Source organism: Manis javanica, chromosome 10 (assembly GCF_040802235.1).
Source record: "Manis javanica isolate MJ-LG chromosome 10, MJ_LKY, whole genome shotgun sequence".
NCBI lineage: Eukaryota > Metazoa > Chordata > Mammalia > Pholidota > Manidae > Manis > Manis javanica.
This window is the reverse complement of record NC_133165.1, coordinates 94496830-95055862: the sequence shown is the minus strand read 5'-3', so window position 1 is coordinate 95055862 and position 559033 is coordinate 94496830. Positions and strand designations below refer to the sequence as shown.

General features: G+C 40.7%; 2 protein-coding genes and 1 non-coding gene across 6 annotated transcripts; 1 reads left to right on the top strand and 2 right to left on the bottom strand.

Moving 5' to 3' along the window:
- Window positions 1–84145: 84145 nt before the first annotated feature.
- CEP83 (centrosomal protein 83) lies at window positions 84146–261132 on the top strand. 4 transcript variants are annotated; one of them, XM_073213625.1, is made up of 18 exons: window positions 84146–84584; window positions 157923–157982; window positions 159778–160060; window positions 160505–160655; window positions 169032–169124; window positions 173856–173987; window positions 188460–188711; window positions 191605–191736; window positions 204294–204408; window positions 205669–205813; window positions 205925–206074; window positions 235313–235388; window positions 237294–237451; window positions 239060–239189; window positions 257809–257912; window positions 259307–259496; window positions 259592–259674; window positions 260448–261132. In XM_073213625.1, the coding sequence occupies exons 3-18, from the start codon at window positions 159888–159890 to the stop codon at window positions 260491–260493; spliced, it is 2130 nt and encodes a 709-aa protein (XP_073069726.1). In that variant the 5' UTR covers window positions 84146–84584; window positions 157923–157982; window positions 159778–159887; the 3' UTR covers window positions 260494–261132. The 4 variants fall into 4 exon arrangements, 3 of the variants coding, with proteins under 3 accessions (XP_073069726.1, XP_073069725.1, XP_073069727.1); XM_073213624.1 differs by lacking the exon at window positions 157923–157982; XM_073213626.1 differs by lacking the exons at window positions 157923–157982; window positions 259592–259674 and having other exon boundaries at window positions 84149–84584.
- Window positions 261133–261720: 588 nt separating this feature from the next.
- On the bottom strand, window positions 261721–394410 carry PLXNC1 (plexin C1). The gene is made up of 31 exons (XM_017679314.3): window positions 393222–394410; window positions 375572–375712; window positions 364575–364709; window positions 361072–361172; window positions 342214–342328; window positions 334657–334804; window positions 331318–331405; window positions 329328–329430; window positions 329085–329186; window positions 319480–319619; window positions 316633–316812; window positions 314223–314310; window positions 312138–312344; window positions 311838–312023; window positions 309662–309764; window positions 306814–306915; window positions 306389–306492; window positions 303089–303127; window positions 302725–302849; window positions 301322–301520; window positions 296381–296527; window positions 284318–284495; window positions 281964–282067; window positions 272946–273000; window positions 270596–270627; window positions 270390–270497; window positions 269078–269241; window positions 267608–267755; window positions 265479–265619; window positions 265324–265398; window positions 261721–264182 (listed from the first exon to the last, which is right to left on the bottom strand). Exons 1-31 carry the CDS (start codon window positions 394281–394283, stop codon window positions 264078–264080), a joined length of 4725 nt encoding a protein of 1574 aa, XP_017534803.2. The 5' UTR covers window positions 394284–394410; the 3' UTR covers window positions 261721–264077.
- A 143917-nt stretch (window positions 394411–538327) lies between these two features.
- LOC118973326 (U6 spliceosomal RNA) lies at window positions 538328–538432 on the bottom strand. The gene has a single exon (XR_005062598.1). It is a non-coding gene; the product is annotated as a U6 spliceosomal RNA (small nuclear RNA).
- Window positions 538433–559033: the final 20601 nt, after the last annotated feature.

Below are 559033 nucleotides of genomic sequence, written 5' to 3'. Positions count from 1 at the left end.
GGGAGGGATAAGGGGGGGGAAGAATAAAGGGGTATTATGATTAGCATGCATAATGGGGGGGTGGGAGAAAGGGGAGGGCTGTACAACACAGAGAAGACAAGTAGTGTTTCTACAACATTTTGCTATGTTGATGGACAGTGACTGTAAAGGGGTTTGTGGGGGGTGACCTGGTATAAGGGAGAGCCTAGTAAACATAATATTCTTCATGTAATTGTAGATTAATGATAACAAAAACAAAGTAAGAAAAGGGGGATTACTCCCTGATAGGATAAAACCAACTGTAAATCAATGATTAATGCATGCTTTAAATATCCTTAATTTTGATCATTTAAAGGGTGTCAGATGATCAGCTATGGAAATACATTTTTCTGATAATATTCCTTTCTCTTAAAGAAAAAAAAAGCAGTTCCTGTGTGGTGATCTCCAATAAGTTCTTCACAATGGTATAAAGGGCATATCAAAGTGTGGGCAAAGGGTTTGTTTGTGTTTATACAGAGGATCAAAGCCTAATTTGGCTACCCAGAAAAAGAATTAAGATACGATATGAAGAAGAACTTCCAACATCAACATTCTCTTGAAGAGTCATTCCAGAAGATGATCATCAAAAAACTTCAACAAAGATCCTGGCACTGTTGCAGTTGTAACTGCATTCATCCCACTGGTTCCTGGACTTGCCATTGGAATGAAGAAGGAGATATCTAAGCTGGCCTGTGCATACAGTAAAACAACAAATTTGACTGGTTCTATACTGTCGGAACTCAACCAAGAATTAGGAGAAGTGCGAGTTGCAGGGCTCCAAAATCTTGCGACTATAGACTATCTTCTGTTAAAAGAACATATGGGATGTGAACAGTTCCCAGGAATGTGTTGTTTTAATTTGTCTGATTTTTCTCAAACTATTCAAATTCAGTTAGACAATATCCATCATATCATTGATAAGTTTTCACAAATGCCTAGGGTGCCTAACTGGTTTTTTTGTTTTCACTGGATATGGCTGGTAATTGTAGGTCTGCTTTGGTTATGTAGCTGTATTCCTATTATGTTAATGTGTGCACACAATTTAATGAGTAGTTTAAAACCTATACATACTTATGTTACACTACAAGAAGATATGTCAAAGAAATAATCAATCTTCCCATGTTTTCTTCCATTTGCTACTTCTATAGCTTTTCTTCCTCCTTCCTAATTACAACCCTTAAGTAGAATTTATGCCTCATATCAAAATTACCGAGTATCATAATTCTTCCAAGTGGTAAAGATACCTCAAGACAAATGCTGGGCATAGAAGCCACAGGGCATAAATCTGCAAAGAAGTAAAAATCTAACCTTTTCAAACAATATTGCTTCTCTCTCACTTACCAACTTTACATTTCCCTGTATGGCCCCAGAAGATGACTGGTTAGCCAGAGACGGGTAAGATTCCTCAAGGGAGGAACAACCTAAGACAGGCACAGTCACAGGGGGGCCATCAGGTGAGAAATTGGGGATCAACAGAGGTGAGGCTTAGAACCTCACCCCCCCTGTTTTGCGAGAAATCTTCTGCATCCGTGGATGTTTTGTTGCTCTTGTCTGGCTTGGATTAATACTTAGTCTATAGGCACACACCTGATCATCTACATTTGCTTTCTTACAACACTAAACTATGTTTTCTACCTTTATCTTGCATCTACCTACCACTTCAGCATTTTATTAAAAATAATAATAATAAGGGAGAAATGTGGGATTCACATATAAATCAAGTATAAAAATCAAACAAATATTCACATTTGACCTGACTGTTTATAGTTCATAATGCGTGATCAAAACCGAAAGTTTCTGTGATGACTGCCCTTGTATTGTTCACCATGTAAGAACTTGTTCGTTATGCTTCAGAAGATTGGAGACTGTTGAGAATTAGGCTTGGGGTTGATTAACGATTGTGCATTGAGTCCCCTATACAGAATTTTATTGTTGTTAAAAATAAATAAATAAATAAAATTATCATTGAAAAAAAAAGAAGAGGGAGGTAGTGGCTGCAGGGTTAGGTCCTCATCTCAGTGAAGGCCAAGGACCAGGCTTGTCCCATTCTTCTGCTCCAATAGCCTCAGTATATCAACAATGTCTCTTCCTCTGGCCACAGGATGGCTGCCCCAGATCCAGCCGTCACATCCTCATAGAGAAAAACATGACACAAGTTGAAGGCTCTCCTCACTCCTTGCCTTTCACGGAGAGGAAAATCTACAAGGCCAACCTTATAACTCCTGAGCCGGAATGGGTCATATGAACACACCATGCCACACGTTTCCTGAAGGAATAGTATGCATTTCCTTATCTTCTGACTCCTCCAACCTCTACAGAGTAAGTGCCTCCCTCCCATAAACTATGTTCAGTGAAATCATCAATTACCTAACTGCCGAAACCATGTATTCCACAGCCATGGTCTTACTTGATTTCTGGATCAGCTGACACTGCAGTCCGCTTCCTGCTCTTTGAAGCTCGGTCCTACCTTAGGGGGTCTCCTTAACACCATGCTCCTCGGTCTCCTTTTCCTTCTCTGCCACACTTCAGAGTTCTGTGGCTCCATTATCTCCATCACACATCCTTGCTACACATTCTCCACAGTTTCTGCTATCACCTGTGTGACATATACCGCCACACTTACATAGTTAGTACCTACCTCTTTTCTGAGCTATGGATTCAATTTTAAATTTCCCATAAAATACTTACACATGGATGTCCCTAGAAGCACCTCAAACTAAAAAACCAATGTCCTTGTTTTTCTTTTGCACCAGATCTGTTCTTGCCGTCCTCCTTCTTTCCATTAAGTTACCACTACCACCTACCTAACTGCCCAGCCAGAAACCTCAGATTCAACTTCCTCTTCATTGCCACCATCCAGTCATGTCAATTCTACCTTCTAAATATATCTCAAATTTGTCATCTTTCCATCTCGACTGCCACTAGATTGGTTCTGGTTCAGTTTATCTCTGGACCATTGTAATAGCCTCTTAACCACTGCCCCTTTCCCTTTTTTCCTGCCATGTTTGAGGATATGATGCCTGGAATTGTGGCAGCCATCTTGCAACCATGAGGTGACAAGAGTGAGAACTAATGGCTGAGGACAGCAGTAGAAAATGGAAGAGGCTGGGTCCCCATCAGCTCTGTTGAGCCGCTGAATCAATGCCAGGAATCATCTTCCTGTAGACTTCTTGTAGTGTGAGGACATAAATGTCTGTTCTGCTTAGCTCCTGTTAGTGGCTGCTAATTCAATCATAAGGCATTTCTAAGTGACACAGGAGTGGAAGATGGAGGAGACAGTATGAGCAAAACTTATGGTGTGTGGACATGGCAATCACTTGTAGTAGTAACTTTAGTGTGAAAGATTTTTTGGTAGCTGAGGAAAAAAACGAATTATTAAATATTTAATTTCTTATCATTGTTTTTAATGAGTAATGTGTTCAACAGATATCGTGCCCTTTCTATATATGAACCCTCACCCGACCCCAAGTTTGTTCCCTTTCACTTAAGACTGACTGACTGTCACATCCTATGGTCACTAAGTCCCAGCCATTTCTATGTCTGGGGAACCAGCTCAGTCCCTGAGTGCCGTCCTCCTTATTGCTAAGGTTGTAGCAGCCTCTAGGGGTTGCCATGGGTTACTGAGTGCTTGGCACCGTGTCTTGGATCCATTGAAAAGGCGAGCTCTCAATATTTCCTCCAGGTGTCCTCAGTGGGCAATATCGATCTGCTGGCTGGACCTCAGCGCCACCTCCGTCTGCTGACTGGGGCCTGGTGCTGGTTAGGAAAGGTGTAAAGGAAGGAAACAGAACCTGTGGTCAGTCAGCTCGCTAAGACCCACCTATGCTTGCTGTATTCCAACTGTAAGTGCACGTGTGCACACACGCACCCATATATGCACACACACAGCAAGCTGCTCTCAATGAGGCACACATTCAAGTCAGCGCCCCTCTAGTTGAAGCCCCCTGAGCATCCCCAGTTCTTCCCTGGGTCCCAACCACCTCATTGTCCAAACACAAGCAAGCGAGGCCCTGAAGATCTGTTGCCAAGGGGCACCGAGCTTTTTCCTGAGACTGTCATTCCAGGAGCTCCGGGCGGTCCTTCTCCCTCTCCCGCCCACGCTCCTATAATGCAGCCCCTCTGGTCACTGCTCCATGTCCGCATGCTGTTCTAAAAACTAGCTGTGTGTGTGTGCATTAAATATTTAGCATAGATCCTGTGATTCTCCCACTGCAGAGTCATAAACTCCTGCTCCAAAGGATGTCAAAGGAGTTTAACACACTGCTCCTACTTTCACAGAATTTTACCTTCACGTTGGGTAAATAAGACATGAACACATGAAATAACTAGAAAAAAATCAAGTGTTAAACCAGAGATCACAAATTGGTGGCCTGTGGGCTGAATCTAGCCCTTAAATGTGGCTTGTTTGGCAATAACAAATTTGGACAGCCAAGTTTTTTTCCCAAAATTTTTTTATTCTAGTAAAATAGACATACCATACTATTTACTATCTTAACCATTCTGAAGGGTACAGTCCAGTGGTATTATACATTCATATTGTTGTGTAACTGTCACCACCATCCATCTCCAGAACTCTTTTCATTGTGCAAAGCTGAAACTCTGTCCCTAATAAACATTAACTTCCCATTCCCCTCCCCTCAGCCTAACAACCACCATTCAACTTCCTGTCTGCTCTACATACCTTGTATAAATTAAATCATGTAGTATTTGTCTTTTTGTAAAATAAAATAATAAGCCTGGATTATACCATTTAGCACAATGTCTTCAAGGTTCATCCATATTGTACTTATCCAAATATATCTATTAATATTCATCCCTTTCCTCTTTTTTAAGGCTGAATAATATACCATTGTGTGTACAGACCACATTTTCTTATTCATTCATCTGTCAATGGACAATTGGGTTGCTACCACCTTTTGGCCATGAGCATGGGTATACAATTATCTCCTTGAGACCCTGCTCCCAATTCTTTTGAGTACAGTTGACCCTTGGGCAACATGAGTTTGAACTGTGTGGGTATACTTTATGAGTTTTTTCAATAAATATACTGGAAAATTTGGAGATTTGCAATTCTTTGAAAAATCGTTTTCTTTTTTCTAGCTTACTTTATTGTAAGAATACAGCTTAGAATGCTTGTAACATACAAAATATGTGTTAATAGACATGTTATCCCTGAGGCTCTGGTCAACAGTGGGCTATTAGTATAGTTTTTGCAGAGTCAGAAGTCATATGTGGATTTTTGACTGCACAGGGATTTGGCACCCTTCACTTCCTTGTTGTTCAAGGGTCACCTGTATTTTCCCAGCACTGGAATTGCCAGATTAGATGGTAATTCTATGTTTAATTTTTTGAGTTTTCCACTGTGGCTGTACCATTTTGCATTCCCACCAACAAGGGTCCCAATTTCTCCACATCCTCATCAACACTTCTCTTTTGTTTTTTTAATAATAGCCATCCTGATGGGTGTGAGGTAGCCAGCATGGCTTAGAAGTTACTTTTAATTAATAACTAATTAAATTAACCAAAAAATTAACCAATATTTAAAAATCAGATTTCCAGTTTTGTTTGCAAATCTAGATTTTCAGCTTTTTATGAAAAATTGGAACATTCTGGCAGCCCTGCAGCTTGTATTTGGCCCTCTCCCCACAGGTTCCTGAACACAGAGGGTGGGGGCAGGTGCCTGGCTCTCCTAGCATTGCTGCTTTATCCATGGTATGGCCAGGAAGGGAGAGGATGTTTTCTGTATCCATCCTCAACTAGAGCTGAGAAAACTAAAGGCAGACAGGAAGGCTAGAAGTGTGTCTATTTTTTATTGATAGTGTGTATTGCTTATGTGTAATTTGCAAGCACCGTGTCTCTTGTACTTCACCACTTCACTGATGTAAGCTCTCTTGCTGGCCTCTGTAGGCATTTGGGTTCATGATCCTTGGATTAAACTGTGGTGACTCCCAGCCACTAGGTTTTCTGAGACGCAGTTGCACTGTGAGCCAGGCTAATCAAAGGCAGCTGAGAAAGGAGGTTGCATTCCACCTCTGCCTTGAAAGATGATAAATTAGTTTGTTCCCATGACAAGTACTACAGTCTGGGTGCCTTAAACAGCAGAAATTTAATTTCTCACAGTTCTGGATGCTGGAAGTCAGAGATCAAGGCGTCTCCAGAGCTGGTTTCTGTGAAGCTTCTCTCCATGGCCTGTAGATGGCCATCTTCTCCCTGTCTTCACATAGTCTTCCCTTAATACATGTCTGTGCCCTAATCTCCTCTTATAAGGATGCCAGTCATTTACCCATATGATCTCATTTTACCTTAGTTCCCTCTTTAAAGATTCTATCTCCGAACAGTGTTGTATTCTGAGGTACAGGGTCTAGGACTTCAACAAATGAATTTGGAGGGGATGCATCCAGCCCCTAACAGGTAGGTAGCACTAGGAAGGAGTCAAGAAAAGGTGCAGCGGGCATGTATTTTGTTATCTTCTCAGCACCTGTATTAGTGTCCTATTGCTACTATTAACAAACAGGCATAGATTTGTTGTTTGAAGCAATGCACATTCATTTTCTCACAGTTCTGGAAGTCCTAAAATCAAGCGTTGGCAGAGCTACCATCCTTCTGCAGGCAATAGGGCAGAATCTGTTCTCTGGCTTTTTCCAGTTCATGAGCTTGCCAGTATTCCTTGGCTCATGGCTCCATTTCTCTCACCTCTGCTTCCGTGATCACATCACTGTCTCTGTCTCTGATTTGCCTACCTCCTTCTTCTGACTATATTGGGCCTCCCTGGATAATGCATGATAATCTCTCCAGATCAAGATTCTTAACTTCATCACATTTGCAAAGCCCGTTTGCCATGTGAGGTAACACATTCACAGTTCAAGGATTAGAACATGGACATCTCTGGGGAGCCGTTGTTCTATTTACCATGGCACCCTTCCCTTCTTCCCTACTCCAGCCTTGAAGATCCAGGGGGGAGCTATCCATCGGCACCACCCAAGCTGGCCCAGTCTGAGTCTTTTGAGGGGCCTCCTCTCTAGCGGCAAAGCAATGCAACTTGGGTCTGGATATGTCAGAGAATAAACTTCCTGTAAGGTTGAGGTTTTAGTCTGTACTTACAGAGGTGGAAACAGGACAGATGGAGAGTCCTGCTAGCTAGATGGAGACTGTGCTAGAGTCACCACAGTTTAATCCAAGGATCACGAACCCAAATGCCTACAGAGGCCAGAAAGAGAGCTTACATCAGTGAAGTAGTGAAATACAAGAGACACGGTGCTTGCAAATTACACATAAGCAATACACACTATCAATAAAAAATAGACACACTTCTAGCCTTGCTGGACTCTCCATCTGTCCTGTTTCCACCTCTGTAAGTACTGGTTCCATTTCCTGAGGCCAGCAGCTTAGAGACCAGTATATCCTCCATTTATTTGTTTCAGTTGGGTTTCTGTCCCTGGAAATCAAAATCATATTGACACACACAGAAGCTATTTGAATGAGGGTGAGGCACTGGGTGGGTGAAGGGGGAGAGAGCAAGAGCAGAAGTGCCTCTGTTTTGAAGCTAATGAAGCTTAAGCTTCAAGACCACTCATCACATGAGTTCCTTCACAGCCCTAGGTGAGAATTATGTTCACTTGTTTTTGCAAAATTTTCAGGAGATGCATTAGCTGCAGTTATTAAGATAACATCAGTCTCTTTACATTTCAATTTCCCCTGTATTAGTTCCTCCTTATCCCCAGCTTTGACATGACCATGGGCATTTTTGAAAGCCAACTAGGGGGAAATTGAACTAAGGATACATTTACTGTGTATTAAATGCAATAAATTTATATGGCTTCCAATTGTTTTGTTAAGTTTGCTGGTGGCTGGATGTAAGAATGTTTTTTTAGACTATTTCCATTGCCCTGATTCACCGAGCCTGGTGATAAGAAGTTGCAGGGTTTGGCGGTTGTATCATTATATGAGTGTGTCTCACAGTGATTGCCACCAGAACTCTGGCGAGTGGAGGAGAAACAGATTGGAAACATGCAGAGTCAAAAGTTGGTCTGTGGAAAAATTTTTCCAATCATCAGACATGTAAAATTTTTAAATGGGGATTAAATCCTTGACTTCTGGTAGAAATTAGAATTCTCCCCTGTCAGAAATATACCAGATAAAGTTACATAGCCATACTATAGATTTTTTTCTTTTTTGATGAAAATTGTGCAAAGTGGAATATATATCAGGATTCCTGTGGATTTCATCCTGTAGAATTAAAACAACAGTGAATATGTCATATGTCTGCATGTGAAGGTACCTGATTCAGGCATTCCTAACATACCGAACTATGTCTTAGCGAGACATTACCAATAACAGGCTGTGAAGCTAAGATAAACCTTTCTAAATGATCAACCATGCTAGAAAAGCCTGAAGTGTCTTTCTATTCCCTCTAAGGATAACTGGTATTTCAAACTAACTGTCATATATAAGAGACAATCAAAGACTATGCAACCAAAAAGGAAGAAAAAACATATTTTAGAAGTGTGTAATACACTTAACTGCCACAAACTAATCTGTACTTTTTCTTTATTTTGTTTTTGTGGTGTTTTCTGACTTTTAAAACTTTGTAATATGATATATTTTCTCCTTCTATTTGTTTTCACATTGAATTTCATAATTTGGCATCATTTTCTTTAGAAGAATAAACACTATTCAGAGCCCAATAACCCTGGATCAGCCCCCATGCATTGGCTACAAGGAAGAGATGGGAACGGCCAGCCTGCCTGGAACAGAGGCCGAGAATGGAGGAATCAAGGCAGCAGGGAGAGAGGGAGGGAGGTGGGGGATGCCAATGATGGAGGCGTAGAAAGCCAGGTGAGGTGAGGGAAGGCCCATTGAGTTGACAGAGGGTGCATGGTGTGTTCCTATAATAGACTGTGACATGAGAGCGGGTTCCTTTTCTCTGGGAGCATATGCTATCCAGCTGCCTTAACCTTCTGCACCTGTAACGAGTGGAGGGATGATTAAAGACCCAAACAGGTGGTACGTTCCAGAATTCTGAAAAATAGTCAAAAAAATGTCACTGTCTGAAGCAGAGATTTATGAGCGCCAACATCAAACAGATGAGGGTTATCACAGTTTGGATGCTTCCCAAAAGATTTGGGAAGCAAGGAATAAGATAGCCTCTCACTTCATCAGGAGTTGAGAGTACCCTAAAACCCCAGCAGGGAAACACCAATTTAAATCAACTAACTAATGAAAGATACAGTCTCTAAGAATACTCATAATCACATAATGGCATATGATAAAGTATTTAAAAAGCAAATTAAAAGGTGGCAGTCTCACACACACACATAGATGAATAAATTAGACTTAAATAATTGTAATGCAGAAAACATGATGGTTTTTATCCAAAGATAAATGACAGATAGGGAAAAATATTTGTAACTCAAAGCACAGCCAAAGATTAATTTTCCTAAAATATCAGAGTTCCTATAAATTGTTTTTTTTTTAAAGACCAACAATCTAAAAGAAAAATCGGTAGTTGATGAGACAAATGCCTCTCAGACATGTGAAGAAAGATTAAATCTTATTCACAGTAGGAAAATGCAAAATAAGATTACAATGCAATATCTCACTTCAACTATCAGATTGGCAAAGATAAAGGGAAGTTTGGTAAAGTTGGGGGGAAACAAGCTCTCTCTTAAATTATTGGTAGGAGTGCAGATACAATTTCTGTAGACAGCAATTTGGCAATATTTATCTAATTGCAAGTGCATATAGCCTTTGTCACATCTCTGACACCAAATGAGATGGTGTATTTCTTTCCCACATATATGTATAACAGTAACAATATTATACACCGTAGTGATAGTAGTGTAACTTCATTCAGGTACCCCGACCCAATACCAATGTGTAAGTATGTGGGAGGGGGCCTTCCCACACTTACTTACACCAAGCAATTCTTAAACACCGGCAGGGTGTTGGAGAACTCAATTCTGATGCTATCTGCCCAGAGACAGCACCAGATTCCCCAGGTTAAGGGCTCTGTCCTTCAAGACTGCCCTCCACCCCCTACTCCAGACACCAGTTACAAGCCCCGGGCGGGGGAGGGGGGGGAGAGAGAGAGGGAGAGAGAGAGAGCCCCTCTCCAGGGTTTTGTGAGGGCTTCATTGCATAGTCATGATTGACCGTATTATTGGCCATTGGCTGATTCAGCCTCCAGCCCCTGCCCTTGGGTGTGGGAGGGATCCAAAAGTCTTCATTAACATGACAAAACACCCATTTCACCTTTAAGATTCTGCAGTGTTTTCAGGAACTGTAGATGAAGACCAAATATACCTGGGATATATTTATTTGGTCATATGAATGACCAAAAATATGTATTTCTTATGATTCATTAATGACAGCCTTTGACTCAGCAGTTTGACTTCTAAGGACTGATCCTATAGATGTGGTCTCATAGGCACAATATGACATGCATACAAGAGTATTTGCAGCACTCTGCATTAACAAAAGATGGGAGACAACCTACATATACATCTATAGGGGACCAAAAAAATAATCCACCCACACATTGGGATATTACTTAGCTGTCAGTTTATTTGAACTGACATGAAATGGTCCTCAAGATACATTAAGTGAAAAAGCAAGGTGGAGAAGAAATATAAAGTACTCTACTATTGCTGTTTCAAAAAGGACAGTTGGGGAGGGATGTAGCTCTATATGTGTATTTGCTTGAATAAGCATACACTATCTGGAAAGACACACCAGAAACTCAGACATCATTGGCCTCCAGAGAGAAGCTCTGGGTACCTGGGGGTTGAGGATGTAAGTGAAGAGCCTCAGGCCTTCCTGGAACAGAATGGAAATACAGTAATCATGACCGACTCAGCAAACATTAATTGAGGGCTGGCCTATGGTGGCACTGGGACAGGTGCCAGGGATGTAGCAGTTAGTAAAACAGACAAGTGTCCTGCCTTCATGAAGCTGATACCCTACTCAGTGAAACAAGTGATAAATAAAATATATGGGTGGACAGATAATAGACAGAAGGACAGAGAGACAGAGAATGAGAGGAGAAAATGAAGGAATGAAGGAAGGGAAGGAGGGAGGAAGGATCAGGGTCTTTGAAAAAACTTTTAATTGGCATGTGGATAGAATAAATGGGGGTGGCGAATCTATTAATTTAGTCAGAGAAGGTCTCATGTCGTCCAGCTGTTTGGGGTGGGAGCATCAAGGGGACAAGCACAGAGGCCTAAAGTGGGTAGTTTTGAGGAGTCAGGAGGCCAATGTGGCTCCAGCAGAGAAGGAAGGGGACTGGGACCGATGGCTGCAGTGTGTCCTGTGCCGCCCACTCACAGGAGCAGCATGGCCTCCGTGGCCTGCAGGGGGTAATGCCAGCCCTTCGGGATTCCCAGGGAAGATCAGCACTGTTTCTGAGCTTCAGATGTTTGACTAGAACAGCTGTGGAACTGGGGAAGGTAAATGGGTTGGTAGATTTCACATTTTGGGGTGATGTCTCTCTTTATTGCCTATGCTTGTAATGACTTTTCTCTGAAATAACCTGCTGGGACCAAGGCAGCCCTTTGGCAGCTCCAGGGCCACATCGCACACACAGGCCTCACCGGGCAGCACAGGCAGCCCTCCATGTTCCTGGAGCTGCTGTGCGTCTTAGAAGGAAACAGATACAAACAGCTGTTATATAGTATTTGCTGTTCCTAAGCCACAGATGAAGCAGCGTCCTGTGCTTCTCTTCCAGAAGATGGCTGGGCCCCCATGGGACCATAGCTTCCCCAGCGGGTGCATTTTCTATGTATGACATGTGCTGTGTAAACTCTCTGGTCACAGTGGGTCCTTGCTCTTTAAGACGACAAATCCCCAGAGGGAGAGGGCTGCATCTGGCATAATTGGACAGTTGGCTGTATCCAGAGAGAAGTGTTTGCAGTACACATTGCAAGCCAGCCCAGGGACCCACATGTTTGTTCAGCTCTGCATCGCAAACAGCAAGAGCCTCCCTTGGATGCAGGGGTCAGAAAAGGATTTTCCTCAAATCTCCACCAGCTTCTGGGGTGAGGGCTCATTCAAAAGGTTGTAGCATAGGAAAGGGTGTTCTGGAATATTAGGCCAGGCTTCCTCTCACCTGAGATGCATGCAAGGAATCTTTTCTCTCTCATGTTGTTTTCTAGTGGCAGAACTGACCCCGGATTACCAAGGGGGTTACAGGTCTGTTTCAGGGTCCAAGTGTCTAGAATCAGTGCGTAAAGGCCATCTGTAAGGAGCAGAGGGTGGGAGGGGAGGCCCACTAGCTGTGCTGAAAACGAAGACCCAAGGCTTTTATGCACATGATTAGTGATGAGGAGCTGGTTGCCTGGCAACAGCAGCCCCTTCCCCCTCTATCCATACCCCTCGGGCTGTGTGTGATGTTTGGTGACATTTTTCTTCTCATAGCAGAGACAGGGAGTCGCCCCATTAATTAGCTGAAGATGGTGTCCACCCCAGAACCCCCACTGGCTTATTGATCAGACTCCTGATTAAAAATCATCCCCCAAGGCACTTAATTATTAATTGCGCATTAATAATTGCTCTGCCAAGATAACTCTACTGATAGCTGCTCATATAAGTGAAGAGCTTAGATCAAGACCTGACACATAGGAATTGCTGTAAAAAATTGGCTGATCCGATAATTAACATCTCTCTTCTAGGAGATTCGAGTATTAGGGCGTACACTAGGCAGACGTCACTGTGTTCAAAGAACTTTGCTGTTTTCTCTTAGATCCTCAGAATGCGACAGCCGGAAGAGTCCTTGGAGAACACTCCCTCCCCAACTGCCTCCCTTTGCACTTGGGAAACCAGGGCCCAACGAGGTGAGGTGACTCCGCCAGAGTCACTCAGCTTGGGGTGCCCCAGCCAGACTGAATCCAGGCCTCCTGGTCCTGCATAAGCCTGACCCAGGAGTCCATCAGAAATGCAGATTCACGAATCCTGCCCCTGCCCCGGTGTCCTAGAGCTGGTCAAGGCTGAGAAAGGTGCATTTCTAGTCGAAGCTCCCACAACCAGAGTGGGAACTGAAACCCTATCCCCACAGCCAGGTTCTTTCTACTACAGCAGTGGCCGCCCAGGTCTCCTCCTAGGAATCAGGCACTGGACTGTGGAGCCCGCTCCTCTCACCCTACCCTCCAGGAGACGGAGGCTCGGTATGGGTCAGGTGGCCTGCCCAGGGGTCCCGCTTCCGGCGGCGGGCCTGACCGCCGCTCCCTGCGGAGATCCGGGACGGCTCAGACCTCCCACCTCCCAGCGTGGAGATTCATCCCCACCAATCCGCGAAGAAACACTTCTTGACACAGAACAAGACTGATGTGCTAGATTAATTTCAAATACATGGGACAGAAACAACATCTGAGCCTTTCGGCCAATTATCTACACAGCACAGGTGGCCGGGACTTAACGGTTGGCAAAGACGGGGTGTGGGTCTGGGCGGCCTTTCCTGTTCCTCCTCTACGAGGTAAAAATAACAAAGGAGGCACGTTGCTGGCGCGCCGGCGTGTGGACGAGCACTAGGGGGCAGAGTCTGTCTAGGAACGGGAGGGCCATTTTTTTTTTTACGGCTTTAGATTTTACGGTGATTTTAAAGAGGAGAGCTTGCAGCGTGAAGGGTCATTGCCTTCAGTACAGCCTTAGTCAATAGGTTTCTAATTGGGCTATTAATCTGGAAATAAGTGTAAAATAAGAAACCCGGAGGTGGCGTTGAGAATGGGTGCGATGTGAATAATGAACAGCCCGTGAATGATTTTTAAAAGGGTCAGTAGGCTCATAATCTTTGTTCTTCTTTAATGTAAATTGACTCCTGACCACCACCTGGCCATCTGTCATAAAGCAGTAGGTGTAGGTATTGAGAAACACCAAAAAATATTGTAAGAGTTTTCTAGTACATTGTCTCAGCAGCTGGAAAACAAAAAAAAGTATATACAGATATAAAATATTTTTTGCAAGTCAATGTGGTTGTGCACGCATACTACCCCAGAGACACTCCTCACACCCGCCCCCATGCTGTCTTACCACCTGAATGGAACAATCCCTGCAGAGATAGAGCAACAGCAATACTCTGGACCCTTTGCATGGGTGTAACCCTGGTAACACGTGACTCTAACATCAGCAAGGCAGCGACTTTGGGGCATATTTGAACTTCGCAGTGGCCTGAGGATATTCTCTTGTCTAGAACAACAGTAATGGCCATAGGACTATAGTTAATAATACTGTACTGCATATTTGAAAGTGACTAAGAAAGTAAATCTTAAAAATTCTCATCACAAGGAAAAAATTGCAAATGTGTATGGTGACAGATGTTAATTAGGTTTACTGCGGTGATCACGCAGCAGTAGATGCAAATATCAAATCATTATGTGGTACACCTGAAACGGATACAATGTTATAGGTTAATTATACCTCAATAAGACTAAAACAAAAATCCAATAATTACCATAAGTGAGAATTGAGACACCAGCCACTGGGCTTTTATTGCATTATCTCATTTAAGCAATATTTGTAATGCTGTATGAAAGGTAGATAGATAGATACTATTATTATTATCCTTATTTTACAGTTGAGGGAGACTGAAACTAACAGTGCTTAAATAAGTTATCCAAGACCACGCAGCTAGGAAGTGGTTCACCTGGGACTCTGTCAGAGATCCATCTGACACCAAAGCCCAGGTTCTTAGCGCCTGTCTTTCTGGAAGCCCTTGCAATCCTATCCTGTTGGAAAAAAACCTGAGTCATATAGTCCAACACTTTCCATACTAATCTGAGCATGCTGCTGATTTAGTGGATGGACTTAGGGAAGTGACTCCACCTTTCTGTTCAATCTCAAGATCTAACAATGAGGCAAATACTAACTCAAGTAGTCAAAATAAATATAATCTCTGTGTTGGAGAAATTTGGGGCATCAAGAGCCCAGATTAATGGACAAGTTCCAGGGCTATCACCACCTCCGAGATCCATAGCAACCTGGCAGTGGTGTCAGAAGGAAGTTTTTATAGGATGAAAATATAACTGGATAGTGTGAGGTGAGTGGAATTATCCTCTCAAGCTCCTGGCTTAAGAATATGGGCAGCTCCTTCTCCTGTTTGCAGGTCCTAGGCTTTGGGGGCTGTAGACTCACAGGCGGGAGGCCACATGTTGGACAAAGAGAGATACATATTGGAGAAATGCTGCACAATGCTGTCAGCAAAAAACCACATTTCTCAAGAGACCACCAGAGGCTGCTTGGCACTGAGAGACAGGGAAGGCCCTGGGTTCCATTTGGTTGGCCACAGGGACATAAAAACCTGACAGTCACGAAAGAACATATTGAGCTTTGCCTTTTCTTCCTCTTCCCCCAAAGCCAAGAGGGATAAGCACGGCGAAGGAGAAGAGGGGGAGAGAATAGACCACGTCTCCACTTTCTACCTTTCGCCTCCAAATCTTCTAAAGCCCAAGGATGAGTTAGCACTAGAGGCAAGGAGGAAAGCTTTGAATCCAATATAAGATGAAAATTTTAAATTGAACAGAGATGAATCCTAATAACTGGAGAGAAACCGTTTTGATAACTAAAATGATGAAAAGTTATAGAATCAGCCTGGGATATATATAGCTAATGGAGCCTGCTACTCAGAGGGAAAGGGAGGTTCCACAGAGCATAATTGATAGATTTTTAGGAGGAGAAATCCATTTTGTGTTTATCCCCCCAGAGAACTGACAATCTTTGCTAAACCTGTTACTCAAAGGAAAATCAATATATACTATATATTCTGCCCCAGGTGAAAGACTGCAGCCTGCTGCTTCATGCTGTGCAGTTAGATCCTGTGCACGCCATGGTCACATGACTCTCTGGGACTTCTCGCAGGAGCATCTTGGGTACCACAGATAATGGTGGAAAAAGCCAAGGGTTTCTCTTCTTATCAAGATTGTAATTACAGCCCTTTCTCCTGTTCTTTCTTACAAGTGCTAGGTTAAGATACTCATCTTCTTAAGCGCTCTCCCTCTGCTCAGACTTCTACCCTTTAAGAGGTCTGCATTGGTTCCCCTGTGTCTCACTCCTGAATTTTCAGAGCTCATCAAGAGCCCTGGGCTTCAAAAGGGCTGAACAGTATGAACTTAGTTTTCAGCCTTCATCTTCTTAAGCGCTCTCCCTCTGCTCAGACTTCTACCCTTTAAGAGGTCTGCATTGGTTCCCCTGTGTCTCACTCCTGAATTTTCAGAGCTCATCAAGAGCCCTGGGCTTCAAAAGGGCTGAACAGTATGAACTTAGTTTTCAGCCTTCATGGTGGTTACTTTACCCTAACCCTGAATCTCTTCCACCCCTTGACTCTATAGATTTGGGCAGTGTAAGAACCCCTAGACAGACATATCAGTGGAACAAAGGCAAGAGCCCAGAAGCAGACCCAATGACTATATTATCATCTACTCTGTGATGAAATATGGTATCACCAATCCATGGGAAAAGGAAACAGTATTCTGTATTGTTTGGATAATTGGTTCACTACTTGTGGAAAAACAACCATTTACATTTTCACTTCATATTCCACTAAACAAAGAACTTCTCCCCCAAAATAAAAAAAAAAATAAATAAATTCTCACTTCACATCCATCAATTTCCAGTGGATTAAAGACTTAGAGGTAATAAAGGAAAGAATAAAAATGTAGATGAAAACTTAAATGAATATTTATCAGACTTTGGGATTGGAGAAGAACTTCATAAGCATAACAATAAAGAAACAGGAAAAAACCATAGTTTTGAATATACAAAAATTTTTGATGTATACCAAAAATATATATATAAATACAATCAAAAGGTATGATAGTAACATGGCCCATTAATCCCTAATATACCAGCTGACAGAAGCCAGCAGCCAACATATGAGACAAACTATCTTAGACCATGTGTTAGGGAACCAGCTGACAGCAGATGTGTGAATAAGCCTAGTCGGTATGAGCCACACCTGGTCCAGGTCATCAGCTACATTCTGCTGACCCACAGAATTGTAAGCAATAGTAAATGTTTTTTGGTTTTGCTAAGTTTTAAGGTAATTTGTTATGCAGAATTAAATAAATGATACAAAAGGGAAATGACAAATTGGAGCAAATATGTGCAGGAATTATGTAAGATAAAGATTAAAATTTTTAATATGTAATGAGGTCTTAGAAATCAATAAGAAAAATAACATCTGCCCTAGAAAAATGGATATAGGATGTGAGCAAACAAGTCATTAAGGAAGAAAGAGAAATGGCTAATAAACTAATGAAAAATATTAAACCTCTCAAAGATAAAAGAAATACAATCTAAACATTAAACCACACACATATTTTTTACTTATTAAATTAACAGCAGTGTAAAATATTCAGTAATGATGAGTGTTGGTAGTGTGTTGGGCACTCTCATATCCTCAGATGGAAGTATAATAACAAACAATTTGTGGAAAGCAACTTAGCAAAATTTAGGAAAAGCCTTTGGGACAGATGAAATTAGTTAGTGTGGAATATTGCATTATTGTTCCCAATCCTTCATTATGTTCTTTGCATGATTTTTTAGTTCCTTCTAGAAGCAAAGTATATTTTCTTGCATATTAATATTCCTGGCCTTGTGTCTATTTTGTGCCATTTTAAGGTAAACAAATGTTTGCTGCAAGCAGAAGTTTATAAACATCTTCTGGTTTCACGTTTGTTCTCTTGCATTTCTCCTTTTACCACCAAAAAGCTTCCTCTGTATACTTCTGCCCCTTCAAGCCTGGGCCCCAGAGTAACTACATGGATTTGGGAATATCGAAAACAGTGATGGCAGGATAGTGTTTGGAACTTGCCTAATCTTCACATGAAAACAGAACAGTTAAATGGCAAAACAAAATCCACAGACATTTCCAACAAAACCAGATGAGAAGGTATCCTTGTGAAATCTGAAATACAAGCAGGGGAAGATAAATCATTGCTAGTCACAAGACCTGCATGGTGTCCGCATCTGTGCAGGGGAAAGCGGAGGAAATCAGAGGGGCATCTTACAAACCTGAGAGTAAGAAACCCCTAAAATATCCCAGAGTTATTTACTGGAAGGCTCAGCAGGCTAATTTTAGAACAGCTGAAGCTGTTTTGTCTACTCCAGTTAGCAGGTGAGTACAGGGGACCTGCAGTAAGGCTGAAAAGTCCAGCGCAGTCTTGCCCCTATGAACTCTCAAACCTCAGCATCAGCTAGTGCTCCCTTCCAGGTCAAGGTCTTCCCTGAGGATATTGCTAGGAATGGAATTAAAATTGGGCTGAATAGGTACTATAGAGATGAAGGAAAGGAAGTCCAGATAGAAATGGATGAGGGAAACATATCCAGGGTATCTTACAAAGCAAGTTGCTGTATTATTGGCACTACATGAAACACAACAGAATAAGTACCTTTGTGAAGTTAGAAAGCTTATCCTGAACAAAGCCTCCTTCTAACAGTTCAAGAAAACTAAATTCATACAGAAATGATCAACAGAAATGTACTGAGGTCAAATCTCATACAAGGATATTGTAAGAAAATGAGAATAAATAGCAAAATAGTATCCCTACAGATAATGAGAGAAAGCCAGAAAAATTTGCTTAAAAAAAAGGAAAGAAAAAGGAAAAGCAAAATGTAATTACTACTTCAAAATGAGCTATGATGACATTAAGAAAATGATGCAAAACATGATAGAATAAATTAATGAGAACTAGAAAACTCAGAAGTGAAATGACAGGAATCAAGAAAAATATAGAAGTAAAATAAAGAATATACTACAAGGAACCCAGTGAATAAACACACAGATAATGTCGTAAGAGAAATAGATGGTGAAAATAGGGAACAATTTAAAAGTCAAAGAGAAATTAGAAAGAGATAAAGATTTGAGGACCAATGTAAGCATTGCTGAATATAAGCAGAGAAGATCCAACATATGGTGAACAGAAGTTCCTGCAATAAGAAAAGCAAGAAGATTAAATAATGAGTAAATGGCATATAATTCAAGAAAAATTTTCTGAAGTAAAATAGGTTTGAAAGTACATCCTAAAAGAGCATGCTATACATATAGGAATATTAAGCTGAGTGACCACCACCAACACATACTCTAGTGAAATTCCTGAACTTTAAAAAAAAAATGATTAAAGCATCTAGGCCAAAAGAACATGTAACTTATCAGGGACAGAAGATTATCCTTAGACTTGATCATGACAATTTGTCAGAGGAAAATGAAAGAGCATATTTAGGGTACTCAAGAAAAGAAAATGTGAGTTTCAAGTATAAAGGACACAGATAAGCTGTTATGAACGTGCAGGAACTTAGTGAGCATTGTTCCTATGTGTACTTCCTGAGGGATCTATCAGAGATAGAGGGCAAGCTTCAGGAAACCAAAATGACTAGAGCGGCTTTGATACAAAGAATTACACTGGCAAAGTTCTTTCTTAACCTGGGTGGCAGGTACAAGGTGTAAGATAAATTCTAGAATGTAAGATAAATTCTAACCAAAATAAGCAGGCCACGAGAGGCAACAAAGGGCTAGGCAGTTTATTTGAGCGCAATTCCCGGGTGATGTTCCTGGGTCTGAAACACAGGCTGGGGAAGTTATAGCCGGTCAGGGAGGTGGGGGCTTATAAGGGATTGGGGGGGGGGAGGAGTGGGCAAGCTATCCTAGGGGGCGTGGAGAGGTATGATTAGCTAAAGGTAACATGATAGACAACTAGAAACTTTTTCTCCTTGTAAGAGGGAGGAGGCTGACATCTGGGTCTTAGTTGGCACATCAAAGGATGGAGTTCAGGAAGAGCTGTCCCCTTTCCATATAAGGCGTGGACCCTGGGGTCTGGTCTGTTCTCCCTCTATGGCATCTCTCTGTTCTGTTTGCATGTCCTTGTTTTTCCTTCCTCCAGCCTAACACAAGGGTGTTTTTCTAATAATAATTCATTAAGATGTACATTTGTTTTGCATTGTTCCTCTATATTTTGCTTTGCAATAAAAAGTAAAAACAAAAACAATCATGACAACACATTGAATGGACTCAAGCCCAACCACAGGCAAGTCTAGTTAAAACCAGCCTAGTTTAGCCAATCTTCAGTTGATCTAAGATGTGAGCAATAAAAAAAAATGTTTATTGGTTTTTACCTTTAAGTTCTGAGGTAATTTATTACACAGCACTATTGTGACTTTGACTATCTGATACAGTTAGCTGTTCAACAGCTATATCAACCCTCTTTTTATTTTATTACTGAATCTGTAAAGGGACCAAAACTTGTTTTCCTAGCCTCTTTAACAATTACTAATGGCCATGTGACAATACTGGAAATAAGCCAGTAAGAGAATTCTTCTCCTGGGTTTGTAGGAAAGATTTCCTTTTCTAATAAAAGTATAGTGGCATATGAGGAGTCTCTCTTACTACCCACCCCCTACCCTCCGCCTTTCTGAATTTTGCTTGTGTGACAATGTGTAGCAAGAGTCATCTTGCCATCATGAGCAACAAGCACAAAGATATAAAGTCAGCGTTCTGAGGAAATTCTCAAAAGTATTTTCCAAGGGGAAAAAAGAGCCTGATTGCTTGACTATTTCATTGAGTTTCTCTCCCTTCTTTCAGACTTCTCAGTTATGTAAGATAAATATCCCAGTTGTTAGTTAGCTTTTCTGCTACATGTAGCTGACTTTCTCTTCTTTTCTAAGTTAAAGAGCTTTAGAAATATTCATAGTCTTCAACCCAGTAGTCCCATTTTCATCAACTTAGATTAAGAAAGTAACCTAAGATATAGACAAATATTTATTGAGGCATTATCTACAAAGAGGAAAAATTGCAAAACATTCTCAAAGTTCATTAAAAAAGAATGGTTAAATAAGTAACATATCAATAAGATGATATATACTGTTAAAATTAATGTTTTTGGAGAATATTTAAGGATATGAAAAATGCTCATGTAATATAATTTGTATACAATAACAAAAAGTTAATATATGAAACTGTGTGGGTGACGTCAGAGAAAATGGCAGAGTAAAGACCTCCAAAAATCCTCCCTCCCATAAAGGCAGTGAGAAAACTGGCAAAATCGTCAGAATCAACTAAGGAATGTTAACCCAAGCAGAACAAGGTTGGCGCTCCTTCAAAGCCCATTCCCAGAGAAATGTCATTATTTGACCCATCTAGTGGTTCCCTGAAAGATCCCACTCACAGGGTTATCTTTATTTGATTTAAGCCAAAGGTTTTCCATTGTAAATAGCCTTTTCCCAGGGGCATTTGTCAAGAACAATGAGAAACAATTGCTAAACATCAGTAGCTGCCTTACAGGGCAGATAAGGCAAATAATAGACTAACCAAAAAAGTTTAAAAGGAAAATCTAGGAAGTGATATGCCCATAGGGGGCTCTGAAAAGCTCCAATATATTTCTAGGAATCTAGAAGGCCATGTGCATGCATATGGCTGTGCATATGACCAGGGCTGTATGCATGCTCAGTAAGACAAGAGCAAGCCTAGGCTTTTGCCTCCAACTAACCTTGAGGCTCTATGCAGGATGTGAAGGCTAAGGCAGAGTTATAAACTACCTTTCAACTGTCTGAGTGTTAAAAACATGCTCCTTCATGCACACAAAGCCCCTCAACAAAGATTGGGAGACGTACTGTTCAAGACACTTACTGGTTGCAGACAAAGAAATAGACCGCTAAACTACTTCGACACTTCAGTAGCACACACATCAAAGACTGCAAACTTTACAGAATTAGTTCAGAAAGTCACTAGACAAAGAGCAACAACCAGAAGTAACACCAACAAAGCCTGAGACTTCCAGAGTAATCTCGTTACATTATTCAAATGTTTAGATTTCAACAACAAAAAGAAATCCATGTAAAAAACAAACCCTAAGAAAATATGGCATTCATCAACTGATGAATGCACAGATGAATGGACAAATGAAGGTGGTATATCCTTACAATAGTATACTATCCACTCATGAAAAGGAATGAGGTGCTGAAGCATGCTTCACCATGTGTGAATCTGGAAAACATGCTAAGTGAAAGAAGCAAGACACAAAGGGCCACATATTGTATGATTCCATTTATAGGAAATGTCCAGAATAGGCAAATCCATAAAGACAGAATGTAGATTAGTGCTTTCTGGCGATTTGAAGTGAGGGAGAATGGGATGTATTTGCTGATGGGTATGGGACTTCTTCAGATTGATGAAAATATCCTGGAATTAGGTAATGGTGATGGTTCCACAACTTTGTGAATACACTAAGACCACTGAATTGCGCACTTTAAAAGGACGAATATTGTGGTGTATAAATTATAACTGAAAGATTTAAAAAATACTGTATGAATGGTATGATCCCAATTTTGTTTAAAATACAATATTTGATATGAATCTTGTGCAGCTTCTCAAAATCTCCTCACTACCTTCTTCCTCTTTGTTGATTGGTGCACCACACTAAGTCACCTCTTCACCTCTAGACTCTGTTGAAATGCCACCCCATGAGATGTCGAATCCGTATCTTGGAAGTTGAGGAAAGTTAGTTCCACATGGGTGAAACTTGGTTAATAGGAATTAGGAGACAGGAAGGAACTAGGCAATACTTTCCCTATATTTCTCCATTCCTTGGATTACTCCAACATGTAAAATTTATAAGCCTCCGAAGCTCTCTCCTATCAAACTCAGCTACAGAGCATCTTGCTATATCTCTTTGTATCTTGTCATGAAGTGATGACCCGCATGGTAATATTTTTCATTCGTTTGCATCTTCCCTCGTGAAGTGACTGAGCTTTTAGTGCTAAGTCACATTCCCTTTCCTTTTCAGCCTTCAACCCTGTGCTTGCCCTTCCCAAATAAAGTATCAGCCATTTCATCCTTGCCTCTGCTTTTCAGAGCACCTGGGCTAAGAAAAATGTGTATACATTCAAAACCCTGAATGAAACTTTCTTACATCCAAAATGCTGTGGAATCAAGTGGTTTTTATTTTCTTCTTAACTGTTTGCTGTTATCCAAATTTCAGTTATGAACATGTTTTTCATGATTAGAAAAATAAAAACGAAAGCCACGAAGCAACTGCACTTGGAATACCACACCTCCCACCCCCTCCAAGAGAACCTTTTTACTTATCTGGAGATTAGTCAGCCCTCTAAGTAGTCTCTCAGGTTACTGTCTTTTGGCACTTGCTGAGAATGGGTAAAATTCATTCATTTATTCCTTCAACATATATTTTTTGAGTGCCTTCTATATATCAGGCATTGTTCTAGGAAAACTGGGATCTATCAGTGGACTAGACAACATCCTTATTCTCAGAGAGCTTATATTCTAATGAGAAGAGTCAGTCAATAACTGAACAAATGAAAAAAGCGTATGTCTGTTTTGATAAATGCTTTGAAGAATAAAGCTGACTAGAAGGATTGCAAACAATGGAGGTGGTATGGGGTAATTTTTAGTCACTGATTAAATATCCCTGCCTTAAAGGTGATATCTGAACAAAGAACTGGATGAAGTAAAGGAGATGATCACATGGGCTTCTGGGGGGGAAATATTCTAAGCAGAAAGATTAGCAAGTACAAAGGCCCTGAGGCAGGACAGTGTTTAGCATGTCTGAGTGGGAGTGTCCATGTGCTGTTTAAGGAAGAGCAAGGAAGCCGGTGTGATTGGAACAGAGTGATAGGGTCAGAGAATGGTAACAGAGGAGGTCAGAGGGGCAGCAGGGGCCTAAGGATGGGGGACCTTATTGGCCTTGGTAAGGACTTTGGATTTGACTCTGAGTGACATGGGAAGCCATTAGAGGGTTTAAATTTTTTTATGTAAGATTTACCCTTTAAGCCATTTTTAAGTGTACAGTTCAGTGGCATTTAAGTACACACACTGACATGAAACGTTATCGTTTTGTCTCTAGACCATTTTCATCACCTGAAATGGAAACTTTATACCCATTAAATAATAACTTCTCATTTCCTTCTCCCCCTACCCCCTGGTAATCACTATTCTACTTTATATCTCTCCAAAATTGACTATTTCTAGGTACCTCATATGAGTGGAATCATACAATGTTTATCCTGTATGTCAGGCTTATTTGACTAAGCATAATGTCCTTAAGGTTCATCCATTGCTCAGAATTTCATTGGCGGGTTTGAGCTGAGGAGTGACAGAACTTTACTTACATTTCAGAAGAAAACTCTGGATGCATTGTGGGAAGAGGCTGGTCAGCAAAGGTGGAAACACAAAGACCAATATAAGGCATTATAATAGTCCAGCTGAGAAATGGTGCTGAGCTGGACTTGGGTGGTAGTGGTGGAAGCGATGAGACATTTCAGAATCAAGATATATTTTGAAGGCAGAGCTCACTAAATGTGCTGATGGATTGAATGACAGGTATGAAAAAGAGTACAGGCAAGGATGAGCCAGGGAGCTGTCCCTGACAACTGGTGGAGTGTTACAGTAATTGACAGAGATGGCCAAGAACAAAGGTAAAGTAGGATTTGATGGTGTTAGTTTGTGTGTGTGTGTGTGTTTTAAAGTTTGATTCTGAGCATGTCGGTTTGGAATGATCATCAGACCTCCAAGGGAAGATATAAAAGAGACAGTAGATGGACAAGTCTAGAGTTCAAGGACGAGGAGAGAAGTTGGGGCTTGAGATACAAAATTTGATGTCATCAGCTCATAAAAACCCTGGATCTGGATGAGATTCTCCAGGACCTACGCATAAATCTAGGTAAGAAGAGGCCTAAGGGTGAAATCCTGGAGCCCTCTGATGCTCAGAGGCAGGAAGATGAAGATGAAAGGACCCAGCAAACCAGACTGAGAGGGAAGGGCCAGCCCGTTGGGAGCACAACCGTGAAAGGGAGGACAGTGTCGGCAGTGGTTCAGGAGGAGGGATTCACCAAGGTGACAGTTGGAATTGAGCTGAGAATTACAGTGGGGAGGTCTCCCGAAACCTTATCAAGAGTGGTTTCTCGTCACTATGCCACATGCCTTGTGAAGCCACTTTGGGGAGCTCTCCTTCCTTCTAGAGGAGCTGTGGAGGAAGTTGAAGTGAGTGAGAAAGTGTTCTAAGTCCGGTGAGTGCTGTTTCCAAGGGCCTCCTAATTCCTACCCACTTTGAGTCACTAGAGACCTTGCTGCCGAAGTCAGTGGCTGCGCCGATTCCTTCAATGAAGTTACTTAGCTTCTCAGACTTTCCATCACCCTTTGAATCACCGATTGTCCAGAGTTCTCAGAGCTCGTCCCCATGGCCCCCACCCTGTGTTTGGGGTTTATCTCCTTGCCTTGCCAAGTTTGTACAGAAGCTTTCCATTTATCACACTCCCTGCTCTTCATGACCATTCATATCCATTACATTTTTTTCCTCTCTTACTAGCTGACCGTATCTCTTCTCATCATTTAAAATGTAGCTTTACACTCATCTGCATTTCCTGCCACCCACTGCCAAAGTGGGTGATGACTAGTAGTCATCCTGTGAAACTTTCTGAGTATACTGTGTAGAGCCCTGTCATAAATGCTGCATGGTACGCCAGTCATTTTTGTGCAGTCCTTGTCTTCAACTTCCCTCTAAGGTAATTTGGAAGAGAAATAAATTATTATATGAAAATGAGAAATAAAAAACTAGACAATAAATCATGTTTTCCAAAAATTGCCGTGAATTCATATTGATACAAAACGGGAGTCAGGGATGATGGTATTTGAGCTGGGATACTGAAGGATGAGAAGAATTTGAACAGAAGGAAGGAAAGGGGTGGTAGCCCAGGAGAAGGAACGATAAGTAAAGCCTTGATAACAGAAAGGTGCAATACAAGATAGATTTGGTCCAGACTTGGGGACATGAAGCATTAGGTGCAAAGAATTTAATGGTGGGTGCTTGAGAGTTTCTGAATAATGTAAAAGCAGCTGGGAAGAATAGCTTGGAAATTTTGGTCAGCACAAAGAATTAGGAAATGAGGGACCAGTAAAAAGGGGTGCAGTAGTCCATCTCTGACAAGTTAAGAAGCTTTTTTTTTAATTGATATAGTTGATATACAATACTGTATTTGTTTCAAGTATAAAACATAGTATTTCAACAGTTATCTGCATTATTAAACGATCACCCCAAGTAGTGTACTTAATATCTGTCAACATAAAAAGATATTACAGTACTTTGACTATATTTGCTATGCTATACTTTCATCTTCATGACTAATTTATATTATAATTGATATTTTATGCCTCTTTGTCCTCTTCATTTATCTTACAGACCTGCCCCAACCCCTCTTCCATGGTAACCACCAGTTACCATGTGAGTCTATTTCTGTTTTGCTCATTTGGGTTTTTTTGTTGTTGTTGTTTTAGATTATACCTATAAGTGAAATTATATGGCATTTGTCTTTCTCTGTCTGGCTTATTTCACTGAGCATGATACCCGCTAGTTCCATCTATGTTGTTGCAAATGGCAATATTTCTTTCTTTTTTAATGGCTGAGTAATATTCCATTGTGTATATGTGCCACACCTTCTTTATCCATTCACTGTTGATGGACACTTGGATTGATTCCATATCTTGGCTATTATAAATAATATGGCAATAAACATAGGGATGCATATATCTCTTCAAATCAGTGATTTTGTTTTCTTTGGGTAAATTCCCAGAAGTGGAATTACTGGGTTATATGGTTCTTCTATTTTTTTGTTGGCTGCACCAATTTACATTCCCACCAACAGTGTTGAAGGGTTCCCTTTTCTCCACATCCTTGCCAACACTTGTTATTTCTTGTCTTGTTGATATTAGCCATTCTGACTAGTGTGAAGTAATATCTCATTATGGTTTTTCATTTGCATTTCCCTGATGATTAGTGATGTGGAGCATCTTTTCATGTATCTGTTGGCCATCTGTATGTATTCTTTGGGAAAATGTCTATTCAGTTCCTCTGCCTAGTTTTTAATTGGGATCTTTGGTATTTTGTAGGGGTTTTTTTTTGAAATTTAGTTGTATGAGCTATATTTTGGATATTAGTCCCTTATTGGATGTATCATTTGCAAATATTTCCTCCCATACAGTAAGAGCTTTTGTTTTGAAGTGGTGTAGACTGAGAGCCCCTCTTTCCCCAGAGCCCCAGAAGCAAACTTCCCAGTGGCCCAGGTCTAGTCATGCCCATCCAAAACAAATCCCCAGGGCAATGGATACATGGTGATCTCATTGGCTAGGCTCTGGATCTGGAGGTGGGGCCAGCTCCACCCAACCATGGTCAGAGAGGAAGAGAGTCATCCCCAAGGAAAATGAAGAGGGTGTTACCAGAATGGAGAATAGATGCTGGGGACGTAAACCAGCTCTCCTCACTGCTTTCCATTCATGCTTCCGCCTGCCACAGGCTAACCCACCACTCCACTGAAATACTTCTCACCAAGATCACTCCTGGTTTACAAAGCCAAAGAACTTTACAGGTTTTATCATCATCTGACTTCTCTGCTGGATTTGACATTGCTTTGCCTTCTAAATATTAGGGTTTTTTTTCCCAAGGTTCAATTTCAGCTCAGTTTCTTCTTACTGTCCCCATTTGTTCCTTAATTGGCTCCCTCAGAAGAGCTGAGATGCTTTCTCCTGTCTTCTGTCTTGGACATACCTTTATTGTTGCACATATTACACTGTATTGTGATTATTTGTGTGCACATCAGAGCCATTATGTATCTTGTAGCTCTAGCTTCTGGCACTTAGTAGGAGACTTAATGACTAAACAGAAATGGGGTATGCCAGTGACAGGGGTAAGCAAAGGACAATGGTGATGTCACAATTTTGAGCCTGGGATTCACTAACAGAAATAGGGGAGTCAATTTTGGAGAAAAAAGAGTGAACCTGGCTTTAGGGATGTTGTGTCAGGGATGGTGGGATTACCAAGCAGAAATATGCAATGGAGAAAATCAAAGATATTGTGCTTGAAGCCTGCTAGACAGTAAGTTTCGTGAGAGTAGAGACCTTGTCTGTCTTACTGTAGCTTCTAGAACATGGTACAACATAAGTGCTTAATAAATACTTGTTGAATTACTGAATTAAGTGCAGGGAAGTCACAGTGAAGCCATGTGAGTGATTGAGATGTCTAAGAATGAACACAGGGCCAGACTGGCCCCAGGGCCCTGAACTTTGGAGAAAGGGTGAAGACAAGATGCTCCCACAGCATCACATTTAGGGAGACACATGTCCAACAAAGTGGGAGGCATGTCTTTCTTTCCCTTGTTTTTAATTAGGAAAGAATCCCCCGCATTCCATTGCCTGGAATTAGATCATATGTCCTTGCTGGACTGCAAGGGAGGATGAGGAAGCAAATATATGGTAGTTTCAGACTCTAGAAAGACTCCTTAGACTTTGATGGCGAAGAAGAAAAGGAAAAGTATGGGGATGGCTGAAGAACTTTGTCTGCCTCACAGAGAGAAGTGAAATTTCAAATGAGGAGGAAGAGGCATTACAGAGTTTTTGAAAACATAGACTTACTTTGGGGACATTCTTTCAGGTTCAAAGGGTTCTTCCAAATTACTTCCTCTAGTGCATTAGACAACATGCAGATGATCTAAAGGAAAATACACGTCTCCCAGCCTCTACTGTTTACATGCTTCTCATCGTTAGCATCAGGGTCTTAGTTTGGACACTTAAAGCAAAACTGGGATGTTTGTTCTCCTCCAGGTCAGGGAGAAAGTTGAATTTAAATAACTCTAGTTCAGAGCAGTGGTGCACTAAGGAAAGCTGACTTTGAGATTGCCAGATAGGTCAGGCCTATTTGCAGTCTTAAGAAGGCCGAAATCACAGCCCTGAAAGAAAACTGCAGGGAGCAGAAAGTGCAGGCTCCCCCTCCTAAAAACGGCATCAGATGAAGTGTTACCATAAAAGAATTCATTTTCCTATTCCTTATCCCAGCCTGCAGACTCCTATTCCCAGAGGACACGTTATAGCTGTGTAAGATGGGAACACGAGAGGAGCCAATGATTTTTTAATGCTGTACTTATGAACCAAAGAAGAATGTGGGAATAGCTAGAAAAAGAAAAAAAGGCAGGTGGCTGGAACACCGCTGGCCTGGCCCAGTCTGCGGAGAAGCCACAGTGGACTGACAACAGGCCGGGAAAAGGCCGAGGTCAGAGGCAGGGAAGCAAGAGACAGCAGCCACCAGGAAGGGGGAAGCCTTCACTCACATTTATGTGGAATCTAAAAAAAGACCAAACTCACAGAAACAGAGTAGAGTGGGGGTTACCAGGGACTGGGTGGTGGGGGGTTGGAGATATTGGTCAAAAGAGACAAACTCCCAGTTATGAGATTAACCAGTTCTGGGGTTCTAATGTGCAGCATGGTGATTATAGCTCATAATGCTGTAGTATATACTTGAAAGTTACTAACAGTAAATCTTAAGTGTTCTCACTGCAAAAAAGAAAGGGTAATCTGATGACAGGATGGAGGTGTTAGTTACTGCTATAGTGGGAATTATTTTACAATATAATAGGGTATCAAATCAACACGTTGTGCACCTGAAGATTATGCGATGTTATATGTCAGTTATATCACAATACAGCTGGAGGGGGGCAGGCAGGAGATGGCCTTCACAACATTGGGGCCGTGGGGGAAATGTGTGCAAAAAGCTGCAGACTTCTTACAATAGCGTTTTAAGAGGTGTGACTGTACTGGCACTGTTTTAATGACTGTACTGGCACTGTTTTAAGTTTCTACTTGTATTGTCCCTCTTACTCAGTGGGCAGTCTTATTTTCTAGGTGACAGATAAAGAAGCTGAGGCACAGAGGAGTTAAGAAGAAGTCACCTGCTCCGGGTTCCCTGGGCGTGGAAGGGGGCAGCCAGGGAGTGAAGGAAGGCGGTCTGAGTGTGGTTGGCACCGTGAACCACCCTGCGGAACTGCTTCCAGCTTGGTGGCGCGGGCTGCCTTACCACCTGGCAGCCCGAGACCTCTCTGGCCCCGGGGGCAGCTGATTTGCTCTGGAGAAATGAGCATCCCCGCCGCTCTGCCCTCCTTGCTCACGGCTGTAGCAGCGCAGGCGGGAAGCGAGCGCCTCCTCAGGCCGGGAGCTGGGCCTGCAGTGGGGGCCTCCCTTAAATGTGCATCTTTGTTAACACGGGGGTTGGGAGCTGGGCTCGGGACTAGACTGTCCAGATTTGAATTTGGGATCCACCACCTAGTAATTTTGTACCCTGAGCAAATTCTTCAGCCACTCTGTTAAAGGTCCCCATCTAAGATGGGGTTGACAGAATTATCTGCCTCATACTGTTGTCATGAGATCAGGTATAAAAAATTATATATTTAAATATATATATATAAGTTATATATCTTATACATTGTATATTTATTAATTTACACCTATATTTTATAAATTTTATATATATATATATATATATATATAATTCAGAATAGTGCCTAGGACATAGTAAAGCTATATAAGGATTAGCTTCTATTATTATTGGCTCATTCCTTCTTGCTCTGAAGAGACAAACATTGAGGAAGAAGTTAGAAGTCCTCAGAAGACCTGAGGATTCTTCTTCTCTAAGCCCCCAAACTATTTCTTCAGCAGAGGCAGTGAGACTCTGTCATGTTGTGCCGTGACAGATTGGACTAGGTGACGCCTAGATTCTAGTTGGTTTGCATCTAAATGGCAAAAGTGCAGAAACAGGATCCTCTCCAATGCTTTCTCCTAGGAATTTGGGTTTGGAAGTCCTTCAAGATGGTAACTGCCCAGAGATTTTTCACATTCCTCGTCCAACTTAAATATGAACATTTCCATGAAGCCTTCCTGATTACTTGGAAATAGAATTGCCATATTCTGTACTTTGTTCTTACATCTCTTGTGGCACCTGTTACCTTTTAAAGTAAGCTGTGAACATTTTTATGTATCTTTTAGTCAGGTGTGTTGAGATATACTTTGTATATAGTAAAACTCAGCTTTTTACTACATAGTTCTGAGTTTTGATAAACATATTCAGTTGGGTAACTACCAGCACCACAGTCAAGTTATATAACATATTCAACCCCAGATAACTCCCTCGAGCCCCTTTGTAGATGACCCCTCCTGTTAACCCCAGCCCCAGGCAACAACTGATCTCTTTTCTATCCCTAAAGTTTTGCCTTCCTTAGAATGTCATATAAACTGAACTGTATAGTGTAAAATGTAGCACTTTGAGTCTAACTTCTTTCACTTCGCATAATGCAGGCTGTTCATCCAGCTTGGTGCATGTCCCAGTAGTTTGCTCCTTTTTAGTACTGAGTAGAATAACACTATTCTGTTTTGTGAGGTATCACAGTTCATGTATCCATTCACCTGTTGAAGGGCATTGAGTTCTTTCAGTATTTCAGTAATGCTGCTCATTTGCATCATGTTTTTATGTGACTACGAGTTTTTCTTTCTCTTGGGTGACTTCTTGGAGTGGGATTGTTGGGTCATATGGTAAGTGTATGTTTCATTTTGTAAGAAACTGTCCAGATGTTCTCCAAAGTGGTTGTACCAGTTTGGATGCCTATCTAGCAGAGAATGCCAGTTACTTTGTGTCCTTACCAGCACTTAGTAGAGTCAGTATCCTCCATCCCTTTGTCTCCCTCTGCCTCTCCCTTCCCCCCTTCATTCTTTCTTCCACTGGCATTATAATAGGTGTGTGAGAGAGTACACTTTTTGTTCAGGTATAATACACATACAGAAAAGTATACAGAATCATGCACCAAGTCTGATTACATTTTACAGAGTGAACGCACCCACATAGCTGCCCCCCAGATCGGGAAACCAGAGCATTACCAGTGCCCCAGAAACACCACTGTGCCCTCTCTCGGTGTTACAGACTCAGTGTCTGTGTCTCCCAAATTCATATGTTGAAATCCTAACCTCCAGTGTGATGGTGTTAGGAGGTGCATCCTCTGGGAAAGATCATGAGGGTGAGCCCTTGGAATAGATTAGTGCCCTTATAAGAAGAGACTTTGCTTTCTCTCTGCTCCATTCCAAAGGCAACATCTATCCCCATAGATTACTTTTTAAATCTTCTATAAATAAAATATACTAGGTACTTCTTTCTGTGACTTCTTTTGCTGCACACTATGTTTGAAAGATTTATCCAGATTGTCTCATGTGCTGTAGTTAATCTTTTTGCTGTAGAATATTCCATTGTATGCATATACCACAATTTATTTATTACTCTTTATGGTCATTTGGGTTGTTTCCAGTTTTTAACCTATTATGAAGAATGCTTCTGTGAACATTACTGTGTCCTTTGGGAGGTACCCAAGACCACCCTCAGGAAGGACTCATGGAACTCGGGAAGAAAGGTGTTAATAGGCCACGGTCATGGTTTATTACAGTGCCAGAATGCAGCCTAAAATCAGCAGTGGAAAAAGGTTCATAGGGCAGAGCCCAGGGAGAGCCGGGGGCAAGTTTCCAGCCTTTCCCAATGACAGACAGCACTTCTCCCCACGATGATGTGGGCGATATGCAGGGATTGTCACCAACTAGGGAAGCTCACCCCAGCCTCCATGTCCAGAGATTTTGTTGGGGACAGACCCTGTAGCTACGGTGACTGCCCATGTGGCTGTCCTTAGTCTCCACCTTCTCTAGAGGTCAAGCTGATGCCACATGGCCTAAGGCCCTGGCCATAAATCAAATTGTCAGCATTGATGATCTGCTGTGGCCCAGAGCCCCCGGGTAAATAAAGACACTCTTATCAGGGAATACAGTCCAAGGGCTTAGAGGTCACCTCTGAGGAGCTAGTGAAGGAGCAAACCTTTCTTTGGGCAAAGTTAGCCCTTTATTGCGCACTGACTCATATGTGTCTTTTGGTGAACATACATAGCTTTTTTGTTGGATATATACCTAGGAATAGAGATGCTATGTCATAGCTTATGCATATGTTCAGCTTTAGTAATTATTATCAACAAGTTTTCAAAATGGCTATATCAAATTACATGCTCACTAGCAGTGTCTGAGCGCCAGTAGTACCACGTCTTCTCCAATGCTTGCTGCACAAATTGTTTCATTTTACTTATTTTAGCCGTTCTTTTGGGTGGGTAGTCAAATCTCACCATGCTTTTAATTTGCATCTCCCTTCTGCATAATGATGAACAGCACATTTATATGTGTTTATTCATCATTGGGATATCCTCAGCTCTTACAATTACCTACTTCCTGTGCTTAGGCAGTGAGTGTAAAATAAATTCTAACCAAAATAAGCAGGCGACAAGAGGCAACAAAGGGCCAGGCAGTTTATTTGAGCGCAATCCCAGGCGAGGTTCACCAGTCTGAAACACAGGCTGGGGAAGTTGCGCCTGGTCAGGGAGGTGGGGGCTTATAAGGGGTTAGGAGGGGGAGGAGTGGGCAAGCTATCTTAGGGGGCATGGAGAGGTATGATTGGCTAAAGGTGACATGATAGACAACTAGAAACTTTTTTCCTTCCAGGAGGGAGGAGGCTGATAGTTGGCACATCAGAAGGATGGAACTTAGGAAGAGCTGTACCCTTTCCATATAAGGCACGGACCTTGGGGTCTGGTCTGTCCTCCTTTTATGGTATCTCTCTGTTCTGTTTGCTTGTCCTTGTTTTTCCTTCCTCCAGCCTAACAGTGAGGAATGTCATAGTGAAGAAAATGTAGCTCATGCCCTTCACGCACACAGAAGCAGCAGCTCCTCTTTTGTAGAGATGGAAAGGTCCCCACTATATTCTAAGTGAAAAAGGGTGCAAAAAACCATGCATAATATGCTACCATTTGTGTGAAATGTTTGTGGTAGAAATGAATACATACACACTCATATATATGGTCTTGAATTATGTCTGAACATTTTTCAGGGGGATAAACAGAAATGATAATAGTTCCTTATAAAGGAAGAAAACTAAGTGAATGGGGAATGGTGGAGGGAAGAGAAAGACTTTTCACTGCAAACCACTTTGATGTGTGAGCATTGTAGATCTTTTTTATCTAAACCTAAATAGTTTTGCCTTTTAAAATCATTTTATAGAAATATTTAAGAAGAAAATCCCCAATATTGCTTTGGTCTACAAAATGGGTTACAGCACAGTTGGGAGGGATTGTGGGGGAATTCTGGACACTAGTGTGAAAAGTCCTATGAAGGGAAGAGTACAGGATCCTTTGGGACAACATACAAGAGTCAGCTAATCCAGGATTTTTTTGAAGAAGTGGGTTTCAGGCAAAGTTTCCCCAAGGAGCTAATGTCTAAACTGAGGCTGAAGGATCAGGGGTACTTAACTGGGCAGAGAAAGTGAGAAGTGAGAAGGATGTGTTCAGTGGCAGCCACACCCAGGGTCTGAAGCAGGCATTGTGGGCTCTGTTCCCTGTCAGGGGATGGAGGAGCAGGCAGGGAGGAGCAGGCAGAGGGGAGCACACGGGGGAGCAGGGAGGGGGGAGCACGCAGGGAGGAGCAGGCAGGGAGGAGTAGGCAGGGGGGAGAAGGCAGTGGGGAGCACACAGGGGGGAGAAGGTAGGGGAGAGAAGGCAGTGGGGAGCACGCAGGGGGAACAGGCAGGGGGCAGCATGAAGGGAGGAGCACACAGGGGGAGCATGCAGTGGGGAGCACATAGGGGGAGCAGGCAGGGGGAACAGGCAGGGGGCAGCACGAAGGGAGGAGCACGCAGAGGGAGCATGCAGTGGGGAGCACGCAGGGGGGAGAAGGCAGTGAGGAGCACGCAGTGGGGGAGCAGGCAGGGGGTGCAGGTAGGGGGGCAGCACGCAGGGAGGAGCACGCAGTGGGGAGCAGGCAGGGGCAGCATGAAGAGGGGAGCATGCAGGAGGGAGCAGGCAGGGAGGAGTAGCCACAGCTAACCCAGGGCCAAGTCTTGAAAGCTCTTTAGATTCTTTAGATGCCTAAGGTTTGGGGAGCTGCTGTAGGGCGTTTAAGCGGGAGTGACAAGAACAGATTTGCATTTTAGAAAGGTCACTTTGGCTGCAGAGAGATCGGACTGTAGGACTACAGGCTGGGTGAGGCTATAGGGAGTATGACATCATGGGTAGGTCCTGGGTTCTGGGGCCAAATCCACTAACCTGCTCCTGTAAATGAAAGAAAATAGCACCTCCCTCATAGAATTATTGGGAAGGTAGAATGAAAAAATGCTTCAGGGCCATTATCACAGTCCCTAATACAGAGTAAACCTTCGATAAACATTAAATAATATTAAATTATCTGGGGCCTGAGCACTTCTCATCTCTACCTCTACATTTCTGGCCCCAGCTGCCATCTTCTCTCACATGGAGCATTAGCGGAGCCTCCTAGCAGGTCTGCTGCCTGCCATGCCTGCCCCCATCGGTCTGCTCTTTACAGCAGCCAGTGATTCCTTCAAAATGGGACTCAGTCACAGACAAAAGCTTGACATTCCTAGTATGTGATGAACTACAAGAGAGACTGGCAATGCAGTAGAAGAATAGAAAAGGAAGACAAATAGGCAATTCACAGGAAAAAAATACTAATGGCCCCGAAGTATATGAATGATTGTGCAGCCTTATTCGTAATACGAAACAGATAAATTAAAACCAATTTTTCACCTATCAGATTGGCAAAGACCAAAAAGCTTAAGAAGACTGTGTTTGATATTTGCAAGTAACATATTACTGGTGGGATGGGAACTCATTACAACCTTAACAGAAGGCAGTCTGGTAATACCTATCAAAATACCAAAGCACAAACCCTTTGACAGAGCTATTTAGTTATATGAACTTACCTTAGAGCTATAATGTCCTTTTGCAAGATTTCTGTAAAATATTATGACTTCAGCATTGTTTGCAGTAACAGGATATGACTGATCTTCAACCACCTCTTTGACCTGATTTCTTACTGCTCCTTCCCCTTGAACACTCAAGCTACTCTGACAAACTATTCCTAACATGCCAAGCATTTCTCCTGCCTCAAAGCTCTTCACATGCTATCCCTTGTTTGGAATGCTGTTCCCTCCGCTTGAAACTCTCTTCCCTCAGAAAGTCAAATGATTTAGCCTCTCTTTTCATTTGGTTCTCTGTTCAGATGTCATCTCCTTAAAGAGACCTTCTCTATCTACTCCAGTTAAATAGAGAATTAAGTAGCAGCTCCTCAGTATTCTCTATTCCATTATGATACTCTTTCAGTGACCTTTTGCTGTATATAAAACCATACCCAAGCCTAGTGGCTTAAACACAACAAATGCTTATCATTATTTTTATATTCTGTGGGTTGACTGGGTAGTTCTGCCTTAGGCTGGCTTGGCTGTAGGTGGGTGGTCTAAATGGTCCCATTCACATGTGCAGGAGCTTAGGACAGCGGAAATGGGTTGGGGCAGATGAGACCTGTTGACACGGCAGCAGAAGCAAGGGAACACAAGTGCAATACAAAGCATTTTTCACACTTCTGCTTGCACCACATTTGGTCATGTCACATTGGCCAAAAAGTGTCATATAGTTGAGCCGTAGTCACTGTGGGAGGGGAATACCCGTGATTAGGGTCCATTACAGCAGCATTGGACCATAGATTGTCATAGCACTTATCACTATTAGGCATTGTATTCTGCATTTATTTGTCTATTAACTGTATCCTTCTACAACAATAGAGTACTCAGGAAGGCATGGTTTGGTTTTGTTCACTACTTATCTCTCCAGTACCTGAAAAAGCACTTGGTATATACTGGCCATTCAATACATATTTATTGAATAAGTAAATCAATGAATATAGAGTCAGGAGGCTGTTGCAATAAAGTTTTGGATTCCCTAAGGCCCTCCTCACTTCTGGTATCACCTGTAATTTTGGGGGTCCCCAGGACAACTCTCAGGAGAGGATGGGGTTCTGAACCAAGGTAGTGGCAGATGGACAGCAGTGGCTGAAGTGGCTGGATTGGGGAAGTATTAAGTAGGAGTATGAACAAAACTTAGTGATTGCTTATATATGGGAAATAAGAGAGAGAAGTCAGAGACATACCATGTTTCTGACTTGGCCAATGTATTAATACCCTTAAATGCAAGCAACACAACTCTGTTTCAAAAAGCCTAAGCAAAAGGCAAACTTATTTGAAAGATACTGAGGTAGATCAGGTAATGGAAAAGTCATGTAGCCAAATGACAAAAGGGAGGGAAGGCAGCTGGGTCTCAGGAAAACGGAATCCATTTCAAACATGAGCACAACCAGAATTCTCTTCACTAAGCATCTTTTTGAGTATTGGGTATATTTTCTTTCACTGCCTATTTGTTTCCCTAGCTTTACTGCTACTAACAGCTCTTAAGTTTCAAACTGTAGGGACAACTGTTTTTTTATACCTTCAGTTATAAAAAATTCTGTGGTAGAACTCTTACTGATCCATTCCTCAGCCAGGCAACTGTGGTGGTGGGGTACAGTACCGGGACAGGCCCAGCTTAGATCAGGTGCCCACTCCAGACTAATGGACTAAGGGTGGGGGGATGGGACCATGGAGAGCATGGCTGGTGGAAGAGGGAAAGAAGTTCACTAAAGGGAATGCTATTCAGAGACAGAGAAGATTTAGGATGAATATATGTGCACTTTAAAAAAACCTGTTAGTGGATTCTATTTAAGGCAGAATCTGTGTCTGATTCATCCCTCACAGAATTACACACACACATGCACACGTTTTACTAAAAAAGCAATCTTATTGTATTTGGTACTTGTTTCTTAATATATCATTTAAATACTTACAGGATTTTAATGACAGTAGTATTCTAAGATGTGGATATACCATAATCCATTTAACTAATCTTCTATTGGTAGATGTTTAGGTCACTTCCAAAGTTTCATCTGCTTTTTTTATAATATGTAATATATGTGTGCTAAGTTTGGGATTCCCTAAGACCCTCCTCAAGTTTGGGGGTCCCCACAGCCACTCTCAGGCTCAGTAATCTGCTAGATGAACTGACAGAACTCACTGAAAATTGTTGTACTCTTGGTTACAGTTTATTATGGTATATGGATACAGGTTAAAATCAACCACGGGAAAAGTTACATGGGGCAGCGTCCAGGAGAGTTCCAAGCAGGAATCTTCCAGTGGTCTTCTCCCAGTGGAGTTATGAGCAGCCCTTCCTCCTCCCAGAAACAATATACATAACTGTACACATGGAGCATTGCCAGCCAGGGAAGCTCACCTGAGCGTTGGTGTCCAGCGTTTTTACTAGGGCTTGGTCATAGAGATATGGTTGACTGCCTGCATGGCTGACCTTAGCCTCCAGCATCTGCAGAGGTTGAGCTTATAGCATGTAGCTCCAGGCCCCCACCATCAATTCATTGTTAGCAATAGACAATCAGGTGTGGCCCAAAACCCCAAAGTAAACAAATACACTCTTACCAAGCAGGATATTCCAAGGACTCAGAGATTACCTCCCAGAAGCTGAGTGCAAAGTTCAAACCCCTCTTTGGGTAAGGTTACTTCTTTGCTACACAATATCTATCTATCTGATAAATACTGTGACAAACCTCTTAATAGTTGTACTTTCAAAAAATAGCTTTATTGTCTCTATAAAAAAAGAATACATGTCCTTTACAAGAACAAAACAAATAACATAGTAAAATAAAACAATGAGAGCAAAGTCCGTCCAAATTCAATCATTAGGCAATAACAAAGATGAACACATTAGTGTATGTTCATGGAGACATCTTTGTATGCCATTATACACATAACATTATAGACTTTTATATAAACAAAATCATTCTATGCTGACTAATAACTGATTTCTAGAAATACAAGTTCTTTAACTTGTTTTTATTAATGATTGACTGGATACAAAAAATATTTATGAAGTAAAAAGAAACACTTTTGTCACCTAACACCTTTAACCTACTCCCAAGTTTAAGGAAAAAATATTCAACATTTTTGTTATCTTTAAAGTGCCCTGTGAGCCTCTCTCCAACCACATCCTTCTCCTTCTCCCTCAGGGGTAACTGCTATCCCAAATTTATGTCTATCATTGCCTTGTTTTCAATTTGACCACATATATTTGTTTCTCAGACAATGTATAAATTAGTTTTCCATGTTTTTGAACTTTATACAAAAGGAATCATGCTATAGTTATCATTTTGCAACTTGCTATTTCCTGATAACCACAGTGTTCCTGAGATCATCCATGTCCTTGCCAGTAGATGTAACTCATTCATTTTCACTGCTGTGTTCATGTATCTATTCCATTGTTGCTTGACAGTTAGATTGTTTGTTTTCTTGGTCTCAGAGTGTGGATATGAACACATGGGCAAGAGTTTCTCTTAACTACGTGCCCAGGAGTGCAACTGTTGGTTCATAAGTATGCACATCTTCAACTTTATCAGATAAACTTTATCAGTGGTGGTGCCAGCTCACAGTCCCACTAGCAGTGTGAAAGTATTCCAATGACTTTACATTTCCCACTGACACTTGATATTTTGCATGTTATCTTTGTGTACTACCACGCTGCTCAAAGTAAAATCAGAAATTTATGATAGGTATTGCTAAATTGTTCCTCAAAATGATCTTACCAATTTATATTCCCACTAGCATTGTATGATAATCTGTTTCCTTGTACTTTAGCCAACCATGAAAACTATACTTTTTAAATATTTACCAATTTTAATTTTAATACTTGCCAAATGGCTAGGTTAGAAAGTTATCTAATTTTAGCTTGCATTCTTTGTTTACTAGAGAAATTGTGTAGTTTTAATGGTTTTTGGTGTCTGTATTTCTTGTTATATAAAATGTCTTTTCATATAAAAAGGTGGTGTTTGTAGTTCTGAGGTCAGGGGCATGATTGCGAAGCACTGAGTAATGAAAACTTTTCAGACAGAATAGAGAGGCATGGTTCTGTTCAGCAAAAGAAAAGATATTAACTCTGGAGATTTTATTACAATTTTTCTATACTCTTTCACCCTAATTGAAAGGAAGCAAGAGGTATTAGATCTTGACAAATTATCAAATTAAATTTTGTTTTCACTGTATGAAACTTACAAATCATGTAGTGCAGAATTAGATATTTAAAAATAGCATTTACATAATTGGATTTGATATGAGCACATTACAAATAACCTAGACTTGTCCACTTTATCCAGTGAGCCCAAAATAATATTCATATTTTTTTGTTATTTTATAATGAATAAAACTGAAACTGTGGGAAGATAAACAATTTTTGTGCAGTCACAGCAAGCCAGTATCAAGGTCAAGAATAAAATTAATTTTCTTTCAGTCTATCATTATAGCCCAAACTCATCAGACCCCCTCTAAGTTTTTTACTTACTAGGCGTTAAGTGTTTTGAAGATGAAAGACTTCAGTGTAAGAATTGTTAAGTTAAAATACAAAACAAAACATTACTCTTGAGATTTTCTAAAGTGTCAGAAAGCTAAGTGTTTTAATGCTAAAATCCTTGACACTTAAAAGGCTCAGGAGCCAAGTTTTCTGAAAGCTGACTGTTATGCAAATTACAATGTATTTCTCTCAGGCCTTGGTATGCTTCTTTTTGGTACCAGAAGTAGAATGAGATGTTTGAGGTTTAAACTCTAAGGAAAAATGTATAAATTAGAACTATATTCTGCATGGAGGAATATCCTTCCATCGTCTTTCCTGTTCCTCCCCCTAGGACCTCATTGAACTTTATAACCAATCTGGGGTCAGTTTGGAGGGATCAGCTAATGAGAAACATTCATGATTGTTAGGGTCCAGGCTTCCGAGGCTTCCCCAGAGAACAAACTACACAGGCATAGAGATGTAAATTCAAGCAAAGTCTTTATTCAGCCAGCTAGCTGAGGTCCAAGTCAGCCCGATGCAGCGGGTCTCAACAAGGACCCCAAGCACTCAGAGCCAAGGGTTTATATAGCAATTTCAAAGCACTTAACTCATAGCAATTTTCTATAACTATACATTATTCTTGCAAGACATATATCCTGGGGTTAAGCAAGGGCAGGGTAAGACTACTCCTCAATGGTTAGGGAGGTTCTGCACGATAAGCTTGGTATGTAAGATTAACTGACCAAGGTTAGCTGACCAAGGGTCACAGCTGCCCACCACCCGGTGCTCATGATTAACTTGTTTTTCAAGGCCTTACCCAGGCCCAGGGTTTGTTTTGTTTTTTGTTTTTTTTTTTTTCCTCTGAGTCACACTCTCAGAAAATGGTTTCTAGGTTTCTAAGATGGCTATGCTTATGCTAATTTACTAATCTTACTAATGCTTAGATTCTACATTTCCCCACTTTCCTTTGACCATTCCAATCATGGAATGTTTGTTTCTTCCTGCTGTGTGAGTGAATGATACTGCGGCCTCAGCATTAGCACCTGAACAGCACTCACTCTTTCCCTAACAAAGGCTATTAGCCGGTTTAAGATACAGGGACCTAAAGTGAGAAGCAGTATAAAAATAAGCAAGGGCCCTGCCAGGGTGGATATCAGGGTTGTAAACCATGGGGATTTAGTAAACTAGGATTCAAATAGCCCTTGGCTGGCCTCTCGCTCTCTCTTCCTTTGATCTGGTCTCTCTCTAAGTTTAGACATTGAATCTCTTACTATTCCGGAATGGTCTGCTGTTAAGGTTTAGCTAAGTTTTATTAGTTCTTTTTCCTGACTCTTAATGCTCTCTGCACTCCTTTACAATGATGAGATTGAGAACATACTAACCCAAAATATGGAGCCTTCACATGTTGAATATTTTAAGCTGCAGGAATCTGAGAAGCAGCCTGTGCAGGAAGGACTTTCTGACCTTCCCATAAAGCAGGTCATAAAACCCTCATGTGACCGAGGCTCTCCCTGTATTCAGGAAAAGCATCTTTGTCTCTGAAGACAAAGGGACTCATGAACAGGCCTTGCTGAATCTCCCCCAGTTTACCACACTTAACTCATACCCTTTGTCCTGCCACTTCTTCCCATGAGTCCATACTCTTCAACAAACCTAGCATGACAACACTCAGGTTTAACCACTTTGTCTCATCTTTTTGTGAAGGCTCTAATATCATGTAAAACTTGTCTTAGCTAAATGTGTATGCTTTTCTTTTGTTAATCTGTCTTTTTTTACAGGGCCTCAGCCAAGAACTTAGAAGAAAAATATAATTTTCCTTTCCTATATCCAATAATTTACCCAATGCTTCAGCTTTTCTATCCTGTGCCTTCCTTCTGTCTTCCTTCCTGATAAGTTGTTTAGATTCAATTTTTGTGCAATAATGAATGAGTGAAACTGAGAGGCAGTTGTCATTCTGCCCCCAAAGTTGACATTTTGGAATAATGTTTGGAATAACGCTTGAAAACCACTACCTTAACACCTTGGGAATTTGGTGAAGGAGGTGATAGGAAGTGTGTTTTCTTTTTTCAAGGAGTTCAGACCTCATTTCTGACGGAGTAAAAGCTGTGCTGCAGGGTTCTCTATCTTTGCCTTCTCTCCCCAAAACTAAAGGAGTTTGCAGGAAGATAAGGTCGATGTACACTTGTCTGGCAGCCTTTCCAATTCCTTTGTATTACAGCCATCTCTTATCACCCTCATCTCAAACTTGGGAGATTCGGCATCAGTTTTGAGTTAGAACAAAATAACAACTAGAAATCATCTTGAAAAGCTAAAAATTGGGAGGTAGTTAAAAGCAATTTTGGATTAAAGTAATCCTGGATGGGGTCCTGACACACAGATTCTCCTATTTCCCCCTTCCTTCCTTCCTGCTGTCAGTGTTTATTGAATATCTCCTATATGCACCCAAGCTTTGAGGATGTAGAAATGACAGACACAGGGTCCCTGACGCTGTAGAATTTACACTAGTGGGAAGGTGGAAGATAGTAACATTGCTGATACTGGTGAATGTTATTAATAAAAACGATCTGATCCACTGAGAAGTCCAATAGGAGGCCACTTTTGATAAGGTACTCCCTAAGATGATATTTGTTTGAGCTGAAACCTGAAGGATGAAAAAGGGCCAGCTAGGGAGAGGTGCTGAGTCAAGATGGAGATATTTCATCATGGTTTATATCACAAAATCCCAGAGGCAAAAAAGAGCTTGATGTGTTTAAAGTATATTCAGGTCTAAGTCCTGAATGTGTCAGCATTTACAGACCAGGCAGAAACAAAAGAGCCAGCCAAGTGTTTGGTCAGTACAGCAGGAGGAAATCCGCAAAACTGGAGAATGTTTTAAGAAGTGGTCAGCTGTGTTGAAGGCTGAAAGGTTGAGCAGTTACTCTGTGGCTTTGGGTAAATCTCTTCATCTGTCTAAACTCAATTTCCTCATTAGAAAAATGTGGACAAAAATAGCACCACACTCTAGTGTTGTTGGGAGTATTAAGAAATGTGTATGTAATGTTCTATGTGTCTAGCATGTAATACGTGATAAATGGTAGCTATTATTAGTCTATTGCTGTTGAGTTCTGAAATTTATAAGGGGGAATAAATGTCAGGGGGAAAAGCACATACATTTAGTGAGGAGTTTTGACTAACAGATCTCCAATTTCATCACATCTTGCAAATCATTCTTTAATGTTTCTTTTAGTCTTTGAGTCTTTTTAGCATTTTTGGAGGCAGGGCTTAAGATATGAGAATTCCTTCTCTTGATAGTCAGAAGTTGCTATGACAACTGCCTAGAAATATGAGTCCTGTGCTGTATTTATGTATTTGAGGGTGATGTGCTGCAGAAAAAGGGCAATGTGATTGCTTCAGACGTTGTCTCATAACCTTTAGAAAGCGGGCATGTGAGTGCCATGTTCTCTCTCATACGATCAGTATCTCTCATTATTTATATAAAATATACTCCCTCTTTTTCCACAAAGTATTTGAAGTTGTTGACAATATTATGACACATATAAATTGAGGCAGTTCAGAAAAGATAAATCAAAAAGTTTAAATACAACTTGGAGGAAAGGCAATCTGTAATAAAGCTACCACAGAGTTATTAACACTGTGCAACAAATTTAACTCTGAGTATTTTGGAAAGCAGATAAAAATGGAAAATATAATGGTTGAAGGAATTCTCAAAAGCCTGCTTAAAGGTCACACACTGGGTCATGAGGCGTGAGAAACTTTTAAACTGATGTATATGTTGTTACTCTGCAATAATAAGGTGGATAACATTTGCATACAAGTTTATAGTTTATAAAGCACTTTCATGCTTTACAGAAGATGGTATTACAGCATTCTACATATACATACATATATATATATTGTACCCAAAGCATACAACTGGTTAACACAGATAAAGAACTTGAGTCATGAATTTCTAATTTCCAAACCCTTACTTTTTCTACTAATCAAGAGGCAACTTCCTTAATTGCAATTAAAAGAAAAATCATGAAATATAACATTTGCAAAAGCACATCAAATTTTTATACATATTTTAAGAAATAATTGTAAAGCAAACATTCACATAGCCACCTATCAAGTCAAGAAATAGAACACTCCTTGAAGTCTTGAACAGTAGTTCTCAACATTTTTGGCCTCAGAACTCTCTTATGCTTTTTAAAATTATTGAGAACCTCAGTAAGCTTATGTTCATACAGCCTATATCCAGTAATATTTACATTATTAGAAATTAAAACTAATAATTAAAATATTCACTCACTTTAAAATATCAATACTAAAGTTACTGCATGCTAACCCAAATAAATCTTGGTGAAAATTAAATATTCACCAAAATAAAATTTGTGAGCGGAGTGATATTTCACATTTTCCTCCAAATCTCCTTAATGTCTGATTTAATAGGAGGCTTCTTGTTTCTCATAGATGATTCCACATTCGGTCTGTTTGTTCTGAGAGGGTTCAGGGGAGGCTGCCCCCGCTGTGCCCTTTTGGCATGTGGATTATTTAGAGCTGAAGATAATCAAGGCCCAACAGACTCAGGAGGAGCTTCTACTTCCCCCTTAACTGCCTAAAAGAATTTAGATAGGGGACCTATCCCCTATTACCCAAGAGCTATTACCCAAAAGAACTTTTGATATCTGAAAGACTTCTCTGCATGGCAGGTCACACATCTGTTTACCAAGTATCTACTCTTCCCATCTTCCTGTGGATTGCCTTCCTCTCCTTGGATACCCCAGATCCTTAGCCCCTTCTCTTTACCTCAGGATGGTAGATGAGCTTCAATTACCTGACATTTGGAGAGTCACTCGTGTCTTTGGGGTCTCCTGTACACATGGAGTTGGTTTTTCTGTTAATCTGTCTATGGTCAATTTAATTATTACGGTAGCCAAAGAACCTGGAGGGGAAGATGGGAAAAATTTTCCACCACTATAGGTTAAAGTTGAAGGGTCCCCACCAGTAAGATGGCAAACTTCCGGCTTCTTTTCGGGGTCCTGGGTTCCCGCCAGCGCCACCTGAAGCCCAATCACCTCTCGCCCCCCTCCCAATCCCAGCACCTAGCCAACAGCCACCAGCCCCGTAGAAGTAACACCACAATCACCCTATGCCCCTTCCTATATAACCCAGCACCTTTCCCTAATAAAGCGGAACTCTCCGGTGAATTGCTGTTGTGTGTCACTCCTTTCCTTTCATTGGTGCCGAAACCCGGGAGACGGGACACCCCAACTGGGCCCCGTCTTCCCCCAACACCAGCAGCAGCTTGCCCTCGTCCTCTTTTTCTGGCGCTGGCTCATCACACTCACCACTCCTCTCTGGCCTTTAGGTAAGTTTCCTCCCCCTCCCCCCGGGGTGGGCCACTCTTCCCCGAGCTATCACAGTGCCATTGACCGTGATCGTCCGGCAAGGCCCTGACACTCGGGGATGAGGAGGGAACGCTCCCCGCCTCAGGCCTTCACGGCTGCAGCGGACCCTCAGGCCCCTCCCCTGACAGCCATAAATCCCTGCCTCAGGCCTTCACGGCTGCAGCAGACTCTCAGCCCCCACCCCCTCCAACAGCCATAAACGAGGTGACTCCTTTGCGGATGAGAACGCTCCCTTTCCCGCCCCCTCCTCCTTCTGTTTCGTCCGCCGAAACCTGTTCGGATTGCCGAAAACGCCTAGCGCTAGGTACCTCGTGACTCCGGCACTCTGCCTTCTTAGGGAAGTCTGGGTGACGACCCACACTTCCCAAGAAATTCCGACTCGTATACGAGTTTCCGCAGACCACCAAGGATCATCGGGGACGCCCTTTGTCTCCTTGTGGTCTGCCTCCAGTCTGAGGATCTCCGTTCATCTTCCCCTGTTTGCCTCCTTCTCTGTCCTTTAGCCATGGGAGCCTCCTCATCCCTCCCTGAAAGTTCACCTCTTGAATGCCTGCTTAAGCATCTGGCTACCCTCTCCCTGACACCTGATATAAAACCAAAACTTCTCTGTAAATATTGCTCCCAAGATTGGCCGACATACCCCCTAGACAATAACGACCAATGGCCTGCAGGGGGAACTCTTGATCCTAACATCACTCGCAATCTCTTTAACTACTGCCAGCGCCTGAAAAAATGGAAGGAGATTCCCTATATCGAAGCTTTTCGCCTCCTAGCTCAAAATCCCAGCCTCTGCACCACCTGCTGCCCGCCCCAAGTTCTCCTAGCCTGCAAGCCGTCTCCCTCCCCTCCACACACTCCCAGTCCCTCTTCAATTACCTTTGACCAGGCCGAGGAGCCTCCGCCATACAGACTTCCCCCTTCGGCCCCTCCCCCTCCTATAACCCCTCCACCCTCCGCCTGCGGCTGCCGCCTGTTTCCCCATGGCAGAAGCCTCCCGTCCTCTCCCTTCCCCTTCTTCTCCTACAACAGCCCCTCCTCCTTCCTCTACCGCCGCCACCGCTGCCGCTTTCCCCGCGGCAGAAGCTTCCCATCCTCTCCCTTCCCCTTCTCCTCCTACAACAGCCCCTCCCCCTTCCTCTATCACCGCCGCCACCTCCACCCCCGCAGAAGCCTCCCATCCTCTCCCTTCCCCTTCCTCCACCATCTCCTCCTGCACCTCACCACCTCCTTCTCCGTCCCTCTCACCTTCTCCCCTCCCGCAAATCGAGCCTGAGCCTTTCAGCCCCCCTCTAACTAAGTTCCAAGAGCCTCGTCCGTCTTTGCCCCCTCAGATTTGGTCCCGAGGGCCTCCCAAAATTATCACGGCTTTGCCCCCATCACCTGTTTCCCCTGCACAGACTGAGCCAGAACCCTTCAGTCCCCCTCAGACTCGGTCCCGAGGGCCTCCCAAAATTATCGCCCCGCTCCGGGAAGTAGCAGGATCCGAAGGCATCGTGCGCGTTCACGTCCCTTTCTCCTTAGGAGATTTAGCCCAACTAGAGAAACGCCTAGGTTCCTTTTCCACTGATTCCCACGACCTACATCAGGGAGTTTCAATGGACCCTCCAGTCTTACAGCCTCACGCATCATGACATTTTCATGCTCCTGGCCAATACTCTCCTCCCTGAGGAGCGTAGACGAGCTTGGGACTTCGCCCAAACGCATGCTACCGAAACCCACAGGACTGACCCCACCTGTCCCCCTGGTCCCACTGCTGTCCCCAAACAAGACCCACACTGGGATTATAACACCGCCGTGGGTCTCCACTCTCGAGATATTTTTGCCTCCTGCTTAATAGCAGGTCTAAAAAAGGCAGCTCGTAAAGTAGTCAATTTTCAAAAGCTCCAAGACATAATTCAAAAGAGAGACGAAACCCCCTCCGAGTTCTTAGATAGACTCACTCAAGCCCTATTACAGTATACCAGCCTGGACCCAGAAACACCTGAAGGAAGACAGGTTCTTATGACATACTTCCTAGCTCAAAGCTACCCCGACATTAAAGCTAAACTCAAAAAGTTAGAACAGGGCCCCGCTACCCCACAGACTGAGATCCTAACAGTGGCCTTTAAAGTCTTCCATAACTGGGAGGAGGAGAAAGAACGCTGTAAACAAAAAGCTGATCAGGCCAATTTCCAGATGTTGGCCCAGCTGATAAAACCACAACCTGGGCGCCCCTCTACAGACAAGCCCCCCCCCAGGAGCTTGTTTCAAGTGCTGAAAAGAGGGACATTGGTCAAGGGCGTGCCCCTCCCCCAGATCTCCTACCACCCCATGCCCCAGATGCCACAAAAAGGGCCACTGGGGGTCTGACTGCCCAACCACCCGAAGGGGAGGCTGGACGAACAACCCCCATCCTAAGCCCACCGTAGTGGGGCTGGCAGAAGAAGATTGATGGGGCCCGGGGGCTTCTCGCCCGACCATTTCCATCACCAAACAGGAGCCCAGGGTTACTTTAACAGTAGACAGTCGCCCCATCTCCTTCCTCCTAGATACAGGAGCCACCTTCTCAGTCTTGCGAGAATACCGGGGCCCTACCACGCCAGCCATTACTCCTATAGTCGGGGTAGGAGGTAAACAGATTTTCCCATTAAACCCCCCCCCCTTTTATGCAATCCTAGACAGTCCCATACCTTTCTCCCACTCCTTCCTAGTTATGCCCCAGTGTCCCATCCCTTTACTAGGACGGGACATCCTTTCCCTCCTCCACGTTTCCATAACTATATCCAATCCCACAGCCCCCAGTACTCCCTTTCTGATGGCCCTCATAGCCGACAGCCCCCCTCTACCCAATGAAAGCTCCGGTTCTGCCCTTATATACCCTGTAAATCCCAAAGTTTGGGACATTACAAGCCCCTCCATGGCCCTATGTCCCCCTGCCTCTATCAAATTACATGACCCCTCTCAGTATATCTGTCAGGCCCAATACCCCCTAACCACTTCAGCCCTCATAGGCCTCCAACCCATCATTCAAGATCTCTTAAACAAAAACTACCTCAGACCCACTCACTCCCCATTTAATACCCCCATATTAGCTGTTAAAAAAAACAACGGATCTTTCCACCTTGTCCAAGACCTTCGCCTCATCAACATAGCCGTTGTCCCTATCCATCCCTTAGTTCCAAATCCATACACCCTTTTATCGCAGATCCCTGCTTCCGCATCCCACTTCTCAGTCCGAGATCTCAAGGACGCATTTTTTTCTATCCCTCTAGACCCCTCCTCCCAAGATTTTTTTGCCTTCACCTGGACGGACCCATACACCAGACATTCTGTACAACTTACTTGGACAGTTTTACCACAAGGCTTCCGAGATAGTCCCCATATTTTTGGACAAGTCCTAGCTCAAGACCTCAAATAGTTTCACCATGATCACCCCGAGTCCACTTTATTACAATATGTAGATGATCTTCTGCTCTGCAGTCCCTCGTGGGAACAGTCTCAACTTGACACTGCGTCTCTACTTAACCTTCTAGCTTCCAGAGGTTACCGAGTATCCCCTGTCAAAGCTCAAATCTCTTCCCCTTCTGTCACTTACCTTGGATTCCTTCTGTCTCAACAAAGAAAGTCCATTACCTTAGACAGAAAACGACTCCTCTCTGACCTGCCCGTTCCCAAAACCAAGACAGAAATCCTTTCCTTTCTAGGCTTGGCTGGGTATTTTAGAGCATGGATCCCTAACTTCTCCCTGTTGGCAAGACCCCTATACGACCTCAGCAAGGGCCCCCCTGAAGAACCATTATCATCCTCACCCCGACACTCCTTCATTAAGCTCCATCAAGCCCTTGTAGAAGCTCCAGCTCTCCATCTCCCTGATTTGTCAAAACCCTTCTCATTATACATTCATGAGAGGTCCAGTCAAGTTCTAGGAGTCCTAGGCCAATATTATGGCCCATCCTTTGCCCCAGTAGCTTATCTCTCCAAGCAATTAGACCCCACAGTTCGGGGATGGGCCCCCTGCCTACGGGCATTAGCTGCTGGACAGCTCTTGCAGAAAGAAGCTCATAAACTAACATTCGGAGCACCCCTTACCATTCTGTCCCCACATCACCTAAAAGATCTCTTAACCTACAAAAGTTTACAGACTCTCCCTCCCTCCAGACTCCTGACCTTACTGTCCTCTTTCCTCCAAAATCCAAACATTTCTTTCCTCCCCTGCCCGCCCCTGAATCCGGCCACTCTTCTTCCTCTGCCCTACTCTCCTCATACTCCCTCGCATGGTTGCCTGGAAGCCCTTCACAACTTCCTTCCGTGCCACTCCACGATCTCCGAAGGAGCCCTCTCACACTCCGACCTCATCTGGTTTACTGATGGGTCCTCCTTTAAACATGAGGGCATCCACTACTCAGGATATGCAGTAGTCTCCCTCGAAGATGTCATTGAAGCACGAGCCCTACCCCCTGGTACAACCAATCAGCAGGCTGAACTCATTGCAGCCACCAGAGCTTGCACTCTGGCCCGGGACACGTCTCTCACATTGTACACTGACTCCAAGTACGTATTCCACATTCTCTTGTCCCACGCGGCAGTATGGAAAGAAAGAGGCCTCCTCACCACAAAAGGGAATTCCATAACTAATTCAGCCTTAATTACTAAACTTCTAAAGGCTTCACAACTCTCACACTGACTAGGCATAGTCCACTGCAAATCACATCAAAAAGATGAGTCCCCCATTGTAAGAGGTAACAACAAGGCCAACAGAGTAGCCCGGTCAGTTGCCCTATCAGAAAACACACCAGACAACAATCCGTCTGCCCTTGCAGTTTTAGCCTTATCACAAGACGCCCTCTGCTCTCAGGACAAAGAGTCTCTCTTCCGCCTCTTACATGACCTATTCCATCCCAGCCCCCAATCCTTGATCCATTTTTTACAATCTTTTTTTCCTCTCTCTCCTGAAGACAAAACCCTACTTAACCAAATCACCTGCAAGTGCACCATCTGCCAACGCACTAACCCTAATACCCCCCTCAAAGCCCGACCCTTCCCGGCTCATCAAGCAAGGGGTAATGTCCCCGCTGCAGATTGGCAAATAGACTTCACTAACATGCCCCCTGTACGACGTACCAGATACCTACTCGTGCTAGTAGATACATTTTCAGGATGGGTCGAAGCTTTCCCCACCACTAACAAACGAGCGTCCGTAGTTGCCTCTATCCTCCTCACCCAGATCTTTCCCAGGTTCGGGATGCCCACTTCCCTCCAATCAGATAACGGCCCTGAGTTCACTGCCCAAATTATCCAGAACTTCTCCAAGTCGCTCTCACTCCCCTGGCATTTACATTGTCCTTATCGACCACAAGCTTCAGGAAAAGTAGAAAGAGCCAATAGGACTCTAAAAGACATCCTGACCAAACTCTCTCTAGAACTACACCTTGACTGGGTTCGCTTACTTCCCTTAGCTCTACTCCGCATTCGAGCCCTCCCAAAGAAATCTTCCTTCTTGTCGCCCTTTGAGATCATGTACGGCCGCCCGATTCTACCCCCGGGGCTCCCTTCCCACAAAGGACCAATTCCTCCCAATATAGCCCTTCCACTACTCTCTCTCCTCCGCACTGAATTGTGGAAATATCAGGATTGGCTCCTTTCTGATCCATCCGCCTCCCAAAATCCTCCTGTCTTACAGCCCGGCCAACTAGTGTTTTATAAGCCACCAGAGGATCAGCCCTCTCTCACCCCGAAATGGGAAGGTCCACACCCAGTTATTCTCTGCACCCCCTCGGCCGCCAAGCTCTCACTGCCTGATAACTCTGTCACCCCTTGGATTCATATCTCCAGGTTGAAACCAAATACCCAAGACCCACCTTCTCTGGACACCCAAGACCCATCAGTCACAATCCAGAGTCCTTCGGATACAGCCCAAGACGCTGTCTACTCTTCCACGCCTCATCCCTCTGATCCCTTGAAGCTCCGCATCTCCCGTGCACCCCCTTTGCCATCCATACCCGAATCATGACTTTTTCCTCCTTTACTGCTCTCTCGCTTTTTTCCCTCATTCCTATTGTCTTCCCTGCCACCCCACCCTCCTTTGTATGGCGATTCAAAGTCAAGCAGACTTACACACAGCATCAAACAAAAGTTACTGCCCTCATTGCCACATCAGACTGCCCTCTGAAAGGCTGCTCTGAGCCTTTGTACCTCCACTTTCCTCCCTCCACTGAAGTATTCATTTACAGCTACCTTTATTCTCCCTACCTCTGCTTCCTCTATGACCAAAGACAAGCCTATTGCAGGCGATGGCAAGACACCTACGGGGGATGCCCCTACTGGTCTTGCACCATTCACTACATGGGTGACTTCCAGTACCCACAGTATTACTCCTCCAACCGTTTCATGAAATATCCCAACGGCTCATTCTCCTTATCAATCCCAGATCCCTGGGACTCTCGATGGGCTGCTGGGGTACAGCCTCAGTTTACTACAAGGGGTCCTCGACCCCCCATGGTACCCTTCATATCTCTCGAGAGTATGTTCCCTCTCGCTCCCAGATCTCTCAAGTTGCATCAGATATCAGACATTCCAAGAAAGTCATTATCCAAACTCTTGATGGCACCTCTTCATCTTCTTATTCCTCCTACTCTTGGTTACAGCTCATTCAAGACACCACCATCTTTCTCAACCACACCCTCAACACCGCCAATTGTTTCTTGTGTGCATCACTACAGCGCCCACTGCTGGCCGCCGTGCCCCTTAATATTTCCAAGTACTCCTTCCATGCAGAAAGACAACCCCTCCGCCCCCTGGCAGACATACCCCTATGAGAACCAGAATACGCAGACAATCTCACCATCCACCACTGTGTAGGCCCAACTCCACCCCCCTCCAGCGCACTTCACTGCCTCTCTATCTACACCCCTACCTCTGGCTCTAAGACTTTTACACAACCAGGACACTTCTTTTGGTGTAATGGCAGCCTTTTCAACTCACTACCTCTCAACTCCGATACACCCTGCATTCTCGTCACCCTAATCTCACAGCTTACACTTTACAGCATGGCAGAATTCCTTGAGCTCCAACCTCCCTTGCACTTGCGCACAAAAAGGGCTGCTTTCCTTCCCATCATGGTCTGTATCTCTTTAATCAGGGAGGAGCCTTGGGTCACTCTCTATGGGCAGTTAGAGATCTCGACGCCAAACTTGAGGGAGCCCTGACATCCACTGCCGATTCCCTAGCCTCTCTCCAAAGACAGGTCACTTCGCTAGCTAAAGTCACCCTTCAAAACCGGCGGGCCCTAGATCTGCTTACAGCCGAGAAGGGCGGCACCTGCGTCTTCCTCCAGGAAGAGTGCTGCTATTACATCAATGAATCTGGCATTGTAGAAACTGACATCACCAAACTCACTGACCTTGCCTCCAGCCTCCACTCTGCTTCCAATTCCAACCCATTCTCTTCAATACTAACAAACCCCCTCCTCACCTGGCTCTGGCCCATTGCAGGCCCCATAATAGTCATTCTTCTCGTCTGTCTCTTCTTACCCTGTATAATAAAGTTCATCAGATCCCAAGTCAGAAAAATCTCTAATCAAGCTTTCAACCAGCTTTTACTCAGGAACTACCAGCTTCTGGCCACAGAAGATCCCTCACCCTCACGTGACCTCCTCACCACATGCTGAGATGGACCCCTCTCTCCGCTGGAAACTGTTCCTGGAAACAATGGCCGCAGACGCCTGGCTCCTGACACCCATATCCTCTTGGCACCATTGGAATCAACAGGTCCTCAACCTATGGTTACAGGGAACCTTCATTGATTTCCAACCTGAAGAAGTCCACATCTACTCATCCTTACTGTGGGGAGTCCTATCAACCCTTTCCTCCCAATCCTCAAACCCTCACTCCCTTCTCCGCCCCTGTTCAGCAGGAAGCAGTCAGAGAGAAAGCAACGTCCACAAACCCATAGAGAAGAAAGGGGGGAATGAAGGGTCCCCACCAGTAAGATGGCAAACTTCCGGCTTCTTTTCGGGGTCCTCGGTTCCCGCCGGCGCCACCTGAAGCCCAATCACCTCTCGCCCCCCTCCCAATCCCAGCACCTAGCCAACAGCCACCAGCCCCGTAGAAGTAACACCACAATCACCCTATGCCCCTTCCTATATAACCCAGCACCTTTCCCTAATAAAGCGGAACTCTCCGGTAAATTGCTGTTGTGTGTCGCTCCTTTCCTTTCAAAAGTATTTGAAAAAACCCTGACCTCCTACCAATATGTAGTTGAAAAAGGAATGGGGCTCTTTGAGTGGCCTTGTCAGAGTGTTTGTACTATGCCAAGACTCCACAGGTAGTGGTTTTTAATGGTTATTTGCAGTGTGAAATATGAAACCAAATTGTACTGCTACATAAAAAACAGTTGGTCTAGAATAGCCAAAGCAATCCTGAGAAGGAAGAATAAAGTGGGGGGATCTCACTCCCCAACTTCAAGCTCTACTACAAAGCCATAGTAATCAAGACAATTTGGTACTGGCACAGAGCCACAGATCAGTGGAACAGAATAGAGACTCCAGATATTAACCCAAACATATATGGTCAATTAATATTTGATAAAGGGGCCATGGACATACAATGGGGAAATGACAGTCTCTTCAACAGATGGTGCTGGCAAAACTGGACAGCTACATGTAAGAGAATGAAACCAGATCACTGTCTAACCCCATACACAAGAGTAAATTCGAAATGGATCAAAGACCTGAATGTAAGTCATGAAACCATTAAACTCTTAGAAAAAAACATAGGCAAAAATCTCTTGGACATAAACATGAGTGATGTCTTCATGAACATATCTCCCCATGCAAGGAAAACAAAAGCAAAAATGAAAAAGTGGGACTTCATCAAGCTGAAAAACTTTTGTACAGCAAAGGGCACCATCAATAGAACAAAAAGGTACCCTACAGTATGAGAGAATATATTCGTAAATGACATATCCAATAAGGGATTGACATCCAAAATATATAAAGAGCTCATGCACCTCAACAAACAAAAAGCAAATAATCCAATTAAAAAATGGGCAGAGGAGATGAGCAGACAGTTCTCCAAAGAAGAAATTCAGATGGCTAACAGATACATGAAAAGATGCTCCACATTGCTAGTTATCAGAGAAATGCAAATTAAAACCACAATGAGATATCACCTCACACTAGTAAGGATAGCTGCCAACCAAAAGACAAACAACAACAAATGTTGGCAAGGTTGTGGAGAAAGGGGAACCCTCCTACACTGCTGGTGGGAATGCAAGTTAGTTGAACCATTGTGGAAAGCAGTATGGAGGTTCCTCAAAATGCTCATAATAGACATACCATTTGACCCAGGAATTCCACTCCTAGGAATTTACCCTAAGAATGCAGCAGCCCAGTTTGAAAAAGACAGATGCACCCCTATGTTTATCGCAGCACTATTTACAATAGCCAAGGAATGGAAGCAACCTAAGTGTCCATCAGTAGATGAATGGATAAAGAAGATGTGGTACATATACACAATGGAATATTATTCAACCATAAGAAGAAAACAAATCCTGCCATTTGCAGCAACATGGATGGAGCTGGAGGGTGTTATGCTTAGTGAAATAAGCCAAGCGGAGAAAGACAAATACCAAATGATTTCACTCATCTGTGGAATATAAGAATGAAGAAAAACTGAAGGAACAAAACAGCATCAGAATCACACAACCCAAGAATGGACTAACAGTTACCAAAGGGAAAGGGACTGGGGAGAATGGGAGGGAAGGGAGAGATAAGGGCAGGGAAGAAGAAAGGGGGTATTATGATTAGCATGTATAATGTGTGGTGGGGGGCAGGGCATGGGGAGGGCTGCGCAACACAGAGAAGACAAGTAGTGATTCTACAACATCTTACTACGCTGATGGACAGTGACTGTAATGGGGTTTGTGGGGGGGACTTGGGGAAGGGGGGACCCTAGTAAACATAATGTTCTTCATGTAATTGTAGATTAATGATAACAAAAAAAAAGGCACACAAAAAAAACCAGTTGGTCTAATTTCTTCTTTGAATGGCTCTGTCACCCATACATCCTTTTGTAACATCATGCACGGTTCATTTGGAAAATACCTGTTCACTGAGTTATGCAGATTTTCCAAATGTCAACATATTTCATTATATGATATCCAAAAAGTCACATTCATTAGTATCACTACCAATCATACCACAGAAATCTGAAAGTATTGGTATGTAGTCAAGTTCTTGATGGTGGATACAAGTTTTTCAAATGTCTAGTTTCCACCTGTCTTGCCAACGGGTTTCAGCCCTGGGCAAGTTCACTATGGATTCAGTGAGACCAAGGAATGATAGTGGAATGTCCTTGGGGTTAAAGGGTTTATACCCAACTTTATTCCCATGGAGGCAGGTCAATCATTAGAAACCCGCATACTAGGAACATGTTTGCATACAGCATGCCAGTCCCTGCCTCTGGGCCTCTCTGCCCCCGTAGCCATCTCATCTCTGTCCTCAGTGCTGCCACCGCTCTAGTCTCTGCTCTCCTGTAGCCCTGTAGCCGTGCAGCAGCCCAGAGCACTGGGCGGAGCTCTTTATATGGAGTCAATAGCAACATATTGCCCACATGTGTGTAGTGAGCAAGCCGACCAGGGCCAGGGGAGAATCCTGGCCATAGGAACCTTCACTTTCTCCACATCACTTGAATGTTCAGGTTTGTCATCAGCAACTAACATTGTCAGTTTTTTTCTTTGAAGTGACAGGTTTACTTTATTTTTGAGAAAATGTCTCCCAAATTCTCAACTTGGAATAACCACTGTGTCACTATTTTTTCAAGTAAAATTGGTGTATAAAAAGTGACAGGTGCAGCAATTCAGTCGCACAGGGCTTTTCCCTGAGACAACCCCCTGTGCTTCGGGCGGCAAGCAGAGTGCTTTACGTTCTGAGTGTGGTCTCCAGACCGGCACCACCTGGAGACTTGTTCAGAAATAATAGTGATTGGGTCCCACTCCAGACCTACTGAGTTTCACAATCCTCTGGTGATTCTGCTCCCCTCTGAAGTTTGAGAACCACTGCTTCAGCCTTAAGGCAATGGTTCTTAGTCTTGGTTGCACATTAGAATCACCGGGGTAGCTTAAAATCTCCAATTCAGTCAGAATCTCTGAGAGTGAAACCCAGACATCAGTGTTTTTTAAAGTTGCCCTGGAGAGTCCAAAGGCCACCACTTTGGGCTGTCTTTCCCAAACAGCTCTCAGCTGTGCCCTTGTCTGGCATGGGGCAGCTGTCTGTTGAAATTGCAGCTTTCTGACAGGTTCCTGGAGTGCCAGTAAGGAGCCTGCTGCTGGCTGGAGAAAAATCAATGTGTTTTCAGAATCACTTTCCCATCCTGAATAGTCAGGAAATCCCAAATGGTGAACAAGAAAATGTCTTAGGAGGAATCAAGAGTACTTTGGATTAGCTAAGTGTGGATAAAGTGAAGGTCCCTGTGGCCAGGATTCTCCCCTGGCCCTGATTGGCTAGCTCACCACACATGTGTGGGCGATATGTTGCTATTGACTCTATATAAAGACTCTGGGCTGCTGTGAGGCTGCCCAGCTGCAGGAGAGCACAGGCTGGAGTGGTGGCAGCGCCGAGGACAGAGAGTGAGATGGCTGTGGTGGCAGACAGGCCCAGAGGGAGAGTCCGGCGTACTGCATGCAGACTCACTCTGAGTGGACGTGATTCTAGTGATTGACCTGCCACCGTGGGAATAAAGTTGGGTATAAACCCTTTCACCCCAACGACGTTCCACTGTCATTTTTTTTGTCTCACTGAATCCATACTGAACTTGCCTGGGGCTGAAACCCATTGGCCAGACAGTAAGACTCTCCTAAGAAAGTAGAAATCCTGGCAGGTCTGCTAAGGTCTCTGCTTTGGTTACCATGGAAGCCCCCTCATCAGCCACCAGTGCTCACTTTTCTCCATAGCTTTCATTTCTCCACAGACTTAGATTAGTGATTCTCAGCCTTTCTGGACTCAACATTCCCATTTTATAGTAAGTTTTTTTTTTAATTTTGGTATCATTAATCTACAATTATATGAGGAACATTATGTTTACTAGACTCCCCCCATCACCAAGTCCCCCCCACAAACCCCATTACAGTCACTGTCCATCAGCGTAGTAAGATGCTGTAGAATCATTACTTTATAGTAAGTATTTTTAACACTCTTTTTTACCATCCTCAAATAAAGCACATATATAATGCAGTCTAACTACAAACATCATTAAAAAATAAATATAATGCCCTAAACATATTTAAAAGGATAAATGAGGTTAGTTTATAAGACAAATACACACTGTAATATATAAATGCTTGGGGAAAAAACTGGCAGACAATGAAGTTGTCAGGTATTGGCATATGAGTGTTTATTTTTAAAATTCTATTACAAAAAACTTCCAGCATATGCTATAGAGAATAGTAATTGTGATGTTGTGATTTATACATATTTTTATTTACATATATATTTTATCATATATTTTATTTGGTTTCCAGCATAAAGATCTAAAACCCTTGGAATTTTTTAAGTGAGAATGGCAAAGATGTCTTTTGTTATGCTAATGAGGTGACTCTGGGAAAGCGCCTGAGGATGGGGACTGGTCACCAAAGCAAATAACCATGTGACTTGAGGGACACTCAAAGTGTCATCACATCCCTCTGCTATTAGAGTAGGGGTCTCCAGAAGCCCCAGGTAGAGTCCTAGCTAACAGCTGGTTTGCAGAGAATTTGCTGGGTCTGCAGACCCAACTGCTGGTTGTTCCTCTGGTTCCTGAGTTATATATAATTGTAATAGACATATTTGGCATTAGAATTGTTAGATCCTTAGGCTGTTAGATAAGAGCTGTTACAGTGAAGATAACAAATTGGAAACCTTAGAAACTGTTCCCAACCCGAGCCAAGATAATAAAAAATGATATTGTGTCCCAGGGAAGAGGGTGGTGACTAGAACCACTGTGGATCCTACAGCGAGAATGTAGACTACCACGGCAAACTCAACCCTGTAGCAGTCCCAGCGCAAGCTGTCTTGGGCAGGGCACTGCTGCTGCAGCAAATTAATAAGGCCCTGGGGACACAGTATGTGCCATTCACTGGTGAACACATTCTTTAATATTCCAAACAGAAATAAGGATAAGAAGCAGCTCACATTTGTGTGGAAGAGGTTGTATTTATTTGCAGTTTTGTCCAAGGACTGTGTAAACACTTATCTTCTCTTTCGTAACACAGTCTGAAAAGATCTGGACCGTCTGGACATCTGTCAGAACAATATACTATGACCTTATACCAATAATATATGGATGGGTGGAATGAGCAAGAGGTGGCTTATATGTTAGAGGCCTTGGTAAGATGCATTAATCCAGAGGGTGGGATATAAATCTAAGAAGATTCAGGGATTTGCCATTTCGGTAAAGTTTTTAGAGGTCCAGTAGTCAGTAGCATGTGGAGACATCCCCTCCAGAATAAAAGACAAATTTCTGTGTCTTGTGTCTCCTACTCTAATGAAGTCCCATGTCTGGTGGGCGTCTTTGTGTTCTGGAAGCACAAATTCCACACCTAAGAACACTGCTCTGGCTCATGTACTGGGTGACAGGGAAGGCTGCCAGTTCTGAGCACCCCCTGGAACAGCAGTGGGCTCTGCAGCAGTCAGGGTAGAGTTGACAGCAAGACCCACTGTGGGGTATCACAACATAGGCTCCTGGGATTTAGGGCAAGACCAGGCCATCTGCAGCAGAGGATTTTTCTCCTTTCAAGAAGCAGCCCCTGCTGGAGTACTGGACCCTAGTAGAGGCAGAAAGCCTGACCACGGGACACCAAATTGACATGAGTCTGGAAGTGCCCATCACAAGCTGAGTTCCATCAGACATGCCTAGTCATAAAGTTAATGCACCCTGAAGCAGTTCATCATAACACAGAAATGATGCACTCAAAACACCCACAGGACCAGAAGCATGAGTAAATTGCATGAGCTAGTAGCCCAGGCCCCATGTTATACCAGCACCACTCCCTCAGGCTGTATGGCCATGTAGGGGGTCATATATGACCAGCTGAGGGAGGAGAAAAAAACAAGCTTGGTTATAAATGGGTTGGCTTGCTATGTAGATGCAAGGTGAAAAATGAATGGCAGCACATTACAGCCACATTCAATGGTGCCCCTAAAAGGCAGCGGAGAGCTAATGGGCACAGCTTCAAGCAGTGTGGCTGGTCATCCACTCTGTGTGGAAGAAGTGACCTGTGGTGAGAATTTACGCAGATGCCTAGGCAGTGGCAATCCTGGTGAGGATTTTGAAGGAAAAGACTGGAAGATTGGAGACGAGGAGATATGGAGTAAAGGCGTGTGAACAGACATATTAGAGGGGGATAAGTGTGAACGTTTTTGTATCACATTATCCATGGAAAAGGAATGAAAGCATCAACCATGGAAAAAGAATGAAAAATAAAGTAGACAACAAAATTCTACGAGCTGATGTTAGCTTTCATGGCGCATCCCAGAACTAGCTCAACAGGCACATGAACGGAATGACCGTGTTTGCGGGGACAGAGGCTCACATGAGCCCAACAGCATGGATTCTCACCAAGGCTAATCTTGCTACTTCTGTCTCCGAAGGCATAATTTGCCAGCCAGCAGAGACCAGCGCCGCGTCCCTGATATGGTGCTATTACTTGAGGAGGTAAACCAGCCAGCCAGTTGGTGGCAAGTCGACAACACTGAGCTCTTTCTGGTCTGGAGTGACCTCTCAGGGATAAAGACCTATTCTGGATATGTATTTGCCTTTTTGCCTGTGGAGCCTCTGCCCATTCGCTATCTGGTGGCTTGCAGAAGGCCTGATCCACTGGCACGGGATCCAGCCCAGATACCATTCAAACAGGGGAACCATTCACAGCGAAGGGGTTGCAGGGTTGAGCTCTCCATGGCGGCATCTACTGGCTGCGTCACCTCCTGCCCGAGCCGGACGCCGGCAGCCTGATGAGGGCGCGCACTGGGCAACTCCGGAAGGCGCGGTGGAAGTGCCGGTTTGGAGGCTGCAGTCTGCGGGATGGAGTGCCCTGCTTCCCGACGCACTGTGCACGCTGAGTCGGAGACTTCCGAACGGCACTCCCCTAACAGAAAGAATATATGGGGAGGGAGCAGAAGAGGCCCCAGTAAACATCTCAGGGAGTCATTGGGAGACTTTGCGCGTCCTGTTCCCACAACTCTGGGCTTTGTAGGTTTAGAATTCCTGATCGCCAAAGGAGTTTTTCTTTTTTCTTTTTTTTTGCCAGGGAGCACACACACAAGGGTCCCATTGAACTGCAAGCTATGGCTACTTTTTGGGTACGTTAGAGTCTGTGTCCCGGTACCAGCAGGCAAGCAGAGGAATCCCTGTCTTGGCAGGAGTCAGTGACATAGATCACAGGAAGAGGAAGGGCTTCTTTCACGTATGGGTGGGGAAAACTCTGTGGACCCTAGATGATCCACTTGGAAGTCTCTTGGTCCTAACTGGAACTGTGGAAGGACATGTGCAGCAAGGTGAGCCTGAGAAATGTATAACTGCCAATGAATATACATTCTTATTAGGAACGGGGTTAGGGTCCCGCCCAGGTAAGCCTCTAAGACCTGTGGAGGTGACGGAGAGGACAGCAGAGTTTGACATGGGCTGTGGATGAGGAGTCAGCCGAAGAGCAGTCGCAGCCCTGAGGCCAGTGGGGCGACAGGGGGATAGCTGGCCAACAACCACCTTCTCAGTTTCCCCTCAGGAAGGGAGGTCTAGAGGAATCAGGGAGCAGCTGCTCCCAGAACATGCAGGAGGAGCAGATCGGAGCACCTCAAGGAGACTTACATGGTGGCCATGGGATGCACTGCTCAGATCCTCAAGAGAGAACCTGCTGGGAAGAGTAGAAAGAAAAAATAGGGTTGAGGAAGTCATAAGGATAAGAAATAATAGATGCAAGTGCTTGTAAAGCTGCAGAAACATCAGGAAGTGATACTTAGGGAGAAGATAAAGCAGATGACAAGGATGAAGGAAACCAAAAGGAATCCCTTTGACAGAATGCCTCCAGCAGCAATTAAAAACAACATTAACTGCAGAAGTCAAGATACAAATTAGAAATAATGCCAAGAAAATTCCTCCCAAGCAAGAATTTTTATTCAGAAGCAAGCCAAATAAACAGAGAAACTAGTAAGGCATTTGTTAATGGTGGCTGGAGATTTTCAAACAAGCAAATGTGCCTCTGCCTATAACTAAGGCAAAGGGTTGTAGACCATCAGCTAAAAAAATGGTTAGCTGTGATGCTAAATCAGGGAATGCATATGAAGTTAACCATGAAGTGGGACCCTCAAAGACTCTGCACAGGGAAAACACAGGGGTGGATCTGTGATAAGATTATTGATACTGTAGGCCCTCTTGACAACATAAGCAAAACTTAAAAGATACCATGTAATTTCCCCAAAGTTCCCAAATGGCTTTTGAGGTCAAAAGAAGAAGCAAACTGTTGCAGCTTAGAAATGTGAATACTCATACAGCCCAGGAAGTTAATTCATCTTATAATGTTTTCTTTGTTTTACAGGCAAGGGTTTCTGAGTAAAGTGCCATTTTTTGTTTCCTCTAAAAAGAGAGAGAGCGCGAGAACCCACTGTGAGGCCTGAGGTGGGCTGACAGTCTTCGAGTGCCGCACTTGGGAATTCATCACAGCACTTACACTATAGCCTCACCCTCCCTGAACTGCTCCCCACCAGTGTCTGAGCACAGCATGGTACTAGAGCCAGGCCATGCCTACCCAAACTGGGACCCCTCAAGTGGTCAGTGTTTGCTCAGTCTCCTAATCAGCCTGGCTGCAACTTTCTCAGAGTTGTATGACAGCTGGAAGCCCTTCCTACTTAACCTTGCTTCCTTCTCTCTCTCCGTTCACGGGTAGCACAGCTACATCAGTCTAAGGAATTTCCTGGCCTACTGCCTCCTCTGTCATTTAATCGTAGCACCGTTCTCCCCTGTAAATCTCTTGCACACATTCACTTCTGTCTTGGTACCCCAAGGACTTGCATGCCAAGGACTTGCATGACTAAAGCCCCATGTATACATTCTATGGGTTTACACAAATGTATAATATTTAGTATCCCTGGCCTCCCCCACAAATGCTGGTAGCACTGTCCCCCTGCAATCTTGAGTCAATGCATGACACCTCTACAGATTGCCAGAATGCTTCTATTGAGAATCACTCACTCAGAGCAAAATCATCAAGATCACAACATTTTATGGCTAGAAGATCTCTTACAATGAAAAAAAATTAAGAAAGAGAAGTTTAATGACTTCCTCTGTTTCTTTTCTCCCTCTCCTACATTGCCTTTACCTTCTTTTCATTCTCTAATTCTTGCATCTCAACTGAAACTGATAAACTTGAGTAGTGGATTAGAAGTACCAAGGAGATTGAATAGCCTCAGAATTTAGAGAAAGATTTAAGAAGCAATCACTTTTTGAAAATGAAGCTAGGAAAAAAAATAATGATATATGAAATTAGCTACTTGAATAAGTAAGCCACCCTTGGAATCTGCTGCAAATGTATTGCTTTTGTGATTATGTTCTTTCCAGGTTTTCATCCAGTCATAAGGACACAGTCTCAGGAAGACATTCTTGGGATTTGGAAAGTGTTGTGGAGTAATCAGTAGTAGGGAGCATTGTCTAAAAAAGATCCAAGAACTGTAGTTTAGGTGACTGATAAGTTTGAAGCAGAGATCATTTTTCACTTTTAATTCAATACATATTTATCTGATATGTTTACTGATTACCTACCATGTCCCAAGAATTATGTTAAGCACAGAGCATATAATGGCAAACATGATCCTTACCCTCAAAGAGCTAATCGTCTGGAGCATGCATTCTCAGTGGGCAAAAACCCTGAGATAGTACAATGGGTTGTGGCCCTCTAAAGAGCCATGGTACATAAACAGATACACAGGCTGTCTGTGCCTTAAGATCTCATAGTGGAAAGGGGGAACAATTAGGAAGAAGAGTATCTAAAATGGCTCCTTAGGAAGTCATTCAGGGAACTAAAGTTGAGAAACTTGATATAGAGAGGGAAAAAGAGAAAAAATGAAGAAGATGAAAAAAGAACAGGAAGGAAAAGAAGAGTGAGGAAAGAGAGACAGGAAAGGACAGAAGAGGTGAGAAAAGGAGAAGCTATGTGAAATTTTAAGAAAACTAAAATAGTTTTTCCACCAACTGAGCCGCATGACATATAACACACCCCATTACAGTCAATGTCCATCAGTATAGTAAGAGGCTATAGAATCACTACTTGTCTTCTCTGTGTTGTACAGCCCTCCCCGTGCTGCCCCACTACATTATGTGTGCTAATCATAATGCACCTTTTCCCCCCTTGTCCCTCCCTTCCCACCCATCCTCCCCAGTCCCTTTCCTTTGGTAACTGTTAGTCCATTCTTGGGTTCTGTGATTCTGATGCTGTTTTGTTCCTTCAGTTTTTTTCTTTGTTCTTATACTCCACAGATGAGTGAAATCATTTGATACTTGTCTTTCTCCGCCTGGCTTATTTCACTGAGCATAATACCCTCCAGCTCCATCCATGTTGTTGGAAATGGCAGGATTTGTTTTCTTCTTATGGCTGAATAATATTCCATTGTGTATATGTACCACATCTTCTTTATCCATTCATCTACCAATGGACACTTAGGTTGCTTCCATTTCTTGGCTATTGTAAACAGTGCTGCAATAAACATAGGGGTGCATCTGTCTTTTTCAAATTAGGCTGCTGCATTCTTATGGCAAATTCCTAGAAGTGGAATTCCTGGGTCAAGTGGTATTTCTATTTTGAGTTTTCTGAGGAACCTCCATACTGCTTTCCGCAATGGTTGAACTAATTTACATTCCCACCCACAGTGTAGGAGGGTTCCCCTTTCTCCACAACCTCGCCAACATTTGTTGTTGTTTGTCTTTTGGATGGTGGTGTACCTTACAGGTGTGAGGTGATATCTTGCTGTGGTTTTAATTTGCATTTCTCTGATGATTAGCGATGTGGAGCATCTTTTCATGTGTCCGTTGGCCATCTGAATTTCTTCTTTGGAGAAATGTCAGTTCGGCTCCTCTGCTCATTTTTTAATTGGTTTATTTGCTTTTTGTTTGTTGAGGTGTGTGAGCTCTTTATATATTTTGGATGTCAACCCTTTATCGGATCTGTCATTTATGAATATATTCTCCCATACTATAGGATGCCTTTTTATTCTATTGATGGTGTCCTTTGCTGTACAAAAGCTTTTCAGCTTGACATAGTCCCACTTGTTCATTTTTGCTTTTGTTTCCCTTGCCCAGGGAGATATGTTCATGAAGAAGTCGCTCATGTTTATGTCCAAGAGATTTTTGCCTATGTTTTTTCTAAAAGTTTAATGGTTTCATGACTAACATTCAGGTCTTTGATCCACTTTGAATTTACTTTTGTGTATGGGGTTAGATAATGATCCAGTTTCATTCTCTTAGATTTAGCTGTCCAGTTTTGCCAACACCAGCTGTTGAAGAGGCTGTCATTTCCCCATTGTATATCCATCGCTCCTTTATCATATATTAATTGACCATATATGTTTGGGTTAATATCAGGGCTCTCTAGTTTGTTCCATTGGTCTGTTGGTCTGTTCTTGTGCCAGTACCAAATTGTCTTGATTACTGTGGCTTTGTAGTAGAGCTTGAAGTTGGGAAGCAAGATCCCCCCTGCTTTATTCTTCCTTCTCAGGATTGCTTTGGCTATTTGGGGTCTTTTGTGGTTCTGTATGAATTTTAAAACTATTTGTTCCAGTTCATTGAAGAATGCTGTTGGTATTTTGATAGGGATTGCATTGAATCTATAGATTGCTTTAGGCAGGATGGCCATTTTGACAATATTAAATCTTCCTAGCCAAGAGTATCAGATGAGTTTCCATTTGTTAGTGTCCTTTTTAATTTCTCTTGAGTGTCTTGTAGTTTTCAGGGTATAGGTCTTTCACTGCTTAGTTAGGTTTATGCCTAGGTATTTTATTCTTTTTGATGCAATTGTGAATGGAATTGTTTTCCAGATTTCTCTTTCTGTTAATTCATCATTAGTGTATAGGAAAGCAACAGATTTCTGTGTATTAATTTTGTATCCTGCAACTTTGCTGAATTCAGATATTAGTTCTAGTAGTTTTGGAGTGGAGTAGAGCATTCTTTTCTTGCTCAAATACTTTAAATGCTTTTTCTCATTTAACATTTAAACTTGTTAAGCAATTTCCTGTTAGGTTCCTAAAGACCCTATTATTCCATTTGCTTTTTAAAATTTTTACTTTGGTATTCCATTTGCTTTTAATGTGAGCTTTGTTAGCTCCACAATATTGAAGCTTTCAGTTTTAGAGTAAGTTTTATTTCTTTCATTTCTGTGCCATGGTAGACAAACATATTTGATGTTGTATGACAGATTATCCAGATTTTCTAAAGTTTGGATTTATCCCTCAGGACCATATACTTTCTTTTGCTCTAAGTATGGGTGCATCTATAAACTTTCTGATTATTAGATTTCTCAGGTATCTTGCTATCAGGAAGAAAGTACCTTGGTAGCAGACATCAGTATTTCAATTAATAGGTGTTATCCTTATAAGCACTTTAAAATATGTATCTTATTATGATATAATTTATATAGAATAAAATGCATATATATTTGGAGGGCGGAGCCAAGATGGCGGCGTGAGTAGAGCAGTGGAAATCTCCTCCCAAAAACACATAGAGCTATGAAAATATAACAAAGAAAAATCTTCCTAAAATAGAAACCACAGGACACAGGACAACATCCAGACCACATCCACACCTGCAAGAACCCAGCGCCTTGTGAAGGGGGTAAGATACAAGCCCCGGCCCGGCGGGACCCGAGCGCCCCTCCCCCCGGCTCCCGGCGGGTGGAGAGAAACCGGAGCGGTTTTTTATTTATTTATTTTTTTGGCGAGCGCTTTTTGGAAGCCTTAGAGGGATGGGCCCCCGTTGCTGGGGAGGCAGGGTGGCGGGACCGGTGAGGAGGTGCCTGGGAACGGCGCCGGAGGACAAAGAATATCCCGCGTTTCTCCCTGCGAGACCTGGGGGTGGGTGCCTGAGACCGGTGTCTGAGGACGGAGGAGGTCGCGCGTTTTTCCCCTTTTTTTTTTTTTTCTCTTTTTGGCGAGCGCTTTTTGGAAGCCTTGAAGGGACGGGGACCCCAGTGCTAGGGAGGCACGGTGGCGGGACTGGTGAGCGGGTGGCTGGGACCGGCGCCTGAGGACAAAGAATATCCCCCGTTTTTCCCTGCGGGACCGGTGGGCGGGTGCCTGAGACCGGCACTTGAGGACAGAGGAAATCGCGCGTTTTTCCCCTTTTTTTTTTCTCTTTTCTGCGAGTGCTTTTTGGAAGCCTAAAAGGGACAGGGACCCCGGTGCTAGGGAGGCAGGGCGGCGGGACTGGTGAGCGGGTGCCTGGGACCGGCACCTGAGGACAAAGAATATCCCGCATTTTTCCCTGTGGGACCGGTGGGTGGGTGCCTGAGACCAGCACCTGAAGACGGAAGAAATCGCGCGTTTTTCCCCTTTTTTTTCTCTCTTTTTGCCGAGTGCTTTTTGGAAGCCTTGAAGGGACAGGGACCCCGGTGCTAGGGAGGCAGGGCGGCGGGACTGGTGAGCGGGTGCGTGGGACCAGTGCCTGAGGACAAAGAATATTGAGCGTTCCTTCCCTGCGGGACCGGTGGGTGGGTGCTTTTTGGAAGCCTTGAAAGGACAGGGACCCTGGTGCTAGGGAGACAGGGCAGCAGGACCAGTGAGCGGGTGCCTGGGACCGGCACCTGAGGACAAAAAAAAAAAAAAAATCGCTTGTTTTTTCCTTTTTTTTCCTTTTTTTTTTCTCTTTCTTTCTGTTCCCTCTCTCATTGTTGCTGCTGTTGTTTTGGTTTGGAGAGTGCTTTTTGGAAATCTTAAAGGGGCAGGACAGGTCACTTAGACCAGAAGCAGGGAATCTGGGGATCTCTGGGCACTCTAACCCCCTGGGCAGCAGGGAGCACAGAGGCCCCTTACGTAGATAAATAGTCTCCTGGCTGCTCCCCCTCCAACGGGGCTCCACCATTTTGGAGGAACAGCCCCAGCCAGGCCAAGCCCACAGCAACAGCTGAGATAAACCCCAAAGCAACTGGGCGGGAAGCAGAAGCCCTGTCTGCGCACAGCTGCCCAGCACAAGCCACTAGAGGTCGCTATTCTCCCAGGAAAAGGCTACAAACCAACAAGAAGGGAAGCTCTTCCAGCGGTCACTTGTACCAGCTCTGCAAACTATCTCTATCACCATGAAAAGGCAAAACTACAGGCAGACAAAGATCACAGAGACAACACCTGAGAAGGAGACAGACCTAACTAGTCCTCCTGAAAAAGAATTCAAAATAAAAATCATGAACATGCTGACAGAGATGCAGAGAAAAATGCAAGAGCAATGGGATGAGATGCAGAGAAAAATGCAAGAGCAGTGGGATGAGATGCAGAGAAAAATGCAAGAGCAGTGGGATGAAGTCCGGAAGGAGATCACAGATGTCAGGAAAGAGATCACAGAAGTGAAACAATCCCTGGAAGGATTTATAAGCAGAATGGATAAGATGCAAGAGGCCATTGAAGGAATAGAAGCCAGAGAACAGGAACGTATAGAAGCTGACATAGAGAGAGATAAAAGGATCTCCAGGAATGAAACAACACTAAGAGAAATATGTGACCAATACAAAAGGAAAAACATTCGTATTATAGGGATACCAGAAGAGGAAGAAAGAGGAAAAGGGATAGAAAGTGTCTTTGAAGAAATAATTGCTGAAAACTTCCCCAAACTGGGGGAGGAAATAATCGAACAGACCATGGAGTTATACAAAACCCCCAACAGAAGGGATCCAAGGAGGACAACACCAAGACACATAATAATTAAAATGGCAAGGATCAAGGACAAGGAAAGAGTTTTAAAGGCAGCTAGAGAGAAAAAGGTCACCTATAAAGGAAAACCAATCAGGCTAACATCAGACTTCTCAACAGAAACCCTACAGGCCAGAAGAGAATGGCATGATATACTTAATGCAATGAAACAGAAGGGCCTTGAACCAAGGATACTGTATCCAGCACGACTATCATTTAAATATGATGGTGGGATCAAACAATTCCCAGACAAGCACAAGCTGAGGGAATTTGCTTCCCACAAACCACCTCTACAGGGCATCCTACAGGGACTGCTCTAGATGGGAGCACCCCTAAAAAGAGCACAGAACAAAACACACAACATATGAAGAATGGAGGAGGAGGAATAAGAAGGGAGAGAAGAAAAGAATCTCCAGACAGTGTATATAACAGCTCAATAAGCGAGCTAAGTTAGGCAGTAAGATACTAAAGAAGCTAACCTTGAACCTTTGGTAACCACGAATCTAAAGACTGCAATGGCAATAAGTACATATCTTTCAATAGTCACCCTAAATGTAAATGGACTTAATGCACCAATCAAAAGACATAGAGTAATAGAATGGATAAAAAAGCAAGACCCATCTATATGCTGCTTACAAGAAACTCACCTTAAACCCAAAGATAAGCATAGACTAAAAGTCAAGGGATGGAAAAACATATTTCAGGCAAACAACAGTGAGAAGAAAGCAGGGGTTGCAGTACTAATATCAGACAAAATAGACTTCAAAACAAAGAAAGTAACAAGAGATAAAGAAGGCCACTACATAATGATAAAGGGCTCAGTCCAACAAGAGGATATAACCATTCTAAATATATATGCACCCAATACAGGAGCACCAGCATATGTGAAGCAAATACTAACAGAACTAAAGAGGGAAATAGACTGCAATGCATTCATTGTAGGAGACTTCAACACACCACTCACCCCAAAGGATAGATCCACCGGGCAGAAAATAAGTAAAGACACACAGGCACTGAACAACACACTAGAACAGATGGACCTAATAGACATCTATAGAACTCTACATCCAAAAGCAACAGGATATACATTCTTCTCAAGTGCACATGGAACATTCTCCAGAATAGACCACATACTAGCTCACAAAAAGAGCCTCAGTAAATTCCACAATATTGAAATTCTACCAACCAATTTTTCAGACCACAAAGGTATGAAAGTAGAAATAAATTCTACAAAGAAAACAAAAAGGCTCACAAACACATGGAGGCTTAACAACATGCTACTAAATAATCAATGGATCAATGAACAAATCAAAATAGAGATCAAGGAATATATAGAAACAAATGACAACAACAACACTAAGCCCCAACTTCTGTGGGATGCAGCGAAAGCAGTCTTAAGAGGAAAGTATATAGCAATCCAGGCACACTTGAAGAAGGAAGAACAATCCCAAATGAATAGTCTAACATCACAATTATTAAAACTGGAAAAAGAAGAACAAATGAGGCCTAAAGTCAGCAGAAGGAGGGACATAATAAAGATCAGAGAAGAAATAAACAAAATTGAGAAGAATAAAACAATAGCAAAAATCAACGAAACCAAGAGCTGGTTCTTTGAGAAAATAAACAAAATAGATAAGCCTCTAGCCCAACTTATTAAGAGAAAAAGAGAGTCAACACAAATCAACATAATCAGAAATGAGAATGGAAAAATCACGACAGACTCCACAGAAATACAAAGAATTATTAAAGACTACTATGAAAACCTATATGCCAACAAGCTGGAAAACCTAGAAGAAATGGACAACTTCCTAGAAAAATACAACCTCCCAAGACTGACCAAGGAAGAAACACAAAAGTTAAACAAACCAATTACAAGCAAAGAAATTGAAACAGTAATCAAAAAACTACCCAAGAACAAAACCCCGGGGCCGGACGGATTTACCTCGGAATTTTATCAGACACACAGAGAAGACATAATACCCATTCTCCTTAAAGTGTTCCACAAAATAGAAGAAGAGGGAATACTCCCAAACTCATTCTATGAAGCCAACATCACCCTAATACCAAAACCAGGAAAAGACCCCACCAAAAAAGAAAATTACAGACCAATATCCCTGATGAATGTAGATGCAAAAATACTCAATAAAATACTAGCAAACAGAATTCACCAGTATATCAAAAGGATCATACACCATGACCAAGTGGGGTTCATCCCAGGGATGCAAGGATGGTACAACATTCGAAAATCCATCAACATCATCCACCACATCAACAAAAAGAAAGACAAAAACCACATGATCATCTCCATAGATGCTGAAAAAGCATTTGACAAAATTCAACATCCATTCATGATAAAAACTCTCAGCAAAATGGGAATAGAGGGCAAGTACCTCAACATAATAAAGGCCATATATGATAAACCCACAGCCAGCATTATACTGAACAGCGAGAAGCTGAAAGCATTTCCACTGAGATCGGGAACCAGACAGGGATGCCCACTCTCCCCACTGTTATTTAACATAGTACTGGAGGTCCTAGCCACGGCAATCAGACAAAACAAAGAAATACAAGGAATCCAGATTGGTAAAGAAGAAGTTAAACTGTCACTATTTGCAGATGATATGATACTGTACATAAAAAACCCTAAAGACTCCACTCCAAAACTACTAGAACTGATATCGGAATACAGCAAAGTTGCAGGATACAAAATCAACACACAGAAATCTGTAGCTTTCCTATACACTAACAACGAATCAATAGAAAGAGAAATCAGGAAAACAATTCCATTCACCATTGCATCAAAAAGAATAAAATACCTAGGAATAAACCTAACCAAGGAAGTGAAAGACTTAGACTCTGAAAACTACAAGTCACTCTTAAGAGAAATTAAAGGGGACACTAATAAATGGAAACTCATCCCATGCTCATGGCTAGGAAGAATTAATATCGTCAAAATGGCCATCCTGCCGAAAGCAATATACAAATTTGATGCAATCCCTCTCAAATTACCAGCAACATTCTTCAATGAATTGGAACAAATAATTCAAAAATTCATATGGAAACACCAAAGACCCCGAATAGCCAAAGCAATCCTGAAAAAGAAGAATAAAGTAGGGGGGATCTCACTCCCCAACTTCAAGCTCTACTACAAAGCCATAGTAATCAAGACAATTTGGTACTGGCACAAGAACAGAGCCACAGACCAGTGGAACAGATTAGAGACCCCAGAAATTAACCCAAACATATATGGTCAATTAATATTTGATAAAGGAGCCATGGACATACAATGGCAAAATGACAGTCTCTTCAACAGATGGTGCTGGCAAAACTGGACAGCTACATGTAGGAGAATGAAACTGGACCATTGTCTAACCCCATATACAAAGGTAAACTCAAAATGGATCAAAGACCTGAATGTAAGTCACGAAACCATTAAACTCTTGGAAAAAAACATAGGCAAAAACCTCTTAGACATAAACATGAGTGATCTCTTCTTGAACATATCTCCCCGGGCAAGGAAAACAACAGCAAAAATGAGCAAGTGGGACTACATTAAGCTGAAAAGCTTCTGTACAGCGAAAGACACCATCAATAGAACAAAAAGGAACCCTACAGTATGGGAGAATATATTTGAAAATGACAGATCTGATAAAGGCTTGACGTCCAGAATATATAAAGAGCTCACACGCCTCAACAAACAAAAAGAAATAACCCAATTAAAAAATGGGCAGAGGAACTGAACAGACAGTTCTCCAAAAAAGAAATACAGATGGCCAAGAGACACATGAAAAGATGCTCCACATCGCTAATTATCAGAGAAATGCAAATTAAAACTACAATGAGGTATCACCTCACACCAGTAAGGATAGCTGCCATCCAAAAGACAAACAACAACAAATGTTGGCGAGGCTGTGGAGAAAGGGGAACCCTCCTACACTGCTGGTGGGAATGTAAATTAGTTCAACCATTGTGGAAAGCAGTATGGAGGTGCATCAAAATGCTCAAAACAGACCTACCATTTGACCCAGGAATTCCACTCCTAGGAATTTACCCTAAGAACGCAGCAATCAAGTTTGAGAAAGACAGATGCACTCCTATGTTTATCGCAGCACTATTTACAATAGCCAAGAATTGGAAGCAACCTAAATGTCCATCTGTAGATGAATGGATAAAGAAGATGTGGTACATATACACAATGGAATACTACTCAGCCATAAGAAGTGGAAAAATCCAACCATTTGCAGCAACATGGATGGACCTGGAGAGTATTATGCTCAGTGAAATAAGCCAAGCGGAGAAAGAGAAATACCAAATGATTTCACTCATCTGAGGAGTATAGGAACAAAGGAAAAACTGAAGGAACAAAACAGCAGCAGAATTACAGAACCCAAAAATGGACTAACAGGTACCAAAGGGAAAGGAACTGGGGAGGATGGGTGGGCAGGGAGGGATAAGGGGGGGGGAGAAGAAGGGGGGTATTAAGATTAGCATGCATGGGGGGGAGGGAGAAAGGGGAGGGTGGGCTGCACAACACAGAGAGGACAAGTAGTGACTCTACCACATTTTGCTAAGCTGATGGACAGTAACCGTAATGTGGTTGTTAGGGGGGACCTGATATAGGGGAGAGCATAGTAAACATACTATTCTTCAGGTAAGTGTAGATTAAAAATTAAAAAAAAAAAAAAGAAAGAAAGAAAGAAAAGGGGGATTACTCCTTAACAGGATAAAACTATTGGTAAATCAAAGATCAACGCATGCTTTAAATATCCTTAATGTTGATCACTTAAAGGGTGTCAGATGATCAGCTATGGAGGTACTCTTTTCTGATAATATTCCTTTCTCTTAATTAAAAAAAAAAAAAAAAAGCAGTTCCTGTGTGCTGACCTCCAATGAGTTCTGCACAGTGGTATAGAGGGCATGTCAAAGTGTGGGCAAAGGGTCTGTTTGTTTCTACGCAGAAGATCAAGGCCTAGCTTGGATACCCAGAAAATGAACTAAGATACGATATGAGGAGGAGCTTCCGGCATCAGCACTCTCTGGAGGACTCGTGCCGGGGGATGATCATCAAAAAGCCTCCACAGGGATCCGGACGATGCTGCGGTTGTGGCTGCATCCAGCCCACCGTCTCCTGGACTTGCCATAAGAAGGAGGAGGGAGATGTCTAGGCTGGCATGTGCATACAGTGAGACAACGAATTTGACTGGATCTGTACTGTTGGAACTCAACCAGGGGTTGGGAGGGGTGCAAGTTGTAGCACCCCAAAATCTCATGACTATAGACTATCTATGGTTAAAAGAACATATGGGATGTGAACAGATCCCAGAAATGGGCTGCTTTAATTTGTCTGATGGTTCAAGTACAGTTGGAAAATATCCATCATATCATAGATAAATTTTCACAAATGCCTAGGGTGCCTAAATGGTTTTCTTGGCTTCACTGGAGATGGCTGGTAATTATAGATTTGCTTTGTTTATGTCACCGTATTCCTATTATGTTAATATGTGTGTGCAAATTAGTTAGTAGTTTAAAACCTATACATACTTAAGTACTATACAAGAAGATATGTCAAAGAAATAATCAATCCTCCCAAGTTTCCTTCATATGCTACATCTATAGCTTTTCTTCTTCCTTCCTAATTACAAACCTTAAATAGAATTCGTGCCTCATATCGAATTTACCGAGTATCATAATTCCTCCAGGTGGTAAAGATACCTCGAGACAAGTGCTGGGCATAGAAGCCACAGGGCATAAATCTGCAAAGAAGTAAAAAGCTAACCTTTGCAAACAATATGGCTTCTCTCTCACTTACCAACTTTACATTTCCCTGTATGGCCCCGGAAGATGACTGGTTAGCCAGAGATGGGTAAGATTCCTCAAGGGAGGAACAACCTAAGACAGGCACAGTCGCAGGGGGGCCATCAGGTGAGAATTTGGGGATCAACAGAGGTGAGGCTCAGAACCTCACCCCCCTGCTTTGAGAGAAATCTTCTGCATCCGTGGATGTCTTGCTGCCCTTGTCTAGCCTGGATTAATACTTAGTCCATAGGCACACACCTGATCATCTGATCATCTACATTTGCCTTCTTACAGCACTAAACTATGTTTTCTACCTTTATCTTGCATCTACCTACCACTTCAGCATTTTATTAAAAATAAAAATAATAATAATAATAGGAGAAATGTGGGATCAACATATAAATCAAGTACAAAAATCAAATGAATATTCATATTTGACCTGATGGTTTATAGGTCATATTGCATGATCAAAACCGAAAGTTTCTGTGATGAATGCCCTTGTACTGTTCACCATGTAAGAATTTATTCACTCTGTAAGAATTCGTTCACCATGTAAGAACTTGTTCGTTATGCTTCAGAAGATTGGAGACTGACGAGAATTAGGCTTGAGATGGATTAATGATTGTACATTGGGCATTGACCCCCCTATACTGAATTTTATTGTTGTTAACAACCATTTGATCAATAAATATGAGAGATGCCCTCTAAAAAAAAAAATGCATATATCTTAGATGTTCATTTTTTTAAAAAGCACTATTTCTTTATAGCAGTTTTAGGTTTACAACTATACTGAGATGAAGGTACATTGATTTCCCATATTAATTTAGGAGTTGATTTTGATTTTTGCTCAGCTCCACACATGCATATCCTCTCCATTATCAACATTACTCACCAGAATACTTTTTTTTACAAGGGATGAATTGACACTGACTCATCATAATCACCCTAAGTCCATATTTTACCTTAGGGTTCACTCTTGCTATTGTATGTTCTATGGGTTTACACAAATATATGACATGTACCCACCATTATAATACCATACAGTATAATTTACACTACCCCCCATATCCTCTGTGCTCTGCCTATTCACTTCTCCCATCCTTACCCCCAACATGACAATCACTGACCTTTTTATTATCTCTCTATATTTTGTCTCATATAGTCAGAATGTCATATGGTTGGAATCCTACAGTATGTAGCCTTTTCAGATTGGCATCTTTCACTTAGTAAATATGTATTTAAGGCTCCCCCACATGTTTTCATAGCTAGATAGTTCTTTTTATTGCCAAAAAACATTCCATTGTTGATTGTAATACAGTTTATTTATCAATGCACCTGCTGAAGGATATTTTGATTGCTTCCAAGTTTCAGCAATTAGGAACAATGCTGCTAGAAACATCCATGTCCAGGTTTTTATGTGGACATGTTTTGTCTTTTGGTAAATACCAAGGACTGCTATTGCTGGATCATATGGTAAAAATATGTTTAATAAGAAACCACCAAACTGTCTTCCAAAGAGACTGTACCATTTTGCATTCCTACCATCAATGAATGAGAATTCCTCTTGTTCCAATCCTTGTCAGCATTTGGTGTTGTCAGTGCTCTGAATTTCTGCCATTCTAATAGATATGTAGTAGTATCTCATTGCTTTAGTTTGTGTCTTCCTGATGACTTATGATGTGGAGCATTTTTTCATATGCTTATTTACCATCTGTATGTCTTCTTAGGTGAGGTGTCTGTTAAGGTCTTTGACCTATTTTTTAAAATCAGATTTTTTTTTTGTTATTGAGTTTTAAGAGTCCTTTGTGTATTTTGAGTATGGTCCTTTATCACATGAGCCTTTTGCAAATATTTTCTCCTGGTCTTCTTATTTTCCTGACATTGTCTTGTTATAGTTTTTAATTTTAATAAAATCCAACTGGTAATTTTTCTTCTTCATGGATGGTGTCTTAGGTGTTGTATCTATGAAGGCACCACCATACCTAAGGTAACTGAGATTTTCTCCTATGTTATCTTCTAGGAGTTTTATAGTTTTGTGTTTTACATCTAGGTCTATAATCCATTTTGAGTTAATTTTTTTGTAAAGGGTTAAAGGTCTGTGTATGGACTCATATTTTTACAAATGGATATCCAGTTGTTCTAGAATTTGTTGAAATGGCTATCTTTGCTCCATTGTATTATCTCTGCTCTTTTGTCAAAGATCAGTTGACTGTATATATGGAGGTCCATTTTTGGGTTATCTGTTCTATTCCATTAGCCTATTTGTCTGTTCTTTTGCCAGTACTACACTATCCTGATTGCTCTAGTTTTATAGTAAGTCATGAAGTTGGGTACCATCAGTTCTCCAACTTTGTTCTTCTCAGATGTTCATTTTGATGAGTTTGACAACTATGTACCTTTGTAACCACCATTCAAAACATATTCACTTTCCATCACCCCAGAAAGTTCTCTTGTATCCCTCTTGTCATTGTCCTTTGCAACCACTGTTGGATTTCTAAAACCAGATTAGTAATTGTCTTTTTTGGATTTTGTATGAGTAGAACCTTACAGCACATACTTGTGCCTGGCTTCTTCTGTTTATCAAAATATCTGTGAGACTTACCCACATTGTTAGGAATATTGGCAGTTCCTTTTATTGCTGAGTCATGTTCCATTTTATAAATATATAATTTGTTTATCTGTGCCCCTGTTTATGGATGTTAGGGCTGTTTCTAGTTTTTAGTTATGAATAAAGTTGCTCTAAACATGCTTTTTATGAGTCTTTTGTGAACTTGTATGTTCATTATTCTTTGATAACTAAGAGTGAAATTGCTGGGTTAGGATAGGATAGATGATGTTTAACTATGAACAATTTGCTAAACAGCTTTCCAAAATGATTGTATTATTCTATAGTCACTCTAGCAATGTATGAGTTCTGGGAACTTCAAATCCTCACTAGTATTTATATGTTATTAGACTTTTTTGGTCACTTTAGTCACATGAAATAGAATCTCATTGTGGCTTTAATTTACATTTCCTTGATGATTAAAGATATTGGGCTTCTTTTCATGTGTTACTAGACATTTGTGTATCTTATGAGGGGTCTGTTCAAGTCTTTGTTACTATCTTTGTTTTAAATATTGAGATATAATTGACAGATAACATTGTATTAGTTTCAGGTATACAAAACAATGACTTGATATTTATATATATCAGGACATGATCACCACAGTAAGTGTAGTAACATCCATCACCATACAGGTGTGATTTTTTTCTTGTGCTGGAAACTTTAAAGGTCTACTGTTTTAGCAACTTTTAAATGTGCAGTACAGTATTACTGTACATCAAATTTTCTTTATCCATTCAAACATTAATGGATACTTCAGCATCTTGGCTATTATAAAAAATAATGCTACAGTAAATATGGGGGTGCATATATCTTCTTGAGTTAGTGTTTTCATTTTCCTTGGATAAATATACTGAAGTGGAATTGTTGGATCATATAGTTGTTCCATTTTTTTGAGGAACCTCTGTACTGTTTTTCAGAGTGGCTGTATCAACTTGCTTTCCCATCAACAGTGCACAAGGGTTCCCTTTTCCTCACATCCTCGCCAATACTTGTTATTTCTTGTCTTTTTGTTAATAGCTATTCTGGCAGGTGTAAGGTGATTATCTCGCTGAAGTTTTGATTTGCATTTCCCAGATGATATTGAGCACCTTTTCACGTACCTGTTGGCCATCTGTATCTCTTCTTCAATAAAACATCTATTTAGATCCTCTGCTCATTTTAAAAAAATCGAGTTGACATATAACATTATATTAGTTTCAGGTATACAACATAATGATATCTGTATATATTGCAAAATGATCACCCGAATAAGCCTAGTTAACACCATCACCATACATAGTTACACATTTTTTTAACTTGTGATGAGGACTTTTAAGATTTACTTTTAGCAATGTTCAAATATGTGATACAGTATTATTACTATAGTCACCATGCATCTCTGCCTATTTTTTATCAGATTTTTTTTTTTTGCAATTGAGTTGGATGACTTCTTTATATATTTTGGAATATTAACCCCTTATTATATATATAACTTGCAAATATTTTCTCCTGTTTGGCAGCTTGCCTTTTCGTTTTGTTCATGGCTTCCTTTGCTGTGCAGAAGTTTTTAGTCTGATGCAGATCTGCTTATTTTTGGTGCCTTTGCTTTTGATGTCAAATCTAAAACATCATCTCCTGGACTCATGTCAAGGAACTTACTGCCTGTTTTCTTTAAGAAACTTTATGCTTTAGGTCTTATATTCAAGTCTTTAATCCATTTTGGATTAGTTTTTGTGTGTGGTGTGAGATAGTGGTTCAGTTTCATTCTTTTGCATATTGCATATGGCTGTCGTTTTCCCAACACCATTTATTAAAGAGACTGTCCTTTCTCCATTGCATATTCTTACTCATCTTCATAAATCAATTGACTGTATATACATACATATATATATATATGTGGGATTATTTCTTGGGTCTCCACTCTGTTCCTTTGAACTAAGTGCCTGTTTTCATGCCAATACCATACTGTTTTGATCACTATAAACTTGCAGTTTGAAATCAGGAAGCATGATGCCTCTAGCTTTGCTGTTCTTTCTCAAGATTGCTTTGGCTATTTGGGGTCTTTAGTAGTTCCATACAAACTGTAGTACTGTTCATCCTATTTCTGTGAAAAATAACATTAGAATTTTGATAGTGATTGCATTGAATCTGCATTGAAAATGAGTATGGCCATTTTATCAATATTAATTCTTCTAACACATGAGCACAGAATATCTTTCTATTTATTTGTGTCCAGTTTATTTCATCAATGTCTTATAGTTTTCATTGTACAAATCTTTCACTTCCTTGGTTAATTATAGTCACATGATGAAAGTACAGCACAGAGAATATAGTCAATACTGTAATATCTTTGTGTGTTGACAGGTAACTATATCATAGTGAGCATTTAATAATGCATATAATTGTGAATTATTGTATACCTGAAACCAATATAATATTGACCATCAACTATTATTTTAATAAAAAAAGCAAAGAAAATATTCCTGGGTATTTTATTATTTTTGATGCAATTGTAAATGGAATTGTTTTATTGATTTCTCTTTCTACTAGTTTATTATTAGTCTATAGAAACACAACAGATTTCTCAATATTGATTCTGTATCCTTCAAACTTAATTGATTTACTAGAGCTCACAGTATTTTGGTGGAGTCTTTAGGGTTTTCAATATATAGTGTTACTAATTAAAATAATTAAAGTTATTATATAATATTATTATACTATTTTCTATATATATTTTTTCTCCTAATTGCTCTGACTAGGATTTCCAATACTATGTTGGATAAAAGTGGCAAGAGTAGTTATCCTTGTTTTGTTCCTGATCTTAGAGAAAAAGCTTTCAGCTTTGCACTGTTAAGTGTGTTAGTGGGCTTGTCATATATAGTTTTTATTATGTTGCAGCACATTCTTTCTATACCCATGTTGTTGAGATGTTATTGAATTGTTGTTCATAATTTTTTTAACTTTAGTTCTTTATATATTCTTGATACAAGTCCTTTGCTAGATACATGTGTGGTGATTATTTCCCACTCTGTAGCATAATGCTGCCTTTATGTCTCTGGAAATTTAAGTTTTGAAAAAGTCCATTTTGTCAAATTTTTCTTTTATGATTAGCACCTTTTGTTTGATATAAAGAAATACTTGCCTACTACAAAGTTACTAAAATATTCTTCTGTGTTTTCTTCTAGACGTTTTATGAATCTGGGTTTAACATTCAGCCTATCAGCCACCTTTAATTAATCTTTGTGTTTGGAATGAAATAGGGCTGAAGTAAATTTTTCTTACAGATATCCAATTGTTTTAACAATATTTGTTTAAAAAAATTTCATCATTTATTGCTTTGGTGCCTTAGTAATAAAGAACTATATGTATGGGTCTACTTGTAGACTCAAATATGTCTATTTACTAGTTTATCCTTCTGTAAATAATATATTGTCTTGCTTATGGTAACTTTATAAAAGTCTTGAAATCAGGTAGTGTAAGTCTTCCAAATTTGTTCTATTTAAAGATTTTTTTTCTTGGCTATCCTAGGTCCTTCACCTTTTTAGATAAATTTTATATTTATTTTGCCTCCGTCTTTAAAAAAGCCTGGTGGAATTTTGAGATTGGGTTGAATTTACAAATCAATTTAGGAAGAATGGGCAGCTTAATGATGAGTTTTCCCATTATAAATATGACATATTTTTGGTTTACTTAGGTCTTTTAATAATTTTCTTCAGTTATGTTTTATGGTTTTTAATAGAGGTCCTGTATATTTTTTGTTGTTTATTCCTAGGTTTCTGATGTTTTTGGTTGTATTATAAATGGGGTTGTTTTCAATTTCATTTCCTAAATGAATAAATGGTATTGTTTTGTTCTTAGTATATAGAAATTGAATTGCTTTTGGTATACTGACCTTGTATCCTATGACTTTCTAAATTAACCTATTAGTTCTAGTGGCTCTCTTGTATATTCCATAGGCTTTTTTATGTATATAATAATGTTGTCTGTGAACTTTTACTTCGTTTCCAATGTTATCTATGAATACAGTTCTACTTCTTTCCAAATTTTTATTGATATAACCCATGTACCATAGAATTCACTCTTTTCAAGTGTATAATTCAGTGGTCCTAGTATATTCACAAAGCTGTGCAACCATCATCAGTAATTTCAGAACATTTTCTTCACTCCAGATATCAACTCTATACTCATCAGCAGTCATGTTCCATTATCTCCGGCCCCAGCCCTTGATAACTATGAATCTACTTTCTTTCCCTATGGATTTGCCTGTTCTGGACATTTTATAGAAATGGAATCATACAATATGTGGCTTTCACTTAACATATGCATTCAACCATATAATGTGTTTCTCTATTTCATTCAATTCAATGTGGTGAATTACACCGACTTTTCAATATTAAACTTCACTTTCCTTGGCCATGGTATCTTATCCTGTATAGTAGAATGTTCAATTGCCAGTATTTCATTAAGAATTTTAAAATCCATATTTATGAGGCACATTGGTTTGTAATTTTCCTGTACAATGTCTTTGTGAAGTTTTGGTATCAGGATTATGTTGGCCATATGGGTTTGGAAGTGTTTCTTCCTGCTCTGTTTTCAGAAATAGTGTAGGACTGGTGTATTATCTTCTTTGATAAGATTTACTGGTGAAGCCATCTGGGCCTGGAGTTTTCTTTGTGGGAAGATTTTTATTACAATTCAATTTTTAAACATTGGCCCATTTAATTTTCTTTTCCTTCTTAAGTATCAGGTTTTTTTTTTTCATATTTTTCAGGAATTTGTCCATTTCTTTTCATATTTATTGGCATAAAGTTCTTGGAACTATCCCCTTAACATTTGTATGTCTATTACCATTTTGACTACATTAAAACTTTTCACACAAAAATAAAGTAGATGACAAATAATGAATCAGGGGAAAAGAACTACTTAACAGACAGAAAAAGGGTGTGTGTGTTTCTGTGAGTGTGTGTGTGTGTGTGTGTGTGTGTGTTGTATATAGGAGCAGTCCAGTGATTTATAAAGAGGGAACTATATACAATGGTCAAGTGTTACAAATACTGTGACAGGCTGTAGAGAGAACGCAAAGGAAGGACACCCATTTAATCTGGGGAGTAAGAATCATGATATTTAAGTGATGAGTCAGACTGCTCAACTCTAGATAACACATTGGTTATCTACCTGTGAGGGTCTATAGTCAGCTGGTCCCACTTCACTGGCATAACTTTAATTAAAAAGTAAACACAATTTCATTTTGTAAAAATGACATATTCATTATAAAAAAAATCAAGATAGAAAAGTCCAAAATATAAAATAAATCTCTTGCATTTTGGCCAACATCCTTCTAGATCTCTTTGTACAACTACCTTCACATATATACAGATATTCATGTTGGGATGACACTGTTCATGCTGATATGTATTCTGCTTTTATCTGGGACAAAAAACAACCTATATGCTATGGATATATTTTCATGTAAATAGATTTACATCATTGTTTTTAATGGCTCATTGTATGCATGCACTATAATTTGTGTCTTAGTGATGGCACTTACACTGTTTTTAGAAACACCTGTCATAAAAAAAGGAATGAGGAACATTCTTGTGAATCTGTTTCCTTTTTGTTATTCTCCTTAGAGTGAATGAGTAGGAAATGCAATCATTGGAGCAAAGGCTAATGCTTATGTTAAATTTCGGTAAATAAGGTTGTACCACTTTGAACTACACACCAGTGGTTCACAGAAGTAATCCCCATATACCAAAGCCAACGGATAGACAAAAGGGATCTCTTCTTTAAGTTGAACATCTTTTCCTTTTCATTTTCTAATTAGGTGTTTGTTTTTATTGGTTTAGGTTTAGGATGTCTTGATATCCTTTGACAATTTTATTGTTTTTAAATTGATACTCTAAGAGCTCTTTGTACATTAGAAATTTTTTACTTCTTTTTCCATATAAAACCAATTTATTTTCTAATGGTTCATTATTTGTGTGTAGAAAGTTACAATTTTGTGTACAGAGATTACAAACTTCAGGTGGTTAATCTTTATCAACTTTTTCCTTTATGTTTTCTGGTTCTTTTATATTTAAAAAGGCCCTTTTCAGCTCAAGTATCTTCATGGTTTCATTCTTTACTTTCAAATTCTTGATTCATCTGGTATTTTAAGAAATGTGATATAAAGTCTGTCCCCAAGTTAGCAATTTCTCAGATAATCTTTTTCCCACTGACCAGTGATTTGTAATGTATACTTTACTGATCACCACTTCTGGAGTCAGACCTCCTGGTTTCAACACTTGCCAGTAAGTCTCTGCATAACGTTGTAAAATTGAGATAATAATTGCACCTATGCAACAAAAGGTTAAATAACACGAAAATTGCTCCGGTACTCGACACATAAATGTTCAGCAAATGAGCTACTATAAAATACACATGCACAGTTTATTTCTGAATTGTATACTGTTAAGATATTTCCCCATCTATGTAATCCATCTACTAACACTCCATTGCCCAATTCACTGTCCCATCTACTGCTTTCTTCACTTTAACAAAAAAAGTCATACCTCAGTTGCCTTCCTAATCATAACTAGAGCCCCAAAATGTTCACTTCGGGGGTAAAAATAAGCTGTGCTTCACAATGTAGTGAGAATCAAAACCCAAAGCAAGGCATTCAACAACCATGGGGGAAGGGAGGGTTATCTATTTCTTTTTCACGTATTTTGTAAAGCTGAAACCCTACTTATTTAGGCTCTTGGCATATAACTGAAGTTCTCAAAAACCTGTACCCTCCTTTCCAACTTTAGTTTAGAACCTTAAGACAAATAGTTCAGTGTTATTTCCAGTGGGCCCTGAATTTGAGGTAATGACGTACGAGATCTGCGGCCGGACGCGCGGGGCTGGACAAGAATTCGCTCGTGGGCCCCGGCGCTGACCTGGGCCATTCCTCGGGGCAGGCTGGGCGACGGCGGGGCCCACACGGTCTGCGCGGTCGGGCACCAAGGCAGGCCGGCGGCGGCGGCGTCAGGGCCACCATCGGCGCCCTCAGGGAAGAAAGAGTGTGGGAAGGGCCGGCAGAGGGAAGGAGAAGCGCGGGAAGGGGAAAAACCTCCGAAGACGCTGCGGTGTGGGGGCGGCGAGGGAGACCGACTTCCCGCCCAGCCGCGCGCGCCGCTCTGGCTCCTTGAGGCAAGAGCCTGGTCCCGGATTTTCGGTTCTCGCCCGCTCAGGACTCGCGTCCCCGCGGAGAGCGCTCGTAGCGCCGCCCCAGCCCCGCGTTCCCGCGCTTGCAGGCCGCCACTCCGGCCTCGGCCCGCTCGCCACCTCCCTCTAACGACCTCCGGCTGCGGCGTCGGTGACGTCGGCGTGGGGGCGGGACTTCCTGCCTCACGCGCCCTGAGGTCTCGGGACCGAGCCCGCAGAGGCGCTCGCGGGTGACCGGGAGGCGATTGGCGTCCTGGCTACACGTCGGCTACGGGCTGGCTGCGCACCCCGGAGAGGTCCCGTCCGCCGGGAAGAAGCGCCGCCGCCGCGCTCTGCCCCCGGAGCTCCCCCGGGTACCCCTGATTCCCCCGGGGCGGGAGGCCCCGGCGCTCTCGGCCCTCCAGCTGCTCCTCCTCCCCAGCCTGCGCCGTCAGCGCCGGCCGGCACCTCGCCAGGCGTGGCGGGCTGGACCCTCACCCCGCGTATGGGACCGTATCCCTTATCCCCAATGCTCCTGCGAGAAGAGCCGAGTGGGTACCGTGGTTGGAGCTGTGGAGGCGTGGCAAGTGCTGCCAGAATACCGGTCACCAAGTTTCCTGTGCGCACGTTGCAAGGACAGTGTGTGAGTCTGGTACGTAACCTGTTTGTAAGGGATGCTGTCTCGTCCGTGTTTTGGAATACTCGTTTTTTCTTGACAACTGACCCCTGAATTCTTACTTATTTTTCTTGTAAAGTAATCGGAGCGGGTGTTAGAACAAAGGCTGTGAGACGTCTTTGTTATGAGTTAAATACACGTGAAACTCTTGATGCAGCTTTCTGATGCACACCAGCGTGGTGCTTGCATGGCCGGTTTAGTAACTCGCTAAACGTGGGGTACCTCCAGTTTAATTTGTGTTGAGAACAACGTGGTGTCACATTCCTTGATCCTGAAGACAATTTTAACAGTGATGATGGCCGTCATCACCGAGGTAACATCTAGAATGTGTCAGTGATTGCCAGGCTTAATGGACACATAAATCCTTCGTGTCCAACTTTTTACCATAATAAACGGGCACGTAGCTCTTAAAAATGCTCATTCTTTAAAAGCCTTTGGTCACATTATTTGTAATGAAGAAGCTATTTACAAAATTACAAAATTTCAAAGATGTTTGGGATAACAAGAAACTTGTTCTTAATTTCTTATGTGATCTAGTTCATAATAGGTTCAGACTATGAGCACAAAATACTTCAGTAGCTCCAGAACTGAGTAGGTTGTTAAAGCAACCTTCTGTTACTAAGCAACATCTCTCGTAAACAAGCTTAATATTCAACTAGAGCATAATTAAATGTATCTATCCTACAATTATCTGGATTCAGAATCCTCTAAATTCATAGGTTGTAGCCTGTAAGTGATTACAGTTAATACACACCTTTTGTATTGAGGTTTGATTTCAAACTAATTTTGTTTAGAATTATTAGAATGTTTTAAATTAAGCATCCTACAGGACTCTTCAGAGAGCTGCAGATTTGAGTTACCCTTTCATTTTTTGTCCTAGTTACCCTAGGACAGTGTATATCTGATACTCCCCTTCCTTTGAGTATTTTCTTTTCAACCAGATGAAGTGTGCAAACTAAACTCAGGAATTTTCAAGTAATAGAGTAATACCAATTTAGGGTTACATGGAGCATAGATGGTAGGTTAAGCCTTGGTTTAGCCAATAACTCCACTGTTTCTCCACTCATGGAACTGTTTGGCAAATACTGTTCATTGCATCTTTTTCTTTTTTTGCAATTTTTGAAAGCAATAACTTTTTAAGTTATATATAAGGAAGTATGTAAGAACCTTTGATACTGAGACTGAATGTCTTCTTTGAAGGCAAATTAAGTAATGGTAATTGGAACTTGAAATTTAATGTTCTTTACATTGTATCCTTACTGTATTGCAAAAATCCACAGACTTCATTTTAGCCCTCCCCTTTTTTCTTTCCCATATGCTGATGTTCAAGTAATGGCATATTCAATAGTTGGGCAAGACAAGCAGAGAAGAAGAAAAATCCAGAATGACTCATGTTGTGTGATAAAATCCTTAGTAATCAGAAGACAGCATTTTGTCACGGGAAGTTCTAATTCAAGAAACTTAGAAGAATGAAATCTTACAAAGATTAGTAAATTTTCAGAATTCTTTTTTGTGTATTTTCTAGGTGCTGTCTTTGCCTATTTGAGTTTTATTTTAACTTTGTCATTCATAATGTATTAGGTTCAGTGACTAGTTTTCTCAAATTGTCTAATCTCTGTGTACTTTAAGGGAGTATATGTGTAGGTATCTATGTGAAAAAATTTACAGAAGTAGTCGTTCCTGCTGACTAAAGTTCACAGCTCTTAATCTGAACTCTTCAAAATCTTATTTCATGCCTCAAAGGTCTAGTCTACTCCACCGTTACTCCTGAAGGGAAGGAAAATTCTCTACCCTCTTAGGGTCTCTGGCTAAGCCTAAGAATTAAATTGACTTAAGACAGGCGAGAAAAAGCATATAAGTTTAAAATTTTTTTAATGTAGACTTGGGGACCTTTACAGGAAAATAAAGACTTGAAGAAGTGACCAGAATAGAAAGCTTTTAGACAGGAAGCATTAAGTTTGTGTATAATTGACAAGACACAGGGGATTGGGCTAGGAGTAGTAAATTGTGGAGAAGTGACTAGGAAGATAAGGATTAGTTTAAAAAGCTTTGCACAGATTTCTTGTCTTCCATTCCCCATCTCTGTTGATAAGATTATCTTCCTTGGTACAGGGAGGGCACCTTTCACATAGGAGTTTTATTCTTGTTCTAAGGAAGAAAAAGGGTCAGAGTGCCCCTCTTGCACCTGCTGTTTATCTAATACCTTTAACTCAAAATAGTCAAGATACCAAAGTGGCATATTTTTGTTACATGTTCTGAATTCCTCTGAAATTCTATAACGTGTATTTGTCAGTCATACATATTTGATATTTATACTTAATATTGTATTATTATTTCTGTAGTATGTCTTACTTTCCTAACTAAATTGTAAAGTTCTTAAAGGCAGGACATCAGATTTCAGTGAGCTGTATCATCAGGCTCTTCCAAATAGAAATTGCTGAATAAATATTTCTTAAAGATGAGGGTTGTGCATTTCTACTTTTTTTTTTTTTTACCCCTCCCATAGTGTAATAGAAGTAAAAAAATTTTTTGAGGGAGAAACTGAGAGAGGAAGGGTAACTGTAAACCATAAGAAATGGGATTAAAGAGGGGATTCACTGGGACCAGAAGGAAAGGTTCTGTTCCTAGAAAGTGTGAATATTTGAGACTTTCCCATGACAATATTAGCAGTAAGGACTCCCTCAGGATTGCTCATACTACTCCCCAGTGGGCTTGGCGAGTTTGGTCAATTTCCTGGCTCTTCTTAGTAGAACTGTAGTTAAAAAAAAAAAAGAAAAAGCTTCCCCCACTCTCTTCTCCCTCTCGTCCTCCCTCCCTCCTTCTGTCCCTTTCTCCCCTTTTTAACCCTTCCATTTTATTGTTTACCAGGTCAAGACTTAATTTGTGAAATTATGTCACTACTTTCATTTTGCCCTCATAAATTAGCAGTTCTCATAAGTTTTCTATTTTTCCATCCAAACTGCCTCTCTGGAAAATGCGATCACAGACTGTGTAGTTTAGCACTATTTTTATTGATATATGTATGTATGTATGTATGCATGCACCATTAATATACAATTACATGAGCAACATTGTGGTTAATAGATTCCCCCCATTATCAAGTCCCTACCACATACCCCATTACAATCACTATCCATCAGCATAGTAAAATGCTATAGAATCACTACTTGTCTTCTCTGTGTGTTTTTTTCTTTTCATTTAACTGAGATATAATTCAGTAAGAAGGAAATTAAGGAAGTGTGTAGTTATTTGCTTTCTGTATATTGTAACTTCACATTGCCTTTGGATTCAAATTCATAGTGTTAGGGGAAACCTAAACCTAGCTGTTTCCTTCTGGAAAGGCACTCTCAAAATATGCCTTTAAATAAATTATAGGTAATTTTTACAGTCTCATTGTAAATCTGTCTTTGATGCTTATGATGAAGAGTTACTTCAATTAAAGGTATCAAAAGGTGAAGTTGAGTCTCAGAGTACTTTTATCAATCTTGGTTTGATTCAGATGTTTCTAAGTGAACTTGCTGTCCTAGCTTCTTAGTTGTTGCCTGTGACACAATTGCAGTATAACATAGCAACCATTCAAAACATTAGCACTGGAATATAGGGATTTTCCTGATGAAATTGCAGTGCTTGTCTCTGTGTTGGTGTTCAATCTGTCTTTTTTAACTGAATCACATTTTGGTTTAAGGCAGACATTTGATGTATTCGTAAACTTAAAAAGGCATACAATATAATTTTTCCCTTTGAGTGCTGGCAAATTATAACTTGCAGATTGTTTTTCATGTGGAGATACATGATAAATATATATTGAATCATAGTGTGTGTGAAGGACATGTGAAAAGATTGGGTCAGTTAAACATTAGTCTATTCTGGGCAGAAAAACTATTAAATAATAATTACCATTTGAGTTCTCTACAACTAATAGAGCCATCCAGAGCTGTGGTGAATGAACTTGAAATGGTTCTTCACTAAATAACGTATTTGTTACATCTGGAGACTCATGGAAAGCTTAGATCAATAAACATAATTTAATAGGCCCTATGGTTTTGTGGGAAGAGAATTGTGATTTAGAACACCAAAGCTGACTGAGTTAGTCACTTAACCTTTCTTGGCTTATTTTCTCATTTGAAAAAATAAATTCCCAAAGGTTTTGTTTTCAGAAATTGTATCTTTCCAGTTTAAAGCAAATTCTATTTCTCCTGCTCCTTTAGTTAATATTTGAGTGAATTATGTGTTTTGCACTATTCTAAGTATTGGGGAAGATTGTGAATAAGATATATTGCCATGTCTCAGCTTATTGTCTGGTGTAAAAATGGTAAGTAAATAGTTGTAATATAACATGGGAAGTGCTATAAAGATAAATAAGGGTGTGGGGGGCATATAAGAAGGATGTCTGACTTAGAATTGCAGATAGAATACACTAAGATTGAAGAATGCCTCATTAGAATTATTTAAGTGGGATCTGTGAATATACAGAGGAGTATTCAGTCTGGCCTGGAGGGAGTTAGTCATTCAAGTAAAACTGGAGAGAAGTTCTCTGAATTGAGGAAACAATGCTAAAGTCATTAGCAATAGCAGTAGTTCAGACCCTGGTTGTAGATGAGATTCCTACAGAGAATATGCAGAAGCAGAAAAGGGCTGGTGAACAAAGCATGTAATGGGTAGGTAGAGAGCATAGGAGGAAAGCCAGAGAAGAGTCATCTTGGAAGCCAAGAGAGAAGTGCATATCACATATAGTTTATTAATTAAATGGAAGTTTAATCAAGAAACAATGTGTAGCGCTTTAAATATAAATCTATCCATTAGAAAGCTCTGTACAAAGATCTTAACTTGGAAACAGGGATAGGTCAAATCTTTTGTTAGCATCTTAACATAAAAGAAAGAGTATATATTTTGAAGCCTGAATCCTGAGATTGAAGATTACAATCTTGGTTCTGTCACTTTACTAGCTGCTTGACTTTTTGGACCAGTTACTTAATTTTTGGATCTCCAGAGTTTCATGTGTAAAATGATACTTTTTTCACAAGTCTTGTGGATTAAAAGACATATGTTGTGATGCCTGACTCATAGTGGGCACTCTTTAAATGTTAACTTTTATCCATTCCACTTTTATAGACTGTTCTGAATTAAACACCACTTTTCCCTTTTTCCTCCCCTCCTCCGTCATATTTTTTTTTTGAAGTCCACTTTCTTTTTATTTCCTTTTTTTTTTTTGAGAGGGCATCTCTCATATTTATTGATCAAATGGTTGTTAACAACAATAAAATTCAGTATAGGGGGGTCAATGCTCAATGTACAATCATTAATCCATCTCAAGCCTAATTCTCGTCAGTCTCCAATCTTCTGAAGCATAATGAACAAGTTCTTACATGGTGAACAAATTCTTACATAGTGAATAAATTCTTACATGGTGAACAGTACAAGGGCATTCATCACAGAAACTTTCGGTTTTGATCACGCATTATGACCTATAAACAATCAGGTCAAATATGAATATTCGTTTGATTTTTATACTTGATTTATATGTTGATCCCACATTTCTCCCTTTATTATTATTATTATTTTTATTTTTAATAAAATGCTGAAGTGGTAGGTAGATGCAAGATAAAGGTAGAAAACATAGTTTAGTGCTGTAAGAGGGCAAATGTAGATGATCAGGTGTGTGCCTGTAGACTAAGTATTAATCCAAGCTAGACAAGGGCAGCAAAACATCCACGGATGCAGAAGATTTCTCTCAAAGCAGGGGGGATGAGGTTCTGAGCCTCACCTCTGTTGATCCCCAATTTCTCACCTGATGGCCCCCCTGCGACTGTGCCTGTCTTAGGTTGTTCCTCCCTTGAGGAATCTTACCCGTCTCTGGCTAACTAGTCATCTTCCGGGGCCATACAGGGAAATGTGAAATTGGTAAGTGAGAGAGAAGCCATATTGTTTGCAAAGGTTAGCTTTTTACTTCTTTGCAGATTTATGCCCTGTGGCTTCTATGCCCAGCACTTGTCTCGAGGTATCTTTACCACCTGGAGGAATTTTGATACTCGGTAAATTCGATATGAGGCATGAATTCTATTTAAGGGTTGTAATTAGGAAGGAAGAAGAAAAGCTATAGAGGTAGCATATGGAAGAAAACATGGGAGGATTGATTATTTCTTTGACCTATCTTCTTGTAGAGTACCTTAAGTATGTATAGGTTTTAAACTACTAACTAATTTGCACACACATATTAACATAATAAGAATACGGTGACATAAACAAAGCAAATCTATAATTACCATCCATCTCCAGTGAAGCCAAGAAAACCATTTAGGCACCCTAGGCATTTGTGAAAATTTGTCTATGATATGATGGATATTGTCCTACTGTACTTGAACAGTCTGAGAAAAATCAGACAAATTAAAGCAGCCCATTTCTGGGATCTGTTCACATCCCATATGTTCTTTTAACCATAGATAGTCTATAGCTATGAGATTTTGGAGTGCTACAACTTGCACCCCTCCCAACTCCTGGTTGAGTTCCAACAGTACAGATCCGGTCAAATTCGTTGTCTCACTGTATGCACATGCCAGCCTAGACATCTCCCTCCTCATTCCAATGGCAAGTCCAGGAAATGGTGGGGTGGACGCAGCCACAACCGCATCATCGCCCAGATCCCTGTGGAGGCTTTCTGATGATCATCCTCCGGCACGAGTCCTCCAGAGAGTGCTGCTGCCGGAAGCTCCTCCTCATATCGTATCTTAGTTCATTTTCTGGGTATCCAAGCTAGGCCTTCATCTTCTGCATAGAAACAAACAGACCCTTTGCCCACACTTTGACATGCCCTCTATACCACTGTGCAGAACTCATTGGAGGTCAGCACACAGGGACTGCCTTTTTTTTTTTTTTTTTTTAATTAAGAGAAAGGAATATTATCAGAAAAGAGTACCTCCATAGCTGATCATCTGACACCCTTTAAGTGATCAACATTAAGGATATTTAAAGCATGCGTTGATCTTTGATTTACCAATAGTTTTATCCTATCAAGGAGTAATCCCCCTTTTCTTTCTTTCTTTCTTTTCTTTTTTTAATCTTTAATCTACACTTACATGAAGAATACTATGTTTACTATGCTCTCCCCTATATGAGGTCCCCCCTAACAACCACATTATGGTTACTGTCCATCAGCTTAGCAAAATGTTGTAGAATCCCTACTTGTCCTCTGTGTGTTGTGCAGCTCACCCTCCCCTTTCTCCCTCCCCCCCATGCACGCTAATCTTAATACCCCCCTTCTTCTTCCCCCCCCCCTTATCCCTCCCTGCCTACCCATCCTTCCCAGTTTCTTTCCCTTTGGTACCTGTTAGTCCATTTTTGGGTTCTGTAATTCCGCTGCTGTTTTGTTCCTTCAGTTTTTCCTTTGTTCTTATACTCCTCAGATGAGTGAAATCAGTTGGTATTTCTCTTTCTCCGCTTGGCTTATTTCACTGAGCATAACACTCTCCAGCTCCATCCATGTTGCTGCAAATGGTTGGATTTTTCCACTTCTTATGGCTGAATAGTATTCCATTGTGTATATGTACCACATCTTCTTTATCCATTCATCTACTGATGGACATTTAGGTTGCTTCCAATTCTTGGCTATTGTAAATAGTGCTGCGATGAACATAGGGGTGCATCTGTCTTTCTCAAACTTGATTGCTGCGTTCTTAGGGTAAATTCCTAGGAGTGGAATTCCTGGGTCAAATGGTAGGTCTGTTTTGAGCATTTTGATGAACCTCCAAACTGCTTTCCACAATGGTTGAACTAATTTACATTCCCACCAGCAGTGTAGGAGGGTTCCCCTTTCTCTACAGCCTTGCCAACATTTGTTGTTGTTTGTCTTTTGGATGGCAGCTATCCTTACTGGTGTGAGGTGATACCTCATTGTAGTTTTAATTTGCATTTCTCTGATAATTAGCGATGTGGAGCATCTTTTCATGTGTCTGTTGGCCATCTGTATTTCTTTTTTAGAGAACTGTTCAGTTCCTCTGCCCATTTTTTAATTGGGTTATTTGTTTTTTGTTTGTTGAGGCGTGTGAGCTCTTTATATATTCTGGACGTCAAGCCTTTATTGGATCTGTCATTTTCAAATATATTCTCCCATACTGTAGGGTTCCTTTTTGTTCTATTGATGGTGTCTTTCGCTGTACAGTAGCTTTTCAGCTTAATGTAGTCCCACTTGCTCATTTTTGCTGTTGTTTTCCTTGCCCGGGGAGATATGTTCAAGAAGAGGTCACTCATGTTTATGTCTAAGAGGTTTTTGCCTATGTTTTTTTCCAAGAGTTTAATGGTTTCATGACTTACATTCAGGTCTTTGATCCATTTTGAGTTTACCTTTGTATATGGGGTTAGACAATGGTCCAGTTTCATTCTCCTACACGTAGCTGTCCAGTTTTGCCAGCACCATCTGTTGAAGAGACTGTCATTTCCCCATTGTATGTCCATGGCTCCTTTATCAAATATTAATTGACCATATTTGTTTGGGTTAATTTCTGGAGTCTCTAATCTGTTCCACTGGTCTGTGGCTCTGTTCTTGTGCCAGTACCAAATTGTCTTGATTACTACCCATCATATTCTTTTATCCTTCAAGATCCACCAGAATTCCTGCCTTTTCCTTGATGTCTTCCTATCTGCTGATATTCCAAATTTTCTGTAATGAAATGAATGTATTATTGTACCCCTCAGAACTTTCATACTCTTTAACTTAATTAATTAATTTTTAGTAAATTATTTCCTGCCTTTTCCTTGATGTCTTCCTATCTGCTGATATTCCAAATTTTCTGTAATGAAATGAATGTATTATTGTACCCCTCAGAACTTTTATACTCTTTAACTTAATTAATTAATTAATTTTTAGTAAATTATCATTGATATACAATCTTAAGAAGGTTTCACATGAACAACCCTGTGGTTTCAACATTCACCCATATTTTTAAGTACTCACCACCCCATTAGAGTCACTGTCTGTCAGAGTAGTAAGATGCTATAGAGTCATTACTTGTTTTCTCCGTGCTGTACTGCCTTCCTCAGGTGACCTACCTGTATTGTGATTGCTAATATAGTGCCCCTTCATCCCCTTCTACCTCCCTCCCCACCCGTCCTCCCTACCCCCTTCCCTTTGGAAGTTCCTTCTTGGAGTCTGTGAGTCTGCTGCTGTTTTGTTCCTTCCATTTTGCTTTGTTGTTACACTCCACAAATGAGTGAAGTCATTTGGTACTTGTCTTTCTGCCTGGCTTATTTCACTGAGCGTAATACCCTCGAGCTCCATCCATGTTGTCGCAAATGGTGGGATTTGTTTTATTCTTACGGCTGAATAGTATTCCATTGTGTATATGTACATCTTCTTCATCCATTCATCTATTGATGGACACTTAGGTTGCCTCCGTATCTTGGCTGTTGTAAATAGTGCTGCACTAAACATAGGGGTGCATATGTCTTTTTGAATCAGGGATCTTGTTTTCTTGGGGTAAATTCCTAGAAGTGAAATTACTGGGTCAAATGGTATTTCAGTTTTTAGTTTTTTGAGGAACCTTCATATTGCTTTCCACAATGGTTGAACTCATTCTCTGCATCCTTACCAGCATTTGTTGTTAATATTGTCTGTTGGATGTTAACCATCCTAACTGGTGTGAAGTGATATCTCATTGTGGTTTTAGTTTGCATTTCCATGATGTTTAGTGATGTGGAGCATCTTTTCATGTGCCTTTTGGCCATTTGAATTTCTTCTTTGGAGATGTGTCTGTTTAGATCCTCCACCCATTTTTTAATTGGGTTATTTGTGTTTTGGGTGTTGAGGCATGTGAGTTCTTTATATATTTTGGATTTTAACCCCTTATCAGAGAAGTTCTTTACGAATATATTCTCCCATATTGTAGGATGCCTTTCTGTTCTAATGGTGTCCTTTGCTGTACAAAAGCTTCTTAGTTTGGTGTAGTCCCATTTGTTCATTTTTTATTGTTTCCCTTGCCTGAGGAGATGTGTTCAGGAAAAAGTTGCTCATGTTTATATTCAAGAGATTTTTTCCTATGTTTTCTTCTAAAAGTTTTATGGTTTCATGACTTAACATTCAGGTCTTTGATCCATTTTGAGTTTAGTTTTATGTATGAAGTTAGACAATAATCTGATTTCATTCTCTTACATGTAGCTGTCCAGTTTTGCCAACACCAGTTGTTGAAGAGGCTGTCTTCTCCCTGTTGTATGTCCATGGCTCCTTTATTGTATATTAATTGGCCATATATGTCTGTGTTTATATCTGGGCTCTCTATTCTGTTCCATTGTTCTGTGGGTCTGTTCTTGTTCCAGTACAAATTGTTTTGATTACTGTGGCTTTGTAGTAGAGCTTGAAGTCCCAGAGTGTAATCCCCCCAGCTTTGTTCTCTTTTCTCAGGATTACTTTGGCTATTTGGGATCTTTTGTGGTTCTATATGAATTTTAGAACTATTTGTTTTAGTTTGTTGAAAAATGTTGTTCATATTTGGATAGGGATTGCATTGAAACTGTATGTTGTTTTAGGCAGGATGGCCATTTTGACAATATTCTTCCTATCCATGAGCACAGGATGTATTTCCATTTACTGGTGTCTTCTTTAATTTCTCATGAGTGTCTTGTAAGTTTTCAGGGTATAGGTCTTTCACTCCTTGGTTAGGTTTATTCCTAGGTATTTTATTCTTTTTGATGCAATTGTAAGTGGAGTCGTTTTGCTGATTTCCATTGTAACTATATAGGAATGCAACATATTTCTGTGTATTAATTTTGTATCCTGCAACTTTGCCAAAAACAGTTATTGTTCTAGTAGTTTTTTGTTGGATTCTTTAGGGCTTTTTATGTACAATATCATGTCATCTGCAAACAGGGACAGTTTAACTTCTTTCTTACCAATCTGGATTCCTTTTGTTTCTTTGTGTTGTCTGATTGCCATGGCTAGGACTTCCAGTACTAGGTTGAATAAAAGTGGGCTGAGTGGGCATCCTTGACTAGTTCCCGATCTTAGATTAAAAGTTTTTAGCTTTTCACTATTAAGTACGGTATCTGTGCATTTGTCATATATGGCCTTTATTATGTTGAGGTACTTACTCTCTATACCCATTTTGTTGAGAGTTTTTATCATGAATGGATGTTGAATTTTTTCGAAGGCTTTTTCAGCATCTGTTGAGATGATCATGTGATTTTTGTCCTTCATCCTGTTGATGTAGTATATGATGTTGATTTATTTTCAAATATTGTACCATCCTTGCATCCCTGGAATAAATCCCACTTGGCCACGATGGATGGTCTTTCTGATGTATTTTTTAATTCGGTTTGCTAATATTTTGTTGAGAATTTTTGCATCTGTGTTCATCAGGGATATTGGTCTTTACTTTTCTTTTTTTGTGATGTCTTTGTCTTGTTTTGGTATTAGTATGATACAGGTCTCACAGAATGAGTTTGGAAGTATTCCCTCCTCTTCTACTTTTTGGAAAATGTTAAGTAGGATGAGTGTTAACTCTTCTTTAAATGTTTGATAAAATTCAGCAGTGAAGCTATCTTGTCCAGGAATTTTGTTCTTAGGTAGTTTTTTGATTACCAGTTCAATTTCTTTTCTGGTAATTGGTCTGTTCAGATTTTCTGTTTCTTCCTGGGTCAGCTTTGGAAGGTTGTATTTTTCTTGAAAGTTGTCTGTTTTCTTCTAGGTTATCCAATTTGTTGGCATATAATTTTTCATAGTATTCTTTAAGAATTCTTTGTATTTCCATGTGCCCGTAGTGACTTTTCCTTTTTCATTTCTGATTCTGTTTATGTGTATACACTCTTTTTTTTCTTGGTAAGTCTGGCTAGGGATTTGTCTATTTTCTCAAAGAACCTGCTCCTGGTTTCATTGATTCTTTCTGTTGTTTTACTCTTCTCCATTTTATTTATTTCTTCTCTGATCTTTATTATGTCCCTCCTTCTACTGACTTTGGCCCCATTGTATTTTTATTTTTATTTTTTTTTTAGTTTCATTAATTGTAAGTTTAGACTGTTCATTTGGGATTGTTGTTCTTTCTTGAGCTAAACCTGTATTGCTATATACTTTCCTCTTAGAACTGCCTTCACTGTATTCCATAGGTTTTGAGTTGTTGTTATAACTTCTCTCCATGTATTGCTTGATCTCTATTTTAATTTGTTCATTGATCATTGATTATTTATGAGCATGTAGTTAAGCCTCCATTTCTTTGTGGTCTTTTTGTTTTCTTTGCATAATTTCTAGTTTCATGTATTTGTGGTCTGATAAGCTCATTGGCACAGTTTCAGTCTTTTTAAATTTATTCAGGCTCTTTTTATCACCTAGGATGTGATCTATTCTGGAAAACGTTCCATGTACACTTGAGAAGAATGTGTTTCCTGCTCTGTAGACCTCTGTTAGGTCCATCTGTTGTAATGCATTGTTCAGTGCCTCTGTCTCCTTACTTATTTTCTGTCTGGTTAATATGGTTTTTGGAGTGCGTGGTGTGTTGATGTCTTCTGAAATGAATGCATTGCTTTCTGTTTTCCCCTTTAATTCTGTTAGTATTTGTTTCACATATTTAGGTGCTCCTATATTAGGTGCATAGATATTGATAATGGCTGTATCCTCTTGTTGGACTGACTCCTTTATCATTATGAAATGTCCTTTGTCTCTTTTTACTTTCTTTGTTTTGAAATCTATTTTGTCTGATGTAAGTACTGCTATGCCTGTTTTTTCTCCCTGTTATTTGCATGAAATATCTTCTTTCATCCCTTCACTATTAATCTGTATGTCATTGTGTTTGAAGTGAGTCTCTTGTAGGCAGCATATCGATGGCTCTTGTTTTTCTGTCTGTTCTACAACTCTCTATCTTTTGATTGGTGCTTTCAGTCCATTTACATTTAGTGTGATTATTGATAGATATGCACTTATTGCCATTGTAGGGTTTAGATTTGTGGTTACCAAATGTTCAAAGATAGCTTCCTTACTAACAGTCTATCTTAAATCGCTTATTACGCTACTATGAACACAGTCTAAAGGTTCTTTTTTTCTCCCCTTCTTCTTTCTCCACTCTTTATTTATTAGGTGTCATAATCTGTGCTCCTGTGTATCCCTTGACTAACTTTATGAGTAGTTGATTTAATTTTTTATTTGCTTTGTAATTAGTTGGTCTGCTTCCTTTCCTGTGGTTTTATTTTCTCTGGTGATAGCTATTTAGCCTTAAAAGCACTTCCACCTAGAGCAGTACCTTTAAGATACACTGTAGAGATGGTTTGTGGGTGGTGAATTCCCTTAACTTTTGCTTATCTGGAAATTGCTTAATCCCTGCTTCAAATTTAAATAATAATCTTGCCGGGTAGTGTATTCTTGGTATCTGTTTCATTACATTAGATACATCATGCCACTGCACTCTGGCCTGTTAAGTTTTCTGCTGAGAAGTCTGCTGATAGCCTGATGGGGTTTCCTTTATAAGTGATCTCTTTTTTCTCTCTGGTTGCTTTCAGTACTCTCTCCTTGTCCTTGATCTTTGCCCTTTTAATTATTATATGTCTTGGTGCTGTTTTCCTAGGGTTCCTTGTGTCGGGAGATCTGTGCACCTTCATAACCTGAGAGACTATTTCCTTCCCCAGATTGGGGAAGTTTTCAGCAACTATTTCTTCAAAGAGACTTTCTGTGCCTTTTTCTCTCTTCTTCTTCTTCTGGTACCCCATAAGGTGAATATTGTTCCATTTGGGTTGGTTGTACAACTCTCTTACTATTATTTCATTCCTAAGAGTGATTTATTTCTTTCTGTGCCTCAGATTCTTTGTCTTCTTGTTTTCTAATTTCTGTTTCATTTACCATCTCTACCTCAGCTAATCTACTTTTAAATCCCTTCATTGTGTTTCATTTCAGATACTGTATTTTTCAAAGTTTCTATCTCTTTGTTTGCAGTCCTCTCTGAAATCGTGACTATTTTTCTGTAGCTGTGTGAGCATGTTTCTGCCTTTATTTTGAAATCTTTATCAAAAAGATTGGTGTTTCAGTTTCACTAAGCCCTCTTTCTGGCTTTTTTTCTAGTAATTTTGTTTGGGCCAAATTCCTTTGCAGCTTCATTTTTTTAGTGTTTCCTATGGAATAATCACTTCATGTAGGTGGCCCTCCAGTGCCCAGAAGCTCTACTCTCTGGAGCTGCCATGCACCTGCAGCAATGGTGGGGTTGCAGGCAAGTGGAACCAGCACTGCTGGGAGGAATGAGCTTGGCTGGGAGGTTTCCTGCTTTCCCGGCTGTAAAGCTTGCCTCCACTGCCAGGTTCAGTGGTCCATGAACGCAGGAAGGAGCCTCTGTGCTACACCCTTGTAGTGCCATAGGCGGGGCTACCCTCCAGCAGGCCTTGCACACTCACAGGGCAGCAGGTGTGTGAGACTGGCATCTGCTGAGAGGAAGGAGCAGCAGGCTGTGTACTGCAGTGGGGGGTCTCGGGGCTGCATTGCCAGCCAGGGAGATGGAGTGTCTGAAGCTCCTGAGAATTCACAACCTGCTGGGCTGAGTGTGCCTGGAAGGTTTTGTCTACCTGCCCTTTCTGCTGAGCAGTGAGTTCTGTGTAATCTCTGCCCCTTTAGCACCCCTCTCACTGGTGGGAAGTCCTTCAAAGTGCCCGCCTTTCTTTTGACCCAGGTGGTGCAGTTGTGCATACATGTTCTCCACAGGTATCTAGAATCTCAGTCTCTCTGAGTATCCCACCTGTCTTTGCTTTCCAACTCCACTGTTCTCAAGAGCACCATGTAATGTGGGTTTGTGTTCCTGGAGCAGATCTCCAGGGCTGGGTGTTGAGCAGTCCTGGTCTTCTATTCACTCTTTGCTCAGTTTCTCTTCCTCCTGCCTACTGGGGGAGGGCTTGGTTCCCTCTGAATCGCAGCTTTGCTGCTTTACTCTTTTGTGTGAGGTCTTCTCTTTTTCCCCAGGTGTAGACAGTTCGTTATACAGTCTTCAGGTTGCTTTTTCAGGATTAGTTGTATTTGATGTATTTTTGTTTTTTTCTGTGATTTTGGGAGGAGGTTTCTGCCTCACTTCTCACACCACCATCTTTTTTTTTTCTCAATCCATACCTCTTCATTTTTAACCTTAAGGAAATTTTATTATCTCACCTATTAGTAGTCTGCAGATAGGTGGTTCTCACGTTGTCAAATCAGTGACTCAGTGACATCAAAAACCTGGATTCTTTCTTTTTTGCCTGGTCATCCATCCTTTGAATTTAGGCTTGATTACAGCAGTGCAGTCATCACATTTTCCCACAGTTAAGAAGAGATAACTTCTCTCTTCTACCTGCCCTCTTTTTAACAGCTTTAAAATTTTCATACTATAAAATCATTGTATGCATATAATTCATTGATTTTTAGTAAATGTAGAGTTTGACAACTATTGTCACAAGAGTTTCAGAACATTTTCATTAACTCTCCCCTCCCTAAATTCTCTCAAGCTTTTTTGCAGTCAATTCAGTTCCCACTCCAGCCCTAATAAACCACTTAACTACTTTCTGTCTCTATAAATGTATCTTCTCTGGGAATTTCGTATAAGTGGGATAAAAAAATAGTCTTTTTCATCTGGCATCTTTCACTTAATATTTTGTTGTTCATCCATGTAGTATTTATCACTATTTTGTTCTTTTTTATTGCTGAACAGTATTCTCTTGTATAGCTATGCCACATTTTATTTCATCAGTTGATGGACATTTTGGATTGTTCCACTTTTTAGATAATGCTACCATGAAGGTTTGTATAATGGTGTGATCTTGTTTTCATTTTTCTTGGGCAGATTCCTAAGAATGGAATCGCTGAGATGTGAGGCTTGTATGTTATAATATATTTTGTTCTTTGTCCTTGATTGCTGAAACAGAGCTCTTAACATCTTTGGAATTTTCTGAGTGATAAGGAGTATTTTTTGTTATTAATGATAGAATTATGAGCTCCCTTTTGATTACACCTAAGTTTATGCTACAGAGGTGACTTAAGTGGAGTTCCTTGATAGTCTCATCAGATGGGGCTGGTCACCAGAAAGACTGAATGATAATAGGGTCGACATTTTCAGGCCTACCCATTGATCTCTGGAGGTGGGAAGGAGAGACTTGACTACTATAAATAATTCTTGAACAGTGTGATTCCAAGAGCTTCTGAATTGCTTAAAACAGGGTGAATGGTACTCCTACAGAGGGCATGAAAGCTCTTCACCCCTTCCCCACACCTTGCAATATGCATCTCTTCCATTTGGCTGTTTCTGAATTGTAGCCTTTATAATGAACCAGTAATACTAAATTGTTTTCTTGAATTCTCTGAACCATTTAATAAGCAAATAATCAAACCTGAATAGGAGGTTGTGGGAACCTGATATATAGCTGATTGGTCAGCAGCCATACAGGTGGCAACCTGGTACTCGTGACTGGTATCTCAAGTGGGACTAACTCCTAAACTTGTGAGTTCTTCACTAATTCTGGGTAGGTAGTGTCAGCATTGAATTTAATTTTAGGACACTTGGTGTACAGAGAGTCAGAGAATTGGTTGGTATGAGGAAAAAGCCACATATTTCATCTCAGAAGTGATGTGAATAAAAACAGTTCACAGTTTCTTTAAAGGTTGTTTCTTAAACCTTTTACGAAATTGACAAAATATTTTTGAAAGTTACTGTACCAATTCCTATCAGAAATGTACATGGGTCTAGTTTCCCCACAGCTTTGCCAGTGTTTGGTAGCTTTTTTTAAAAACATTTTTCTGGGTTTCAAGTAGTATCTCATTGTGATTTTAATTTGCATTTCCCTAAATACAAATGATGTTGAGCTTTTCATGTGCTTACTAGCTATTTATGTCTTTATGGAATGACTGAGTATTTTGCCCAGTTTTTAGCTGGCTTTTTGTTGTATTGAGTTGTAGAAGTTCTTTATATATGCTGGATAAAAGTCTTACCAGATAGAGATTTACAAAGATTTTCTCCCAATCTGTGGCTTGTTTTTTCTTATTCTTACTGGTGTCTTGGCTGTGCACAAGTTTTTAATGAAGTCTCATTTATCATTCTTTTATAGCTTTTGCTTTTGATGTTGTGTTTAAGAACTTTTTGCCTAATGCAAGGTCACAAAGATTTTCTCCTGAGTTTTCTATTAGTGATGTCATTTAGATCTAGGATCTATACTGAGTTAACTTTTGCATATGGTGTAAAATAAAGTCTAAATTCCTTTATTTTTTATGCCAAGTGGATGCCAAGTTGCCCTTGCATATGTTTTCTCCTCCTTCCAATGAGATGCTCATGTGGTTTTTATCCTTTATTCTGTCTGTATGGTATATTATGTGAACTGATTTTCAGAGCTTAACCCAGGACTGTATTCTTCTGATACATTTCACTTACATGCTGTATAATCTTTTATATATTGTTGAATTTGGTTTTCTTAAATTTTGTTAAGGGATTTTGTATCTGTGTTATGAGGGATATTTGCTTTTCTCTTGATGCTTTTGTCTAGCTTTAATATCAGGGCAACATAGTTATTGCATGATATTTCTCCTGTTTTATCTGAAATAGTTTCCAGAGGGTTGCTGTTATGTTTTTAACTGGTTGCATGCATTTATCAGTGAATCTGTGTGAGTCTGGGATTTGTGGGAAGATTTTTAATTGCTAAGTCAATTTCCTCACTTGTTATCTTTCTGTACAGGTTTTCTGTTTCTTCTTGAGTTTTGATAACATTTGCATTTCTGGCTGGGAATTAGTTCATTTCATATAAGTTGTCTAATTTGTCAAAGTTTGTATTTTTAAAATAGTCTTCAGTTACTGTAAGGCTGGTAATGATCTTCCCTCTTCATTCTTTATTTTGGTAATTTGTATCTTTTATTGGTGAATTAGAGTTTGTCTCTAAGAATTTGTCAGTTTTGTTGATTTTTTCAAGAAACCAACTTTTTATTTTGTTAATTTTTTTTCTATTTGTAGTTTATTGATTTTCACTCTATTTTCCCTTCCTTCTGCTTGTTTTGGGTTTGATGTGCTCTCTTTTCCCCTAGGTTCCTAAAGTTAGAGGCTTAGATTATTAAGGCTTTTGTTCTTTTCTGATGTATGTTAAAAGCTCTAAATTTCTCTGTGACCAGTTCCCTAACTGCATTCCATACATTTTGACATGCGGTTTTGTTTTAATTCAATTCAAAATATATTTTAAAAATTTCCCCATGTGATTTCTTTGATTCATAGGTTATTAAAATTATGTTGTTGCATTTACCAGTATTTGGTAGATTTCCAAGATTTATCTGTTTTGCATCTGTAATTTAATTGTGGCAGAAATGTATTTTAATAATTTCCATATTTTTTTAATGTATTAAAACTTGTAGCCCAGCATATGGTACATCAAGGATGTTCTGTGTATTTTAGAAAAAGAATGTGTATTCTGCAGTTTTTGAGTGGAGTTTTCTGTCAGTTTTATCAAGTTTGTTAATAGTGTTGGTCAAGTCCTTTATATCTTCACAGATTTTCTGGCTTTTTCTATTAGGCACTGACTGTACAGCTATTTTTGTTGAATTGTCTATTTCTTTTTAATTCCATCTTTTACTTCATGTGTTTAAGGGTTTTGTTGTTCAGGTGCACATGCATTTATAATTGTTATATCATTATGATGTAATAATGCTTTTTATCATGAAATATTTGTCTTTAGTTATAGTTCTTGTCATAAATTGTATTTAGTCTTGGTACTTCAGCTACTTGAATTTTGTTATGGTTACTGTTTGCTTGGGATACTTCTTTTTTTCTCTTTTAACATTTTTATGTCTGAATCTAAGCTGTAGCTCTTGTAGACAGCATACAGTTGGGTCTTGTTTTTATTATCTAGACTTACCTGTCTGCTTTGAATGAGGATATTTAGTCCATTCACATTTAATATAATTGTTGATATTGTTAGATTTACATCTGCTATTTTGTTGTTCTTTTGTCTTTTGTTTTTTCTCTTTTCTCTTTTAATGACTTTCTGTGTTAAATATATTTTAGTGTACTATTTTAATTTCTCTGTTGATTTCTTTTACTATATTTTATTTTTAATCTAGGGATTATAATATGCATTTTAATTTATTACAGTCTCCATAATAATAATAAATTAATTCTGGTAAGTTATAGGAATTTGGCTCTAATATCTCTCTTTTTCCATTTTTAATGCTATCATTGTAATATATTACAGCTTTGCATATTATAAACTCAACACACAGTACCTTTATTGCTTTATACAGTCTTTAAAAGAAGTGAAGAAAAGGAATGAGAACAATTTTTAAAGTATTTTTACCTATATCATTACAATTTCTAGTTTGCTCTATTCCTTGGGATTTATTTCTTTCTGGTGTGGCTTTTTTCCGGCTAGATCTTCTTTAGTATTTCACATAAGATGTCTGACAGCAACAGATTCTCTCAGTCTTTGTTTATCTGGAAATGTCTATTTCACCATCATTTCTGAAGGACATTTTTACTGAATATAGAATTCTCAGTTGAGAGCATTTTTTGTTGGCTTAAAATGACTCCTTTTTCTCCCTGGCCTCTTTCTGATGTGATGCCAGCTGTTAATCATATTATTGTTCCCTTTTATGTGAAGTAATTTTTCTCTTGCTCTTTTTAACATTTTTTGTCTGTCAGCAGTTTGTGGTGTGTCTTTGTACTGATCTCTTTGTGTTGGGTTTGCTGTGGTTCTTGGATACAGAAATTAATATTTTTCATCAAATGTGGGATGTTTTCAACCATTGTTTCTTTGAAATGTTTTTTCTCTGCTCCTCTTTTCTCCTCTTCTGGAATTAACATTGCATGTATATTGACTTTATATAGCTCCAGAGGTCTTTGAAGTTCTGGTCATTTCTCTTAATTCTCTTTTTCTCTCTCTGTTCTTCAGAGTGGATATTTCACATTAATCTGTCTTCAGTTTAATTGCTTCTGTCTTCTGTTATCTCAAGTCTATTGTTGAGCCCTTCTAGTGAGTTTTTTATTTCAATAATTGTATTTCCCAACTTCCTATTTCCATTAAAAAAATCTCTATCTCCTTTGATATTTTCAATTCCCTGTGTCATTGTCATCATGCTTTCCATTGAGTTCTTTAAGGATGGTTTCCTTTAATTCTTTGACCATATGTATCATATAGCTCTTTTGACCTTTTGTCTTTCAAAGCTAATGTCTGGGGATACCCAGAGATAGTTTCTGTTTGCTGTTTCTCTTCCTGAGAATAGTTTGCACTTTTTTTTTCTTAGAATGTTTTTTTGAATAAGAGACATTTTAAATACTATTTTACAAAAATTCTATATTTTGATTTTTCTTTTCAAGGTTGATTTTTTTTTGTTTGCTTGTTTAATAATTTGCCCTGTCTAAATTTGTGAAGTCTGTTTTTCATATGTTGTGTGGATCTTGATATCTCTGTTCTTTTTCTTTATTTTAAAACCTGGCTTCCTTTGTCCACACAGGTTAGGGTTCAGCCAGGTTTGGTCATAGACATAGATTGTGTTCAGACAGCTTGAACTAATATGGCAAATACTACTGATGGGTCTGTGTGAGGGCTGGAGAGTATGTTCAAATACAGGTCATTTTCAAGTCTGCCCTGGTTTTTACTTTCCACCAGCCTTTTTTTTTTTTTTTTTCATCTCTTCTGTGCATATGTGTAGCTCTGTTAGTCAAGGATGTGTGAACAGCTTGGGCCTGCTTCTGAGTCTGGTGCACAAAAACAAAAGTCTTTGTTTAACCTGGGCTAGTAAATAGTTTATCAAGCCCTGAAAGGCAGTCTCACCTCCCAGAACTCCTGTAAAGACCCCAGCTAGTCTGCCAGTCTATTGCTTACGATATTGAGTCCTGCAGTGTCAGGCTAAAGGTGCCCCTGGCCCTCACTGTTATCTTGTCACAGAGATCTCCACTTTAACTGACAGTGCAGCAAATCACAGGTTGTCCTCAAGTAATTCTGGTGAAGCTCCTCTTTTCAAAGTCTGCCCAATTCTTGTTAAATTTCCCTACTGACAGAGGGGGAGGGAGATGGGAACAGCAAAAGGTAAGAATACTGTAAATGCATCTTGTTTTTACCCAGAGTTCAGCTGTTTTCAGTAATATATAATTCTCAGTACGTTGAATGCTCTCAGTTGAATTCCAGAGCACTGAAACGGGTGTGCTGTGGAGAGGATTTGTCAACCTGCTCATTCCCTTATGCCGAAAGGAGGAGGTATGCTTTTTGGTTTATGTGTGAAATTCTTTTCTCAGAAGGATAAACTTATGCTGTCTTTTTATTTGTTTATATATTTTTATTTTTTAATTTTGATCTCATTAATGTACAATTACTTAAACAACATTATGGTTACTAGACTCTCCCTAAGTCCCCCCCCACATACCCCATTACAGTTACTGTCCATCAGCGTAATAAGACACTATAGAATCATTACTTGTCTTCTCTATATATACTGCCTTTCCTGTACCACCCCACCCCACCGCTACATTATGTGTGCTAATCGTGATGCCGCTTTTTCCCCCTTATCCCTCTCTTCCCACCCATCCTCCCCAGTCCCTTTCCCTTTGGTTGCTGTTAGTCCCATTGTTGGGTTCTGTGATTCTGCTGCTGTTTTGTTCCTTCAGTTTTTCCTTTGTCCTTATACTCCACATATGAGTGAAATCATTTGGTATTTCTCTTTCTCTGCTTGGCTTATTTCACTGAGCATAATACCCTCTAGCTCCATCCATGTTGTTGCAAATGGTAGGATTTGTTTTCTTCTTGTGGCTGAATAATATTCCATTGTGTATATGTATCACATCTTCTTTATCCATTCATCTACCAATGGACACTTAGGTTGCTTGCATTTCTTGGCTCTTGTAAATAGTGCTGTGATAAACATAGGGGTGCATATGTCTTTTTCAAACTGGGCTACTGCATTCTTAGGGTGAATTCCTAGAAGTGGAATTCCTGGGTCAACTGGTATTTCTACTTTGAGTTTTTTGAGGAACCTCCATACTGCTTTCCACAATGGTTGAACTAATTTACATTCCCACCAGCAGTGTAGGAGGGTTCCCCTTTCTCCACATCCTCGCCAACATTTATTGTTGTTTGTCTTTCGGATGTTGGCCATCCTAACTGGTGTAAGGTGATATCTCATTGTGTTTTCAATTTGCATTTCTCTGATGATTAGTGATGGGGAGCATCTTTTCATGTGCCTGTTGTCCATCTGAATTTCTTCTTTGGAGAAGCATCTGTTAGGCTCCTCTGCCCATTTTTTAATTGGCTTATTTGCTTTTTATTGTTTGAGGTGCGTGAGCTCTTTATATAATTTGGATGTCAACCCCTTATCAGATATGTCATTTATGAATATATTCTCCCATACTGTAGGATGTCTTTTTGTTCTAATGATGGTGTCCTTTGCTCTACAGAAGCTTTTTAGTTTGATAATAGTCCCATTTGTTCATTTCTTCTTTTGTTTCCCTTGCCCAGGGAGATATGTTCATGAAGAAGTTGTCCATGTTTATGTCCAAGAGATTTTTGCCTATGTTTTTTTCTAAGAGTTTTATGGTTTCATGACTTATATTTAGGTCTTCGATCCATTTTGAATTTACTTTTGTGTATGGGGTTAGACAATGATCCAGTTTCATTCTCTTACATTTAGCTGTCCAATTTTGCCAACACCAGCTCTTGAAGAGGATGTCATTTCCCCATTGTATATCTATGGCTCCTTTATCATATATTAATTGACCATATATGCTTGGGTTTATATATGGGCTCTTTAGTCTGTTCCATTGGCCTTGGGTCTGTTCATGTGCCAGTACCAAATTGTCCTTATTACTGTGGCTTTGTAGTAGAGCTTGAAGTCAGGGAGTGTAATTCCCCCTGCTTTATTCTTTCTTCTCAGGATTGCTTTGGCTATTTGGGGTCTTTTGTTGTTCCATATGAATTTTTGAACTATTTGCTCTAGTTCATTGAAGAATGCTGTAGGTGTATTGATAGGGATTGCATTGAATCTACTGATTGCTTTAGTCAGGATGACCATTTTGACAATATTAATTCTTTCTAGCTAAGAGCATGGGATGAATTCCCATTTATTAGTGTCCTCTTTAATTTCTCTCAAGAGTGTCTTGTAGTTTTCAGGGTATAGGTCTTTCACTTCCTTGGTTAAATTTATTCCTAGATATTTTATTCTTTTTGATGCAGCTGTGAATGGAATTGTTTTCCTGATTTCTCTTTCTGCTAGTTCATTCTTAGTGTATAGGAAAGCAACAGATTTCTGTGTATTAATTTTGTATCCTGCAACTTTGCTGAATTCAGATATTAGTTCTAGTAGTTTTGGAGTGGATCCTTTAGGCAAGCCAATCTGGATGCCTTCTATTTCTTTGTGTTATCTGATTACCGTAGCTAGGACCTCCAAAACCATGTTGAATAAAAGTGGGGAGAGGAGCGTCCTTGTCTTGTTCCCGATCTTAAAGGAAAAACTTTCAGCTTCTTGCTGTTAAGAATAATGTTGGCTGTGGGTTTGTCATATGTGGCCTTTATTATGTTGAGGTACTTATCCTCTATACCCATTTTGTTGAGAGTTTTTATCATGAATGGATGTTGAATTTTGTCAAATGCTTTTTCAGCATCTATGGAGATGATCATGTGGTTTTGTTCCTTTTTGTTGATGTGGTTGATGATGTTGATGGATTTTCGAATATTGTACTATCCTTGCATTTCTGGGATGAATCCCACTTGATCATGGTTGATGATCTTTTTGATGTATTTTTGAATTCGGTTTGCTAATATTTTGTTGAGTGTTTTTGCATCTATGTTCATCGGGGATATTGGTCTGTAGTTTTCTTTTTTTGTGATGTCTTTCCCTGGTTTTGGTATTAGAGTGATGTTGGCCTCGTAGAATGAGTTTGGGAGTATTCCCTCCTCTTCTACTTTTTGGAAAACTTTAAGGAGGATGGGTACGTCTTCACTAAGTGTTTGATAAAGTGAAACCATCTGGTCCAGGGGTTTTGTTCTTAGGTAGTTTTTTGATTACTAGTTCAATTTCTTTGCTGGTAATTGGTCTATTCAGAATTTCTGTTTCTTCCTGGGTCAGCCTTGGAAGGTTGTATTTTTCTAGAAAGTTGTCCATTTTTTCTAGATTATCAGTTTGTTACCATATAATTTTTCCTAGTATTCTCTCATAATTCTTTGTATTTCTGTGGTGTCCATGGTGATTTTTCCTTTTTCATGTCTGATTCTGTTTATGTGTGTAAACTCTCTTTTTTTCTTGATAAGTCTGGCTAGGGGTTTATCTATTTTGTTTATTTTCTTGAAGAACCAGCTCCTGCTTTCATTGTTTCTTTCTATTGTTTTATTCTTCTCAATTTTATATATTTCTGCTTTAATCTTTATTGTGTCCCTCATTCTACTGACTTTGGGCCTCATTTGTTCTTTTTCTAGTTTCATTAATTATGAGTTTAGACTGTTCATTTGGGATTGTTCTTCTTTCCTGAGGTAGGCCTGTATTGCAATATATTCCCTCTTAGCATGGCCTTTGCTGTTATGCTGTCTTTTATATTGCTGGCAATTCTTTACACAATATTAGATGTTTATTAATCGCTCCAAGTGTACTTGTTGAATTAAATTTCCTGATTTTCCCCAAGCATCAAATTATAAGGCATTTGGCATTGGGAATCAGAAGTGCTATGAAATTCTTGTTTTCCCTGTCTTTTTGATACATGGAAAAAATTACTTACCATCCATTTAACAAATGTTTATTGACTACCTGCCATGTTCCAGCTGTTGTGTAGGCTTTTTTGGGGTATAAAAATTACTAAAACAGTCTCTGATCTCAAGCAGGTACATAGCCTAGTGAAGGAGAGTGGCATAAAATATCTGATTGTAATATGAGAAGTAAATATGTTGATGTAGATAAATTTATGGCAGTATTGAAGAACTCAAAAAGACATACAACTCTGAATAGATTGGGGTAAAAGAAAGAGGAAGGCATCTAGGAACAATTTCAGGCAGAAGTAATGACTGAATCAAATATAATAATGAATGGTAAAATTAAGAAATTACATTCCAGGCAGAGGGGTTAGCATGAAGTGAGAAGTGTGATGTGTTTAATGAACTGCAAGCAGGTTAATGTAGTTAGGGGCCTAAGTACATATCAGGAAGTTGTGAGATGAGAATGGAAGGATAGAGGAAGTCTAGGTTTTAAAGGGTTTTGTATACTATATTAAGAAGCTTGCATTAACCTTTATTGACCAATTCTGCCAAACTGTGAGTGGGAAGTACTTCAGGATTCTGTCAAGGTTTTGTTTCTAATTCTGTTTGACTAAAACTTCAACTATTCCAAAACCACAGTAAAAGATCTGTATATCCAAGTGTGCTATAATTAGAGACCTCTAGCATATTAACTAATGTCAGATGAAAGGTCTAATATGTGTTTGTAAAATAAAATATTAGAAATTAAAATTTTATTACTATAAGTGAATAAAATGAGTCTAATGTAAATTATGAGTTTTACAAAATTTAATTTGAAAAGCTCAGTTGCTAAAATTGTTTGAAAACTGTAGTAGATAGAAGGGAGTTAAATTGATAAGAGAATTTAAATGGTATCATACATTTGGTAATTCTGTAGAGTCTGGATTTGAGGCTGACAACAAATATTTTTGGTTGAATGTATTTTTGACTATTCATTGCATACAGTTGCATGGAAGGGAATGAAATTTGAGGACAGTTATTTCCTGAAATAGAAGTTTGAACTTCAAGTCTTTCTTTCTTTTATATTCAGTCACTGCTTTCTGATCCAAAAAAGGGGAGACTTTTTTTTACCTCTGGTCTTCAAGTGGACTTTGAGGTTCTTTTTTTTTGTTTTTTGACATTTTCCCTCAGATTATAAACTTAACCTGTGTTGTTGAATAAGAAAAGTGCAAGATATGCACAAGCTAAAAATAGTCATATGTATCATCCAGAGGCAATTTTACTTAATAAATTTTAGTGTTTATCCTTTCTTTTTTTCTGTGCATATATAATAATAAATATGTTCTTTGCAAAATAACGATTATGAAATATAAGGTCATTTTATAATCTGCTTTTTCTACTTCTGTAACCAATGTTTCTAAAAGTTACTAAATAATCTTCCGTAACATTTTTTTTTACAGAAGAATTTAACTGTGACATCATCTGGGCCTAAATTTTCTTTTAGAAAAGTTTTTTTTTTTGCAAAGTTCATAATTTTTTTTAAACAGCTTATTGAGTGTAATACCTAACACATTATACATTTAAAAAACTAAACAGTTTAAGTTTTGAAGTATATGTGTGTGTCTGTATATGCACACACACGCATACATACACCTACACACCTGTGAAACTGTAACCACGATATTTAATATGAAGATAGGATCCCACAAATTGTGATCCTTCCCTCCTGCCCCCACCCACACAAATCACTCACTATTTCTCATTCTCAGGCAACCATTGATCTGCTTTCTGTCACTCTCAGTTTTCATTTCCTAGAATTTTATATAAATGGAATCATATAACATATACTTTTGTGTAGATTTTTTTCACTAAATATAATTCTTTGGGGATTAACCCATGTTTAATGCATTCTTTTTTTTTTGATAAATAGTGTTCTATTGTATGGATTTTTCACAATTTCTTTATCCATTCACCTTTTGATGGACCTGTTTGAGTCTCACAAATAAAGCTGCTGTGAACATTTGTGTAAAGGTCTTCATCTGGGCATTCTTTCATTTCCCTTGAGTAAACACCTATTAAGAAATGGCTAAAATATATAGTAAGTGTATGATTAATTTTTAAGAAAAGGTCAAGGTGTTTTCTCAAGTGATTTTTGCACATTACATTTTCACCAGCAGTTTATGAAAGTTCCAGTTCTAGTACATTCTAGTCAGTACTTGGTATGGTCAGTTTTTAAATATTAGCCATTACAATAGATATATAGTAATATTGTGTTTTAAATTTACACTTCACTAATGACTAATATTTTACGTCTTTTCAAGTGTTTATTTAACCATCTGTGTATCTTCTTTGGTGCAGTGTCTATTCAAATCTTTTGCCCATTTTTTTTGTTTTGAATTGTTAATTTTCTTATTTAGTTTTGAGAATTCTTTATGTATTCTGGCTCTAAGTCCTTAATTAGTATATAATTTGTAAACTATTTCCCCAATCTTGCTTATCTTTTCATTTGCATTACAGTGTCTTTCAAAGAATAGAATTTTTAAATTTTAATGAAGTCCAGTTTGTCAATGTTTTTCTTTCATGGGTTATGCTCTTGGTGTTGTATTTCAGAAAACTTTACCTAACATGTGACCAAAGTGATTTTTCTCCTATGTTTTCGTCTAAGAATTTTATAGTTTTATCTTTTATGTTTATATAGTTTGAGTCAATTTTTGTGTATGTTGTGAGGTATGATTTTTTTTTTTCATATGGATGGGTAGTTGTCCCAGGACCATTTGTTGAAAAGATTATTCTTTGTGTATTAAATTGACTTTTCATTTTTGTCAAAAATCAATTAATCATATATGTTGGGTTTATTTTTGAACTCTACTAGCTTGTTAATGGATTTATATGTTTGTCTTGACACTAATGCCACACAATTTTGTTATCTGTGGCATTTAATAGATTATGAATTAGGTAGTACAAGTTCTCCAACTTACTTCTTTTTCAAAGTTGTTTTGAATATTCCAGGTGTGGGTAAAATTGAAACATTTCCAGAATATCTCGACTGGCTTTAGTACATTTGCATATCAGTAGGCATTCAGGGGGTGGAAAGAAGCAAGGCTTTAGTACATTTCCATCATTCCTCAGGGGTGGAGAGAAGTTCATCTCCATATCAGTGGGTAATTACTTGGGCAAGGAGGGCTTATCTGTACCCGAGAAGTGAGGGGAGGGCCAGTTTTGCTTCTGCTGGAGCAGGAAGGAGAGAGACAGCCTGGGACTGCAGCTTGTAAGCAATAAACAGATTTTAAACTTTATTTCTGCCTTTGACTGATTACGGTTTTTAGAGGTATTTTGCCCTGGGATTTCTTCTCCCTAGACTTACACCAGGTATTTTTGTGTTTCCATATAAAGTTCAGAATTGGTTGTTAATTTTTATGAAGTCTACTGGGATTTTGAATGGTATTGCATTGAATTTGGGAGAAATTAACATGTTAACAGTATCGAGTAATCCCATCCATGAATGTGGTATATCTTGCTAGTAAACATGCTTTTTAAAATAGTTTCTTTCCCCATTGTAAACAGCAGCATCATGTAAGCACAATGAAGGCAGAGACCAAATTCTGTCTTCCACTCCTGTCTGGCTCTTGGGATTTACTCAATAAACATTTATTGAATGACAAATGAAGAAGATCCCTAAACACAAATATTGCTGTGCAACTTTGATTAGTTTCTTAGGATTAATTCCTACATGTGGAATTGCAAGGTCAAAGGGTACGTTCATTTTTAAGGCTGTTAATTCCCAGACTGTTCTCTAGAATTATTTCTTGAGGCAGAAATATCTTGATGGATAACTATCCTGAGGCATGCATAATTGATGAGTAAACAATGTTCTTGGTGACATACTTCCCCAAGTTTTCTCTGAAAGTACATTGTAAGCCTGTGGGAATATAGGATTCATATCATGGAAATTTTGTGGGTATTTTTCCTCTCATTTACTAGGTTTCTGGTATTGAGAGCTATGGAGATGACCAAAAAATGAGATTTATAATTCTTCCTTTGAAGAACCCATAGTTTTGTTGGAAAGATAGTTTACACAGCTATAAAGCACTAGAAGGAGAAAATGCAGCTGTGATAGAATATAGAGTAAATATCCTGAGGCAAGCAAAATGAAGCAGAAACCTATGGAACAGAAAGAAGGGCAGAAGCTATTCTTTATGTTCACTCTTAGACTAACTATAAATTCTGAAAATAGTTTCATGATTTCTTAGACTGTAAGGTTTTGGGTTTGACTCTGATCTTGATTTGTGGATAACTGAAAAGATTTAAGAAGGCATTCCAGTTTGGCATAATAATATGAACAAAGTTGTGAACACAAGAATAAGCAATGTGTAGGAGGTACTCTAAGGCAAACTTAATTGGCTTGTGGAATGAGACCTTGTGGGACAGCAAAGGGAAGTGTTTTTATTTGTATAGGGAGTTGACTAATGCACTGTTTTGTTTGCTGAAAAGTTTGATCTAGTTAACAAATAGGAAGGATTATAATAGTTAAAGTGATGAAACTAGTGTGTTGTCCTGATGGATATGTAGGCTAAGTAAGGATGAGGAAAGACCAAGATCTGGGACACTCTTTAGGAGGCTTCTGTTAAAATAAACCAAGAGTGAAATACTTGAGGTTTTGCACTAGAGCGTGATGGCTCTAGAAATGGAAAATGGTTTAAATCAAGACATAGATAAAAAATCAGGATTAATAATTTCTTACTAATAGGAGATGGGGAATGAGTTGTCTAAGGTATATGGAAAGGGTAGTGGTTAAGTTATTTATTTATTTATTTTTAAGTCAGTAGGTAGAATATTTGTACTTAATAAATTTAACTCTTGTAATATTGAACTTGTGTTGTAGATGGGACAAATGATCAGAGTGGATGTTACAAGCTGGGATAGAGGTTAGAATGTGGCTGTAAGTTTCAGTGTCATTCAAATAGGTGTAATAACTGAAGCTGTGAGGGAGGCGACTTGACTTTTTTATAGAGCTGGAGCAATGGACCAGAGATTTCTCCTGGTGAGTGGGTGGAAGAAAGGGAACAAATACGGGGGAATGAGAATGGTCAGAGAAATAGAAGGTGCGAATGGTGTTACAGTTGCTAAGGGAGAAGAATATTTGAAAGAGATTCATAAAGGTGATTATATGCAAACTGCATCATTAACATTTCTTTATGTTTACAGTGTTTAGTATAGTTCAGTAAACAATAAACTCAGTGAAAGATCATTGTAAATTCTTGTAATTATTGGATTAATCAAGATTGAAAATTTTAATGTGGTATATTGTGTTTAATTGGTGAGTGATTACATAAAGTTATTTTCAAAGTTTATAAGCCATATGTCAATATTCTCATGTAAAGGGAATTAGCAATGTTATAAATTTTGCCCACATTACAGAAGTAATTTCTTTTTGCATTGTTAAAAAATTTAGATGAATAATTTTAGCTTAAGGGAATAGTAAAATAATTTTTGTATTTCTTGTTTGTAAGGTGCTTTTGCCTGGCTAATGTGACATTTTTTAAGTTTGATTGTTTGCTTTTAATTTTCTTTTTTAAAATTTAATTTATTTAAACTAAAAAAGAAACCCCAAACCAGTCCACTCATTCTTCCAACCTCCCACCCCCTTCCTCTGGCAACCACCAATCTGTTCTTTGTATTTATGAGAATGTTTTTTCATATATATATATATATATATTTCCTTATATATACAAATTGTAAAAAAAAATCCTTTATAGTCTACATATAAGAGAGCTCATATGGTATTTGTCTTTCTTCTGCTTTTTTCACTTAACATAATGGCTCAGTGTAAATCCATGTTGTTGCAAATAGCAAGATTTCATTATTTCTTATAGCTGGATGATATTCCTTTTTGTATATATACACCACAATTTCTTTATTCATTTACCCACTGATTGTCACTTAGGTTGTTTCCCTATTTGGGCTCTTGTAATAATGCTGCAGTGTACATGGTGCTGCATAAATCTTTTCAAGTTAGCGTTTCTATTTCCTTCAGATAAATACCCAGAAGTAGAATTGCTGTATGATCTGATAGTTTAATTTTTAATTGAGAAAATTGCATACCCTTTATTTTCCAAATGGATTATTGTACATGTTCATATCACTTCAACACTGTGGTCTTGGTCTTTTCATATTTTTAAAGCAGTTTTACTGTATCTGCTATAAAAACATTTTCCATGATAATTTACATAGTTTAAGAAGTCTTACCACAAGGTGTCATTGTGACCTATAAAAAGAATTTCCATGTAAACATGTGCGACACCAATTTTTACATTTCCTTGTATTTTTAAGTCTTTTTTCTGTTTCATATTTTGCATTTTTCTTTTAGGATATATTGTATATCTTGTATTAAAAGAAAAAGTAATTCTTGAGTTCACATATTTTTGCAAAAACATATGCTTTCCACCCACAAATTTCTTAAGAGTGTGTTGCTATGGAGATGATTGTTTGAAGGAAAGAATGAGGAGTAACAGCAGGTGGACATTTAAGGAGCAAAATACTTTATGTCTTTGTTCCTGACAGAACAAGCTTTAGTGTTTACCCTTCTGCTGTTGTGAAATCCTTATGGAAGAAAGATATATTTCTAGTGTTTTGCTGTGATGATATTTCCATTTACTAAGATGCTTTTGAAAGGTCCCTTGTTCATATGGAGGATTAGTGCTTGAAGTAATTGTAATCTTTGAAACAACCTTTATTATATTTTAACTGGATTTCGCTTTACTTAAAAAGTCTTTTCACACTGTCCCGATTTCCTGGTTGGCCTTTTAACTAGTGATATTAAAATAGTTGTTTTTTTTTAAGAGAGAGGTGTCAGTATCTAACTACTAACTCCTGTGACTGCTATTTCCGAGTTCATTTTAAGACTATTGCCTATTGTCTACCTTCTGCCACTATTTTAGTTAAGGCCTTCATCATTGCTTTCCCAGACTTATAATCTGCTTTTCTCTGCTTTGGATCTCCTTTCCTCTTTCTCTCTCTCACCATTCCCACCCACCATCCCTAAAAGACCTGTTCTATACACTTTGGATGACCTAGTTATTTTTTTGAAGTACAAACCTGAAAGCACCCTGTACTGTTCCTCAGCCACCCACAAGCTTAAACCTTTCATTGGCTTTCCTGGACCCATGGATAAACTCCAGTCTTTTTCATATTGCCTTCAAGGTCCTACCCTACCTCTCCAAGCTGATCTGCTCCCTTTAGCCGAAGCCCATGTTCTTCTCCATCTCCATGTCTTTGTACTTAATGTTTCTTCCCTGCTTTCCTTTCTTTTCTTTAGCTCAGGATTTCCTTTTTTGTGAAGTTTTCTCCGATAGCTTCTCTAGCAGAATTAGGCACCTCTCCCCTCTGCATGTGTACTACCTGTAAATACATTATAATGTTTATAGTTTTAAAACTTTTTGAATTCACTTATCATTTTGGACAGGTAATATATGCATGTGATCGAAATTTAAGTACAAAAGACATTTAAAAGTAAATTTTCTCCTATCCTTGTTCAGTCAGCAGTTGTTGGTTAATACATACATTTCACTGACCAATATGAACTGCTTGAGGGCCGAGATTTTCTTTTATTTATTTTTGTATTCCGGTACCTAACAAAGTCCTTGGCATATATCAGGCATTTAGAAGATGTGCACAGAGATAGTACTCTGAATATGGGCAGGCTCTCCCTTGCTGGGAAGTCTGTTGGCCTTGATGCTCTGCTTATTTCTGTATTTCACTCAGAGTCCTTCTGGAATATGTGAACCACTCAATATAATGGCATAGTAACCACTTAGTAAATACTGGTTGTTTGTTTGTTATTGTTTTAAAGATAAATGGTTCTAAAATTAACCTGTATGAACTGAGGATTTTTATGTACCTCTTCTGGCTCTGAAAAGTTTTATACTTTCTGGCTGATTTTTAAAGATGAAAAAGAGAATGCTTATGTTAACCCCAGTAAAATTATCCTTTGAATTTCTTGTCAATTAAAATATTTTTTATTTAACTTGTCAGATGAAGACATAAATCTCATGGAAATAAAACTAATTAGTATTTATTTAAAAAACAAATAATTTCCAGGATATGGTTGTTGGATCAATAGACAATCTACATTTTGTGTTAGAAACTATATCGTAGTCTTTTCTTTTACAGGAGAAATAAGGGACTGAGCAAAGAGGATTCTCCAACTCGTTAAGTACTTGTCAATCATTTGAATGGTGCCTATCTTATATATAATAGAGCCTACATTAAGAAACGTTAAAATGGATTTGAAGTATGGTTTGGGCAAGAGTCATCTTTGTTTTTCAGATCACAACTTTTCAGAGACTTGTAATACATTTCTAAGCATTTGAGGTTGACTGGTTACTATATCCTATTTTCCAAAATTCTTTTGTGTGAATTAAGCTGTGTGGAGGCAGACAGTGCAATTACAAGAATAGAATAACATTTTAATTCAGAGTGCTTGGTGGTTGATTGCTAACCACTCTAATACATCTCTTCTTCCCTTCTCCTTTCCTTGTCCTCCCATTTCTTTCTAAATCACAATTATGGGGCCTGGCACCTTACCAGGGCTTTGAAGGGCCTGTTCCCAGCTGCACTTCAGGTTTTGGCAGGATGTCAAGTTGTGACATTTTTTGTATACAAGACACCCTGGGGTGGCCATCCAAAGGCTGTTTGGGTGACTATTATAGTATTCTCTATGGATTTTAAAGAAATTTATTTATAAGGTTTGTTTATAAGTGAAATATCCAATGTAGGGTCTCCCTAGACTTTTATTTATTATTTTTAAAATAAAAAACATTCACTTTGGGGACATATAGTATTTAAAGCATTCGTTTGAAGTGTTCGGAGGCATAGCATGTGCTTTTTAATGGAATGTGTTTTGGAAGCTTTCCATAAGCATCAGCAGCCGTGAGTGCTTTTAGAATATTTTGAATTAGCATCTTTTTGAACAGACATGTATCACTGCCTAAGAAGTACGGGTCCTGTGTAGAAGAAAATGTCATATATAGGTCTGTAGAGCTGGGACTGTTCAAAATAAATGGTAGGAAGGACATATGGATGTTGTAGTAGTCATAATTGCAAAGAGGAACATGAGGTATTTGTACAAGGGTTTTGCTGAGCCTTTCACAGGGACTAGTCCCATCTGTGTGATCACTGATCAACTGGCTGACCAAAATAATGTTTCACTTTTTAAAAAGTAAGATTTGGACTATGTATTTATTTTTTAAAATTTGCATTTAGAGTTTATTTGGTAAACTGTACAATAGGAGTTATTTCTTTTATTACATACCTAGAGTGCCTAATACGTATTTAGATATCATTTGAATAATTTAATACCTGTATATTGACTGGTTAAAAACAGAAAAGCCTGACTATGGTAGGAATTTTCAATTGTGATAGAAATTTTGAGTTTGCGTTAAATTCCTTTAGAATAAATAGACTGAAGAGAAAGCTAGTGTATTATTCGTTACCTGTGGCTACTATTAACACACTACCACATACCTGGTGGCTTAAACAAACAAGAAATTTTAGGTTTGGGTTAAATTCATTTAGAATAAATAGACTGAATGGAAAGTCAGTGTGTTATTTGTTACCTGTGGCTATTCTAACACACTACCACATACCTGGTGGCTTAAAACAACAAGAATTTATTCTTTCTCAACTTGGAGTCCAGAAGTCTGAAGTCAAGGGCCACACTCCCCACAGGGTCTCTTGGGGAGAATCCTTTCCTTGCTTCTTCCAGCTCCTGTGGCTCCAGGCTTTTCTCAGCTTGTGGCTGCTGCTCTCCAGTCTCCTACATGGTCTCATTGGCACCTCCTTAGTCTCTAAACTCCCTCCATTCCTTGTAAGGATACATGTGATTACCTATAGGGCTGCCTTCATATAATCCAGGATAAGCTTCTTCTTTTAACATCCTTAATTTAATCAATCAGTTTTTTTTGGGTTTTTTTTTGGTTTTTTTTGCTATTTAAGGTAATAGTTGTAGGTTACAGAGATTAGGGAATAATATATCTCTTTTGGGGCCAGTATACAGCCCAATACAATTTGGAGGCTTCCATTACTATGAATATGGATGAGAGAAGTGAACCAAGCCAAAGTAGTACTAGAATGGTGAACATACTTGTTTAATATTTTTGAGCTAATATGTGCTTGTGTTTGTTTTAGATATCAGGGTTATAAAGATGAGTAAGACGTTTCTTGCCCTGTAAGGGGTTACCACTGCATGTGTTCATTCACTAAAATATAGCATAGAAGACAGAACGATTACCTATGCATGTTTGGGAGCGTTAGGAAGTACATCATGGAGGAAATAATGCATTCCTGAACAGAGTTTTGAAGGCTAAGAATTTAGTAGATTAGAGTGCAGAGGGATGGAAAAGGCCTTCTGGGCATGGAAATTAGTATATGCAACGACATGGATGTGGAAAACAGCAGTGTGTGCTCTGGAAGCTATAAGTAGTCAGTGCAGGAAATAGATTTTAAATTCGTTTTTGTTTATGAAACAAATAGCTATACCCCATTTTACCAGGTTGCAAAGTAAACATTCTTGGTAGTGATTTATCTTTTCTTTTAATTAAAGTGTTGTTAGTATACAATCTTATGTTGGTTTCGAATGTACATCACAGTGGTTCAACAGTCCGCGTGATCAATTTATATTGTGATTGCATATTATTGTGCCCTTTACTTCCCATCCCCCCACCCTATATCCTAAACCCTCCACGTTGGTAACCACTAGTCACTTCTCAGTGTCTATGAGTCTATCGCTGTTTTGTTCTTCTGTTCTGCTTTGTTTTTATATTCTACAAATAAGTGAAATCATACGGTATTTGTTCTTCTCTGCCTGGCTTATTTCACCGAGCATAATGCCCTCCGGATCCATCCATGTTGTCGCAAATGGCTGTAGTGGTTGATCTTAAAGCAAAGATCTATGAATGGCCATTAAATACATGACCAAGTACATGAAAATGCAAATAAAAACCATAAAGGTACATCATTTTATATCACCTAGAATGACTAAAATTTAGGAGATGAGTGCTAACGTAATTAAACAAGAAGGCCATTAGACTGAGGTGGCTCCAATGCCCTGGTAAGCCATGTTTGCAAAACAAAGACTAAGCCAGAATCAGTGCACTCAAATCTGAAAAAATGAAACTGAAGACCAACCAATCATACACAGCCAAATAGCCAAATAGGCTTTCCCAAATAATGTAACTCCTTAAGCTATAGTCAATCAAATAATTGCCTTGCATTGCTTCTACCTCTTCTCAATAAAAACCTCTACAGTAGCTCTTGTTGATGTCACTTTTCAATTTGTGGTGCTGCTGGATTGGAATCAGTGTATGCCCGAATAAACTCTTGAAAATTTTAATTTGCCTTAGTTTGTCTTTTAACAACTGACAATACCAAATTTTGGCAAGAATGTAGAGCAAACAAAACTCTCATGTTGGTTGAAATGGAAAATCGTCACAACTATTTCAAACCACGTCTTTGGAAAAAGTTGTGTCAGTTTCTTATAAATTTGAATATATACTCCATGATCTAGTATTCCTCTGTTATATATTTACCCCTTACATATTTTCTCCAACTGAAACATGTCCACAGAAAGTCTCCTACAAGAATATTTGTAGTCATTTTATTCATAATAGCTAGAAACAATCCAAAATGCCTGTCAGTGAGAGAATGGGTAAAACAAAACATGACATATTTAAACAATGGAATACTTGGGTTGGTTGGTTGTCAACTAATGGAATTGTGTACTTAAAATTTGTGTGTTTCATTATATGTAAATTTTACCTTAAAAACAAAAGGACTGTAAACAGAAGAGAAGTGGTGGGAGAAATGGTTCTTCTTCTGAAGTTACTGTGTATTATATGATGTCTGAAATTATGGTAAACTTACAACCATGAGGAAAATTAAGCCAACAGCATATACTGGCAGGCGGATGGTGTTATCCTTAAAAATAGCCAGCTGTTTTACCAGCAAAATGAGTTTATTTGAGAATAACAGAGGAATCACAGATTTGGGGCACGCAAGTTATGACAAACCATAGTCAGGTCTGGAGAACAAAGGAAAGGAGTGTTCTTTCATAGAGAACAGGAAGTAGTTGGGAGAGGTTGTTTGGCAAGGAAGTACATTGGAGGGGAGTGAGAGTTCAGGATTATGGTGACTTCTCATTTGCTGGTTTGTTGCTAGGCAAGGAGAAAATCTTCCTTCCTTCTGCTGAGGTAGTAAAATAAGCTTTTTCTTGTTGGGGTCTGCAAACATGACAAGTAGTAGTGTGTGAGGATTCCCCTTTCGTGGCCTTCTGATTACATTTTAAATGAGGTTTTCTTTATTCGTTTTCATTCTTTCCCCTTTGATCAAGATCTTTTCTCAAAAGCATTGCTCATGAAGAGTCAGTTTTTTTGGTGTGTAGTGGTTTTGTCCCTTGGTGTGCCAGGAAGGACCTTTTCTGGTTGTCATGTCCCGTGTCATAGGGAAGGTGTACCGGTTGGAAACCATCAAGGCCACATTGAGTAACAGGGAAGGGTGGGAGTGAGAACTCTCAAGCATTTCCCATCTAAAGTCTGTACCTTATGGGGATAGTAAGCATAAGTGCAAATGCCTCCGTGCTGAGCATGTAGGTAATCAAGGGTTATCTGATTGTCCAAAACTACTTTAGCTAATGAGCTAAGTGATTGTTGTTGGGCTGCTATTCCTTTGGCTGTGGAGTGGGCCAAAGGAAGGATTTCTGATCATGCATGCACTGGCACTCCTTCTGACTCAAGGGAGAAAGGCTCTCCCTGTGGAGGCCAACCCAGAGTCTGGCCTTCTGTATGGCCCCTGGAACTTTCTGTTTCAGGTGGTCATGGACATTTTAATGGGGTGGACCATTGGGAGGCTTCTGCTTTGTTATGGATGTTAACAGGGACAAATGTCCCCCTAAGCATTGGCTTCCAGTTTGCCAGCTTTCCAAACATTCATATGCCTATGTGAAATGATGTCCATCTCTGACAAAAATGGAACCAGATGGAGGCAGAGAACTGCAGCTAAGGTCTGGTTATTGATGGATCCATTAGCTAGAATTTCTTAATTGAACCTTTCAAGCCAGGCATCAGAGGAGTTGGGATGACATTCTGTGAGAGGCCATACCATCCCAAAGGGGTCCTTTCTAAAGGCCTTTCAGAGAGGAGTTAGCCTGTTTGTGTTCCTTTGGATGTGGGGAGACAGATCACACTTAAAGAAAAGATTATATACAATTGACAAAAATGGAGGTACAGATTATGGCTGGAGAAAGATTAAAACAAGATGTGGTAAAACCTGGCTGTGATAGCCTAACTCAGTAGCAAACACCCATAGACTTGTGGGTGTAATCGACAGTAGCATTTGGGATTACAGAGAAATTGGTTTCAGGTATGACCATGGAGTCTGTGGTATCATGAACATATCAGTGTTTCTGGTGACAGACCCAACAGTCAGAAAGATTTCCCTCTTCCTCCATACATTGGGAAATGAGAATAAGAGCATTGTCTTTCCAAGAAAGAGAGAAAATAAGGCAGGGACCAACAGCGAGACAAGGTATATAGGTCACCTTGGGAAAGCTCTCTTCTTTAGTTGTCGTTTGCTTCCATTTCTGGGAAATTTATTTTTAGTTCGCCAGTTGGTGTTCAGGTGCAGTCTGGTTTGTTGCTTCCTTTAAATGTGACATGTGAATCTCAGAATCTGTTCCTTGGAGTTTGGTGGCACAAGGGGTGGTTAACAGTACCAATAGGGATCTTTCTAATGAGGTTGGAAAGAGTCTTTCTGCAGAAAAGTCTTTTATTTTCCAGTAGACAAAATCTCTGGGTTGCAAGGTGTGATGTTTAAGCCCTTCATCTCCTAGGAGTATGCTGCAGAAAGATTATTCTACTAGAACCTGGCGATTCTCAACAGAGGCAATTCAGCACTTAATACTGACATGTATCTTTTACCAGCTGTGGATCACAAGAAACAGGGGCTAGATGTATCAGGTACCCTGTAATCATTTCAAAGGGTGAGAGTTTGTGGGTCCTAATAGGAATGGACCTGAGATTTAGAACGGACAAATGGCAGTGCTTTTGGCCAGGTATTTGAAGGGTCTCTATAAATTTTGCCAGTTGAGTTTTAGAAATGCTGTTCATGTGTTATTGAGGGTGATAAACACAGTGAAAGTGTTGAAAACTGGCCAAGTAGCACAGACCTGTTGAAGTACTTGACCAGTGAACCAAGTTCCCTGGATACGGTGAAGTCGGGTCAGGGCGAGGCATTCCCTAGGGAAGAATGATCTTTTCTAATAGAATCATAGCCATGGTGGAGGTAGTGGCCAGTCTATACTTGACCAGATAGGATCACAGAAAATTATGAAATAATACTTAAGTATCTATTTAACCAAAGTAACAAGAAGATTTCTAAGACAAATATAGAAGGTTGCATAGCTACAAAAAACCTTAATTCTTTTTAAGAGAAGACTCAGCTTTTCTAAGTAATCAAAGATCTGATAAAGAAGAAACAGAAGACCATTGTTTCCTAGGAAGATTACATTGAGAGTAACAAAACTTTGTTTACAGTTTCTTTTTATGGGCAGACCAATGATCTAAGAAAACTTTGTCCTTCTAACAGAGAGAAAAACCAAATTCTTAATGTGGTTACTTTTGATATCAAAATTCTTCCTTTTTTCTTCTTAACTTAAATAAATCCACTTTAATCTTAGCTTGACATACATAAAATTACTTTCTCAAGATTCTCTTTCCATAAATCTTCTGTAACTTTCTATATCTAGTCAGTTTTCCCTCCTATTATTTTTCTTATTCTGGAACAAACATTTTACTTTAGGACAAAGTTACTTCTTTTCCCCTCTCTGCAAAAGTACACCTCCATTCCTCATACCTTCTTTTATTGAAAACACACATTCTACTTTTCACATACATTTTCTTTCATCCTTATTACTTTTAGCAGTGTTCTGTAAAAAATAAATAAATAAAACCTTTTTTGTTGCTGTGTATATTTCAAGTTCATTGCTTCAAATATTATTTTTTCAATTTTGAAAACTAACAAAGTTTAGAAAAGAAGTGATGCAAGCAGTTGTTGCAGAATAATTAGACTTACTATTAGGATCGGTATAATTATATACTACATTAAATGAATATGAGCTACATAATATAGTTAAACCATATGCATTTTGAAAATTACAGTATGAGATTGGCTTGTGTCTATAGGTTCATACTGACATTGCTCTGCTAGACTGGGAATGATAATGCAGGGAGGGGGAACATGATCCCCACATTATTACTGAAGAAGGTTGCTATAATTTGAATAGGCAGCGTAAAGGTTATGGAAGATGAGACAGTAAGTAAACTTGTGGCAGAACTATAAATATCTGTGATACTGCTACCAGAATTCCCAGCTTTGCAAATAATTATAAGAAAAGGGAGAAGGTTCTTTTAAACAAAGATTGTTGCTTGGCTACACATCTGAAAAGACAACAAAGTGGGAGCCTATCAAAGAGTGAAAACAGCTTGGCCCTGAGGAGTTAGCACTGTGTGCACAGGACAGAAGGGGTGGTTGTTGTTGTACTGGCCTTTTCAGTGACTGCACAGACCCTTTTGTTGCTCCATTTACTGTGGCTTTCAAATATGTTGGGTCCTTCTATAACAAGAAATATACTGTGTGTTATGGCCCAGTACATACTTACATATATAAAACCATATAAGTAACTGAAATAAAAGTTTAATAAACTGATGTATATTTCATGTTTTCAGCATATGACTTACATGCATTCTATTTTGTACTTTATGAAATTCTTGTATTTATATATAGATAATTTATAATAAATCCATCTATAAATCATAGAAAATATTAAAGGTACATATTACCTATTTATATAGATCATATATATGTTCTATTTCAGTAAGTGTTCAAAACTCACCAGTAGTCTGTGACACAGTTTGAAAAACAAGTCAAAATAAATCTTCAGCAGTAGGAGAAAGCTTTTATGAGAATTCCACTGCTTCTCACCTTCCAAAAGGGCACCTACTTTGACTGCATTCTCTCAGCACCAATGACTATAGTGTGCACAAGGTTAATTTGCACTTATTATTATTAAGTGTTGTGACGTTTTCCTCTTTGGTTCATTTTTGTATTCCTCCAAGTTTTTCAACTGTAATCTTCACTTGCCAGTCAAAACTAGGAAGCAGGCAGTTATGAACTATCGTATATTAGCATCTTTAGTAGGTTAACAAACTTAAAAGTATATTGCAAAATTATTAGACATATATTCTTCTCATAATAAGTTTTTTCCATTGTGGTATAAAACATGTTTATTAGTAGACCCCCACAATTTTTTTTTCTCTGTTAAAGTTAAAATGCCAAGAGTAGATAAACCTATTTTAGTCATTAATGTTTATCTTATTTGCAAATGATTTAGATATTCGGTGAACTTAGTATGAAGTTAAACTAAATAATGTGTCTTTTTCTTATTTACATTTATTTAAAACACTTATTTTAATGATTATCTTGGGTTAGGCATTATACAGTTAACTGACCTTAAGTTGTTTCTTTGTTGACAAATTTTGAAGACATACTTGCTTTTATTAAACCAGCAAACTTAAGTTAGCTTTTTTTTTTTTTTTTTTTTTTGAGAGGGCATCTCTCATATTTATTGATCAAATGGTTGTTAACAACAATAAAATTCTGTATAGGGGGGTCAATGCTCAATGCACAATCATTAATCCACCCCCAGCCTAATTCTCGTCAGTCTCCAATCTTCTGAAGCATAATGAACAAGTTCTTACATGGTGAACAAATTCTTACATAGTGAATAAATTCTTACATGGTGAACAGTACAAGGGCATTCATCACAGAAACTTTCGGTTTTGATCATGCATTATGACCTATAAACAATCAGGTCAAATATGAATATTCGTTTGATTTTTGTACTTGATTTATATGTTGATCCCACATTTCTCCTATTATTATTATTATTTTTATTTTTAATAAAATGCTGAAGTGGTAGGTAGATGCAAGATAAAGGTAGAAAACATAGTTTAGTGCTGTAAGAGGGCAAATGTAGATGATCAGATGATCAGGTGTGTGCCTATAGACCAAGTATTAATCCAGGCTAGAAAAGGGCAGCAAGACATCCAAGGATGCAGAAGATTTCTCTCAAAGCAGGGGGGGTGAGGTTCTGAGCCTCACCTCTGTTGATCCCCAAATTCTCACCTGATGGCCCCCCTGCGACTGTGCCTGTCTTAGGTTGTTCCTCCCTTGAGGAATCTTACCCGTCTCTGGCTAACCAGTCATCTTCCGGGGCCATACAGGGAAATGTAAAGTTGGTAAGTGAGAGAGAAGCCATATTGTTTGCAAAGGTTAGCTTTTTACTTCTTTGCAGATTTATGCCCTGTGGCTTCTATGCCCAGCACTTGTCTCGAGGTATCTTTACCACCTGGAGGAATTATGATACTCGGTAAATTCGATATGAGGCACGAATTCTATTTAAGGGTTGTAATTAGGAAGGAAGAAGAAAAGCTATAGAGGTAGCATATGAAGGAAACATGGGAGGATTGATTATTTCTTTGACATATCTTCTTGTGTAGTACCTTAAGTATGTATAGGTTTTAAACTACTAACTAATTTGCACACACATATTAACATAATAGGAATACGGTGACATAAACAAAGCAAATCTATAATTACCATCCATCTCCAGTGAAGCCAAGAAAACCATTTAGGTACCCTAGGCATTTGTGAAAATTTATCTATGATATGATGGATATTGTCCAACTGTACTTGAACCATCAGACAAATTAAAGCAGCCCATTTCTGGGATCTGTTCACATCCCATATGTTCTTTTAACCATAGATAGTCTATAGTCATGAGATTTTGGAGCGCTACAACTTGCACCCCTCCCAACTCCTGGTTGAGTTCCAACAGTACAGATCCGGTCAAATTCGTTGTCTCACTGTATGCACATGCCAGCCTAGACATCTCCCTCCTCCTTCTTATGGCAAGTCCAGGAGACGGTGGGCTGGATGCAGCCACAACCGCAGCATCGTCCGGATCCCTGTGGAGGCTTTTTGATGATCATCCCCCGGCACAAGTCCCCCAGAGAGTGCTGATGCCGGAAGCTCCTCCTCATATCGTACCTTAGTTCATTTTCTGGGTATCCAAGCTAGGCCTTGATCTTCTGCATAGAAACAAACAGACCCTTTGCCCACACTTTGACATGCCCTCTATACCACTGTGCAGAACTCATTGGAGGTCAGCACACAGGGACTGCCTTTTTTTTTTTTTTTTTTTTTTTAATTAAGAGAAAGGAATATTATCAGAAAAAAGTACCTCCATAGCTGATCATCTGACACCCTTTAAGTGATCAACATTAAGGATATTTAAAGCATGTGTTGATCTTTGATTTACCAATAGTTTTATCCTGTTAAGGAGTAATCCCCCTTTTCTTTCTTTCTTTCTTTCTTTTTTTTTTTTTTTTAATTTTTAATCTACACTTACATGAAGAATACTATGTTTACTATGCTCTCCCCTATATCAGGTCCCCCCTAACAACCACATTATGGTTACTGTCCATCAGCTTAGCAATATGTTGTAGAGTCACTACTTGTCCTCTCTGTGTTCTGCAGCCCACCCTCCCCTTTCTCCCTCCCCCGCATGCTAATCTTAATACCCCTCTTCTTCTTCCCTCCTCTTATCCCTCCCTGCCCACGCATCCTCCCCAGTTCCTTTCCCTTTGGTACCTGTTAGTCCATTTGTGGGTTCTGTAATTCCACTGCTGTTTTGTTCCTTCAGTTTTTCCTTTGTTCCTATACTCCTCAGGTGAGTGAAATCATTTGGTATTTCTCTTTCTCTGCTTGGCTTATTTCACTGAGCATAATACTCTCCAACTCCATCCATGTTGCTGCAAATGGTTGGATTTTTCCACTTCTTATGGCTGAGTAGTATTCCATTGTGTATATGTACCACATCTTCTTTATCCATTCATCTACCGATGGACATTTAGGTTGCTTCCAATTCTTGGCTATTATAAATAGTGCTGCGATAAACATAGGAGTGCATCTGTCTTTCTCAAACTTGATTGCTGCGTTCTTAGGGTAAATTCCTAGGAGTGGAATTCCTGGGTCAAATGGTAGGTTTGTTTTGAGCATTTTGATGAACCTTCATACTGCTTTCCACAATGGTTGAACTAATTTACATTCCCACCAGCAGTGTAGGAGGGTTCCCCTTTCTCCACAGCCTCACCAACATTTGTTGTTTGTCTTTTGGATGGCAGCTATCCTTACTGGTGTGAGGTGATACCTCATTGTAGTTTTAATTTGCATTTCTCTGATAATTAGTGATGTGGAGCATCTTTTCATGTGTCTCTTGGCCATCTGTATTTCTTTTTTGGAGAACTGTCTGTTCAGTTCCTCTGCCCATTTTTTAATTCGGTTATTTGTTTTTTGTTTGTTGAGGCGTGTGAGCTCTTTATATATTCTGGACGTCAAGCCTTTATCGGATCTGTCATTTTCAAATATATTCTCCCATACTGTAGGGTTCCTTTTTGTTCTATTGATGGTGTCTTTCGCTGTACAGAAGCTTTTCAGCTTAATGTAGTCCCACTTGCTCATTTTTGCTGTTGTTTTCCTTGCCCGGGGAGATATGTTCCAGAAGAGGTCACTCATGTTTATGTCTAAGAGGTTTATGCCTATGTTTTTTTCCAAGAGTTTAATGGTTTCATGACTTACATTCAGGTCTTTGATCCATTTTGAGTTTACCTTTGTATATGGGGTTAGACAATGGTCCAGTTTCATTCTCCTACATGTAGCTGTCCAGTTTTGCCAGCAACATCTGTTGAAGAGACTGTCATTTTTCCATTGTATGTCCATGGCTCCTTTATCAAATATTAATTGACCATATATGTTTGGGTTAATTTCTGGAGTCTCTAATCTGTTCCACTGGTCTGTGGCTCTGTTCTTGTGCCAGTACCAAATTGTCTTGATTACTATGGCTTTGTAGTAGAGCTTGAAGTTGGGGAGTGAGATCCCCCTACTTTATTCTTCTTTTTCAGGATTGCTTTGCCTATTCGGGGTCTTTGCTGTTTCCATATGAATTTTTGAATTATTTGTTCCAATTCATTGAAGAAGGTTGCTGGTAATTTGAGAGGGATTGCATCAAATCTGTATATTGCTTTGGGCAGGATGGCCATTTGGACGATATTAATTCTTCCTAGCCATGAGCATGGGATGAGTTTCCATTTATTAGTGTCCCCTTTAATTTCTCTTAAGAGTGACTTGTAGTTTTCAGAGTATAAGTCTTTCACTTCTTTGGTTAGGTTTATTACTAGGTATTTTATTCTTTTTGATGCAATGGTGAATGGAATTGTTTTCCTGATTTCTCTTTCTGTTGATTCATTGTTAGTGTATAGGAAAGCTACAGATTTCTGTCTGTTAATTTTGTATCCTGCAACTTTGCTGTATTCTGATATCAGTTCTAGTAGTTTTGGAGTGGAGTCTTTAGGGTTTTTTATGTACAGTATCATATCATCTGCAAATAGTGACAGTTTAACTTCTTCGTTACCAATCTGGATTCCTTGTATTTCTTTGTTTTGTCTGATTGCTGTGGCTAGGACCTCCAGTACTATGTTAAATAACAGTGGGGAGAGTGGGCATCCCTGTGTGGTTCCCGATCTCAGAGGAAATGCTTTCAGCTTCTCGCTGTTCAGTATAATGCTGGCTGTGGGTTTATCATATATGGCCTTTATTATGTTGAGGTACTTGCCCTCTATTCCCATTTTGCTGAGAGTTTTTATCATGAATGGATGTTGAATTTTGTCAAATGCTCTTTCAGCATCTATGGGGATGATCATGTGGTTTTTGTCCTTCTTTTTGTTTATGTGGTGGATGATGTTGATGGATTTTCGAATGTTGTACCATCCTTGCATCCCTGGGATGAACCCCACTTGGTCATGGTGTATGATCCTTTTGATATACTGTTGAATTCTGTTTGCTAATATTTTATTGAGTATTTTTGCATCTACATTCATCAGGGATATTGGTCTGTAATTTTCTTTTTTGGTGGGGTCTTTGCCTGGGTTTGGTATTAGGGTGATGTTGGCCTCATAGAATGAGTTTGGGAGTATTCCCTCTTCTTCTATTTTGTGGGACACTTTAAGGAGAATGGGTATTATGTCTTCTCTGTGTGTCTGATAAAATTCCGAGGTAAATCCGTCTGGCCCCGGGGTTTTGTTCTTGGGTAGTTTTTTGATTACTGTTTCAATTTCTTTGCTTGTAATTGGTTTGTTTAACTTTTGTGTTTCTTCCTTGGTCAGTCTTGGGAGGTTGTATTTTTCTAGGAAGTTGTCCATTTCTTCTAGGTTTTCCAGCTTGTTGGCATATAGGTTTTCATAGTGGTCTTTAATAATTCTTTGTATTTCTGTGGAGTCTGTCGTGATTTTTCCATTCTCATTTCTGATTATGTTGATTTGTGTTGACTCTCTTTTTCTCTTAATAAGTTGGGCTAGAGGCTTATCTATTTTGTTTATTTTCTCAAAGAACCAGCTCTTGGTTTCGTTGATTTTTGCTATTGTTTTATTCTTCTCAATTTTGTTTATTTCTTCTCTGATCTTTATTATGTCCCTCCTTCTGCTGACTTTAGGCCTCATTTGTTCTTCTTTTTCCAGTTTTAATAATTGTGATGTTAGACTATTCATTTGGGATTGTTCTTCCTTCTTCAAGTGTGCCTGGATTGCTATATACTTTCCTCTTAAGACTGCTTTCGCTGCATCCCACAGAAGTTGGGGCTTAGTGTTGTTGTCATTTGTTTCTATATATTCCTTGATCTCTATTTTGATTTGTTCATTGATCCATTGATTATTTAGTAGCATGTTGTTAAGCCTCCATGTGTTTGTGAGCCTTTTTGTTTTCTTTGTAGAATTTATTTCTACTTTCATACCTTTGTGGTCTGAAAAATTGGTTGGTAGAATTTCAATATTTTGGAATTTACTGAGGCTCTTTTTGTTAGCTAGTATGTGGTCTATTCTGGAGAATGTTCCATGTGCACTTGAGAAGAATGTATATCCTGTTGCTTTTGGATGTAGAGTTCTATAGATGTCTATTAGGTCCATCTGTTCTAGTGTGTTGTTCAGTGCCTGTGTGTCTTTACTTATTTTCTGCCCGGTGGATCTATCCTTTGGGGTGAGTGGTGTGTTGAAGTCTCTTACAATGAATGCATTGCAGTCTATTTCCGTCTTTAGTTCTGTTAGTATTTGCTTCACATATGCTGGTGCTCCTGTGTTGGGTGCATATATATTTAGAATGGTTATATCCTCTTGTTGGACTGAGCCCTTTATCAGTATGTAGTATCCTTCTTTATCTCTTGTTACTTTCCTTGTTTTGAAGTCTATTTTGTCTGATATTAGTACTGCAACCCCTGCTTTCTTCTCACTGTTGTTTGCCTGAAATATGTTTTTCCATCCCTTGACTTTTAGTCTATGCTTATCTTTGGGTTTAAGGTGAGTTTCTTGTAAGCAGTATACAGATGGGTCTTGCTTTTTTATCCATTCTATTACTCTATGTCTTTTGATTGGTGCATTAAGTCCATTTACATTTAGGGTGACTATTGAGAGATATGTACTTATTGCCATTGCAGGCTTTAGATTCGTGGTTACCAAAGGTTCAAGGTTAGCTTCTTTAGTATCTTACTGCCTAACTTAGCTCGCTTATTGAGCTGTTATATACACTGTCTGGAGATTCTTTTCTTCTCTCCCTTCTTATTCCTCCTCCTCCATTCTTCATATGTTGTGTGTTTTGTTCTGTGCTCTTTTTAGGGGTGCTCCCATCTAGAGCAGTCCCTGTAGGATCCCCTGTAGAGGTGGTTTGTGGGAAGCAAATTCCCTCAGCTTTTGCTTGTCTGGGAATTGTTTAATCCTGCCATCATATTTAAATGATAGTCGTGCTGGATACAGTATCCTTGGTTCAAGGCCCTTCTGTTTCATTGCATTAAGTATATCATGCCATTCTCTTCTGGCCTGTAGGGTTTCTGTCGAGAGGTCTGATGTTAGCCTGATGGGTTTTCCTTTATAGGTGACCTTTTTCTCTCTAGCTGCCTTTAAAACTCTTTCCTTGTCCTTGATCCTTGCCATTTTAATTACTATGTGTTTTGGTGTTGTCCTCCTTGGATCCTTTCTGTTGGGAGTTCTGTGTAATTCCATGGTCTGTTCGATTATTTCCTCCCCCAGTTTGGGGAAGTTTTCAGTAATTATTTCTTCAAAGAGACTTTCTATCCCTTTTCCTCTTTCTTCCTCTTCTGTTATCCCTATAATATGAATATTATTCCTTTTGTATTGGTGACATATTTCTCTTAATGTTGTTTCATTCCTGGAGATCCTTTTATCTCTCTCTATGTCAGCTTCTATACGTTCCTGTTCTCTGGCTTCTATTCCTTCAGTGGCCTCTTGCATCTTATCCATTCTGCTTATAAATCCTTCCAAGGATTGTTTCACTTCTGTGATCTCCTTCCTGACATCTGTGATCTCCTTCCGGACTTCATCCCACTGCTCTTGCATTTTTCTCTGCATCTCATCCCATTTCTCTTGCATTTTTCTCTCCATCTCCGTCAGCATGTTCATGACTTTTATTTTGAATTCTTTTTCAGGAGGACTGGTTAAGTCTGTCTCCTTCTCAGGTGTTGTCTCTGTGATCTTTGTCTGCCTGTTGTTTTGCCTTTTCATGGTGATAGAGATAGTTTGCAGATCTGGTACAAGTGACCGGTGGAAGAGCTTCCCTTCTTGTTGGTTTGTGGCCTTTTCCTCGGAGAATAGCGACCTCTAGTGGCTTGTGCTGGGCAGCTGTGCGCAGACAGGGCTTCTGCTTCCTGCCCAGTTGCTTTGGGGTTTATCTCCGCTGTTGCTGTGGGCTTGGCCTGGCTGGGGCTGTTCCTCCAAAATGGTGGAGCCCCGTTGGAGGGGGAGCGGCCAGGAGGCTATTTATCTCCATAAGGGGCCTCTGTGCTCCCTGCTGCCCAGGGGGTTAGAGTGCCCTGAGATCCCCAGATTCCCTTCCTCTGGTCTAAGTGACCTGTCCTGCCCGTTTAAGACTTCCAGAAAGCACTTTCCAAACCAAAACAACAACAGCAGCAATGAGAGAGGGAACAGAAAGGAAAAAAAAAAGGAAAAAACACGCGATTTTTTTTTTTTGTCCTCAGGTGCCGGTCCCAGGCACCCGCTCACTGTTCCTGCTGCCCTGTCTCCCTATCACCAGGGTCCCTGTCCTTTCAAGGCTTCCAAAAAGCACCCACCCACCGGTCCCGCAGGGAAGGAATGCTCGATATTCTTTGTCCTCAGGCGCTGGTCCCAGGCACCCGCTCACCAGTCCCACCGCCCTGCCTCCCTAGCACCGGGGTCCCTGTCCCTTTAAGGCTTCCGAAAAGCACTCGCCAAAAAGAGAGAAAAAAAGGGGAAAAACTCACGATTTCCTCCGTCCTCAGGTGCCGGTCTCAGGCACCCGCCCACCAGTCCCACAGGGAAAAACGTGCGATATTCTTTGTCCTCAGGCACCGGTCCCAGGCACCCGCTCACCAGTCCCGCCGCCCTGCCTCCCTAACACCGGGGTCCCTGTCCCTTTTAGGCTTCCAAAAAGCACTCGCAAAAAAGAGAAAAAAAAAAGGGGAAAAACGCGCGATTTCCTCTGTCCTCAAGTGCCGGTCTCAGGCACCCGCCCCCCGGTCCCGCAGGGAAAAACGTGGGATATTCTTTGTCCTCAGGCGCTGGTCCCAGGCACCCGCTCACCAGTCCTGCCACCTTGCCTCCCTAGCACCGGGGTCCCTGTCCCTTTAAGGCTTCCAAAAAGCGCTCGCCAAAAAGAGAAAAAAAAAAAAGGGGAAAAACGCGTGATTTCCGCCGTCCTCAAGCGCCGGTCTCAGGCACCCACCCGCCGGTCCCGCAGGGAGAAACGCGGGATATTCTTTGTCCTCAGGCGCCGGTCCCAGGCACCTGCTCACCGGTCCCGCCACCCTGCCTCTCTAGCAACGGGGGCCCGTCCCTTTAAGGCTTCCAAAAAGCACTTGCCAAAAAAAACCGCTCCGGTTTCTTTCCACCCGCCGGGAGCCGGGGGGAGGGGCGCTCGGGTCCCGCCGGGCCAGGGCTTGTATCTTACCCCCTTCGCAAGGCGCTGGGTTCTTGCAGGTGTGGATGTGGTCTGGATGTTGTCGTGTGGCCTGTGGTCTCTATTTTAGGAAGATTTTTCTTTGGTATATTTTCATAGCTGTATGTGTTTTTGGGAGGAGATTTCCACTGCTCTACTCACGCCGCCATCCTGGGCTCCGCCCCCCAAGTTAGCTTTTTTTATATTGAAGATTATGCTCCATCATGTGAAATTAAAAAATATTTGGGTTATTTCTATATTTCTTAGGGTATACGTGATTATAAATGCTGAATTTTATTTTAGCCAGTTAAATAGAGCTCTTTGCAAATTCATTTTGGCAATACCATCTGGAGGTAGAAAAATATCACATTTATATAATGTACACATACATAGACATACATAACATACAGATAGATACAAACAGTGATTTAATAACTTCTGTTTTAAAAATTTAGTCATGGTTCAGATACAAAACTCAAAAGAATAGTTGGATCCAAATTGTATTTCTGGCAGATGGACTAAATTAAGGTTACCTCCTCAGATAGCAAAAGTTTTTACAAAAGATTTTCTAATTGCATACTTTAACGATCCTTTTAGAACAATTTTTGAAGTCATTTTGTCTTTGAGAAACTTGTACATACCAATCAAAGAATGTATTGCATTGTCTCCAAGAGGTTTGGTGCTCCTTAAGGTGGACTTACCTAAAATAAAAGTTCCCCAGAATGGCCATTACAATTCCAAATTACATAATAAAAGTTCACCCATTTTTCACCCATTTTATTTAAAGTTGGAGAGGTCAAGCAAAAGAAGGGAACTTGAATCCGAGGGGAGGCTTACTGAGCCAAAAGGAAAAAGATGACTCATAGAAGCAGAGAGTGCATGGGGCTCAGGTGGGTACCTCACACAGCTCTGGGGGTTGTTAGTTCATCAGGGGTTCCTCTCTTTGAGATCCTGCTTCTGACACCATGTAATGTCAGCCCTAAAAATAAAATGTCCAGTTATTTTACCAGAAAAATGAGTTTTTTCAGGCATAGCGGAGGAATTACAATGAAGGCTTTGCATACTGTGGTGAACCGTAGGGAAGTCCAGAGAACAGAGGAGAGAAACGTCCATCTTATAGAGGAAAGGACTGTTTGGAAAGGAAGTCCATTAGAGGGGAAGGAGATTTCAGGGTTGTGTCAACTTCTCATCAGTGGTGTGGTGGTTCTCGTTGGCTGGCTTGTCACCAATTTTATAAAATTAATTTCCCTGAGGCAAGGAGAAAAATCTTCCTCTTGCTGGGAGAGTAAGGTAAGCTTTCTCCTGTTGGAAAATGCAAGGTACTCTTCTAGTTCTTTTGGGGTCTGCAATAGCCAGGAATTGTAGTGTGTGAGGGCTGTCCCTTCAGGCCTCCCGGTGCCTTTTAAATGAGGTTTCTTTTATCCATTTTCAGTGGGAAAGACCAGAGTCCTTGATGATACTGAGTCCAATTTTTGAATGAAAATGTAAATTTTTTAGTTGAAAAATTCAAAATTCTGAATACTTTATTAGAAATTGTGAATTACAATATTTATGCTGAAAAGTGGACAAAAACTGTACAAGTGATTATCAAAGCAAACCCCCATGTAGCCACAACAAAGATGAAGTAGAGCACTGCCAGCCTACCTTAGGTAGTAGCACTGTTCCGACTTTTATGTTAATCATTTCCTTCCCTTATGGTTTTACAACCTAACCAAAACTCAGCGTGGATCCTCTAAATGCTATAGTTATGCCTGTTCTCAATTTTTTTTTTCTGAACTCTTTATGTTTGGACTAATTTAGTATGCTTTTGTGTCTGGCTTCCTTTTTTTGCTCAGTATGTTTGTAATTCACATACGTAGAGTGTGTTTGTAGCTTATTTTCATTGCCATAGAGTATGAGTTCCATTATACCACAATTTGTTTCTTCAGCTGTTAATGGACGTTTGGTTTGTTTCTAGGTTTCAGTTGGGAATAATACTGCTGTGAACAGTATTACTCCAATGGAAATCTCTTGGTGTACTTGTACACACATTTCAGTTCCATGTATGTAAAGTAGAGGAATTGCTGAGTCATGGTATATGGATTTCTTTAACTTTAGTAGATAATGCTACTTTTTTTCCCCATAAAGTGCATGTGTCAGTACGCTATAGCTTGTTGTTTCCCATCCTCTCCAAAATTATGTTCAGTCTTTTTGGTTTCCTAATTGTGGTTTCAGTTTAATAAAGAATTTCTATAGGTTAGTATGTAAAAAGACAAGACAATTCAGTAGAAAAAATTGGGCAAAATATTTAAATATTTCACCAAAGAGGCTATCTAAATGGCCTATAAACAAATGGTACTCAATCTTACTGTTTATTAGGGAATTACCTTTTAACTTTTTGGATATGTTCTTTTCCTGTCCTGAGTTATTGAAGATAGTCTCTTATATACTAGCAACTTTGTTCTTTTGCTTTTCACATTTAGATCTCCGGTCCTACTAGAATTAATTTTACTGTGTAGTACAAAGTTAGACTGGTTTCCTTTTTCCATAAGGTGATCTGGTTGTCCAGCACCTTCTTTTGAATACTTTACTTTCCTAATTGTACAGCAAACCCGCCTTTGTTCTAAATGAAATGTCTTATATGGGTGGGTGTGTTTCTGGGCTGTATTCTGTTCTGTTGATCTATAATTGGTTGATGCCATACCATCTTAATTACTATAGATTTATAGTAAGTCTTAATATCCAGTAGGTAAAGTCTTCCTGTCTTGTTCTTTAAAATTATTTCTGTTATTTTTGGCCTTTTGTATTTCCATGTAAAATTTTGAATCGACATGTTAAATTTCTCACACACATAAATTACCCATCCCCCCCACCTTCCATATTGATTGTTATTGCATTATCTGTTGAGTTTGAAAATTTATATCTTTAGAATGTTGTTTTCCAGTTTATACACTTGGTATATATTTACTTAGGCCTTTTTTAGCTTCTCTAATAGATAGCCATATTTTTCTGTTTAATGGTTTACACATTTTTTTGCCTAGGTATTGAAATTTTTTCATGAAAATATTCTGTTACTGGTATAGAGAATACAGTTGATTTTTTAATTTATTTTATTTTATTTTTATTTTGGTATCATTACATGATGAAGAACATTATGTTTACTAGGCTACCCCCTTCACCAATTCCCCCCCACATACCCCTTCACAGTCACAGTCTTACTAACTTGCTTCTTCTAATGTTTTTTTCTGTGAATTCTTTTGGATTTTCTACATACACAATCAGAACATCTGTATACAATGGCAGCTTCAGTTTTTCTTTTCCAGTCTTTTTTACATTTTATACATTTGTCTTGTTCCATATCTTCAGTACAGTGTTGAATAAAATTGGTGATAGTGGACATCCTTGTCTTGATCACATTTTCAAAGGAAGGCATTGGTGTTTTTAAAATTAAGCATATGTTTGCTGTTTACTGTGTTCTTTTTGTACATACCTTTGATAAAATTGGTGTGCTTTTTAGTTCCTAGTTTACTAAGTTTTTTTATGGCGATGAATTTCATGTAAAATAAAACTAAATGTTTTAAAGTGTGTGACTCAGTGGCATTGAGTATGTTTACAATATTTTACAGCTAGTTCTATCTAGTTCCAAAATATTTTATCATTTCCAAAGAAAATTGTACCTGTTGAGTAGATACTCTCTATTTCCCCCTCCCTCTAGCTCTTGACAGCCCTTTCTGTCTCTGTGGTTTACCTATTTTGGATATTTCATATAATCAAGGATATCACCAATATTTCATGGAATCATACTCTGATACATGAATGGGAAATGTTTTATTTTAGTCCTGCAAATCCCTGAGTATCTTTTATTTTTTTCTGTTTTCTATTCAGGTTGAGAAATATCTATTGTTCTATCCTCCAGTTCATTAATTCTTTTCTCTCTTTCTCTTCTATTTCTGCTGTAGAGCTTATGCTTAGATTTTTATTTTGGTCATCATATTTTTCAGTTCTAAAATTTCTGTTTAGTTCTTTATGTCTTTATTGAGAAATGTATTTCTGTGCTTTGACTTTCTCTTTTTTCATTTATTTCAAGCCTGTTTATAATTGCTCATTGAAGCATTGTTATTATGACTTCTTCCAAGTCTTAGATAGCTTTAACATCTCTGTCATCTCAGTGTTGTCACCTATCAATTGTCTTTTTACATTCAATTTGAGATTTTCCTCATTCTTGGTATGACTAATCATTTTGAAACCTGGTCTATTGAAACCTGGACATTTGTGGTATTACATTATAAGATTCTGGAACCTATTTAAACCTTCTGTTTCACTGGTTTTTTTCTGATACGTCTGATGGATGAAAGGAGGGAAATGCTACCACACTGAAGTAGAACTCTGGGTTCCCCAGTTAGCCTCTGTTGACACCAGAGTTGTTGGAGGTCATCATTATTGCTAGATGGTGTGGAGCTCTGGCTCCCCATGTGGTCTCCACTCACACCCTGGAAAGGTAGCCTTGTTACCACAGAGTAATAGTGCCCATCCTAACTCTCCACTACCACTTCTCTGACAGTACTTGAGCAGGGTGTGAGGGAGTGCTCTTCCTTACCGCTGGTGGCGGTGAATGTTCTGGTGTTTTACATGGTCTCCACTGACCATTGCACGTCTCCATTGCAGAAGTGTGGTGCTTTTTCTTTTTTACTGCTCAGCAGGGATCAAAGTCCCAGCTTCCTACTTGGCCTTCTTGTATACCATCCAGGCAGAGTATTGAGGTTCCTTGTTATAACCTGGTCTCTCCACTTGGCCTTTGCTTGTAAGGGTGAAGGTGCAGCCACAGTTTTTTTCTGTAGTAGTCGTACTAGTATTTGGAGTATCATGCTATTGTCTACAAAGTTTTTGTCATGCTAGGCTTCCCCTTTCTTGTTACTTTGTCTATTAGAGAGCAGGCTTTTTGTTCAGGCTGTTTTTTTTTTGTTTTGTTTGAAACCTTTGCCAGCTTCTTCAGCTCCAAATTGGGCATTTATGAAGGGAAAAAAAAACCCCCAGGAAACCCACTATAGTGTTGGTTCTTATATCCTGAGGTCCTTAGTTGTTCTGCCTTCCAGTCTCCATTTTTCAGAGTTGTTATGTGTATCTATAATGACTATCACTGGGGTTGTAAGCTAAATATACATCAGCTCCATCTTCCTGGAAGCAGAAGTCTTCATCCCAAAAGTTCTAAAGTTCTAAGATGTGATACCAGTTTTCATTTAGTTGTAGATATTTTCTAATATCTGTTGTGACTTCTAATTCTTAAGTTATTTAGAAATGTATTCTTTCTAAGCATATGTAGTTTTTCCATTTGTCTTTTTGTACTGGGTTCAAACTGTAATGTGGTCAGAAAACATACTCTGTATAATTGTGTTTTTAAAATTTTTGAGGTTTTTTTTTTAACAGACAGCTTGTGGTCAGTATTTATAAATGATATGCTTATAAGAAATGTGTAATCTATCGGTATTTGGTACAGTTTTCTATATATGTCAGGTCAGGTTGGTTAGTTGTTTTGATTAAATTGTTTATATTCTTAGTGGTTTTTTCTGCTTCTAGTAAATATTTCCTCCATGATTTTGAATTTGTCAGTTTTGCTTGTAGTTCTGACTACTTCTGGCTTACATATTTAGTGACTATGAATTAAAATTGTCACGTATTTCTGGGTTATTTAGCCTTTTATCATTACGAGTATCTTTCTTAATCTGTATTATTTTTTACCTTAAAATTGACTTTATCTGAGATTAATATAATCCTGTCTTTTTTTATTAATGCTTGCATTATCTTTTCTCTTTTTCTTTTAGCCTTTCTGTGCCCTTATGTTTTAAAAATATAGGAGGGGCATATAGTTTGTTTTTTTCCTTTAAATCTCTCTTTCATATGAAGCATTAATCTACATATTGTAGTGTAAGTACTGATGCATTGTCTAAACCTACTGTATTACTATTTCTGTATTCCTACCTGTTTTATGTTCTGTCTTATCTCTCTACTTGCCTTCTTTAGATAGAGTTCTCAATAGAGGGACAGTCCTCAAAGGAGGGACGGGGGTGATTTTTGCCCCCCACCCCCAGGGTATATTTGGCAAAATGTGGAGACTTTTCACAACTGGAGGGAGTGGTACTACTGGCATGTAATGGGTAAAGAGTACGAATGTTGCTAAATATACTATAATGTATAGGATAATCCCCACAGCAAAGATTTACTTGGTCTAAAATGTCAGTTGTGCAGATTGAGAAATCTTATTTTAGAGTATTTGAGTAATTTAAAGTTTTTCCACCCTTTTAGCATTCTTTAATGGTTATCCTAGAGAAAGGTTTGGCAAACATGAAAAGTCAGTAAATATTTTAGGTTCTTCAGGCCATGTATAGTTTCCATTGTTTACTTTTCTTCCTTTCCTCCTATCTTTACTATTTTAGGGCTCTTTTAGATTTACATAAAAACAGCAGAAAATACAGAGGGTTCCAAAATACCCTCTGCCTGCCCCTATACATCCACAACTCACCCCCATTATTAACATCACTGATGTTGCCATCAGTGAACCTACATTGACATAGCATTATCATCTATAGTCTGTAGTTTACATAGTGGTATAATTACATTACATTATGTTCTGTAGGTTTTAACAAATGTATATTGGCATGTATTCTGTAATCACAGTATCATACAGAATAATAGTTGCACTGCTCTAAAAAAATCCTCTGCCTCTTCATCATTCCTCTCTCCTAACAACTAGCAACCCTGATCTTTTTAATGTCTCCATGGTTTTGTCATTTACAGGACATCATATAGTTGCTATCCGATAGTGTGTATCCTTCCTAGATTGGCTTCTTTCACTTAATATGGGTTGAAGCTTCCTTCATGTCTTTTCATGGCTTGATAGCTTATTTCTTGTTAGTACTGAATAATATTCCATTGTTTAGAGGTACCACAGTAAATCCTTTAACCTTCTGAATTACATCTTGGTTGCTTCCAAGGTTTGGCAGTTAGGAATAAAGCTGCTATAAATATCTGTGTGCAGGATTTTGTGTGCATATAAGTTTTCAAGTCATTTGGATGAATACCAAAGAGTGCAGTTGCTGGATTGTATCGTAAAAGTAATGAATTAGAGTTCCTGTTGCTTTACATCCTCATCAACATTTGATGTTGACAAGTATTTGGACTTGAGCCATTCTAATAAGTGTGCAGTGATATCTCATTGTTATTTAATTTGTAGTTCCCTAATGACATATGATGTTGAACATTTTTAATATACTTACTTGCTATGTAATTGTGTATCTTCTTGGTGAGGTGTCTGTTAAAATTTTAGGCCTATTTGTCAATCCAGTTGTTTGTTTCCTTTTTTAAAAAATCATTTTTAATTGAAATATAGTTTATATGCAATGTTATATTGGTTTCAGATGAACAACTTAGTGATTCATCTGTTATATACATTATTAAATGCTCACCATGATAAATGTAGTTGCCATCTGTCACCTTAAAAATATATTGCTGTATTATGAGCTGTATTTCTTTTGCTGTACTTCATTCCTGTGACAAAATTATTTTATAATTTGAGATCTGTACCTGTTTAACACCCTCACCTATTTCATCCATTTCCCACCCCCTTTAATAACCAATAGTCTGTTTTCTGTGTTTATTAATCTATTTTTGTTTTGTTTGTTAGTCAGTTTTATCAGTCAGTTCCGCATAAAAGTGAAACCTTATGGTATTCCTCTTTCTCTGACTTACTTTACTTAACTATCCTCTAGGTCCATCCATGTTGTAAATGGTAAGAGTTCGTTCTTTTTTATGGCTGAGTAATATTCCATTGTATAAATGTATCACATCTCCTTTATCCATTCTAATATTGATGGACACTTCAGTTACTTCTATATCTTGGCTATTGTAAATAATGTTGCAGTAAAAATAGGGGTGCATATATCTTTTCCAATTAATTATTTTGTTTTCTTTGGGTATATTCTCAGAAGTGGAATTGCTGGGTTGTATGGTATTTCTATTTTTAGTTTTTTGAGAAACGTCCATACTGCTTTCTAGTGGTTGCACTAATTTGCAGTTGCACTAGCAATGGTATTTCTTTTCTCTACATCCTCACTAACACTTGTTTTTTCATGTCTTGTTGATACGGGCTATTCTGGCTGTTGTGAGGTAATACCTCTTTGTGGTTTTCATTTGCATTTACCTGTTGATTAGTGATGTAGAGCATCTTTTCAGGACACAGATGGCCATGTGTCTTCTTTGGAAAAATGTCTGTTCAGGTACTCCATTTTTAATTAGATTATTATTATTTATTTATTTTTGGTATTGAGTTGTATGAGTTCTTTATATATTTTGGAATATTGGTTCTTTATATATATTTTGGATATATTCTTTATCAGATACATCATTTGCAAATATATCCTCTTAGTTTCATTTAGTTCCATTTATTTGTTTTTGCTTTTGATTCCCTGACCTGGGGAGACCTATCTAGAAAAAAGTTACTAATGCTGATGTTCAAGAGTTACTGCCTATGTTTTCTTCTAGGAGTTTTATATTTTCAGGTCTTATATTTAGGTCTGTGATCCATTTTGAGTTTACTTTTGTGTATAGAGTTAGTAATCCGGGTTCATTCTCTTGCATGTAGCTGTCCAACTTTTCCTAACACCATTTACTGAAAGGACTGTCTTTTCCTCATTGTATATCTTGCCTCCTTTGTCATATATTAATTGACTGTATAGGTGTCAGTTTATATCTGGGCTCTGTATTCTGTTCCGTTAGTCTATGTATCTCTTCTTGTGCCAGTACCACACTATTTTGATTATTGTAGCTTTGTAGTACAATTTGAAGTTAGTAAGTGTGATATCCCCAGCTTTGTTTTTCCTTCTTAAGATTGCTTGGAGCTATTCAGGGTTTCTTGTGGTTCCATGCAAATTTTAGGATTATTTGCTCTAGTTCAGTGAAAAATGCTGATGGTTTTGATAAAGGTTGCATTGAATCTGAAGATTTCTTTGGGAAGTATGACCATTTTAACAACATTAATTCTTCTTATGCTTAAACATTTTCATTTATTTGTGTTGTCTTCAATTTCTTTAATCAGTATAATTTACAGAGTACAAGTCTCTCACCTCCTTGGCTAGATTTATTCCTAGGTATTTTGTTCTTTTTGATGTAATTGTAAATGGGATTATTTTCTTAATTTCTCTTTCTCCTAGTTTAGTATTTGTATATAGAAATACAACAGATTTCTGTATATTGAGTTTGTATCCTGCGACCTTACTGAATTTATTCTAGTGCTTTTCTGGTGGAATCTTTAGAGTCTTCTTTATTTAGTACCATGTCATTTGCAAATAATGACAATTTTACTTCTTCCTTACCAATTTGGATGCCTTTTATTTATCTTTCTTCTCTGATTGCTGTAACTAGGACTTCCAGAACTATGTTGAATAAAAGTGATGAGTAAGATTGGACATCCTTGTCTTGTTCCTGATCTTAAAGGAAAATCAGCTTTTTGCCATTGAGTGTGATATTAGCTGTGGGTTTGTCACATATGGCCTTTATAATGTTGAGATATGTGCCCTCTATACCCATTTTGTTGAGAGTTACTATAATGAATGGATTTTTGTCAAATGCTTTTTCAGCATCTATTGAGATGATTGTTCATTATTCTTTTTTCAATGTGGTGTATCACAATGATTGGTTTGCAGATAGGAACCATCCTTGCATCCCTGGGATAAATCCTACCTGATAATGGCAAATGATCTTTTTAATGTATTTTTGAATTCAGTTTGCTAATATTTTGTTGAAGATTTTTGTGTCTATGTTCATCAGGGATAGTGGTCTGTAATTTTCTTTCTTTCTATTTTTTTGTAATGTCCAAGTCTGGATTTGGTACCAGAATGATGCTGGCCTAATTGAATGAAATTGGAAGTTTTCTTTTCTCTTCAGTTTTTTGGAATAGTGTGAGTAGAAGAGGTATTAACTGTTCTTTACATGCTTGGTAGGATAACCTGTGAAGCCATCTGGTATTTGGCTTTTGTTTGTTGGGAGCTGTTTGATTACTGATACAATTTCATTGCTAGTAATTAAGTCTGTTCAAATCAGATTTCTTCCTGTTTCAGTCTTGAAAGAGTGTATCTCCTAATTTATCCATTTCTTCTAAGTTGTCTAATTTGTCGGTGTATAATTTTTCATAGAAATCTCTTGCAATTGTGTTTCTGTGTCAATTGTAATTTCTCCTTCATTTCTGATTTTATTTATTTTAATCCCCTCCTTTTTTCTTGATGAATCTAGCTAAGGGTTTATCAATTTTATCTTTTTAAAAACCCAGCTCTTAGTTTCATTTTTTTTTTTTTTAGTTTCTGTTTTCATTTATTTTTGCTCTAATCTTTGCTACTTCCTTTCTTACTAATATTGAGCTTTGTTCTTTTCCTAGTTCCTTTAGGTGTTGGGTTAGATTGATTATTTGAGATGTTACTAGCTTCTTGAGGTTATGCCTGCTTTTCTTTAAACTTCCCTCTTAGGACTGCTTTTCCTGCATCCTAAAGATTTTGAACCATTGTGTTACTTTTTTCTTTTTTTAAATTTAAGTATCATTGATATACAGTCTTATGTTGCTTTCAGATATACAATACAGTGGTTCAAAAGTTACCCGTGTTATTAAATCCTCACCCCCTTTAGTGAAGTCACTATCTTTCAACATAGTAAGATATTACAGAATCACTAACAGTATTCACCGTACTGTACCACTGCCCCTATGACCAGACTATATTGTGATTGCCCTCTCTAACCCTTCCCCTTTGGTAACCACTAGTCCCTTCTCTGTGTCTGAGTCTGCAGCTATTTTGTTCCTTCTGTTTTGCTTTGTTTTTATACTCCACAAATAAGTGAAATCATTTGAACCATTGTATTCCTATTTTTACTATTCTGTAAGTATTTTCTTGATTTCTTTGATGATCCATTGATTGCCTAGTAGCATGCTGTTTAACCTCCCTGTGTTTGTGTTCTTTCCATTTTTTTTTTTGTAATTGATTTCCAATTTCATACCTTTGTGGTCAGAAAAGATGCTTCTATGATTTGAATCTTTTTAAATTTGTTGAGAGTGCTTTGTGGCCTAATACATCATCTCTTCTGGAGAATGTTCCATGTGCACTTGAAAAGAATGTGTATTCTTCTGTTCTTGGTTGTAATCTTCTGTTTATATCTTAATTCTATTTGGTCTTCCGTTTCATTCAAATCCACTGTTTCCTTATTGATTTTTTGTTTGGATGATTTATCCGCTGATGAAAGTGGCATGTTCAAACCCCCTGCTATTACTGTATTATTGAAATCTCCCCCTTTTTGTCACTATTTGCTTTATATATTTAGGTGCTTCTCTTGGGAGCATAGATATTTACAGTTGTTACATCTTTTTGTTGGATTGTGCCCTTAGTCATTATACAATGTCCTGCTTTGTTTCTTTTTACAGTCTTTGTTTTAAAGTCTGTTTTGTCTGATGAAAGTATTGCTACTTTAGCATTTTATTCATTCCTATTTGCATGAGATATCTTTTTCCATTCCTTCAGTTTCACTCTATGTATGTCTTTAGGTCTAAAACTGAGTCTCTTGTATGCAGCAAATAGATGGGTCTTGTGTTTTTTTCGATTCAGTCAGTCACCCTATGGCTTTTGAGTGGAGCATTTCGTCCATTTTACGTTTAAAGTACTTGTCGATAGGTATGTAGTTATTGCCATTTTGTTTAATGTTTCCTGGTTGTTTTTATTGTTCTTCTCTGTCATGTCCTCCTCTTTTGCTCTCCCTTTGTCATTATGACTTTCTTTAGTGTTATGTTTGGATTCCCTTCTCTTTGTTTTTTGTATACCCATTATAGGTTTTAACTTGTGGCTACCATGGGGTTATTATCTGGCATCCTACATATATAGCAATCTATGATAAGTTAATGGTCACTTAAGTTCAAATGCATTCCAAGAACACTACGTTTTTTTATTCCCCTTCCCCCACATTTTATGTGTATGATGTCTTATGCCTTTGTATTTAGTGATTCCTTTAATTTTTAGATGTGATTGAGTATACTATTTTTGTTTTTTGACCTTCATACCATTTTTAAGTGATTGATCTACCAACTCTGGTATATGTTTGTTTTTGCCAGTGAAATTGTTGCTTTCATATTTTTCTTGCTTCTAGTTAGGGTCTTTTCTTTAGCTCTTAAAGAACCTTAAACATTTCTTGTAAAGATGGTTTAGTGGAGGTGAACTCTTATAACTTGTTGATCTGTGAAGTATTTTATCTCCCCTTCCATTCTGAATGATATCCTTGCTGGGTAGAGTATTCTTGGTTGGAGGTTTTATTCTTTCAGCACTTTAAGTATATCATGCCATTCCCTTCTGTCCTGTAGAGTTTCTGCTGAAAAGTCAGCTTATAGCCTTATGGGGTTTCCCTTTGTAGATAACTTATTGCTTTTTTCACTCTGCTTTTAAGATTCTCATTTTGCTTTCAATTTTTGATATTTTAACTACAGTGCCTGTTGCTGTGGACCTCCATGAGTTCATCTTGTTTGGGTCTTGTAACCTCCTGGCCTTGGGTGTCTGTTCCCCAGGTTAGGGAAATTTTTACCTATTATTTCTCCAAATAGTTTTCTACTTCTTTCTCCCTCCTGTCCTGTGACTCTAAGAGTGTTTGAATGTTTGATATTGTTCCAGAGCTTTCTTAACCTATCCTAATTAAAGTTTTTTTTTCTTTCTGCTGTTGAGTTGTGTACTTTCCATTGCTCTGTCTTCTAGGTCACTGACTGGTTCTTCTGCATCCTCTAGTCTGCTGTTGATTTCCTCTAGTGTATTTTTCATTTCACTCATTTTGTTCTTTATCTCTGTTTCGTTCTGTTTTATATTTTCTATCTCTTCGTAGAGGATCTAAGTTCCTCTATTGTATTCTCAGGTCTGGTGAGCATCTTTATATTAATTAATTCAGGCTCTTATTTGGTAGATTGCCTAATTATGTTTCATTTAGTTCTTTTTCTGAAGTTTTGTCATGTTCTTGTGTTTTGAGCATATTCCTCTGTCTTCTCATTTTGTTTGACTTTTTGTGTTTGATTCTATGAATTAGAAAGGGCTCTGTCTCCCAGTCTTGAAGGATTGGCCTTCTGTATGGTGTGTACCCTGAGTAGACGGCATGTATCTGGTGATTTTGTCTGGCTGGCTGGGGGCCTAGTGAACATGAGTGAGTAGGGATCTCCTGGTGTCAAGTTCTTGGGCATTGTTGGAGGCGGTGCACTTGAAGGGGTTCCTGAGTGGATACCAATGGAGTCCATGGTGGTGGGGAGGGAGTAGGCATAGGCAGTCTCCAGAGGTATGCAGCAACTGGCTCCACTCCTATGGTGCAGCCTCAGGCCTAGGTATGGCTTTCAGGAAAGACCGTCCTCTGTCTCCGCCAGCTTCATGCCCACGATGTGGCAGCAGTTCAGGTGTGCTCTTGGGTGGGTCGTGATTGGCTCTATGCCATGGAGCTGTCCCAGGCTCAGGCAGGGCTTTCCTGGGGGCTCACTAGGCAGGTGCTTTAGGTCTGTAAGTAGGATTTTTTCACTTATAGTCTGGATGCACTTTAAAATCCTTTTGTTTTTTTTCTGTGCCCCTGAACAGGGAATCTGTGACCAGGCCCCTCAGCAGTGTCCCTCCCCTCTGCCATTTGCTGCCCTAGGGGTGGAGTGCCTCCATCTCTCCTGTTTTGTGTGTGATCTTTGTCTCCCTTGCGCAGGTGTTCACTCAGTGCTTGGTTTGTCCTCAAGATGAATTGCTCTGCGTGTAGGCATAGATTCTGTGTGAAGGTGGGAGGAGGTGGGTTCAGACTCAAGAGAGCGCTCTGCCACTGTCTTCCCAGAAGACCTGGGAGTTTGAGTTCCTTTATAATTTGGATAACTGTCTTTAGCATATATGACTTTTTCAAATATTTTCTCACAGTCTGTGGCTTCTCTTCTCATTATCTTGACAGTGTCTTTCACAGAGTGAAAGTTTTTAATTTTAATGAAGTCTAACTTACCAGTTCCTTCTTTCATGGATCCTGCCTTTGGTGTTGTATCTAGATAGTCATTGCCACACTCAAGATCATCTAGAATTTCTCCTATATTATCTTCTAGGAATTTGATAATTTTGCATTTTACATTTAAGTATATAATCTATTTGAGCTATTTTTTGTGAAGGCTATAAGGTCTCTGCCTAGATCTACTTTTTATTTTGTTTATTGCACATGCTCCTTTGTCAAAGATCACTTGACTATATTTGTTTAGTATATTTCTGGACTCTCTATTCTGTTCTATTATCTGTTTTTTTTTTTTGCCAATGCCATGCTGTCTTGATTACAGTTGCTTTTATAATAACTTTTGAAGTCAGGTAGTATCAGTCTTCTTTGTTCTTTAATTTTGTTTCAGCTATTCTGGAATTTTTGCCTCTCTATATAAACTTTAGAATCAATTCATCATTATCCACAAAATAACTTGAAGGGATCATACTGAATCTGTAGATAAAGTTGGTAAGAACTGACATCTTGGCAGTATTGACTCTTCCTTGTCTGTAGACATAAAATATCTTCTCATTTATTAAGTTTTTCTTAGATTTCTTTCATCAGAGTTTTGTCATTTTCCTCATATAAATCTTGTGCATATTTTGTTAGGTTTATACACATCTCATTTTTGGGGGTGCTAATGTAAATAATATTGTGTTTTAAATTTCAAATTCTATTTGTTATTTACTGAAATATAGGAAAGTGATTGGCTTTTGTATATTAACCTTGTATCCTGAACCTTGCTATAGTCACTCATTAGTTCCAAGAGTTTTTTTTTGGGGGGGTGGGGGAGGTTTCTATATACACAGTCGTGTTGTCTGAAAACAAAGACAGTTTTATTTCTAACTTCGCTATGTGTATGCCTTCCATTTCCTTTTCTTATTGCTTTAGCTAAGACTTCTAGTTTGTCAAAAAGGAGTGTTAAGAGGGGACATCGTTGCCTTATCTTGATCTCATTTGGAAAGCTTCTATTTTCTCAACTTTAGGTATAATATCTCTACATTTCTTGGTAAATGTTCCATATCACATTGAGGAAATTCCTTTCTGTGTCTAATTTTTTGAGAGCTTTTATCATGAATGGGTATAGGATTTTATCAAATGCCTTTCCCCATTTATGGATATGATCATGTGATTTTTCTGCTTAGCCTGTTGTTGAAATGGGTTGCATCATTTGATTTTTTTGAGTGTTGAACCAGCATTACATGTGTGGAATAAATCCTAAAAAGAATGCATAATTCTTTGTATACATTATTGAATTAGATTTGCTAATATTTTTGTTGAAGAGTTTTACATCTATGTTTACTGATTTTTTTTTTAAACTTTGAAAAAGGAGATAACATTCTTAGATTGGGGCCATCTGAAGAAATAGCTCTAGGCTGCATTTGGCTCATGGCCTGTAGTTTTGCCAACCTCTATCCCAGAGATTACAATATATATTCTTGATTTATCAAAGTGTGATATTGATACTTCTATCTTTTCCCATACAGTGCACTTATAATCTATCACACTTGTAATTTTACCTCTACTAACTTACATACTATTTATATCATGTATTTTATGTCTATATATGTTAAAATTCCACAGAATATTATTTTATACAGTCAATATTCAGTTAGAATTAATTATGCACATTTTTACAATTTTCACTTGTGTTCCTTTATTTCTGGAAAGTGGTAAAGCTCATTTTGTGTCCCGAGAGTAAACGGCTGCAGTATCTCAGGATGATGGGGCTGGAGGTGCTGGCCAAAAAAGAAGAAAGGGGGTACTGCTCGTACAGGGAGAGCAGGGCCCCCCAAGGAGGAGGCGGGCCAGGGGGTTGGCTGCCTAGCCAGAGCCCTGGTGAGGACCCCGTGGCGCCCCACCCCCCTGTTTAAACCAAATCCAAGCCTCTGACTCAGAAAGGGTGTATTTTTTTTTTTTGAGAGGGCATCTCTCATATTTATTGATTGAATGGTTGTTAACAACAATAAAATTCTGTATAGGGGAGTCAATGCTCAATGCACAATCATTAAGCCACCCCCAGCCTAATTCTCGTCAGTCTCCAATCTTCTGAAGCATAACAAACAAGTTCTTACATGGTGACCAAATTCTTGCATAGTGAATAAGTTCTTACATGGTGAACAGTACAACGGCAGTCATCACAGAAACTTTCTGTTTTGATCACTCATTATGATCAATAAACATTCAGGTCAAATATGAATATTCTTTTGATTTTTATACTTGATTTATATGTGAATCCCACATTTCTCCCTTTATTAATATTATTATTATTATTTTTAATAAAATGCTGAAGTGGTAGGTAGATGCAAGATAAAGGTAGAAAACATAGTTTAGTGCTGTAAGAGGGGAAATGTAGATGATCAGGTGTGTGCCTGTAGACTATGTGTTAATCCAAGTTAGGCAAGGGCAATAATACATCCACGGATGCAGAAAATTTCTCTCAAAACGGGGGGTGAGGTTCTGAGCCTCACCTCTGTTGATCCCCAATTTCTCACCTGATGGCTCCCCTGTGACTGTGCTTGTCTTAGGTTGTTCCTCCCTTGAGGAATCTTACCCATCTCTGGCTAACTAGTCATCTTCCGGGGCCATACAGGGAAAAGAAAAGTTGGCAAGTGAGAGAGAAGCAATATTGTTTGAAAAGGTTAGCTTTTTACTTTTTTGTAGATTTATGCCCTGTGGCTTCTATGCCCAGCATTCATCTTGATGTATCTTTACCAGTTGGAAGAATTATGATACTTGGTAATTTCGATATGAGGCACGAATTCTACTTAGGGGTTGTAATTATGAAGGAAGAAGAGAAGCTATAAAAGTAGCAGATGGAAGAAAACATGGGAAGATTGATTATTTCTTTGACATATCTTCTCGTAGTGTAACATAAGCGTGTATAGGTTTTAAATTACTAATTAAATTGCATGCACACATTAACATAATAGGAATACAGCTACATAACCAAAGCAGAACTACAATTACCAGCCATCTCCAGTGAAACAAAGAAAACTAGTTAGGCACCCTAGGCATTTGTGAAAACTTATCAATGATATGATGGATATTGTCTAACTGAATTTGAATATTTTGAGAAAAATCAGACAAATTAAAACAACACATTCCTGGGAACTGTTCACATCCCATATGTTCTTTTAACAGTAGATAGTCTATAGTTGCAAGATTTTGGAGCGCTGCAACCTGCACTTCTCCTAATTCTTGGTTGAGTTCTGACAGTATAGATCCAGTCAAATTTGTTGTTTTACTGTATGCATAGGCCAGCTTAGATATCTTCTTCTTCATTCCAATGGTAGGTCCAGGAACCGGTGGGATGAATGCAGCTACAACTGCAACAGCACCAGGATCTTTGTTGAAGTTTTTTGATGATCATCTTCTGGAATGACTCTTCCAGAGAATGTTGATGTTGGAAGTTCTTCTTCATATCGTATCTTAATTCGTTTTCTGGGTAGCCAAATTAGGCTTCGATCCTCTGTATAAACACACTTTGATATGCCAGAAAGGGTGTTGTTTTAAAGACTAGAAACTGAGGGAATGAGAGGAGCGGTCTGTGAATGAGCTCACCACTGCTTTTGTACGGAGCTTTTGAGAGTATTTTTCTTAGCGTGTTAGATGTAGCTCCATTTATTTATCTTTTGTCAGTCTGTCTGTCTGTCTATCTTTCTATCTATCTATTTATCTATTTATCTATCTATCTATCTGTCAATCATCTATCTTACTTAACTTCTTACTTACTTACTTTTCTTTTTTTTTTTTTTTTTGGGTCTGGTGTGCCTGTGGTGGATACTAGACGTTCACTATTAAAGTCTTACTTCTATCAAATAAAGTAACTACCCTTAACAGAAATTTTTAAGGTCCCTTTTGTTACGCCTGTATTGAACTCAAGGTCCAATATTTTTTTTAAATGGTACATCTTTTTGTTTTTATAAAGAGAAGTCATACCTGAGATAAATCATTTGCTTTCCACTTCTTGTCTCTGTGTGGTATATACACATCTTACCACAACAAGGAGAAGGAAATATTTATACAGAAGTATGCTTTGAGATGCTCCTTCCAGCTTCTCCTTTCTGTATTTTTTGTAGCACACTTGGGCTTGCCTTTACTTAGTCTCAAATTAGTTGATCCCATTCTGACTCTATACACTACTTTTAGTTCTATAGCTAAATGATACACTGTAACAAAGATGATTCTTAAATACTCAAAATTTGATCAGAGCGGTTAATATACCCCCAGGAGATCAGAATTGGATCAAATTATAATCAGTAAATCTTGGTACTCTAGTGTGGAAAGCAGGAAGGTAAAATAACTGAAATCTGTTACATCCTCAGACCACTTTTAGGCATGAGTTTCATCTTCCTTACTCACCAATTTAACAGCATTTATATTTGATTATTTTCCACATTGAGGGTCCATATTTATTTTAATTATTACTTATAGAAAGAATCTATAACTTCTTATGAATTGATGGAAAACTGTAGTATCAGCTTTAATAACTGTATTAAGTTGTACATCAGCAGTGTGATGTTAACATGCAGTGGGGTTACTATCTGAGGTCTCAGATGACTTCGGTGCCTTTGTAATAAAGGGTAAAATAAATTTTCACAGAGTAAGAGTTGTATGGTGAATATTCCTATTAATTATGAGGGTTTTATGTGCTTTTATTGAATGTGGTGCTTTGCAATTTTAATTTTTAAGTGGGGTTTAGGATCCCTGGAACATTTAAATAATTATTCATGGATAATGTCAAAAAAAAAGGTCAAATCATTTTCCTTGTGTATGAAGAACTCCTTTATAGTTTTCTTTAGTGCGCATCTTCTGGAATGAATTTCTTCTGTTTCTCTGAAAACGTCTTTATTTTACCATCCTTGAAAGGTATTTTTTGCTATATTTTAAAGCGTTACTTGTAATTATAGCAGTTATTTTCTCTCAGCACTATAAAGGTAGATTACATTTTGTCCAGCTTTCATTGTTGAAGTCAGTTCTGTCTTTTTGAAGGTAGTTTGTCTCTTTTTCTGGCTGATTTTAAGATTTTCCCTTTGTTTTTTTTGGCTTTTAGCTATCTTACTATTGTGTGTATGGGTATGGATTTGTTTTTATTTGTGTTCTAGGACATTTTGAATCTGAGATTTGATATCTTTCATCACTTTGGGGAAGTTGTCCACCTTTCTTTTTTGGCAGGTATTGCTTTTTCTCTTGCTTATCCTTCTGGGACTCCAACTGCATGTCTGTTAAAATGACGTGTTGACTTTATTCTCTGTATTTCTTTCCTTTCCTGTATTTTCCCTCCTTGTTTCTGTTTCTGCTTTATCTTGAATATATTCTTTTGACCTATCTTTTAATTCCTTCTTAAACTATGTCTTATCTGGCTGTTACACTCACTCACTGAGCTTTTATTTTTGGTTATCAGATTTTTCAGTTTTAGAGTTTCTGTTGGTTTCTTTTTTAAATTAATATTTATTTATTTATTTTTATACCTAAGGTATCATTGATATACACTCTTATGAAGGTGTCACATGAAAAACAATGTGGTCACTATATTCACCCATATTATCAAATCCCCCCCTGCCATACCCAGTTGCAGTCACTGTCCATCATTGTTGTAAGATGCCAGAGTCACGACTTGTCTTCTCTGTGCTACACTGTCTTCCCCATGATCCCCCACACCACTCTTGGTTTCTTTTTATGGTTCTCAATTCTCACAAAATTATCAACTTTGTTTTCTATTGCCTTGTACACAATAATAATATAAAGAAATATCTTTCAGAAGCACTGGTAAGTCTAATAATGAGACTCTGTGTCTATTTTGTTATTTCTTGTGGCTTTAATTTATGTTGCCTTATCTTCCTATGGACTTGGTGTTTCTGTGTCATATATTTACTTGTAAAATGGCTTTTTAGAGCAATTTGAGGCCTAGTCTTATATCTTCTTCTGAATCATCCTTATTCCTAAGAAGCACCCTTTAAAATCTCTATATAGAAAGAAGGCTGTTCACCAGGACTTCTTTGCTCCATGCTGGTCTAGTTTGTCTCTCTGAATTTGAGACTGTCAGAGGTATTCAATCTCCCAGCCACCTCTCTGGAACTGGCAGATATCTCTAGGGGAAATGTGGTCCCAAATGACAGTCTCATCTTTCTGCGTCCATACCTTCCCCTGTCCCCATCTCAGTAAATATTTATTTCTTGTTAGTTTTCCAGTGGATTTTTTAAAACACATATCTGGTTCTTCTTGTCCTTAGCAGGAGTCTTGATATAACTACCTAGTCCTCTGTTACTGAAAATAGAACACTGTTTTCAGATTTCTTGGTATAAGACAGAGAACATTTTCCATAGTATTTAAGGTTATTGAGTTGGGGTTTTCTGTTTTTAGCTAAAAGCCTCTTTATATAGTATTAAAAAATAGAAACTTTTTCTTTGTAACCCTGAGTAGAATGGTTGAATCAGTTTTGAAGTTCGGATAATAGTGTTTTATAAGGCCTTACTATTTATGATACTAGGTAGTTATTTGGAGAACACCATAACTTTATTTTCCAGGATTAACATTGATAAATTGATTACTACAGAACTGGAGAACTGAATATGTTGTATGTACAGAGTATTTAAAAGCAGATAGAAAATTAATTGTGGCCTTGGTAAGACTTACACAAATAGGCAGGCAGTTTTCTGACTGTTAAGTATTCCTAGAGAATAATCTAAAAAAGACTATTGGCAAATGCAGCCCAATAGTCTTGACTAAATTTGAGTCAAGAAGTTCTTTTCAATATTTAATCTAACTAAGCCTATTCATATTCAGTCATCACAGAAGTAGAGAATAGTTAGCGATTATAGTCCATTTTTCATTAGTGTAGGATTCACATACCAAGACAAAAGCTGCATGAACAAAGGCGTGATGTGCATATTAGTTCAGGGGAGAGCTGGAGTAGGATATTCTTGGCAGATGTTAGAAAATGAGACTAAACAAGGTAGATTGGGGCTGATAGTGTAGGGCCTAGAAATGCCGAAGTGTTTTGACTTTGCTTCACAATAGGAGCTTTTGAGTGAGAAGTCAGAAGGTTTTTAATATTAATTTATATTAATCTGGTAGTGCTTTGTCAGATAAACTAAGGAGAAAATATTTGAAGCAGGGATAAGCAGAATCTCTAATAGTCTAGTTATGAGAAATAAGAACCTGACTTTTTGTGATTTAGTAGGAATGGAGAATGGAATGCATTTTAAAGTAAGAGTATTTGTGTTTATATAATGGAAATTGAGAGAGAGAGCAGGGAAGTGACAAATCAGAAGTCCTCAAGACTGAGAGATCACTGAAGTAAAGAGTTTATTGAGCCTTTATAGGTGCTAGTCAGGAGAAGGACGGAGTCCTGGGACAGGAAGTTTTTGCTTCACCACCAGCAAGGCCAGTTTACAGGAACAACTTGTCTGCCAGACTCAGGGATATTTATAAGGGTTCTGAAGGATAGAAAGTTCTTTAAGTTTACATTGACTATTGATAAGGAAGGTGGGCTAATGCAAAGTGGGAAAAGTCCAGGGATACCTGGCTAGTCCATAGAGAAGACCTTGTGGATTGGTTGTTGATGGTGCTCAGGTCCGGTTCCTGAACAAGAGGGTTGTGTAGGTAATTGTTGAAATGACTTCATCCAGGAACATGGCGTTTCTGGTTAGCTGTGGCCTGTGGCTCTTGACTAATTTCCTTTCCTTGTCTCTCTCCTCCATTCTCCAGCCCTTATGGTACTAACCTTATGTCACTTAATTTTAGGACATGTCAGAATTTTTCTTTACCAGGGAGCTTTCAGATTTTAAGTGTGAATGAATGGTAACATAATATGGCATCATTACCAGGAGCTGAAAATTCAGAAGGTTGAAGGCAGATTGAAAGCAGGGATGATAAATTTGGTTTAGAATAATTAGAATATGGAGCAGTTGTAGAAAACAGAATTGTTCATTGTCTGAAAAGTTTTTTGTAATTATTAAAAAGAAAAAATCATTGAAAGTATAAGGTGGAAGTTGTCCTGTGAGAAACTCCTTACATTATTATTTTCCCAGAAGTTACCACTATTACCAGCTTGGTGTATATATGTATATGTAAATATATGTAAGTATATATGTGTGTGTATTTGTCATTGATACTCTTCATCATTCTTTGGGGGCAATGTAGACATCTCTGTCTTTTCTAATGCATAGTATGGATGTTTTTTAATTTGAGGAAGTTTAATTTCTCATTTTTTATTTTTTAATTTAAAAAATGTGAAGAAAAATTCTTTTCTATTTTTTTGGTACTCATTCAGCCATTTTCATAGAATAAATTCCTAGAATTGGGCCAGGGATAGAAAATTTATCATTTTGATAACAGGTAACTTTCCAGAAAGGTTAATATTGATTTTTTTGTGTATATTTGCAAATTAACAATGTAATTTTTTTGTTTTTGTTGAGGGAAAAATATATTGTGCATTTGGGTGTGCTGCCTATTGGGGATATGTGACAGTGTATTTTAGTTTAAGTTACTAAAATTAACATATAAAAAGGTGATGAAATTGCAGATATTATTTTGGAACAGGAGAGATCTTCCTGGTTTGGGAAATACAAGAGGTCAGTGCACGTATGTTTGGAAAGGGACTAGAATTTGAAGGTGAGGTAATAATGGTGGTGGTGACTGAGAAAGGGATATGGTGAAAATAGGGAAGTCCTGAAAGGCATTTCTAGGAGATTTCAGTGCCAGAAGGGAAGAAGATAAATCACTTTTAACTTTTATTTTCCAAAAATGTTCAGGTCTTACTGAATTCTATTTCCATGGGAATTTATTCCCATTTAAAATAACTCCCATTTAAATTAAATATGAGAATATTAACTTTCAACTGGAATAAAAAAATAATTTATTTCAGCTTGGAAATCTTTCACTAGTAGTGGGAAAAAAGGGTAGCTCTTGATTTTTCTAATGTAGTTAATCTTTTTGCTAATTAAATAAAAAGTTTATTATATTTTTTGGTATTAATAGAAAGTATGAGAGAGGTTTATTGTATGTTTCTATCTCTTAAAAAGTAATTCGGACCAAAGAGCCAGAATCAAACTTACATGCCAGTTTTGTGATCCAATTTATTAATTCCATGAAAAGTGTATGCTCTTGACAGGATAACGTTGTGGCAACTGCTACAAACAGTGCACTCTGCATTTGTAAAGGTTGAACCTTGGTGCACATTAAACATAAGATTAAGGAGTAAATTGTCCTTGAAGGACTTTTCCCACTCTTTTAAAATGTAATTTGACAGGCAAACAAAGCAACCCCAATTTTAGTCTGAAAGTTCTCTTATGTAATATGCAGACATCACATTATCAGAAATGGTGCAAGACTGAATAATTTAATGGTTAGTTTGTGTAAGCTAAAGACCTTTTCTTGTAGTAAGAAAAGTTAATTCATGATAACCTATGACTAAGGGAGATGGTATAGGGAAAAAATATAATAGTCTTGAGAGAGATTAGTGAAGTTTCAGGGGACAGAATTATTTTGACTAAAATTGTTGTTTTAATTATTTACAATAAGAACACTGTCATCATTTTTTACTTCTAGACCCAACAAACATTTAATTACTTCCATAATCCTGGATAAGTTCTTCTGGGGATAATTGAGGTAATTTAATTTTTTGCTCTTAGCATAGCATATAACACATAGGTGATCAATATTTACGTGTTGACTGATTTCTTATCTGAATCTGCAGCCTGAGTGTAGTTCACCTTATATCAAATAATGCTTTCGTAGCATTAGTCAAAAAGTTACTTCCTCAAAGTCATCTTTGTGAACTGTGGTTCCCCCCAGCAGTCGCTTCACTGTTGTCAGGTAGCTGCATCTGTGGAGGTCTCTCATTGCACACTAGGCAAAACCTCAACCTGGACAGGGGAGGATTCTTGACTCTGATTGAGAAAGACTTCTCCAACAGGTCAGACAAGTGTAAGTAAGGAAATAATTCATTAAAGGGAGAGTAGCAGTGAATGGCAGCTGCATTGCAAAGAGCAGAGAGCAGAGAGCAAGGAAAGAAAAGAGGAAGAAAAAGGAAGCTTATTAAACTCCTGCTCAGCCTACAGCAAATCCCTTGCCAGCTCCTGAATCCAGGGTCACCTGGTGTCCAGTGTCTGCTTGAATCTACACAGCATGGGAGCTAAGCACCTACCTGGGGAAGCTGCAGAGCACTGGAGGGAGTAAGTACTTATTCTGAGAACTTCCCAAAGCAGAGAAAGGAGATTTTTGGGCAAGTTACTGAAGAACATGATCATACAGCTGCAATGCTGTCTGGGTCACCCAGGCAATGGGAACTTGCAAGTCCAAATCAGAGATATTTGTAGCACTTTCCTATTTGTCTGACATAGGACAGAGAGAGTGAAGACTTGTGCTTAAGTCTAGAAAATTGAATGAAATAGTGAAGTAACAAAGATGCTTACCACTGGGAAAAGGGGACTCTTATTAACCTCCCAAGAGGTTTGGAAGAGCGCGGAGACAAAATGCAGTTGAGACAAAACACAGTGAAGAGGTCTTTATTTGAAGCAAAGTACACACTCAAAGAAAGGGGAGTATGGGCAACCTCAGAGAGGAGGTGGGTTAGAGCTTAGAATTTGTGTCTTTTAAGGATTACAAGAATTGGAAAAATAGGGCAGGTGATGGGGGTGGGAGTCATAGGCTTGACATGTTGTCTCATGATGTTTGTCTCTGGTGAGAGACATTATGTCACCATCCACAATCAGTCCTCTAGATATTCTATACGATAAGCTTAACACAAGCAATTTATTACTCCTGTTCTTCTCCAAGATAATGGTTACCCTTAAGCAGTGGGGACATATCATTTAGGACTGCTTGCCCTGAGAGGGTAGGTTATTGGCTGGTTACCATAAAATGTGTTAGGAATCTTACCTCCTAACTCCCTGGTTTTTAAAATGGAATCTTAGCCTTAAGATGGAGTGTCTTCTGCTCTTAGTTTACTATTTGTATATCAGCATTTTTTTCACCGTAGGCAGGAAAAATTAATCATGATGCTTGTCCCATGTCCCTGCTGTACCTCATTACTAAGTTTCAGATGGCTTTTTCCCTGATTTTGGAGTATGGATTTTGTGCCAGGATCCATCCTTGAAGTTTACCCCAGTAGTTTTAGGAAACATGGATGGTTTATGAATCCTGGAGTACCAAAATGGGAAAAGTCATACTTCTACTTAGATTAATACTTGAAGATGTGACCTTTACTGTCATAGAAATTTGTGTAGAATTAAAAATATTTGTTAAGATATGATTCAACTTTATTTTTTTATTTTTAAATGAACAATTGAAAATATGAAAATTGGGTTTTGTTATAGAAATGATAAGGAGAGTAAGAAGTGGTAAAAATATGTATCACTGCAGAAGTTCACTGATCGCTAACTAAGTGTGTTTCTCTATGCAGGTATAATTTGGCCTCCTGAGATTCTGTCTTATCAAGAAGGAAGATAACTAAGAGGACTTCTCTCTTGGGAAGAAAACTAAGAAAATAGGAAAGCCAGAACTTATTTTTATATGTTTGTCAGCTCACTTATCAATATGGACACTTTTCCCACCAGTTTTCCTCCTGGTGGAGACAGTGGGCTGACAAGTTCTCAGTCTGAGTTCCAAAAATTGTTACTTGATGAAAGGTTACGGTGTGAACATCATAAAAGTAATTATCAGATTCTGAAAGCTGAACACACAAGGTAAATTACTTACATTTAGAGATGAGGGGCTTGATTTAGAAAAAAACGTCTGAATGTTTGCTCTGGAACAACATATATAATTTTGTTATTTTGCAGTTATGCATTTAAAACTTCCTTAATACAGTAAAATTTTTGCTTTAACATTATTCATAACTAAGGATATCAAGGGGATTATGAATTTACAAGTCTTCTCTTAAAAATAGCACGACATATAAAACTAAATGTATCTAAGTGGTTAAATGTATTTTTTTTCCATCAATGTAAAATTGCATTCAGAAGTTACAGTGCTAATACTTAAATTGAAACTGTAAAGAAAAGATACTTGTGAATGTAATGAATATACGATACTGGTTTTGTTTTGTAGTGTTGGTTGACTTTACATAAAGTAATGCAATTAGAAAGCACAGGATTCATTTAAAATTGATTCCTTTTTTAAAAAATCAGGTTGCAAGATGAGTACATAAGGTCACAAAACGAACTCAAGCACCTGCTAAATGAAAAGCAAATTCACCAGGAAAAATTTCAGCTGCTGCTTGAAGAGCTAAGAGGGGAATTAGTAGAGAAAACTAAAGACTTAGAAGAAATGAAGCTTCAGGTAAGAAAATATATTTGCATTAGTGTAAAGGCAGTGAGATATTTAGTGAAGTTAGTAGTTTCGGTAAATTCTCTCTATATTCTTAATGATTATTTTGCTGTTATGTCCTGGTATTGTGATTTAATCTTCTTTCATATATTCTAGAATGTTAACCATGTAATGTTTAGTTATGAAACTGTTATTTTGTATAAATTTGTATTAAATTACCTGTTCTGATTCAACTAATATTTTACAATTTAGAATAATAGGAAGACCAGTTTGAGTTGATACAAATATTTAAAAATACTAAAGAATATTTTTTAAAGAAAGGTTTACTAGTTTTCCTTTAAGTATTATAACTAACTGGGCTAAAAAAGACTGATGGCTATTTTTAAGGAGCTTCTTAAAAAACACTGTAAAAACAATATTTGTACGTAATTTATGTGTGCAGTGTAAGGTAAATGGAGGTTCTAAAGCAGAGGATAGTATTGAAGTACTAACTACAGTTTCTTGGCATATTTTTCACACTATTAAGTTTTCATTTGCCTGGTAAGGAGAGTAAAGCTGAACTTCAGCATCGGTCAAACTTAGTATAAATTTCAAATTAGTAGGTATTAGTAGTGATATTTTCTAGTATTCATTTAATTTCTGAATAGCACCAGCTGTGTATTTCTGCCTATGTACTACTCGATACAAATAATAATGTATTATTAATATTGGAAGCATAAGTTAATAGAGTAAGGAGTCATCTTTCAATCTACCTAGAATGACTTATCACTCAATTCCTGGATTCCTTGGCAGCAGTGTTGGAAATTAGTCATTCAGTATCTTCTTGAAATTGTTGGGAACATCACCACTTACCTTGGTTTGGAGCCTCCACTATGCTTACTGTTTAATTCCTAGGTATATTTGGTACATTTAAATAAAAATCTCAGAAGTGGAAGTTGAAAAGGAAAATGTAATTTAAGCTTCTAGAATTGGTGGATTAATTTGCAGAAGTTGAGAGGCCTCTATGACGAATCTGTGTGCATTGTACACTAAGCATTGTTTGGGCACTGGAGATGTAATTGCTCTGTGTCTTGAGAGTAACATCTAGGCATGTTATTTGTACCAAACACATGAAAACAGTAAGCTTAAGAAGTCTGGAGTGACTATGTTATTATCAGATAAAATGGACTCAAGATAAAGAGAGTATCACTAAAATTAAAATGACATTTTTATGACCAAAAAGGGATCAGTTTACCAGGGAGATGATGAACTTCAACAAAAAGCTATTTTTTTATTCCTTAGTTTTCTCATGTAGTGAAGGGGATAGTGTTGTTACCTAATAGTCATTATGAGAACATGTGTATTTTATAACAGTATAGTGTCTGCCATATAGTAGATACTCATAAATGATGGCTGTTTTTATTCTATTTGAATGTAGGCTTATGAAAGCATGAACTTCCTTCATTGTGTCTCTACTGCGAAGACAGTGCCTAGAAAATATTTGTTGAATGAATGTCATGAATAAACAGACTAAATGAATGAGTTAGAATTTTCTGTTTATGTATAAGAAACAGAAATTTTTTTGCCTTTTCTGTCTTATAAGTACCTGACACCTTATCTGTTCTCTTACAGGTTTCTTACAGAAACCTTATCAGTTTTCTCTGGTAAGAGTTGAATTGTGTTCCCCAGAAAGATATGTTGAGGTTCTAGCTCCCAATACCTTAGAATATGACCTTATCTGGAAATAGGGACCTTGCAGATATAATTACTTAGGATGAGGTCATATTGAAATATGATGGGCCCTTAATCCTATATGACTGGTGTCCTTATAGGAAGAAAACAGAGACAGAAACACACCAGTGTCACCAGTGAGAGGTGAGGGGAAGGGAAGGTAGGCTGGGGAAACTGTCCTGTGATGACAGAAGCAGAGACTGAGGTGCCATAGCTGCCAAAGAGCACTAAGGATTGCTGCACACCACTAGACACTAGGACGAGGCAAAGAAAAATTCTTCCCTGAAGGTTTCAGCAGGAGCATGGCCTTGACTTTGGGCTTCTAGCCTCCAGAACTCTGAAACAATAAGTTTCTGTTGTTTTAAGCCACACAGTTTGTGGTATTTTGTTATGGCAGCTCTAGGGAACTGATATACTATCCAACACAGAATTCCTGTGTGGTACATCCATGATACAGGGATTGTCACGCTCTGCTTCAGGGCTCTCAGTGCTCCAGAACCCAGTGAACTTTTAAAGTGATCCAGTTCCGTTTATGGATTGGCGTATGTTAAGCGTTTTCTTTCACTGGAATGAAAACATCCTCCCTGCAGCCCCCTGTTGGTTCTTGTACTGTCCTCAGATTTACAGAAAATAACTTTGGACATTTCTCCACATGATTCCCAAATGTTAACCAACAAAAATAATTTATTTGGTAATGTTTCTGTTTTTTGAGATACAAATACCTCATTTCTATGGCAAAATTTTATCTGGGAAAAATAAGCTAAGGAAACATGGGTACATATATTGAAGCATTTAGCTACTTGCTTTAATGTATATTTGCAATTTGTACAAATTGTGAATTAAGTAAAGTTAAGAAAATTCAACAAAGTAAGATCAGCAGGAAATATTTCAATGAAGGTTTATGAAAGATGGTTATTTAAAAAATACACATGTATTATTATATTGTCTACCTGCAAAGTGCCTTTTATTAGTTAAGATTTAATATCCTTTTGGCTTTTTAAAAAATTTTTTAAAAAAATTAAGATATCATTGATAAACTGTTATGAAGGATTCACATGAACAACATTGTGGTTTCAACATTTACCCTTATTATCAAGTCTCCCCACCCCCAACCCCATTGCAGTCACTGTCTGTCAGCACAGTAAGATGCTATAGAATCATTATCCCTTTGGCTTTTATAGACAAATGATATGAAAGACATTAATTTAAAGAATATTTCTGCATCACTTGTGTAGTTATAGTGAATGTGAATAATAGTGACTAGCTCATAGGATGATTATAAAGGTAAAATGAGACAATGCATAGAAAGTGTTGGTACAGAACTTTGATGGAGTAAGTGGTTAGAACATGTTAATATTATTATTGTTATTTTCCATTGTGGCAAAATAATGGGATCATTTGATGTATTTCTGATAAAAAATTTTTTTTATGACTTCACCAAAAATTATATGCTTTCTTTGTGCCAGGCAGTGAAAACTATATAATTGGCATGTTTTCATATTATTTCGCTGCTAGGACTCTCAGCAAAGTTTATTTAGTTTCAGTCATGAATTTTTAAAAAATCTCTGGCACAGCAGTATTTGTGCTTAAAATATTCTTTGAAAGACATTGGTCTGTTTTATATTTGCAATATGTCAAGTGTTGGAGTAGTAAAGATTTGTTTTTATATATTTAACATAGGTAATGACACAGAGACTGTTGTATGATAAATCATTCTTTTAAGTTTCTTTTGAGACAAGTAGTTGCAGTATTCCATTAGAAATCTAAGACATAGCATAATTTCCACTTAAATGGCACAGGAAAAATCCTCTAATTCTGCCTTTTGGTTTGTGTGTGCTTGGGGTTGTGGGAGACTGATTTTCTTCCGTGTGTGCTTGTTTTTAGTAAGATTTTTAGGAGGTAATGAAAACAAGTCTTACACTTGGAGGCCATTTATTAGAGACCTCAGAAATCACAAGATTTCCACATAGTCAACAATTTCAGTGTTCTTTTTTCCTTTGAGTAGATCCATATTTCCATCAGTATCATTTTCCTACTATACTAAGAACTTTCTGTAACATGTCTTATCATGCACATCTACTGGTGAGAAATTATTTTCAGCTTTTATATATCTTTAAAAAAAGTATTTTAAAAGATACTTTTGCTTAGATTTGACTTATGGGTTGACAGATTTCTTCCCCTAGTACTTTAAAGATGTTGCTCTTCAGTCTTCTCACTTAACATTGTTTCGCATAAGAAATTTGCTGTCATCCTTCTCTTTGTTGTGTGTATGTAGTGTGTCTATTTTCTGAGCTGCTCTTAAAATTTTCTCTTTTTTGCTGATTTTGAACAAGTTGATTGACATGTCTTTGCACTTTTCTTCATGTTTCTGGTGCTTTGAGTTTACGGAGCTTCTTGGGTATGTGTGTTTATAGTTTTCGTCAAATTTAGGAAATTTTAGACACTGCTTCTCAAGATACTTTTTCTGCTTCCTCTTTCATCTCCTTTGGGGACTCTGGTATTAGTCCCCAGATTTAAAATTTTCCCATACCTCACTGATATTCAGCTTATTCTTAGTGTTTGTTATCCCGTTGTTTCATTTTAGGTAGTTTCTGTTATTGTGTCATCAGGTGCACTGAATTTTTCTTCTGCAGTGTCTCCTCTGTCATTAATCCCATACAGTGTGTTTTTCATCTCAAAAATTGTAGTTTTTATCTTCAAGTCCAATGTTGGTCTTTTTCATAACTTCCTTTTCTCTGCTTAATGTGTTAAATCTTTTTTCCAGCTTTCTGAACATATGGAATTCAGTTAAAATAACTTTTAACATTTTTGCTAATTCTAACACCTGTATCATTTCTCATTGGTTTTTGGTTGCTTGATATTCTTTTCCTGCTTCTTGGCATGCATGGCAAATTTTTGTTGGACACTAGATATTTTTGTGTTCTGATAAATATTCTTGAGCTTTGTTCTGGGACACAGTTCCTTGGAAACAGTTTCATCTTTCTGGGTCTTGCTTTTAAGATTTGAACAGCTTAGTGTTTAGTATAATGTGAATTATTTTCAACTGCTGAGATCCTCGGGAGGACTCTACTCATTTTTCTATCAAATGAAGTTTTTCAGTATGGCTTTTGGGAAAGGGACCTATTCGCAGCTCTGTGTGAGCTCTGAGTACTTAACCCTCTAATTCTTTCAGGTGGTTCTTTTCCTGGCTTTGGGTAATTTTTCCTTTCATCAGTGTGCCGATCAGTACTCTACTGAACGGATTGAGAAGGATCTTTTGCAGATCGTCTTAATTTGTTTTCTGTGCCATCCTCCTCTCTGCTGCCCAGTCTTGTGACTCAAGCCACACCCGTCTCCTTGGACTCTTAGTTCCATCTCCTCAGATCTGGGAGGCTGTCAGACTGCCTGGGTGTTCCTTCTGTGCCATGGCCTGGAAGCTTTTGCAAAGCTCACTTGGTTTTCTGTCTCTCAGGGTTCTTTGTTTGCTTCATTATATCAGTGCCTTGAAAACTGTTGTTTGATTTTTATCCATTCTACTATTTGTTTTAGGCAGAAGAGTAAATCTGGTTTTTTGCAATCTGCTGGGAGTAGAAACACTTTTATTTTTAATTAACTTTCAAATTATGGAACTCTCAAATAAGTACCAAAGTAGAGAGAATGGTGTAATGTATCCCCATGTATCTATCACCCAACAACAATAATTTCAATAATTATCATCTCTGAGCCATTCTTGTTTTATCTTCAGACACCATCCTCTTTGTTCAGTCCCTCACCCCTCTGGTTTATTTTTAAGCAAAGCATATTATCTCAACTCTTTATAAATATTTTATAATATATCTCTACAGACATACCTCATATTATTGAGCTTCACAGATACTGTGTTTTTACAAATAGGAGGTTTGAGTAACCCTATATTGAATAAGTCTATAGGTGCCATTTTCCCAATAGCATTTGCTTACATTGTGTCTGTGTCACATTTTGGTAACTCTCACAATATCTCAGAATTTTTCATTATTATATTTGTTATGGTGACCTGTGATCAGTGATCTTTGATGTTACTATTGTAATTATTTGGGAACGCCATTAACTGTGATAGAAGGTAGTGAACTTAATTGATAAATATTCTGTGTATTCTGGCTGTTCCACCTACTGGCCATTCTCCCTCCTCTGTCCCTATCTTCTCACCCCAAGACACAGCAGTATTGAAATTAGACCAATTAATAAACCTGCAGTGGCCTTTAAGTGTTCACATGAAAGGAAAAGTCAATCACTGTGGTGAACTTCACTGTGGTCTTATTTTCAGAAATTGCCACAGCCACCCCAACCTTTAGCTACACCACCCTGAACAGTCAGCAGCCAACAACATTGAAGCAAGGCAGTCCATTAGCAAAAAGATTACAACTTGCTAAAAGTTCAAATGATGGTTAGCATTTTTAATTAAAGTATATACAGTGTTATTTTAGACATAAGGCTGTTGTACACTTAATAGAATGCAGTATAGTATAAACATAACTTTCATATGCACTAGGAAACCAGAAAATCCATTTGCCTCACTTTACTGCAATAGTCGATTCATTGCGGTGGTCTGGAACTAAATCTGCAACATCTCTGAGGCATACCTGTGTTATATATACCAAGGCAATCCCCCCTTTAACAGCATAACCACTACTGTCATTCCTAAAAATACTTATTCCTTAGTTCCTCTTGATATCACATCTTTGTTCAGTTTTCCTTAATTTCCTCAGTTTTACTTGTTTGTTTGTTCTTAAGGTTGGTTTGTTTAAAACAGGATCCACATAAGATTTACCTATTACTCTCTACCTTTTAATTACCACCCTGTCTCAGTTTGGATCTTGATACTATCACCCAGGGATTCTTAACATTATAAACCTGATTATAACAGAAGCTGTATCTGTTTTCTCTAGCCACATTCACTGCCTCTCCATCCCACAACCATCAGTTCTCTTCCACCAAAGGTTTTCATCCATCTTACTTATTCCTAAATATAGGTATGGTTATTCCGTTTTAAGGTTAAAAACCTTCAATGAATAAGAAAGGTAAAGAAAAATGTGTATAGTATGACTTTCTTTATATAAAATGTAAAATGGTTTTTATATATGCTTCTACGTTGATAGATTATTTTAAGGATACATAAAAACTAAGTGGTTTCTTCCTCAGGGAAACTGGATGGCTGAAGTAAAAAACTTAGCTTTTTAATCTTTATGTTTTATTTGAATTATTTTATTTATGGTATTATATTTATTCATGTTAAGTAAAAAAAGTTTTTTCCAAGTAAATACTACTGAACACTGAGTAAATTGTAAGAATATGATCTTGGTATTCAGAAATTGTCTATTCTCGTTCCCATCTCTTTTTTTTTGTTCCCGGCCAGGATGCAGCTCTAGGTGGCATTTGGGAATGCTGTCACCATGACCTTTGTTGTCACAGCATCTGGAGATTGCTGTCAGCACTAATGCACAGGGAACCAGGATTCTGAATTTCCTGTAGTGCTTAGTGTGGTCCCATCAATTTAGTTCACCTTTGAGGACCATTTTCCTCCACAGAGGATTTAAAATTTTATCAATTCTTTGGTTTGGGGTTCTACCTAAACTTTAGTTTTCCCATTCATTTGATGTGCCATTCTTTCTATCCTACATATAATTTCTCTTGGTCTTCACCTATCTGGTAAGCCCAGATTGCCTATTTTTATACCTATTTGTATGTGTAAGTTATTTATCTTATAAGAGTTTGAATTTCTTACTGGGAGAGAGATGCTTCCTGTGAGTTTTTGTGATCTTTAGAGAGTTAGATTCTGTGTGTGCTTCAATTTCTGTGTAAATGGGATGATAATACAGCTGTATTATAGATTGTTGCTAGGATTTAGTAAGTTACTCATGGAAGGTATTTAGAATAGTATGTTATGTAGATATTAGTATGTTGTACAATGCTTTCTTTATATATAGTAGGTATTCACTGAGTAAAAATTTTACAGTATTTGGAGTATTGATAAATGAGTGAATTAAACTGAACATTATTCTTAGTTTTCATAAATAATGTTAATGCATACCAGGTTTGCTTTTTTTTTAAACAACCATTGTTTGTTCATTAACTAATTCATCCAGAAAATAGTAATTGAAGGGGTTCTTACCTGCCAGACAGTAGTTTAAGGTGTTGGGAACATCATAGTGAATAAAGACCATGTTAAGGAGTTACATAGGTACTTAATTACATATTGAAGTACAAGATATTATAATAGGCAAGAGTCTAAATTAATTCTGTGGTCAGAGTAAAAACTAGCCTTTTCTGATATGAGTCTGAAGAATTCTCTATGGTATATGAAACTATCACACCATTTTTTTCCTTGCTTTAGAAAATAGACTACTAGCTGTAGTATCCAACATGCTACCTTTAGCTGCCAATGTAGTTATTCCTAACAATAATAATAGTCAGTGACTATTTTTACCTCTTGATGACATATCTGAGAATTTTTGATATCCCAGAGTGTGAAATTGAGATTCATAAAATATTGTTTCAAATGATGGTTCTTTGTATGTAATGCTTACTATAAAATTAGGTATATTGTCAAATTGCTATGAATTGAATCCATAGAATTCATGGAGGGTTTGAAACTTGGCACATTCTTGATTTTAATATTTGTGATTCCATATTTAAAATTGTTTGTATTTCTTTACATGTTAGGTATTGACTCCACAGAAGTTAGAATTGTTACGAGCCCAAATACAACAAGAATTAGAAACTCCTATGAGAGAACGTTTTAGGGCTCTCGATGAAGTAAGTCGTTTTTCTTTTTATTAAGGTCTCATTGATATACAATCACACGAACAAAATTGTGATTACTAGATGCCCCCCATTATCAAGTCCCCACCACATACCTCATTAGAGTCACTGTCCATCAGCGAAGTAAGATGCTGTAGAGTCACTACTTGTCTTTGTGCTATACTGCATTCCGCACTGCCATATTGTGTGTACTAATAATAATGCCCCTTTATCCCCTTACCTCTCCCTTCCCACCCACCCTGCCCAGTCCCTTTTCCTTTGGTAACTGTTAGTGCATTCTTGCGTTCTGTGAGTCTGCGGCTGTTTTGTTCCTTCGGTTTTTTCTTTGCTCTTATGCTTCACAGATGAGTGAAATCATTTGGTACTTGTCTTTCTCTGCCTGGCTTATTTCACTGAGCATAATACCCTCTAGCTCCATTCATGTTGCAAATGGTAGGATTTGTTTTCTTCTTATGGCTGAATAATATTCCATTGTGTATATGTACCACATCTTCTTTATCCATTCATCTACTGATGGACACTTAGGTTGCTTCTATTTCTTGGCTGTTGTAAATAGTGCTGCGATAAACATAGGGGTGCATACGTCTTTTTGAATCTGGGTTCTTGTATTCTTAGGGTAAATTCCTAGGAGTGGAATTCCTGGGTCAAATGGTATTTCTATTTTGAGGAACCTCCATACTGCTTTCCACAATGGTTGAACTAATTTACATTCCCACCAGCAGTGTAGGAGGGTTCCCCTTTCTCCACATCCTCGCCAACATTTGCTGTTGTTTGTCTTTTGGATGTTGGCCATCCTAACTGGTGTGAGGTGATATCTCATTGTGGTTTTAATTTGCATTTCTCTGATCATTAGTGATGTGGAGCATCTTTTCATGTGCCTGTCGGCCATGTGAATTTCTTTTTTGGAGAAGTGTCTGTTCAGATCCTCTGCCCATTTTCTAATTGGGTTATTTGCCTTTTGGTTGTTGAGGCACATGAGCTCTTTATATATTTTGGATGTCAACCCCTTATCGGATCTGTCAACTATGAATATGTTCTCCCATACTGTAGGATGCCTTTTTATTCTACTAATGGTGTTCTTTGCTGTACAGAAGGTTTTTAGTTTGATATAGTCCCACTTGTTCATTTTTGCTTTTGTTTCCCTTGCCTGGGGAGATATGTTCATGAAAAAGTTGCTCATGTTTATGTTCAAGAGAGTTTTGCCTATGTTTTCTTCTAAGAGTTTTATGGTTTCATGGCTTACATTCAGGTCTTTGATCCATTTCGAGTTTACTTTTGTGTATGGAGTTAGACAGTAATCCAGTTTCATTCCCTTGTATGTAGCTGTCCAGTTTTGCCAATACCAGCTGTTGAAGAGGCTGTCATTTCCCCATTGTATATCCATATCCATGGCTGCTTTATCATATATTAATTGACCATATATGTTTGAGTTTATATCTGGCCTCTCTATTCTGTTCCATTGGTCAGTGGGTCTGTTCTTGAGCCAGTACCAAATTATCTTGATTACTGTGGCTTTGTAGTAAAGCTTGAAGTTGCAAGTGTAATCCCCCTGCTTTATTCTTCCTTCTCAGGATTTCTTTGGCTATTTGGGGTTTTGTGGTTCCAGATGAATTTTAGAACTATTTGCTCTCATTCGTTAAGAATGCTGTAGGTATTTTGATAGGGATTACATTGAATCTGTAGATTGCTTTAGGCAGGATGGCCATTTTGACATATTAATTCTTCCTACCTAAGAGCATGGGATGAATTTCCATTTATTAGTGTCCTCTTTAATTTCTCTCAAGAGTGTGTTGTAGTTTTCAGCCTGTAGGTCTGTCACTGCTTGGTTAAGTTTATTCTTAGGTATTTTATTCTTTTTGATGCAATTGTGAATGGAATTGTTTTCCTGATTTCTCTTCCTTCTAGTTCATCATTAGTGCATAGGAATGCAACAGATTTCTGTGTATTGATTTTGTATCCTACAACTTTGCTGAATTCAAATATTAGTTCTAGTAGTTTTGGAGTGGATTCTTTAGGGTTTTTTATGTGCAATATCATGTCATCTGCAAACAGGGACAGTTTAACTTCTTCTTTACCAATCTGGATGCCTTTTATTTCTTTTTGTTGTAGGATTGCTGTGTCTAGTACCTCCAGTACTATGTTGAATAAAAGTGGGGAGAGTGGCATCTTAAAGGAAAAGCTTTCAGCTTCTCACTGTTAAATATGATGTTAGCTGTGGGTTTGTCATATATGGACTTTGTTATGTTGAGGTGCTTGCCCTCTCTATCCATTTTGTTGAGAGTTTTTATCATGAATAGGGTTGAATTTTGTCAAATGCTTTTTCAGCATCTAGAGTGATGATCGTGTGATTTTTGTCCTTTTTATTGATACAGTGGATGATATTGATGGATTTTCAAATGTTGTACCATCCTTACATCCCTGGGATGAATCCCACTTGATCATGATGTGTGATCCTCTTGATGTATTTTTGAATTTGGTTTGTTAATGTTTTGTTGAGTATTTTTGCATCTATGTTCATCAGGGATATTGGTCTGTAGTTTTCTTTCTTTGTGGTGTCTTTGTCTGGTTTTGGTATTAGAGTGATGCTTGCTTCATAGAATGAGTTTGGAAGTATTCCCTCCTCTTTTATTTTTTTGGAAAACTTTAAGGAGAATGGGTATTATGTCTTCTGTAAATGTCTAATAAAATTTATCAGTGAAGCCATCTGGTCCAGGGGTTTTGTTCTTGGGTAGTTTTTTGATTACTGATTCAATTTCATTGCTCTTAATAGGTTTGTTCAGATTTTCTGTTTCTTCCTGGGTTAGTCTTGAAAGCTTGTATTTTTCTTAAAAAAAAAAATGTGTCTATTTCTTCTAGGTTATCCAGAAAGTAAGTAATTTATATAGAAGGAACTATGCATTTTTTTTCATGTGGCTGTGAAAGTCTTGATGAAAAGCACCACTTCCTTACTCAGAAGCCCTGTAATAGGTTCCCTTCTTACTCAGAGTCCTCTTGGTGGTCTGTAAGGCTGCAGAGGATTGGAGCTCATTACCTCTCTGACTTCTTTCCTCCCTCCACATTGGCCCCCTTGATGTTTCTTTGGCACTCCAGGAGTGGTGCAGTTTAAGAGTCTTTGCTCTAGCTATTACCTCTGCCTTGAACACTCCTTCCAGATTATCACTTTACCAACCTTCTTTGACCAACTCCTGCCTTCATTTAATATTGCAGCATGTCTTTCCTATCACTCCTTTGACCTTTGAGTCCCCACTTACTCTTCTTTACATTTTTCTCTGGTACTTACCATCTTCTAATATGATATATAATATTTATTGTGCCTTTGAAAATTTTTTCCTCTTTTACCACCTCTAAAATTTAAGTTGCATGAGAGAAGGAATCTGGCTCACTGTTACATTTCAAATTCCACAAACAGTTCCTAGTATATAGTAAGTGCTCAGTTAATATTTGTTGAATGAAAGAATGAATTTCATGCAACCTCAAAGAAGTAAAAACTTAACAGTTTTCCTTCAGATTGAGATAAGTCTCCTTATATGAAATGTTGGTATAATATAACTAAATGTTTAATAAAGGAAACAGGAAAAAATGAGAGATATCATGACTATGCTGTACATTTTATATATGTAACCTTATTTAACAAATATACTGCGCCTTGCACATAACAAAGGAGTATTGTCCTCTTCAAAATGAATCCCTTTGGAAAGCCGTAGTCTAGTGATGCTGCCAGTGCACAGAACAGTTGTGGAATCCTCTTATTTAAGTGGATTACTGGCTTGATAGTGTCATCTTGTGAATGTCCTCCTGCTGGATAACCAAAGCATTATGGTTTGAGGGTAGATTTAATTTTTGGATGGAAAGAAAATCACTAAGGCAGGTGATCAAGATAAGTAAAAACATTAAAAAATATCAAAAGAAAGTATGTCTCTAATAAAATCATGAAACCCATTTTCTTGGGTTGTAAACTGGCCTTGAAGAGAAATCTTGCAAATGAAGATTTACAGTGAGCTGCCTTGTTACTTCATTTCCTAAGGCATGTTGTTTTAATTTCCTAATGCATGTTATTCAATTTCCTGATGCATGGAATTCCTTTATCTTTCTCCTCTCTTGCCTAAGTTGAGTTTAAGAGTGCCAGCAATTTTTTAATGTTAGGAAGTATAGGTGGCATGCCAGGGGATTTCATGTGTTTCTAGTTAGTCAGGAGAGTTGGTGCTATACACAGTCTTCAGACTGATAACGAGTTAAACTGTCATCATAATATTTGATTGAACCTTAAGTTAGTATAGTAACTATTTCAAATAATCTCTCATCCAGTTTGAATTCACCCTGACTTTAAGGGGACGTTTTTTATATTTTATTAGATAATTAATTTTTTAAATCTAACTGTATTTTGAAAGGTATACTGTATTCTTGAATATTATTTTATTAAGCCCAAGGTCAAAACTTTTGACATGCTACACATTTTTATCATTATAAGAACCAGTGCAGACATAAGGTTAGTTGAATGGTAATTTGCTTTATGGGTAACTTTTCAGGAATGCACTAAATCTCTATGTAGGATACTTGTCATAAAAACTTCCAACGTTTATTTACAATTCTGTTAAGCTTATATGTTACTTTTAGAATGACTTTCAGTATGATGCAGTTTAAAATTATATTTGCAAAAGTGATTTTGGAATGAGTACAAATTTCATTTAAAAATCTGTGATACATTGCAGTCTCCATTTTATTTAGGAAGTTGAAAAGTACAGAGCTGAATACAATAAGCTTCGCTATGAACATACATTTCTCAAATCAGAATTTGAACACCAGAAAGGAGAATTTGCACGTACTTTAGAAGAAGAAAAAATAAAATATGAATCAGAGGTAAGTGATTGATTACATTAGTCATTATCCTTCTAGTCAATAAAAGTTTATCATCATACATGTTTTATAATTCCCAAGTTAGAGTTGATTGCACAATTAAGTTTTGTTAATGGCAAAGTATTTGTAATGATTTCACCTGCTCAATTGTACCATTTTTATTGTGAATGTTCTTTTTTGGCTTTTAGATTTTCCTGTTCTTTTTCTCCTTTATTTTGCTCCAGTCTGTCGAGATAGACAAAGTCTCTTTTCTCACATAGCCACAGAGATAGATTTCTCTTTGCAAATACAGTTCATGCTATTCCTTATCACTGTTCCTTCTATACTGTTAGGAACCAAACCACATCCAGGATGGTTCTGGCTGTCTGCCCATGCACCTTGTTTCCACTGATACCAACAAGGGTTTAAAACTTAGGGTACACCCAACACCTTCAAAGTGTGCCTTGTTCTTTGTAACACCTGCACCTAGAGCTTTCTCTCTGCTGCCCACAGCATGCACCCACCCCTGCTCTATCTCTGTTGTTTTTGGCAGTCTTTCTAATCATTTTGTGGTTTGTCTCCTAATTTTTCTGAGAACAGGGTTTGTGTTTCTCGAGAAGTTCTTTATGTTGCTTTTAGGTGATTTTTCAGGATGGAAAGAGAAAAATACCAATTTTATCATGCTGTATTCAAATGAGAAACCCAGTGCTAAAACTGAAGGAACAAAATAGCAGCAGACTCAGAGACTCCAAGAAGGGACTATTGGTTACCAAAGGGGAAGGGTTTGGGAGGGCAGGTGGGGAGGGAGGGAGAAGGGGATTGAGGGGTATTATGTTTAGTACACATGGTGTGGGGGATCACGGGGAAAACAGTGTAGCACAGAGAAGACAAATAGTGAATCTGTGGCATCTTACTATACTGTTGGACAGTGACTGAATTGGGGTATGGGTGGGGACTTGATAATATGGTTAAATGTAGTAACCACATTGTTTTTTCATGTGAAACCTTCATAAGAGTGTATATCAATACCTTAATAAAAATTTAAAAAGAAAAAGAAATCCAATGCTAATTGAATTTGTTAAAAATAGTGTGGTATCTGTAGTTACATGAAACATTTTATGTATAAATATATCTGTATTATATATTTATTTCATTATCTTTATTTGGAATTAAGAGTTAAAATATACTGACCTTCCTTTTCTGCTTACTAATTGGATCAAACTGATTTATCAGTAAGCAAGCTGTTCCATGGTTGTTCATTATGTAATAAGCTGTATGAACTTTGGATCATTTGAGTCTGATAGTAAATACAGTACCACAATAAATATTTATGATAGTCCTATGTTTAAAAAATTCTTTATAGCTTTAAATGTTTTGTTTGCATTTGATCTCATATCTGTAATAGAAGATCTCATATTGTAGATGTGGCAAAGCTTTCTGATTTTCTCCATTTTAAATGATAACATTGAAGCATATCATAAGTGGCTTGCTCAAAGTCTCACAGAAAGTCAGTAGCCAGGTTAACAGTAGAACTTAGGTAGCCCAGGTCCCTGTCCAGAGTTTTAAGTTTGAAATTACCAGTGATTTGAAGTTGCCACATTAATAAGGGCCATCCAATAGCTGTAATTCTGTTGAGAGACAGTTTATCTGGCCTTCTTATGTTTATGAAAGGTTTTGAATCTGTATTTATGACAGATTTAAAGGAACTGTATATTAAAGTTTTCTTGTGAAAAATAGCTAGAAAAGTAAAACTTTCTGGTAAGACCAGGAATTCACATCTCTCATGATAATCGGAATTATGAAGAATGTATGAAAACAGATACTTTATCTTATGAAAATGGTAGTATCTTGATTTCTGAATGCATTTGGATCTAAGTACATTATTAAGTCTGGGATTTCATACAAATGAAATTCTAAAGTTGCATATATAGACATTATTTAAGAGTCATTCTCAAATTTAACAATTTAAACTGGTATAAAATATATTTATACTAAAAATAATTGGATTTCCTTACATTAACTAAGGATCAAACAATACTTTTGCATTTTCACTTCTAGAGATAAAAGAAGGAGCTGAGCATTCTTTAGTGGGTTGGTTCTTAGGGGATTACTTAGGAAGATTTTGTTAGTGTTTTCCTGAGAGGTACTCCAAGAATTTATATCTCCCTCGTGATAATCAGAATTATAAAGAATATATAAAAGCAGATACTTTATCTTATGAAAATGATAGTATCATGATTTCTCAATGCATTTGGTTGTAAGTACATTATTAAGTCTGGAACTTGATACAGATGAAATTCTAAAGTTGCATATATAGACATTATTCAAAAGTAGTACTATGGTGTTTTCACTATGTTATTAGGACCTAATTTTATATTATTCTGCGAATAGTAATGAAGAGCAGTACAAAGAGTTTTAGATGTAGGCGGTTATACTAGTAGCCTTTAAAGAGTGAAGAAGTCCTTCAGTGGCGACGTATGACAGTCTCTTGGGGGAGGGGTAGTGAGCACTGAATCGCATGAAACACTGTCAGAGTGACAATCATGATGACAGCCACCTGAGATTATCCCATCATGCTTTCCAAATTGCACTCTACCTTGGTTTTTATGGGGCTGGTGAGAAGCAAAAGTTCCTGTGGCAAAAAGGACTTTTCTGGGTCCCTGTCACTACATGGTTGATTGTTCTTAGAAGACTGGTAGCACAAAACGGGTAATGCACTCCTAGTTTTGGTCCTCATCCTGATGTCAGTAGACATCATGAAACCTCTCAGAACACTTCCTTTCTGTTCTGGTAGGTTCTGAAGTTCTATCTGGAGTGCTGCTTTAGGCTCAGATGGATCCTTTATCTAAAATATTCCAAGTTCTCTGACTTGCATCCTTCTCAGATTACCTTGAACCACATTATAATAGGCAAAAGTCTCCCAAATTGAAGTTAAATATTTTACAGTATGAGTTATCTGGTGGATTGATTTTGGCAAGCTTTCAGAAGGGCTTTATGAAATTTCATTCATTAAAATTCTCTTTGTGAATTCAGTTTAAATATCTAAAAAATTAAACTTTTTACATGTAAAAATTAAAATATTTTAGATGTTCATTTAGTGTGACATCTGGAACTGGCTTAATTTCTGTGTTTATCAGTGTCCTTATGTGTAAAATGGTATTAACAAAAGTACCTATATAATGGAGTTGTGAGGATTTAATGAATTAATGTGTCAAGTGCTTTTTAGATAAGTACCTAGCACATACTGTAAGCATTCAATTAATGCTAGCTATTATTATTATTATTTAAAATTCCACATCCTCAAATTTCTTCAGGATGTTTATCCTTTTACTTTAGCATGCTCGAGTTTTCAATGTCAGACTGCACTCTAATATTTCTAAATAGTTGGTTACAGTACCTGCATCTCCTACCTTCATCTCACACCCAGCATTTGACAGCTCTACTTTCAGATGTTCTGCTCTGACTTTTTTTTTTTTTAGAGGGCATCTCTCATATTTATTGATCAAATGGTTGTTAACAACAATAAAATTCTATATAGGGGGGTCAATGCTCAATGCACAATCATTAATCCATCTCAAGCCTAATTCTCGTCAGTCTCCAATCTTCTGAAGCATAACGAACAAGTTCTTACATAGTGAATAAATTCTTGGAATGGTGAACAGTACAAGGGCATTCATCACAGAAACTTTCGGTTTTGATCACGTATTGTGAACTATAAACAATCAGGTCAAATATAAATATTCATTTGATTTTTATGCTTGATTTATATGTGGATCCCATATTTCTACCTTTATTATTACTATTATTTTTATTTTTAATGAAATGCTGACGTGGTAGGTAGATGCAAGATAAAGGTAGAAAACATAGTTTAGTGCTGTGAGAGGGCAAATGTAGATGATCAGGTGTGTGCCTATGGACTAAGTATTAATCCAAGCTAGAAAAGGGCAGCAAAACATCCACGGATGCAGAAGATTTCTCTCAAAACAGGGGGGGTGAGGTTCTGAGCCTCACCTCTGTTGATCCCCAATTTCTCACCTGATGGCCCCCCTGCAACTGTGCCTGTCTTAGGTTGTTCCTCCCTTGAGGAATCTTACCCGTCTCTGGCTAACCAGTCACCTTCCGGGGCCATACAGGGAAATGTAAAGTTGGTAAGTGAGAGAGAAGCCATATTGTTTGAAAAGGTTAGCTTTTTACTTCTTTGCAGATTTATGCCCTGTGGCTTCTATGCCCAGCACTTGTCTCGTGGTATCTTTACCACCTGGAGGACTTATGATACTCGGTAAATTCGATATGAGGCACGAATTCTATTTAAGGGTTGTAATTAGGAAGGAAGAAGAAAAGCTATAGAGGTAGCATATGGAAGAAAATATGGGAGGATTGATTATTTCTTTGACGTATCTTCTTGTAGAGTACCTTAAGCATGTATAGGTTTTAAACTACCAACTAACTTGCACTCACATATTAACATAATAGGATTACGGTGACATAAACAAAGCAAATCTATAATTACCATCCATCTCCAGTGAAGCCAAGAAAACCATTTAGGCATCCTAGGCATTTGTGAAAATTTGTCTATGATATGATGGATATTGTCCAACTGTACTTGAACAGTCTGAGAGAAATCAGACAAATTAAAGCAACCCATTTCTGGGATCTGTTCACATCCCATATGTTCTTTTAACCGTAGATAGTCTATAGTCATAAGATTTTGGAGTGCTACAACTTGCACCCCTCCCAACTCCTGGTTGAATTCCAACAGTACAGATCCGGTCAAATTCGTTGTCTCACTGTATGCACATGCCAGCCTAGACATCTCCCTCCTCATTCCAGTGGCAAGTGCAAGAAACAGTGGGGTGGATACAGCCACAACCGCAGCATCGTCTGGATCCCTGTGGAGATGTTTTGATGATCATCGCCCGGCACAACTCCTCCAGAGAGTGCTGATGCTGGAAGCTCCTCCTCATATCATATCTTAGTTCATTTTCTGGGTATCCAAGCTAGGCCTTGATCTTCTGCATAGAAACAAACAGACCCTTTGCCCACACTTTGACATGCCCTCTATACCACTGTGCGGAACTCATTGGAGGTCAACACACAGGAACTGCTTTTTTTTTTTTTTTTAAGAGAAAGGAATATTATCAGAAAAGAGTACCTCCATAGCTGATCATCTGACATCCTTTAAGTGATCAACATTAAGGATATTTAAAGCATGCGTTGATCTTTGATTTACCAATAGCTTTATCCTATCAAGGAGTAATCCCCCTTTTCTTTCTTTTTTTTTTTTTTAATCTTTAATCTACAGTTACATGAAGAATATTATGTTTACTATGCTCTCCCCTATATCAGGTCCCCCCTAAAAACCACATTACGGTTACTGTCCATCAGCTTAGCAAAATGTTGTAGAATCCCTACTTGTCCTCTCTGTGTTGTGCAGCCCACCCTCCCCTTTCTCCCTACCCCCCCATGCATGCTAATCTTAATACCCCTCTTCTACTTCCCTCCCCTTATCCCTCCCTGCCCACCCATCCTCCCCAGTTCCTTTCCCTTTGGTACCTGTTAGTCCATTTTTGGGTTCTGTAATTCCGCTGCTGTTTTGTTCCTTCAGTTTTTCCTTTGTTCTTATACTCCTCAGATGAGTGAAATCAGTTGGTATTTCTCTTTCTCTGCTTGGCTTATTTCACTGAGCATAATACTCTCCAGCTCCATCCATGTTGCTGCAAATGGTTGGATTTTTCCACTTCTTATGGCTGAGTAGTATTCCATTGTGTATACGTACCACATCTTCTTTATCCATTCATCTACCGATGGACATTTAGGTTGCTTCCAATTCTTGGCTATTGTAAATAGTGCTGTGATAAACATAGGGGTGCATCTGTCTTTCTCAAACTTGATTGCTGCGTTCTTAGGGTAAATTCCTAGGAGTGGAATTCCTGGGTCAAATGGTAGGTCTGTTTTGAGCATTTTGATGAACCTCCATACTGCTTTCCACAATGGTTGAACTAATTTACATTCCCACCAGCAGTGTCGGAGGGATCCCCTTTCTCCACAGCCTCGCCAACATTTGTTGTTGTTTGTCTTTTGGATGGCAGCTATCCTTACTGGTGTGAGGTGATACCTCATTGTAGTTTTAATTTGCATTTCTCTGATAATTAGCGATGTGGAGCATCTTTTCATGTATCTCTTGGCCATCTGTATTTCTTTTTTGGAGAACTGTTCAGTTCCTCTGCCCATTTTTTAATTGGGTTATTTGTTTTTTGTTTGTTGAGGCGTGTGAGCTCTTTATATATTCTGGACGTCAAGCCTTTATCAGATCTGTCATTTTCAAATATATTCTCCCATACTGTAGGGTTCCTTTTTGTTCTATTGATGGTGTCTTTTGCTGTACAGAAGCTTTTCAGCTTAATGTAGTCCCACTTGCTCATTTTTGCTGTTGTTTTCCTTGCCCGGGGAGATATGTTCAAGAAGAGGTCACTCATGTTTATGTCCAAGAGGTTTATGCCTATGTTTTTTTCCAAGAGTTTAATGGTTTCATGAGTTACATTCAGGTCTTTGATCCATTTTGAGTTTACCTTTGTATATGGGGTTAGACAATGGTCCAGTTTCATTCTCCTACACGTAGCTGTCCAGTTTTGCCAGCACCATCTGTTGAAGAGACTGTCATTTTTCCATTGTATGTCCATGGCTCCTTTATCAAATATTAATTGACCATATATGTTTGGGTTAATTTCTGGAGTCTCTAATCTGTTCCACTGGTCTGTGGCTCTGTTCTTGTGCCAGTACCAAATTGTCTTGATTACTATGGCTTTGTAGTAGAGCTTGAAGTTGGGGAGTGAGATCCCCCCTTCTTTATTCTTCTTTTTCAGGATTGCTTTGGCTATTCGGGGTCTTTGCTGTTTCCATATGAATTTTTGAATTATGTGTTCCAGTTCATTGAAGAATGTTGCTGGTAGTTTCATAGGGATTGTATCAAATCTGTATATTGCTTTGGGCAGGATGGCCATTTGGGCGATATTAATTCTTCCTAGCCATGAGCATGGGATGAGTTTCCATTTATTAGTGTCCCCTTTAATTTCTCTTAAGAGTGACTTGTAGTTTTCAGAGTATAAGTCTTTCACTTCTTTGGTTAGGTTTATTCCTAGGTATTTTATTCTTTTTGATGCAATGGTGAATGGAATTGTTTTCCTGATTTCTCTTTCTATTGATTCGTTGTTAGTGTATAGGAAAGCTACAGATTTCTGTGTGTTAATTTTGTATCCTGCAACTTTGCTGTATTCCGATATCAGTTCTAGTAGTTTTGGAGTGGAGTCTTTAGGGTTTTTTATGTACAGTATCATATCATCTGCAAATAGTGACAGTTTAACTTCTTCTTTACCAATCTGGATTCCTTGTATTTCTTTGTTTTGTCTGATTGCCGTGGCTAGGACCTCCAGTACTATGTTAAATAACAGTGGGAAGAGTGGGCATCCCTGTGTGGTTCCCGATCTCAGAGGAAATGCTTTCAGCTTCTCGCTGTTCAGTATAATGCTGGCTGTGGGTTTATCATATATGGCCTTTATTATGTTGAGGTACTTGCCCTCTATTCCCATTTTGCTGAGAGTTTTTATCATGAATGGATGTTGAATTTTGTCAAATGCTTTTTCAGCATCTATGGAGATGATCATGTGGTTTTTGTCTTTCTTTATGTTGATGTGGTGGATGATGTTGATGGATTTTCGAATGTTCTACCATCCTTGCATCCGTGGGATGAATCCCACTTGGTCATGGTGTATGATCCTTTTGATATACTGTTGAATTCTGTTCGCTAATATTTTATTGAGTATTTTTGCATATACATTCATCAGGGATATTGGTCTGTAATTTTCTTTTTTGGTGCGGTCTTTGCCTGGTTTTGGTATTAGGGTGATGTTGGTTTCATAGATTGAGTTTAGGAGTATTCCCTCCTCTTCTGTTTTTAGGAACACTTTAAGGAGAATGGGTATTATGTCTTCTCTGTGTGTCTGATAAAATTCCGAGGTAAATCCGTCCAGCCCCGGGGTTTTCTTCTTGGGTAGTTTTTTGATTACCATTTCAATTTGTTTGCTCATAATTGGTTTGTTTAACTTTTGTGTTTCTTCCTTGGTCAGTCTTGGGAGGTTGTATTTTTCTAGGAAGTTGTCCATTTCTCCTAGGTTTTCCAGCTTTCTGGCATATAGGTTTTCATAGTAGTCTTTAATAATTCTTTGTATTTCTGTGGAGTCTGTTGTGATTTTTCCATTCTTATTTCTGATTCTGTTGATTTGTGTTGATTCTCTTTTTCTCTTCATAAGGTTGGCTAGAGGCTTATCTATTTTGTTTATTTTCTCAAAGAACCAGCTCTTGGTTTCAGTGATTTTTGTTATTGTTTTATTCTTCTCAATTTTGTTTATTTCTTCTCTGATCTTTATTATGTCCGTCCTTCTGCTGACTTTCGGCCTCATTTGTTCTTCTTTTTCCAGTTTTGATAATTGTGATGTTAGACTATTCATTTGGGATTGTTCTTTCTTCTTCAAGTGTGCCTGGATTGCTATATACTTTCCTCTTAAGACTGCTTTTGCTGCGTCCGACAGAAGTTGGGGCTTTGTGTTGTTGTTGTCATTTGTTTCTATATATTCCTTGATCTCTATTTTGATTTGTTCATTGATCCATTGATTATTTAGTAGCATGTTGTTAAGCCCCCATGTGTTTGTGTGCCTTTTTCTTTTCTTTGTAGAATTCATTTCTACTTTTATACCTTTGTGGTCTGAAAAATTGGTTGGTAGAATTTCAATATTTTGGAATTTACTGAGGCTCTTTTTGTGAGCTAGTATGTGGTCTATTCTGGAGAATGTTCCATGTGCACTTGAGAAGAATGTATATCCTGTTGCTTATGGATGTAGAGTTCTATAGATGTCTATTAGGTCCATCTGTTCTAGGGTGTTGTTCAGTGCCTGTGTGTCCTTATTTTCTGCCCAGTGGATCTATTCTTTGGGGTGAGTGGTGTGTTGAAGTCTCCTAAAATGAATGCATTGTAGTCTATTTCCCTCTTTAGTTCTGTTAGTATTTGCTTCACATATGCTGGTGCTCCTGTGTTGGGTGCATATATATTTAGAATGGTTATATCCTCTTGTTGGACCGAGCCCTTTATCACTATGTAGTGTCCTTCTTTATCTCTTGTTACTTTCTTCTTTTTGAAGTCTATTTTGTCTGATATTAGTACTGCAACCCCTGCTTTCTTCTCTTTGTTGTTTGCCTGAAATATGTTTTTCCATCCTTTGACTTTTAGTCTGTGCTTGTCTTTGGGTTTAAGGTGAGTTTCTTGTAAGCAGCATATAGATGGGTCTTACTTTTTTATCTGTTCTATTACTCTGTGTCTTTTGATTGGTGCATTAAGTCCATTTGCATTTAGGGTGACTATTGAGAGATATGTACTTACTGCCATTGCAGGCTTTAGATTCTTGGTTACCAAAGGTTCAAGGTTAGCTTCTGTAGTATATTACTGCCTAACTTAGCTCACTTATTGAGCTGTTATGTACACTGTCTGGAGATTCTTTTCTTCTCTCCCTTCTTATTCCTCCTCCTCCATTCTTCATATGTTGTGTGTTTTGTTCTGTGCTCTTTTTAGGAGTGCTCCCATCTAGAGCAGTCCCTGTAGGATGCCCTGTAGAGGTGGTTTGTGGGAAGCAAATTCCCTCACCTTTCGCTTGTCTGGGAATTGTTTAATCCTGCCATCATATTTAAATGATAGTCGTGCTGGATACAGTATCCTTGGTTCAAGGCCCTTCTGTTTCATTGCATTAAATATATCATGCCATTCTCTTCTGGCCTGTAGGGTTTCTTTCGAGAAGTCTGATGTTATCCTAATGGGTTTTCCTTTATAGGTGACCTTTTTCTCTCTAGCTGCCTTTAAAACTCTTTCCTTGTCCTTGATCCTTGCCACATTAATTATTATGTGTTTTGGTGTTGTCCTCCTTGGATCCTTTCTGTTGGGGCTTCTGTGTGATTCCATGGTCTGTTCGATTATTTCCTCCACCAGTTTGGGGACGTTTTCCGTAATTGTTTCTTCAAAGAGACTTTCTATCCCTTTTCCTCTTTCTTCTTCTTCTGGTACCCCTATAATATGAATATTATTCCTTTTGGATTGGTCACATAGTTCTCTTAGTGTTGTTTCATTCCTGGAGATCCTTGTATCTCTCTCTATGTCAGCTTCTATACGTTCCTGCTCTCTGGTTTCTATTCTTTCAATGTCCTCTTGCATCTTATCCATTCTGCTTATAAATCCTTCCAGGGATTGTTTCCCTTCTGTGATCTCCTTCCTGACATCTGTGATCTCCCTTTGGACTTCATCCCATTGTCCTTGCATTTTTCTCTGCATCTCATTCCATTGCTCTTGCATTTTTCTCTGCATCTCTGTCAGCATGTTCATGATTTTTATTTTGAATTCTTTTTCAGGAGGACTGGTTAAGTCTGTCTCCTTCTCAGGTGTTGTCTCTGTGATCTTTGTCTGCCTGTTGTTTTGCCTTTTCATGGTGATAGAGATAGTTTGCCAAGCTGGTACGAGTGACCGCTGGAAGAGCCTCCCTTCTTGTTGGTTTGTGGCCTTCCTCTCCTGGGAGAATAGTGACCTGTAGTGGCTTATGCTTTTCAGCTGTGCGCAGACAGGCCTTCTGCTACCTGCCCGTTTGCTATGGAGTTTTTCTCTGCTGTTGCTGTGGGCGTGGCCTGGCTGGGGCTGCTCCTCCAAAGTGGTGGAGACCCTTTGGAGGGGGAGCGGCCGGGAGGCTATTTATCTCAGTAAGGGGCTTCTGTGCTTCCTGTTGCCCAGGGGGTTAGAGTGCCCAGAGATCCCCAGATTCGCTGCCTCTGGTCTAAGTGTCCTGTCCTGCCCCTTTAAGACTTCCAAAAAGCACTCTCCAAACCAAAACAACAACAGCAACAATGAAAGAGGAAACAGAAAAACAAAAAAAAAAAGAAAAAATACACGATTTTCTTTGTCCTCAGGCGCTTGTCCCAGGCACCCGCTCACCGGTCCTGCTGCCCTGCTTCCCTAGCACCGGGGTCCCTGTCCCTTCAAGGCTTCCAAAAAGCACCCGCCAAAAAAGAAAAAAGAGAAAAATGCGCGATATTGTTTGTCCTCAGCCGCCGGTCCCAGGCACCCGCCCACCGGTCCTGCCGCCCTGCCTCCCTAGCACTGGTTTCCCCGTCCCTCCAAGGCCTCCAAAAAACACTCAGCAAAAAAACAGGGAAAAATGCGCGACCCTCTCCGTCCCCAGGCGCCGGTCCCATGCACCCGCTCACCGGCCCTGCCATCCTGCCTCCCTGGCACTGGGGTCCCTGTCCCTCTAAGGCCTCCAAAAAGCACTTGCCAAAAAGAAAAAAATGGGAGAAACGCGCGATTTTCTTTGTCCTCATGCGCCGGCCCCAGGCCCCCGCCCACCGGTCCCGCCGCCCTGCCTCCCTAGTATTGGGAAAAATGTGCGATTTTCTTTGTCGCGAGGTGTCGGTCTCAGGCACCCGCTCACCAGTCTTGCTGCCCTGTTTCGCTGGTATTGGGGTCCCTGTCCCTTTAAGGCTTCCAAAAAGCACTCGCTAAAAAGAAGAAAAAAGGGGAAAAACGCGCAATTTCCTCCGTCCTCAAGCGCCGGTCTCAGGCACCCACCCACCGGTCCCGCAGGGAAAATCTTTGTCCTCAGGCGCCTGTCCCAGGCACCCGCTCACCTGTCCTGCTGCCCTGCCTCCCTAGCACCAGGGTCCCTGTCGCTTTAAGGCTTCCAAAAGGCACTCGCCAAAAAAAAAACCTCTCCGGTTTCTTTCCTCCCGCCGGGAGCCGGGGGGAAGGGCGCTCCGGTCCCGCCGCGCCGGGGCTTGTATCTTACCCCCTTCGCAAGGTGCTGGGTTCTTGCAGGTGTGGATGTGGTCTGAATGTTGTCCTGTGTCCTCTGGTCTCTATTTTAGGAAGAGTTTTCTTTGATATATTTTCATAGATCTATGTGTTTTGGGGAGGAGATTTCCACTGCTCTACTCACGCCGTCATCCTGGCTCCGCCCCCCCAAACATCTCTGCTCTGACTTTTTTAATTAGTCATACTTACCTTTCTTTTGCTACCCTCATGACCATGGTAGCTCTCGGGACCTGAAAAAAGCATGCATTTTAGTATTCTTATTTTCTGTTCAGTCTGAGTAGAATTCTTTTTAAGACATTGAGTGAACATCACCTAATTTCCCAGCAGTTTTTGTGTCACACCTCTAGTATTTCTGTAACTGTGTCTGGGGGTAAGTAACATAGTTCTGAGAACTGCTTTGTTCTCATGATTGTCATTCTCTTACTAGGGAAAAAACAGGAGGAGTATAAGGAAAGGAGATGGTACTTCCAAAATTAGATTAAAATATGAACTTCAAATATATAATGTAAAATGCTACTGTTTTCTTTAAGTAGATTGACAAAATGTTTTTGTATTCGATCATTAATTTAGGAAAAATTAATTCTAGTACACACTGGGGTAAAGGGTAGTGATCACCAGTTTTGGTAGGAATGATTTGATATTGAATTTTGGTTTACGATTTACTTTGCAAATGTGAGATCTAATCCTGACTGTCATTAACTACCTCAGTTCATAGCTTCCTCTGGCACTTCAGTATCACACAGATGCCTCTCAAAACTACTGGAGAAAGCAATAATATAGGAAACATGCTTGTCAAGAACATTAGATCCAAGACTTCATATATAAAATGGAGACGAGAGATATTATTGTTACTAAATACAATTTTATGTGTAGTGGACTTAGCTTAGCACTTGATCCATAATAAAAGGGTACCATTGTCTAAACCTGAGTCACACATTACTGCTGATCTAGATAAGCTGCTACACCTCTAATATAGCGCATTAAAGCTATTTGAGTTAACATCATGTAAAAACTAAATGATATCTTAAAGATTATCCAGTTCAAGTCCTTCATTTTAACTTCATTTTCACTTTGATACCAAAGTGAAAAAGTGAGTTGCACAAAGTCACACAGCAAGCTGGCGGGATGAGAAAATGGAGGGAGAAAGGTAGGTAGGGACCAAACCCCGAAGACAATGTTTATTTGTAGAGGGTAGGAGGAAAAATAGGAGAGAGATACTAATTAGTTGGGCTTTTGAGGGCTTGACTCTGAATCCTACAGTTGCTTTCGGAAATAAATTTTATTTTCTGGAAAAAAAAAAGTTGTTCTACCTGCTAGGAAGCTCTAATTATATTTCCCATTGACATCTTTAATTTGTCATGCCCAGAACCAGATTGGAGTCACTGCATGTTAAAACTGAGAAGGATTTTGGAGGACTTACAGTCTAACTCCTCATTTTACAGATAAGAAAAACAGATTCTGCCTTGGGGTGGAAGTCTCACACTTCTTAGATTCGCTTATAGCAGTGCTAGCCATCAGTTGTCTCTGGGCCACTTTTGCCTAGGTTGCAGAGCATTACTTGAAGTCCTTTTGGCTTAGAGTGAGCCTTCTAGCTTATTCTGGCTACAAACAACCCCTGGTGATTAGAGCAGTGGTTTCTAATTTTTTTTTAACTGCCGAATCCCTTCTTTAAGTTGAATGATCTGAAGAAACCCATATGTAGGAAGAGTCTTAAGAAGAGGAGCTAGCTGCTCTGATTAACAACAAAGATAAGTTGGTGGTGGTGGTAGGGGGTGGATAGTTGAGGAGATTAGGAAAGGGAAAGAAAGAGTTTTGCCCTGATTACTAGGTACCCTTATTCCTCTAGATAAGGGGTGTCTGAAATACCTGAGTGGTCAGGAGGCAATTTGTAACCCACTGATTTGGAGGCCCACAGGATCCAGCACCGATGGTTGGCATGAATGAGAAGCCCACTGGTGTTTCTGCTCAACAAGCTTCCCAGTGACTTTTACACATGCCCTTGAGTCATGATTTTTACTTGAGTCTAAGAAATAAGAACTAGGCCATCAGTACATCTATGGCTTTAATAGACTCAGCTTTGATCTAAAAACTCTCATCAGTCTACATTTGTAGTTATTTACATGGACAAGCAGCTTTTTTGTGATTAAGTGCCTTGGAATAGATAATTTTATTAGTATAGACATTGCCCAAGAATTACTGTCACATGAGGAAAAGCTTAGCAGTAATCAGCATATTGATCTTGCATGAACTATAATATTCTGATGAATTTTTAAATCCTTGACATATTTTTAATAATTATTTTCATAAATTATTTATAATTTTGAATTTTAGTCAGCAACAGATAAACCCCTGTGCTAGATCCCATGGGTTGATACACAGGGAAAACAGGACAAGGTCCTTGCCCTCACATTTGGGTCACGCTGATGTGCAGAATGAAGAAAACCATATTTTAGATCATTCTCCTTTGTACTTCATTTCTCTATCTGAACTTTCTTTTCAATATTGTGCCATTTTAAATTAATTTACTGACTTGTAAAGCATGTTCATGACTGAAAATTATTAAAAACTAAGTTGTATGCTTTCTTTCAAATTATTATTAGGTGACAAGACTGGAGAAAGATAAAGAAGAACTACATAACCAGCTATTTAGTGATGATCCCTCAAGAGACAACAAACAAGTAGAGAAGATTGTTCAAGAGAAAGTCCATTTGTGTCAGAAATTAGCAGGTTTACAGGCTGAAGTCGCAGAATTAAGGGCTGAAAAAGAGAATTCTGGTGCTCAGGTTGAGAATGTCCAAAGGATTCAGGTGCGGCAGTTGGCTGAGATGCAGGCTACAGTCAGATCCCTGGAGGTAAGGTTTTAATTGATTCCCGGTAGAATATGGCGTGCTTTTTTTTTAAATGCAATTGACAAGCCTTTGATTTTTAGAGCATAAATGTGCTCACCAATGTAATGCTGACGCATTTCTGGAATCTCAAGAGTATATATTCTTTTTGCAAAGAAGAAAGCTATTGATCCATAAGCAACAGCTATGCTACTATATTTACAAAGGGATTACTTACTCTTTGGGAGTCACGTCACCTATCTGAAATGATTTAACTGTTACAATACTGCATAGTAGAATATACAAAAATCCAAAAAAGTTTGAGTTTATAAAGACTACAGTCATTCAAACCAGAAAGAACAATTTTGTCCTAGGTAGTTATCTCCTTATCCTGAGATTCAAGACCTTAAAGTCCTAAGTCCTGTTTAAACAGAAACACCATACCTAAATATCTTATGACAGCTTCTTGCCAGAGTAATAAAATTCTGCCTGGCTACTAATGCACAAAAGATTTTACTGAAATTATTTCCCTGAGTTCATTAGAGAAAGATAAGAACTGGCAGAGCTACACTGGTACTCCTAGAGGTATTCTCTTATGAAAATTCTTAGTTTCCATTGTTGGAGGGGAAGAACTTTTTTTTCATACTGTTAGGTTCAGTAGTTGGGAGTTGTGAATTAAACTGACAACAGACAGATTAGCAAAAGAAAAGACAGATTTTTATCCATAGTGTACACAAGAGTTCACAGAAAAATGTGACTCAAATTACTCATTAAAATTTGGGACTTATATATACCATCTTAACTGGGAAAGGAGAGGGGGATAAAGGTCCTTTGTGGAAAACAAAAGACTTTTAGGAAAGATAAATAGGCCCTTAGGAAAACAGATGGGAGATGTGACAGGTTTGTGACAATGCTTGTGTAGGCGAATTGTTTGTTATCCAGGTGTTGACTTCTTGTCTTCCTCAGTAGGAGTGTCTTCCCTGGTTTTAAAACCTCTGGGAATTACAACTGGGATTGAAAACAGTTGAGTTCTTTTTGGAGGCTCTGCATTTAGGCAGATAAAGGAGTTCTAGAAAAAACCTTTTCCTGTGTCTATTGATTCTCAAAATAGCTTTTTTGCCACAGTGGCATATTCTGGACTCCTTCATAATCTTTTTCAGATGGTTTTACTCATCTTAGTTCTTAGTGTCTAACATGTAGCAAATATGCTAGTTTAATTGTTTTGATTTATCTTGAACAATCCAAATATTTGTGCAATGGTTGAGTTGAAGGGAAAATTAGCGGGCACATAGTTTATAATTAAAATCCAATAACCAAATCTAAAACACAGTTGACCCTTGAATGACACAGATTTGAATGGCACAGGCCCACTTATATGTGGATTTTTTCAGTAAATTGATTGGAAAATGTTTTCAAGATTTGGGACAATTTGAAAAGACATTTTCCTCTAGCTTTAGTATGAGAATACAGTATATAATACAACATACAAAATATGTGTTAATCAAATGTTTATGTTGTTGGTAAGCCTCCTAGTCAACAGTAGGCTATCAGTAGTTAATTTTGGGGGGAGTTAAAAGTTACACATAGAGTTTTGACTGCACGGAGCAGTGGACAGTACCCTAACCCCCCCTGTGCTGTTTCAGGGTCAATTTAGTGATTTTTTTTCTAGGCAGTAAACTGGTACAAGGAGTCCACTGATATGTTTTGAAGAGTAGAAGTCAGCTTTTTATTTTTTAGATGAAGTTTCTGGCAGTATTTACTGGTTTCCTGAACTAAAGCTGTCAGTATTATTGGACCTGAGACATAAAGCAATTCAGAATGAGACTGTGTCTGTTGCCATCTTTCCATCCTTAATGTATTTACAAAGTGACAGAATAAGTAGGATGATTGCAACTGAATATAGTATATGGTCCCAATGTGAAACCATATTGTTGAGGTCATTTAGAGTGATTATTTTCAGGACAAGGTAAATGATGACAAAAGATGGGAGGTTCATTTGTTATATTGTCAAAAGAGCCTGTATTTAACATTTGTTAGATGAAATGAAAACATATGACTGCAAGCATTTCTTTCTTCCTTGTTTTTTTTTCTGTGCCCAAGAATATCATTTACTATTGGGCCTAAAGAATATCATTTTATATTTGAGGAAATCATTTTTCTCTGAATTATTTGCTAAATAGACTCCTTACCATATTTAAGATATATAGGAAATGAGATGTTACAAAACTGAAGCTTATTCTTTAAATGCAAATGTTTTAATTTTAACTATTTTAAGTAGAATTATTTTTTTAAAGCACTTAGCGTTCCCTCCTAATTAAAGAGTACTGTAAGTATTACCAACCAAAAATTTTCTTCACAATTTAAGAATTAAGAATCTTTATTATGGTATGAAGCCAAGAGCTATTCAGTCCATACTTCCAAAGGCTCCAGATTAGTTGAGGACTTTGAATTCCTAAATCTGTTTTTTTTTTTTAATCTCTACTGAGTTTAGATTTTCAGTTTTCTCAGTTATTACTACTACAAGTGAGCCCTATCTTCTACCTTCCAGTATGCTTATTCATATTTTCTGTGGACCTGAAATCTCCAGAAATGTTTGTTCAAATTATGTTGGCAGTAAACAGGCATTAAGTGAGTGCGTTAGGCATTTTCTGTCCTGAGGGAAGTGTGTGTTTTATTCTGTTGGTGGCTGTTGATATGTTTGTTCATATACCTTTGTTGCAAATTTCCTGGAACAAATGTCTTCCATGTGAATTCTACCTATTAATTTGAGAAAACCCTAGGTACTTTGGCAGATGTTAATATTGTTGAAGTTCTGGATAATTTTGGATAGTATGATTATATGTATTTTTTAAATAGTGCTTATTTTTATGTAATTGTGAAAATTATGAACAAATTTTAAAATACTTTGTTCTGATAAAAGGCTGAAAAACAGTCAGCTAAACTACAGGCTGAATGCTTGGAAAAGGAGCTACAATCAAGCAATGAACAAAATAATAATTTAATCAGTAAATTGCATAAAGCTGAACGGGAAATAAATACGTTGAGCAGTGAAGTAAGTGTTCTTATATTTCTACTCCATTCTTTATAGAATGTTTGATACTATATTATGACAAATACATTTTGTTTCAAGAGTTGAGTCCTTTATATTAAAAATCTTCTTTTATCCTATTATTCTACCTTCCAGTTCTTACTACCTCCGCTGTGACCATTCTAGTCCAAGCCATGATCTCTCTATAGCCCCCTAACTGGTTTCTTTTCTCTCTATGCATTCAGAGCTCTGTGTGGTCTGGCCTCTGCAGTCTTTCCACAGCCATCACAGTCCATTTCCCTCCTGTTCTCTCTGCTCCAGTCCTCCTGGCTTTCTCACTCTTCTTGAGCAAGCTTACTTGTACCTTGGGGCTCTTGCCCACCTGGCTTGGTCTGGCCTCACATACCTACATAAGTTGCTTCCTCACTTTCAGATGTCACCTTATTGGAGAGGTCTTCTTGTCTTTGTTTTGTGAAGTACCATCTTCCCCTTCCTGTGCCTTACTCTCATCCTTCTTACCTGCTTTATTGCTTTTCTTCATAGCTCTTAACACTGTCTGATATATTTCTTTTTTATCTCTCCTTTTTTCCCCACCCCCTTTTCCCTTAACCAAATATAAGCACCAAGAGAGCAGGGACATTGTTTTTATTACTGCTGTATTTCCAGCTTCTGGAATAATGCATGGTAGGGACTTGGTTAAATATCTGTTAAATGAAACTAATATTAGCAGCATGATGTGCATTTGTTATTTTTTTCAAGAATATGATGGTTTGAATATCTTTTATATATAGTTTTCTCAGGAACTCACAGGGTTTTTTCCCTCCACAGATGCAATTTAGGTATGGAATCCAGTAACCAAGAATAGGGTAGCAGTTCTATTTATTTTCTATAATACTGTAGTGAATAAGAATATCAGTGCTGGAGTCAGAAAAACTGGATTCCAATTCCATTTCTTCGTCCTTACTAGCTGTGTGACTTTGGACATTGTTCCTTTACTCTGAAAACTTTAGTGTTTTCCTTTATAAAATGAGACTAATTCCTACCTCACAGAGTATGGCAAAGATGAAATGAGATACTGTGCATAAAGCACTTAGAATAATTTCTAATATATAATCACCCAAATATTACCTGTTATTATTAGAAATACTTGGGATATTTCTCTAAGAACTTGGAAATAAAACTAGTTTCTGAATCAGTGAAATCATTTTTTTTCTATCAGAGCAGTCATGTAAACTCACCTCAAAAAACTAAAATGGCTCCTAGACCAGAAGGAACTTATTGTGTAGCCTTGTAGAAATATGTGAATTTATCTAAAGGAGTAATGTATCTATAAGTTCCTTGACCAAGGGATAACTTGAGAAGACTCAGGCAGTGTTTATGACAGAGGGAAGAGAGAATTAGTGGAATGGTAAGTATTCTTCTCCCACTAAAGAGATCATTCTTGCTGTAGAAAGAATACACCAAGCTGTTTTAATTTGTGGCTATGAAACAATTAATCTCATTCCATTTGTTCTGATTGCAGTATCACCAAACAACTTTTTGTTGTTTGATTTCCCATGTAATTTTGCCTATAGGGAGAGAATGCTCTGGTTCGTCAGACTTAGAACTAAATCTAGTTTCCATTATGGTTTTTTTCTTATAATCAATAAACTGACATTCTGATTTCATAGATCACTCTGAAAATTTTATTACTGTGAGTCTAACTGTGAGAGTCTTCTTCAAGTGTGTTGATAAAATTAGATTTCTATGTCTCAAAGGTTGTATGTATTAGATATCACCCTTGGGAGATGGTATACACAGTCTTTTCCAAGGCAAACACCTACTATTTTATGTTTACAGATTATATGTCTAGTGAAGTTTAAAATTTTTGTTAGAATCTCTACGCAGTTAACAAAATGGTTTTGTAGCCAATGTATCAATTAATTCATTAGATATGGCTGACACAAGAAACAATAAGGGAAAATTGGGCAATAAGGTTTTAATTGTTAAAATTATTTTAATTCAAGTGTAGCCTTCTAATCTAGTTCACAGATTGAGATGCAGATATAATGAAAAGTTAAAAACTGCCATTTTGGAGGAGGTATTGAAGTGCAATGGAAAAGTCCATGGGTTTTGAACCAAATGAATCTTTTCAATCCTGAGTCAGTTGTTTCACCTACCACCTATGTGACTTCTTATTTGCTTAACTTTTAAGTAGGGATAATACCTATCATTTACAGGATTTTTGTTAAAGAGAACACAATAAATAGTAGCTGGTAAAGAAAATGATAATGGCAACAATTATACCCTAGTTATATTTTTAAATGAGAAAGTGATCCAAAGAATACAGAATTTTGAGTCCATTGACTAGTTCCTCACTGTATCAGTAATTGTGTTTCTAACTTTTTTTTTGGTATCATTAATCTACAATTACATGAGGAACATTATGTTTACTAGACTCCCCCCATAACCAAGTCCCCCCCACAAACCCCATTACAGTCACTGTCCATCAGTGTAGTAAGATGCTGTAGAATCACTACTTGTCTTCTCTGTATTGCACAGCTCTCCCTGTGACCCCCCAAATTATACATGCTAATCATAATGCCCCATCCCCCCCCCTTATCCCTCCCTTCCCACCCATCCTCCCCAGTCCCTTTCAGTTTGGTAACTTTTAGTCCATTCTTGGGTTCTGTTATTCTGCTGCTGTTTTGTTACTTCAGTTTTTTCTTTATTCTTATACTCCACATATGAGTGAAATCATTTGGTACTTGTCTTTCTCTGCCTGGCTTATTTCACTGAGCATTATACCCTCCAGCTCCATCCATGTTGTTGCAAATAGTAGGATTTGTTTTCTTCTTATGGGTGAATAATATTCTACTGTGTATACATACCACATCTTCTTTATCCATTCATCTACTGATGGACACTTAGGTTGCTTCCATTTCTTGGCTATGGTAAATAGTGCTGCGATAAACATAGGGGTGCATCTGTCTTTTTCAAACTGGGATGCTGCATTCTTAGGGTAAATTCCTAAGAGTGGAATTCCTGGGTCAAATGGTATTTCTATTTTGAGCTTTTTGAGGAACCTCCATACTGCTTTCCACAATGGTTGAACTAGATTACATTCCTACCAGCAGTGTAGGGTTCCCCTTTCTCTACAACTTCGCCAATATTTGTTGTTGTTTGTCTTTTGGTTGGTGGTGATCCTTACTGGTGTGAGGTGATATCTCATTGTGGTTTTAATTTGCATTTCTCTGATGATTATAGTGATGTGGAGCATCTTTTCATGTACCTGTTGGCCATGTGAATTTCTTCTTTGGAGAAGTGTCTGTTCAGCTCCTCTGCCCATTTTTTAATTGGATTATTTGCTTTTTGTTTGTTGAGGTGTGTGAGCTCTTTATATATTTTGGATGTCAAGCCCTTATCGGATCTGTCATTTATGAATATATTCTCCCATACTGTAGGGTGCCTTTTTGTTCTATTGGTGGTGTCTTTTGCTGTACAGAAAATTTTCAGCTTGATATAGTCCCATTTGTTCATTTTTGCTTTTGTTTCCCTTGTCCGGGGAGATATGTTCATGAAGAAGTCACTCATGTTTATGTCCAGGAGATTTTTGCTTATGTTTTTTTCTAAGTGTTTTATGTTTTCATGACTTACATTCAGGTCTTTGATCCATTTCGAATTTACTTTTGTGTATGAGGTTAGACAATGATCCAGTTTCATTCTTTTATATGTAGCTGTCCAGTTTTGCCAACACCAGCTGTTAAAGAGGCTGTCATTTCCCCATTGTATATCCATGGCTCCTTTATCATATATTAATTGACCATATATGTTTGGGTTAATATCTGGACTCTGAATCCTGTTCCACTGGTCTGTGGCTCTGTTCTTGTGTCAGTACCAAATTGTCTTGATTACTGTGGCTTTGTAGTAGAGCTTGAAGTTGGGAAGTGAGATCACCCTTACTTATTCTTCCTTCTCAGGATTGCTTTGTCTATTTGGGGTCTTTGGTGGTTCCATATGAATTTTAGAACTATTTGTTCCAGTTCATTGAAGAATGCTGTTGGTATTTTGTTAGGGATTACATTGAATCTGTAGATTGCTTTAGGCAGGATGGCCATTTTGACAATATTAATTCTTCCTAGCTAAGAGCATCAGGTGAGTTTCCATTTGTTAGTGCCCTCTTTAATTTCTCTTAAGAGTGTCTTGTAGTTTTCAGGTATAGGTCTTTCACTGCTTTGTTAGGTTTATTTCTAGGTATTTTATTCTTTTTGATGCTATTGTGAATGGAATTGTTTTCCTGATTTCTCTTTCTGCTAGTTCATCCTTAGTATGTAGGAAAGGAACAGATTTCTGTGTATTAATTTTGTATCCTGCAACTTTGCTGAAATCAGATATTAGTTCTGGTAGTTTTGGAGTGGATGGAGTCTTTAGCATTTTTTTATGTACAATATCATGTCATCTGCAAATAGTGACAGTTTGACTTCTTCTTTACCAGTCTGGATTCCTTGTATTTCTTTGTTTTGTCAGATTGCTGTGGCTAGGACCTCCAGAACCATGTTGAATACAAGTGGGTAGAGTGAGCATCCCTGTTTTGTTCCCGATCTTAGAGGAGAAGCTTTCAGCTTCTTGCTGTTAAGCATGATGTTGGCTGTGGGTTTGTCATATATGGCCTTTATTGTGTTGAGGTACTTGCCCTCTGCACCCATTTTGTTGAGAGCTTTTAGCATGAGTGGATGTTGAATTTTGTCGAATGCTTTTTCAGCATCTATGGAGATGATCATGTGGTTTTTGTCCTTTTTGTTGATGTGGATGATGTTGATGGATTTTCGAATGTTGTACCATCCTTGCATCCCTGAGATGAATCCCGCTTGTCATGGTGTATGATCCTCTTGATGTATTTTTGAATTCGGTTTGCTAATATTTTGTTGATTTTGTTGAGTATTTTTGTATCTATGTTCATCAGGGGTATGGGTCTGTAGTTTTCTTTTTTGCTGGGGTCTTGGCCTGGTTTTGGTATTAGAGTGATGCTGGCTTCATAGAATGAGTTTGGAAGTATTCCCTCCTATTCTATTTTTTGGAAAACTTTAAGGAGAGTGGGTATTATGTCTTCTCTGTATGTCTTATAAAATTCTGCTGTAAATCCATCTAGCCCCTGGGGTTTTGCTCTTGGGTGGTTTTTTGATTACTGATTCAATTTTGTTGCTGGTATTTGGTCTGTTTCGATTTTCTGTTTCTTCCTTGGTCAGTCTTGGAAGGTTGTATTTTTCTAGGAAGTTGTCCATTTCTTCTAGGTTTTCCAGCTTATTAGCATACAGATTCTCATAGTATTCTCTAATGATTCTTTGTATTTCTGTGGGCTCTGTCGTGATTTTTCCTTTCTCGTTTCTGATTCTGCTGATGTGTGTAGATTCTCTTTTTCTCTTAATAAGTCTGGCTGGGGGCTTATCTAGTTTATTTTCTCAAAGAGCCAGCACTTGGTTTCATTGATTTTTTTCTAATGTTTTATTCTTCTCAATTTTATTTATTTCTTCTCTGATCTTTATTATGTCCCTCCTTCTGCTGGCTTTAGGCCTCATTTGTTCTTCTTTTTACAATTTCAATAATTGTGACTTTAGACTTCCCATTTGTGATTGTTCTTCCTTCTTTAAATAGGCCTGGATTGCTATATACTGTCCTCTTAGAACTGTCTTCGCTGCATCCCACAGAATTTGGGGCTTTTTACTGTTGTTGTCATTTTTCTCCATATATTGCTTGATCTCTATTTTAATTTGTTAATTGATCCATTGATTATTTAGGAGCATGTTGTTAAGCCTCCATGTGTTTGTGAGCCTTTTTGCTTTCTTTTTACAATTTATTTCCAGTTTTATACCTTTGTGGTCTGGAAAGTTGGTTGGTAGGATTTCAATATTTTGGAATTTACTGAGGCTCTTTTTGTGGGCTAGTATGTGGTCTATTCTGGAGAATGTTCCATGTGTACTTGAGAAGAATGTGTATCCTGTTGCTTTTGGATGTAGAGTTCTATAGGTGTCTATTAGGTCCATCTGTTCTAGTGTGTTGTTCAGTGCCTCTGTGTCCTTACTTATTTTCTGCCCGGTGGATCTGTCCTTTGGAGTGAGTGGTGTGTTAAAGTCTCCTAAAATGAATGCATTGCATTCTGTTTCCTCCTTTAGTTTTTCTAGTATTTGTTTCACATATGTTGGTTCTCCTGTGTTGGGTGCATATATATTTATAGTGGTTATATCCTCTTGTTGGACTGAGCCCTTTATCATTATGTAATATCCTTGTTTATGTCTTGTTACTTTCTTTGTTTTGAAGTCTATTTTGTCTGATACTAGTACTGCAACACCTGCTGTTTTCTCCCTGTTGTTTGCATGGAATATGTTTTTCCATCCCTTGACTTTTAGTCTGTGCATGTCTTTGGGTTTGAGGTGAGTCTCTTGTAAGCAGCATACAGATGGGTCTTGCTTTTTTATCCATTCTATTACTCTGTGTCTTTTGATTGGTGCATTCAGTCCATTTACATTTAGGGTGATTATTGTAAGATATGTACTTATTGCCATTGTAGGCTTTAGATTGGTGGTTACCAAAGGTTCAAGGTTAGCTTCTTTAGTATCTTACTGCCTAACTTAACTCGCTTATTGAGCTATTATAGACACTGTCTGGTGATTGTTTATTTCTCTCCCTTCTTATTCCTCCTCCTCCATTCTTTATATGTTGGTTGTTTTATTCTGTGCTCTTTTGTGTTTCCTTTAACTGCTTTTGTGGGTAGTTGATTTTATTTTTGCCTTTAGTAAGTATTTGGTTGGTCTGCTTTCTTTGCTGTAATTTTATTTTCTCTAGTGACATCTGTTTAGCCTTATGAGTGTTTCCATCTAGAGCAGTCCCTTTAAAATATCCTGTAGAGGTGGTTTGTGAGAAGCAAATTCCCTCAACTTTTGCTTGTCTGGGAATTGTTTAATCCCTCCTTCATATTTAAATGATAATCGTGCTGGACACAGTATTCTTGGTTCAAGGCCCTTCTGTTTCATTGCATTAAGTATATCATGCCATTCTCTTCTGGCCTGTAAGGTTTCTGTTGAGAAGTCTGATGATAGCCTGATGGGTTTTCCTTTATAGGTGACCTTTTTTCTCTCTCTGGCTGCCTTTAATAATCTGTCCTTGTCCTTGATCTTTGCCATTTTAATAATTATGTGTCTTAGTGTTGTCCTCCTCGGATCCCTTGTGTTGGGAGATCTGTGAGCTTCCATGTTCTGAGAGACTATTTCCTCCTCCAGTTTTGGGAAGTTTTCAGCAATTATTTCTTCAAAGACACTTTCTATCCCGTTTTCTTCTGATACCCCTGTAATGTGAATATTGTTCCATTTGGGTTGGTCAGACAGTTCTCTTAATATTTCATTCTTGGAGATCCTTTTATCTCTCTCTGCCTCAGCTTCTCTGTGTTCCTGTTCTCTGATTTCTTTTCCATTAAAGGCCTCTTGCACCTCATTCAGTCTGCTCTAAAGTCCTTCCAGAGATTGTTTTATTTCTGAATTCTTCCTCCTAACTTAATCCTTTATCTCTTGCATATTTCTCTGCAGGTCCATCAGCATGGTTATGACCTTTATTTTGAAATCTTTTTCAGGAAGATTGGTTAAATCTATCTCCCCAGGCTCTCTCTCAGGGGTTGTCTGGGTTATTCTGGACTGGATCAAATTCTTCTGCTTTTTCATGGTGATAGAGATAGTCGTGGGCATTTGGTGTGTGTGTCAGCTGGGAGAACAAAATCCCTTCCTGCTTGCTGGTCACCTTGCCCTTCTCCGCTGCTTGTGCTGGTTACCTGCACATGGGGAGCAGCTTCCGATTTTATTTCCTGAGCTGCTGTGGGCAGGGCAGCCATTGGGGCAGCCCAGAGTCCTGTGCAGAGTGGCAGGCACTCCGGGTGTGCTCTCCTGCGAGAACGGTGACCCTTCACACCCTTTCTCCCAGCTTTCTCTGTCTGTGCTGCGCAGCCGTGTGCCAGCAGGGCCTCTGAGTCTGGCCCGGGCTGCTCCAGAGGAGGCTCTGGGCGTCTGCTGTGGTGGGGCCGCACTGGAGGGGGAATAGATGGGAGGCTGTTTATCACCGTGAGGGGCATCTGAGCTGCGCTGCCGCCCAGGGATTTAGGGTGCCTGAAATTCCCTGGGATTCCCAGCCAGCTGGGCTGAGTGTGCTGGGCTGATTACATCCAGCTGTGGAGCCCCTGTCCCTTTAAGACTTTCAAAAAGCACTCACTTTTCTTTTGTCCCATGGGCACCGGCTCTGGGGACCCCCGCACAGGTTTTACTGTTCCATTTCCCTAATATCTAGCACACTGTGCACTGTGTGTCTGCGCTCCCATTGCGGATGAGTAGGGCTGGGTATTTAGCAGTCCTGGGCTCCCACTCCCTCCCTGCTCCAGCTCATTTCCTTCTGCCCATGGGCTGTGGTCGGGGGAGCGCTTGGGTCCCGCTGGGCCGCAGTTTGTATCTTACCCACTTCGTGAGGTGCTGAGTTCTCACAGCTGTAAATGTGCCCTGACTATTGTACTGTTTCTTCTGGTTTCTCTTTTAGGAATAGTTGTATTTGTTGTATTTTCAAAAATATATATGGTTTGGGGAGGAGATTTCTGCTGCCCTACTCATGCTGCCATCTTGGCTCCTCTCTCTGTGTTTCTAACTTTTGGCATATTACGTAATATCATTGGAGTCTGGTTTCCTCATTGCTGGAATAGGGGATTGTCTAGCTGGTGTCCAAGAACCCTTCCAGCCTACTAAGAATCTGTTGGTCCTATTGGAAAATAAATTAATAATTTTATTGCTTACTGCTTTACCTAAGTAGATTATTTATGCATTTGGTAGGTACATATGGAGTGCCTACAGTGAGAGTATACAAAGAAATAGTTGTAAAACATTAAGAAGGAAATTCAGGTTATAAGGAGTTATCCCATGCTTTTCTTTTAATTCTGATACAAATTATTTTCAATTTTTTAATAAAAATATTGAATATTCATTATTTTGAAAATACTGTTCTGTACCTGAGTAGCCAGACTGGACTGCTGGAATAATCTGAACTACAGGTGGAGCAACAGGACATTGGATAGACTGGCTTTTGCTGTGGCTTCTTCCTAGGAGACCACTGAGTGCTTTTCCTGTAGTTCTACCTTTCTTGCTGGCTCACTGGGTCCTGACTCTGATTGCTCTTCTTTTTCTGTACATATTCTTCTCTATGGCTCTTTCTTTTTAAGGTTAGTGCATAAGTAATTTCTCCTACTGTGCTGAAAGAAGAAAATTTTAGTAGAGTATTATTTATTTTTCTGCTTGTTTATTAACACACATTGCTAAGAGTTGCCTGTCATTTTAAAGGTACACTTACATTATTTTGCATTTACATGTAGTATAAAACCACCCTTCAACTTTAGACAGACTCAGTTTTTATTTAAAATCTTGCATTTAAAAAAACTTCATTGGAAAGATAAATTTTTAAATAGTATTTCAAACATGATTGTCACAGTTTGCTTTGCAACTTGAAATTTTCATCAACATTTTGCAATTCTCGCAAATGGCTGTTTGCAATGCAAAGGAACACCTGGGTGTATTTGTCTGAGTTATTCAAATTTATAAATGTTTGTTAGGGTTTTGAGCAGTTATATCAGTGTGACTATAAATGTCTTGGATTAAAAAGTGTTACTGAAGATAGCCTGAAAGTGATAAATGTAAAGATATTTCACATTCATTGAAATAAATTCTATGGTTACCTAATGAGGTGTTTGATCTTTACAACTCCAATAAAGTAGACAGTTTTAAGCAAGTCACCCCACATCTTATCTTATTAGCTAATTATTATGTCCTACCATCTCAGAGCTTTGAAACATCAGAATTTAAGTATTGTGTCTTTGGAATTTGTATCAGAAGCTTCTTGAAAAATACATTTTTTCCAACTATATTTGTATTTCTTCCATACAGTTTTCTTGTGTGTCTCTGTGTTATAATAGAATTAAACAGATTCTGAACACCTGTAAAATGTCTACTCTTGCCATTTTTTGTTTCTTAAAATTTTCTTAGTAGTACTCTCGGAATACTTGCTTCTGTTTCATAAAAAACGTAAAGCACCTTCACAACATAAAGGTCAGAATCTACATGGAAAACATTGTGAAATAAAAAAACCAATAGCTTGGCTTAGGGGAGCTTCAGAAGACTGAATATCCTGAAGTTATAGACAACATTTTAATGTCGTGCATTTTGTTTAGGAAAAGACCCCTAGTTTTCCTTGGATCTTTGAGGCCTGATCACAAAGAAGGTTAAGCACCAAGAATCTAGAGGCAGAAAGAAACTTATGTTATGACTATTTGGGATTTGGTTCAGATTACTCAAAGAAAGCTCTACTGTTTGTCCTATCTAAGTAATAAATACTCATAAGTTTTTATTTTTCATAAACCCTTTTAATGGAAGTTAATTACTATTAGTATAAATGTGTTCTTTTTTTTTGGATTATAGAAATGTGGCACTAAATAAAAACTTCATCTCATATAGGTCCATAGATGAGTAAATTTGAATGCAGGGAGGACAAGTATCTTGCTTGATCATGTATCACTAGTGTAATAATAAAAGCAGGCCTGAAGACAGACTTTGTTTGATTTCCTATCCAGTGTTCTTTCAGTTTCAGTAATTATGGTTTAGCTGAAAAATATTTTCTCATTTCAGTAACTCCTGGGGTGAAACGAACTAAAAAATAGGTTTTTATATGTTTCATAGTCCTTGTTGAAATGAATCAAGATTCTACAAAATAAGATGGCTCTACTTTCCTACCTCATATTTAAAGTAGTTAAAGTGTGGTTTGTTAAGGAACTGCTCTGTCATTCTTTATCTTTCATACATATTAGCAGGTTCTAACTACATTTGTCATGGAAATTGGATTTTCATTGTAGTTGTATTTCTTCAAAATTTCAAATCATTTATAGTTTAAATTTTGTCTGTCCATGAAGTAATGTAGTAAAACCCAGTCTATAGAAGGTTTAAGTGTTAAAATACAGTTACTTAACTGCTTTCATGTAGTTAAACTTTGTTCTATGAGACTTGCTTTCATAGAAAGATTTAAAAATGGGAAACTGATGTCAGCACAAGGTGTTCATTTTATGCAGTGTCATTTAAAAACGTGCAAGTTAATTTGGAGAGATATATCTGTGTGTGATTAGCAGTACGAAGGCATCATGGTATTTGTTCTTCTGTTTGTTTCCTTTAAGTAGGAATTTTGCATCCATCCATTCCTTGGAATGTTTTGAAGACCTTTCATAGATGGAGACTCTTCCAGTAAGACACTTCTGTTTCTCATCTTTGCCTTCTTGTGTTCTAGGGCCTCTTCCTGATTTGTTTCTAATTTCCATCTCTAGTTCTTACAGATATTTATTGCACTCAAGTAAATTATCCTTTACCCTCCTATTCCCACTCATCTCACATTTTACATGTTTGGCTTGTATATATTATGGTCTTCTACTCTGATTTCATTGTTTTATATATAGTATAATGTGTCAGAATGCATGCTTATCTAACCATTATATCTGTATCAGTTGCTCCTCATTATTGTACTGCACCTAATTTTATAAGTACCTTACCAAGGGAAGGGATGGAGAATGTTAGAGTGGAATGCAGGTATTGGAGAGACAAAACAGTGCTAGGGTATTAGTAGGTGCTCAATAAGTATTTATTGAATGAGTGAAGTGATCCAAAACTTACTGACTAGAATTATTTAACTTTCAAAAGGGGTGCTCAGAGAAAACTAGGAATTGGTATGTGACAGTTTAATTCAGTGGAAAGTATTGACAATCATTTATATTCACCCAGGGCTTTGAAAGACACCACTTTGTTAATAAAGGTTTTAATTAGATTTACACATTTTATACTTGTTCTTCCCACCACCACCACCACCACCACACACACACACACACACACACACACACACACACACACGTTAGTTACCAAATTCAATTGATTCTTCTTGTCCCCGTTGTCAATCCTTTACCTCTTAATTGGTTTCTTTATCTTCAGTTTCTTAATCCAACACATTTGAATTAGAGTTAACTTTCTGAAATAAAGTTGACTGTGCCACCTTTAATAGCTAACAGGATGCATAACTCTTTTGTATGCCATATAAAGTTTATACCTTGCCACTCCACAGATTTCATGCCTTCCTCTTCTCTACCTGTAACACTGCTCCTTGTTTTTCTAGCAGACCATGTGACACCATACCTATATAACATTTTATGTACTGTTCCTTATACCTGGAATGCCTTTTTGTCATCAAAATGCTTTTTTAAAGTAAAGTTTCAGTTTTTTTCCCTGAACATATTCTCAGTCATTGACTACTGGATTTTAAGTACTCGGCAGTTAAGCCTTTCAAGGCAACATTAAGGCAGATGACCCCATCCAAATAAAAATGACTCAATCCTGTTAGGAAAAGACTGTTTTCTTGGTGCCAAGTACTGTTCCGGGTGCTGAACCACCTTCCCTCCTGGAAGATGCTTACACTGTTCTCTGCTACCAATGTTTTTGAGTAAGCACTTTTTGGCAAGAAAATGACCAATAGTAATTTCAATTTCTAATTATCAACAGGTGAAAGAACTTAAACATTCAAACAAACTAGAAATAACAGACATCAAACTGGAGGCAGCAAGAGCTAAAAGTGAGCTAGAAAGAGAAAGGAATAAGATTCAAAGTGAACTGGATGGTAATATGATTTCCCATGCTTTTTACTATTGTTTTCACATATACATTCAATTGATTAAAATAGATTAAACTGAATTTTTATTTCTAGTTTTTCAGCTTAAATTTTAATCTTAGTGCACGTATGGATTGTTTTCATTTATATGTTGGATGTTCACTCTGTGATCTAATTTTTTTTTAAAGAATCTTACATTTATGTCATAGTTATTTGATTAATATATAAATTAAGTGGAACTTTACTAATGCAATCCCATACTTCCTGGGTTTGTAATTTTAAGTTTGTTTAGATCATGTGATTATTAGTCCCAGGACGTTTGAAGGCTTAGGAATGTGAGGAAGATAGGTGGGTTCCAGGCCCAATTTTTAAGTTAAATTTTCTTTTTATGTAGACCCTAAGCCATTTTTTAGCTTGGTCAGCCTAGGCTTATTTTTAAGCTCCATTTTGGTTTTAGAATGTCCTTCTCATCAAGATTGTTCAGAATTATATCATTTCTGACTTAAGGGCTTAATAAAGCTGCCTTTGGCCTTTAACTGTCATTGAGTTGGTCTTTAGTTGATCTGACCTCTAGTTTCAGGCAGAGCTTATAATAAATAATTGCTTTCATTATTTCTACTTGATGTTGATTTGACTCTTGGATTTCTACAGTGTGAGCAAGTAAATTTTCTTAGGAACTTACAGAGTTTGGGAGCTTGTTGTGCATCCTTTTTAAATTTTGAGTTAGACATTTGTTTTTAGTTATTCCATCTGCAAAATATCTGCCACTCATTACAGGGAATTTGTGTATTCATTGGTCATAAACTTTAAAGTCTCCAATTTATGTATCTACTAGAAATCTAACAGGTTTGCTAGAATGATAGATTTAGAAGGGCTCTGTGATTTTATTCACTCTGCATCCAGCCAGATTTATGATGGGGCTTAGGTTACCCTTTAAAAGGGAGAAGTAAGTTTTTAAATCTCTTTGGATATCATCCAGGTTGATGTCCCCAGCTCTCAAGATCAAATGAGTAAATGTAGATAACCTTTCATTAAAGTTTTTTTGTGTGTATGGTGAATAAAATAATGACAGAAAAATTAACTGAATGTTTACTGTTACGTTCTTAAAAAGTTTATCAATAATACAAAGATCTTTGAGAATATACATCCAGAGAGACTTAAGTTTCTACACTCTTTTATCTTACCAACTTATGAGTGCTTGCTATTGTTGTGATATTTTAATCTTAATAATATTGAATAAGGTACATTTTCTCCTTAAAAAACTACTAGGATTACAGTCAGACAATGAAATTCTCAAATCATCTGTTGAACACCACAAAGCGCTCCTAGTAGAAAAGGATCGTGAATTAATACGTAAAGTACAAGCTGCCAAGGAAGAAGGTTATCAAAAACTTGTAGTATTACAAGATGAAAAGTGAGTACTTAATTACCTTATTTTGTTTGAAATCTCTTTGCAAATGAAGACATTTTGCTGTAATATCATCACTCTTATAGTTCTTATAACAATCATTATCTGTTGTTTTAGGCTAGAACTTGAGAACAGATTAGCAGATTTAGAGAAAATGAAAGTGGAACGTGATGTCTGGAGGCAATCTGAAAAGGATCAGTGTGAAGAGAAGTTGCGGGCTTCACAGATGGCAGAAGAGTCGGCCAGAAGGGAACTTCAGAGTATTAGGTTATATTTGCATATATGTATTTTAACTTTTTCATTTTGAAATAATTTTAGAGCTAACAAAACATTGTAAAAGTAGTACCCATAAATTCCCATATAATTTTCACCTGGATCTCCAGATACTAACATTTAGATAACTGTATTAATATAAGCAAAGCTAAGAAACTAACTTTAGTATTACCAGGAAATCAAATAAACATTACTCTTATCAAACCTATAGACTTCATTCAAGTTTTACCAGTTGTCCAACTGATGTCGTTTTCTGGTCCAAGAGCGAATCCAGAATCTTTCTTTGCTTTAGTCTTTTTTAATCATGAATATATTAATATTTTTGAAGAGAACTGGCTAGTTATTTTATATAGTATCCCTCATTGTGAGTTTGTCTTACCTCATTTATGATTAAATTCATGTTATACATTTTCAGCAAAAATTAACTCCAGTCACATGTCCTTATGCATCAGATCAGGAGGTGCATGATTTGCCCCCTTACTGGTTATGTTAACTGTGATCCCTTGGTTAAGGTGGTGTCTGCCAGGTTTTCCCACTATAAAATGACTATTTTTTCCTCTTTGTAAAATGTAATTATGTTATGGGGAGATATTTGGAGACTATATAAATAGTCTCATTATATTTTCTCTTTTCTCATCACACAGTCTTCCACTAATTTCGTATCCTTTGGCCAAACCTGAGACAGTTCGAACAGCAAAATAAATATTGAACTTGATTTACTATTTTAATCATTTTTAAGCATACAGTTCAGTGTTCTTTCAAACTAGGATCTTCGTTTATTGAGTAACTGTTCTCTATCTTCTACCTCATTAATTCTGCTTTCATCGTTACTCCTTTGGTTTTTCTTTTTGCCTTCAAAAGGTTATTTATAGTTTTATTGGTATCTGTTGTACATAAAATAAAATTCATTTAAATGACGTGCAGCTTGATGAGTTTTGGTTGTTTTATGTAGTTGTATAATTACCACCACAATGAAAACATAGAACAGTTTTGTCACCCTAAAAGTTTCCCTATGTCTCTGCATTTGTCGTCTCTCCAGATCCCCACCCATAGGCAACCCCTGATTTATCCATGCATGTATCAGTAGTTCATTCCTTTCTGTTGCTGATTAGTGTTCTGTTGTATGGATGTAATATAAATTGTTTATCCATTCTCCTTCTGATGGACAAATATTTGGGTTGTTGTTAGTTTGGGCCTTTTATAAATGTGCTGCTATTAACATTCATGTACAAATCTTTGTGTGGACGTATTTTTATTTCTCTTGGTTAAATATCTAGGAATGATATTGCTGAGTTGTGCTGAGTTAAATTTTAATTTTATAACATATAGTAATACATTGTACAAAGTGGTAGTACTATCTTCTCACTCCTAGTAGCCTTGTGTGAGAGTTCCATTCATTTCACACATCTTACTGCCACTTTCTATCCGAGTCTTTTTAACTTAACAGTTGTAGTGGATGCATAATAATAATATGTCACTATGGGCTTAATTTGATTTTTTTTTATGGCTAGTGGTGTTTAGCATCTTTAAATGTACTTCTGTGAAGTGTCTGTTCAAATATTTTGCCTATTTTTAAAATTGGGAAGTTAGCTTCTGTTGCCTTGTAACAGTGCTTTATATGTCCTGCAAACAAGCCCTTTGTCAGATACATGTTTTACAGATATTTTCTCCCAGTCTCGTGGCTTGCTTTGTTGTTTATTGTGTCTCTCAAAAGTGAAATTTTTTAATTCTGATGAAATTCACTTTATAAATGTTTTGTTTGTGATTTGGTGTTCTGTTTAAGAAAACTTTGCCTAATCCAACTTCATAAAGATACCTTTTATGTATTCTTCTAAAAGATAAATACTTTGACTCTTACATTTCAGTTTTATGGTCCAATTCATGTTAGTTTTTGTATAGTGTGAGGTGATTGAAGACATTCATTCCTTATTTCTATATTGGTATTCAGTTACTCCAGTACCATTTGTTGAAGACAGTCTTTTATGCCTTGAATTATTTTCGTACCTTTGTTGAGAATCAGTTGACCATATTAGTAATATCTGTGTCTGAACTCTGTTCTGTTCCCTCAATTTGCATGTCTGTCTTGATATCAGTATTACATTGTCTTGACTACTGTAGCTTTATAATAAGTTTGATTCAGGTAATGCAAGTCCTCTACCTTGTTCTTTTTTTCAAGATTGTTTTGGTTTTTCTAGGTCCTTTGCCTTTCCACATGAATTTTAAAATCAGCTTATCACCTTTTTTCAAAAGGCTTGTTATGATTTTTATTGGGATTACACTGAATCTGTACATTGTCATCTCAGCAATATTGAGTCTATCTAATCCATGTATATGGCATATCTCTCCATTTTTTTAGGTCTTCGTTAATTTCCATCATCAAAGTTTTATAGTTTTCGTTGTATATATCATGCTCGCCTTGTGTTATATTTTATTCCTAAGCATTTTTATGTGATAAGAGATGGAGTTATTATTTTACTTATTAAAGTATCATTGATGTACAATCTTATAATGGTTCCACATACACAAAACAGTGGTTCTGTATTCACCTGTATTATCAAGTCCTCACTCACTCCAGTGCAGTCACTTTCCATCAACATAGTAAGAGGTTACAGAGTCATTAACTCTGTTCTCTGGGCTGTACTACTGTTTCCATGACCAACCTATATTGTGGTCACGAACTATTGTGCCCCTTAATTCCCTTCCTCCCTTCCCAAACAGCACATCCCCTTTGGTAAACACTAGTCCCTTCTCTGTTTCTATGAGTCTACTGCTATTTTGTTCCTTCTGTTTTGCTTTGTTTTTATACTCCACAAATGAGTGAAGTCATTTGACATTTGTCTTCTCTGCCTGGCTTATTTCACTGAGTCTAATACTCGCTAGATCCATCCATGTTGTTGCAAATGGAAAGACTTCTTTTGTTTCTGTGGCTGAATAATATTCCACTGTGTATATGTACCACATCTTCTTTATCCATTCATCTATTGATAGATATTTAGGTTGCTCCCATATCTTGTCTATTGTAAATAGTGCAGCAATAAACATAGGAGTGCATATGTCTTTTTGAATCAGGAATCTTATTCAGGTAAATTCCTAGTAGTGGAATTCCTGGGTCAAATGGTATATCTATTTTTAATTTTTTGAGGAACCTTTATACCACTTTCCACAACGGTTGCACCAATATATATTCCCACCAAAAGGATAGGAAGGAGGGTTCCCCTTACTTTGCATCCTTGTCAGCATTTGTTCTTTCTTTTATTTTGGATATTGGCCATTCTAACTGGTGTGAGGTGATACCTCATTGTGGTTTTAATTTGCATTTCCCTAATGATTAGTGATGTGGAGCATCTTTTCGTGTGCATGTTGGCCATCTGTATTTCTTCTTTGGAGAAGTATCTATTCAGATCCTCTGCCCATTTTTTAATCAGGTTATTTGTTTTTTTGGTGTTGAGGCCTATGATGAGTTCTTTATGTATTTTGGATGTTAACCCTTTATCAGGTAGATTGTTTATGAATATATTCTCCCATACTGTAAGATGCCTTTTTGTTCTTCTGATGGCGTCATTTGCTATACAGAATCTTTTTAGTTTGATGTAGTCTCATTTGTTTGTTTTTAATTTTGTTTCCCTTGCCTGAGGAGATATGTTCAGGAAAAAGTTGTTCATGTTTATTTTCAGGAGATTTTTGCCTGTTTTCTTCTAAGAGTTTTATGGTTTCATAACTTACGTTCAGGTCTTTGATCCATTTCAAGTTTACTTTGTCTATAGAGTTACTGTAATCCAGTTTCATTCTCTTATATGTAGCTGTCTAGTTTTGCCAACACCAGTTGTTGAAGAGGCTGTCTTTCCCCATTGTATATTCATGGCTCCTTTATCATATATTAACTGACCATATATGCTTGGGTTTATATCTGGCTCTATTCTGTTCCATTGATCTATGGGTCTGCTCTTGTGCCGGTACCACATTGTTTTGATTACTGTGGCTTTGTAGTAGAGCTTCAAGTCAGGGAGTGTAATCCCCCCAGCTTTGTTCTTCTTGCTCAGGGTTACTTTGGCTATTCGGGGTCTTCTGTGGTTTCATATGAATTTTAGAACTATTTACTCTAGTTCGTTGAAGAATGCTGTTGGTATTTTGATAGGGATTGCATTGAATCTGTAGATTGCTTTAGGCAGGATGGCATTTTGACAATATTAATTCTTCCTATCCATGAGTATGGTTAGATTTCTATTCATAAGTGGACATCCATTAATAAAAAAGACATCTAAATGGTGTCATCTTTAATTTCTCTCATGAGTGTCTTACAGTTTTCAGAGTACTGGTCTTTCACCTCCTTGGTTAGATTTATTCCTAGGTATTTTATTCTTTTTGATACAATTGTAAATGGAATTGTTTTCCTCATTTCTCTTTCTGCTAATTCAATGTTGGTATATAGAAATGCAACCAAATTTCTATGTATTAATTTTGTATCCTGCAACTTTGCTGAATACAGTTGTTAGTTCTAATTGGTGTTTGCTGGCATCTTTAGGATTTTCTGTGTATACTATCATGTCATCTGCATATAGTGATAGTTTTACTTCTTCCTTACCAATCTGAATGCCTTTTTCTCTTTGTATTGTTTGATTTCCATGGCTATGACCTGCAGTTCTATGCTAAGTAAGAGTGGTGAGAGTGGCCATCCTTGTCTTGTTCCAGATCTTCAAGGAAAAGGTTTCAGCTTTTCACCCTTTAATATTATGTTAGCTGTCGGTTTGTCATATATGGCCTTTATTATGTGGAGGTATGTACCCTCTATGCCCATTTTGTGGAGAGTTTTTATCATGAGTGGATGTTGAATTTTTTCAAGTGCTTTTTCAGCATCTGTTGAGATGATGGTGTGATTTCTGTCCTTTTTGTTGATCTGGTGTTTGATAATTGATTGATTTACTGGGTGGAGTTATTTTTTAGAATTTCACTTTCTAATTATTCATTGCCAGCATATAGAAATATAGTTACTTGACTTTATTGGCCTTGAAGCCTATGACCTTGCTAAAGGCATGTGTTTTCTATTAGCTGCTTTTTGGATTCTTAGATCCAAATATTGGATTCTATACCAGTGCTTTCTTTAGTTACTTTGTTCATTTTTTTGTTGTTTGTTGAATTGGGAGTTTAATTTAATGTTTATTCTTCAATTTTATTGGTAAAAGTGTCAAGTGCTGAGAATTTTTTTATCACTGCTTTATATATATCCATCCCATGGATTATAACATGTAATGTTTTAATTATTTTTTTTATAAATTTTCTGATTTCAGTATGTATTTTCCTCCTCAACCAATAATTGTTTAGTAGAAGATGTAGTAATAGAAGGTATAGTTGTTTTATAGAAGGTGAAACTAATAGTTGGCTGGTGCTGCCAGAAGAAAATGCCATAGACAGAGTGGTTTGAAACAACAGAAATTAGAGTTCTGGAGGCTAGAAGTCTGAGATTTCAAGCCTGAGGCCTGTCTTCTTGGCTTGCAGATGGTTGTTATCTTGTCTCCTCACATGGCCTTTCCTCTGTACACATGTATCCCTTGTACCTCTCCCTCTTCTTACAAGAACACCAATCATATTGGATTAGGGCCCACTCACATAACCTCATTTAACTTTAGTTACCTCTTTAAAGGCCCTATTTTCAGATACAATCACAATCTAAAGTACTGGGAGTTAGGACTTCAACATGTGAGTTTGGGGAGACAATTTAGTCCATAACAGAATGTTTTCTTAATTTCCAGGTGGGAGGGTTTTTGTTGTTGTTGTTAATTGCAAGTTTTGTTGCATTGTGGTCAGAGAATATTGTTTCCCTTATTTCTGTTTTATGACACTCAGTAATGTTTTCTTTGTGATCTAATATATCAAGGCCAGGAGTCAGAGTAAAGCAAGTGAGGCATCCAGCGTGAAGAACTTGAGGAGGCACTCTTGTGTGTAGACGCTGTACTTGCAGGAGCCCTGGAGTGAGTCTCCTTAAAGTTTGGACTCTAGGCACCCAGCTTGACTCACCCTAGTCTCAGTCGTTTAATATATGATCAGTTTTTATGAGTGTTACATATGGACCAGAAAAGAAGGTGATCAATTATAAGAGTATGAAGTTTAATACATATATGCCCATAAGATCTACCTAAGTAAGGTATGATACTTGACATTTAGGTCTTCTGTGCATTTATTTTTTTGTCCACTTGATTTGTTTTGTATAGACACTGATATATTAAAGTCTGTTATTATCATTAGTGTGTTTCTGTGACTCCCTGCATTTCTTGAAGTTTTTGTCCTTTGTAAAGTTGATTGCTCTATTATTTGGCATATAGATAATCATAACAGTTATATCTTATTTGTAGATTGTAGCTTTTAGCATTTGAAAGTACTTTGTCATTTTAATTTTTCTTAAAGTCTACATTGTCTGGTATCATTATTTCTCTTATTTCCACTTGCCTGGTATACCTTTGTTCATCACTTTATTTCTAGTCATCCTGAATGATTTTTTAAAAAATGTGTCTAGTATGTATGTAAAAGTTGGAGAGGTTGCTTTGGGGCCAAATTGGACGTCTTTTAACTTTAAAATATGAGGAAAGTCCATTTACATGCAGTGAGCCCAGGCTCTCTGCAGAGATTTCCAGGCAGGAGCATGAGCGGTCGCTTGCTGGGATTTAGGATTGTTTTCCTTTTTTTCCTTATTGTTGTTTGGTCTTTGGGTGTTTTCTATTTTACAGTTATGAGAAGGTAATGTTTACATTATACTGTAATCTATTATGTGTGTAATAACGTTACATCTAAAAAACCAATGTACATACCTTACTTAAAAAACACCTTATTGCTAAAAAATGCTAACCATCATCTGAGCTTTCAGCAAGTCATAATACTGGTCACAGACACCATAACTAATAACATAATAATAAAAAGTTTGAAATATTGTGAGAATTACTGTAAACATAACTTTTATATACTCTGGGAAACCAAAAAATTCATTTGACTTGCTTTATTGTGATAGTTTATTGCAGTGGTCTAGGACCAAACCCACAGTATCTTGACAATGTACACCTGTAGATTAAGTTGAGAGGTTTTTAAAAGTCATGTTCATTAAGGCGGTAGGTTATGTTTTGGGACAAGGGTTTTGATTCTCATTTCTTAGGAAAGAATTACCTCAGACAGAGATATATGTATTCTCTAATGTCAGTTTTTATGAAATTAGTTTAAATGTTAATTACTACAATTCTAGAGTCAAAATCTGTAGTGGATTTTGAGAACCAGTTTTGTCCTACTGTTTGCCTTTAGGTGAGTACTTTTTTTAAGTATTCAGGATGGATAAGGTTTTGTTTTTTTGTTTTTTTTTGTTATTTCTCTCCTTGATGGTTCCAGAAAGTAGAGAGAGACTCTACCCAGGAATCTCACTCTAATGTATTATACCATTATGGTCCCACAATTTGGCCAGAAGAATCAATTCATTTAGAATTTAAGTCTGTTTCTCCTGGGTTTGTCTTCTGTTGCCATAGTGATAAAGTATTCAGTGAACTGTGATTATTTGAAGATAAAAAGAACTTGACCCTTAGTTTTTAAAATATTTTTGCTCTATAAAACAGCTTTTATTCCTTTAGTTCTTCTTTAATATAAATTTTCTATTTCTTTAGTCATTTTGATAATTTTTCTTTGATTCCTCTTCAGTTTCTCCAGATCATTTATAATGTGTATTTGGCCCCAGGTTATTCTAAAATAAGGATATAGTAACCAACATAAAGTATAGCAGGAGTAATTCACAAAATTTGCATGACTTTTTTTTAATTGTCTATAATTATATTTTTCCCATGCCAGTTCTGAATTTCTAATTTATAAGTCTAGCTACATCAACCAGGTCTATTTTGATCATTCATTAAAATAATCATAATTGCAACTTACTTAGAATTTATGATAGGTCAGAATGAGACTGCCTGTGGAGAAAAAAGTCTTGCCAAGGAAATGAAAAGTCTTAATCATATAAAGCAAAAGTATTCATTTATTTACAAACAATAAATATGTTGGTGATATAAGTAGGATTAATCTCTGCTTTGACAGATGCTTTAAACTATTAATTACATATCAGTCTGTCTTCATTAAAATGGTTTCCTCACCACTAGCCTAAATAATAAAATTACTATTCTGATAGTATTATATATTTTAAAGGGCTGCCCTACCCACAAAGAGTTTATAAAATTTGTAAAGTTACCTGTAAATTAAAAACATGTAAAAGCCACTGACTTTTAAATAAGATGAAATATTTCTAGTTAGTTTTTGATTATGACAATAACCCAACTTCACTTAATGTAAGTGAAAATAGGGACCTTATGACTGATGGAATTTATGGAAAGGACAGGGATTGTGCTGGTCTCATGGAAGCCTCCATCAAGGAACTCCAATGTGGTCAGATGAGAGTGGCTTCTTCCCTCCTCTCATCTCCTTCCTCTCTTGTTTCTACCTCCCATGTCTGCCTCTTTCCTACTGCTTTCTCTGTGAGGCCAATATTATATTTTAAGTTCAAAGAATACAGAGTTCTTAGTTTGGTGATCCAAGTTAGAAAAATCAATGAAAGAATTTGGAGTTGTTTCACACGCCCATTCCGGGGCCCATCACTGTAGCCAAGGTGTTTGGGCAGTCTGACAGCCCAGGTTTTATACCTGTTTCAGCTGGGGATTAGGAGTGTTCTGTGCATTCTGTTACCAGAAGTGAGTGGAGGTGTGCTGGGGAAACAGCAGCATTAACTGTGGGAAAGGAAACTTGATCACTCAAGGTATTCTGTAGTGAATACCTCTTATTTTATTTATTGCTTAATGCCTGAGCTCTGTTTTCCATTTGTGGCTTTCTAATTTTCTCTTAAGGTTTTGGAAACATTTTTAAAACTTTTAATATATTCTGCTTTTTAAAAATTCTTTGTCTTGAGATGAATTATCTATTGTGTATCATCTTAGTAGGGAGCAGGAGAGTTACACTTGGCCAGTTGGACAAGTTGTCTTCCAGAATTTGAAATGCAAAGTAAGTTGTGGAAGAATATGTGGCAGCATCTGAAGGACCAGACAGTTCTGTGGCGTGTCCTTCTTTTCAGTAGGTTGATAAAGGAATCTTGCTCTGGGATCTTTGACCATAGAGAAATCACAAATACAACTGCTTATGCTTGCCCTGTCTCTTGCTTTCTCTTGATAGTGGAAACTGACATCAAAGGAAGCCAGGAGATTACACTGGACCCTTTGCAACTAATACAGTGTTACTAGCCATGTGTAACTATTTCAGTCTAAATTTAAAAGAATTAAAAATTCAGTTCCTTAGTCATAGTAGCCACATTGCAGGTACCAAAAGCCACATCTAGTTAGTGGCTATTGTACTAGATGGTGCAAATTATAGAATATTTTCATCATTAAAGAAAGCTTGATTGGACTGTCAGTCTACTGTTGGACTGTTAATTCCTTAAGGGTTGGTGGTTCTGCCTTTGTTGTTGTCTGGTGCATCTGCAGCACATATGACTGGACTCAGCATTTGTGGGTGCTCAATAAATTTTTGTTGAATATTGAAATGACACACTTCAGTTGCCTGCCTCAGAAAACCTAGGCAATAATCATCATAATTAGCTACCCTATACTACAAAGAGAGCTTGAAATGGCTCCATCTCACTGTTACTCAAAATGTTTTTATTTAAACATTTCCATAGTTAGATTTTCTGTTGCATTTTGGCCCTTGGATCTGCCTCTACTACTCCTTCCATTATTTTCATAACTACTTTAAAAATATAAAGTACTTGATCTTATAGTCTCTCATTCCCCAACTTACTCATCCTTCACCTTTTGATTTCTTTCTACCAGCAACCCATTAATGCTTCCTCTATTAGCAGTTTTTCCTGTAGCCTCTGAAATCTCTATCTCATTACCTGTAAATTTTTTACAATTTCCAGTTAAAAATAAAAACAAAAACAAAACACCTTCGATTGGCTCAAAGATGGTGGTGTGAGAGGTGAGACAGAAACCTCCCCCCAAAACTACATATAATATGAAAATATAGTAAGTAGAACTAATCCTGAAAGAACAACAAGAAAGAAGGCTGTGGCAGACTGCCTATACCTGGGGAACAGAGCAGACCTCATGGAACAGGGCAAATACCAAAGCCGTGATCTGGCAGGACTCAAGACCTTTACCCACCCCAGCTCACAGGCAGGAGGAAGAGAAAAGTTGCAGAGAGGGGGTGGAGGCCTAGGACTGTAAAACATCCAGATCTGGAGATCTGCTCTGGGAGCACGAACCTACATTACATGGTGCTCTGGAGATTAGTGGGGTTGGAAAGCTAAGACAGGCAGAGTACTTGGAGAAACTGAGATTCCAGCTCTTGTGGGGAACAGGTACCCACAACTGGCCACTCTGGGACAAAAGAAAAGCGGGCACTCTGAGAGACTTCCTAATAGTGAGAGGGCTGCTAAAGGGGCAAGGATTGCACAGAGCTTGCTGCTCAGGAGAAAGGACAGGTGGGCAAAATTGTCCTGGTGCTCCATCCCCCTGGCTGGGTACACAGCTATGAGGCCCCCCACTGCAATATGCAGCCTGCTGCTCCTTTCTCCTGGCCGGGCACCTGCTCACAAACCAGCTGCCCCCGTCAGTGTACCAGACTAGCCAAACAGTGGCCTGGATTATGGCAGGTACATGAACATAGCATAGAGGCTCCTCCCTGCATGCACAGCCCACTGGCCCAGGCAGTAAAGGCAGGCACTGCAGCTGGGAAGCAGGAAAGAGCTCTTTCCTCCCGGCAGGCACCAGCTCTGCTTGCCTGTGACCCCTGACATCGCTCCAGGATCTGAGCAGCTTCAGAGAGTAGGGCTTCTAGGCACTAAAGGGTGCCACCTACAAATATGAAACATCAAAGGAAGCTGGTTCAAAACCAAATCCCATGAACATCAGAAAGTGGGCCAAGTGAAACTAAACTCACCAATCTTCCAGAAAGAGATTTCAAAAGAAAAATCATAAACATGCTCATGGAGCTACAGAAAAATAGTCAAGACCTCAGGGAGGAATTCAAGCAGGAGATACTTTGAAAAATACAGTTTCTGAAATGAAACATACAGTGGAAAGATTTAAAAGCAGATTAGATGAAGTAGAGGAGATGGTAAATGAAATAGAAATTAGAGAACAGGAATACAAAGAAGCTGAGGCACAGAGAGAAAAAAAGGATCTCTAACAATGAAAGAATATTGAGAGAACTGTGTGACCAATCCAAATGGAACAATATTCACAATAGGGGTACCAGAAGAAGAGAGAAAAAGGGATAGAAAGTCTTTGAGGAGGTAATTGCTGAAAACTTCCTCAATCTGGGGAAGGAGATAGTCTCTCAGGCCATGGAGGTGCACCAATCTCTCAACACAAGGGACCCAAGGAAGACAACACCAAGACATAATAATTAAAATGGCAAAGATCAAGTATAAGTAAGCACAGAGTATTAAAAGCAGTCAAAGAGAGAAAAAAAGATCACATACAAAGGAAAACCCATCAGGCTATCATCAGACTTCTCAACAGAAACCTTACAGACCAGAATGGAGTGGCATGATATATTTAATGCAATGAAACAGAAGGGCCTTGAACCAACAATACTCTATCCAGCAAGAATATCATTTAAGTTTGAAGGAGAGATTAAACAATTTCCAGAAAGCAAAAGTTGAATTTACCTCCCACAATCCATCTCTACAGTGTATTTTGGAGGGACTGCTATAGATGAAAGTATTCCTAAGGTTAAATAGCTGTCACCAGAGAAAATAAAATCACAGTAAAGGAAGTAGACCAATTAATTACTAAGCAAATGCAAAATTAAATAAAATATCCCCAAGTCAGTCAAGGAATAGACAAAGAGTACAGAATATGATACCTAATATATGAAGAATGGAGGAGGAAGAAAAAGGAGGGAAAAAAAACCCTTTAGATTATGTTTATAATAGCATACTGAGTTGTTAGATCTTTAGATAGTAAGGAAGTTACCCTTGAACCTTTGGTAACTATGAATCTAAAGCCTGCAATGGCAATAAGTACATATCTATCAATAATCACCCTTAATGTACATGGTCTGAATGCACCAATCAAAAGACAGTCACTGAATGGATAAAAAAACAAGACCTGTCTCTATACTGTCTGCAAGAGACTCACTTCAAACCCAAAGATATACACAGACTAAAAGTGATGGAATGGAAAAAGATATTTCATGCAACTAATAGGGAGAAAAAAGCAGGAGTTGCAGTACTTGTATCAGACAAAATAGACTTCAAAACAAAGAAAGTAACAAGACAAAGAAGGACATTACATAATGATAAAGGGGTCAGTCCAACAAGAGGATATAACCATTATAAATATCTATGTACCCAACACAGGAGCACCTACATATGTGAAACAAATACTAACAGAGATAAAGGGGGAAGTAGAATGCAATGCATTTGTTTTAGGAGACTTTAACACACCACTCACTCCAAAGGACAGATCAACCAGAGAGAAAATAAGTAAGGAGACAGAGGCACTGAACAACACATTAGAACAGATGGACCTAACAGACATCTACAAAACACTCCACCCAAAAGCAGCAGGATACACATTCTTCTCAAGCACACATGGAACATTTTCAAGAAAAGATAATATACTAGGCCACAGAAAGACTCTCAGTAAATTCAGAAGGATTAAAATTGTAAAAAAACAAAACAAAACAATACCCACCTTTGTTGAAACCTGACTTTGTCCTGACAGCATATTAACTGACAACCCTTTTAAGTGGAAATTATCCCTACTTCCTCTTTCCTACAGCTAAGGACGGAGAAGGGAAATAAGTATTTGTGAACCCCACTCTTGTTTCCAGACCATTATTTAACTGAGTGGTTAAAATGGTTTTTCCTTGGATATTTGTTGCGTCCAACTCACCCTTTTTTTTTCTCTGCCCATAACTGACCTATAGAATATTACCCAACAATCACACAGGATCTTGACTTCTGGCTCAATTTTTTTTCTATTTCCTATCCTGTGCTATCATTCTTAGTGACTTCAACATCCATATTATTGTGTTGACCCATTCAGCACCTTAGCCTTGTAGTATATTTTGTCTTCACTGTGGCATTCTTTGTTTACTCCACTTATCAGCCCCTACACTTAGCCATAAATTGAACCTTGTCATCTATTAGAGCTGTTTGCTTCAAACAGAATTTTTTTTCTCTTATCCACTCCATTCTCACTGAAGATACTAAAGCTGGCAGTTCTTTTTATATATTAAAGTTTTTGTTGAAGTATCTTTGATATACAATCTTGTATTGGTTTCAGATATATAACACAGTGGTTCAACAGTTACCCATATTATTAAATCCTCAGCCCCTCTAGTGCAGTCACTATCTGTCAACATAGAAAGATGTTACAGAATCATTGGCTATATTCTCCATGCTGTATGACCATCCCTGTGAACAACATTATGATTGAGAATTTTTGTGCCCTTTTATCTCACCACCCTCCCACCCCACCATAATAACCACTAGTCACCTGTTGGCCATCTGTATTTCTTCCTTGGAAAAATGTTCAGGTCATCTGGGAAGATATTTTTTAATTCACGGGAAGGAATTTTTTAATTGGGTTATTTGTTTTTTTGGTTTTGAGGCATATGAGTTCTTCATATATAATGAATGTTAACCCCTTATCAGATAAGTTTATGAACATATTCTCCCATACTGTAGGTTTCCTTTTTGTTCTGCTGATGGTGTCCTTTGCTGTACAGAATCTTTTTAGTTTGATGTAGTCCCACTTTTTTTCTTTTGATTTTGTTTTCCTTGACCAAGGAGATGTGTCCAGGAAAAAATTTCTCATGCTTATGTTCAAGAGATTTTTACCTGTTTTCTCTTTTATGGTTTCATTTCTTATATTTAGATCTTTCATCCATTTCAAATTTACTTTTGTGTATGGACTTAGTAATCCAGTTTCATTCTCTTGCTTGTAGCTCTCCAGTTTTCCCAACACCAATTATTGAAGAGGATGTCTCTTCTCCATTGTATATTCATGGCTCCTTTATTATATATTAACTGGCTATGTATGTGTGGGTTTGTGTCTGAGATCTCTATTCTATTCCATTGGTCTGTGGGTCTGTTCTTGTGCCAATACCAAACTCTTTTGATTACTGTAGCTTTGTAGTGTAGACTGACATTGGGAGCATAATCCTCACACCCCCGCCCCGCACCTCGAGGTCTTTTGTGTTTCCATATGAATTTTAGAATTATTTTTTCTGGTTCATTGAAAAATGTCATTGACATTTTGATAGGGATTGCACTGAATCTGTAAAGTGCTTTGGGTAGGATGGCCATTTTGACAGTATTAATTCTTCCTGTCCATGAATGTGAGATAGATTTTTGTTTGTGTCTTCTTTAGTTTCTCTCAAGAGTGTCTTATAGTTTTCAGGGTATAGGTCTTTCACCTCCTTCGTTAGGTTTATTCTTAGGCATTTTATTCTTTTTGATGCAATTGTAAATGGAATTGTTTTCCTGATTTCTCTTTCTGTTAGTTTGTTTCTAGTATATAGGAATGCAACATTTCTGTGTATTAATTTTGTATCCTGCAACTTTGCTGAATCTAGTTATTAGTTCTGATTGTTTTTCTGTGGAGTCTTTAGGGTTTTTTATGTATATATCATGTCATCTGCAAATTGGGACAGTTTAACTTTTTCCTTCCCAATCTGGATGCCTTTTATTTCTTTGTGTTGTCTGACTGCTGTGGCTGGACCTCCAGTACTATGTTGAATAAAAGTGGCGAGAATGGGCATACTTATCTTCCTGACCTTAGAGGAAAAGCTTTCAGCTTTTCACCCTTAAGTATTATGTTAGCTGTGTTTTTGTTCTATATGGCTTTTATTCTATGGAGGTATGTACTCTCTATGCCCACTTTGTTGAACATTTTTATCATGAATGAATGTTGAATTTTGTCAAATGCTTTTTAAGCATATATTGAGATAATCATGTGGTTTTTATCCTTTTTGTTAATGTGGTGTATGATATTGATTGATTTACAAATATACTATCCTTGCATCCCTGTAATAAATCCCACTTGGTTGTGATGGATGATCCCCTTTTGATTTATTTTTGTATATGGATTGCTGATACTTTGTTGAGGATTTTTTCATCTATGTTCATCAGGGATATTGGTCTATAATTTTTTCTGTAGTGTCTTTGTCTGGTTTTGGTATTAGAGTGATGCTGTCTTCATAGAAGGAGTTTGGAAGTATTCCCTCTTTATGTACTTCTTGGAATGCTTTAAGAAGGATGGGTAATAGCTCTTCTTTAAATGTTTGGTAGAATTCAGCTGTGAAGCCATCTGGTCCTGGATTTTTGTTTGTTGGGAGCTTTTTGATTAGCAATTCAATATCATTATTGGTAATTGGTCTGTGCAGATTTTCTGTTTCTTTCTGGGTCAGTCTTGGAAGGTTGTATTTTCCTGGGAGTTGATTCATTTCTTCCAGGTTCTCCAATGTACTGGTATATAATTTTTCACAGTGTTCCCAAATAATACTTTCTATTTCTGTGGTATCTTTTCTGACTATTCCTATTTTGTTTCTGATTTTGTTTGTGTACTTGCTCTTTTTTTTCTTGATAATTCTGGCTAGAGGTTAATCTGTTTTGTTTATTTTCTCAAAGAACCAGCTCTTAGTTTCATTGATTTTTTTAAAATTTTTTATTTTGTTATCATTAATCTACAATTACATGAAGAACATTATGTTTACTAGGCTCTCCCCTATCCCAAGTCCTCCCCACAAACCCCATTACTGTCACTGTCCATCAGCATAGTAAGATGTTGTAGAATCACTACTTGTCTTCTCTGTGTTGCACAGCCCTCCCCTTTCCCCCACCCCCCACATTATATATGCTAATCATAATACCCCCTTTCTTCTTCCCCACCCTTATCTTTCTCTACCTTCCCATTCTCCCCAGTCTCTTTCCCTTTGGTAACTATTAGTCCATTCTTGGGTTCTGTGATTCTGCTGCTGTTTTGTTCCTTCAGTTTTTCCTGTGTTCTTACACTCCACAGATGAGTGAAATCATTTGGTATTTCTCTTTCTTTGCTTGGCTTATTTCACTGAGCATAATACCCTCTAGCTCCATCCATGTTGTTGCAAATGGTAGGATTTGTTTTCTTCTTATGGCTGAATAATATTCCATTGTGTATATGTACCACATCTTCTTTATCCATTCATCTACTGATGGACACTTAGGTTGCTTCCATTTCTTGGCTATTGTAAATAGTGCTGCGATACACATAGGGGTGCATCTGTCTTTTTCAAACTGGGCTGCTGCATTCTTAGGGTAACTTCCTAGAAGTGGAATTCCTGGGTCAAATGGTAAGTCTAGTTTGAGCATTTTGAGGAACCTCCATACTGCTTTCCACAATGGTTGAACTAATTTGCATTCCCACAAGCAGTGTAGGAGGGTTCCCCTTTCTCCACAACCTCACCAGCATTTGTTGTTGTTTGTATTTTGGATGGTAGCCATCTTTACTGGTGTGAGGTGATATCTCATTGTGGTTTTAATTTGCATTTCTCTGATGTGGACCATCTTTTCATGTGTGTTGGCCATCTGAATTTCTTTGGAGAACTGTCTGTTCAGCAACTCTGCCCATTTTTTAATTGGATTATTCGCTTTTTGTTTGTTGAGGTGCGTGAGCTCTTTATATATTTTGGATGTCAAGCCTTTATTGGATCTGTCATTTCTGAATATATTCTAGTTTCATTGATGTTTGCTATTGTTTTATTCTCCTCTATTTTATTTCTGCTGTGGTTTTTATTATATTCCTCCTTCAATTAACTTTGTGTTTCTTTTGTTCTTTTTCTAGTTTGTTTAATAGTGAGTTTAGACTGTTTATTTAGTATTGTTCTTTCTTGAGGTAGGACTGTATTGCCATGTACTTCCCCCTTGGTACCGCTTTTGCAGCATCCCACAAATTTCTGACTGTTGATTTTTGTTTTCATTTTTTTCCATGTATTGCTTGATTTCTGTTTTAATTTGTTCATTGATACATTGGTTATTTAGAAGCATATTGTTTAGCCTTAATGTGTTTGTTGGTTTTTTTTGTGTTCTTTGGGTAATTTATTTCTAATTTCATACCATTTTGGTCTGAGAAGCTGGTTGATATAATTTCAATCTTTTTTGAACTTACTGAGATTCTTTTTGTGTTCTAGTATGTGATCTGCTCTGGATAACGTTCCATGTACACTTGAGAAAAATGTGTATCCTGCTGCTCTTGGGTGGAATGTTCTTCAGATACCTGTTAAGTCCATCTGATCTAATGTGTTCTTAGGACCTCTGTGTCCTTATTTATTTTCTGTCTGGTTGATCTGTCTTTTGATGTTAATGGTGTGTTAAAGTCTCCTAAAATTAATGTGTTGCTGTGTATTTCCCCCCTTAATTCTGTTAGTATTTGTTTCACATATTTAGGTGCTCCTATGTTGGGTGCATAGATATTTATAATGGTTATCTCCTCTTGTTGGACTGACCACTTCATCATTATCTAATGTGCTCCTTTGTCTCCTTTTACTTTGTTTTAAAAACCTGTTTTGTCTGATATAAGTACTGCAATTCCTGCTTTTTTCTCCCTATTATTTGCATGGAATATCTTTTTCCATCCCTTCATTTTTAGTCTGTGTATGTCTTTGGGTCTGAAATGAGTCTATTGTAGGCAGCATATAGATGGGTCTTTATCTGTTCTGCCACTGTACGTCTTCATTGGTACATTCAGTCAGTCCATTTACATTTAAGGTAATTATTGATAGGTATGTACTTATTGCTATTTTATAAATTATTTCTGGTTGTTTTTATAGTTCCTCTCTGCTTTCTTCCTCTCTTGTACTCTTGTCTTGTTATTTTATGGTTTTCTTTAGTGTTGTGATTTTTGTGTACCTATTGTAGGCTTTAGGTTTATGGTTATCATAGTGCTCAGTGATTGTTTCCTGACTGTATAATAGCCTATATTAAATTGATCATTGCTGTACTTCAAGCACAATCTAAAACTACTTCTTACTTCTTTTGTCTTCTTTCTCCTCCACACTTTTTATATTAGATGTCTGAAATCTAATAGAAACTGGTAGTTCTTGTTTTTTGTTTTTTGGTTTTTTTTTTTCACGAACCTGTTAACCTGTCTCCCTTGTGTTTCATTCAATGTGGAAATTATTTGTCCCCTGTTGAAATGTGCTCTTACACCTGTACAAAGCTTCCTGGATATGAATTCTTTCAACTTCTCATTATCTGAGAATTTCTGTATCTTCTTCCATTCACCTCCTTTCTATTTTAATGAAGATATTTTTCCTCCATTTACTTCTGAAATAAACATGCTCTTGATCTCACCTGCTTTTTTTCCTCCAGAATACTACTTTCTTGGTTATCCTCTTCCTCACCTACATGTTCTATTTATCTACTCAGATTGCTGTTTTACGTTCATGGTCCAGTTCAAATTGTATTTCTCTTATGTAGCCTTTACTGATTCCCTAATGAAAATTGTTCTTTCTTCTGTCCTTCTATATATTGAGTTATTTTCTTCTGACTTTGCCATTGATTATTCAAATCTTTCTAATAAAAAAAATACTATACTGTATTTCTAAATCTAATACTCTCTTTTGAAAGTATTTTTTTGAGTTCTTTCATTATTGAGATTTAAGAACATTCAAATTACTCCTAAACTCTGATCATCTCTATTAAAGTTAAATTTTATGTATGTTAAATTCTATTATTGCTTAGAATCCCAACTGTAATGATCTTAAATCATGGACTAATTTTCTCCTAAAAAAAAATTCTCCTACCAGTTGTGTATTGTAAGCCAGCACTACTTCAACAAAGTACACTGAAGAAAACTTTGTATATCATGTTTACAGTCTTCATAATGGTGTTCTTACTTTTGTCATGTCTTAATTATAATTGAATACTCTTTACCATTGGTTTTTTTGGCTTCAGTTTTATATACAGGACATTTGTTTTTCTTCATGTGTGTGTAACTTAAAAGCACTCCATGAGTCCTTTCTTTTCTTTTTATTTATTTTTTATTTTTTTGAGAGGGCATCTCTCATATTTATTGATCAAATGATGGTTAACAACAATAAAATTCTGTATAGGGGAGTCAGTGCTCAATGCACAATCATTAATGCACCCCAAGCCTAATTCTCATCAGTCTCCAATCTTCTGAAACATAACGAACAAGTTCTTACATAGTGAACAAATTCTTACATAGAGAATAAGTTGTTACATGGTGAACAGTACAAGGGCAGTCATCACAGAAACTTTCGGTTTTGATCACGCATTATGAACTATAAACAATCAGGTGAAAAATGAATATTCGTTTGATTTTTATACTTGATTTATATATGGATCCCACATTTCTCCCTTTATTATTATTATTTTCTTTATTTTTAATAAAATGCTGAAGTGGTAGGTGGATGCAAGATAAAGGTAGAAAACATAGTTTAGTGTTGTAAGAGAGCAAATATAGATGATCAGGTGTGTGCCTGTAGACTATGTGTTAATCTAAGCTAGACAGGGGCATTAAAACATCCAGGGATGCAGAAGATTTCTCTCCAAACAGGGGGGGTGAGGTTCTAAGCCTCACCACTGTTGATCCCCAATTTCTCACCTGATGGCCCCCCTGCGACTGTGCCTGTCTAAGGTTGTTCCTCCCTTGAGGAATCTTACCCGTCTCTGGCTAACCAGTCATCTTCCGGGGCCATACAGGGAAATGTAAAGTTGGTAAGTGAAAGAGAAGCCATATTGTTTGAAAAGGTTAGCTTTTTACTTCTTTGCAGATTTATGCCCTGTGGCTTCTATGCCCAGCATTTGTCTTGAGGTATCTTTACCACTTGGAGGAATTATGATACTCGGTGAATTCGATATGAGGCACGAGTTCTATTTAAGGGTTGTAATTAGGAAGGAAGAAGAAAAGCTATAGAGGTAGCATATGGAAGAAAACATGGGAGGATTGATTATTTCTTTGACATATCTTCTTGTAGAGTAACTTAAGCATGTATAGGTTTTAAACTACTAATTAAATTGCGTACACACATTAACATAATAGGAATACAGTTACATAACCAAAGCAGATCTATAATTACCAGCCATCTCCAGTGAAGCCAAGAAAACCAGTTAGGCACCCTAGGCATTTGTGAAAATTTATCTATGATATGATGGATATTATCCAACTGTACTTGAACAGTCTGAGAAAAATAAGACAAATTAAAACAACCCATTCCTGGGAACTGTTCACATCCCATATGTTCTTTTAACAGTAGATAGTCTGTAGTTGTAAGATTTTGGAGTGCTACAACTTGCACTTCTCCTAATTCTTGGTTGAGTTCCAACAGTATAGATCCAGTTGAATTTGTTGTTTTACTGAAAGCACTGGCCAGCTTAGATATCTCCTTCATTCCAATGGCAAGTCCAGGAACCGGTGGGATGGATGCAGCTACAACTGCAGCATCGCCTGGATTTTTGTTGAGGTTTTTTGACCATCATCTTCTGGCATGACTCTTCCAGAGAGTGCTGATGTTGGAAGTTCTTCTTCATATCATATCTAAGTTCATTTTCTGGGTAGCCCAATTAGGCTTTGATCCTCTGTATAAATACAAACAGACCCTTTGCCCACACTTTGATATGCCCTTTATACCATTGTGTAGAACTCATTGGAGGTCACCACACAGGAACTGCTTTTTTTTTTTTTAAGAGAAAGGAATATTATCAGAAAAGTGTACCTCCATAGCCGATCATCTGACACCCTTTAAATGATCAAAATTAAGGATATTTAAAGCATGCATTAATCGTTGACTTACAGTTAGTTTTATCCTATCAAGGAGTAATCCCCCTTTTCTTTTTTTTTTTATCTTTAATCTACACTTACATGAAGAATATTATGTTTACTAGGCTCTCCCCTATACCAGGTCCCCCCTATAAACCACTTTTTACTCACTGTCCATCAGCATAGCAAAATGTTGTAGAATCACTACTTGTCTTCTCTGTGTTCTACAGCCCTCCCCTGTCTCCCACCCCCCCATGCATGCTAATCCTAATACCCCCTTTCTTCTTCCCTCCCACCTATCCCTCCCTACCCACCCATCCTCCCCAGTCTCTTTCTCTTTGGTACCTGTTAGTCCATTTTTGGGTTCTGTGATTCTGCTGCTGTTTTGTTCCTTCAGTTTTTCCTTTGTTCTTATACTCCACAGATGAGTGAAATCATTTGGTATTTGTCTTTCTCCGCTTGGCTTATTTCACTTAGCATAATACCCTCCAGTTCCATCCATGTTGCTGCAAATGGTAGGATTTGCCCTTCTTCTTATGGCTGAGTAGTATTCCATTGTGTATATGTACCACATCTTCTTTATCCATTCATCTACTGATGGACATTTAGGTTGCTTCCAATTCTTGGCTATTGGAAATAGTGCTGTGATAAACATAGGGGTGCATCTGTCTTTCTCAAACTTGATTGCTGTGTTCTTAGGGCAAATTCCTAGGAGTGGAATTCCTGCGTCAAATGGTAGGTCTGTTTTGAGCATTTTGATGAACTTCCATACTGCTTTCCACAATGGTTGAACTAATTTACATTCCCACCAGCAGTGTAGGAGGGTTCCCCTTTCTCCACAGCCTCGCCAACATTTATTGTTGTTTGTCTTTTGGATGGCAGCCATCCTTACTGGTGTGAAGTGATATCTCATTATGGTTTTAATTTGCATTTCACTGATGACAAGCAATGTGGAGCATCTTTTCATGTGTCTGTTGGCCATCTGTATTTCTTTTTTAGAGAACTGTCTGTTCAGTTCCTCTGCCCATTTTTTAAATGGATTATTTGTTTTTTGTTTGTTGAGGCGTGTGAGCTCTTTATATATTTTGGACGTCAAGCCTTTATTGGATCTGTCACTTACAAATATATTCTCCCATACTGTAGGGTTCCTTTTTGTTCTATTGATGGTGTCTTTTGCTGTACAGAAGCTTTTCAGCTTAATATAGTCCCACTTGTTCAGTTTTGCTGTTGTTTTCCTTGCCCGGGGAGATATGTTCAAGAAGAGGTCACTCATGTTTATGTCTAAAAGGTTTTTGCCTATATTTTTTTCTAAGAGTTTTATGGTTTCATGACTTACATTCAGGTCTATGATCCATTCTGAATTTACTTTTGTGTATGGGGTTAGACAGTGGTCCAGTTTCATTCTCCTACATGTAGCTGTCCAGTTTTGCCAGCACCATATGTTGAAGAGACTGTCATTTCGCTATTGTATGTCCATGGCTCCTTTATCAAATATTAATTGACCATATATGTTTGGGTTCATGTATGGAGTCTCTAATCTGTTCCACTGGTCTGTGGCTCTGTTCTTGTGCCAGTACCAAGTTGTCTTGATTACTATGGCTTTGTAGTAAAGCTTGAATTTGGGGAGTGAGATCCCCCCTACTTTATTCTTCTTTCTCAGGATTGCTTTGGTTATTTGGGGTTTTTGGTATTTTCATATGAATTTTTGATTTATTTGTTCCAGTTCATTGAAGAATGTTGCTGGTAATTTGATAGGGATTGCATCAAATCTGTATATTGCTTTGGGCAGGATGGCCATTTTCATGATATTAATTCTTCCTAGCCATGAGCATGGGATGAGTTTCCATTTGTTAGTGTCCCCTTTAATTTCTCTTAAGAGTGACTTGTAGTTTTCATAGTATAGGTCTTTCACTTCTTTGGTTAGGTTTATTCCTAGGTATTTTATTCTTTTTGATGCAATTGTGAATGGAATTGTTTTCCTGATTTCTCTTTCTATTGGTTCTTTGTTAGTGTATAGGAAAGCTACAGATTTCTGTGTGTTAATTTTGTATCCTGCAACTTTGCTGTATTCTGATATCAGTTCTAGTAGTTTTGGGGTGGAGTCTTTAGGGTTTTTTATGTATAGTATCATGTCATCTGCAGATAGTGACAGTTTAACTTCTTCTTTACCAATCTGGATTCCTTGTATTTCTTTGTTTTGTCTGATTGCCGTGGCTAGGACCTCTAGTACTATGTTAAATAACAGTGGGGAGAGTGGGCATCCCTGTCTTGTTCCCGATATCAGAGGAAAAGCTTTCAGCTTCTCGCTGTTCAATATAATGTTGGCTGTGGGTTTATCATATATGGCCTTTATCATGTTGAGGTACTTACCCTCTCTTCCCGTTTTACTGAGAGTTTTTATCATGAATGGATGTTGAATTTTGTCATATGCTTTTTCAGCATGTATGGAGATGATCATGTGGTTTTTGTCTTTCTTTTTGTTGATGTGGTGGATGATGTTGATGGATTTTCGAATGTTGTACAATCCTTGCATCCGTGGGATGAATCCCACTTGGTCATGGTGTATGGTCCTTTTGATATACTGTTGAATTCTGTTTGCTAATATTTTATTGAGTATTATGGCATCTACATTCATCAGGGATATTGGTCTGTAATTTTCTTTTTTGGTGGTGTCTTTGCCTGGTTTTGGTATTAGGGTGATGTTGGCTTCATAGAATTAGTTTGGGAGTACTCCCTCTTCTATTTTTTGGAAAACTTTAAGGAGAATGGGTATTATGTCTTCTCTGTGTGTCTGATAAAATTCCAAGGTAAATCCTTCCAGCCCCGGGGTTTTGTTCTTGGGTAGTTTTTTGATTACCGTTTCAATTTCTTTGCTCATAATTGGTTTGTTTAACTTTTGTGTTTCTTCCGTGGTCAGTATTGGGAGGTTGTATTTTTGTAGGAAGTTGCCCATTTCTTCCAGGTTTTCCAGCTTGTTGGCATATAGGTTTTCATAGTAGCCTTTAATAATTCTTTGTATTTCTGTGGAGTCTGTCGTGATTTTTCCATTCTCATTTCTGATTATGTTGATTTGTGTTGATTCTCTTTTTCTCTTCATAAGTTTGGCTAGAGGCTTATCTATTTTGTTTATTTTCTGAAAGAACCAGCTCTTGGTTTCATTGATTTTTGCTATTGTTTTATTCTTCTCAATTTTGTTTATTTCTTCTCTGATCTTTATTATGTCCCTCTTTTTGCTGACTTTCGGCCCCATTTGTTCTTCTTATTCCAGTTTTGATGATTGTGACGTTAGACTATTCATTTGGGATTGTTCTTCCTTCTTCAAGTGTGCCTGGATCGCTATATACTTTCCTCTTAAGACTGCTTTTGCTGCGTCCGACAGAAGTTGGGGCTTTGTGTTGTTGTTGTCATTTGTTTCTATATATTCCTTGATCTCTATTTTGATTTGTTCATTGATCCATTGATTATTTAGTAGCATGTTGTTAAGCCTCCATGTGTTTGTGAGCCTTTTTGTTTTCTTTGTAGAATTTGTTTCTAGTTTTATACCTTTGTGGTCTAAAAAATGGGTTTGCAGAATTTCAATATTTTGGAATTTACTGAGGCTCTTTTTGTGGGCTAGTATGTGGTCTATTCTGGAGAATGTTCCATGTGCACTTGAGAAGATTGTATATCCTGTTGCTTTTGGATGTAGAGTTCTATAGATTTCTATTAGGTCCCTCTGTTCTAGTGTGTTGTTCAGTGCCTCCGTGTCATTACCTATTTTCTGCCCGTTGGATCTGACCTGTGGGGTGAGTGGTGTGTTGAAGTCTCCTAAAATGATGCATTGCAGTGTATTTCCCTCTTTAGTTCTGTTAGTATTTGTTTCACATATGCTGGTGCTCCTGTGTTGGGTGCATATATATTTAGAATGGTTATATCCTCTTGTTGGACTGAGCCCTTTATCATTGTGTAGTGTCCTTCTTTATCTCTTGTTACTTTCTTTGTTTTGACGTCTATTTTGTCTGATATTAGTACTGCAACCCCTGCTTTCTTCTCTCTGTTGTTTGCCTGAACTATGTTTTTCCATCCCTTGACTTTTAGTCTGTGCATGTCTTTGGGTTTGAGGTGTGTCTCTTCTAAGCAGCATATGGATGGGTCTTGCTTTTTTATCCATTCTATTACTCTATGTGTTTTGATTGGTGCATTAAGTCCATTTACATTTAGGGTGACTATTGAGAGATATGTACTTATTGCCATTGCAGGCTTTAAATTCGTGGTTACCAAAGGTTCAAGGTTAGCCTCTTTAGTATCTTACTGCCTAACTTAGCTCACTTATTGAGCTGTTATATACACTGTCTGGAGATTCTTTTCTTCTCTCCCTTCTTATTCCTCCTCCTCCATTCTTCATATGTTGTGTGTTTTGTTCTGTGCTCTTTTTAGGAGTGCTCCCAGCTAGAGCAGTCCCTGTAAGATGCCCTGTAGAGGTGGTTGGTGGGAAGCAAATTCCTTCACCTTTTGCTTGTCTGGGAATTGTTTAATCCCGCCAACATATTTAAATGATAGTCATGCTGGATACAGTATCCTTTGTTCAAGGCCCTTCTGTTTCATTGCATTAAATATATCATGCCATTCTCTTCTGGCCTGTAGGGTTTCTGTGAAGAAGTCTGATGTTAGCCTGATAGGTTTTCCTTTATAGGTGACCTTTTTCTCTCTAGCTGCCTTTAAAACTCTTTCCTTGTCCTTGATCTTTGCCATTTTAATTATTATGTGTCTTGGTGTTGTCCTCCTTGAATCCTTTCTGTTGGGGGTTCTGTGTATTTCCATGGTCTGTTCCATTATTTCCTCCCCCAGTTTGGGGAAGTTTTCAGCAATTATTTATTTAAAGACACTTTCTTTCCCTTTTCCTGTCTCTCCTTCTTCTTGTACCCTTATAATATGGATATTGTTCCTTTTGGATTGGTCACATAGTTCTCTTTAGTATTGTTTCGTTCCTGGAGATCCTTTTGTCTCTCTCTCTGTCAGCTTCTATGTGTTCCTGTTCTTTGGTTTCTATTCCTTCAATGGCCTCTTGCATCGTATCCATTCTGCTTATAAATCCTTCGAGGGTTGGTTTCACTTCTGTGACTTCCTTCCTGACATCTCTGATCTCCCTCCGGAGTTCATCCCATTGCTCTTGCATTTTTCTCTGCATCTCCGTCAGCATGTTCATGATTTTTATTTTAAATTCTTTTTCAGTAAGACTGGTTAGGTCTGTCTCCTGTGGTGTTGTCTCTGTTATCTTGGTCTGCCTGAAATTTTGCCTTTTCATCGCAATAGAGGTAGTTTGCAGAGCTAGCACGGGTGATGGCTAGAAGAACTTCCCTTCTTGTTGGTTTATGGCCTTCCTCTCCTGGGAGAACAGCGACCTCTAGTGGCTTGTGCTGTCCAGCTGTGCGCAGACAGAGCTTCTGCTTCCTGCCTGGCTGCAATGGAGTTTATCTCTGGTGTTGCTGTGGTCGTGACCTGTCTCCGGCTGCTGCTCCAAAATGGTGGAGCTCCTTTGGAGGGGGAGTGGCCGGGAAGCTGTTTATCTCTGTACGGGGCCTCCGTGCTCCCTGCTGCCCAGGGAGTTAGAGTGCCCAGAGATCCCCAGATTCCCTGCCTCTGGACTAAGTGTCCTACCCTGCCCCTTTAAGACTTCCAAAAAGCACTCTCCAAACCAAAACAACAACAACAACAACAAAAAAAAATTTGACCAATAATTAAAAAAAAGAAAACCGCACGATTTTCTCTGTCCTCAGGTGCCAGTCTCAGGCACCTGCTCACCGGTCTTGCTGCCCTCTTTCCCTAGTATTGGGGTCCCTGTCCCTTTAAGACTTTCAAAAAGTACTTGCCAAAAAAAAAAAAAAAAATGGCTGCTCCCGTTTCTTTGTTCTGTGGCGTCAGCCTCAGGCTCCCGCTCACTGGTCCTGCCGCCCTGTTTCCCTAGTATCCAGGACCCCACGCATGCACTGTGTCTGTGCTCTGGTCCCGATGACTGGGGCTGGGTGTTCAGCAGTCCTGGGTTCCTTCTTCCTTCCTGCTGACTCCTCTCCTCCCGCCGGGATCTGGGGGGAGGGGCGCTCGGGTCCCTCCTGGCCGCGGCTTGTTTCTGACCCCCTTCGCGAGGCGCTGAGTACTCGCAGGTGTGGATGTGGTCTCGATGTTGTCCTGTGGCCTCTGGTGTCTATTTTAGGAAGAGTTGTCTTTGTTATATTTTCATAGATATATGTGGTTTTGGGAGGAGATTTCTGCTGCTCTACTCACGCCACCATCTTGGCTCCGCCTCTCCATGAGTCCTTTCTTAACTGGGACTTGTTTCTTACTGATTTACCAAGTTAATCCAAAATCTTGACCAGAACTAAGATACACTTGGGGCCTAACTTTTCTGATTTTGTACCTGAGCTAGAACCAGTGTTCTGTTCTTTATTTTCATCTTCGTGATTTTGTAGAAGGAAACCTTTATTTTGGTATCATTAATCTACAATTACATGAGAAACATTATGTTTACTAGAGTCCCCCCATAACCAATTCCCCCCCACAAACGCCATTACAGTCACTGTCCATCAGCACAGTAAGATTCTGTAGAATCACTACTTGTCCTGTCTGTGTTGTACAGCCCTCCCCGTGGCCCCCCCTACATTATACATGCTAATTGTAATGACCTCTGGAAGGAAACCTTTTTGATCTCAGTAACCTAAAAGCATTAAGTTAACAATATTCATAAACAGTTAAGGGAGAAATGCACAGAAAATTTGATAGAGTATTAATAACTGTTGACCCCCGATCCATATGGGTGTGAACTACACAGGTCCATTTTTATGTGGCTTTTTAAAAATAAGTATGTTGGAAAATTTTTTGGATATTTGCAGCAATTTGAAAAGGAATTTTTTCTCACTTCATTTGTAAGAGTACAGTATATAACTTATAAGATCCAAAATATGTCTTAATCGGTGGTATATGTTAATAGTAAGGCTTCTGGTTATCAGTGAGCTATTAGTAATTAAATTTGGGACAGTTAAAAGTTACAGATGAATTTTCAACATGGGTTTTGGCACCCTTAATGCCTGTGTTGTTTAAAGGTCAGCTGTACCTAGACCAATGAGATAGGAGTGTGACTGATACTGTCAAAGAAACCAAGGAAGCCCTCTTCCTTTAGATCCATTGATTCTGGCATTTGTATGTAAATACCTCAGGAAGCCATGGGTCTCATGGTTTCTTCCATGTCATGTTGTCCAATCATTTTACACATTTAAACATCATATCCAAGATCTGGATTCATTCAGTCCATCAATACATATTTATTGAATTACTAATGTTTAAAGCTCAGCCCTGGACCCTTAAGAATATTGTCTTCCCAATAAGTAGTTCTAACTGGGTTGATAAGACATGTTAATCGTATAATCAATAAATTATAAATACCAAATCAATTATATTGAGAATAAGTGTATGAAGGATTTTTAAAAGGGAGCATTTTAGGGCCTCTCCTTCTAACCTGGTTAGCTTAGTCTTCCTCGTGAAGTTAGTCATTTAGTCACCAGATATGCTCTCCATTTTAAGACTCTGGCTGAAGATGTATCATTCCTTTTGAAGAGGACACAAATTGTGTAAGCGTTCATTCAGCTCAGGGATAAAAGCTCATTATATGTTTTACAGAATACAGTATGGTGCCATGTACCAGACAGTTTTATTTTAAATCTGGAATTTAAAATCACTAACACTGTAGGACAATGGAGTGTGGGGCAGGGGAACAATTACTTGGGCATGAGAAAACCTGGGTCCTGTCTTCCTTTGGCTGCTTGGCAGCTGTGTGGTTGGGCCTAACTTCAATCTCTTCATCAGTAAAATTGGAATAATAATATGACTCTGTTTACTTTCATAGAATTATTATAAGAAATTACTACAGTTAAAATTGGCCAGCCATATTAAGTGCTTGTTACACTGCAGACATCATGGTAGGCATTAAGGATGTATTTAGGAGCTCCGTAACCTGGTACAATGAAGGTGAAGTAGCAGTGTATCTGAAAGCATTTTGTAATTGTGAAATTCTGTATGATTGTAAGATGGCTTCTAAACTGGACTACTTTCTGATGCCTTAATGACATATATGCACTCTTCCATTTGATGTGACTTTTCCCTGTGTTTATCAGCATCCTACCCATGAGATTTCTATCTGCATGTAGCCGCTGCTTGTCTTCCTAGACAGACTTGATTTCTCATCTTTTCTGTGCCCATAGTTTGTACATTTTTTGTATAGCAAAAGCAGAAATTTATGTCATACTTTAGTTATATGTGAATATATCTTACCTGCTTGAAGTCAGAAATCTTCATTGTTGTACTTTCACTTTGCATAGCACAATGCTTGATTGTCAACATGGGCACTCAATAAGATGATTGTCTGATTCACTGAACTATATCAACTGTGGGTTCTTAATCTCTTTTGTTGGGTTGTGATTTTTAGGTTAAAACTTGAACAACAAATTGTGAATATTGAAAATGTAGAGAAAGAAAAAAATGAAAATTCTGATCTGAAACAGGTATGATTTTACTTTTTAACTACTTTAAATTCGTTTTGAATCTCTATAGGAATTTTATGTATTTGTATTTTAAAAATACAGTCAATATAATTGGTAATATATTGATAAGATTGATACATAAAGGTAAAGTGCTTAAACCTCTTTAAGCCCAAAATTAGTAAGCTTTGTTAACTGCTATTTTTCTTAAGAAATTTATATGCTGTGACCCATAATGAACTTTTTAAAATTATAGTTTAAAGAACAATATTTTGATATCTGAAATTTAAAAAACTGATCAGAAAGATCACCAGGTTTTAAGTGATTTTTGTGATTGCCTTATAACTTTACATTTCCTCTCATGAGCTATTTCTTATCATATCCCTGTGAAATCTTAGAGTGGTATTTATGGAAGGAGATTTATATTTTAATATAAGTTGTTTGGGTTCAGGAAAGATTATATGGGTAAAATACAGAGGAGTGTTGTTTCCTCAATTCTGTCTTCTTTTTTGTTTAAAGATAAGAAGCAGTGGAGATTCCATCTTTAGTATTTATGCTTGCATACTGGCTGGCATTGCTTTGTATATGCAGTTATGTGTCTAAAACTCAACTAGGAGGGTATAATGGTCGATTCTCTAAGAGAAGTTATCTCGTATCATTGGCATTGGGCTTTCATTCTGTAGATATGGAGAAGCATTGAGCTGTTTGAAGGTTACTTGTTTAGTCAGCTATAATACAGATTTAATATTTACAACTCTAATTAAAAGTAAACACTGAATAGTTCTTCCCAAAGAAATTCGTTCTAAAATAGAAATCTGAGACATAACCATTTTATTTTTTCTCCTGACAGTTGCTCTTGGACATATACAGTCCTGTCTTATTTGACTTTGCCACCATTGGGAAATAATGAAGTTACTTCCCATTTATTTAGTTTAGGACATAAAGAATCTGGTTCTTTTGACTCTTACGCTTAAGTCTCATAACGAGTTCTTTTGATCCCAGGTTTCTTGATTGTCTGCCTCCAAATGTCTCTTAGAGAATGGCTAAGAGAGGTAAAAGAACGTGAAAGAAAAATGAGGATTTGTTTATTAATTGCTAAAATGCCTTGTGGGGGAAGTAGATGTAGCTGTGTCCCAAATGAAGATTATTTGGATATAATTTAAAAGCAATGGGAATCTTCATAGCCTGTTAATCTGTAACTAGATAATTAGCTACTTTTCATGAGAAGTACTTCCAGATTAAAGGTAAATTGGGATGGAGAAGAAGCCTGAGTGACATTTCATGGTTGGATGAATGGCTCTGTAGGCCAAGGGATCTCTGGCATTTGTTGGATTTCTCAGAGCATCTTTCCTTTGCCCAGTGCTGGATGTGTAGAATGCTTAGAAACCACTTAAAGAAATGTAAGAGTGATCCATCCTGTATTTGTGATTCCTGACTATTCAGAAAGCAGAACTCCTAGAACGGTTGCTAATCACAGGGTACATGGGCATGGGAGAACCGATTTCCTTAGCAGCTTTCCCAGCCAAGCAGCTTTTGAAACCTGTCCTTTCCCAGGAGGTTAGAGGAGACTGAAGTCCAATAGGAGACTCTCTAATAGTTGGCCTCTCCTCTTCTCACTTTCCTGCTCCCCTAATAATCCTTCCCACTCCCAAAACATCTTCTGCCTGTTTTTTGTTTACTTTTGGAAGAGGGGAGTGGACTCACTGGCAGACTGAGGAATATGGTTCTTGATAGTTTCTGGTCACAGTAAGAAGTGATCCTTTGTTTATAGACGCTAATGCTGCTGTTTATTATTTCATTTCATGGTGTCCTCAAGGGCACATCAGCTGGGTGAGGTATTGGTGAGGAATGATGCTTAGTATCCTCTGCCTCTCTCATACTTTGTTGCATTTGTTTAGTGGCCTTATGTTTCTTTTCTTGTCTTTTAAGCAAATCAGTGGTTTGCAGATCCAAGTGACCTCACTTGCACAGTCAGAGAATGATTTGTTGAATTCAAACCAAATACTGAAGGAAATGGTGGAGAGGTTAAAACAAGAATGCCGCAATTTAAGAAGCCAAGCTGAGAAAGTGCAACTAGAAATTGAAAAGTAGAGTTTGTTCTTTTTTATGTACAAACTGTCTCTTCTTTCTGCTGTATTATATATAGTCCTTTTAATGATGATCCCAATGTTGAGTGTGTTTTGGGAACTGGTTACAAATACCCTTGGGCAGTGTATAGTGGTCTTAGGAAATGTACTTTCTAGAAAATGAGCGCTATGGACTCTTGTTAAAAAAAAAGCCTTTTTAGGGAAGAAGAGAAAATTCTGCCTGACCACAGAATTCTGAGTACCTTTGAAGAACTTCTTTATTCACTGAATAAACCAATCCATTAATATATTTTTTTACTTCAAGTATCTAAATTGTTCTTCTGAATGCTAGAGAACAGAAATATTTTTTTGATGTGCAAAACTTACTTCCTAGAATTAGAACTGTGATCTCTTGGATTTTCCATTTAAAAAGCTCATTTATTTGTTTATATTTTTTGGCCTTGAAACTCGTTAGTACTTAGTATAGTAAACTGGCAGGGAGATGGTTTTGGTGATATTCAAAATTGTTTATTCTCTGGAAATTTTTACTTAGATATGGTAGGAAACTACTATTTTATATTTGCTTTTATCTTTATTACATGTTAGTATTTTAAGTTTTTATTTGATTATACAGAACATTCTTCTCAAATTTTTTCTTCTGAATACCTTACCACATAAAACTTTTTTTCCTTCAGTTTTTGTTTTTTATATTGTAAGACTTGTCCATGGTTTCATATATGCCACTGAATTTCAAGAAAAGGAAGTAAGCAAGATATTTGTCCACAATGAGGTGTGACATTCCACAGGCTCCAAGTTATATTGCTAAGATTTTTGCAAAAAAATGGAAATTTGTATCTTAGAATCCTAAAGTGTTTGAAATATGCTTAAGAATTCCAGTGACAGTATATCTGACAAACTTAAGTAATTCATCACTGGTTTCAGAATGTAACTCAAAATTTGAAAGCAGAAAATAGCTGGACTAAGTAAGGATCATTAGAATGCAATTTCAGTCCCAGCTATAACACTAAAAACCTGTATGACCTTAGGCATGTAATCTGACTTTTCAGGATTTGTGAATCTCATTTGTATTGCCTATAGTAATGATACAAAATCAGAAGAGTTTTAAAGATATATGTTGTTATGATGTTAACTTAAAATATCATTTATATGAATTTTACTCTCTCCAGAAAACATGCTGCATTAAGACTTGATATCTGGATTAATTTTTTAACTAGTTTTATTAGGCCCAGTTTTTATGGCTTGGTGTAGTTGTTACAGTTTAAAACTGGTTATCAAGTGTTTGTCCTGGTGTTAAGTAGGTGTAAGTCTTTAAGCAAGTTAGTTAACTGCTGTAAGCCTCAGTTTCCTCATCTATAAAATGGGGAAGATAACTGAAGGGGTTGTTGTGAAGAATACATGATGTAGTACACATTCTGTTCTAAGCACTTGCCTGACTCATGGGAAGTACTCAGTAATGATAGTATTAGCAGATATGTAGCTGTGCATCAATATGTGCAGTTGGATATTTAAGGATATGGTGAAGCAGGTAGTAAGTTTGATGACAGTTGCAATAATATGTAGTTAATTTTAAGAGTTGACTTCCATGTTCTGCATACATTCTTCTGACAGGACATTGGAAGAGAAACAAGTACAGTGGTTGGAAGAAAAGCATAAGCTTCATGAACGTATGACTGACAGAGAAGAAAAATATAATCAAGCTAAAGAGAAACTGCAGCGAGCTGCAATTGCTCAAAAAAAGGCAAGTGGTTCTTATTAAAGTAATTTCTACTCAATAAAACATAACTACTTTAGGAAAATAAACGTTATAATTAAAACATTTTAGTTGTATGTTTAATTTTAAATTTAAATGTAACATTTTGCTGTCAACCTTGCAGAGATAAATCGGGGAAGTACAAAGTGCTCAATAGGTTTATTCCTAAATTTTGTGTTCAAGTCAGTATTTCAGAGCTGATATGCAAATTCCTACAGAGATGATGTTTTTGATTGATGGAATTTCTTGACCAGCCTGTACAAGACTTATTTAACTCATTCTGCACTTAAATTACAGGGTGATTAGGTCTATTTCAACTGTGCTTAACTATTAGGTGTACCATCATTTTTGTGGTTAACATGCTTTTTTGTTTCCAACACAGAAATATAGGAGCAGATATCTCGTTGCCCCAGCAGGAGGAACTAGGACTTCTCCTCATCTCTCAAACAGCCATGTTAGTTCCCACAGCCATGATCCTTTCAAGTTTCACTTTTACAGGCATATTTTCTCCAGAACCTAAAAACTGTTTTCTTGGAAATAGTCCAGGGCATCATGGAAATCAAGCAAATCAGATGATTCGTCTAAGTCAGTGTTTTACTTTCTTTCTACCTCAACAAACCAGGGCATGACACCATCAGTAACTGTGACTCACTGTAGCAGTGACTCGGCAAGTATTTTCAACAAGATTAGCCAGTGGGGGACAGGGGGTTGGTTAATATAAAAAACCTCCACAAATGATTTGTTGTGTCTCCATCTGATAAGTTCTCTTACTGGTGGCATTTGTTGTGGGGAGGTGAGGAGATCTGAGATGAGAAGAAGGTGCTTCCAGGCATAGACACACCAGTATCTTAATGTTTGTGTGTTTATTGGCAAGGTTAGGTGTTCATATTTGCATAAGAAAAGAGAACTGTGTATCAGTTAAATATTCTAAATTTGGAAACCAAGGACACAGTCCCTACTCACATGTTTATGTAGATGTGACTGCCAAAAGCAACCTGATAAGCTGGAACAACATCATGAGAAGTCTTCCCCACTTTTTGTGGTTTCTGAATAGTGCTTTTCTCTTCCCATAATGATAAAAATAGTATAACATTGAGATTAGAAAACAGCAGTTACTACCTAGAAATCCTGGTGTTTCATATTCAAATATAAACACTTGTGCTGTTTGCTTGCTTGTTTTTCACCTTCTATGTCACTTTCTTTCTGTCCATGTAAGTACTGGGCAGTGTATGGGTTTTGGGATTTCAGTGAAGTTTTATGGCTTAGAAAAATCTCGGAAATCCTATTTATGCTTATCTGTACTGTTGGAAGCCTAGAAATATATGAAGCCATACCTTAGCTAAAAATCACTTGAAATTATGAGTTAGTTTTATCTTTCACAGAGAAACTTTATGTTGAGGTTTTAGAGATAAGTGTCTTAGAGATCAGATTCTAATTATGTATTGAGGTTGGTTTGGGTTGAGTTCTTTTGGAGCAAAAGTGACATCCAGTGGTGAGAGGGATTATCAGCTAATCATAGGTACACCAGAAAGAGGGGAGAAGGTGATACTTTAAGAAACCCGAAAAATAACCTTTCATTAGAATTATGACCTAGGATGAATTTTTTTTTCTACTGAACTACTTGCCAAATGGTGGGTTTGAACATAGTAAATAACAACATCGCTTTTAAAATGTGATCTGTGGACTATGATAGGAAATTGTTAAGATCAATTCAGTGAATAATATGACCCAGAGCTGTCCTGTGTGGGGTGCTGCTCTAGAGGCTTACAGCTTCACATCAAAGTAGAAAAGCAGACAGTATATGTAACATAAAAATACTATAAAAAGTATAAAATTTTATGTAATTTTAGAGCTGAAAGGAAATTTAACCCTTTCCTATTCAAGTTAAAGACTTGAATGCTCCTATATGAAAATTTTGGCTATATGGTTATATAAATAAAATTCATAAGAGTGCAACAGACTTTTTAGGTTCTTTAAGTGACATACAACAGTCACAACTTTCTTACACAGTAAGACTTAAAACAAATCACAGAATTTTAACTCTAGGGCAGAAATCGTAATCCTTTAGAGTTATTTTCCTGTAAGTGGTTCCTAAAACTGGGGAGTAGCTAGCAGCTTTGTTTTTTACCCCCAGGCTTACTGCCATCTGAGTATGTTTGTTTACAACTCCAAGCTCCTAAGCACAAAGCTTATGTCGTTTTTGGTAAGTTGTTTTTTGGTAGATCCCTTTTGTAATGATGCCTTACTGAATGATTTGTTTGGTAAAGCTTGACCAGGTATCTTGTTTTGGGGTGCCCTTCTGTGATTGGTCATTTTTTGTATATTTTCCCTCACATGTTGAAGTATGAGCATGAAGAAAGGGCTCTTGGTATGAGCACAGTGAATTGTGCTTTTCCTTTTGAGGCACTTGAAATGACAACTTGTGATTTTTTTATTTGAAGATTTATCTGTATGAAATAATTCTTTGTTAAATGCTGTTATGAATGTTTTTTAAAAAAATGAACTGTCATCTTGAAGTTGTGAAATATCTATTGAATATGTTGTGTGGCCTAGCATTATGTTATTATAAACTGAGAAGAAAATAAGAAGCCATGATTAATTCCTGCCCTTGCTGACCACCTGGAGAAGTAAGCCAACAGGCAGTACCTACGGAATGCAGCCAGTCACTGCCAGGGGGTCTGCACGGGCACTCACATTTGAGAACTGTGCCAGAGACAAGAGAGCCTAGAGATAGGGAGACCAGTTAGGGAGCTATAATAATAAACTTAAAATGGGGTAAGAAGTCTAGAAATTGGACTTGTGATATAGAAATGAAGGTGAAGGATGACTCCTTAGATGTATTTTGAAGGGAAAAAACTTTAGAATATGGTGCTAAGAAAGAAAAATATGAAATAGTTTAGCTGTGAGAGTTGTAATAATGGACTGAAGAACTTGGGTCCAAATTTGAAGAGTAGAAAAAGAAGATACATGACTAAACACATGTCAGATATGAAGTGATGGCAGTGCATCCATATATTCATATCCCAGCCTGTTAAGTGAAGATACTTGGTAGATAACTAGAAATAATGGAATGTAAAGCATGGAGATCAGTAATTCAGATTAGAGATATATAATTAGACACTTGAGATTTTGGAAATGATTGAAGAATAAAAGGACTAAGAATTCAGTTGACTTGGAAAGAGGAACTGGATTTGGTAGAAAAGTATAGGCTGTAGTGTGGTATAGAAGCCACAGGAAAAGAAAGGTATCAGAGACAAATGGTCAGTGAGCCTAAATTTGGCCAGAAGGTAGCAAAAGGGGGATCCCATGGAGCTAGAGGGTATTATGCTCAGTGAAATAAGCCAGGTGGAGAAAGACAAGTACCAAATGATTTCACTCATATGTGGAATATAAGAACAAAGGAAAACTGAAGGAACAAACAGCATCAGAATCACAGAACCCAAGAATGGACTAGCAGTTACCAAAGGGAAAGGGACTGGGGAGGATGGGTGGGAAGGTGGGGGGGGATAAGAGCGGGAAAAAGAAGGAGGGCATTACGATTAGCATGTATAGTGCGTGGGGGGGCATGGGGAGGGCTGCGCAACACAGAGAAGACAAGTAGTGATTTTACAGCACCTTACTACGCAGATGGACAGTGACTGTGAAAGGGTATGTGGGGGAGACTTGGTGAAGGGAGGAGCCTAGTAAATATAATGTTCTTCATGTAATTGTAGATTAATGATACCAAAAAAAGGGGGGGGTGGTCCCAGCTTTGATTCTTTCTGTGGTATTCTTCTGCTTTTCTATTACTCCTTTGTAATATTTGTACCACTGAGGCATCCATTGACTATCCTGGAATTGTATTGGATTACTGAAGTCAGAATAATTCCTTACAGCCAATTTCCCCTCTGGACTTTCATTTCCTTCAGTACAATGTCATTTTTCCAGGTATTTAGGATTCAAACCTTTGATTCATCTTAGGGTCTTCCTTCCTCCACATGTAATCACTATATTAGTTTCTTAGGGCTGCTGTAGCAAATTACTATGAATTGGGTGGCTTAAAACATCCAGAATTTATTATCTCACAGTTCTGAAGGTTGGAAGTCCAAAATCAAGTTGCTGGCAGAGCCAGGCTTCCTCCAAAGGCTCTGGGGGAGGATGTGTCCCACATCTCTCATAGCTTCCGGAAGTTACTAGAAATCCTTGGTGTTCCTTGATTTGTAGACCGATCACCTCAGTGATATGCCTCCATCATCTTATTGTGTTCTCCCTGTATATTTGTGTCTCTATATAGATTTCCCTCTTTATAAGGCTACTAGTCATTTGGGCTTTAGGGCCCACTCTAATCCCTAACAGAACTTCATATTAACTTGATTATATCTGTAAAGACCCTTTTTTCCAAATAAGGTCACTCTGGAGTGTTTTCTAACACTAACAACCAATTTTCTAATTCTCTGGACACCAACTGAGTATCTAACAATTTAGTTAAATTCTGATTAAATTCAGTTAAAATCAGATTCCACATATTCAAGAGTTCAGCCTCACAAGACTGCCTCCGTGTCAGATGCCAGGTCCTAAGCCACCTGTATTTCTGACCAACTAGCTATAAATTGGGTGTTCCCATCCCTCCTCAGGTTCCATAATTTGCTAGAATGGCTTTACAGAACTCAAAACATTTTACTTTCACTCACTGCTTTATTATAAAGGATACAACTAGGCATAGCTAAATAAAAGAGATGTACAGTGCAAGGTACAGAGTGGGAGGCCTGGGGCTTCCATGCCCTCTCTGGGTGTGCTATCCTTCTAGCAGATCAACGTGTTCACCAACCTGGAGTCTTTCTAGGTCTCCTTGTTCATGAGTTTTTATAGAAATAGATCTTTAGCTCTCTTCCCCTCCCAGAAGAGGAAGCTGGAGCTGAAATTTCCCAGCCTCTTATTACTTGGTCTTTCTGGTGATCAGCCCCATCTTGCAGCTATCTAGAGGCTCCACCCTACATTACCTCATCAGCGTAGTAGTGGAGTATTGGTCAGATTCTGGTATGTATTTTAAAGGCAGCGCTTACAGTGATTATAGGGTATGAAAAAGAGAAATCAAAGATGATAAAGACATTGAGCTTGATTGCCTGTTTAAAAGAGAGTTGTTATTTACTGCCATGGAAAGACTTTGGAAAGAATAAGTTTGGGGGAAAAATAAAGATGTTAACTTTGTTGTACATGTTAACTTTTTGAGATGCCCATTGGACTTCCATGTAGAGATGTTAAGTAAACTAGTTCAGGGAAGAAGACTGTACTAGACATAAAGATTTTAGGAGGCATCAGCACATAAATGGTATTGAAAAGCAATGGGATTAAATGAGGCCACCTAGAAAGTGAAGGAAGATTGAGAAAAGAATCGACTTGAGGATTCAGCTTTGAGGAATGCCAAAATTTAGAAGTTGAGATGATGAAGAGACTGACAAGGAATGGCCAGTGTGGTTGAAGGAGAACCAAGAAAGTATTGGATGCCGAGTGAAGAAAAATAAAAGTGAAGAAGGATCAGATGTGTCAAATGACATTGATAGTAAGGTGATAAAATATATAGTAGTAAAAAGACTAACAATTCATTTTGCTATGTGGTGATTGTTGTGGCTTTGTCAAGAGTAGTTTCTGTGCATAGTAGATATGCAAGCCTGCTTGAAGTGGAATATAGAGTTTGTCTAAGATGTTTTGTGAAGAATGGAGAAGTGGGGTAATAGCAAAGGAGGGTTGTAGCAAAGGAATCTGATTTTAACTGAATTTAATCAGAATTTAACTAAATTGTTAGATACTCAGTTGGTGTCTAGAGAATTAGAAAATTGGTTGTTAGTGTTAGAAAACACTCCGGAGTGACCTTATTTGGAAAAAAGGGTCTTTACACAAAGGCTTCTTTTAGAAGGGTTAAATTATAGATGATTCAGTGTGAGGAATATTGATGCAGGAGAAATAGGAGACAATTATAGGAATGATATCCTTTTATAGGCAGAAGGGCATTAGATTCAATTGAGAAGTGGAAGGGGTAGGAAGACAATACATCTGTTGTAACTGTAAAAAAAGACAAAAGATATGATTATACATTTCTTGTAAGCTGATAGATGTAGTGGAAATTCTCTACAGATTGCTACTATTTTGTCAGTACAAAAAGAATCTGGGTCATCAGCCCAGACTATGAAGAGTGAGGAGGTATTAGAACGATTTAAGGAAAGAGGAGAAGTTGTAGAAGAATGTTTAGAGTTTGGTAGAGTGATTGGATTAGGGAAATTAGTAGGATTGCCAGATAGCACTAGGACCCATTTGAAGTTAGTGGTGGTCAATTTAAGGTGAGATCACTCAGCATATTTGCGTGTGTGTTTGCCAACTATGTTGAGGACCTGCATAGGTCCAGGTATATTTAAGCAAAGTCGGAATTTTCCCAGGTGAGTTAAAAGGACAGAAACTTGAGTCAAGGTTAAGAGGGTATCTGCAAAGAAATGATTATAGTGATAGAGTCTAAGGCATTCATTGGCTCTTAGTCAACCACACAACCAAAGCTTTTTACTTCATTCTAGCTTAGTTCCTGGAAAATAGTAAGTGCTCAATACAGGTTGTTTTTACAATGATGAGGATGAGGATAACATTGTCTTGAACCCTGTCTTCAGGAAGCTTATCCCCAGGTTTGCCTCTTAAGAGGCAGACTTCAGAGTCTTTTTTTCTACGTTATGTAATTACTTTTATATTGACATATATACAGTAATTAAATGCACAAATTTTAGCATACAACCTGATGAATTTTGACATGTGTATATACTCATGTAACCATTGTCCAGATCAAAATATTAAACAGTCTCACTTTTCTCCCCATTTCACTCATTACCCCACTTCCCTCCCCTATGGTAACCACCAGTCTGTTCTCTGTGTTTGAGTCTATTTCTTTTTTGTTTGTTTGTTTGTATTATTTTTAGATTCCACATATGAGTGAAATCACAGTATTTGTCTTTCTCTGTCTGACTTATTTAATTTAACCCAATACCCTCTAGGTCCATCCCTGCCATTGCAAATGACAGGATTTCATTCTTTTTATGGCTGAGTAATATTCCATTTTGTATATATATCTTTCTTATCCATTCATCTATCAATGGACATTTAGGTTGTTTCCATATTTTGATTATAAATAATGTTGCAGTAAACACAGGAGTGCATGAATCTTTTTGGCTTAGTGATTTTGTTTTCCTTGTGTAAATTCCCAGCTATAGAATTGCTAGGGCATATGGCATTTATTTTAAGTTTTTTGAGAGACCTCTACTGCTCTCTGTAGTGGCTGCACCAATTGCAATCCCAGCAGCAGTATGGGACGGGGAGTCCCTTTTTTCCATGTTCTTGCCAATACTTGTCTCTTGTCTTGATGTTACCATGCTGACTGGTGTGAAGTGATGATATCTCATGGTGGTTTGGAGTTGTATCTCCCTCACATTTAGTGATATTGAGCATCTTTTCATATATCTATTGGCCACCTGTGTGTCATCTTTGGAAAATTCATGTCCTCTGCTCATTTTTTAAATTGGATTGTTTTTTTTTTTGTTGTTGAGTTGTATGAGTGTTTTACACATTTTGGTTATTAAGCCCTTATCAAATATATCATTTGCAAATATATTGTCCCATACAATATGTTGCCTTTTCATTTTGTTGGCGGTTTCCTTTGCCTTACAGAAACTTCTTAGTTTCATTTAGTCCCATTTATTTTTGCTTTTATTTCTCCTGCCTGAAGAGACCTATCCAGAACAAAGTTACTAATGCTGATGTTCAAGAGTTATTGCCTATGTTTTCTTTTAGGAGTTTTATGGTTTCAGATGTTATATTTAGGTCTTTAATCCATTTTGAGTTTATTTTTGTGTATGGTGCTAGACATTGATAAGTATGCTTTCTTTTGCATATAGCTGTCCAGTTTTTCTAACACCATTTATTGAAGAGACTGTCTTTTCCCCATTGTATAATTCTTGCCTCCTTTGTCATCATTAATTGGCCATAAAGGTGTGGTTTTATTTCGTGGCTCTTTTTTCTGTTCGATTGGTCTATGTATCTGCTCTTGTGTCAGTACCATACCGTTTTGATTATTGTAGCTTTGTAGTATAGTTTGAAATCAGGGAATGTGATATCCTCAGCCTTTTTGTTCTTTCTGAACATTGCTTGGTGCTATTCAGGGTTTCTTGTGGTTCCATACAAATTTTAGGATTATTTGCCCTTGTTCAGTGAGAAATGCTTTTGTTATTTTGATAGGGGTTGCATTGAATCTGAAGTTTGATTTGAACAGTATAGCCAATATTAATTCCTCCTAACCATAAGCATCGAATAGCTTTCTATTTTTTGTGTGTATTATCTTCAGTTTCTTTCATCAGTGTCTTACAGTTTTCAGAGTGTGGATTTTCACCTCTTTGGTTAAATGTATTCCTAGGTATTTTGTTCTTTTGGATGTAATTGCAAATGGGATTTATTTCTTAATTTCTTTCTGTTCATTATTTGTGTATAGAAGAGCCATTTGGATCCTGCAACTTTACTGAATTCATTTATTCTAGAAGTTTTCTGTTGGAGTCTTTAGGGTGATTTATATATAGTATCATGTCATCTGAAGACACTGACAATTTTACTTCCTCCTCACCAGTTTGGATGCCTTTCATTTCTTTTTCTTGCTTGATTGCTTTGGTTAGAACTTCTAGTATATTGTTGAATAAAAGTGGTGAGAATGGGCATCCTTACCTTGTTCATGATCTTACAGGAAAATCTTTCAGCTTTTTACCACTGAGTATGATAGCAGTTGTAGGTTGTCATATATGGCTTTTATTATGTTGTGTTCCTTCTATATCCACTTTGTTGAAAATGTTTATCATGAATGGATGCTGAATTTTGTCAGATGCTCTTTCAGCATCTATTGGGATACCTGTGTGGTTTTGTCCTTCCTTTCTTTTTTTAATGTGGTATGTCACATTGATTTGTATATATTGAACCACCCTGCATCCCTGAAATAAATCCCACTTGGTTGTGGTGAATGATCCTTTTAATATACTTTTTGAATTCAGTCTATTAATATTTTGTTGAGGATCTTTGCATTTGTGTTTATCAGAAGTATTGGTCTCTTTTTTTTTTTTGTAGTGTCTTTTTCTCTTTTTTGATACCAAGGTGATGTTGGCCTCATAGAATGAATTGGGAGGCTTTCCTTTCACTTCATTTGTTTTGGAATAATTTGAGAAGGATAAGTGTTAACTCTTTTCTAAATGTTTGGTAGAATTCTCCTGTGAATTTAGGCAGATTCAGTCTTCCTAAATTTATTAAGACTGTTTTGTGGCCTATTGTGTGATCTATCTTGGAGAATGTTCCACGTCTACTTGAAAAGAATGATTATTCTGCTGTTTTGGAATATAATGTTTTGTATATATATCTACTAGATCCTTCTTCACTTTTTCTGTGCCCCAAGGCAGTCGAGTCTGTGCTCAGGGAGCTCAGTGATACCCTTCCTTTCTGTAGCAGGGCTACACTGGGGGTAGGGCACCTCTGTCTCTGAGTCTCTTGTCTCTCCTGCCTGTTTTTATATATATATATATATTTTTTTAATTCCTTGTGCAGAAGGTGTTCACTCAGGCCTCCATTTTTCCTCAGGCTGAAGGTGTGTGCGTGTAGATTGGTGTATATGTGGGAGGAATTAGGCTCAAGCTCTTTCTATGCTCCTGTCTTAGACCCACCTCCCAGAATCTGTTTTTTAAACACTAATGCCCTATTAATCTCAAAACTATGCTTTTTACTCATCATTCCTCTGCTGGAGAACCTCAAGTGAATCCATATCTCTACAGAATTACAGATTCTTCCTAATTCATTTCTTAATCTTTTCTAGAAAGCCTTCTCTCATTTTGTACTTAAAGCCTAGAATTCCCTTCAGAAATCTGTATTGTTTTACCTATAGGGTCCAATTAAATGTGCACTCTTTCTCTCTGTATATATATGTGTGTGCATGTGTACTTAAGATTTGTTGATGAATGTAAAATTTTTGCATTTTGCTGCAATTTAAATGAGCAATACAGATGGAGAAATATAACTAGATTTTCATTGTGAATAATTATAAAATATTGAAGTATTAAGCATTTCCATTTAAAAAATATCTGTTATTAGTTGAACTAAATATCTAAAAGAAGCATATGCTTTTGATCATGACAGAGTAGGAAATATGCGGATCAGCTCTCCACATGAGAACTAGAAGAATCAGACAAAATATTTTTTAAAAACTCTCCATGAAGGGCAGTGAAAATTTAGGAGGCCGGTGCTGGAGAGGTGGAAAACCTAGAGAGATGAGCACAGCATTTGGGGTTGCTTTTCCTTTAGGGGAAACTGCCGACTCTAGAAGAGTCAGCCAAGAGGCTGAGAAGTGAAGCACAGCTTTTGACAACCACACAAGGCGTGGGGAAGAAAAGAGGGAGTTCAGAATCTCCCAGAGAGGGTTTCCGGTCCGAGTCCACTAGTTCTTAGGGTTGAGACCCTGAAAGGGATGTACCCTTGGGCTAAGAGTGAACTGCAAGTAGCCTGGCCTTTACAAGTATTTTGAAAAGATTGGTAAAATTGATAAAGCCTTTGCCTGATTATCCTCCAAACTCCCCACAAGAAAATTGTGTACATAGGTAGGTAAATACAAATGAACAACATCATGAATGAAAAAGGAGGTATCACTATACATCTTATAGATATTAAAACAATAGGATATCATAAAAACAACTATGCTAATTAGTTATGCAATTTAGATTAAGTGAACAGATTCTTAAAGAACATCCTAACAAAACTATAAAACAATTAGAAAATCTGAATAGCCCTATGTCTGTTAAGGAAATTGAATCCTTAATTTAAAACCTTCCATAGAGAAAATTCCTAGTTCATTTGGCTTCACTGATAAATTCTTTCAAACACTTAATACCATTCATTCTTAACACACACACTCCCAGATAATAGGAAAGAAAACATTCCCACTTATTTATGAGGTTAGAGCTCCATACAGTCATTGTAAGAAAAATTACATCATAAACATAGATGTAAAGACTAGCAAACTGAACTCAATGATACATAAAAATGATAATACATCATTAGCTTGTAGGGTTTATTCTAACAATGAAATGTGACTTGATTTTCAAAATTGATCAGTATAATTCAACACAGTAACAGAATTACTATTGTGATCATCTTAATAGAGAAAAACAGACAAAATTTAATATACTTTCATGATAAAAAATCTTATTAAAATAAGAATACAAGTGATTTTGTATTTACAAAAATCCTACAACTCACATCAGACTTAACTGATTAAATATCAAATGCCTCCCACTACCTACCCAAGTTCAGGAACAAGGCAGGTTATGTTCATTATCACCATTTTGTTCCACATTTTATTTATTGGGAGTCCTAGCTAGTGTAATAAGACAAGGAAAAGATATAAAAATTTTAAAGAAGTGAACTTGTCATTTGTAGATGACATGATTGTGAGTAAAAATTAAAACATCAGTAAACAATTATATGCACAGTAAATTATGTGTAATTTAAAAACTACTGGGAAAAAGGTCAGTTAATAAACATGTTACATTTCCTTTTTGGCTCTCCTGTTTACTTTAGTATTTATTGTAGTTGATCCTTGGACAATGTGGAGTTGGGTGCCATTCCCCCATGCAGTCAGAACTCCACATATAACCTTTGATTCCCCAGAAATTAATTACTAAGTACTTATTTACTAATACTGTTGACTGGAAGCTTTGCCAATAACATAAACAGCTGATAAACACACATATTGTATGTTATATGTATTACATGCCTTATTCTTACAATAAAGTAGGCTAGCAAAAAGAAAATGTTAAATTCATAAGAGAAAATGCATTTACAGTACTGTACTGTAGCAATACCATACGTTTATGTTGTCTGTTTACAAAAATGAATCATCTGGCAGTATCTATATCAGTATTGTCTTATATGATAAAAAGCACTGTAGAGGTTACATGTATTACTAACATTAGTTATCAAAAATGAAAAGATGTGAAAAAGAAATTCATATTTATTTATACGTGTAGCAAGTCATACATTGATAACAAAGAAGCAGCAATATAATTGTTTTATGGTAGCCTAGTATAATCAACACAATTGCTTCACAGGAACATGGCCTATACACTAATGAATGAATGGTTATAAGATTAGTACAGCATACAGTGTGAGTTATATTCATAATATAGTATTGGAAACTAGTAAATTTTTTTGTAAACTGCTTATCTCTGATGATAGGGTGATACTGTTTCTCCCAATTTTGAGAGACTAGCATATTGCAATATAATTCTTTGAAAGCAAAGTTATAAAATAGTAAGAAAACCCTTCACTAATTTTATATTAAATAATCACTTACCTTAAGCCTATGTAAGGATAGGCTACCCACTTGCATATAAGTTTTGCACACAATGTCCTACACAATGAACGTATAGGCCGTGATGATGACACAAAAACATCTCATACAGTTCTTGCCACTGTTTAATATATTAAGAGTTTCACAGGAAAACACACACATACACAACAGATAAGTTTATTAACTGTATGACATATGATTATTTACTATGCATTAATGATTATTTACTGTGCATTAAGTGGCTCGTCATAAAGATCATAGTCCTTGTCCTCACACTGAATAAGGTCCTGAGGAAGAAGGAGTTGGTTCCGCTGTCTCAGGGATGGCAGAGGTAGAAGGGGAAGAAGCAAGAACGACAGCCACACTCCGTGTAACTTTTCAGAAATACATTGTTATTTCTGCCTGGCTTTTTTTCTTTTATAATTCCTCTAAAAATTTTTCTATACAATACCATTCTTCTACTGTTTGCTTTAGTTTCATTGCCCATGTCATAGAAGAGTCTATGTAGTAAAAGAAGTCAAAAGCAGTCCTTCTTTCTTCCAGACTGTCTAGTGTCCATTTCTTTTCTGTCACTGGCTTAAAAGTACTCTTCTCCATCAAACTGTCCTCTGTTAATCCCTCTGGTGTAGTATCCATTAGCTTTGAATTTCTCCAAGATCCATACCTTGAAGCCCTTCACCCCCAACCTTTTTTGCCATAATCCCACAATCTCTTCTATTATTTCCTTGATTGGCTCTGTCATAAAGTCATGTACAATATCTGGACAGTTTTCTCCAGCAGGAATTTATTGTTTGGGGCTTGATATTTTCACAGCTTTCTGTAACAACAATGGTGTCTTCAGTGGAGTTATCTTTCCAGACTTTCATGAGGTTCTCTCTATTGGAGTTCTCTTCCATACCATTGACGATCCTTTACATAGAGCAGTGTGTTATGAGCCTTAAAGGTCCTTTGACCCCCATCTAGAGGCTGAATTAGAGATTGGTGTTTACGAACAAGTAGACTACTTCAGTGCCTGTGGTGTTAAACTCATGGGGTTCTGGATGGCCAAGGGCATTGTCCAGTATCAAAACTTTAAAAGGCAATCCCTTACTGGCAAGGTACTTCTTGACATCAGCATCCTGACTAAGCATCAAAATCTCGAAAAGGAGTTCTTGTACCAAAAGACTGTCAGCTGGTGTTTATCAAAGGCTTGGGGGGTAAGCAGCTTTATAGATAAAGGCAGTCCTGATCATAAACTCAACTGCATGTGCACAAAACACTGGAGTTATCCTGTCCCTTCCTGCTTTAAATCCTGGTGCTCATTTCCTTCCTGATAAATGTCCATTGTGGCAAATTTTTTTTCCAGAATAGGGCACTTTCATTTGCATTAAAACTTGTTCAGACAATAGCCTTTCTCCACAAAGATTTTCTTAATGGCATCCGGGAACTCATCTGCTACCTCATGATTAGCAGAAGCTGCTTCTCCTATTATCTTGACATTTTTAAAGCCAAACCTCTTTCTGAAATTATCCAGCTATCCTTTGCTGGCATTGAATTCTCAAGCTTTAAGATCCTTCACCTTTTGTTTTAATTGTCATATAATGACTTCACTTTTTCTCAAATCATACTAGATTCTGTAGGTATGCCTTTCTTATAAGCAGTCCTGCAGCCACATAAAAGCTGCATTTTCAATATGAAATAAAAAACTAAATGAGACAAAAAGTAAAAGGTTTTTGTGCCTGCTAGTGGAGCTGTAACCAAGGCTTCACAAATTTCCTTCTTTTTTTTAAGATGGTCCTTACACTGGAATCATGTATCTTGAAATGGGGGACAGCTGCAGCTGCAGGCGTCAATCTGCCATACATAACAAACTATCAGCTGCTGCTTCTAATGACATAACTTTTCTCTGCTTCTTGGGGGCAATTCCAAGTCACTAGTAGCACTTCATGTGGGTCCCATTGGGTAAATACCAAGGTTTGAAAAACATGTGAGAACCACGAGAGATCACTTTTTACTGTGAAATGCAATTTACTGGAGAGGTGAACCACTCAGGTGGCGATGATGAGCGTCACACCGCGTTTTACATAGATATTACAGTACTTGGGTTCCCTGCAAGAGCAACAGGAGGTGGCTGTGAAATCATTTATAGTAGTACAGTGTGTACTAGTTAATTTTATGCAGTTATGATTTAATACTGCATCTTTACACTTGTTTACATTTCACTGGTGAGTGGCACCAGGTGTGGTCTAAGTTTAAGTTTTGATAAATTTTAGCTTTTTATAATAGATTTCTATACATTTTATATTAATGGTAAAATAGACTAGTGTCTACATATATTTTATATTCATGACATACCTGACTTAATTTTCTTAGTATTTAGGCTATTGTAGTTCATGTGAGTTTTTTCAAACTATTGCAAATGTCTAAATTTTATATTTTATTTTAAAATTTTCTATTGAAAAAAATCCACATGGAAGTGGACCCATGCAGTTCAAGCTCATGCTCTTCATTGGCCAACTGTACTTCTAATAATTCTGTGCATAATAACTAAATTTAAGTGTTCAGATGAATCATTTTATTATGCTTGCTCTCTTAAACTCTTATGGGGTTCAGCAGTCTTTTTTCTTTGAGATATTGACATACAATGTTAGTTTGAGGTGTAAAACGTAATGATTGAATATTTGTATAAATTACAAAATGGTCACAGGTCTGGTTGATACCCATCACCATACAGTTATAAAATTTTTTTCTCATGATGAGAACTTTTAAGATTGACTCTCTTAGCAACTTTCAAACATTCAGTACAGTATTATTAACTATAGTCACTATAGCATCCCTAGGGTTATTTATTTTATAACTAGAATTGTGTATCTTTTGGCTCCCTACCCCCTGCCTCTGGCAGTCACCAATCTGTTCTGTGTCTATGGGCTCATTGCTTTGTTTTGTTCTAGATTCTACATTCAAAGAGGTCATAATGGTATTTTTCTTTCTCTGTCTGGTTATTTCACTTAGCATAGTGCCCTCAGGGTCCATCCACGTTGTTGCAAATGTCAAGATTTCCTTCTTTTTTTATGGCTGAATTATATTCCCTTGTGTACATGTATCACATTGTCTTTATCCACTCATCCATTGATGGGCATTCGGGTTGCTTCCATGCCTTGCTATTGTAAAAGATGCTGCAGTGAACATGGGGTGCGTATATCTTTTTGAGTTAGGATGTTCATTTCCTTTGGATAAATACCCACAAGTGGATTTGCTGAATCATATGGTGGTTCTATTTTTACTTTTTTGAGGAATCTCCATACTGTTTTCCATCATGGCTGCACTAATTTACATTCACCAACAGTGCACAAGGGTTCTTTTTTCTTCACATCCTCACCAACACTTGTTACTTCTTGTCTTTTCTATAATAGTCATCCTAACAGTTGTAAGGTGATATTTCATTGTGGTTTTGATTGGCATTTCTCTGATCAGTTATTTTTCTTTTCACACACAATTAGAAAATTAAATACTTAAAATATCATTTACATTAGCATAGAAAAACATAAAATTGGAACACATCTAATGAAAGATATGGAAGGCCTCTACACTGCAAACTGAATACTGCTAAGAAAAATTAACACGTTGAGGACAAACTATACTGTGGAAGACTCAATATTATTAAGATGTCAGGTCTTCCCAAATTGATTCATAGATTGAATTCAATCTTGATCAAAATCTCGGCAGTTTTATTTTTGGAAATTAGAAAGTAGATTCCAAAATTCATACGAAGTACAAAAGACTAGAATAATCAAGGCAGTCTTAAAGAACAACAATGCTGAAGGGGTTCCACTAGTAGATAGCAAGACTTATTATAAACTATAGTAATTAAAATTGTGGTATTGGTATAAGAATAAAGAAATAGACAAATGGAACAGAATAGTGTCCAGAAGTAGACCTACAAGTATGTGAACACCTGATTTACTACAAAGTACTACTGCATTTCAATGGAAAAGGGTAGTCCTTTTAATAAAGAGTGCTGAGTCATTTGGTTATCTTTAACCCAATTTCATTAGATAAAATGGGCCACAGACCCAAATTTGAAATGTAAAAAAATAAAATAAAGCTGCTAGTGGAAAACTTGGGGAGAAAAATCTCAAAATCTTGAGATAAGTAAAAATGTCTTAAATAGGACATAAAATACACCAACTATAAGAGATATGCCTGATAATTTGGATTTTATTAAAATTAAGGACTTCTTTTTATTAAATGACAACTCTTAAGAGAAAGAAAATTTTACCACACAATGGGAGGTCAATCTTCAATACATTTATCTGACCGAGGATTCATATTCTGAATATTTAAAGAATTCCTATAAATCAATAAGAACAGATTACTCAAAAAATTTTTTTAAACAGGACAGGCACTTCACACTTCACAGAAAGGAATATCCAGGTGGCTAATATGCATAAGAAAAAGGTATTCACCCTCATTAGATATGAGGAAAATCAAGATTAAAGCTAGTGACATACTGCTGTTCTACTTAAACAGAATAAATAAAATTTAAAAGACTGACTATACCAAGTGTTGACAAGAAGGAAGAGCAATTGGAACTATTATATAATGTTGGTTGGCATATAATTAGTAGAAAACTGCTAGTATTTACTAAAGCTGAAACATGTATACTCTTGTGACTCGGTTTTGGATATATACTCAAGAGAAATGAGTACATTTATCCATCAAAAACATGTTCAGGAATGTTCATAGAAAATAGAAATGTTCATAATAGCGTCAAAATGGAAATAATTCAAATTTCCGTCAATGGGAGAATGGATAAAATGTGGTATATTTGTAAAATGGATGACAACATAACAGTGGAAAAGAACTGTATCAGGCAGTAGTAACATGGCTTAAGTCATACAGATAACATGTTACACAACGATTAAAAAAGTCCAGATACAGAAAAGTATATACACTGTGATTTCTTTTCTTTGATATGGGTAGGTGGACAGAGTCCTAAATTACCCATAAATATGTATATACATACTTGGGTGATCAAGGACAGAAGAGTGTGGGTCCTTTTCCAGGGTTAGAAGGGGAGAGGCAGGAGGCAGCCTTCTGGGATGTGGAGGATGGGAAGCACCGGGAAGCATGAGAAGGAATGTTCACAGCAGTGTTACTTCCCAAGCAGAAATACCGAGATGACCCTGAATAACAGACTAGGGAAATAAAATTAACTATGTAATATTCCTAAGTGGAATGTGACAGTGAGTGGACTACGCTCATAAGCAATAACAATAAATCGCACAATATTGGGGAAAACCCCCCAGAAGGGTGTATACTGTGATTCCATTCATGTTAAGTTCAAAAATAGACAAAACTAAAACATAGCTTTGGAAGTATGTTACCTTTTCAGAGGGCAGAAGGGGTAGAGACTGAAAGGAGGAAGGGTAGAGGCACTTCTGGTGCGGCAGTGCTCTTGACCTGTGAGGTGACAGTGCTGGCATGTGCTTTACGATTTTACATTTTGCTTTCCATTTATGTTCTGTGCATTTTTAGCCTGTTATGCTAACCTAAGTACAAAGATAACCTAAATGGTTTGTAGCTACTAAATGAAATCCCAACATTTATAGTAGTTTCTCTATAAAACAAAACTGAGAAAAACCTTTTTTCATATACTTCTTTTTTATGATACATGGATTTTTTTTCCATATTATTAGAAAATTTTCTCTTTGTAAAGTTTAAATTTTTTCTTTTTTAATGTTTAGGAAGGCAAACTTTTAAACTGAAATACATCCATAAACTATGTCAGCCTTCTGATCCTTTACTGCTTTGGGAACAATTTATCATTGCAAACATGCTTTTAATTTTTAATTCTTTTAAGCACATGATATCTTACAGGAAAATGAAGAACTCATGATTCCTTTTCTGGTGACAGGCAAACTCATTCGTAAAATTTGACTCCTTCCCTTTTTAGGTTTTTTGTTTGCAGCAGTTTAGTTAGTCATACCAGTTTTTCAATTTGGGATTGTAATAGTTTTATTTGTAATAGTTTTATCCTCACATTAAGAATATGAGGTAGATTTGTGATTAGTTTATCTTTGCAGTTTTCAATAAGTCTCATGTGATCTTTGTTCCCAGTATTCAGTGAAAATACTCATCATCTTTAAATAAAACTTTTTTGGTGGGTAAAATATTCACTGTATAGTTTTGTTCAATTAGGAGATCATGTGTTAACATACTTGTTCATATTGTTTCTTTTTCTAGAGAAAATCTCTTCATGAAAACAAATTGAAGAGACTGCAGGAGAAAGTAGAAGTCTTGGAGGCAAAGAGAGAAGAACTGGAAACAGAAAATCAGGTGTTACATAGGTAATGCATTTGTATGTATACATATCCCATGTGTTTAATTTGATACTATAGAACTTTGATAGTATAACACACTTTGTTTTCTTTTAAAATATACATTTAAAAGAATTCCAAAACTATTCATTATACTTACAATTCATGATCCTTGTAATGTTTTTTTTCTGGCTAAATGTTCCTTCAAACTAAAACTTAGCTCTAACACATGCCAGGCATTTGTGTTGTAGTTGGTACTGACAGGTATAAGTTCTTGCTGCTGAACAAGATGGTTAAAACAACTGCATAGTTCTAAAAATGTGGCTAGCTAAATCTTTGAATCAAAGACCAGTTTTTGACTTCTTGGTGTGGCAAAATATTATTGGCTCTAGCTTCTGGTTTTGCATTTATATCCAACCACAGCTAATGATATGCATCATTAGCATTTCTGAGCAGAGAAGATTTACCAAATTAAGTTACTGGTAGTAGCATTGTATGACCCATTTGATTCCAGTTAATAAAAATACTTTCCAAATTCAGGTAGCCTTCAGCATTTAGACAGCATCAGACTTCTCTAATGGAAATTGCTTATAATATCAACCAGTGATGTTTTATAACGTACACTGGTTTTCTGGGTATAATTGTTGCCAAAATATGAACAGTTGTTTTTTTAGAACACCTAAGAGGTTTCTAGGCTGTGAAATTAATGCCAACTTTACAATATTCTGTTTCAAAGTAAGAAACCACCAACTTCATTTTACAAAAAAATTCAACTTTTTCTTCCATAATGATTAATTTTTAAGTATAATCAGTTCAAGATTAGGCAGCTATGGCACAGATCATCTAGAATTTCAAGTGGTTTTGAAACATACTGGTATGATTGATGGTCAGGAAATTCATGTCCAAAAAAAGATCTAGAAAGGCCTAAAAAATTAGCTTTTTTATCCATGTAATTTTTCCCTAAAGTTGGATAGTTTCACCTTTGTCATTAGCTATATTTTTAAAAATTAGCTTGAACAATATGAAATTCCCTATATTTAACCATAGTTTACCTACAAAAATGGCAGCTTCATACAAGTCAACCTAGTATTTTCTCTATTCCTATTTGATTCTTTCTGTAAAATAAGATAGTACCCTTTTGGTCTAAGGAGTCTCCTTTTAGTTTCAGGGTTCATGGGCTGTGGAAGTAGAGTGGAAAAGAAAATAAAAGTATCAAAAGATTTTTAATCTTTGATTAATGGTAAAATAATACCTATGAGCTATAATGTCATGTTTCTGTATATTTCTGGATAAACAAATATTTTGTGTATATATTATATACAGATAAATCTAATTTAGAGATCCTCTTCCAATTAAAAATTATATTCAATGAATCGTACTGTTTTTCAGTAAAGAGCAGAAACACTTTTTTTTTTCTTTTTAAGACAAAATGTTCCATTTGATGAATATACAAGGCTTCAAAAAAGACTAAGGGACATACAGAGAAGACATAATGAATTTCGAAGTTTAATTTTGGTTCCTAATATACCTCCAACAGCATCTGTCAATCCTGTTAGCTTTCAGTCATCAGCCATGATTCCAGGCATGGAACTATCCTTTCCTCCTCATATGCAGGTATGAGCATTTATTTTAGGGAATAAAAAAGTTAGGCAGACATTTCTCTAAGTTTCTACCTTTTAGAGTTAAAAACTCAAATTTTTTTTTATCAGAGAAATTTGCTGAGAAGCAAAATGGATTTGAATCTGTCCTATCCAGGAATGATGGTACCAGGCATGAGATCACCTACGGGCAGGTCAAACACAAAAACTTGAGCGATGAATCTGAGTTTGTAGCTCACTCATATGCACTACTGAGTACTGCCGGGCATTGATGAATGTACTGTACCATGCGCTTTCCATATGATATTCAATCTTAATGAAAAATGCTCTGAGGGAAGGTAGTAGACCCAGTTTACAGATGAGGTAATTGGAAGAGGTGAAGTGACTTGCCTAAGGTTGTGGCAAATAAATAAGTGACTGAGTTGAGTGTCAACCTAAATCTGTCTGATCTAAAAACCTAGGCTCGTTCTGCTGTATCATCAGGTCTTTGAGATATTGAAGGAATCAAAATCATTGGATGATTTTCAGAAGATGAACTGTTAACAAGTAAATACATACTGATATTTTAAGCACCAAAATTTTAGTCACTGAATTGATTCTCAGACCAAGTGCTTTGTTTATAATAAACTGCTATTAAACTCCAGCCTTGTTAGAAAGTTGCCATGTAAGTGCCATACACCTGGGCCCGACATTAGTATTTTCTGATTCACTCCCTGGCGAATTTTATACCTAGAGAAGAACAGACTTTGGGTTTTGCTTAAGGCTAGAGCCTGAGGCAGGAGAAAAGCAGGGACTAGTTACTAGTCTAGCCCCTGCTGCTGGGTTCTTCAGCTGCTAAAATGGTCATCTTCTGCCAGATGTTGCATGCCTGAATAAAAGGTACTGAGGCTGCTGTCTGACAGCTATTTTTCTGCTACCTTTCCTGAGGTAAGGTAAGGTAGCAGTGTTTCTCTTCTGCGTTTTTAAGGAGGAACAGCATCAAAGGGAACTCTCTCTACTTCGCAAAAGACTAGAAGAACTAGAAACAACACAGAGAAAACAACTCGAGGAACTTGGATCTCCTGGGGAGTGATGTTCTTGGAGAAAAGACAGATCGCAATGGGTGAAATCAGTGACTCCCTAAAGCTTGAAGTTTTAAAGTATGTGGCATTTAGATACCTTATGACTGTTTGCCAAAACACTCAATGTGCCTCAAGAAAAGGTACCAACTATGTGCTGTAATTGCATCAGCGTCCAAATTTTAGAATTATACTAATGACAAGTGAAGCATTACCACAGCTTAAGGAGTTTAGAGTATTTGATGACCCTTTGAGAATGTAAAAGTAAAGAAGTAAAAGGTACTAATTAGGGAAATCAAGGTTTTAAATTATTTTATAAATTTGTTGAATTTTTTTGGCATTTGCCTGAAATACTCCCATGTTAAATTCCCTCTTCTGAGATGCTTGGCAGTAACAGGGTCAATAAACATGTTCTGGTTTACTGTATACAGGAGTTACAAACCTCTTGTTCTTGATAAAAGGTAACAATCTAAAAAGTCAACAAAAAAGTAAAACAGATGTCTAAGTATATATTCATTATAAAAATGCTACCTTTTCTAAAAGCTGTATACATGTAACTTGTTAAATAGTTTAATAAATATTTTTCTATCTCTATCATCTTTTGATTTATTTTGACCAGAAGTATGCATGTAGCAATGTAGATCTCACTAATTTTGGCTTTGTTGAGTTTGTTATTTTTCTATTAATTCTAGGTACAAGTAATTAAATCTATGGCTGTATAAAACAAAAAGGCAGTTCATTGCAAACCTTGAACCCTGGGGTTGCAGTTGGGGGCGGGGGAGGCCCTTTAAAAATTAGAAATATGGTTGGTATTTAACTTTGCCTCCCAGTTTTGAATCTAACCAAATTATTATAAATGTTTTATTTTTGTGCTCCATAAGGAATTCTGCTGAAATACTTCACATCCACAAGGCAAAGCTCAAATCTGCCAAACTAGGTGGAATGTTCATTATCCAGAAGTCTTCACGATAAGAAGTCCAGGTTGATAATGGAGGCCAGGAATGTAATTGATCAGTCCTTAGCATCTTTGAGGAGAGTAGATTTACTACATAATATGTAAGGTGCTTATTCACTTAGAGCACACAGTGACACTTTATTTTTAAAAAATAATTTCCATGGAACCACTTAGAATAAAAGCTACTTTAACTAGAAATTTGAAGGAAAAAGACAAAACAGCCCATATCTACACCAAAATGTTTATTTTTGGATATAGACATTTAAAACATTCATCTCCAAGAACAGCTTCAATCAGGTATACAGTAAGAAATAGACTTTAAATCCCTCATACAGAAAAGGTAACAGAATTAATTTTTAAATGCTGCCGTAGACTAGTGTTAGGAAAAAAAAAGTTTATAAATGGTTTTGCATCAAAAAAATATGCAAAGAAAGTTGAAAATAGAAATTGTTTGCCATTTATTTCTCTGGTTGCTGTTTAATATAGACCCAGTGACTGATTGTCTTCAGCACACATCTAATTTGGCCATTTACTGTGTTTGGCTAATGTGACCTAGATAGTGCTTTTCACTGGAGGATTGACAAACACGCTACACACATCAGTGAATCTTCACGCCACCTCAGTGAGGTAGGTCAGAATTATTGTACAGAAATTGAGGCACAAAGAGGTAAGTGACTTGCCCACAGTTCTCAGCAGCACAGCTCCAGACGAGGAGGCTAAGTCTCCTTTTGCGGAGCTCTTGTGCCAGAGAGCTGGACAGGGACACCCTCATGTAGCATTTATTAAGTACCTAGATAAAGCTGTAGCTGATCCTTTGCATTTTCTTGGCATTTCTGTACCCTAAAGAAGGGGAAGTCTTTTGGGCAACTCCTGCCCTCGGCTCTCAGCTCTCCTTTTGTTCTCTTCTGAGTGCCTTCGCATCAAAACTGTAGCAGCTTTAGCTGGGGACCAGACCTCTCACCTTTATCCTTGAAAGTAAGCTATTTGGTAGTATTTTTTGAGGTGTGTCCATTGGACAGACAATGGTCAAAAATGATGGGACTGGGAAGGAAGTTACCTATCGAGGCAATATTTTCTTTTCTCTGCTTATTTTCTCTGATCAGTTTGTTTAGGTGTCTCCTCTCAAGCAGATATTGAGGAGCAAGAAGAAGTGCATTTAAGACAAATTCACATTTAAATGCTGATATCATTACCACACAATGTTGGCAAATGATTTTAAAGATAGGATCGATGTTTTTATTTGCTACTTGAAAAAATTTCTTTCCTCCATCAGGGATTTGGAGCACCAAGGGTTAAAGGTGCCACAAGGAAAGTGTGAAAGTTGACAAACTTTTTACTTCTGGTTTAACAGAAGGAAAACACAGTGGTATTAAAATTGGCCATGAGCAGCAAACATTCAGGAATAGAAAACCAGCAATAAAAAGACAATATAACTGGGTAGGGAATTCTTTAAAAAGAAAGGCATGAATAAAGTGGGTATTTTTAATTCTTTCTCTTGTGAGGAATACTTTCAAAAAGTACATAGTAAGACTAAGATACCAAGTTGTATACTAATATTTTTCAGGCCTTGGGCCTCATATATATTCATATATAATACTCCAATGTGAACAACAATTTCATGAAATGTAAAATGTGTTGTTGCTGTTGTTTTTTAAATCACACACAAGTATTTATAACCACAGGGTTCACCAGAAATCTAAAGCAAGGAGACACTAGTATAGAAATGTAGGATTAATTCTGATCAGTTTTTAGGCGGAAGTAAACTAATGATACAGTAGCCAACATGTCCACTATCAGAGACATTTAGTATGAAAAAAAATGAGAACACATGTTTGGACAAAGTTTCTGGATAAAATGCTGTTGGATTTAATGACGTCTACTTGCTCTCCTTGCTCTAGATCTCAGTTGTGAAATGGAGGTGAGTTTGATGGAGTGCAGTTGGTGACCACTGAAAAACACGAGCCCTTTCAACAATGTTGCAACACTGTTAGTTTTTGGTTTAAACACACACACACACACACACACACACACACACACACACACTCACAAATGCTAAATGTACACACTACCAAATTCTGTGGTCAGCTTTTCCAAGAACTACTGGGGAAAGTTTCAATGCTGCAAATCCTCGAGGTTGCCCTAACACCCCCACCTTGTTTCCAAATGACTCATTTCACATTTTGTTTTGATCATTGGCAATGTCCCTTTTCTGCAGAGGTGCAGTGTAGTCACAAGTGCTACATAGCTGTAGTTTTCAAATGAAACCACTTATGTCATTGTGCTTAAGTGGAGACTGTAGTTACAAGACTGACACTTGCTCACTGGCCCTGTATTCTCTGTAAACAAGGAGGCTGTTTGCAACAACCACTTCAACTCTATTTACAGAAAGGTTCCCACAGCATACACACAGGCACAGTGGTTGGAATGCTTTCTAAAAGCTGTGCATGTGCCTTGGTCTCTTAAAAAGACAGTGTGTGGAACCTATGTGCAAACTTAAAAACTAACGACATAGTAGCTCAAGTAACCATTTTGCTCCCAAGTCGTCTGAAGAACTTTTGCCAGATTAAGTCAGGCCCCAGAGTGCTCACATCCACTTGCATCTCTTCTTTTCATCAAATAAGACTTTTACATGCAAGAGTTGTTTCTGAGCTTCTTCCAGCCCTCGTTCTCTTTCTAGTTTATTTAGAATCTGTTGACAATTAGAACAGTTATTTTAGATATTGTTGTTTTAGCATTACAATTCCGGTGGGTTTTTTTTTTTTTTTGCATTCCTGATGCTGTGAGTGGGAAAATCTGTATGAAACAGATGCCAACATTTTCTTCGATCATTTACATACTCACTTTATAAGTTGTTTTGCTAAGTCATTGTCACAGGATCAACATCACTTTGGCTTAAAATAGAAGCTCCCAAGAAAGACCAACTATTTGCTTACAAATATGTGGCCAGACTTCCAACACCCTGTTTTATGCATTATGTCACAGCCATTCCAAGCACAGCAAGCATTCCTGGGCAGCCAACATGCAGGCAAGTATTTCTTCTTAAATGCAGCAGGCAGGGGCATCCTGGTCAGGGATGAGTGTTTCCCTCCCTCCCGTCCTGGGCAGGATAGTCCCTCCCCTCCCCAGTGCTTCCCTTCTGACCCCTGGCCCCTGGCAAGAAGGATGCTTATCATGTTTAAGGAACTCATCGCCTCTACCCTACCTTAGTGCTTCACTTGATCTTCAAGTAGCAAATGGAATTGGTGAGCTATTCTCACCATTGACATGGATAGCCTGTCCAGCATGACTGAGTGGGGGGAATCAGGGAAGGGGGAATTAACATATATTTGGAAACAGCACATCTGATGACTGTCTGTGTGAATTCCCAAAGAAAAAAATCCAGATTAAGGAGAATTAATCATAAAGGAGAATGGTTTATTGAAATAATTGTTTAAGTTAGAAATATGTCATACTTTATATAAACTCTTGAAAACAGATTCTAGGCGATTTAACGAGCTTAGCTTTCCTTTTAGCAGATTACCATCAAGCATAAGCTGGCCCCATTTAACAGGACCAGTACTTACTTATCAGAGTTAACTTGAGTCAGTGTGGCTGTAGGCCCCATTCACTCAAATGTAAATTCAAGCTGGTCCAAAGGTAGGTAGCATGATAAAATTGTAAGAGGGGCAGCCTCAGGCAGGGTCTGGCTTGGTGCCAGGATCCCCCATCTCAGACAGGCTTCCTGGCCATTTGGGATGCCAAAGCTGTCCTGAGACCTACAGAATGCTTTATAACCAAATCCTGGTGACCAAGTCACATCAACTCTTTTAAAATATTATTTAAAATCTTACCTCATCAAAATATTTTACGATGTATTTGTATATTTCTGTCAAGGCCACTTCTTCATTAAATTCATTTTCATGTTTCTTAAAGAAAAAGGCTTGTTGAGAGATTTTGAAATAACTTAAAAAGAAAGTATAATCTTATTTCTACTTTCTAATAATACCTTAGATTCCTGAGTTAAGAATTCTTCCATTTCTAAAGATGACAATGGAGGCAAATCCCTGATTGCTTTGTAGTAAGATTTTACTTCCTCTTTGTAGGTTGGGATATCCTTGGCATAGAGAAGTTTATTAGTTGGTGCTTCCTGAAAAAAAGCAGCCATCACAAAGAGAATAAAGACTCATGGGCAATTTATGACAGAAACAATGTAGCTGAACCCCACCACCACCATTACTACCTTCTGGTAATAAGGCTTCTTCATGCAGTAAGCCTTCCGAAGTGCTGGTGACTGACTACGATCCAGATAGTTCTAGTGAGTCACTGTTATTTTCAGGCAGATTAAATGCTAATATATTCTGCCTTCCTCTCATAAAAGAAGTAAAATTACTATTTTTGCATGATTTTGAGTTACTATAACAATGGAACTTATTTCAATCATAGTTCATTACTAATGGTTGAAAAAAGCCTGAATTAAAACATTTGCTCTCATCCTCACCCACCAGTGAATTTAGGCATTTATAAAAGACTTGATTGTAGGTCTGATTGAGCCCTTTATGTAACCATGGAAGTGGTAAGTAATTGGCAGACTTTTCTGTGGGTCCCTTTTATGTTTATCTTCCAGTGTCCTCAAGGAAGCACACAGTCGTTAGTATTGTCTGATTTTGCACAAGTTCCCTGGCAGTTTGCAAGTTTTTATGTAATTATAACCATGACAATCGAAAATTTTAAAAATTTACTCAAGGCTAATGTTCTAATAGATTTTTAAATATACTGTATTGATAGCTTGAATGCTGTGTCAGTAGCTTGATGAATCATTCATTCTAAAGCATGCCTAGACTGAGATATTACCAAGATGTTTTTGTAGAACCCACAAATCAAGCAGTCATTAACTGACCATTTATTTAGCCAGGCGCTGTGGGCAGATACTGAGTGTAAAAAAGGTAAAGATGACCAGTATCTGCTTACATCTAGTTGGGAAGACAAACTTACACTGTGCTTAACTATACCATGATCAGTGGCAGTAGAATAAAGAAAAGGACGGTGGAGTTGTACAAATCAAGGATCGTAACTTTGAGTGCCACTCTGTAATGGCTGAAACTCACCAAAACATAAGTAATCTTTTTTTTACTCTAATAAATAAGCATTTGAGTGTCTTCAAGTGTGTTGTGTGTTGTGTGCTGAGAAAGTTAACGGGAAGTACATCAGGGGACGTTCATAGAGTAGATATATTTAGACTAATATGAGTCTCCCCCAGTTTTTGGTACACATTGGGAAATCATGTTTCTTGGATGAATAAGTAGGGTTTTACCAGACAGAGGGGTTATGAGAGAAAAGGGATGTGAAAAAGAGCTCATGGTAAGTTTGGGAAAAGTAAAGCTGTAATATAGAAGGCGTATGAAGTGTATAAAATAAAGCCAGAAAAGAGGCACGAAGCCCAATCAGGAGGGGCCATGTGGCACTGTGAAGACAATGATTTTTAAGCAGAGGACTGACAAGATCCGATTTATGTTTTAGAAAGATAGCCTAAGACCTGGGCAGAGGACCGAGAATAACAGGACAGAGACATTAAAAGGGAGCAGTAGCCATCTGAGGAGAAAGGTTGGAGAAGGGAGAAGGAAGAGCCAGAGAGCCCCTGCTCAGTGGTGATCAGGTACAGGCAGTGCTCAGTTTATCATATTTCAGAGTGTTCATGTAAGACCAAAACATCTCTCTCGAACTTTGTATTTTTTATCTTCTTTGCATTCTTAGGGCTTTGCCTAGCAAAGAAAAACCATATTAATGTTTTGATTATAAAGTGACAAACTGGTAGCATTAGAAATCTCAGGCAGGGTTTTCTTGCCCATGAGCAATTTGTTAGACTCTTTTAGGTGTATTCATTTGGAGTTAATATAGGCAAATTTCAGTAGTTTCATAGTTTTTTAGTGTCTGTAGAAACAAAATTTATACTTTGCTGTAAAAGTTTTCACAGAGTTCTGCAGTTAGGGTAGGGAAAATAATCTACTTGGTTTTCATTTAAAAAAAAAGAGAGAGAGACAGAAAAGCAAATCTTCAGTGCCCATCATTGACTGTTTCTTCTTAGTGGGTGTGGTTTAGACCAGCCATTACACAAGAAATGCTAAAGCTGGGCCTTACCTTCCCGAGTTGCTGCTCTGTGAGAGAAAATGCATCCATGAATGCCTGGGCAATCACTGATAAACAGCTGTCTATGTGTGGTGTCTTCTTGATGTCAAAGACAAACTGAGGGTTCTTCAGGATGTTTACCCAGAAGCGAAGAGGAAGGCTGTTCCGAGAGAGAGAGAGCTCTTTCCAAACACAGCCATTCACAGGCGGTGGAGGCTGTGTTCATCACAGTTGGTAAGTGGTTGTTCGGGGTCTTGTTCTTAAAGACTGTCCCAAGCAACAGCTGGGCGCATCTCTCCGAGAACAAGAAAGGGTTAAACTGACAGAAGAACTGAAAGGAAGGACTAGAGCAGGGTAAGCCTGGAAGTAGCCACTGATAAGAATTTCCTGCAGATAGTTGTAATTATATTAGACAAAGGTTACCAATGAGAACATCTCATCAGATTCCAGGGACCTGACCATCTTACCCCTAAACTGCCATCATCTCCCACCCCCAAAGCTCTCGGCAATCAACACAGACTCGGACCGTCTCTCTTCTGCTCAGAACCCTTTGTGACTCTCCACCCAACTCTGGATACTCTTCCCTTGGTTCACTACAGGTCCGCTGGCCACCTCCCTGTTCACACATACCCGGCAAGCTTGTGCCTCAGGCTTGTACATCCTCCTTTCCCACTTTACTGTACTAACCACACTTCTAACATACTACAGTTTACCTACTTGTCTCCACCTAGAGAATTGCAAGCTCTAGAGCTCAGCACTTAGTAGGTACTCAGATTGCTGGATATGAACTTGGGAATCAAAGTCCTTCCATTATCTTCTCCTCAACTCTGTCACAGCCAATCTATGGCTGCGGGCCTGTCACTAGCCCTGCTGTCCTGATTCCTGCCCTGCTCGGATGCCGCGATCTTCACGGTGAAATGATAGCGCACCAAACCCAAGCTTGGTGCGAGAAGAGCAGGGCCTGGGAATAGGAGGCTAGGACACAGGGAGTGGGCTCAAGGAGACAGTCGGATTAAATGGGAGGTCAAAACCTAGAGTTCTGAAATTCAGTTTTTAACTTATTAAAATGGTCTGGCTGGCCTGAATGTTCGGAAGAGCTTACCCTCAGAAGCTCTGTGACATCGCAGCTCGGAGTCTTACTTAGCTTGTGCACAAAGTATTCCAAAGTGGAATAATGAACTACATTTCTTTACTGAGGAGACATTTAGAATAAATCTGGATGCTTGGCTTAAGGGAAAATGTTAAGAATAAAACAGTCCTTTGGCCAATTCTAAGTACTGTATTTGATCAAACAAATTTCTATACAGAATCAGAGTATAGACAGCTTATAAATTGCAAAGTTACCAATTCTGAGAGTCAAGAATTTTCTTGATTCCCTACAAAATATTAATTTCTCATTTTCATAACTATGCCCTTCTTTTAGTTAAGATTCTGTCCCAGATTCGTGACAACAGTCAGTAATTGCCTACTGTTTCTCCCCACCTGTTCGTTTTCCATATGTGTACGACGTCAGGATCGGTAATTTTTTTGTTTTCAGCCTGGGCATCCAAAAAGTCAAAAAAATATTTTATAGCAAATGGAGCTCTGCTGTTGGGTAAACTCCAAATGCTCCTAAAAAGTTTTTCAAGCACAGAGTGAATTGCCACCTGAAAGACAGAGAACATCAAACTCAGGAGATTAAAAAAATAGCATGGCAGTTTGGAAAACAAAATCCAGGTTCAGAGAAATGATGTGCAAAAGAGAGGAAAAACAAGCTGAGAAGATTATGTGTAAAACTCAAATGAGGCCAACCCTCACTGTAGGGGACAAAGACCCTGAAAATCCATGCCCAGCTTTAGATTTGGTTTATAAGTATCTTGCTGATAACAACAGTGTTTAGTCAACAGGGAGGATCTCTTAGAAATCTCTAGCAGTTGAAATGTTACTTGTTAGGGCTATTGCATAAGCCAAGAAGCCACACATTAGCTTTTATTAGTTACATTCAGCCTGGAAAAACTAAAAAATGATGTTGCTTGGATCCCAGAATGTTTTTCTCTTGCGTATATTTGCATCACAGGGTTTTACTGTGTACTTTCCAAAGTGTTTTACAAAAACCAAGTAAGTACAGCTCTGTGTGACAGATGAGAAAATCAACAGGCTCTGGCTGTCCTCTGCCCACTAACCCACATCTACTGAGCCCTAAGCAGACCCTCTGCTACAATCCGAAGAAGCCTGTGCAGCAGGAGTCTAGGCCCAGGTGCGGGTAATGGAAGGGGTATTGCTAGTCATTTCAGGGCACAAAAGGGATCACCACGCAGACTTGTGTTAATCCTAATAAAATGCCGATAAGGTAAAGCTTGCTCCTTATTTGGTATTCTGCTGGCTTTCACATCTGGCATCTTTTATATGGAGGAAAAAAAGGAAGATTTACTAGGTTTACAGCCCCTGACCCCTGCCCTTCATTTTATTTGCAATTCAAAGAGGGACTTTTACTGCTCATCTATAATAACAAGTAAACTAAAAGGAATAATTATCCTGTCAACCTAAAAAAATAACAATTAAATGGTGAGTTAAAGAGACTGAGAACAATATAAAATTCTTGATTGAAGACACTACAGTAGAAATTTGTGAAGTACTGTTATCTTTGCAGTTTATAAAAAAAGAAGGGGCTAGGAAGTGTTTACAGCTTAAACTTCCATTTTGCTTTGCTAGGAGGCACAGGGGATTTGTAACATTTTCACAGTTCGGGGGAAATTAAGTCAAACATCACAACCCCCCAGGGCAGCCAGAAAGCGCTCTGGTGCAGTAAGTGTACCTTGGTCGACAGCAGCTTTGTCAGATACATTTCTTTCACTTTGAACTTGTGCTTCCCTCGATGTCTCTTTCCTTGCACATCTTGGAATGCTTCCGAGTCTGGTAAAATCTACAGGGAAAGGCAGAGGAGAAGTATCACCCAAGGAGACTGGTCGTGCTACAGAAGGCACCCAATTCAGCGGTGAGCACGAGGAAGCCTGAACTCACCAAGTGGCAGTGGTCTTCCGAGTACTCCACATCTGAATGCCAGAGAAAGGGAGAGAAAACAGTCCGTTAAAACAACCAGGGGCTAACTGCTTTCTCATAACATGCCCTGTTAGTGCTATCAACAGCAGAGGCTATGTGAGCTCTCCTCCCTGAGCTCATAAGTACACATTCCCCCCAGGGTGTATTAAGGTCTCAGGAACAGGATGAAGGCAGGATGGGCCAGGGGCTGGAGTAGAAAGCAAGTGCCCTGCCCCCGTGCCAACACAGGCTGAATGAGCACTGATGGGGATGGAGTAGGAGAGGTTCAGGCGTCACTCATTTAACAACTCTACTTGGCACTCCTAATGCATGCCAGGGCTACAGGGAACACAGCAATGAGTAAGACGGGCCCAGTTCCCACCCAAATGGGATTTACAGCCTAGCCAGTGAGAGGCTTCATACTAATTGCTGATGAATTTTACAATTGTGATAGGATTGCGAGGAACAATTACATGCTAAGTGTCTAACAAGGAACTGACCTAGTCTAGTCGGTTTCCCTAAGGAAGAGATGTTGCAGCTGAACCTAAGTGAATGGGTAGAGTTAGCCAGGCACGTGTTGGAAGGGAATAGGGGGGCAAGGGCCCTAAGGTGAGGAGGAGGCAATGGGGTGGAGCTCAGAGCAAGTGGGAGAGGACAGAGTGAAGACGAAGACAGTCTTGGAAGAAGTGTGACTGTAAAGGAAGTAATAAATGGAGGGAAAAGAAGATTGAGGTACTGGGATTTTGTTTTAAAGATGACAGACTAGACCATCTTGACATGGTAATGGAAACAGTAGAATAGATGGGGCGGTACAGAAAGTACAGGTAAAAGAATAGACTATCGGGTGGCATGAGGATGTTCAGAAGGCAGGGAAGGATGGTGGGATCCAGGCGGGAGACTGGCCTTGGACGGGAGGAAGGGAAGTCCCAGAATGTAAGGGGAAATGAGGAAATGGGCAGACGGGTCAGGGTGTTGGACGCTGAGGGGGTTCTGATTTCCGTTTTCTCTGAAGCACAAGTGGAGTCACCTGACAGGAGTGCTGTGTGGGTAGCGCTCTGAGAAGGTGGGATTACGGAGGGCACAGGGTGAGTTGCCTAGAGAAATGGTGGGAGGAGGCTGCCCCAGGGCCCTGGACAGGTCGGGGGTCTGAGTTCACAGTGACTGCCCTTTGCCTCTCCGGCACTGCCTGGGGCAGGTTCCTGAGTGGCAGGCGGCTGGGGTCACGCGAGGGTGAGATGATGATGATAGAGGGGCTGATGAAGGCTGGGGTCACGCGGGGGTGGGATGATGATAGAGGGGCTGATAAAGGGGCACAGGGCAGGCTCTGGAGGGTTAGGATGGTGACCAAATGAAGAGGCGCTCAGCAGGACCAGACACGGAGGAAGCAGAGGCGCTGGCTGCAGGCAGTGTGGTGGAGAGATCCAGTGCAAAAGGCCCAGTCCTGAGGCCTCAAATACATAGCTGTGTGCATTTAACAGCACAGGGAAACCAATCCCCTGTGTCAGTGACAGCCACCCTCTGCAAGACGGCTGCTCTCACTCTGCCTGATGGAGTGATGGACAGTGGGTGTCCCCAAAGGGGTGTCCTACAAACTACCGCGTCGTCCTGGCTATTTTAAGAGCCCTGCTCTCACGGTGGGACCGACCAGGCTGTGCCTAGGACTGAATCCAGGAACTAAAGCCCGCCTCCCGCCATGTGTTGAGAAGGACTGAGAGAGCCCCTGAACCTTGCTGAGAGCTGAGCACCGAGTGTCTCGGCTGGGTGTGATTTCTCTGGCCACAAACCTGGAACAGGCCCTGCGGTTCTCCCCCTCAGTGTTTCCTCGCCCCAAACTGCCAAGCAGGTAGGAGATGGGACGCTGGCGTATGGACTTTCCCATAAAAGCCCCCTCTGTAGTTTCTCCCCCACCCTCCGGGAACTTGGCACGTGCCATCCCTGGGAGGTTTGGGCTTCCCAAGGGGGCGAGTCTCGTTTGCTCAGCACTGGCAGGGCTGCGTGATCGTCTGCGAGCTTCCCTCGCGGTCCGCCAAGGGGTCTCCTCCGTCAGCCCCCCTCCTGCTGAGGCCTCGGGAAGAGAATCAGGAGGGCCGAGTCACGGACGCCCGGGGGCAGTGCCCCCTCAGCGCTGGGCAGGCCGGGCACCCAACTGCTGCGGTCCTTGCAGGGCGCGCCTTTTGGGCCCAGAAACAGAAACAGCTGTCCTCTGCCTTCAGAGACTTGCTCAGCAACAACTCAATCTCACCTTTGTGACAATACATCTGAGAGAGGCAAAAAGCAGTGCTTTATAAAGCTGGGTGAGAAGAAACGGTTAAAAGCATGATATATTGGTTACCTGAAGTAAAATTTGCTATCTTCTTAAAGACTTTTATAGTGGATCCATTTGATACCTGAAAAGAAAGATAAAAACATGAGTTTTCAAAACAATGTATTTCTCAACTTCATCCAGGAATTACATGGCTGGATGGATCTTACACTTTCTTACTAAGCTAAATATTTGTCAAGAATTTCTACTGTGCTGGGAGCTGGGGCTCCAGTGATGAGCGAGGCACCGACTTTGCCCTCAAGGAGCTCACCATCCTGTGAAGGTGACAGACAAGGCAATGGAATTCGGTGCGGCAAGTACTAGAAGTGGGGAGGCCGGCGGCTAATGGGAGGTGGTGGGTGGTCCCTGGAAGAGGGGAGCACTGCGCTGTGCTGACGGGTCTAGGGAGGCTGGAACCACCTTAATTTTTATTTTCTTATTTTTTAATTTACCTGTTAAGAAATGCTAAGACAGGTTTTCAAGAACTGGTATCTAAAGCTGGTGTCCAACCATAAGACAGAGCAATTTTACATGTAGGTATTATACCCAACAGAAATAAGTACATACCTTCATTGTAAATGGTCTGTAATTGATTCAAACTGGGAACAATCCAAATATCATCTTAAATGAATAAGTAATTTTGGGGTACATTCATATGACAATATCAAACAGTGAAAATGAGCAAATTACGGCTACATGCACAAGGAGGAACCTCACAGTGATGCGGAGCAAGAGAACCCCACACGAAGGCAAGCGTACTGTGCGACTCCCTTCACACAGAGCTGTAAGAAAGTCTGTTAGACGTTTGGGGAAGGGAGTGGGGGTAGCTATCAGGAGGGGCTCCTGTAATGTTCTGTTTTGTGACCTGAGGGGAGTTCTAGGATGTGCTCACCTTTGATACTTCATCAGGCAGTAGACTTATGATTTATTCTCTTTTCTGGAAGTTTGTATCTTTAAAGAAGCTTATACAATCATAAAAGCTGTATACTTTTTAATAAAACTATACTTCTTTAAAAGAACTTACCATGCACTAATAGTAAGTGTACAGCTCAGTGAAAGTTCACTTATGTAACTGTGTAGCTACTACCCACATTAAAACAAAATTTATTTCAAGATCCTGAGAAGTATTTCCCAGTCAATACCCACCCCAGTCCTCATCCAGTGGTAATTGCTATTCTGACTTCCATAACTATTGATTAGTTTTTCTGTTCTTGAACTTCATATACATGGAATCATACAGTGTTTTCTTAGGGTCAATATAAGGTCTGTGGTGTTTATCCACATTGCTGCAGCTAACAGCAGTACATCCTTTAAAAACTAGTGTGTATTATTCCACTGTATGAATATGCTACGAAAAAAATGCCATACAATAGAAGATACACTGACCCATGCTACATGAATGAACCTCAAAACATCCATGCTAAGAAACCACTTGTGAAAGACCACATCCCATTCATATAAAATGTCCAGAACAGGTAAATTTATACAGACAATAGATTACTAGTTGCCTAAGGCTGGGGGCAGAGGAATGAGGAGTGACTTCTGATAAGCTCAAGGTTTTTTATTAGGGTAATGAAAATGTTCTAAAATTAGGTCATGGTGATGGTAGCACAACACTGTATGTACCAAAAACCAGTGAACTGTATGCTTTAAAAAGGTGATATTTATAAGAATTATACAATCGGACTGTTAAAAAATTGCCACAGATGTTAGATACACGTTTGACAAATAAATGCTTCTACCACACTTGAGACAGTGTCTGTGTATCACTGCTTTCGGAGACAAAGTCAAGAGTTGTGGCCTGAGGCCTTGTGGGGCTGTGGAACCCACAGCCACATGGCCCTCCAGCGCATCCCTCCCCGACACCCAACCAGGGGAAGAGGGGCCTTCAGACAGAGGGAGACTAGATGCTGAACTGCAGAGGGCAGGCCTCACTCTGGGAGGAGTAAATTGTTCCGAGGGGCTGGTCCATAAAAATATAAAACATGGGCCTTGAAGGATAAATCAGGGATGCACAAATCGTCCCCGTTCTGGGATTGTGGAGGATTAACCCTGTCCTCTCTGAACATTAATAGCTGAGCACTGCTTCCCTCCACCCTGAAATTCTAAGGCTGTTATGAATTCTAACGCTAATGAGAACTGGCCTTCCCCCACTTGGAAAAAAGCAGAAACCTAGACTTTCTCTTCTGGCTTGCTGCTCAGCAGTTACCAGAATGTACAAACCGGCTGAGCAAAGGTGGAAGGATTAAAGCTTAGTCTCCCTCAGGTTACCCTCGGGAAGAAGCAGAGCGGGGGCCAGCCCTGGAGAGGCCTCTGGGTTGCCGTCCAGCGTGCGCGGAGTGCGGGCCAGAGGCCCCAGCTGCTGGTGTTCGCGGTACCTTGTGGGGAGTGGGCTGTGGGCTGGGCCATCGGGCCTCTGCAGACTGTCTCAGGCGTGGATTCTGAATTCTTACCGAGCTCTTTGACTGCTGTTCCTACCAAATATCCTCTCCTTTTCTCTTGAGCTATCCATTGTTTCCTGGGTGATTTTTCCATTCTCCTCCATTTGATGCAATTAAACGTTCTGTGCAGGTATCCCCTTAGCAATCATCAGACACTGAGAATGTTTGAACATAGTTACGAAGTTCCTCCCCATGAAGAGCTGGATATGCTGTTTCTAAGCCAATAAATATCTTTTTATAAAAGGAAGCTGGTGATTCATTCTGGGTAATTGTCAAAGAATGAATCCCAAATGGATCCTGTTGAGTGTTGAGCCAATACTCCTCTACTGTCAGATGCTTTGTTTTGCCAAAAGCGAGCACCCTTGCTCTATAATCACAAACTCCACGGATGGGCCTTCCGATAAGGAGTGCTGCCAAAAGTTCAAATGTCTTTTCAAGTGCTGGCAACAACTACTCACTGCTGGCATAGCGCTCAGGCACTAAGGGCAGACACAGCTTGTGCCGAGGAAATTTTACTCTGAAATTATCTCCCAAGAGCAAGTGTAAAAGCATTTTATTAGTGGATGAGTTGTGTGCGTGTGAGCATGCATTTGTGTGAGTGTATTTCTAACTTCCACATCTGCTCTAGGGCTGAAACATTTTCCCCCACATGACGCTTTAAGACCATTGTAAAGACTGAAAACTAGTTTATGTACAGATGTTTGTTAGGGGAAAAGGTTTCCATTTTCTGTTTTGCACAAGTTGGCTGCTGCCAAGTTAAGGACAGAAATGCCTTTTTGAAAAGTGCGTCGGAATACAAAGGGTTAAAAATATGATGCTGTTTGTTCCATCTGAAAAACTCCAAATGCTTTCCTAAGTGGCTCATTAATCGTCCCGTACTCTGTGAGGCAGGGAGCGTCTGCTGGGCCCCTGCTTTAGGAATGAAAACCAAATTAAATCAAAGAAAGATTAATGTCTCTAGATGAATCTGAGGCAGGGAGGTTTCTCCAGCCCAAGCAGAACTGGTACACATGGCATTTCAAGTTAAACTCCTTCCAGTCTCGGGCTGCTCCCGGATTCAGTGTGACAAGGCGGCACACCTTCAGTGACGACCGGCCCATGCTGGAATGAAGTGGAGATGACTATGGACTTTTCCATCGTTGGGATTAAGAGTTGTGCCCACAGAGATAAGTGGACCCATGTCAATAATTTAAAGTCACTCCTGAAATAAACAGAAGCTGCACAGCCTCCCAACCATGTGCAAGTGACGGTGAGATTTCTTTGTGGTAAAATATCTTTATGGCATAAACTGAAGATAATTCCACAAAAATAGATTTTCTAGAAATACATGGTTGAGTTTATATTAAACCTTATGAGATGGCCACTTCTGTAGGTAAAAATGGTCAGATATTGGCAAGTTCATATAGTTTAGCCTAAGAGGAAAACTGGAATCAGCCTACAAATGTTATAAAAAATTATGAATACTGACCATATTCATAGTTGAATATGATCTGAAATATTGTGATACTATTCCTTAAAAAAAAATCTCAAAACACAATAATCAGTACAAATCAACACATGCAAACCCATACAGGTACCTCCCATTCCAAAAACGGTAGTATGTGAAAGCAGAATTTTATTCAACTAACAGTGTCCCAGCAGCCATTCCTCAGACCTGCTCTCCTTGTGTTTCCCCTTAGCTCTTCTCATTGGCACCCCAAGACTGGAGGCAGATGAAAAAGGAATCTGTGTCCTCAGGGCCAGAGGGATGCCCTGGCTCAGTCCTTAAGCCAAGGAGAGGTTCAGGGCTCATCTGCGTCTGGGAGGGGCTATGAGAACGTTGTCAACAGGCACATCAAGGCACATGTGGTTCCCAGACTCGTGAAAATGCCAGTAGGGTACCTTCTTGTGTGCTTAGAATCAGCCCTAACAAACTCCTGGGTGAGGACTGCTAGAATCCTGACCTAGTCCTCGGGAGGCAGGTTGGCCTCCAAGAGTGTGTGGGAAACTGGGACCCTGTGCTTCTGTGGCACTGGAGTTGTCAGCTCTTGGATGCTTGAGAGACAACTCCCTTCTGATGAAGGGAACTATCATTTTCTTCAAGGAATGTTGGCCTTAAAGGATGTTAAAGTAGGATTCGAAATAGGAAAGAATTTTGATAAATCTCATAGACATGATATTCATCATAAAATGTTGTTACCCTTTTGAATTTGACCTCAGAGAAGGTAACTACCAGTTCTGAGCCGAGTTACCCCTCTGGCCCCCAGAGGAGCCACAGAGTCTCAGTGCACTTCCATTCCACCTGCTCCCAGCCTTGGGGCGTCAGTGACAAGAGCCATGTGACCTGGGCCAAGTTGCTTAGCCTCCCTGTGCCTCAAAATGGGGCTAATGACAGTCTCCACATCTCACTGTGCTCTAAAGAGGACTAAAGGGGATGTTATTTGTAAAAGCCCTTAGAACAGAGCCTCGTGTGCAGGAAGCACCCCATGTGCTTGTTAAATATCTAGCTGTTCACGCTTATAGAGACCTTTAGAGGCAATCCGATCCCTTTATTTTAGGGTCACAGATGACACACTTGATTGGAAGGACCGCTGACCTTACCCAGATGCTTTGGAACATTCCTATGAGCTTTAAATGTCACTTGAATGACAGCTTTGGCATTAGCATGCACCAGTTACAAGGAACATTCTCAATGACATGGGGTTAAATGTCTTTTTTGCCCCAGAAAACTTCACAGCTGAAAACAAGAGGCATGATCTGTAGAGAACATTTCCTGCCGGACACACCACCTGTCCTGCACGCTTGCTGCCGCTCCAGAGCAGCCTGTGGGTGCGATAACACCATCCCGCCAAAGGTCACATCCCCTTCCTTTGGGGCCCACCACAAGCCAACTGCTGGTGCAGGGCAGAAAGCCTGAGCCTGGAGAAGCCACCACCAACCTTACCCCCGACCACACACAAATGAATTCACCAGCTCCACAACACAGCACAGTTCCCCTCATAGTAAATGCACATACAGCAACTGCTAGTCAAAGAAGCACTTGCAAGGATTTAATTATAGGGGAGAAAGATGCCTCTGGCTTAATGTGTTTGTGAAGATGTCGGCTTTACCCCTCGTCTGCACAGGACAGAATGAGACTGGAGCAGAAATTCGCCCTCCTCTGCATTCATCTGATGCAAAGTAAGAGTAATAAAAGCACCTTCAGCACAGGGCTTTTGTGAACATGAGCTGCATGAATGCATGTGAACAGCGCTGCTGTCATCAGGGTGGAAAGCAATCTTGCTGACAACCCAGGGTTGGCAAGCAGGCCAACCTGTAGGTGGACAGGGCACTGCCAGCAGCTTGGGGCTCTGGAGGCTGCATCTCGTCCATGAGATGCTACATTTTTGCTGTGCCTTGAGGTCCCCCTCTAGAAACCTGCTCTTCAAATATTTGGACAGTAAATCATTCAGAAGAGAACAGCTCCCCTCTGTTTGCCCTAAGGCCAGAACAAGGCGAGAAGCAGCAGGCTCTTCTCCAGCAATGGGACTTGGTTAAGCTAGGAGGAGGACCTGGCCGTCGCTAAAGATTAACTTTAAAACCTAACTAATTTGGGCTAATTGGGGGGAGGTGAGTCTGAATCATTTAAAATTCCAAGTTAGACCCTATTTTTAAATGAAATATAGCTTTTTGCTTTCAAGCACTTACAGTGACTCAAACTAGGGTGCTTTAGTAAATGAATAAGAGTGATAATTAGCATCTTGTCTCTCAGGAGGGAAATGAAAGTGTTTGGAGAGAAAATTTTTCTTTAACGAAAGGGCAAAGTAAGCTTCAGCTCAGCCCTGTCAAATGACTCCAAATTCTGCCTCTACACAGATGCTGCTAAACCAAGTGGCATAGGGTGGTGGTGGATGCTTTTGCCCCAACAGTCTTTGAAAAAACAGAGCATCTGAGATGGTCCAGGCAGAGAACACCATGCCCGATGACCTTCCTTCAAGCTCTCCGCATTTATTTGCCTTATGACTTAGCTTTTTAAACATAAGGAGAATCCTTTAGGCCCTTGTGTCCTAGTCTTGTCATTTATTACCACCATGTGGCAATGCTAGGGTATAAGGCCAATAAATCATTTGGACGGGAAGTGACTACAGGCCGGATTAATTTCATTATCATCCTTAAGCAGATAGGTGTCTCGCACAGCCCATGTCTCCACTGAAGACTGATGTTCCCTCTCTCCTGACAGCCTTCCGCTTGCCCCGCGGACAGCTGTGGCAGTTCTTCGTCCTCCCCGCGGGGGTGCTTGGCCTGCCTTTCCCTAGGAAGGGCAGCGAGTGGCCACAGCCCCTTCCTTTGGGGCCCCCGCCATGCCACACAGCTGCCAGGGGATGCTGAGAAGCCTGCCCAGGGTGGCCCAGCCCTCCCTGCACAGCTGAGCATGGCAAGCGCTTTCGCGAAGAGGGCCAAAGGAGAGCATCTGTGGCCGGGTTCCTTCCAAACTTGCCCAGAGAAGCTTGCTACCAGACACGCAGGGAGGGAAGATCTCTCTCTGCCCAGCTGCAACCCTGAACTTCAAACTGCAGCCGTGAAGAGCCCTCTCTAAGCACTTCACCCCAACTCTAATGCCTCCTGTCTGGTAAACTCCCTCTGAAACAGAGCTTCTCCAAATGTGGCCCACTGACATGAATACATACATTCAGAAAGTTCCCTGGGGACTTTTACACTCCAAAGGCTAAGACCGACAGCTCTTGGCAAGATGATTCCACGGCAGGAAGGTCTGGGCAGCAGAGGTTGAGGATAGGAGTGAGTTGTTCACCAGCAACTTTCTCTGCTGGGTGCCCCACACCCCATGGCCAGGGCTGCAGGGCAGCACCCACCCAGGTGTCCCACAAAGTGACTGTTTCCAAACTGGCTGTGAGACCCACCCAGCCAAACGGCCCAAGGCTCAGGTGTCCTCTGTTCCTGGCTGTTGCCCAGAAAGCTGGGTGCAAGGAACAGTCTCAGCTCCTCCCCGGGGGAGGGGGTAGCCTGGCAGGTCCAAAGGCCTTCTGGGCGCAGACATGCCTCCCTGGGACATCACCGCCGTGAGTGACCGGAGGCGCCCAAGTGGCCTGGAAAGCCAGTCCTGGCTGCCCCGTCTCTGGGACAGCACCTGCGGCCCTGCGACAGCACCACCAGCCCTGGTGCCTTCCCAACCCTCCCTGCCCTCCCCGACCCCCACCCAGGTCTGCAGGGCTGTCAGCGTCCACCTGTCTGCATTTCGAGAGCCACTGTGTCATTTCTGGCCAGCATCAGCCCTCACCCAGAACACTAATGACAGCTCTGACGGGTCTCCCTATTTCTGGGTCTGCACCTCTTATACCCATGCTCCATGCACAGCCACGGCCATTTTCTGAGGCCTGATCTCCCTTGCTTACGACCCTCCAAGGCTTCACATTGTGTGGCCGCATCCTGGCGGGACCGTGAATCCACAGGCCCTAGGGCCCAGCTACCTGCGGCCCAGCCTTGGCCCTGCCACTGACGGGCTGTTAGTAAACCTCCCGGAGCCTCGGTGCACCCATCTGTAAGGCGGATTAGGACCACTGCCTACCTCACAGGACTGCTCTGGGATGGAAGGAACTGAAATAAGGGGAAATGCTGAGGACACGCCTGGCACAGAGCAAGAGCTCCGGGACATCGGTGATGATTAGCTCTCACTACCGCCCCTGCCCTCTCGAGTTTTAGCCAGTCTACAAGCAGAACACGCATGCCCTCCCTTGCTGGGCGTGCTGGTCCTCACCCCAGCCTGGTTAAGTTCCCCTTACTCTGCAGGTCTCAGCTCAGTCACAGCTTCCTCCAGGAAGCCTTCTCGGATGCTCCGATGCTTCTCAGATGCCCCATTACAGTGTAAGGTGTTACTTCACTGTCTCCTTTCACTTTTCACCCTGTCCCCAGGGCTGTAGGCTCCTTAAGGTCAGGGACCTGGTCTTTTTCCTTTCACTTGCATCCCCAGATCTTAGCACATAGTAGATACTGAGCAAAGATTTAGACGAATGTTGCTGAATGACTCCCAGTAACCCAGTGTGTTCAGGAACCTCCCGTCTGCTCCTCCTGCTCTGTGCTGGCTTCTCTGGCACTCAGATCTCTGAGAGCTCACTGCGCCCCTTACCTACCTCAGCCTCACCCAGCATGTGGGTCAGGGCCAAAAGGTATCACTGAATACTGCAAACAAAACAGGAAATGTAAAACTTTTTCAGAAAGAAATGCCACTACACCAAAGGTTATGCTACCTCTTGTGAGCACTGAGAGACTTTTCCTGGCTTTGCTCAGCCCAAGTCAAATGGTAATTCTACTGACCAGGTCAGAGGAGCTCATAAAGAAGAGTGTCTGACCTAAACTGCAGGACAGAGCGTGACTGGGCTGCAGGAAAAGCAAAGCCTGCAGAAAGTAGGGGGAGGAGGGCAAGTAGACTATGAAAGACAGTAATTCATGGGCTTTTCTGAAGGAATAACGACAACAACTTCTTCTCCAGAGACAAGCAAACTGCAAAAACTAGTCCAGAAAAGGGTGGCAGTCCTATAATTCTTCACAGAATTTACAGGATGCTGAAGATGATCTAATCCCGTTAGAATTCGGGGTGGGGAAGGAGACGTTGGGGGCTAAGCCTTGCCCTTACCTCGTAGTGGCCAATGGTGTTTAGCTTGGTTATTCCATCTTCAAGAATCACAGAGGAGCTGTCGATGTCCAGAAGCTCTTTTGGTCGTGTGCCCACTTGAAGTTCTGAAAATAAATACATAAAGAGCATTTTGTTCTCTTTTAAAATTCCAGTGAGAAATTTTCAGTGCTACTCTGTAATAATTGCAATTATTAACAGATAAAACTTAGAGTGGTAAATATTTGTTTGAAAGTTTGGAGACGTATCAGCCAGACCAGACGCCTGAGTGTTTTGTTTTTGTTTTATGTTTCGGGCTTTAAATTTTAAGACTACTTTTCCATGAAGCTTTTACTCTGAGGTTAAGCCTGGAAGTGAAGTCAACACAAAATAATGCATCCTCAGAGGAACTCAGCTCTTCAGAAAAATTAAACAAAACCCAAACATCTGTGTACTCCCACGCATGTGTTGACGAGGTGTACTGTGCACTAACTACCTTCTGTAGGTCCCTGTGTGGGGGACACTCTGGGCTAATGTACCAACCCCCAGGGCTCAAAGTCCTTTATAGAGGCTGCCAACTTGTGCCTTAGGGTCAGTATGTGGCCCACAAATATGTGTTTTCTATTTTTGTGAACCTGCATGATGGTTTACTTATTATTTGAATATCAGTTCAGCACCAGCATCAAAGTTCAGGAAATTGTACATAAAAATTTGGACTGATTTATCCTTTAAGAACTGGATCATCTGGTAACACTGTCCAGAGCTTAGCACCCACTGGCTGAAGCTAAGTGGCACTGCTCCACTTCAGTGACAGTTCCCCAATTAAGCTGGGTCCCACCACCTCCTGTTGTCCAGCAGAGCCAACGTGCCTTCTTTATTATACCCCTGCCCCTTCTGGCATCTGAGTTCGTCAGCCTCTGTTCTAAGAAATCTCAGCATGATTGCTTCTGGTTTTGGATTTCAATACCATTTGTGGCTGGTTTCTAAGGCTCTGCCTTAGTTTTCAGAGGCCAGCTCTAGAGGTAGTTTGCAAGAGCATTAGACGTGCAGAAGCCTGATGTGGCTGGAATGCTGTGTCCCCATTTACCATCAGACTACAATGTGAAGCTTCTAGTCGGCTGTTCTGCTTCCTGCCTCCCTGTATCAGGAAGAACCGATGGGCACACAAACAGGAAAGGCATGAGGACACGACCACTGACTTGGCAGTGGCAGGGCTGCGGCCATCGGGCTGTTTTCCCTGTGGTCCCGGGCTCCGCATGCCCATCTCCTTTGCAGCCGGAGCTGCAGGTTTGTGAGCGGTAGGGTCAGAGCAAGAAGTTGGTGGCCCCGGGTCATGTGATGATTTCCTGGCTGGGACTGCCCCTTTGACCCTGCATCTAACCAAATATAGCTAAAATGGTCTTCGAGTGCCCAACAGTTCCTCCGACAGTAGGCAACAGGAGAGAGCAGAGGAGGGGTGCCAGAGCCCTGCTTTCTCTGAGGCCAGGTCATGAGGTAGCTATGTATTTGCATGGTTTCCCTTGGATCTGCCAGCCCTGCCTCCAGGCCTCTCTAACTCTCTAAATGGCCTTTTAGCAGGAGGTTTGATGGGGAGGGCCAGGTGGGATGATTTTAATTGCCTGTGTAGTCAAGGCTACAACTGTACATCGAGGGGAGATGAACCTCGTTACGCTGCCTGTCACTGCTGCGATTTTACTCTCCTTCCTGTCCCATTATCTGCTGTAAAATCCCACGACAGTCTCCCGGGAGGGCTGTGCAGAGCTCAACTCTAAAATGCTGATGAACATTTGAGTGAAGTGTACCCTGTCAGCTCGCTCCTGCATATGCTCTCCTTCGCGGTGCACCAGTAGAACCTTGAATGAATTCACAGCAGATGCCGTGTCTCGTTGGGAGAGGATGGAGAATATACTTAACACAGGCCACGATTAGCAGCGAGGAAGATGACCTTTCCAGGCTGCTGGAGCTGACACCCAGTCTCAGCCACCCACTAATGACACACTCAGTATCACAACAAACAAACCAAATGCCAGTGTGAAACCCAACACACACAGAAGGCACGCAGTTTCCACCTTTTTGTACTTATTGATGCAAGGTGAAGCCATTCTGTCTCAGGGTTAGCAATCTCATGAATCTCATTTACAAACATAATTTTTAAAAAACCAACATCTTTGAAGAATTGTATTTCCTAAAAAGAATCACAAAGCTCATGGGAGAGCTTTGCAGTCTCTTGGCTTGGCCCCTAGGCATGCCCTCCAGGAACCCCCAGGGCCATGTGAGTTTAGCAATCTGTGGCTCAGATGCTGGGGGCAGGGAGGGAGGGGTGGGTGGAAGGGTGTTCGGCAGAGGACTGGGACAAAATAGCTCTCACATCTCCTTACCAAGACCAATTTCATTCAGCTGAAGCCCATATGGAGAGCCATTTTTGCTTAGGAATGCTTGGAAAATCTTTTCTTTGGCTTGGCCTATGGTATCACAATCAAGAACGTTGACTGAAATGTTCCGACAGACATCTGCACTCTCATTTTCTGGGATTTTTTCAAAGACGACGTTTAATGCCTGCAAGAATACAAACAAGTTTCCCAGTCTATTAGATAATTGAAATCTGAAAGGCACTCATAAAAGACACAAACCTTGGTGAGCACTAATACCTCTGACAGCATATCAGCAAATACCGTAGCAAGTCACACCACTCTAATCTTTTTTCCATGATCCATTCTTAGGGATAATGGAAAGAAAAACAGAAAGCTAAAACTCTCGCAAGCACTGAATAAATATATCTGAGAGTAAAATATATATACACATAAATACTCTAAAAAAGGTGATTTCTAATTTCATCCTCGAAAAAAAAGAACTGGACAGGTTCCACAGTAGATGAGGATAATGGAAATGATCTTTTTCATTAACAGGAGGACCACAGTTCCCCGAAGTGAAGTTCCAGGTGACAGGAAAGGTCACGGGGTCACCATGTGCATCACGAGGAAGAGGCCAGTTCTTAATATGCAGCATTAGTTATGGGAGAGTTTATCGCCCCTCCCCATAACAGCTGTAGTCAGACAGTTTCCTGAGCCCTCGTTAAAGCACTGGGGCCCCACCCCGCACCCTTACTCTTGCATTAATTACATTTCCGTGCCATTACTTAACATTTTGTCAGCTAACATTCTCCCAGGGCAGCAAAACCTCAGAGTCAGACTAATGGGGAAGTAAGGCCTTTGTGAATGCATGAAAACTCAGAACTAGAGACTACTTCAAATGAATTTAAAAGCAATTTCAGATTACCTGTGTCTAAGAACAAGTACACATATCTAAAACAACAAAGTTTGCCTGCTACGGATCCTCTGGGGAACTGATCCAGGGAAATGCTAAGAGTGTTTTGTAATTAGCATTAACATACAGTTTAGATTTTAAGGTACCTTGGCAATCGTGGAGTCAAGAGGGACTGGGGGTGTTGTGAAATGGCACCTTACTATTTTTTGAGCCTGGCTGTAAAGAGGGAATGTAAAATAATTAATTGATGGATATGCTAAAAGAATGAAAACGCAGTAATGTGGCGATCCTTCCAGTTAACTTTAAAATGGGAGTAATAACAGTATCTGCCTTCTGGCATTGTTATGGAGGTTGAGATAATGCATGTCAAAGGCTTGGCAGAGGACCAGGCTGCTGAGAAGGGCTCGATGATGACGATAATAATCATGGTGATCAGTTACTATTTCATAGATCATATCGCAATTCGTATTGTTGTTAGTATTAGCATGCCACCGTTTGGAAACAGAGACTTAGCCACAGCTGAGCAGCTAGGATGCCAGCTCCATGCTCAGTACCTCTACCAGAGTAAAGAGCATGCTGCTGGTAAGCGGAGGAGGACACAGCATCCGCTCTGAGGTCAGACCCCCGGGGCCCAGCCCAGCCCACCACGCCTTAGCGGGGGAACCTCTGGGTATCTCAGTTATCTCACCTGTGCAGTGGGAATGAAGGTGGTACCTGCCCTGGGGTTCCTCGGTGATCAACTGAATTAACCGCGGAGCTCTTAGAACAATGTCTGTCTGGCTCACGGGCACTCAGGAGATACAATGTAAGGATCCCTGACCCGGACAAGCGGCTTCTGAACTCTGGGGAGGTTCTCAGATGCATGTCTTCTTTTTACTGCCTTTAAATCTTGCCCCCACAATCCTGCTTACAACTAGCAAGAGTGAACTCTTTGGTCTCAACCAAATGATTAAAAGTCAGACTCAGCGGAGTCTGAACTGAGCTTAAGCAGTGGTTCAGCCTAGTCTGTGAGAGCTCCCTTCTTCCTGGAGCAGTCACTCCCTTGCTGGATCTCAGAGCACATTCAAGGTCTGCACCCGCCACCCACTAGGACGGGGTGCAGAATGCCTCTCTGCTCACAAACCCTTAAATAGGACAGGAAAAGGCAGTGAGGGCGACGGTTGGGTGGACTGTCTGGAAGGAACCAACGTGGTGAAGCCTCTGGCAGAGGCTCCCATGTCAGTGATATTTACTGACACCCTGCCGGGCCCACTTCAGGACCTACTTCTTTTAATCTTCCCAACGTGCTGGTGAAAGAGGTTGTATGACTGTTATTCCCACTTTGGAGTGAGGACACTGAAAGGTCAAATAACTTGCTCCAGAGACACAGCTGGTAAGTGCAGGGCCCAGAGCCGGCACCCTGAGCCACCTCAACTGCGGGGTCCTCTTCCTACCCCGTGGCCCTCCCTCACCCCCAGTCCCACCTATGGCCCAGGAGCCCTCCAGACCTCTGGTAAGCCTGTGCTAGATCTGCTGTACGCGAAGCCCAAAGCTAGGTCCCCGGCCCAAACGGGGTTCCGGAGGGGCTGGGGGGGAAGTGCAAGTCCCGTCCCTAAGGTCTAGGCACAGGGCCTGTCTCCCTGTCTCTGTGAGCTGGTCCCCTCCTGGTGAGAGTAATGGCTGGTAAGCTATTTCACAGGGCTTTTAAAGATACAGATGAATGGAAAGTACCTTCTGATCAGCCCTCCAATCCCAGCTTGTTTAACAGTTTTACAGGTATTTGTGAACTAACATTCTTTGACTACCTAAAGGGCACTACCATCTACAACAAAAACACCTCTTTACAGGCAATAAATGTTCTTTTTAAAAAGATAACCAAAAGGAAAAAAATCTTAACTGGATGTAAAATAATGTAAATCTGCCACTACCTCCACAGTGAGACAGGTGGAAAAAAAGGTAAAATGGCATTTTAGAGAGTCCACAGGGAATTCAAGTTAGTGTGGACACAAGTTGATTTATATGCATTGTTTATGCTGCTTATGCTTCGAGCTCAAACAGCAGTTTCCTAAAGCGTAAGTGTAGTCGGGGTCTCTCAGAGCAGGCCCAGCCTCCTCACCCAACCCAGGCTCAGGAGACGCACTGACTGGGGCCTCTGCTCCACATCGGCGGGTAGGGGGATCCCGCATGGAAGTGCCATCTCTCCCTTCAGGCCCATTCAACCAAAGGCTCCCTGTGCCTGACTCCATGCGAGGGGCTGGATGCGGGAGAGACCTTCCTGCCCTTGTGTTCAGACAATTCACAGTACATTTGGGAAACTAAAGCATCACCTTTGAAATCATATTCAGCCACCAGGTTCAAATGTATCACATCAGTACTTACTGACTCGCAGTCTTCACAGAGAAAGTGAGTAAGGGCGGTGTGGAGCACGGACATCAGACCACCCAGGTCACCCCCTTCTCCTGGTACTGAGCCATGGGAGCGTGGCAAGTCAGCTAACTTCTCTAAGCTGTAACATTCTAACAGTTCCTATCTCAAAGAAGTGAGGAGATCACTGAATAATGACATGTAATAATAGCAAATTAAGGAGTGCTTCCTGTGTGCCATGCACTACTGTAAATTTTATGTACTTGTGTATGTATACGTGTGTGTGTATAATCTCAGAAACAACCTTATGACATAGATCCTATTATTATTCCTACTTTACAGATGAGAAGCTGAGGCTCAGAGAGGTAAGGTAAATTGCACAAGATCACCAGCAAGAAAATAGTAGAAGCAGGCACCTAGCTCTGTGTTCTTAAACATTTGGTGATCCTGTCTTTCAAAGTATGAAAATGTTTTATAAACTAAGCGTGGTCTAAATCCACGGAATAGTGATTAATTTGCAATACCCACAAAAGGCTAAAGTGCACTAAAGTGCACAGCCAAATGTAAAATGCACATTTCTTCTCCAAAAACCTGCCTCTCTGTTGAGAGGAACTGCTCTGGCTCTCCCTATTCCCTTGGCATGAGAGTGTCAGCAAAGCTGAAGCAGCAGACATGGTTGGTTGTCCAATCAAGAGCTACCTCTTCTCCTTTGCCAACAGAAGCCATGTATCAACAGCGGTAGCGCTAGCTTAGGAAACATGATTGGTAGCAACTCTCTTCTCCTTCACCAGGGACTGGTCATGTAACCCAGTTCTGGGAATGAGACATAAAGGGAAAGGGTTTCCACCCTAACCAAAAGGGAGAGCAGCACTTGGAGCTGTGGCAGCTATTCTGTGACGAGGAGGTAAGGCCAAGAGGAGTATGGAGATGGTGACCCAGAGTCCTGACAATGCTGAGTAGATGGGCCAGCCTTGGAGCCTCCAGATTTTCTGCTCTAGCATGCAATTCCATGCTCTTATCATTTAAGCACCATTAGTCAGATTTGATCTTACTTAGAGCTGAATGCACCCAACCTGACAGAACTCACTTTGTTAATGCTGAGGTAGGTAAATTCATTCACTGATACTCACCTACTTTGCACTGATAGGCCATTGCAGATGATTCAAAGTAGAACTTGGCACTGATCCTGCCTGGGAAGTATTTGAAGATTGATATAACTACTGTGGGACTGTGGGATAGACACAACAAATTCTAATGGCAGGTGGAAAACAGTAGGTACAGGTGGAGATCAGAGAGGCATTACCTCTAGCCTGGAGGAGAGCTTTTAAAGGGAGAGAAATCAGGGAGGACTGCATGGAGGAAGGGGTCTTTGAATTGGTCCAGAAAGGAGGCATGTGTAGCACTACACGAGGAGGCCTCTGGACCATGGAGATACTTGGCATCAGTACTAATTAGATTGTGAGCAGCAAGCTTTGACCTTTACTCAGTCTATTAGGTCAGGAAATCTAGATAAAGAATCCCACTTCCTTTGGGTAGAACAGAGGGTAGAGGGCTTAAAGAACCATGCTTGCCTTTCCAAAACCACCACCTGCCATCTGAGAAAGAAGCCCTATACTATTTATAGAAACAAAAGCTGAAGAAGTAAATACTGCTTTAGTTTCTAATAATAATAGCCAGCACTAACTGAACACTTACCATGTGCCAGAATTTGTCTTAAATGCTTTGCTAATTGACTTAATTCTCACAACTGCTCTATGAAGTGGGCACATTAGCCTCATTTAACAGATGAAAAAACTGAGATACAGAGTTTCAGAAATATGTTCAAGATCATCACAGAGCTGATGAGGGTCATAACTAGGATATGTCCATGCTCTTAATTACAAAGCCAAAAAGCCCTTGAGGTGATAAACCCATGAAGGGCAGTTCCCGTCTACCTGAGGTTCTCAATAAATGTTATCAGAGCAGACAGGTTGGACAGTCAGCCTGGTAGAAGAGGCTCAACTTCCTTTTCTTGGCTTGGCATGGAGCCCCAGCAAACGCACTCAATCTGGAGCACCCCATGGCTCAGGTGCCAGTCACAGACGTTTTTATAGCACTCACGTACACCCAGAATGAAGACGGCCTTTCCCAGCCTCTGCTGCAGCTGGGTATGGATATGTGATCGTGCTATGGCCAATGAGATTAAGCATATGTGTTATGTGGCAGCCTCTGGGAAACTTCCTTAAAAGACAGCTGGTGACCATCTGTCCCCTTTGCTATGGCCCTGTTTACGTCCTGCTGGCATAAATGTGGAAGGAAGCTGGGGTGAGCGAACACCACGGACCCTGAGGGCGACCTGAGGACCAGAGGGAAGGAGCCCGGGTCAGCAAGGCGGCCCCAGGGCAGAGGTTCCCACTGGCGCTGGGCTGCACACCCCAGAACCACACGTGGAAGGGAAATCAACTTCTCTGCTGCTTACGACACAGGTCTCTTGGGGCCCTGTTCCTTGCAGCAGAATTGCATCCTAATGGACTCAGGAACATGCCTGTTACCAAGAAGGGCTAATAGAAGGGCAAGCCTATTTGGAAGACATATAGGGCAGAACCCAGGGGCAGGACCAGACTAGAAGGATGTAGCATGGCACAAACCAGCCCCTTTAGGAGGGGAGTTGCTCAGGCTTATCACTGTGGTCTCCTGTTCACAGCTGTCTAATAGAATGTTGTCTGCCATAGATTGTAAACACCCAGAGAGATTATGGATAACATTTTAATAGTAACAAAAGATTTTAATGACAATGGATTTAGCTAATCAACTATTGTCATCACCATCATCAATATATAATCAACCAAAAAGGAATGGTGAGGGGCACTTTTGGCTTCCTAGACCTTCCAGTTGACAAAAAAGGCTCAGACAGGCAACCTTATAAATAAATAATGAGCCCCTACTGCGTGGCATGATGGCTAGACATCTTACATACATTCTTTTCTGACCTCATGACAAACATACAAGGTTAGGTTTTGTGACCACCTGTTTTATAGAGGAGGAAACATGTAAGTGTAGTAATGTGGCTGAGTCCAGATTCACATCCAAACCCCATCTCCTATGCACGGAGCTACAGGGCATCTGGACACACAACCGCATTCCTCTTTCGCTAGTGACCTTACCATCATAGAAGGCAATTTTAAAAGAATTTATTACAAACCAACAACTTTATCATAAAAGGTCTTAGGCCGACAATTGCTTTCATTAAATAAAACCTATAAAATATATTTCCAATTTCACTTCAGAGCCAAATAAAGGTCAAGAGAAAAGTGGTTCTGATACCAAGCTGAATTACAGAAACAGAGAGGAAAACCACTTCCAGAAGTTCAGCAGAAACAGTGTGAGCCCAGAGTTACAAGTGTTAAAACTCCGAAAAGCTGCTGATCTGAGGTTTCTCTCAAGCTGGCGTCTGCAGCCGGGGGACACCTCCCCACCTGCCCCCTGAATGTCGCTTTTGCCTCCTGACTTCTCCTCTCTACCCTCCTTTTCCTTTCCTCACCAAAGACAGAGAGCCCATAGCTTCCTGATCAAAGTATTTTGCCACACACACCCTACCCCCCAGCAGAAGAATGAGAAGGAAAGCTTTTTCCATTTTGAAAGAAAAAATTATGGAGAGAATTTCCTCAAATTTAAGTTTCACAAATTTTTCTATACTTGTTTGCATCTGCTAACATTTGTTGATGCTAGAATCCAGTGAGAATCTGATTTAGGCCAAAATGATTCACTCTAGTATATTAGGTTTAATATGTGTTTTTTGTTTTTTGGCAAAGCGCCCCCACTGAGTTTCAGATTTATGGACAGTGGTGAAGCACGGCCATTGTTGGGTCCCCAGAAGGAGAGGAGAGGCCTCTCTCCTTTTGGGATTAGGGTGGATTCTAGTTCTTTTTCTGTTATATCAAGCTCTAGATTAAGGGCTGGTAAACTTCCTGTAAAAAGGTCAGAGAGTAAATATTTAAGTTTTTGAAGCCTGTGTGGTCTCTGTTGCAGCTACTCAACTGTGTTAATTGTGGCAGGAAAACAGCCAGAGACAATAGTAAATGAAGAGGTATGGTGGTGTTCTCATCAAACTTTGTAACAGGCAGCAGGGCCACATTTGGGCCATAGGCTGGACCACAGGCTTTTGTATGCTGATCCCTGTTCTAGACAACAGTAACTTCCAACAGAATGCCGCCTTTGACATGCCAACAAAAACAAATCTAAAAAAACACCTTTATCTCCACCATGAATTGCTACAAAGGTTACCATTCTCCGAGGGGTACAAGTATGAATAAGGATTCTTAACAATGAAATAAGAGAGTCACATTTGAGCCATAAAGAGGAAAATTAAATACTTTTGTATTTAGTTAACTAAATCACTTGCTAATCCCAAGATTATGGGCGTAAGAAGAAAGGGTACGAAGAGGAAAGTCATTTAAAGCACTCATTTAATGTTAATTTTTCATTTTCCAGTGCTTGCCATCAACTAGGGAATGACTTACATAAAATGATTATAAAAAATGGTTTCACTTCTTTGATCAGGAAGCTCAGAACAGTAACTATGAAGTTAGTAATGGTTTCAGTATTATTGCAAGTCATAATGGAAATGATTTGCACTATGGTAGAGAGAAAAAGGAAAAAAAAAAAGCTCAAGAAATGTTAATTAACTTCACTGTTTCTCCACAAATGCTAGGAGTATTAAAAACAAGATTGCTGAAGTGAAAACATCAGGATTTAATGAACAATGGGATGTAACTGAAGTAACAGAGAATGACTTAATCGGGACAGTGGGTTGTTTAATTACAGGGACAATGGATCTTCGCAAAGGACAAACTAAAGCAACGAAGGAGATGGGGAGCGGTGGGGACAGCCACCATATTAAAGGTAGCATGTAGGAGACAAAGTCCTGTTAGAGATAACTAGAACCCTGTTACACAGGAAATATGTTGTTAAACATGATTGTCCCCAAAATGGTAACTATGAGGGGAAAAGAGACAGACTGGTGTGGGCTGGCTAAACCTTCTATAAATCATAGTGGAGGCGTTAAGATTTCTGCAGGCATGTATCTATGCTTTTTCAAGAATTTCTAATAATCTTGAAGACTCTCTCAAAGATACGAGAATGAGGGCAATAATATGTTTGTCAAAACACTGTTTCCCAGGGTGCCAAGATGCTATCTCTAAGATACAGCAGATTGGCAGGCTCATTTCCTGGGTTTAAGAGTTCAAAAAACCATTTCTCACTTAACTTTGATTACAAGTCAAACTTCTCTTGCTAATTCAGCATGCCTGCTAAGAGTTACTGGGTTTTCTCATGTCCTGAAAGTGAAAAAAATGTCCTTTCCCCCATGTGGCACCCTTTTCCTGGAACTGAAATCCTCAAGCCCTAGCTGGCTGCTCTGAGGTTTCAGGTCATCTGCTCCGTGATCATTCTCTCAACACAGCTTGCATGGAGCCAGCGCCTGAGAGATCTTCCAGCAGCCAAGTCGAATGTGCCTAATGTTTGGCAAAAGCGGAAAACTACAGAACAATAGGGCTCATTTCTCTTCTAGCCGGTCAAATCTGGATCCCCAGGTATTAGAGGAAGACTCAAGTAGTGTGTATACAAACCCTCCCGGATGCCAGCGTCTGGGAGGAGGAGGATGTCAGGGCAGCTGGCCCCTTGGAACACCAGCCTGCAATGCCTTCGCAGAGAAGCCTGGCTTCTTAGTTTACCAGAGTAAGCATGACACTATGAGGCTTCGCTTCAATTTAAGGGAAGCCAGAAGAATTTTCCTCTGAGGAAGCAGTGAACTAAGAATTACTTCCCAGAGCCCATTTGTTAATATAATGATTTCATGCATAAGAAATTGGCAGGATGGCCTTATGTTCTAGAAAACACTCCACACCTCAGGGAGAACATATCCTAATCTTAGAGGTGTAAAACCTAACTTTTAGGTTGCTACAAGAGGTGCTGTGTTTCTGAGCATTGAGGCAAACAAGAGTTTGGGGGCCTCTTTAAGTGTGTGCCTGCCACACAGCAGGCTCTGTCACTGCAAGCTGCTTGTGTGGCTGCTCTCGATTTTGTTCTCTAACTTTTCTTTCCCTGAAAGAATTTACACACACAAACACACACACAGAATCAAGTGTGCTCACCAACTGAAAATTGGTTTTCAACACATAAAACACCTCAGGCAAATTTAGAAAATGAAGACCTCAAACCACTGGGCGTACATGATGCCTAGGAGGGTTGGGGGTACAGAAGAGAGACGGGAGGAAGGAAAGAGAAGAAAGAAAATCTTAAATACGATGCTTAAAGCTTGGGGGGATCTTGCCTGAAAGGAAATGAGAAACCTTAAATTTTTTATACTGACCTTCTGCTAACACTGTCATCTAAGCACAGACTGCATCATGTGCTGGAGCTCGTGGAAATTATCGTCTACCATGAAACACAGGTTGGACAGGTCCAATAAAAGGCACCAAAAGTCATTTTTAAAGCAAGGCCCCTAGAAACAAGTGGCCCACACCCCTTTTCCAGTCTCTGTCTAACCCACAAATCCATATTTAAAGAGGGAGCTTTATGGGGACTTCTAAAATTGTAATTTTCCATTAGCCTTTTTTCCCAGGGGCTATAAAGGAAAAGAGAGTCTAAGAGTCGACATGAATTTCTTCAACATCAAGAAACATTTTGATGATGAGTTGAGTGTTAACAAATCAGAAACACATGGTCTTAATTGACTGTGAAATAAATAATGTTTCAAAATGAAAGGGGAAACAGTGTTCTGATGTAAAGCATTAGAAAGGACTCAAACCTCAGAGTCGCTTCAGGCATCTGACTTCTTCCCCACTCCCATCCTGCCTCCTCTTGGCCTCTCCTTCCTGTGGAGTCGGGGTTCACGTTTTCATAAAACTAAAATACTTGGACCTCCAACAATATTCTCTTTGGGAAACTGTGGGGCTCCTAAATTATCTCAAAGTAAAGGCACAGACATCTGGGTTAGGACCAAGGGTCAGGGTGTGCAGACAAACCCACGGCCAGTGAAAGGAAGGTCATCGGGCTCTGATGCCGGATTTGTCTTTTGTTCTCTAAGACATTCAGGGGCTTTCTGTGCAGGATGCACATTAGAACTACCTGGAGCATTTAAACATTTCTATCCCTGCCTGGGCTCCATCCCCAGAGGTTCTGACTTAATCGGTCCTGAGGAAATTCCCAGTCACTGGCCTGTCTGGATCTGCATTTCTAATAAGAGATCTGAATTAAACTTAATAAAGCTTTACACAGCACTCACGTGCCAGGCAGTGCTCTGAGTGCTTTACGGACAACTGATTCACAACACCCATGAAACAGGCAGGCACCATGGTCATCATCTCCGTGTTACAGATGAGGAGACTGAGGCACAGAGAGGTTTGGAAACTTGCCCAAAGTCACAAAGCGAGCCAGTGGCAGAGGCAGGATGTAAACCTGTCTAGCTCCAGAGTTCCTGCTCTTAACCACTAAACCAGTAGTCCTCCAGGTGTAGTCCTGGGCCAGAAGCATGTGCAAGGAACTCTTTGGAAATGCACATTCTCAGGCCACACCCCAGGCCTACTGAAATGGAAGCTCTGGCTGCTTCCTTGCAGTTGGTGTTTAATAAGCTCTCTAGGTGTCTGATGCATGTTAAAGTTTGAGAACCACTGCATCCCACTGTTTCTCAGCTGCAGGCCAGGGGTACAGACAGAATCAGAGCACAGAATGCTGACTTTCTGCTCAGCTTCCAGCCTCCTGGATGGCAGCTGAACACGGTGCCATCTTCCAGGAAGGGTGAGTTATGTCTGGCAGTGACAGAGAACTTGAGCCTATAATCCTCCCAGCAGAGGACATAACCATAACACAGTCTACAGCGATGTGCTGCCTTCTCCACTTAGGAAGTGAATTCTTCCTGGATGACGCTGCAACTCGCTATGCAGAGCAAAGCCACAGGAGACAGCCCCCTTACTGAGCAACACCAAGACCTCGCTGCAACTTGTCCTCCTCCACTAAAAAGATTGTGGAGAAGCCCAGAATCTCCAGGAAGTCACAGATCAAACCAATACACAGCAATCTCTTTCCTAAGTCCCTATTAACAGAAAAGCATAGAACATTCCTAAGTAATTTCGGAGTACTTACCATGTTTGGCTGTCCCTTTAAAATTCCTAAATGTATAAGAAATTGGTCTCCCTTTCTTCAGAAAGGGAAGAGGGTTGGTGGGGGTGGGGGCGGTATGTGAAAAGGAAGTTCTCAAATGGATGACACCCTCCAGCAGCCAGGCAATCATTTCCCTGCAGTGATTTACAGCATTCCTCTAAAAATATCTATGAGATCACAGAACATTAAGTGCATGACACCAAACATTTGTAATGAATCCATGAAAATAAAGTAAGGGCATCATGGTGCATGGGGGAACACAGTGGTATCTGTCTTGTGTTATCGTTCTAAAATAAGACGGCCTCAATTTGGGTAAAATATATCTTCACACATTGTCTTCCAGAGCAGAGCCATTTGAGAAATTCTGATTGCAATTATAAGTGCTGAATAGGGAGTACTTTGCATTTCCTTTGATGATGCTGAAAGCTATGAGCAATCCTGATATTAAAATCTTTGGAAATTGATGAGTACCCCAGGCATCATTACAATACTTTCTCCCCCAATTCAAGTAATTAAAATCTATTATGTGAACACGTGTTAATATTTTATCAACTACTGTTTTTAATTAACTAAATGTCTGAGGCCTCCCACGGTTGCAGTGATATCAGTTCATTTTAAGCGACCCTCCCCCTGCCCCCCAACACCCAGCCAGACTTATTTCTGAGTCTAGATGGAAAGCTGCCTGGCAGACATACCACTGTGCTGAATTCCGGAACCTGCCACAGCAGCCAGTCCTCGTTAAGGGTGTACAAGGCTTTGCAAGTGATTACATCGACAGGACCCTTGTTTATTTTCTGGTTCAAAGTCGTCACCAGCAAATAGAACGGCTCTCCAACAGTCTCCTTGGAAAAGACACAAAAGCGACAGTTAGCTGTCTGTGGAATTGCTGCACTTTCCAAAGAATTAAAGTTTCGATTTACGGCAGTACGACTGGAGACAGGAGGCAGTGTTTTCTAACAATCAACATGATACTCCCGAGAAAATACACATTGCTCCACTTCGCATTGGGAGCAAGACTCAGGAAACTGCCTTCTCTCCCTAGCGCACACGCATGTTCACACATACACACGACTCGCAGCGTTTACAGCCAATAGCAACCTGAAGCACACACAACAGTAGATCTTCCTGTTTAAGCTTCTATGTGGTGGACTAACGCTCATCAGCTGGCTAATGCTGAGCAACAGCTAGTAGATGCTGAGGTTTAACTTTTATTTACATTTCCTATTTAATGGCCCTTTTTTCGAGCAAACTGAAAATAAATGACATTTTCAAAAAAATCACAATGAACCTGGGTAACCAGAATACATGTAAGAACATTTTATACATTTGCCAAAGAGGATGCTGGTCGGTGTTAACAGCTTTTCTCAGAGGAAGCTGCCTTCGGTCCCACGGTCTGCAGCCATCTTCCTCCCCGGGTCGGCCAGTCCCTGTGGTTTGCAGACGCAGCATGCGCAGTGCCACCTGGGCAGCCTGGCAGGGGCGAGGCCGCCTCCTCTCCCTGGGCCAGAGCCAATTCCATTGCTCTAAGGCTTTTCGCAAACATTTGGCCCTCCTGATGGCTTCTGTCTGATTCTGCCATGTGCGTTTTTCCCTGGATCCCGGAGGTACCACCCCTATTGTTAATGAAATGTCTCAAGTTCGTAGCCATTATGTGCTCCATTGGACTCTAAGCAGCTCAGGTGGGAGGCTCGTGTGTTCTGTTTCCACTGTGGCCTCCCAAGGCATGGACCAAATACACTACGGCATTGAGTGAACCTCCTAGGATCAGTGGACATTGAGCCAAACACGTGGCAAAGGAAGAGCCAGGCCAGAACCAGGAAGTGAGGCTGCCGCGGAGAGGAGGAAAAGCCCACCATGTGACGAGGGCCTGAGGCACCAGTTTGCAAAGTCAAGCTTTACGGCCAAAGCCACATGGCTTTAAAAGGCGGATTCCCCCACTTTACCTTGAACAAGTAAGTCTCCCGGGGTCCCACGCCCCTCCCAGCCCACACTTTACACGCACCGCAAGACCATGTGCCCTACACTGCCCCAGGGCTTCCTCTTGCCGGCTCCTGCCACCCTGTGCTCCACGGTTCCCGTGATCACTTCTCTCTTCCCTGCTGGCGTCTCCTGAGTCTTTTCCTTAGGGTAGGGCAGAGGCGGAATGCTAAAAAATTTCCCAGGTGGGAGAGTGCTGGGACATGACATTTAAATTCTTATGAGAAACTTCCTTTATTTAGTGTTCACAACCGCATAGCTCTCTCTTCTCTTTCCGCCTGCCGGCTTGGGTGATGTCCTGACTGCAAACTTTAGAACCTCTACTTCTCTCTTTTCCTCCAGCAGAGACAGGGGTCAGTGCCCTTGGGAGGGGCGGGATGCGCCCACAGAGGGTGGAGTTAGGCCAGCCGGGCTCTTCTGGGCTGTATGGAGGGGCAGTTATTATTCAATGGCCCTGTAGTCGGGAATTCTCTGGAATTCTCCAGAATGCAGCTAGACTGAGATAAATAACATCTCTTCTTACATTGTTACCCACACCCATGGTTCTAAATCTGCACGATCATCACCAGAATCTCTTGGGGCTCTTGTAAAAAATTCAGATGCCTGGGTCCTACTTTACACCTTACAGCTGGGAATCTCTGGAGAGGAGGCCGGGGCATCTGTAGTTCTAACCTGCTCAGGGCATTCTGACTCGGCCAGCTTAGGGAAGCAAGGGGCCATGGGGCTGCTCTGCCGCTATCGACATGAGTTCCACGTCAGTCGTGCTGTTGGGGCTTAGGCACCTTAGGAAAGCGGGGCCCCCAACGCTCCCAGGGAGGCACTGTGGCTCCGCCCAGCTGGCCGAGCCCGTCCCTCCCCCTCCCCCCTCCCCCCTCCCCGCCCCCGCGTGTGATGGAAACTAGCAGGGCGCCCCGCCCCGCCCTCCTCCCCCAGCCTCTCCCTGCCTATCCAGAGGCTTTCCGCCCGCCCGGGATCTTGCTCCATCCCAAATCCTCCCCTGAGCCTGGAGGAAGGCACCCCCTCACTGGGAAGGCACTATGGTGATGGGGGCGGTGGGGCTCTCAAACCTTGGTGCCACCACATGCCAGTTGTGGGATGTGGGGAAGTCACATCTATTCTGTGTGCTCCAATTCATATGCAAAACAGTCATAAAGATACTTACCTCACAGTGTTAAATGAGAGAATTAAATGAGAAAAAGTAGCAACACTCTTAGGGTGGTGTCTGGAACATTCGAGGGGTGGGGTGTGGAGGTGTCAGCTCTGCTTTACCCAGGGCCTTGGAGGCACAGCGGGGTTAGTTACCTGGAGGTCATAGAGCTAGTGGTGCTCCATCAAGTACCTGCCCAATAGGGCAGGAGGATAAGGGCTGTCAGAGGCTCCCACCCCACCAGGCCACATGGTGGGGCTTGTCAGGCCCTCCTCAACAGAATTATTCCGCCGAAAACTAAAAGTATTGCTGGCCGGCCTAACGCCATTTGCCCTGGTGAGTGTGCTAGCCCCTCACCACCTCAAGAACTCAAGATACTCTTGAACGAGCACTGCAGAATCCTGACCCAGGATCCTCTTCTCAAGGGGTTCTTTTGGGTCTGACACCCTGATTTTCAAATGCCTCACCCCTTTAATGCCCAAGAGCAGCGAGAACAAGGTGCCAGCCAGCCCTTGAGGGCTCAGACTAAGAATCACAAGAGCCCAGAAGAAAGAGCTAGAAAGAACTTCAACCCAATGCAATGCCCCTCATTTGCTGGGTAGAAAACAGATGCCAGATGGAAAGTGCCACACCCAGCGATGCAGAGCTAGTGGGGCTGAGACAAATTTAGAGCTAGAAGCTGCTGCTTCAACCAGACTCCATGTCCAGTGCTCTTCCTCCAACCCCAGGGTTCTCAGATGGAGGGCACCTGGGTTTACCCAGAGGCGCTTGGAAACACGGATTATAGGGCCCAAACCTGAGCCTCGGATGCCTTGGCACCGTGGGAGGAAGGGGTCTGCCCTTTAAGACTAAGACCCAGGAAATGGGTTGACAGTCCTGCTGTCTCTGTGTAGAAGTAGTTGTGGCTGAAGCTAGGATGGTGGGAAGCAAAATATATTTGCCCCAGAAATAACTGCTGAATGCCTCCCCCAAAGCATATGATGATTTATACCAAGTAAACAGAAAAGAAGGCAGATTGCATTAATCTTAATAAATGGGTATTGCCTTGGGAGAGGAAGGGGTTGGTAAAAAGAAAAAAAATGTTGTGTATCTTCTTGTAAGATTGCATTAAACATTAAACTAAGCACAGTCTATTTAAAGTGCTGCTTTGGGTTCTAAACTTAAGTAGCATTGTTAAAACCTGTGGCATAGGCTGTGCATCTTATTCAAAGTTTAATTAGATTTCGGAACTAGCTTACAGATACACAATTATGCAGTTTTGCTGCAATCTGGATGGCTGGTGAAATTAAAGGAGGATAGAGCCTTCTCTGTACTGGGGTCCCCCAAGCACTGAATGAAGGTTGGGCTCAACAGAACACTCTCTTCCCATTAATATTTTATACTAATAATGGCCACACTTATGGAGTGCTTATTCCACGCTAGGCAATTGCATACATTTTCTCATCTGTGCTTCAAAACAGCCCTAAAATATTCTTCTTCCAATTCTACAGGTCGTAATACCAGACTCAGTGAGGTCGAGAAACCTGCCCAGGGCCTGGTGAGGGGGCAGCCTAGATTTGGACCCGCAGCAGGCCCCAGAGCCCATTCTCTTAATCACTGTTATCTGCACAAAGTTTGCATCTGAAAAGATTTTAAGATTCAGTCAGATTACAATCATGTTCATACAGTAATTTCAACAAAGTGAACTCAAGGGGCAGGCAGCTCTTTGGGGACTTGCTTTAATGTGGAATGACTGGTTAGAACTGAGTGTAATTAGCTTACAGTCTAGGTGGGTAAATGGGTATATATTTCCAAGATGCTTCAGAGGCCCTGAGAGCAGTGCATTCTCTTCAGTCTTTGAAGTATTCCCTCCAATCAATACATTTTCCTAAATGGACCAGCTCTGCTCTGGTTATTAATCAGTGTTGTGAACGTGGACCCAAAATTCAATGGACATAAAATTTTAGTTATGTAAGATAAGTTCTTGAAATCTACCGTACAACATTGGGCTTATAGATAACAACGCTGTTCTGTATACTTAAAAGTCTGTTAAGGTCTCATGTTAATTGTTCTTACCATGATAAAACTTTTAAAAAGAAAAGTCTTAGTATAGCTCAGAGAAGACATATAGAGACTCTGTGGCATCTTACTACACTAATAGACAGTGACTGCAATGGGGTGTGGTGGGGACTCGATAATGGGGGTGAATGTAGTGACCACATTGTTTTTCTTGTGAAGCCTTCATAAGAGTGTATATCAATGATACCTTAATTAAAAAAATAATAATAATAATAAAAAAGAGAAAAATCTTACCTGAGGAAATTCTATATGAATTACATTTGCACAGGCCAGTTACAGCAAAGACAGTTCTCACTTTCCCCTTTATGTGCTCCTAGTAAGGACTAGGGACTAGGGCTAAGAGTGGTTAAATGCTGACACCATGGAATGCTCAGGACTTTATCCTACAGAGACATCAGCATCCACTAAAAATAACTGTCTTACCTCTGACACTGCCAGGAGATGTGACACTTACCCGGAGGAAACCAGAAAGGCAGACGGACATCCAGTTTGTGAGGAGTTTTTCCACCACAGATTCTGTGCGCCTCAGCATGAGTTTAGGCTGCATGTTGCTGGACTGCTCCATCAGGTCCCTGGTCAGCACCTCTAGGATGCTCGTCAGGTACACCAGCTTGGTTTGCAGCGCAATGGTTAGGAAGGAAGCAAACAGGCACCTGTTTGAAAACAGAGCCTTGGTTACAATCACACGGGCTCAGCGTCCATCAGGCGGGCTATGTGGGTGGCCCCATGGCCGCGGTGTGTTCATTTCAGAGCACACCACCCCAACACTAATTCTATTCTGAACACACACATACACACACACCCGTAAGTGAAATAAGTCAGTCAGAGACAAACACTGTATGATCTCACTCACATGGGGAGTCTGGAAAAGGAAAACAAAAAGAACCAAACTCGCAGAAAAAAGATCAGATTTGTGGTTAGCAGAGGCGGCAGGTGGAGGGAGGGAGAACTGGAGGAAAGTGGTCAAAGGTACAAACCTCTGTTATAAGAGAAATACATGCTGGGATGTAAGGAGCAGCGTGGTGACTATAGTTAACACTGCTCTGTGGTATATTTCAAAGTTACTTAAGTAAATGCTGAAAGTTCTCATCACAAGGGGAAGAACAATTTTTTCTTTGTTTTTCTATCTATATGAAATGATAGATTTAACTACACTCATCAGGGTAGTCATTTTTCAGTGTTATGTAAAGGTCACCATGCTGTTCACCTTAAACTTACACAATGCTATATGCCGAGTATATCTCAAAACTGAAAGAAAAAAAGAGAATCTGCAGATGACAAACATGTACATGAACAAAAGCAGAGCCTAGTTAACAAGTCTGACCAGCAGAGGTGATTTGGTCTGACACCGACGGCGGGCTCCCCGGCAGCTCGAGGGCCAGTGGCCTGCCGGCCTTGAAGGCTCTTATTTTTTTAATGTCTAGGTTTCAGCCACCTTTGTCCACGATTCATGACAACACACCAATGTTAACTTCAGGACATTTCACGTATCTTCATACTTAAACTTTAAATCAGAATGGTAATAAGAAGTGAATGTCTTTCCTGAATTTTCAGGGTGTTTTTAAAAATAGAAAATAACACTTCTGCTTTTTTGATTCAGGATTCATATTTTTTCTTTGTGTTGGGTTTTTTTAGGGTTTTTTTCTGGAGGGTGTGTGTTTGTGTGTGTGTGTGTGTGTCTTCAAAATAGACTGAAATGGGCATATCATGGCTGCATGGCCACCCAGACAACCTTTGGATAAATGCATATTCTCAAGACACCATGAGTTCACGTTGTGGTTTGGAGATCAAATAAGGGGCTCTGGTTTTATTTTCACTACTTAATGACTTTCCAAATATAAACAAATTGATTAATACCTGTCCTTCACTGAAAAGTTCTTCTGCTTTTCAAGGGTGTGGATAACAGTAACAAGGAAACTTTTATTACAAATTAGGGCATCCAAAGCTGTGAGGCTTTCATTCTTGTCATTGGCATCTCTGTTCTGGAAAAAAAAATGTATATAATAAAATAAAATATAATATAATAATATATAAACTTAAAGTTAGAAAGTAGATCCACAATGGGTTTTCCAAGACAATGAATTATTTAATATTGAATTCACGATCCAAAAAAACCCACAATAAAAATCCAAAGTAATAATGGAGATGCTGATGCTGATGATAACAATGCTATGAAAGTCAGGCAGTCATGGGCTAAAAATGAAAACTTATATAGACTTACATGCATATCTTCAGTGAAGATGTGTGTGAAGCCACCTGACTGAGAGGAAGGAGACACTTTTATTATTCATAGCATCCAAACGAAATGAATAGTGTATTTTTTGTTATAATACCCAAGTCTGTTCTAAGAAAGTAGAGACACTATTTGTTAATCTGAAGAGTCTGTGGGCTTATGCTCACTGCATATCCTTTAATACATAATAAATACTCAGCTCTCAATAAACACCAGTGAATTCTGAAGGCCTCCAAGAAGAATGATTATCATTGCATCAGTCCCATTTTTGGTAGATGAAGGCATCTCAAACTTTCAAAGAACTGACTCAAAAGTTAAAGAGTGGTGGTTGAAGAAGATTAGGCACATGCGCAGACCACTCCTCCAGCAATTTACCAATTTACCTTCTAAGGATAAATACTGAACTGTGTGGGTCAGTTTTTCTAAGCCTCAGTTTAGTAGCATCTCCTCTCAACAGAGGGTGGTTAAAAAGCTGAATCTGGAGCCAGATTACTTGGATTCTAGTTCTGGTTTCATCACATATTAGTCACATGACTTTGGATAAATTATTTAACCTCCCTGGGCCTGATTTTCCTCATCTGCAAAAGGGGGATGACAGTGATTCCCACCTCAAAGGCTTGGTGTGAAAATAAAATGAATGAGTGCATATTAAGTTCTCTACATTAGCTGTTATTATTTTTATCACTAATTTGTGGCAAACTAGACCACAATGCTGTTGTCTTCATGGTTTCTAAAAATACTTGTATGTGCAATGCTTTGTAGCTCTGGTATATAAACTTTCAACTTTGAGTTTTTTTAATGTCTCATAAATCTCATTGGAATTACACGATTAAATCTTAGAAGCATGTTGAACACTAAATAGTCAACAGAATGAAAAGATAAACTCGAACATTCTCTCTTTTTTTTTTTGTAATAATTGAAACTTAGGCTATTTTTATATCTTATTAAATTTCTTCTGCAGAGAATTTTTGCTTTATAGTTTCAAATTTGTTAGCCCAAGCAGAAGACTTCAGACTATTTTGGTCATACTCTCCCCTAGTAATAAGCAGAAAAGTCAGACCTTGGGTTTGCATTTTCAAGTTCCTAATATTTTTCTGCAGAACCAACTTTATGCAGCTAGGCAGTTTAAAGAGATTCATTTTTGGCCTGAAATACAGAAATGCCGCTTGGGCTCCCTGTGTTCTAAGGCTGCTGCTTCCTTTCATTCAAATTTCTCTCTTCTGGGAGGTTAGATGGTCTGCTTACCCGTTTCTTCTATTTTCAGCAAAGCAAAGCAGCTAATATAGTGAAAAACCAACCTGCAGGGTGAAGAACCAGGAACTGGTAATCCCTGGCCTCTGGGAAGCTACCCGTCCTCTGGTTTTTGCCTACTGTTACCTGGCAGGTGCTGATCGCCCAAGTTCCCCTCCGAGGCCCAGAGGATGCGGCTCCTGAACCTATCAGCAAAGGGCCTCATAACACAGGCCTTAGCTGCAGCCTAGAATACATCTCGACGGACATGGTCCTAATAGACTATTTCCCTTCTCTATCTTTTGTTAATTATTATAAATTCAATTTTAGCTGAGGTCTTCTTGATAGGATTCTGATAAATTTATGCTTGTTTTTCCTGGATCTTCTCCTTCAACAATTCCTTCTGACTTCAGTGTCTGTGGCTTTTCTGGTCGTCTTTCAAGATTATATATAAACCTGAGTTAAGTCACTTTGGCTTCTTACAAGTCTTTCTCTTCTACTAAAGTAATAGAGCATTGGCCTGGAGTTTTTTGTTTTTAAACACTCAACTTGAAACAGTGTTCCTTTGCATTCATCCCTCTATCTTGCTCTTGATTATTGAATCTAGAATACAGGAAAATTTCTTTTTCAGGCCACAGATGACTCTCTTCAGCACTCAAGGGCAATCATTAACTGTAAAAGCCCGCACAGTACTCGTGTTGATGGTAGAAATCTCTGTTATGTTATTGCTATTAAATTCTTAATGGGGATCTCAGATAGCTAGGAAATAGGATTCATGATGCACCCTTTGCTGAGGCCCTGCAAACTCATCCTGACTCAGGGAATTGAACTGCCCTCCCTCAGTGGTGTCCTGCTGTAGAAACGGATGAGGTAGAAATGGCAAGTCTTAGTACCCAGGACTTTTGGAGGATAAATTTTTTTAAAAAAATACCTTATAAGTGCAAAAAGCCAAAGTCTTATTGATAGCCTTCTTGATTTACAACCTTAAAGCCTGGACAAAAATATGGCAGTGTTTTATGGAGGTCTCCCAACTTCCAGACACAGCATCACATGTCATGGTGTCCTCTTCTAGAATTACACAGAAACTGGAAATTGCTTACTGCATGTGTCTGGGTTTCTGAACTCTAGGCTTCTGGCCAGATGCTGCTGAGAAGCTTCTGCTGAGGTGAGACAAGCTCTCTTTTGGCCTGGCGAGATTTCTATCTTCGCTTAGAAGTCTGGATTGAAATACAATAATCAGTGGTGCTGTGTTCCGGAGGTTGGGCCTCTCTGTGGTCACAGATCTGGACACAAAGGAGTACTATGGCGGAGCTGGGGTATCAGGATGTGGGCGTGATGAGAGGAGGATGAGTGTACCTCACCAAAGGCTTGGGAGGGTAAATGAAGAAGGCTGAGTGAGTAGGTGAGAAAATGGAGGTGTTAGAACATAGGTGAGACAGAAAACCCACAGGGTTGAGTACACTACTTGGAGTCCTAGAACCAATCACTTTGTGCAGCCTTTTCTACTAATGAGGATGACACGAATTTATCAGCTAAAGAGAACAGTAGAAACCCTGCACTGCTAAAAATGGCATTATCACCTCCAGTTCTATACATGGCTACTTTCCTTCCTCTCGGCCGATAGTACTTTTCATTTCCATTTGAGCATTAATAGTGAATAATCCAGGAGCTGTGATGTAAGTCATGCAGATAAACACAACAAATTGGCCAGCCCACAAGTTATTGATTTTTAAATAAACTCACTCGCTTCCCAGCTACAAATTCAGTTCTAAACTGGTAGTAAAATGAAGCAAAAATCATCACTCTGAACTTCTGTCCCTGCTAGGTTCTTGTTACTGGAGAAAGAATAATTGCCAGTCACCCATCACTGCTTTATACCCTAATCAATCCAATTAACAGTTATCCTTCCCCCCGTGCTGCTCAAACTTAAGCCATTATTTGTACGGAGCACATTACCTACAGCTGCCTTGGAAGCAAACACCCGTTCTGGCAATAGCAACAAGCACCTTCATTATTATTCAAGACTCAACCTTAGGAATATGATCAATGCTCTTTTACCTCAGGGAAGAAAGTTCTCAGAGCAAAGTGTTTGTAGTCAAGGAAGGGAACAGTTCCAAAACTATCAACCACATCCAATTTATCCATCTGCAGCTCAGCAAAGCCTGCAAAAACAGAATCCCAAGAGCAATATTTTAACTCAACAAACAATGGATAAGATCTTCTGCTGTTTTGTCTAACACGGAGTATGACCTTGGTTTTCATTAAAGAAGAAACAATAGATAATTACGTGGTTGGCTACAGAGAAGAGCTGAAATAAAACAGAGCCAGGCCTAGACCCTGCTGTTCAGCTGTCTTCTATTATACAAACAGTTCTCATTACTGTGACCGGCTCCATGGAAGGGTAAAAAAAAAAAAACAGAAAAGGAAAAAAAAATGACAATAAGAAAAGCTTGTTTTTCAATAAATAAAATTCTGGAGCCTACCATCACGGATCTCTTTCCGGAGCTCGCTCTCCAGGAGCTCCAACTGCTGGCTCTGTTTGCGGCTCAGCTCTTTGGACTTGTACCTGGTCGCCCCCACGGCGGCTGAGGAGACAGAGGCCCAGCATCAGACTGGCATGTTGACTTAGAAAACAAAACTAATGCTTAGAGTTCTTTTACAGAGAAAAGGACAGGGGGAGAGGAAGAGAGACAGCAGAGCATTTAAGAGGTGGAATTAATAAAAAGAAAAATTCCCTGGGAGGGGTCACCCTGAAGAGGAAGGTGCTCAAATGCACCAGAAAAACAAAAAAACGGTTCGTCTAAAAGGCAAAAACTAAATCAAATAACCTTCACGTGTAACCAGAGATCCCAGCTGACTGAAAAGTAATGAAACAAAAACAAGCCAAGTTTTTCCTACTGCCACAGGCCACATATATCGTTCCATTCTTTTTTTAATGTTTCTAAACATCCCTGGAGAAATAAAGTTGAGCCGCAAATGCAGAGAGGAACCACAGATCTGCAGTGAGCTACATAAGCCAAGCTTGCATAGATCACGTGGCGTGACATGCTGAGTGGTCCACAATGAACCCTGTATCTGGACATCACTTCTTTCTCCACTTGATCTTGCTTCTAACTGTACTGTGGAGGCTGTAAACGGAACAGGTTCAGTGCTCACGTTCATGTCCCTGCTCTGCCATTTACTAGCTGTGTGACCCAGTTAAGTTCCTTAGCATCTCTGTGCCTGGCTACCTTACCTGCCGAAGTGCCCATCTCACTGTGATGTTGAGAGGATTATAAGAAGTAACTCACAGAAAGCATTCTGAAGCTATTTTTTTAAAAGAATACTCAACAACTCCCAACTCTTATTATTTTTCCAGAAAATTTTTCTTACAGAAATTTCATGATGAAAGGACCCTGCTACCCCACATGGGAAGGTCACTGGACCACTTCACTAACTTGATGGTCTCAACCATAACATGCAAGAAAGGGTGGCTGGGGCATGCAGTGATTCACAGATTTACCCGGCCACAGGACCCATTCCCAGGAGCTTCAGTTGGGACTGTTGTCTTCAGACTGCACTTGGGCAGCTCTGACTCAGAGCATGCAAAGGGAGCCAGCAGGCTACACCACTAAGCAGTGAGATGTTCATGGCTGAACTCTCCAGGGGCAGGCAGAGTAGCAACATTCTCTAGGTGGCAGGCGGTGGCCAGGTGTGTTTAGTGTTTTCACTAATGATGTGACTGATGGGCTCCAGTGCACTTGCTCAGACTGCTGATGACACATGCCTCCTTGGAATCACAGCAAGAAGGGGATGAGAATTTAAAAGGGCTTGGCAGGTATCAGTGAAGCCAAAAGCAATGTGTCAAATTGAGCACACTTCACCTTAAAGAGTGCAAGCAACCTCTACAAAGTGAGAGAGTACAAGGGAGAGTCACATACAGCACGGGAAGAGATAAGAAGTTTCTAGTAAGTCACAAAGTGGATGTGACTCTATGGTGAGACTGTTATATCTACAGCAGTTTAACAGCAATGGAGTCTCAAAGTAGAGCCAAGCATTTAGAATTCACAAGTAATCTTCTTACTGGAAGTCACCATCAGCCATGACTTTATTAAAATATCAAGCCCAACTCTGAATTTCAGATACATAACGGGTAGGCATAAAAAAATACCTGAAATGAGCATCAGCAAGGCAAAACATAGGGTCTCTGCAAAATGAATTCATTCCATTAGGCCAGCTAATCACACGCGTAAGTCTTTCCTTCCAGGACTGGGTCTACCCAAGAGACAAGATCAGGCCTTAGCTCATCTTCTCTAGCTCTGAGGCTTGGAGTTATTAGCAACATAACAGGTGCTCAATAAACACAAGGTAAATGGATGTGAGAATGCATGAAGGAGAGAGTGAGTATATGGAAGGAAACATCAGCAACTGTCAACAGAAAATATTAGTAGAGCAATGCCTGTGTTAAATCAAGGATTGAGCAGTGCTACATTAGTTGGTGTGGAAGAGTTCTTTTTTCTAAGGATAAGAGAAAACAAGCTTAAAATGAAAACCAGATCAGAATCAGAGGTTACAAACTAAACAGCTACAAGGATGAGGTACATACATGAGTTAAATGGCCTGGGTGGAGACAACAGGGAGAAGTGGAGACTGTGGCAAAAACCTAGTGACCCCATGCCCTTTCTCAAGGAGTAGCTTCAGTAAACTGATACTATGGAAAACCTGAGATCCAATGATCCGGGATCTTGCATATTTTCAAGAGATTTTTTTAAAATGTGAATCACCTAATTTTAAAATGTCAACTACTTTGAAGTTTTAAAAATTGCTACATGAGCCCCACAAAACATATTAAATGAGGGCCAGATTCAGCCAGTGAGCAACCACCATGGGACCATTGTGCTTGGATGAAACCTGGAACATGTTTATAGATGATACAGATCATAATTCTAAAACATAGTTCTTCCAGGAAAGGCAGGATTGGGGTGGGAGGTGGGGGTGGTGTTTTATGGGGTGAGAAGGCAGGAGGAGACCCACCAAATCCTGGGAGCCTGAAATCCCAGAGGAATTCTTAGAGATTAATGTAAATGGGACGTTTATCATCACCATTCAAAGGATGGGGGGAGCAAAATGGATTATGTCTCTTGTAATCCAGCTTTTTATTAACAAAATATCCTAAAAATTGTTAGGCAAGCCCTCAACGTGTACCTATTATTCCTTTCCCAAAGTTTTGATTTGGGCTTTTATCCATTAATATTTAATTGAAGCTAACAGCCTCTAAAAGCTGGAAGTCTGCCTGCCTGCCGAGAGACCCCAGAGAACAATTTCTCTGACAAAATTACACAGGGCACTTACCAAAAATGACGATCACTAGCAAGACAGGAAGTGCAGTCAGATAATACCAAGTGGAAGGAGTTGATTCCCGCTCGACATAGAGCTCCAAGTTTCCCAATTTGACCTGATGGTACAAAGAGTATCATCAGACCCAGTCGAGTTGGATACATTTAGGTATGCAATTTTTTCACCCAAAAAGATTTTTCCCAAGATCCAAAAAGAGGTGATGATCTAGGCAGGAGATCTGAGTTCAAGTCTCATCTCTGGAGTAGGTTAGCTTTGTGATCTTGGCAAAATCCAGAATATTCTCTGTGCCTTGATTTTCAGATATGTCTGAAGAGGTGTGCTGGATTAGACCTAGAGATTTTAAACTTTGGTCCTCTTTGCCCTGGGGGTTTAAAGACGTGGTGACCTACAAGTGAGAAGCCCCTTCCACCTTCCTCTCTTTATCTAGCCTTATTTTGGCACGGAGGTACAAACAAGTATTAAGGCACGTTTCCATTCCAGCAACCACAGCTGCCCGTATGGAGGCATTTGAACAAGGTGGCTGGGGCACAGATTCTGGACCTGGAGAGCCCAGGTCCAAAATGTCAGCTTTGCCATCTGCTCTATTACCAGCTATAGGAGCTTGAGTCAGCTCCTCAACTACATAGTCCTTGCTTTCCTCATCTCTAAATGGACGTTAGTACTGCCGTTGGGCTGTCACGAGGACTGAACGCACTATTTATACCCTGTAAGTCAGTCTGCTCATGGCATTCCTGCTCACCACGCCCCAGTGGCTTCCCAGAGCTCCAAGCCCAGCCCTCACAGTGGCCCACAAGGTCCTTGTGACCTCCTCCCTCTCCCCACTCCCTCCATCAACCGACTCACCTCAGACCATCCCCATTATTCCCACCACACGGGCATCCTTGCTGCCCCTCAAACACACCAGGCAGGTCCCTGACTCTGCAGCTCTTCAAACTGCCATTCCCTTTGCCTAAATCCTCTCCCCTAGGAGTCCACGGCTCGCCTCCTTCTCCTTGAGGGCCTTACTTGAATGTCACCTTTGCAGGGAGACCTTTCCTGCGTCCCCATAGTAAAATTCGCAGCACTGCCCTCCTATGCTCCAATTCTGCTCTCTGCTTCATTTTTCTTCCTAACAATTGCCACCATCTAACACATTTTTCATTTATTTTCTTTAATTCATGTCTCTAGGTAAATGCCATTAAGGCAGATGTTTTTAAATTTGTTTTCTTCTCTGCTGTGTCTCCACCACAGTGTAGGCACTCAGGAACTATTTCATGAAGCATTTCATAAAGGATGCTAGCATTACTCTTCTCAACTAACTCAACGTGTGGGAGCACTTGTGAGTTTAGCCACTGTTATTGATTTTTATAATTATTATTTCCCTCTTTACCTACAGATAGACAAAGCGAGGGTCAGTGAAGCCAGGTGGCTCACCTAAGGCCACATAGCTATAAGCTGGGGCAGATGGGACATGAACACATTTTTTGCTTTTGTCTTCTAATCCAGTGTTCCTTCTTCTTGACCTTTATTCAATTATTCATGACTACAGATGATAAGGCACTTTTTTTTCATATAGACTGTGCAGAGCCTCTTATGGCTTGAACACTATAAAAGTAGTCTTCTAATATGTTTCCCTTCCCGATGGTCTCACATTCTTATTGTGGGACATAAATATACCAGCGATGGGATCCTCACATGTGTCAGGGAAGAGATTAAATGCAGCAAGTATGACTTTGTGGCAGAGGAACAGCCCACAGCCCAAAGATTATCTGATCCCCATCAGGAGCTAATGCTACTTTAAGTGCACTGAAGAGGCCCCTGTTTTGAGTTTCTGCTAAGACATGTCACCTCCATGTTTGGGAAAAGAATGACAGCTCATTCGTCAGTGGGTCTACAGATTCGGCTTGCAGATGCTACAGTCTAAATGTATGGCTAGAACAAAAGCTATCAAGACTCATTAGTATTATAGACAATGGTGTGTTCAATGCTTTGACATTCGAATAGGCACATGGATGTATTCTGCCAGCTATTGTGAAGGAATTATGCTTGGGCTTGCAATACCAGCTTTGTTTGTCTTCTATTTAGAGTAAAGATCTAAAGACCCATGAAAGATTCCATTCTGGCTTCTGGTTTAGCTGAAGAATTCCCCAACATAAGGTAAAACTAACAGGTGGGATGTCTGGTGACTTACACGAACTTTCTTCGAAGAGCCAGCAATGTTGCTTGCGTTAGAGATGCCTTTAATTTTGCAAAGGATAGTGGTGAGATCTTGGTTCCTAGTAATATTTTCAAAACTGCAATTTAATTGCTCATTTTCCCCATGGAAGAGAGTAATTTCAATGTCTTTCTGGGAAATGTTGAAGTTATCATTTTCTTTCTGTGAAGAATAAAGTGAAGATGGAGAAAGTAGGGCGCAAGTGGAAACTTACAAACAGAAGCACACCTTCCAGTGGGATGGGGACACCTCCCACCTGGACAGAGAGAAACATACTTGAATTTTCACTTGCAATTCTGTGTCCACCTCAGGGTCCACCCGATACTCTGTAAACCTGGGGTCATCAAGGTACTGCAAGCTTCCACAGTCCAGGTAGGTCTCCTGAACCCTTAGCTTCACAGCGACGACGTTCATACGCCCTTTTGAACTCTTTAAACTGGGGGCTAAAAACCTGCAATAAGCTGCCACACAATATTCAGAGACCTGAGGTGGGGGGAGGGAGAAAAGAGCATTTTAACAACTTCATTAAAGAATGCCAGCTCTGGCCTTTAATAGCCGGGCACCAAACCTCTCTGTGCATGGGTTTCCTAATCTGCAAAATGGGGGCAGCTATACTCCTCCCTCACAGGGTGGAATTAACCCTAAATCACATTAAATGAGATGAGAGCTCATTAAATTAAATGAGATTATATATGCAGAAATGCTTAGAACAGTCCCTGGTACACAATAAACTCTCAACAAATATTATTAATGTTACTGACAATAATTACAGCAGCCAGAAGTTTACGCAATGCGAGAAAAATGGCACACGGAAGTAGGCTAGAGGAAGGGAACGACTTTGCACCAGTGGGCTTGTGCATCCTTCAAGCCATCAAGGCTGAGTCCCAGGAAGCTGCAGGAAGGGAGGCCACCCCTCAGCAAGGCCGGCTGCAGGTGGAACCCCCCTTTGTGGGGAACCTTTCTGCACTAGCAGAAATCAGTGACCACCAAGAGGAAAAGACTATGTAGCCTGAACAGAAAACGGGAAAACAAATGTAAAAGGGACAGTGCTGTCCTCTGTGACATCAAGAGCATGAAGCTTGGAAAAAATGCACAAAGTGTGGCCAACTTTACAGGTTTATTTGCGACAAACACAAAATTGTCATTTTCAGATGTGCAGAGAGACAGGCAGAGAAAGCTGCTAGGAAGGGGGAAGTTGACACACACTTGGAAGAAGAGGTATAAAACTTGTGAAAGGAAGTTTGGTGGGGAGTTTTCTTCTGTTTCATTTATTCTCTAATATTACAGTATAAAAGAGAGGGTAGGAAGAAGCAATAGGTGGGGAAATCTGATGCAAAGGGCTGAGATTTGGACAAGAGAATCCTCCTTCCCCCTTAACACTGTTCCCAAACTACAGCCCTGAATTTCTTGTTCACAGTTCTGGTGATATGATGGCCATTCAACGGGATGTGTTCACATCATGGAGATGCAGCCTGGAATGAGATGCAGTGTGAGGCATGGAACTGGCCATGGAGGGTGTCAGTAGGTGGACACAGGCTGGTCAAGGCTATGAGGATGCCTTCAGAAGGCTGCCTACATCTGGGCCTGAACCCACGCTGGTCGTCAGCAGGGCCAGGCCTGTAGCCACTTGCAGTCCTGCCAGCTGTGGCAGGAAGTGCTCAGGCTGGGCCCCAGAGATGCTGCTACCTTCACATCTTTCATCAGGGAAGGAGAGGAAAGAGAGAGAGGGGAAGCGGGACGGGGAGAGCATCCGGGCAGGGATTAGAAGTATGCTCAGAGGCTACAAGCTGTATCTGAAATCCATCATTTCCCACCTTGAGGCCTGTGGGGACTGGTGTTGGTACTAAGAAATGGGCGAAGGGTGGGGACCCCTGTGGGTGGAGATGAAAGGCAAGAAGACCCAAAGTGGGTCAGAGACAATGGCAAGAGAAGAAGTACATGACAAGTATCTGAGACATCAGCAGGTCTCTTAGACTCTGAACTCTGCCTTGCTCTGTGCAATGGGATCACCACCACCTATTGTTTACATCACACCTTCACTGCTCACAAGGCATTTGCACACATATTCATAAACAGTGTCTCATTAAAGTGACTTGCTCCCAGTCACACATGGAGGAAATGAGGTCTCGTCACACCCAGTCCATTCCTCTTTTCTCCGTGCCACAACTCAAAATATTCAACTACAAGTATAAGGTCTCATTACTTCCATGATAGCACAGATGGTATATATCACACAATAAGGAAAAAAAGCTCACAATATCACAAAGGCGCAGGAAAAAAAAAATCCCAGCATATTTTAGTATGATGAAAACAAAATCATCCTCAAAAATAACTATGATTACAAAGCAGCTGAAGACTTACATTTATGTTTCCTTTTAACTCATGTGAAATGATTAAGTTGTCAATTACATCAAAATTCCTGCCCGTGATGGTTATATTTTGACCACCACTGCAAAGAAAAAACAATAGGAATTTCAGAGTCAACACAAAGGCCTTTTGCATTCCTGAAAAAAAGCTATCCATTTATTCCCACTTAATATTAAACTCAGTTATCTTTGACAGTAAATTAACAAATTTTAATTTCAAATGCAGGAGAAGTCTAGAAGTCTTTTAATGATACTGGCCACATATTCATAGTTTAAAGAAACATAAGTACAAAAATTCAGGTCAGATCCTGTTTTAATTCTAGGAAAATGCCTAAATTCTTTCATAGGACTTTGAATATTTTTGTGTCATGTTGCCACATATAATCAGATTCTCAGTTGTACCTTGAAAAGGTTTCACTAAACAGAATTTTGTTTGATTGCTGTTTAATGTACATGAAGATTCTTCAGCTAACAATTTTCAAAATCAAACTTTCAACCTACCAAATATATCTTATGTAGGGAGACAGGGAATGCTTTGGACATGGTAAAATTATAAATGACATTGAAAGTATAACTTCCTGTTTGATAAACCATACAAATAACAGGCTAGGTTCTCTCTCTCCCAAACCACGCCAAATGATTTCACATATTCTCAGCACATAATTGCATAGAGGCAAAGTGGTCATTAGATGAGAAATAAACAGCTGTCCACAGCTCTGGCTGCCCTGAGACCCCATTCTCGTAGGTCATGAGACTCTCATTCCAGGGGACGGGAGCCTGGTTATGTCAGTCCTGTCAGACAGCCGAGCCCACGACGACAAGACCAGAAGGTGGGCACAAGCAGGCCAATTTGTGTAGGGCAGAGGGAAGACATGAAGGTCTGAACCTTCCAGCCACGAGGGAGAAGGGCCTAGCTGGCCTCATGCTAGTCTATTGCCATTACTAGAAACCAAGCCAGGTGTGCTCAGCCAGCAGCCAGACTGCACAGCCACATTCTTGCCCAGGAGTAACTGAGACACAGGCTTAGAATGTCACGGGTGACTGGACAGAAGAAACCTCTTGTTTTATAGTAAAGCTGAACACTGGTGGCTTAGAGCAGAGCATGCTGGGCTGGACACGCCATGCCTCAGTTTCCTCATCTGCAGAAGGGGCTACTCCTGGGAGACCCCTTATACTTACGAGGATGATGTGACACAGCAGGCGTGTGGGGAGGGCCGCATCTGTGTTTACAGGAAGGGCTGTAGACACAGAGCAGACAGAGCCATGCAAGAGCCTCAGTTTGCAAATTTCAATTTTCCTCATGCCTGTTTCAGGCACAATTGTTAAAGTCTGAACTCCCAGTACCTCAGAATGTGACTGATAAGGAGACAGGGTCTTTAAAGAGGGAATTAAAGTTACATGAGGTCACTGGTGTGGGCCCTAGTCCAACGACTGTGTCCTTGGAAAGAGTTTAGGACATAGACACACAGAGGGAAGTCCATGCGAAGACACAGGGAATAGAAGGCCGCCTGCAAGCCAAGGAGAGAGGCCTGGGGAGAAACCAGCCCTGACAGCACCTTGATCTTGGACTTCAAGCTTCCAGAACTTTGATGAAATGCCTTTCTGTTCTTTAAGGCAGCTAGGCTGTGGTACCTTGTTGTGGCAGCCCTCGTAGCTCAAATACATCCACCTCTGACTTGAATAAGGAAACTAGAAGGATTTCCCCCCCTTTTTTCATTTTATTTCTTTCCGTTTTCTTTAACAAAGTTTTATCTGTAGTTTCATCTGGAAAGTACTTTGAAAATTAGTTTCCTGCTGTGTTGGGTGAAGAAAATATCTTTAGGGCTATATTCCAAAATCTGAATGTGAATTTAAATTCAACCAAGGAGATAATTTTTTTTTTCTTAATGTATTAGAATCATCTGGGAGAGTTTTTTGTGGAATTTCTGTCTCTTACTTTGGGAGTATCTTTGAAATGTAGTTACTGCTTTTAATTTAGATAGCCCCCAATACATCCTTAAATTATTCAAAACAGCTTAAAAGACAAGAAAAAAGAAGCTTTGCATCATGAGCAGGAGTGAGACATAGAGTTTGTTTCAGAATTCCAGGCCGAGAACAGTTAGCGCATTGAACAAATGTTTTAAAAGGCGAAAGATGTATATGATCTAAAGTGAACCCCAAGCATGAACACACTTTAGCTGTGAGCTTCCTGGCAGCCACGGCCGAGAGTACAGTGCTCACTTGGCATCGGAAAGCAGTCGGCTTTTCAGGTATGTGGCTGTTTTCTAGGAATCAATCCTAAGAGGGATTCTGTGAGAGGAATTTAGACGTGACTATTATTTCTATATTTATTTGAGTGAAATCCATGACCTTTAGGCATATGACTCTTTTACCCACCATGGTGGTTAACCACTATGAACCTATACCTGATCCAGGTGGTAGCAGGATAGATGAGGGAACAGTGAGGCAGAGCGATGTAAGACAAGGGCCCCACGGAAGAACAGTTCCCGCCGTTGAACTGGATACACACATCCTTCATTTCTTTTCGGCTTGACGGAAGAGAGAACTTCATGTGGGTGTCATTTAGCACATGGCTAACCTGTATCCTAGAAAGGGGTAGCAGAAGAGCTCTGAAATGATACCAACACTTGATGACCCAGGGTGACAGCCTATGAATTTCACCTGAACTACAATCCACAAACTCGTAGAAGAGCAGCAGGCAGCTGCTGATAAATCAGGGGCCACTTATCCAGGCTGGTTATTATCTGGAGCTGGGTTCCTCTTTCTTGTGTGCATTTTTGTTTTTGTTTGCATTTACCTTGGCAGTGGAGAAAGGAGAATGCAACCACTGCCCTAAGGAGCCCTCACAGAAAGAGGAACCTGGACTGGGTAGTGAGTTATACTAAGGAATTAGTGTTAATTTTGTTGAGTTCAATAATGGCACTATCCTTATCTGTTAGAGATATATACTGAAGTATTTATGAGTGAAAGGATATGGTGTCTGGGATATGCTTTTAAAAACTCCAGCCACCGTCCTTCCCTCCTCTCCAAAAATGCAGAGGAGAAAGATGAAACGAAATTGGCGAAATGGTGGTAAGTTTTGAACCCAGAGGATGGGTACAGAGAAGCTCTTTACACTCCTTTCTCTTATGTATGTTTGGAAATTTCCATAATGAAAAGCTTAAAAGGAAGAGACGTTCCAGTTAAGCTCGGAGGGGGTAGACCCCAAACCCGCGCAGAGACGGGAATTCTGCTGGCCGAAGAGCTGAGAGCCCATGGCTCGAGTCCAGGCCAAGAGCCCAGGGGTCTGCGAATCAACCAGCACCCAACCAAGCAGCCTCCCAAGGAGCCCCAGACTGGAGGTGGGCAGGGACGGTCCTGGGCTCCTGACACCCACAGGGTGTGCCCTCAACACCCTTCAGGAGTCAGACCTGGGCCTTCCACGACATGCCCTCTGCAGCCTGCAGCTTCCATGTTTACAGCGATCCTCTAGAGAACAAATCATTAAGACTGGTGTGTGTCTGAATAATGTTCAGTGTAATTACGCTACATGAGAATCTATTATTACTACTTAAAGGGTATGTGCATGATTATTAACTTTAATGCACATATTTTTTAAGTAGTTAAACTAGAATCTAACAATCAGGCAAATTCAAAAAACATTTGAGTCAGTTTGTACTTACGTTACCTCAGACTTATATTTTCTAAGGTTTATATTGACAGCAGAGATCTAGGAATTTCATTATAAAATGGCTGATCATTAAAATTTGAATTTGTTTATACATTTTAGAAGGAGAGAGGTGGAAATGTGGGTCATTCCACTACCATTCTTGTATTTGTCTCTTCAGAATAATTAGGCATTTAAAAAATACCATATTAAAAGAGCTTGAGATTACAGCATGAACCAGATATAGGATTAACTAGGAATTAAGTTTACTGCTCATGAACTTGGGTTCACCACACAGATGTAGTTACTGAAATGCAGAAAGGTCTCTTAGTCATTTAATTTAATAACTGCAGTATCTCAAGACACATTTGGAATTGAAATGAGAGCATAAAGAGTCATAAACAAGCTAATGCTCTGAAAAACTACTTATTTTCCAGTGAAGTTGATTGCCTTTCAATGAACACACAGGTGTCTAACGTCACAGATTTCGTTACACAAAACAAAAGATTTTTGCAATACGGTGTTTAGCCAGGATAAATGGCACAAAAATACCTATGTCGAATAGATACGGCCACTGATGTGTGCTTGATAATTCTGGTAAATAGAACAGAGGAAAGTCACCAATGAGCAGCTTCTCCCATCAAATTGAAAGACATCCCAAATTTACTGTTACAAGGGGAAGGGGATGGCAGTTACATGCAGTGAATGAATTACAAAAGAAAATTCAGTAAATGTAGCAGATTAAAATGCTGTACAAATCTGTTTTAGTAGTTAAGAACCAAAACACCGCGCTTCAGCAGATTGTCTTCAATGCATTTCCATGAAGAGCGCAAGCTCAGTATTATATTTCATGGAGATTGCAACATCTTTTACTTCAAATTAGCCCAAATTTACAAAAGCTAGTAAGCAGAAAACTCAAATTATCTATAGTATTATTACCATGACATCTCTTCTGGGGAGTAACGTTTGCACAAGGATATCAATGTTTCTCCTCTCAAAGTTTCATTGAAAGGATTATTGAGGGAAAAAAAGTCATAGAAATGAAGATGTTCAAATGGAACACTGAACACGTATTTGTGTTGGGTATTTTGATTTTTTTTTCTTGCTAATATATATTCCAGTCTACTTATCTTTTGAGCCTGAAACCAATCCAATAAGGAGAAGGCTACAAAGAATAACACAGATCAGGAAGTGTCTTTTTCCAATTTTGAATAAAACTGGAAGAGTTGCCATATTTTTCCTTCAAATTCTGAGGCAGGCAACGATTTTTCTAAGTGGAAAATATCTTTAGGATGATGTCTGCTACTTGAAATACATGACTGTGTTAATGGAAACAAGTCAAGACCCAAACAGGCAACATCCTGAAAGTATTGTGTACTAAGAATTTGGGGGTAACACAACAGATTCTCTCCCAACTGACTTCAAACATGGTATTTAAATTATTTTACTGATTGAAATTATATGAAATACGAAAGCTAGTCAGCCTCCTTTGGCCCATGAAAGTAATTTGACTATATAAAGATTGAAATCACAGTGATACTCCTTTGGCATAAGTTTTAGCTTTTTGCTCTATTATCAAGGATAAATCACTAATATTTCAACTCACACATCCTTCTCACAAGTACTGGTTCCTTTCAGGATCATTGTGATGTCAGACGCCTGGGTAAAGTTTGCCCCCGTGACTATCACGTTCCTTTTCCCTAAGGTCGATATTTTCTGTGGCTCAATGGACTTAATGTAGAAAACCTATTGGAAATAAAGATTAAAATACAAGATCAAAGCTAAGAAATGGCATTGTTCCAAAAAAATCTGTTTATGCACGGCAGCTCGGAGAAATCACTGGGAAAGTACAACATTTTGCAAACACAAGCAGACAGTGTTTAATGAAATCAATGAATTCAAGGAAGAGTGGTGGATTCATGTCTCTCAACATGCGACAGCATGAGGTCAAACCAATTAGTCTTTGTCTTGCAAGACAGTTGAAAACACAGTTGAAGAGTCTGACATTCTGTCTGAAGAGTGAGATACCACTACTGTCTCAAAAATGTTCACTCCTTACAGCCTCTGGAAGCTCACAATGTAACAGAATGAAGACAAACACGAGGAGCCCACTGACAGTAGGCCAATGACAGCGTCATCATTAAGCTGGAATAAATGTCATTCTGGATACATTTAATTCCCAAGAAAGCCATTGTTATTTTTTGTATGTTTTGGCTAGGCCATCTGAATCAAGGAGTACACGCATGGAAAAAACCCTAAGAAATCAACCTTTTCAGTCACTTCTTATCAAGTAGTTGGATGCCTGAACCACTGTGGCCAATCGTTCTTGCTCCACACTTTGAAGATCACCCATCTCCTTGTTGGCACCCATTACAAGCTTTATCAAGCAAGTTTCCCTTGGAATTACCTGCTACTGGGCCTCTTATTGTGTAGGCTTATGCACCTTACTTCTCTATTTGTAAAGTCAAATCAAAATCCCCTAAAAAAACACCCTTTATTTGATGGCAAGAATCATTTTCCCTTTCAAAGCTGAAACAATTCTGATTTTTTTCTTTTTTCCCACAGATGTTCCAATCTACCGCTTTGATCACTGTATTATTTTTTTGCAGACCATTTCCAGTCTCTATTCTTCTACAATATGGAGCCCCAAACAGGACATGGAATGCTAAGATTCTGGCCAATATAAAGTACAGCAGATCTTTACATGAATGAATTTCATACTCAGTACTCTTGATATTTGAAAATGACCCCAGGTCCAGAGACATATAATCAGGATAAAACTTGGCTAAGCCATAAGGCCAAGCATACCCACTTAGAGGATAAAGTCTAGGAGGAAGCCACTTAAAGCACTGGGAGAGCTTCAGTCCCTACATCTGCCTGTCACCTGCCTCTTGAAGCAGCCTCGTATTCTCCGGTCCTCTTTACATGTGATGCTCATCACAATGGCCTTGCTTTATCATTCTGCTCCATGGCAAACACAGGTGCTGTTTGATCCCCATCACTCATTATCACTATGGATTGGCTTTGCAGACTGAGGTGAATTCATTGTTAATGTCATCACAGCAATGATGTAATGTGACAAAGAATTGATTTTGGTGCCAAAATTTATTTTAATCACTTAGTAAAGGACTTTAGCCCTGTATTTATAGAATCATGAAGGGCCTTAAAGGGTCACTTTAATTATCCTGTTATACTTGACTGCATTTTATGGGGGAAATTATCTGCAAGAGTGGTACTTGGAATGGAGGGGATTAGCAAAGACTTCAAGATAAATCCCTTGGAAATGTTGTATAGCAAAAGGCTTACTCTTTGCTCTGACACGGTGACAGCTAAGTGAACAAGTCTTTATTGAGCACCAACAGAACCCTACAACAGCATGAGGTGCTATAGGGGACACGTAATCCATGTGTGCAGAGAACAAAAGTTGGCCAACTACTGGATCTGTCCGTAGCAAGCCAAATCCAGTCCGTTGTTTATTTTAACATGGCCCATGAAAAAATGTCAAAAGAATAACATCCCATGATGTGAAAATACATGAAATTCAAATTTTGGTGTCTATGAAGTTTTTTTGTGACACAGCCATACCCACTTATTTATGTGTTGTCTGTGGCTGCTTTCACACTACAGTGGCAGAACTGAATAGCTACAACAGTCACTGTGTGGCTCACAGAGCCTAAAGTATTTACGGTCTGGCTCTCTGTAGAAACAATTTGCCAATCCCTGCACTTCTTAGGGAGGCAATGGAGACTCACATTTTTATCCAAGTTAACTATGATACCAGGTTTCTTTCCAGATAGCCCTTCTCACTTCTTCTATTTACACTGTTGGTGCTCAAGCAAAATTTTCAAACACACCAAGTAAATGCTACTTCCCTCTCAGTAGAGGACAAAGAGAGATTTATAAGGAATGTAAAAAAGATTTTTAAGGGAGTTATATTTTATTCCCTAAATGGTTCTACAAACACATCAGATGACCTGCCATGTCACCTTATTAACTTTCATTTCCCCCTGATAGAGACAGTCCTGCAACTTCAAAAGGATTTCACTCTAAACCTTATTGTTCAGAGACGCTTCCATTGGCTGTCTAGGGCAGAATCCAGCTATGGCCTATCTTGTGAAAGCAGATGCTTCCAGTCTGCTTGAAAAAAGGGTCAGATTAGGTGTCCTTTGTTTGCTTAGAGAACCTCTCTTCAGCTTACTAAATGAGTTAGAGCTCCCTAGAGGACCTCACTAAATGAACAGTGCAGGTATACATGAGACAGGGTCACTGCATAGCTGTAGCATACATAGGTGCAACAGTTCATAGAAACGAACACCATTTTCCATTTTCACTAATAAAGAATTTTTGAATTCCAGTGCAGATAAAAAAACAAAGAATGATCTCCCCAAAAATATTCCACACACTTATTTTAGATCTATTTTTATACTATAATTGAAAGCTAATATAAAACCTGACATGCTGTAGTGAGCCCTACAAGCTGACACACAGAAGGGGTTAATTTAAAAACATAATCTAGCTTGATACAAAAAAAATCTTACAGCACCTATAGTGAGATTCCTCCCACATTCCATGTCCCAGGATTTCCATATGTCAAATCAAAATACCACTGACTATAACCCTCACTGCCCTGTGCTGTCCAGCAATTAACCTCAGAATAGATCACTTCCTGTGAGTTACATTTTAAAGACTTTCAAGAGTTGTTTTTAAATGGCTGCACTGCTTTAAATTTAATAAAACACCATGAGCTCTGGTCACTCACGAATTTAAATCACTCCCTGTTTTGTAGAAGAAAGCACATTAGAAACTGGTTAATTAAGTGATTACAGAATACCCAATTATTTTTATTTTTAAAAAATGAAGTCATTATAAGATATTGGAAACAGCACAACCACAAAGAAATAGTTATCTTTGAAAAGGTCTAAGAGGATTAATCCTGACAGTAAAAGTACCTTTTGTGAAGTCTGACGTCAACACAATTCAAATTCCCATGACATTAATGGAGAAAATACTGCTATGATTGAAAAGAATATTGGCAAGATGTACATTAGTAAGGCTCGGTTTATTAAGGCCAAATTGTGCTCTATTAATCTGTTTTTTAAAAAATCTGAATATAGCAAAGCTCTTTGTAGGCCTGGACTTGAATCAACACTCAGTAAAATGGCTCTCAGATTTTCACTCATGAAATTAGTTCAAACAGGCCTGGATAAAAAGTCACACGTATTCAAAACCAGCTGGAAATCTGAAGCCAAAGGACATTAGAGAGATGAAAGGTAGCACAACTAATTAAAGGCAAGTGCCCCGTAGGGCCCTCCAGGGGTGCATATCGAGTTCAGAATTATTTAACATCTTTATTAATGACTTGGAAGAAGGGACGTAATATATTAATGAAATACATAAAGTGAGAAGAGGGGTAACCAATGCTGGAGATGGCGGAGGGTAAAAGGAGGTGAGGTATATTCAGAAAACAGCAAAATATAATCCCATCAAATCAAAATTATAGTATTCAGCACAATAGAAAGGTTGCCACCAGGAAGCTCAGCCACCAGGCAAATGCTCCTTCATGGGGCCCTGGTACAGGCCCCAGGGGACATGGGCTGTAACTTCTACTTGGCCTCTGGAACATTCAAGGGTTCAAATGCCAACTGGGACAGATCTGGAGACTTGCAGGGAGAAGGTGACAGACCCAAGCCCTATGCTGAGAGATGAAGGCTCACCTCCCTGGCCTGGAGACTCTAAGGCGCAGCTGACATGGCCCAGCATGGGGCTGGCAAAGCCACTCCGTCAGGTTGCTACTCTTGGTCACTGAGCCTTCCGAGTGTGGCTCCTCAAAACTGGACTGTATGGTCAGGACCCTGTGACTAGGGAAGGCATCTCTTCCCCTTCAGTAGAGACTCCTGATTGCAAATTAAACCCAGCCACTCAGAAACCACCTCTCTGCTGTCAACCTCAGCGTGGGATTCTTACTGCTCTCTCTTAAGGGCCTTGCCTGGTTCCCTCTGACCACCCCCGCCTCCGCCCTCCTCTGCGGGTGTCCATGCTGATGCACTGCCCTCACAGCCTGCCCGGGCTGGCACACTCTGTCCCACTGCACCTCTGTGGTTGGGCAGGCTTTGCCAAGAGAAGCCAATACTAGTTTTCTCCCTTCCAGACTGACTCTAATCAATACTACATAGTTTAACACTCATTTGTATTTAACAGAGGTCATACAGTGTAAACTAGTGGTTAAACTGTGGGCTCTGGAGTCAGACTGCCTGAGTTCGAATCTCTTGCCTATCATTTACCACCTACTTACCCTCCACAGGCCAACATTTCATTGTCTATAAAATGGAGAAAACAGGTCCTTTGTGAAGCTTACATAAAGAGAGACTCCGAGCTCAGGATACAGCATAGACATAACAAATATGGGCTACAGCCTAGTATATCCTGGCATTCCTTCTTATCTCCTTTTCTGTGGTGCATGAAAATGAATCTTACTTCCTCCAAAATATTATAACTTCAACAGCATAAGCACCATGAGGGCACACATTTTGCCTACCTGTCCAGCATATAGCAAGTATTGAATAAACACTTTCCAAATGAGTGAGTAAATAAACAACTGCAAGTGAATCCCACAGCACCCAGCACAGTGCCCAGCCCAGAGAAGCTACACAAGGTGGACGTGAACTTAATTTCACTTTAAAGGCAAGGTCCTTGGAAGAATCAAGGTGGATTGCCTGTGAAAAATTAAAATACACATTCAAAAGTGATGGAGGAAGAGAAGAAAAGGTACAGGGACAGGAAAGAAAGAAGGACAATTTGAATCCAAATTCCCATTCCCTGAGAGCAAGAGACACGGCTTTCAGCAGTGCATTCTATCATACACAGGTAAGCATATCATGAAGAACAGCAAATGCAACATCGTGGCATAGATCTTCACAGCCTTTCCCAAAGAACAGGAAAGAGAGTGCAGCCACCTCTTCTCTCAGCCTGTGCAGGCACCAGATGCAAGACTGTTAACAGAAGGAAGGTAAAGGGGTGAGGGCAGGACGACAGGCCCAACCACATGAGAGACTGGCCTTTACAGCGGAGAAGACTTCCTATCCAAAGGGCAAACATAGGTTTTTGAGCTCGTTTCCCCATTTTGGTTATGCTTTTCCTTAATGTAGCCCTCCCTCGCCCCCTCCAGGTAAATGATAACACAAGTTTTTAGGTGAGGGTAAAGAGACAGGTCACAGGGCCATGAAACAGTGTGAAGGTGACAGGCCCAAATGAGATTGAACCAGGAACCCTATCTTGTAAGTACCACAGCTTTGGATGAGTCAATTCATACATTAAAAAAATAAAATGTCTTGAAAAGAGCCCTATTGCCACTGAAGAACAAAGTCAAAATTCCTCAGCCTGCATGTAAGGCCCCAAAGATAAAAAAGCTTCAGCATCATTTCAGACCTGTGTCCATTATTTCTTATATCCTTCTGCTCTGGCCAAATTGAATTACTTGGGATCTTCTATAATGGGTGCCCTGGAATTTTCTGGCAACCCACTCTGCTTTTGCTTATGCTAGTCCCTCTGCTTACAGTACACACTCCCTCCTCTCCAAGTTTCTCATCCTTCAATGGTCAGCTGAAATGCCATCTCTGTCAATCAATCTATCTATCAATCAAAGACTTAACCAACCACACTGATTAAGTGTTTTTAACTGCCAGGCACTGGGCTTAAATAAACAGGAATGACTAAGACAAGGGCCCTGGGCACAGAGAGACTCTCTGTGTTTGTGTATTTTCTAGTACTTTCCCTAGGTTAATATTTTTTATCTTATATTCTTACTTATGAGCTAATTTATAAGATTCTTGACACTGATGGCAAGAGATGTGCCTGATTCATGGGCATCCTCCTCATGGTATCCAAGGAGTTCAAAAGAATGGCATCTTCTAGGTGTTCGATAACTATCTATAGGAAGAATCAACCCTGGCTTGGCATCCTGGGGCCTAAGACTGCATCTGTACCATTTGCACCTTGGTCAAGACTGCCTGGCACTCGGCACATATGTGATATGGGAAGACGCATTGAAGAAAATCTCTCAATAGCTTCCCTGCTAGAAAAAGAGTGTTTGGGCTTCGTTCAAAGCCAACACAAGGACTCAAACTGGAAATGGATCTACACATTCCCCATGATACATGGTGATGAAACAGAGCAGGGATCACAAAGCATGAGAAATCCTCCCATGACAAGACAATACACTCCAGTCCCCATGGGCCAAAATTCAGATTCTGTTCTGAGTCATGTATTGAAAGAAAACATTTCAGTATCAATAAAATGTCTTTCTCCAAACTAAGAAGGGTTATTCACAGAGAAGCACTGAAGACAGGTCTGGGCTTCTGTCCATCTTCAGCCTCCTCCTGTCTCTGGGTGTTCCCAGTTCTTTTAATCACACAGTGTCAAAAGTCAGAGGTACAGGAAGACACAATACAGGAAACCAGGACGCAGTGACCTTTCTTTTTTTTTCCTTGAAAGAAATTTGAGTCATTGCCTGGACCACTATTCAACAATTTAAAAAAAACCCAAAACACTATTGATATATAAAAGAACTTGGATGAATTTTCAGAGAACTATGTTGAGTTAAAAAGAACAATCCCAAAAGGGTACATCTGGATGATTCCATTTATATAAAATCCTTGAAATGATAAAATTATGAAGAATAGATCAGATTAGTGGTTGCCAAGGGTAAATGGTAGAGGGAAGGGCAGGAAAGTGGGTGTGATGCTAAAAAGTTGTTCTGTACTTTGTGCTATAGTTTTTGCAAGATGTTATAACTGGGTAAAAGACCTATGAGATCTCTGTATTATTTTCTTACAACTACATGTGAATCTACAATTGTCTCAAAGTAAGTTTAATTTTTTTCCAAAACAAGATAAAAAAAAGTTGAAGAGCTCACACTTTCTGATTCCAAAACTTATTACAAAGCTACAGGAATCAAAAGGGTGTGTTTATGCTCATAGAGACACATAGACCAATGGAATAGAACAGCTCAGAAATACAACTTTGCATATATGGTCAAACGATTTTTGATAAGGGCTCCAAGACCATTCAGTGGGGGAAAGAACAGTCTTTTCAATGAATGGGGCTGGAAAACTGGATATCCATGTGGAAAAGAGTGAAGTTGGACCCTTACCTTAAACAATATAGGACAATGAAGTCAAAATGGATCAAAATCTAAATGTAAGAATTAAAACTATCAAACTCTTTGAAGAAAGAACAGAGGAAAAGCCTCTGACATTGCACTTGGCAATGATTTCCTGGATATGACACACAAAGTATAGGCAACAAAATAAAAGATAGCTTAATTGGACTATCAGAATTAGAAACTTCTAAGCATCAAAGATAAAATCAACAGAGGGAAAAGGCAACCTATAGAATGAGAGAAAATATTTGTAAATAGTGTTTGATAAGGGGATGATACACAGAATATATAAAGAACTACAACTGAACAACAAAACAAAAACAATCAACCTGATTAAAAAATGGGCACTTATTTATATTGGCACTTGACCTTAAAAAGACATTTTTCCAAAGAAGATAGACACAAATAATCAATAAGCACATGAAAAGTTGCTCAATATCACTAATCATTAGGGAAATGCAAATCAAAATCCCAAGTGACCATTGACAGATAAGTGGATAAACAAAATGTGGTCTATACACAAAATGGAATATTATTCAGCTTTAAAAAATCAGGGAATTCTGGCTTATGCTACCATATGGATGAAACTTGAGGGCACTATGTTAAGTGAAATAAGCAAGCCACAAAAAGACAGATCCTATAACCAGAGTATATGAGGTGCCTCAAATAATCAAACCCATAGAAACATTAGGCAGAATGATGATTGCCAGGGAGGTAAGGAAACAGCGAGTTACTGTTTAATGGGGAAAGGGTTCAGCTCTGCAAGATGAAATGTGTTCTAGAGATGGAGGGGGAGGATGGTCACGCACAACGTGACTGTGCATGACACTGCTAAACTATACACTCAGAAATGGTAAAGGTGGTAAATTTTATGTTATGTGTACTTTATCAAAATTAAAAAATAATTTGAAAATAACCAAAAATCCTTTTTTAAAAAAGCCACTGCCTTCTTAATCCAAATACCTGTCACCCTGCCTGAGAGTTTTATAAACCAATGGGGGGGAGAAAGTAGCCTATCACTTAATAAGGCCTTAAGGACTTTTTAAAGTCTGGAGATATTGGCCCACCAAGCTTTCCTAATGCCTTTAATTAAGCTCATAATTCATTCTGATTCATATTCCCTCTGCCTGTTACTTAATTCACCTAAAGTTACTATCAATTTTTCCACAGTGATTAAAAATGTGCTACTTATTTATATTGGCACTTGACCTTAAATAGCAGAAAATGGATAAATCGAAGCCACAGATTAGTCATGAAATAGAAGACAGAGCCTTTAAAAAAAATATTGCTTTTAATTTGTTTGTCCTGCTAGACCACAAGGTTAATGAGAACAAGAACTTGCCCTTTGTTTTTTACCAAATAGCAGATGCTCAGTTTAACTCCTACCACCTGAGTGAAGCCAGCCACTCCGAGCACAGCCACTAGATTCACCCGGAAATGTTTACCGTGTCACGTCCTCTTTTCAAACATGTCTATTATTTGAGCTTGGTGATTTATTATGAAGAAAATAAGAGGAATTTCCAAGGAAACTCCATGGAAAATATTTTTTCATGAAAAACATTTTTGAGAAGTGGAGGGAAATTACTATTACATAGAAGCAACTCTTGTGCGCTATTAACTACTAGTTAGATCATCTCTACAAAGAGGAACGATCCAAACAAAGGTAGTTTGTGTACATCACACAGACTCCCCCACCCCCCACCCAGGAAGGCAATCCTAACAGGTGGTTTGAACCGAAATCCCCTCAATGCTGGGCACTGCATAATTCCCTCTAACTCTTCCTGAGCGAGTCACAAAGTCACCTTTAAAATTTTACTCCTACTAGAACAACAGCATTTTTCATTATTACAGAATTTTAATTTCTGTTATGCGAGTATGCAGCCTTTGATGTATTGAGCCAATTAAATGAAACGTGGTTAAAAATCAATGGTAAAAAAGAGAATTTTGGTAGGAAGTAAAATAGGGAATTTTGGAAAGGATCCCAAAGTAGTAGTAGTTGTTATTCTCATTTAATGGGGGATTTTTCCAGTATTAATACAAAAACAGGGTCTGACCTGCAAGCCCTGCTCGGTTCCGTTACTCTTACTCTCCTGGAATCTTCCTCCTCCTCCTGTCTTGGATGGTGCCCATTTCTCAAGAGCAACTGGACAGTGTTCCTGGAAGGAAGAACATCCCTTCAACATCCAGAATAAGTGGGAAATTCAGAGTTTGAAACAAACACAAAAGAAAGGCTGGGACTGGCAGCGACAAACATTTATTTTTGGTTAAACCTTATAATACCAAAAATGTCACTTTACCTGGTTTCTCTTATAATCAGAAGGGTCACAAGCTGTGAAGGGATGGATACACTTTCTCTGCCCTTTACACCAAGCACAGCCAGTTCCAATGCATACTGGGCATCTGGCAACACGGAAAACCAACTTAATTCCGGCACTTTTAGGACAATGTTCTTATCTTAGAATTTCCCCCTGTGATGCGGTATGCAAGCATTTAAAAGAAGGAAAATAAAATGCCTGACAAACCCAGGGGAGAGAGGACAGTCCTTTGAGGCTGAGGAGAGAGCAGTGACTTTATGCCCTGCTCTGGGCAGTCCTCGGGGCTGATGACCTGTCACCACACCTGCAGGGCTGTTGTCATGGAAACCGGAAGCGGGGGTGGGGGAGGCGGGGGTGGTCACCCACTGTGCTGGTAGATAACAGGCACCCACAGTATCTGCTTCTGAATCCAGTTTTGCTATGTGCCTACCCTCAGGGAAGTTTCTGTCTGGGGAATGAATCCCCTAGAGATCAGCACACGCCCGCTCACTAGAGCAGTACCACCACCATCCGTCTGGAAGATGCGAGACCAAAAGTGTTACCTGGCCTGCAGAGGGAACTGGGTACCAGTGCTTGCTTTTTCATCAGATTAAGGAAGAATTGTGTCTACTAACCAAAAAACCTATCATGCCTGGCTAACAGTGGAGGAGTTGAAAAGCACTTAATAGGGTAATTGGAGTTAAAGGAGGAGTGATAAAAGTGGAAATCAGGGCTGGTCTGGAAACAGCCATGGGAGGCCAGGGGAAGCCTCAGTGAGGACCACGAGAAAACTAATTGAGGGAGAGAGGACACTATTTCTATTTAGTGTATTCTTCAAGAAATGCTGAAGCATTCTGAGATTCTCACCTATAGAAACTGCAGTTTCGATGAGAGAAGAAAACACAAATAGCTTAAGTGTTTATCTGGCCTCCCCACCTAAGCAGACTGGAAGCAGGCTTGCATTTGCCTTCCACGGCCACCCCCCCACCCGGGGGTGACTGCTGTACCAGCTGCTTTTCTAACAGGAAGCAGGCACCCAAGGAGCAGGCACTCGCCCTCCGGGGAGCTGTGGGTCCGAGGTCTGGTTCTTAATTACCTGGCTGTGGGACCTGAGATGAGCCACTTTCCCTAGTCTGGCCTCTACAACAGGCATGGGGAGCAGCATTGTGTTTAAATTCTCTGGGAGCTATAAAATTCTATTTAACTCTCCACCTTTGCTCCTATTTTCAGACTTCTGAGGCTTTCTGTAAAGATGAGGTCCAGGCACTCCTGTTCTAATGGTTGTCAAGTGAATTCAGCTTCGAATTTGAATTCATTTACCTTGTGGAAACATTGGTTCCCAGACTAGGCCAAAAGAAAGTCACATCTGATACTCACATAGCTGGTCAAACACTGAGTGAACTACAGAATCACTAATAATATAGCTTTCCATTGTTTCCATGGGAACCTCCATTCCATCTTCCAATGGGAAAATCAGGACTCTGAGAAACACATTTCCACTGCCTTCTCTTCGCTTCAGAAACAAGGAGTGAGGTGTTGCCCTAGCTCAGGGTGGGTGGGCAGATGAAAGGGCCAAAGGGGGTGGGGGGGCAGAATCAATGTGGTTTTTTTTTAATGAAAGAGACTTTATCTTGTCCTGCCCCTTATCTCATGCTCACAACCCTCTCCCTTGACTTGAATTCCCAAAGTCGTTCTGATGAGGCAATACCACTGAGCAGCTCACGTCCTCTCAGTCCAGGGAAAATGCATCTCTCTGTTAGCAGGACCACTTCAGCGTGGTATTTGTTCCTTAGCTGCTCCGCCTTACTTAGCAGGGCTTGAACGAGCAAGCTTATGAGCTCAGGGGCCCTCCTGTCTCCCATTAAGCCATGCTCCAAAAGGTACTTTGGAAAGTTCTACTCCACAAAAGAGTTCTTTAGGAAATCGAAGATTAAAGCAAATAAATATATTAAAATCAAAGAGAGAATATTTAAATTTTAAATAAAAATCTTACTCTCTTAATGATGAGCAGTTGGTAAAGCTGAATCTTTTTGATAAATGCCAAGAACCGAAGGAGAACGTCACGTTGACAACTAAAACATCTGGAGCAAAGGGGAAAAAAAGTCATTTACGATGGAGTCCTGCTATCGTCCCAGAGCTGTGAATGCAAAAAATAAATATTTTTGCCTCCTCTGCATAGAGGGTGGGGGCTTGCCAGCTGTTCACTAACATTTCAGTCAGTATGTGGCTCCTTCCTGTGGGCCATTCACATCAGGCAGCCAAACTGCGCAGTGCAAGTCTCCAAACAGACCTAGGCCCATCTTCGTTCCAAGCCTCCCATGGATAATCACTAGGAAAAAGCCATTTTACAGCCCATTTACATCCCACACTCTCCCCAGATCACTATCTCAGCTTGTAATTGGCCACAGCATTAGAACAAGTCACCGAGCAGGAACTGCCTAAAACATGATAACCAGAATGTTACAGAGGAAATCCTGCACCTTCAGAAAAATCCACACTACAAATATTAATCCAACGAACTCTGAAGTACGGTTCCCACGTCCTGAGATCCATGATCTTCTTGTAATCAACTGTCGCCAGATCTATGATGGTGTCCTTATGTGCATTTGAAAATGTACCCATTGGTTAGAAAACCCCAAAAGAATAAAGTAATGCGAAAAATAAAACCTGTATTAAATCAGCACTTGAGAAATGTCCTATTTCCTCTGTAACTTACATACTCTATCCAAGGTGAGTATGTTCCCAAACTCAGTTGTCTATCAGAATCACTTGAGAAACTGATGAAAATATAGATTCCAGAGATAGTCTGCCTTAGCAGGCCTGAGGTGAGCCCAGGAATCTGGTTTGCTATACTCTCCAGGAAATGATCCTGTATAGCCAGGTTAGGGTGCCACCACTTGGAGCACAGCCTTTCAAGTCCTACCCTGTCCAGGGACCATTGCTACTCTGTGATGTTTTCGCTGTCACCCATTTTGGTATCAGTATCTTCTTCCTTTTATGAATTAGAGGGATAGTACATGATACTGTTAAAATGAAAGTCTCTACTTGACAAAATAAGGAAGTTCACATAACTTTGTTGGAACCCCTAATATTCTTATGGAAATATTATGAGTGTGTGATTCCAGAAGTCTGAGGACCCTTACTTTAAGATGCTTCTCTACAGCAATAAAATTCACTCTGAAAGCCAGGGTGCCCCATAAGATTCTGCTCACATAAAGGGAGTCTATGTGAAATGACAGTCCTCTCTTCTGAAGATGAGGTGGTTTGGAGGGCTGGCATGGCCTCTCAGCAAGAGCATTTGAACAGGCACTTGATAAATGTTAGTAGAACAAACATACGGACACTAAGAACTGAGGAACTCCTAGTAAAACTTCACGTCAATGGAATCTACAAGTGTCCAGTGGTAAAAGCTAGCAGAAGCATACTTGGCTAAGTATCAACTGTGCAGAAAACACCACTGGAAAATATCAGAAAGAAATGAATATGTATGATCTCTGCTCTGGAAGCATTTAGTTATTCTGGAAGGGATAAATAACTTAGGTGAAAATAAAAAACCACAACAATGACAGCACAGTCAAGGAAACAGCTTATGACTGGCTTGAGTTCCATGTAACACCTGAATACCAAGATTGGGGTGCCTGGGGAGGGGGGAACCCAGGGGGTGCTAAAATGACCAGGGCGGTTACAGCAGAATCTGGCAAGGCTGTATGGAAGAGGTGACTTTACCCCGTTTCAAAGGCAGAAGGACTATAGAATTTGCTGAGAGGGGTGAGGTCACAAAGGTTGAGCTATGGCCGTTGGCCGACTGAGTGCTAGAGGTAGGAAGTGAGTTTGTCTGCCTACTCAGAATATGCAAGGCATTCAAAGGAAAATGGGAGGCAAAGAGTTGGGTGCAATGGACAGAGGCTCTATAAGCAACCAACTCTAGCTTTACAGGGTGATCTAAACTACTTCAGAAGCATATTTTATAGATAAGCAAGCTCTGCTTTTTAATGACCAAAATTAACCAAAGCATATCACAAAAGCTGCATAGTATGAACAAAGAGGAGTGGAAAATTGAGATAATTTTCCAAGCAACTCAGAACCAAAGAGCTACCATGAGCCCTGTGGCTGAGAGGCTTTCTCAAGCTCCCTCTCCCTAGCCTGGTGCATTAAATTCCCTTTGGAGAGATTTAGCACTAACTGAGGAACACCAGCTCTTACCATAAACTCAGCTCCATTATGATCTTCACCCACTGTAGGAGGCCTGTACCATGAACTTGACTTTACTTTTAGCCTTTCTTACCCAAAGGGACTCATGAAACCCCAGTCTGCCCACTGAACTCCTAACCATATCTGGAATCTACCCACTTCTCTCCATCCTCATCTGCCTCCGCACCAGCTCTCACTGTGACCTGCACTTGGGTCACAGCCACAACTTGCCTTCTCTCTAATCTTTCAGAACTCCCTCCTCCAACCCATTCTCCACCTGTAGCCATTCATTCATGCATTCAACAAAAATATATTGTTCATAAATTGCTACTCTGTGTCTTCTTTGGAGTCCCTTTTCTATTGCTCTGCTCTCCACCTGGCCCTACCCCACTTGCCTTGGCCATGAAGAACCTCTTCTGGCTCCTCAAAGCTTTTCACCTGGTCATCACACTAGTTGGCGTCTGCCTGGAATACTCATCCCCTTCTTCTTTGTATCAATCCAACTCACCTTACAGGAAGCTCTTTCGGCTCCTCACCACCTCCCACCCCAGTCCAAGTAAGGGTCCTCTTTCTGTGCTTCCCCTGGTACTCCGTGTCCCCTGCATTTACATCCTGCATTGTAACAAGCCATTTAATTGTTTCTACCCCCAGTAAATTGGAAACACTGTGAGCCAAGGACCAGATCATTCTTTTTTTGGTCGCTGTAACCCTAGCACAGAGCCTGGCACATAGTAGATACTCAATAAACCAATAAATACTTGCTGTATGAATGAATGTGATAAACTTAAGATGACAGAACATTGGCTGCTCTATTTTCTTGTCTAAGGGCATTCCCAGCTTTTTAGATCTCTGATTTATCTGAACCATTTAGGTAGGGTCAGCTCAGGGGTCTCGGGCTTTACTCCACCCTCCCATCCAACTTGCCCATCTTTATCATTCTCCAGCCACATGTGATAGTGGGGTCCTGGGGTGATGGGATGAGGGAGCGCAGAAGTGAGCAGGACCAAGGGGAATAGCAAGAAGGTGAGTCTGTGGGGTGGGACTATTCAGATTCCCTGTCATTTAACTTGCTTCCTGGGCAGTCTGAACTCAGGAGGGCCTCTCGCCTTTACTTCTAAAACCGAGCACGGAGTCCCCTTACCTTTGTAGGCGGCTCTGGTTGGGACGCTGCAGGTGCACGGGCGGCTTGGCAGACTCCGGCCCTTGCAGAGCTCCCTGCCTGAGTCCGCGTTCTGCACCACGCACTCCGAGTGCCCCGCAGAGAAGCTGCCCATGACAGTCACCGTAGTCTGTGTTGGAAAGAAAGAGATTCAGGACCCAAATCATTGTTTCTGCATCATTTCCATGCAGCCTGGAGCTTCACATGAACTCACCCTTTGCCCTGCCAGAAGAGGAGAATTGCCCAGACTGCCAAGGTAAAAAAAGAGATGTTTTATTGGCTATTTCATTTGTGCTTTTGTGAATCGCATATTCATATCCGTAGGCCATTTTTCTCCTTTATGTGTACTTTTCTTATCAGTTTTTAAGAGCTCTCTCTATAGTGCAGATACTAATCTTTATCTGTCATATTTCTGACACATATTTTCTCTTAATCTACTGTTTGTCTTGCAACTTGAATGTGTGGTATCTTTTACCCCACATAACATGTCTTTATGTAATCAAATACAGGGTTTTTGTCTTGGTTAGAAAGTTCTTCCCAAATTCTAGCTTACAGACAAATATAAAATTGTTCCATCTTTATTGTTTTACTTTGTAGACTTATATCTGTAATCCATCTGGAATTTATTTTTATATAAAGTGTGAGATAAGGGTCCAATTTTATTTTTATCCAGATGGTTAATCAGCTATGTCATAACCATTTCCTTAAAAAAAAGTCCTCCTTTTCCCACTGAACTCAAATACCACTTTTGTCATATATTAAATTACCACATATCTAGAATCCATTTCTGAACTCTGCTCTGTTCCAATTATCTATTGATCTATTCCAATGTCATCAAGTTTTTACTATCCTGACTTCAAATATATTTAACACCTGGTAAGGCAAATCTCTCCCTATTTATCTTTATTTCCATAGCATTCCCTGGACATTATTCTTCCATATAAACTTTAAGATCATTATATCCACATGGGGTGAAGGGACTGAGTTTAATGGGGGTTGTACTAAATATATACATTAATTTTAGAAGATCATGTATCTTTATGATATTAAGCATTCCCATCTAAACACATGATTTCTTTTTTCATTTGTTTCTGTTGGTCCAGGGTTTATTAAAGAGGATATACTTTGATTTCCCAGGTTTTAAGATACATTTTCATCTCTCCCCTTTTTTTGCTAATTTAATTAGATTAGTAAAGAAGGTAGCCTATGAAATCTACTTTGAAAATGGTTAAGGTTTTATGTGTGGTCAAAAGTATGATCATATTTTTGGAGAGGGAGGCTGGTTGTGTGTGTGTGTGTGTGTGTGTGTGTGTGTGTGTGTGTGTGTGTGTGTGTGTGTGTGTGTATACAAAGAGACACAAAAGAAAATCTTAGAATTTCCCCAAAGCAACTTTTTACCAAATGAATATCTAAAGGAACAAGGCAGGCAGTTCTCCCACTGAAACAGAAAATTATCCCATCGCAGAAAACAGAAATAATTATGTGGGATGATGGAAGCGTTAGCTAATGCTATGGTAGTATTCACATGACAATATATAAACATATCAAATTAACATGTTGTACAGATTAAACTTACACAATGTGATATGTGGATATTTCAATTTTTAAAAAAAGAAAATGAAGTTAGCAAAAAAAAAAAAGGAAATTAAATGAATTACTATATCAATGGTGGCCCCCTTCTGTGTCAGGTACATGAAAGGGATCTGATGGGAGGTGGGCTTATTATTAGGATGCTGGGAGCAGGGGAAGTGGTAACTGTGATGAAGAGCTATAGTTCCAGACAACCTGGGAGATGTTTATCTTCTGTTATGCTTCTGACCTCCACCCAGACTTTCTGCACAGCCAGCTAAGACCCTGCTGTCTCTTGTCTTCTATTAAGCTTGCTAAGTCTATCTTGGTTGTCAAGGTCACCCTCATCTTTCCATTTTCAAAAAATTCTGTTTCTGGACCATAGAATCTGCTGCAGAAGCAAGTTCTTACAGTCCAACTTCATGAATCCAAATCACTCCTGCTAACTCATCTTCAACAAATGCCTTCTTCAACCCAGTTTTTATATCTGCACCACACATCCTAGCACATGATAACATCATGTTTTATCCTATGTATATGTATGCCTTAAATTTATTTCTTTGTTCAAACATTGTAACAAAAGGATCAGCAAGTTTTTAAACTCCTATTTTTACCAGATGTTTTAAATTTCCCACATTTCCTTCCAGTTCTCCCATGCAGTTTTTACATAACTATAATTATTGCATTCATTTATTCCAGGTTCTTAACATGTAGCAAGTGCTGTACAAGGTACTGAATACCTTAGTGGACCAAATGGCTAGTCATCACCCTCCAACCTTATAGTCCAGTAGAAGCGTGGCCAAGTTCACTAGACTAAAACTGGAGGGCCATATGGTACTAAGAGATATTTAAAAGATGATAGAAGCCTCAGTTAGGATGATACAGTAGAAATTGAAAAGAAGTGTCAGATTCAAGAAGCCCTTTAGAAGGAGCATGGGTAGGATTCAAAGTGGGGCATGTAGATAATGGAGGATTTTAGTGAGAAAAATGGATGGATCGAGGTGCCATGTACTGAAATGGGACACAGTGAGAGGCAGACTTTGGGTAGAAAATCCAAGATCTCAGTTTTAGATGTGTTTAGTTCAAGGTACTTGTGTGATAACCTAGAGGATATGTCAAGTTGGTTATGGGCCTAGTGCTCAGAGGAGCAATCCGGGCTGGAGATAAAGGCAACATGAACATATAGGTGATATATGGTAGTGGATAAAATTGTGTATAGACAAAGGACAGAGTTAGAAGAGAGGAAGAGCCAAGTTGGGCCTGAAGTAACTCCACTATTTGGAATCCAGGAGAGAAGGAGCCAGCAGAGGAGGCTAGGGCATGGCCCAAGAGAAGGCAGGCAGCATGGAGGGGCCGGGCCGTGGGAGGCAATGGAAGAGCGAGTGTCCAGAAAAGGCCAAGTATGAGGAGGAGTTATGGCGTCTGCTGGAATGGCTACATGGAGTTCACTACTGGCCTCAGCAGGAACAGTTTCAGGGAAACAATGGGGCAGAAGCCAGGTTGGAGTTGATCTGAAAATTGAAGACAGTAACTCTTTGCAAATGTAGTGGAAGGAGAGGGTTGCCAGGGAGTTGAAGGTATTTTTGAGTGAATGTGGGGCACAGGTAAGTAGGGTTTCAAAGCAGATGCCTTGGCTTATTAAGCCCAACATGACAATCCTTACCAGGTTGATAGCTCTTTCTCGAACTAAGCTGGATAGAGGGAAAGAAGACACAAAGGGTCAGATGAGATAGAAAGTTTGAGCATTGATTAGCTGTAGCGTCCGAGAGGCCAAAGAACTTTTTGCTGCATTACATTCTGTGAGGTCAACGGGCCTTACTTTACTTAACCGCTCCCCTTTCACCAGAGTTTGGCTAGTCCCAGTTTTCTAATTCTATAAATGCTACTGCAATAGCATCCACATGCTTAAGGTTTTTCTTCAAGTTCCTTCTTCAGAACTCTATGCCTGAAATTAGTGCTTCAAACAGAAGGAATATATTTATGACTTTTGAATTATGTTGCCAAATTGCTTCCCAAACAGGTTGTGCTAATTGGCATTGCCAACACTAGGTGTTAGTATAGGTTATTATCACTTTAATTTGTCTTTATTTGGTAATTTATTTCCATATCTATGGCTAACTCTCTAAACCTCCTCTTGTGAGAATACACATTTTTGCCCACCTTTTGGTGTCTTGATATTTTTCTTTTTAATTTCTTGCAGCTTCACCATCTTGTAATTAATATTTTCCCTGTTGCAAATGTTTTCCTGAAGTATATGCTTTAAGTATTTTTTTTGTTGTTTAGCTTTTTAAAGTCAGTCAAGTATATGAATATTTTTCTTTTGTTATTACATAGTATATTGCCTCAGACCTAAAAAAATCATACTTACAAATTTTCTGATGCTCAATTCTATTTTCTTGGTTTTTCTGTGTATTTTTTTATATATGTTTCCATATTATAAGCCAAGTTGTCTCAGTACCTTTTATGAAATAATTCTTTTATTTTTTCTTATTTTATGATAGCTGGTCTTTAAAATTTTTACTTCTATTTCTGAGCTTTCCCCTCTATTCTCTATCTATATTCCTATTGTGATGCCAGAATTATGGTTGAATTATTGTTGCTATAAATATGTTTACAATCATATGGAAATGGTCTTAATAATAAATTTTTTTCAAAATGTATCTTGGGTATCCTTTACCAGTTCATAAAATGTATCTTGGGTATCCTTTACCAGTTCATATTATCCCAGATGGATTTTATATTAATTTTAAGGAAAATTAGGATTTTCAGTAGTATTATATGAAATCTAGAAAATAGGTGGAAGGAGAAGTGACATGATGATATCTTTCCCACCATGAAATGTAGTATGTGTCTGAATAATTTTAAGATGTTTCTCATATCTTCCAAAAAAATACCTTGTGTTGTTTAAATTTTGATTTATGTTTATGTTTTTAACTGATATGGTTTCTTGATCATGAATTATAAATAGCCTCAACAGACTGCTGCCCCACTATCTTATTACTGATAGAAAGAACTGCTAAGACAAGCAGTTACATAGTCAAAATTACTATTTTTGGTAGTTGTCTCCATGTATATCTCCTAGTAGAAGTGATTTTAAATATATAGGATATATACCTTATTCTTTAAGTTTATGCTTGTGTATTTATGTTGCTTTTTATAAATGGGATCTTTTATTAATGGACATTAACGGTTTGACCTCCCACCTGGTAGGGTTACTGATATGTAAATAGTTATTGAACATTTAGCACTTCATTTTACTCTTAATTTCAATAGTTCTAAAAGCTAATATATTTAGATTTTGCTGATATACAACCACTTAAGATTAGCAAATAATTATATCTTGTCTATTCCATTCCTTTAATTATGGCTACTACTTTTTTCTTATATTACTGCATTGGACACAACTTTAAAAACAATGTTGGTTGTATCAAAGATGGTGGAATTCCTTCTTTTCATTCTGATTTATAAAAGAATGTTTCTAGTGTCTCTCCTTTTGGAACCATGCTGTTTGTAGGAAATATTTCTGTTTCCATGTCTTTCTTGTTTTTATTAATATAAACCATTGTTCCTGAAAGTCAAAATCTTTTTATAGGTGTACAAGCATAATTTCACACAGTGCAAAAATGGGATGTCATAGCTTCATTCTTCTTTGTGTTTGTCTGTGTATGTGAGGATTTCAGTTTTCTTTGTTTGCTTGTTCCTGCCTTCCCTCTCCTGCACATCATCAGTCATCCAATCTGGGGGAGCCCATGTTTATAACCTAGTATGAATTCTTCCACATTTTTCTCCATGTTCAAATAATTATATAGATAGATACATACATACATATATAGGATTTTTTTTTTGTCAATACAGGATCATGCTATATATACTTTTCTGCATCTTGCTGCTTTCACTCAACAAAACTTCACAAACATCCTTCCAGGACAATTGCTCCAATTGTTTCTTTTTAATGCTGATTCCATAATGAGGATAAGGACAAGAAGATGTACTATCTTCTAACTGTTTTGTGTAAAGATATGATGCTTCTTGGCAACAGAGACTCTGCCCTTCATTGGGATTTTTCCGCACACAGAAAGCGACTAGAATGTTGCTAGACATATGATGGGCAGCTACAAACACTCTGAACTAATAGGTAGAATTTAAGCTAGTAAGTAACCTTTAAGATAATAGGCAGAATTGAAAAAATCATAGACTGCCATTCTGTAGGTCAGGGTCAGGTATTATTTAAATAAAGATCTGAGGCTTTTGGGTAGCTTCTAGATGACCATAAGGGCAGGAAATACTTTGAAATACTATGACCAAGAGATGGAATCAGGCATCTCATCAACATTATTAAAATATCAGTTCAAAGTTGGCCTCAAAGAATCGCTTTACTCAAATTACTAAATTCTTACCTCTTTTACCTTGAGAGTGAATGGTGAGCTGGAAAGAGTGAGGTAATTATGTGAGGAGACTCTAAAGGGATTTGGGTAAACCACAGGGGGACCCCAGGTGGGGAAGAAAGTACTCGTGGCTGTTTGGGTGGCATACATTTTTTTGTAATGTTCCAGAGTAGATGTAAGTGGTGATTAATTTATACCAGTAAACCCAGAGATAGGGAAGCAAATCATGGAAACAACACTTGTGATTTAATGAAGTGACTTTCCCTCACTGCATTTAGCCGAAGTATAAGCCTTAAAGTTTTCAAAATGATAAAAGAAAAAACCTTGCATCATCTTAACTTCTTATCAGAGCCCTGGGTACCTGCGAGGATCATGGTATTCTCTACCATTCTCTATCAGCACCAACCCAGCCACTTTTCAGACTGATAAAGGGAAATAAAAACCTGACTATACCGATGCTTAGGTGCCTAAGCATCTTCTTCACAGGATCTGTTTTCAGACTCAGGGCTTGTGGCGGTTTGGGTGAGAGCTTTAAAAGTCGTTTTATTTTATCCCCTCCCTCCAACACCAGGAAGATAACAGAAAGTGACAATAGCCAAATAACTTTAAATCCATGAGTTCTGATCAGTTATGACTTGAAAGCTTGATTCTTTCATTATTTATCACTCATTAACTACTCTGGCTCTCCTTTATTAAATGTTAAATCATCTTAAGTGGTATGGTTCTTGCGATTTGAAATGGCAAAGTGTAAGGGAAAAGAGAAAGTGGCCCATTTCCTTGTTAATATGGCATTCAAATGAAACAGTGAGCTCAACAGACAGGTCAGCTTGGCTGCTGATGGGGATTCTGTACAATTATTCATAATACAAGAGCCATAATTAGAAAGAAAGTGTCTCCTTACAGCACCACTGAGATTATAAGGCAGGAATTCCATTTTCCCATAGGGCATGGTTGGTATGTGAATCAGAAAATGCCTGGATATGCTCATTGCTTCATTTCTCTCATCCAGTGACGGGGCTGATGGGCTACAAAGGGCAGTACTGCTATAGCAAGAGCCTCTTGGCTTCCAACGGGACCCGGCTGGCAATAGCCACAGCCCATAGTGGTTTCTCTCCCTTTCTGCCAACACTGCCTGAGCCATGGACGTACGAGTGTCAGGAGGAGCCTGAACACATTAGCAAAAGGAAGCATAAAACAAAACTCTGCACTTAAGCCACACTTAAGGAATCTTGTTGACCATAATTCTGAACTTCCTTTTTCTATGTTCCTTTAAACCAACATGCTTTTCTACTACATTAATAGTCCATCTTTTCTTTAAATTCAACTAATTAGGGTCATTTTCATTTGCACAAGACAACAAACTCCATGAGGGCAGGCCCATGATGTGTCTTGTTCTGTCTATATCCCCACTACCTTGCAGAATGTATGACACTCAATATTAGAGTATAGGCACTCAGTATTAATTATTAAATGAATGGACTCTCTTAGCTTACCTGATTGCTAATAGATGTTTTATATACAGAAGGAATTAGTATCAATTGTGCAAAATGAGAGAGTAGAGACAAATTAAAATCTTTCCTCTTACCTTATCTTTACTGCTTCGAACTAGGTGAATTTGAGGGCACCTTTTAGCTCCCAGTGAAATATCCAGCCAGTGTTCTGAGTTCTCTGAAGGTGCACAATCTTCTTTAAAAGTACACCTATCAGGGAAAAAAGGCACTAAGACAGTAACCCCACACATGAATTAGTTAAAACTTTCTCACACTGGGCCTTCAGTACAAAACGCCAGCCTTTGTAGAGTGGATTATTGATCTTGAGCAAGAATAGGAACATGATGCAAAAACCATGAAAAGCAACAGGAAAACAGTCAGAGTGCTTTTTCCACCATATCTCGGAGCAGAGAGCTGCAGACAACATGCTGGACTTAGACTCCTGAGCCCTCTCTCAAGATGACATCACTAAACACATCCTCTCGTGGCTTCTAAAATTAAAGAGTTCCCTTCCAGAAAAACCTAGCAAAGAACAGCCCGAGAAAGGGTATAAATTTTAGGTTTGTGATTTATTCCCAGAATATCAAGCTACTGTGTAACATTTTTGTTAAAAAATAAATAAATAAATAAATAAAGGTACTATTTTGTGCTTTGTAGTATGATAATTAAATAAAAATATTTCAAGGGCAGTCTTCCCACGAATTCGATAAGATGTTCCATAACCATCTGCTACTTAACATTTGTTTAGACAGACACCAAACTAAATAAAAAGTCATGGGTGAAACACTTTCTGGGGCCACTTTCCCAAATTCGCCAGCGCAAACAATGCCCTGCATAAATCTTAAGCTGTGGCGAGAACCAAACCCATCAGGGGCTGAGGGGTGAGATCACAGCTTCCCTTGATGTCTCAGTCACTCTAGGGTGCACTAAGCTGGGAACTCCTGCCTGACCAGAGGGGCTGTCCACCTGACAAGAAGAACGGACACCAAGTGCCACATTATTTTCAAATGGGGTTGGGCTGTACAAACATGCTCTCAAACAGTATCAGGCAAAGAACAGAACACCTCTGTTACCTATGTCTCCTCACAGCCTAAGGTTAAATGAAGGGGCAGAGAAGAGAACCAGTGACAGTGAGTTTTAAAAGAAACTGAAAATTCATGAATCATGAGATGGAAAAGCAACCAACTGATAACCACATGCAGCTGGAGGGGGCGGGGGCGGGGAGGCTGTTCCTGGAAGGACCAGAATGGAGTGAGGTGTGGTCCCACACAGTGGATTTGACTACCCAAGCATTTTATGTCTTCTTCTCTTTTTCATGATTTTAAGAATTTAGGCCCCATGGCTTCATCTCTGAGCTCTGTGCTAATTTGAATATGACAAAAATAGAACAGGAAGCCAGTGAGTTTCATTAAACCTCATCTCCAAGCAAAGACTTTCATGCACTGGGGAACCCTGCTTCCAGGGAGCACACCTGGGTCTCAGGTCCCCTGCCTCTGTGTCAGTTCCTTCCCCAACAGCATGGCCCTGGGGATTTTCATCAGCAAGTCTCCAAAGCCATAAATTTATCTGACCCTTGATGCTAGCTCGTCCGTCACGGACAGTAAGTTCAAATTAAACCGCCTCTCAACATCAGGGAGAGTTTGCAATGAAGGGGTGAGGGCTGCGCGGGCGGGCTGAGAACAGAATGACGAGGCTCACTCCTTATTTTGTATTTGAAAGAGACTGTGACTGTCAGAAACTACCTGCCTCCCATGAACACTCTGGTTTGCATAAGGCTCTTCCTCTGCCTATAAGAAAAAAAAAAAAAGCCAGTTCTGGAGAGACTGAAGTACAAATATTTTAATGCTGCCTGGGAGTCAAGGCCTAAGGCTGCCAAAAAAACAAGTGTAAGATATTTCATACAAATAGTGCTACAATTTGCCAGTTTGTAGGCAGAACACAGGAATGCCATGAAGTTATCACTCCCTTTTCTGAGCTCCTATAGCATTTCTTGTCAGAACCACACATTCTGGTATTTAATCATATGCTGCCTTGAATTATAACTTAACTGTTTCATATGTCTATGTCATTTTTTCCCCCAAATAAGCTCTAAGCTTCTCAAAGGAAGGAAGAATGTCTTTAATATTTCTTCAACAAATCCCTCAGTGTCTGGTAGAATGAAATGCAAATACTAGGGTTTCAATAAATATTTTTGAATGAATGGATGAAATATAAAATCCCTATAGGTCCTTTCTGTTGGTGATTCTTCTTTATCTAGAGTTTCCTTATAATTTATGTCTGTCTTATAGTAAAAAAGACTGTTTTTGATGTAAGATGAAAGTTCAAACCCGGGGCCAGGGAGGGAAAAATCAGGAGTTGAGATTCTCAATTTATCTTCTGCGGAACAAAAATAAAAGAAAATATGAAAATGTGATGAATCTTTCATCATGTGAATAAGGTAAAAATAAAATCTAACCATTTCAAACAACCAAACATAAATTCCACATTTATAAAACACCTCTGAAATTTCTAAACTCAGTTTCTTGCTTCTCACCAGTTTAAAAAAAATAAAAAAGCAAACTGTGTCACCATGAATGTCAAACCAGATGGTCAACAAGCAACAGTATCTTATTACTTCTCCAATATTGCAGATTATAAAATCTTCATGACAGCACATTATCCACACACTCAAGCTTCTTTAGGAGGGGGAGATCTTATAGCTCCCCACTTCAGTAAACAAAACCAGTTACTTTAAAATGGTCCCTTTTGAAAGCTATCACTCTATATTGCTATGTATCACAAAAACAATGCTGAAGTTCATGGACACTTTTTTTTTTGCCTAAATAAAATTAAAATCTCATTGTGGGACACGACTCTTGGTGAGGCTGATCCTTACTGAGGCACTCTGAGGCTGACTTCTTAACTGGCTTCATTTCAATTTCTGCAGGTCACAGATAGGAAGAAAACTTGATTCAGATTAGAATGAGCGCATTCTGAGGGAAATGGCAGAGAGAGATCTGTTTTCCTTACATTATATTACTGCTATTGCCCCATCCTTTACTGAGGGTCTACCAGAAGTCCTAAGACTCCCAGTCAATATTTTATTTTTCTAGTCTCTATTTCTAACTAGATCTCATGCCTACGTAAAGCCAATATGCAGACACTAGCCTATTTGGAAATTAGCAAATGGAACCAGCTCAAATGAAAAGAAGGCCTGAAGGAAAAAAAAACACAAATCTATAAGATATATTTTTTATTAAAAAAACACAAATCTAGAAGATTTATTTTTTATTAAAAAAAAAAGCTTTCCTTAGGGTGCAACACACCACATGTGGAAACTACTTAAGGTTTTTCCTTATTAGTTTGCTTAAAATCTGCTATAGAGCCTAATCTATTCAAAGTAATAATAGTTTGATAGTGCCACTCAACTATGTTAGTATGTGGGCCACCTCTCCCTGACCCCCAAGGCACAAAAACTATGTCCAAACCCTACCCAGTCCCCAGCTCATAAACAAAAGGTTCCAGACACTTATTTCTTCAGTTTGCTGTTTGAAATTCACACAGTACTTTCACACAGTAGCCTGCCTCCTAAATTCATGGAAATCTGTCTAAACTCTAATGTCCCTCAGTACGTGTCCCACCATGCACCTGCACGGAGGGAACACGGCTCCATGCCAGGCAATGGTCAGAGGAAGTACTCTCCCATTGGGCCTCACAACACCCCATTCTGGAAGGATGAAACAGAGGCTTGGAGAAGTGCATAACATGCCACAGTCACACCGCTCGCTACAAGTGGCAGAAGTCTGGCCGCTTGGCTGCATGGCCTCCTAGGTGCCCTAACTCATTTAATGAAGTGTGTAAGGATAAAGACATTCAGAGTCCGTCCTGGGTTCCTGGGGCCTCAACAGTGGTTGAGGAGTAGAGCTGGGCCCGGATGAGGCGACAGAGATGAGGCTCCCAGGGACAGAGAACAAAGAAGGTCAGGTAGAGTCTCTAGGATGAAAGGGGCAGCGGGGACTTGGTGGGGCGGGTGGGGGTGGGAATTCTCGAAGGCCTCTGATTCTCATCTATCCTTAGCCCTGAATACAAAACATGCAACTAGAGGTTAAAACTCCAGGAGGCCTTCACCTTACAAATCTACTGTGCTCCAAAAATTTGCTTGCAAACCACCTGTTGGTAGTATAGAATGCACGTGTCTTCCCATAGAAATAATGTTATAGACAGTGATTAGGTTTTCAAGTTAGTCCACAAAATCTATTTATCCATAATGTAACTTCAACACTATATATGCAATGCAAGAGCAGAAAACAATGAGATTGCAGCCATTTGCATTATATAGCAGTCTTCCTTCTTCTTATTTGTGTTTCTGCCTCAGCTGGTAGTCTGGGAACAGTGCCCAGCTGGACTGACATTAAAATTATTATTACAGTATTGTATTTATACAGTATTTTTTTAACGGATATGGCCTAAATTATTAATTGTTTTTATGTCAACATGAAGAACAGGGAAACCCACCTCTGAAAAGGAGCTGAAGTTCCCAGGAAGGTAAAACACCCATGGGCAGACTGGCTGGGGGACCTTAAGAATCTGACTCTATTAGGCTAGGATTTCTCAGTAAAAATTTACCACTTACTCAACCTTGAAATAGAAACTCTGCACTCAGATGTGTAACTTCTACTTCCTGCCACTCGAATTTCATCAGCATTCTTTAATCTAATTGTTCACCAAGAGCAGACAGTCCCCAAAGGAAAATGATAACTAAATATCTGGTAATTGGCTTGAATGTGGAGGTTGGTGTGACCTGTTCCAAAGATTCCGTACTGATATAGTATCAGAAAACTTTTAACAAGGAAACAATCCAGCCTCTCTCTCTCTGGAAACAGGAGACTGTGTTGGCACTGGGGGAAGGTTTTGCTAAAAGAGCATCCCAAGGTCTTCTACTAAGTGATTTGAAACAGATGTCTGCCTTTTTTAGGAAAGGCACAGAGCCCAGAGGAGGGGCCAGGTGGTCTCCAGAATCAAAGGATTTTCATTAACATTGTCAGTCCACAAGATGAAGGAACCAAACTGGATTGAATAGAAGAGGATAGGAAGTCACTGTGAGAAACCAGCCTCTGAATTCAAGGCCTCCAGTATCAGGAAACGGGACTGCCAAAATATAAGTCCAAAATAACTTGCAAGAAAAGCTGAAAAATTGGATCTTCGTCACTGGAGCTGAAAGTCAACCTACATGATAAAATTATGCTAATAGCAAAGATAATTTAGAAGATTAAAAAAAAAAAAACATCTAACATGCCAGACAACATTCTTTCATCTGATTGACTGATTTCTCACAACAAACCTATGAGGTAGAAGCAGTAATCGTCCCTGCTCTACAGATGGGGAAGCAGGCATAGAAGGGTCCATATTGTTTTCCCAAGTCACAGAGTGAGTTAAGTAGAGGGGCTGAGATACAAAACCAACAGTGCAGTTCCCAAGTCCATGGTCTCATCTACCACCCTATATTGCCTCTCCCAAGAGCTAACACTTACTAAGCCCTCCCATGGGCCAGGCACTGTTCCCAGGGCTTTTCAGGAATTAACCCATTGATCCTCACAACCACTTAAGGTAATAGGTATTACTGCTATCAGCTCCATTTCAAAGATGGGAAAAGTGAGGTGCAGAAAGATTAGATAGCATGGTGTGAATCTAAGCAGTCTGGCACTGGCGTCCATACTTTTCTTACTATTGTGCCAAAGTCCTCAAAATTTTTAAAGGCTTGCAGGATAGCATCATAAATACCAAGACAAAAGTAAATTGGTCTTCCCAGAACATGAGCCTATACAGGAACATACAGGTTTTATTCCATTTCTTAAAGTGTATTCTTCAGGTTATTTTGGGTGCTAAAGTAGGGTTCTATTGCTAAGAACTTTAAGAAACACTAGTTAAATTAAATTAAACAAGTTTCTCTGCTGCAGGACTTTTCAGAGCCTTGAATATGCTGGTGTGCTTTGTAACTTTCCAAGACAAGGACAGATAATGCATGGTCTTCCAACCTTTTTGTTGAGGGATGAGAAGTTCTGGTCATGCACATTGGGAAACACTCCCCAATCTTAGTTAATAAGCAGTAGTTCAAATGGCAGATCAAATTAGAAAGTTTTGGGCCTTTTTTGGCTCTCTTTTCTCAACTCTCATCCTCAGTTGATCATGACCTATTAATTCAGAGCATCACTCTATGTTACCTTCTGCATTCCACGCTCACCCATCACCTCTCACTTGGGCTCCTGCAGCAGCCTACTGATTGGTTTCCCTTCTTTCCACCTCTAGTGCCTCCAATCAGTCTCCACACTGACATCTAGGTTATTCTCAAGCAACACCTGATCATGTCACTTCCTACTTAAAAATCTTCAATGGCACCCTTTTGCCTACACCAAACTCCTCCTACCTACATGCCTTTCATGACCTGGAACCTAGAACATGTTTCATGCTCATCCCATCACCCTGACATTATGATCTAGCCCTTGCCTTCCTTTCCAAACTCATCCCCAGGTAATTATATGTTGATGAATCTGTTTCTCTAGTTAGCCTGCAAGCTCCTAAGAACACAGATCCCTAACATATTCTTCTGGCTGAGAGCAGTTACTTGATAAACACATGTAGTGCAAACATGCCCACTCTTCCTAGCATATGCTATTCCTACTATTCAGAATGCCCTATGATCCAAGCAGTCTGGCACTGGTGTCAAAGTGAAATTGTTTTCCTTGTTCAAGGCTAGTTCAGTGTCACCTCCTCCATGCTGTCTGCCCAACCTCCAAATCAGTCACTCCTCTGTGTCCCCGTGGCACCTTACACATGCTTCTGGTAGATAGGACACAAATTGCATTAGCTGCTGATTGCCTGTTTTTCTGCTAGACTGTAAGTTTCCCAAGGGAACAGCTCATCTTATTCACCTTGGCACCCCAGAGCCTAGCATTGGCATCCACTCTACAAATATTTATTGTGTACCCATCAGACACCAAACATTATAGCAGGCACTGGGGACACACTGATGTATTAGCCAGTTAAAATCCACCTCTTCATGAGCTTATATTCCAGTGAGGCACACAGACAAAAACCAAATAAGCAGACAATAATTTAAGATAAATTCAAATTGAGGAAAGCCTTGTGCAGAAACCAAAATTACAGCAGGGAAGAACTGCTTTAGATAGGATGGTCAAGAAAGATGGCATTTTAGCTCAGAGTTTAAGGATGAAAATGATCTAGCTTCATCAAGAGTAGCGGGAACAACATTCCAGGCAGAAGGAACAGCATGTGCCAAGACCCTGATTTCACTTAAAGCTTGGTCTCTGCAAAAAATTGATTAAAGAACAGATTGGCTGGAACTTAGGGAAGGAAGGGAAGGGTAGTTCTGTCAGTTATAAGCTGGTGACCCTGGGTGAGTTAAGAGCCCTTTCTGTGTTTCATGTTTTCCATCTGCAGAAATACATATTATTAATAGCATCTACCTCGTGGAATTGTTACAAAAACATACATCTATTTAACTGAGGCTTACAATAATGCCTCAATAAATATTAGTTGTTACTATATTTATTACATGGCAAGTGAAACAGAATTAGGCAAAAATTTGGATGACATAAGCCAAACAAATACAAAATGGTAGTGATGAGACAGGGATTTGAGCAGTAAGGTTAAGCAGACATGTGTGCATGGCTCACACACTCCAGGTCAACAGTCCACATGCCTTTTCTATGTAAGAAGCAGACACAGTTCAAGGCTTCTTGAAAGACTCTTTAACACTCCTTCCTCCAAGACTGAAGGATTCTTTGGGGTCTCCCCGTGCCTTGAGCCCCAGCTAGGAGAGCACTTTCCACGGTGTACTGAAATTATTTGTTCGGTGTCTGCCTCCCACACTCACCTGTGAGCTTCTCCAGGAGGAGCTTTATTCAGTTTCCTTTCCCCCAGGGCCTGGTACAGGGCCTGGCCTGTGGCTGGTATTCAACAAGCCTTAGCTGAATTGGTTTAAGAATTAAATTTTAAAATGACTAAATACTTGGCCATGTCTCCATGATACCAGCATAAGTTGTTTCATTGATTTTTGTTCACAGGGTTGGCCTGTTAACTGGCATGGTGGGAAACCAGCCTTTGTCTTGGAACTTTGAGCTATTTAGCATACATAAAACACACTGCAGACTAAAACATTGACACAAAGGGATTTGTGGCCTTCACCCCATGCGGTTCTTTTGTGGGTGATGGGTGTACTAAAAGCTGGCGTTTTTATTTCCAAACGCAAACCATGAGCCAAAGAATTTGAAGGAGGCATTTTTTAAATTGGTAGCATGGAAATAAAAATGGGATTATGATGCCTCTTGAATCAGGAAGATCTGCGTTCAAAGCTGCTCTTCCACATGCTCCTTATGTACTGGGGGGCACTTCCCTTAGCCTTCTGTGCCTCAGTTTCCCCATCAGTAAACAGATGGCAGTGATAACAACCCCATCTTCCTGAGAATAACAGTGAATCCCACGCTCAGCATATCCAGATGCTCCGCTCTGTAGCAGAATATAAGCGCCCGAAATGTCACAAAGCCCCGGCAGGAAGGCTTCCAGCGGAGATCTGGACATTGTGCTTGAATGCAGAGGAGTCGCTGGAAACAGGACAAGCACTGGATGGCAAAGAACAAGTGAAAACATCTGAGAAATTTTTAAAAAACCAATCAATACATACTTATGAAAGTGCCTGCTGCCTCAGATAAGGTCATTTCAAAAAAATCTATTCCATTAAAACATGTATTTCCTAAAAGGGGTGTTCCTAATGTACTTGTTGGAAGTCAGAGAGCATCACTTAACAAGACGGCCAAGGAAAGCCGGTGAAGGCTGAGGACTGAGGACCCTGGTCGCCGGCGCTACCGGACAAAACGGGCTGCTGAGGATGCCCAGCCTCCTCCCTGTGCCAGGCACCCAGGACCCCAGAGCTGGGCTCCATAATGGTTTTATCCTCTCTCCACCTTCTGGAAGTAAGCAGGATTTATTCACAGCTGCTAAACGGTTGATAAAGATGATGAAGAACCCGGGGTACTGGGGTTCACCCAAGATGCCTCCCCAGTGTCAGCAGGGTCCCAAGTCCTTTCCAGCATTCCTGGGAACCCCGAGGCAGGGCGCAGCCTCCGCTGGGGTGATTCAGCGATGCCCCGAGGTCCGGATAACACATTCCTCTTTGCTCCCCACTGCTTCCACCCCACAGACAGTTGTCCTACTTGCTTCTACACAATTAGTCGGCACAATGGGGCCCTCACACAAGAAGGAGGGGCCCCCTCACATCCCATTACCGTCATTACCGCTGTCATTAGAGCCGCAGTGGACCGTAAAGGAGAGTCACCGCGCAGGCCTCAAGCACAGGGACACCACCCGGACTGGGAGGAGGAAGGGGCGCAGGGCTGCAACAATCTGTCTCAAGCCGTCTTGCTGGCTACTCAGCTGGATGTGGCCATGGCCACATTCATGAAGGGCCACATCTCCGAAGCTGAACGTGTCCTTCAGGCCTTGGCTCAGATGTCCCCTTCTCAGCAAGGCCCTCCAGGACTGCTCTGATTCAAACTGTTACTTCTCCTGCCTCCGGCCGGCACTCCCTACCCCCCTCCTCGGCTTTGTTTTTCTTCCTAACTGATCACCTGTCAGGTGATATTCCGTATTTACTTTTGCACTGTCCGTCTTCTCTCATGTAGTGATTTCAATAATGTTCCCACAAAATTCATGTCGACTCAGAGCCTCGGAATGTGACCTTTGTAAATAGGGTCTTAACTGATGTAATTAGTTAAGGATCTCAAGATGAAATCACCCTCGACTTAAGGTGTCCGGTGACTGGGGTCTTGATACAGGAGACGGGGGAGAAGACTCAGGCACACAGAGGTGGAGGCTGGAGGCACGTGGAGGTGTCCCACCAGCCACAGAACCCGGGGAGCCCCCCACTGGAAGAGTCTCGAGGGAGGGTTCTCCCCACAAGTCTCCAGAGGGGGCGTGGCCCTGCTCACACCCCAGTTTTGGATTTCCAGCCTTCAGAACTCGGAGAGAATATATTTGTGCTGTTTTAAGCCACCGACTTTGTGGTCCTTTGTGATGGCGGCCCTAACGCTCCCCTGGAAGGTCCTCCGGGAGGGCCGAAAGTCTGCGCTGTGTCGTTCACTTCTAAGGAAGCCTAGTGCTTAGAACAGCACCTGACCCGCACTAGGACCTCAGTAAACACCTGCTAAATGAACGCACAGACGCTTAAACGTTTTCAAGGTGGAAGGGTCTCTAACTCAGGCTGGCCCTGAGTCTCACGGTGTTCAACAATCAGTTGTTGGTAAAGGGTCTGTTTGGACCAGGCTTTCCCCTCACCTCCCATTGCCATGAGGGATAATGTATCTTTCTTGTTTCTATTCCCTTTCATTAGAGTGATAGGTAAAGGTACTGCCTGGGGAGCTAGACCTAGACTTGAATCTTAGTTCCACTACTTGTACAACTTGTGGTGGACAGAATAAGGGCCCCAAAGACTTATTAAACTGGGACCTGTGACTGTTACCTTCCATGGCAGAAAGGACTTTGCAGATGTGATCAAGGGTCTCAGATGGGGAGGTTATCTTTGATTATATGTGTGGGCCCTAAGCAATCACAAAGGTCCCTTTAAGAGGAGGCAGGAGGGTCAGAATCAGAGTGCAGAGCCAGGGGGATATGCAGATGTCACACTGCTCGCTTTGCAGGTGCAATGAGGGGCTGTGAGCCAAGGAATGCAGGCAGCCCCAGAAGCTCTGAGACAAGGAGATTCTCCCTACAGCACCCAGAAGGAACATAGCCCTTTCCACAGCTCAATTTTAGCCCAGTAAAACCCACTGCAGACTTCTGACCTCCAGAACTGTAAAATAACAAATATATGCTGTTTTAAGCCCCCAAGATTATAGTAATCTGTTCATGAGCAGTACAAAACCTAAGGCTGCTTCCTCCCTTCTGATGTGGGTAACATACTAGCTCTTACGTCACAGGGTACCATGAGGACTAAATGGGCGTGACCTGGGATGGGCAGGGCCCAGGAATGAGCATATTCCTCCCCAGCCAGGAGACTGTCTCCTGAGCAAGCCTGGGCCCAAGGCAGCTGTTATGGGAGGTGTACTGCAACAGCATGGTAGAGGACAGGTGGGTACACCCCAATGGACTCCTCCACTGAGAAGCCCTCCATGGCCCTCCCTGCAGCACACCGCCTGCCCCTCACGACGGCAGACAGGACTGGAGTCACACAGGCTTCAGAAGTGTGTGGCTGTTGGTTACTACGCACCAGGTCGTCCTGGGCAAGTCTGCGGGCAAGAACAGCCCACAGTGCCTGGGGTTAATGGTTAACCCTGGGGAGGCTTGAGGGAGGAATGTCTCAGGAGGAGAGAGGAAAGGCAGACGTCAAGACAGGAGAGCAACGCTAGGAACTGGATATATCCATAAGCAACTCGTTTAACTCTTTGTTTGTTACTCTGAGGTATTGGGGACAAATATGTTTAGCAGGCAGAACTTCAGTTTTTTCTCTCCTGTGTTCAAAGTCCCCTCCTGTTACTGCCAACACTTTCAGAAAGGCTGTTCCAGGGACGGACCACAGAGCCCTGTTGTTGGGCCAAGTTGATGAATGATCTCGTTCACAGTCCCATGTGCAGAACAGTCTACCAGCAGCTGAAGATCTAAAAGCTGCTACCTGCTTGCGGGTCTTCCAACTCTGCATGTGGAAGCAATGCATGGAGGAATATGGGCAACTTAAATCTGTACAAATAATCAAGGGAAGTCTATCAAAACCTTGTAATTAGCATGCCTGGGCTCTGTCCCCACCCTGTACACAACTTGTGCAGGGTGCAGCTGTACAGGATGGGACAATAAAGACCACTGTGGCCTTTCCTGCTTGGCCCATGTTTTGAAGAGCACCCAACCCCGGTTCCATTACATGGCTGGGACCAAAAAACCTGGAGCCCCACGATGGTGCCAGGAGAGGTGGGGAGGCACATGCAACCTGGAGAAACAGCTACCAAGTAGGTTACTCAGAAGAGTTGTGAGATAAACTCACTCCACATATACCAAAACATACCTAAAGACAGGACCTAGGAAGTGGAAGGAGTGGGAATTGTGGTATAGCTAATGCCTGGGTTATGGTGCTTCATCTTTAATGCTGGCATCAGGATAATCTTTTTAAAACAGGTACACGGTCATGTCAACCCCTCTGCTGAAACCCTTTAAGGAGTCGCCAGGACTCACTAATAAGGTTCAATCAAACTAGAGGCTTTCGGGGTCCCACCCCCCGCTGTGCCCCATCCAGGTCCTTCCTTCTAGAGCCAGTATTCCCTGCAGTTCCACCCGCCACTCCCTGGGAGGACCTGCTGCTGTGGTGCAGCTCCTCCCAAAAGGCCTTCCACTCTGTCCTGCCCTGGTGAAAGCCTATGCATGCTTCAACGCCTAATTTTAGGGTCGCCTCCTCTCTGAAGCCTTTCCCAACCTCAGATACAACTAACGGCTCCCTCCTCGGGACTTCCACCATCCTAGCTGCTAACATTGCTCAAGGGCTTACTATGAACCAGGCACTGTGCCTGGGACTTTATGCACATTATTTGATTTAATCCTCTCGGCAGCTACAAGGTAGGAGCTGTTAGTAGCCCTGCTTTAACCAAGAGACGATCTGACACAGAGAAGATAAAACACTGCAGGTCACAGAGCCCAGATTCCATCCCAAGCAAGCTGACTCCAGGACTCGCTCTCTTGTGCTCCTGCTGTACTGTCCCACCTGCAGCAGGGTGTGTGGAAGTCTGCATCTCTGTGCAGCCTGAAAAGGCTACTCTTACGTCCCTGCCCAGTAAACGACACCTTGACCATCTGGTCACCCAAGCCAGCTTCCCCCCACTCCTTCCACTATAATCTCAACACCAAGGTCACTGCCCTGCTAGGGAAAGAGCAGTAACTCACTCCACTGTGGCCTCTGAGGCCCAGCTCTGGCACCTCTCAGAAGCCCTTCCCCATCTGATGTAGGTGGCCATCCTTTGGGCTCCAACCTAGTGTCTAGTCCTCTGCCTGGGACACAGCAGCAATCCAGTGTATGTTTGGGTATCACTTTATTTTCTTTGTGAGGTCTTTGATCAAGGCAGAAAGAAGGTATCTCTGAGAAAAACAGCTGCCACCTTGGTATTTTAATTTTTCATTTTATGGCCCTATTCTGACTGTGTCAGACTCAAGAGGGAATCTAATCAGTAAGTCCTATCAATTGTATCTCCAAATAGTTGTTAAATCCACCCACTTCTTTCCATCACCACTATCATCTCTCTAATTCAGTCCCCAGTTTCTTGCTGGTTCACAACCACTAAGTGATCTGCCAGCTTCCAGCAGTGTCCTCTAGTCTAGGCTGCGTCAGAACATTTCTTCTAAAATACACACTGATCTGGCTACTCTTCTAACTGAAGCTCTGCAATGGCTCCTCAAAGTCCTTCTAATAGAAGCCAAGTTATTTATCATGGCTTGTAAGCCCCATGCCCATCTACCCAGGCCTCCACGCCATTCTCATTTCCCAGCGTTCCTCCACTTCACGAGGCCATACTGAGCCCCTGGCCTCGACCTCCCTATTCTCTCAGCCAGTTCTCTGCTTCCTCTTGACCTAGCTGATAGCTGCTCACACTGCAGGTTCGGCTCAGACACCTCTTCTTCCAGCAAGCCTTCCCTGGCCTTTATAGTTTGGGTTAGATGTTTTTTATGTGCCCCATGGAATTCTCCACTTACTCTGTGCTACTCCTTATGATCCTCTATTTATTTATTGGTAGTGTGGTAGCCTTTTTTACTTATTAAGGTGGACTGAATTGCTGTACCTAATTCTTGGGACTCTTATGCTAGAATTACACCACTTCCCTTTGCACTGTCTCCCACCAGAGTAGGCAAAGTTATTTCCCTATCCCACTGATGCTGGGCTTGGCTCTGCAGGGTGTTTGCCAGTGGAGTATCAGCAAACATGACATGAGCAGACACCCGGAGAGTGCTGTGTAGTTTAGCTTGGTCTCTTGTGCTTCTGCTTTGAGAAGAGCACGTGCAGGATGAGAGACATGTGAAGCAGACCTGAATCAACCTCTCAGCCTGCAGCTTGACACTGAGTCTCCACCCCTGACCCCCGTTGGAACTGCTCCATGAGCAAGAAAATCAAATGTTTTTTTCTTTTGATCCACTAAGAATTTGTTTGTTAATGTACTATCCCTGGAGCAGAAACCTGACTGATACACTTGTCTACATCCCTCACTAGATTGCAAGCTCCATGTGCACAGGAAGAACCGTACCCTAGGCACCTAGCACACTGTAGTAGCGATTAGTATATGGTAGGTGCTCAGTAAAGATTTGTTGACTAGATGTATGAACGTTGTCTGTTGGCATGTCTGTCTCCCTAGCTAGCATGTGAATTCCTTAAGGCCAAGAATGACATCTGATTTCCTTCAATAGCACCTAGCTATCTCACTTCCTATGCTGGGCTCTTGGCAGATAGTCAATAAATATTTGTTGAAATTAAATAAATTGAATTTTGTGGGCTGGCTTGGGAATCAGTTCTTAATTTATGATATTATTTCTATGGTAAAATGCATTCTGAGTGCCAAAAAAACTTGCAAATGAACTTTTGGAACCTCACCCGTTCATTGGTTCTGGATTGCCAGTTTTGTGGAAATCCATAACTGAACACATGTGCTATGCTTTGCAATATGGGAGAAACTGAGAAACTGCTTCCAAATCCAAGATATTCAGCCTGCAAAAATTCACTTTCCACCCACACAGACAAATTCAGCACAGGTTGGATTTGAGGTTCCAACAATAAAATACTAGACTTTATAGAGCTCATTGTTTATTTAATTGCTTTTTATCTGCTTATATTGGATGCCTATTCTTAACACCCCATCAAAAGGAAGTTAAGATTGTTTTTTGCCCCACCCCAACAAATCCACTTTCTAGACACGTCTGTAAGCAAGCTCAACCTTCTCAACAGAGAAAATAAATTATTTTTCTAAATAAATCTGTGACATTTAAAATAAACAGTGGGATGCTCTACAGTTATAAGAAAATATCCCCCTTTAGAATTCCTAATTTTGAATGGTACTGGGAGCTCAATGTGAGTCACAGATCTGAGGCTTAGTTCTATTTCATCTTAGGCCAGAACCAAGTCAGTTTGAAACCACTGATCAGATGTAGCTGGGAAGGGCCATCTAGAATGTCCGATAACACGTTAGCACACAAGCCTCAATCTGCCATTGATAGAGTTTTCTAATCCCTCAATCTACTTCCTCCATTTAACACACATTCTTTGAGCACTGGCTATATTCTAGGTACTGTTCTAGAGGAGAGATACAGTAATGAATCAGACAGACAAGGTCCCCATGCATATTGAACTTAAACATTTTTAAAATGGAGAGGCAGAAAAATAAGATCATTTCAGACAGAGATGGGGCCATGACGAAAATAAAACAGTGATGTTATTGTGAATGAGGCTAGGCTACTTCAGACTGGGAAATTGGGTGTTCTCTGCTTCCTCTTAACCTCACTGATAGCTGCTCACTTCCAAATTGGGAAATTGGGTGGAGATGGAAAGAGCCAGTCATGGGAAGATTTGGGGAAGGCTATTCCAGACTGAGGAAACAGCAGGTGCAAAGTCCCTGAGGCAGGAACCAGCTTGGCATATTTTTAAGTCAGAGAGATGCCAGTATGGCTGGGATAGAGTGAACAAAGGAGAGAGTGGCATGAGAAGTAGGAAAGGGCCAGATTAAGGAAAGCTTTGTATTTGCACCCTGGCAGTAAGAAAGCCAGACTGAATTCTAAGAGGGAAAGGCAGTGGACATCAGCAAGCTGAGGAATGACATGATTTGGTATAGATTTTTAAAGGATCACTTCCTCTTGGAGAGTCTGTTACTGATGGTAACAGAGTCAACCATCAGCAAAAGCCTGATGTCCTCACCCTCTTCTCCCAGTGTTCCTTCTACCTTCTTGCACTTACTGAGACCAGGCTTCTGGCTGAAGGCACAGCTCCCCTCAGCCCCCAGAAGGCCCGTCTGCCTCTTTTCCCTCAGCACAGGTGCCCTACTTGTGTCTTGCTGCCTCTTCTGGAGGATTCTTCTTCCACCTCTCCATGCCTGGCCCCAGCCCACCCCAGCTTTGAAGCTCATACCATCAGCTCACACCACCCCAAGGCCCTTCTTGTTGACATCCACAGACCACCCTCACCCCAGCAATTCCTTTCTTTTCTTGAATACCTCGCTCCTCTCTCTGACATTGTTCCCATAGTCATTCTTGGTGACGAAAATTTCCACACAGATGCCTGTGACACATCAGGGCCTTGACCCCTCTCTGCCAATGATCCTGCCTTCTATGCTACTTCAGCTGCGTGTTCGTACCTTAGACCTTGTCATCGCCAGTCACTCCAGCCGCTCTGTGACTTCCATTACGAGCTCCCCATTGTCCAACCACTACCAACCACTACCCCTTTTCAGTTCCAAGCTCCACATTCATCCTTCGAGTTCACTTGCAGCTTAGAGCCCAGGGTCCACTATCTTAAGTACCAACATCCATATCAATACCATCATCCATCCCTTGCAGGTGCCCTCAGCCTCCCTTTCTCCCTTTTTGATGTATTTCCTGGCAAAGCCCCAACTCAGGCTAAATCTAACTCTCCCCACTCCACGACTCTGCCCGCAGAGCTGAACATGGCTTGCAAAAGCAAAAGCACGCTTTCTGCTTTCACTTCAAAAGCAAGACCACTGATCCCCAGTGGGCCTTCGTGCTGCCTGGCAGTCACTCTACGTTTCCCATCTCTGTTCTCTTTCCCACTCCATTCCACACCTTTTCTCTCTTTTCCCTTCAAACCTCCAGGGCTCCCTCCCCTACCACATGCTCACTGAAAATGATGTTAGCAATGTGAAAAGACTGCATGTGCCTCCACCTCCTACCTGCTCCTGGGCCCGTATTCCCCACCTTCCCTCCCATGCCCAGGGATGGACTGTCTCTCACGCCTGTCTGAGGCTGGCCTCCCCACTGGCACTCTAGATCAGACTTTTTTCTTTCTTTTGCTGAAAGACAACACTCCATAGCTCTCACTTCTCTTTCCTGCGCCATCAGTTTCTCCCTGTTTCCTGGAACTTCACCAATAGCCCCAAAATGCACTGTTATTTCATGCATCTTAAAAACAGCAGAACTCTGGACTCCACTTTCTCCTCCAGCATCTACTCCATTTCTCTGTTGTCTTTCTCAGCCAAGCCCCTCTGCAGAGTTGCCTCTGCTCTGCCCCCGTTACTTTCTCTCGCAGCTTTAGCACCACCTGCCATGGTCAGGAGTCATCACCTGCGAAGCCCAGCAGATCAGTTCTCTGCTCTGCCTGACCTGGCAGCAGTCTGGCACAGTGCAAAGCTCCCTGCTCCTTCTCTTCTCTTGGCTTCCAAGGGATGCCTTCTTCAGTGTGTCTGCTTCCCTTTCCAGCTGCTTCCTCCCCATCTCCTGGCTCCCTAAACGCTGGACCACCCAGTGCTCACTCTCCAACTACTTCTCTCCTCAATCTATACTCTTTGCTCATCTGGTCTTACGGCTTCTTTACATACCACTTAAACACTACTAAGCCCCGAATTCACATCACTAAACTGAACATCTTGCATAAACTCCAAACTTGTGTTCGCCAGCACAGCAGTCACTAGCTCTGCATGGCTATTTAATCACCACCACCACCACCACCACCACCACCGTCACTGAATGAACTCCTGCACGTAGCTCTAAAAATACAGACAGGGAACCTACATAAGTGCAGTGGCTCGTGGGTGTGCGATGATGAAATGCTGCTCACGATCAGATAATTTCTTGAACTCTAGTCTTGGGCAAATGAATAGAAGAGAACGCGTTCCCACCCAATTATAATTATTCATGAGGATCTTCCTGGCCCCGCTTCCTTTGTCTGCCAGTGATTCCAGCAGGCACAGCCAGGGCAGGAAGCACAGCAAAAGCCATAGGGCGGTGATGCGCCTCACTACCTCTGAGCTTTTGACTTCCTCCACCAACTCGAATTCCATCCCCGCGCTGAATCTGTCTCCTGAACCGCTTGCCCATGTTGTATTTCTCCCCTCTCCCTTCATTGCTCGTGGCTTCTACCCCCAGACGCTCCCAAATTCTCTTCCCAGTCTTCTTTCCTTTCCCCAAACTGCCCCTTGTTCAGCCTTCAGCTTCTCTGCACCTGTTCTGCTCATTCTTCTCCCTTTTCACTTGTAAAAACTGAAAGCACCGAACTGACAGCTCTGGTTATGGTGTTTTCCCTGCCTGAGTTGCAGCTCAGGCGCCCTCCCTGCTTCTACAGGAGACCGAGTGCGGGGTTGCCGTGGCAACAGCGAATCCACCAGGCCGGTCCCAGCCACGCTAGGAGCTGCGTGGCAAGAAAGCTGCTACAAGTCGCCCCTGAGCCTAGATGAGTCGTGAGCATCGTGATTCAAGACCACACTGGGCAAGATTCTGCCCGGAGACTGAGACTACATCAGGCCCACAGCTGTACAGCACCTTAGGAGACCCCACCATCGGTAATAAGGCTTCCACTGAGCCAACCCAATGCGTGACATGAGGAGGACTCATTTAAAAATTTTCAAACATTCCTATTCTTTTATCTCCTCTGAGGGAAAACCTTTTGCCTCCCTCTCTCTGTCCGCCCCCCCCGAATCTTGGAGAACTCTGCAGAAAGTAAAGCAAAGCTGACAGCTGCAGCCTATCCTCCTTTCTGCCGCCTCCCCCGGGCGAGGGGGTGGGTAACCCCGAGTGGTCCGGGTCAAACGATTGAGCAGCACTGACACCATTGGTACCATCTCGGAGAATTCATCAGAGTTACACGGGGACATTGTAGTCGGCAAAGAGATCAGTTCCTGCAGGCCACCGCAACAGTCGTCAAAGTAGGGCAACAAGTGTTGTGCTGCATGACACTTTTTCCGAAAATGTGAGCTGGTGAGAAAGAATGCAGGGAATACCTTTGTGGCGAATGGCACCAACCACAGTGAGGGTCTCTTGCTGTTAAACACTCCAAACAGGATTTGTGTTTGCTGCAGTTTGCCACGCGAATTCTCCTCACCTAAAAATAAAGATGACAGTAGTTCAGATGGGATTATAAGCAACTCCAGAAAAACTGCAAATCTTATCTGATGAAGGGCCACAAAGGGCACATTTATCAACTTAAACTCTGAATGTCTCTGCAATGATATTGGGCAGCAGTTTTCAAGTTCTAGGCTATGGAGTGGTTTATCAGAATCACCTGGGGAGGTTTTGGAAGTGCAGACTGCCCGGCACCCTACTGTGGAGACTCTCACTGAGTAGGTCTGCGGTGGGGCCAAGGACTCTGTATTTTAGGTGCTCTCTCAGGGGAGCGATATGCAGTCAGGTTTCTGATCTGTGAAGAAGGATTTCCAAAGGGATCATGGAATCAGGTCAGCTGGTCTTCACACAGGAGATCAATGTGTAGTCAGTGGCACTCTAGAAAAGAGCAACTGGGGAGGGCAAAGGCTCTAACCCAGGAGCGTCAGCTTGAGGTTGGCACTGGATGTGGACGTGAGGAGAATCCTCCCACTCCCCTCTCAGGGGTAGCTCCGCCATCTCAGTTCTTGGCTTTCTCACTCACATTCCCTCCACTGAGTTGAAAATAAAAGAAATGGGGAGTTTTCAAATCATTCTCTGCCTCTAAGGCTGCCTCATCCAGTTGTCAGGAAACAGCAGCCCACAGAGCAGGCACCCGTGCTGGGCAGACCCAGGCATCAGAGGCAACTAGCCAGAGGCTCAAAGCAGGGTGGTAGAAGGCAGGGAAGACCTGAGCGTCACACAGTGCATTTTCTGCAGGCAAAATCCCACAAAAGGTGGTAAGGAAACTTGTGGAACTCAGTAAGCCAGAAAGCTGTACATGCTACAAGGTATAAGTAACTTTTTTAAGAGGCTAGAGAAACAGAGAGTTCTAGAAGGGGTTTGTGAGGAACACAGGGGTTTCCTGAGGCATATCCTTCAATTCTCAGCTGACTTCATGGAGGATAACCAAGCTCGTCCATTTCGTAGCCAATGCTCTGACAGATGCAGTGGGCAGACCACCACCTGAGCCAGCATTAGCCAGAATGTGGACATTTCCCTGTAGATCGCAAAACATCTTTTCAATTCAGGGGGATTTTCATAAATGTCACGTAATCCTTCCAACCCTATTTTCTCATCTGTGAAATGGTGATGGTGCTGCTGATTTCATGGGGTTATTAAAATAGAACATTGTCTGGCACATACTAAATGCTCAGTAAATGTTAGCTATTGCTATTATGTGAGAAAAAGGCTCCATGGTCCAGCAGACACAGGAAACCTTAAACTAAAGAAGAGAAATAGGTTTTACTTAGCACAAGGCTCCTGAGAGTCTCTTATGCTAAGTATAATGAAACTCCAGGATGGGTACAGTAAGTAACATCTGCTCATAGGATCATGTTTGGTCAGAACATTTAGTGGAATATGGGTCTCTAGAACATTCTATGAAAACCACTAAACAATGTGCTTAAACACACAAACATGTAACTATGCAAAAGAGAAGACACTATAAATGCTATATTGGACCTGCTTCTTTAACTTAACACCATATGATAGTGACTATTCCACGCATGTATCTCCATATGGCTGTTTTCAGTGGTCACATATCTGTAGATGTACCAGGGTATATAAGTTTGGCTGTTACCATCTCTCCAGGAGCCTAGAAAAGAACCTTCCATAAGTTTTGCATCTCTTACATAGACACAACCAGAGTCTTACTAATAGGATCTCCAACAATAAAACCTACGTAAAGAATGTATGAGTGACCAGCTTTGATGTCCAGTTGAAAACTCTCCCAAGAACGTCAGGCTTTGAACGACCAGAGACTAGGAACCTTTACCTTCCAGAAAATGAGGACCTGTCAGCTACTGGTGGCTCACACAGTTGTTCCCAGCCTACGGTCTTGGGTTCCAGGAAAGGTAGTAAGAAGATCTATGAGCTATTTGCAATGCTTCAAAAAGCTAAATGGAAGAACATGCACAGATTAAGCCAGACTTCAAGTGTCTTTTCTTTGGTCTGGAATTTTATCAGCTCTGTGTGGTAGCACAGTCAGTTCTCTGGCTGGTAATTTTGAGATGTCTTGATAAATTAAGCCTGAGAATGGGAATTGTTACTTAATATACACAGTTTGTTGAATAGACAAAAATCTTTCAAATACGGGAACCCCAGGGAAGAAATATAATAAAAAGCATTTGAATGGTGAAACAAGCTGGTCAAGAAGATTCTATATGGTGAAGAACTGGTGTACAAAGGTATATGAGACCCAGTGGCCATCTCAATGTGGTCATTTTGACATAACTGACTCTTCAATGTGCAAATCACAATATGGCCCTTTCAGGAGTTCCAGAAACTACACAGTGCTTGCACACCTGCTCTGTGACTCTAACAGCACATGTAGGTGGAGTCATTGCTATTCTCCTCCTTAGAATGACTGAGAGGAAAATTATGGAAAATGAAGGTAGGCCAAGGGCATCTGTTACATCCATTATATAATTACATAGGTCTCAATTATCTACTTTGCACTTTGCATGTTCAAATGGTCATGGGTCAAAACCACCATGCCAAATGGTCTGCCTGGTTTTCACAAATTTGGGATTTGATCTCATTTATCATGGGCTTTAAGATCAGGGCAGAATATTAAGTCCTAAACTGGACAAGGCCTGACCTATATGTAATCTTGAGCAAATTATTTAATCTCAGTGTTAGATTCTTCATATATAAAACAAGGGTAATTTTATCTCATTAATTTATTAATGTTTTATTAACACTGTTTATTATATGTGTGTGTCTATGTATACACAACTCGGCATCTCAGGAGACCATATTTAGCATAGTAACTAGTATATAGTCAGTTGGGACTCAATAGAAAATAGCTTTCTTCTCCTTTACCTTGGTAAAAACACTTTTTAAAAATGGAGAAAATGTAAAAAGATACTCTTCATTTCAGTAAGCAGGAGCAAGGAGAAAAACTGAAACATCCAGATAAATTAAGAGAGAGAGAGTGAGTACTATATATTTCCTGGTTCATGAATGTGTATGAGCCTGTGGCCTGATATTAACCCCAAACTCCACAGCCAATCCCTTTGGGTATACTCATAAATGCATCTACCAGTCCAGTGCCCGCACAATAGAAGTGTAAATTCAGTTACCTTGCTTATTATGCACCCATTTGCAAGCACACCCTCCTCTGAGAAACTTGGCATCAGAAATACAGCCAATAATAAAATTGTCTAAATAGGTAATATTTCTTGCTTACTTACTGACAGTAAGGGTTTTAATTCCATGCCTGTGAACCACTGCAGGCCATCTTGAAGCCTGCAGCAGTGTTTAAACTAAGTATTCAAAGTAAAAGCTTCACTATAGATAATGACATCAATTAAACAATTTTATTCCTAAGTCAAAAGCAATAACTAGCATTTCTACTGACCTCTTTCCCAGCTGTTAGATAAATGTAGATATTCTTCTCAGGATGGGGAATGAGTTTGTAGAAAACAGGTGTTTCTTCCTTAATTTCATAGATAACCTCCGGACAATTTGAAGTCAAATTCTCACCAAGAATAACCTTTTTTAAAAAAAGAGAGAGAAATAACGATACCTATTAAACACTTTGAATGGCAGGATGGCAAAACTTGTAGCTTAATTTTGAAACCACATCCTTCCTTACTCACTACATACATTGGCTGAGGTACCCTGTTCCTTAACCATCCTCTCATGCCTCAGTCTTCAAAACGGCTGTAGTAACAAGCACAGTATTTCAGCTTTTGTAGGGCACAAAGCCGTGCATGTGCACACAAGGTCACTCCAGTACTGGGACAGTAGCTTCAATGTAGAAGCTTGCTGTCCACAATTCTTGACCACGTTTGGCCTTATGAGAAGCTGCAAGTGATGGTCTCATTAGGACTCTGCTGCATGATCTTAAAACTGAAGGAAGTTGGCTGAATACATATTTGCATGGGTTACTCTGACTCTTCGGTGTGATTCTACATAGTCATACATTTTTAGAGTAACCAGGACAACAGGCTTACACAAGCAGGTGTGTGTTTATATATATAAAACATGAGTAAGTGTGGCTTTGAAACTGGACATGCCTGAGTTTCACTCATCTTCAGTCATAAACATCAACTGAACAACCATTATTATCTGGCACATTTTGGGTATTCAGAAAATGGCAATGAACAAGGGGGATGGGATGGGGTTGGCACAGCACAGGGGGAGAACCCTGCCTGAATAGAACTTTCATGTGTGTGTGTGTGTGTGTGTGTGTGTGTGTGTGTGTGTGTGTGTGTAAGGCAGTGGTGACAGACAATTAACAACAAACAAGTAAATTATAAAATATCTTAGAAGGTGATATAGGTCAAAATAAAGTGAGGAAAGGCAATGGAGAATTCATGTTCAGTGTGGGTCTCGCAGAGAGGTGACATTTGTTTAGAGACATGCAGGAGATGACCAAGTAAGTCATTTAGACATCTGGATGAAGCATGCTCTTAGAAGAGCAGCCCAGTGGTGCAAAGGCCTGGAAATGTGGAGGCCCAGATGGCTTGAGCAGAGCAAGTGAGGTAGAGAGGTGTGTGCAGCGAAGTAACAGGGCATATAATACAGGTTCCCATAGGCCTTTGTAAACATTCTGCCTCTCACTCTGGGTGAGAGGAAGTGGGGGGCCTTTGCAGGGCATTGAGCAGCAGAGTGACATGGTGAGAGGGCAGGGTTGGAAGCATGGGTATGAACACTTGTCAGGAGACTATTAACCATAATCCTGAAGAAACAGAATGGTAGCATGGGCTCAAGCTTACGTCCTGGCTCTATCCTTTAAGCACTTTGAACTAGTAACTTACTTAACCTCCCTGGGCCTCAATTTCCTCATATCAAAAATGGAGCTAGTGGTGTTCATTACAGCTGTTGTAAGGATCAAGTGAGAATTACAAAAGATGCTCACACATAATATGCAATACATAGTATCCTATTACTAGGTTGCAAGCTCCTTTTGGGTAGGGGCCACATCTTGATCATCTTTGTACCTATCCCTTTGCCCTATAAAGTACTTTCAAAAGTGAAAATGTTCAGTACTTTGTCAGTTTGAACACAACTTGATATAATATCTACATTACTGTCTCTACCACTGCAGACATAAATTAAACTGGGCAATTTTTTTTAAAAGAAAAACTGGCACCTGGGATTCTTTTCAAACAAAGTCTACATTCAAGTCTACATTCAATAAGATGCTAATGCCACACATCTTGATAGCAATTACATATTTGCTATTTTATCAAAGGCTCTTAATCATTTGGGCACATGGTACATCTTCCTGCACATGCCCCACATCCGGGACCTGGGCCTGACTCTAGCTTTATCCTGAGATGTGGGCTTCCTTCTGTCATCAGCTCTAGGTCAAGCCCAGGTGGATTCAGTGCAAGCAGTAGCTCACTAGAAGCTCATGAACTGATCACTAAATTAATTAGCAGTTCTGTAAAAGTCAATCTCAGTAACTAAATATATTAAATATGACTTTTTAAAAAGGAAAAGTAGTTAGGGCCTAAGGGAGGTGGGAAAGGTCTGTGTCTCAAGTCAGTTCAAAATGACTGTATAGCTGCACCATCCAATACGGCGGCCACCAGCTACTACGACTGGCTGAATGTAAGTTACATTAAAAACTCAGTTCCTCATTTACGCTAGCCACATTTTAAGAGTCACAGATGGCTAATGGCTACCACACTGAGTGTAGATAGAGAATATTTCCATCAATAAGGGAAGTGTTATTGGACAACGCTGGCCTGCAGAAACCTGAGTGAAGGGAGACATTAAGCAGGCACAGACCAAGCGTGGACTCGCCAGGTTGTGGTCCCATCTCTGTTTCATCTTCTTCATTAATCAGCTCAGAGTCAAACAACTGATCTGGCTTTAGAAAGTGGTTGTATAGAAGAGGAGAAACAGGAAGCCATTAAAAAAAAAAACAGATTGCAATTGATAGAAATATTCTCAAGAGAAGGCAGACTGCTGCCTGGATCTCTCTTAAGGAATTCAGCACATCAAAGCATCACTTGGCAGAACCACCTATAAAGTATTCTTGTCAATAATGCTGAACCTGAATCCAACCAAACCTTTAGTGCTAACTTCCACTTAGCATTAGGCAACAGAAGGGGTAGAAGAACATGTTAAATGGCACCACAAGCAAGCAGACAGCCAAATCCACAATGCAAGACATTCTACAGGACACCAGACTTTGTTTCCTCACTCAGTCAACAGTGCTGAATAAAGGATGGGAGGCAGCCACTCCAGACTAACAGACACAGAACAACCAAATGTGATTTGAGGACCTTTTTTGGATACTAATTTTAACAATAAAAAATTTTTAAAGACTTTTTTTAACCAATTAGGAAAATATAATTATATGGACTCAATATTAGATTATTCTAAATAACTACTTGTAATTATGTTGATAATAGCATTATGGTTATTTAAGAAAATAATCAGTTTCTTAGAGTTGCATCAAGTATGTAGGGGTGAGATAACTGTGTCTGGGATTTGCTTTAAAATAAAAACACAATTTACAAAGCACCACCACTCAGCCATTATAAGTAAGCGGCTACGCTATAGCTGTTCTTGGGGCTTATTTGACTTCTTTTACTTTTGAATCATGGCTGATGCAGAACATAAGGAGCTGGAAAGATCTACTGTGGAGCAGCTTTGACTTATTTATTGAGACCTTGAAGATGAGGTACTAGTTTCCTCTGTAGAACTCTGAATTATGGCAAGAAAGTCTTTCTTTCTTGCATTTTATTTTTAATTAACAGAGTGTACTATGTGCCAGGGTTTACCAACCAGTTTCTTGAACAAGCTCCCTTGAGGGTCCTACATTGAAGCTTCTCCTGATAACTAGAGATGCTGGACTTAAATTGGTATGCTTCATTGATGGTGGGAGTGAGACTTCTCTGGAAGGTAATTTGGCATTATCTATCAAAATTATAAAGCACATGCCCTTAGACCCTACAGCTCCTTGTATATATGTTAAATGACATATGTACATGAATATTTATTGCAGCATCATGTATTATAAGCAAAGATTGAAACAACCTAAATGTCCAACATTAGGGAACTGTTTAAGTAAACTATTGCACAAATAATGGAATAGTACTTAGCCATAAAAATTAAAAAGCTCTTAACATATTACATGTTTACATGTGAACAGTAACATGTTTACTAAATGCAAACATTTAGTGTTACATTAAATGTTATATTAAACATGTATATTTGTATGTATACTTCATATACAAAAACATGTATATTTACACGTTTAATATGTTATGTATTTAATAAAAATGGATAAAGACACTCTTCCCTCTCTCTTCTCTTGCTTGCAGATCTATATAAAATATCTCCAGAAAGATACCCAAGAAATTGATATCACTAGTTGCCCCAGAGGTCAGGAATGTGTGATTTTCACTGTATATTCTCTTGGTTCTTTTGAGCTTTGGATAATGTTTATGTAGTATCTTAAAAATGAAACACATAAATTTTAAAATGAAGAAGTGAGCATGAGTGGGTAAAATTGTTTTCTATTTTATTCAGAGAATGATCTGCATAACCCAGAAGTCAGAACAAGAGGAAAGTTTCATCATCACAAGGGACCCAAACATGTTACACAGAAGGACTGCGGTCTCTTTTACTGTGGCCCTCACCTCCCTCAGAGGACCACAGGAGACGAGAGGGATGGCTTGCTTTGTCCTCTACATAATATCACCTCTTCCCACTTCCATCTCCACCCGCACAGCCCAGCCCAGGGACACCAAGGGAACACTTAGATCTTCCAACTGCAAGATTCACGTCAACATCAACACAGAGAAGCCAGCCAGCAACACTACAGCAAAGGAAATGTTCCTCAGCTCAGTTTGGCGGGGCATCCTTGGAAAAGCAACATGGTCACTGAAGTGATGCAGGAGCCAGCAGTGAGTCACAGAACCCAAAATGGGTTGAATTTTGCATAAGAGAAACTCTGCCAATTCACACACACACACTCCTTGGGCATGAGATGGATTTTTATCTATTGCTTCCAGAATACACCCTTAATATAGATTTAATCTGAAGTCAACCTGAGCCCTCTGCCACGTATATTCGTATTCTTATATACTTCTTTATCCTTTGAGCCACAAATGACACCTCCTCTGAGCAGCTTTCCCTGGTTGCTTTTCTACCGCAGCCACGGTCACTGTACCCATCACTGTTGTCTTCATGGCACTTGTCACTATCTGAAATGGCTTTACCATCGATGAATCTAGACACTTGTTTTCTGTCTTTTTCTTTCCACCATGACAGCAGGAGCATTGTCTGGTTTGTTCACTTTTGTATCCTCAGCACCCAGAACAGTGCCTGGCACATAAAAGGTGCCCAATAAAAAATATTTGTTAAATGAAAAAACAATACTCTATTTGATTTTATTCAAGATTTCATGGGTCTCTTCTGATTTTTTCACCTGAAGTCTATGTAGAGAATAAATTTTCCCCAAAGGTGAATATTAGTTTGTATCAACATACAGTTTCTGTTGCCACTTTCCTGAAGCCTCATCATAGACTATTAACTAGGCTCTGGATTTTTGTTGCATACAAAAAAGCCTCCCAACTTCAGTCCTGAGATGGCTGCTGTGTGTCTTCCACACCATAGAGTGAGTTGCATTACAAGTTCAACAAAACCCACATGGTGAAAAAAATAAAGGGGGAGAAAAATTGAACAAAAGGCTCTTTCTTGTTTTCTTTACTATTCCCATGACATGGAAAAGACATGGGTGTTCAAAAGGTTGAAATATCTTATGCCAGATTTCTTTTCTTATGCCTCCCTTTGTGAGGCTAACCAGTTGAAGGGCACCAAGCCACTCTTCTCTTTTTTCCAAAAACAGTTTCAAAAAAATGCTACAAAGGAGACTTAAAGCACATACACACAAGAAAGCATGTTGATTAATTATCCAGTGGTGTTTAATGTGCTTCAGTTGTTAGGAGTATTCAAGGTGAAATATAAAGATTAAGGCAAATTCCTCTTTCGTTTCTAATCTACTCATTTCAGTGTGAGTAGTAAGAGAAGCATACAGCCTGAACCACAAGTCCTAGGTTTGTGGCTTATGTGGGAGTTCTAGTCCTAAACTGAGGAGTCCCTGCAAACTCACCAAGTGCAGTGAGTGAGATGAGGGTGACCCTCAAATAGTTTCACATGACCATCCAAACAGGCAGCCAACGAGCCCGTTTCCCAGTCTGGACACTTCCAGCTGTTTTACTCTTTGGGCCGCCATTCCCTCAGCTCGTCTGGCCCCCACCACCTGCACTTCTGGCCGCGGTCCTCTCCTGGGCTCCTCATGGCCTCTTTCTCCTTACTTGAATATTCTGTGGGACTATAAAGAGAACTTGCCTTTTAAAAGATTTTATCTTTGTTTTCTCTTACTTTCATTCAAAAAGTTTAAAACACCAGAGTCAAGGCAGACTTCAGGTGTTACAGTTTGTCTTCTGTTACAATGCAGGAAGAACTTTCTGGAACTGGGGTGCATTTCACTCCATGTTTTGGATAAATAAAATCCACTAGTGGGAGTAGAGAGTTGAGGACCACATAGGTAGCCAGTCCTGACGCTAAGCATGCGAAGTGCTTCTTCACTGGATAAGGGGAAAGGGCATGCATGCTACGGCTTCCTGTACCCTGCACCCTCCTTCAGTTCTAGGGATGCTGGAGCCATTCCAAGAATCAGCTTGAGGACAGACAGATTTCCTACCTTTGCTCTGAAGGAGCCTACTGGGGAAAAACTGAAGTCCCAAAGGGGGTTCAGAGGCTCCCATAAGCTACTTGCAGCCCCAAGAGGAGAGGGCTCTGCCTTCTTCTAATGCAGAAGTCTAAACTTGGCTGGGTTGCCTGAAGCTATCCCAAATAGGAACAAACGAAAACCACAGAAGCCAAAGCCCCTTCTCATGAAACCTCAAACACTTGCATCTTGTTATTAACCCAGATTCTCCAATTCAGAAAGAAAATAAAAATAAACACCAGTTTTACAAACTCTAGTAAACTCTACAGACTACATTGTAGTTATTAATACAGTCTGGTTTGGGGATGGTTTACTTCAGTAGTCTTGAGCAAGTCCCTTGAGCAAGTTATCTAACTTCATGGAGTCTCAGATTTGTTCCTCTATAATGTGGGGATGGTACCTACTGACGCCTGAGGATTAAAGCAGTTACTGTCTGCAGACACTGACTCTAATGTCTGGCACATAGTAAGAGCTCAGAAATGTTAGCTGTTATTATTCCTCACCTGCTGCCTTCTTATCTTTCATGTGTACAAGAAAGGTTACTGGGCATGCATAAAGTTACAAATTTCAGATTTCATGCACACACTGTCATTACTTATTTTACCACCTGGAAAAGTTAAAAATATTCAATTCTGCCCTTGAAATAAGGACAATTTTCTATAAGCAAAACAGAGTCTGCCCAAAGGAATCCAAACCACATGACAGGCTGTACCATAATCTAAGAAAGATTTGTCACATGTTTATTACAATGCGTACACTTTGCTGTATCCTGTCTATGCAACACGTGAAAGATGAATTCCCAAAAGCTGTGTCCAGTGTGGCCATACTTTTTCAGCTGCTCTCAGTGGAGCTGCTGACAACTGAAAAAATTACAGCATGCAATCATGTTCAGAAAGGAAGTAAAATGAGGAAATAACCGCAGGGAAAAGTGACTGGGCACAACCCTTAGGGTGGCACATTGAGAAAATAAGGGGGCAGATCAGATACTCTCAAAGGACCCTTTCGGTTCTAAATTCCTTCAGTTTTTCTCAAATCTTATAAAAGGACTTAGGAATAAAGGCAGGACAAAGAGGGCAGTAATGGCATTAGCATATTGTAAAGTTTTCAGTTTGCCCATTTAGCTTCAGTAAAATCTTACCTTTGGAGCTGGTGCTGGCTTACTGGGAGGAAGCACATACATGTCTTTTAAGACACTTTAAAAATAATTCAGTATATTGATTTAAGCTCAAAAGAATGCTTCCACATACTAGAATATGATACAGCTATTTAAAAAAGATGTTTACAAAAGCTGTACCTTAACATTTTAATGTAAGTATTTTCCCTCATTTGGTGAAAAAAAAGGATGCACAATTGGATAGTCTGACCCCAATTATGCTAAAAAAAGAAAGAAAGAAAAAATCTAAAATGCTAATAGCAGTTGCCTCTACGTAACAGAACTAGGGATATATTTTCTATGCTTTCCCCTCATCCCTTGCTTTCTCCAGGAACATACATTATTCTGACAATAGGAAAAAATTATTTAAATAACATGTTTAAAATTGCACCAAACTGTATTAAAACTCCATGAAGTTTTCAGAGATTTGAGAAGTCAGAGTTTTTCTTTGTGCAGTGGTGAAAAAATAGCAGTCGGCCCTCATTCCTGCCGCTCATCCAACCGGGCATGTACTACAGTGCCCGGCGTCCCTCGAAATGCTATCAATTCCTGATCACTGGGCAACTGATGAGTGGGGCTATTGGTGATCCAAGCTCTCTTCCTTTTCTCACTGAGGCTGCCTTCAACTGGGTTTTGTTTTTCTGCTGCTCATTAATATCTCCATTCTGTGGCTGAAGAAGCCAAACCTGGGTCTATCAATGTTTGTCTTTCTAACAGTTCTGGTGACATCTGGAAAGGGAGAATTTTGAAGTTTTCAAGTTAAGGGACCTGGGGATTATCTGTGCCTTCCAAATCACCTCTACAATCCTGGGCCTTGAGGACTCTAGGTAATTTCACGGTCGGGATGCAAGAATCTGCACAAGGATACATGGGGGAGTGCTGGGAATTACTGGGCTGCCCTAGAGAGTCTGCTGGGGTGAAATCAGCTAAATGCATCCTTCACCACCTCCTCCTGGGGAAGGAACCTTCCTCAGAGAAGCTGGGGATGAGGCTTAATTCCTAAGATGTGACTGTGCCAGTGAGGTTTTCCTTCACTTCTTAAGGAGCTGGGATTCTTCCCTGAGCCTCTAAGAACCCACCCTACCCACCAGGAGCATTGATTCCACCCCATCTCCATGGACCCCTATCAACAGGCTTCCTCTAACCCCCAGAGAGTCCTCAGGGAGTGGCTGCCTATGCTTGGGGCAGAAATTACAAAGTTAGGGTAGCATGAGGGATTTTCACACAGTCTCTGAAGTTACTGCAGGTTCAAATCCCTGCTCTGCCAGGTGTGACCTTGGGCTAATCATCCAGCTTCCCTGGGCTGCCGTTCCCTTATGGGTCAAATGGAAATAGTGTCTCTGCTTTAGTGGGTCGTGGACAGGACTGAATTCGTTATAACACGTGGAGTGACTGGCACATAGGAATCACTAAACAAATGTCAGCGGTCACAAAAAGCCAACAAAACCCAGCCTGTCCTTGTTACTCGAACCCTAAAAACGAGGCCACAGATAGGGCTTTTGAAGGCATACCCCATACAGATCCTGAGGAAAGCTAGACTTCAGTCAGCCACCTCTTCCTCAGCAGCATGAAGCTGCAGGTCGGCCCCACCCCTCACCACAACATCACTCAACACTGCCTGACTGCACATGAACTGCTGGGGTGAACAAACAGGACAGGCGACACCAGGCTGTCCCATGGGGAACTATTTATAGCCCAGTGTTCCTTCACCTCCAATTTACCATGTAACAGTTTGGTTGGCTCAGCTATGGAGAAACAGTGTTCTTGTCAAAACACTCATCAAAAATATTCCAAATCTGAAGAGATAATTGGCAAGGAGGCCAGTTAGCATTGATGGAAACTTCTTCTGCCAGGTTAATGGGTCCAATCAGCCTGACCAGGTGGGTGTAGCTACAGACGTGGCCACAGAGCAACTGGTGTAGAATGAATGATGGGCATTTACCTTTTCCTGGGAAATAAAGCTAACACAACAGGGAGGATGATCAATATACATTTTGAAAGAATGTGTATACAAACAAACTCCCTCTCATATGTTACTGGGTCTCCTCCAAATAAAACAGATTAAATCAAATGCCTACCAGGCATTCAGCACTGTATCAGGCTATAGATATTCAGGGCCCCCTTCCCAAGGAGTTTAAAATGAAGTTGGAAAGGCAAGATAAACACAAGTGGAAAGGTTAGGCATCAAAACAAGACATCTGTAGTAAGCCAAAAGAAAGGTACAGATAATAAGCATTTCAGGAGGTGATGGACAATCATGATCTCTCCAGGCTTAGGAGTCCTCAGAGAAGAGGCAGAGTGTGAGCTGAGCCAAAGCATAGATACACAGTATTCAGGAAAGCAGAGGAAAAAAAGAGCAATCCAGAACTGGGGTACAGTGTGAGCAAAGGTGTGGGAGCAAGACTACACCATGCGCTTTTGGACAAAAACAATCAAATAAGTTTGGCTAGAGAGGTAGGTGCACAGAAGACAGAATTAGAGACCATCAGAAGAGAAAGAGTCTTCTAAGCTGTCTAGCACACTCTCATTTTACAGATAAGTAAAGGGAGGCTCAGAGAGTTTAGGCAATTCACCTAAAGTCACACAGCTAGTTATGGTTGGGAGATCAGTTGAGAAAACAAATCTATTAGTGTTCAGTTTAGAATCTGAGCTGCCAGTAAATTAACTGGTTACAGAGAAGCAAAGGAATATCAGCCTTGGGTGACAGATGTGCAGTTCCCAACCATGAATGTTGGTGGAGGCCACAGGAGGTGTTCAATAAATGCTTGCTGATGTATTGATAAGATAAGCTCTGTATAATTTCAGATAAGTCATGCAGTATCTTTGACTTCTCTTTATTTACTTCCTCTGCCTCCTGTCCCTCCCCCAAGTGAATGAAAATCTCAACTTGACCAGTGGTGCCTCCATACAGTGGGGAAAAAAATAGTCCTTGGAGATAAAAGTCAAGGGGTGTCTCAAAGGATTTCAGATCTCTAACCTCTCCATGGTGTGTGTGGGTACAAAAGGCAGAAAACAAAACCCCTCTGTGGGTGGCAAGTGGGCTGAAGGGAAGGAACACCTGTTTTTTCTCTTTTTCAAGCCCTATAATCTCTTATCCCTTTGAAGTTGTGAAAAATCACACGCTTTGCACATTTCCATTATAAAGGAGATAGAACTGAAAGGTTAAAAGTCTCAGGAAGGTGAGCCAGGGCTGAGGGAAGGGCCAGCCCCCCGCCCCCAGCCCCCTGCTTACCTCACCCAGGCAGCTTATGAATAAGGAGGGTAAAATATCTTGGCACACTCTCAGGAAGCAAGGTGGCTGGTGCTTTGCTACATGGCTAGGGACCTTATTACATATGGATTTCCAGAAATTTTTTTCAGGCCATTTCTGATGGTCTCTGAGTAGTTAGTTCACAAAGCAGTTTGTATGATCTTGTGTATAACCCAGAAGCAATAAATAAAAATTAAAAAGCATAAAATGGATCTATTAAAATTGACATTGAAGAAGGCACAGAAAACCAACCTTAAGTAACTGGCCATCTCCAGTCCCCAAGAATAAAACAGTCCTGTTCATTACCACGGTGCCATAAACAGATGTCAGGTCAGAATGGATCAAGGTAGATGATGCGATTGGTTGGACTCTTTCAGGTTGATCCCCGTCATTCTGAACATGCACACAAACACACAAATAAAAAAAAGATAGTTTTTAACAACAATAATTCTCATGGCCATAAAATGTCATTCATGCCCACCTGGGAAGACTCTTACTTGAGCCCCAGATAAGTTTTCTTAGACTAGATCCCCAGGAGCAAACTTTTATCCCCTTTATCTGCAGAATCACCATGCTTGCCCGACCCATGCAAAGCCATTTGTTTACTCTGTATTAACATGTATTGATTGCCAGCAGTGAGCCAGCCATCCATTTAACACTCCCCCAGCTGATGTATGAAACCGAGTTCCACTTTATTGCCAAGAAAGAGCCCACTGCTGAATTGGGAGGGAGACAGTCTTCTACTTGGCTGTTTGCAGGCTCCTGCTGCAATTTATTTTAGCTAGGGATTGGCTTTTGTGAGGTTAAACAAGCCATTTCCCACGATGTGAGACTGACCAATCTATTAGGTGTGATGGCAGAAAGGAGGGATTCTGGATTTACAAGAAGGTACAATGTGAAGCCCAAAGACAGGGCAGTAACTCAGAGGGCAGAGAGGGAAGGACAGAGGTGTGGATGGTGGGTAAGACCGAGCCACAAGGCTGAAGATGAACCAACCAGAAGGACTGGAGTGGGTGCCAGCACTCTTGAAGAGGAAACAAAAAGCATCACCAGCTCAGCCCAAAGGCATTGAAATAGTGTGAAGCTTGGAGCACATGAAATCACATGTTTGTTCCTGATCATTAAATAAAGCCCCTCTTTAAACCCAGAGCACAGAGTGTTGACCAAAATGTCTTTTTCTGTCTTGTTTCAAGTCATGAAGCACTTCCTGCTGCTTCCTGCCTTCAACGGCAGGAAACTGAGGTGATTACACAAATCTCTGGATGAGAGGGGACTGGAAGGAGCCGTTGCCGTCTGTAGCTACTGAACACAGTGCGAGAGCACACTACATCTGCCAGAGCTCAGTTCCTAACTGTACTGAGGTTTTCAAAGGCACATTTAAGTTCTGGCCAATGGAAGAGCCCACAAACTTCAGCGAGCACCACAGCAACTCCTAAAACCACCCTGTTTGGGGAGAACGGAGGTGGGCAAGGGGAGGCTAAGACTTATTAACTTCATTATATTATTGCTGACACTGTTTATGTATTTCAATTTATGTCTTATTAAATATTCATTATTTTAAAACTTATCCAGTTTCATTAACATCTAAACTAAATGGATTCATGGACTAAATTGATTTCTGAAGCCTTTAAAGTCCTGTCTACGTTTCTTTGATGCAGTTGTGCTGTGAAGAAAAGATAAGCTAGAAAGGGTTTCTCCAATGCCATGATCGCTTTTCATGGAAAAGATGTCATAACCTAACAGGAAGTGAGTTATTTGCATAACATATTCCAGAGTGAACTCAGTTTAGGAAAGCCCTCTAGAGATTCTTTTTTTTCCTGTTAAAAGATACTTTTCATCATGTACTCAGGAAAGATGAGGAACTGTCCTGTTAAAACTAAAGTTAAGAAAATCTCTGTGGGTCTAACAGAACAACAGATCACTGTTTAGATAAGGATGCCTGGTGACTATGAGCAGAAAAAGAAAAATGGGTGACTTTTAGATGAAAAAAAACTAGACCATACATTTTGCTTTACATTAAAACCAAAATATTGTTCAACTTAAGATCAGCTGACCACACTTAGCATTTGCATTAAATATTTGAGCATGGCAGAGAGGCTAGCTCAAACAATTGGGCATTATCTCTGTCTGGGCATCTGGAATGTTCTAAGACCACTATCTTTGTCTGGAGGACTCCATTCTCCCTCATCACACAGCACAGAAAGAGTAATCACTGTGGATTGTTGATTATCCGTCCACAAAGACTAAGTGGGACAATGTACTCCCATGTCTGATATACAGTAGGTGCTTAATAACTGTAGCTATCCTGATTAGCTACAAACCATGACATCACTGTAGTCTTTGATGGGATGAGATGCTAAGGTGAGATGAGATAGTCTGTTTGTGAAAGATTGGCTCCCAAAAACCCAAAAGTGGTTGAAAAGCTGAAAGAGAGCAAGGAGAAAATTGCTTCCAAATTACTACCACGTCCTTTCTAGAGCCCTTCCCTGATTCTGACTGTTCCTCACTAACAGTAGTTTTTCCAAAGTAAGTCCTTGATCAATAGCACAGGTAAGTGGTACAGCCATTAAAATAAATATTCCCAAACTTGAGAGCTGTCAGAGTAGAACACACTACCTGGGATGAGGGGTCAGGAAGGTTAAGTTTGCATTCAAGTTTGGTTCTCACCCACTGGGTGACTTGGGCAATTTATTTAACCCTGTTGGGGGTTGGCTTTCTCAGCTGTGAATAAGATTAATAATGCCTGATTGGTTGGGCAGTTATGAAGAAGAGAAAATAAGGACAGTAGTAATAATGACCTGTTGCTCATGTTAGCTGGTATTTAGTAGTAACCTACTTGTACTACTTGGAGTACTGTGTCATCTTTTGTCATAGGGACAGTGTAGGGTAGTGAACCAGACCTCCTTTGAATCCTGATTTTGTTACTTTCTAGCTAAGTAGTTTTATGCACATTATTTTATCTCTCTGTGACTCAACTTCCCTTCTCTAGACGCTGGAAGTGATAGTGACATTTATGCCATAGGCTTGCTATGAAGACTGAACAAGTTAGTACACAAGCCTCAGTCAAGCTCAGAACAGTGTCTGGCTCACAGGAACATGCAGTCCTTGTCTGCTATCATTACCTTTAGATACCAACAGTTGCTGCCACACCCACCTGTGGCAATTTTTCCCACTTTCTTCTTTGTCATAAGAACTCTAATTTTGCCCAGATAGCAACAATACCAAGGCTGGGAAACTCCTGATGGGTCCAAGCCATATGGTAATTCCATTACCTGCAGCCATATACTTGCTTCCTACTCCTCAGAGCCAGGGGTGGCCATGAAGTCCCGCTGTGGCCAGGCAGGTAAGCAATCCACTGGAGGGACTTCTGGCCACGAGTTTCCTCCTTGATAAAAGGAGGCTCTTGAGGAAGAGCCATCTGCCCTCTTCACTCACTTCCTGCTTGGAAATCATGTGTGAGGCCTTCATGCACAGGGTGGTGGAAGCCATTTGCTCCCATGAGATGCAGGACGGAGGATGAAAAGCAACACACGAAGACTGGTGAGGAGTGATGAGAACCCAGGTTCTTGAGGACACCGCTCCCAAGGCCTTTAAGCTTTCTAGTATGTTAATAACAGACATCACGTGTAAGCAGCGGTCGGTTGGGTTTGCTGTTACTTGCAACAACAAAAAAGTCCCTATAAGAAATGAGACTCCTGGAGGCGCTAGACTCTAGCTTTTCCTCAGTTATGAGGGACCAGGAACTGGAGAAGTGCTTCTTTCTCTCACCTTGGAGGACCCTGGCTGCAGTCAGGATTGTGTAGCCAATTACAACAGTGAGCCTGGAAGAAAATAGGAAAGAGCGGGCTTGGACCTCCCGTAAAGTCTAAGGGCTGCTCTGACTGAATGGAAATGGATTCTTTTGTGCTGGAAACACTCAGAAACGGACAGGTCCCTGTGAATGGAAAAAGGAGCTCTCTGAATGGCTTTCTTATGCTCATTTCTGCAAATGAAAACAAAAGAAAGGCTCCAGAGAACCCGCCTCACAGAAGTGAAGTTAATACCTAGGGAGCCAAGCAGAGAAAGGAGGGAAGTGGTGCAGTGGGACCCCTGCGTCCAGGGACCATTCTTTCTCTTTTTTTGGCCTATTTTCTATCTTGCCCTTTTCGTCCCTTAGGGCATAATCGCTAATGTTGCTCTCAGCCTATTCTGTCTAGTTTATTAAGTGTAATTTATTTCTGAATCCCAGCCTCTGCTTGTTCGTCTGTGTGTAACAAGGTTAATGCCTTGTAATGATGCTTTCGCCGGCTCTGCCTTTCACGACAAAATCCAATCCTGGTTCAGCTCTAAAGCTTGTCTTCCCTTCGGGCTTCTCGGTCCCCTCAGTTGTCATTCTGCCTCTCCTGCCTGCCGTGTCTCACTGTAACGTCACGCCTGCACTTCAGCCGGCTCTAAGAGGGAAACTCCTTTCAGTTTGAAGGAAGATCCATCTTGTCTCAGACAATATTTGAGCTAAAAAAGAGACAGCCTTGGGCTCCACATACCCAAGTGGAACCAAGGCTATTGGGCTACCGAGAAGGGATGAATGCTAATGTGCATATGTAGGCACATGTGTATATGGGTGGAGTGGGTGTGCCTCAGTGGGCAGATCTCAAGAAAAACAGCTCCTTTACACTAGTGCTCACTAACACACACCCATGGTGTGCACACACAACCCCAGGGGGTGCCAGTCATGTTTCCAGGGTGTGGATGCACTCCCTGGAGTTGAGTAACACTGTGACCCTGCCCCTACCACGTGAAAGATGACCCGATTCATTAGGACTCATGCAGGGTGTTCCGCCAGGGGAAAAGCTGGAAGAAATGGGCATGAAAGTGAGTCCTCAAGTGTTGGGGACCCAGTAAGAGTCAAGTCTTTTAGCCTAGGGTGCTAAAAGAACTCCTTTATTTATTTATTTATTTACTTACTTACTTACTTACTTATTTACTTATTTATTTATTTATTTAGTATTTATTTATTTTATGGGGCCAAGACAAATACCAACTGGGCACCTATCAACTTCTTATAACTTTGATAAATGCTTCTTATAACTTTAATATAAATTTTATATTTTGCTTCCCCTTAGCATACATTTACTTTGAAACAGTTTCTTCATCCTTTTCTGTTGCTTACCCAGAGGACTCCTTGCAATTAGGAAACCTCAGAAGAAGCCCTACACCCAAGTTCTGATTCCATGTGTCCTTTATAGGCTGCTTGATTTTGGTTAAGTCCCCGAACCTCAATGACCGAATCTAGAGCATGGGCACAATAATATGCATGCCCTGACTCTTAGCACTGTTGTGAGGCACCAGTGAAATCCCATGTGTGAAAATAATTAGAAGGCTATCTCTATCAAGCTAGAGAGATGGGGAGAACTATCACCCAAGTTATGTAGTGATTTCACTAGCTATTAAGGCTCCTGCCCCTTTTATTTATCCTTCTGGAGTATACAGCATTAAGCCGGTTCTCAGTTTATGGTATCTCTCTGATCATTTGAAAGAAGAATTTTACTCTGGGGACTTAGATAATCAGAAAGAAAACTCAAAGTGTGCAGGAGGAATGGAAGAAAGTTTAGGGACACAGCAGGGCAACCTCCACACCAGGTAAGCACCAGGCGGCATGCCGTACAGCCATAGGTGTGCAGAGAGAGATACGAAGCTTGTATCTCACATCCTCCCACTTGCTCTCCCACTTCTCTCCTCCCTCCAAGGGTCCCAGTGTCCTTCAGCCTGTAGCCGTCCTGACTACCAAAGTTCCACTCTCCAAGATTTATCCTTCCTTCTTCCTGCTTTACACCCCGTCCCCTGTGTAAGTCTCCATTTGCTCCCTATGGCTCCATCAGTCAATTACTGATGAAAAAACCTGACTTAAATAATCCACAGAAAATTAGGAATGGCTCGTTGTGTGAAAAATGCATTTTTCTAGATTCTTAGAGTTAAAAAGGACTCAGTCCACCAATGCTTTCCCAAGAGGAAGCTACTGGCATTTCAGACAGGATATTTCTTCCTTATGGAGGCCATGCCGTGGGATGCAGGACCTTCAGCAACACTCACCTCTGTCCACAGGATGCCAGCGGTGCCCCACCATCGCTTTGACTTCTGCAAAAGCACCTTCTCCCACATTTCTAAATACTGTCTGTGTAGATGGCACCATCCCCTGAGAACCACTGGACAATATCACAGGTTTCAGAGCTGCTGGAATATGTTTATCCAGACATTTCTTCCAACTTGGTTCCTCCCTAATCTTCACCTCATGGTAAAAAGCACCACCAATTGCTCTCAACTCCTCTCTTTCCATCATGCCCTACAGCCAAACATGAAAAATCTCAGTGGAATTTCCCAACAGTCTTATCTGTCTTCTCCACCTCCTTGGTCTCCACCCAGAGACATGGTCTCCCCCATTGCCTCATTCCTGATCTACTGCAGGAGCTCCCTGCTCTCTCCTTTGCAATCTATAATTTTTCTCCATCCAGTAGCCAGAGAGAGCCTTTAAAAAGTAAAATGGATCATGTTACCTCCTTACCTAAAATTCACCAGCTTCCCATCACACTCAGAATTAAATCCAAATGCCTCCCAGGTACTGCTAGAGCTGATCCCTGCCTACTTCTTCAAACTCATTCCTTGCCACTCCTCTCCCTCACTCTGCTTCAGATCCCACAGTGGCTTGCTTTCAGACGCTAACATGCTACCGTATTTCTGCCTCAGGGCCTTGGTACATGCTACTTCTTCTGCCTCTCCCCTCTTCGCTCCCTTGTGGGCTGGATCTTTTTAAGGTTTCAAGTTCAATGCCATCTCCTCACAGGCACATGACTACAGATCTTCCCTTTCCTACCCCACTTGTTACTCTGAGTCATAGCACCCCACTTGTTCCCTTCAAAATAGTTATAATTTTTGTTTTAAAATTTGTATTACTTGTCCAGTAGACTCTAAGCTCTACAATAGTTTATGTCATGCTGCACTTTGAATGAATCACACACCTCAGCATCTGGTTTGTAGGTTAGTTGCCAATAAATGTTTACTTTATGAATGAATAAATACATGGATCAATGTTTGAATTCTTTCAGTCACTATCTCATCAGGCAACCCTGGTACATTGCTAAGTGGGTCTAATCATTACAAAGTCTTCAACCGAGCCAAACTTGTCCCTGCAAAAACTGGGCTTTGGTTCTGAAACTACCCCATACCCTCTACTACCACATATAGGCCTTCTCTAAATTTCACATGCATAGCTCACTGCAAGAGACAGTTCCTGGGTCTTTTGGTATTTCAGTCCATAGACAGTCTACAGAGTCAGTTTACCTACAATATGGCTCTAAGAAGAGAACAAAGTACTTACGGTGTTCTTTCATGGTTCTTTCATGGTTAGAATAACATAAATTATGAGCATGCCTTGCACTGGATTAACTCTTTAAAATAAAAATAGCTTAATGGTAGCACTGAAGTGTAGAAAGGACAAGGAATTTAGAGTAAAAAGAAAATGTTGGTTCAAGCTGTGTGACTTATGAGCTGTGAGTCTTAGCAGATCATTTAACCTTTCTGAGGGTTTTCCATCCACCCATCACCCATCCACCTATCCACCCACCGTGTATGGAGCACTTACTTTTTGCCAAGTACTTGGTCGACAAAATACAGATGGGAAAAATCTCCCATTGTCAAAACAAGCCAACCAAATGAGTTTTAAAACAAAATGTAACTCCTCACATTTCGTGTCACTGGATTTAGAAACACTCCGTAACTGAAATGAATGGTTTGGGGAGGGCTCCACTGACATCCACAGTTCAGGTCATCCAGGAAATTGGATGAGGACAGAAAATATTTTAGCAATCTTGAACTGAAATTTAGCATTTCCTGTAATTATGAATTCAGGCCACAGTAGCATTAACTGAACCTGTGACTTTGCCACCAAAATAAATCAGATAACTTTCTCTCCTTTTATAGTTGCTGCAGATATCTCAAAATATTGTTTATACTCATTTCCACTTTGAAGTTATGGTAGTGACTGCTGCTAGATCTTGCAGTTTCATGTATTAAGACATATTACTGTATCTCAAATTGCAAAAACATTTTGATATATCTGTGTATTAGTATAATTGGTTCATTCTGCAATTGCTTTTATTTCATGTATTTAAATAAAACCATTATTCTGAGGAGGGGTCTGTAGGCTTCACAGAGGTGCACAGCACAAGAGTTCCATGGATGATGAAGCCCTGAGGGCACAGAGATGTGGCTGCCCACAGGAGGCTGGTGCTTGGGCACACCTACAACTACCGGCTGCTCTGGGCTACCCATCCCTCCTGCTGCCTCTGAGCAGCAAGGATCAGCACTTGGAAACCAATTTTTAAAATCAGTCACTGATGAAAAAGGAGCCTTAAGAGCATGTCAATGAGCAATAATTGGGAACAGCTGGTGTGTTCTAGAATATGCTTCTTAAGCAGACTTTTCCAAGACCAGGTTTGGGGGCAATGGGGGAACAATGAGGAATCCACCTTATTCCCTCGCTGGGAAATGCCCTAGCCTCTGGGCAACCTGGCTTTTATTCTTCCTGAAACCACAGCTCCTGTGTTGCCTCCTCTTACAAGCTCTCATCTCACTGCGCTAGAATCACCATCTTCTCCACCAGATGGACAGCACCTTCTTTCCAGTCTGACTAACATTTATTGAGGGCCCACTAGGTGTTCCACTGCCTTATGAATGTCTGAGAAACAAGGACGTGAGAGACCTGGCCACTCCACCTAAGGTACATACAGCCCGAATAGCCCTGGGTGAGCCCAACACAGAGCCCAGCACACGCGGCCTCTCCATAAACGTTTATGGAGCAAAGCCCCCGTCCTAACTTCATGCCAACTGCCAGCTTAGCGGCTCTTCCTGGGTGTCCCAAGGCATCAAAACATCAACAAAAATTAAACTTGCCCTCTAATTGGTCACCAACACCTCTCAAACCTTTGTCTTTAACAGCTCTTTCATTTTACCCCTCCTCCCATCCTCTGCGCCACCACCTCAGTTCAGGTCCTCAACATCCCACAGCTGGATTGTTGCAATGCACAGAATCCATCTGTTTCTCCCCACATTCGTCACCACCACCACTCTAGACCAACATTATTCTTGCCTGGATGACTTCAAGATCCCCTGCAGGTTTCCCTGCTTCCACCAGGGCCAATCCCTCATCGGTTCTCCACGGGGCAGCCATTATTCAGGAATTCAAATCCAATCATTTCACTTTCCTGCGAAGACTCTTCTGGCTTTAATAAAATATCTCCTTCCCACGGGTCCTACAAGGCCAATAGGACCCGCCTGCTGCTTTCTTCTCCAGCCTCCTCCCCCAACCCTCTCCCCTCACCACCTCCCTGTATTCAACCCCACTAACCTTCAAGCCAGTGTGCTAGGGGTGCTCTCTTCCCAGCTCTCCATGAGGACGGACATCTACAACTATCCTTTCTTATTTGCCTGGTGTCAACTCAACCTCCTTCAAGAGAACTGTCCCCAACACCTACAGCCCCAATCTCAGCCTGTGACTCAGTATCCCCATCTGTAAAACAGGAGTTAACAGTATTACCCCCACCTCATTAAGGTGTAGTGAAGATTAAATGAGCTGATATCGGTGAAGCACTTAGAACACCTGGCACTCGGTGGCTGCTCTGTGCTCTCGTTTTCATATGACAATAAATCCCGTGTTTGCTACATGTTTGTTGACTATCCTATTTATCACTGATAGAAATATTTTTACACAGTGCTTGGCACATAATAGGAACTCAGATTATTTGTTTAAACTAACGACTATCCTTCTAATCAGCTGTTTTGTCTCTGATCTTCTCCATTCATTCTTCTGAGTTTTCTCTTTAGAACACAAACAAACCATGTCTGCTCACAGCCCTGCTGCTGGCCCCCACCAGTCGGAGCACTGTTGTCACGCCCTGCTGCTCAGAGTCCTGGAGTTTCCTCTGAGCTGCCTCAGGGACAGGCATGAGTGGGCGTGGGCAATTTGCAGGGTTCTGGGAGCCTCCACCCCCTGCGCTTTGCCTTGTGTCCCAGCACTTGGCCATGGCCTCACGCAGAGCAGAGGTCAGTGGTGATTTGCTAGCCTTTTTCTCATATGGAGCTTCTGGTTAAGATTTATTTTAAAGACCAGATTTGGAAAGTCTAAAAATGACTGACCATCAGGACAAAATCCAGCCCCCTTCGCCTTTCTCATTAAGGCCCTGGCCATCTGGACCTGCAGGCTCATTCTGTACACCCCCAGCCAGGGGCAGTACCCTGCGGTTCACAGGCTTATTCAACTTCCCACTTGTGCACAAGCTGTTCCCTCTCTCTGAAACTCCCTTCCTTGCCCTTTCCTCTTGGATTCAAGATACAATGCCAGCACCACCTCTCTGAAGCCCCCCAGGCCCTCCCAGGCTGTCTGAAGCTCCTCCTTGGGGCTTTCCCTTTTTTCCTAACTCTCTGTTCCAATGCCTTACAGCATCAGGGGTTGGAATGGTTTTCTTTCCCTCACCCTTTCCATTACTTTGGGGGTTGACAATCTATCACCTGTGGGCCAGATTTGGCCCACTGACTATTTTTTTTTTTAATGGCCTATGGATATGCAAGGAATAGTGCTTACATTTTTAAATAATTGAAAAAAATAGAATATTTCATGACAGGTGAAAATTACATGAAATTCAGATTTCAATGACTATAAAGTTTTATTGGAACACCACCCCACTTGTTCACTTATGTATTATCTAGGTTGCTTTCACCTTGTAGCAGTAGAGTTGAGCAGTTGCAGCAAAGACCTTCTGTGGCAAGCGAAGCCTAAAATACGGATGATCTGACCTTTACAGAAAGTTTGCTGCTGACCTCTGCATAAGAGCACTGGCCTGGGCGGTCAGGCAAGGATTGCTGGGGTCAAATCCCCCTTGTAACTCCTCCAAGGGGAACAGTATGTGTGACTATTAGACAGTCAAACCAATGTGACAATCGATGATAAGAAATCAAGAAACAAAGGCCACAATTCTATTTAGTTTTGTGACAGCATGAAAATGAGCATTTTCATTTAGAAAATTAAAACCAAGAAACACTATGGTTAAGATTTTAAGGACCAGATTTGGAAAGTCCAAACATGACTGACCATCATTTAAAGACAATTAAAAAAAACAAAAAAAACTTGATACTACCGTGACACTGGTTCTGCAAATAGGTCAGACCCACAAACTCCCCTAGCAGACTGTAGGATTTCTCCAAACAGGCCTCGGCCTTACCAGCTCTGCGACACCGCATCTCCACAGAAGGTTGAGGTCACCAAGGGGCCTGAAGGGAGGCAGAGACTGTGCCATGCTATTGTGGTTGGCCTGGCAGCCACACTGCGTGCCCCCCACCACTTCGCTCTGGACCAGTCCGCCCGCACACCTTCTCATGTTTGACCCCCTTTCTTCTGACTGGACCAGGGTTCAGTAACTGCCACAAAGACAACAAATCCCCACCCGGAAATAGAGCTCTAATCTGGTGTGAAATGATAAGTTGGACCCAATTCGATCTCTTTTCTGCTAACGTGAATAAATACACAAAGTCTTTTTTTTAACTCAACACAGAAGGTTAAATGCTACTGAGATGTAGACTGGGGGCCAAGGCAGGCTGGGGCACATTCAGGTGGAGGTATTGAGGGGCAGACGTTTGAGGAAGCAGAGGAGGCCATTTGATAGCAGGACTGAAGTCAAGGCAGCAGCCAGGCTAGGTCATGCTGACAGTGAAACCTCAGGATGAGCATCCATCCCTTCCTGCTGCTGATCTCCTCTGAGCTGTCTTGAGTTCAGAACCTCCTTCCAATTCTGTACCATGCAACCCCTTCCTGTTACTATTAATAATCATGATGGTGAAGACAATAAATACATATATAACATTTACTATGGTCAAATTGTGTTTATCCTAGACATATTAACTCATTCATCCAGACAATAATTTTATGACACAAATAGGATGCCTACTTATAGAGGAAGAAACTGAGGCACAGAGAGGTTAAATAATTGGCCCAAGGTCACACAGCTGGTAAATGGAAGCTTTGGTCCCAGGTGACCTGGCTCCAACCTGTGTGTAAAACCCACTACACAGTACTGCTCCTATCCCTAGGTTTCCACATAACTGCCATGTTTCTGTTGGCTAAATCCTCTATCCCTTTATTTGAACTTAAGTAGCTCTTTCATGCAACCAACTGTGCCTAAGTCAGAAATTGGCATGTGTTGATGCTGTAAAGAGTAGACTCTCAAAAGGAATTTCTGTGTGTGGAACTGGTTCTGATGTACCACAGAGTGGAAGACTTTAAGAACCCCCCACCTCCACCCCACTCCCCAATCCCAAATGAAATGCAAATACACTGTTGTGTACAAGAGTGAAGGAGCTAATCAAACTATGACTTGTTGGTTCTTGAGACTCAGACATCAAGCTCAAAAATGGAATGCTTTAGAAGGTTTTCTAGGTATTTCGTTTGGGCAATTAGAAAAGTGTAAAGAAAACAAGGGTAGTGGAAAGAGTTGGTTAATTTCTATGGCCCTAAGTAAAACTGCAATGGAAAAAAACAGGACAAGTTCTTATCCCAAGTGCCTCACCTGGGCTGCAAGGAAAATTGTGCTAACTTATAACAGTACTTCCAAAACTTGAGTGTATATTAAAATCACATGGAGAGCTTCTTAGACCAGATTGCCAGCCCCACCACCAAACTTTCTCATTTAGTAAGTCTGATGTGGAACCCAGGAATGTGCATTTCTAGCAATTCCCCAGATGACGCTGACATTGCTTTTCCAGAGGCATTCTGAGAACCACTGCCCTACGGCATACAACACTCTCCTCTTGTCTCTGAAAGGCACAGTCATGCACATTATTCAATTAAACCATAAAAGCTCCAACCATGCTAGGTTTCTAAGGTCAAAGTTAACTCCTAGATTGACAAGTCCAAAAGCCTGGCTATTCCAGTGACTGGGGATTTCTGGGAAGAGCCAGAGGAATGGAGGAAGCCAGACAGCCCAAGACTAGGGAAAAGTGCAGCCCTGACACAACAGACATTAAGAAAAAGCCAGTGGTTAAGGGAGTCTGAGGTGGCCAGACTCAGGACAGTGTTCCTGCTACATAAAGAAAACATTTCCTTTCATTTATTAATGCAGCAAGTATATCTCAAGCCCCAACTATATGCCAGGTACCATGCTAGGTTCTCTGGGTTCAAGAGAAAACAAAATGTTGTAGGATTCCTGACCTTCTGAGACTTACATTTTAATTGTGGCTGCTAATAAAGACAAGAGTGCCTGTAACCCAGACTTAACAGGCTGAGCTCTCCAGATTTAGTTTAAGAGCTATGTTATGTACAAGAACAAAAACTGGGGGCAGTCCTTGAGGCCCTATAGGTCTGAGGTCATTTACAAGCCTGAATACAAAGAATGCTGACACTCTTTGGAAGTTGACAGCTGAGGAACTACAACCCTCCCAGAGTCTGAACTTCAAGTGGTCAAATATGCAGACCCAGAAACTCAGTTCACAGTCAAGGATTCTCTATTACATGGTAAAGTCTTACATCTGCAAACAGCTGATCTTATCAGAGCACTTGCAAGCACCTCATTTGCTCCTTGCAGGATAGATCAACATGGGAACCCAACATCCATGGCACTGGGTTGTCCATGAAAGTGGTTAAAAATTCAGGTCCTTGGTCCAAATCACCCAGGTTCAAAATCCTCTGCCATTTACTAGATGTAGTAGCGACCCAAAGCAATCTGGGCCTCAATTTTCTCATCTATAAAATCATAATCCTATCCTTACCCTATAGAGTAATTGTGAAAATCAGCTGAAAATAAGGCATGTCAGTGCTTAGCAAAAAGCCTGACCGTAACAACTGTCCAGGAGAGAGCAACTATGATTGATTTTCCCCTCCTTCTAAGGGGTGTTGGGTTTTTTTTAATCTACCCTTGCATTTCAGATGTGTACATGGGGTAAAAATTCACCCTTTAGTCGATGGATTGCAAAATGGCTAGGCAGGTTTATAACAGAAACTAAGGGAGGAATAAACATCACAGGAAGACTGTGGATTTTGAGGTCAATAAGGCTGCATTGTCAAGTGGTCCTGGGACATCACTTCTGCATGCAGCAGCTAGAACTGTCTTAGATTACTGTTAGAGAGCATGCGGGCATTATGTGGTTGTCTGCATGACAGTTAAATTATGTCAGGCGTTGGAATTATGTGAGTGTGGAAGAAGTGGGTGTGTCTCCCCACAAGGGGTAGAATGAACTAGAAGAGTCAGTCCTGTTGGCCAACACTACAAGGAAACACACCACCCTCAGAGTCCACAGAGGGGGTGGCCACTGTGTTTAAACCGCAAGAACTCCAACACCCAACTAGGGCAGCCAGGCTAATCTGAAACACCCAGACTTCAAAACTTCGGTACAAACATTTTTCCATGAGTGCATTGGTGGGCCAGGGGTAGTAGGAGTTCTTCGAGGGAGGAACTTAAATTAACTTACTTGTACATAATTTAACATTCTTTTTTTTTAAATAACCCAAGCACACAGATATGTTATGGAATAGAATGAAAAAAAAAATCACGTGAGGTTTTAAAACACACCTCAGGGGATGCCCTCCAGCTTCAACTTTACAGCCTAGGGGAGGCTCATTGTTGCCTCTTTAATTACGGGACTTTCAAGGGAACATCTGTGAAGCACCAGAGTGGTGGAAATAATCCAGAAGTACATATAGCAAGACCTGGGTTTAAGGTAGAGGGCTCGGATGCTTACTTTGCTCTTTTGAGCAAGTGCTTAACTAATCTTGAGCTTCCTCATCAGGTAAATGGGACTCCTCATAGAATCAATCTCAGACCTAATGAGGGGCTTAAAGGAAATAATATATGGGAAGTGCTGTACAAACATTGGGATTATTAGAATGTCTACAGAGATCGTTTGCCTTGGCATGTTTGCAGGCCAAAGCGAAGCTTCTGTACTGATGAAAGAGGATTCGGAGTTACTGGCAGGACAGAAAAAGTAACTGCCCATTGGGTAAATGACTGACTACACACTCATTGCGCAAGCAATTTGTAAATTAATCCTCAGCAAGAGAAGCTAAAGGGGAGGAGATGCAGCCGACATGAGATAAGAGAACCAAGAAAGGAGAAAACACAACTCAGCCACTCCTGTCACTTTGCTACCCATGCTTGATTGAAGATGGAAAATAAGAGCGAGCCATCTAGTAGGAGAGGGAGAAGGCAAGCAAATCTAGCCGCCTGGGCCTCACTGCCTGTGGATTACTGTTAAAATTATTGTGTCTACTCTCAATGAATAGCCGTTGGAATCTATTGCGGCTCCCTCTAGAGTGTTTCAAGTCCATCTCCTGTTTTAGGCACCTGTTATTCAGCACAGCTTTTCAAAAACAAATTCAAAACCTGAAAATAAAATGCATAGCGAATGCAATCAAGTGACATCATTGTTCTGAGTGGCAACTGGGGGCACAATGATCCCATGACCCCATTAAATGGGGTTGCAACCTGCTATTGTCCTTTCAGTGGCAAAATCAGTGGCACCCAGCAGTGTTGTTTACACTAGCAGGCATCAAACAAATATTTGTTGAATTAAGTATCTTATCTGCCTCTTTAATAGGTTAGGAAGCTGTCAGTTTTGTCATCAAAACCACCTTTTTTTTCTTTTTTCATTCAAGCCCCTCTTGAAATTCAGTTTCATAAAGGCTTTTTAATGCATACTAGCAGCAAGGAATTTACTTAAATGAAAGAAAAAAAAAGCAAAACTCCAAGCTCCCACCTGTGCAGCCATGACACACTATTGTTTGAACCAGAGTATATTATTTAATTGGGATGACAAGCTCAGAGGGTAGAGACCCTGTCTTTCAGAACACACAACTGAGCACACTGGGAATTCTTAATAACAGCAGCAAGAAATGCTGTGGAGGGAACTAGCTCAATTATTTATTTTTCCAATTCTAGATTTTTGGCAGCATGTGTTTATCTCTTGCTTGATTTGCAAGGGGTAGCTTTCTTCCAGAAGCTCTCATGAAGATGGATAAACAGCTCTCCGATTTCCCCTTCCCCTCCCCAGTGCAAGTAGGAATGCTTGATGAAGCCAAAACGTGGATTCTGAGTGCATTCAGGATACCTGCTGGGTTTGGAAGGGAACTAAGTCCTCCAGGACCCAGTGGGTAGAGAGAGGCAGTCAAGAGAAATGTTTTGGCTCCACACATCTACACAGCTGTCAGATGTCAAAGCTTGGACTTCCACTGTTATTACCTGCTGTGGTTCTCCGAGCTGTCTTGTCATTAACCCCAGAGACCAAGTATGCCTAAAGCTTGACACAAAGTAATATTTGAGGGTACTTTGAAGTCTTTCAACAGAGAAGAACGTGATGGTTTTTTTGCCAAAATTTAACTGTTAAATTATATTAAAAGACCTAATAGAGGTAGATATTGAAATATTAAATTTTTTTGTGTATAGCACAGGAAGTCATTTAGGGAGAACTGTGTGTTATTTATGCTTGAAAAAAATTATACCAGTAAGTAAATGAAGGTATTGTGTGTGTCCCAGCACATCACTGACCAGCAAGGAGGAAGGAGCAAATGACCATTCTAAGGGGCCTTGGAAAACACCTCAGTTTTTTTACTCCCTGGATAATAGGACTAATATTTGGTAAGATGTGCTTTGCAGAGAAAGGGGTGGGTGGGGGTGAGAGTGTCTTTCTATACACACATTAATATACCTTAGAGCCAGTGCTCCCCTGTGTGCTTACACAACAAACGTACTAACACGGTTTTCCAAGTGGAGACTTCTCCCCTTCCTCTCTGATGCATTTTATACCAAAACAATGGCAACACCTGTAGCTGTTCATTTCTGCTCTTGATTTCTGTCCAGTTATAAAGGAGGCTCTCAGCAGGCTGCCCTCTCAGGAGCCATATGTGGAGTTGATGTGCCAGCGGCCTTGGAAGGAAAACGGCCCCTAAGAAGTGCACAATGGCTCCATAATCCCCATCAACTGGACCCTCTTGAACCACTGCTTTATCTTCCAGTCAAAAAGGCACGAGTCTCAAGAGTCAAGCTGTGGCTGTCCTGGGAACCCAGGGGAAACCTGTGTTGTTTGCCTGGATGGGAACAACACAAGGGTGGTGCCTCTACGCCTGCCACCCAGTCGCACAATTCGAAGCACAGAAACTGCCTGTAGCTCCCAACACTTCCTCTTCATCTCCCCTCCAGGGTAAGGCTCTTCTCCACAAAGGCCCCTCCACCTCCCCAGCCTCTCCCGGGGCTGGAGGCCACAGCACACCCTCAGCAGAGCCCCGGCCCCACCCCCTGGCACAGGGTCCCGCTGAGGGTTCTGTTCCACCAAGTGTGAGCCTCTTCCCAGGCTAACACTGACCCATACTGAACAGGCTCCCAACTCTTCAGACCACATCACATGTGTTACTTGGGGCGCGGGGGCGGGGGGGCGGTGGCACAAAGGCTGGGGTGTGGCAGCAAGCCCTCTAGGTTCAATGGCTTCTCTGCCAAGGGCACTTGTTTGCTAACCATGTTAAGGCAAAGAGTCAAACCCACATGCCTGCTGAGACCACACACCTAGGAAGGCTATCAGAGAAGGGGGTGGGTGCTATGAGGGGGCTCAGCTCCAAACAAACATACACGTTTGGGGGGCTGGGATGCAGTCGCTGGAGTTTTGAGTCTAACTCCTATCCTCTCCACCTCCCTTTTTATGCTCCCTTTGGGGACCTCTGGCCATGCTTTAAAGTAGCCCAAGGTCTCAGAGACCCTGTGAGAGCGGCCATCGGGCGGCCAGCAGGTTGTGGGAAGCCAGGACCTAGTAAGTATCAACCCGGTCTCCCACCCGCGCTGCTCTGGCGGCGCCTCCCCACCGACAGCGCTTCCTGAAGCGTCCCGAGGACAGGACTTACACAGTTGTTATCGGTGATCTCGAAGTCCCAGCAGCCTCTCTTGGCGCGCGCCTGGATCTCACTCATCCTGAAGAGGCAAAGTGCCGTGGTGGCGGGGGAGCGCCTCTCCTGGCCCTTCCCAGTGGGCGCGCTGAACACGCCCGCCCAGACGTCCAGGGCCTCCACCAGGCTGGAGGAGAGGAGCAGGCGGCGGCCGTCGGGGTGGCCGTGGCCGCAGTCGAGGGCCGCCTGGCCCTGGAACTGCACCAAGGCGCTCTGCGCGATGCGCGCCATGCTGGGCCAGCCGGTGGCGGCGCCGCTCGTGTAGTTGTAAGGGTAGTAGGGGAAGTAAACGCTGGCTTGCCAGAGAAAGGCGTCCACGAAGTGCAGGCTGCCCGCACCCGAGCGCAGGTTGAGGCGGCCCAGCTCCTCCGTGGCCAGACTGCGTCCCTCCGTGTCCTTGAGCGCGATGACCGTACCGCGGTCAGACGCCGCGGGGTTGCAGCGGCTCGCCGTCTCGGGCTCTGGCAGCACGTAAGTGGCGGCCACCGCCAGATACCAGCGGTTCTTGGGGCCCGCGCGATACACCACGCCGGCCGTCGAGCCCTGCGGGTGACACGACACCACCTCGGTGCCGTTGCGCAGGGAGCTGCGGCTCAGGTTGTCCAGGTGTCGCACCTCGCAGGCGCCCCGGTCGAAGGTCCAGCCGGTGAGCAGCAGCCCCCCTGGGCTGGCCGCCCCCTCGCGGTAGGGCAGCAGCAGCTTGCTGAAGCTGCTCCCCGGCCGGGGTCGAGCGGGGGGCGCCAGCGAGACAGGCTCCTTGCAGTTGCCGGGCTGGTCCCGGTACAGGCGCGAGAGCCTGTGCTCCAGGCTGTAGTCCAGCTGGTCCAGGCAGCTGCCGCTCGCCACGAACACGCCGTGCGCCCGGCTCACCGCGATGGCTCCGATGGCTTGCTCGGACCGCCACACGGGCTCGTCTGCGCCCCGGCCGGGCGCCGCCAGAGCCAGCAGATAGGCGAGCAGGGGCAGCGGCGCGGCGGGGCGCGGGGGGCGCGGCGGTGCCTTCCTCCGGGAGACCTCCATGGGGCTGGGGGGGCCGCCCCCGGGCAGGGCGCGCGGCGGCTCAGGCGGCTCAGGCGCGCGGTGACGGCGACGCGGGCGGCGGCGGCTCCTGCGCGCGCTCGGGCTTCCGCGGCCGCCCCATCCCCGCGGCTCACCCGGGAAGGAGAGCGGGGAGGGCGGCGCTCGGCGAGGTCGCTCCGGCAGCCTGGGCAGCAACGGCGGCGGCGGCGGCAAGCCCTGCACGCTCCGGCGCCGCTTCCTCCTCGCCCTCCTTCTCCGGAGAGTTCCTCTGTGCAGCGCGGGCGCTCGCGGGGAGGCGCGGAGGGAAGGGAGGGGACGGGCGGTGGGGAGCGAGGCAGGCGGGGAGGGCTGGAGAGGTTGGGTGCGCTTGTGCGTTTCACTTTCCCATTGTGAAAGTGGGATGCAACTGCCCCCTTCCTCATCCTCCTCACCCCTTCCTCCTCCGCCCTCCGCCCGCCCTTCCTCCATCCACGCCCATCTCCCCTCCCCTCTTGATTCGGTGAGACAGGGAGGAGGGAGGTCTCGTAATTTGGGTTACTGTGTAGGTGGCCTCTTTCGTCTATTCATAACAAAGCTGAGCCGCCTACCGCTGCTGCCACGGCCGCCACCATAGCCCCTTGGCTCTCCCGGGGCTCCTGGTGCGCGCTAGCAGTGCACCGAGCAGCTCTGGCGCCCGGCCGCCGCGGGGCTATTCCAACGCTCGGGTTTTGTTTACGAGTGCAGCGGGAGATACGCAAGGCACCGGGCGCGTGGATCCGGGCGCCAAGGGGTGGCAGCTGAGGCCCGGGTCTCCGGCCACAGGGAGGCTGCGAGGGCGGCTGACAGGTGTGGAGCAGCGGGAGGGAGACCCTGGGGAGGCGCGCTGGAGACGTGGACCAGCCAGAGACTCCGGGGTCCAAGGCGCCCCTGCGACTGGGGGTGGGTTCCCCGGGTCAGAAGAGTGAGGTGGGGGGAAAGACAGGCGCCAAGACTCTGGTTCTGCACAATCCCTGCGGCCAGAGCTCCCATTTTTGAAAAGGTTCTCTCGTCTCCCTTGGCAACCGAGTCCCAGGCTCTCAAACCTAGCACTTAGAAAGTTCTACTCACCATCCAGCCTTAATGATCACGGCTAACATTTATTGAGTACTTACTGCGTGCCAGGTGCTGTTCTAAATTCGCTACATGGAAAAAGGCTCCTTTAATACCCATAACCAACATATTAACTAGTGACTGTTATCCCCATTTAGTGGTAAGGAGACATGTCATGGAGGGGTTTTGGAACTTGCCAGGAATCGAAATTCTAATCCACATCTAAGTGCAGGGCCCCATACACACGGCGTTCTAGCCAAGTGACACCTGTGGCATTGCAATTCTACCTGTAGATCATTCTCAGCACATAGAACTGAAAAGGTGCCCAACTTAAATTCTCCAACCTAACCTCCTAGCCCAGCCTTCTAACCTTAGAGCCAGGTATCCTTTTCTCCCTCTGTCTCAACCCTTCCCAGTCTTTTCCTTTGGACCTCTAAGGGCTCACCAACTCAATTAGGGTTTGAATACCAGCTGGGATGCCCCCAACGACCAAGAATTGTTGGAGCACAGTGAATTTCTGAATCATTGCACACCTGGGGCTAGGTTCATGCTTCTCGGAAGGGCTCTGGGGGAAAATGCCCAAATGCCTCCCAGCTTTCTGAGGCAGCTGATGACACCCTCACAGTCCAGCAGGTGATCCAAGGGGTTTCTCAGGGGGATCCTGAGGACTCCAGTGCATCCTTGCAAAGTGATCTCTGTCCCTTCCCCAGCTATTTCCAGGCCAGAGGCCCTGGGGAGAGTAACTGATTGCATGCCTTCTTCCTTCCCCTCCTAGTTCCCCAACTCTCGGTGGAATCTGGGTGGTTTTGGTCTTTTGGGGGGATGGGAGTGAATGGGCTTCCTCCAGATGCTGAGCTCTCCAGCAGCAGCGGTTGTTGCAGGCTTTAAACTTCTACAGCAGTGCCTCACGCTCTCCCTAGTGCTGAGAGACAAGCCAGGTGAAGGAGCTCTGGAAGGCTGGAGGAAAGGTGAAGCAAGCAGGAGAAGGGAAACATGAGTTTCTGCCCCAGACATGCAGTTAAAGGATCACACCATTCCTGCAGGGGCTCCCATATTCTGAATTCAGAGTGGTTATCTTTCCATTCATAATTTCCTTGTTTGAAATCGGGTAACATTATCTTTGCCTGCCAGCAGGCAGAAAATGCCCTCCCACAAGCTATAAGGTTGCCCTTTGTACTGTGGTGATGGTTGGTGGCTGGGTGCTGGGGAGGAGAGTGTAAGAGGAAGGGGAAAGGCCTGAGGTACTGGACTGATGTCACCAGGAGGTCTGAGGCAAGGCAAATCCCTTGCTCTCTCTGCTGGGAGATAGTCAGGCCTTACTCCCCATTCCCTGCCCCGCTGACATGCTTTGAGAATTTTTGCATAGCTGGAAATAGAAAATGTGGTTATCTGAGAAAGGCTTGCAGAAGCTCATAGACCCCCCTTCACAGCATAGTAGGGGATTTATGTGCTGGTATTTTGACAGTTTTCTCCATGAATGAAAAAGAACACAATGATCTTCGTTGCCATCATGGACCGGCTGTGGCAGTGTTGTTATGTGCTGAGAAGCAACAGTTCAATTCCATTCCTGAGACAGTTTTACTTCACCGGTAACCAAGTAATTTCTCTAAGTCCTGTAGAGTTGGTACAATCAGTAGCAGACAATCTTGGGAGCTATTTGGATTAAACATATGCTGTGGCACAGCACTTTGATCACTACTCAATTCATTGCTACCTTGTTTTGAAAAAGAAACATCTTTCTAAGTACTACCATAAAGAAGTATAAATGGCTTAGAGGGCTACAGTTTTTTGCCATTCTACTGGGCCTTAGGCCCCATTCTTGAAAGCAGGCTTCATTTTCCTTTCCTGTAATTGTATGCAGGCTCCTATGGTGAAAGAAATCAAAAGCTGCCTACTTTCTGGCATGAAAAATATAGGAGACTAGGAAGCATATAAATATATTCTTTGCTAGTTCTATCCCATTTTGTACAAACATGTTTCATGTTTGTCCCTATCCAGTTTTCATGTGTACTAAAAGCTCCACCTTCAGGACACACGCCCACATTTGAGAAGTGTGGGAAAGCTAAACAACAGAGATAGACGATTTGGCGTGTGTGTTCCCTATGTCTTTGATCGCTTTCTCTTGGACGCCACTGTTCTGGCCGAGGGTGCGAGTCCCACTGGTGGCAAAGCTTCCCTTTCCAGCTGATGGGAGCCCATCCTGTTGGTGTCACTTACTGCACATTCGGAACTCCTTGTAACACAACTGGCCAAAGCTCAAAAAAAAAAAAAAGGAAAAGAAGATGGTGCAGATTTATCCTCCTGGCAGAGGCCTGCTACCACGGAAACAGGCAGTTCAGACTGATTCCGAGCAGTTTTATTTGTAGCATTCACTAGATGGGCAAGTCTTCATAATGAGAAAATATCAACTCCCTCAGGCACCGAAGGCAGTCTAGGTTAACCAGACCATCCACAATCAGACTCATTTCTGCTGGACAGGACTTTATAGATTCAGTGGTTTCCTGTGGAGATGTGGGACATTAAGAACCATTCAGGAGGCAATTGGTCACAGTCACAAGATGGGTATCATTGGTGCTTCAGTTTTCTTTCTGACTTAAAAAAAAAATATTTGACAGCCATCTGGAGGGATGACTGGGCCAGCAGAGATTGGAAGCAACTAAGACCATTAGCTCTGATGGTCAACAAATTCTCTTTATACCCTGTCCATGTAGCTACAACCTCCTGGGCAGCACTTGGGAAACACCACCCAGGGGGTTCGCATAGTACCAGCATTATCCTTCTAGGGCTTAAGACAGGCCACTTTCTTCTCAGTGGCTTTGCTCAAATCTATGTGGTCTTCCACAGCGAGGCCCTTATCAAAGCTCTCAGCCCCTTTTGTGACTGACAGGAAAAAGAAATGAGCCAGCCTCTTTTCTAGTCTGCTGATGAGTAGATAGTTGAAAGCAGATAAGATGAAGAGCCATTTAATAAGTTTGAATTGATGCTGAGAGACGAGTTGAATGCAGTTCAATCAACATGAAGTCAGTCAAACACAACATGGTTAAGAAGCAGCTGAAGGAAGGCCTTGTCTTCCTTGCCCAACCAACATGGCCCCAGACAATTGCTGAGAAGTCCGAGGCTTAATGATGGTGCCCTGTGCCTTTGGTAAAGGGATGAGGGCTCTGTGGTGCTCCTTCAGGGGGCAAAATTTGGGTTTACCCCCTAACATTACAATTTTCCTTTTTTCCCATGTTATGCTTAAGAGCTCATGGGCATTCACCAGCAGACGGGAGAATGGATTGGAGGTACAAGGAAACAATTCTTTACTCAAGGTCCAATAACTTCCTTTAAGCTAAATACTGGCCTTCACTCAGCACTAGGGAGGGATGAGCTATTGCCTATAGGAAGGATATAAAATGTTGGATGATTTGAAGAGACTGTGGCATCTAGGACACATCCCCTAGAGCCCTGGCATCTCACTTCTCAGGTAGTATACTCAGTGTCATCAAGTTTCTTTTGAGCCCTTTCTCCAAAATATTCACTAAAACCATCAGTGGCTACAAATCTGAGACCATTACCAGTTGAAAGCAAAATATGGTAAATCATCAGCCATCACAGTGTTTTTCCAGACTAGCTGGAGTTTACCCTGTATGAAATACGTGAAATCATCAGCTAATTATTTCTGCAGGTTTGTGGAACCTCTGCAACTTGCTGAGCAGTGTTCTGGTCACTAGCTTTCCTCTGACTTTCAAGACTCAAGTCTGTCTCTGTTCATATTGTTCTTGCTGTTCTTTTGAAACGTGGAGCTAAAAGGGCATCATGGACTAGACACAAAATGCTGATCCTCTTTATTACGGTGTCTTTCCCCACGTCTCTGTTGTGTCATTACAGCTCTGAGATTCCCTGTCAGCATAATCCTAGGCCCTGAATCTTCTGATAACTAGCAGCTTGGCATAAACCTAGCCAAAGAGAAAAGCTGCCAGAAATCAGGCCCTTATATTAATAACTCAAACTCTTGAAATGAATAGCAGAAGATAAGATAAACATGCAGATAACTTCACAGTCACTCATACTTCTTTTTGCTTGAGAGCCTGACAGGGAGATGCTCTGAGCTGACAGTAAAATTACTGGACTTGGTGAGTGGTCTGGTGCTCACCACCAAGCTGGCACCCTTTCTCAATCTCAGGCCCTTGGCACTCTCTAGAAAATGATTCCACTGATGTAGGCAGGAAGCAGCTGGTATCAGCTCTGAGCACAGGGTGATGCTCTTGGGAAGCTTGCAATGTGGTCCCCAAGGTGAGGGCAACAGTGCCCGTGGCCCACCCGGGAAGGCTCTGGCAGCAGAGGGTGCAGGCGGCAGTTCTTGGCTGCTTGCAGCCTCACGTGCACAATCCCAAGTGCACGTCCTCTAGGAGACTAAGCATTTACATGGCCTTCCTGCCCCTTCTCTAGTTTTCTATTTATTTCTCTTTGCCATCTCTGACGGTTATGACAGACCATTTCCCCACTCTTCTCCATCCGGCCCTATGCCCAGGAGTTTGACATTTATAGACATCTCCTTTGTCTTTTGTCTTTTGGTTGGATTCAGTCAATGGGTGGCCCTAGCAGGAGATCTGGGGATAGATGACCAGGGTGACATCCAAATATTTATTCTCCCAGCTCCCTCCCTGCTGATCTGTGTACTGTCTTGACTATGTGCCTCTGAAGGCCACAGATCCTGTGAGCAGCCCTTTCTCATAGCTAGTTATTGCCACAGCTTTCTCGGGGTTATGACAACTCCCTTACTCAACCCCTCAGACCTATGGGAGCCAACACTTCCCTCCGTGGCCAGCCCTTGCTGGTCTCCCTTCATCCTGCCCATGTCTCTGACATGGTCTCTTTATTATCATATCCATTTGTATATATCACCTATTTCTTGCCAGAACCATAACTGATGAACCAACCTTCAAACCTACATGGAGAAGTGACATAAAATGATACTTAAACCTGTGCATTCTGTTTGTTGGCTGATAGGCAGCATAAAGGACCAGTAGGCCCAATGGAACTCTCAGCATTTCTCTCCAATGTTTGGTTCTACAAACTCTGACAATGGAAAAAGCTCAATTTTTCCTCCCTTTCCTACACCACATCTAACCTGGTGACACAGACAAATGGAAACCTGACTGGGTAGGATTATATTTTTTTCCAGCTAAATCATAAAACTAAAAGCCTTACCTTAAAAATAAACCAGAAACTACTGGGAGCTAAGGGTTCAGAAGGTGGTAGGGGGCTGGGTGGTTACGATCTCTAAAGCTGCTGAATGTTTGAAGTGTATTTTCAACTAAGACACAAAACAGAACATACTGCTTTTTCGTTTTCAGACATTTCTCCTTAAGTCTGAGCTTCAGCCGTCCCTACAATACAGTCCAGAACTTCCATTTTTACTCATCCATACTGAACAGAATTATTAATAGATGGCCCTCCTTGATCATCTCCAGACCTAGCCCTACCCCACCCCCACTAATATTGACAGATAAATCGGGTATTCTTGACTTTTCATGGCTCCAGGACAGGTGGCACTCTCAGGGTTCCCTGGAGTAGAATAGAAAACATCTTGAACTCTACAGATGGTACTTTTTTAGAGGGAATTTATTTTTACCCTAGTATGACTTCTGCACCATAATCATCTGAACCAGCCAATCTGAAACCCAATTCCCCTCATTTATTGGACATTCTTAATGGCCATTAAATATTTACTCTGTCAGAGGCCTTTTTCCCCCACCATGAAAGCTGCACATTGGGAACACTCAGGAGCTTTAATGGTGGAGGAAGGCACACTTACATTCACAGTCAAAATAGTCAAAAGATGCATTTCTCCATCTCTTTGACTGTGGGAGGAGGTTGGGGATGTTGGAGCTAAGAGAGGTGTATAATCCCAGCAAACAGGAGTTCTTGCTGGCTGAGTACTGGAGATGGTCAGAGCAACTTTGAAGCCAATTAGCACAGTTGGGCTGAATCAACACTGCCCCCACTTGTGGATATAGGACCCCTGGAAGCCCACCTACCAGGGCTGAAATCCAGCCCGCCTTCTGTCACCAAGTGCTGCACCCTGGAATGGTGCTGGATGTGCTGAAAGGAAGAGATGCTTTTTCTTTGTACAAAGATTCTGGAGGCTGGTGACAGCCTTAGTCAGGCCTAGGTTCCAGACCCAGTGCCACCACTCGAGAGCTATGTAGCTTTGGGCGAAGCCTTAGTATCTTTATTGTAGGCTGGAAATAATGGCACCTACCTCATGGGATTTTCAAGCATATTAAATTAGATAATATGTGTAAAGCATTTAGTACAGTGCCTGGTACACAGGAAATGCTCCATAAATAAAAACATTATTATTATTATTACCAGGGCCCTAATGCTATATTAACCCATTATGTTAGTTTGTTAGGCCTGCCATAATGAAGTACCACAGATTGGGTGGCTTAAACAACAGAAATCTATTTCCTTACAGTTCTGGAGCCTACAAGTCTCAGATCAAAGGTATCAGAGGGTTGGTATCTTTTGAAGCCTCTCTCCTTGGTTTGTAGATGGCCTTCATCTCCCTGCATCTTCACATGGGCTTCTCTCTACAAATCTGTGTCCAAATTTCCTTTTCTTGCAAGGATGCCAGTCATAGTGAATTAGGGCCCCCCTTAATGGCCTCATTTTACTTTTTAAATACAGCCACACATTTTGAGATACTGGGAATTAGGGCTTCAATATATGAATTTTGGGGGAACATAATTAGTTCCATAACACCCACTTCAAATCCCATCCTTAGGGGAGAATTTTAACTAGCATTTCTGGGGCACATGCCTAGTACTGAGCATATTTACTTGACTTTGACCAGCACTTGAGACCTATGCTCATCTTTTGGCTCTCACTGTCATTATTGTCAAAAACAGTATTTACTAAGGGACTTCCATATATAGGGCTTTATGCTAAGAGCTAGGGATATACTTGATATTGTCTTCCATTTTTACCAGTGGGATATTCTTTAAACAAGCCAGGCCCTCTCATGCCTCCATGCCTTTGCATATATTGTACTTTTCATCCTTCCCATCTTCTCCACCTTGCAAACTCCTATTCATCCTTCAAGACCCAGTTTAAAAACCACTTCTTTTTCAGAGTCTTTCTTGATAGTATACTAAAAGCTCTCTATCAGACTGTGAGCTCCTTAAAAGAATAATTAATTAATTAAGAGAAATCAAGCTCTAATTCATCTTTGTGCCCCCAGGAGCTAGCACAGAACCTGGTATATAGTAAATGTTCATGCATTTTTCCAGAATGGTCATTTGGAGTATCTCTTCCTTGCTAGTCTCCATTCTAGCAATGTACTCAAACTTGCTTGTTGAATTTGTTTAACTGAACTGCTTCCTCCACTTGGTTATGAATTCCCTCCTCTGAACTTGAATAGTATTCCATTTGCTAGTCTAAGATAACATTTAAGTCTTGCAGTTTGTATTTATACATTGTATAATTGCTTGTGTATATTGCTTTTACTCCATTGTGGATTCCTTGAGGTCAGGGGTAGTGTCTTATTGAATATATAATTCCCTTTATGCCTCAAACTTTATGTTCATTTACTTGCTCATTCCTTAAACAAATACTTTCTGAGAATCTACCAAGTGTTAAACATGTGTTGAGGGCTGGGGACATGGCAGTGAGCTATACTGATGACCTCTGTGCAACTTACTGGGCCTTGCACAATGTTTGACAAACATCAGTTGAGTTGTACTCTAATGACTATAAATTCTTTAGGAATAAAGGGTCATTCTTTGGGGTACCCAGGTTAAGGACTTAACCTGGTATACACACAACACGTATCTACCAATTTGTGAATTGATTATCTCTGTAGAAACAAAGACACAAAAGAGAAAGAGCAATATTCAGCCCCCCAAAATATTATTGACACTATGTAGAAGCAACCAATGAGTGTGAGTCTGAGCACTGCATCTGGGTTATTTGTTAATTTACAGCACCTTTTGAACTTTGTTTGAAAATGCCTTTGTGTTGAAAAAGGAAAAGTCTTATACTGTAATTATGTTAGACAAGCTTATAATAATTATAATAATTATCAACTGAGTGCCAACAATACTTTAAGAATACCACTGAGCATTAAGATCACACTAGTATCTAACAGGTATTTAAAATTAAACTCTTTAAAATTGAAAGGGTTCAGATTCAGCACTTTCTATTTTTTAATAAGATTTAAACAAATAAAAACCCTTCTTTTCATGGTAAAAACTGTTTACAATACAAACTTTCATCTAAGGTGGTTAGTGGATCCCTTCTAAATCCAGTGATAATTCAAACAACTGATTTTCTTTAACATACCTTGAATAACATTTTCTCATCTGTTTGAAAAATGTGACATATGTCAGATATCTGAACTCTTATAGAGTGGAGGGCACACCCATCAACAGACAAGCAATTTTTCATGGGTATCATCATCCCATTATGCATAGAAAAAGCCACACTTTGATGTGCACTAGGATTCCCCCTAGTGGACATAAAAGATACTTGGTAAGAAGAAAACCTGCGGGGACTACCTGAGGGGAGTTGGTGGATACTATGGTTAACAAGCTTTTATTCCTTCCTAGCATCTGTTCCCCAAAGTTGGAAGTATGTCACCAATTAATAAAGATTTGATTAGCACTCCTCTTTCTATCCAGAATCCGTAGTAATTAAGGTGTCTGCCTGCAGGCCTGCAAATGCAGCACGAAACTAGTGAGCCCTAGAACAGAGCAATTAAAACAAACATTCTTTAAAACACCACCACCTGATTTCCATAAGACCCTCCCCAAATCAGATTGTCAACTGTAGCTTTTTTGGTCCAAATTTATATGGCACCTTTCTCCAAAACATGAAAAAGATTGACTCTTTTCAGAGCATCTATTAATACCTGTGTCAATGGTGGTCAACTAGTTAAAAAAAAAAGTGGTTTTGCATATTGTCCAAATCAGGTTTCTGGGTGTCTGTCTTTGTCTTTTGACAAATCCCCGCTACTTATCATGTGGAGCGTTTGTGAATTCATTCCATACACACTTGTTGATTACAGGTTTAGCAGAAGGTGCCAGAGGGTGGCGGAAGGAGCAACAGATATGAGTAAGATAGTTCTCAGCCTCTGAACAGCTGATAATGTACTCTGACATGCCAATTTTCTGTCCCCTTTGCTGATTCCCCTTGTTTTACTTACCTGTTTCTTAACTGTTGATATATAGGGAATCATGGTAACTACATTAATCTACCCAGAAAGCTTTACCATCCCTGTTCTTCCAGTAATACCTGCCCCTGCACCTCATCCCCAGACAGATGTGGGTACATGACCCAGGTCTGGCCAGTACAGGTGCCCCTTATCTGGCAATTCTGTTTGGTCTAAGGATAGATCATGTGATCCAAGCAAAGCTGATCTGAGTTCTTTCCAGGGATTATATAGATGGTAGGAAAAACAAATGTCTTTTACTGGAGATGCTAATCTGGGGCTACCAGTGACTTTTTCTCTACCTAGCAGAAAAGTCCTTTCAGAAATAAGAGACAATGAGGCCAATGTTCAAAAAGCAGAGAGATGAGACAGACAGTCAGATACACACACATTGATGAGAGAGAGATCCTGGTCCTCTGACTTGAGCTAGTTTGGGCTGGGATTCTATCACTTGCTGTCTTTGGCACTCTCTTGTCACTGCTCCAGTCTTCCGGTCAGTTATCACCAATGCCCACGGGCTTCCACTGTCGCTTCCTTGCTGGAAACTCTGAAACCTCAACACCGGAGTGATCATTTGAGCATTCGGTGTAAGTGCCTACTGATCATCTCCCTCAGCCATTCCACATGAACCTCAAACCAACTTCCTTCCACACACCTTTTCTCCACATGTTCCCAATCTTGATGGATGGCATCTCTGTCCACCCAGATTCTCAATCCAAAAGCTGTCTGCCATCCTGGATACTCCCTTCCCTCCTTAGATCTATTAACTAGCAAGTCCATGGATTTTATCTCCCTGAGATTTCTCATATCCCAAACTTCTTCCGTTCTTACTCTCTCATTCTTACTCCTTAGTTGGGTCTCTCTTCACTTCATAACTGTTTCAGGTGAGGCTGGTATTCCTGGTCCCGGGCTCGCTGTCTACTGCCTGCTTCCCACCCAGCCTTTGCACTGCCTTCTTGTTTTCATCCAAAATGGAATGTTGATCGGGTTACTTCCTTAAAAACCCTTCAATGGCTCCTCACTGTTTCCCCATCTTTTCATGTCATGGCCCCATCTAGTTCCACTGTGCTTAGCTCCACCTTCCTACACCCATGTAAGACTCCTTGCTACTGGAGGTGACCAGCGTAAGGGCTCTGGCTACCAGGCTGTGCCCAGCAGCCCAAAGGGCTGAGAGGGCAGAGTAGTATCTCAACACACAGTATGGCATAATTTGGGGGCAGCTCTGGCTTAGAAATTACAGCTTACACTTCTTAGCTTGATACATAAGGTCCCTGCCTGCCTGTCTTTGCAATATTGTGCTCCCACTCCTTCATGGGCAAACCTAACTCTGCCCTGGGCTGAGCTAACTGGAGAGTAGTTGCACAGGGCCAGTAAACCTGAACTCTGAGGCACCTGTTGGCATGGGTCGATGTGCCTGGAGACTTTTGTTGTTGTTCTGTTCGACTAAAGGGGGAAACTGATGCTAGGTTTTTGTGGAAAGATACAAAGAAAAGTAAATGAAAACAGTGTGCTTCCTATTCCTAAGATATGTCCTGGTAGAGAGCAGGAGCTGGAAGGTGCACTCTGACCAAAGGTTTATGATGTTCAAGGCATTCACACCACCTTGGGCTCTAGCAATTGAGTGAAACAGAGGCAGAGAGAAGGGCTCTCTTCTTATCTTTCCATAGAATACTGTTTCGGCAACACAGGGGATTCGGAGTAGCCTAGAAGAAGCCATGTTCTCAAAGATGCTCCCCTGTGATGTCCCTAAAAATGCCCGGAGAGATTGAGGAAGGAAGGAGTTGATCTTAGTTATGCAGGTCTAGGAAATTAGCCAATAAGGCTCAGGGTTTTTAGTCATGTGATCTCATTGGCACCCACTGGGGAGACTTGTGAAAAATTGTTTAGAGAATCTGTGTAAATCAGTTACAATGTGTTTAGCTATAAGGGAAAAAAAATTGATCTGTAGCATAGACAAGTAGGGGTTAATTTTTTCTCACACAAGGAGTCCAGTTGTCAGTATCGGTTGCTAGTCAATGTTATAATCAAAGGGCCCCCCAAGCTCTTATTATCTTTCTGCTGTCACAGCTGCAAATGTCATAACAGTTTTCAAGACAATAGGAGGAAAGCTAGCTTTCTCCTAGCAAGACTGTCTTTTTATACCAATCACAAGGCCCTGGAGCTGACTTCCCCTTATTTTTCATTGACCAGAATGTGGTCACATGCCCTCTCTGGACCAATCATTGGCTCCTAACTGGCTCCTGATTGGTTCATGGGCCTGGGTCTGGGGGAGGAGCTTACTTTCACCCCCAGAGACAAAATTAAGGTTCTGTTAGCGGGGAAGGATGGAAGGGGAGAAGTGGATGTTGGGTAGGTAAAAAGCATTGTCTGTTAATCTATTACTGAAAGATTGTGGTTCTCCATTCCTGGAAAGTCACCATCTCCTGCTTCCCATTGGCTAAGTCCTACTCATCCTTTGGATTCTCACTCTAGCAGCTTCCCTTTCATTCTCCAGAATTGACCCACTCCCTCCTTGGTGCCACCACCACACCTGGTTCAAATCCCTATCTTTGCTCTCATTATACTCTTTTGCAGTTATTTGTCTGGTGTCCCTGTGGCCCTAGACTCCTTGGGAAAAGTGGTTATATCACACTCATTCTGTGTCTCTAATGTCTAGCATGAAGCCAAGCACATAGTAAGTGTTCAGTATTTGTGGAATGATGTTGCATAAACAAATCCAAGATAGAAAGCAGTCATGTTAGCACTGGCATCTTCAAGCATGGAGGCCCACTAAATATGCACAGTAGACAGCTATTCAATTCAGCCACACCTATTTACAGCAGGTCTATTGTTTGCCAAGTTGGGTTTCTTGGGGAAACCCAAGAAAAGGATAACACAATTCCTGTGAACTCAAAGAGCATATGCACTGCAAAGATAACTAACAACACAAAATAGCATCTGATAAGTGTCTCATTAGAGCTACAGGAGTGCAGTAGCAAGAGGCAACAGGGGACATTGGGACAAGAATGGCATGGTAATTAAAATCCACAGGTAATCCAACACATTAATTTAATCAACACTTTCAACCTCCGCCCATCCACGACTTCTTAGTGATACAGGGAAATTGTCAGATTTGAACATCATTTCCCCTGGATGCCCAGCCTATCTGTCAGTGCACCTGTGACCCTTAAGAACCACATGCAGCCAAAGAGGAAGCCAGGGAGAAAAGGGGAGTTTGGTAATTCACAATTCAGACAATCAGTTCTTGAATAGCTAAAAGCTGATGCAGTTTTAACAAGAGATTTGAAGATCAGATAATTCCGTATTTCACAACTGCACTGTACTTGAAGTGCTTGTTAAGGTTATTGGAAAATTGAAAAGTACGCACAAGGTGCAGTGAAATGCTTTAAATGATTGATTTGATAGGCCCCCTTGCCGCATAGAAGCTATGTGTTTGCAGTGGGACAATACTGAGACTCTTTTAAGACCCTCTTAGCTTTTTTTGTGGCACTGGGAGGGCACTGACTTCTTTGACAGTCTGGTGAAGTTTACAGAATCTTCTCAGAATGTTTTTAAATTCTAAAACATTTTGTTAAATTAAAAGAAATAAAATAAAATGCACAGGATGATAGAGGAAGCCAAGTATGTCAAAACACAGTTATAAAATACTACAATTATGACATAGCACTGGGTGTGTTTCTTGAGTGATATTGTAAATAACAAGGCCTCACAGCACCTCTAATATTTAAGCATGATCTGAAGTAGGAACAAGTATAAACCAAAGCATCTGCAACAGTTGTCATGCGATTTGAAAAGACCTGTGATTTCTCTTGGTGACAAAGTCACAGGTGCTCCTATTACTATTCTAATTTGTTGCCTACAGTCTTAATTGAAGGAAATGCTAAATTTCAGTTAGAGAAAATAAAGATGTAATCTTGCTTTATCATCCAAGTTCACACAGACCCAGGTTAAAAACTGCCGTTCCGAGGTCCCTCTACCGCATAGTGGGAACCAGACTGAGGACCAGGGACAGCATGTGTTTCCTGGCCACCGATGGACACAGGTCTGGGCTGTCAGGTCCCACCTGCTTGAGTAGTTACATTACAATTTGTAGCCTGCTCCTTTAAAACGTTACGTTCTTAGATAGATTCCACAACAGGAGGAGTTTAGGAAGGGCCCTGTGTGGATGTTGGTTGGAAAAGACCTTTATTTAATTCATTCCCATTAAGTCTCCTTGGAATGTGGTTCTCTAAACGCTGGTGTTACTGTGTTTCCTGCTGATTTAGTGATGGTTGGATCCTTTACAGCCTCTTAAGGTATTCTTACCTCATTGAATGTGGTCATCTCAGACATAGGAAATGGCTCAAGAAGCAGAAACGTACACTCAGCTTAGAGAAACAATTTGCTCATTGCATGAAGTCACTCTTAGAAATGGATGAGGGATGAGGCCAGGTCCCTTTGGAAAGGGAATTTTGTGTCCATTAAAATACAAATGAGGGACTCCTGTAATTTTTCACCTTTTTTTTTTCAAATAAAATGCTGTCATCATAATTGGCTGGGTCAGTCTCTTAGGGGCTTGCACAGTTCCCTTTTCTTGTTTATTTCAGTACTTACCTAAATGAGAAGGGCACGAGTGAGCACAAGGGGAAGATCCTAACACTGTTGGGAAGGGCAGATCGCTGTTTAATTGCTGCAAAAATTAAGTTCCTCCTCAACTTTGAAGTAAACAGTTTCCTTCATTAAGTGTGTCTTCAAAGATTAGTTTCCATACTTTTAAATTTTTTAAAAAGGTAAAAATATTTAGTAAGTCTGTGTCTAAACAGAAAAAAACTAGGTGATTCTGGGAAGAAAATTCTCAGACAAATCAGATTTATAAGGTCAACAAATTCCAAAATATGGAGTTGTTACATCTTCATGTTAAAAAGGCTGTTGACCAGGTGCATATTTATTATTTACAAAGCAAAAAAAGTAAAGTTCAGAGCACATCTGCTGGGGTGTCGTCTACTTGACAGTAGGTCATACCTTGCCAGTCAGCAGCCACAGAATTAATTGCTTCATTCGTATTTGTATTTCAATCGTAAGACAAGCAGAGCATAAAACCTAATTCTATTACTGCTATTTGTGTGTGCTTGTTTCTTTGCTTTTGAACTTTCAGATCTGGCATCTCCATGGTCAAGCTGGACAATTAGTAGGTTCTCAATAAACATTTACTAAATTGAGTGGAATTCGAAGAGTTGTTGCTGGCTACGGAGCACACAGCAAGTGGTTTTTCTATAAAACCTGATCAGCAGTACTAAAAGATTTCCCACCAATAACTTGAACAATAGATTTAAAAACAAGCTTTAAATTGGCAGATCACACAGAAGAAGAGTGCCCCAGTGAGGAGGAGCTAAATGGGCAGTGAAAGGTCAGAAATGAACAAAATGAAATCTGCCAGGAACCTGACAAGGCTCCATAAGCCATTGTTGAATAAAACTAATTTTAATATCAAGAGTGATCATTACTGCATACTGACTTGTGTAGTTTCCTCATGTGTAAAATGGGAATGTGAACCAAACCCCCATCACGGGGTAGTCATGAGAACTGAGTGAGTTAATGCATGTAACCCTCTTAGCACAGCAACTGGCATATGGTATCGGTTATTATACATGCCAGGACTTCTCATGCTTTACTAGTACAATTATCAAAAGAGCCAAAATGAAGAGAAACCTAAGGATCTGGGAAAAAGGAGGAAGGGTAGAAACTTCGTCCTGGAGATCTGCAGTTCATAGTCTGTATTAGTGCCCTGCCTAGGGAAGGGGCTTCCCCGCTCCGCCCGGGCCGCGCCCTCTGTTCTCCGCCCTCTGCATCTGCTCAGACAGGCCGGGCCTCACTCAGTCTCCAGCGAGGCCCCTCATGTTCTTCCCTCATTCAGCACGGTGTTCTTTCCCTTGGGAGCCTTTCGTGTGGGGTGTTAATTCCGTAGGTGAGCCTTGGTTCGCCTGCCTGTGGAGTCTCTTCACCCTCCACTGTTCACTCCCCACAGGTAGGAATGGGGGTGTTACCGACTCTTGAGCATTGACTCTGAGCAAAATGCAGGGCACGTGCTAGATGCTCAGTGAATGACAGCATCAGCATTCCTGCTGTTCACAAATAGAAGACAGGGCTGTGCAGGATGCCTGCCTTAGGCACGGTGACCTCCAGTCAGCAGGGTATGTGCACAGCCTACAAGATGCTTGCCTCTCAAAAGTTTACCAGCACTTAGAAAAACGACCCCCTCCCACGCCCACTACACAACAGATTGTATCCTAATATTGTGTCCTGCTACAGCTTCTCCCAGGATCCTAGTGGTACGGGTTGAGCTCGTTCTCCCTGGTCCGTGTCCCCACCGCAACAAAGAATTCAAGGGCAGAGGCACAGCAGCGACACAGAGTGCGAGCTTTACTTGAATGCACTCCAAAGGGAGAGGCCAGAGTCGAGGGAGTCAAAGGCAGGAGTCTGTCAGGCGGGACCCTTACGTATTACACTCTGGTTAGGAGGCATCTCTTTGATTGACAGGGTGGGGTTATCTGATTTACAGGCCTTCCTGTGTAGTCCTCCCTCCCAGTGAGCGTGGCCTTTGCCCACGCTGAGGTGTGATCTGGGCAGCTCTTAGTTCTGTCCGTTGGGATCTGGCTGGGGAGCAAGTCACCTCCCAGCAAGGCCCTTGTCTCCACCTGGCACCCCCTCCCTGGAAAGGGTTTGGGCGGCTTCTTCTCTGAGCCTCATCTTCCCCTTTTCTGGCTGTTCATGTCTATCTTTCTACCCAACATTCCTAACACTAGGATGTGTGTGTCCCACTTCTAGAGAATTTTAAACTAGTCCTATACCACAAACTTCCTCATTTTGATCAGACTTACAAAGAAAGGGGTGAAGGTGGGAGGGGAGGGTCCCTGGCAGCATCTGGAGTGTGAAAGTGCAGGGAGGGAGGCAAGATAGAATGTGAGAGTCCACAACAGATTTACTGAAAATCACTTCCTTTTTGAGACTTCCTGGGGAGGCAGGATGCACAGGCCCAAACCTCAAAATAGTGGGTAATGAATAGAGAAGCCTAAAATCCCTGAACAGGGTTCAGACACCCAGGGGAAGATACAAGAATGGCCCAGAAGTCTTTAAGTTAAAGGCCAGAAGTGATGGAAAGAAAAAAAAAAACAAAGAAAAGGAGCCATAGAGCAGATCTTAAATTACAGGGGCAATACAAGCAGAACTTAGGGAAGAAAGGCAAAGAAAAAGAGGAGGTGAAATTTTCTGTTCTTGTTGGAAAACTGTGGTAAAAAATGTTTGCACCTGGAAACTAACCAATGGGGAGTGAGGCCGCTTGCTCTACTTCGCTGTTAGGGTCAGTGGTGCACAGGGATCCTGCCCCCGGTGGGGGGGTGGGGGTGGAGAGGCTTGTGGCTGTGACAGCCAGGCTGCTGCCCACTCCACCCTCCCAGAGGCAAAAGACGCCAGGCCAGCAAGGACTAAGAGGCCAGTGGACAGGAACCAGAGCTGGGCTATGGCCAGCCCAAACTGTACCTATGTATGAATTACAAAGCACCCCCCTTGCCCCTTCAAGACACTTTGCTTGCATCTGTTGGAAAACTGTTGTCATGGCTGATTTGCTAGAACAAGTCACATTACTGCCATCTGCCAGAAAACTGTAGTAATAAAAATACAGATTAACTGTGTTTGTTGTAAATGGCGGTCCTTTAGACACAGTGCCCTTGTGCAATGCTCAACTTGCACAACTATATAGAGCAACCTGGTCAGAAATCCAAAATACCAGTGTGTTTCCACGATAACCAACCTATGATCTATCAGAAAGACAGAGATGAACTTTTATGTCCCTCTCATGCCTGTAGTCTTTAGCATAAGGAGTTCCAGCAGAGCTCAGATGGGGATGATGATTTCTCTTAGTTTGTTCTCCCTATTATACTCTGATATTTCTGAACAGCTCTCTGTAGGCACACTGGGTGGCTGGGTTACAACAGTAACTAGTTTAACTGCCCAGTGTGGAGAAAGTGAAGGTTCCTATGGCCAGGATTTTCACCTGACTTTGGTTGGCTTCCTCACTACACACAAGTGAGCAATACATTGTTATTGACTCTATATAAAGAGCTCTGCCCAGTGCTTGGGCTACAGGAGAGCAGAGGCTGGAGTGGTGACAGTACCACGGACAGAGACTGAGACGGCTGCGGGGCAGAGAGGCTCAGAGGCAGAGACCAGAGTGCTGCATGAAGACTTGCTCTGAGTGGACGGGTTTCTAGTGATTGATCCGCCACTGTGGGAATAAAGTTGGGTATAAACCCTTTCACCCCAAGAACGTTCCACTGTCATTTTTTCAGTTTCATTGAATCCATAAGTGAACTTGTCCAGGCTGAAACCCATTGGCAAGACACCCAGTCCCACTAATAGTTTTTGGATCTCTTGGACTGGGATAGTGTGGATAAAATGAAGGTTCCTGTGGCCAGGATTCTCACCTGGCCCTGGTTGGCTAGCTCACTGCACATGTGTGGGCAATGCATTGTTATTGTCTCTATATAAAGAGCCCTGGTGCTCTGGGTGACATCGTGGCATGGCTACAAGGCTGCAGGAGAGCAGAGCAGAGGCTGGAGTGGTGGCAGCATGGAGGACAGAGTCAGAGGACAGGTATGGCTGTGCAGGTAGAGATGTCCAGAGGCAGAGACCGGCTTGCTGCATGCAGACTCACTCTGAGTGAACAGGATTTTAGTGATTGACCTGCCACTGTGGAAATAAAGTTGGGTATAACCCTTTCACCCCAAAAACATTTTACTGTCATTTCTTTGGTCATACTGAATCCATAGTGAACTTGCCTGGGGCTGAAACCCATTGGCAAGACAGATAGGATCCTGACAACTGTTTCTGATGGCAATTTTAGTAGCAGCTGAAGTTTGAGAATGTCTATCTTAGAGGAAGAAATTTGTATTTGTTGCACAAGATGTTTGAGATAGTTGTATAAGGGCCATCAAAAGATCTACTTTCTCTACCAGTATCTTTATCAATCCTTTGCAAAATCACAGTCTTTAATGCATTTCTTTTCCTTCTATAGCCAATTTGTGATGCACTGAATATACAAATGTAATGAACAGATATGAAACGAATCTGTTTGCCAGAGAGGTAAAACCATGAAGTTTCAGAAGAAAGTATTGTCAGCATCTTGAGTATTTGTGTAAATTGTAAATTGTATATAGCTAGGGCTAAATAGCAGACTAATTCTGGGCTTTTAATGTGTGTGCACATGTGTGTGTGTGTGTGTGTTGCTTGAAATGAAGAGTAAAGTAGTATCTTTCCTGAACTTAATTTCTCAATTTAAAATATTCCCACATCAAATGGCTGTCCATTTATCCTCAGTATTAGCTCTGAGGTTGGGAATAAATAACTTGTGTAGTTCTGTCTCCTGATTCATGCCTCAAGCTTTCTAGTCCCATGGCCTAAGTTCTCAAAACATATAAAATGAAAATGTCTGTCTAAAATTCCTGGGGGCTCTCACCAGCTATTTTGGAAACAAATAGAGCTGCTCAAATGAGCTTCCATTTGTCCAGAATTACCTAGTGAAAGTGGAAGCTACCCACACAATTACACTTCAGTTAAAGTATTTTGAGCTCCACCCACTCCCTGCCCATTTTTAGCATGGTGTGATCGAGGCAAGCAGGCCAAGAGAGCCCATGTGGAAATGTCACCAAGTGACTGGACCCAGGCCTGCTTGCAGGTGGGGCTTGACTGCTGGCCACCAGCTCCCTCTTACCATGAACACGCAGATTACTTTTCAAAGTTCTTTCATACAAGCTCTCGGGCTTAAAACTAATAAAAGTAGGGCAGACCTCATCTCTCTCCATTTAATAGAATAGGAAACAGGCTCAGGGAGGCCAGCACGTGGGAAAGCCGGAACCAGGATGTGGTGTCCTGATTCCTCACCCAATGTTCTTAAAGTTGCAGATCTCAGCACGGGAAACATCTGGGGGAACTCTGAGAAAATGCAAATGCCCAGGCCCCATCTCAGCTCTTCAACAGACGGAATCTGGAATGTGTATATTCCTTAAAGTACCACGAATTCAGATACACACCCCAGCTTGTGAACCCCTTGCCTAACATGCTTAATTAGAACACCCAAGAAAAAGTATATGAAAATGAATTTAAATGAAGGAAAGAAAAATATTCCTGGCTTGTTCAATTTAGGAATAAAATCCATTAGAGCAATATCACTGCATTGCATATTTTATCATACATGAAGGTACCCTCTGGACTTATCCAGAGGACAGAGGACCTGCTAGAAGGAGATACATTGTTAATAAGATACATAAAAGTATAGCAAGAAGGCAAGAGGCTTCTTACCAGAAGCTCAGGAAGGCAGGTACCCACCTAAATTCTAATTCATTCAAGTTTCTACAATGCTAGAGGATGAAATAATATATGATATCTCCAAAATGGTTCTCTTCAGGTCTGAAAGAAAAGAGCCTCATTTCAGACATGTCAATCTGTTGGGGTGATATGGTCTTCTCTCTTCTCCCATCCGCGGTCCCTCTCTAATCAGGGCTGATTCCAATAGTCCAGTGATGAGGAGTTAGGGAGTCAGAACGCCTGGTTCTGGTCCCAGCTGTATCATTTTCTACTATGTGATCCTATCAGCTGAAGGGAACTTCAGTTTTTTTATCCTTGAAATGGAGTCTAATTCTTGCTCTGCTTACATGCAGGATGCATGTAAGTATGATGTATTTATATATATGTATTAGTAGAGTATGATACATTGTTACTGTTGCCATAATTAGCACCATTAACTTCATTAGTGCCCAGTGGGGCACGTGCATTAGTCCTGTATGGCTTCAAATATCCTATTTCCTGAAGGTCTAATCTCATGCCTATCCCTTTTGAGAAGCATTGGTTTCCTTCCCTTTAACCACCCAAGCCAGACACTAAAGAGTTGAAGAAAGAAAAGAGAGCCAGGTAACGCAGGTCACAAGAGATTGGGAGAAAGAGACTGCTAATAGGTCAAACTGATTCTGGATTGAGAGAAGGTCCTGAGAGATGGGGAGGCCAGGCTCCAAGCTTGAGCTGTCCAATACAGTGCTGTGGATAAAGTGAATTCTTCCCTGGCCCTGGTTGGCTGGCTCACTACATACCTGAGGGTAATATGTTGTTATTGACTCTATAGAAGGAGCTCCACCCAGTGCTCGGGGGCGGGGTGCAGGAGAGCAGACTGCAGCAGTGGCAGCTCTGAGGACAGAGACTGGGATGGCTGTGGGCGTAGAGAGGCTCAGAGGACAGCTGCGGGGGCAGAGAAGCCGGGAGGCAGAGACTGATTTGCTGCATGCAGACTTGCTCTGAGCGGATGGGATTCTAGTGACTGATCTGCCATGGTGGGAATAAAGTTGGGTATAAACCTTTTCACCCCAAAAACATTCCATTGTCATTCTTTTATTTCATTGATTCCATAGTGAACTTGTCCAGAGCCGAAACCCATTGTCAAGACAAGTGGTCATGAGCCATATGTCGTTATTTAAATTAATCATAATGAAATGAAATTTAAAATTCCTCAACCACACTAGTCACATTTCTAATGTTCAATAGCTACCTGTTGCAAGTGGCTACCATGCTGGACAGTGCTGACAGGACATGTCCATCACTGCGGAAAGTTCTGCTGGCCAGTTCTGCTCCAGACCTTCTGAGGGGGTTGATCTTTCCCGTTGCGTGGCTGGACTTCAGTCAGAGAACAGCATTCCGTTAGTGCACCAGGAGACCTGGGAAAGCTGGGATCTGTCGTTACTCTTTCTGGCCTGCCCAACCCCTCCCTCAAATCCAGCCTGGAGATGGACTAGGGGGCACTGGTAGGAGTCACTCTCTGGGTAAAGCTGAAGCAGAAGCCCGGGATGGGACATACTGGTAGTAGCAAGGAGACTGAGGACCTTCCCTGGACCCTTGGGAAGAGCCAGGAGGAAACTGACAGCATTTGAAAACCACATGAAGGCCCCTGAGCAGTTTCATTCACATACCAGCCCTCTAAGGATGCGAGCTGACCTCTGCCAGCTGCTCTTACATGAATGAGACTTTCAGGACCCACCCACTAGTGCTGGGAAGAGAAGCCCCAGAAAATAAAAAGCAGGTCATTTGGGCTGGGACCTGGAGCCTGTGTATCCCCCACCTCCCAGGGAACTGCCTTGGGTCGATGTGGTCAAGTAGACGCTCCTTTGGAAGGTAATAGCGGCCACAAAAGAACCCAAGGCAGTGTTGGTTATAGCTTCCCCCAGACCTCAGGTCCTGAACTGAAGGTGAGGTTCCAGCCAACTTCTGCCAGGCTCCCACTTTTAGATAGCGGTTCTTTAGCTGCACAGGCCTAAAACCTTGAGGAAGCAGTCTTGATGAAGTTCAGCTCTCTGTCCTTTTTGGTTTCTGAAGCAGGATGTTATGCCCCAAGTAGGCATGCCATCAGAAATCCCCTAAGCCAATGGCCAGAAACTGATGAGGGGTCAAGACTCAGGCCTAGTGGTACAGACTGTAGGGCTTGGCTGATTTTTTGTTCCCTATTCATTCCAGGTGTGTGGTGAGGAAGGCTGTCTCTTAACCATTTCAGCCCAATCACATGTCTTAATCATCTTTGATGAGTTATTTCTAACACGCAGCATGCAAATGAACAAGTCACTTGTTTTAGCAATAAAATGCAAATTCTGATATTCAATATGTTAATTAATAAATCATAGGTTGTTGACTGAGGTATCGATTGCAGGAGGACTTGTAGCACCTTTAGGGTTGGCCATCTTTGGTAGAATGCTAGCTGGCCTGCCTCAGACTGTGCATTCCTGGTAGTGTGGCCACCTGGCAGATACATCATATCATCCTGGTTATTCTAAAACAATTAAAAATTAAGTGAGAGATGGTGTAACATGCTACCATTGTAATGGGAAAACATAGGTAGAGTAAATTCAACTAACTTTAAATCACACAAAGGAATAGAACTCTGAACCTGGATCCATTCCCGCGAGTCTCCAAGCGCAGCCCATGTTCTCTCAAACATGGTGTTTGCGTGTGTGTGTGTGCATGTGTGTGTGCGAGACCCATGTGCCCTTGATCAGCTTCTTGTGATAGCCTCTACCAGTTTCTTCTGGCTCTCACTCTTCTGGTCATAAATTCACTTATTAGGGGTACCTTTTGAATGCCAGTTTGTCTCTATAACTTTGGGAGACTGAATCTAGAATAATTCTTTATTCTCCATAAGGCTCCTAGTTATTTAAATAATTGTCATATGAGGTTTGTTTAATTTAAACTTAAATTACAGATCAACTAGGGATAGGAAGCTCTTTGAAGGGCAAGGATATTTTGTTATTTTTTTGTATTTCCAGGGCTCAAGGTAGTGCCTAGCACTTACATGGCAGCAATGAGGAATTGCAAGGAATATGGCTAATATTATCATTTCTAGGGCCTAGAGTTAAAGCTTATCACAGGGGTAGGTCATAGACTGAAAGACTATTATTCATATAGGTCACATTTTTACAACCCTTACTGTATGTTGGGCTCTATTCTCTATGTATGTATGTGTATATATATTCCCTTATTAATCTTTATACAAATCCTATTCAACAGATGCTATTATCCCCATTTTATAGATGACAAAACTGAGGTGCATTAAAGTTATTGACTTGCTGAAGATCACATAACCAGGGTTTGAACTTAGGTTACTCTGGGTCTAAGTTATAATGAAGTCACTAAGAAACTTAGTAAGATAGGCAATTATCGAGCAGAGGTATCTGGTCCTTATATGCCATCTTCCTTGGAAGGATGAAGTATAGAAATACAAAATTCCTTTCTTAGGATTAGAAATTCCATATTGCCAGAATAAATCCAAAATAAAAAATTAATGAAGTGAAAAAAAAAAAAAGATACTCTGGGTCCAAATCATTTGCCCACTTCCTTATGATGTAGTAAGTAGAAAGAAAATTGTATTTGTACTCCCACTTCACATACTGTAGAGAAATGCAGAGAACAGGGCTGAGCCACCCAGTTTTCATAGAAACTACGTGAGGCTAACATTCCTGGACCCTGCCCTAAGTTAGATAACTAGAAGTAAATGACCGCCCTGGGGTCGAAACTCGTGATAAGTCACATAAGAATGCTTGTGCAAAAGTCAGGCACCTGGTGTGTCCCTGTTCCAATTTTATTGGCCAAAGTATAGAATGTGTTTCAAATTCATTAGTTGAAGTAACGTGCAAGCTCTAGTGCAATGACTGTAGAAATCCCATATAAACCATACCTAAAGTTGCTTAGAAGTTGGCAGCTCGGACTCAGCCTGCGTGTCAAGAGAGGTGCTGTCGACCCCAGCTTGCTGGCTAAATAAAGACTTTGCTTAGATTTTTATCTCCGTGTCCGTGTGTCTTGTTCTCTGGGAAACCCCAGAGTCCTGGACCCTAACAATACTATACAAAAATAACACATAAGGCCGTTTCAAATGAACTTCTTATAGCCAAACAGCTAGGAGGCAATAAATAATCATTCTGGGAATTATCAGAGAATATGCGCCACCATTTAGGCAAGTACCGCCATGGGAGCCAGTGGGCGAAGCCAGAAGTTTAGGTCTTGCATCAGTCTTCTAGAGATACATTTATGAGTGTGTGGGTATGGACAGGGAGGGATTGCTAGGTAAGAGAGGAGGGAGAAAGAGGAGAAGGGTGAGCAGTGGGGGAGAGGAATCTTACAGAAGAGGAACCCTCTTTTTAGCTTGGGCACCCACAACAAGGTCTTGTGTCAGAGAATAACAGCCCCCGGCACCTGTGCCCACCTGATTATTGCCATGCAGACACAGTGAGCCAGACCTCCAATTTTTAAAGAGAACAAGAAACCTGCATTTTTTTGTGGGAGATTCCCTGATCTTTCAAACAAAACACCTCTCCCTACTGGAGACAGTTTGCCAGCTTGAAAACTCAGATCTTAGACTTCAGGAGGTGCCAGGATTCAGAGCTGTTAAGGACTTAGAGAAGATCCAGAATTAAATACAAATGTCTGCATTGAAGTAACTGCAGTGAACCAACAGATTGTTCTGGTCCTTTCCTGGGAGCCGCCTTGGGCTTGCTGAATTCCCACTCCTATTTTCCAGTCATATATATGCACCACTTCACTGCTTTTACCACATTTGCACACCACATGTATCATAGTTTATTTAATACTTTCCCCTTTATTGGCTCTACATTAACTTACTTTTGAAAACTTAGCCTGCTATGGCCTATAATAAAGTCATAGGCTTGATGTGTTAGACATGGTTTTTTCTACGTGCATTAAAATAAATAGACAACTAGTAGCATTAATATTGCTCATTCTGTCTACCACTTAAAATCATTCTCTGGTGATACACTTTTCATCATTAAGAAGCACTGCCATTCTGAAATGGATTCTCCCACGCAAGGCTAAGACGGAGTGTTGGAGAAGCAGAAAGGGAAATGGCCATGCTGGCCTGGAAAAAGAGGAGGAGGAGCCACAGCAGACAGAAATTCTATTCCACTTGATAAGAAATATTGGAACTTGAAATTTTGACTGTTAAGAGAGGCACTGTGGTTTGATTAAAGAGCTCCCTGTCCCTTCCATGGTTTAGGAAAATCTCTGCCTGCCTCCCGTATTTCATTTGCCTATTATCTCCCTACTACTCAAAACAATTTGCATGAGAACAATCACACTCCTAGTTCACAGGAGTCCTGGGGCTCCTGCTGTTTCCTTGCTCACTCAGGCTGGTGCTTTTTCGGTGTCTTAATCACAAGCCCCTGCTTTGGGTATGGTTAGGGAGCAGCAGGTGGTGGAGCTAGGCTTCCAATGCCTGGGGAGGTGGTGTTTTCATCTAGAATCCTTTAGGCCTAATTCCAAGGGAGGAAACTCCTTGGAAGACACACCACAGGAGGGCTGGAATGAAGTGACTGTCAGCATCCAGGGAGGGGGAACTAAATCTTCGAAGGCGGTAGCACAAAGAGTTTTCCACTGCAGAGCAATAGATGCGGACAGGAAGGAGTCCTTGTTCCCAGCATCTTGCCTCAGGCACAAATGACAAGTGGACGTTCATCAAGGTTCTGTCCTTGGCACCCTTAGCCGGTACTGTCAATGTGCTGCTGGGCGGAGCTCCCCTGCTAACACGGGCAGGAGAAGTAGTTTTTAGTTGTTTTCTAGGAGTAATGATGGCTGCTCCTCTTCCCCATCTTGTTCTCAAAGGCATGTTTTTGATTTAGAAAAGCAGTTCTTCAGGGTTCTGCCCATCACTGAATTGGCAGTGATGCCTAGCATGCACTAAATGCTTAACTATTAGTTCAATTAAGCTAACTAATTTAAATTACTTATTAATTAAATTAGTTAACATATTTTGGGGAAATGGAAGTCTCTCATGATACAACATGAATTTAAAAGAATATAAAATGTATCCTAAAGCATGAGCTCAATTTTATGTGGAAAATGGTATTTGCAAAGAAAAGACTAGAAGCAAATTCATCAAAATATTAACAGCTCTGTGAGTGGAATTATTGGTGGCCTTTATTTCCATTTTCATATTATTCCCAAGATCATTAGTCTTCAAAAACAGCACTTGTAATGACTGCATGATCCTCCAATATGTGGGTGTAACTGTTTAACCACTTGCACACTGGGTATCCAGGATGCTTTCGGACTCTCAGTTGGGACTCAGACTAACGATGCTCATTGCCTTCATCTTGCTCCTTCTAGATGGCTGGCACTGCACCTGACACCAGGGCACAGAGAGGGAGGAAGTTCTTCCTTGACACCACGTTTAAGGGGCATTAGTGAAGGAATCTGGGAGGGCAGGAACAGTCAGAGTGGGAGGGAAACCAGAACTAAGCAGTTCTCCAACTCCTAGGGGAGGGAGGGTGTGGGAAGGAGAAAGCCGATGAGGGTCAAAGAAGGCCTGGAAGGCCTGGTTCCCTTTTACAAACTGTGCTCTTGGCCCCTGAGGCTTTTTCTAGTTCCTCTGGTGGGGCTCCTGCTGCAGGGACCTGGCACACACTGTCCCTGAGCCTGGACCTCATCCACTAACTCAGTTCCTAGGCTTTTAGCCCTTAGCTCAATCTGATGTCCTTTTACTACCTTCCCTGACTCAGCTACTTCCCTCTGTTACACATTCTCACAATTGATGGATGATTTCTTCATTGTACACATTTGCTGTTCATTTCTATAATCCTTGATTACTGCTGCCTCCTCCACTGGAAGCCTCACAAATAACAAAAATACACTGAGTGAATGAGTGAATGAAGGGGTGGGGGTGAAAGCTGTGTCTCTTCTTTCAGAGATATGATCAATGCGAGCGTGTGGAGATACAGAATGAACAGTTAGAGGTTTCCCTCCAGGCCTCACCTGTACCCAAAGAGGAGCATTTTCTTGGCAGGCACCTGGGTACAGGGGAAGGCTGGCTGGCCCACATCAGGGGAGGCCAGGAATCAAACCCACGAACTTGGCATCAGTAGCTCCCACACTATTCCTCTGACGTGGAACGATGAGAAGGAAGGAAGGTAGTGGGCACCTCTTCTTGTCCCCTCCCCTGCTTCAGTTTCCTTACTATCAAGGGGAAATGGGGACCAGGCCCTCTTGGAAAGTTCTCCTCACACGGCAGGCAAGGCAGGCAATCAGAAGGTAGCCAGAAGCAGAGAAGGAAGACCTGTTAGTGCTGCCAAAGACATGACTGAGAACTCAGGGACTGTCAGCCATGGAAGAATCCATTTCTTATAGCTCCTTCCTATGCATTATTCATGAAAACAGGAAGACAGAGCCGATAACATCAGAATGATGCTGCTGTCCAGCAAATCTAATGACTGTAGCTTGAGGACATTTTAACTAGCATGGAAAAAATTATTTTTGCCTATTTGAGGTCTGGGAAGCTTAGAAAGCCAATTCCAACTGGAAGACCTGGGGTGTGTTTCATCTTTGTAGAAAGGCGTGGCCTTCCACCAGCAACATCTGTTTCTTTGTGGTGTCCGGGGTAGAAATTAATGCTGCTCTAGCTAAATAGCCTAGGTTTTCAAATCAGTCTCTATTTTCATATCTGTCAGTCAAAAGGCAGGGACAAGCAATAGGACTTTGTGGAGGGCTTAGCTAGATCTCAACATAAATTATTAGCTTCTAATTTTTTCAAGCCTAAGGTATGAGTGCTTTTTAAACAGTGCGAGTATTCTGCCACTGCTGAACTCTGATTTCCACCTCCAGCTTCTGCTTCGTTATTAACCTGCAAGGTTTGTTCTATCCTAAACCCCTCCAACTTGCTGTCAAATGAGCCAGGAGGTTAGTTTGCTGAAAGAGGAGAGAGAAAATTGAAGGGCAGGTCATTTTAGTATCCCTGGGCAGGGAGTAAATATGAGGAGAGGAAGAAGGTGGCTCATTGAGATTCTTAATTGGCCTGTTATTTTCTGTCCTTCCTGTAGAATGTTCTGGCTTCTTGAGCATCAGTTGATGCATTCATTTACATGCATTCATTCATCCCACACACAATTATTGAGAGTGTACAACTTGTCAAGGGTACTTGCTAACTGCGAACTAAAAAATGAACCAGGCTTTGGTGACTGCCTTCATGCAGCTTAAAATCTCTGCAGGCAAGTGGACATCTGATTGAAGCCCTGCCTGAAACAGTGTTTCTCCAGGTGTACTAGGAGAGGAAATGACTGTGCATATGTGTGTGTGTGTGCTGAGAGTGTCTTCAGATAATCAGGTTTTATTTGAATAATTACATATTTTATTTTCATATGTATTATGTAAACATAACTAGCCCTTTCAACCTGTAATTTCACAGACAGTGGCTCAGAGGGCTGAGGTTGATTTTAAAGAAAATTTTAATAATAGACCAAGTGGAATTAGGACACAGCAAAATCACAAGTTGGTTGTTTAATAATAGCCAATACTTAAGAGTGTTTAGTATGGACCAGGTACTTTTGGTAAGTGTTTTGCAAATACAATTTTTGTATAATTTCCACTCCTGATCCTTGGGAAACACCGCAGGCCTTTCATCACTTGTCTACCTGCCTGCAGAGATTATCAGCTGCATGAAGGCAGGCACCAAAGCTTGGTCCATTTTTAAATTTGCAAATAGTTTAAGTACCCTTGATGAGTGATGCACAATAATTGTGTGTGGGATGATGAATATAAATGAATGCCATCACTGATGTTCAAGAATATAAATGAATGCCATCACTGATGTTCAAGAACCCAGAACACCCTAGCAAAGGACAGAAAATAACAGGCTCACCCTCACTCTGGGTGTTCTCATTTCTACTCCCCACAAAGGGTGAGGCAGGCTGGCACCCTCCCTGGGGCTGTCTGGGTGTTGCTCTGCAAACCTGCTCTCCCCACAGACTGGGTGCATGGCTGGCTGGGGTGGGCAAGGATGGTGGATACAGGAAGCCCAGTTTCAGCCCAGACGCTTTCTTATTCACCAATCCAGCTGTACTGACAACAAGCCAGTTGCTATGTTTCAGTCTCCATCTGGTTCCTGGTCCAGTTTGGTTAAGAATCTGGAATGGATGGGGTGTGTGATTATTTCACAATAATAACCATTTACCTTTACCACAACCTCATGCATTATTATCTTTTCCATTTGGATAGAGGAAACAGGCTCAAAGAATTCAAAGAACTTGCTGGAGGTCACAGCTACTAAAGGACAAAGCCAGGATTCAAGCAGATGTCTTCCCTCACATCTTTAAAAAAAATTTATATTTCAGGTAGCTAAGATGGTCTTCAAAAATCTCTAACATGCTAGTATAACTGTTAGAAATCAGAAAGTTTAAAGAAATATTATCTCTGCATGGTTTTTGATGTGCAGCTGAAGTCTTACAAAATGAAATAATCATGTGGATGACTAAATTATAATTATGACAGAGGGATAGCTGCCTATTTGGACAGACTTAAGCATTTCATAGGACTCAGTGTTAACACTGGCCAATTTTCCCCTTGATTCTTCTCTGAATTCCAATGAATTTTTCATCAGCTTATTAATTAGCACAAATCTTGGATTGTGCTTTGTAATTAAAGTCTTACGTATTCCTCCAGATTTTTATATTTGAGTTAAATGTTAATTTCTCACAGAGAAAAATTAAGATTTTGACTGCCTTCCTTCCTGGCAATAGAATATACATGCTGCCTGTCAAAAAAGATTGAACGCCTGAGTTTCTAAGATAGGGAATGATAGATAGATTATTCAGCATGAAACTGCAAACTCATTTGCCCAAAATCACAATCAATTGCTGACAGTAGTTTTTTCCCCCTGGAAACCTATCTGTGAAATGCATTTGGTAGTCTAGTCTCCAAACATTAACTAAATGTCATGACTTGCCATTACTCTTTGCAACTTTTCTTTAGTCCATGTCTTGATTGGCTCTGTTAAAATTTCTATCAATTTCAGAGTCACCAAAAGAAATGAAGGTATATACTCTGGATGCATTTTTCCATACTATTTTTACTATTAATAAGAATAGCTTTAACCACATGCTCTTGGGAGACAATACTCCATGCATCTCTTATATTTCTTTGTATCTCATAAGCAGAGGCACTGACGCCCTTTGTTCCAGATTATCTTCTCAAAGATGTTTGTTAGTAGAGTAGATTGTTTCTTTCTCTAGAGGAAAGAGCAGGTATGCTTACTGCCCACTGTAAAATATTTGATTCCCTAAAATCATTCCACTCATGCAGTGCAACCCACTATATGTGTAGGTATTGTCTTTGCGTCACTCTGTGGGAAACAAGCTCAGAGAACTGCAGCAAATGGTGATACTCTGGTTATTGCTACTGATTTGAGTTATAAAGTCCTTCATTGTTTGCCTCTGACCAAGACTCCTGTGTCATTTGCCAACATTTATGAAAGGGGCAGGCTAATTTGTTGGCTTACAAGTAGGGCAAATTCTCAGACCTCTCACAGATTTTGACATGCAACAGAAACTGTTAAAATAAATAAATATATATATTATATACATACACACATAAATATTTGTATATAATATATATTGATTAAATGTATATGTACAGTATAGCCTCTCATAACAACCTTATGAGGTAGGTGTCTGTTATTATCCTTATTTTATAGATGAGGAAACTGAGGCACAGAGACATTATCCAAGTAGGTGGTGAGTCTAGGGCTTGAGCATGGTTCTGGGATCTGCTCTCTGCCTCCTGGCTCCCCTCTCTGGAGCAGGTGGTCCCAGGCTTGCCTCTTGCTTTGGCAAAACGAAGTGCCCCTTGGCCCGTGTTCAAGAACAGACTGACTGACTGGAGATCGGCATGAATGCTGCTCCTGTAGAGTCCCAGGAAGTCCCTGTGTACTCACCTCCCAAGCGTTTATACAGCAGCAGTGGGTGCTGCCCCAGACACTTCAGGAGACAAGAAAAAGCTCCAGGGCTGCCGAGGTGCAATCCACACTTTTGGCACCCAGGACGCTGCGGGTGGGGATTGGTCCAGGCTGGGGGCAGCCTGTTCCCTCTTGTAGTTTCCCTAGACAATGTACTGGGATGTCCTGCTCAAAGAGCATCTCCCTCCCTGCCCTACTCCACTCTTCACAGAGCAACTGCTTCATACCTTCTACTTCCCAATACGACTAATAATAGTAATAGTAAAAAGCAGGGGTAATTCAGTCATTCCACAAATGAATTATTTGCTTACTTTGTATCTGGTGGCATTATAGGTTCTTGGGATATACAGTGAACTAAACCGAGTCCTTGGCCTCTGGGAGCTGACATCTAGCTGGGAAGTCTAACAATAAGCAACTAGGTAGATACATAACAGGAGGCATGGATAAGTCTGATGAAGAAAAGCGACGTGGAAGTGAGGGGATGGAGTGATGGGAGGGCTGGTTAGACAGTGATGGTGGGGGGTGCTCTCTGGAGAGGTGACATTTGAGCCAAGACCTTAGTGAAGAGACCATTCATTCCTGCACAGCAGGTATTTGCTGAATGTTAACTATATGCCAGGCACTGTTATAAACTCAGGATACTGCAGTGAGTGAAAGATAAGCATTCTCATGACAGGCAACAGACAATAGATAAAGAAAACCTGGAGCATGCCATGGTGGAAAGTGTTGTGGTACAAAATACAGCCAGAAAGGAGGTAGGCACGGACAAGGGCTCTGCAAGCCAAAACCAGGGAGATCAAGGAAGGCCTCACTGAGGAGGTGGCATCTGAGCAAAGTCCTGAAGGAAGAGAGGGGATGAACCACAAGGCTGATGGGACAAAAGTGTAGAAAAGAATTAGGCAGAAAGGACAGTGAGGCAAAGGTTTGGAGGCGGGAGCAAGCCCAGCGTGCTTGATGACCAGCACGGAGACCCCTGCGGCTGGCGTGGAGAGCACTGGCAGGCAGAGAGTAGGGATCCAGGCACAGCTAAGCCCAAGACTTTCCCTCTGTACGATACGGGAGGCAATCGGAGGGTTCAGAACCACAGGCGCATCTGACTTACAAAATAACAATAGTTATAATCCTCAGATGGCTGTGTGACTGCTGCTTCCCCTGCCGGTCACTGTGGGCATCCTCATCAGGGAGGCCTGCAGCCACGTCCCCAGGCAGGCGTTGCTCTTCTTCCAGGGTACAAGATGGGTAAGGAGGTGCTCTACCCAAAGTGGCACAGTTGCTCCCCACAGGGTGCTTGTTCTCAAACCCCAGGAGACCCCCAGCACAGCTCAGCCATCCTTGGCCTGCTGGCCCTCATCTTTTCCAGGTCTCATTCTCCGGTGTCAAGCCTGTCCCACCCGGCTCCTCCTTCCTGCCTCAGGGGCCCAGCCCCACACTTATAAATGTGTCTGTCCCCCGATCTCTGGCATCTGCGCACCTTCTTTCCCTAACATCCTCCCCACTCGCTGCCCCACACAGTCGGGTTCAGCAGGAACAGGCCACCCCAGCTCCGGCCTCATTTGTTGGCGTGTGTCTAGGTTTGCACCAGTGGAAGGCCTTCTCATACGGAGCCCAAGGCTCTTTTCTGAGCTCATTAGTTATTGGCAAATTTCAGTTTCTACTCTCTCTTGGTTGGCTGTAAGCCAGCGGTGGCTCTCAGCTCCTAAGGCTACCTGCATTCCTTGCCATGTGTCCCCGTCATCACTAAGGCTAACAATGGAGAATGTGGTCCATGATAGATCATTTTCGTGCTTCAAATCTCTTTTGCCAGGAAAAGCCTAGTTTGTTCTTAAAGTTCACCTGATTGGGTCAGGCCCACCAAGGATAATTTCCACAATTTAAGGTTAACTGATCTGGGACCTTAACTGCATCTGCAATATTTCTTACAGCTGAACCTAAATTAGTGTTTGACTGAATAACTAGGAGAAGGAGGTGGCAGGCAGAAATGGGACCTTGGGGGATCATCTTAGAATCCTGCCTACCACACCATCTAATCTTTGAAATTTAGCTCAAGGATTACTGCCTTTCTTAATGCCTCTAGGCAGAGTTAGGTCCATCCCTGTTACCCCCACAGCTTCCAACATCCAGTCTTAACATTTGCCTAATGTTTTATATATATACATATGTACATATATACTTTCCTTAACCACTCCATTTTCCCCCAGTTAGGTTGTGAGTCTCTTAAGGACAGGAAGCAAGGCCTAACCATCTCTGCATTCCCAGTACCTGGAACCGCAGCCAGCTCAACATGTGTTTGCTGCCTGAGAGTGTTCAAGCCCGCTCTCCACACAAAAGGAGCATTTTAATTAGGGTTGCAAACATTGCACGGACAGCATTGTTGATAGGGCACGGAAGGAGCTCCCTAGGACGTCCAGGAAAAGTCAGCTGTACACGGTGCTCCCCAGGCTGTTTTTAGCAGAGTACAAGGGGCAGGCACGTGAGGCTTCTGAAACCCGAGAACAAGCACCACGGTGACGGTGAGGCGGATGCGCCACTAGGTGTCACTCCCGACTCAATAAAGAGAGGCCCGGGACCTTCGGGAAGGAGCTGGTTCGACGGCTGCCACCCATTGTTTCTTCTGCCACCCGTCTTCCGTTCTTCAGCTCCCTCCCTGACACAGTCTGGGTCTAAAAAAGGACATCAGAATCAAGAGCTACTAGAGTTGGGGCCCTTGACCATCTGACTCAGACTCCCGATTTTGTAGGTGGGAGGCCAGAATGGGCGGCTGAGGCTGGGAACGCAGCCCGGCTTCGGCTGCTCATGGGTCCGCGCGCCCCTCACTATCCTCGGGCCGCCGCCGGGAAGCACAGGGATCCCGATTCTCGGCCTAAGGGGTGTCCTGGATGGTCCCAGCCGTGTGCTACCCGCCCAGGATCCGCTCCAGGTGCTCGGGCCGCACTCAACGCCTTCTCCTACGCGGAGACCCGGCCCAAACGCAGCCCGCTCCTGCGCTCCGGAACCCAGGAAGGGGACCGTGACGAGGTCCAAAGGGTGTCCTGCGGGTCCTTTAGGACCCTTTTCATCGTCTCAAACAACCCCTTATTTCTTTTGGACTTCAGGGATGGGAAGTGGCGGGGTCACCCCAGCTTCCCGGGACCAGGGTGATCAGGATCAGCAGTTAACTGCAGTCCTTCCGCCTGAGCTGAGGGAAGTTCGGGGCTGCAAGGGCTCAGGTCGGGAAATTCGTGGGGAGACAGCCGCCGGGCTGGCGTTTGAATCGTTTCTTTCTTTCCATCTTTGCCCTTGAAAGTTGATGTTTGCTCGAGGGGTTCAGGACAGACGGCGGACTGACGCCCCGGCGCGCGGACGCATTTCCCTTCTCACCCGGCAGAGGGCGCCCTCCGCCCGCGTGCTTCCCGCAGGGCACCTCCTCAACCCTCCCCACTGTGTGCCACCCCGGGCCCGGCCCGGTTCTTGCTTTGTCCTGCCTAGGCCCCTAACCCCTGGTGCCTGCAGCCGTCTCCTGGAGAAAATTTCAAAGTCATTTCTGTCTGACCTTGGGCACAGCTTTTGAAGGTCCTGTTCCCTCTGCACCCACTGGACTTGAACTGTTCATTTTTATTTTAAGTGCATATTGAAATTCATTTGCATTACCTGAAGCACTGAGTAATAAAGACGTTACCTGGCTGGAAGGGACTCAAGCTAAGGAAGCTGGCTCAAGATCCAGACACCTGCCAGGGATCATCCACAAAGTGAATAGTATTATCTGTCAATATAATACTTTTCTATAACACTTGAAAATGGGTTTTCCCGTGTAAAGCTTGACAAATTCTAATTTTTAATCTCTTCCCTCCTTGCAATTAAAGGTTGGTTCATTCATTCATTTTTCAACCAGTATTTTATTGAGTGCCTCCTGTGCTCTGGGTACCAGTGGGGTGAAGAAGGCAGACTTAGTTCCTCATTTGCGTGGAACGAGTGCTCCAGTACGGGAGACATACCGAACAAATAATTGCAGGAAACATTAATTTGTTGTAAATAAGATACACGCTGCAAAGGAGAAGGAGAGGCTTCTGCGGGAGGGTGCTGGCATGGTTTCAGCTGAACTCCTCACCTGAATGCTAAGCCACAACTTTTCCCCATGTTCACCCTGCGGCCGGTTTGCCCTCTTGCTGCTGCAAACTGATGCAAACCATGCTTCCCCCAGGAACAGATGAGTCAGTTCTTTCAAGGCTGCATGTCCCCAGGTGAGGTGACCAGAGTCACAGTCTTGCCGGACTCTCCTCCCTACTTCTTCACGCTCCTGGGCTGAGTGCCACTAAGAAAGGTATTAACTATTTTGCATGACAGATTTTTGTGGAGCCCTGATAACTAACAAGGTCTGCAAACAACAGGACAGTTCTGGTTACTGCACCCTCCTCTTCCTCTTCAGTGTTTATTGGGTACCTACTAGGTATGGGGCTGGGTGTTCAGTACCAAGCAGGCAAAAAAGGCTTAGAGACCAAAGAAGGAATATGCTAAAAGCTGAGGGGTGGTACAGACATGGCTCCCAGAGTTCGGGATTTTATGAACAGCTCAAAATGAGAACTTTATTAGTGTGCACCATTTTACCATTAATTAGGTAAAATGGGGGAAAAGATATCCAGTATAATAATGTTTTGAATAAGATAGAATAAAGAAATTTATCTCAACCATGAAAATCTGGAGGTAGGTCCTCCTGGGCTGCTAGGGAGGCTCTGCTCCAAGAAGCCCTCAGGGACTCAGGGACTCCTGCCTTGTTTCCCTGTTATGCTTGACCTCCACTCCTAAGGTCATGGTCATCTCAAGGTCCAAGATAGTTGCTCCAGTTCCAGCCATCACATCCAGCAAGGAGAAAGAAAGGACAAAGGATAAAGGATACCCCAAAGGCTGGGTAGTAGATAATTTACAAAGAAGGTTCCCAGAATAAGACTCATCTACTTGTAAGTTATTGGACAGAACTTAGTAGTCACCTTAGTTGTCAATTTATAGCCTGTATAGTTACATGGAAGGTGGGATATGCAGTTTTTATTCTGTGGAGAAATGTGCCCAGCTAAAAAAACTGGAGATTCTGTTACTAGCAGTTTTTGCCATTGAGCCTGACTTAGGATGTCAACTTTTAATTTTTTCAGAAAGTATAATGTGCCCTGACAATTCTTTCTCCTTAATAAATCACAAATCCATCCTCACTACCACAGCCCTTTGTAATTTCTCACCTTGCATTAATGCAACAGCCTCTCTCTCTGTTGCCAGGGTGATCAGATCAAAATGCAAATTTGATCATATCAGCCCTCTGCTTAAAATATCTTGGCTGATCTCATTGCCTTGAGAGCAAATGCAAACCCCTTAATAAGACCAAAAGTCCTGTTATTCCCCCCTGGTGTCTCCTCTAGCTTTCTCTCTCCTGACTTTCCCAAGTGCCCCCAACAGTCCAGGCATCCTTGACTATAGGCAATTCCCCTCGTGTTCCCTTGCTACTCCCTTAGCCTGGTGCATTTCCTCCTCTAACGTTAGCAACGGGTCAGTTCCTCCAGTCCTTTACCAGCTTTGCTGAGGTTAACCTTCGTCAGGCAACCGTTGCCACTTTTGTGTCCTATACCTCTGGCATCTCCTTCTCCTTCTCCCTGCTACCTCTACACACAAAGCCAGACCTATTCAAAGACCAGAATGCTGTTGCCTGGGTAACAGTGAGTGCCAGCCAACTGGTTGGCTCACCATCTAGGTTCACGGTGGGACTTCTGGCAGTGGACACTGGTTGGCATGGCGGGCCACACCCTCTTTCTTGAAAGGCTTCCTCCTTCCTTGGCCAGGCCTCTTCCCTAGCCCTTTCTGCTTTTCTCTCTGTTTCTCTCTAATCTGCTCACCCTGAAATGCTGATGTGCCCTAGAAATCAGTTTTTGATCTTCTCATGTTATTCCACCTACATTCCCTGAGCTTTTTCATTCTTTTTCATGACTTCAGGTGCCACCCTAGGCTTCTTAATCTGTATTTCCAGACTAGTTTTCTCTTCTGAGCTTTGGATGTGCTTGTCCAGCTATCTACTGAGCACATGGAATAGGGAGGAGCAGTTCCCAAAAACGAAGTGACGCAGCTTCACCTTCCCACCCCTAATCCTGCCCTCACCCGTAAGTGTCATTGCCCACTGCAGGACAGGAGTCTGGAGAAGGACTCTCTGCCTTTGCTGGACCCTCAGTGCACAGTGCACACACCATCTAGAGAAGGCTAGCACCAAGGCTTTCCCTCTACACACGTCCAGCTTCAGGGCTTCATGAAGTTCCCCTCAGGAGCTCTCCTGGAGACAAGTAGAGTGTGAAGCAACCGAATGTCCAAGGTCTCCAAGGACCCAACAGGGAGTTGGGGCCAACCCCAGACAAGGCACCCAGATGTCCCTCGGGGCGGCCAACTCCACCTGGGCTCCTGCCGCAGGACAGCTGCTGGCCTCCGGCTTTGATGGCAGTCCTGCAGCTGAGAATAGGGGAGGCTGAGCTCTCTACAGCCTCTGCCTGTGATGTTCCCAAAAGAAAGAAGGGAGAAAGGGTAGACTCACCCACTCCATTCTCCCCCCTGCAGCTGCAGCCCCAGTACTCTGTCAAATGAATGATTCAAATAATTTTTCTGCTTATCATCTACTTTTAGCCTCCCAGAATTGGTCTGAATCCTTACCCCAGCATGCCCCCTGCTACCATCTGCTCCTTGCTCATTATGTTCTGCCTTCTTTCTGCTCCTTGGACACACCTCGATCTTTCTAGAGCTAGACCTTCCCATTTGCAATTTCCTCTGCTTGGAAAGTGCCCGCTGCAGCTCCTTCTACAGCCTGCTCCTCCTCTCAGCCTTAGGTCTCAGCTCACCTCCTAAGAGCACCTTTCCCCAGTGCCCTGGTCAACGGGGACTCTCACTCCTTCCCCGTAGCCACTCCCTGCCACATCTCCCCGACTATGGCACACATGCTGTCAGTGCTCTGCAGATATGTGATAAATGGACTGAACAGGAGAGGAGAACTATCACCCGAACATCATCAAACATGCCATTCGATGTACGGATTGTCCTTCGGTCTGCTGAGGAGGCCTTTCACTGACTTGGGCAAATCTAGTATGATGATAAGGCTGGCATGTTCCATCAGAGGTAAGGGACAGAAGTAGGGATTGACATCAACTCTTGCAACACAATCCCCATCCCGCATACACCAGGTATGAAAAACTATTTTCCCAGCTGAGAGAGAGGCTCCGTATCTCACTTGGCTGAGTCAGCTTCGTTGCAAACCTGATGCCATGATTTGGGGCTCCTTTGGATGATGTGGAAATGATCTCTAGGGGTATAAGGCTGTTGATGAATGCATCTATGTGTTTTCTATAAGGCTTATGTTCCCTCTGAGCATATGGGTATTAACTGGGTGATTCTGAGACACCATTAATAAGCTCAAGTATGACCGAAGGTTCACCTCTCAGGAGGTCATCATTTTCTCTCTCTCTGGAAGCATTCTCTTTGTGATCACAGAAGACCTCCAAGGCTGCGTGGGAAAGAAGGGCTAGCTGGCTCACTGGCACTGAGGGAAACTGGCCCCCATCAGTAAAAAAACTTTATGTTGCATATTGTAAAACTGAAAAACTCTCAGGGAATATGGTGACTTCTTCTTTTAGAAATATGTGAAACAAGGCAAATGTCCATTGACAGATGAATAAACAAAATGTGGTACACACATACAGTGGAACACTAGTCAGCCTTCAAAAAGGAATGGCATTTTGACACATACTACAGCATGGGCAAACTTTAAAGATATTATGCTAAGAAAAACAAGGCAGACACAAAAGAACAAATATACAATTCCACTTATGTGAGGTGCTTGGAATAGCCAAATTCATAGAGACAGAAAGTAGAACAGTGGTTACCAGAGGCCAGGGGAGTGACGAAAGGGGCCTACTGTTGAATGGGTACCAGTTTTCAGGTGGGGATGATGGACAAGCTCGGGAGAGCGACGGTGGGGCTGGTAGCATAACCATACAACTGAACTTAATCCTACTGAGTTATAAACTTTAAAATGGTTAAGATGATAAATTTTATATTAATGTGTATTTTACCACACTATAAATATATGTCTGAATCTCTTTTCAAATGTATCTTTTACTTGTCTATTGTTACTTCAACATTTTTTCAGAAATTGTACTTGAATTGCTTTTTAAATGTGCTATGTATTTGTTTACTTCAGGTGCCAGTTGGTCCCAAACAATCTCAGGAAAAGGGAGGGGTGTGTACGTGTGTGTTTGTGTGCTGGTGTGTGAGGAGATCTAGGTTCTACCAGGGGTATAAAAAGAACAGGCCAAACTGAGGTGTTAAAAAATGAGGTGGAGAGGTCACCCAGCTGCTGGCTGATGTTTCTTCCACATGGAGATTTTGTAGAAAATTGAAAATGTCCTATTTCATAAAATTCAAAATCTAAAGCACAAATGTACCTATGTACCCAACCTGGTGAGGTTCAAGTGAAAAAGTTTGGGTTAAAGTAGGTGTATGAGCATTTGTCACCCATATGATTGTGGAAGTGAATTCATTCATTCCAGAAATACTTAAGAGCACATGATGTACCAGGCACTGGAGACAGAAACTGAGTTAAGCATAACTCCTCAAATTCCTATAAGCGGGAATGCTACATAATTTATGGGGTCTGCTGTAAAATTAAAATGCATGACCCGTTAGAAAATTACAAAGAATTTCAAGGTCAGAACAGCAGGGCATTAAGCCAAGCACAGGGTCTTCTAAGTGCAAGAGTGGAAAGTTGCGAAGGGCCGGCTGGGTACCTGCACAAATGCTCCGATCAGTCTGTGGACAGCAGGGGCACAGCTGGGCCCTGAGCAACAGGGGCTTCCCAGTGCCACGTCTAAGTAACTCTCTTACCACCGATTTGAACACCTGCCTATAGCACAGTTCAATAAACACTCTTGTGCTAATATCTCCCATTCAATCAGATTATAATGTCATATTCCACTTTTAGATCTCCCAACTCTACCCATCCCTAACAGGCAGTAGCATGCTGGGTAAATAATAGGTACTCAAAATAGACCTTTTAAAATGTCCGCCATTTGATTCTAGAGTAAAAATTGGGAAGAACAGGCTGATTAGGGAAACTGATTTTCTGCTAGGATAAGGATGATGAGGATGGTGATTTATACCTCCTATAAACTATAAAGACACTGAGTTAGTATTTAATAGAAACTTCTAATTTAATCTCATAAATGAACTTATAAAATAGGTCATTTTGCCGCCATTTTAGAGATGAGAAACTGAGGTTGAGAGAGATGAAGGAACTTGCTAAAGGTCATACAGGCCAGTGGTCAGTGATGGAACAGAGTCACACCTAACTTCAAAGCCCTTGAAATTCTCACTGAATTGCTGGGCCCTGGCCCCTCCCCCATGCCACTATGTTTCCCAAAATCTGATGAAAAGAACAGAATCTGATGAAACAGAAAATTGCAGAGCCCTAGTTTTCCATCTTAATGCCATTTGGAAATGGGTATTATAATTTCTGAAGATAGAAGAGAAAATATTCAGGAAGGTAATATTTCACTGCACACAATAGGAAAAGTACCTGCTCTAACTCCAGATCAATTCAATTACTATTTACCGAGCAGCTGCTAAGGGTAAGACATCATGCCAGAGGCTGCGGGGGACACAAGACGAACAGACAGAGAAACTGCCGTCAAAGAGAAGGTTAAGACAAGCACACAAATGGGCAGAGAACAGAACAGAAAATGGTGCTTCCACATCAACACAAAGAAAGTGTGCCTGCCTAGAGGATAGGGTAGGCTTTTGGATGAAGGTGGCATTTACGGTTGGCCTCAAAAGATGGGCAGGTGTTTGAAAGGAAAAGCACTGGGACTGACGAGGCAGAGGAGCAGAGGTGGCTCGGTGCATGTTTGGAGAGAGATGCAGCCTTACCTCTGAGCTGGGGAGGCTGAGAAAGTTAAGTCAGGACAGCCTGAAGGTGGGGCTTGGACCAACACTGGGGCACTTGTAGCCCATTCAAACAGGCGAGCCTCCCACAAGCTTTAACAAGACAAACATGATTAAAATGGGGCACCAGGAGATTGAAGCTGGCGGCTGAGAGCAAAGATCCGAGGCCAAATCAGGTGAGAGACGGCAATGGCCTGAACTTGGGTGGGCTAAGGGGTTGTTTTTAGAGACTATTCACAAGATATTTTCTCATTTTAAAAAAACTTTGAAATGGAGATCACATATATGCAAAATACCCCTTTGTTCTATGGAGTTTCTGGAAGGAAGACAAATTCAAGATACCATCGCTACCATTCAGCCTAAGGATATTTGCCTACAGTTCTTGTTGGCTCCTGTGGGATCCGGCTTTCTTGACTGCCCGGCAGCAGCCCGTCCTGGTCCTGTCAAGAGAACAGCTGCTGCACCACAAGGCGGAACACACCATGGTAAACCTCTGCACTTATGTGGCTTCTTCTGGAACATTCCACCCTGCTTGGGCAAGTGGACAGCTTAATGTTGGGTGGAAAATCAGATCAGCTAAACCTGCCAGTCAAGCCTGCTTCTGAGACCTTTGGCTTTTCAGGCCGTGAAACCAGCCCACCAGAGCATACTAGGCCAGGACATTTTCTTAAGACCCTGAGGTCCCAGGAGAAGGCCCTTTCCTTGGCCTCCTATGGTGCTCCTTATAACTGGAGGTATGTCATTATAGGAGACAGCGCAGTGACAATTCACAGGAAGTTGGGGGCCAAGGAGAAGAAAAGGCAGAGAAAAATATGACCCATCGGGATAGCCAAGAGTAATTTAAATGTTTTGTCTGTGAAATGCTAGCAAATTGGAAAACACCACACTGGTCAGGAAAGCACGTGGAGCCCCGGATGCTGTGGTTTTCACCCGCCTGATGCGCTGATGCGCTCTGGAGCTGTGGTGACCCCGGAGCAGTGCCTGCAGTGAAGGACGGCAAAGCAGCCCATCTATCACCTCCGAGAAGGGAAGATGCAGTAAGTTCGGGAAAAACAACACTTCAAAACGTCAGCCTTTACTTAAGGCTGCCTAATGCTTTCAGGAGAAGGCACAGGGGAAAACAGCAAAAATAGCCAGTGGGCGCTGGCTGCAGGGGACTGACAGAAGCGATTTGAGTCAACAGACACTGATGTGTCCCAGCTAGTCAGCTTCTTGATGCAAGAAAAGAGATTGGGGTGAGGGTGGGGAATGGCAAATAGAGATGGTGTGGTTGATTCAGAGGTCTACACTGGCTTTCTTTGTCTGGGTGTCTACCTGGGCTGCTAAATCACTTCCTGAACTGGAGGGTCCATTGGGAGAAAAGCTTACTTGCCCTGCTTCTCATGAGCCCTACAGGACAGAGTCCCCTCCCTCCCTCCCCGCTCAGGAAGATTGTGGGAGGAAGCCTTCTGGCCCTTCTTTCTAGTCTTCCCTGGGAAAATGGGCAGAGGGCATGAAGTGGATCTGGCTCAGCACCCCCAGCCTGCCCACAGGCGCCGTTCTTCCCACCTCCAGTCCACAGAGTCCCGCTCTCCAGGCCACTGCTGCTTACCCCGTAACAGTGCATGATTTGCTTCAGGGCAGAGAAGATCCTTCTTTTGGCTGTGGGTCCCAGCCAAGCTTTCAAAAGGCAAGAACGGATTCTTCCTGTGAAAAGGTTCACAGGATCTTTGATTCTCATGTGATCTTTCTCATTGATTGAGAATCTAGAGAGGAGGAGAAATGTGGTTCCTTAACACCCTCAAATCCCCAAACTGCAGAGAAAACCATGAAGTGAAGTGCCGAGCAGAAGTGATAGGAACATTTCCCTCATTTCCCTTGCCTTGAGTTGCTAGTAAAGACGGAGATTAGAACTTAACACAGAGAACTACCTACTCTTGACAAAAACAGTCGTGCAGTATGGCAGGCCAGGAAGGCTGAAAAGGTATGCACGACTGGAATAGGAAAGCCCTGGTGTCCCATCTTTAGGAGCCGGAGCGCTGGCTCCTACCCCAGTGAGCTGTAAGCAGTGGTCCAGCCTGGCTTCCTTGTCTATCATACAGGGCTGCCCTGCCATTGCACTCATGGCCTAAGCAGGCCTGTACTTTCCCCAGAGGGACATGGTGCATCTGTGCCTTTTGTTTTCATCTGATTTATCTGGCTGGCCCAAGGGCCTCTTCAGGTCATCCTCTTGTGCAGACCCATCTGGCAGTCAGAACCCTCAGCTCTCAAAGGTGATGCAGAATATCACAGAGGCCAAGAGCTTACATGGGAGCCACAGGGGACCTCTGAGGATAGGTCTTTAATCTGAGGGCAAAAGTCACCAACCCTTCCTCACTTCCCCTTATAAGGTTTCTGGGCCTTTCCTTTCATAATGTGCTACTTAATGGGGAAGGGTTGAAATTAAGATTGAAATATGTTGCAGTGAGGTGACCTGTATAAATCATAGTTTAAAAAAAACTTTCTATCAGGGATTGCCTGTTGACTTAAAGGGGTTTAAAAAATCTATCAAGGGACAGGCATCTGGCTGTGGCTTTGTACTGATGGGATTGCCTCCTGAGGCCAGAGCCCTTAGGTTCTGAGGGGCAGCTCTGGAACCAGTTACATAACAGAGAGGAAAGGACATGCTGCACAGACCTGAATTCAAATCCAGTTCTGCCACTTACTAACTCAGTTCACCTTTGGGGACCTCAGTTTTCTTATCTGTAAAATGGGGATAATAGTATCTGTACCTCAGTCAGTTGTGGTTAGATTTAATGAATAACAGCCAATTTCTTCATACAATGTCTAGTATACAATAAGCATTCAAACACTATTGACTTTTATTATTGTGTCCTTAAAGAATTCTATCCCTTCGCTGTTAATACTCAGAACTGACAGTCAGTGTGGATTACCTGCCAGGTTGCTAGGCTACAGTGACTACAGAATGTCTCTGTATCTGATTTTAAGAGGGTCTGAAGATTATCTTGCAGCTGCATTTGCAGATTATGTAACAGAATAATGAGAAACAATAGCATATGGCCCTTACATGACTTGATCTTCATTTTTTGGGTACTTTATGAGGTGAAATGATGAAGATTATTAAGGGGACTAACATTCTTTACAGATACCTCATCTCAATCTCATGACAACCTTAAAGTAGAAATTCATAATTGCATTAGGATTAACACTAGTTGTTTTAACAAATTTACAGATATCTGTGCTTTAACATAGAAAAAGTTGATCCCTCACGTCAGCCTCTTCCAAGTAGTCCCAGGCAGGCGGCCTCTATGTCACAGAAGAATCCGGGCTTCTTCCGGCTAGGCCTCTGCCCTCCTCCACGATGTCAGAATTCTCTCCTTTCAGCTGTTGGCTGGGGAGGTGGTGGGAAAGTCACCCACTCCTAAAACACTCTGATCAGAGATAATTCCTTCCACTCACATTCCATTGGTGAAAATATGTCACATGCGGCCACAAGAGGACTGGGGACTGTAGGCACTGCCTGGGCAGCCACATGCCTATCCTGGGGGTGGGTGGCCAGCCAGCCACCTCTGCCACGAGAACTGTCCTTATTTATAGCTGGAGAGCTTAAGTAGCCAGCCCACAGGTAGAACCAACAGGGGACCCACGGGAGAACTTGCCTTTTTAATGATTACCTCCAGCTGCCTCTGACAGTGGCCACTGATGATGGGGGAAAGAAGAAGAAATAAGGCAATGGTTGCCCGGTTTCGTCTCACCTCCAGCTATTTGTGGGCCCTTTCAGGACGGAGCACTTGAGTCCCACACATTCTCATTTCTGCCACATTTGTAGCTGATTTCCCAGGATGCAGGAAAACAGAACTGCAGAGCCCCACAATCTGTGGTGAAGGCATCGCACCCACCCATTTCTTCATGCCAAACTGATTTATTTTCACTCTGCCAGACAGGTGATTGGTTCTATTTATAAGTGTCTAGTCAGATGCTTCCTGTTATAACCTACGCTAGTGCTCCGGTGTTCTGTTCCTACAGTGCTCACTGGGGTGCTTTGCCCAGTTCCCCTGCACTGGGCCAGTGCATCCACCCCACAGCTGCTGTGGGGGTCTCGGCTGTGCCCTTCTTTGGGAACTGTTTTCAGCCAGTAGGGGCCTCCTCACTCAGAGCTGCTGGGGAGACGATGCTCTCCTTCCGTTCCAGGGGCGGTCTGTGCCAGTGACTGGCTGATACTGTGGGGGTTCAAGCCTGGTGCCCCTCTGTGATGTGCTAATTCCTTGGTGCTGTTCAGGCTCGAGAGCTCTCTTGGGGGTTAGGCTGAAGCTAGACTTCAGCTGAGCCCACATCTTTATCTTCATCTGTTCTAACTGGTTTCCCTAACTTCTTTACATCCTGACATCTCTCATATAATACCAATCTTTGTTTTTAGGGAACCAGCACTAAGACAGTACCTAACTAGGAAGTTCTTATTCTCCTAATCACAGGACTCCACCCTTAGAGGTTTTGGGAAAGGGCTGATAACTCTTTGCAACTATCTTGTAATTTGAAGACTTTTTAAATGCCTGCTTCTCTTCCATTTTCTATTTTCCAGTTAAATGATTCTAGCTCCATTAACCACTGTTCATGGTTTTATTTTTAATGTCAGCACCACTTCCCAGGACTTGAGAGTCTAGAATTGAACCCATTTGGCAGGAAATGGGATAATGGAAGGATAATTCCATTGTGCTTCATTACTACAGCTAACCGTAACAAAGATGAATGGTTTTATCATCTCAAGGACTTTCCCATGTTTATGTCATTTGGCTATAACTCTGCAGGAGGAGGTTCTATTTTTTTTAAATGAGGAAACTTGAGTAAACAGAGGTTAAGTGGGTTACTTAAGTTCATGAAGCAAGCCAATGATAATGACCACAGCAAAGATCAGAAAGAGGGTTTCTGACCTCCAGACATGGCCTTGTTTTATGACCTTCACCCCTGCCCTGATCTATGTATGACCTCTTGTATGGATCATTTTATGATGCTGCTGTCAGTGAGGAACTGTGTTTGGCCTGCAGTGAGAGAGACCTCAAAGTGGTGGTTTGAACACCCAAGGCTTTATTCTTTCACAGAAAAAGATGTCTGGGAGCGAAGAAGCATTGGTCTATAGGCTGCTTCACAAAGTCACCAGAGACAGTTCTTTCATCTTTCTGGCCTGCTGTCTGAGTTATGACCCTCATTTTCTTGGTCCAAGATGGTTGCTGGAGACCTAGCCACCATAGGTGAGCTCCAGGCATCAGGACGGAGGAAGGAAAGAAGAGGGGCCTGCTCTTTCCCTTCAAGGAGGCTTCTGGGAAGTCCCTCACAGCACTTGTGTTCACTTCTCATTGGCTAGAATGAGAAGTGAACATGGCCTTGCCTAGAGGTTAATGGAACTTAAACCTCAAAGCAGTTCGTTGCTAAGGTCTCTTCCAAATGCTAACGTCTAACTTTGTGTTATTTTCAATCATCATCAGAAACAATTTACTGAGCCACTACCATGTGCAAGCCACTCTCCTGGGCATAGGAAGATGGGCAGAAGCAGGGATGGGTGTAGGGGAGTATCGCAAGGGGTCCTTGGCACAGCCCTCAGGGACTCTGATGTGCTCCTCCGGGCAGCTGTGCCCTGCCTCCTCTTCTCTCCGCCCTTGTGCTGATGCACTGGCGGTAATGAGCTGTTACTGTCAGAGATTGTTATGCCTGTGTAGAGGCAAAAAGCAGGAGGGACAGTCACTGATCTGATCTAGGAGGGTGTTTCACCCACAGCTGGTGTATTTTAGAAAACAGGTGTATTCTACTTGTTTAGTTGTGCCCCCTTATTTCTGGAAAGGAAAAAAATAGCGTTTTCTCCACCATGATTAAACAAAGGTAAAGATGGTAAATGAAAGTTCAGAAGGGAGATCCTAGGTGGAAGAAGGTTGTAGCATCTTAGCACAAAACTTAGCTCTCAGCAATTTGGCTGCCTTCATTAAAAAGGAAGGCTACAAGGACCCGTGAGTGTGCTGTTCAGTGAGAGAGGCATGGCCGTTCAGGGGGAGGCACGGGCGCTTCCCTTAGCATTGACCCTCTGAGATGCATTGTGGCTGATTTGTTTTAGAGGCAACAAACCATAAAATACACGATGCATAATAATTCTGCAGACAGTATGGAGGTGGTCTTCAAATAGTTCTTTCTTATATGAGGCCTGGGAAAGTCTAGAGTTAACCTTTTTTTTAAGAGTTAAACTGTTAAATACCCTATTTTGTTGATCTAAGACACCATCAATAATAAATATACCACTATTTTATATTACAGAAGGGGAAAACACTGACAAATAAATATGACTCTCCATAGACTGTAAGATGCATTCTAATTTAAAAGACGTTAAAATGTGAAAAAAATACACCCTAATATCAGTGATATATGGTACCCATTTAATGAATACATTTCTGCAGAGAGATAAAGTAATATGATATGGAAGTAAGCTCTCTCATGACATAAGTTAACACAGAGATAGACTTTAAAGAATGTTCATTTGAGATGTTTAGCTAACTGGGAAGAGATACTTAGCACACAGAAGAAAAACCCTTAAGCACCCCATCCCTGGTTCTGTGATCAAACTGGCTAAAGTAGCTTTCTGGAGATCTGAGTTGACAAGTTCCCCCAGCTGGGATTCCTGGGTCCAGAGGACTGCAGGGAAGGTTCCTGTTCCACACAGGTTGACCACAGTACTAGGTGTGGGGCCCTAAAGCACTGTCCTGGGGCTGTGGGAGGGGGGTATCTTTTCATTTCCCCCTAATTGGTGTGGGATCCTACGTTACTTAACCTATTTTTCTGTTTAAAAAAATGCCCATTGCATCTCACAGGGCATTGAGACAATCAAATAATTTAGTCACTTAAAAAAAAAAAACTTGCCTGAGGAGGGGCTAGGAAGGAAAATCAAACTGCTCACATATGAAATAACGGTACTTTTAACAACAACATCTGACATTAAAGAGTGCTTCCTCCGCGCCAAGCACGCTCCCCAGAGGACAGTGGCGGCCAGCAAACAGCTCTCCTTCCCTTTCTTCTTCCCGGCTTGCAGAGCCAGCTTCCTGCAGGAAATAGCTGAAAACCTCAGATACTCATTTCCTTACCTATCCTTTCCCTTTTCCTTTCACCCAGGATATGTTTGTTCTCAAAGGGTAAAAACACCGAGATAGCCCTGAGACCCTTTCAGGAGTGGTTAAGATCAAAACTGTTTTCCCAATTACACATGCCATGATTCATTCTCTGTCTTCTCTTGTCTTTTCCCTCCCTCCCTTCCTTCCATTTTTTCCTTTCTTTTCTTCTCTTTTCTTTTTCTTCTTTCCTTTATTTTCTTTTTCTTTTCTTCCTCTGCCATTCTGTCTCCAATGAGATATATACATGTGTGTGTGTGTATGTGTGTATCGCCAGTGCACTTGCAGATCCAAGAAATAGCCAATAATATTATTATTTCAAGATGTTATTTGCCTTTTTCCTTGTGTTGTCTTTTGCACTGGTGTTGCAAAAGCAATGCTGGGTGAAAATTGCTGGTGGCTCAGCATGAATCATGGCACCAAACTATAGTCACTGTATTCTTCACCATCACACAGACTAAAAAAATAGCACTTAAGAATGTCTTTGAAGAAGTAGAAGTTATTAATTTATTAAAAAGGTAAAAAGTTAAAATTATTACATCTCACCCTTGGTTTAGAGAGTGCACATGAAGAAGCATTTCTACTATACAATAAATGATGGCTGTCCTGAGGAAAAGCATTTGCAATTGTTTGAGCTGCAGGTTGAACTAGCTGTGTTTTTCATGGAACACCACTTTTATTTGAAATAACAGCTGACAAACTATGGTTATTCAGACTTGGGTATTTGGTAGAAACGTTTTCAAAAAATGAACTGAATTAGGCAAATCAAGGAAAATAACTGACAGTATTTGCTGCCAATGATAAAATTCAAGCTTTCAAAGGAAATCAGAATGATGGCAATATTAGTGAATGAGATATTTTTACATTGCACAATAAGATGTGTCAACATTTGGAGGAACTTGCATAACTCAGTGAACCAATATTTTCCAAATGATGAGTGCCAATGTTACCAAACTCGAAGTACAAAATTTTAATGTAATTAAGTATGAAAAAGTCATTGGTATATTTTCAGATTTCACATTGCAACTAACCTTTAAGAAAATACTACTTGTCAAGTTTTGGTGCATTATCAAAGAAGATTATTCACAATTATCTGAGAAAGCTGTTAACATACTTCTCCCTTTCCAACTACATATCTGTAAAAGCTGGATCTTCTACATATACTTCAAATGAAAGAACATCTCACAGCAGACTGAGTGCAGAAGGAGATATGAGAATATAGCTGTCACTATTTTTTCTTTTAAGCTAGACATTGACAAGATCTGCAATAATGTAAACAATGCCACTCTTCCTGCTAAATTTTTCTTAGGAAATTATAGTTAGGTTTCATAAAAATATCTATTTTCACATGTACTGGTTTTATTACTGTCATTTTTAAATGATTAACTGTTTTAGAAATGTCTCAGTGTAAAACTCTAATATGGTAAATGTTGATAGATACAACACAAAAACAAAACTCCTTAGGGTCTTCCATACTTTTTAATAGTAAAGGGGTCCTGAGACCAAAAAAAGTTTGAAAGCCCTGAGCTTGGACATTGTCATGTGAACCAGTCTTGACCAATAGGACCTGAGAAAAGTCCAGATAGGTAGAGGTGGTTTTCTGAGAAAGGTTTTTCTCCTTTAGAATAAAAGTTCCTGGATGTGACTGTGTGAAGACATGATTCTTGGGGCTGAGACAACTATCTTACAATCATGAGGAGACAAGTGGAGCATTAAAACGAAATAGCTGGTAGCAGGTCCCACCCAACATCAAAGCCCAAGTGTTGACCTTTATACTCTATTGTTATTCTCTGTAAAGACCTAAAGAACCTGAAAGATAACGGGGTTGTATATTTTATCTCTTAAAAGTCAACATCATGAGGCAGAGAAAGACAAATACCATATGATTTTACTTATATCTGGAATATAAAAACAAAGAAAAACAGAAGGAACAAAACAGTGTTAGATTCATAGACACTGAGAAGTTACTAGTGGTTAGTTACCAAGGGGGAGGGTGATGCTGGGGCTCTTGCTCACGGAGCGGAAGAATGAACTTCGCAAACAGTCAAGACAGGAGACCAAGGCAGAGGCTTTTATTTAGAGAGAAAGCAAGATTTCAGAGCGCCTGGCTCAGTCCAGGAGGGGTCAAGAGAGCCAAGGGTGGTGCATTGTCTGGGGGTTTTATAGGCAGTTGAGAGACAAAGGGCTCGGGATGCACACCTGCTAAATGGCCCCAAATACCTTTGAAGAAACACTAAGTTTCTTATTAGTCTTCCTGGTTATTTACAAGAATTTTACTGCTCTGATTTCCTCCCGGGATAGCAGCTTCCTGGTCTGGGAGCATATCACTCAAGACTGCCCGATTTGTTCCCAAGGAGGGCTGAGTTATTGTCTGTTAGTTAAGAAACTTTTTTTAACGAATTGGGTTTTAAGATGGAGTCCTTCCTGTTTTTACTATGTTGTTTTGGGCTTGCTTGCTACATTGCCCAAGTTGCAACAAATCATTTGTTTAGGGCTGGAGGAAGAAAAGCAACACTTTGGTAAAATTAGAAAAATAAACTGGGTCCCCACTTAGGTTGGACACTTAGGTTACTTCCATTTCTTGGCTATTGTAAATAGTGCTGCAATAAACATAGGGGTGCTGTCATGTACATTTGATTTAAAAAAAGTCAATATCATGAGAGCCTTAGAAATGGTGGTAGAATAGGAGCCATGAGATAATCCACCCCAGTGAATTAGCCTACAATTTTAGGAAATTTTGTAGTGGCTTGCATAGTGTTTTCTCCCCCTACCCTCCTCAACCAATTCATGTCCATCTAGAACCTCAGCATGTGATGTTATTTGGAAATAAGGTCTTTGCAGATGTAATTAAGTTAAAATGAGATGATACAAAATTAGGGTGGGCCCTGAATTCAATGACTGATGCCTTTATAAGAGAGAGGAGAAGGAGATAGACAGATACAGGGCAGAAGGCTATGAAGACAGAGACAGAGACTGGAGGGATGCCACTATGAACCAAGGTGAGGCAGGGCAGGGACATGGGATGAGCATCATGATTAACTTTTCTTGCCTATGATGAAAAAAATGCCAAGATATAAATAGTATAGTGAGAACAGGAGGGACTCCATCTTAAAGTTAAGATTCCATTTTAAAACCAGGGAGTTAGGAGGTAAGATTCCTAACATATTTTATGGTAATCAGCCAATGACCTACCCTATCTTAAGGCAGGGCAAGCAGTCCTAAATGATACATCTCCACTGCTTGAGGGTAACCACTATCTTGGAGAAGAACTAGATAAAGAAATTCTTTGTGTTAAGTTTATCTTACAGATTATTAGAGGACAGACTGTGGATGGTGACATAATGTCTCTCACCAGAAATAGACATCATGAGACCACAGGTCAAGCCTATATCACCCCTGCCCCCGACCTTTTACCCCATTATTGAAAGCCTTAAAAGATAGAATCCTATGCCCTTAAGTGCACCTTCTCTTTGAGGTTGCCTCACCCCCTTTCTTCAAGTGTGTACTTTGTCTTATAAAGATTTCTTGTTGCTCAACTTGATGCGTTTTGTCTCTGTGCTCTTCCAATGGTAAGTGTCTTTGTTACTTTGCTATTTCATTCAATTTTCTAGACTTAAGCACAAGTCTCCACTTCAGACAAGTAGGGAAGAGCTACTGAGATCTCTGATTTGGGCTTGCAAGTCCCTGTCGGCGGCTGTATGATCATGCTCCTCGGTAGCCTGCCTGAAAATCTCCTTCTTTTGCTTTGGGAAGTTCTCAGAACATAATCTCACTCCATCCAGCACTCTGCAGCAACCCCAGATCCTGGGGCCGTAGGGGCTTAGTTATCATGCCACGCAGATTCAAGTGGACACTGGACGCCAGGTGACCCTGGCTTCAGGAGTTGAGAAGGGATTTGCTCTATGCTGAGCAGGAGGTCCATGAGCTCCCCTTTCCCCCCTCTGTTCTTCCTTTCTTTCTGCTACCTGTCTGCACAGCAGTTGCCATTCACTGCTACCCTTGCTTTTATGAATTCCTTCCTTACCTACACTTGACCCCGACCTGTTGGAGAATTCTTTTCCAATCAGAGTCAAGAACCCTTCCCTGTCCAGGGTGAGGTTTCACCTAGTGTGCAGGGAGAGACCTCCCCAGATGCAATTTCCTGACAACAAAGGAATGCAAGGGTTGCCAGGGGCCACCAGAAGCTAGCAAGAGGCAAGGAAGGATCCTCCCTGAGAGATTTCAAAGAGAGCACAGCCCTGCTGACATCTTGATTTCATAATTCTAGTCCCTAGAACCGTGAGAGAATAGATTTCTGTTGTTTTAAGCCACCTGTTTTGTGGCACTTGGTTATGGTGGCCCTAGGAAATAAACACAGGGTTCATAAGAGAATCTTCATGGCAACTAACGTTAGGGAAATAAGCTGAGAATCTAAATCCTAAAAGAAGAGAGAAAAAAAAAAAAAACACTTCTTGTCCTTGAGTCCAAGCTTAATGTGCTTTTCACAAAGGAAAGTGAGCAGCTGTTTTCTAAGCCAACCCTGGAGAGAAAAGAAAATGGGTCCCTGGAAAGCTTCCACTGGGAGTCTAGTTCTGTCTCCTGGTTCAAGTTCTGCTGGACTGTTGGGCTTCAAGCAAGCATCTTCACCATCTAGTACTTTAGTTTTCTCATCTGGTGTATAAGGGGGTTGGACCAGATGAACTGTAAGAGGTCATGTCGTTCTAAAATTGAATTATTCTTATTGATTTATTAATGGTGGGGAAAGTTTCCTGGCTGGAAGACAGTGGTTTTAATGTTCCAATGGATTACCAAAGAATATTATAGATTTTCTTCTTTGGAATTATTTGTGAATACAATAAATTTGATAGCTGCACCTTGGGAGACCAACTATGTGCTATGTAATATCCCTTTAAAACAGGAATTACCTAATTCAATGCCTTTAGGAACCAGACAGTAACACTTATGAATCAGACTGGGTATAATAAAATAGGGAGTGGTGAGGACTGTGGCAAACTGGAGGGCTCCCAGGCCCTTACAAGGAGGCATTCGTTGCTCAGCTCTGATATTTGTTGCCAAACTGCAATGTGGCCTTAGTGTGCTAAATCTTCAGAGTCTTCAAAGGAAGCCAGAATATTAATGTGGAATCTTTCAAATTTTACACATTTTAGTAACTGAATTAAATTAAAAAAATTACTGCTGGACAAACTGCTGGCTAAGAATGGCATCTTAAAAATTAGCATTAGCATAACTGCAAAGAAACAAGAAAACATGGGTTCTTATCTTGTCTCTCCCATTTAACAGCTATGTGAACTTTGGCAGACCACTTGCCTCTCTGAACCTCAGCTCCTTTTCTTTAAGTAAGACTCTCAGCCTGTCTTTCAAGACCATTATGATGAGTTAATAAGGTATGCATTTTGCTTTGTGCAGTGCACTGTGACCTGGAGATGCCTCTGTAAATGGTTAGCTTATTATGACTCCTGTGCGTCTAAGACATATTAAAAGTATATTCTGTACACAAAGAGTAAATCCTAATATAAGCTATAGACCAGATGTATCAATATTAGTTCATCAATTTTAACAAATACACATATTTGGAAATGCAAGATGCTAATCACAGAGAAATCGTGTGTGAGGGGGGAGGAAGGAGAATATGGGAGCTCATTATTTTCTGCTCAGTTTTTCTGTAAGTCTAAAACTGTTCTAAAAAAATTAAATCTACTAATTAAAAAATGATCAAAAAGTTCTTTAGTGTCACCAATATGTTAAATTTACCATCTGCCCCAAAAGGGTACAATTTGTTAAATAAATTGAACTTGTTTGCCTTGTCAGTCTGCTAAGGGAAGCTTTTATTCAGCTAGAACAAAAGTGAGCTTTGGTCTATTCTCTCTGAATAATCATAAATCACACATCAGTGGGGTCAGGTAAATGTGGTTTCCTATACTTTCTGTATTTCCATCTTTTGTCACCTGACAATGAACTATACCAGATGTCAGTATCCCCTACTATCAGAGGTTCTCTGTAACTCCATCTAGCCTACCAAGCATGGTCAATAACAGAGAACTTGTTTTTCTCCTGTCTGACATCCTGTATCAGCGCAATACCACTTAAAAGGAAGTAGTTTTCCCTTTATTTTGAACTCACTTTGGGAATAGAGAAGTCTTGCTTTTCTAATACAGGATGAGGGAGGTGGGTAGGGAAAGGTTCTTAGTGTTCTCATAGGATGTACAACTGGTTACAAAGTTTTTTGTTTTGCTTTCTGGTTGCAATGTTTTTATAGTGTTTTCCAATGCTTTCAACTGCTGAGATGATTTTATAAATTACTGTGTAATACCAAGTCTCAGCTGCCTGGAATTAACTTCCTCTTTAATCCAAGTATAGACAAAGTAAAGATTAAATTCTACTATTTTATAATAGGGGTCAAAACAAAGTTTAGTGCCACCAGAAGACGCAGGAATATAAAATTTGAGTTACCCTGGGAAATCCTCAGAAAAGAACACCCTTTAACTTCATAAATTACACAATGTAGAGAGAGCACAACAAAATGAGACCTTCTGTCTCTCTCCACACATCTTAGTTTCAGTGTCCCTTTACTGATATCACTTCCTTCCCACCAACCATCCTCCCACTCTTCATATGCCAGGGTGCTAGTTCTGAGCAAAGCCCAGTTGACCACTATTCCCCTGTGATTTTATTTGAAAGGAATATTTGGGTCTGGAAGACTTAATGGACAGCAAGCTCGGGGCCTCTAGGTGACCATTCCATAATCCAAAAGCCTGCCACCCAAGTCCATTTCTGAGGCCTCTTTTGGACTCTCCTATGAGTCCACTGATGTAGAGTCCACTCTCATCATTCACGATAGTTTGTTCTATAAAGTCACAATGAACACTGGATTAATGAATCCTGAGCCACCACTCTGAGAGGAAAGGGAGGGTCAGGCTCCTGGTAGCCTCTGGTCACAGCATTTTCACCAACCAATCAGTACCTGATCTAGTTTTATGTGTGCTTCTGTTCAAAGACACCTTATGTAATATATACTGTTGACTCATTAACACTGAACTCATAACCAACAGCCCTGTAACTCAAGCCTGAATGAAGCTTATCTAACAAGCATTTTCTCCCTCAGGCACAACATCACAGCTTTCCTTAACTTGGGAACAAGACAGCACTACAGCACCATGCTTGCGGCAATTTTAAACAGTGACACCACCAACAAAAAGCACAAAATGTGAAAAACATGGTACTACACATATTGTGAAAAGAACACTCGTTTTCAGTATGAGAGCTGAAGCAAGAAGGCAGAGCAGTGCCCTGTTCCATCTCAGCTGGAAATATGTGCCCTGGAAGACTAATTATTTCACTGCTCTGAGCATGTGCACATTCAGGAATGACCATGGAAGCACTGCAGGCACTTTGGGGTTGCAAGTAAATTTTAGCAAGTAGGAGAATTTGCAAATATGGACTCTGATAATAATGGACATCCACGGTACTGTCAACCCATCAGTTCTCCCCTTCCTCCTCATCAGCAACATTTCAATATTGTTAAGTTTTCATATGTTGAAAAAAACTTCTACTTCCTGTTTCCCTCTGATTGCTGACTTATTGCTTTGCTTTCCTCAAAGTTCTTACAAAAGAATGTCATGTCTTCATGTTGAAACAAGAGTCCGCATTTGCTGTCTGCACTTGCATGTCTTCTTCCTGCCCACCTTCACCAGGTTTTCTTTTACCCTATCACCCCACTGAAACCCCTCCTGCCAGAGTTGGTGGTGGTCCATATCCTCGCCTCCTTTGAGCTCAGTGAAGCACTCAGCACTGGGAACCACTTCCTCCTCTGAAGCACCCACTTCCTGGACTTCCAGGACACCACACTTCCCTGGTCCTTCTCCTCCTGGGGTGGTTAGTACAGTATCTCTTTTTGACTGTCTTTCTTTCCTCTACCCTACCTTAGATCACTGACCCTCTTCTCTTCCCACTCTTCACTCCTACTGGATGGCCTCATCAATTCCATGGTTTCAAGTAGACCACCTATGAGCTAATGATTCTCAAATCTATGCCTTCATCCTAAATCTCTCTTGAACTCCAGGCTCATGTCTAAATGCCAGCTGCATATGACCAGTTGAAGTCCCATAGCTTTTACCATGTTCAGATCAACATGTCTAGAGTGAGCTCATCACTGCCACTCAAACTACTGGTTCCTGTATTCCCTGACTTTGTGAATGGTACCATTATTCACCAAAGTCAGAAACCTGGAAGTCAGATGTTTTGCCCTTTCCCTTACCCCACCGTATAATCTTCAGCTCTATTGCCCTAACATCTCCAAGGCTACCCACCTCTGACCCCTCCACTGCCAGCACCTTGGCCCCATCATCCACTACCTTCCACCAGAATCGTTGCAACAGTTTCCCAGCCCGTCTTTGACTTTCACCTTGTCCCTCTTCAACTCTTCCTCTGCAAGTGATCTTTCTGAAGGCCAAATCTTTTACAAAATTGCCTTTGCTGTCCTCAAACTAAAATCCAAACTCTTTACCATGGTTCTTAAGTCACTCTGTTGTCTGAGTGGCACTAAAATCGCCAAACAAATCTCTCATCTCTCCACTTCTTCCAAGTTTTGCCCACATATCATGCTCATAGACTCCTTGCAGTTCCCTGAAAATGCTATGTGCTCTTGATCTCAAGCCTTCAGAAGAGCTGAGCTGGTCCTCTCTAAAACTCTCCAAATTACTATCCCTTCATTTGGGAAACTACCACTCAGCCAGCTTAGATGCCACTTTCTCCAGGAAGCCCTCCCTGATACCCCTCCCTCTAATTTAGATTTAGTCTCTCCTGTGTACATCTTCATCACACCCTACCTATCCCAATTGTCATATGTATCTTGCTGTCTTTAATGGGAATCCACCATGTCTCTTTCTGCCAGTAGATGGGACATTTCTGGAGGAGAGGGACTGGAACTTGTTTTATCACTTTCGAAGTGGGTAGTTTCCTTCACTTATCCTTATTTTTTTCCCCAAAATAAAAGCAACCATAATAGGAATGTTGATAGCTAACTTACTAAGCACTTGAAAGTGCCAGGCACTTTACTATGCCCTTCGCTTATATAAAGCATTTAATGCTTACAACACCCCTACAGGTAGGTGTTATCCTTGCCACTTTTCAGATGAGGAAGCTGAAGAGCAGAGAGTAATTTGCCCCAAATCATAGGTCTGGTGAATGACATAGAGTGCACATGGCTATTTATAATTCAGCTGCAACTGAATATGTAGAAAACAATGCTTTATTCTTGGGAGGGTCTAAGAACCTAAAATTGTCTATAAGCTCAGAAATTGACCTGTGAGTCTATTTGGACTGTGAATGAAATGCAGGGAAAGCTGTATTCCTGGGCCTTTTAGGTGTCTTGGTGATTCCTATCTCAGTGTGAGTTCTTACAATGAAGGAGCTCAGTTCCAAGGAGGTAGGCACAGTAGTGCTGGAATATGATAAGATGTTCAGAAAAGGCAGATGCAATCATTCCCCCAAGGCCAGCTGGCTGAGAAATCCCACTGCCACTGTTCTTTTGCACCAGATTTGCTAGTTTACTTTCCATTCATTTCCATCCCTTGACCTATAGAAATGTATCTGGACACAACTAGAAGTCTCTCTCTTCTCACATCTTTCATAATTCTACTTTCTGCCCCATGAGACCTCAATCCATGATCATAACAGGAAGCTCTGATTATTGAGCACTTACTACTTGCCAGCACTGTATCAAGAATTTCATTTATAATTAATGCATTTGGTCCTCACAACTACCCTATTTAAGTAAGATGATCCCATTTTAGAGATGGGGAAATCACACCTCAGACAAGTGAAGTTACACAATATCTATATTAGTTTCTATTGCTACTGTAACAATGACAATAAACCCAATGGTTTAAAAAACGCGAATTTATTTATTCTTATAGATCTGAAGGTCAGAAGTCCAAAAACAGCCTTGCTGGACTAAAGTTAAGGTGTTGGCAGGGCTGTTCCTTTTGGAGGCTCTAAGGCCGGATGTTTCCTCTACCTCCCTCAGTTTCTAGAGGCTGCCACATCCTTTATCAGTTCCTCACACCATTCCAGCCTCTGCTTCTGTCATCACATCTCCTCTGACTCTCCTGCCTCCCTTACAGGACTCTTGTGATTACATAATGGCCACTCAGATAGTTCAGGATAATCTCCCCATTTCAAGATCTTTAACTTAATCACATCTGCAAAGTCCCTTTTCCCATGTAAGGTGCCCTATTCATAGATTCCCAGGGATTAGAATGTGGAGCTCTTTGGGGGCATTGTTCAGCCTACCACAATGTCACAAAGCATTAACTGTGCATTCTACTAGTGAGCCTGCATTCTTCAAAAGTGATTTTTCTTTAGTGAAGCCCACCAAACTTGTTCTCTATGAAATAACGCATCCTGGGCTTGAGGGGACCACCTGTTTCTGCCTTCATCTTTTCTGCAGCTGGAGCAGGAATTCGCAGCCCTGGCTACATATGCATCACCTGGAGAACTTCTAAAACTGACTTAAGCCAGGAATCCAGCCCAGATCAATTAAAATCGGAATTTCTGGAAGTGGGGCTTGAGCAGTTGGCAGGTTAAAGCATGTCTCTAGGTGATTCTAATATGAAGCTAGCTTTGAGAACCACAGACTGGAGAAAATTGCTGGCAAACTCTCCGAGCATGAAACTCTCTGAGTCCAAGAAGGAAAGATTATAAACATAATAAATGGCAAGAAAATGAACTTGGAAGTCATTTGTCCCTAGCGTAGCACCCTTGCTTGTGCCCTTAGTTGCATGAACTTCGGCAAGTTACTTGATGTCTCTGGGTCTCAGCTTCTTGTTTGTCTTTCAGATAATAATAGCTTCCAAGGGTTGTGCAATGACTAGTTAACATTATGAATGAAAAGCCCTTAGCTGCGTGTTGATACGTTCCCAATAGAGGGCAGTGTAGCCTTCTTTGCAACCCACCCCGACCCAGCTTTGGGAGCAGAGGTTACTGAGCTTCTCCTAATAATAGAATTCCCTTGGCTCTAATTTTCCAGCTCGAGAAGACTGACTGAATTTGCCTACTTCTTGGTTATGCCTAATTTTCAAATCCTCCTCAGTATTTACTTCCATCTTCAGTCCTGGGATCTGTGTGCACCTTTTGAACATGCTGAGTCCAGGCAGCAGCATGGAAAGCCTTCTCTGACCTTCCAGTCTGCTTTTGGAAGGTCAGAGTGCTACTGGGTTTCTTGACTGATGTCAAGGAATCAAGCTGCACACTGAAAAGAGTGATTTTCCACCCTTAGAAGGAAATCGCTCATGGTATGTGGTTGGAGGTGGAGAGCTGAGAATTTTCCTTTGGGCTCAGGATACAACGAGAAGTCTAAAACATGGCTGTGGTGGAGAAATGTTTTTAATGGAAAGAGTTCCCAGGGATGGGAGGAACTAGCCAGACTACTTCCTATTAAGGATTTGCTAAAGCTGATACAGTCCTTGGTGCTTCTCTCCCCCTCCTTTGCTTCTCCTAATTCTTGAAGGTATTTGGAAGGGCAAATGAGATGAAGATGATTCAGCAGTTGGAACGGAGCATGTTTGGCCCAGCCTGCTCTGCCCCTGACTGCTGTGTTGGGTTAATAGCATTAATGGAAAGCGTTCCCAGAGTGAAGAAGGGAACAGGACTCTGGCAGGGTCACTTTCCATTAGGGGCTGCCAAAGCTGAGGTCACCAGGGACTTTCAGTTTTCTCTCTTCCTCTCATTCTTTAAGGTGCAGAATGATGGAATAATCCTCTGTGCTTGTTTTGCCAAAATTTGTTTTCATCATTCATTCAGGTAGTATCTTATTTTCACACAGCCTATTGTATTACCCAGTTGGGGTTTTAAAGACTATTTCCATGTCCCAATCGGCAGGCACTGAGCAAGCACTTGCTGTGGCTGCACAGGGTGCTAGGTGATGAAGGAGGATGGCCAAGGGCACGCAGCCATGGCGCCTGACATGAGTCTAGTTGGGCACGTAAGAGTCACATGAGCAGAATGATCTGAGGAAGATGACTGTTAGGAGCTCTTGGAGCTGTGGGAGGTCACTGAGGCCTCCAGTAGCCTGGGGAGACAGCACGGAGGAGGTAAGCCCGGAAGGGGTGGGTAGGACTCAGGTAGGGAGAAGAAGGGCATTCCAGATGGGGAGACAACATGGGCTGGGCCTGCAGCTGGTCACAGGAATCACAAGTAACAACAAAACAATCATGTAAGCTAACTGTCCATTGGGGTATCCCAGCCTTCCAAACAAGCACATATTCCATGCCTTTCTCAAGGCTTCTGTGTTCTCCAGACTGAAGGGTGTCAGCTTCCTAGTCACCCCAGGCTGTGGGCTCTTCTTTGCTATGAAGCATGTCTGTTCTCCCTCATTTCTAGGGGCCAAATGAAAGGCCCAATGATCAGGGCAGCTGAGTGCTACCTGTCTGCACCTAGAGCACTTGGCAGTGTGTGTGTGCATGCCTGTGTGGTATCCTTGGAGAGAAGCTCCCAGTTTGCACTGGATTGCAGAATCACAGATACAAAGGGGCTGTGGCAACCACATGTGGGAAAAAATGTTCAAGTGCTGCTTGTCATTCTTACAACCCTCTGTCCTCTTCTCCTGCCACACGCTCAATTTATTCCAAGTGAATCCTAGAGCATCTGTGTATCCGTAAAGCCTACTGTCTCCTGAGTAGATGGAGAGATGCCCAGCAGAGACTGGGATCGTCCACTGAACTGATGGGCCTATTATCTGGTTAAAAGACTGCAAGCTGAGGGTTTAGAAACTCCCAGTGTCTGTATGGCTTTTGGAAGCATCTGGATCCCGCTGAATCAATGTGCAGCAAGAACTTCAGGGCCTGCTTCCAACCAGCACAGGCTGTCCTCTGGGTACTTGCCCAGATCAATAGTGCAGGTGCGATCGCTAATTTGGCCACACGGATGGAATGGCTGTGGGAGAACGGCCCAGTTCTGAAATGCTGGCATAAAAACCCCCAAGTCCCTGATTTTGTGGTACTTAGCAAAGTACCAAGAAAAACCAAGGCTGAGTTTCTGGGGGCAAACGAAACACATGGAAAGAACATTGGAAATTCATCTTTAGTAAAAAGACTCTACATTAAAAACGTCCCTTCAGAAGGGAAGCATGTAACAATTCACATTGTCTGAAATTCTGACAAGTGGCCTTACCCAGCTATTTTTAATGGAACTCTATGTACCACCCACTGGGAAGATTCAAACATGATGAATAAGGCCCATCATTTATATTATAGGTTAACACCTATCTGAATGCCAAGAACCTACAGGCACTTAATTATCCTGTATTCCTTTCTTCTCTTCCGTCAAAGCTAAATCCTGGACCAGTGGGTCTAAGCTTTGCTGTGTTTAAGAATTGCTTGGTGAGGGCATGGGGAGGAGAGCAGGCTTGGGCTGGACTGGGACCCAGAATTCAGCATTTTATTAAGTGACCCCAGGTAGTTCTAATGAAGGAAGTCCATGGACGACAGTTTGGGATAGAGCAGAAGATGATTGGGATGATGACTTATGCATTTGAGTTTAATAAATACTGTAATTTGCAACCTCTGACATCTTACATTCACCCAATAGTTCTCTAAGCTGATGCCCCATGAGGTGCAGGGTTAGACACTGTTATTCTTATTTTGTGGCCAAAGACTCTAAAGCTCAGAGAGTCTGTGAGTTGTGATTCACAGCTAGTAACACTGAAGTGCTGAGGCTCCTAGTGCAGTGCTCTTTCTGCTAGCCCCAGCCACCCCTCCTTCAAGCCCCATGCAGCCCATGTCATGGTGTCAACATTTCTTCCCATCTCCTTGTCTTTGTACTAAATTATGGAAGGGGGGAGAGTAAAAGGTTCTTTGTTCTGTTATCCTAGAACTAAATCTTGGTCAGAGTGAAGCAGTAATTGGTAAATGTTAAAATTACAGCTCAGCCCAGTGCATGAGTCAGGGAAGAGGAAGGGTTTAGAGCATATTGTTCCTGCTCAGGAGAGGGCAATACGGAATAAAGGTCACCCAAAGAACTGCCCTCCCCTTACCCCCATGCACACACACAACCATGCCTCTGACTTTTAGAAAAGAGTCTATTGGTTGAAGAAAACTTTTCTTTAAGGAGATCGAGTATAATTAAAGGTTTGAAAATGAATGTTATTCCCAAGAACTATCAATTGACCAGAAGCTGCCCAGAAATCAGGAAAAGAAAACTTGGGGAAAGAACATAGAGTTAGGGGGAGTGGGCCATGTTCTAATGCCAGGGGTGCTGATAAAATAGTAACAGCTCCCAACTATTGACTTTCTCTGTACCAGGTGCTGCAGTCCTCTAGGCTGCCCTGCTAATGGGTCCCAGAAACAGGTTTCTAACCCAGGTTCTCCCCTTCCATCTTGGATCTTGTCTTCCCTTCACTTGCTGTGCTCCAGCCCACTGATACCTCACTCCCTCCTCAGGGCCTTTGCAATTACTATACCCACTACCTAGGACACCCTCCCACCCACCAGACCCCCATGTTTTCCTCTGTCTTCCTTGAGGTATTTGCTCAACTCTCTCCTTCTCAGGGAGGCCTTCTTCAATCACCCGATTTAACACCACACCCCCTCACAACACTTCCTATTCCTCCCATTTTTTTTCCATCCCTGAGATATGTATCTCCCATGTTCTTAAACTTGTGATAGAGTGAACATGCCATCTTAACCATCGTTAAGTGTACAGCCCACTGGCATTAAGGACATTCCCACTGTGGTGCAGCCATCATCACCAACCACCTCCAGGGCACACTTCACCTTGTAAAACTGAAACTCTGTCTCCATTAACCAACGACTCCCCATACCTCCCAGTGTTGAGCAACCACCATTCTATTTTGTCTCTACGAATTTGATTATTCTAGGTACGCATAAGTGGAATCATACAGGATTCATCTTTTTGTGACTGGCTTATTTCACTTAGCATGTCCTCAAAGTTCATTCACATTGTAGCATGGTTAAGGATTCCCTTCCTGTTTAAGGCTGCATAATATTCCATTGTGTATATACGCCATGAAAACAGAGACTCCTTGAAGAGACAGGAAATAGCAATGCCAGCCAATGTTCATACACCACAGGTTGCTATTTGCCAGGCACTGTGATAGAGCACCCCAGTCAACAATCCTGTGGTGTTTTCATTTTACAGGCGGTGAAACTGAGGTGTAGAAAGCTTATTCAGATTGTCCTTGATCATATAGATCATGGTAGCAAAGCCTGGATACACATCTCAGTGCTCTAAGTGGGTCAGCAAACTAGAGCATGTGGCCCGACTCTGGCCTGTTTCTCTACAGCCCATGAGCTAATAATAGTTTTTACAATTTTAAAGAGGTGTTTTTAAAAAGACAACCCAAAACAAACAAAAGAAGAAGAAGAAGAAGAAGAAGAATACATAACAAAGACTATATGTAGACTGAATTGTCTAAGCTCTTTACTATCCAGTCATTTATTAAACACAATTTGCCCTCCTGCTATCTGCCCTTTATCAGGAAGAGAGAGCCACCCCATAAGCATTTACTATTTCACCTTCCTTGACTCATTCTAACCTTCAGATCTTCATTTCTAAATATTTCCCCAAGAGACGTGATGTTCATTTTGATCTTGTTGGCAACACACAGTGTGGGTTTTCTCCAGAAACTCTGAGGGGACCTCCCTGCCCTCACTGAGGATAAAGAATATGGAGTCTCCAGCTTTTTTGTTCACCTCTCTTTGAAATGGCTTTCAGGGTTCATGGAAAATTTTCAGGTGCTGAAGATTTCTGGAAGCCTAATCGCTTAAGGAAAGAGTAGTTTGTAAATTAGTCTTATGACTTCAGTGTCATATTTTTGCTTAATAAGTAAACAGGCAGGCATGTCAATAATACCCTGATTCTCCAGGATCCTATTTCCAGGAATGCCAACCACTTAGCACCCAGAACTTAACTTTGAAGTCAAAGGAAAGGGGCTCTGGAGGCATATTTGTACTTTACTAGAAGTGGGGACAGACAAGGACACATTCTTGGACCTTGATCTAAGCAACTGAGTATTCATTAGAGAGCAGATTAACAGCAGCGAGAAATGACAGGAGACAGCAGAGGGAGTGGGCAGGACTGCCAGAGAAGCAGGCTGCCTGGCTTCATGGCACAGCAGTCTGAGGCCATGTACTACGGGGGCCAAAGTCCTCCCATAACCTCAGGCACCCGAGAGAGTGAATCGCACTGAATGACAGATGCTCTCCATGAACTGGGACATAAAGAAAAAAGAAGTATTTCTGTTTTGTATACTCTGCAATAAGAAGGCAAAATTAAAATAAAAATACAGACTCACTTGTATTCAGATGAGCCCATGTAACTAGATCTTATCAGAGGAATGTGAATGAAATTAAGAAGCATAACTTCTGGGCCATGGAGGTTATGAAACAGATGCACCTTTTCCATTCCCCCCTTCCCTTCTCTTTGCGGGTATGAATTCACCAGGATATCTTAGGAACAGCTGATTCCTGAATGACTGTGCAGCAAAACCATCTCCCTCCCCAATCTGGTCTTGATCACTGTGGACTATTTATGTGGGCAAGAAATAAACTTTCATTGTATTTGAGCCATTATATTTTGGGGCCTGTTACAGCAGTTGACCTACACTAATTAAAACAAGTACTATGATGCGACTGGACTGGTCTCATGCCCATTCTTGCGATGGGAAAGGAAGATGCAGAATCTGTTACCAGAAGAAAGGAGAGAGAATAAACATGTAGGGAATGCAATAAATGAACAAGGAAATAACTAGTCTAATCTGCAACAATTAGCAACAATTTACTTTAGAGGTTTGTTACCATTATTAAGATGCTCACAATGCTCCACCATCACAAATACCAGCTTAAATTGAGCCTACAGTCTGAATGAAAGCTGTTTCATCAGTTTCATAAGCCTTCTCAAGTCCTCCCTTAATGGAAGGTAGCCCCCAGCTGTTTGATGAATTCTGTCTCATAATAAACAGATGACCTGCCCCAAGGGGTCAGAAGTGATGCTGTCAGGAGTGTTTGACCACCATGAGCCACTGATCCCTTTGCTGGTTCACCAACCAGGAAGCTCCACTAAGTGTCAGTGTCCAGAGTTCTTAGTGGGTTTTCATTATATAGGTATGATTGACTGAATCACTGGCCGTGTGATTAGACTCAGTCTCCAGCTCCCCGAGATGGGCTGTGCATAGCACCAAACTTGTGGTCACCTGGTTGATGTTGCTGGTGACCAGCTCCCAACCTCAGTCATCTCATCTTTTAGTTTAAATTCAAATGTGATCCAAGAGGCTCATGAATAACAAAGAGAGTCCTATTAGATGGAGATTCCCAAGGACTTAAAATCTTCCTCCCAGGAGTCAGGAACAGAGGCAAGTCAAATTGTTATACAGTAGAAGGGTTATCTAGTCAAAGGTTTGTTTTTTTTCCCCTTTATTTATTTATTTATTTAATTTTTTTGAGAGGGCATCTCTCATATTTATTGATCAAATGGTTGTTAACAACAATAAAATTCTGTATAGGGGATTCAATGCACAATCATTAATCAACCCCAAGCCTAATTCTCAACATTCTCCAATCTTCTGTAGCATAACGAACAAGTTCTTACATGGTGAATAAATTCTTACATGGTGAACAGTGCAAGGGCGGTCATATCACAGAAACTCTCGGTTTTGATCACGCATCATGAACTATAAACAATCAAGTCAGATATGATTATTCATTTGATTTTTTATTTTATTTTATTTTATTTTATTTTATTGAAAGGTAGTTGACACAGTATTACATTAGTTTCAGGTGTACAACACAGTGATTTAACATTTATATACATGATAATTCTAGGTACCAGCTATCACCATACCAAGTTGTTACAATATTTTGACTATATTCCTTATGCTATACATTACATCCCGGTTACTTATTTATTTTACAATTGGAAGTGTGTACTTTTTTTTTTTTGTGAGGGCATCTCTCATATTTATTGATCAAATGGTTGTTAACCACAATAAAATTCTGTATAGGGGGGTCAATGCTCAATGCACAATCATTAATCCACCCCAAGCCTAATTTTCGTCAGTCTCCAATCTTCTGAAGCATAACGAACAAGTTCTTACATGGAGAACAAATTCTTACATAGTGAATAAGTTACATGGTGAACATTACAAGGGCAGTCATCACAGAGGCTTTTGGTTTTGATCATGCATTATGGACTATAAACAGTCAGTTCAAATATGAATATTCATTTGATTTTTATACTTGATTTATATGTGGATACCACATTTTTCTCTTTATTATTATTATTTTTAATAAAATGCTGAAGTGGTAGGTAGATACAAGATAAAGGTAGAAAACATAGTTTAGTGTTGTAAAGAGTGCAAATGTAGATGATCAGGTGTGTGCCTGTAGACTATGTGTTAATCCAAGCTAGACAAGGGCAATAAAACATACACGTATGCAGAAGATTTCTCTCAGAACAGGGTGGGGGGGGAGGTTCTAAGCCTCACCTCTGTTGATCCCCATTTTCTCACCTGATGGCCCTCCTGCGACTGTGCCTGTCTTAGGTTGTTCCTCCCTTGAGGAATCTTACCTGTCTCTGGCTAACCAGTCATCCTCCGGGGCCATACAGGGAAATGTGAAGTTGGTAAGTGAGAGAGAAGCCTTATTGTTTGAAAACGTTAGCTTTTTACTTCTTTGCATATTTTATGTCCTGTGGCTTCTATGCCCAGCATTTGTCTTGAGGTATCTTTACCACTTGGTAGAATTATGATACTCAGTAAATTCGATATGAGGCACGAATTCTACTTAAGGGTTATAATTAGGAAGGAAGAAGAAAAGCTACAGAAGTAGCAGGTGGAAGAAAACCTGGGAAGATTGATTATTTCTTTGACAGACCTTCTTGTAGAGTAACTTCAGCATGTATAGGTTTTAAACTACTAATTAAATTGCACACACACATTAACATAATAGGAGTACAGTTATGTAACCAAAGCATACCTGTAATTACCAGCCATCTCCAGTGAAACCAAGAAAACCAGTTAGGCACCTTAGGCATTTGTGAAAACTTATCTATAATATGGTGAATATTGTCCAACTGAACTTGAACAGTCTGAGAGATATCAGACAAATTAAAACAACCCATTCCTGGGGACTGCTCACATCCCATATGTTCTTTTAACAGTAAATAGTCTGTAGTTGTAAGATTTTGGAGCGCTACAATTTGCACTTCTCCTAATTCTTGGTTGAGTTCCAACAGTTTGGATCCAGTCAAATTTGTTGTTTTGCTGTATGCACAGGCCAGCTTAGATATCTCCTTCTTCATTCCCATGGCAAGTCCAGGAACCGGTGGGATGGATGCAGCTACAACTGCAGCATCGCCTGGATCTTTGTTGAAGCTTTTTGATGGTCATCTTCTGGTATAACTCTTCCAGAGAGTGCTGATGTTGGAAGTTCTTTTTCATATCGTATCTTAGTTCATTTTCAGGGTAGCCAAATTAGGCTTTGATCCTCTGTATAAACACAAACAGACCCTATGCCTACACTTTTATATGCCCTTTATATCATTGTGTAGAACTCATTGGAGGTCACCACACAGGAACTGCTTTTTTTTTTTATCATTAATCTACACTTACATGACGAATATTTTGTTTACTAGGCTCTCCCCTATACCAGGTCCCCCCTATACCCCTTTACAGTCACTGTCCATCAGCGTAACAAAATGTTGTAGAATCACTACTTGTCTTCTCTGTGTTGTACAGCCCTCCCCTTTCTCCCACCCCCCATGCATGCTAATCTTAATACCCCCCTTTTTCTCCCCCTCCCTTACCCCTCCCTACCCACCCATCCTCCCCTGTCCCTTCCCCTTTGGTACCTGTTAGTCCATTCTTGAGTTCTGTGATTCTGCTGCTATTTTGTTCCTTCAGTTTTTCCTTTGTTCTTATACTCCACAGATGAGTGAAATCATTTGGTATTTCTCTTTCTCCGCTTGGCTTGTTTCACTGAGCATAATACCCTCCAGCTCCATCCATGTTGCTGCAAATGGTAGGATTTGCCCTTCTTCTTATGGCTGAGTAGTATTCCATTGTGTATATGTACCACATCTTCTTTATCCATTCATCTATTGATGGACATTTAGGTTGCTTCCAATTCTTGGCTATTGTAAATAGTGCTGTGATAAACATAGGGGTGCATTGGTCTTTCTCATACTTGATAGCTGAATTCTTAGGGTAAATTCCTAGGAGTGCAATTCCTGGGTCAAATGGTAAGTCTATTTTGAGCATTTTGATGTACCTCCATACTGCTTTCCACAAATGGCTGAACTAATTTACATTCCCACCAGCAGTGTAGGAGGGTTCCCCTTTCTCCACAGTCTCGCCAACATTTGTTGTTGTTTGTCTATTGGATAGCAGCCATCCTTACTGGTGTGAGGTGATACCTCATTGTAGTTTTAATTTGCATTTCTCTGATAATTAGTGATGTGGAGCATCTTTTCATGTGTCTGTTGGCCATCTGTATTTCTTTTTTAGAGAACTGTCTGTTCAGTTCCTCTGCCCATTTTTTAATTGGGTTATTTGTTTTTTGTTTGTTGAGGCGTGTGAGCTCTTTATATATTCTGGACGTCAAGCCTTTATCAGATGTGTCATTTTTCAAATATATTCTTCCATACTGTAGGGTTCCTTTTTGTTCTATTGATGGTGTCTTTTGCTGTACAGAAGCTTTTCAGCTTAATATAGTCCCACTTGTTCATTTTTGCTGTTGTTTTCCTTGCCTGGGGAGATATGTTCAAGAAGAGGTCACTCATGTTTATGTCTAAGACGTTTTTGCCTATGTTTTTTTCCAAGAGTTTAATGGTTTCATGACTTACATTCAGGTCTTTGATCCATTTTGAGTTTACTTCTGTATATGGGGTTAGACAATGGTCCAGTTTCATTCTCCTATATGTAGCTGTCCAGTTTTGCCAGCACCATCTGTTGAAGAGTCTGTCATTATGCCATTGTATGTCCATGGCTCCTTTATCAAATATTAATTGACCATATATGTCTGGGTTAATGTCTGGATTCTCTAGTCTGTTCCATTGGTCTGTGGCTCTGTTCTTGTGCCAGTACCAAATTGTCTTGATTACTATGGCTTTATAATAGAACTTGAAGTTGGGGAGTGAGATCCCCCCTACTTTATTTTTCTTTCTCAGGATTGCTTTGGCTATTCGGAGTCTTTGGTGGTTCCATATGAATTTTTGAATTATTTGTTCCAGTTCATTGAAGAATGTTGCTGGTAGTTTCATAGGGATTGTATCAAATCTGTATATTGCTTTGGGCAGGATGGCCATTTTGATGATATTAATTCTTCCTAGCCACGAGCATGGGATGAGTTTCCATCTGTTAGTGTCCCCTTTAATTTCTCTTAAGAGTGACTTGTAGTTTTCAGAGTATAAGTCTTTCACTTCTTTGGTTACGTTTATTCCTAGGTATTTTATTTTTTTGATGCAATTGTGAATGGAGTTGTTTTCCTGATTTCTCTTTCTGTTGGTTCATTGTTAGTTAATAGGAAAGCCACAGATTTCTGTGTGTTGATTTTGTATCCTGCAACTTTGCTGTATTCCAATATCAGTTCTTGTAGGTTTGGGGTGGAGTCTTTAGGGTTTTTTTATGTACAGTATCATGTCATCTGCAAATAGTGACAGTTTAACTTCTTCTTTACCAATCTGGATTCCTTGTATTTTTTTGTTTTGTCTGATTGCCGTGGCTAGGACCTCCAGTACTATGTTAAATAACAGTGGGGAGAGTGGGCATCCCTGTCTAGTTCCCAATCTCAGAGGAAAAGCTTTCAGCTTCTCGCTGTTCAATATAATGTTGGCTGTGGGTTTTTCATAGATCGCCTTTATTATGTTGAGGTACTTGCCCTCTATTCCCATTTTGCTGAGAGTTTTTATCATGAATGGATTTTGAACTTTGTCAAATGCTTTTTCAGCATCTGTGGAGATGATCATGTGGTTTTTGTCTTTCTTTTTGTAGTCAAAGGTTTTTGTTTTGTTTTTTTCTGTAATTAGGGTTGGGTAAATTGGAGATTTTTTGTTTCCTACTTAATCAAGTCAATTAATGCCAAGAAATGAAACTAGGGGTTTAAAATGAGGGTTTTACTGTTGGGAAGTTGTCAATGGAGTTCACACACTGTTTTCTACTAGAGGACAAGTGTTCCCATAAAACTAGAACAGAGCCCCCTGTATCCTTTATGTGAACATGAAGCCTTCCATCTACGCAGGTATACCACGTGACTTCTTTGATTTTCATAAAGGAATGTGAACTCTAACACTCACCCATGTGGTTTCCAAAGTATACGTTTGTACTTGTGATCTAAGAATGTGGTACTACTAATAACCACTAACTTTACTGAGTGTTTACTATGTACCAGGTGTTGTATTAAGAAGTTTATATTTGTACATTATTTAATTTAATCCTCTCCACATACATAAAATAAGCATTATAATCATCCTCATTTTGTACATAACTAACTTACCTGTCATATAGCTCTGAAGTGGTGGAGCCCAGATTCAAATCCAGATGCCTCTTTTAAACACTGCACTTGAGCCCATCCTTACAAAGAGCCCAGTTGATTGGAAATGAGATGTAAGGGAGAGAACTTAAAGGCTGTGGCATCTATTTACTCCTGTATGTATTCTAAGTGGGTGGAAGTTTTCATGTTTGCATGACACACCTCAACAACCACCTGCACTAAATTATGTTTTAACATTGTTGCCTGACTTTTATGATGCTGGACACAAGAAATCTAAATTCTTCCTCTGAATTGTTGGTGAAACTATTGTGAAAGCTACTGAATAATACAATGTGCATTTATGCCCTCTACATTGTTCCCTGTAGAAATTTCTCTGAGCTTTATACAAGGTAGAAATCTTCTGCCTCCTGGAAAACTGCTATAAATCTGCCTCTCAGGTATTGTTTATATCTGCTGCTTTGTTGCCCAAAATTTTTAATATAATTTTTTGCTCTGGTAGAGCAATCATAGTGACTCCAATGGTCAAAACATTTATTTGTTTTTTTTACTTAATGCAGCTCTTTCTCTTTTTATTCTCATTTTATAGAACTCCTGTTTTTGGTATGTTACACCCTCAAGTTCTTTTAGACTAGAGTGAAAACAAACATTCTTGATATTTGGTGATTATGATAAATCCTATCTATGAATGACCAAATTTTATATTAATAAAATAACATAATTAACATTAAAATTACACTGAACTTAGTGTAACCTTTGTCCAATTATTCAAATTGCACTTTGGGATCTTTCCATAATTCTGGGATATTATTATTAATATAAATTGTTAATTATCACATAAATAACAATTAATACCAACTATAGAAGTATAGAAATGCCAGTTAAAGATTTCTAATTGACAATGATAATGACGTCAATGTAATAAAAATGATACCGTATATTGATTCATTCAGTAAAGATTAGTGAATGCCTTCTCTGTACCAGGTGAATGAAGTTCATGCTCTAGAAAAGGGGTTGTTATGGTCTGAATTGTGTCCCCCCCAAATGCATATGTTGAAGTCCTAACCCCCAGAACCTCAGAATGTGACCTTATTTGGAAAGAGAGCCATTACACAGGGAATTAAGTAGAAATGAAGTCATTAGGGTTGGCCCGAATGCAACATGACTGTGTCCTTATAAACAGGGGAGATTTGGACACAGAGGCACGCACAGAGGGAAGACAGTTATCTAGAAGCCAAGGACAGTGGCCTGGAAGCTCCTTCCCTCAGCCACAGAAGGAACCGACCCTACTGCAGCTTAATTCTGGACTTGTGACTTCCAGAGCTATGAGGCAACACATTTCTGTTTGCTTAAGATGCCTGGTGTGTGGTGTTTTGCTCCAGCATCCCATAAACTAATATGGGAGAAAGGGTTCTGAGAGGGACGAGAAGAGAATGAGTTCAAGGAGCAGAGAAGTGGCCCAGTTCATCTGGAGTCCAGTGGGTGGGGGAGAAAGAGGAAAGCAAGATCAAGGTGATGCGTGTAAACTTCTACTTAAGTCCAAAGCCAGGCCTGTGACTTTGGGATGGGCTACTTTGAGAAAGGGATCTGAAAATACAGCGGCCTAAGTAGAATAAAAGCCTGTGTTTCTTCCATTCAATGGAGCAAAGAAGGCAAGAGGTCTAGAGCTGGTATGATCCCTGCTGGCAGGAAGATCTGCCCGTTCTCATACGTGGCTTTCTTCCCTGGGCCAGCGGCAGTGCCCGGCTGCTGTCACTTCCCAGCCAGTGACAGGAGGGGGAAGGAGAAGGGAGGCAAGGAGCTTCTGTATCAGAAAACATGATTTGGAAATTGCATGTGTGGCTTCTGCTCTTAACCCACGGACCAGACTTAGCTGCGTGACCCCACCTATTGCTGTTAGTGTCAGCGATAGGTGGCCTCTAGCTATCACCTGAGGGGTCCCATTCACAGGGGTCCCCTGCACACTTGGAGAGTAGTTTTTCTAAAAGAAAGCCAGAAGGAGTAGCCTCTGGGGGACAATTAGCAGGTGCTGTCACAGCCTAACCTTAGTCAGCTGTAAGGCTGGACACATCTCTAGCTCTTCCTCAAGTCTCCGAGATGATATCTGATGGGTCTTCCATCATCTCTCCCATGATTTCCTGAGAAAATCTCTTCTAATGAGATTTGTAGCCACACAGTGGGTGCCAAGCCTTGTCTCTCATTTCCAGCATAGCCTTGAAAAATCCCCCTACCTCGCCTGCAGTAACCCCTGCCCAGTCGCCATTATATCTGCCATTGGGCCTTGTCTTGTGTCCTTCATGCCTGTGAGCTGCCAGAGGTAGGCAGTTTATGTGTTTGGCATGTTCTGCCACTGTCTAGCACTCTGAACCTTTATTGTATGTCAGAAGCACTTATTAATATTGCTGCTAATAATAGTACATAGCAGGGGTGGACTGGCTGGAACATGTAAGAAGGCAGTGTTTCCCATTATTTTGGATTCATTGTTCACTGGAACATGACAGGAGGGATAAATACAGACTTGCCTTCTCACTTCTCTTACTCAGGTTACTGATCCCATTACTAGAAGTCCTGCTTCGCTTGCATCCGTACAAACATGCAGCAAATACAGGCTGTAGGGTGTTTTCATGCTTCATTTGTGCAGACTAAAATGGAAAAGTTTCATTTCTGTGAAAGATAAAGGTTCCAACTGCAGCCCGAGGCTGTCTTGCAATGGGGTGGGCATGAAGGCTGAGTACAGGCTGAACCTCGCCTGTCTTCTTGGTTACAAAATGGAAAAGGGCATGCAGAGAAAGCAAAATCACGTGCCTTTGAGATCTGGACTCCTACTGCTCATTCTTTTACTTTAAACCTTTTCTCTGTCTAGGACTGCTTATAAATTGCTATAAATTGCTAATCTTACTGAACCCGGTTTATGTCCAGAACTATGCAGGGAGCTTTTCCTGCTTTATCCCTTTTGGACCTCATGACAACTCAGTGCTGTGGGTGCTTTGTTAACCCCATTTCATAGATGAGGACACCAAGGCTTGGAGAACTTTAGGTTACCTGGGGCAGAGGCAGAATTTGAACCCAGGTCTGAGTGACCCCTGGGCCTATGCTGGTAACCCAACACCTTGTTTCCCATTAAGACAGGCAGAGGAAAGTCTTCAATCTCCAGTGGCTTCTGCCCGCCAAGGCCTGGCAGTTCATGGCCGTCCCTGCTGTGGGAAGCAAGGGCACCAGTCTGGGGAACTCCACTTTCTTTCTCTGTGATTAAGCTGATGTAGACCTGTTCCCACTTCCTCTTTCCCTTCATAACTACAGCACCCTGCCTGATTCCTGACACAGCAGGCTGCTGTTTGGCTCCCTGGTCAGTCACTGGCTACCGCACAGCACTGCTTTCCATGCTTCACCCTCAGGGCTTCAGTGGCCTTTTCAGGTTTGACTTGGCCATTTTTGGTTGGCCCAGCATCTCAGATACACTGGACTGTGCTCTGAGCTCTGAAATGGGTTCATAGATGAACTGATGGTTGGAGTCTCCTGTAGTCCTACCTTAAGAAACTGAGTCTGCAAAAACATCACCTTCAAAACCTATCTGCTGAGGGTGGCGCATCTATCATGCTGTGGAGGCACTCATGCACCAGAAATTGCTATAAATTGCTAATCTTATTGAACCTGGTTTATGTCCAGAACTATGCAGGGAGCTTTTCCTGCTTTATCCCTTTTGGACCTCATGATAACTCATTGCTGTGGGAGCCCAGGGTTCAGATGAAGCTATGTTTTCCTGAGCTCCTGCCATGAGTGAAGTACTGTGTCAGATGCTTTTGCCTACCTCATTCATATAAACCTCAACATTACTCTGTGAGATAGGTTAATTGGTATTTTACCTGTGAGAAAACTGAGGCTAGGTAGCCTAAATGGCTTCTCAAAGGCTATTTGCTTTTAAGTGGGATCTCTAGTCTCCAATTCCAATGTTCTTTTCTTATCTCTGCTATTAATTTACTTTGTAATCTTAGGGAAAAAAGCCTTATTTTCATATCTTTAAAATGATGGGGTTAGATCAGACAGTGTTTTCTAATTGTGCTCCAAGGTGGTTATGGCCACAGGCTTTTGAGCTACTTACACTTGGATTTGAGTCTCAACTTTTTAAACCACTTAAGCAGTCAGAAAACTTACTGAACACCTACTATGTGTCAGGCATTGTTCTAGCCAAAAGGGGATAAATCAAAAATAAAGTCTCTGATCTCAGGGTGGCCTTGGTAGGAGCTGGAGGAGAGAGAGAAACAAGCAAGTAGGAAGACAGTGTTATTGAGAAACCCAATAACGGAAGCAATGATGTATCACAGAATATGGGGGTTACTTTAATTAGGGTAGCTAGGGAGAAGTTCTATGAGTTAAGACTTGAAAGGGGGAGGAGCTAAGTCAGGAGCATTCCAGGCAGAGGAGAAAGCAGGTAAAAAGGTCCTGAGGCAGAACTGAGCTCCGGACAGTCAAGAAAGAGAAAGAAGTGCTTTATTGCTGATGCAGAGCCATCAAGGGAGAAAGTGAACAAAGAAAATAGGAATGAAGAAATTACATAGGACCTGTAAGGACTTGAAAGTAAAAAGTGGTAACTTTAATAATAATTACTACTAATAAATTCACTAATGAAATTACCAATTTGCAAAACCTCTACTGTGCCTTTTATTCACATAAAATAAGGAGTTATATAGTGGCCTCAAGCAACTTACCAAAATTTGCTAAAATTCAATTTCCTTATCTGTTAAGTAGTGTTGACAATAGTATCCATTTCGTGGAGGTGCTGGGAAGAGTAAATGAATTAGCTTCCAGTATGGCTCAGAGTCCCCACTTAGAGATCTCTGGCTGCTTGTCAGGCTCAGGAGGACCGCGACTCCCAGCTAAAGCCTCAGGAGCCAAGAGCTCCAGAGAGTCAATCAGGAGTGAAGGCAGAGTAGTTCTGAAAGGACCACGGCGGTCAGGTAGATATGTGAATGGATTCACAGCTACCTTCTCAGGGTGTTGACAGGCAGGTTAATTCACTGTCTGCGTTGAACTCTGTGTCTCACTGGGAGCCCAATTTAAGATTATCCTCTAGGCAGTACTAGGGAGAGTAAGTGCAAGGCCTAGGGGAAGGTTATTTGTGGTAGACCACTAGGCAGCTACTTTCTCACCCTTTTCCAGGCCAGCAGAGTTCACTGCCCATCACAGAGGCAGAAAATGCAGGTTTTCACTCTCTCTGCCTTGGCTGCAGCTCTGACAATAGTCATGTGATCCAGTATCGGCTAGTTAAATCAGAGAAAAACTCTACTGAGGAAATTTTAGACAAGATATAATCTATGTGATACAAGGAAGAGATAAGAGGAAAAGCTGCATCTCCCTCTTCCTACCTTTGAATGTGCTTTTGTCAGGACATGATATATGGAACTTTGGCAGCCATCTTGCAATAACGAGGGAGAGTGCCAAGAGATTCTCAGAGGAGCCCTGACGTGGTTGAGCCACTGATCCTGCTTGGATCGCCTCTCCCCAGACCACTTGTTATGCAAGAAAAATTAATTCCTTTAATTTAAGACCATATTAGCTGGATACTCCATTACGTGCAATTGGGAACATCCTAATACATTTCTGCTCCCTTCTACGTTCTTCCATTACCCTCTCCTTTGGAAAAAATCAGAGCCCTAACTCCACGTGCTTAGTAATGCCCATAATTCCTTAAACAGGAGCCAAGGCCTTGCATTTCTAGGATGTCCTTGGGTCTAATCTTCCCAGGACCCTTTGGGACAGCTCTGATTTATTCCTATTGTCCTGGTGTAATTTGAAGGGTGCTAAAATGTTCCTGGATGGATGACAAATTATCCAGCCACTCTATTTCTTTTCAGAGAGAAAAAGCATAAGTGTGAATACCACAGCAAGAGACAGAACATACAGCTTTCAATCCACAATAAGGGGGTAAATAAATAGCCAACACCAGGGCTCTGGGAGGTGGGGCATGGAGGGAGAACACTGGGCGACAGGGACTCCCTAGAGCAGGGATAAGGCCCAGGACTAAGAAACTAGGTGCTCTAAAGGCAAACTTCACCCACTTCCTAGATTTCCAGTGATCCGTTCCCTTTCTAAGAACATACAGAGCCTTCTGTTTCTTCTCTGCTCTCCTTTCACGCAATCCCAATCCACCTGCACCCCTGGGCTCACTGGAGCCTACCCTTCAGCAAAGAATACAAATTCTTGCCTGAGTCCAGATAACCCTGTTTTTTTTAAAAATCTTTCCAAGGTCCCCACAAGAATGACAAAGGTATTATATAAAGTGATAAAGTCACTCTCACTCATGCTATTTCAGGTCCATTTTTTCCAGACTTTTTCAACCCCCTCAAAGCTTGAAGGTATTTGGAATGTACCCCATTACCTCTCCTTGCTTTTCGAGCACACTCCCTGACCCCAAATAAGTGAAACTTAGATCTGCCTCAGCCTCTCCCCAGTCAGCTGATGATGTTTCACCTGCCTCTGGTGCTAATAAAAACAAATCATAAATAGGGCAGCTTATCCAAGCTGGCAACAAGTATTTAAGTGCATAAATTAGCCTTGATTTAAATTATACCAGCTCATTATCTGTGAGAAAACCTGGCTACCCCATAAGCCTATTAGAATGATGAGCTTTGTGCTGCAGCCCCAACAGCCGTCCCTGGGGAGCTGGATCCAGGAATAGAATGAGCCCATGTGCTCCCAGCAGCAGCACAAAGCAGTGAGGCAGCCAGCTAGAGAGGGCTGCAGTTTCCAGCCTGCCTGCTGGGCCAGGGCCAGGCTGGAGGCCTTGACAGCCAATGACCTGATTCTTCCTGATTCTTAAATGGCAACACAGTACAGGAGACGAGCTTCTTTCATCTTGCCTTCGTGTCTGACCATCAAGGTGACAATGAGGGCTTGTGTAGCAGCAGGAAGCAGGAGTAATGCTTAAGGGCCCAGGGGCCACAGAGGACACGTGGCTGGGTTGGAAAGGTACTTGGGCTGTGATCCCTGCAGATTTGTAATCACTTATAACCTAGTCTATGGAAAATTGATCAGCCACTCGGAGGAAGCACTTTAATCCTCAGAGAAAACCTCTTAATTTATCCAGTAATAATTACCTGAGTGCCTACTACATACTAGGCACTGAACTAAGATCAGATTCTACAAGAATGAACAAAACACAATCCTTGTCCCTAAGAAGCTTTCAGTATACAAGGAATTTTAGACACTAGTTATAATATAAAATATTATGCTACTGGTAAAAAAAGTTATCCAAGAAGATGTCTGTCTGTTTCAATGTCACATGAAAGCACTGTCCAATAGGCGAGCCCACAGGTCATCTGACACCTGGATTTGGCTAGCTATTACTACTAGTTAGGGGCTATACCTTGGAAATTAGATCTCAATTCATAGGAATTCAATGATCTGCAAATGATTATTGTCTGGTATAGAGATAGATGATTTCTGTCATTTGGAAAAGACAACTAACGGCTATGATTTTTATTGCCTATAGGACATCACACTGCATTCAGTTTTATATCTAAGTTAGCAATCTTACTACAGCATTCTTTTTTTTCATTGATTAAATATAAATCAGTTTCTCATATGTTCCTTTGATGCAGCTTTACCATCCTGCTGGGTCCCTCATTATTTAGGTAAATGACTGTTTGGCACTGATTCATGATATATTTGTTTGAGAGTTGTGCCTTTAACTTCCTGGAAATTATACTTTGACACTACCTGAGAGGTAAGGTGCTAAAGGGTCACAGACGAGGGACACCAAACCCTGTCTTGGGGATTTAGGGAAGATTTCCCAGAGGAGTCATCTAAAGTCAGACACAAAGGGTGAAGGGGTAAATTAGGCAAAGATGGCAGGGTAGTGTGGTAGAAAGAAAGAAATAGCTTATGCAAAGGCAAGAGACAGACACCTGCAAGAAGATGCTGTGAAGCCCAGGTATGTGGGAGGTGAGAGGCAAGGCTGGAGAGGTAAGCAACAGTCTGCTCGGGGAGGTCCTCAGTGCTATGCCGAGGAGCTTGGTTATTTATACAGAGGCCATCAGGGAGTCACGAAGGAGTTTTTAAATGGGCACAAGTCACGGTTCGATTTGGCTCCTGGGTTCCCTGTTTCATAATATAGGGGGAAATGACATTCATGTGTAGACTAATTACAGCTTGCTGCAGTAGATTATACAATTCATATATAATTCTGGTTCACTCCAGTTTGCTCTATAAGTAGAATTAAAAGATAACAGGAATGTCTAACAATGGATATTTACCATTTATAAGCTTTCTTTTCCCTATTCTGGTCAAAAGTAAAAACAGCAGAATGAGATACACAAAAAAAGCAAGGCTAACATATTTCAAAATGAAACTCAAAGCAGTGGACAAATCAGAGCTGGAGGAGGAGCCTCCGGAGACCAGCTACTAGATGAAAATTGCTTTGGTCAGAAAGGTTGCTGCTTCCTTCAAGTTTCCTTGGCCAGATGTTTCCATGTCAGCAGTAAATTACAAAAGCAATTTTGCATTTCTGAAACAAGGGGACACTTATCTGGTTGTGATACAGCTCGCCAAGGACTTTGCAGCGATCATAGCACTTCTGTTTCTCATTTCATTTCATCGTCACAAGAGCCTGTGCAGCTGAGAGGATGAATGCTGGCATTTCCATTTCACAGACGGAGAAGCCGGGGCCCAGAACAGTTAGTGCTTTGCCCAGTCATCACAAGTTAGAGCCAGAAAGAAGATCTGGTTACTAGTGGTCTGTCTGACACTACCATGGAAATTTTACCTAGTAGGTGTTTAATAAATTAAATGAAGAAACAATTCTGTTCTTTCTTCCTTAGTTGTATTAAATATATAATTATACTTCTATGTGTTTATTTATTTATTAACATCACTAAGTTATAAGCTCCATTAGGGCCATTTTCTATCTCTGTATAACAAATAGCCCTAAAAGCCCTTGAACCAATAATTCATTATTTCTCATGATTCTGTGAGTAAGGAATTTGGACAGGGCTCAGCTGGTTGATTCTTTAGTTCCTCATGGGGTCAGCAGTGCTCACTCAACTGTATTATGCTGGTGGTTGGGTTGGACTAAGTGATGGCTAATTTTCTGTGTCACCTTGGCTGTACTACAGGGCCCTGATATTTGGTCAAACATTATTCTGTTGTTTCTACAGGGTGTTTTTGGATGAGATTAACATTTATATTAGCAGACTGAGTAAAGCAGGCTGCCCACCATAACGTGGGTGGGCCTCTCTAAAACAGTTAAAGGTCTGAATAGAGCCAAACACTGGCCTTCCCCAAGCAGGAAGAAATTCTCCAATAGACTGCATTTGAGCTTAAACAGCCACATCTGTACTTCCTTGGTTCTCCAGTCTGGCCAACCCTACAGATTTTGGATTTGTCAGACTCTGAAATCATGTAGACCAATTCCTTAATCTCTCTCTCTCTCACACACACACACACACACACACATACATGTGCACCTTGGTGCTTCTCCGTGTGGCCACTCTTTCTTCACATGGCAATCCTGGGCTTCCTCATGGCATGGCAGTCTCAGGGTGGTCAGACTAGTTACGTGGCAGCTGAGATGTAAGAAAAGTGAAAGCTGCCAATCCTCTTAAACCCTGGGCTTTGAAGTGTCAGAATATCTCTCTTGTCCTGTATTCTATTTATCAAAGCAAGTCACATCACCAGCTCAGATTCAAGGTCAGTGTAAACAGACTTCACCTATTGATGAGAGAATTGAGAGTCTCATTGCAAAAGATAAGAGGAATGAGGGGGGTGGAGCCAAGATGGTGGTGTGAGTAGAGCAGCAGAAATCTCCTCCCAAAACCACATATATCTATGAAAATATAACAAAGACAACTCTTCCTAAAATAGAGACCAGAGGACACAGGACAACATCCAGACCACATCCACACCTGAGAGAACCCAGCGCCTTGCGAAGGGGGTAAGATACAAGCCCCGACCTGGCGGGACCTGAGCGCCCCTCCCCCCAGCTCCCAGCGGGTAGAGAGGAGTCAGCAGGGAGGGAGAAGGAGCCCAGGACTGCTGAACACCCAGACCCAGCCATCCGGACCAGAGCGCAGACACAGTGCATGTGTGGGGTCCTGGATACTAGGGAAACAGGGCGGCAGGACCAGTGAGCGGGTGCCTGAGGCTGACGCCGGAGAACAAAGAAACAGGAGTGGCCATTGGTTTTTTTTTTGTTTTTTTTTTTTTGGAGAGTGCTTTTTGGAAGTCTTAAAGGGACAGGGACGCCAATACTAGGGAAACAGGGAAGCAAGACCCTTGAGCGGGTGCCTGAGACTAGCACCTGAGGACAAAGATAATTGTGCTTTTTTCTTTTTTAAAAAAATTATTTATTTAATTTTGTTGTTGTTTTGGTTTGGAGAGTGCTTTTTGGAAGTCTTAAAGGCGCAGGGCAGGACACTTAGTCCAGAGGCAGGGAATCTTGGGTTCTCTGGGCACTCTAATTCCCTGGGCAGCAGGGTGCACAGAGGCCCCTTACGGAGATAAATAGCCTCCCAGCCACTCCCCCTCCAACGGAGCTCCACCATTTTGGAGCAGCGGCCCAAGCCAGGCCATGCCCACAGCTACAGCAGAGATAAACTCCATAGCAGCCAGGCAGGAAGCAGAAGCCCTGTCTGCACACAGCTGCCCAGCACAAGCCACTAGAGGTCGCTGTTATTCCAGGAGAGGAAGGCCACAAACCAACAAGAAAGAAAGCTCTCCAGCTGTCACTCGTACCAGCTCTGCAAACTATCTCTATCACCATGAAAAGGCAAACCTACAGGCAGACAAAGATCACAGAGACAACACCTGAGGAGACAGATCTAACCAGTCTTCCTGAAAAAGACTTCAAAATAAAAATCATAAACATGCTGACAGAGATGCAGAGAAATATGCAAGAGCTAAGGGATGAAGTCCGGAGGGAGATCACAGATGCCAGGAAGGAAATTACAGAAGTGAAACAAACCCTGGAAGGATTTATAAGCAGAATGGATAAGATGCAAGAGGCCATTGAAGAAATAGAAACCAGAGAACAGGAACGTATAGAAGCTGACATAGAGAGAGATAAAAGGATCTCCAGGAACGAAACAATACTAAAGAAAACTATGTGACCAATCCAAAAGGAACAATATCCATATTATAGGGGTACCAGAAGAAGAAGAGAGAGGAAAAGGGATAGAAAGTGTCTTTGAAGAAATAATTGCTGAAAACTTCTCCAAACTGGGGGAGGAAATAATCAAACAGACCACAGAAATACACAGAACCCCCAACAGAAAGGATCCAAGGAGGACAACACCAAGACACATAATAATTAAAATGGCAAGGATCAAGGACAAGGAAAGAGTTTTAAAGGCAGCTAGAGAGAAAAAGGTCACCTATAAAGGAAAACCCATCAGGCTAATGTCAGACTTCTCGACAGAAACCCTAAAGGCCAGAAGAGAATGGCATGATATATTTAATGCAATGAAACAGAAGGGCCTTGAACCAAGGATACTGTATCCAGCATGACTATCATTTAAATATGATGGCAGGATTAAACAATTCCCAGACAAGCAAAATCTGAGGGAATTTGCTTCCCACAAACCACCTCTACAGGGCATCTTACAGGGACTACTCCAGATGGGAGCACTCCTAAAAAGAGCACAGAACAAAACACACAACATATGAAGAATGGAGGAGGAGGAATAAGACAGGAGAGAAGAAAAGAATCTCCAGACAGTGTATATAACAGCTCAATAAGTGAGCTAAGTTATGCAGTAAGATACTAAAGAGGCTAACCTTGAACCTTTGGTAACCAAGAATCTAAAGCCTGCAATGGCAATAAGTACATATCTCTCAATAGTCACCCTAAATGTAAATGGACTTAATACACCAATCAAAAGACACAGAGTAATACAATGGATAAAAAAGCAAGACCCATCTATATGCTGCTTACAAGAAACTCACCTCAAACCCAAAGACATGCACAGACTAAAAGTCAAGGGATGGAAAAACATATTTCAGGCAAACAACAGTGAGAAGAAAGCAGGGGTTGCAGTACTAATATCAGACAAAATAGACTTCAAAACAAAGAAAGTAACAAGAGATAAAGGACACTACATAATGATAAAGGGCTCAGTCCAACAAGAGGATATAACCATTCTAAATATATATGCACCCAACACAGGAGCACCAGCATATGTGAAACAAACACTAACAGAACTAAAGAGGGAAATAGACTGCAATGTATTCATTTTAGGAGACTTCAACACACCACTCACCCCAAAGGATAGATCCACCGGGCAGAAAATAAGTACGGACACAGAGGCACTGAACAACACACTAGAACAGAAGGACCTAACAGACATCTATAGAACTCTACATCCAAAAGCAACAGGATATACATTCTTCTCAAGTGCACATGGAACATTCTCCAGAATATACCACATACTAGCCCACAAAAAAAGCCTCAGTAAATTCCAAAATATTGAAATTCTACCAACCAACTTTTCAGACCACAAAGGTATAAAACTAGAAATAAATTCTACAAAGCAAAAAAAAAGGCTCACAAACAGAGGGAGGCTTAACAACATGCTTCTAAATAATCAATGGATCAATGAACAAATCAAAATAGAGATCAAGGAATATATAGAAACAAATGACAACAACAACACAAAGCCTCAAACTCTGCGGGACGCAGCGAAAGCAGTCTTAAGAGGAAAGTATATAGTGATCCAGGCACACTTGAAGAAAGAAGAACAGTCCCAAATGAATAGTCTAACATCACAATTATCGAAACTGGAAAAAGAAGAACAAATGAGGCCTAAAGTCAGCAGAAGGGGGGACATAATAAAGATCAGAGAAGAAATAAATAAAATTGAGAAGAATAAAACAATAGCAAAAATCAATGAAACCAAGAGATGGTTCTTTGAGAAAATAAACAAAATAGATAAGCCTCTAGGCAAACTTATTAAGACAAATAGAGAATCAACACAAATCAACAGAATCAGAAATGAGAATGGAAAAATCACAACAGACTCCACAGAAATACAAAGAATTATTAAAGACTACTATGAAAACCTATATGCCAGCAAGCTGGAAAACCTAGAAGAAAAGGACAACTTCCTAGAAAAATACAACCTCCCAAGACTGACCAAGGAAGAAACACAAAAGTTAAACAATCCAATTACGAGCAAAGAAATTGAAACGGTAATCAAAAAAGTACCCAAGAACAAAACCCCGGGGCCGGACGGATTTACCTCGGAATTTTATCAGACACACAGAGAAGACATAATACCCATTCTCCTGAAAGTGTTCCAAAAAATACAAGAGGAGGGAATACTCCCAAACTCATTCTATGAAGCCAACATCACCCTAATAGCAAAACCAGGCAAGGACCCCACCAAAAAAGAGAATTACAGACCAATATCCCTGATGAATGTAGATGCAAAATACTCAATAAAATATTAGCAAACAGAATTCAACAGCATATCAAAAGGATCATACACCATGACCAAGTGGGATTCATCCCAGGGATGCAAGGATGGTACAATATTTGAAAATCCATCAACATTGTCCACCACATTAACAAAAAGAAAGACAAAAACCACACGATCATCTCCATAGATGCTGAAAAAGCATATGACAAAATTCAGCATCCATTCATGATAAAAACTCTCATCAAAATGGGAATAGAGGGCAATTACCTCAACATAATAAAGGCGATATATGATAAACCCACAGCCCACATTATACTAAACAGCGAGAAGCTGAAAGCATTTCCTCTGAGATTGGGAACTAGACAGGGATGCCCACTCTCCCCACTGTTATTTAACATAGTACTAGAGGTCCTAGCCACAGCAATCAGACAAAACAAAGAAATACAAGGAATCCAGATTGGTAAAGAAGAAGTCAAACTGTCACTATTTGCAGATGATATGATATTGTACATAAAAACCCTAAAGACTCCACCCCAAAACTACTAGAACTGATATCGGAATGCAGCACAGTTGCAGGATACAATATTAACACACAGAAATCTGTAGCTTTCCCATACACTAACAATGAACCAATAGAAAGAGAAATCAGGAAAACAATTCCATTCACAATTGCATCAAAAAGAATAAAATACCTAGGAATAAACCTAACCAAAGAAGTGAAAGACCTATACCCTGAAAACTACAAGCCACTCTTAAGAGAAATTAAAGGGGACACTAACAAACGGAAACTCATCCCATGCTCATGGCTAGGAAGAATTAATATCATCAAAATGGCCATCCTGCCCAAAGCAATATACAGATTTGATGCAATCCCTCTCAAATTACCAGCAACATTCTTCAATGAACAGGAACAAATAATTCAAAAATTCATATGGAAACACCTAAGACCCTGAATAGCCAAAGCAATCCTGAGAAGAAGAATAAAGTAGGGGGGATCTCACTCCCCAACTTCAAGCTTTACTACAAAGCCATAGTAATCAAGACAATTTGGTACTGGCACAAGAACAGAGCCACAGACCAGTGGAACAGATTAGAGACTCCAGAAATTAACCCAAACATATATGGTCAATTAATATTTGATAAAGGAGCCATGGACGTACAATGGCGAAATGACAGTCTCTTCAACAGATGGTGCTGGCAAAACTGGACAGCTACATGTAGGAGAATGAAACTGGACCATTGTCTAACCCCATATTCAAAAGTAAACTCAAAATGGATCAAAGACCTGAATGTAAGTCATGAAACCATAAAACTCTTAGAAGAAAACATAGGCAAAAACGTTTTAGACATAAACATGAGTGACCTCTTCTTGAACATATCTCCCCGGGCAAGGAAAACAACAGCAAAACTGAACAAGTAGGACTATATTAAGCTGAAAAGCTTCTGTACAGCAAAAGACACCATCAATAGAACAAAAAGGAACCCTACAGTATGGGAGAATATATTTGTAAGTGACAGATCCGATAAAGGCTTGACGTCCAAAATATATAAAGAGCTCACATGCCTCAACAAACAAAAAACAAATAACCCAATTAAAAAATGGGCAGAGGAACTGAACAGACAGTTCTCTAAGAAAGAAATACAGATGGCCAACAGACACATGAAAAGATGCTCCACATCGCTAATTATCAGAGAAATGCAAATTAAAACTACAATGAGGTATCACCTCACACCAGTAAGGATGGCTGTCATCCAAAAGACAAACAACAACAAATGTTGGCGAGGCTGTGGAGAAAGGGGATCCCTCCGACACTGCTGGTGGGAATGTAAATTAGTTCAACCATTGTGGAAAGCAGTATGGAGGTACATCAAAATGCTCAAAACAGACTTACCATTTGACCCAGGAATTCCACTCCTAGGAATTTACCCTAAGAATGCAGCAATCAAGTTTGAGAAAGACAGATGCACTCCTATGTTTATCGCAGCACTATTTACAATAGCCAAGAATTGGAAGCAACCTAAATGTCCATCGGTAGATGAATGGATAAAGAAGATGTGGTACATATACACAATGGAATACTACTCAGCCATAAGAAAAGGGCAAATCCTACCATTTGCAGCAACATGGATGGAGCTGGAGGGTATTATGCTCAGTGAAATAAGCCAAGCAGAGAAAGAGAAATACCAAATGACTTCACTCATCTGTGGACTATAAGAACAAAGGAAAAACTGAAGGAACAAAATAGCAGCAGAATCACAGAACTCAAGAATGGACTAACAGGTACCAAAGGGAAAGGGACGGGGGAGGATGGGTGGGTAGGGACGGATAAGGGAGGGAAGAAGAAGGGGGGTATTAATATTAGCATGCATGGGCGGGTGGGAGAAAGGGGAGGGCTAAACAACACAGAGAAGACAAGTAGTGATTCTACAACATTTTGCTATGCTGATTGACAGTGACTGTAAAGGGGTTTATAGTGGGGACCTGGTATAGGGGAGAGCCTAGTAAACATAATATTAGTCATGTAAGTGTAGATTAATGATAAGAAAAAAAAAACAGTTCCTGTGTGGTGACCTCCAATGAGTTCTACACAATGGTATAAAGGGCATATCAAAGTGAGGGCAAAGGGTCTGTTTGTGTTTATACAGAGGATCAAAGCCTAATTTGGCTACCCAGAAAATGAACTAAGATACGATATGAAGAAGAACTTCCAACATCAGCACTCTCTGGAAGAGTTATACCAGAAGATGACCATCAAAAAGCTTCAACAAAGATCCAGGCGATGCTGCAGTTGTAGCTGCATCCATCCCACCGGTTCCTGGACTTGCCATTGGAATGAAGAAGGAGATATCTAAGCTGGCCTGCGCTTTCATTAAAGCAACAAATTTGACTGGATCTATACTGTTGGAACTCAACCAAGAATTAGGAGAAGTGCAAGTTGTAGCGCTCCAAAATCTTACGACTACAGACTATCTACTGTTAAAAGAACATATGGGATGTGAACAGTTCCCAGGAATGGGTTGTTTTAATTTGTCTGATTTCTCTCAGACTGTTCAAGTTCAGTTGGACAATATCCATCATATCATACACAAATTTTCACAAATGCCTAGGATGCCTAACTGGTTTTCTTGGCTTCACTGGAGATGGCTGGTAATTATAGATCTGCTTTGGTTATGTAACTATATTCCTATTATGTTAATGTGTGTGCACAATTTAATTAGTAGTTAAAACCTATACATGCTTAAGTTACTCTACAAGAAGATATGTCAAAGAAATAATCAAGCCTCCCATGTTTTCTTCCGCCTGCTACTTCTATAGCTTTTCTTCTTCCTTCCTAATTACAACCCTTTCGTAGAATTCGTGCCTTATGTCGAATTCACCGAGTATCATAATTCCTCCAAGTGGTAAAGATACCTCAAGACAAATGCTGGGCATAGAAGCCACAGGACATAAATCTTCAAAGAAGTAAAGAGCTAACCTTTTAAAAAAATATTGCTTCTGTCTCACTTACCAACTTTACATCTCCCTGTATGGCCCTGGAAGATGACTGGTTAGCCAGAGATGGATAAGATTCCTCAATGGAGGAACAACCTAAGACAGCCACAGTTGCAGGGGGGCCATCAGGTGAGAAATTGTGGATCAACAGTGGTGAGGCTTAGAACCTCACCCACCCCTGTTTTAAGAGAAATCTTCTGCATCCGTGGGTGTTTTAATGCCCTTGTCTAGCTTGGATTAACACATAGTCTACAGGCACACACCTGATCATCTACAATTGCTCTCTTACAACACTAAACTATGTTTTCTACCTTTATCTTGCATCTACCTACCACTTCAGCATTTTATTAAAAATAATAATAATAATAATAATAATAATAAAGGGAGAAATGTGGGATCCACATATAAATCAAGTATAAAAATCAAACGAATATTCATATTTGACCTGATTGTTTATAGTTCGTTATGCGTGATCAAAACCGAAAGTTTCTGTGATGACTGCCCTTGTACTGTTCACCATGTAAGAACTTATTCACTATGTAAGAATTTGTTCACCATGTAAGAACTTGTTCGTTATGCTTTAGAATATTGGAGACTGACAAGAATTATGCTTGAGATGGATTAATGATTGTGCATTGAGCATTGACTCCCCTATACAGAATTTTATTGTTGTTAACAACCATTTGATCAATAAATATGAGAGATGCCCTCTCAAAAATAAATAAATAAATAAATAAATAAACCTAGTCACAACAACATACACACAAAAAAAAAGATAAGAGGAATGAAAGATATTACTTAGTTTTTAGGTACAGTGTGAAATAGGCAGGGACCATGTTTTGTTCCTTACAACCTAGAGTTGTTGGCAATATTAAATGCACAATGTATACACACAGCAGAGCACAATACATATTCCTTGAAAAAATATGTGTTTATGTCTGTTTGAATGTACAATATGCCCTGTGTTATGACAGTAGCTCTAAAGACCCATGTGGCTTCATATACCCTTAGGTGACACCTCGTGTATACCAACAAATAATGCTTTGAGGAGCAAAGTAAGGCTGCAGTTAAGACTGTGGGTTTTAGAGTGAGATCATAGGGCTCCACATCCAGGCTCCACTATTGTGTGATCTTGGATAAGTTATTTATCCTTTCTGTGCTTCAGTGTCCTCAGCTATAAAAGCTTACATTGATAATACCTACTTACCGCTTAGGATGGTTGTATGCCGTAATAAGGCAAGTGAGATATGAGTAAAGGGAATAGTACGAGTTTAGTAAATTACTAGTAATTTTGTTATTAAATTATAAATGATTGTTACTAGACTTCTGCCCATGTTTACATACTGCTGACTACACTATGTATCTCTTCCTCTCTGTCCATGCATAGCTTTCTCCCTCTTTATTTCTCTCTGAACACTGCTATTCCATCTGTGGCCACAGTCTCTTAGCAAGCCACCACCATGCCACATCATTTGGAGTTGTGGTTATTTATCGATGCACTTGGGTATGTAGGGAGACAAAAATAACAGTTGGTGTTGCTGCATGTCATCATTTCCTTTGACACATGCTTGGGTCCTTCTGTGCAGCTCCTTACTCTCTCTTACTCCCCATGGCCTGCTTCCTGACACTGCTTTCAGACGGACATTATCTGGTGGTGGGCTGTTGGCCTCAGACAGACTTTATCTGGTGGGGCCGGGGGCCAGGGTCCTGGTGAGGCCGCCTCCCAAAGCCCACACCCGGATGGCTCTGTTAATCGCCCAAGAAGCAGGATGTGTTGCTGGGAGTCGTTCTGGCTTATGGTGAGCAAGTTGCCTGTAGTCCTGAGGTGCAAACCTTCAGTTCTTTTTTGGTGCTGTGCTCTATCTTTTAGGGCTCCTGGCTTTCTGGACCAGGCACTGAAGTCAAGATGAATGAGTCTGGTTCTGAATCTAGCTTTGTCTTGGATTCTGTATGCCTGGGTTTAGTTGGCCTCTATATCTCAGTATGTTTGACAAAGGTTCTATTAGTCCTTCTTTGCTGCTTCTATATTGTTTCTGTCATCTGGGTTATAAAGAGCTATGAAGTTTTGACAATTCATTATTTGATTTGTGGCAAATGGCTCCCTTATTTCCAAGATTCCCATATTTGCCAGGATTACTCTCTAGTATACAGCGTTACCTACTCTTTGGAATGTATAGTGCTTGTAGCAGGGCTACCATACATGGTTGTTTAAATTGGGCACTGCACAACGGTGCTCAGCCAAGTGGGCTGGTGGGGGTTGAAATATAGCCCATGCTTGGCTTACCGATTCCTGCACCCTGGTTCAGACTGAAGGAGCACCTTTCTCTAAGTTGCCCAAAGTAATGATATGAATGTTCAGCAGCCCTTCTTGGTAGGATATATTGAAGGGTTCACCCTATACAGGAGGTGAAAATCATGTTGGCAGTTAGAAATGGATCTTTGGCATGTTTACTCTCAAGGGGAGACATTTGGTACAAAGCAGCTCAATTCAGAGCTATAAAGACTTCTTTCTACCTTTCAACCTCATTGTCAGAACATCTGTGAAATGCCTGGATGATATGCATTTATCCAAGTCTGCACTAGAATGAGTCTCTATTTCCATTTTCTACCATAAATACTTCTTAATGGACTTGGAAACTCAGCATTAGTGTCTGTCTGGTTTCTGTGAAACTCTGTGTCCTTCATTAGGAACTGAGGTTTTATGAAGTATCACAATGTCACTCACAGCAACAAGGCAGCTCAAATCCTGAGTGCTGTTCTTCCTGAAAGGTGGCTGTTCAGGTGAATGGATGGTGGCGTGAGCCCTGCCTTGCAGTCTGTTATCTCCTCCTTTTTAGAGTTTGAATTCATTCATTCATTCACTCATTCATTCAATAAATATCTATTTATTGCAGAAGGCAGTCCAGTCTGGCATCATGCAACCAAGTTCAAACATGAGCAAGTTATTTACTTTTCCTGGGCCTCACTTTTCTTATTTGTAAAATGGTAGTAATGACAGTCTCTACTTCATAGGGTTGTTGTGATGATTCAATGAATTAATTTGTGTGACTGATGCTTAATACAGTGCAAGCCCTCAACAGACATCGACTCTTATGGAGTACCTACAATGTGCCAGCCACCAGTCTATCACTGAGGGGGATCTAGGCGGTCATGTAATGTACTCCAGCCCTTCTGAGAGCTTACTGTCAAATAGAGGCCATGGGACACGTATACACACACACACCCCACACATGTACTATAGGGTAGTATATCAAAGATTCTCAAACTTTAGTGCATATAGGAAGCACCTGCATTAACCATCAGGGAAATGCAAATCAAAATGAAAATGAGATACCACTTCATACTCACTAGGATGCCTAGAATAAAAAGGCAGGTAATTATAAGTATTGGTGAGAATGTAGAGAAATCTGAACTTTCCATACTCTGCGAGTGGGAATATAAAATGGTACAGCCACTGTGAAAAAAAATCTGATAATTCCTAAAAAGGTAGACATATAATTGTCACATGATCCAGCAATTACATTCCTAGGCATATAGGCAAGAAAAATGAAGACATATGTCCACACCAAAACTTGTGCCCAAATGTTCATAGTAGTATTATTTATAATAGGCAATATTATAAGTGGTAGGACAACCCAAATGTCCACTAACTGATGAAGGAGAAAATAAAATATGGGATATCCATACCAAGGAATATTATTCAGGTATAAAAGAAATGAAGCACTAACAGAAGCTACAACATGGATGAACCTTGAAAACATTATGTTAAGTGAGAGAAGTCAGCCACAAAGGACCACAAATTGTAAGATTCCATTTCTATGAAATGTCCAGAGTGAGTAAATCTATGGAAACAGAAATAGAGTTAGTGATTGCCTATGGCTGGGACAGGGGAGAGAGACGTGGGGGTGATCGCTGAAGGATAGGAAGTTTCTTTCTGGGGCAATAAGAGTGCTCTAAAATTGGTTGTGCTGAGGGTTACACAAACCTGTGACTATATTAAAAACCACTGAATTGTACCCTTTAAGTGGGTGAATTGTATGGCATGTGACTTACATACCACTAAAACTTTTTAAAAAAGAAGTGCCTGGACGCTGTTGCAGTTGTAGCTGCATTCATCCCACCTGTTCCTGGACTTGCCATGGGAATGAAGAAGGAGATATCTAAGCTGGTCTGTGCATACAGTAAAACAACAAATTTGACTGGTTCTATATTGTTGGAACTCAACCAAGAATTAGGAGAAGTGCAAGTTGCAGGGCTCCAAAATTGTGCGACTATAGACTATCTACTGTTAAAAGAACATACGGGATGTGAACAGTTCCCAGGAATGTGTTGTTTTAATTTGTCTGATTTTTCTCAAACCATTCAAATTCAGTTAGACAATATCCATCATATTATTGATAAGTTTTCACAAATACCTAGGGTACCTAACAGGTTTTCTTGGTTTCACTGGATATGGCTGGTAGTTGTAGGTCTGCTTTTGTTATGTATCTGTATTCCTATTCTGTTAATGTGTGTACGCAATTTAATTAGTAGTCTGTTAAAACCTATACATGCTTATGTTACTCTACAGAAAGTTATGTCAAAGAAATAATCAATCTTCCCATGTTTTCTTCCTTCTGCTACTTCTATAGCTTTTCTTCTTCCTTCCTAATTACAGCCCTTTAGAAGAATTCGTGCCTCATATCGAAAATTACTGAGTATCGTAATTCTTCCAAGTGGTAAAGATACCTCAAGACAAATGCTGGGCATAGAAGCCACAGGGCATAAATCTGCAAAGAAGTAAAAAGCTAACCTTTTCAAAGAATATTGCTTCTCTCTCACTTACCAACTTTACATTTCCCTGTATGGCCCCAGAAGATGACTGGTTAGCCAGAGACGGGCAAGATTCCTCAAGGGAGGAACAACCTAAGACAGGCACAGTCGCAGGGGGGCCATCAGGTGAGAAACTGGGGATCAATAGAGGTGAGGCTTAGAACCTCACCCCCCCTATTTTGAGAGAAATCTTCTGCATCTGTGGATGTTTTGTTGCCCTTGTCTAGCTTGGATTAATACTTAGTCTATAGGGACAGACCTGATCATCTACATTTGCCCTCTTACAGCACTAAATCATGTTTTCTACCTTTATCTTGCATCTACCTACCACTTCAGCATTTCATTAAAAAAAAAAAATAAGGGAGAAATGTGGGATTCATATATAAATCAAGTATAAAAATCAGATGAATAATCATATCTGACTTGACTGTTTATAGTTCATGATGCGTGATCAAAACCGAAAGTTTCTGTGATGACTGCCCTTGCACTGTTCACCATGTAAGAACTTATTCACTCTGTAAGAATTTGTTCACCATGTAAGAACTTGTTTGTTATGCTTCAGAAGATTGGAGACTGTTGAGAATTAGGCTTGGGGTTGATTAATGATTGTGCATTGAGTCCCCTATACAGAATTTTATTGTTAACAACCATTTGATCAATAAATATGAGAGATGCCCTCTCAAAAAAAAAAAAGAATCACTAAGGATCTTAAGGAAAACGGCTGTAAAAAAAAAAAAGTGCCTGGAGTGTTTGTTAAAAATGTATATTTTCAATAACCTCCTCTCAAGAATTTGATTCAAATCTGGGGTGAGGTTACATAATAGTTTCCAAGTATCTGTCATGTTGGCAGATGGGATGACTGATTGGGCCAGGGTAACCAGGAATGACTTCCTGGAAGATGTGGTACTTGCACTGGACCTTACAGGTTATGGGTAAGGGAGGAACAGAACCTTTCCAGGAGCCGTGAACAGCCCAAATCATATTCATGCATCAGCCTCCAACAGAGCTCATGCTGGCATCTCCTTGGGTCTGAATCTTACCAAGGGGAGGAACTGGGTGAAAGAAGAACATTTGTCTTCTGAATGACTCCTTTTTCTTTAACCTCCCGAGCTGCTGTTATCAAGGTATTTTTAGACAGTGCATGCAAACTGATAAGCCAGGGCAGGAACATGTCAGGGAGAGAACGGAAGGGGATGACGCAGTCCGCAGGCAAGTGGCCGTGGTTCATAGCAGCCCCTTTTCTTAGGTTGAGCTCTACAATAGCTTCTATGTTTGAAACTGCCAGTCTGTGAGTTAGCAATGGGCCAAAAGGTAGCTATTAACAATCCGCTGCAGGTCTTAGTTTGATTCCCAAAGGGGCCCTTAGGCGCTGGTCCCCACTGTTCGCCCTGCGGAAGTCTCTCATGGGGTTCACTCTTCATGTGTCCTCGGGATCAATCAATAGGTTACCCTCGAAAAAAAGGCAAACTATCAGACACTCAGACGGTTCCACTACTGTGGTGGGAAAGGGGGAGGGGGATCTAAGAGTACATCCAATAAAATACTTCATGGAACCAGTGAATCTGTGGATATCACAGGACTAGGGAGGGAGGAGGTAGGAGAGTGGGGATCAGGAGAGCTTCTAGAAAGAAAAGAAAAAATGTGAGATCCAAGCTAACTTTGGAGATTAAAGTGAAATCCTCCTCAGACTGATATTAGTTACAGAGTTGAAGTAATTTTAAGATATAAAGACCAGTATGTTTTCTCTCAGTCCTTGGTAACCTGCAGTTCTTTGTTACCAAGGTAACCAATTTGTCCCGGATTGTCCAGGACTTTCCTGTTTTCAAACTGAAAGTCTCATGTCCCAGGAATCCTCTGGGTTCTGGAAAACGAGAACAGTTGGTCACTCTCTTGGTAACAAAGGCATCCCGGCCTCCGGGTGTCCAAGAAGAGATGACCCCATAGAACACAGAGAGCAAAAGAGTCAGTTCTTGGCTTTTGAGCTTCAAAACTGAGGCCTAGACATGAGACGGGATAGTTCTAAGATGATAAGATCATGAAGAGCAAGGTTTCTCCCTCACGTCAGATAAAGATTCTGAGATGAGGTGGAGGGGAACGCCAGTCAAGGAAGAGAGCCTATGCCAGTTTTGTCCAATCCCATCCCAGCTTTCTGGGATGATGAAGTATTCTACAAAAGAAACCATGCTTTCCAGTATGGTAGCCACCAGCTACATATGGCTACTGAGCACTTGAGATGTGGCTAGTATAAGTAATTTAGTGTATTTTACCCAATTTAGATTTGAATGACCACATGCTACTGTATGGGACAGCTCAGTCTTAGATACTTGTGAGGCCTTTCCTCTGAAATGAGCCAAGGGAGGAAGGTAGGTGGTTGATACAGAACAACAGAATCTCCAGTTAGGATGGGGAACCGAGAGCAGAAGGAGCCTGAGCCCTACTGTTAGGGCATGGGAAGTCCCTAAGCCAATGCGGCATGAGAGCAGAAGGTGTATCTACACAATGAGTCAAGACAGACAAGTCCGGGGCAACCTCTCAGTGGTTGCAAATTTGTCTCCATTTTGTGATGTACAGCCTAACTGCATTTTTCAATATCAACATCACATCAGTCTACCTAATCTAGTTCTGTATGTTAAAAATGGTGCTTCTATGCTGGTGATATAAAGTGAGATGTTAATAGTATCTGGCATATGGCCCTTTTGAATATTTTTGGCTAAATCCTTCCAAGGCTGATATTGCTGAAGTCAAGATTTTATTCTAGGCTTGCCTACTGCTGCCCCTATACTTAACCTTTAAGCAGGCTCAAATCTGTTACTTGAAATACTTTGAATCCTATTTTCACCTAGAGACAACATCTCACTTCACTTGGAAGATGGCCTACCTTACTCCACATGCGTGCTTAGAATACCAACTGCTCATCAGGGTAACTTACATCCCTAGCTGGATGAGGAAGAAATAATGATATGGATTCAAACTCCATTTTTGCTTCTTTTTGGACACACAGTGAGACCCTATTCTCCAGCCTCTGCTGCAGTTGAATGGATTCTGGCCAGTGGCATGAGGGAATGTGGGAAGATGTGATGTGTGCATTCATTAAGCAGGGTGAAGGTGTGGGGTGGCGGGGGAGAGGGAGAGACAGGGAGGTATAAGGAAGCAAAGACATAAATCAGGCTTGAGAATTATGGCTGGGAATGAACATGGACATGGTTTCTGACATATAGCAATGACTGAATGCAAATAGGAAAGTACAGCAGTTAAGTGAAAGAAACCACAAACCTTAATTGAAAAGAAAAAGAAGTCTATGACTGTTAAATTGTGAAACAATCTCAGGCCTCTAAACTCGCTCCAGGAGGAATCAGGATCTGGAGCTGTGGAGCTTCCAAGGAGAGCATCCTTTTCAGCATCGAGTTCTTACATGCCAGGAAGAGTGACACATAAAGGAGTGTTTCCAGAGGCCAGATCAGATCAAGTTGAGAAAGCCTGAAATTGCCGTGGGCAAGGACTGCTTCCTCCACTCTTCCTTTACCAAATGGGAATTTTAATTTTGGATATCCTGCTCCTACTCCACTAAAGTGTAGGGAGTGGAGTGGGCAAACAGCTTGTCCTGTAGGTCACGGTCACTGATCAGAGGGAACCACATCTGGACCTGACAAAGAGGACTGCACGGCACTACCGAGAGCCCAGCCTCGGAGCGGGCGGCAGCCACGGGATGGCTTTGGGCCGTCTCACTTGGGAGGAGGTCTGTGCTTTCTGTGTGAGAGACATGATATGAAATGGGAGAACAGACGGTGGACAGATGGGTGGACTGTGGCTGACACAATGCCGTGGGCTGAAAACCCAGTGCCCTTCTCCTTCTGGTCACCCAGCAAGGCTGCATTTCCCAGCTGTTCTTGTAATCTGAGGAGCCCCATGACTGAGTTCTGGCCTAGGGAATGTGAGTGGGTAGTACAGAGAGGTACATAAAGAGGCCACAAAGGTGGGGTTGAGCCACCACGTGGGTAAACAAAGGGATGCATTGGTAGACAGAATGAGGAAGGGTCCTCTGTTCCTGGACTTAGGCCAGCTCTTGGTGAGTCACTCCCACGGAGTTTTCTAGACAGGGCTGCTGCTGTGGTTGTGTGCATACAAAGGTGCCTGGCTGACCGGGTAAGTGAAGGCCAAGTTCTAGGCCATGCTCCACTCACCAAGCCATGTGTCATGTGAGGCAATGTTGTTTATGTCTGTGCACAAAGCTCTTCCTTCTCACTCGGCCATGTACCTATAGAATTTTGCCTGCTAGATATTAAGCAAACTCATAAATATGTAGTTTTCTTAATTATCTGTTGATGGATACAGACTCTGATACATTTACATAATGAGCTTTTAAAACATGAGGATGCATTTTACAAATAAGACGCAGGTTGGGGCTGGGTGAGGGGGAACATGGAAGGAAAGCAAGCTTATTCTAGATAAAAAACAAAGGCGCCTGTACAGAGGATGGCCAAGAGACACATGAAAAGATGAAGATGAAAGTTTTCCTATGTCTCCTAGGAAGCTTTTTTTCCCTCTAATTTGCACATAAGAGCCCTATGGGCTAATGGTGACTCTATCTCTGTAGTTTTTGAATCAGCTGCGTGCTGCCATGTCAGACTTCTGACCAAGTCCTCACAGTGACCTTGCTTTTACAGATGGTAGAAATGTAAAACTTTGGCTCCTTGAATGGCTTGAATTTGAAACAAGTAAGAATGGCCTTATTTTCAAAGAAGGGTTGGGTAACATTATCTACCTCTTTCCCCAGCTTCTCTCTTCATGGTAGGCTAGCAGGAAATCTGAGGTGCTCTCTGGGTGTCCTGACAGCTCACAGGACTACCAAGAACTGCTGAAAACTTGTGTTCATCTTCTTTATACTCATTTTTCTTCTTGCCTTCTTAATTTGGTATTTCTAGTAAACCTCCTCATTAAAGTGATATTAAGCAAACTCATAAATATGTAGTTTTCAAAGCTTTTAAAACATGAGGATGCATTTTACAAATATATTCTAGATAAAAAACAAAGGCGCCTGTACAGAGGAAGCTTGAAGTTTGAAGGAGCAAATTTATACTCTTGAGGACCTTAGTTCCTCCCCAGATTTCAGAAAAAAATAGGGATGTTGTCAATTAGAAGCAAGGCCAAGGGAAGTGGAATTACATCCTATTCTAAATGCTGACAGTGAGGCTAATAAATCAGAACAAAGGTGGTAAAGCACTCAAGGCTTGGGAGCCATAATTGGTATGGAAAACATTACTATGTTCATCAATACCTGGTATCTGGTGCCCCTCCATTCTGGGCACATGGGAGGGGGACACTTCCCCACATTTGAAACTATGACCATGAAACATGCTCTGGCCAATGATATTTGAGCAGAGGCGTTGTTCATCACTTTTGGGCAAAAATATTTAATGCCACTTTGTGATTTTCCATGTTCTCTTCATTTTGCTGCAAGTCTGGGGACATCTTAAATGGCAGGGCTTCTGTTGGCCTGAGTCCTGGAGTGGGGACGCCATGGAGTAGAGACCACTGTCAATGCACGCTGGACATGTAGCATGACCTAGAAATAGACTTCTGTTGTTTGAGGCACTGAGATTTGGGGGGTTGTTTGTTACAGCAACAAAACCAAACCCACCCTGACTGAAAAACTGGGACCAGGGACTTGGAATACTATCCCGAGAACAACCTTTGTTGGGAACCCAAATCTAATAGCCTGATTCTGAAGAAGAAGTTTTGTCCAGAAACAGATTTAAAAAGTTCAAACGAACCCCTTTTGCCTGTTCCCCCAAAGGACCCTAAAGACCGTCCCTTTGGGTTCCCTGTTCTTACACCTGACCAGCATGGTCTTTTCAATGTTACTGAGCTGAGTGGTGCTTCTCTCCAGCTTAAGCAGATGCTCCCGGAGGCTGTTACAATTTGATGTTCAGAATAAACAAATGCAGTAAATGCATCTGATCCATCTGAAGGACTATTATGAGGGTGAGGTGATCTGATAAATTAATTCTGTTAAAAAAAATTGAGCTCCCTCAGACAAAAATTGTGCTATAAATCCTTACTTCATAATAATATCCTGATGGAGGGGAAAATGAGAAAGTAGTGATGCCAAAAAAGACCTAAATTGGAAACTGGTTTTCATTCACGGAAACAACAGAAGAGCTGGCTACAGTTTTAGGACCTGTAGGCAGTTGGTCTCAGAGTGAGAGAGAAATGATCTCTGTCCTTGAAACCTAAAAGCTATAAAAGTGGCAGACTTTTTTCTATGTTCTGCATACTTTTATAAATGCTTCATTCATGTAACTCCTTAATCCATCACAAAACCCCGTCAGGTGCCCTCAGTTTATACATACGAGGAAAGTGAGGCACAGAGAAGTCACGTAACCTGATCAAGGTTCTGGATTTTGAGCTCCAGGGTCTATGCTGGTAACAGTACTGCAGCGCGTGCTTCTGCATCTACCACACGTAGGCAATAAGAAGGGGGAGCAGATTAAAAAGCCAAAGGATAGATGGAGAGATGGGTGAATCATAAGGAAAATTATTATTAAAGAGTAATTTTCAAAATAAGGTACCATTGTGACTCTCATCCAAATAAAAAATAAATATTTGTCATATATTTAATTAAAGTAATTAATTAATGAGGGAACCAGGATGGTGTTACAACCTTTCTTTCAAAGGAGGAATCACAGTACCACATATATATATTGACCAGTAAGGAACTTAAGAAATGTATTTACTAATAAAAGGGAGCAATATCCAGAGAGTGATATCCATTGCATTCCACTGGATACAACTTGCATTTTTATAGCAAGAATTATTTGCATTACTATCAGTTCTTTATGGTTAGCTTCTCTGCAGGGGTATAAACAGCCTAGTCAACAACAAAGCGCACATATTCATGGAGTCTGATGATCCTTACACACTCCTCTGAAATCCACGAATCTTTTCCCTTTTCAAAATCTCCCACAATTTTCTCTCCAGCACTTTTTTTTTTGTCCTTGTGGGTATGAAGTTGAGTAAGTCTTGGATTTTTGCACCTCTGTGAGTAAAAAGCCCTGAGATCCTTATCCCTCCTATCGTCTAACAGAAAAGGGCATTTCTAATAATGGTCCTTTTTGATAAACTTATAAAAAGAACCCTCATATTCTTCTTTTATATAATTTAAGGTTTCAAGTCAAATGTCTGTTTTAGACAAGGACCTCCTCCCCATCACTTGGGGGCTAGTGGAGGCCATACACCTTCTGATGTTCATGCTGTTAGAATTAGCGCTGCCCTCAGACCCTCAGAGGGGCAAGATGGACCTATCCTGCCACCCAAGCTTTACAGCAGTGGCCTTCAAAGTTCAGCACCCATAAGAATCATGGGAGAGCTTGGAAAACACCCTGATACTTGCCACCCCACCCTCCACTTTCCAATATTCAGATTCAGTTGGTGTGGCAAGGGGCCTGGGACTCCGCATGTCTAAGGAGCTCCCGCATGACGCTGATACAGCTCTTCCAGGACTGCACTGTGGCCTTTCTTCAGAGGCCCTCTGCTGACCCTCCACTGCTGCAGTCATCCTGACAGGACACAGTGTCTGTGGGGTACAGGATGCACCCATGCCCGGCCTGGACTCCTCCCCTAGTTAGACCTCTCTTAGGGTACTTCCCAGAATTCCCTGATGAGAAATCTCCAGCTCCTTTGCTGGGCCTGCATAGACTTCTCCTCTTGATTCAGCCTCCTGAGGATACTTGCTAATTTGTATGTAACTTGCAGATGGATATTGGGACCGTGGAGGTTGAATTGGGTCTCCCCAAACCTTTGTTGAAGTTCTCAACCCTGGTACCTGTGAACATGGCCTTATTTGGAAATAGGGTCTTTGCAGATGTAACCTTGTAAGGTATGAAGTTAAGAAGGGGTCGTGAGGGTCTGCCCTGATTCAGTGTGCCTGGTGTCCTTCTAAGAAGCGGGACCGAGAGGAGAGTGCCACATAATGCCCGCACGCACAGGGAGACACAGACGCACAGAACACCAGGTGAAGACAGGCCGAGGCGGAGGCGAGGCAGCTATAAGCTAAGCAGTGCCTGGGACTGCTGGCTGTCACCAGAAGCTGAGGGAGGAGGCAAGGATTCTCCCTTGCAGGTTTCAGAGAAGCATGGCCCTGCTTGCTTTTGGAGTTCCCGCTTCCAGAACTGTAAGATGATAAGTTCCTGTTGTTTTAAAGTCACCCAGTTGTGGTTCTTGTGTACAGCAGGTACAGGAAATGAATACAGAGCCCTGGTCCCACAGAGCTGCTTCTCTAAAGGCAGAGCTGGTTGGCTGAAGAGAAGAGGATAGGGGAGGGAGTGAGGAATGGTTTCATCCCCAAAATGCAATGAAAAGAACAGAGGGAGACTAGAAGAAGCGAGTGACCATGGCTGAGAGGAAGGTGAATTGTCTTGAGTGGAGGAGAAGAACAGGTTAAAAGCAGATCAGAAGGTGAAAGGAAAAAAAGCCATCAGTTCAATGACAGGAGGAAAGAGCAATAGCAGCTAGTTAACCTGGGCCTGACTTGATGTCGCTATAAGGTTTCCTTAGTTCCTGGAGTCTGCACACACGTGTGCACACACACATGTGCATGCATACACACACAAGTCCATGTACACATACACAACAGCAAACCTCTGCTTGTTTTGTTCTCCACTGATTGTTTTAAGGCCCCAGGCTTATAATCACACATGCCCCTAAATACTTGTTAGGACCAGACCGAAAGACCAAGCACCAAGTGTCTTACCAAACCGCGCTTGTTGATTATGTTGTAAAGGGTCAGTATTTTCATTCCCGGTTGTTATGGAAAGGGTCCTCATCTGTTTTGGATAGAGTGGTTAAGAGCATCAGAAATTAACTTCTAAATGAGTGGTTACCTGGCGCTTGTTTTTGTTTTGTTTTTCGTGTCTATTTTCTATCCTTCTATCCTTCGCTTTCAGACATGAAGTCACACTCAAACACCAATAAGCACAAGTCCCTCAGGGATATGATTCCAACTTCCCTCCCAAATCCAGAGAATTCCACTCTGGCCCCCTAAGCCCCAAGATTCTTATGAAAGTCAGTGGGAGCCCAGAACTCAGAGCTGCTTACAAAGGAAGGTCTGGCTTATCAATCATAGTCTGGGCAATGTAGGAGTCTAGGGTGAGGAGCAAAAAGAGAAAGAGAAGGAACAGGAGTGTCCCCTTCTCTCCCTGTCCCTTGCATCAAACAGAAGAGATGAGCACAGCTTGGTCTTAAATGGTTTTTCATGGTTATGATTCTTTCTGGGATTCTGGAGATGGAGTAGAGTAGAATTCATGGGGAAAGGCCCGGAGGCCAGATGAGGAGCAGGCAGGGAAGGGGTTTGGTGGAGACAACTCTGTGGGAAATACTAGCCAGGAAATCAGTGGAAAGGGGCAGAGGAGGCAGGGTGTCTGGGGAGGAAAGCTGGGGTGATTCTATTTCTTAAGTCTTCTCACATCATTCTGCAATTCTCAAGAATAAAATACCTACCCAGAGCACCAGCCTTTCAGGATGACATCTGGTTTCTCAAATGCTTTCTCTCCAAGTAGAAGGGGGAGAAGTGGAAAGAGTTTTAAAAAGAATCTTGGTGAGACAGTGAAACCCATAATCAAATCTCTCTTCTGCCCAGAAGCAGATGCTAAATCTCCATTAGTTGAGGACTTTCCTCCAATCTCTAGTTTGTGTTTATGTTTGGGGGCTTCCAAAGTGCCAAAATATTGATGGAGGGGGAGGGATGAGAAGTGCCCTTAATTTCCATCTGTCTATCCTGGCATCCACCAATATGCCCTCCTTCCCATCTGGCCTCCTACCAAAGTCTACTCAGATGGCCCCTTGTCTGACTGCTGAGGCACCTCACTCAGCTGGGTCTTTACTGCTCAGAGGAAAGGCATGGTGCCAGGGAATTCTGCCCAGCTTGCCCTGTGTCTGCCCCCTCTCCCCTCAGCCCTGGAAGCCAGATGCAGTCTCTTGGTTCTCTGATCCCTCAAACACACCTGAGGTTTCTATTGTTCTTCTTCCTAGCACTGCAATGGGGAGAATGAGTGGGGAAGCAGAGCCCTTTCTCAAGGACACAGACCTTAGACTCATGCTTTTCCTGTATCCTATAGGATCTTTATCTAGTCTGGGGATAATGGATTGTGATGGATCTCATATCCTTCAAAAAACTACATGTTATGAAATACATGCCCTGAGTCCTTCAAGGCTTTGGTCCAAATTCTTAGAATGTAAAAGCCAAGATTTTGGTCATTTTATTTTCTGGTTTCAGTTTTACAATCTTTCCTTGAAGCAGTATACAGAATAATTTATCTGGGGCTCAAATGGGAGGAAGGTTCTGGAGGTAACAGGAAATCTGTAGCAAAAGATCATCAAAACACAATGTCATACTAAGATGTTATAGAGTGTAGACTTATTCCAGAAGCATGTGGGAGGCAGCGATGGTTTGAAGGTGGCCTGGGGAGAAGCAGGTCTGATTGCAGGTGGCTCCATTCAGGAGCCTCGGGAAAAATCTAGGCAAGAGATGATTATAGCTTGATTTAAACAGTGGAATTGAGCGGAAACAAGGAGTTTTGAGGTGTCTAGGACTACTGTCCACAAGACTTGGTAACCATTTAAATGTGGAGAGTGAGGGAGTGGGAGGGATCTGGCATGACTCCAGTTTATGGCTTAAGAGACTGGATGGATAGGACATCACCAACCAAAACAAGGAATGTAGGAAGGAGAACAGCTTGGGGGTACACTGAAAAAAAGGGACTAATTCATGCAGTGGAAAGAACATGAGTTCTCTATTGCTAGGTGACAAATTACCTTGAATTTAGTGGCTTAAAACAACATGAATTTATTATTTCAAAGTTTTCTGTGGATTAGGAAACTAACTCACATGGCTTAGCTGGATTCTCTACTTTAGGGTCTCTCATAAGTTGGTAATTGCAGTGTTGAATAGAACTGGAGTCTCATCTGAAGGCTAACAGGGGAAGGATCAGCTTCCAATCTCATTTACATGGGATTCAGGTCCTTCAAGGCTGTTGGACAGAGGTTTTACTTAGCTCCCTGCCACATGGGCTTACCTAACATGACAACATACTTGATCATAGCTAGCAAGAGAAAGAGTCAGTAGAGAGAGTCTGCTAGTAGGGTAGAAGTTACTCTCTTTAATCCTAGAAGCAACATCCTATCACCTTTGCCATATGCTAACCACTGCAAGCAAGTTACTAGGTCCAACGCACACTCAAGAGCAGGGGGTTACACAAGGACACAAATCCCAGGGTCAAGGGATTATCAGAGCCAATCTGCCACATTCAGACAGACCTAGAATCAAATTTTCCCTTTGCTACTCACTAGCTGGTAACTTTGAATAAGTCCTTTGACTACTCTAAACTTGTTTCCTCATCTGTAAAATAGGGATATTACTAGCCATCTCATTGGATGCCTGGTAGATAGAATCAGACAATGCATGCATTCCCTTCCCCTCTGCCAAGTTAATTACCAACTTTCTAGATGGTCCTTCCTTATCAGCTTGAGGCTTAGAGTGACGACCTCGGCAGTGAGTTGGACTTGCCCCCACCCCCACTGGCAGCGTGACTGAGAAGTGAACCTTTGTAATTATAATTCAGTAGGATTTGGGGATGGATATTACTGCAGCAAAGTGTAGCCTATCTTAACCAGTACATTCTCCCAAATGGGTCCACATTATTGATTTACTGACAATGCCTTTACCTTGAATAGAATACTGCATTTCAAGATCCCACCATCTATTTTTCACTCTGGATTCATTTCTTAATACTGTCATTTGGTGCCAGAGAAGCAAAACAGATCTCTTCCTGAGTTATTGTTTGCCTCAAGGCCCAATTTGGGTTGTGGTAAGAGAGAATGTCTCAGACAAGGGCTGTCATTTCCCAGCCGTTGAGGGCGCCTGCTCCAGTGAGCTGAGTAATTTGTTAGAGACTAAAGGGATGGGGAGGGATGAAATGTCACCAGCAAGCAGAAAACATGCTCACATGGTTTCTTCTTGTGTGTCTGGCATGACTTTTAATTGTTTCTAAAGAAATCAGCTGACTGACATTTGCCATATGGAACTGTTAAAACATGGGGCAACAGAATAATACAGTTGGATCATGTTTCTTTAGTAGTCTGTAAAATGGCATGTAATTTGTAAACCAAAAATGGTGCTTAAAGCAACAATCACAGCAAGGTCTTTCATTTGACATTTCTCTCAAAATTTTCCCAAAATGATGACAAACAAATGGCACTCTTTAAAATATTTCATTGTAATAGCATTCCTTAAAGGACCATTGCACTTGCAATTATTTTTTATAGACCTAATGCTCTGCCTAATCTTACTGATTATGGGTCCCTCATCCCCTCTCAAATTCCATATTATGCAGTATTTTTTTCCAGTTAGTGCCCTAGGGGTCCCTCTTTGGTTACCATTTCAGTAGCTGTGCCATGTACCTGCTCTGGGTAGCAAGGCAGTGATTCTGGTATCTCTATACAAACTTTCCAGAAGGTATTCTTTTAGACTGGGTTTTATAAAGGCTTAATTTAGGAATGTGGATTGAACCCACATAATGGGAGGAAGTACATATAGTTAATTAATAGCTGGCTTTAGGTACAGTGTGATTCTGGCACTGGAGACATCGTTTCCTGAATTATAGTGGGGACACATTCTTCTGGAGGGCCTTGTTTTTCCTCTGGCAGCTCTTCTTTTATGGTCCTGGGTTTATTTCTCTGACTCCTTTTAGGCCCTTTTTATTCTACCGCAGTCCAAGTCTGACATCATGAGAATCTAGATGGGTAGGTATTTGGATCAAGGCTGCTGAACTAACTACAGATGGCTGTCTGCCTGTCTCTCTCTATAATGGTTCAAACTCTAGGTTCAAACCTAGAGACTTTAAATCTCAAGAATTGAAACACCTACCACTATCAAGAGTAGGATTCAGAAAAGAATTAAACAGAATTTCTAGGGTAGAAAAACAAAATGGGTAAAATTAAACCCTCAATGATGAGTTAAGAGTAGATAAGACACAGTGAAATGAGAATAGAAATTTAGAAAATAGGGCTGAAGGAATTACTCAGAACATAACAAAGAGAGTAAAAGAGAGGAAACGCATGGATAAGAGCTAGTTCTTCCCTGATGGTTCTTCCATTTTCCCACTCTTAGTTGACACTGAAGGGAATCAGAGTAGCTGCCCTTCAGGACACCATGGCTTTGATAGATAAGAAAGCAGTAACTATGATCCAATATGACAAGGGTTATAGTGACATATGGAAGAAGAACAAGTAAGGAATATGTGTGGGGTCTTTTTTTTTTAAATTTTAGCCAAATCCCAGTACTTAGAACAACTAGCTCATAATACTTGCTCAAATCATGTTGAATGAATAATATTGAGGCCAGGGATGTAGGAATGCTTATCCTACTAACTCATTTCCCCCCTTGAAATTCCCGATGAATCTATACCAACAAGGAACAATGTGCTAATGTAACAAATGATAATTAAAGTACTATTTCATTTCTGGTGGGGACAGTTGCTGATACTGGCTAGAGAGCCCTGTTCAAAGCTGGCTGGAGCAACCTGATTAGGAGAAAGCTAGGTATGTGCCTCTACTTCCCTAAAACTGACCCCTAATTTTGGGTTATGAAATAGGAAAGGAGGTCCATACTTGGGCACATATGCAGTGAAATAGAATAAAAGTGAGCAAGATCAGTCTGCTTATGATACAGGATAGTAATAGCAGTCAACATTTATTAGATGGGCACTACGTGCCAAGTGCTAGACCATGTCATCATTTAATCTATAATTTTATGAGGTAGAAAGATTTGTTTTCTCTGTTTTGTAATGAGAAACCAAGCTTCAACTGACAAAATAACTTGCCAAAGGTCACATGACAAGTATGTGGCAGAACCAAGCTACAAACCCAAGTGATCTGACCCCACCTGCTATCCACACCTGGGCATCTGACCTTTTAACACGCTGGGTAACACTAGTGCTTGCTGGTGAGCATGACCCAATACCTGTCCTGAAATCTAAAGGATCAGATTGGGGAGGAGGTGAGGAGAGACCCAGGCAGAGGGAAGAAAATATTCTCTCCTACCTGGGCAGCGGGAGGGTTGCTGCACAGAAGAACACAGGGCTGGGAGTGAATGGGAAACATTTTGGAGAGGAGGGGGCATTTAGGTGGATTCTCTAAGCATGAGCAGCTGTTGCTGGGAAAGGGCCCTGGGGACAGAAACGGCAGCAGATGCACTGGCATAGGTCTGTGGTGCTGTAGTGGAAAATCTGAACTGGCTGGAATACAAGGTGTGTGAGGACAAAAATGGGAGGTTAGATTACAAAGATGAGACAGAGATGGACAGGCCTTCTAAGCCACAGAAATCTGGATTGCTTGGGGTTGGTTCCATTGGAGTTGACTTTGCCTCTCTGGATGGCTGTTGACACAGGCAGGGCGGAAACCACAAGAACTGCCAGGGCCCCTCACAGACACAGCCTCCGCCATTAAGTCACAGCCCCAGAAGCCCTGTTACAAACACTGGGGTGTAGAAGTATAGACCAAAAAGTTGCTTTTGGCCTCAAACCCCCACCTGGTTCTGGGTAAACTATTTCTGCAACCAGACATTCTTGTGAAGACAATAAATAGTAGTGTCATATAGTCTCATATTTTCCAACCAAAATTATATGCCCAAGGGCCCTATCCCTAAGTCTGAAATTCTATCATTTGAATGCCTTTTGTTCTTAGAAACGTGTTCAGGTTAAAATGCAAACAGGTCCAGAACGGTGGTTCTCAGCCTTTGCTTGCACGTCAGCATCACCTGGGGACTGTTACAAATTACTGATGTCTGGGCATCCCTGCCACAGTCTGATTTAAATTGGTCTGAAGTATAACGGGACACATTTTAAAGTTCCCCAGTTCATTCGAAGATGCAGCGGCTGTTAAGAAGCACTGCCCTTGAATGGGGAAGAAGGAGAGAAAAGATGAAGAGCACTCACAACAACTGAAAAATGGCCCAGCGATTGCATCTAGAGCTGCCCCTGGCCATGGTGATTTGGTGGGATCTTGTTGATAACTTTTTCTGAGATCAGATAAAGCACATTCATCTTCATAATTGCTAGCTGAAAATTGTAAGAATTAAAGGGAACGGTGCTTGCGGAGAGAAGCACACCACTGTGGGGACAACTGCTCCTACTACTAAAGGCTCTGTTTTTCATTTTCATTTGTGTCACCACTTCAGAGGTGAGCAGAGGAGAAGGTTAGGCTGGTGCAGTGAGTTAAGACAATATAATAATAATCATTTATAAATCATAAAATGTTTTCAAGCATTCTACTACTTTGATGCTCAAAATAGACTTCAAAACAAAGCAAGTCACAAGAAACAAAGAAGGACATTACATAATGATAAAGGGGTTGGTCCAACAAGAAGACATAGCCATTATAAATATCTATGTTCCCAACACAGGAGCTCCTACATATGTGAGACAAATACTAACTGAATTAAAGGGGGAAATAGAATGCAATGCATTCATTCTAGGAGACTTCAACACTCCACTCACTCTGAAGGACAGATCAACCAGACAGGAAATAAGTAAGGACACAGAGGCACTGAACAACACACTAGAACAGATGGACCTAACAGACATCTACACAACCCTACACCCAAAAGCAGCAGAATACACATTCTTCTCAAGTGCACATGGAACATTTTCAAGAATAGATCATATACAGGGCCACAAAAAGAGCCTCGGTAAATTAAAAAAGATTGATATCGTACCAACCAGTCTCTCAGATCACAAAGGTATGAAACTAGAAATAAATTACGCAAAGAAAATGGAAAATCCCACAAAAACATGGAGGCTTCACAACATGCTCCTAAATAACCAATGGATCAATGACCAAATAAAAACAGAGATCAAGCAATACCTGGAGACAAATGACAACAATAATTCAACACCGCAAAAATCTGTGGGATGCAGCCAAGGCTGTGCTAAGAGGAAAGTATATTGCAATACAAGACTACCTCAGGAAAGAACAATCCCATATAAGCAATCTAAACTCATAATTAATGAAACTAGAAAAAGAAGAACAAATGAGGCCCGAAGTCAGTAGAAAGAGGGACATAATAAAGATTAGAGCACAAATAAATAAAATTGAAAAGAAGAAAACAGTAGAAAGAATCAATGAAAGCAGAGCTGGTTCTTTGAGAAAATAAACAAAACAGATAAACCCCTAGCCAGACTTATCAAGAAAAAAAGAGTCTACACACATAAACAGAATCAGTAATGAGAAAGGAAAAATCACTATGGACACCACAGAAATACAAAGAATTATTAGAGAATACTATGAAAAATTATATGCTAACAAACTGGATAACCTAGAAGAAATGGACAACTTTCTAGAAAAATACAACCTTCCAAGGGTCACCAAGGAAGAAACAATAAAATCTGAAAAGACTGATTACCAGTAACGAAATTGAACTGGTAATCAAAAACCTACCTAAGAACAAAAACCTGGAGCAGATGGCTTCACTGCTGAATTTTATCGAACATTTAGTGAAGACCCAATACCCATCCTCTTTAAAGTTTTCCAAAGAGTAGAAGAAGAGGGAATACTTCCAAACTCATTCTATGAGGCCAGCATCACTCTAATACCAAAACCAGGCAAAGACACCACAAAAAAAGAAAAATACAGACCAATATCCCTGATGAACATAGATGCAAAAATAGTCAACAAAATATTAGCAAACCTAAATCAAAAATACATCAAGAGGATCTTACACCATGACCAAGTGGGATTCATCTCAGGGATGCAAGGATGGTACAACATTTGAACATCCATCAACATCATCAACAAAAACAACAAAAACCACATGATCATCTCCATAGATGCTGAAAAATCATTTAACAAAATTCAACATCTATTCATAATAAAAACTCTCAACAAAATGGGTATAAAGGGCAAGTACCTCAACATAATAAAAGCCATATATGACAAACCCACAGCCAACATCATACTTAACAGCGAGAAGCTGAAAGCTTCTCCTTTAAGATCAGAAACAAGACAAGGATGCCCACTCTTCCCACTTTTATTCAACATAGTTATGGAGGTCCTAGCCACAGCAATCAGACAACACAAAGAAATAAAAGGCATCCAGATTGGCAAGGAAGAAGTTAAATTGTCCCTGTTTGCAGATGATATATTATACATAAAAAACCCTAAAGAATCCACTCCAGAAATACTAGATCTAAAATCTGAATTCAGCAAAGTGGTAGGATACAAAATACACAGAAATCTGCTGCATTTCTATATACTAATGATGAACTAGCAGAAAGAGAAATCAGGAAAACAATTCCATTCACAATTGCATCAAAAAGAATAAAATTGCTAGGAACAAACCTAACCAAGGAAGTGAAAGACCTATACTCTGAAAACTACAAGACACTCAAGAGAGAAATTAAAGAAGATACCAATAAATGGAAATACATCACATGCTCATGGATAGGAAGAATTAATATTGTCAAAATGGCCATCCTGCCTAAAGCAATCTATAGATTCAATGCAATTCCTATCAAAATACCAAAAGCATTCTTCAACGAACTAGAGAAAATCATTCTAAAATTCATATGGAACCACAAAAGACCCTGAATAGCCAAAGCAATCCTGAGAAGGAAGAATAAAGCTGGGGGGATTATGCTCCCCAACTTCAAGCTCTACTACAAAGCCACAGTAATCAAGACAATTTGGTACTGGCACAAGAACAGACCCATAGAACAATGGAACAGACTAGAGAGCCCTCTTATAAACCCAACCATATATGGTCCATTAATGTATGATAAAGGAGCCATGGACATACAATGGGGAAATGACAGCCTCTTCAACAGCTGGTGTTGGCAAAACTGGACAGCTACATGCAAGAGAATGAAACTGGATTATTGTTTAGCCCCATACACAAAAGTATACTCAAAATAGATTAAAGACTTGAATGTAAGTCATGAAACCATAAAACTCTTAGAAGACAACATAGGCAAACATCTTCTGAATATAAGCATAAGCAACTTTTTCCTGAACGCATCTCCTCGAGCAAGGGAAACAAAAGCAAAAATGAACTCATGGGACTACATCAAATGAAAAAGTTTTTGTACAGCAAAGGACACCATCAACAGAACAAAAAGGCATCCTACAGTATGGGAGAATATATTTGTAAATGACATATCCAACAAGGGGTTAACATCCAAAATATAGAAAGAACTTACATGCCTCAAGATCCAAAAAGCAAATAACCTGATTAACAAATGGGCAGAGGATATGAAGAGACAGTTTTCCAAAGAAGAAATTCAAATGGCCAACAGACACATGAAAAGATGATCCACATCACTAATCATCAGGGAAATGCAAATTAAAACCACAATGAGATATCACCTCACACCAGTTAGGATGGCCAGCATAGAAAAGACTAAGAACAACAAATGCTGGCGAGGATGTGGAGAAAGGGGAACCCTCCTACACTGCTGGTGGAAATATAAGCTAGTTCAACCATTGTGGAAAGCAATATGGAGGTTCCTCAAAAAACTAAAAATAGAAATACCATTTGACCCAGGAATCCCACTCTTTGGAATTTACCCAAACAATACAACTTCTCAGATTCAAAAAGACAGATGCACCCCTATATTTATCACAGCACTTTTTACAATAGCCAAGATATGGAAGCAACCTAAGTGTCCATCAGTAGATGAATAGATAAAGAAGATGTGGTACATATATACAATGGAATACTATTTGGCCATAAGAAAGAAACAAATCCTACCATTTGCAACAACATGGATGGAGCTGGAGGACATTATGCTCAGTGAAATAAGCCAGGCAGAAAGACAAATGCCAAATGATTTCCCTCATTTGTGGAGTATAACGATGAAGTAAAACTGAAGGAACAAAATAGCAGCAGACTCAGAGACTGCAAGAATGAACTAGTGGTTACCAAAGGGGAGGGGTGTGGGAAGGCCAGGTGGGGAGGGAGGGAGAAGGGGATTGAGGGGTATTATGTTTAGTACACATGGTGTGGGGGATCATGGGAAAAATAGTGTAGCACAGAGAAGGCATATAGTGGATCTGTGGCATCTTCCTGCACTGATGGATAGTGACTGCATTGGGGTAGGGGTGGGGACTTGTTAATAAGGGTAAATGTAGTAACCACATTGTATTTTCATGTGAAACCTTCATAGAGTGTATATTAATCCTACCTTAATAAAAATTTTTTAAAAAAGAGATGCATCATTTTTGCCATTTTTCTAATGAGGGTACTGAAGTGTGCAGAGCTTAAGAGATATGTCCAAAGTCACACAACTATCAAGTGTACAACCTCAAGGTAAGCCAAGCTTTCTAGATCTCAGAACTACTATAATGTCCAGCATTCAAGGAGGGAAGTCTGACTCCCATTATACCTGACTGGGTTGTCCAGATTACATGTCCATGATTCCCAACAATGATTCACATTTGCTCAACTATTATTTATTCTTTGTCCAGACAGGGGGTGAAGAAGGTAAAGAGTACCTTGACTTGTGAGGTGTCACCTTCCTCTGACATATCCCAGGGTTCTTCATCCAGGGCCCTCATCTCAGTTCCCCCAAGAGTCATCCTGGATGGACACCTTTTATACCTTAGCCTCCAACATCTAATTACTTCATCACCAATATATTGTTTTGCCTTCTAACTTTTTCTCAGCTATATCTACTTCTCTCCATTACCAGCACTAATACCATGCATGCCATACCTAAACTACATACAACAGCCATCTGCTAACTGGTTTCCCCCAAAAGAGATCATACTCTCCCCTCTCTGCTGCATATGCATTATATCTATATTTTAGCAGACCTTCAGTTCAACCTAAAGGGAGACTTGGAGAATCTCAAGGACCTCAGATTTCCACCTCTCCACAAACATTTTGCCACCCAGATCCCTTCCATTCCTCCTCCTTACTCAGAAGAGTTGTGGATAAAGTGAAGGATCCTGTGGCCAGGATTCTCACCTGGCCCTGGTTGGCTAGCTCACTACACATGTGTGGGCAATGCGTCGTTATTGACTCTATATGAAGAGCCCTGCCCAGTGCTCTGGGCGACACAATAGCAGGGCTGCAAGGCTGCAGGAGAGCAGAGCAGAGGCTGGAGTGGTGGCAACCCCGAGGACAGAGCCAGAGGGCAGCTGTGTGGGCCAAGAGGCCCAGAGGACAGCTGTGCAGGCCAAAAGGCCCAGGGGATGGCTGTGCAGGCAGCAAAGCCCAGAGACCGGCTTGCTGCATGCAGACTTGCTCTGAGTGAACGGAATTTTAGTGACTGACCTGCCACCATGGAAATAAAGCTGGGTATAACCCTTTCACCCCAAGAACATTTTACTGTCATTCCTTTGGTCACACTGAATCCATAGTGAACTTGCCCAGGGGTGAGACCCATTGGCAAGACAAGAGTCCTGGACTTGAAACTAAAATAACTGGGCTATGTCTTTGATCATGTCACTTAATAGCACTTACAAGATTCTTTGACAAACATTTATTGAACACTTACTACATTTCAGTTCTTGTACAGGTAATTAAAATGCCTGACTATGTTTTGTTTTGTTTCGCTTCACTATTAGGAATGATTATACTAAAGGCTACTAAGAGGCAATGTACCTCATGCTGTGCAAGCACAGAAGAGGGAAAATCTGGCTTTGTCTCAGAAAAATTAGACAGACTTGAAAGAAGAGGTGATATTTGAAGCCGATCCTAAATATTGCTGGAGCAGAGGAAGGATGGCCATTCCAGGTACAACGAGGCCGACTGGGCAGCGAATTCTGAGGCTGCAGGGAGCCATCATCAGACCTGGGTTTTAGAATGCAAATTCTGGAAACCCTGTGGAATAAGCCTTGGAAGAAGGAGAAAGTGGTGTCAGTGAGAGAAGGAGGGTAGTCCATGTGGGAGAAGGAAATTAGGAGCTTTAGGAGTAAAGAAGGATGGGAGGTGGAGTGAGAAGTGAACAGAGAGGCAAGAGCAATGCTGAAAGGTGAGGGAAAAAGACTCCTGAAAGAAGCAGGCTTGTGGCACTTCCTAGCTGTGCAGTAAAGAGAGTGAGGGGCAGAAGGGGCGATTATTGACCTTGGGTCACCTAGCTGTTCTGGGGTCAGTGCTGGGGCCAACTCCTTGTTTCGTGTGCATTTGCTAGCACTGACAATCAGCATGCTAACAATACCAGCTAACATTTATTGAGCTCTTCGCTGTGCCCAGTACCCTGTGTCAGGTGCTGCATATATATCACTTTGTTTAACCTTCCCAACAATCCTGTGCGGCAGATAGTGAGTGGTACCTACAGAGCCCACATTAGGGAACCGAGTTTAAGAGAGTAACTTGTCTAAAGCCCCAGCAAATGAGCAATTAAACAGAGCTTGGTTACCAGGCTGACAGCAAAGCCCATGCAGTTTATTTTGGCTTTTCCATGTGAACCTGTGCAGCTCCAATATGCTGCAGTCCATTGCTATGGGTATTACTATGACCTGTAGCACGTTTTTCTCCCCCTTCAGAATCTGTATAGCTACTTGTTTTAACTTCATGAGCCCTCAGCTTTGAGTCAGAAGATGCCATTCCAGATTTTATATAGGACCCTAGGATTTTTCAGCCACCTACCTTTTCCTCAAATGTGTCGAAAACACTTGATTTTATTTTATGCAAAAAATAGGTATTTTCTAGGAAAAATATTAGGTACTATCTAATAGTTACTGCTCTTTCTCCCTTACCTTCCAATCATCCATTCTGGAGCTAGAGCTTCTGTTTAGTCCCTTAGCTTCTTTGTGATTTTCTATATACTTTTCCTGTTTGTGTTTCATGAAATGAAGTAAATTTATTATCATATCAGGACTCAAAGTATTGATGATAGTATTAGAGATTTTAAATAGTTAAGAATTTCAGATATACAAAAAATTGAAAATCCTATAATAAACACATGTACTCCGTTACTGGCTTAAAAATTTATATTGTCTTAGATCTGATGCAGTATGGTAGCAAGAGTACAATAAATATTTATTAAATAATTTTACCCCCTATTTGCATCTTTACGATGATGCCTGTGCCTTCCTATTTTAGTCATCTTATTCTTGGCTGTTTTTTTTTCACAGGCTGGGTGGCATCTACACACACACACACAGTCCTGGTCTCCCAGTGCTCCTGATCAATGTGTTCTACATATATATATGTGTTTTCTAGGAGAAGGTTTTATATATACATATATACACATATATACATTTGCAGTAAAATATACATAACATAAAATTTACTATTTTAACCACCTGAAGTGTACAGCAGCATTAAGTGCATTCACATTATTGTGCAACTATCACCACCTTCCATCTCTAGAACATGATCTGGCCTACTTTTTATAATTAGTTTGGCTACAGTCAACAGCAATGGCCTTTACCACATAGAAGACAACATTTTATCAAAAGCCTTACCTGAGGCTTAGAACTGAGTGCATATTTGGATTTCTTGGAGGGTGCTACAAATTTGTGACCATGGGAGAAGAGAAGAGAACTTTGCACAAATCTTAACATTCTTGAGAGAAAGCACATAACAAGAATTAATAGCTGTCACTTATCTGAAAAAATTTTGGAAGGAAGCTTCCATAATTTTCAGTGAATCTGTTAACCTTGAAGATGATAAGGATTTGGGCAGTGCAAAAGGAATTCTATAGAAAAGAAACAGAACTACAGAAGAGTGATAGGTGTCAGGGAAGCACTATCAAATATGTACATTCAGTGTAAGACAAGGTATAGTAGCCCTGAAAAGAAACTTCATGTGTGTCAAGCATGAGAACTGCAAAAAAGAAATTTAAGTGACAAGACAACTGGGGCTAAACTGATGCACGTCCTGCTTTTGGGCCTGTTCCAATGGGCTAGCTGTTGATGCCCTGATGCTCAGTGTGGCATCACATGTGACCAGCCTGACCATCCTCATAAAGCATGATGCTATCTGTTGCTTCTTAAGGGCAGCCATCTAGTTTAGGGTGCTCAGGAGATGGTCATAAGGTATATTTCTTTTTTAATAAATGTGCTTTTTGCAGTAGTTACACTCTGCAAAAGAAATGTGGTTAAAGTTTATCAAAGTGGCAAAACCATTCATTGTGAAAATCACAATTTCTTTCACAATCACTTTTTTCAGATGAACCCACTCTACCAAGGCTCCAGGAACAAGAGGCCCAGCTGTCACCAGCATGTTTGCACAGCAGTTGGCGTGGTCTCTAGAGGTTTTAGCTTAGGAGTGGCAGATCATCTCTGCATTATAGATATGATACCTGGACAAGTTACTCAAACTGGGGCACTGTTAATAATTATGTGGGGATAACAGTCACAAGCTGGGGCTGTCTTGGGTAAACCATGATGTCTAAGCATTCAGGAAAAGCATATGGTGATGAGTTCCATCAGAGCTCATGTGTATTTAATGATTTACAGTCAGTACTGTGGAAGCTGTAATTAGGCATCAAAGAAACCCATGTACATGTTAGTCATTAATATTACTCCTAAGCCATCCTATCAAGGAGGAGCCCCTCATCACTATGCTGAGTGTTGAATGCTGCAGCCAAGAAGGTCGGATCTAAGGATCCAGGGGTTAGATCTGAGTGTACCCAAAATATGTGATGCTATTACACGGAACCCCACCACCCAGCAGGGTGATTCTGGCTCACATCTCAGTGCTATTATATTTTATATCGCTAGGTGTCATGGGCTTTTGGTGATCCCTCCCCATAGCCAAACCCAAGAACTATAAATCTCCAGATACTGAGGATCAACTGGGTCTGCCAAACATACTTTGGGAATTTCAAATGTTCAAAGCGGTGATTCACACCTTAACTGTAACTTATGGCAACAGAAAATCATTTCATACTGCCCGGATTTATTGTGTGTCTGCTGGTGGTAGTACACAGCATTGTACCTTAAAATCACACTGCCTGGGTTCAAATCCTGGCTCTGCCATGTACTAGTTGTGTGTCCTTGGGTAAGCCACTTAACTTCTCTGTGCTTCAGTTTCCCTCATCTGTACAATAAGGCTAATACCCATGTGAGATATGTACTCAGCACTGTGTTGAGCCCATAGTGACTCCTCAATGAACATCAGTGCTCGTGTTGAAGGTGCTGAGCTGAGCATGGAATTACAGTGACATGGTTCTCGTTCTCACCTACAGCAGTCCACCTCAGCCAATCCAGGTCCCCAGCAGAGCACGGGGCCTCACATCCCTCCCAGGTCCCACTTTAGTTCCCAGATTTAATGGTAGCAAGCTCTGAGTGCTTGCTCCTTATGCTCCTCAACCTCCCCATCTCTCCCTTATTTTTATGAATAGAGTTTATTTATTGAACAGTCTTAGACTAACATAAATATTGAGCAGATAGTAATAGAGATTTGCCAGCAGGCACAGTTACCCTATTATTTATGTCTTACGTTAGTTAGGGTGGTACATTTGTTACAATGGATGAATGAATATTGACACATTATTATTGACTAAAGTTCACAGCTTCCTCAGATTTCTTTAGTTTTTACCTAATGTACTTGTTCCGTCCCAGAGAACCACATTACATTTAGTCATCATGCCATCTTAAGCTCCTCTTGGCTGTGACATTTTCTCAGATTTCACTTGTTTTGTGACAACCTTGATGGTTCTGAACAGTACGATCAGGCATGCCATGGGGTGCACTACTGGGATTTGTCTGATGTTTGTCTCACGATCAGCCTAGGGTAAAGGGTTTGGGGGAAGAACATCACAGAGGTCAAGCGCCATTTTCATCACGTCCTGTCAAAGGTACATACTATCAGTGTGATCTGTAACTCTTCATGCTGACCAGGATCACCTTCCTTGAAGCAGAATTCATCAGGTTTCTCCATCATACTGTTACTCTTTGGTCCCCCCTTTCCACGCTGGACTTTCTGGAAGGAAGTCATTGTATACAGCCTGTACTTCCAGAGTGGGACTTGCCCCCACCCGACTTTTTTTTTAAATTATTTTATCATTAATCTACAATTACATGAAGAACATTATGTTTACTAGGCTCCCCCCTTCACCAAGTCCCCCCCTACAAACCCCATTACAGTCACTGTCCCTCAGCATAGTAAGATGTTGTAGAGTCACTACTTGTCTTCTCTGTGTTGCACAGCCCTCCCCATGCCCCTCCCAACATTATACATGCTAATCGTAACACCCCCTTTCTTTTTCCCCACCCTTATCCCTTCCTTCCCACCCATCCTCCCCAGTTCCTTTCCCTTTGGTAACTATTAGTCCATTCTTGGGTTCTGTGAGTCTGCTGCTGTTTTGTTACTTCAGTTTTTCTTTGTTCTTATACTCCACAGATGAGTGAAATCATTTGGTACTTGTCTTTCTCCGCCTGGCTTATTTCACTGAGCATAATACCCTCTAGCTTCATCCATGTTGTTGCAAATGGTAGGATTTGTTTTCTTCTTATGGCTGAATAATATTCCATTGTGTATATGGACCACATCTTCTTTATCCATTCATCTACTGATGGACACTTAGGTTGCTTTCATTTCTTGGCTATTGTAAATAGTGCTGCAATAAACATAGGGGTGCATCTGTCTTTTTCAAACTGGGCTGCTACATTCTTAGGGTAAATTCCTAGGAATGGAATTCCTGGGTCAAATGATATTTCTATTTTGAGCTTTTTGAGGAACCTCCATACTGCTTTCCACAGTGGTTGAACTTACATTCCCACCAGCAGTGTAGGAGGGTTCCCCTTTCTCCACAACCTCACCAACGTTTGTTGTTTGTCTTTTGGATGGTGGCAATTCTTACTCCCCACCTGACATTTTTAAGGGCACGAGAGACATTACCATCTACTGTATTTATAGACCTTTATTAAAAGTTGGATCTTTTGTGACTGTGAACAAGGGCTGGCAAGGAAGGAAGCTATTTTCTCAGTGGAAGGCTGTATTCACAGCCTGAGGACAAATACCGAAGTAGAGATCAGCTGGTTTTCTCCCACCATGATTAAAAGAGCCACTGAAGTAAAACAACAGGGTGAGAGAAAGGTAGAAAAGTGGGTGGTGTCTGGGGGAACATCTGTCTGACAGATGGCCTTCTAATGAACAGAGCACTCCTCTTCTCTCTGATTTAAAATCCATGTTTGAACTAAGGCCACGGGTAATTATTTGAATCCCCATGTAATTGTTATATATTTACTATTAAAGGGATTTAAAAAAAACCCTGTCAGTTTGGTTGAGGATTAGAAAAGAAGAACATTTTTAGACATTTTTGAAGAACTCATTTATGCTTCTTCTTAATTAGTCTGTTTTCTGAGAGCAAACCACTATATAATTATAGGGGACATTATTTTCAATGAGAGCCCCTGAACTGTCTAGAGAAGAATGTGATTTCCTCACCAGTGTTCAGAAGGACTTAACCTGCTTAACATGGATGAACCATTTTACTAACAGAGTGATTCCCCATCATCTGGTCATGAAGGTTAATACTATTTTAGAGCCACTTCTTTATAGGCATGTCGATGAGGGAAGAGAAAAACCAATCAGGTTGAGAGGCACTGAGTCCAAAATAAATACTGAGACATCCACCAGACTAGTCATTCTTACTATATAAATACTTTTCTCCCCATTGTGAATATTATACTCAAAGTAGTAGGTAGTTAGTCCTCATAGTGTTTTGAGATAAAATCTCCCATACTTAAATGCCAAGTTTTATTTAACAAGCAAGCAGACGGCATCTGGAAGCAAGTCTGCAAGCAGAGCTTTAACTTCCAGGAATTCTGTTGGGGATTTTATGTTTCTATAGCAACATTCTGTTGTGGCATAAACTAAGTTTGAAAAATGCTGCAGGGTTTGCTTCTGTAATGATGTGTTTCTTTCATCTGTGTACCATCCAAGAGAGTAAAGAGTTTACATATTATGTATTACATACGCCTGTTTTAATTGTATTTTCTAACATTTTTCTCAACTGAAAAGTCATGTAACAACAGAAACTCAAATCTTCCAAATAATTTTGGGAGGAAAAACTGTGTAACGAAATGGCTGAACCCTGCTCAAAGCTGAAAATTTCTTTGCAAGGTGTTTTATTCCTTCAATAGTAATATGCTTCCATAGGAAAATTGCCTAAATTTGAAAAAAAAAAAGAGAATATCATTAAAACTATGAGTAAGGTTGGAAACAATGCAGTAATTTTTAATCTAATGGTGCTAAGTGATGTGGATGTTCTTGAGGATCCAGTCTTTGATGATGGATGCAGGTCTTTTTACTCCATTTTAATGGTAAAGATTGGTTTGCTTCAAAAGAAAAAGATTTGAGATACGAAAATAAATTTGGCATCTGCATGTCCCTGAAACTTTGTTGTGACTCTGATTGTTAAATTGCCTGCAGCTTCATTTTTACAGAAAGAAAATTAGTTTTCAGCAGGTGGAACTGAAAATTACTATCACGGAGGAATGATATCCTGTGGAGTTAAAGTTAGTATACATTTTATGTTTCTACTGTTTATATACATACTTCTTCTACTTCTTATGACCTGAAGTTATAATCTTTGCATTGTGATGTCACAAGCATTACACAATAACTAATAAAAGGTTTAAATCTCAGTGAGACAGAAGCAAAAAGTGGACTGTTGCCCTGTGGATTCTCACTTATTAAAGCAAAGATGAAAGAAAAATAAGATATAAAATTTCATGTGCAAGATTTCCCCTCCTTAGAAACTCTATGTTGAAATGAACCTGCTTCTAAGGTATTTATTATTTTTTCTTTGATATATTAGAGGAGGTTTCACCATCATTACTAATTAAGTTACAAGCTATTCATCAGGCAGCGTGAAATATCTACAGGTCAGCATGACAGCATGACTGTATTCAAAACCTTATTCACAACTAATGAGGAAATTTGACAAGAATTCTCAGTTGGAGAGCAGAAAGGTTAGAAAAAGCATGCTATAAAGATTTAAATACTTTGTGATTTCCTTTTAAGTACTACTTCAAAGCCAATCTAAGATAGTCTTAGTGTAGTCACTAATGTTTCCATTTATAAAAGGAGTATAGTTTACATGCAGCTTCATCAAAGAGGCAGGAGTGTGGCTTTATCTATCCAATAGATAAAGCATTCTACCCAATGCTTAAGAGTATACTGTAGTGTGATTTGTAGGTAATAGCAGGTGCCAAGAAATATCTCTTAATCATGCCTAAATATCTGAAATTATACTCGTAAGAGTACATAAAGAGAATTGCAGTACTATAGAGAAAACAGTACAAACTTTGGAAATAAAACTCAATTCCTAATTCAGCATTCACCACCTCCCAGCACTTGGATTTTGGGCAACCTTAACCTCATCTATAAATTGGAGATACTGATACCTGTGGAGTCACCTTCCAGCCGCTCCCACTCCTCCTATCCCTTATTACTGGTCACCATAAAGGCTGGACAATTTTGTTCTCTCATCTCCCTTGCATACAGGGGTGGCCAGGCGACTCCTTCCATGTATTCAGATGTAAATGGAAACCTGTTGAGGAACCTTTGCTTCCTTGTAAAGGGGCCAGTCCCTAAAGGAGAGCTCACTGGTGTCACTGCTCTTCTCTTTTCTCTGTGAAACCTTTGGCTTCCTTAGCCATCTTCCATTTGGAAGGAAACAAGAATAAGGATGAAAAGCCAATATGCTAGGCATTGCAGAAAGGAAAAGTAGAGAGTTGGGGAGTCTTTGATGGCATCATCAAGCTGGAAACACCAACTTTTAGACTTACTGCAATATGAGAGGTTTAACTGTCTGTGTGGGTTAAGCCACCATCAGTGACAGACTCTGATCCTTGCAGCTGAAAGTACCCCTGACTGCCTATCTCATCAGCATGTTATAATGATTACATAAGAAGATAAAACCCTGGCACAGGACTTGGTTCACAGTAAGCAGAGAATAAATGTTAGTCCTTTTCTCTACCCAGTGCCCTCCATATTACCTTAAATTCACAGGCACATGAATAGAATAACTCATTAAATTACTTAGACTAAATTATTTAGACTAAATTATAATGCTGTTAGTTGCTTTTCAGGAAGGAACATAAAGGGTCTTATAGGCAATGTTCAGTTTATGTTGGAAATGGGGGGCACTGAAGGGTTTTTAAGTGAGGACACACCTTATGGTGAGATTTGTGTTTTAGATAAATCAACCTAGAGTTTTGCAGGATATGTTTTGGGTAGGATGGAGTTGGCAGCCAGGACAGAAAGGAAAGTCTTACATCTTTGTAATAATCTGCGTAGATGATGGTTAGAACTGAGGCAGTAACAGCAGAGATGGAGAAGATGGGGTGAAAATAAATCATACTGAGAACATAAAATAACCAGAATTTGGTGTTTGATTGGATATGGGTGTGAGGAACAGGCAAGGGTCAAAGATGAATCCTGTTTCTAAGCTTGACCAAGTACATGAGTTGTGGTACAAATAACTGAGAAAATATCTAGTTAATATTGATTTAGATAAGTGTTAACAAGTCAAAACATTTGGCTAATTATGTCCATGAGGCAAGTTGCATATCTGAATCTGCAGCTACTGGAAAATGTGGAAGCCAAAAGTGGCTTTTGATCAATAAAATAGATACACTAACAGATGTGACTATGAAAAAAAGTATAAATATTTACAAGTTTGAAATGATAGAGACATAATCTGATGTGAAATAAGATCATAAGAAGAAGTACACATAACTCTTTGGCCACATATTTGGAAACCTACAGTAAACAAAGGATTTTCTTACTAATTTCAATTTCCCAAAAGTGACCCAAAAAGTAGAAAATTTTAATACATCAATTATCACAGAAATGTGTGGACTGTTTGTTAATAATTATTTTAAAGGTCAGCATGATTAGAGATGGGAAAAAGATGGTGGCATGAGAAGTGAGGCAGAAAACTCCTCCCCAAACTACATAGAACATGAAAATGTAGCAAACACAACTAATCCTGAAAGAGCAACCAGAGGACTGCAGAACAGACTGCCTACATATGGGGAAAAGAGAAGACCTCACGGAAAAGGGTAAAGTAGCAAAGCTGTAATCTGGCAGGAGAAAAAGAAACATAGTGGGGAGGGAGTAGAAGCCCAGCTTTGGAGATCTTCTCCGGGAGCACGAACCCACATTAGAATGGTGCTCTGGAGATTAGTGGGTTGGAAAGCAAAGATTGGCAGAAAACTGAGAGAGGCTGATTCCAGCCACTTGTGGAGAACAGGTGGGCACAGCAGGACCCCTGGGATGAAAGACTTCCCAGCAGTGAAAGGGGTGCTAAAGGGGCAAAGACTTCACAGAGCTCCCAGCTGAGGAGCATTGACAGTTGGACAAAATGATCCTGGCACACACAGCCCAGCAGGTTGGGAACTCTCAGGAGCTTCAGATGCTCCATTCCCCTGGATGGAAATGCAGCCCCCAGACCCCCCACTGTAGTTTACAGCCTGCTGCCCATTCCTCCCAGCATGCACCAGTCCCTCACCTGTGGCCCCTGCCATGGCGCCAGGCCAGCCGAGTGGCCCTGCCCACAGCAGCTACAGGGATGTAACACAGAGGCTCCTCCCTACATGCTTGACCCACTGGACCTGGCAGTGGAGGCAGTCAATATAGCTGAGAAGGCAAGAGCTCTTTCCTCCCAGCAGGTGCCTATCCCACTCGCCTGTGACCCCCGCCATTGCCACAGGGGCTCTGCAGCTCGAGAGAGTACAGCTTCTGGGCACTAAAGGGTGCCTCCTACACAAATCTATTATCCCATAAGAAACACTAAAAAAAATAAAGAGACAAAGGAATTTTGTCCAAACAAAAATTCCAGAAAAAATTCCAGAAAGAAGGCTTAGTAAAACTGAAAGCACCAATCTTCTTGATAAAGATTTCAAAAAAATCATAAACATACTCACAGAGCTACAGAAAAATATTCAAAATTTCAGGGAGGACTTCAAGAAAGAGATAGAAACTTTGAAAAATACAGTATCTAAAATGAAACATACAATGTAGGGATTTAAAAGTTGATTAGATGAGGTAGAAGAAACAGTAAAATGAAATAGAAATTAGAGAACAGGAAAACAAAGAAGCTGAGGCATAGAGAGAAAAAAGGGTCTCTAGGAATGAAAGAATATTAAGAGAACTGTGCAACCAATCCAAATGGAACAATATTTGCATTATAGAGGTACCAGAAGAAGAAGAGAGAGAAAAAGGGATAGAAAGTCTCTTTGAGGAAATAACTGCTGAAAACTTCCCCAATCTGGGGTAGGAAATATACACTCAGGTCATGCAAGTGCATACATTTCCCAACACAAGCAACACTAGGAAGACAACACCAAGACACATAATAATTAAAATGGCAAAGATAAAGGACAAGGAGAAAGTATTGAAAGCAGACAGAGAAGAGAAAAAGATCACATATAAAGGTAACCCTGCCAGGCTATCAGCAAACTTCTCAGCAGAAACCCTACAGGCCAGAAGGGAGTACCATGATATATTTAATGCAATGAAACAGAAGGGCCTCCAACCAAGAACACTCTACCTGGAAAAGTCATCATTTAAATTTGAAGGAGGGATTAAACAATTTCCAGATAAGCAAAAGTTGAGGGAATTTACCACCCACAAACTATCTCTACAGTATATTTTAAAGCACTGCCCTAGATGGAAGTGCTCCTAAGGCTAAATAGCTGTCATGAGAAAAATAAAACCACAGTAAAGGAAGTAGACCAATTAATTACTAAGCAAATGCAAAATTAAATCAACTACTCACAAAGTTAGTCAAGGGATACATGAAGAGTACAAAATATGATACCTAATATATATAAAGAGTGGAGGAGGAGGAAGAAGGAGGAAAAAAATGAGAACCTTTAGAGTGTGTTTGAAAGAGTGTAATAAATGAGTTAAGACAGACTGTTAGAGAGCAAGAAAGCTGCCCTTGAACCTTTCGTAACCAGAAATCTAAGCACACAATGGCAATAAGTACATATCTATCAATAATCAGGCTAAAGGTAAATGGACTGAATGTGCCAATCAAAAGACACGGAATTACAGAATGGATTAAAAAAAACAAGACCCATCTGTATGCTGCCTATGAGACACACTTCAAACCCAAAGATATAGACAGACAAAAAAGTGAAGGGATGGAAAAAGATATTTCATGCAAATAATAGGGAGAAAAAGCAGGAGTTGCAGTACTTGTATCAGACAAAATAGACTTCAAAACAAACAAAGTAACAAGAGACAAAGGACATTACATAATGACATTACAAAATCCATTACATATAAATGGATATAACCATTATAAATATCTATGCACCCAACATAGGAGTAAACTTTAAATGGATCAAAGACCTGAAGTAAGACATGAAACCATAAAACTTTGAAGAAAATGTAGACTAAAATTTCTTGAATATAAGTATAAGCAATTTTTTCCTGGACACATCTCCTTAGGCAAAGGAAACAAAATAAAAAATGAACAAGTGGGACCACATGAAACTAAAAAGCTTCTGTACAGCAAAGTATACCATCAACAGAGCAAAAAGGCAACCTGCAGTATGGGAGAATATAATCATAGATTTATTTGAAAAGATTATTTACATCCAAAATATATAAAGAACTCATATACCTCAACACCAAAAAACTCCACAAATAACCCAATTAAAAGTGGGTGGATGACCTGAACAGACACTTTTCCAAAGAAGAGATACAGATGGCCAACAGGCACATGAAAAGATGCTCCATATCACTAATCATCAGTGAAATGCAAATCAAAACCACAAGATATCACCTCACACCAGTTACAATGGCCATTATCTGAAAGGCAAGAAATAACAAGTGTTGGTAAGATATGGAGCAATGGGAACCTACCTACACCGCGGGAGGAAATGTTAATTGTACAACTGCTGTGGAAGTAACTATGGAGGTTCCTCTAAGAACTAAAAATAGAAATACCATGGATCCAGTAATTCCAATTCTTGGAACTCACCCAAAGAAAACAAAACTCTGATTTCAAAAAGATATATGCACCCCTGTTTATTGCTACATTATGTACAATAGCCAAGATATGAAAGCAACCAAAGTGTCCATCAGTAGTAAATGGATAAAGAAGATGTACATATATACAATGGAATATTATTCAGCCATAAAAATATCCTGACATTTGCAACAACATGGATGTCTCTAGAGGGCATTACACTAAGTGAAATAAACCGGGTGAAGAAAGACAAGTACTGTATGATTTCACTTATTTTCAGAATATAAAAACAAAGCAAAACAGAATGAAAAAAAACAGCAATAGACTTATAAGCACTGAGAAGTGACTAGTGGTTACCATGGGGACGGGTTGGGGTGGGTGAGTGGGGAGAGTGAGGGGTTAAAGGGGCACAACAAATCTCAATCATAATATAAATTGGCCATGGGGATGATAGTACAGCATGGAGAATATAGTCAATGATACTGTAACATCTTCCTATGTTGTCAGATAATAATTCTACTGGTGGGGGTGACAATTTCATAACATGGGTAACTGCTGAATCACTGTGTTGTATATTTGAAACCAATGTAAAATTGCATATAAATGATACTTCAATTCAAAAAAAGGAGCGGCAAATGTCAGTGAAAAGCTAGATGCTTAACCTGGATTTCAGAATAAGACACAAGAATAGCTACACATGACCCACAGCCAGTGTTTTAGGTAAGCAAACAACAAAGTTTTGCTGTTGTAAGCCACTGAGAATTTTGGGTCATTGTCACAACATAACATAACAAAAGCTAAATATGAAAGTTACCACTAGGAGTAGAGTGATGCCCAAAACAAACAATTCAAAAACAGACTAACGAAGAAAACCTAAATACATGGCATTGGCTATCAGGGCCACACAGTTATGCAAAGAAAGCTGTCATTAGAGGCTGGAAAGACAGTGGTCTGTGTTATATAGTAATAAAACTCAAGAATTGTTGCCAGTGGTGTCTGAGAAAGCAGAGCATGTGCCAAATGAACTTATGCTTTTATATGAAGAGGTTGGGAAAAAAAATTTTACTGGTATGCATTTGTTGCTACTGCCTGGGTATGACAAACTATTGTAAGAAGGAAATAAACTCAGAAAAGAACTGGCTGTTTTGCAAGCATGATTGGAAAATGGAACCATTTATCATTTTCAACTAGTACAAAATCAAGTTGAAAAACACTTTGAGCAACAAGGACCGATTAAGACAGCTTTCATGACGAAAGCCACCAAAACTTCCGCAAAAGCTTCTGAATCAATTATGACAGTTGGAAAAGATGGCTCAAGGAAAAATGGCTGTTTCATGGCTCTCCTACAGAAGTTCGTAAGTTCAAATTACTCTGAATAAAGTCAAAAGAAAATTGGGCAACATTTTTGGGAAAGATGTACTACCAAAAGAGGCATTAACTATTCAAGACTCGAAATAACTTTTGGACCTCTAAGCTTCTATGGACAGAAAGTAAGATGAGAAAGAAGGTGCTGAGCCCCATGGGAAGGCATATTTCTCAATATCCTGTAGAAATGGCCAAAGAAGGTAATGGAAATAGACCTTGGAGAGGACAGAGCCTCTCAAATGGTAAACAATGGCTGGAAAGCTGCTAGTAGGGAGCAGAGATGAGGACTAGTTAAGAAATCCCCCCTTACTCAGGGTATAAGGTCCTTGCAGCATTTCCTCTTGGAATTTCAGAATTGCTATGGATGGGTGACTGCTATATGCCTGCTATTCTTCCTCCTTCTAAATGTGTATATGAAAAGAGGTCGTCCTGTAGGACTATACAGGGTTGGTTCTCTTTTTTGTGATTTTTAGCTTTGACAATCAAAAGGAGCCACATTCTAATGTGATGCAGAGCCTATTACAAAATCTTGAAAAACCTTGTCACTCACAATTGGATGGGACCTTACAAGCGTTTTCCTTAGAGAAGAATGGTATATTTATTTTTTGAATGAAAGGGAGGAAGAACTATTTTTGACCCAAGGGAAGACTGGGGTGTAGACTGTATTATTGTTTCCAGTTATTTGCTGTCCTCCCTGTTTGAGTTACTCTTTTCCATAACATTCACATTAGGGTTAGCGCTGTGACTTGCTGTGGCCCACGAATGTGAGTAGAAACAATATATGTCACTTCTGAGCAAAATCATTAAGAACCATCTCATGGTATGGCCATTTATCTTTTTCTTCTATCTGGCAGATAGAATAGCAGATCCCAGATAAATATTCTAACTTTAGCTTATATCCAGAAAGACAGAACAGAACCACAACCTACTAGCAGCTAGTATATAATGTAGGCTAGAAACTTGTGCTACTGCAAGTCCCTGATAGTTTAGAGTTGTTTCATTGTTGCACCATAGGCTGACTAATAATATGTATCATACATTTGTATTCATGTGGCTAAAGTTGTTTCCATTAAAGCAAGAACAAGATAAGAATGCCTATCACCATTACTATTTAATATTGTCTGGAGAGCCTAGTAAATGCAATAAATAAAACATGCACTATATAAATATGGAAAGAAAGAGGTGAAACTTTTTGCTTATAATATCATTTCATACTTGCTATCACCAAGAAACTCTAGTAAAAACAAAAGAATTCAATAAACTCAGTGGATATAAAATGAAGATAAAAGATCATTAGCTTTTTTATATGAGCAACACCCATATAAAAATGGAAATGAGGGAAATACTCCATTTGTAATAGTGACAAAATCATAAAATAGTAATAAATTATACAAGAAAGGAACAGGATTTAAATAAAAAAATTAAATCCTACTGGGCAAAATTATGACCTAAGTAATTCTATATTTGTTCTTGAAAAGGTATATACATTATTCTTAAAAAATCTGCTCTGAATATGTATATAAATTCAGGGCAACTCCAATAATATCCCAATGGTATTTTTAATGTGATAAAAGTGCTCTTAAATTGATTAATAAAGAATGGCAGTATTTCTACTTAAAAGCCACTATAATAAAAAGTACAGTAGTGACATAGGATTGTACCAAAAAAGCAGCAGAAAGTAACAGACAGTTCAGAATTAGGTATCAGTGTGTGTTACACTGTTACAGTATTTCACTGTGGAGAAATTTAATTAATAGTCTCATCACAATCAGATATACTTCTAGAAAAAAATTAATTTTGGGCCCTTAGTTAACATTAATTACAGAAATAAGTTCCAGATAGATTATAGAAAGTAAAAATATAATAATTATTTTAGAAAAAAAATTTTTGAGTACTTTCAGTATACCTAAAAATTGGAGAAATCTTTTAAACTAACACAGGAATATGTGATATATACACATATATATCTCACACATACACACAAATTTTAAGGTATTATTTGTAGTATAAGAGATACAAAGTAAAAGTCACTAAGCAAACAAGTTAGAGAATATATTTTAACTTCAAATAATAGCTAAAGAATTACTATCTATATTATGTGAAAAGCCCACTCACAGTTTAGAAGAGAAAGATAATCAACCCAACAGCAAAATGGGTTGGGGATATGAATAGGCAATTGACAGAAGAGTATTAGAAAATGTTCAACCTTCTCCTAGTAGACAGAAATGGAAATGAAAACTGCCACGATGATAGCCGAGTGGCAAAAATAAAAGTGTAATAGCACCTATTATTAGCTGACATGGGAGGCAGGGCAAGGACACTCTAATATATCACTGGTGGAAATGTGGGAAGGCAATTTATGATCTCTATTAAAAATTTAAATGCATATACAATTCAACACAGCAATCCCACTCCTGGGATTCTATACTACAGAAATAAATGCTCTAGTATATAAGCATATATATTCAAGGATGATCATTGCAGCATTATTTTTAATAATAAAAAGCTGGTAGCAAATCAAAAGTCCATTAATAAAGAATAGCTGAATGAATTATGATAATCCTTATAGTAGAATATTATGCAAGAATTAAAAATTAATGATCTAACTACTTGACCTGAAGGAATTTTGTTGATATATTGTTTATATATTGTTAAGAAAGAGAATTATATATCACCAATCCCTTAAAAATACTCTCTTAAACCATATCTGTGTAGATGTGTGTGTATGTATAGTGTCTATATGCATGTATATATATGTAAAATTATACCTATGTGTACACATGCATAAAGAGTTTCATGAAAGGATGGTCTCAGTTATTTTCTCAGAAAGGTATATCTCAGGTAATTTTTGATTTTTATCTTAATGTTTGATTTTTTATCTTTTTTGCCAAGAATATGTTCAATTTATATCAGGAGGGAAAAGCAATAGACTTGTCTTCATTGTGGGGAAAAAAGAAATTGGACAAATGCTTAAAGCTGTATGCCTAAGTATAGGTACCTCATATATTACTAATAAACCCAGAAAAAAACTCTAAAAGATGTAGATATCCCAAATTAGGAATTGGTTAAATAAATTATGATCCAGCTATGAAAATACTGCAAAGTAGCCATCTAAAATTGACATGTAAAAAATTCATGTTTTATTGTTAACAGAAAGCAAAACTATTAAAAAGCACGTAGAGTATTCCATTTGGGAGGAAAATACATTTTATTTGTGTATGTCAGCTTATATCTACATATATAAATACATATTTACACATAAAAATTGTATATAAACATTTTGAAGCAGATACAACAAAATATATTACTAGGGTTTATCTACTGATGCCAGGCTTTTATTTTCTACCTCTATTTTCTGATTTTTCCCTATTACGTCATCTATGACTTACACAATGAACATTCATTTTCTTTTTCCATCACCTTTCCCCAATTTGAATTCATTACTCTTCAATCCTGTGAAGAGGAGGGATTACCCACAGAATGGAACACTGTTGGGAGATCTTTCTGGCTCTCACTGCTAGGATTGGCTATTCTTGAACTTTGCTCTTGTTAGAGGAGATAGAATGTATTCCTTATCATCATTTCCTCCTTGTTGGTAAACTTTTAAGTGAAACATGCAAAGGTGATGTCAACTTTATCAGAGCTAATAGTAGCTACATGCCATTAAGACTAATATTTTCCTTAGCTATTCCCTCCCCATCCCCCTGGACCATTTTCCATGTACCTTAATGAACTGGTGTATTCATTCCTACAGGATTTGTTTATGAACTAGATGAGATTTATGAAAAAGACAGACTTTGTCACTTCAAAGTCATTGCTTGTTTAAACCCACTTGACCTGATTCACCTGCTCTGACTCCAAGTGACTTCTGCACATTAAAAAAAGTGAAGCCCACCCTCAAAAGATGAAGATTGGCCACCTCCAAAGAAATCCCGAAGAATCTGTTGTAGGCATACAGTAGTTTATAAATGAGGAGTTTCAGAAATGCTTCTGAGAAATGGCTAGGAAGGAACATGGGTTTCCTCCCAACTCAGCTCCTGGGGGCACAGCCTCAGGCTGTAAGCAGCATTTGACTTACCCCTCTGGAACCCAGGGATATAGCCAGCCTTTCCCCAACCTACTGCCAACTTCTACCTAGATTCTCACAAGGCTTAAGAATTAATACTCATTTCTCAATTTATTTGATAATTAGGTTCTTATACATGAGGGTATTTGTTAATGCTTACATAAATTTTTAAATGCTTATATGAAAATCAGTTTTCTCTTAAAAATAAAAACCTCAAGATCCATTCAGGATAAAAACTCTTAACAAAACAGGTATAGAGGGCAAGTACCTCAACATAATAAAAGCCATATATGACAAACCCACAGCCAAAATCATACTGAACAGCGAGAAGCTGAAAGCTTTTCCTTTAAGATCAGAAACAAGACAAGGATGCCCACTCTCTCCACTTTTATTCAACATGGTTCTGGAGGTCCTAGCCACAGCAATCAGACAACACAAAGAAATAAAAAGCATCCAGATCGGCAAGGAAGAAGTTAACCTGTCCCTGTTTGCAGATGACATGATATTATACATAAAAAAACTTGAAGAATCCACTTAAAAACTACTCGATCTAATATCTGAATTCAGCAAAGTTGCAGGATACAAAATTAATACACAGAAATCTCTTGCATCCTATACACTAACGATAAACTAGCAGAAAGAGAAATCAGGAAAACAATTCCATTCACAATTGCATCAAAAAGAATAAAATAGCTAGGAATAAACCTAACCAAGGAAGTGAAAGACCTATACTCTGAAAACTACAAGACACTCATGAGAGAAATTAAAGAAGATACCAATAAATGAAAAAATATCCCATACTCATGGATAGGAAGAATTAATATTGTCAGAATGGCCATCCTGCCTGAAGCAATCTACAGATTCAATGAAATCCCTATCAAAATACCAAAAGCATTCTTTAACGAATTGGAACAAATAGTTCTAAAATTCATATGGAACCACAAAAGACCCCAAATAGCCAAAGCAATCCTGAGAAGGAAGAATAAAATGGGGGTGGGGGGTATTATGCTCCCAGACTTCAAGCTCTTCTACAAAGTCACAGTAATCAAGACAACTTGGTACTGGCACAAGAACAGACCCATAGACCAATGGAACAGACTAGAGAGCCCAAATATAAAGCCAAGCATATATGATCAATTAATATATGATACAGGAGCCATGGACATACAATGGGGAAATGACAGCCTCTTCAACAACTGGTGTTGGCAAAACTGGACAGCTACATGCAAGAGAATGAAACTGAATTATTGTCTAACCCCATACACAAAAGTAAACTCAAAATGGATCAAAGACCTGAATGTAAGTCATGAAACCATAAAACTCTTAGAAGAAAACATAGGCAAAAATCTCTTGAATATAAACATGAGTAACTTTTCCCTGAACACATCTCCTTGGGCAAGGAAAACAAAATAAAAAATGAACAAATGGGACTACATCATGCTAAAAAGCTTTTGTACAGCAAAGGACACCATCCGCAGAACAAAAATGCATCCTACAATATGGGAGAATATATTTGTAAATGACATATCTGACAATGGGTTAACATCCAAAATATATAAAGAGCTCACATGTCTCAACACCCAAAAAGCAAATAACCCTATAAAAAATGGGCAGAGGATATGAACAGACAGTTCTCCAAAGAAGAAATTCAGATGGCCAAAAGCACATGAAAAGATGATCCACATCGCTAATTATCAGGGAAATGCAAATTAAAAACCACAATGAGATATCATCTCACACCAGTTAGGATGGCCAACGTAGAAAAGACTAAGAACAACAAATGCTGGCAAAGATGCAGAGAAAGGGGAACCTTCCTATACTGCTGGTGGGAATGTAAATTAGTTCAACCATTGTGGAAAGCAGTATGGAGGTTCCTCAAAAAACTAAAAATAGAAATACCAATTGACCCAGGAATTCCACTCCTAGGAATTTACCCTAAGAATGCAGGAACCCAGTTTTGAAAAGACATATGCACTCCTATGTTTATCGCAGCACTGTTTACAATAGCCAAGAAATGAAAGCAACCTAAGTGTCCATCAGAAGATGAATGGATAAAGAAGATGTGGTCCATATACACAATGGAATATTATTCAGCCATAAGAAGAAAACAAATCCTACCATTTGCAACATGGATGGAGCTAGAGGGTATTATGCTCAGTGAAATAAGCCAGGCGGAGAAAGACATGTGCCAAATGATTTCACTCATCTGTGGACCATAAGAACAAAGCAAAAACTGAAGCAACAAAACAGCAGCAGACTCACAGAACACAAGAATGTACTAACAGGACCAAAGAAAAGGGGCTGGGGAGGGTGGGTGGGAAGGGAGGGATAAGGGGAATAAGGGGCATTATGATTAGAACACATAATGAAGGGTGGCCACGGGGAAGGCAGTATAACACAGAGAAAACAAGTAGTGACTCTATAGCATCTTACTATGCTGATAGACAGTGACTGTAATGGGGTATGTGTTGGGGACTTGATAATGAGGGGAATCTGGTAACCACAATGTTGCTCATTTGATTTTATATTAATGATAAAATTTAAAAAAAAAGAGAAAACAAGTAAATAAATAAAAAGCAAGTATGTTATAGAAGTTAAATTTTTTTCCTATTTCATGTTAGTAAGAGAAATAAATAGTTAATGAAAGAAAGTTACATGTATAATAGTGACCAAAGATACATCACTGGATAATAGTGGCTAACTGAATTACAGACATGAGCTGCTTTTAGACTGTGGCTAAGTTTAAATGCCTCCATTATGGGAATTCTTGCATGTGAAGTCTTTGTCATACTCGTTATGTGCAGGTTTTACACTTTCTTTCACTTTGGGAGGATTTTAATGGACTATTCTGAAACTGTTCATGTCTGTATATCATTCACCTTTTGCAAGATAAGCTGACAATTTTACATACTGATAAGCTTTCACTGCTTTTTCTTATGGGGTATCTCTATAATGTTAATTGATCATTTCTAGTCATTGTTTTCCCTGATGAATAAAAAGATTTTAGAAAACACACAAGTTCATATAGCTTGAATAATACAGTACCACATGGCCTGAGGAGAAGAACAGGAAATAGATGGCTGATACTATGCCCTATATCTTGCTGAAGTTATTCTCTGCCATCACTTGGCCTTGTTCTATGTTCCAGTGAAACAGTCTGCCAAAATTCTGGCAGGCATTTCAGTCCCATGTTATTCTGAAATAAGCATGTGTACATTTTAAAACAATGCTAATTTGATTCAATGGCAGATGAAGGCTTAATACTTGTCACTGGTCACTTCTAAGTATAAATAGGGCTAGACCAGTTCTATCAAAGTTGCTTTACCTGGTTCTAATCTGAGGCAGGGTTCTTGGTTTAGGATCCACTCTTACTCAACCCTTGATCTGAGGCTTGTAGAGCGTCTGAGTTGGCATTGCTCCTGTGAACGTTCCTTTCTCTATCTCATTGTCATGTATACTTCAAAAACATTTACAATAACACAAAGAGGACAGTTCAGCCTCCGCAGGTGACCAGGCATCCTGTGCGAGGGTCCCAGGCTCTGGGGAACTGGAGCTGGCCCTTGTCCTGGAGAAGGCTGGGCTTAGATAAGGAAAGGATGTGGGAGGGAGGGGCAGGAAGTGAGTCTAAAGCAAAGAGGCCAAACCAAGGAGATGCTGAATCAGCCCCAGGATTCCTTGGCAGGGGGCAGAAAGTTTCCTTAAGGCAAAAAGACGCCTAGAGGAAGACTACTTTATCAAGGTCTTGAAGTGTGTCAACGTCCCTCAGTGCTTTTAAAAAGCTCCACTCATCTGGAAGCAGGGGTTCTTGTTTGTTAATATAAAGCACATTACTTTAAACTTTTACTGTGTATTTTTTTAGACAATGCTTAATCTCACATCTTTTAGTCCAGTGGCTTTCAAACTTTTGAACTAAGACCACAGAGAGAAATACATTTTACATCAGAACCCATTACACACCATCCATTCATTCTTCATGCAACCCAAGTTTCATTAAGACAATGCTTATTATTATAACAGACCCTCTGATACTGGCCTTGCCTTCCCTTACATTTCTAAAGGGGCTGGTTGTGATCCACCAAACTGATCCTATGACTTGCAATGAATTACAGTCTGCAGACTGAAAACCTTTTTCATTCCAGTCAGGTCAGCCACTGTCCTGTGTAGGGCAGTGCCCACACCCAGCCCGGGGCCCAGGTGCCATGCCCCCTCCTCCTACAAATCCTCTGCCCCACCTGCCCCTTTACTGTCCCTTCTGCCCCGCCTGTGATGACCACTCCCCAGCCCACTCTCCTATTTCACTTTGACCTGAGCTCTCAGTTTGAGAGAGACAAACAAAAAAGCATCCCCCCAAATACGGCAGACACATCTAGTCTGGGGCCAAGGCACATACCAATGCACAGATTCTTCCTCCCCTAGTTACACCTTTCTTTTTCTGATCGTCTTCTGTTCATAAAAAGTGAGGCTGGTTTTCTCTTTATAATAATTAAAGCAAATAAGAGCTTAATTTTACTGAACACTTACCACATGTCAGGCACTATTTTAAGGGATTTACATTATAAACTAGTTTAATTCCTCTTGATATCCTATGAAGCAGTTACTATTATTATCACCACCATTTGACAGATTAAAAAATGAAGGCACAGAGAGGTTAAGAACTTGCCCAAGGCCACACAGCTAGTAAGAGGAGGCACCAGGAGATGTAGCTCATTACAAGAAATCCAACTCTAGAAACAGCCCGAATTCAAGCCTCATCCTACCACTTGCTGGCTGTGTGATCTTAGGTGAGTTATTTAACCTGCCTAGGTCTCAGTTTGCTCACTGAATCTAACACACCATCAATTTATGTGTCACTAGAAAGAGTTAAAAGTATAAATTAAGTCATGAGTTCTATGGTTTATCAATTATATGATAAAGCCTGATAACAAAGAATGTTAAACTATGAAAAATTGGAAAATTTTAGAATCAACACAATAAGCGAATTCTACCTACCTCACAGGGTTGCCAAAAAGAATAAATGGACCAAGTGTTTATTCTGGTGCCTGGCACATAAGCAGCCTTAATAAATGTTAGCTATTCCAGTTGCTAAAATGATTGTGCCTGTTTACTGATAAAGGAACTCAGGTGCAGAGAGATGAAATTACTGTTCTCAGCTCGCCCAGGTAGGAAATGGGCAGCACCCAGATCTAGCTGAGGTCTTGAACGCTCTGGCTACTAAGGCGGCCTTTCCCCCAGTCAGGCGATGGCGGGGGGCATCTGTGGGAAAGCCAGATCGCTGCACCTTCACCTTGCTTTATGTGCACTCATCGAGAACTGCTGGACCCATTCACCTCAGGGTCTCCCAGATGGGCTTTGTCTTTCCTATTTCAAAAGAGTGCTGAAGGTTGTAGAAATGTACCACATTCCTCTCATTCCCAGAGGGGTGTCTAGACTTTCTGACTCAAGGCATATTACCAAATGCATAAGCGCATTCCACTTAATAACCTTACTTCCACTTTTCACACACACATGGATGTGGCCAGAAATAGTCCAAAACCTATAATCTTTCATAGCACTGAGATAAAGTAAGTGGGTAGTAGTTCTCCATAATTCCTTTGCCAAACATTTAACACTGATATATGTCCCTCCCCCTTTTGCTCACAGAGTAGATGTTTGAAAAAAAATGTCACTTATCTGTGAAGAAGGAAAAAAAGATCCCTAAAATGTGATTTCCACTCCCATTCCTATATATACTACTGTTAATGCTAACTTGGATGGATATTTCTCTGTCAAACACAAACATATACACACACCCTGCCACACATGCCTGTCCCTGCACCATCAATGCATGCACATGCATGCATACTCCCCACCTTCACTATTCACATGAACATTTTATTCACAGGGATTCTCCAACTTGTATTTTAAACACTTTTGTTCCATAGCCACAGCTTTGAAGTAATTATATCACATTTTTAAATATACACCAGAAGTAGCATTTGCATCAGTCTGGCAATAGGTTCCTTGGGAGGAAATACAGAAAGTGCTAATTCGGTAATAGCTAGAAGGCAGAGCCACAAGATCCCTGCTTCATTCTAGGGTCCTTGGCAGGCTTCTTCAGAAGTACCACTCTCCTCCAAGAAGGCAGGCACTGGATGTAGCAAGCATTGACTTCCACACCTAAGGACAAAGCTTTCTTGTAGAGAAAGCAATAGCTCTTGGGTGATGTCTTAGTGCAGACATTCTCGTGTTGGAACAGACTAAATCTGACACTATTAAAGACTTTCTAGATAATTATTTTCTCTTTTACCCTGTTGGGACTGCTTATAGTCTCAGAGAAAAGCCTCCTGGGGTGAGCTATTCTTATGTGCTATTCTCTTCTGTTTTCAGAGAGCCCTGCGTGCAGCAACCCAGTCATACATTTACTTTCTCCCACCTCACTATTGTGACAATACATCTCAGGACACTTTGAGAGCTGAGAATCATCCGCTAGAGGGAGGGATAAGGATATACACACAGGAAAGTGGATTTTGAATGTGGCCTGTGTCTTCCTGGGAGTTCTGAGCTGTAATACTTTGATCCACGACCCTTGCTGAGGGTCCTCAGTTCTCCTTCTCTCAGGCTGAACCCTCCCTTGGTGGCCCCACTACAGTAGTCACCCTTTGTTGTCGCCTGATGCTGATGGGTCCGCAGGGAGCATAAGGAAGGGGGACACACTCTTTCCCTGGGCTCTTTCCCTCAACCCAGGATGCAGGCCCTCCAAGTCCTCAATCACGTGGCTCCTCCTAGTGTCTCCACTTGAGGCCATGTCCAGGCTGGCTCTCACCTGGCCACCAACTGACTTCCATGCTGCCAGGGCGAGCTTGCTCGCCAACACCAGGAATCATTAGGCTTCACCGTCTCTGGGAGGAGAGGTCCAGTGTCCTCTCCCAAAGCCAGAAAGAGCTCATGATTTTTTTCCAAAGTAAAGGAATATTTAGTTGCTGTAGAGATCCAAATGTAAAACTGACCCCAAAGAGACAATTAAACTAAAATGTCTACTTCTAGTTACTACCCACAAAAGCACTATTTAATGGAATATTTTCCAACTTCAGAACTCCAAAGACCCAAACCAGCCCAGGAACCCCCATTTCATACATGTTTTGCAATGACTGAATACAAGTTTGTTAAAACCTGTATTTTTTACATATTATGTATGTATTTTCTCATTATCTGACATTTTTCTATTCAATGATTTCAAGGACTGCTTAGTGTTCTACTGGATGGTATATCAAAACAGGCTGGGTTACACTAAAGTAACAATATTCCCCAAATTGCAGTGACTTGACACGATTTTTTATTTCTTGCTCATTCTATGTCTATTGTGGGTCAGCTACGAGGTGTGTTCCATATTGTTCTCACTCCAAGACCCAAACGGAAGGAAAAGTGACCACAGAAAATTACATACTGGTCCTTAAAGTTTCTGCCTGGAAGTGACATGCTATTTGCTTTTACATATCCTTAGCTAAAGCTAATATAACTTCACTTAGTACAAAGTAGGCAAAAATAAAGTTAATCCTGTCATGTGCCCAGAAGGAGAATAAGAAACATTTTGTGGATAGCACTAATAATAACCATTATGGATAGAACAAAATAAACCAATACCCTATTTTTGGACACATGTTTTTCCAAATTTTAATAAATTGAATAAGTTTGGATCCATACTTCTGTAAGATGTCCAGTGACTTCTGAAGAATTTTTATAGAGATTCCAGTCATTTATACTGACTTGATGCAAATCTTAAGCAAATTACAAGCTTTAAGTAATGATATGAGCTTGGGTTTTGGCCTTCAGCATTGTTCCAAAAACAATAGTTCAAAGTAAAGTAGGCAATAAAAGAGTCACAATATTTAAATCCACCTCTTAGATTGCCTAAGAATTATTTATCTGTTGTCTATTTTTTATTAATAATGAATTCTCCTACACATTTATATAGGAAGATGTCCAATGTTAACAGATCCAATTAAAAATTCACGGGCTTGCAAATTATCCATCAGCTGTTGCCCCTTCTGAATCTATGCAATGCTTTGGATCCCTAAATGAGCATATGTGGTTTCTAGTGTTGTTTCTCAATCTTTTCCAGATGATTCCACATGAAAAGTTGCTCAGACACCTAAGTACATATTACCTCTAGCTATGGAAAAGTCCATCTACAATCTAATCATGCCCTCCACACACACTGACATAAAGCTTATGTAATAGCTAATGAGCTGATGGGCTAATATCCAACCATAGCTTGAGGGGCTGGCTACCATCCAAGGTAAATCAAGATACCCAAAGAGGTAACAACACAAAATATCTTGGCAAAATCAAATTCAAGGGCAGTTGTTGTCCAGAACTACTTGTGCAACTGGTATCTGTGTAAATATTAGCTGGACAAACTCAGTCTGTGGCTATTCTGACTAAGTTATCTCATCACGACTGCAACATGAGAGGCAACATGGCACTACTTTCCATGTCGTGTGAAAAGCATAGACCCATTCAAACTACTGCTGTCCTCCCTGACACACCCACCCCACCATGCCACATGTATGCTACAAGTGTACCTTCTATCACTTTTGTTCTATCTTTTATAATTTAAGGCCACTTTACCCAAATGGCATTCCATGTATACTTAATGTGTGTATGTGGGAGGGGATGGGGAGAGAAAAAAGATGCATTTTTAAATATGTTTGAGAAATACTGGATAAAGCAATGATAAATAGGATTCTTCACAGCAAGACTTCTCAGTGCCTTTAATATGCTTAATGTGATTGGGAATCTTTAAGAGGTAATGTTGTATTTATGAATATAAATGACCACAGTGTATTTTTAAAAATAAACAAAATACCATTAATTAGAAGAAACTGTTTTGCCTCTTTCCCGACCCGCACCCTCTATGAAAACTCACCAAGTTTATGCGGCATCTCGACCTTAATTTGGTATTCACTTCATTGTGCTTCCTACAGATATCCAGCTACTCAGAGGGTGGAAGACTCAGTGCATTTGTGATAGGTGACTGTCTGCAGACAGGGCTGGGGCTCTCTGAATGGAAATTAAAAATGACAGAATGAAAGGAGGAGAGGAAGAAAAGTGAAGCTCTAATGATGGCAGGGGGTGCCCAGGATAGTTTGGGGTGGGGAGTTGAATAAAAGAAATGCGGAAAGAGAGGTCTTGGGGAAGCTTTGAGATGTGAGACAATTTTAGAAAGAGAAGAATGAGGAAAAAAAAATTTAAGAAACGATGTTGTGAATTAAGAACTGGATATCCTTTAATATTCTTTGATATAGGCAAGAAAAGGAGAGGTACTGACCATGCCTGGTTACTACACTGTGTTTCTTTGGATGCCCACCATGTTGACACTGGGCCCCAAGCCCTGGGATTTATTTGGATGACAACAGAACATCCCACCCCGTATTCCACAAAATATCTTTACAGAATTGCTGAGTAACACTGCTCTTCAACTTAAACCACCAGGAAATAGAGGTAGGGAACTGAACAAAATATTTGTTGCTTTTGTCCCAAAGGCCTTTTATGTTTTAGAGAACAAAGATTAGAAACAATGGCGTATTTTTAAAAAACATTGTAAGTATTGAAACAAAACTAAGAATGAATTTTTGAACACAAGACAAGGTGACATTTTAGAAACTGATCTCATTAAAGAAAATATCAGAACAATACTTTCTTACATAATTTAAATTGTTGCTTTGATTAAAACATAAATTTGTTAGTCAAGTAAAACCTTTAATAACTACACTTGGAATTTATATTAAGCATAAACAATCCATTTGGCTAACAGTGAATATTAGTTGTATTAACACATCATACTACCTTGTCAAATTGATATAATTAAATAAATTAGTATGTGTGAAGCCTCTAGAATAGGACCTATCCTGTAGTTTGGGCTCTACACACTTAGTTATCATTTTTATTACCAATAAGCATCACTTAAAAACACATTTTTTTGCAATTTTTGCAACACCTCTGAGGTTGGGATGGTGTGCCAGAGATAGACAGCATTATTTTTCCTTTCTTAGTGGTACATAACATAAAAGTGTTGCCAACAGTTGTCTTTGATTCGGTAAAATATTATTATTTGCTTCCTTTTCTCCATTATTTTTAGATGTTTTACTGTATTTTTCTATTGTACAAGTGATTACCTTTCTTTTTACATACTGATAGTCAAAATACACCTCATATAAGAAAACAAAATCCCACTCAGTCTCTCTCCACCACCCTTTAGAGACCTTTCAGGGTGAAAGGTATTTATGGATAAGCAAGGTTTCAGGTGATATACTTATTATACTTTGGGAATGTTCGGTAAAGGATTTGAAATGAACAGCAAATTAATCAGAAGAGAGACTTCAAGGCAAGTAAGAGAAGGCTTGGTGTTGAGTAATGACCCTTGTAAAATGCATAGACATTTTCTTCGCCAACATTCATGTAATTAATTTGCTGGGTTTACCAATAATCTCCATTACCTAGAACATCTGTAGTAGAAACTTTGAGGATGTGTACCTGTATTAGTTAGGGGTCTTTGGTTATAAGCAGCAGAAACAAACTGTCGCCAACTTAAGCAAAAAGGAAGATTTTTGGAAGGATATGAAACAGCAAAAGAATAGACCCAGAGAACCAAATTCAGAAATGGCAGGAGAATCAAGCTTCGCACTGGAGCAACCTTATAGATCTTTGTGGTGTCAAGAACACCTGATGGTCTTTCCTGGGAGCTATGACTGGACAAAATGGGTCTCCTCTTTTTTGATCAGTTGGTCAAGATTGAAAGTGTGAGGAAGGAGCCCATGAATGGCATGGGTCATGTGCCTGCTCCTTAGTTGAGGGAGAGCAGGGTGCCTTAAATACGTCTTACTAAGACAGCTCTAATGGGGAGAGATGAAGCTTCAAAAGGAACCAGGTACTAATCAAGGGAATATAGAATAGATGCTAGCTTGCCAAAACCCAACAAATATCTACTACCAGTGTGAACAACCACAACCAGCAGTTGGCCGGCCTAGCACGCTAAACTCCACAATCAGTAAGAAAATACATTGCAAGCTGGAAAGAACCATAGGCACACCTTAGAGTCTTATATTCCAGCAGACATCAAAGCATTGTAAGTAAAGGAAGACCTGAGGACAGCAGGGGTGGGGCAAATACCATCCAGCCCAACCTACTGCCAGCCATCCACACGCACATGGAACACTGCACTGGGGAAGCTGCAGGCCACAGGGAAAGGCACTTCCCAAGGGCAGACCCACATTCCTCCTTTGCCCTTAAAGTGCTTACCCAGCTATGTACACTGCATGACCATACAGGTCAATCTCATTAGCTCATGTTCAAAATACTCAAATTTGTGTTGAACAAGATTAAGTATAGCTAGTGGCTTGACTTACACATTAGATGATTCATCATGTGCATGTAAACAATCTTAGCTGTTCCCAAAGTTGCATGAGTCAACTTGTTCCAATTAACTTGGGTAAATGCTAGTTGGACTTGTTCCTGTCACCTGGCTTTTGGTGTTTTATTCTGCTTCCAGGAGCACTTTCTCCTTCCTGACTCACCTTCACCTCCCTGCCTTTGTTAATCCTGATTACACAAACAGATGCCTGCTCAGAGGGCACCTATTCCTCCAATGGAGAAAAACACACCAAAGGAGAGTGGCTGAGGTTGTCACCTGTTTCTTGGCAGGCACAAGGTGTTAATTTTTGCGAAGGCAGCTGTGGCATGAAGCCTACCCCTAAGGCTCGGCAGGGAGAGAGGGGCAACAAAGCCTTCACTGGGGAGCGAGTCTTCAAAAGTCCCTGGGTGGAGTCTTGTTTCTATCTGCCACATTTTTAAAGGTCTGCTTTAGTACTAGGGCATGTATCGAGAGCTACCTTCTCACTCTGGCTTAAATATAATATTAAAGATGCAGGGAGAAATACTAATAATTTAAAGGAAAGTTGCCAAATCAATATTTTTGTGTAAAACTGCTATAGATGACTATGAAACCATAGTTATTTCTTGTTCAACATAGATAGCATTTCTACATAGGGTCAGACAGTATTACTTGAAGTTTTTGCTTATTTATGCATGAATGCATAATATATACACGGTTCTGTTAGTGGCTGGTCCTGGACAGAGGTAGGTCTGACAGTTGCAAGAAGTTTGTACAAGCTTAGTTCTGAGTCATTTGCCTTGTCCCAACTTGCACTCTGCAAACTGACTTGCTTCCCATTCTTCTGGCTCCTGAGCTCTGGCTTTTCCATTTGTGACCTTGCCTCACTCCTTAGATCTCATACCTGGCACCAAATTTCTAATTTCAGCATTTTACTGCCTTTCTTGTTGACAATTTTGATTTTCCTTCTGGCCTTATTTCCTTCATGCATCAGCTCAGTCGTCAACACCTTCAGCATCTTGACTCTTTGACCTGAGGATGCCTGCAGTGTCTGCCTCAAGCCTGTGAGCAGAACCCAGAATTTAATGAAAAAACAGAAACAGAATGAGGAACTTATGGTCCATTTGAGGAAACAGGGCCTGCATATATATTGGACAGCAAGATTTTGATGCACACAATTAATGTTCAGAGATGCAGGACTCACAAAGCCCATCTTTTGGAAATAATTGTCAGCTGGGGGTGAAAAATAAGATTTATGTCCCATGTCAATTCCAATCAGCTGGTAGTACTAACTGTAGAAAAGGATTCTATAGCTTCAACAATATTGAGCAGGAAAGAGTATCTCGATCAGTGAGGTTGGCCTTGAACAAGGCAACATGCATTTGCTTTCCCTACTGTAATAAACGACCCATCATTTAGAAATTTTTAAGTAGAAGATATTTTTCTTTCCTTTTTTTAAATTGAAGTATTAGTAATATACAGTTTTAAAAACATGGAACGTTTCACAAATTTGTGTCTTCCTTGTGCAGGGCCCATCCTAATTTTCTCTGTATCGTTCCAATTTTAGTATATATGCTGCCAAAATGAGCATGGTAGAAGAGTTTGTAAAAAAATGAAATTAGTGTCTTGAGGTGATTCACTTGGCTCTATACAGAATAGATTAGAGGAAGATGGGGTGTTTTCAGAGAAACAAGTTAAACAGCTCTTGTAGTCTAGTCAAGAAATGACAAAATGGCAAAACATAGCTCCCAAAAGGGGGCAAAAAATAATGACATAAACTGGTGGAGCATTGTTTTCTGGAAGGGAGCAGAGCTGAGCCAGAGTCACTGGGGACTGGCTGGATGTGATCAGAAAAGTCGCAGTCAGAACCAACATCTGTTCCCCGCCTCCAAATTCTAATAGACATCTGTGTTGTGGGCAATGAAAACTGTCCAATGCCATTAGCCAGTGGAGAGAGTTTGCCTATTTCCTTTCTTGTCAAACAGTCAGCAGGTGGAAGATGATCACTTTAGACCTCTGGATGGGGCTGGCAACACCAGGGACTGATGAGATTCTGTATTTGGATGGCAATAAGTGTCAAAATAGAAAGGAATGAATAAAAAATATTTTAAGAAAATAGAATTAAAACAAAAAAAAATGTATAGGACTTTGTGAGTGATTATAAAGAAGTGGAAAAGTAGAAATGACTATAGTTTCAGCTCTGAGACAATGCAGGGGTCCTTATTGATACAGAAAGTAAGCTAGGCTGCTTCCTTGGGCAGAACACTGCCAGTCCTGGCAGAGACCATTAAGTTTTCCTCAATACTGGTCTTCTCTTCTCCTATAGAACCAGGGTTGATTTTTAGCCAGGTATATTACAGCTAATATAAAAACTACATTTATAAGCCTCCTTTGCAACTAGAGTCTGCCCAAGTCTGTAAGTTCTTGCCAAGAGTATATAAATAGAAATGACATGTACAAATTCAAGGTTGTACTATTAAAGAGAAGGTATGTGTCTTCCTCTTCCCTTTTTGCTCCTTCCTGCTGCCTAGACAGAATCTGAGGGGATGTGATGAGTATATTGAACCATATGGGTAAGGGCAGCTCTTCAGAGATTTAACAATATCAAGAACAAAGGATTCTGGGCCATGACACTGCCAAATGAGCCCAGGACTGCTTATACTTGGGCTATTACAGAGGGGCAAGGCAGAGGAGACCTATCTTTTCTAATTCACTAGTTTAGTGTGTCTTTGTTACAACATCTGCACCTATATCCTAATTTCTATGAGCAGTAAATTCCATAAGGAATGTATTAAAAAGTACATGCCAAATACTCATTTTGCAATGAGAAGCTTGAACTGCTCTGTGTAATCTCAGTGATCAGAAAAATAGAGAGGAGAAGTCAAAAACAGAGACAACCAAAGGTGGGGAACAGTTTTTAAAACGAAGAAGGAGACAGGTCTTGACAAGGAGGGCCTTGTGAGCATGGAGCTGATCTAGGCCAGTTTCTAGAACAAGATCCATGAGCATTTGAAACAGGGGAAGATGAGCTGCAAGAGTCAACAAAAGCTCATACAGAACAAATACCAATTCCAGTTTTACAGTGACTGCAGACAGGGAAATCAAGGTACTTTTGTCTACATAACATATTTGAATTTCTGTAAGGTATTTAACAGACTTTCTAAATTCATTTTTTGAGAGAATGGAGTATATGTAGTTGGTGAGAGCCCAGCTGGATGGATGCACATACAGCTGAATAAATCAGTGTCAACAGGGCAGACAAGTACTGATGATACCAGGTTACCCAATCAGCCCAGTGTTTATACTCACTGGTGGAAGCCTGGAGTGCATGACCAGGAGAGGACATTCTGATCTACCTGTGCAGCTGGAGTATTACATTACAGTCCTGGTGCCTTGTTGACTGCAACCATGCAGAGGAGGGCAACAAGGGTAAACTGGCAACTCAAGCAGCAATAAAGAATGGGAGGTGTTCAACCTGAAGAAGTGAAGCCTTGAGTAGGGGGTTTTAATAAGGCAACTGTCCTCAAATATCTTAAGAATTTCCCCTTCAGAATGTTTTATGTGATTCCACCAGCTGGGTGTTTTTTCCAGGGTGATAGTGTGAGTCAGTGGCAGACAGGGATTGCAATTGTATTTGTCCCTGCAACATACATTCCTACCCTAGGGCTTTCCTGGTGACAGGTCACTTGAGCATGACAGGTCACTTGAGCATGATGCTTTTTATTCTGGATTTGGGGTCATTTACACCCCAGTGGGAATACGAGGGTTAGAGACACATGTTCTCCAACTGCCCACTTCCTCCAAGGACTTCTCTTCTATTCCATGCACTATTCACACCTTGTCCCGACCCACAATGATACCCTGATTTCTCTCACTCCATTATCTCAGCAGCTTATTAAGAGGAAATAAAACCACCTAAACTAATTAAGAGGTAGTTTGGTGGTGGGTAAAAGAGCTCTAGAGTCTAGGATCAGGAAATCCGATTTGTATTATTTTTTTGTCAACTAACTGAGTGGCTTTGATCAAGATACTTAATTTTTCCAAGTTCCAGTTTCTTAGACAATGGGATTTGGGGGTCTAAAATTCTGTGATATTAATTTAAGTGAATTCATTTTTTTCAGGGAGGTACTTTTATCTCCAAGGACTTCCCTAAAGGGCCCTCTGGCCACCTAAAGTTTCACACACAATCTTCATGCAGTGAGCTCTTCTGCCTCTGTCTCTTTTCTCCCCATTATCTAGATCCCCATTATCTTCTCCTTTCCTCTCTGTCTGTCTAAATGTCACCCACCCTCCAAGATGAATGTAGAGTTCTTCTCCTTTGAATCCAGTAACACTTGCTGTCTATACCTCGACTAACTGGACAGAGTCATGTTTTGGGGGGAAAGGAGTGAGAAAGCATTGATTGATGGCTAAGCTGAAAGATCAGTTTACAGTGGTAGAATCTGAGCAGTCCAACAGGCTAATAAGGGAGTTATTTAAGAGGCCAGCAACTCCTCATCCTCCTCAACCACATATGTGAGATTAGCCTTGGGATCCCTCTGTCTGGATGAGAGTATTAGAGCACCTCGTAGCACTCCCAAAACAGTGGCTCAACTCTGTGTACCATCTCACCATCTATGCCACAAATATTTATTAAGCACCAACTTGGTACTAGCCACTGTGCTAAGAGCTTTAAATGAATTTTCTCATTTAAGCCTCACAATAATCTTATGAGGTAGTTATAATTATTGTTCCCCCCTTACAGATGAGGAAACAGAAGCCCAAAGAGTTTGAAGAAATTACTTACCCAAGGTCACTAGCTATGAATAGTAAAACCAAGAGCCAAATCCAGGCTATCTGATGCTAGAACCTGAGCTCTTAGCCAGGACCAGACAGTTCCTACAGGCCACATATTTCTTCCTCTTAGAGCATAAAGCCCAGGAGGAAAGACTTCTGGTCATCTGGATGCAGGCAGATACTGCAGGAGTAAGCAAAAGGTGCCGTGGGCACACAGCAGGGCCAAGGGAATGTCCTTGTGCTATCTATGTGGCATAAGCCCAGATAAGCTGAGTCAGCAAAGCAGCAGCGTGCTTCCAGACGGAAGACACGGCAGGAGGCCGGAAGCGAGTGCTAAAGGGAAAAACATGGCTTATCTGTATAAATGCAAGCTGTTTGAATGACTGCAGGATAGAGGGTGGTCTGAGAAATGAGGCTGGGAACATCGACTGGGTGCACAGCATAAAGAGCCTTGTTTCCTCGTATAAGAAACTCGGCCCTTGACTTACTTTGGCAAGATGGCGGCGTGAGTAGAGCAGCAGCAATCTCCTCCCAAAACCACATTTATCTATGAAAATATAACAAAGACAACTCTTCCTAAAATAGAGACCAGAGGACACAGGACAACATCCAGACCACATCCACACCTGTGAGAACCCAGCGCCTTGCGTGAAGGGGGAAAGATACAAGCCCCAGCCCGGTGGGTCCTGAGTGCCCCTCCCCCCAGCTGCCAGCAGGAAGAGAGAGATCTGAGCAGGAGGGAGAGGGAGCCCAGGACTGCTGAACACCCAGCCCCAGCCATCCAGACCAGAGCGCAGACACAGTGCATGTGTGGGGTCCTGGATACTAGGGAAACAAGGTGGCAGGACCGGTGAGCGGGTGACTGAGGCCCAATGCCTGAGAACAAAGAAACGGGAGCGGCCTTTTTTTTTTTTTTTGGCGAGTGCTTTTTGGAAGTCTTAAAGGGACAGGGACCCTAATACTAGGGAAACAGGGAAGCAAGACCGGTGAGCGGGTGCCTGAGACGGGCGCCTGAGGACAAAGAAAATCGTGCGTTTTTTTTTGTATTTTTTTTAAATTTTTTTTTCTCTTTTGTTGTTGCTGTTGTTATTTTGGTTTGGAGAGTACTTTTTGGAAGTCTTAAAGGGGCAGGGCAGGACACTTAATCCAGAGGCAGGGAATCTCGGGTTCTCTGGGCACTCTAAACCCCAGGGCAACAGGGAGCACAGAGGCCCCTTAAGGAGATAAATAGCCTCCCAGCCGCTCCCCCTCCAACGGGGCTCCACCATTTTGGAGCAGCAGCCCAAGCCAGGGCACGCCCAGAGCAACAGCGGAGATAAACTCCATAGCAGCTGGGCAGGAAGCAGAAGCCCTATCTGCACACAGCTGCCCAGCACAAGCCACTAGAGGTCGCTATTCTCCCAGGAGAGGAAGGCCACAAACCAACAAGAAGGAAAGCTCTTCCAGTGGTCACTCGTACCAGCTCTGCAAACTATCTCTATCAACATGAAAAGGCAAATACAGGCAGACAAAGATCACAGAGACAACACCTGAGAAGGAGACAGATCTAACCAGTCTTCCTGAAAAAGAATTCAAAATAAAAATCATAAACATGCTGACAGAGATGCAGAGAAATATGCAAGAGCTAAGGGATGAAGTCCGGAGGGAGATCACAGATGCCAGAAAGGAAATGAAAGAAGTGAAACAAACCCTGGAAGGATTTATAAGCAGAATGGATAAGATGCAAGAGGCCATTGAAGGAATAGACACCAGAGAACAGGAACGTATAGAAGCTGACATAGAGAGAGATAAAAGGATCTCCAGGAACGAAACAATACTAAGAAAACTATGTGACCAATCCAAAAGGAACAATATCCATATTATAGGGGTACCAGAAGAAGAAGAGAGAGGAAAAGGGATAGAAAGTGTCTTTGAAGAAATAATTGCTGAAAACTTCCCCAAACTGGGGGAGGAAATAATCAAACAGACCACGGAAATACACAGAACCCCCAACAGAAAGGATCCAAGGAGGACAACACCAAGACACATAATAATTAAAATGGCAAGGATCAAGGACAAGGAAAGAGTTTTAAAGGCAGCTAGAGAGAAAAAGGTCACCTATAAAGGAAAACCCATCAGGCTAATGTCAGACTTCTCGACAGAAACCCTACAGGCCAGAAGAGAATGGCATGATATATTTAATGCAATGAAACAGAAGGGCCTTGAACCAAGGATACTGTATCCAGCACGACTATCATTTAAATATGATGGCAGGATTAAACAATTCCCAGACAAGCAAAAGCTGAGGGAATTTGCTTCCCACAAACCACCTCTACAGGGCATCTTACAGGGATTGCTCTAGATGGGAGCACTCCTAAAAAGAGCACAGAACAAAACACACAACATATGAAGAATGGAGGAGGAGGAATAAGAAAGGAGAGAAGAAAAGAATCTCTAGACAGTGTATATAACAGCTCAATAAGTGAGCTAAGTTACGCAGTAAGATACTAAAGAGGCTAACCTTGAACCTTTGGTAACCACGAATTTAAAGCCTGCAAAGGCAATAAGTACATATCTCTCAATAGTCACCCTAAATGTAAATGGACTTAATGCACCAATCAAAAGACACAGAGTAATAGAATGGATAAAAAAGCAAGACCCATCTATATGCTGCTTACAAGAAACTCACCTCAAACCCAAAGACATGCACAGACTAAAAGTCAAGGGATGGAAAAACATATTTCAGGCAAACAACAGTGAGAAGAAAGCAGGGGTTGCAGTACTAATATCAGACAAAATAGACTTCAAAACAAAGAAAGTAACAAGAGATAAAGAAGGACACCACATAATGATAAAGGGCTCAGTCCAACAAGAGGATATAACCATTCTAAATATATATGCACCCAACACAGGAGCACCAGCATATGTGAAACAAATACTAACAGAACTAAAGAGGGAAATAGACTGCAATGCATTCATTTTAGGAGACTTCAACACACCACTCACCCCAAAGGATAGATCCACCAGGCAGAAAATAAGTAAGGACACAGAGGCACTGAACAACACACTAGAACAGATGGACCTAATAGACATCTACAGAACTCTACATCCAAAAGCAACAGGATATACATTCTTCTCAAGTGCACATGAAACATTCTCCAGAATAGACCACATACTAGCTCACAAAAAGAGCCTCAGTAAATTCCAAAATATTGAAATTCTACCAACCAACTTTTCAGACCACAAAGGTATAAAACTAGAAATAAATTCTACAAAGAAAACAAAAAGGCTCACAAACACATGGAGGCTTAACAACATGCTTCTAAATAATCAATGGATAAATGAACAAATCAAAATAGAGATCAAGGTATATATAGAAACAAATGACAAAACAACACAAAGCCCCAACCTCTGTGGGGCACAGCGACAGCAGTCTTAAGAGGAAAGTATATAGCAATCCAGGCACACTTGAAGAAGGAAGAACAATCCCAAATGAATAGTCTAACATCACAATTATCGAAACTGGAAAAAGAAGAACAAATGAGGCCTAAAGTCAGCAGAAGGAGGGACATAATAAAGATCAGAGAAGAAATAAACAAAATTAAGAAGAATAAAACAATAGCAAAAATCAATGAAACCAAGAGCTGGTTCTTTGAGAAAATAAACAAAATAGATAAGCCTTTAGCCAAACTTATTAAGAGAAAAAGAGAATCAACACAAATCAACAGAATCAGAAATGAGAATGGAAAAATCACGACAGACTCCACAGAAATACAAAGAATTATTAAAAACTACTATGAAAACCTATATGCCAGCAAGCTGGAAAACCTAGAAGAAATGGACAACTTTCTAGAAAAATACAACCTCCCAAGACTGACCAAGGAAGAAACACAAAAGTTAAACAAACCAATTATGAGCAAAGAAATTGAAATAGTAATCAAAAAACTACCCAAGAACAAAACCCCGGGGCTGGACGGATTTACCTCAGAATTTTATCAGACACACAGAGAAGACATAATACCCATTCTCCTTAAAGTGTTCCAAAAAATACAAGAGGAGGGAATACTCCCAAACTCATTCTATGAAGCCAACATCACCCTAATACCAAAACCAGGCAAAGACCTCACCAAAAAAGAAAATTACAGACCAATATCCCTGATGAATGTGGATGTCAAAATACTCAATAAAATATTAGCAAACAGAATTCAACAGTATATCAAAAGGATCATACACCATGACCAAGTGGGATTCATCACAGAGATGCAAGGAATGTACAACATTCGAAAATCCATCAACATCATCCACCACATCAACAAAAAGAAAGACAAAAACCACATGATCATCTCCATAGATGCTGAAAAAGCATTTGACAAAATTCAACATCCATTCATGATAAAAACTCTCAGCAAAATGGGAATAGAGAGCAAGTACCTCAACATAATAAAGGCCATATATGATAAACCCACAGACAACATTATACTGAACAGCGAGAAGCTGAAAGCATTTCCTCTGAGATTGGGAACTAGACAGGGATGCCCACTCTCCCCACTGTTATTTAACATAGTACTGGAGGTCCTAGCCACAGCAATCAGACAAAACAAAGAAATACAAGGAATCCAGATCGGTAAAGAAGAAGTCAAACTGTCACTATTTGCAGATGATATGATATTGTACATAAAAAACCCTAAAGACTCCACTCCAAAACTACTAGAACTGATATCGGAATACAGCAAAGTTGCAGGATACAAAATTAACACACAGAAATCTGTAGTTTTCCTATACACTAACAATGAACCAACAGAAAGAGAAATCAGGAAAACAATTCCATTCACAATTGCATCAAAAAGAATAAAATACCTAGGAATAAACCTAACCAAAGAAGAGAAAGACCTATACCCTGAAAACTACAAGTCACTCTTAAGAGAAATTAAAGGGGACACTAACAAATGGAAACTCATCCCATGCTCATGGCTAGGAAGAATTAATATCATCAAAATGGCCATCCTGCCCAAAGCAATATACAGATTTGATGCAATCCCTCTCAAATTACCAGCAACATTCTTCAATAATTGGAAGAAATAATTCAAAAATTCATATGGAAACACCAAAGACCCCGAATAGCCAAAGCAATCCTGAAAAAGAAGAATAAAGTAGGGGGGATCTCACTCCCCAACTTCAAGCTCTACTACAAAGCCATAGTAATCAAGACAATTTGGTACTGGCACAAGAACAGAGCCACAGACCAGTGGAACAGATTAGAGACTCCAGAAATTAACCCAAACATATATGGTCAATTAATATTTGATAAAGGAGCCATGGACATACAATGGTGAAATGACAGTCTCTTCAACAGATGGTGCTGGCAAAACTGGACAGCTACATGTAGGAGAATGAAATTGGACCATTGTCTAACCCCATACACAAAAGGAAATTCAAAATGGATCAAAGACCTGAATGTAAGTCATGAAACCATAAAGCTCTTAGAAAAAAACATAGGCAAAAACCTTTTAGACATAAACATGAGTGACCTCTTCTTGTACATATCTCCCCGGGCAAGGAAAACAACAGCAAAAATGAACAAGTGGGATTATATTAAGCTGAAAAGCTTCTGTACAGCAGAAGACACCATCAATAGAACAAAAAGGAACCCTACAGTATGGGAGAATATATTTGTAAGTGACAGATCCGATAAAGGCTTGACGTCCAAAATATATAAAGAGCTCACACGCCTCAACAAACAAAAAACAAATAACCCAATTAAAAAATGGGCAGAGGAACTGAACAGACAGTTCTCCAAAAAAGAGATACAGATGGCCAACAGACACATGAAAAGATGCTCCACATTGCTAATTATCAGAGAAATGCAAATTAAAACTACAATGAGATATCACCTCGCACCAGTAAGGATGGCTGTCATCTAAAAGACAAACAACAACAAATGTTGGCAAGGCTGTGGAGAAAGGGGAACCCTCCTACACTGCTGGTGGGAATGTAAATTAGTTCACCCATTATGGAAAGCAGTATGGAGGTTCATCAAAATACTCAAAACAGACCTACCATTTGACCCAGGAATTCTACTCCTAGGAATTTACCCTAAGAATGCAGCAATCAAGTTTGAGAAAGACAGATGCACCCCTATGTTTATCGCAGCACTGTTGACAATAGCCAAGAATTGGAAGCAACCTAAATGTCCATCGGTAGATGAATGGATAAAGAAGATGTGGTACATATACACAATGGAATACTACTCAGCCATAAGAAGAGGGAAAATCCTACCATTTGCAGCAACACGGATGGAGCTAGAGGGTATTATGCTCAGTGAAATAAGCCAAGTGGAGAAAGAGAAATACCAAATGATTTCACTCATCTGTGGAGTGTAAGAACAAAGGAAAAACTGAAGGAACAAAACAGCAGCGGAATTACAGAACCCAAAAATGAACTAACAGGTACCAAAGGGAAAGGGACTGGGGAGGATGGGTGGGTAGGGTGGGATAAGGGGGGAGAAGAAGAACGGGGGTATTAAGATTAGCATGCATGGTGGGGGAGGGAGAAAGGGGAGGGCTGTACAACACAGAGATGACAAGTAGTGATTCTACAACACTTTGCTATGCTGATGGACAGTGACTGTAAAGGGGTTTATAGGGGAGACCTGGCATAGGGGAGAGCCTAGTAAACATAATATTCATCATGTAAGTGTAGATTAATGATAACAAACAAAAAAAAAACAGTTCCTGTGTGGTGACCTCCAATGAGTTCTACACAATGGTATAAAGGGCATATAAAAGTGTAGGCAAAGGGTTTGTTTGTGTTTATAACAGAGGATCAAAGCCTAAGATACGATATGAAGAAGAACTTCCAACATCAGCACTCCCTGGAAGACTCATGCCAGAAGATGATCATCATAAAACCCCAACAAAGATCCACCTGCTGCTACAGGTGTAGATGCACCCATCCCACTGGTTCCTGGACTTGCCATGGGAATGAAGAAGGAGATGTCTAAGCTGGCCTGTGCATACAGTAAAACAACAAATTTGACTGGATCCAAACTGTTGGAACTCAACCAAGAATTAGGAGAAGTGCAAATTGTAGCGCTCCAAAATCTTACAACTACAGACTATTTACTGTTAAAAGAACACATGGGATGTGAACAGTCTCCAGGAATGGGATGTCTTAATTTGTCTGATTTCTCTCAGACTGTTCAAGTTCAGTTGGACAATATCCACCGTATCATAGATAAGTTTTCACAAATGCCTAAGGTGCCTAACTGGTTTTCTTGGTTTCACTGGAGATGGCTGGTAATTATAGGTATGCTTTGGTTATGTAACTGTACTCCTATTATGTTAATGTGCATGCGCAATTTAATTAGTAGTTTAAAACCTATACATGCTGAAGTTACTCTACAAGAAGTTATGTCAAAGAAATTATCAATCTTCCCATGTTTTCTTCCGCCTGCTACTTCTATAGTTTTTCTTCTTCTTCCTAATTACAACCCCTAAATAGAATTCATGCCTCATATCGAATTTACTGTGTATCACAATTCTTCCAAGTGGTAAAGATACCTCAAGACAAATGCTGGGCATAGAAGCCACAGGGCATAAATATCCAAAGAAGTAAAAAACTAACCTTTTCAAACAATAAGGCTTCTCTCTCACTTACCAACTTCACATTTCCCTGTATGGCCCCAGAAGATGACTGGTTAGCCAGAGACGGGTAAGATTCCTCAAGGGAGGAACAACCTAAGACAGGCACAGTTGCAGGGGGGCAATCAGGTGAGAAATTGGGGATCAACAGAGGTGAGGCTTAGAACCTCGCCCCCCACTGTTCTGAGAGAAATCTGCTGCATCCGTGGATGTTTTATTGCCCCTGTCTAGCTTGGATTAACACATAGTCTACAGGCACACACCTGATCATCTACATGTGCTCTCTTATAACACTAAACTATGTTTTCTACCTTTATCTCGCATCTACCTACCACTTCAGCATTTTATTAAAAATAATAATAATAATAAAGAGAGAAATGTGGTATCCACATATAAATCAAGTATAAAAATCAAACGAATATTCATATTTGAACTGACTGTTTATAGTTCATAATGCGTGATCAAAACCGAAAGTTTCTGTGAGGACTGCCCTTGTACTGTTCACCATGTAACTTATTCAGTATGTAAGAATTTGTTCTCCATGTAAGAACTTGTTCATTATGTTTCAGAAGATTGGAGACTGATGAAAATTAGGCTTGGGGTGGATTAATGATTATACATTGAGCATTGAGTCCCCTATACAGAATTTTATTGTTGTTAACAACCATTTGATCAATAAATAGGAGAGATGCTTTCACCAAAAAAAAAAAAAAAAAAGTACACACTTCCAATTGTAAAATAAATATATAACCGGGATGTAATGTATAGCATAAGGAATATAGTCAAAATATTGTAACAACTTGGTATGGTGATAGCTGGTACCTAGAATTATCATGTATATAAATGTTGAATCACTGTGTTGTACACCTGAAACTAATGTAATACTGTGTGTCAACTACCCTTCAATAAAAAATAATTATCTAAAAGAAAAAAAAAAGAAAAGAAAAAGAAACTCGGCCCTTACATGAAAATAGTTGGAGCCACTGAAGGATGTTAAGCAGGAAATGATAAGATCAGTTTGTGCATTAGGAAGAGCACTAAGTGTGCTATGTAGGAAATGGATGTGGCAGTCCCCTTCCTCCTTTTTAACATAACTCCCAGTTTGTTCTGCGTGGCCGCGTACCTTTACAGTGGCCTGTAAAGAGCAAAATCGATTCTCTTGACTTTGACACATTATTGAAACAGGCCCAGAAGAACCTCAGGAGGCAACCCTGGGCCCTCTCCCCAACCCCCTTTTCTTTTGAGGTGCCCAATCTCCTCCATTCCCCTCCCCCACTTTAGGGGCAAGAGCTGCTAGTGAGGAGATGACTCTTTTATAAAGAAATTGTAAAAAGTGAAATAAAAATGTGTTTAAAAAAGGACGGTGATGCTTCTAGAAAGGTTTCCTCATGTGTAAGTGAAGCACAAGAGATGGGACAGCCTTTTCTTTCTCCAGACATTGAAGGGACTGGATACGACAACCAGAAGTGGATGTGGTTATCAAACTACCAGCCTGAGGATGAAGCTACCACATGGGGGAGTTTGAGGCTCAGAGATTCAGAAGGAAGTGGTACCAGAGCACTTCAACTTCCCAGGTTGGGGCTCTCTTGCCATGGGTGCCACAGAGAGGCCTGGAGAGAAGGCGTGCCACCACTACACAAAAATTCGCTATTGTCCATTGGCTGGAGACGTCTCTCCAGCCTTTCCAAATTTCCTTTCTGTCTTTCTCTTCCCTGTTGCATAACATATAAGGCTGACCTCTCAGGACCATATAAACAAGCTTGCTGCAGCTTCCGGAGTCGGGCCAATGGGAGCACCCCATAAGAGCTCAGAGGGAAGAGGACCGTGAAACAAGACCACTGATTCCTTCAGCTCCTCCCACTGGGGGCCCTGCGGACAGCTCCCTTCCTTAGGCACTTTTCCACTCCATAAGGCAAACCTCTCTCCACAGCCTTCTAAGTCTCTGAAACTAGTAACTGCTCCCTTAGGCCTAAGATGGGGAACAGTGCCTTACTAGCCCTGAGCAACTACACTCCCCTTTGTGGTTTTTTATAGTCTTCCTGTACCTTTGAAAATAATTCCCTCATTAAACTCTACTCACACACAATATGAGTGTGTCATCTCTTTCCTGCCAGGATCCTGGTGACGCACCTTCTACACTGCATTCATCTGGAGCTCTTGAGAAGCAGATACAAGACAAGGCTGGATATGTAAGGAACATGAAAAATCTGACCCCGAGTGAAGGAGAACGGGAAAAACAAAGTTGGGTGGAAGCATTCTAGACTGCCATGCAGTCTAAAGAAGATTTGGCAAGGCCGCTGGGGCGTTCTTGAGCTAAAGTCAGCCATGTCTCCCAGGAACGGGCCTGCTGCGGTTTTCCTATTGTGCTTAGTCACCAGCAGGGAGCAGTCCATGAGAGTGTGGCCTCTGCGCAAACACGGTAATGGAGCTGAGAGCAAATGGGGCTGCCTCCCTGTGGCTGGAGGCCTGGGAGGCACATTTCACGGCCACCACTCATCCCATCAATACTGGCAGCACCACTTTAAGGTCTATGTCATAGCACCTCACCCACCGCCAAGACTCTATTTTTATCCTTGGTATATCTACTCTCCCCTCAAAAAAGCATTATGTTAAAGTTCAAAATGTGCTTTCTTAGCCAAATAGTGATGTCAGGATACTTCACCATGGAAAGGTCAACTAGCTGTCTCCCAAATGGCCTTGGAGGGTGTCATTTATCACCTTACAAATTTACAATCATCAGCAGTCAGATGATTAGTTGGTTGGCTCAAAACTTGATTTGGTCAGCACACCACACAGTTAATCTTCCAGCACAAGCTCATGCTAATCATGTTCAAAAGGCTGATGTAAACAAATTAGAATGTCATGTTACTCATGCTCCATGAAAAACCACCTTTAAAAGGACGAGTCTGTCTGAATTATCTAGGATCTATACGTTACTTCCTGAAAAGGCTACATAATTATCAGATTGCTTGTTGAGCATGACATCAGCTCAAAGAATTAGATAAGCCCAGGGTTTACAGCAGGGGACCAGCTGGTCACATGGGGATGGTCTTTGTTTTATTTTTAATTACTTTTTCTTTCCCGATATGACAATGTGGGCCTACATTAGGACAACTGCTCAGAAAAACAAAGTGCTACGGTGGAGACGAAATCTCTCCTTTTAGTTCTGGGTTTATACAAAACACTTGATCACTGAAAGATAAAGGTTATGTCTGAAATCAATCTCCTCCTATAATAATGAAGAATGATTGAGTTGTGAACTTTGTAATGCTCAAGAGTACTCACCTGGTAACTGTATGGGTTGACGGGTGGACCCCACAAAAGATATGTCCACTATCTATGAACAGACCTTATTTGGAAAACAGGTTTTGATGATGTGACTAATTTAAGGATCTTGGGATGAGGAGATCATCCTGGATTATCCAGGTTGGCACAAAGTCCAACAGCAGTGTCTTTATAAGAGGAAATACACAGAAGACGAGGTGGCAATGTGACCACAGAGGCAGAGGTTGAAGTGATGTGGCCACACATCAAGGAATGCTGACAGCCCCCAGAAGGTGAAAGAACAAAGAACAGATTCTCCCATGGAATCTCTCGAGGGAGTGTGGCCCTGCCAACACCTTAATTTTAGACTTCTGACCTCCAGAAGCATGACAGTATGAATTGGCACTGTTTTAAGTCACGGAATTTGCAGTGCTTTGATATGGCTGCCCCAGGAAATGGATGCAGTAACCCACTCAGGGGATGAAGCCAGGAGACATGAAGAAGACTCTTACCATTCAAAGGAGCAAGCCCACTGAAAGCAAATTGTAGTAATATAGTTGGCATCTACACTCCACACATCCTGCAGGAAAGGGCTGCAATCAAGGTTTAGACGTCAGGGTAATGTACTTCCCACTTGACGGTATGTACCAAAGGGGAAAGCATTTATTCAGCACTTACCACATGTCCAATGGAGTGCCAGGCCTCTACAATATCTGTGGGAGGAATATTATTATTCACCCATATCCACTAGTCCATGTATGCTGACATTTCAGATAAAGGCTGCTTCACTGGCTTGAGTCCCAAAGACGATGGGCATGTGATGAGCACACTGTGTGAGTGAGAAGCAAACCCGAGAGTTTCTAGGGTAATGTGTCATAGTAACACAACCTGTCCTGACAGAGAATCTTGTCTAATCTTAATGGCCTCACAGAATAGTTATAATCATCTTCATTTTAGAAATAAGAAAACAGAGAAAAAAAATACTGAGACTACCTTCCCAATGACACACAGTGAGCAAAAGGCAGAACCACAGCTGACATCTTGAATGCCAAGAGAATCCATAAAATGTTTTGAGTTGAGGTAACACACAAAAAATATGCTCCAGAAATATTAACCTATATGGAATGTGGACTAGCTTCCAGGAAAGGAAGGTGGGAGGGCTGTTTATGAAGTAGGGAGAATTCACAGACGAGCTAGAAATACTCCTGTGGGCTCGCTGTCACGCAGGAACCTAAAGCGCTGTGGCAAGAGAGGGTGAGGCACAGACCTGGGCCAGACTGAAGCACACGAGAGGGAGAGAAGAATAAAAACTGGGAGCCCACCCAGGAAACCGTCAGAGAGTTCTGGAGTCAGACAGACCTGCCTCAGAATCCTGTTTGCTAAGCCCCATATTCTCCCTCGTAAAGTGGGATAATCCCAGTACATTTCTCCTCAGGTTGCTGACAGGTTCAGTGATATGAGACAGGTAAAATACTTAGCACAGAGGTTGGTACATGTAAGGACTCATTAAGCATTAGTTGTGATTATTATTTCTAACTTCGGGTGTGGTCTGGGCCTTGATTCTTGAGAATCAAGAATTAGAAATTCCTTTGTTTCCAGGAATTCCTTGCAGGTCTAACGCTTGAGCCCTTTTGCAGAGCAATGTTCTTCACAGGCAGTTCTAAAAGGTCATTAGCAAAACCCTCTTTCCTCTATAATCCATGTCCTTTGAAGGAGAGAGATTCTGGAGATACAAATATCTTCATGGGGAGAGAGTGTGGACAGGAAGGAAAATGACAGTCAAGAGAGTTCCATGTTTTTCCAGAAGGAAGGGAAAAAGAATGAAAAGAGGGAGAAAGAGGAAGTGAGAGAGGAATGATATACACTATGTTAAATGCTTTCACATATCTCATGTATTGCTCACAATAATATGTTTAATCCTCATAAAAATCTGGAAGGGTATTATGTTTCCTATTAATGACTTCTTTTTGTAAATTATATAAATGATCATTTAAACGAACTTCCATTTAACTATTATTGTATGGCAGGCATTGTGCCTAGTCCCAGGTACACGGTGGGAAGCAAAGTATAGCCTCTTTTCCCAAGGTGCTTTTAGTCTGATGGAGAGAGAAAGCTTATAAACAAGTAAGCAACATATAATTACAACTTGTGATGCATTCTCTGATGGAAACAAATGGTAATCTCATCAGGGAATAGGATGGTGAAATAGGATGATTGAGGATGGCCTGGAAGATGAAATGGCCTAATCATGCAAAAAAAACAGGCAAGAATGTGTGTTAGGGTGGTGCTGGGGACAAGGGAGAGCCTTCTGGTTGAGAGCTGGCACATTCAAAAGTCCTGAGGCATGAAAGATGTGTAATGCCTGAGAACTCTGGGCATTAGAGGCTACTGCGGTTGTCACACAGGGAAGGAGAGGTAAGTAAGAGAGATGACACAGCAGAGGCAAGTGCCAGATCTCACAGGGCCTGGGGGCTCTGATAAGGATTTGAATTTTATTCAAAGTGAATTAAATAGTGATAGAAGACTTTTAAGAAGGGGGGGAGTGATCTTTTATTTATATTGTGTATAAAAATCTGATTTAAGTTTTTAAAGTACACTCTGGATGCTGTGGGGAGGACAGAATTGAAGGGAAACGGGTATAAGAGGAGAGACCTGTTGGAAGTCTTCCAAGTGAATGATGATGGCGTCTTGAACATGGAAGGTGAGAGTGGACAGGGGGAGCAGTGGGCGGCTTACAAATACACATAATAAGTTGATGTAGTTGGACCAGTGGATGAAGGCATTGAGAATCAAGGTTAGGAGTTTCTCAGTTGGCAAGAAATACATGCTCATGTCTGCCTCCCAAAAGCTAATTTGGTGGCATAGGGATATAAAAGGATCCAATGAATGGTGAGCTTAACTAACCTGGGTATGTTCCTATAAATCCCAGAGACATTTCTCAATCCTCACCCAAGTTCTTATCATAACAATCTCCTTTTGTTTGGTTCATCCCACAAACAAGCACCTCAGGCACAGTTTCTGGATGTATTTAACGGCCCTACTGTTCTCTACACTGGATGGACTATGCCTGGAACAGTAAATACCACACAGTCAGGGGGACTGATGAAAAAGAGAGTGGCTGGAGAAAGACCACCAAATGATGAAGAATTTGAGTATCATGTTATGTGGCAACTAATCCCAAATACTTAAAGGGCTTATAGCAGCTCTTAATGTGAGCCTACCCCTCCTGGCTTCAGGCAGTAAAGTTCTGGCACTCACAGATTCAGCCCTATGCATATACTAGTCAAAGCCTGCCCAGACTCTTCATTCTGGTCTGCATTCTAGCCTCAGGAGCTACCTATAATTCAGGAGGGCTATGGAGGTGGAGAATCTCTCTTTCCCTCAGAGCCATCTGCTCTTCCCATTCTAAGGGAGAGAGACTGAAGCCACTTGTCTCCTTTTTGGTAGAGCTACCTATTCCCATTCAAAGAATAAAACCTTTCTTCTCTGGAGCCAAATTCTCACATTCCTGAGTAGAGAACTTCCTTTCCTCCCCTAAGAGAAGATTAGTTTACATTCTAAGTCCTCTTTCTCTTTCTCTGGAGGAGAGGAGGGGTAAATATTCCAGCTCCCATATAAGCTTTGAGATTCATAATTTCATAGTAGTAATACCGACATTAAAAACTTGTCAGTGACTTCAGAAATTAGATCATAAAATACACCAAGACTTCTTGTTCTGTCTCTCTCAAGTCACTCACTCCAGGGGAATCTAGCTACCATATTGTTGATGCTTGACAGAGTGGGCTACATGGCAAAGAACAGAGGGCTCTTGCCATCAACTATGTGAGGGAGCTTAGAAATGGATTCCTCAGCCCGTCAAGCCTTCAGATGACTGAATCCCAGCTGATATCTTGACTGCAACTTTATGAGAAACCTAGACCCAGAATCCATAGTTGCTTCCGAATTTATAGAATTTACAGAATTTAAAATTGTTTCCTAATGTATAGAAACTGTATTATAAATGTTAATTTTTGTAAGCCACTAGGTTTTGGGGTTGTTATGTAACAAAAGAGAACTAATAGTTAGCCAGAATTGGTTTCTGTTGCTTGCAACTGACAAGCCAGATTATTACACTGGTATAGAACCTTGCAAGTACTCAGTACATAATAGTAACTACTATTGTATTAAAAGATTAAGTCTACTTACTCTGTATCACTCCAGAGGGCAGACTTAGAACTAGTGGGAGGAAGTTACAGGGAGGCACTATTAAGTACAATGAAAGAAAAAAAAGAATTGCAATAATCAGAACTAGAAACAAAGAAGTAATTTACTAGCTAGTTAATAAATTAAACCTTCTTAAAAGGATTCAAATACAGGAGGTCATTACAGATGCTGTAGAATAAATTCTTGCAGCAGGAAGGAGGCTGAACTAACAACCACTGTTGGGTTCCCTACCAGCTTTAAGATTCTATCATTCTACAATTCAACATGCCTAGGGCTGCTTGCTCATGTCATCACATCCAACCTCTCCCATTTCTTGGGACAATCAACCCAAATATGACATTAGCTGAGGAGGTCATTAAGGAAAGGGGAAATAACAGAAGAATTTATGAGAAATATGCCAGAGCACCAACTCAGAATCTTATTTCTACATCAGATGTGATAGTCCTGAGACTGCAAGTTTTCAACAAGTAGGAAGTTGAAAAAATAATCTTCACATAAAGAAAAGCAATGAAACTGACCAAATAATAGGTTGCATGAAACATACAGAGAAATTGAAAAAAAAAATCCTTGAAATAGGCCATAGCATTTTGGCAAGCCAATTCTTGCAGATGAATGGGAAGGGCAACCAAGGGTCTAGAATGGTAGTCAGGAAATGACTAAAGCATGAGCCAGAACCTTAGTGGCTGCTACAGTCAAATTCTCTGAACTGTGCAGAGGTTAAAGAAATTATTGTGGCAAAATTCATGAATGCAGCAGTTAAAGCTGAGAACAGATCAACCAAAATCTGGGTTGCAGTGTGAGCAAACTCAACTCCCCCCATAAAAAAGGAAGATGTTAATTGCTAGGACATCTTTCAAAAGCCAAAAGACAATGCCATAGAAGCTGAGCCAAAGATGAGCAGTCATCAGCAGAGGCCACTGGCTAGAACGAGGAGCAAATCATAATCCAAGCCCACTGTTCAAATGACTGGGAAAGGAAATGTCTACTGTAATCCATGAAAAGATCAAAAGAAAATAACTGCTGTGGCGACATTAAAAATGGAACTCCTCAATTGGAAATAGAGTGAGCTTAAAGGGCTAAGATGTATAACTAACCCAGGTTGGCATGTGTTTGCCTTCCCTTAGCTCCCCCAGAAGGTGCTTTGATCATTCTTTAGTAACCCGAACTCTCTCATCCAAAGCATTTTGTCATGATCATAGTATGGTTACACAAAGCTTAGGTTAGGATTTATGTCAATTACGGACTGTTCAATATTGAGAAAGACCCAGGAGGTTCTATACAATGTCTTTGCAGCTGAGACATCTGGAGCCTCAGGATCCACTTGGGGCCTTTCAAGTGCCATGATCTGATGCTGTGTGTACCAAGAGGCTGAGAGAACTTAAGAAAACAATGTCACCAGGTGAGACCTGCCCAATATGGACAAATGTCTCCAAATTTAGGCAGATGCACATTTTCATCCTTGCTGAGACCATCTCTACTCACAGTGACCTCACTGCCTACTTTGGAGTGTAAGTTATTAAGATGATCAAAAGAGGGCCAAACTGAGGAGAACATTCTGAAAAGACATCTGAATGTGTTGAAAAGGAATAACTTGTAAAAATTGTGAGAGTTTGCACCTTTAACTTGAGCTTGTGATATCACATAGTCTACTATGGCAATCTCCATGGTCTATACCACATGAAATACAAATCACGTTGGTGCAAGCCACCATTATGGAGTTAACTAGGACTTCTAAGATTCTACTTGCCAGGCTATAGCCATCTTCTCTGTCCTATACCAAGAAGGCCATGAATCCTACAGAGAAGGTCCTCAGTAATATTAATTTAAAAGACTCAGAACAAAAGAGAGCAAAGATTCACGGTATCTTCAAGAGATAAAGTTTTGAAATGAGAAGAAACTGTCCCACATTTTGGAAAAGAAACCCTCAAATGAATTCTGCAGGTTATGGAATCACACAGATTTAGGTTGGAATCCTGTTTTCACATTCCTTAGTATGGGGCCCAACCAAAGGCCATAACTATCTGAGTCTCAGTCTCCTACCCTATAAAACAAGGAAATATCATATTGCTTTTAAGGCTATAATGAGGATTAAATGAGTTAAAAGTAAAGCACTTAACACAGTACTTTGCAAATTGTAGTGGCTCATTAAGCAATAGTTATTATTGTAACTATAAAGTTACAATATAAAGGCACCTCCTTCAATTCAGTGGTAACATGAAGGGACAGCCCTCCATTGACTCCTAAGAAGGAAACATTTGCTAACTCCTCCCACAGGTCCCACTGTCTGCCAAACCCCCAAGTTTGAGAACTAGAACCAGCAATTTAAAGAC

Coding starts and splice junctions, on each gene's coding strand:
- CEP83 (XM_073213624.1), top strand. CDS start 159,888: ATGTTTGTCAGCTCACTTATCAATATGGACACTTTTCCCACCAGTTTT. Junction 160,061..160,504: donor CTGAAAGCTGAACACACAAG/GTAAATTACTTA, acceptor TTAAAAAATCAG/GTTGCAAGATGAGTACATAA. Junction 188,712..191,604: donor CTACAGTCAGATCCCTGGAG/GTAAGGTTTTAA, acceptor TTCTGATAAAAG/GCTGAAAAACAGTCAGCTAA.
- PLXNC1 (XM_017679314.3), bottom strand. CDS start 394,283: ATGGAGGTCTCCCGGAGGAAGGCACCGCCGCGCCCCCCGCGCCCCGCC. Junction 329,187..329,327: donor CTGATTATAAGAGAAACCAG/GTAAAGTGACAT, acceptor TCTTCCTTCCAG/GAACACTGTCCAGTTGCTCT. Junction 270,628..272,945: donor GATAGCAAATTTTACTTCAG/GTAACCAATATA, acceptor TCTGGCATTCAG/ATGTGGAGTACTCGGAAGAC.